We start from the raw sequence: 467,540 nt of genomic DNA, 5'->3' as shown, positions 1-467,540 counted from the left end.
CTGAAAAGAGAGACTGGGAAGATGACAACTGGTAGCCTGAAGACAATAGTATCACCTAGTCTGTAATTTCTTTTGTGGATTTAGTGATTTGCATAATCATTGCAGATAATATCAAATACTAATTAACATTTGAGCAGATTTGGGGTTAATTTTCATCTCACATATATCAATACAGCTCCTCTGACTATAATAATATACTCATATCAGTTGACTATCTGGCAGTCTTCCTTTTCCGAGTTTGCTGTCACTGCCAACAATGTATTTTGGAGTGGGAGAAAGTGGTGGAGAAACTGAGATTAAAGCAGTAGGTAAAGAGGAAAAAATCCTTTAAAACTGTGATGACAACCTGTCCCCTCAACGTCAGTCAAAGATCTGGGAATTGTAGGAGCTTGGTTATCAGTGAGGAAAATACAGACATCCATTTCTGGTCTGCAGGTGTTGCAGTAGATATTCTATTGTCAGACAGCCAGTATTTTGAATCAAGGTAATTATTTCTTGTTGTAGAGAAAAAAAGTGTAATCTGTGTCATTATAATAGCAATTACCCATCTGTAACAAGCTGGCTACTTGGAGAATACCATTATGTTACTGAATTTCTTACTCTGTGGTCATTAGATTTTCCTCTTTCACTTCCACTTGATGTCAGGTTTCTCCCACACTGCCCAGTTAATTCCAGCTTCAGATGCTGTATGCTTCAAGTCCTTAAGCTCCTGGGGGTACTATAAGAGGCACCTGGCCTTTAAGTAGGCTGTTTTAGTAGAGAAGTAGAGAAGTGAGTACTGCTATATTGCCCTGGTGGTGTTGAGCATTAAAATGAGAACAGAACAACCATAGCCCTGTAGACAGAGCATCAGTGCAGTAACAATGAGGAAGATTTCACAGAGGCTGAAGTGATCTAAAACTGAATGAACAAGCATTAGTCATACAAGAAATGTTTTCTACACAGTGACCTCAGAACCAACAGCTTGGAAATCTAGAAAACAATAGCATGAAACAAGTATGCCATTTATGTTCATTTCCAGTTAGAGAACTGTATATATCATTTAGTCTCAATCTCATATCATTATATCATATATCATCATATATATTATATCATATATGATCATATATCATTTAGGCAGGCAATCCCTAGCCATTTAGTATAGAAAGGCTCACTCTTTGTGTATACATTCACTCTTGCAGCTCTGAGTAAAATTCACTGGAGGTGTGAGTAACCACTGTCCCTAGAAGACCATATGCACCTACTATTTGTTACAGCCATAAGCACACACTGAACCAGATTACAAATAAGGTGCTTAATTTCTTCCCAAAATACAATAGAAGGGTTCTCCAGGAACCACATACATTGTTTGGATTTCAGAGGACTGCCTGAGCACCCAGACTCTGGAGGGATCACCAAGAGACAGAAACAATCTCGGAAAAAAATGACTTCAGCATGACACCACATACTGCTTTGATTCTCGAGTGTTGCTTGGCTTCCAGCCTTCCAGATGTATGCCAAAGGTCAGTGCCTGTTCAGACCCATGTTCAGCGGCAAGTGGGGAACTATAACTTCAAGGATATATATTTTTTGCCTCTTGCATTCTGGAATTTCTTTCACATTCTTTCCTAGGCCAAATCCTGATCCCACTGTGTTTGCCACTGCATTTCTAATGTTGGAAAAGTTTATGCAACAGTTAGGCAGATGTTAATTAAGTAGTACAGTTTTTGTTTTTTCATGTTAGTAGTATGAAATCATCTTCCTTGTGTTGCTTCGGTTCTTTCATTTGATTAGTACAATAGACAGCCAGTCATATATTCAAATAACATAAAAATAATAATACATCAACAAATGAAATGAATTCATTGATAACATATGATTGACATAACATGTTCAGTACTTGTACCCACTCTGTAATGAGTTATAAGAAAACAAACAAACAGACAGACAAACAAACAAAAAAATTAGCTAAGGGAAGGAACTTTGGTTTGATCACCCAAGACTGGACAGAGGGGCTAACTTAGGGGTGAAGAGAAGGATAATTATTTGAATAATTACGATATCACCTACCCACATCTCTCACATATTCCATTAAATTAATTTTGTCATGACAGACAGGCCATAGTGGGGTCTCTTCAAGTTGAAAAGACCGTATCTAAATTCCTTACTAGGAATAACATTGTGAACCTGCACAAAGGACTTAGATGAGCTGGCTAACCTAAGGCACAGGCAGGTCACAGGTGCCACCATGCACCTTGGTTTCTATAGCTTTACGAATGCTTGTTAGAAAGCAATACTTATTTATCTCCTGCCATGTTTCTCCTGTTAGAGATAGTAGATTTAGTGTGTCTGCAGTGAGCAGTGAAATGTGTACTTTCCTGAATCTAAGGTGTCATCTGCCTAGTAATGTGCTGCAGCACAAAGATGTTCTGCTTGGAGGCTGCTTCAGGAACTTGGCAAAGTGACTTGTCTAGGATGACTTCTTTAGGTTGCAAACAGAGCTGATATACTCATTACTTGTTTATTCTTATATGAGAATCTGTGAAAGATGTATGCATTTTTCATAAGGGAAAACTGCTTTCTTTCAGAAGGATAATGTGGCCAGTTGTATTAGCACACTCTAGAAACCTGCAGAACATCCTGAAGGATTCAGTCCAGGAAGACCAGATTGGTCTCTCTAACCCTGGCTTCCCAGGATGAAAGAAAGTTAAAGGGCTGACACAAGGGCATTTGAAGGGAAAATAATGACCTCAGTTTATATTTTTTAATATTTTAATATAAGAAATGCTGTGGCTTTGGATGGTGAATTTGTATTTGAAAATAAGCAAGTACTTGCTGCAATGGTAAGTAATGGAAATGCATATCTTTCAACTGGTGGCTCTATACTGCTGAGTAGCAGTGTGCTTATTGTGCTGAATTACATATAACCTCAGAGCATACCTGAATCTGGAGCAGTATTCAAATGGCAGAGGCTTGCTTACCTGCTGTTTTCTGCCCTGCTTATGTTTCTATTTTTACTAATTTAAAGATGCATGACTTAGCCTTCAGGAAGAGCTAGAAAATAAAATTGGTGACTCCACCTGATGCACTCAGCTTCCTGATGTATCTTCCCTAGGACATTCTCATTAACTTTTCAAAGTCTGTGCATTTGGTGGAAATCCTACAGACACTGTAAGAGTGTCATAAGTGATAGATGAAGTAAATAGCTCCTATCCCAAAACTGCGTGGAGAATGTGAGAGAAAAAACTCATAGCGTGTTTGACAGTAATTTGTATTTTGAACAATGAGTAGCAGCAAGGATACCTATTTTGATAAAACCAAGAAAATTCACAGATCGTTTCTTGTGTCCTAAAACATTAGCTCTTCCGAGAGGAAGACACAGACAACATTTTGGAGTCCAGTCTTGAGCTTGCAGGCAGCCCACCTCTAGCCTTTTATTGCAAAAATGTTTGCTGGATATTTACTTAGTGTGCATCTACCCATGTTTGCACTTGAGTTAAATTATATGGAGCTGTGAGTAGCCCTAGAAGACCAAATGCCTCTAGTCTTTCTCACAGCCAAAAAGTAATGAAGACTCAATGAAAAGTAGTGGAGTGATAGTGAAATTCAAGAGATAGTCTACATATCATGGAGCTATTTATTTCTGTCTGTTTTAATAGGCTACTAACACTTTAGCTGAAAGATGATCATCAAAATACTATGAATATTTTCAACGTTGAATAAAGCATCAAATAGCAGGAAACTAGTTAATATTACAAAGATTTGCAAACTTCATTCTATTTTCTTTTAATATATAAAAAGCTTTAGAAGATTACTTTTTTATCGGTCTTGTGTTACACTAATTTGTACCATTCAGATATTCATCATGATGGTCATCGTTTCTTTGCGGTGTAGTTATTTACACAGCTTTCAACATATCTGTGTTCCTTCTTGAGAGCAAAGTCCTATCTGTGAAGAATAAACACTGTCACAAAATCAAGAATAGATATTCTGGATACTTCAAAGTTGCGATAGATTTTATTGATCCCAGTTTTGACCTCCATCTTGGCTGTGTACTTTGTCTCAAGAGCATAATTATAGCTTTATTTCCAGAAGTCTTTCTCTAAAGTGATTCTTTCTCACTTGAATTAATAAGATAAAAAGTGATTTGGGATTTCAGGTTGTCCTTAAACTTTCTGTCAGTCAACCTCTCAACTTCCATAGATTCTTCTTCAAAAAACCTAAAAAGCACATCCTGTGTCATTCTGGCTATGTCTAAAAAACTGCTTGTATCTCTTAGTATTGGAAAATAGAAAATATTTAGTAATAAAAAATATTTGCCTCATTAAGAAAGAGACTTCATACCTCTATAGCTGAATTGCAAATTAGGAATGATTCTCTTAGTGGTATACAGCAGAACCAGTAACAATTTTTATTTTTTTTTTTAGTATAAAAGTGCATTTTGTAGTTTTATTTCTATTATAGTTACAGATTATAAGTATTATAGAGTTTATAAGTATAAGTAAGAAGAGTGGTAGTAATTATGTAGCTTATTTAATGGAAGAGAAGAGGTTTTGTTACACAGAACTAACAACTGTCTGCGTGGTTGTTTTTAATAAGTTGATTATCCATATAAAGGGAAAAATCTATATGGATAGGAAATTTTGTTTTCCTCCCTGACACATAATACTTTTTTTTACATTGTTCCAGACATATTCAGTCTATTAGAAAATAAGAATTTGGAAAAAAATTGAATGTTAAGAAAAAAAAATGCCAACAAAGCTCAATTTTCCTTTAGAAAATAATGTGAGCTAACACCATCTCAGGTACATGTCTGTTGGTTTATTTGGCAATCATGCCTTTTTTTTTTTTTTTTTTTTTTTTCCATGTGATATTACTGGGTCAAACCCTGGTTTGGGGGTATAGTAGTATATAGTATATACTATACCTAACTATACCTGGTATAGTTAGGCTCTCAACAGCCTCAGTCTATGCCTCAGGCCCTGAACAGCCACTACAGAGCTGGTCAGAAGCTTGACAGAACTCAGAAAGTTGCTCTACTCCTTTATGCTTCTTGGACAGAAACCAACAGAACAGCATGTGCCATGATGCTTCATTCCAGCAAGACCTGCAGATGATGCCTCCACTGTCAGCTAAGATCAGTCCTCTTAAACCATGTGTACTTCCCTATTCTATCAAAATTGAAACACATATCATAGTCTCCACCATGGTCATCCATGCTATTCATTGGGATACACCTTCTGGGAATCAGTAGGCAGACTCTTACTGGTCTTCCAGGTTTCTCTCCAGTTATGGGTAACAGGATCACAAATTAGACCAGAAGGTATAAACAGAGAATTATAGAAGTATCAGTAGAAGATTTCTGTGCCCAAAGGCTACTTTTTGCACAATTCTTGCACAAAGTTCAAGAAGTGAGAAGTTAGTTAGAATGGTTAAAGGCTTGGTCCAGCTTTCATGCTTGCATAGAGGTGCTACCCAGGAGCTTCTACTGCAAATTTTCACTGGTTTAGAGTAGTTATAAAGTCAGTTCTTAAACTACCTGTCCAAAATTAAGAAAGTACTGTTTTGAAAATGAGGAAATAGCATTTCCAAGTTCCTGCAGTATGCCCAGAGGTATTTTAGGGACTGTGCTGCCATTGTCTACTCAAGTAGTTCTGGCCTGTGTGTCATGGCAAAGTATTGGAAAGTCTTTCAGCTTTGGCCAGACTTCTGTGGATTCTCTCTGTGGCATCCTATGCTGTATAAAGCTATTTTCTAGGAAACTGGAAAGCTATACAAATGCCAGTATAAAGAAAGCTGTCAAAATGACCAGCCAAATTCAAAACAAAAAAAAAAAAAAAAAAGTGAATAAACAGTGTCTAAAGGAGCTTGTTCCTCTATGCTTTTCTCACTACTCTTTTCCTCGCTATTTTCAATACTGCACCATATATGTGTAAAGCTTAAATAATCTGTAATTACTGCATGCTTGTCTGAAACACTAACAGAGAACCTGGATAAAAATGCCACCTTGAATCATGTTATGTAGTGCCATCCTACAGGTACAGCACACTCCTGCGTGACATAAAACAGCTCAATGCACTCTACTACAAGCTAAATAAGGAAACAGAAATAACCCATAATTTCATTCAATATGCCATTGTTGGGAAAGAAATTGCAGCAGAAGAAAAATATTTTTATTACTCTCTTTTTTTTTTGTAAAAAAAAAGTATTTTCTTTCTCTCCCTCTTTGCATCTTTTTATTTTAAGGGACATACACAGTGATTTATTTATTTATTTATTTATTTATTTATTTATTTATTTATTTATTTATTTATTTTTCCAGGAGATGGTAGAAGACTTCAAAATAAACTAAATGTAGAATGAAATTTAAGATAAATTCTCATCTATCAAGTCATGACTCCAGTGATGAGAAAAGCATGGGTTTGCACTGCATGGTGTCTGGTTTAGCTGTTGTTGCAAGAAATGAAATGGGACTACTGAGTATCCAAACACCAGAGCTCCAGATGGGTTCCTATGATCTTTCTACCACCATGCCAGGGATCTTCTTGCCTATACACATTACTGCTTGTGCAATACCTGCTCATTCAGTTCCTACAGCTGTGAAGACCTCTCCAGAGAAGATGGTTCAATCCTTGAGAGGCCTTGTTTCAAGTGTCATGCTATTTTGGTGGAAAAGTAAAGAGGATGAAAAGAGATAGCTAAGTGTAATAGAGTAATAGAATCAGAAATAATAAGAAAGACAAGGTTCAGAGTTTAAAATAGGAAAGAGGGCTACTGAGGTCAGGAAACTGGAATAAACATCAGTTTTTAAAGCTGGAAGGGAAGACAATAAATATCTCTTTGGGTGAGGAACCTTTTCTATAAGACAACCTACTTTTTACTGTTACGGGGTCTTAGTACAGTTTCTAACTGGCAGTGTGCAGGAACTGCAGGTTCCTAGTCTTTGCTTCATTAATTTTCATATTTCAGGAATCCATGCTTCAGATAGCTGAATTCTAGAAACTACCCTTCGTCGTGTCTTTGTTTGGTGTACTGAGCAGGAAGGTTTCTGCTGAAGCAGATATCTGCTGGATATTAGAAAAATTCAAGGTTTGGCCATGACCTCAAGTGAACTAAATAAAGATTTTCAGATGGTCATGGACAGTTATAAATTTTTTGATCGAGAAATGAAAAATATTTGTGATATTTTTGAGAAGATACTCAGAAGAGTGGGATCTTTTGAACACTTCTGGAAATAATTTGTTGACCATTCTTTGGATGATATTGCTTCCTTAAAAAATCATAGATCATTAATTCTAACTTTCAGTGCATTTGTACATGTTGGATTAAAAAAAAAAAAAAAGTTTAGATGCCTTAGGTGAAATTTCATTTCATGTTGTGACATCTGAAACTAAGAAATTCAGAAGTGTCATCAGGACGTCACTCTTTGTGAAGCGTTTACATTTCCATCTTCCTTTGCTGTTTGGGAGTCTCCCTCAGTAGTTCACACACACAAAAAAAGCTTTATTTTCAAGACTAGTTATGAAAAACAAGGAGCTTTCATGAGCAATAAAATAATGAAATATCGTTACAAAATAAGTCCTTTGAATTTTTCCTGCCTGGAAGATACAAGAATTCAGAAAAATATTTCAGTTAAAAAAAAAACAGAAAACAATTGTAGTGCTCTTTTTGTTCCCTTCTTTCTTCCTTTAGTGATTCTTTAATTCCATGAACAAAGAGACTCCCAAGCTTAATGCATTTGGATCATCAATATCCAATGTGCTGGTGAACCCTAGAGGTTCATCACTGGACTTTACATAAGATTATAAAATCTATCATATCCGTTAAATTCATTAGAGTTTTACTTATAGTACCAGGAATGCGTCACTTAATTTTCCATTATATTGCAGAATCTAGGGAAGATTCTTTGCTCTGCTTTATGCAGCAAGCTCAGAGATCGCTCGAAGTTTCTGTACATAGGCAAATCCCTCTAATGATCGTCTAGTGGTAGAAAAAAATCAATAACATTCTTCTGAGAATTTAACAACTTAAGCTTGCTTTCCTCTTTTTAAAAGAGGTTTCTTAATTCTAGAGTACCTTGTACATACTGTTTAACATCAATGAACATTAAAGTTTTCTTTCAATTCTCCAATGCAATAGTACTAGGTCAGTGACTTATTTCCTGCCAATCTGTACTGTTCTTTTTAGCACAAATACCCTTGAACACAGTTTAAAACACATTAGACATTTGTAATCCCTCACATAATATGCATGAACATGATTAATCTGTATTTAGTTGAGACTGAAAATGAAACAAAAAGCAATGGAAAACATTCTGTTCATCCAGCAATTTATGTAAATCAGCATTATTTAAACTATAACACATCATCTCATTTATCGTTGATGTTGTAGAAAAGTGTATGTTTATACTTACCCACAGATATATTAGATATGTGCATCAGTCTGATCTAGGACTCACAATGAGCTGTGAACCAGTGCAGAAGTTCACTGAAATATGTGGAGATTAGCAGAAGGAAAGGAGCTCACCAAAGCCTGCATATGATCAATTTGCATAATGCAAATTTTATATTTCCAGTATGTATACATTGGATGTCATCAAATGTATATTAAAACAAAACAAAATAAAAATTGTAAAAGATTCAATTGCAGCGTCCCATTTCTAGCAGCAGGAACTTGATTTAAAAAAGCCTTAGAGCCTCAATGTGAGAAAAGCTGGCATTTTACACAGATCTAAGAAGCTGTATACTTTTGCACTGTGGCAACTTACACTGGGGAGAGAGAGATCACACCAGAGGACGTCTATGTTAATGATTGGTCAGGTGTAAGGGATAATCTCCTGAGGGACTCAGCAAGGAAAGCAGAGATCTCACCTGATTAAAATGAATCAAGACAGTAAGAACAAAACTTAGCTGAAGTTACAGAATTTGGATCTGATCTTTGATTTCAAGCATTACTAGATTCTGAGCAAGTCTGTTCTGCACACCTATAGTGGCAGCAAAAGCAGACCCAGCTGCTAGCATGAAAACTATTGGATAGCATAGGAGCCTGGACCTTTCCAAGATCTATAGAGCCCTTACATATACTGGAGTCCTCCCCATCATGTTTGACAAAAGCATCCAGAATATGCCTAAAATGTCAAAGACTCTCTGATGTGTGACATCCAAAAAAATAATTAAGTTAAAGACACATCACTGAGAACTGGAAAACCTGTATTGTATTCTTTCTTTATATCATTCAATTTGTGATCAAATCACTCAAAATAAGAAATCAGGATGAGGGCAGAAATTTGCTTCAGCTGCTGCACAGATATATTAACATATATGGTGAACAATGAAACCAGTGTTTATATTCTCCAGACTCACAAGTGTAATTGTAATAATTTCATGGAAATTGCATGGACTCTGTTGCACATCTATGGCTTGAACCTCATTTTACAACTCATCATCACATCTACATGTCTTTGCATTATAGGTCTGGAAATGATTCTGCTTACCTATTTCAAAACATAGGACCTCAGGTTATTTTCTTTAAAATATCACTACTCTGAGATCTTTGGCAGACCCAGACTGGTAGTATAATCCCTGAATTTATTGCTAGGAATTGGGCAGCTACAAGCTAGAACTAATGGCACAGGACTGCCAAGCAATTGTTTTAAAGACTTCAAAAGGAAAGAACAATTTTGCATACAATGAATGCACTTCCTGCACTTCCTTTGTCACTTCTCCAGAAGTTTATGTGCCTATTTGGAGAGATATAGCCAGCTCATGTGGTGTAATATATGCTCTGAGCACATTGCAATGAGTTGTTGGGTCCTGATGGGAAATACCTGAGAAATTTTAATCTTCAGGCACTAACTGTAACAGCTTGGTAGCTTACGTTTTGAAGATATCTATAGCTAAATGCCATATCCAGCCACTGTATCTGTTCTTCTAAGAGAAGCATTCTGCTCTTCCCCCTGTTCTGTGTATGAAAGTCCTTTTGGCATTCATACCATCTAGTACCCAGTTTATTATCAGCTCTTTACATTGCTTAAATGTTTTTTCACATACACGAATGTAACAATTTAAAGTTAAAATCTGTACTTACTTAGCTCTTAGAGCAACATTTTAGGTCAGATTATCTCATGGGTTTGAATGTGTCCACGCAGCAGAAAGTCTGTGTTGAAAAGGGACAGCATCTCCCATAAAGCACAGACATGGCAAGCAGCCCCGATTGTACGCATCCTCCACCAAAGGAAATTTATGTGGATGTGAGAGCTGTCCTTCCCTTAGATTGTATCTTCATGGTCATTTAAGCATGGCAACTCACATGAACTAAAGAGGGTTAAACTGAGCTTTCTGTCTTTTGAACAGCAATTTGCTTTCATTGAGTGCTTAGACAACTCCGTGGTGTTTCTCACTGACAAGCCAGGCTCAGCCTTAAAGCCTCTTCCCATGCAAATGAACCAGCACAGCTTCCCCTCTTAGTGCATTCTTGTTGGCCGCAGCCTGGTAGCTTTCCCTGGCTTAACCTGCTGCAGTGTGAACTTCCTCCCAGGACTCCTACCTTCCCTGGGGGCTGCTTCTGCCATCACATTTTCCAGTACCATCCATTCCTCAGTGAAGTGTGTGAGACCTCATAGCAAAGGTCTGCATTGCCTTTTATTCCCTGAGGTCTGAGATATATCAAAAGCAGGGAGTTGACCAACTTGGGTTGAGAAATGTCCTTTGCAGTGTTGTTTTGACCACATATTCCTTGTGAATTGACGATTCACGGGAGAAGGTCATGATTTATCATCATGTTAGGCCTGTTTGAGACTATAACACTCAACTTTGGCATGTCATTTGCTAAGGGTTTGTAGCAGATGCTTTAGAGGTTTGTCAGAGAGTAAAGACCATGATCTGAATAATATAATTTTCTGTAGTAATCGCTTTTTATCAGAAAAAAAAAAAAAACTTGTTGAAGGCTCTATTTTTTTTTTGTCCTGCCATTTTCCTTCCGTGCTTATTGTTTTATCTGTAATTGTTACTATAGATCTTTTTTGGACTTGCCTCAAGGATAGTCCCACACATTTCTTTGGCAAAACCTTTAGAAAAGTTTCATTGCTGCTTCTTTCATTCATTTCCAGCTGCTGTAGTTCACTAAAAACAGACACTGTATTGAATGTTTATGTGGCATACAGAATACTAATGACTTACTGTTTAATACCAGCTAACAGCAAATTAAACAAACAATCTGATGATGAGGAAAGTATCTCTATCTGCATGGGGAGAAAGAACAACAATGGAAAAATGAAATGCAACAAATGAATCTGGCTTATGTTTTGGTACTATGTGCAAATGTATATAAGAACTTAATCGAATTATCATATGAACTGAGCAAATAATGTGAAGTAAATAGTGAATATAAATATAGCCTTTTTCAATTCATTTCGTAAATTGCTCATGAGTTGCTTAAAAATATGTTTGTCACCATATATTTATTATTCACCAAACATATTTTGGGAGATAATTCTATTAAATTCTCATAATGCGCTGCAGATAAACCTACCCGTATTTGAAATGTCTGCACTCTTTTGAATTCAGTCATGGCAGGTATTTAATTGGCAACTCCTTATAAATGAATGAAAATAAAGATTTGCTATGATTTCCATCTTTCTCTTCTGCTCCTTAAGCAGGAGTAGTACCTGACTTAGGATGAAGCAACGTAGCTATATTGGCTTCAGTTTCGAGTTTCAAAAAGTTCCATATGGCCAACACATAATAAAATGTACCTTACATTGCTGATCTACTTTGAATACTAAATTGTATGCACATAGCCTGAGCTTCTGTGTGGACACATCCTACACTCAGTGCCAAGAGGCAGACATTTAGCAACGGTGACTCCAGTGATCCTGAGGAAGGTGAGGTGAGCCTGTTATAAGGGTGCATCTCTGTCCCTCTTCAATGTGTAGGCAACACAGGCAATGCATTTTATGTGATCCCATTCACATGAGATGAGTCGTTCATGCTGTGTGCAATGAGTTGATCTTGTGTCATTGCCATAATGCAGGGAACTTTCATTGGCAGATCTGTTAATGCACTTGGGCATATTTATCACACATACAGGTGGTGAAATTGCACCTTGGCTTCTAGTTTGGAAAGCCCTAAGCACTGGGTTATAAAAAGAAAAGAAAGCAGACCCTAATACTGGGGCAGTGTTTAGGCAACTGTGCATTTCAGCCCATGCAAAGTGGCACAGGTCTCCTGGTATGCATCACTGAGCTTCTAGAGCCCATCACTCTCAAGCCAACATTTGGCTCAATGTTAAGATTCTCCATAAATAAGTACTGAGTACATAGTAAGTTTTCTAGTCCTGAAAACTGTTCAGCTCCCACTGAGTTACGTGATGAATTAACTCTGGAATTTGTGAAGGTCGTAGAAATTGTAAGGACAAATCAAAATGCTTTTCTAACAGGAGCTGACAGCTAGGACTGGGATGTGTTTCATGCAGTGTTTTAAGTTTTCCAAGCTGCCAAGGAAACTTTCACAGAACATGTCTGATCATGCTGATCATGTCTCTAAGAATTTCTAAAGCCAATTTCCTGAGAAATCCTTGAGAAATCTTTATTAAAAAAATGAAGTTACATATTAAAACAATGTATTCTAACCTAAACGCTTGTATTACCTATAATGGAAATTAAGTGGTTAAATCTCTTGTCTATATTTTGAAAATATACCCTTGGCATTAGTCTGACTCTTTTCTCTGCTTCCCACTGTAGATGAGTGACCTTAGAAAGAAAAGATCAGAACATTTTTAATGCAGGTATTTATTGAATTAGCAACAGTAGAAAATATTCTGTTGCTTTCAACATTCATGTTACAAGGTTTGCCATGATCACAGTGCTCCAACTGTGCAGACAGAAAGGATTTGTGTTGCATGGGTAATAGGAATTTTACAGCATGATTAAAGTGTTTATATATTTTACAGTTCTAGAAGGATTTTTTAGGCATATGTTAATATATATTTGTAATACTGAGACATGCTGAGAATGTTTAGGGCATTTTTTACATTTTCAATTTTCAATTCATTGTAACTTGACTTTTTTTCCTTCTTTCTTTTTCTTCCATTTATTTATTTATTTATTTTTTCTTCCCCTGCAAATATTTGTTGTTTTTGAGTCATGAGCATGAGCCTGGAAATGCCACACCACCAGGCATATCCATGTGTCCAGAGATTTCGACAGTGGTCTTTCCAGTAGTCATATGGAGAAAGTATCTAGACTTGTAGCTAGGAGATTGTTTACTGATGCTCTGCAGTGTATTCTCTATACCATCTTCTATGGGCATTTGGTCCAACGGAGTACAGAAAATGATGCTTTTCCTGTGAGACTGGTGCCTTAGCGACACCAAAATGTTCTTCTATGGGAAATTTGCTAGTTCATTCCTCATAACTATACTCAGATGTCAGTGTTCTGGCAAAGACATTCTTCTGTCTTGGGTCAACTTACTCTGCTAAGAAGAACCGTATTGGTCCTTTTTGAAAGCAGCCATCCCAGTTTCTTAGGGCAGACATATATCAAACATTATCAAATACGTTGAACGTTAATTTTCTAAATTACCCTTTGCAATTTTTCATTCCTTGTAATTTTTCACTAGAAAAAAATGTTAAAGTTACCTCTCTGTAGAAAAAATACTGATGAAAACCCAACAGAATTTTCAGTCTGGGAATTTTTTAATATTAACATTTTTTCCACTTAATAGATTTTTAATTAATCATTTATACTACCATTTCACCAAGCATACAAGTTTCTTGAGCTTCAAATGGAACTGTAACTCATTTTGCCTGTTCTTAAATCCAAATGAACCAGGTTCACCAGGTGGAAGTGTTTCATGTTGTTTGCTTATACTTGCTCAAAATTAGCCCATAACCTGCTGTTTCAAATATCCCCAGTGTAGGAATAAGTGGATGATATCAATCAGAGTAAGAACTGACCTAATGTTCACTGAATAGCTAAACATACTTTTTTTGTGTGTGTGTATTTTTTGAAACACTTGTACAGTTACTCATTATTATTTTTTTATTATTATCTTACCCTGTTTGTCTCCAGACTTGACTGGGAGCAGATGTGGAAAAAAATGTATAATTTTGGAAAAAGTTACAGTCTACCATGAATAAATAAATAAATAATAATAATAAAAAGAAATACCAGAAATTTTCATCTTAATTTTATCGATGTCAGTAACTACAACTGCTCATCTGAGGTTTTATTTAAGCTTGCAAACTTGTCTGGCTTTGTCTATCATGAGTCTAACCTTTCCTCAGTGTCCTCTGCACTCTCTGGAATCAGCATACTCTTTGTCAAACAAATTCAACACTGCTCTTCAGGCTTTGCATGTGCCTTCTCTTTTACCTTTATCATTCACAAGCAGCCCTTGTGCTCATTTGCTCCCTTCTGCTTTTCCATTTCAGCACCCCACTGGCCCACAGCATTTGAGAGCCTCTCTTGAGAAAAGCTAGTGGGGGCCAGCAACACTGAGATGAAAGATAAAATTATTTTCAAATCGTAAGCTCTGATAGCCTCTAATAAGATTCATTATTATACTTCACCCTAACCCATATAATTTCCAGTAATAATCACATAAGAACTGCTTATCTAACACATTATTTAAGAAAAATAAAACTAGGGAATTCAGCATTTGAAAAAATACAGTTATAGAACAGAACCAAGAGAAAGAGACTCATGGGGAGAAAGCTCTTTGCTAAGGATTAAACCTGTAATATGTCAGCAGTAGATATCAGTGTTATAATTACAGATGATATTAATAAAACAATTAAGCATTTTAAGTCACAGAAACCTTTCAAGAAATTACTAAAAAAAAAAACTAAAAAGCGGGCCAAAGGTCATCTCACTAATTGTCAAGTTTTTTTTTTCACAAAACAATTTCTAAAATGTCTCAGAAAGAGAGAGAGATATAATAGAGCCCTGAAATCTCTCCTCTGTACTGCAGGTCTTGGTTGCATGCTATGGATAAGATAAAAAATCCAGGCCTTCTGTGTGAGCAGGAAACTTGTCCCAGCTGAGAACTAGCAACTTTAACAATATTTAATGTTAGATTCTCTCTTAAAATGCTTAAGTTTTTCAAACTTGGACATCCATCCCTAGATCCAGCTGTTTTCTTTTGGAACCTGAATTAACCTTATGAGCATGTAAGCGGGAGAGTCTAGCTGCATCCCTACCTTTAATCCCATAGCTGCTCCTGTCCGGCAGAAAGCAAACTCACTTGAAAATGGAACAGGACTTAAAATGGGGCATTTCATAAAGCATCGCTTCTCAGACAGTCTTGTGTCAATACCGTATGGCTTTATGAAAAGTGCTATAGCCAATAGTTACATATGCCCAGTGAAACAGGAAGGACTTAGTTCTTTATTAGCCGTGTTAACATTTATGCACAGGTTTCTTTATAGCATGGTAGAGAGGACAATCCCATCCTTCAGAAATTGTAGCTCAATGTGGACTGTGGTTCTTTGCTTTCTCTTTGAGTTTTGCAGACCTGTGGTCATGTACCTCAGCTCAAACATTTCTAGTATTTTCAACTTCTCGGATGTTCTCTGACTTCCCACTTAATAGCAATGTAGACAGTTCACAGATAAACATTTCCTCAGAAACTGACACCTGGTAAATGTGAGGGACAGGAAAAAAATTAACTTTTTGTTTTGGGAACTCTTATGTTAGCATTGATTAAAGAGATTTATATGATCTGGTAAGATTGAAAGCAAAGTTCTACTACTATGGTAACAAATAAAAAAAAAAAAAAAAGTGGAATGATTTCCTACATGTACATCCTCCCTTTTCTGATTTACATGTGGGGTTCTTTGTCAGGGGTAGAAGTTTCTATTAAATGCAATTGTAGTTCCTTAAGAAGACACCCCCTTACCCCACAAACACGCATACACATAACTATTTCTATTAAATTCTGTAGGATTTTTTCTGTAGGATTGGATAGGCTGGACCGATGAGCTGAGGTCAACTGCATGAAGTTCAAGGCCAAGTGCCGGGTCCTGCATCTGGGGTGTAACAACCCCAAGCAGCGCTACAGGCTGGGAGATGAGTGGCTGGAAAGCTGCCTGGCGGAGAAGGACCTGGGAGTACTGGTTGATAGTCGGCTGAATATGAGCCAGCAGTGTGCTCAGGTGGCCAAGAAGGCCAACAGCATGCTGGCTTGCATAAGAAGCAGTGTGGCCAGCAGGTCTAAGGAGGTGATTGTCCCCCTGTACTCGGCTCTGGTGAGGCCGCACCTTGAGTACTGTGTTCAGTTTTGGGCCCCTCGCTACAAGAAGGACATGGAGGTGCTCGAGAGAGTCCAGAGAAGGGCAACGAAGCTGGTGAGGGGTCTGGAGAACAAGTCTTATGAGGAACGGCTGAGGGAGCTGGGGTTGTTTAGCCTGGAGAAGAGGAGGCTCAGGGGAGACCTCATCGCTCTCTATAGGTACCTTAAAGGAGGCTGTAGAGAGCTGGGGGTTGGTCTATTCTCCCATGTGCCTGATGACAGGATGAGGGGGAATGGGCTAAAGTTGCGCCAGGGGAAGTTTAGGTTGGATGTTAGGAAGAACTTCTTTACTGAAAGGGTTGTTAGGCATTGGAATGGGCTGCCCAGGGAGGTGGTTGAGCCGCCATCCCTGGAGGTCTTTAAAAGATGTTTAGATGTAGCCCTTAGTGATATGGTTTAGTGGAGGACTTGTTAGTGTTAGGGCAGAGGTTGGACTCGGTGATCTTGGAGGTCTCTTCCAACCTAGACGATTCTGTGATTCTGTGATTCTGTGATTTTAGGATTTCTCACTAGGGCTTGCAGAAAGCAGTTAGTCCGTAAATTACTAGCAAAAACAAGAAAGTAAAATATAATTCAACAATTTTTGTATATACATTGCTTTATATAGAAATAGTTTACAGCTGTCTGAGACTAATTGGTTCATTTCATTCACAGTGATTTATTTATTAATGTTGATTTGCACACAGACTGCTTGGAGTACACTGAACTGTTTTATATATAAAGTTGATAAATATATTTAATTTATTGATTTGAAAATGGCAAATGTATTTCATCCAGAAAGTTTATTGGTTCATAAGAATGAAATATTGATTTTTGTGTGCAGTATAAGTTTTAGATGTGCACTTAAGTAGACACAACAGAACTGCTTACACTGCTTTGTGAAAGTCTATCTAGCTTTTTGTCCTTATCGTTATTTTGAGGGGTTCATAGCTAGGTTATAAAAATGAGTTTTTCCAGATTCTTCTTCTAAGACAGTCATGCATCTACTTTTTGACTTCTCAGTCAAGAGCACTTTTAAGCAGATTCACAAAACAGATTGGCCATTCTTAATCAGTAGATCTTTGGAATAAATACTCATTACCATAATTGCAGATTTATTTCTGCCTATAATTTCTGCAATTGGCTATTTATGTTCTTCTGTGTTTTCTGGTGAAGAAAACAATGTGTTTATTGAATTATAATTAGAAGTATTGTAAAACTGCTACACATGTATAGATGAATTGAGTGTTGAGTTAAGGCTGAGACTGACAGAGCTACAGATAGAGAGTATTTGTCCTGAAATGTTCATAAGTTAATTCTTCTTAGCCCTGGGGCTTCAAGCACATCACATCAACGTTCCCCAGTCTCAATAAGTCAGTTCACTGACCTGCAGATTCCCTGTTATCCCCTCACACATTATTATCATTGTACTGAGTTTCTAGAAGGAGCAATATAATGAGCTTCACTCCCAGTGATTCTTTATGTCTATATAAAGTTTATATTAAGATGCCTATATTTACATAATAAGGTTAATCACTGAAGTGAAAGACTTCCCACCAGAGCGAAGGAATGATTTTGCTGATATTGCATGGGGACACGCGTATTCAAACATCACCTATGAAGAAAATAGGTCTAATAATTTTCCAGCCTCCCTTCTTGTGCTGCTCTCCTTTCTTCCACCATTCTGGCTCAGTCCCATTCTCTTCTACAGCTCTGCTGATGTGAGTGATCATGGAACTAAACAGTGAATTGGAACACTGTAGGGACTTGAGAGAAGAGAGAAGAGAGTAAGAATGGAGAAGGGAGAAGAGAGAAAGAGAAGAGAGAAGGGAGAAGGACGGGCAGGGCAGGGCAGGGCAGGGCAGGGCAGGGAAAAACATTGCAATGTGCAGTTTGAAACCTGTGCCTGGTGACCAAGGAGGGGATGGAACATTTTTCAATCAGTGTTGTGTGCCTGCACCATATGTGGGTTGTTTATAGCCCGAGAAGATAAGACATTTTTAAATCTTTCAATTTGTATTTGGCCTGGCCAGGTGGTAGCACTGCCTAGCTGGTGTCCAAGGACTGAATGCATTTTAGCTGTGGTACTAAGCACTATGATGGCAGAAGTACTAAGAACTCCACTTGGGCTTGCAGGAAGTTTTCAGAGGGCAGGGAGACTTCCTATCTGAGCAGAGACTATGAAAGGATAGGATCTCTAAGAACAATCTCATCCCCTGAATGACATCCTGTTGAGTGGAGGCAGTGTCTGGGTCTTGCAAAGGCTGGGCTCAGTGTTGTGACAACATTTTAACTAATGGAAGCAAAAGGATTGTCTTGAAGATAAACTTAGACCTAAGTATCAACAAGTATTTTTATTTTTTTTATATAGTTGAATGAGTATGCACATTGCCATTTGGGAAAAGTAGCTAGCTTGACCACAAATAAGGTGTGAATAACTTTGTTTCTTCACATATCATATCCTACTCAAAAGCAGTATCAGTTTTTTTTTGTTTGTTTGTTTGTTTTTTTCAGCAACAGGCAGATGAAATCTGATCTCAACAAGAAACCTGTTGTAACAGTTAATACTGTTAATGTTGATTTGCTGTGATTTCAAGATTTTATTGAATGTCTGAGTCATAAGCTGGAACTGTATCATAGATTAATTTTGTCCCAGATGTTAGCTAAGTTATTTCTAGCTACACTAACAGACCTCAAGGAATATGACATCTGCCACATAACAATCAAAATACAGAGTTATATCTATTGTATATACCCATCCAGACTCATGATTTTCCATTACCTCAACCTTTACGCTTACCTGGAGACATGAAACTTCTGAAACTATCTACTGATGGCTATAACGAGTCTTAAAATTATTACTAGTAAAACAACAGCAGATGGGGGCTCCAAAACTAGTAACTATATGAGAAGACCCAAATTCTTCCATCAGAGAGCATATAATATAAATGAAGGATAGAAGAAAAAATATACAATAAACAAGCTGAGAAAATACACAGTGAAATGGAAATCACGGATTAAACAGAAGATAGTTTTAACGACAAAGGTAAGTTTTAAAGAATGCTTAAAAATTGAATAAAGAATATAGTAGTTTCTGGGATCCTACTGTTAGCGTCTTTACCAAAGGACCTTCTACACAACCAATAAGAATTATAACTCAAATGCATTATTTGGGGAACCTGACAAGTGAGTTATGAGTGTAATTCTAAACTGATTAGTGTATAAAAATATCGAGGGAGATGTTCCATTACAAGTGCTTGTAAAAAACACATAGATAAAATCATTTTTTAAAGGAATATTTATTTTCACTTCCATTTAAACAACCCACTTTTGTAACACATACTAAAATCTTTAGGAAACATTCTAAGAAATTTCAGGATTATAGCCACAGGGATAAATTAAATGCATTTTAATTTTGCAGATTAAAATACAGAATATGTTTGCATCATTCTGCATTTTATTATGTTGCTGCCTTTTGGTATGCTTTACATTAAAAATACATGACTGACACTCTTTATACCAGTAAGCCATTTTATTGGAAAAAAAATATTATTGCATTAAACTACATTCCCAGGAATTCTTTGAATAACCTAAAAAAAAAGCCGCATTGCATGTACAATAGTGCAATTCACTTAGCTATTGTATAATATAAAACACTTTATACAGAGAATACAAAACAAAATTACTAGTTTACATATTTTACTAGCCAGAGTATTATCCAGTTTTAAATATAAACTTAACACTTTTAAAATCAATCTGGTCAAATGACATTTTAATGCAAATTTGAACAACAAATATACATATTAAATGTATTCCAAAAGTGCCTCAGTTATGGGAAAAAAACAAACAAACAAACAAACAAACAACAACAACAACAAAAAACTGTCATCATTGTGAAACTCAAGAAACTTAATTATTGGAATTTTACAGCATGGATGACCTATTTCCTTGGATTATGGATGAAGAATATACAATCAAGCTAAAACAGTTATTTAACTTTGAGTGTATATATCTCTGCCACAAGGATTCTTAGTATAACTAAAATCAGAATTGTATCATGGCTCCATCCATCAGGCCCAGTTATGCTTTTAATAATAAACATGATGCATATTTAAAGAATATTACTGATGAAAAATAAAATGGCAGCAAGTAGAGCAAATACATCATCTCAGCTGTGCTGATAATTTTATTACATTTCTCCAAGAAAATCCCTTCTGTGTACTAGGAACTCTATTGGACATTCTCTTCATTGATAGTCAATGACTGCTGTTTTACTATTGTGTTGTTTCAGTCACTTCTTAATCTCTTTTTTTTCCCCCCTTCTACGTCTATCAAAATCCTAATTCCTATTGTTCCATGAATTAAGTTTAATTTTTATTGCCTATTCATTTGCCTTTCCAGATCATCCTTGTCAGGATACACAATGATGAGTGAATATCCTATGATTTGGTTCCTTCCTAGAATCCCATTGTATTGTACATGCATTAAGGGTAATGTGTATGCTTCCCATAAATGATCTACTTATTAGGATGTTGTTAAGTTTCATTTGATGAGTTTTTTTGCTGTGGGAATTTCTACAATAGTAATGTTATCTGCAAAAAAAATGATGAAAAATAGGTGCATATATATTAAATATGAGAACAGTCTGATTTCCTTATCACTGTTTTTCCTATCAGTGTTAACCGTTTATGATCCAAGAGAACTAGTACAGACAATAAAAAATGTTGGTTTATCTTGAATGGGAGCGAAATTGTGACAGCAAATTTAAAAATTTTTCTGTCTTGAAATAAATCTTTGAGGTTGGTATTAGCCCTGAACTAGTGGTAGGGGCTGTGCAAGTCAGTCAGCTTCTTCTAGAGCACAGGTTGACTTGCTCTTTTTAAATATACAATTCACACTCTTTGTACAGAATTATAACTATTTTTTACAAATGAACCTCTGAGAGAAGGAATTCAGTCTGAGATACCAAGTACTAATTTTCAGAGCTGATAAGTTGCATTCAGTGAAATATATTTGATTCACAGAAAATAAATTTCAGAAGTACATAAATTATATGTAAATTCAGATCTGATTTGAGGAACATTTCCAGTAAAAAATAAAAAGTAGAATTTTAAAACCATGGAGATATTTATTTTTAAAATCTTAAAAAAAAAAAAAAAAAAAAAACAAACATAACTGACTTCCTTAATTATGAAGCAATAATTTTAAATTTAAAAAAAAAAATCCCTACAACTAAACTAAGAAAAATTAAACCATAAAGATAATTAACTCCAAAATATCATGAACCCATTTTGTTAATGAAATGAATAAATCAGCTGGGAATGCAACCAAAAGACATTTGATGGGATCTGGTTTCACCAACCTCTTTTTCATTACAAAGTATTTTGCTTCTACTTAGTCTCCAGATTTTTTTTTCTAACTGTTTTTCTTTGATGGCTAAAATGTTAAGCAACCAAAGAAACTTTGACTTTGAAAATCAACTACAAAGTAAGCTATCACAATTTGTAAATACATTCAAAAAATTTGGCATAATACCAGTTTATGCTGAAGCAGCTGCTTTTAGAAATTAAAACACTTCCATTTTACTGCAATGGATCAATCTAATTTGATTAAAACTAAGTTAGAAAATTGGTCCTAAGTTGTATTTTAAATAATCAGCCTAATTGCAATTCTCAACTTCTTCAGATAGCTGGATATAATGGAATAAAATCCTCCAAACATTTTCAATGTGCTTTATATCAGTTCTGAAATATATATTAGTAATTGTGCACTACATCATTGCAAATGAAATTATTTCAGATGTTTCAAATCCAAATAAACAGGTATTCTCTGCCAGACACTTCACTGTCCAATTATATAGTCTAGCCACAATCATGATCTTAATTTCTTGCTAAATATCCCATGTCGAGTTAGTAATATTATAAAAATATCCAAAGTATACCATTCAAAGAGATGCCGAAGCCCTCACCTATTTTCAGAAACACACTTATTTTTAGAGATTTCAACTACACATTACCCTGAAAGTTAGACAGATGCAAGACTTCAGTTTGCAAGTTCAGTTTGGGAAGCCATGCTAGAGACTTCGCATGTTTGCTTAGATTCAGTACACCCTGTACTTATGAGAACTGTGACATGGTTTTTCATGAGACATGACCTGGAAAGCCAGTTTCTGCTCAGAATTCTACTTCTGTATTTTTATGAATTTCATCATGATTTTATAAAACCAGCCAGTTGTTTATGTTATTTGTGAAAAGGGTGAAATATATTTGCATGTACTTTGGGCAAGACTCTCCCCAACACGTCAGAGCTTTGTTGGCAAGAAAGAAGAGTTACTTTGAGGGCCAGTGACCTCCAAGGTTCAAGGCCTGCACTATCTGAATTGCAACTCTGGGCTGCTGCACCCCACCCCTGACATACCTTGTGCAACAGCCACAGCAGGCAATGCCAAAGATCTTGGTTTCATCACTTTCCTTCTCCTGCCTTCTCGGAAGCTTGGCTGGGGGAAAAATTTAGCAGTCTGTGCCAGCAAAGAACCCCCTACAATAAGGGGGTATTTTTTTTATGAATTTGTGGCCAGACTATAGTCCCTTTACACTGTCCAAGCAACATATCCCAGTGATAAAATCACTAAAGTAACTTTGAGATGTTGCGATGACCCTGTTCTTCCAATGTCAACTCATCGCCTACCACTATGAGGCTCTCCAAATTATGGCTGGGAAACAGAACAAGGTACTTGTGGTCCCAAGGTTTATCTTTTTGGCTCATTCTGAAAGGCCTTACACAGATCAAGCATTGCATTTACATGCTCATAAAAGCAAGCTTTTGAGGTGTGTCAAGATTGCACTACCTTAAATTGTGTTACTTTAAATCACCTGTCATTGTTGACGTTCTTTGTCTGTTGTGCCTGAGTGCTGTGGTCCTCTTCCTACAGACAGTCACAGGCTTCACTTCAGGCTGTTCTTTCTAAACTTTCTGCAACATGACATTAGCTGGACCCTGTATTTCTTGTGATGGTATCAGGACAGGCTTTAAAATTGCTTCTTTACTGTGATATGAGAAACTAATCAACATTCATATGCAGTCAGACAACACTTGTACTTTAAAATATTTGCCATTTTGTACAGCAAAACAGTAGATTTCCCCTCGGATACGTGATTGAACACTGGATATCTTTTTTCTTTAAATTTGTTTCTGGAGCCATGGTGCAATTGTTTGGGCTAGTTTAAATAACTAGAAACACCAAAAATTTCTTTTATTGTAGGTAACTGTTGGGTCTGGCTAGAGCAAGAATGATGATGGGAATCTTGACCTTGGAATAACGGATGAACAATGGGATTTGGATGCATAGCAGGAGGTGTGGCTGCATTCAGGTGTGGTGTAAATAAGGCTGGGATGTACGCAGCATGTGGCAGTATGGGGAAGTTCAGTGGGGAAGGGTGAGTAGGGGTGGTGGAGACAAAGTGCAACGGGTGTCCTGCCAGCAGAGCAGGGTGGGCAGGAATGAGGGTTGGTGTTAATGGAGAAAGTGATATAGGGGTGAAATGTGCCTGAGAGAGGGGATGGAGGTGTGCCAGGGAGAGATGGCTGCCATGGGGATGTACAGATGCTGAGAGAGCAAAGCGTTGCAGCAGTGTATGGTGGATGGTGGTGACAGTAGCATGCTGCTGAACAGGGATGGTGGGAACTGCTGGTGTTGCAGAGAAGGCAGCTGGTCCTGGGGCAGGCAAAACTTTCAGGTGTTTTGCCAGAAGTTGTTTCTGCATATGCTGCTGGGCTTGCAGCTGCAGCAACCTATATTTGTCTACTTCTTCTGGTGAGAATGTTATAGGCTGCTGTGTTAAAGGAGGGGAGATGGATTTAGTGTACACTTCTAGTTCATTTACTGTGTCATTGTAGTTCTGCATAGCATTGTCACAAAGAGAGTCTGAACTGCCTTCTGCCTGGTTCAAGTCCATGTTTACATCATGTAGTTCTTCTTTGGTCTCTGTTGAATTAGCAACAACAGAATATCTTTTAGAGGAAAAAGCACCAGGGAAATCATTTGGTACTGGGTCACAGCTTTGTATAAAGGGTTGTACTTCATTAATGAAGAGATTGGATTGTTCCTTTATTGCTGTGCTCCTTTTTACGCTCGGGCTCTGATAGCCTGTTCCTATTTGAATGATGTCTTTAAAAAGACAATGATCATAATCAGTCCCCATTGAATGAGCAACATTGGTTATCTCTGAAGCTTCAGATTTGTTTCTTTTCATACTGCCTTCCAATGGACTTTCATTTTGCCCTATGTCATTTTTACCTGTGCTTAGCAGTTTCTCTGGCAAAGGTAACATTGCTGTATCACCTACCGATGATGAAAACTGAACCGCAAAGTGACTTTGTGAAAGATCCTTTAATTCCATACCACAAATGTTTGAAAATCTTTCAGAATCATGCATTTGTTCTTGGGTTTTCTTGGACTGCACTCTTTCCAACAATAACTTGGCTGTCAGTGACTTTCTTTTTCCACATATGTCTTTTGCCAACGTTTCAGAAGAGCAGGTAGCAAAGTTTTTCATCTGGCTGTTTACATTCAGAGATTCATAATGTGTAGTTCCATCATTTCCTCTTTTGGTGTTAGAATCTCTTTCTGCATCCTCTTTTGTTTTATTCTCACAGTTATCAGTCTCTTTTGAGAAGGACCCTGCACTACTACCTCTTGATATTCTGCTTCTAGATGAGCTCTCGCTGCTTCTTGATTCTGTGGTGGGAGAACTTTTGGAGCCATTGTAGCTTCTACTTCTACTATTCACTCTGCCAAAATGCTGGTGTCTACATCTGCTGTGTTTAGATCTATCTCTGTGGTGTAAAACTTTATGTCTTGAACATCTTTGATATTTAATTGTGCCCCTCTGTGTGCAGTTTCTACTTCTGTGACTTCTAACATGGCAAAGATAATTATCATATGCATCATCAGAAGTAAAAATACAGTTGTGCTTTCTGTGTTTACATTTGTGCCTTTCAGCTGTCTTGCTTTTCCTTTTGCAACAAAAAAGCAAATGATTTCTGCTGTGATTGTTTGATGTGGGACTAGAGGAACTGCTCACGTAGCTACTTGTACTGCTAACCGAAGTGTCAGAATAGCTGGAATGTCTGTCAGAGGAGGACTTTTGAGGAGATGGAAATCTCCAGCATCTTGTAAAACTTCCACTTTCTTCATTTTCTGAATACCTGCTGTTCGAACCAGATTTATAACTAAGGAAACTTCCACTAGAATCTTTTCCACTGTCACTTATGTCACTACTGCAGCTGGCCACATCTTGAATGGATTTGCAGTCATTTTGGTTTTCATGAGTTTCTTCAGAATAAATTAAATGACATTTTGCAGCTTTAGTCTTTTTAATCCTAGACATAAAAGCAGAAAAGGAAATGCTTTCATTTCTAATGCTCTGTTTTTTTCTTTCACAGCTATGGAAATGATGCTTTAAAGATCTTTTCTGTGGTGTTGTATGAAGACCTTTTTCTGTCATATAATCCTTTCGTGAGACATCAAGGTAAGCAGGCACTTTAGGTATATTTTCATTCAAATAATCTGAAATATATTTTCGACCATTTTTGTTCATTTCTTTCCCTATGTCTGACTCAGCTTTTTGCTTGGCCTTTCTTGGATTTAGGGAACCTTTCATCTTCTTTGGTTTCAACAACTGATTATCTTGTTCATTTGACATTTGCTTGTGTTTTATTAAACCTGAGGCTTCATTTTCATCTGCAGTCTTATTTATAGAGTAGTCTTTACAGCCTTCTTTGTTTGTTTCATGCTGTTTACCATCTCTGTGATTTAAAGAGAGTCTGAAGTCAAAATACAATGGATTACAGCCATATGAAATACAGGGCTCAGTTTTTGTAAACAAAAGTAATTCTGTGGGCCACTGCAGAGCAGTGCTGCCATCTTTGCTCACTACATGGAGGAAAGGCAGTTCCTGGGGCTTAGCCTCTTTAACCACAGTCTCCCTAGAAAGCGATTCTGTATTTCCATTTGTAGTTTCTGAAACCTCCAAATATCTTTCCCTCTTTACCACCCCAGGACTGTCATTAATGTTGCTTGAAAATGTCAGCTCAGGCACTGGCTGTTGTGGGAGCTCAGGTAACTTGTTAGACAGTTCGGCATTGCTGTGCTTGTAGGTGTTTGGCTGTATGCAAAAACTGTTAGCTTGGCATGAAGGTGAAATGAGAGTTTCCAACAATTGCTCAGACTCATTCAGTTTACTCTCTTGATCTGCTTCTCTAAGTGAACCTGAAAAATCCAAATTTGAAAGCTGTATTTTGATTTTGGAAAATGAAGGATGAACACTGACCTTTTCTTCTATTTCTCTATCACTACTTTTATCATTTTCTTTTAGCATTTTAAGTTTCACAGCTCCATGACTTGATGCACCGTTATCCAAATCCACTTGGTCTTGTGGAATAGGTGGTTCTTTATCCAGGCCTGTTTTTATATCCTCTTCCAAAAGTGTGCCAGAACGACAGCCCTCAAGAACTTGCTTTGTTTTATGGTTGGGGGATTCAGTACAATCATTTCCTTCTTCAGAGTTCTCACTGAAGACTGATGCTGAGGACTCAAGCTTCAAAGGGACTTTTTTAGAAAATGAGAAAGACACCCCTGCCCTTTGAGAAGCATTGGTGCTATCTGGGAACACTTGTGAGACTTGATTTTGAAGCACGTGGCATCTTTTAGTAGGTGAATGGTGCCTGCTTATGATAAGCTGCTGTTTCTCTAGTATACTGCTGGAGAAACCTTGTCCTTCACTTGCAGTGGTGCTTTGAGAACCAGCTGTGACCATGCCACCCTTGTATAGGAAAACTCCATCTGGCGACTGCTGCTTTTCCATGACTAATCTGGGGGCTTTAAGCATTGGTCCATTTCCAGTGATGCTGTAAGAAAATAAATAAAAATATGGTTGTATTAATTAAGTAACCAAGTTAAAATAGAACACACATTTGGCAATACGTGTTTGGTAAAAGAGTGCCACTCATAAGACACTTCCACCCATAGCATCTGCAGAATCAGCCTCTGTAGCAGAAAAGGCAGTATTCTGCTTGCTTTGTGTGTGTGTAGGTTAAAGAGAAAATTTTATTTTACCTTTATATTATTCCACAATAAAGGATTTTGTGAAATATTCAGAGATATTAATGCTAATACTATCTCTAAACATTGGTGGGAGAACGGATGCAAGGTGGATTTCCATCAATATTAATGGCAACATCAGCACTCTCATTATCAACCACCATTTGGCTTTCTTTGTTGTACTTTCTCTTCCTGTACTTTACTTCAATTAATTACATTTTTCTTCTTCCCCAAAACTCTCAGATTTTTAATCTGGGGTTTACTTTTCTTGCACTTAAAAAAAATAATAAAATCAATGTATTCTAAGGAGAACTTAACAAACATGATGAATTGTTGTTTGTTTGCAATCTATGTTTAAATGAATGGAATGACTGGAATGACCACTGTCTTTTTCCATTAGAGACGATATGTACATAGCCACCAAAAAATGTTATTCCAAGTAATATTTTAAACATACATTTCATTAGATAAATTATCTACATTTGCTGTCAAAGCCTACAATACACTTACATGAAACAATTTTGGAAGCAGCTTCAGTAAAGAGTTTGATTAAAAATTAGAAAATATTTAAAAAAACTAAGTAAAATACAACTGCCAGATCTGCATAGCAGTTATCTATAAACAGGCTAGCATGTTTTATAGGTGCTATAAAAAGGCATTGATCTCCAGCAGTGGGAACAACATAAAGACTCCCTGGGGTAGGGTCACCTCAGAGTAAGAGAATATATATGCATTTCTGAGAATACATTTGCATTTGCCACAAACTTAGCATCAGAAGATACAAATCCATCCCTATTTGTATATCAGGAAGGAATTCTGTCTTGTAGAAAGCATATATAGAGATCTCTTTGAAAGTCTCCTTGGAATAGCAAAATAATTTTTTTTTCTCTCCCCAGTTTTTCTGTGCACCAGATTAACAGTAATTTTGTTGTCAGATTGTATTAGCTTGTTGTAAAGAACCCTGATGGAACCTGAGACACAGTATTGAGGGACAATAACAGTTGTGTCTGTGCACAAACTTTTGCCTAGCGAGGCTGACTTTCTGTCTTGCCTGGACAACAGCCAAGATTGCACATCTCAGCCATCCCTGAACTCATCTGTCATTACCAACAGGAATAGTGCGTGCTGTATTTCCAGGCTTTCTGTAAGGGATACGGGACTTGTAGCTCTTTCTATAAGCAGACCCAGTTGTTCCCTTCCTGTCTCATTCGGATCTGATTTTTTACTACTGATCTTATCAGTCTAAATCTAAAACTACATATTCAAATACATTGACAAAAAGGCATCTTTCCACAGGCAGTTACATTTCTTTCAGTAGATCTGTATGAAAATGGAGTTGTAACCATAAAAGTGATACATTAACACTAAACTGTTATATTTCAGCAGATTACTTAAAAGCAATTACATTGGCCAAAATGAGTGTATAATAAACTCTCAATGTTATTATTTCTAGGGTACTGTAAAGTTGATATGAATTAAAAAGGATGCCAGTTTAATTATCTACTTAACTCATCATGGTCATAGATTAACATAAACAATTGGTCTGGTAGCAATCTATTTTACTGAAGCATTCAGTGTCATTAAACAAAGGAGATTTCTCAAATGTAAGGCTTTATTAGTGTAAACTTCATACTGTATCTTGATATGCATCAATAGAACTAAAAGTACTGGGTAAACTTAACTGAGTTAATTACTTATTTTCCATTCACTTAATAATATTTCCATTAGTGTACACAGAAACTGTGAGAATAATCTCAGCATATTGAAAATAATGAAAATGATTCAAAGATCAGGCACCAGCAGACCAGTGCTAAAAGGGTGGCTTTCCTCTCATGTTAGCTTACTATAAAATGATAAGACAGTTATACTAATCTACACGGGTCAGTTTTAATAAGGTAAAATGGTGATATAAAATCATCTCCAAACCACTCAGTTCAGAAGAGATTAGATTAACTGGTTACAGGAGAGAAAAACACAAACCTTCAAATAGCATGTAATTAATTCAGAGACTTTCAATTTTATGGTCAACAGAACAGGAACATTAGGAGTTGGGGATAGCTGAAAGCAGGTTACAATATTTGCAGTCTCTGTCCATTACAGAGTGTAGGAGTAAAAATTTGGAGATTTCTTCTGGGATTGAGGAAAGTGGGCATTAAAATGTAATATGAGTTTTAAATACTTGCCATTCTGACTGTTTCCGTAACTCTGCGAGCTGGTGGAGCCGCTTGAGTGCTTTTTCTTGTTTCTTCTCATCTTTCCATGACTTTGAAGCCACGTTTCGAGCAAATTCCCTTTGTTTCAAGTCTTTTAATCTCTGTGTGAAAAGAGCAAAAAGAGAAGGGATTATATATGTAAACAGCATATGCATTACCTCTAACTCAATTTATTTGCTTTTCGTGAAGCTAGTATATAAATGGACAGTAAGAATATACTTAAAATGCTATCACTCTAAGAAGTTATTGAAAATTCTATTTTTGCCTAACAAAATAATATGATTGAGCCATCACTACTTAGCTGATATATGCCCACATATGAATGAAACCTTCACTCATAGATACAGATTTTAATCCTGAAATATATTTGTCTTATGTGTACACGTATCTTCTGTTGTGTACAAATACATGGACAAAACTAGCCTCCATTTAATTCAGCTGGAATTTTCCTGTCATATTCAGTCAGTTGGAATGCAATCCATAGCCATATACCAGAATAAATCTGAACTTGTGTGTGTATTTTATAGATATATAAATAGATAATAATAGATATATAATAGATAATAGATAAATAATAGCTATAGATATATATATATGTGCTCTATACTTGCAAAGGTATGCATGGATGTGTGTGTGTCTCTGTGTTGCTTCTGTAGCTTTTTAAGACTGCATTTGTTATTCAAAGGAGAGAACTACTGTCTGAAAGATTCCATCAGGAAACTCTTCTTTGGGTATATTCACAAATTTTCTGGATCATGTCATACATCTGTAAGTCAGATAATTCCTACTGGAGAAAGCAAAATTCTTTGCCTTTATTACATTTTTATTACATGGTTTTGTGGTGCTGATAGTGTAAGGCAAAGTGAAAGAAAAGAAGACAAAAAACCAGAAAGTGTCAAAAATGTCCTCTGCAAAAAAAGTGGTGCTATCTGGACGTTAAGTTCACTGTGCTCTCTAGGTCTCTGTGGGTCATGCCCGACGTTACGACTCAGGAACATGCACTTCCCAATTCAGGTCCATATTTCCATGCTCTACAGCAGAAATACCTTGCTCCCCTCACCAGCTTCCCAGCACCAGGGTGTCTGGGGATGGGAGGTTCATAAGCGAGAAGGGAGCTCAGGTACACTGAGTCAGATCTCCAGACTGGAAACCTTGATGACCTAAGAGCTGAACCCCGGCATCCGCTTGCCCCTCAATCTGAAGGAGACACTGCATGGGACTTACATTTCCAGAATAGGCAGAACAAGCTGCTCAAAAGTCTCACCATGGCTGCACAGACTTTTGCACAGGCCATTAGGGATCTGTGTTTGAGGTACCAAAAAAAAAATAAATGCTGTGTTGTTGTTTTATAAAATCTAAAGAGATGCTAATTCCTTTTTTCTTTTTTTATTTTTCTTCAACTAAAATTAGAGAAATATTAAGTCATCCATTTAATGGTGATGGCATAATATCACAGAGAGACACATAGGAACCCTTGGGGGAAAGAGGTGATACAGACTCTGATTAAGTTCTGTGAAGCATGCTGGAAAGCTGTGGTAGGTATCTCTCATCATGGTCATGTCAACTCTCCTTCAAGTATATTTGTGAAAAAAGAATTAAAAAATAAATTAAAAATAAAAAAGCCAGACAGCATTTGTTGGGAGAAAAAAAAATGTTGTGAGACTAAGATCGGAAGTTTCTTATTTGCTCCCAGCCTTCTGGACCCCGAGACTTGTGCTTCTGAGCACTGATATGGAGCATGAGAGAGCTGGGCTGTCCAGGAATCAGCTGTCCAGGGAGCTTAAGAGCTGTCAGTGACCTGCCTGATGTCTTCCCATGGACAAACTCCCTTGGATGGGGAGGAGAAGGCCAGAAAGGCAGTTGCTCAGGTAACTAGGGCAGCTCCAACCAGCAAGAACCGTCCTGCCACCTGGTGCCTGTTGAAAGTTTAGCTGTATTAATCAGAAACCTTTGCAGTCTGTCATCCTTATATCTCTCTGGAAATCCTCTATCAGCTGTGACATTTAGTATTTCACCAAACTAGACTCCAAAACAGAAGATCTGCAAAGTCCTCTTTAAAACACTTAGAATTCAGTTCCTTGGAAAGAAATGGTTATTCCACTAATTTTTTATTTTTTTCCTGTCCCCCTCCCTGTCCATCTTCTGTCCATCTTTTCCAGTCTATATAGCATTCCATTCCCTCAACTTTTTTGCCTGTAGTTTAGAATAAATTAGACAAATATGTAAGACAACATTACTGCTGGTCCAAGAAAGCAATTTCTTTTTAGTAATATGTTAAAGCCAAAGCTGTAAAGTAAACCAGAGAATCTTCCCAGAACAAACTTTGTCATCTTTCATATTTACATGAGTGTAAAGATATTTAAGCAGTAAAGATTCTATTTTCCATGAAAAAACACACAGAGTCTTGAGTCTTATTAACATCTTCCATGTGAAGAAAGGGCAAAGAAATACATTTGAGAAATGTCGTTTAGAGCCGCTTGCTGTATTTTAGCTGTCACCATGAGCTGTTTGGTATCACACATAAAGCATTCATGAGGAAAAACAGAAACAGTTTCTACCTGTCAAGGAAACAAAGAACAATGTGCATGCTAGTACTATGGAGTGCAGGTACTGCAAAGCAATGCCATTTCACTTCTTTGACAGGTAGGATGATAATCAACAAAGCAAATGGACCAACACTAAGAATAGAAGTCCTAGTGGTATTTTTTGCTCTCTAATGGCATACAGAATGTGTCAAGGAAGAAGAGAAAAGAATACAAAAAATATAGGAAAGTGTAGCTGAGCACTCATCAACTGGAGATGAAAACCAAGAAATTAAAAGCATCTACAGTCTGAGCAGAGAAAGGGTCTCTCCCTGCACATGCCCCCATCAAAACAAAAAAGCTGCACTGCCAGAGCTCCGATTAGGAATTGTAATGAAATTTGTCATCTGTGTTGGATAGACCACGGGACTGCCCACTGAACCTGCAAAAGCCACGGTTTTCCTCACTAATAACCTGTGCCAGTCTTTTGACAGGCATGCAAATATCTTTCACAGGTGGTGAACAACAGCATGCAACTGAGGAGGTACCTGAATGACAACCCTAAGCTCAGCAGGTGCGCTTGAAAATTAACATCACTTTACATGGCAATTGCATTTTTCGTGTAATTAGGTACTTAACTGGGCATCCAAATACGGGCACGTGTAATAAATTATGATTTATTTAATAGCAATTTAGTGTTCTGTCCTTCACCTGCTACAAATATCATTGCTACAGAATTATTTTTCATATTTAGACTCATGTTCTATTCTTTCTCTGTTTTTTATGTAAATGTGCATGTGGATACTGCCATATCTAGAAGTAACACTTTTTTTTTTTAAACCCACACAGAATATTAAAAGACCACAAAGTAATTTTCACTATTATGGAACACTTTACTTATATAACCATGTCTGAGTCACATTGGCTCATCTATATAAGACCCACTCAAAAATTGCTGAATATATTATTTTCCCCCCTGAACTCTGGTATGATTCATCAGGGGATCCAAATGAGTCAATGGAGTTGCATCTTTGTTACCTTCCTTTGTTAGCCAGAAAACATCAGTGGCCAAATACCATACGTGCACTGTACTTTAGTAACTTCTACCAGATTTTTTTTTTTTTAATTGTTGCTTTGTTGTGGCCAATACTTACTTACTTACTGTAGCATACTTACCACTGACTGCATTTTCAGTAGTAAGATTACTTTTTTTCCAGAGATTGATCCTGGTTTCTATTCCTCCATGTGAAGAGGAGCATTTCTCTGGATTGTCATTAATCTGAACAAATTTAGATGCCTGTGGCAGTTTCTTAGATTTTATTTACAACCACTGAAGAGAAATTAGCATTTTTATGGACCTAATCACCTCATCTGAAATCAGTGGGGTAAAGTGAGATGTAAAAGTATCTTTCTTTTCATTGGGTAAAGAGGGTATTAATGGTGACTATCTCAGACATGGACCGCTTTTGATAGAGGAAGAGTGTGCGATTGGTGCATTGTCACTTGGTCACACAGGTAGTACTCGTGTTTACATGTTCCATAAAAGAGTAGTTTGTATTAGTGTTACTTTTGGCGTATATAAGAGAAAGAAAGTTGAGAAAGACTTCTGGGCTTATTCATTTTTGATTTTTTTTAGGAAACCATTGACAACATAAGGTTTCTATAATCTGCATTTCAAAGTGATTCATCTGACAGGGGATACACAGAAAAAAAAATGGAGAAAGTGTGCTTGCAGTACTGGTTAAGAACACAAATACATTGAGAAGCATAGAGAAGACATTTGTTCTTCTCTCACTCCTGATTTCTTGTCTTGGTCATTTCCCTGCCAGGTTTCTCACCCCTCCTTCTCTAGGTGGTTGCTGACTTCAAGAACCACTTTTTCTCTTGTTCACTTTCTCTCAATTTAAGGACCAGAGGGAATGTAGTACTGGGAGAGAGTTACTTCTTTTGAGAATTCTGCCAGGGGTCATGTTCACCTCATTATAGAGATCTACTTGGGAGTCTCAGTGTATCTCTACTTCAGATACTGGGTCAAATAAGTGTTGCTGCAAGTATATTGAGAAGCAAGTCATGTTTTTGTTCTCAGTGGTGTAACTATGCAGATTTAAATAGAAGGCAGGTTTGGAAAAAAAATGTTAAAATTTCACGCATTAAATCAGAAAATATCAGGTCAGCTTGAGTTAGACAACTTTTTCCACTTACATTCAGATATTTTATTTCCAAATATCATTCACATTCAATGTATCTGATAAAACATTCATCACTGTAAGGCACTGTAGCCCCAGATAGAAACATATGCATCTCTGCTTACTTCAGTCAGCTCCATGTATATGAGGCCTGCCATATGTAAAGAGCCTTCTCTGAATTCAAGTTCATAAACTAAAGTGTTTGAGTGCATGATTGACTTAAAGATTGATTTCCACTTTGCTGAAAAGCCCCTTAATTGAATTCTAATCAAACTCACCATAGAAGGGTTAAATGAGGAAAAAAAAAAAGTGGAATGTGATTTTCAGTAACTATTCTCTTGCCTAAGATTGGAACTAAGTAAATTATTTATAAAATGATTTTACACTGCAAACCGTCAAATGAGAATGATAAAGTTACTAGAAAATAAAATTAGACTTCATGTCTGAAGCTTATAGTATTAACTCTCTAAGTGAAATAGGGGAAACAACAGAGAAGAAATTTGATTTTACTATAATAAATAAAATCCTAAAAATAAAAATGAAAGGCTATTACATACAGAAATTAACCAGGAGATATGAAACTCAAAAATTACCTGACAAATTGTCATGTTTTATACATAAATAGTTAAAGATCCCTTTGAAGTGTGTGATAGTTACTATTTTTTGGAGTATATTTTATTATAGCCAATTATAATGGATTCAATATTGTTATCAGGAAAGAATGGAAGATAGAAAGAAAATATCCTTGCATGATTGGGTTAGGGCATGAGATGACAGCAGGAGGGCAAAAATCAATCCTTAGACATGCCCATCAATGAATGAGTTGCTGATCACAGATCCAATTGAAAGAAAAAATTACAGCCAGGTGTTTGTTTTCATGTTCCTTCACAGAAACTGCTGCTAAATCTTTGTAGAAAGAGGATCTGATCTAGTGCAATGGGTCTTGATACCAGAAAGAAACAGGATCTACCACTGCTTATCTGTTTCTTTTCTGTGGGAGCTTCTTACAGTTCAGCCAGATCAGTGAATATTCTTGCTACTTAAACTGATTTCAACCATTGCCCGAAGTATGAGTTTGGACTAATGAAATTCAGGGTACATTTGCACAGCTCATGAGAAACCCCCAGGTAACGTTAAAACAGATGGATTGCAGGGAGGGCATTTCTGCAGGGTAAAGGATAGAACAGGCACTTTGTGGCAGCAATTCACTCGTTTGAAGGACTGAGCTATTTGTGGATTCAGCATATGCTCTGCTTGACCACCCACATTTATATCAGTTCCAATGAATTTACTGTCATATGGTCCAGCAAGCTGTCTGTGTACTGTACTATTTGATTAGACACATCCAGTGTCACTTTGGAATACAGAGTAATTTACCTAGTAAAAGCAACACATTTGAAAGATAAGAATCTTGAGACAAGGACTGTATCTTCACTGCATGTTTATATACAACCTGGCTCATGGGGTCTCTCGTGCTGATTCTCAGCCAGAGAAAAACAAAAGCTCATTTAATTTTTTTTTTTCCTTCCCATGTAAAGATCTCAAAGAGAATAAACTGCTATGACAATTTTGTAAAATCAAAATTTTCAATACTTATTGTAATCTTACTTTAGAAATTTTTAAGCTTTTTTTCCCACATTTTTGAAGCCTATCTCACCACTTAGTGTTTCTTTGTTCTATCTGTAGCAGATGAAATATAATATCACTTACATTTTAAGGAAAAGAGCCTGAATTATCCAAGAATTCAAAAGGCAGGTCTAAAGCATGGCCTCAGAATTCCTTCAATGTAGTCCTCAGACTTTCAGAGTAACAATAATGATAATAGACATGATTTTGCATACATTTTATATAACACTTTACAGAGACAAATCTCAGATGTCTTATGAAACAGGCACTTTTACCATGATACTAATTTACAAATAAAGAAATGAAAGCAAAGAGAGATGGAATTACTTATGAGAAGAGTAGGGAAGAGGCTAAATCAGCACTCACAAACATGTGTTTAATTAGCACATCTTACTCTTTATAAGCCCATTGGAACAAGACGAAAGATGCCAGATATCTGAATTAAACCTGCCACGGTTTTGACTGTGATAGAGTTAATTTTCTTTGTAGAAGCTTGTACAGTGCTGTGTTTGGGATGTAGGATGAGAACGATGCTGGTAACACATGGATGTGTAGTTGCTGCTGGAAGTGCTCACCCAGAGCCGAGGCCTCTCCTGCTCCGCGCGCTGCCCAGCCAGTGAGGGGCTGGGGGTGCACCGGGAACTGGGAGGGGACACAGCCGGGACAGCCGGCCCAGGCTGCCCAAAGGGGTGTCCCACCCACCCCACGGGGTGTCATGCTCGGCAATAACAACTGGGGGAGAGGAGGAGGAAGTGGGGGGACGTTTGGAGTGATGGCACTTGTCTTCCCAAAGAACTGCTGTGCTTGACAGGTCCTGCTTTCCTGGGAGTGGCTGACACCGGCTTGCTGTTGGAAACAGTGAGCGAATTCCTTGTTCTGTTTTGCCTGTGTGCATGGCTTCTGCTTTACCTCATAAACTGCCAGTATCTCAGCCTGTGGGTCCTCACACTTTTACCTTCCCTATTCTCTCCCCCATCCCACCCGAGGAGAGTGAGTGAGCGGCCATGTGGTGCTGAGTTGCCTGCTGGGATTAAAGCACAACAAAACCTGAATTTGATTTTCCTGTATAATCAGTTGATTCTTAAGGACTGTGGTAGTGATGAAGGAACTACAATAAAGCATGAAAAATACCCATTACAAAACATTGTGCTATGTCCATAGGTTACATAAAGGAAAGCTGAATCAGCAGACCACTACACTGTGACTTTGTACTGCTGTGCTAGAGAACAAGCTCATCACTAAAAAGAGTTATTTTAATAAGCACCTGAGATAAATGTATGTTTTGTGATAGGTACCTTTCACTGCACTTCAGATGAAATTGGATTTGGTCAGGGCGAAGGGTGAAAAACAGTATGTGCATGACGAATACTAAAACCAACTATAAACAAAAGTCTCATCAAATGTCTCAAGGAAATAGAAAATCTCTTTTTCTAATAAGAAATAATAGCTATCAATAAAAAGACTTTTAGGTTGTTTTCCTTATTCAGTCAAAAGCAAAACATTCTTTCTCTTCTATTTGGTTAAAGCAGACAGATGTCTTCTGGAGTAGGAGAGCTAAAGGTAACCGGGAACAATACTGTAACAAAATGGATGATCAGAGTAAAGGAGGTATAATAAATGACATCTCCGTGACATAAGATTCTTATTTGACAATAAGAAAGGCCACAAATGACTTTTATAGTCATCTGTCTGAAACTTCCCAATAACACAAAGCAGGGAACATCCTTTTTAACAGATAAACTGATAAAATCAAGTTACTTTGACAAGATCTATTTTACATAAACCAAATTAAATTACATTAATTACATTATAGTTCTTTAATACTTTATGGAATCCTGTATCAGTCACGCCAGCATTTTCCCTGGCACTGATGTCAGGATGACAGATTTTCTTGTTTATTCTCTTTAAAAACTAGCATGGTTTCATGCAACTTCCTCTAGTGCTCTGAGACTTATTAAAAATTCTCATTAATGGTTATGAGAGTGTGTGGCCATCTCTTTCCCACTATTAAGTGTAGGTTACCTGAATCTGCTGGCATAAAAATATTTAGTTTCAGATTATGCTGTTTCATATTTTTCTTAGCTAATGCTAGAGTGGTACTTCACAATCATCATAAATATCAGAAATGTGACTAAATCATCTGGCTTTGCCCCAAGTATAGAACAGAAATCTGTATTAAATACTCTTTTTTTACATCACTGCTGACAAGTAACTCATTTCTATTTGGATCAGAAGATTCTTTATGTCCTCAATATACTTTCAGAAACCTTCTTGCCCTTACCTCTGATGACTACAAATTTTCCTTTTGCCCTTTTTACTTCCTCTATCACTTTTTTTCCAATTTCTTCACTTCTGATTTATGATCTTTACTATCCATTTTTCCTTTTTCTCCTTTATTATAAATTTAAGCCACAGAGAATTGACTTTCCTTCTAAACAAGATTAGCTGTTTATTACCGATTTGGTCTTTTTTCAGCTGTGGGATTTGGGTTTGTAAGCTATCTGACAAACGCTCTTTTAAATTTCTTAAGTTTCTCTCACATCTTTCCATTTGAAGTCTTCCTCCTAGTCCATTTTGCTGGCTCTTCCACCTTCATGACACTAGCTTCCTTAAGTAAGTGCATGTTGCAGTTTCTTTTTGTTTTTATTTTTGTTTTTATGCCAATAATATGTAATTTAAAGATCAGCTTTATAGAGCCCCATAATGTAGATGAATCCAGATACAGTAATTTGAAGCATTTTTGTACTATTCTTGACAGAAGGGAGGTCCACAGAGGCAACAAATTCAGATGGATAATCTGTTAATTTTAATTTCTTCGTGCATGGGATTGGAATAGCAGTTTATGTTCCAGTCCTTGGTTTATTTACAGGAAGAGATGAACAGATGTCCCATTATTTTTCCAGGGTAATTCACTCCTGCCACAGCCTGGTGTAGCCTTTGATTATCTGAGAAAATTTTCTCAGAACATATCTCAGTAAATTGTACTGATTAAAAATGGTTATTTTGAATATCTATTTTTATTTATTTTCCAAATTTGTCTCACATAGTTATTACGTGTTGTGTCTTTTGATTTTAGTGCCCTTTTTTTCCCTCCACTTGACCTATCCATCTCACTTCCCAGTTCATCAGCATTTCCTGCTGAAATCACAAAAGTAATAAGGTGCTTCCTAAGCAAATTCATTGTGTCAACGTAAAAGATAACCAAACTGTGCAGAGTGAATGATGCCTTAATTTTCCAGTTTATAAAGGCAAAAACATTTTGGCCTATCCAGCACCCTTTTTATTGCCACTTGCTTAAAATATTATTCATTTGAAATTTGTTATTTCCATTTGGTTTTCTTGAACATATTGCTGTTGCAACCTGCAGTGCTTAAAGCTTTCACTAAGACAGGGAGCTAAAAGCGTGCACATAGGTCAAGATATGTGGTTCAGCTCACTGCTGTGTAACAGATCACTGAACTGCAACTTGACACCTTTCAATTGTGATTCCATAAGTTAAAATTAGTTTAATGCTGCTCAAGAAAATGCTCCCTGGAAAGAGGATGAAAAAGAACACATTGCACGTCGTGGAGCTAATGGAAAGTAGCATTTAATGTCCCCCTTTTCCTCTTACCCATGATCTAGACTCTGTTTGTATTCACCCTTCTATCAAATAATGCTATAAACAAGCTAGTTTTTGATGTAGACATGGAAAGTTTTTAACACTATAAAGCTGAATTATCACCCCCTGCTTCTAAAATGTTATGCCACTTCTCAAATTTTGAGTAAAGTTTATTTTATTATTTGCTCTCAGCAAAGTTTTATTGTTGTAAAATTTGAAGTTGATCTTTTATTTATACCACTGTTTCTTATTCTAGTTCTCTATACTTTTCTACAGCCCTGAATTTTAGTTATTTCTTTTACTAAAGTATGATTGTAAGTTTGTATGCTCAAATTGAACAACAATCCTCTTAAATTATGCACCATCTCATATAAAACACGGTGAGAGTAAATTTATATTCTTTGGCCTAGGTGAGTCAAAATGGAGAAAAGCAGGGCAACTGGATCACATGTTATAATTTTAATTTCTGAAAAAATTATTCCATTGTTTTCCAGGTACTATTGGTTTAGTTTTTAGAAAGACCTTGTGCTGCTTGATGAACTCCAGAAATAAGTAAGGAATTATATGACAAATGATTTCAATTCAATTTGCTAGAAATAACAGAAAATCACTATAGCAATTACTATACTCTTCTCATGTACTCCAAGTTTAGATTTAGTGAGATATCACTTGTTGTTTTGCATGTATGCAGGTCCAATTTATGATTGCTTTCAATTTGCAGGCAAGAATCTTTATTTTCTTTTTTAACTATGCATCTGAACATTATGCTGTGTTAAATTTCAAAATGGAAAGGAAATCAGAATCTGACCTGAGTTACCAAGAGCCATAATTACGTGAATGAATTGAATGCCAAGTGTAACCCAGGCTCAAACAATATGAAAGGCAGAACTCAGAAAAAAAATGTCATTGGAAGCTGATGAGAAGACTGGATTTTGCATTGAAGTGAAGAACAAGATGAGATTAGTCTGAATATTCCGGGTTCCTTGAAAAAGGAAATAATAAATATTAATAAATATTAATTTAATAATGGTAATAAATTTAATAAATTGTTTTATTTTGCCCCTAAAGTTTATTTACTAATTTACCCAATAATTCCTCTATTAATTGTGACTTTCTATTCTTGCACACAATCAGATCCTTATCTAATTTTGGAGATCTAAGGCAGGTTTACGATATGAGTAGTAAGTTACCACTCCACATACCCTATAGTAAAAGTATAAATACTGAGCAACGGAACATGACTGCATTTTCAATTTTAAAGATAAGTATTTAGAAATGTCTGTTTTGAAGGAAGCAAAGCTAAGAATCTTTCAACATGCTAAGGTTTGAAAACGAGCAGAGAAACATTGACTACAAACAGAAAGTCTCCTACAGTGTTCCCGGGGGGTTATGTCAATTCCTCTCTACTTACACATTTGTTTAAAGAAGCAGAATTTATGCTTAGCAAGAAACTTTAACATTTGTGATTTATTTACATTTTAGTCTTACTGGAGGAAGTAAAATTTTGAGAACTTATTAAAAAAAATGAAAATTTAAACTGTTTCTAAGTGACTCGATGTCAATTCATCTAAATAGTAATGGAACAATAATTTTCATAATTTGTTTTTACCTCAAGAATATTAAACAATCTGTGCATATATTAAAAAGCCTATTTTTACATATTTTCAAGATTGCACTGTTGAAACAGTGTATTTCAATCTTTATGAACAATTTCAAATTGTTTTAAAAGAAAATCATGTAAAACTTTCCAAAGAGAAATGTTCCTGAACTTCTCACATTCCTGCCAAAGCATTCTGCTTTAAAAATAGTATTTCCTGTTGGAAAAAGTGTTTAGTAGTTAACTTTGTGTTAAGGAAACATTTGTTTTTTATGGTCCCATCACCTGTGTTAATATATTTGTTTGGTATTCATATGAATATCATTTACATTTCTCTAGATATCCCCTTGCAATTTAATATGAGAAGGTGTTTAAAGAGCCCTCGTCTTTTTAATGGCTCCTGGTGGAGCCTAATTATTATGAAATTGCTAAAGCAGAGAAATGATAATTAGTCTGGGTTACCTCCTTTATTTTTCCCTTGGAGACATGTTAAAATATGTTAATTAATGCTTTTAACTAAGAAAAGGTAATAAATGACTAATCCCACCATCTTTATCGCTATCTTGGTGATGTACAGAAATGTTTCTGGTTTGCTTTTAAATATTTGTTTCTGTTATAAGTGCCCCTTGAAGACATACAAGGTACATTGTACATTTTCTCAAACACAAACATCATTGATTAGCATGACTTTAAAGCTCCACAGGAATCAATTACACAGCTACATTCTTGCACATTAATTACTGCAGATGGTCAAAAATGAACAGAGCTATAATAGAAGCAGATTCTAAACAGATGTTTGTAGGGCCATGTATACCTTTGTGGGTGCCAATGAGATTAGAAGAAATATTATTTTTCCAGACAGATATGAATAAGAGTACACTGTTTAAAAGTTATGCAGAAGCTAACGGAAGCATAATTTTACTGTGAACATCTGATAGTACAACATTTTGCTAGTGAAGTTAATTGCCCGGTGTCTCCAAAATGCTGGTCATATCAGAAAATTACCGTAGGTAAGATATGTAATCTTGTTGAATTGTACTGTATTCTACAAGTCACTCCACAAACATGAACTAAAGTACTTGTAAATGTACAGTAATCAAAAACACGCATAACATCCAGTAGTTCTTTCTTTCTATCACCTTGAAGCAAGACTTGTAGAGCCTGACCTCAGAATGACTCTGGTTTGTTTCAGATCCACTGATTTCTCTCTCTCTCGCTCACACACATATATACACACAATCTGCAAAGTATTTGGCTTACAAGGAACATTACCTAATGTTCATCAGTCTTTTGAAGATGGTACAAGAAATATACTGTATATCTGTGTTCAGCCTTGCCCAGTTCTTATTCATAGTGAATAGACACTGTTATATGAACAATAAGATTTTTACATAGAAGTAAGTAGTTAGGAGACATGCTGTATATCCCATTGCTTTTGTCCTTGCTACTTGTCTTTAAAAAGGGCAAAAGACATCTGAATACAGACATTAAAAAAAGAACAACAATGCCCAATATCATTTATCTTGCCTATTAAATAATACGGGCATATCTCCAACTGAACTCACCTAGAGATTATCTAAAAACAGTAACAATCATTTTAATATAAATGTTTAGGTTCTCCATATTTATTCTATGTTCTTAAGTACTATCCTATGTACTGCATGCATTAGCACATCAGAACAGAGAACCAAAGAGGAATACATTGATTTTAATCACTTTTTACACAGTATGAAACTATATATGATTGGCTTTAAAACATTTTGTATTGGAATGGTGTGTTTGAGAAAGACTTTTTGTTTCAAAATCTATTGAATTTACATGTTTCTTCATGTTCTGGGTCAGGGAATTATAGAACAAAATTAAACTTTTAAACTATCCAAACTGATATTTTTTGGGAACAATTTCATATTTGTCACTATTTAATTTGGGTTTTGACATCATGTTTTTGTTCGTTTGTTTTTTTTAACAAATCTAATTCTTCAGATTCCTTGCTTATTTGAATAAGCCATCCATTACACTGCATCACTCATTCCCCCTGACTGAAAAATCATTTATAAAACTCTAGCAATGAAAAAGTATACTCTGAAAAGAACAGAAATGACAATAGCAGGCATTAATGTAGAGCACTTCTTCTACCTGATATTCTGGTTATTGCTATGTCTTAAATGCCAGAATCTGATAATACACTTCTGTAATTCCTCATATAATGAAATACTAAAGAAATATCTTACAGTCATTGGACCCTCATTAACAATGATGAAATTAAGTTTCCCACTTTTTTTTTTCCCCAATGTAAAGAGGGTTAAATTGCTAATTTACATGCTAATTAGCATTCATTCTAAAGTACACCAAATGTAATTCCATACATTTAACAATTTAGCTTATCTAGACATTAAATTTAAAAGCAGCTTTGCATTATTTGCAAAAGTATTTTTGAGGGCTAATGATTAAAGGAATCTCATTATTCTAAGCAACACACAATTTTAAAAAGATGAATACTGCCAATTTAGTTACCTTATCACCGAGTAATAAGAAAAGAGCCAAGCACTGGAAGGGCAGCAGGTTCAGTAGTTCTTAATAAGACCCACAGATTTGTAAGTTTAAAATAAAGAATTGTTTCTGATGACATTTCTTTGGAATCTGTTGCCTCAAGTCACCCCCATTTTCAGAGTGTGCTCAGTGGTATTTGATATAACCGCTTCTGCTGCTACAGAGCTACTTTGGTACATGTACTTGCTATAGAGTGCAACTGAGGCATCTCTATGTAGTATAGCCAAAAATACAAGCCTCCTCTCATAACATTTAAGAAAATATTGCATGATATTATAAACTAAACATTCAATTTAAGGTCGCTTCAAGCTGGCAAAATAAATGCTTTTAGTACAGTGATGCAATTGAATTCTCATATTGTTTACATCCTTACATCCTGCTTTTGCTCATATGCTGCCCTTTGCTTAAACTGTGATGTCATCCTCTGTTGCTTTATGCTACTTTTATTTACATCAGTTTCTGTGATGTGACACAACTTGATTGTCTGTTTCATTGCATCACTACTTCAACATTTCAAAGATGCTGGATTGCAGGTACTCTGAAACACAGCAAGCATGATAAAAACACAGTTTTAGAAAGACAGGATTTCTCTATTTCTGAGTAACAGAAAGAAGCATCCAGGCCAAGAAAACAGACTATTTTGGTCTCATATGATCTATCAGTGGTAGAAGTTTGAATTGTATGTGAGCAACATCATTTGCTCATATTTTATTTGTTTATTTTCAGACCCCGGTGATTTTTGATGACATGTACTACCTTGGTACTATTTTCAATATACAAAGAAATATTTTGTGCCAGTATATCTGTGGTGGTTTTTTTTTTTTCTTCTTCTAAAAAGAATTACCTTTCAAAACAACCTCTGATTTTCATATATCATTCCTTGTTGATTCACCCAGTTCCTCTGCTCTCAGTGGAATGTCTTCTCCTGTCCTTTACCCTGCTATTTCCCCTTATTGATGGATTATTGGATTATTTTTACATGTCTTTGCTATTGTAAACTTATTTTTATCCCTCTCTCTCTTTTTTTTTTTTGCACACACCTTCATTTTTTCTTCTAATTTCAGAGTGATACTTCCATGAAATTTCTTTCTCTCTTCATCCACTGCACCTATTTTCATAATTACTTCATAAAGCCACTTCTGTTGCCCCCCTCGTTTCACATCATCAGTTCATTTGTAGCCAACAGCTTTGTCCCTTTCACAAGATGGGTTAATTCTTTCAGTACAGTCCATCTTCAGTACTAAGTCAGGGAATTTTCCTTAATGAAAGCAACATGCAAGCCTGAGATTAAAGATTGTGTTAAAGAACAGTTGCATAAAAGTATCAAAAAAGGTCATCCATACAATTTTGATTCTGGTGCCTTGTCACTTTTCTATGCTTTACTTTACAAATAGCCTATATATTTACGTAGCAATTTACTAAAGCTTGGGATCCAGAAAGAAAATTTCAACCCAAGCACTGAAAGCAAAGAAACCTGGGTCTTAAAATACAAAGTGTTTGGAAATCTTAATTATAAGCATCATGGTGAGTTCTGTATTTAAGGATCCAATAGAAACCATACGATAGTTTGTTTTGTAATCAAAACTAATATACTCCTAAAAAAACTAAAAACTCCTAAACTAAAGACTAAAAAAAAAATAAAAAAAACAAAAAAAAATAAAAAAACCTAAAAAAATAAAAAAAATAAAAACTCCTAAAAGGAGTTAATTCCCAAAAATAAATTCTGAAAGAATGAGAACTTGTTAAGTCAATTAAGAAAAAAGCAGTGAGAGAAAATGAAAACTATTCAGCAAGAAATTATCAAAAACTTGCTTGTAAGGAAGTTACAGAAAGAGTGAAGTCATTTTGGGGAGGATGAACAAGAACACACACTGCAAAATCAATGTATGATGAAAAGCTAAGAAAGTGTGAAACTATGACTGAAATTAGACAATGCAATAAATAGCATAGTTATAAGTAACAATAAGAAAATCACTGGTTTCTGAATGAGCAAAAGCAGGCAAAAAGATCATTTCAGTAAATGATATGGCAGACTACAGAAATGAAAGCTTTGCTTTTCACATGATAGAAAACAAGCCTTATGCCAGAAATTTAAAGCGTATCCTGTTTCCACAGAAAGCTATACTTAAAAGGAAAAAGCAGGGAAAATCAAATCTGTATATGTAGTAGAATAATGAATAAAATAACTTGAATTCTTCTGCATTAAAAAGCAAAAAATTCTTAAGAAAATAAATATTGTGATGGAGAAGTGTCTTGCATAGGGTATACATCCACAGATAACCATTCTAATTCTCTAATGGTAATAGGTAAAACATAAACTGGAAATAGACTTGTATTGCTAAACTGTCATTTCACTGAAATTAAAGAATAAATCATGGAAAAATCTGAGCAACTGTTGGCCATACTGAATTATACTTTCAGTATGTTGTTTTATATGTCAGAAGCATATAATCTGAATAGAGAAACTTGTGGCAAATGTTCAGGTTAAAAAAAAAAAGTAACAACATTAAGAGAAAAACTATCACACATACGAAAATTCCTTTCTTGGTTCAAGTCCACTTGTAAACCAGCTGTTTGAGGGAGTCTAACATCACATCAGTAGTTCTATTGCTCTGTTCCTGATCTTTAACTTTTAATGCAATTATGATTCCAGCTTTCTTACTAGGGATGTGACAAATGTGAAAATTCTTTTTTTAAAATATACATGTATTTCTTAACAAGCATGAATCTAAGTTGATTTTTGCAAGGTTAGAGGAAGAAAATGTCAGTGGTTGCAGATAACACTTCTCTCTAACTGTGAGGAAGAAACGCTGAAGCCTTTTGCTGGCTAGGTTATTTTGTGAGGAATACACAGAGAGTGAGGATTTCAGGTGCACAAACTGGCCTTAAAAAAGCAGTACAAAAGGAACAGTGGGTCCACCGATATCTGGAGGGGAAAAAAGCAGAGACTACACAAATGCACATAGTCATGCACCTTCATGCCAAGGTAGCCCTTTCTGTTTTGATTAATATGTTCTTACAGCTACTGGTATTTTGTCCAGAAGAAGGTTTCTTGATGCTGTGTTTGCCTTTGCTCCCAAATCCTGAGGTGAACTCTTTTGGATACTGTCAAACCAGTCTCCTTTCCTCAAAATGAAAACTGTTTGGGTACTAAGAGATGTGTACCTGAGGGCCAAAATATAAGCTTTTCCTCCAGTAAACATACAGATGCTAGAAAATAAAGACCTTAAACATGAATGAACAAAATCTCAGTACTACACTCACTCCTAGATCTTTCTCTATGCTTACTTATCTGTGTATTTTCTAGGTGTTAGAGGCAAAGCTAGTGAAAATGTAAGCATATTTACTATCTTTGATGTTTAACAGTAGATAAATCTCCATCTGAATTAGAGTTTAAATCCACAAGTACCATAAAGGCTTAATGGCAAGTGCCTACAGCTGTACACACTAAATCAGACTTTCATGCAAAAAATACACCCAAGTGTTAGAATGCATGGATTTAAATACCGATATACAGATACATACATGTGAACTAGTGTAAAATGAAAATTCTGTTCACCTACTTTACAGTACTATGTGTTTCAAGAACACTAAAATTCATTTTTTTTTTTTTTCATCTGAACGAATGTGATTAGGCAGTATCTCTAAATTTTGACAACAAACTAAAAGAGCTGTTTTGTTGTCAGAAACCCCAAGATGGCAATACAGCCTTGTTTTTCTTCACTGCTTATTTCTATTATTATTATTATCACAATTATTGTATTTCAGTACTTGAAACGGATTTGTAATTTTCTCCTTTGCTGACATATGAAAGCCTAGCTGATTGCTACGGATTATTTATACAAAAATGGAAAGCTCCCACTACTTCTACTTTAAGTGAATGGATGAATGCTATGCATGACCTGGAGGTATTAAAAGATTCCAAAGATTCCATTTAATAGTGTTAACCAAGTAGACATCTCTGCTCAAGTTTTATTTCCTTTTGCAGATGCAAGTGACTTAACAATCCTATTAAAAAAATCTGTACTTACATATTACTTTTCATCAAAGTGTAACATGTATTCACATGTGTTATATTTTCAGGCAGCAGCTTATATTAAATACATACAAACAACTTTTGAATGAATTCATACCAGGACCCTTTGCAGTGTTCAGATAATTTCAATAGAGCTGAGATAATCAGTTATGATGCAGTCAACTTCTCTTAAGGAGAACACCACAAGCAAGTGATAGCAAGCATTGATGCAGGCACCTTGGTGCTTGGATGGGAGATACTGCAGATTTACCAAATGTGCTACTGCCTGTGACTGCTGCTGAGGACTTTATAAAGTCATAGGTTTCATAGCAAAGGAAAAACACAAAGGAAAAACACTGTTGATTTCAAGTGGGCTAGCTGGTATGTGCTGGGGTAGGGAGACATGCATGCACAGGGCTGTACAGCAGTGGAAGATCAGGAGCAGGGAAGGAGTGGTTCTCTCTGGGGTTACACCCCCACTCCTGCCTCAGCCTTGGTGCAGTATCAGGCTTAACGATGGAGAGCTCAGGTTAAGCCATGTGGGAGTGAAGGCTTCCATTCAGACTGATTCTGAGCTCACTATATCCAGCCTTGCAGTGAGAGAAATTATTTTCCAATAACAGATAATATCAATGAGAAATGATTACAGAGTAGTGCAGTAGAAAAGATGCTGGCAAGATTATCTAAGACTAATGCTGTCAAGACAATCAAATAAGAGCTGCTTAATACTCAGTCAAAAGTACTAAACGATATATAAATCACATTAGACCCCTCTAGGGTCATTTTAATGTTAGAAGGCAATGAAGGTACAGGCACAGATGATCTTGAAGGATCCGTGGTTGAGAAAATTTTCCATCAAAGTTTTCTTTGTATGCATATGTATGCATATATGTGCATATACATGTGTAGTATTTGTATACATATGCATGTATGCAGTGTGGAGAGAAAGAAAGTGTCCCTGAGTATATTGCTTGAGAATAAGTCAACACAACAGAAAGACTAGTTGCACAAACAAGGCTAAATTCTTATCATAACATTTTGCAGTCTTCTAAGGACAGGGAAGGCAATGGCTGTTTGCCAACTGTTAGGTCCAAAATTCAGTACTTTCTGCTTTAGAATTGGTTGAAATAACGAAATAGATCACAAAAATTAATTCTATAATACCATAATATTGGGAGATTAGAGTCATAAGTCTTTGAATAAAATCTGTTTCCTCTGGAAGAGAAACAAAAGGCTTATGCCAAAATACTCAGTGCAATATCTTTTTTTTTCTGTCTTTATATCTTCTCTAAAGAGCATTGCCACTTTAATACAGATTTCTAAGTAGAAGGGGAATCACAAGGGGAGACTACACTATATTGTTAGTGAAATCTAAAGAGTCCCTGACTTTCATTTAATCTCCAGTAGAAGAACAGTGTTCAGAGCACATCCATGCATATGACTAATGGTATCCTCAAATATCTTCTGGGAAACAGAAAGTACACCTTAAGAGAAAGAAATTTTTCTTGTGGCTACTACACCTCCTGGAGCAAACATTTTGAAGCTAAGCTAACTAAAAGCACAGGAAACTGTAAATTAACTTCTGTCTGAAGACTAAATTGATAAAAGTAAGAAGAATAAAGTTACTTTTTGTGACCAACCACAAAAGTCAGAGAAAAGGCAGCGTTCATGATATTCCTAGAGGCAAAGTAATGCTGTTCCCAGACGTGGCTGAGCAGTCAGGAAGTAAAAAGGGAGATGAGACTGAATTACCCTGTCACATCAGGAGGACAGCTAGCTAATCCTGCACTAACTGAGCTTCTGAACTACATTTGAAAGGGCAGGGTGGGGTGAGCTTGTACTGCCAGTTGATATTCTGTATGTGTGGTGCATTTCCATGCAGACTCTTAGTTCACAGTACCATCAGTATGGCTGGTTTTAAAGCACTGAATTTGCCTACAAATTAAAGAGAGCTTTATTGCTTAAACATTCTCTTTTATAGTGGGAAGCTGCCCAAACCTCTCTTGCCCAACAACACAAACATAGATGGTGCATCAAGCAGGATGTTTTATTTCGGGTAAGCTGTTCTCTGCAGGGGCTGTGGAGAACAGGGAATAGCACAAATTGATCTATCTGAGATCAGTTGCATCTCTGACAAGTAGAAAATCAGCTGAATGGTGAAAAAAAATATTTCTGAAGCAAATGGGGATTTTTAGGGATTAGTGTCACATGTTTAGGATCTGGAAATGCATTTGTTCTGTATTATTAGAACCATTTTTGCAGATTAACTAATGGAGTTGGAATGTGAAGAATTGCTTTTAGGTTAATACATAAATACGTTAGATTAATCTAGCTCTGGTTTGAGAGTGATGGGCCAGAAGAGTCCTATTAATGCCCATGAACAGCTGACCCTGGGCTGGTTGAATTCAGCAGGATGGTTCATCATGATGAGTGGGCAGATGTTAACCAGTTCATTCATGCAGTGCTGTGATAGGTGTATACAGAAAATGCCAGGATGATTTACATTCTCTGTAATACTAGAAAAGACAATAAGATTGCTTGCAGTGAGAGTGAGAAGTTTTGCCTTTAGTGCTGTTTGTTGTTCTTAACATTTACTATTTCTAGTTCTGTAGAAGAAATACCTGCAGCTTCTAAATGATTCATATATTTGCCCCGACCCCATGTACCCAGAAGAGTGATCACCCAGGAGACACTAATACACTAGCAGCTTGAATGTACACAAATGCATGAGAACTTGAACTGTGTAACACATGTAAGAGAGAGTAGAAAAACAGTAGAAAAATGTGCGTTTATGGAATCTTGCTACAGTTCTAATTTACATATTAGAATAACCCATATGATTAGTTACAACAGAGGTTCAGAAATGTTCATTCCTGAACTTCATCAATGATTTTTGTTGAGTTCTGAAATTCTTTCAACAACTAATTGCATTTTTCTTCCATAATGCCAACAGGAATATGCAATTTGCTAAAATCAGAGGAAAAACTAGGATGCAGAAAGCAAACATAGAATAATAACAGGCATACATCGGTAGGATATACCTATCATATATAGACCCAATTAAGTAGATGCAAAAATGATGACAAATAATTAGCATCTATTACCTTCTCCCAATAATCCAATATGTTGTTCTTCAACAATAGTTGTCATTTTATATCATGTTCTGCATGTAAGGCAAAATGTATTCCACCCTGAGAGTCATTACGGGACATAGATTTCAACTTCAGAAACAATGCTTTTTTCTTTTTTCTTTTTTTAAAAAAAAAAACAAACTGCTTTTCAGCCCTTGAAACAGCATGACCAGCTTGAAACAGCATGATCTTATGCCTTCTGAATCCAAAAGAGGGACCTGGATATCTGAGGAAGTGCTTCTTTGTCCCCCTCTAATTTATAAGTAACTTCACATTTTAATGTATTTATTTCATTGTGAATATTAGTACTGAGCACCTATCTAAAACTACAGTGATCTTTCAGACAAAGGGGCTTAAATTGTGATGAAGATTAAAACAACTAATATTTTACATTTGATTTTAATGAAAAATATTGTGTGAAATTTGAAAGCATCAAATGTTAACTTGTTTTCTACTTGAGTGAATTTAGAAAACCCCGCAATCAGGAAGGATGAAAGATGGACGACTGTAATATCTATGGATATTTGTCAGGTTTACCTGCTTGTGAGCATGGTCATAAGAATTGATGTGGTTGTCAAATTCTTGGTGTTTGTGGTACTGCTTGTCACACAGTTCACAGTAGAAGTTAGCCTTCACATCCTCCAGAGCCTTGGCTGCAGCTTTCTCCTTCTCAGCATAGTCCTGCAAAGGCAGAAGCAAAGGGAGACACTTTGCTACAGATCATGAGCTCATGCTGTTTTTGTCATCCACATTAAAAACACTAGATTGACCAGAACTGCTAACTCACTGGGCACCATCTTAGTATTAAAGTACAGGCTGAAAATATTTGGGTTTTAAGTTGGATTTAGTTAAATAGTTGTATTTCTTGAATAATTATTCTTAGCACTTGTTTTAGGTACCACAGTAAGCAAAGTATGGAGAATTAAGGCACATTAGGACACTGCCTGGCTCCTCGGTAGAAAATCTGAATAGTGAAGAGTACCAGGAGGATAAATTCATCAAAATCACCAGGAGGATGAATTAACTTCCACAACGCTCCTGGTTGGCACTGCTTCTGTGCCTTTGTTCTTTTGGATGTTGTTGCTCAGAAGAAAGAAACTAGTTTTAGCCTGATACCAAGACATATTTTCTTTTGCGTTCTGCTTTCTACCTCGCATCAAATATTCAGCAGGGCCAGACAGCTGCTGGCTATGGCTGGCTGAGATTTCCCTGGAGGAGTGCCACTGCAGCAGGAGCCTTTTCCATGCCACCATGTCCCTTCCCCAGGCATCCTACCTGAGCTGCATCCTACTGAATGCAACCATCACCTTCCAGACACAGGCCACAGCCACTGATGTGATCTAGCACAACTCTCATGCTGCTATAGTGCTGGAAGATGTCCAGTCTCAGGCAAATACAGATGAAAGAAAGGGAAAACAAGTGGTTCCTCCCTCTGTGTCTCCTTACTGACTCAGGTAGGTTCTCTGGAGAGTCAGGTACTTTACTTTCAATATATATTAGGTACACAGAGAAAACTTAAAACATAGGAGTTATTAGCTACTAACCTACAAATAATACACTTAAATAAAGGTCCTGATATTCAAAGCTGGAAGCAGCCTTTGCTGATCTTATTTCTGTTACAAGTCCTTCATTATCTTATTATTATTATTACACTTAAATGTTTTACCTTAGAGTTTTATATGCAAAATTCTGACATGGAAAAAAATTAATGAAGAAGTCATTAAAAGCAATTCATTTTATATTTGCATTGACAAGTTAATATTACTTGAGTGTGTGTAAGCTATTGCCAGGGATTGCAGTAATTTATCATTTGCTGTATCATTTTATTCATCTAAAGAAATGCGTACTTTTAAGCACCAGACTTTCCATGCTATGCAGACATAACTGTCTGGTGTCGGCATGGTTTCATCACCCTGCCTGTGACAAACTGTAAGTATGCCAAAGCCAGGAGATGCTGCCTGTCTGGGACACCCTGCTCCTCTTCGGTCGCACTGCCTGGCAGGAGTGCAGGGATAAGGAGGGAAGCCTTCGTGCAGGGCAGATCAACATGAGTGCAGTTCTTGAGCCTCTCTAGAGCGAAGGACTTTCTTAATGAAAGTCGTGAATTTTAGGCCTGGGACTTGACCAAGCAGCAGGGATGTTGGCTGTCCATGTGACACAGGAGCTCTTTGGATGAGTTTGTGCTGTGAGCCTTCCAGCTTTGCCCTGGTTTGTAAGACATCAGGTTGGTGTCAGTAGGTCTTTCTCACATGGTATCTTAGAGGCTGGTGTTGCTAGTGAGAGTAACTTTACCTAAACTAGCCTGTCTAGTGTATGCTAGGTGTATGACCATGCACCTAAGGTAGTATCCTAAGCTTCCTCTATATGAAATAGAAAAACGATAGCCACTGCCAGATGATGATTAATTTTATCTACTTCAAAAGCCTATTTTAAGATGAGATGAAACTCTCTCCAGAGATGTTATCTCTCTCTGTCAACAACTGCAAGGCTCTAAACTACTAACCTGGCCTACATCCTTAATTTTTAGATTGCTGAATTCAGAGATAATGAATTCTATATCATATCTCTTTATATTCAATTCCAAATCTCCCCATGAACCTTGTGTGAACTGACCAGCTTGAAGACAGGAGGTCAAAGAGGAATTTTGTACCTGGAATTTAATTTTACACCTTACAGATGATGCCAACATCATGCCAGTCCTTCCCACAGGGCAAACATTCAAATAAACTTTTCTTGCATGCATATGGCTCAGGTGGATTAGTGTACTGTGGTATACTCAGATTGGCCATTTCTAAAAGCAAGTAGCTTGAGCTATTTCACTTCTCCACTTGAGAGGCTGCTCAGTCATGGCAGTTAGTAGTTGATTGTGTTAGGGGGAAATATTCTTGCAATTAAACAGTTAAATAGCTTTTATTAGTTATTTAAATTTACAAAGCCCATTAAAAAGTGATACTTTTCAGCTTATGCTTCAGATCCATTGTTTTGCTAGCATTAATTATTCACCGGGCCTTTGGTATAATTAAAATGCATAAATTAGAATGTGGATGCAATAGCATTAATTATGCAGCAATGCCTTCCTCGGAAGTCAAGTGTTGGGGGCAACATATTTTTATTTTAATCTGGAAAAAAATGTAAGTTTTACACTCATTGGCAGCCATCCAAAGCATTTTTTTTCTCCTGCTTCTGAACTGTCAATTAAATGTTTACAGCCTGCTCCATCTTTGTTTCTGTTGAAGAAGAAGCCTAATTGTTTGGGGTGAACGCACAGCATTACTCTCTGTGAAGCACAACTGAAACTGCTGTTCATGAGCATTCCAAACTGCCAACTTTATCTTTCTCAGCAGAAATTAATACAGTTCCCTTAGCATAAAGATGTTTTAAAATAGCAACAAGGCAGCTCCCAGGTGCATCCTAAGATAATCACAACTACCTCCATTGCCTTACTGCTTAATTATGCTTGTCTACCATGGCAAAAGATATAATTTCCTGCTTGCTTATCGATCAGATGCAGGGAAATTGAATGCAACATCACATACTTTAGAAAGGTCATGGGTTTTTATTTCTCTGCAAAGGCATAAGAACTTCTACCACTACAGTAAATTGTGCGTAATCAAATGAATTTTCACATACAGACTATTAATATCATCTCTCTTCAACTATAGAGTCCATGGGCCAATTTTGGCAAAATAAATGTGACCAAGTGAAAGAAATGTGCAATTACATCTGTAGAAAACATATGTGATCATAAAAGGTTTACTACACTAATGTAGAAACAAGAAAGTTAGAAAGATGCATAAATATGTTTCAAACTGGGAACCAGAAACGATAATGAGCATGTGTGTCACAGTCTCATAGATTTTATTCAGGATCATACACCACTTAAAAATGTCGTGTAGCCTGGGTAAACATGAGTATAGTTGTAAGATAATGTAAATTAATACCTCTGTCTTTGAGGTATGGGCAGCTAATAGTAAGTACAAGCTCATGTCAGAGATGTAAGTAAATGCTCCTAGAAACCATGGGTTAACCATCTGCTACGTTGCTGCATGCAGATAAATACTGTATAAGGATAAATGAGTGCAGAATACACCTGATTTTTTTTTTTGTTTTGTTTTTTTTCCTGGAAATGTGTAAAATGGCTCCATATTATAGACTGTAATTACATTCACATCAATTTGGCCCACAGAGGCACATAACTGTAATAAATGTTTATATATGGGATTCATTTAACAAGAATACTTCTATTGCACATTAGGTTGGAAGTGCTTCACTTAGCAGTTACTTTTGCAGTATGCTTCTTATTGTGAAAATGCAATTAATGGTATCTGACATTTCATTTTCTAATATAGGGAAAATCAATGAAAAATCCCATGTAACTGAGTTTTCTAGAATGTTGCCACTGACACCTAGTCAATTAAAAATCATTTATTAAATCCAGAGTCTGTAAAAGATATTTAATAGACTGCATGGCCATTAAAGTATGCTGATCTAGACAAAGCAATATTACACTGCTTGCCTCAGGAATTGATAGTAAATATATCTGCTATGTTCAAACAGACTAAGGTGAAAAGTAGGTCACTTGATACAGTAAAACTTTCAGAGACAGCTTTCTATAAACCCATGGATTTCTACAGATACTGTGGAGTAAATCCATAGTGCAAATAGAATGTGAGAAAAAATGTAGCATCATTATCCCATTTCTGGTCACCTATTTCTAGACTGGAATAGAAAATTAGTGATAGGACATCTAACTGCTACATGAATGCAGAGCTCAATAAATGACAGACTGTTCTCTTTGGATACATAAGCAAGCAGGGTTGTTAGAGTTTTATATCTTATATATAGGTCCATGAATCAGATTAGATAATGAGTGCTAGTATTAAATACTGCTGCTGCTACTGAGGGGCTCGGGGATTCTCAGAAAAGAGGTTAAAGGATAAGTAGGACATATATAAGCATGTGAATATGCTACAGAATCAGATTCTACATTAGAGAATTTTAAGAGATTCATTAGAAACTTGCATGATGAAATGAACTATGGTTATGTATGAAATCTATGAATTATATTAATTAACAGTGCAGGGTGCACAAATGTTTTAGAGATCAGGATCAGGATTCAAAGTGACTGCAATAATCATAAGATATAGACTAAAATCAGCAAGATAAAATTCAGTAAGATGCTTCACTTTGGAGGGTGAAATCACATCCACCAATACTATATTGTGAATAGCTGAGTAAACAGAAGTGCAAGGAAAAAGGTCCAGGAGGTTAGAGTAGAAAAGAAATTAAATGAAAGTCAACAGTGAAAGTCAAGGCAAATCACATTCTGACATGTTAATAGTAGTGTTATATGTAAGATGCTGAGGGTAATGATTCCACTTGATTCAGTATTGGTGAAATGTCAGCTGTAAAATACTATTGGGTACATCTACCCCAGCAAATAACTTTCATCCTGGAACCTGGTGCTCCATCATCCCCACTCTGTGTATGATAGTTTATTCCCAGACTTTCATTTCAGAGTAAACTTGCTATATCCTTTTGAGACAAAGCTGAGCACAGTTCTCGAATAACATTCAGTTCAAGGACCATGCTCTATAGGTAGCAAGGATGAGACTTTACCAGGCTCTCCATGCCCGATATAGTCCCCCAACAACCATCAACCTGTATGCCTTCAGGCACCCCAATCTCATGGACTTCCCCAAGGTATGCAATACTCTCTTGCCATTAAAATGCACACAGCATTATGCCACAACCACAAAAATACCCATGCAGTATTTTAACACAGTGCTCACATATTCTTTTTTTTTTTTCAGACAGACTGAAATAAAGCCAAACAATATGTCTGAGGGTACCACACAGACCTGAGGAGACTTAGGCCAAGTATGGGCATAACCTTTTTTCCTTGGGATGCAGTGTGGCTGATAATGCTTTCTACATCACTATGCCTGAGAGATTAGACCTGCTTGTTGGGGAAGATACAGCTAGACATGTAGATACAGCCTTTGAGGAAATACTGGTTCTCACAATTTGAGAAAGGTCTAGACATACACAGGAGACCCTTGAGCAGGTCAGTAATGGTAAGTTATTTAAGAACTAGTGAGTTACATGGTTAAAATAGGCATTTTAGAATATGATTAAATTTCAAACTGTAATTTTTTTTTTTTGAAAGTTCATGTGAGAACTTGTAAATGATGTTTTTTTGGGGGAAAATGTGTAAAACTGTCTGGGCCAGTACAACACATCTCTGGATGTTGAGGACCTGCACACAGATAAGTAGAGACAACAATTGTAAGACTTTTGTTTTGAGTTGCTCATTCACTACCCCTTGGGATAACTACACACAACTTTTATGATCTCCCCCTCCCCCCCTTTTTTTTTTCCTGCATCTATAGCAACATTTCTGAAAGATCTCTAAAACTCATTGGATAAATGATAGAAAACAAGAGCTAATCAAAGTACATGTGTGCAATGTGAAACTTGAGGATCATACAAATGTCCCAATATTAGGATGCACAAATGAACATCAGCATTGTTCAATTAATCAGCTTTTCCCTGAATGTTCTTTTTTAGCTAGACAAGATTCCAATGCATTAACTGCAGAATTTTCTAGGGAAGTAGCCATGGAGATAGGATGAAAAGCAAATAACTCTGTTCGGCTGTGATAGATATCCTCTTACAGTAGGCATGAATGGTCTTCTAACCATCTGAAACACGGACAGTATGCCATAATCACGTGTCTACTGGCTGATAACTTTTCAGTTCATCTAAATAGTGGTCACCTCAGCGGGTTCTTCTAGGGAATCCTACCCACCCATATTCTTGGAACTGATTTCAGCAGAAGCCAACAATATGGATTTTTTCATTTTCATTTACCCCACACATATTTTACAATCCTCCACCTTCAAAACCCTATGCATAGTTTCTGCTAGCGTGGAATCAACATTGCGGAGTTTCAGTTATCTATTGCAAAGGAATATTTTCCTTCAAAAGCAGCAATACTGTAATTCTCAGCTGACATATAGAGGGCAGCCACTAAATTTTGCAAACAAAGATCTTCATATTTTTCACACTCAGCCTATTCCAGCAGCATTATATCCACTTTAATGTGCCTCTGGAATACTGAGACATGAGAAGTGCAATGCTTTTAGCAGATCCAACATGATTTTCAGAGTACAAACCTGCTAGAACTAATAGGTCAGATCCATCAAAAAGCTGTAACTTTAAAGAGTCATAAACCTATTGTCATGAACCTATTCCTAACTCATTCATTAACTAAATCAGCAATGTTGATTAGAATCAGCCTTATAGAACATATGAATTTGAAGAAATGTGCCAGCAGGGCCATTCAAATCTTCAACAAATCTTATATATTCTAATATGTTGCAGCTTCTGGTATCTTTTATAAGGGACTTGTACTTTTTTGAGAAATAACGCATTCTTAACACTTTCTCAACTTTATAAATGGAACATAACAAAACTAAAAATCTTCATTGTGGGAATAGAGTACATTTTTCAAACGTTTTAGTGTGATTCAACATCTTCACCACATTTTCAGAAATCAGAGGAACTTGAGCAGCTACATCTATCAGACCCTTCTAAAAAACTGATCAAGAGTTGACCTGCAAAGGGAATTAGGGAATTAGGTACCTAATGGAAAGGTACATATGAAATTGTATGTATACATTTTATGAACTCAATTTAATTTTAAAGGAAATACATAATAAAGTGAATCTGGGAATTTAGATCATTTCTGATTGCAAACAGTAATATTTAAAGGAAGTAATTAGCAAATTAGTTTATTTAAGTGAACGGAACTGCCTGGAATGCCATGTAGCACAGAAACAGCTCAAATAGGACATTATATCTAGGATGGAAATAATATAAAAAGGAAAGAAAGCTAAGTCACCTGCCTTCTCTCTATTTAGGCTAGAATCCAGAAGGTTTTTTGTCATCTGTGGAACAGACTTAAGAATAACGTTCATGTTAAAGTACAGGCTGTCTAGAAACCTTTATTTAAGACAGAGTATGATACATTTATGAAGGGAAGTATATGATGTAATTGACTCTCCTAATAGAAGACTAAATCTGATTTGAATATTTAGGACAATACAGATACACTGAGCCTGCTTAATGGTATGTGATGCTGTCTGGTTTTTATCTGTGTGATTTTATCTATGTCCGATGTAAGTGCTATGGTTAACATTTGACTTGATATTTTGAAAATATTTTCTATGTATGAAATAAATACATTTCCAAATGCTAATTCTGCCATAAAAATAAATATAATTTCTGTTGTCATTATGTACCTAGAGCATCAGTCCCAAAAAGACGAAAGGACAACCTGCGAACAAAAAGGTTATCAGAATTGTCATAGTTGGGATATGGTTGTAGAGGCTGAAACAACTTCTGGGATAACATTGGCAAGGAATGTGGTTTTATGACTGCTAGAGTTATAATCTTGGCAGTTAAATGAAAATACTGAAAAAAATATGGGTAAGGAATAAAAAGATAGAAAATGATAGATGATCTCAGAACATTAGGCATTGGAACGAGTTTCTCAGGGAGGTGGTGGGTGTCGATTGGGGTGTTAAGATATGGTGCTTAGAGACAGTGTTTAGTGGGTGATATTGGTGGTAGGGGGATGGTTGGACCAGATGATCTTGGAGGTCTTTTCCAACCTTAATAATTCTATGATTTTCAGCTGCTCTGTAGATGGCCTTTGCTGACTGGTGTAAATCTAAATCTTCAGTGCCCACTAAAGCTTCAGTGAAGTTATATTTCAAAATGACTAACTTAAAATGTAGATAGAATAGAAATGTGTCTTCTAAGTTGGACAGAACTGTTCCTGTTATGCAAAAGAAATACTGCACCACTCACTTTTTCCTCATAGTCCTGCTTCTCTGCACAAATATGAGTCCTTCAGTGAACCTGATTGTGACATTATTGTCTCCCTTCCATTTGAAGTCAATCCCTTCAATTTTTTCACTATTTCATGCTACTTTCTCTCTCCTCCTTTCAAGTGATCATTTCTTTTACCTCTTTTCTGATGAGTGAGGTATTATCAATTAATCTGAAGAGTGAGTCCTCCATTTATCTTTTACTATTTTCATTTTTCCAATTGCAATTTTTGGAGTACAATGCATGTTCCAGCACTGCATTTAATAGATTGTGCAATGTCATATTTCTTTGTCTGACACCTCTTTTCAGATGAAACCTACTTGACATAAGTTAAGATCCTTGTACGTTTTGACCTTCTTCTACAGAACACAACAGAATGTAACTTATATTCAGTGTCTTTCATATTAAAGTTAAGTCAAAGCACTTTACAATAATGATATTGATCATGCAGTAACTGTGTGGGAAAATAAAGCATGTGTTGTGGGAGCAGAAACAGTTATCACACAACTTATCCTTGTCTTTTAGAATCTTTTTATATTAAGTGCCTTTTTCATACAATACAAGCTAATCATGTCAGATAGTTTTTTATAGTCTTTAATACCAATAACATTAAACATTTACATCCTCTCATTTACAAGTATTTAACTCTTTCTTTGTAGATACCATAATGTTAAAGCCAATTCATGTAGAGCAATTCAATACCAGAAATGGTACAATAGGATGTCTAATCAGTGGCTTTCTATTGCTCATAGCAACAGGGAATAACTGCTAAATTTATGACAAAATATTAATAAATGTTTACTAAATCCAGATCGGTCAATTAATTTACTTGTGCTAAGTATACTTGCAATCTACTTCAGAAATATGCCTTACAGTGTAAGCATTAATCATACATTAATTGAACTATATGCAGACAATCTTCTCTTAAAACTTCCCCTAAAATCAGTGCCTCATCATTGTATTGTATTGTATCTAAGGAAATATTTTCTTTTGTTTGTTTGTTTTTTCAGAAACCAGAATATTTCTGTACATTAGCTTCTCATGCAACCTTCCTCCCTACACACACTTTTTTTTCCAACAGAAGCCCAAAACATTGTTTTCTTCCACAGTGTTCTATGAAATCCAAATGGAAAAAGGAAGGTTACTTACATGCACACATACCACTCTTTCTCTGCCTCTCCCCAAATGCATGTATCTTGGTTGTAAAATTCTATATACTTTTTCATTAACTCTGGATTTTTATATATGTCACAGTTCTACTCATCTCAGCCACAGAAACAAAACAAACAAACAAAAAAACCACCACCACCAAAAAAAACACCACACCCTTTCATTCTTCTGCAAAAGGAAAGTATAACATTTGCATTTTGATTGGAAAAAAAATGCATGGGAGGGAGAGGAGGTGGAAGGCAGGAAGGAAGGGAGGAAGAAAGGAGGGAAAGAAGGAAGAAAGGGAAAAAGAATAGAAGGAAGGGTAGAAAGGCTGAAGAAAAGAATTAATACTTTTTCCATCACTTTTTTAGCAAAATGCCTGTGGCTTGAAACCCACCCTCCAGCACATCAACCAATTGAAAGTTTGTTAATTTTTCAATAAAACTGGACACTCAAATTCAGATTAATAGCACCTTTATGTTAATTTCCAAAGTAAAACTCCAGCACCCCATTCTCAAGAACTATCACACAGGAGTAATCACCCAATAGTATCTCCTCTGTACCCAAAGGGAAAACAACTACTTTCTAAAATTACTTCTATGTGATGAATGCAAGACTCCAGAACATGTCCAAAAACAAAAGACACCAGTTACTAAGAGATCGAAAGAATTAACAGGAGCACTTGATTACTGACTGTAGAAAACAATTGTTGACTGAAGATATTAATTTGATTTCTGTCTAGCACCTCCAGACTTAAAACTGAATTAACATTAAATCAAGAAAAACTACAAACTCTGCGAATTGTCTACATTCTTGTATCATATCCTCTGTGCAAACTTTCCTCTATAAGAGAGATAAGTACTAGTACACAAGGAGGTGTCCTCAGCAGGGGGGACTGAATGCACTACTGAAATGTGTAGAGATGCATAAGAAATCATGACTCAGTAACAATGAGCCACTTTACAGTTTTCTTCACAGTTTCCATGTTTGGTGTATGTACCTCAGCTCCAGAATCCCTTTAGCCCATTGCATCTTAATTGATTTACAGCTACATCATGTTTTGGCTTTTTTCAATTCTTCTTTTTTTTTTTTTTTTTAATTGTCCCTCCCTCCCCTTTCCTTCAAGTTACAACCCACAGCATAGACAGAACCCTACCTGCCACTTTCTGTGTTTACTGGGCAGTATAATCAGCAGTGAGTCTGCAATGTGTTCAGTTACTATATATTAAAAAATAAATCTAGTCAGAGAATTTCTGTCCTTTGCAACAATGTTGGAGAGACCCCTGTGCTGAGACACCTCGGTGCCACTTACCAACTCCTCCTGTTGTTCTGTTAATCAGGATGAAGACTTATTGCAGAAGGGCATGAAAGGCTACCTAGAATTTTTTTGCCTTAAGTGCTCCACCTAGTCTTTGGCTCTTGGTGAGGTCCCTTCCCAAGAATGGGGTTACAATGAACCAGAGGCGCAGCTACCTCCACCTTAAGCCCAGGGCCTAGCTCAGTACACCACAGCTGGAGTTGACGGAATTTTTTCCACTGATTTTAATGGGAGCATGGGAGTCAGCTGAAACAAGCATATGAAGTAGAAAACAAAGCAAACAAAAGATGAAATGTAGATCCATGGGGGATTTCCTGAGATATTAAAATTATTAAAAGGGAGACTGAGAATACTCTGAAGAGGAAAAATTGGGAGGGTGGGGGGGAAAAGAAAAGAAAGAGAAAAACAAGATGAGAAAAAGGAACAGAATAACTTTACAATCGAAGACTATATATATATATATATATACACTTTTTTTTTTTTTTTCTGCTGGAGCATTGTTGAGGAGCAGACTAATACGGTACTAAATTGATAGAAAATATTTGTTGTGTTCTTGAATTCACCATACATGATTGTTGGTATTAGGTGTAACATTGTATAATACAACATAAAATTAAAAAAAAAAAAAAGTTTCTGGGTCATGAAAGATCTTAAATAAATACCAAATAAATACCATGTTGAACAAATAAAAGACGATCCATGCTTGTCTGCCCTTAGATGAGTAAGCTATATAACACAGAGCTAATTCTATCCCAAGTGCTTGGGTGAGAAATACATTACCCAGACGTAACAAGCCCTTCTATTGCTGCCATGGAGACCTGAAGCTTCCTGAGACAACAACTCAAGTGGCTGATTACAGTTTGATGCTGTTTCATGAGGCCTCATGGGGTGTCAATTAATCTCATGAACTTATTGAACACAGCAGAATGTTAGAGGTTCTTGATTTCAGGAAAATGAGCTAGGCTGGCATCTTCTAACTTGAAAAAATATTTCTGGCTTCACCATCACATGTTACAAGTAAAAATGTGGGGTTCTCAACTCCAAGAGTACACTCATTAAATTTCTTGCCTTATTGCATCACATTTCTTAATTTTCAGTTTTTAAAATCTAACTGAATTTATATCCATTATGGACTTGCTAGATTTTTATTTATTTTTGATCTGTGATTCTGCATTGAATATGTAATGACTTCAATGCTACAGAAGTCAACAAAAGTACTTTGATTTTAGACAATCTGCTAGAGCACAAAATCTGGAGTAACCACCTGTTATAAATCAGTGCACAATCTTATTAGATAACACATTTGACAGTGCATTTCATTAATGAATATGAATACTAGTGTGTGAGCTCTAACTCTTGATCTAATTAAAATAGATGACTCAATGATTTAACTATGAGAAGGTGACATTTGCTCCCAGTATTTAAACCCCACATAGTAAATGGCCTGTTCTTGAATAAAATGCAACAAACAAAGAACTGTTTATAATCACACTGGCTTGCCGCTAGGAAAAAAAAAAAAAAAGGCTACAAAACTGTATATATGAAAGCAGAATCAAAAAAAAAATAAAAATAGTACTTTCTAATAGCAATGTGGTATGTTGAGACTTCACTGAATGGCTACATCATGAGAGGGGCCAGGGGCAAATTTCAGTGTTTTATGTAACATCAGGCATATGTCAACTGCCTGTAATCGATGTGAATGTACTTTATAAATTATTGCATATTTCAGACTTGGTTGGTATTTACAACATGAATGAGAAGTTTAGCAAAGAGTTAATGTGGAAGAGAAAGATTTGCACACCAAGTACATTAATAAGTTTAAGGGAAATATTTTATATGGTGTTCTTCAGTTAATTGCTTCCCTTCTGCACAAACTCTCCACTGACTCAGTTTCTAAACCTCATTATTTTGTATACATCCTATTGACACTTCCATGCTTGCATTTTGTTTTAAAGCAACTTATTTTGTTACATTTCCATCACTGGTGATTTTGGTCTACTGCACTTAACTTTCATTTCTGAGCAGCTTTCCCTTATGCTGTCAGTGTACTGTCAGGAAAACCCAACAGAAAATTGGCCACTATGAGATTTGATGTGTTAATGGGAGGCTGGATTCTTCTAAGCTGGCTCATGATCATATCAGTAGCTGTCTGACAGGATGTGCACTCTCAGTCATTCAAGCACTCACAACCATCCCTCACACGTGTGGGGAGTAACATAGGTGCAGTGTAGAAACGTCCAGGGAATAATGCTTTTGTCAGGTCTCATTTTGCTCTATTTAGAGGTATTCTTCTCCCTTTTTAATAAAAGTAATATACTGTATGGAATTATTAAAGCAGAAGTACCGACTCGATTCATTAGGATGATGACTAGAGTACTCTGGAAGCAAGTTTAGAGCAATTTAAAAACAATCAGGCCTTCATTTGTATCACGGCAGGGATAAGAGGTGAGAGTCAAATTTCATATTAGCACTTATTGCTGTCCTGCAAATTTTCTTGTTCCCATTTCACAGCAACGCTGCTCCTAAATGCTGGACACTCAGCCATATTCAGTGACCTGTATGCAGTAAATTCCAGCTAAGAATTCAGTAGAAGATGTTTTGTATATTCAAAATAACTTATTCTGTTCCAGTAGAATGATCGTGACAAGTTTTGATGGAACTACCACATATACTTTATAGAGGGGAATAAAAAGGTACTATGTCCATATTCATATGGCCATCTCCATCTTTAAGTCGATTTGTCATATGGATGTGTAAGCTTTTATTTAATATTCAAAATATCATTCTGAAGCCTGACTGACTCCTGCACTGGATGTGGTGCTAGGACTTCGGCCTCCCCATACACGACTTTGCAGCACCAAAATTGTATACATCCCACTGTATACTGTAAACTGGAGAGCTGAATTAAGCATCACAACTACCTATAGTGAGCCCGGCATAAATCCAGTACATGGAATGAGACCCTATTAGGTAATACCAATAAAATTCTGGAGCTTGTCTCTCTGAAGTTAAATAGCTAAGCAGTTCCTTGAAAAGTTGTTTGCCCCTCCTTCCTGTCCTGCCCATACAAGATGAATTTTCTGATCAAGTTGGGAACCTTGCACTGCATTTATTAACATCCCTTTTCTAATCTCTAGGAGGACAGAGGGGCTCAGTACAAAAGCATAGGCTTCTAGCAGTATAGAAAAAGTGATAACAAGCAGTGAGATGACATGAATAAGTTTTGCGTGCAGATTTGTTGTTGTACCAGAAATAGCACTCCATGTTCCAACCTTAGCCCAGTGAACTGCATGACTATATCTTCAATAATTTTAGTGAGGGAAGATATCTGGAAAGCACAAATATGACAAAGAAGATGAAGATGGTTGGAAAATGAACAAATGACAAGGCATAAGAGAACATGAGGAAGGGAAAAAAAGATACATGATACATGGAAAATAAACAAAAGAAAATCTTTATACTAATTATCTAGTAGAAAAAAAAGACAGTACATTAATACACATGCTTCAGTCTTTCTGTCTGACTGTTTAGTTTACACAATATATATAGTTTTTGTAGTATAATATATATAGTAAAACTATGAAGCTATATTTTTATGCAATTATATTATTAGGACAGTAAGATAATAATATAATGCAATATATTATGGATTTCATACTGATAATATATCAATACAATATTATTAGTATTGGTATTACTGTATTGTAAATATTATGTATTATTATATGATACCATTATGTATAACTCTAACATTGAAATATAGTTGTGTGAAATGGATAGTTGTGTGAAATGGATAGTGATATTTCAAGTCACAATATTCCAATTCATATCCAAGTTTGTGTTGAAAATTTTATGGTTAATTTCTATATTAGTATTCTTCATATAGCATTGTGCTACTTAGGCGAGACCATATGCATTATGAACTAAAATATGAGCTCAGATACATAGGTATGACTTTACAAGAAACAGAAGCTGACATCACTAAATCTAAATAATGTTGCAACATTATACTTTGCCTTAAGGAGAAATACTGTTGCTACTACCTCTGCTATCAACGAGGCTCTGCTAATGAGTTGCATTTTCACGAGTCACTTCAAGTAAATCTATGGTTCACTTCGTGTATATATATATACACGTATACTTCGTGCATATACTTCGTATACTTCGTGCATAGTATTAATATCCTGGAATTTACAGCAAAGCACAGATTTTATGGGAACAAATATTTTAGATTAGTCTGAATGAACAAAATTCCTGTAAAGATTTTTGCTTTTATGTTTAGCGCTGGAAAACATCTTTTTGTAGTTCTCTTCACTTTTATTTAAGATGTCATAAAAGTGGAGGCTACTTACAATAATGAGAGTTATGACAAGTTACATATTTTAATAATACCCACATTTATCCCTTGTTTCTCTTTTTCAGATTCTAACTCAATTTAACAATGAATATCACAATTTGTGGTGCTACTCAAGATAAAGCACGCAGAGTTCAATGAAGTGAAGTGATTTCTATAGTAGTTACTTTTTAAAAAATTCTATTCATAAAACTCATACTTAAATCCTGGCAAACCTTATCACAACTGTTCAAGATGTACTGTTCTAAAACAAACACTTGCTTGGTTATGCATGCATAATAAACTGTCTCTCTTACTGAATTTTCTTCTCCTTACCACTTCTTAATTTGCAAATGTAATACAGGCTTGCATGCAGAATAGGATAATGAAATTAATGTCATGCTTATATTTCCAATAAACAAAAGAGGAGGCAGGATACAATAAAATAACAGAAAACTAAAGTGACAAAGCAAACAAAATATTCATACAACAGGCACAACCTCAGACTATTTCATTCTTATATTACTTTATTCAGAAATTATACTCCTGCCCACAAATTTATATAATCAAACAAAAAAATCTTTCATTTTTTTATGCTAATTGCTCACCAAGACATATTCTGAAGCCATCTCATTTCTCCATACATAGATCCTCCATTTGATAATTAGTTGTATTGCTCTGAAATGTAACGATGTGATACTGGCATCCATTTTTGGGTGAAATTCAACCCTGCACAGAAAACCTGCTTGATATTCTTTGCACTCCCTTGGGCAAAAATTAGGAACTTGTCTAGCGCTCTTCACTGGGATGAATTCCATTTACAATGAGAGTCTGCATGCAGAGTATGGGAAAGGATTTTCAGTTACTGGAGGAAGGGAAAGAGCTGTATGTAGTCTTGAGTTGAGATGGATGGACTATAGGAATCTAAAAGCTTCTGACAAGCTCTTATCAGAGGCTGGAACCTGATCTGTAAGTACAGTGTAATTATTATTCTAACAGTATCTGTTATATATAACAGTCGAATTTCAGCCCGGGCACTTCATACAAAAGACTGAAGAATCTTAAGGGAAAAGGAAATAAACTGTAGCAGATAGATGAGAAACTTAAAGTAGTTAAGTCTGTGGTGATTTTTTTTCCTTAATTTATACTAGGGATAAAAATCAGTTATCAAGCTGTTCTTCAGAGAGGGTGGCTGTGTCTGTATTAGTATTTTGACTCAGAAAGAAGTGAGCTTTTGAAGCAAATCTAAAAGCTTTCTTCACTTCCAGTTTGTTGGTTTGTTTCTAGAAGCCTTGGTGCATGCAGCAGGCTTGCTTTCAAAGGAAACTAGAGGAGAAGACCTGCCCTGGCAGACTACCACTTACATTCCACCACTGTTGGAAACACAAGGGTCTCAACTAATGTTTTAACCTGCAGGCACTTTTGAACGACGTGTGTGGTGGGGGCAAAAGACCTAAACGAGCAGCCTCAATTGAAGGTCTTGCCAAAGCAAAACCTCTGAACAACAAGATGGATGCAAGTGTCTCAAATCCAACTTCTTCGATTCATAAATCTAATCCTACTATACTGTATTATTTGCTGATGTAGACATGAAACTCAAAACAAAGTAGAAACTTCTGTTTGCAACTTTTGTGCTACCAAATTTGGCCCTGATTCACCCGAACTCAGTAAAACACAAAAGTATAGCTGCACATCAGTAAGCTATTTGTCAGCACATTGTATTATATAGCACTTATGAGACAGCTGGGTTGTTAGGCTCATTTCTGGGTCTGAGGTTTTTATATTAAAAGTGGAAACTATTGCTTTATGAAATGCATTAATATAAATTCACTGCACAGCCCACCCATCAGCCTGTGCCTGACATGTCACCAGGGAGATGGGGTCAAACAAGGGGGCTGTTTGGTGCAGAAGTGAAGGACGATCCTCTAGCAACATCTTGCTTTAAGATAGCAGTGAAAAGAAAGAAGCAAGCCCCCAAAGTGTAATTGCTCCCTCTTGCATTCAAGAAAAGTGTCATCTGTAACTAATGTATTAAGGTGACAACACTTAGTGACTGATTTTCCTTTTCCATCAAGGAGACACCAAATATAGCTTGGGTTCTATAAACTGAACATTCTGATAACACTGCAGTCAAGTCAATTGAAGCAGAACTGGTACAGAAACATTATCAAGCTTCATTTCAATAGAGTGTGGCTGTCTTCCAGAGGTGCAAATATCATTACACTACAGCAAAGCAGTCTATGAACTAGATTAGCTGAACAGCCGTTATCAGCACTCAGGAAAATAATATCGGTGACAGTGACTTCACCTGCCTGAGTGGTTTAAATGTCCTGCCTTTCCATACTGATAACACTTGGCACCATTTGCAGGCTGAAGAAAGCATGACTTTGTTTGATCTAATTATAGAACCATAACAATTTTTGATAGAGAAGAAAAGGCATATAGTGTAGGTCAACTTGTCCATCTCGCTGTAACTGCATGAAAGTTGCATGCTGAGGCACCTGAAGTGTACTTGAATAATGCCCTCTTTTCTGCTCCTTTTGTGCTTTTTTATTGGTTTTCTTAGGTGTTTTTTCAGTCTCAGGGAAGCTGAGTTCCCAATTTCACTGACATTGGAGGGTTTACATAGGGCAAATATTAGTAATTTTTGTATTTTTATTTTTTTGGCACAGAAGAGAAAGAAGAAAGGTGGTATTTTTAGAGCCCTCAGAAACATCTTCCTCTGCGATTTAATCTCCCTAACACAGGATGTCTTTACGGAGAGGCACACTTTGGCTTGGTATGGGCAGGTGCTTGCCTGCAGTGCAAAGCTGGCAGTCTGGCTTGGAGGCAGCCAGGAAATTTATCTTTCCAGGTGGATTTTGAAATTATTCAAGGCAAGGAACAGCTTAGAGACAGAATCCTCAATAACAGAATACTCATTAAGGAAATTATGCTTTCTGTCCTCTTAGTTTGCATTACAGCATACAGAGTATATATGCTAAGTACACTACATACATTATATAAAACTCTAAACCACAATAAAGTAAGAAGATTCTACAGTAAAGTAAGCAGACTTCTTTAAGCTTTCCAACCACCCCTGAAATATTTTTTTACTTGGGACATTACTGTAGTAGTCATTTAATTGCCAGTATAGTACTAATTTTACCCTAGTTAGAGGAATGGACTTTCACTAGCTATAGTTTTGCATAGGGTGAATTCTGTTATAAATAATGTACCATGCATGCCATGGGCATGTGATATAGGATCGAACTGATACCACTATAACAAGACCTATCTATTTATAAAAATTTGTACCAATAAAACGCCATCATTTGCTTTGAACTGTATCCTCAGATTTATCCGAGGCCACCAAGAAGTAATTTTGTATAGCATAGTACATGTTCAGGCTGCAGAGTGACCTACTATGGGTGCACAGTAGTAAGCTTGCACAATTCCATTAGCTTGCTCAGTTTAGGTACAAAAAGATCCAACTACTGATTCAATACAAGGGCAAGAAAAGCTAGAAAACAGAGGCTGACCTTCAGCACCCAGTGAGCATTTCTGTACTCTGCTTTCCATTATCCTGGAGGGCATTCTCATTATCAGCTCCAAGCTCCAAAAAACATTTTCCTAAGAGCAGTGAGGCAGAAGGCACTGTAAGGATGTTCTCTCCCACAGACTGCCAAAATATTACATCTGAGTAACAGAAGACAACTTTAACAAGATAGTCATACACAAAGCCTTGCAGTCATTAGTGCAGGCATTCAGGAAGGTAATAATTTCAAGACTAAAACACTTAAGTACAGGTGTTTAAATGTGCACTGCCTAGGTTCTTCTATCACTGTCAACTGAGGACTGTGTTTTGATTTAGCTGCCCACACATGTCCAGTGCTACCTGACATGCATTGAGCACTGCTCTGTAAAAGTATCAGTCTGCTTTGGATCATATACCTTATCTTTCTCACCCATCTGGCAGTTTATACCCCAGTTGCTTCTGAGGGCAACCACCTCTAACACCTTGTTGGACCTGCCCATGGTCCATGTGTAGACATCTAAATTTAGATGTTTCAGCCTGGGGTTGAACCACATCTTGGAATGGTGATCAAGCTCAGGGAAGGACTGAAACCTTGGGTCTTTTCTGGTGACACCTGTAGCTGACAAAGGAAAGAGGTCAATCTTGTCAGATTAGGATGTGAATTTGGAGACACTTATTTTTTTGACCTCCAAACTTCAGTAACTTCTAAACCTGTTCTGAATTAAGATGGGAGATTTTGTATTGATAGTAAAACAAGTTAGCAAAAACTTGTTCTTGCATTGCCCCATTAACTTCATTGATTATTCACTGAACAGAGAGTAACTTTATTTTTTTTTAATCATAATTTTCAATTTATTTGTAACTTTGAATTTGCTAGCATCTGTAGAGACCAAGTTTCTCTTCAGAGCTGGGATGTCCCTTGACAGCTCTACTCTTTGGTTCCAGATGGAACTGTCAACCAATGAGCGAGGTATGACACTTACTGAGCTGATCCACCAAATGTAGTTCACTTTTATATCAGATTAAAAGGAGAGTGACCAGAGTGACTGCTATCTCTGTTCAAACAACACGAAAACCTGCTTCTGCAAGTTTTTTTCATCACAAACTAGAATAATCATGTTAATACAAGGGGAGTAGAGGACTGTAGTGTGCTATCTCAGTAAAGTAATATTAGAAATATTAGAGACTTTCATATTTTTTTGTTTGTTTGTTTGTAAGGATAAATTTGTGTGCAGAGCCACATTCCAGCCATGGGGTATTTTGATTAAAAAAGATAATGGACTTTTAACTAAATATAGTTACATCAGTTGACAATGTCATCTACCTGGACTTCTGTAAGGCCTTTGACACAGTCCCACATGACATCCTGGTCTCCAAATTGGAGGGAGATGGATTTGATGGGTGGACCATTCAGTGGATAAGGAGTTGGCTTGAAGGTCACACCCAGAGAGTGGTGGTCAACGGCTCTATGTCCAAGTGGATGCCAGTGATAAGTGATGTCCCTCAGGGGTCTGTCCTGGGACTGTTACTGTTTCATATCTTTATCAATGACATAGTGGTAGTGAGTGTACCCTCAGCAAGTTTGCAGATGACACCAAGCTGAGTGGTGCAGTTGATACAACAGAAGGGATGCCATCCAAAGGGACCTGGACAAGCTTGAGAACTGGGCCCATGTGAACATAATGAGGTTCAACAAGTCCAAGTGCAAGGTGTTGCACCTGTGCTGGGGCAATCCCAGACATGAGTACAGACTGGGAGAAGAACTCATTGAGAGCAGCCCTGCAGAGAAGGACTTGGAGATTCTGGTGGATAAAAAGCTCAACATAAGCTGGCAGTGAACACCTGCAGCCCAGAAGGCCAACTGCACCCTGGGTTGCATCAACCAAGGAATGGCCAGCAAGGGAGGGAGGTGATTGTCCGCCTCTGCTCTGCCCTTGTGAGGCCCCACTTGGAGTGCTTTGTCCAGGTCTGGGGCCCCCAGCACAAGAAGGATGTTGATCTGTTAGAATGGGTCCAGAGGACTACGAAGATGATCAAAGGGCTGGAGCACCTCTCCTATGAAGACAGGCTGAGAGAGCTGGGGCTGTTCAGCCTACAGAAGAGAAGGCTCTGGGGTGACCTCATTGTGGCTTTTCAGTACTTAAAGGGGACTTCTACAGAAGATGGAGAGCAACTCTTTGCTCAATCAGATAATGACAGGACAAGGGGGAATCGTTTTAAACTACAATTGGGGAGATTCATATTAGAGGTTAGGAGGACATTCTTCAGACAGAGGGTGGTGAGGCACTGGAAGAGGCTGCCCAGAGAGGTTGTGGATGTCCCATCTCTGGAGGTGTTCAAGACCAGGTTACATGAGGCCCTGAGAAACCTGATCTAGTGGGAGGTGTCCCTGTCCATGGCAAGGGGTTGGAAATGGGTGATCTTTAAGGTCCCTTTGAACCTGAGCCATGTTATGATTCTATGATTTTTGTTGATATTTCATAAAGCTCTGTTGGACAGTTTGGTGGATGCTAGTGTGTTGTATAATCATACTATATACTTGGAATTTTTCCCTACACATACTTGCACTTTAGATGGACAATTTTCAGTTACTATGCAAAATAGCCTGGATGAAATCAGTTTCATATGCATTACTTCTCACAAAATCTAGTGTGGCTACTGAAGTCTCAGCTAGATTAGCTGTGAGACTGCTCAAAAAAAAACAACCAAAAAAAAGTAATCAAATGTCACTTTATAACAAGAAAAAACTTTTGGTTTACTTTTATTCTGCTCTCACTTGGATAGTGTCAAAGTATGTTTTCAAATAAATAAATTCCAAAAGAGTTGTGGTTGGTTTTATGTTTACGTGCAGACTGATGGACAACAAAGAGTAGTCTGGTTTTGAAAATGAAAAATATTAAGATAATAGATAGATAATAGAGTTAATATTATAGAGTTAATATAATAGAGATAATATTAAGATAACAGAGTTCCCTCCAGCAGTGTAGATATCATTACTAGACATGCTTTCGCTAGTGCTCTCTAACTTCCCACAGCTCAGAATAATCAGAAATCAGAATAAAAGCAACCACTAGGACCATTGACCAAAAGCAAGTATTCTGTTCCCTGGAATAAAAAACAAAGCTGAAGATGCCTTCCTCCTGCATCTTCAATGTGGACATGTGTTAAGAATTCAGGCTTGCATCCTGTGAGGTAACACTGGCTTCAGCATTCAAAAAATCTGTTTCCCAAAAGACATTAAATACAGAAAAACCCTTTCTCTGAACCACTCTGTGGTTATGGCAAATACAGTTCTATCTAGCTTTTACAATTGTTCAATAGCTGTACTAATTCACTAGGCCTAAGACTCATTTCTAGTAGGTATAGAAATACTACACACATACATTTGTATTACATGAGAAGGATTATGTAAAACACCACAAATGGATACCAAGAGGCAAGAACAAAATATCAGTGTAAAAGCCCTATCGGGGGAAAGAAAAATGCCACATCTTGGAGAAAAAAAAGGTACAGGAGAAAAAAAAGGTACAGCTAAGAAACATAATGAAATACAATGATAAAAAACTAGATGATGATTGAATCTGGAAAGAATACAAATAATCTAATAAAAGATTAAAGGCAGTGAATGGGAGGGGAAAAGGGGAGTGAATGAAACGTGCCAGAAGGGCCAAAAAAATGGACTGTTACTGACTTAGTCATTTCATTAAACTTCTGAATGTTTTCATGCATTTTAATTTAATCCTTTGTCATCCTGGCACTTTCAAGCAGGAGTTTTTCTGCCTCTCCCATAAGATTTCATTTTCGCCTCAGGATGATGCCAAGACAGTAATATTCTACCACTAAATTGTGACTGGGGCAGTTCTTCTTCAGAGGTTTTTCAGGAGCACTTTTTCATTGTTATGCCCTGCTTTTCACATTTTCTTAATACTTTGCAGTTCTCTTTATTCTAACTGGGCTACCTTTGTGTATGTGCAAGCATATTTTCAACTGTAGGCTGCAAAACCAGCGTGCAGCTCAGGAGAGGTCTGTGAAGAACCGGCTCCACCTTCTAGTTCACAAATCCAGACAAGTAGTTTTAATTGTAAAAATGTGCATAAAAGACAAAAGGAGTATTCATCCATGCTGCTGACTGTTTCCAGTCTCTCCTGCATCACTGGATTGAGCATTACAATAAGGGGAGGTTAGAGGGAGAGAAAGACTCACTGGTCTTGCCAGTAAAACTCTTGAACTTGTAGGAATGCATGTGCTATTGCATAATTACATGAAGATCAGCATGATCCAAAGATACAATTAAAGCCCCTCTTTTTTCAGAACACATATATATATGTGTGTGTGTGTGTGTGTGACTGGCAATAGCATTTCTGTTGTGTGGAATTTGGTCTCAGAATAGCTATGAATGCTTCCAGAACCATAATAATGAAGAGATTAGATCAATATACTGGATGCTTCTCTCTCTCTCTTTTTTTTTTTGTTTGTTTGTTTTGTTTTATTTGTTTGTTTTTGTTGTTTGTTGTTGTTTTTTAATAGGATTCTTCATTATACACTAGATCATCTCTGCTGGTTTTGGCATATAATTACAGTACCTAATAATTACTATTCTTTGTTCCTCTACAACCTTAGAAAATACTGAAAATGCTGGAATCAGAGGCGTTGAAGTACTTGTCTCTTGACACTCAAGAGACTAGACTGTCTGGTTTTGAGCCAAAACAGTTTGCAAAACTTGCAGCATTTCCTAACCGCATCTTTCTTTCTGGACTGTAACATTTTTCTTTAGAAAAATACATTAAATCATATTTAATTCTGTCTGTTTCACAACACTTACCAAACTTTCACAAGACGCAAATCTGAACCAAGAAAAATGGCCAAGCACAAAAGCATGAAGAAGAAGAAAATAATTTCCAAAGCCAAAGTGGGACCTAAATGCCATCGTTCCTTGCAGCTGTTGCTGGTGTACCGCAGGAACTATCTCTGAATATGTCCCTGATTAAAAATAAGGGGTTAGCACATGCACACACTCGGAGTGTTCTTACCATGCCTCTGACATAGACATGTCCCCTACCTTCTGTGGGCTGAAGAATGTGAGCTCAATTTTAGCGATCTCTAGCATCTAAGAAAATGGAACATCTTATTTTAATGCTCCACTGCTTTTATACATGTATGCAGTACAATTATACTTTGTCAGAAGCTTTTGGAGATTTAAGAAATCTCAGCTGTGAGCCAATACTCGGGACCCTGCTCATAGATAAATGTCGATCCACAGTCTGCTTCAGAGGCATCTAGGTGTACCTTGATCACATTGATACAATCATGAAGGCACAGTGGAAGTTCCTATATGCTAAAACACTGCACAACATGGTGAGATGTTGCAGCAGTTTAGTACTAAGTCAAAACAGTAGAATCGAAAGGCCTTCTTTCCAGTCGAGTAAAAGATGTAAGATAAAGAGCTGTGGCCTGAACTGTCTGAAGCTGCAGGCCTAGTGATAATACACTTTTAATTTGTTTGTTTTCACTGGTTCAATACTTCCCCATTCAAATGGCTCTACTGTATCCAATATGGAAAATGAACTAGCTCTAGCAAGTCTCGTAACTGCTAATACTTTAAAGCCAAATCTTGTCCAAGCATCTATTAGAAGGGAAAGAATACTGTCACAGAAGTCCTTTTTTTTTTTTTTTTTTCCTGCTGCCCTAGCAAACTCCACCCAGCAATTTTCTATAGCACATAGTACAGAGAATATGCAGAAGTGTGTAGTTTTGCTATGGTGTCTGTTTATCTATAACTAGAAGAATGTTAACAACTGCCTGTGAAGACAAGGGTGTCAAATCAATAAGTGATACTAAATGGCAAGTAAAGACATTGATCTGTATATTATGAAACTGATTATGCCAGCATTTGTTGTGTAGTTCAATATTTTTAATGAAGTGAAACGTGAGATTTAGTCTAGTGTATTATTATTTATCCTGTATTTCATAGCTTACTTTTTTTTTTTTTTCTGAAGATTTAATGTCAGACCTCAAAACATGAGGTAGAAGAACAAGTAAATTTCGAATCATCGGTTGATTTTCCATGCCATCACACATGTCCTCTTCCACTTTCCTCACTAGCCACAGAAGAAAGTCACCTTGCTGTGTATCCCCAAGCTACAATGACAGCTAAATGATGGGAGGGCACTGAGGAGTGCCCCATGTGGCTCTCCTGGACTCCTCATTCTCTCAAAGTGCTAAGAGGGGGAGAATCTGAACATGCAGCTATGTACAGTGTCCTTTTCTTGAACCACTGCCACTTCATCCAATCTGGAATATGGCACTTGCATGTAGTATTTCTCTCACAATTCACTGTTCAGTAATGTTTCTCCTGATAGCTGTAAACTTCAATGACTGGAATCCTCAGGACTGAGATCACAGGCATAAAAATCTGCTTGTCCTTCTACTGAAATCTAATTCATTCTTCTTTTACTATTTGGATGAGATGGAGTATTGCTGTCCAATGCTGTGTAGTCCATTGCTGCATCTAGGTTGAAAGAAGAAACTCCTTAAGATGACTGATTCAATTACCTGCATTTTTAAAATTGTGTTAACATACCCCAAGTTACAACAGGTCTTCAAAGGCTGGACCAGGTATCTTTTGAGGTCTGTTCCAGCCCAGGCTGCTTTATGATTCTGTGATTCAAAAGGTACATTTTATTCTGCTCTCTGACCAGCAGGAAGCCTATAGACCTCTTCCCAGAAACTCAGAGATGCCAAAATTAGGTAAAGTTCCATGCTATGTTCATGCCAGAGCTAAGCATGTATTTATTATCTTTGTTAAATTGTTTATTTCACCTTTCTTCCTTGCTCAGCTGAAAAAAATAACTATGCTACCCAACACAATATTAATTTCCTTTTCAGTTTAAAATGAGGACAAATACTGCCCCAAACAAATTCCAGCACTTTCACTGTTTGAACTATTGTTGATAATGCCTGTGAAAAGTAAGTCATGCATTAATATTAAAGAACTTGACATTTCAGTTTTATTAATCAAACTCTTGTTAATTAAATCACATTTCATTACACTTTACAGGTTTTAAGCAGCGCACAGTACTCTTAAGATTGCTGTGGAAGTTCACATTGTGAGAATGGCAGTATACAAAACAGACATTGTTATTTCAGCCCCTGCTCCTTTATTTAAATGTTTGTTCATAGTTTTAACAATCAGTGAAGATTTTGAACAAACAAATAAACCAATTTCATTTTGTTTTAAAAATTTAAAGATGTCTAATCTTATACCTCTGTCTTTTTCTCTTCTGGCCCCATTAATAACCATTAAATAATCTAGAGGAAAATACAAGGGAGAAAGACAAAAGAAATCATTTCTGTTTATGATCTGACTAAATATAAAAAGCCTGTCTCAGTTGTACTAAAGCCATTGACAATGGAGCAAGCAATTGCTCACATTCCATTTGATATTAGATATTTCTATTTTAATCTACTGCTTTGCCTCCAGGGCTCAGATTACAAGCTCAACTCTCAGGTTCAATGCTACATGTTATAGTTTTCTGAAGGGGGATCTCTTAAGGTATTCTTTTTTTTTTTCCTTTTTTTTTTTTTTTTTTGGTATGTACATAGATGTCTGTGTCAAAATTGCCCAAGTACATGGGAGAGGCATATTCTAAAAACTCAGCTCCCAACTTTTAATGCCTTAGGTCCCCTTATCTATCAGCTTTAAAGTACCTTGTGTCATTTGTGTTGAGGATGTAACTGATTAAATTGCAGAAATGGAAAAACTGAATCTTTCAATTTCAAGGTCATTAAATGGATTCCTAGACTGTCAGGCTTTCTAAAATGACTGAAGGCCAAAACAGATATTCAGTAAGTTTTGAAACAAGTTTTGAAACCTCCTGGCTGTTTGTACAGTATTTGTCACAGAAGGCTCCACCTTCAAGGCTAATACTCCCAGATGGTTACTTGTCATGGTTTTGTCTAGGATAGAGTTAATTTTCTTTGTAGAGGCTTTTCAGGTGCTGTGGTTTGGATTTTTGATGAAAACGGTAGTGATAACACCACCACCATGCAGTAAGGATAATCTGATAATTCCCCAAAGCTTCAGCTCTGACCTCCACATGCAGGGTGCACTCCTCTTTCCTGGCTCTGTTCAGGCTTTTCTGTCAGGAGAAATGATGTGAGGTGACACAACTCTACAATGTATTTATGCCCATTCCTGAATCTACACTTTGCATAATAAGAGACAGACAAGGGTGTCTATCTGCAAATTTGCATATACACATAGACATACACAGATAAACACATACACACGTATTTTCTGAGGCTCAAGCATTACAAGAATTTGTTACTCCAGTGCAGATGCTCAGTTTTTGTACCACAGAGGACCATAGTATAATACAAATCCCTACAAAGGTATAACTATTACTTGCATATCTGACTGGAAACTGCTGAGTACTGAAACTTTAGCCCTCAGTGGTACATGGTGCAAACTCATTCAAAATATTACAGCAAGTGAATTATTATTAATCCTACATGGATAGGTTTTCCTAACTCGATTCAACCATACAAAAATTAGATTTGGTCTTAGACAGGGTTATTCGTTTTAGACTTCCTTAACAACCAATAGAGAAGTAGGTCTCACCTGAACAATTACCCTTGTAAAATGGGGCTTCTAAAACGGGTGCAATAAAATGTTCTTTATGTAGAGAGCTTGGGATGTAAAAATTAGACACTTGACTTTTATAAGACTAAAATTAAATGAGATTAATCATTTCTGGGAGTATTGTTTGCCTTGTTTTGTCTCTCTGCTTTTCTGCACCACTATTTCAGTATTGTTCCTGAATGTCATGTTGTGAGGGTGGCCTATGGGGAGATTATGACTTTTGTTTACCACAGCCTATAGGGAGATTATGACTTTTTGTTTACCACTCCATGGCTAGACTTTGTAGATGGTTATCAAACCTGCCTTCTCAGTTGGTTTATTTTATTTTATTTTTTTTTTTTAGTCCTGGCAGAGTCTTTTAATTATGTCTTATCCCTAGAGCTCGGCAAACCTTCATATCCCTAATACTCTTACAACCATTTCCACAATCTAAAAAGTATTTAATTTTGATCATCTATAAGGGGTTATATCTCCTCATTTCTATGTGAAAACAGATAAAATATTTTTTTCTCTAACTTTCTACTAATCTTTCTCAATACTTGCATTACACAACATAGGTCACCTCAACATTTCTGCCCACACTCTAATATCCACAAATGCTGAATATCAGAACTGTAACAATGCTAAAAAAATATAATAATTTAATACTTTTACACTCAGGGATAACAAACTAAAACACACTATTTGGAAACTTAATCATTTTTGTAGATAGAGACTGAGATCAAGTGCATTAAGCATCCCCGTTTATTCTGGTATATTACCAGCATCTTCATAGCTGAGATCATGGTTTATGGTACTTGCTTAGCAGTTGGAACAACAAACCATTCAGGATCACGTGGCTTTGGAGCTAGATATCAAGCAGGGTGTATATGCACCATGCTACATCAGAGAATTTTTCTTTCCCATGAATTAAATTATTATAAAATTAATTGGAAAAATAAGTCACTTTTGGAGGGCACATCTATGAGCACTGGTTCTTTGATTAAATAGTTAAAAAAGCATAGATAAATACTACTAAGCTGCAGTTCTATAGCAAATATATTCCTTAAAACAATCTGCATGTTAGTAAGTTTGGTTTTCTTGAAGTTCTTCATAACAGACTGTTTGATCATCCCTTATCATGTCGAAGCAAGTAAAAGATGATTGCAGTGGCAAACTCTCATTTGTAACATCTAAAATTCCAGGTATGTTTATTTCCACTAGTAATGAGCAGCAATGAGCTTGTCATCAGGGTATTCTGCTCCAATTACATGTAAATTTGTATTTTCCCTTCAAAATTCTAATCAGTGCTTGCATATTTAAAAACAAGGTGCATGACAACTTAGAAATTAATAAGCAGGTTGGTCAAAAGTATAGCTTCAATATGTTATCAAAGCAATACATTCTTTAGCAGAATGTATAGCCTCTCTGGAACCTACTAAAACCCTCTGATACAATTTCATAATAGCTCACTGTACCCAGGGCTTTCAGGAAAATTTTTTAAGGGACTTAATCCAAGACACTGTTTTTAATAAATATTTAATCCATGTCAACAACTGCAGATATTTTTTCTCTGTAGGAATTCTCAACAGGGAAAAATTCTACATTAATTCGCTTATTTTTTACCACATATAGGCTCTCTATTGCTGTAGCCCAATGTTTTAATTTTGTGGTTTGTTTTAGTAGTGTTTTGTGTTTCTGACACTGTTATCTCATTAAGGTTTTAAAACTTCTCATAAAAAAGAGTTTATCAAACTGGCAACACTCTAAGTTTTCAATTCCTTATATAAGTTCTACACAGCTGCCAAATCAAATTAGATGAGCAAACATTTTGGTTGTAAGTCCTAAATGACACATTGAAGAATAAATCAAATAGTAAATATTTTTTTTTGTCATTTTGTCAGTTTGGGGTGCCAGGTTTTCATAGCATCATTGCCCATCCTGCATGAAGCTGTCAAAAGAAAAAAGCATTCTGAGAGAGTTTTGTTGTTGGTGCTTTTTTTTTTTTTTTTTTTTTTTTGTTTGCAAATGAGGGCAGGAATAATGAAAAAGCACAAACTGTTATGGCAAAAGTATGAGACTGATTTTAGTTATTTTTACCATTGTTTCCAGCAAGCATGATTGCTAATCAGATCAACAATAAATTGAATACCAATGTTCCCTTCCCTGTGCATTCAAACCTATTAGCATAATTATAATTATTAATTATTTATATTGCAGAAGAACCCAAGAGTCCTAATCAAAATCTGGCAAAAGCACAGATGAAGAGAGTGTTCCTACCCAAGAAAGCTTGGGTAAGTTTTGTGAAGGAAATATAATGAGTACATAAACTTGTTGCTGATCAGAATTTGAGAAATGTAGTGACTTTTTAGGGCTTTCTCTAGTCACAAAAGTGTGCCCAAATGCAGTCAGCTAGAGTTCAGTCCCTCCTATCATTCCTCCATATTTTTTTTTGCAAAAACTGCTTTTGGCATGTTTAGGATTAAAATTATAACAAATATAAATGTAAAATTTAAAGAGCTTTAAAAACATGGATTCTGTGGAAGATGGAAAAACATATTCATACAGGAAAATATTTTTTTTTCACAGATAACTAGGCAAAGATAAATTTGATCAATTCAGAGAGTAAATTTCAGTAAAGTTTACTGTAACAAACATTATAATTATGGCTATTTTTACTAAATTATTCTGAAAGAAAAATAATAGACTTCATTATTTCCAATGAATATATATTGCTGTTTCTAAATAAGATCACGTTAAAGTGTTGGCCGAAAAGTTATGAAGATTACTTGGAAAAGGAGCTTCCTCTTAATTTGATATAGTCCTTGTAGAGAGACAAATATATTGTTGCAACCTTTTAGCCACAGACTATGATTGCATCCAGTAACCAGTCTAAATTCCATTGTTTGGCATAGAGTATTTCAGCATTGCACAAAGTCACACTTTTCTGTAGCTCATACAGTAAACCACAATTGTAGGTACTGTATGAAGCAGTAGGAATCAAAATAGTAGCTAAGAAAACAGTATAAAGCATTTCTGAAATAGTAAAAGTGCTATTCTCCATTTACAGTATTCGGCTCTGTTTCATAATTTTTAGCATAGCTACTTGAGATATGATCATTACTCTTTGTGTTCATTATCAGAGAAGGATATTATTTCTATTAAAGCATATACCATTGTGATGGGTGAATCTATTTTTATATCTCTTGTCCGATATTGCTCATCAGACTGAGATTGACTTCAAGTGCAGCTGAAGTGAAAAAGGTGACTTCATCTCACCTATCTAGCTAAGAAGCTGACTGTACTGCTAACCTACAAGCCATGATCTTAACTGATTACCATTTTAGTATAAGGTTATAGTTCAGGCTTAAGACACATAGCAAAGGTTCTTTTTTTCATTAAGAAAAAAAAATTTGAGTGGATCCAATACTAAGCTTATAACTGTTTTTATTTATTTATTTATTTTTGCAACTGCTGTAAGAAATACACCTACATAATAGACTGCATATGAAAAAAAAAAAGTCTTCCTCAGAATTATATGAGGAGTGACCAAAGTATATCAGTGAAGGATCAAAGCACACAGGGCAAGAAAAGAAATGCATAAAAGGGATTCAATCGTTTTCTGTCACTAACAGTGAACTCTCAGTTGATGATACTATTTGAAACAGTACATCTAGGTTACATTTCCTGTAAGCATTAAATGTACTAGTTTGCATACTAGGGAGTAATAATACCTGACAATGTATTATGATTGTAATTATATTTAAAAAAGTAAATTATAGCAAAAGTGTAAAGACTTCTTTTCTAGGGTTTTCTCAGCATAAAAATACCTATATTAAAAGTTTCACTAGCAAAATCAAATACAGATGGATTAGTGGACATAGTGTACTAAAACCAATATTATTTACACATTACACTTATTAAAAAAAATACAATTTAATACACAGATGTAGCCATCACATTTTTTATATTTCTAAAGAATTCATAAGATCATGACAAGATCTTATCTTCAGCTCAAACATGAATTGAAAATTTCTTCAGTTCTTTTCCAGTCGTTGCTGAAAGCAGCCCAACTTTTCGTTTTGCTTTGAATGTTAATTTTTGAAACTGATAAATACTATAAGATGGTTCACAGGTAGGGCCCTCACCCACTGGGTAGGGACTGGAAGAACCAAATGAAAGGAAGAACTGCTAATGTTCCGTTCCTGCTGTGATAAAGCTAAAGCATGAAAACAGGGTGGCATCAGAAATCATTTGCGTTACTTAGGCAATTTAGGAGATTTACACTGACTTCTTACAAGATATTTCCTTGACAAATGAGGTTGTATGATCTCTGCCTTTGAGGTTTTCAAGACCAGGCAGGAAAAAGCTCTGAACAACCTGGTCTGATCTCTCAGGAGACCCTCCTTGAGCAGGAGGTTGAAATAGAGACCTTCTGAGGTCTCTTCCAACCTGTGGTTCGAGTCTGTGATGTCAGCCTTCATACACACACACAAATATTATAAACAGTATGCAATTCATCAAATATAAAAGTCTTCAAGACTCATATAAATATTTGGATCCTACATATCATCCATAGACTTGCTTAACTGTCACTTCAGGGCATTTATTCATTCATTTATTTATTTATTTATTTATTTATTTATTTATTTATTTATTTTTTTATTTATTTATTCCCTAACAGAGCTGTGGCATTAAGCAGATGTGCAGATGTATTATGTAGACATAATTGTTATCTGACATTTTTATACATTCAATGAGACATTATTCTAAATACAAGAGGCAAATACACTTCAAAGAAAATGATTTACAAGAAAAGAACAAATGTAGTTATATGGATAAATAAAAGAAAGTTTATATCAATTCCAGGCTTGGGCTGCATATAATACAGATGTTCATCTTCTTTATGGCCTACATACAGTTAAGTTTGTTGGGGTGTAACAGCTATGTATTTGCAGATACTGACATTTTAGATATTTTAACTGATGGTTTTATACAATAATTTGTGTGTATTTTAAATGGCTTTACTAAAACACTTTTTTCCTCTAGATTGAAAATATGTATTTTAGCTTTTCAATTTAAATTGTTGTAAAAGTTAAGCAAAAGTTTATTGTAGGATGTATAGTTTTAAGCATTTTCTTGTTAGCAAAAATATATGTTGTCAACAAGCACCATGGTCAATACATGTGATACAGATGATACAAATTTGAAATTCTTATACGGCACATCTGTCTCAACTATTAACCCTATGAGACTGGTACAGTGGAGATCCCTATAAAAGAGCATATTGACTGTTTTGTTCTGCTGTCAAAGCAGGACAGTGTACAGTATTACAGCATTATAATGAATGCTGATTACAGTGATTTTTGAACAAAAAACTTTTGAGTGATTCTATTTTTTTCAGATGATCTAACAAGAGCAGTCTGAAGGAGTAAAAATATGGATCTTTTTCTCTAAGTTGTTTCCATTGTGGAATCAGGATGGGTTATCACCACAAGCATCCTATTGATGGCAGAAGTAAGAGAAAGATACATCACACCAGTCCTCTTTCTGCTGCACTAGCAATCATCAAGGCTGGCAGATCTGCAGTGACAGGATAAGCAAGAAGAGGGTATCATTTGCTCCCAAAAAGAGATGAAGGAAGACAACAAGTGGAGGCAGAAAATTTAGGCATTGGCATGTCTTGATACTGCTCTCCTCACAGTGGCTTTAAGGCTTTTTAGCCTAGAAGGAAAGTAGGACTGTAGTTCTGTGGAATATCCTACCAGCCTTACTGAGCAATGATAGAGCACTCCTTCAGCTTTCTGGAATATTCCTCATCACCTCAACATTTATCTAAATATTTCATAGGTCCAGACAAAGCCAAAGACTTAGAAATTAGTGGGCCAAGATTGGTGTCTGAAAAAGACACATATTTTTAGTAGATGGTAGATGGTTCAGTGTTTAGATTTATGATTGTTAATCTAAACAGCACATTCTCATCTCATTTCCATTAGCTTGAAATGTATCATATTTGTTTTATACACATACATATATATTTTATCTGGCTTCTCTGCATCATTAAATATATGTTATAACTTCAAATGTATTAAAAATTTGATTTTTGATACATATAGGACATATAAGTTTTACAAAATATATTTCATTGGTAATGTATTTTTTAAGCTCATAGATCGTAGATCAACTGACTGCCTTTTACCCTGGATATTTTCACTTCCTTTAAATACTCCTTATTTTTTATACCAATGTTTATTGGTTAATTTCTATGTATGCTTTCTTCTACCTTATCCCCATGGTTTTTCATTAACAGTTGTTGTTCTTTATATTGCAACTGGGCTACAATGGACTTTTATGAAAAGATACTCTCTTCGGTAAGGCAACGCAGATTTCTAGCTATTTGATATATCTTTTCTAATATCCACTTCCACTTAAAATTTTCTGTGTGCTGTTTTGGTATTAGTCAGAATTTTCTCTTAAATTTCTTTGGGTTTTGGAAATTAGCTTTTCTGAAGCACTTTTTACATTTACATTTACATTTGCATTTAGAACTATCTTTATTTTATTCTTCTGAGCATAGTCTAGGCTACCAACAAGTTCCAGAGAAGGGATTAATTCATCTTTTCTTATTAGAATACTATGCTGAAGTAAACTTTTAAACTGTAAAAGTGAAAAGCACTTGTATGTATTGTCTTCTGAGGCTAGAAAGAACAGCAGTATTTTTTACTTTGCCTCCACTAAAAAGAAAATAAATCAATCAACCAGTTAAAATAAAACGTGGGCCAAGGACCAGCTATGAGTGTGCACAGAATACTGTTTATATTGTACCTATTTTTAGTTGAACACTATTCATTAAATCCATTATTTAGAAAATGTTGCCAGTTTTCAATGAATAATTTATTCAATTTTGTTGCTATCTTAGGCCAGCTTTAATTATAACCTGTAGTGCAGTGCTGAAGCAAAGAGAGATGAAAAAGATAAGCCCAGCTATTGCTAGGATATCTAGAGACTTAGGGCATTAAATATCATTGTTCTAAGCCAAAGTTAAAAATCCTGCTGTTTGCAGCTTGCATGTATTCTCTCTTGTTACTTCATCCAAGTTCTTTTCTTTTAATCCCCCTTGCTGCTTTTCCCCTTCCCCCCTGCTTTCTCATTTTTATTTTTAGTTTTAGTTTTTGCTTCTCTTTTCTCTAACTTCTAAATGTCCATTCTGCATTTCCTGTGTCATTTGTATTTTGCCACTCATCCACCTCTGTCAACAAGCCCCTATTTACTGATATAGAATAAGGATAGATCAGCAAACCTCTTGAGAGTGAATGGATCCTTCAGAAACACTTCTAAATTTATGATCTTTTCTTTGCTGATTCAGCTCAGTGCAGTAAATCTACATTAAAACATTTCTAGGAGCCATTTTATTTCCTTGTACCTACTGGAAATGTTTACAGTTCTGTGACCATTGTATTTTAATAGGTCCCGCCATAAAACATCATCTGCTCTTGTCTATACTTTAACTGAAGCTAGAAAAATTCCACAATTAATTTGATGAGTTTGTCTGGCAACATACATAAAAGGAAATTAATAATACTATACAGAGGAAAGAAATATGAATCAATACAGAACTATGTACCAATCTTTAAGCAATCTATAAAGACTGTTATGCTGAACCAAGTACAAGAAAGCAGGAGACGTGGCTTCCATCAAAGTTAATCAGTGATCTAAAGTAAGATCAGTGATCTACCTGCTGGCATATTGGACTTGGAAAACAGCTTAGACAGTAGGTACAATATTAGAAATCATTAAATATTACAAAAGAATAGGAATACCTGTGAACAAGCAAAATCCATTCCATAGAGGGCAAAAATACAGCCTTCTGTGCAATATACTAATGCTGATGTGAGCCATTTTGCATGTAGTCATGAAAAAGGGAAAGCAGATAACTGGACATTCTCAACTAGACTGTATCTAAAAATGGCAACTTTCATTTGAAACATACTAATTACAGTTTAAGTTTTTCAATATATTGAAAGGTTTTCAAAAAGTGCATGTGTTGCTACTACTACAAAAGCTGTGCATATCTTGCACTTGGACTGAATTATTTGTGAGGGACAGAATTTGGAAAGTGATCTTGAAGTGTGATCATGGAATTGTGTCTGTATTGTAATGATTACTGTACTGCATTGTCCTTATGCAACAACTAACATGGGAGGACTCATAAGGAGTTATTTCCCAACTGGGAATCTTGAGCACTATAGGAAGGCTAATAATAATAACAAATAATAATATAAATGCTAAACAGTCCAGAATGTATTTTCTCTGGTGGTTCCAGGAGCAAATCATAATTAAGGATTATTGTTCTGGAGTCTATCTCAGAACAGAACATTTAAATACAATTGCATCTGAAGCTTTAGTGAAATACCATTGTGTTGCAGCAGCAGCAGCAGTACATGATTCACCAAGTTCTAACATCTGCAGCTTGATACAGTGGAACAGGAAGGAACAATAGTCACGGTCAGGTATCTGCTGCATACATAAGGTCTGCTAATAATGTAACATATGAAAGTGTATCTTGACAAAAAGTTTCATTGACTTAAATGAAATAAATATTTATTCTTTTTTTGCCCAGATTCAGCAGTTAATTGCAAAAACTGTGAGCATAAGCAAACACATATATACATATGAATTTATCCATACCAACAGACACAGAAGTGAAATCACTTCTATGCTACTTAGCACTGTAGTGCAAGGTAGTAAGTATCCCTCTTCAAGAAAATTTAACACTATCAACTCAGACTGAAGCAGTACCCAACATATAGCAGTTATTTTTTCTTTATAAGAGATAGTTTTAAAAATTCCTCTGCAATTCTCTTTACAGTCTTGAAAACCTTACCTACTAATCCTATAATAAATAAGTAGCTTATTTTTGGTTCTTCATCAATAATTTTTTATTTATTAAATAAAAAAGCACTTAAGTTCTTTAAAAACTACACATCTTTTTGGAAAATCTCTACAGGGCAGGGCAAAATTAAATTCTTACGCTAAAATAATTTTAAAAATAAAAATGGTTTAATTTAGATAGACATTTTCCACATATCTGCCTCATTTCCTATCTTGTAGAAAAAGCTAACTCATTGTTATAAACATGTAAGTGATGCTTTAGTAAACTTCTAGAAAACATAATTTTTTAGGAAATCATAAGAAATTTTTAGAAAATCATAAAATGTTGCCTATTATAACTCTGGTATCTGTTCTGCAGGAGAATATTGTATAGCTCAACACTAACAACAGGGCTCAGTGTCACAGCTGGACTTGTATCACAGATATAATCACCAATACCATATTAATATATTCTGTATATAATTTATTGTATTGCTTCTCCCAACCTAAAAAGTCAAATGTTCTTTGCCACCCAAACATTATTCTTTGTGCAGCCAGCATAATTATTACAGAATGTAACTGAAGCAGTAATCATGAGCTGTCTGACATGTTCCACAATTATCTAACAAGATTTTCTTCCAAAGAATGGTATTATCTTTAAAATTATTAGCAATTTATTAGACTCCTCAACAATATATAGGAAAAACAAAAAAACAATCAACCAAAAAAACAGTACTTTAAACACTAGTTTTTCCAAAGATATGTAAATTAAGCGTAAAGGCCTAAATATTGAGCAACCTTCAGAGGTACAGGTTTAGTATAGAACACAGGATAGTAACAAACCCATTTTAATAGCTGCATTATGAGACCTCAAGTAAGTTTTTGAATAATATTCAAGTACCTGTATCATCTGTTAGGACGACTGCAGTGCAGGCATGTAGCTTTTGAACAGAACGTCAAAATCACAGCTGAAGAACAACACAGAAAAGATAACAGAGCTTTTCTAGCTCCCTCACCAACTGGCTGTTGAATTTTTCTGGGTAGATTAAGTCATGGAAGATTAAGACAGAAGCTTTGCTCAGAGTACCCACCAGGCAAGAGAAAGCAAAATACAGCACTCCACTTACAATAATGTGCCACGTAAAACCAGAAAAGCTGATTGGCAAAGCAATCATCTTAAAAATGTCCCCGAAGACTATAAATATAACACTATTATATTTTATACTGGCATTCCGTGGCATGACGACAACCCATTAACTCAATCAGAATAACGACAGGAGGGCCATCAGAATGATAAAGCCGTTCTAATGAAATGCAGACAAAGATTAAAAAGAATTAAAAGTGACAAGTAAAATCCATTAAAGGACAGCCTTTAGCTACTGTAATCAAAGGATTATTACTTACCTTTAACATCTGTGTGTCCATTTTTTTTTCATGCAACACAAAAGACTATGCCAAATGTCAAAAAATCACTATTAATAGGAGGCCTTTATATTTAATTTATTCAGTTTGTGCATGTACATTGCAAGACCTCCAAACAAATCATGTACACCATTTTAGAAGCCATACCACACACAATTAACTACAGTGTTCTGTGCTATTATTGTCCTTACAACTGACTCTTGCTAGAGAAAGACAGTAATTACAAATGGAATCAATTGCAAGTGTATTAATCAATGCCTTTTATTTGTGTCTAACGTGAGAAATCCTAGACATGCAGAAATGATCTATGTGTTTTGCACTCATTGCCACTATTTTAGTTATATATATGCTGAAATATTTCATATATATCTTATATTCCACCAAGGTTAGATTCTGGGAAATGCAAAGGCAAATTAATTTCCAGTTCATTAACCTTGCAATTATTTGACAGGAGAAAATACAACTTACTTTAAAAAGATAAAGACATACAAACTTCTTAAATGTAGCAGGCAAATATGTGTCTTTGTTTAGCAAAAGGAAAAAGTGTCCTGCATGGGTAAAAAGTCAAAACAGATTACTTTGCACAAACCTAGAACATTTTGTTATGAAGTCTGTTACAACTAATGGTAGACAATTGATAATAAAAATAATTCTACTTTACGAGACTGGACGAGGTCATACTTAATTTTTGTGTGTGTATGTGTGTGGTTATAATATGTGACAATCATCTGTATTGTTTCCATTATCGTTAGCAAAGAGTCTCTGCTTTGTGCTGCTTCCACGCACTTTCAGCATGAGAAAATATGTAACTCCATGCATACATTTCCATGTCTGTTTTGCAGTCATTACTGAAACCAGGAAAATAGTTTGTACTGTTTTGTAGAGAGTAAGAGAAAAGTAAGACACAGTAATATGATGAATGCACACATTTCAATCTCCCCAGATAAAACAAGAATAATCATGAACAAAACATAACCCAAACCCAAATCTGCACTATCTAAATAACCGTCAGGATACTTTGTTCTTCTGGTCCTTATCATCTTCATACTCATGCCATTCCAGAATATACAGAGACAGATCTGAAAGATGTCTCTGCACTCCTGGCTGGAACACAAATAACATGCTTTTGATGTTTGGTTCCAGTTGTCAGTTCTTAAAATATTAGATGTTTGAGGAGAATGTATGTATTTGTGAGATATTTGAAAGTGTGGAACACATGGATGGACTGTCAAAGGCATATATATAGAAAGCAATTCATTAAAGACTGGAGTATTCCATTAGTAAGTATGTGTTACTGGTTTGTTTGATAAAACAGATATTCAGTTTTCAGTTTTTAAATACTTCACTGATCACAATAAAACCAGTTCACTAATATTGTGGTTTTGCTATTTAACACCTCCAGAAGTGTCATAACCAAACAAGAAGTCTCTCAGTGTATGTAGAAATGTCCTCAAGCCTTTCCTGTTGACTGTGAAATCACATCAGGAAGTTCCATATGTGGGTTCCCTTAGCTAGACTCTCTGTTAGAAAAAAAAATAATTATAACACAAAGCGCTATACAAAATCCATCTCAGGATCTTTTCAGCAAACCAACCAGCCTGGCATGCAAATGCTGAAATGTGAAAGATTTCTATGTTCCAACGTAAGGTATTTGAATAACATTCTGAAGGCACCAAGTATCTCATATCTTCAAAAAAACTCATCTGTGGAAACAACCTCATACCTCTAAAATCAATAAATAGTTATTAATGATGCAAAGCTTCTTTATTGTATTATGTTTACTACAGCCCGTATGGCAAATGTAAGAAATCTGTACTGAATATGATAGCAGCACAGTGGTAAAAAAATTCAAATATAGAAACAGATGCCTATCTAATTTTCTGCAATGAATCCTGCTTCTTTATATAGCATTTAAATGCAGGATGTGGATTTGTAAGCTAAGAATTTTAGCAAAAGAATCTTCAAGATACTAGAAATAATAAATTTATTTTTACTAAAACACTTTGAAAAATGCCTTCTATATCATCATATGAGAAAAAAAAGTTTTTTTTTTTTTAACATTTCCTGGTGAGACAAAAAAAAAAAAAAAGGTAGCATTTTTATGAATTATTATATTCTCTCACTTCACCTTAGGAGCAAAAGGAACGGAGGAACAGTAAGTATTCAAGAAAGATTCCTGAGGGAGTTCTGTCTTTTATTTTCACTTTAATCACATCATCTCTGTCTAATAGTAGGCAATGTTATATTTTTTCCTGTTTTCATATATAGTATCTCCCAAACTCTCCATTCTCAGTTGTTAAGAGTGTTCTGCTCACTCTGTTCTTGGATAGGTGTTATTTTCTGTGTCTCACTGATTCTACCATACAGTGCCATGACCTTCAGAAAGATTTTTTTCCCCTTTGAGTCTATTCTCACAGCTGCTTTACAGAGTCTGTACATAGTCAGACTGCCTAGAGGAGCTTGTTCATCAGCATTTAAATCTCTAGAGACAAACCCAGTGAATGCAGTTCTGTTAGGAAACTTGTCCCTTATGTGTTTGTTGAGGGACATGATGTTTCACAGACAAATATTACAGCTAGTTCTCCACAAACTACATAAAGCAGGTAGATATGACAGTATCAAAGATGTGTGTTCCAGCAGCTTCTGGAGATTCTTTTGTAGAATGAAAAATCTTTGCAGCTTTTGTCTCTCGTATCTACATGCATCAACTTTCCTTAGCATCTCCCACTTTCTTTCAAAACAATGGAAAGCCTAAGCAGCTCTCAGTGACACAGCGTAAAGCATGTGTTTATACCATATATAACTGTGGGTTATACTGTGAGAATGTGGATAATATGGATATGGGTAACAGCAACGAATAGTTGCTGAAAAATATTTTTATATAATACTTTTTATTATTTCCCATTTTTTAGCTATTACCTTTCTACCAGTTCCAAGGTTACTCACAGCAGTATGAGGTTCTCATTTAGCACCTCTCCATCTACAGCTTCTCATCCTAAAAGAAAGACTATCCTTGTAAGACATACTTAGGAATTAAAATATGCAACTCCTCTGAATATTAAATATCATGGAATCAGCAAGTGATGTTGGACTTCTGACATACTGCAATTATTTTCTACTCTCCCATGTTGTACCAAGCGTGATAACTAGTTCTCTCTGCACCAGAGAAGAGAGATTGACCCTCTCTCCCCTCCTTACTCAAACTGCACACTGCTCCACGTTATAACATCTTTGTGGTGCTTTTACCCAGGTGGGCAGCTAAACTCCACAACAACCGCTCTCTCAATACCCCTCCTCAAAGGGAAAGGGGGAAAAATAGTGTGAAAACAGCTCAAGGGTTGACATAAGGACAGGGAGATCACTCAACAATTATTGTCACAGGCAAATCAGGCTCAGCATTAAGGAGATAAAATTTATTGCCTATTACTAATAGACTAAAGCACTGAGAAACTAAAAACAAACTAAGAACACCTTCCTCCCATCCATCTTCTTCTATGTCCTCTCTCCAGGTGGTGCAGAGAACAGGGCATGGGGGCTGTGGTCAGACCCTAACGCTTTCTCCCTGCCACCCCTTCACGATCACTCCCTGCCCCTGCTCCACATGGGGTCCCTCCCACGGGATGCCGTCCTTCCCGAACTGAGCCTGCGGGGGCTGCCCACAGGCAGCAGCTCTTCAAGAACTGCTCCCACACGGCTCCGTACCACGGGGTCCATCCCCCAGGAGCAAACTGCTCCAGCACGGGTCTCCCACGAGTGGCAGCTCCCCCCAGACCCCCTGCTCCTGCGTGGGCTCCTCTCCACGGGCTGCAGCTCCGGCCCGGGGCCTGCTCCTGCGGGGGCTCTCCATGGGCCGCAGCCTCCTCCAGGCCACATCCACCTGCTCCACCGGGGGCTCCTCCACGGGCTGCAGCGTGGAGATCTGCTCCGTGTGGGACCCACGGGCTGCAGGGGGACAGCCTGCTCCACCAGGGGCCTCTCCACAGGCCGCAGGGGATGCCTGGAGCACCTCCTGCCCTCCTGCTGCACTGGCCTTGGGGTCTGCAGGGCTGGTTCTCTCTCCTCACTGTCCCAGCTGCTGTTGCACAGCAGGTTTTTTTTTTTTTCTTTCCCCTTTCTTAAATCTGCACTTACAAAGGTGCAAACAACATCGCTCACTGGCTCAACTCTGGTGTGTGTTGGGCCCCTTTGCAGCCAGCTGAAACTGGCCCTTTTCTAACATGGGGCAGCTGCTGGGTCTTCTCACAGAGGCCCCCACTACCAGAACCTTGCCACATAAACCCAATAAAATCTTTTTCCCAAACTAATGATTTAAGATATTTTGCTTGAACTGTAACACCTCCAGGGCTGTTTTTAGCCAGAAATTTTCTCAGATTTTTCTTTCAGTAACTATCAGTTGATCTGATACACCATAGTAATTCTTTGTTTAGCAGCATTCAAGTTTGGTACACCTAATACATTTTCTAAATTAGCTTTATTTGTTAAAATTCAGATGTTACTGTCTGCAGGACAGTTAAGTAAAATTGGTGAATGCTGAGAGGACAGTCACGGGAGACCAGATCTAATCATCTTTGAGGCTGATTTCAGCAGACACTGATAGGACACCAGGTTGGCCCAAGATAGCTGTTGCTTGACTAAGTTCCTCTGAAATTTCCATCTGAAGTTGCTGTTAGTCTTATGGGGTAGTTTAAAAGAGGATTTGTTTATACTGAAGTGCTTGCTAAGCATATATCTTTAGAAACAACAACAACAACAGGCCTCTTAAAAAGTGTCTCTTATCTCATATCCAGAGTCATTTTTGGAAATGCCACCTTTACTTTGTACATTTGTTTTTAACATTGAACTTTTTTTTAGGTTAGACATAGCATTTATAAACTCCAATCACTAATAAACTTCACTATGTGCCTAAATTTAAGAAAAATAAGAAGCACCATTAATTCACTTGCTTAATTTAATTATGAGCAAATATTATACATGTGAAAATCTAGTTTCCTACTCACATGTTAAAATTTAGGCACATGACAAGGTTCCTTCATAAGCAAGTTTAAGAGGAGTTAATTCCAACAAAGAAATGAACAACTTCTTTGCTCTTGTTAATGGTACAATTGGTTCAAGTTAAAAGGATAGATGACAAAATAAAGGAGATGCAGAGAACAGAAAACTAAACAAATATAAAAGTTGATTACAATCATTAAAGATTTTAACAGCTTTAAAAATGTTTCAGTATATCCTTTTATGTTAATAACAGCAACAATAAAAATATGTTGTGCTATAAAAGAGCTGCTGCTAATCCTACTTTTGTTTTTTTTTCTAATAGACAATGTTACATTTTATGATCTTTAAAACAATTAAAAAGCTGTAAGGAATAAAACCGATAAAAATAATTATGAACAGAAAATCAAGTTTTTAACCAATACTAGGCCTCAGAAGTTCACTTTAAAAGGCATCTCAAGTCTTTACGATGTTTGCAAATTACATTTCATCGTACGTAGCAACGATATTTGCAAAAGAAAGAACAGGAAACTGTCTGAATAACATAATGGCAAAGGGAATAACTAAGAGCTGAAATGAGATAGGATTTATAGTTCCAGTCTACCAGTGATGGAAGTCATTGGATCTTTTGCCACAATTCTAACAACAGTAAGACCAAGTCAAAGTTGTGAATTATTTTCTATGATCACACTGACAGCAAGATAAAACTATATCTTTGCATCACTTCTTGTGGTCATGGTGATTTTGATTTTCATGATAAACTAATAAGCTTCATTCTGCTGCCTTTATTATATGTGTTTTAATGGTATTATCAACATCACTTAACCTCTCCTGATAAGCACCAGCCGAACCAGTCCTGATGACTTGCATTGCTAGCTGAAGTAGTGGGTTATAAGTAAAGCAGTTCAGTACATGCTTACATTTAAGAGGTAAATTGTCATGTTGTTTTACATTCCTACATAGGGTGGCATTCACATCATCAAATTTTAGCTACACAGAATCTTTTATCTTTCTGTACAGCCTGTAGAGAGAGGGGCATTCCAGAATGTGATATTCTTCACCTCTTTGAGTGACAGAGAGTGGAAGATGAAACTCTCAATAAGAAACCAGCACCAGAATAAAAGTTATTACACATATAAGCATGTTCTTATCCTCAAAGAGAACCCAGACATTGTATTAGTGATAGAGACATAGTAAGCATCACTTCTGAAATAGTTATTGGTGATTCATCATACCTTGCTGAACTGGTTGTTGAACAAACTGTCCCTCTTCCAAAACGTGAAAAAGTGGGAATGACTTCAAATTGCACCGGACAGGGTTCAGTGTCTCAAGAAACATGAATTGACATGATTTGGACGTGTCTGGAAAGGTCCTGGATGTTTTGGGCTTTTCCTATTTTTTCCTATTTTCTTTCCTTTTATTTATTTATTTATTTATTTAATATTGTTAATAATCACCCAATAAGGATGGTTTTGTTGAGCTTCTGTCATATCAGTTTTTGTGCACCAAAACTCTGATGTTTTGACACAGAATTGCATAGCATTTTTTCCCTTATGTAGATTTATTACTGTCAGCAAGAAATCTTTTCAGACTTATTGTGCCAGCAGTTTTTTGGCAATTTTCTCCTTGTCTTTCTTTTACTTCAGAAGGATTAACTGTTCTATTTACACATGGCCTTTTTTAGATTGTTGTTTTTTTTTTCTTTTTTCTTTTCTTTTTTTTTTTTCTTTTTTACTGATTAAGCCTGTGCTGTCCAATAGGAGAGATACCTACTATATTCTACCTAAACTCTTTGAGAAACCTGGGCTCTTAAAGACACATTTGGACCAATGCAACACAAATGTCTGTACACACTACCACTTTGTTGAGTGGCCTTTCTTGGTGTACTTCAGTACATTTTCACTTTCTGACACAGGAAAAACTGAGAGTCTGCAACATCAGAGAGTAAAGCTCAACGTTTACCTGATTGTGTGTAAATCTAAACAAATATTTAAATTTAGACTGAGAATCTGAATCTGGATCAATAATCATTTACCCATTTGTGATTGCCCGTTCCTTACAGATTCTAAAACTAAACCAAAAAAGCTTGAATTGTCCTGCTTCAGCAATTCCAACATATTTGGAATACAAAGACAAATTTTCATATTGTATTCAATGAGCTTATTGTACAGGAGAGCAATCTGCATGTAAAGCGTCAAAGTAGGTTCAGCTCAAACAATGAAGAATCAGATTGTATCGCGTCTGTATGCTTATGTATTCATTATATAGGAAGACTTCTGAGAACTGGAACTTCTCTCTTCATACTCACTTTCAGTTACTAGCCATTCAGAAAGAAGCCATGGATATATCAGCAAATATCACATGTAGAAGTCAGGCAGTTGTGTTATTTCAGCAGACCGGGCAACTTTACTGGACACTGCAGAGTCAGTCCCCTTCCAAGCAATGAAGCCCCTACAGGCAGCAGTTCCTCATACAGCTGTTAGTGGATGACTGGATTACACGGATGTCAGATTGAGATCCTTTGCTTGGAGCACTTCCCTTGCCTTCTGCCAAACAATCTGACACAAAACTGATTGTCATCCACAGTTCAGACTCAAGTAAAATGTCATTTTGCTGCAAAAAAGAAGAAATAAGCAAACCTATACCTGTCTTCCACAAATTCTAGAAGTGCCCAATTTTGTTTGAGATTTTTTTTCCTATTATTTTGCTACCAATTGTAAGTGAAACAGCTTATGCTAAACTTTTTTTTTTTAAAAAAAAAAAAAAAACACAACACATTCATTAGTGAAATAATGATCAGTTGTTGTGAATCTAAAATATTTTTGGAGAATCTGATGTGTCTTTGTTGGTTTTGAAATAGCTTCTGCACTTGCTATCTATCCAGGACAGGAAGTATCTGTAAAATGGAATTCAATTGGCTGCATTGTCAAAATAATAAGCAATGCAATTTTCTTAGCAGTAGGCAGCTGTGTAAGTCTGAGAGGAATACTAGTATGGTTTTTATTGTTTATATTACAGAAGAACTTAAAATAAAGACAGGTAGTCAATACAGACACATGTCAGGTTCTCACAGCCAGCCAGCTCCCAACTATTGGTTGCAACTATTGTTTTTATGTTGCAGGCTGACTTCACTACACAGAGACACATTGGTGCTAGCTTCATATAGCTTTGATCTGCCAGATCATGTACAGTTCAGGTACAGTGTTGCAAAAATCTTGTCTATACTGCTTCTAGATCCAGCTTTGGCCCAGAAAGAATACGTCTGATTTTCAGCTGCATGGAGTCTGCACTGAGGAGGTTCTGTGTAGACTTAGTGAACATTTTTGTACAGAAAATGATAGGAAGCCCATTTACACAGACATCAAAGTAATCAGATGTGTACTGCACTGAAGTCCAGCAGAGCTTACCAACTCTGGCTCAGTGCTGCCTTTCTATGCCTGATTTGATACCTGTGGAGCCATTTCGATTTCTCTGCACTGAGCTCTCTGTGCTCCAGTGGTCAGGCTGCCTGTGTAGCTCAGCTATAGAGCCCAGCTAATACCATCAGTATTACCTGGATTTCCCATTGCCCAGTGTATCTCACTTAGCTCCCCATTACATTAGCTCCCCCTGAACAAAGGAAAGTCAGATGTACTTTTAATGTAATGCAGTCAAGCTGTAGGAACAAAACCTAAATTAAATTTTTCACTGAACTTTCCAGGACAAAATTGTGGAAGCGTCGGATCATGGGCAAAAAAGACAGAAAGAGACCTAAACAGAACTCAGGCTGATCTATCCTACCTGACTTAGCCACGCAGCACATACTTTTCTTTATATTTAACGATTCTAAAATTCTACAGTATGCTTGTGCCACATATAACTGACGGATCAACAACTGTTTTTAAAGGCTTCGGATCTATGCCAACTCCATCTATGTGTCTTAAGTATGCCTGTAATGTTTATAAATGTTTTAACCTTCACATTAAAGAGCAAAAAACCGTGTATGTTCAATTTATTCATCAAGGACCTGGATGACAGAACAGAGAGCACCGTCAGCAAGTTTGCTGACGACACAAAGCTGGGAGGAGTGGCTGACACACCAGAGGGCTGTGCTGCCATTCAGAGGGACCTCGACAGGCTGAAAAGATGGGTCGAGAGGAGCCTCACGAAGTTCAGCAAAGGCAAGTGCAGGGTCCTGCACCTAGGGAGGAATAACCCCAAGCACCAGTACAGATTAGGGGGTGTCCTGCTGGAGAGCAGCTCTGTGGAGAGGGACCTGTGAGTCCTGGTGAACAGCAGGCTGACCATGAGCCAGCAATGTGCCCTTGTGGCCAAGAAGGCCAACAGTATCCTCACGTGCATTCAGAAAAGTGTTGCCAGCAGGTCAAGGGAGGTGATCCTCCCCTCTACTCAGCCCTGGTGTGGCCACACCTGGAGTGTTGTGTCCCGTTCCGGGCTCCCCAGCACAAGAGAGACATAGAACTACTGGAGCGAGTCCAGAGCGGGGCTGCTAAAGTCATTAGAGGACTGGAGCACCTGTTGTACAAGGACAGGCTGAGAGAGCTGGGCCTGTTTAGCCTGGAAAAGAGAAGACCGAGGGGAGAACTCATTAATGTATATAAATAACTGAGGGGAGGGTGTCAAGAGGATGGAGCCAGTCGCTTTTCAGTTGTGCCCAGCGATAGGACGAGAGGCAATGGGCACAAACTGTAGCACAGGAGGTTCCGTCTGAATATGAGAGGGTACTTCTTTACTGTGAGGGTGACAAAGCACTGGCACAGGTTGCCCAGAGAGGTTATGGAGTCTCTTTCTTTGGAGATATTCAAAACCCACCTGGATGCCATCCTGCGCAGTGTACTCTAGGTGATCTGGCTTGGCAGGGAGTTGGACTAGATGATCTTCAGAGGGCCCTTCCAACCTCAACCATTCTGTGACTCTGTGATTCTGTGTGTGAGGATGATCCTAATTATTCTTGGAGAAACTAAAATGTAGTCTGCTCTTCCTTCCTTTGCTATTATATATTATTAATATTTCTACGGTGCTTATGACCTCCTACAATGTACTACAAAACCACTGCAAAGTCTGTTGAAATACAGTCCTCACACACACCTCAAACACAAGAATTTAAACAGACATAAAGAGCTATTGTTGATGTCTTGTTGTGAGAGTCAGAAATATTGTCTGCCTACAGATGTCAATGCAACATATATTAAAATGTGTTTAATTTGGTCTCATGGCTGTACAGAGGAGAATGTTTCGGTTCATTTAGATATCTTGCTGAACCCTAGTGTTGCAAACAGCCTGTTGAGGCTAAGGTGGATGAGGTCCAAAGCACAACATGTTCATCATATATATATGGTCCATAACATTCTGTGATAGCTCAAGCTTTGCAAGATATAGTTTGGGGTTGTGATTTTTGTCTCTTACGATGCTTTTTTTTTTTTTAAAGATGAGTCATTCTCAAGAAAATGAAAAGCTTTGAACCCCATTTCAGTTCTGTCTTGTGTTGTTAAAGGTCTGTATGTCTTTGTTTTACATTTTGTGAAATTCAGCCATTCTTTGTTTCTTTCCAGAAAACACAACTACTGTCACCATCATACTCTGAGATAAACTGTGGCAGTGAAAAAAGGGTCAATGCAGAGCAGGCAACAAGGAAAACCTCCATATTTGGCAAGATGCATGTTTTTTTTTTTCTGCCCTAATGTTACCCCACAAAGCTGTAGATACCCAGGCTATGACTTAAGCTCCTTTTACAATTATCAAAATACAGCCACTTAAGGGGTAAGACTGATTTTTAATGTGATTGGGAAGAAAACTCCCTTGAGTGCTCTCTCACCATTAAATATAGTTACACTAGACAAGACACTTAAGGAAAACTTTTAGATGGCTAAGGCCAGATGAAATAAATTCTGCCATCAGAGAGTACATGAACATCTCAAGACATGGACTTTGCACTGGAAGCACTTTCACCTCACATTTGAATGTTATCAATAAAATTATGCTGCCTAACTCTTCCTGATGGCCTGTGAATTACTTTAGGTATACTGATAAGAGAACACATTGAAAAGAGGAAATAATTTTTAACTGGCTGAAAACATGTTCATACTATTCTAGCTCCAATTTGCAGGCCTTTCACAGGCCATTTTTCTACGTAGCTTGACTGTACTTATTGAACTGTGTGTCTCTGAACTTTCTCATAATGATTTTGTCAACTTTTAAAACAATTAATATATTCTGGCTGGAATAGCCGCTATTATGTGTGTATATGCCAACACTGACTTTTATGTATCTTCTTGCATTTTTCAGTTCTGTGCATAGAATTGCTATAAAGTCCCTGGAATCCACAAACCCTGAATATTCTTGCTGGATATCCAATATCAATTGTTACTTCATAGTAAGGAGCACTAAGCTCCCAGCTCCTACTGGGATCAGTAGTACAATCCAGAAAAGGGTGACAAGAAATAACAAAAGGTTCAGCAATGGCCTGTCAAATGCCAAACACATCAGCAATTTCAAGCAGCACTTCTGAAGAGACTCAGGAGTTAAATGCATCAAGAGCATATTTTTGACTAATGTAACATTGCCTGATTGTTTTGTTGACAGGAAAAGATTCTGACAGCTCTTTGATATCAACAGCTTTAGCCATGATTTCTTCCTGAAAGTTCATTTGCAGCAGCTCCTTCTCTGTGGTTAATAGCTATCCACAGTAGGAATAATGGCTAGCATTTATTCTCTGAGTAGGGAATAGCAGCACACTATGTTATACCAAAGTAAACCTTAAAGCAAACTGCATTATAAAAATCATACCTTTGCACATTCTGATAGAATTTATTAACCAAAAGAGATGAGTGGGAAGGAAACTAACCATTATGGTTGTACTGAAAGAAATGACCTGGCTTTGAATCTTTAGGGAATTGAGAGTATTAGGGAAGTGTTAGGGTGCCACACAAGCTGGGAGCTCCTGGGGGGCGGGGGTTAAGGCAGGGCCTATGGGGGGTCCCCAGGGGGGCCGCAGCACCAGGCCTCTCAGCCAGGGCATGTCCCACTGCCCCTGACAGGAGCAGGGCAGCCGGGGGACAGATGGGGACACCCCAACACCAGGCATTAGGCACCTTCCTGGGCATGGGGATGGGCTGTGGTCTGGCTGGGACATCAGCCTGTGGCTGTGGGGAGCTGGAGCCCAGCACTGCTGCGGCCTTCCTGGGGCAGGTGTTGACACCCTTGGGAGCTGAAATGGGGCCCTGGGCAGTGTTGGGAAGCCCCAGGGAATGCCAGGCAGGACCAGAGAGACCTGCTGGTCCCCTCATGGTCCAGGCAGAAATTACCAGATGAATATCCAATCTTGTTAGATATTTTCACTAAAAGTAATAGTGTGCTAAGGAAATTTGAAAATTCTCATTCGTATACAAGAGGATCCAGATGGTACAGTTGGACAATCCTGAGGACAGGAGGATTGGAAATGGGATGGAAAACAAAAGCAGCTTGGAACCAATGCAGAAAGACAAAGGCCTGAGTTTAATGACAGTCCTAAATTATGCTTGAGTCTCCAGTTTAGGCATGATGGCATGAAAAAAAAAAGGAACAGGAAACAAATTTCAGCTGACCTAGTGAAATACTGTATCACTGTACATTGGTAAGCCTGTCCAAATTTCACCTGGACATGAAACCAGGCTCTGCCTGACTCCAGACATCTTACTGGAATGATACGATTAAAGTTTGTCATTTCAGTTGCCATAAGAAAGAAAATGAAGTAGTTACCAATGCATTGCAAAGCAATAGCTGAGACTCATCATGATTTCTCTCCGTTTATATCCTGAGAGAAATTACCAGGGAAGGTAAGACCTATCTGAACTAAAGAACAATATTAGAAAATTACTATAAATACAATAAATCCTATAAAGAAAAAGGCTATAAATTGATTGTGAAAAAAATGTTAGATACTGATGGTAAGACACCTTATTTTAGAATAGTAAGATAATGGAGAAATCAACAAACAGCACTGGGAGGAACAAAACTAAACTCTTTTTTGAGCTGGAGTGGTTTAGAGGCTGAGTTACACAACAACAGCATGACCTCTGGGAAAAGATGGGACTCAGTTTTCCAAAAGGTCCATCCAGTTCTATGCCTATCCTATCACACAGAGCCACTGCACATGCTCACTTTTCCAGGCACTGTCAGGGCAACACTAGGGTGGAACGATACAACCCTTGTGTTTATTAATGTGGGAGATAAGAAGTAGAAATAAGAAAGTAATTATGTCTTTTTCCATAGCACTGTTAAGGCCCCCAACTTCCATGTGCAAAAATACTGGATGTGTTTCAATGAATTACCAGGAGAAGTCTAGGGGCCAGAAACCAAGCCAAATATTCTGATGTACTTCAATATTTCAGATTAATGGAAGAATGCACTTTACCTTCCTTTGGACATGTAAAACTAGGTCTGTAATCTGAGACACTCCTTCCTTACTCCATGGAGGGAAACAGGCCTTTCAAGCATCATTTCATCCTGCCTGTCTTAGACAAACATCTTAGGCTGGTATGAATCAGTCTCTGAAGAAAACTTTCTCTCTGACTGATTGCAGAGGGAACCTGGACAAAGCGTAAACACCAAACACCTAACTGACAATGCTGAAGAAATTATGTCTTTAATGAAAGGAGCTGTTAGCGTACTTGAATCACACTGGAACTTCTTAGAACATTAGATATCCGATCAAGAGGTCATAGGACACGGTTGCGAATGGAACGAAGAACCCATTTCATCCACCTCTGGTTTTCAAGACAAGGCCAGCTATGTCTGAAATGTTTTTCTAATGTAATTAAAAACCTTCAGTATTTCTGATTCCGCCTCTTTCAACAAGTTTATTCCAATGCTTACTCACTTTAGAACTTTTATTTCCTTAATATTTCACTTGTGACAATTTAAGCTCATTATCTTTTTTTTTTTTTTTTTTTTTTTAAATATAGGAATGCAAACAGAGAGCAGATTGTTGCTTTCCTTTCTAGAGCAACCTTTTAAAGGTTTTCAAAGTATTTAAAATATTTAAAGAATTATATCACTCTTTTCTACAGAAAAAAAAAGAAAGAAAACAAAGTTTTCATTTTTTCCCCATGTAGACCTCCCATAACTCTTATTATCATGTGTATACTCCTGTTTTGTTCTAAATGGTCCATCTACTTACTGTAGACCTAATGCAACTTACTTGTTTTAAATTAGAGAGAACGAGAATTTTTAGCTGAAGAGCTCAGTGAAGAGCATTAATCAGAATAACCTGGAAAAATATTTCCATGCCTATGGGCTCCAATAACATTTGGACAGATCCTATCCCAAAACTCCACATTACTGAGCTCTATCGTATTTACATCATATAATACTTTACCAAGATGAGATTTCCCTTTTCAGGAAATCTTTAAGCAATCTTGACTTATTATTTGTTCCAGAGTAGTTTTATTGACTTACAGAGGCAAACAGATTTCATTTACCTATTTATTTATTTATGGCATGGTTTCTGATTCTGCACAGTGTCCTTTACACATCATTTTATTAATAAAGTTAAAACGAAAAACTGAGCTCATTTGAAAATTGCTCATTTATTGTAGTAACAAATGTAAAGGATCTATTTATTTATTTATTTATTTATTTTAAGCTCATGTTGTGGAGTAAAAATAGATTCATTTTAGGATCTTAAGATCAGGTAGAAAAATAATTATGAATATTTCCATTTACAGAAGATATTTCTATCATTTTGATTTATGGTCATCTTAGGAACTTTATAATTCTAGAGCACAGTAAAAGATTTTCATCAGTATAGAGAGAAATAGCTTTTAATACTGGAGACCTTCAAAGGTGAATATACTTCTAAAAAGGCAGTCTTAAAAACTCAAGTGCCTTTATCTTGATCTATTGTCTTGACATGAACTGGGCACAAAAGATTGGACGGTATGATCTGACCAGGGTCAGGGGTTGATCTGAGCAGGGTCAGGCAGTTGTACTCCTTTCCTTTCTCTTTGTAGCTTTTCCAACACTGAAATGATCTTTTATTTTGTTAAAAATAGCCTCATCCTTGGGATCTTAAAAGTCTGACAATTTCTACTTCTTCATCTGCTTCATATGAGTATGATTTGACTGGTTCCTTTTACTATTTGAATTTTAGGATCTATTTCAGTACATTCAACTTTTTCAAGTCTGGATTACTTACAATAATGTAACATATATATCAGTATCACATTTAGCAAAGAATGTAATTCCCAGATTTTCATTTGTCTCATTTTTCTGCCCAATTTCATCTCTTTGGTGCTGACTACAAGTAACTACTGAAAAATTATAAAAACTTGTGTATTTTTAATATTTATGTTAAAATAATTTCTTAATGCATTTTTTTTTCTTTTGATCATAATCGCCTCTTTCTGCTTCATTTTCTTTCTTTTATTAGAGCAGGAAATGAACAGTCATCAGAAAAAAAAATGGGATAAATTCAAGTGTAGTATTAGCAAGATTATTAAGTTGTGAAGACTTGGAAATACTCCTGTCAGTAGCAAAATTACATAATGATTTACACAAAAACATTTCTATACTTTCATGTCAAGATTTTCTGGAAGTCTAACGTTTTGCTTATTAGTTTCGCTTTGGAAAGTTGTATTTTTTTTTTCCAACTTTTAAACAAATGTATTAGGTTTATTTGAAGCCCAAACCATTTTGTAATACCGATAAAATATACTATTGTGCGTTTCTTCTGATTAACTTGATGAGAGTTTTATCAAACATTTCAGGATCAGGATCCTTCATTGTTTTTCTTTTGTATTGGCTCATCAATTGATCAAATATTACTTATTCTTAGTATTGGTTAAAAACAACAAGAAATTTGATGTGTGTATGTGTTGGGGGGAGTTAGATGATCTTTAAGGTCCCTTTCAAGCTGAACCACTGTATGATTCTATGAGTTACAATTGATCAAGTAAATCTTAATGAATGCAACAGCTGAATGAAAATATCCCCATGTCATTAACAAACTGGTAATTCTAATATTAAAAAAGGAAAACTATTAATTCGCTATAATGAAAAAAAGAGTGAACAAATATTTTCACCAAGAATAATGGAGCCACCACAGGACAACACTATCAGTAAAGTGGTTTGACAAACTAAGCCAATGAGTTAGCTGCATTCATTCCTCCTGACCCATCTCCAGGCCATTTTCTTGTCAATTTTTTCAACAGTATGTGTTCTGCGGACACCACCTTGAAGAGGTGACGCATTTGCTCATGGTGCTCCATGTTCCCATTGCCTTGCAGGACTCATGCCTTGTTTTAGTTTCTCTCTTGGGCAGAGCAGAATTTCCTTTGAGAAAGAACAGTACTTGACTTTGTGGCAATTTGGGGGGTAAGGAAAAGCAGCCAGAAATTTTAATGCAGGAACAGGGTTTAACTTCTACAGATTCTTTCACAGACGTATGGTGCTTCATCTTCTTATCAACCTTGGGTTACACAGGCTGCATATATTAGTGGCTAAGACTCCTCTATGCATATCTTTAAAATGACCCTCATTTTACTTCAAGACATTCAATTGTTCCTTGTTTTCCCTATTAGTATGCTCCAGTGAACACCAGCATTCATCAGTAGAAATGTCAGACGTAACCAAGAATTTCTTCAAAAGCCATTTTAATACAAAAAGAAAAAAAAAAAAAAAAGATTTTGTATAGCTTCAGTTTTCTTCAATCTGTCCTTGATTTATGGTACAGTTGTCCTTGATTCCTTTGTTTGAGTTTTAAATAAGTAAGCTATGTGAAGAGTGAACAATATTATGTATGTCTAGATATGTACAGATCCTTTCACATGCTACTTAAAAAGAAAATTAAAAAAACTATGACAAAATACGCTCTCCTTTCACACTGAAAATCTCACTGTATAATCAAAACTGACTTACTTCATGTATGCAGCACGCATTTTGTTAATTAGCTTCCTTCTGGCACCTCTGAAGCAAAAATCAATTTTTCACAGGATCATCTTTTCCCTCCTTGTAATAAGTAACATTTAATATTTGCTGGTACTGTGAGAAAATGTATTTCAAGGTATTTTTATGGAGTACCAAATTAAATGTTTCAATTAGAGCTTCAGTGAGCTGTTCAGCAAGATTTGAATGAACCCCTGTAGGCCAACCTTAAAAAAAAAAAAAAAAACCTCCAGGCCTATATTTTCATGTACTCTATAAAGATGTGTCAGACTCGCAATTAAAATAATTCGTTTTTCTAAATGAGCCGAGAGAGATCACATCTCTTTTGCTCAATTACTCCCATTTCTACTACTTTTTCTTCTATATTCTTGTGCCCATGTGACTTCGGAACAAAAAGTAATTTGTGACTTTGGAGAGTATGAGACTGGGAGTTAGGATGAGTGAACTCTACCTTTAGAATATGAAAGCAAAGTTCATTTTGGTTGTTTTTCTGAGTACTCCTAGCAGGCAAAACCCTTCAACATCCATCAACTGAACATCTGTCTAGACTTCCTGTATTACTGAGCATCCTCAGGGTCCTGACAGAAGATACTTACCCCAAGACTATCGTTTCTTGCCCTGTCTCTTTCCTTTGGTCTTTAGGCCTATTGTTGTCTCCTTGAAACTGTTTTTAAGTACAGTACATTAAGAACCTTCCATGTCTGTCAAACTGGAGCTTTGAACACTGCAAACACTCTCACTTTCCTTGTGAGAGCGTTCCTTGCTCTGCCTTTCTTTGTTCAGAGTAGGCAAGGAATACTCCTGACATGTTAGTTCATGTCTTCATGCTCTCTCTCTCTCTTTATTTTTTTCTTCTTGAAGGCTGAGTGTTGTGCTACATCAGATTTTGTGTGTGTGTGTGTGTGAAAGTCCTAATCAATTTGATATGAACACTGATATGAACCTGCAAAAGGTTTTTTTGTTTGTTTGTTTGTTTGTTTTTTTGCCTTTTTTTTTTTTAACACAAGGTGCATAACATGCTCAATAAAAATGAAAGAAGCTCAAAACATCAGCTTTTTTAATTTTGTATGTGCTAGCCATGTCTTTCATGATTCAATCCAATAAGACTTAAACACAAAACAGAAGCATTCTTTTCAGGAAACCTTTGCTTTGAAAAAAAAAATACATATATATATCCAAATGAGAGACATTAGAGATGCAAGAAGGAGAAAAGTATTGTTGGTGTTTTTGTGCAAAGTATTATGGAATTTTGATGAGTTTTATTAGCACTTGGACAGAGCAAATGTGAGATGTTTCTGAGATGATTCAGTTCCATGAGTTCATTTCTGCTAGACAGCTGTGCGCATCAAGACCATCATACTGTTATGAGGATGTGTAGTTGAGAGCATGCAAATGTTGACCATTTATCAATCAGTTATGAGGATATTTTCTGGTAAAAATGGTATTAGGTGTCTTTGTTGGTGGTGGTGGTGGTGGTTGTGGTGGTTTTGCTTTGTTTTTAACCTGGCTTACATTAGTTGTGCTTTAGACTAGCTAGCACTCAGATATATACAACTCAAGGATTCTGCAGGACTCTGGCATATATTCATGTTTAAATATGTGCTTCATCGCTGCCCTGAAGAGTCAGAGTGGAATAATGGAAAAGGAGGCAAAAGACAGAGAAAGAGAATTTACTGTTCTTTACCTCTCTACTTAAAAGGGCATTCTTAAAAGCTACTATGGCAAAATCAAACGTATACACAATTTGAATAATCATGTGGTCAATAAAAAGTTTACAAGACACTGTAGAATGAGAAATTCAAGTGACACTGTAGAATGAGAAATTATAATGAATGAAATGGTGTTGGAGTAAACTGGTAGCTTTGTAATGTTTGCTTTGTAATGGTGTCTGAAAAGTTCTTACCTGAACAAATTATAAAGCAAAACAATCACGAGGACAAAAAAAAAAAAAAAAGTATACTCAAAACATAAGCTAAATAGAAACAACACAGCCAGAATAAACTCCAGCATAGTTGTTGGGCAAATAACACTCTACCATGTAATATTTTCTGACACTGACTAATGTTTTCTTTTTGCATGGGTAGCTCATAGGCACTCTCTGAGAAATTATTCTGTTTAGAGAGATTCAAGCAGCAAATAAACTTCAATTGAGAGCACTTAGCTCTCAAGAACTGTACCAGATATAAAAACAAACATTATTTAAATATCTAATCAGATAGATATCTAGTATACTTGTACTGCACTGTTAAATTGGCTACGTGATACATATATATCCTGTTTACCTTCTGTGCAAGTGTTAACATGCTCTTTTAGTACAGCCATTTCATCTGCACAGTAGAAAATATACAGAAGAAACAGTTTTCCACTGATGAAATTGTGGGTCCAATTCAATTCTTCTGTGGTCCAGGCAATTACACCAGTCTTGAGAATGTCTTCATCATTCTCTATATTTTGTTTCTCAAATTTATTTAATAACCAAAAATAGTTGCATCATATATGATATCAATATTACTCTATGTTGATAGAAGAGCTGTTTTTCCAAGAAAATAATTTTTTCATTATATACTTTCTAAATAAAATGCTGCTAGAAATATGGCTGAAATCATAGGTAATTATAAATGTAACTAAAAGGGTGTCACAAGGTTAGGAACACCAATAAACTATGTGTCACAGCAAACATCACATTGAATGTGCTTTCAGGTTTTAATTCTAAAGATTTATGTGTCACTTGACTTATCTCTTCCATTTCAAATTCTGCACATATCTCCCAGGAAATAATCATTATAAAAACTGAATATTGCTGCTAAAAACAATAGAGGATTTTGTTTTGCTAATAGCACAATTGGTTCCCCAAACAGGAAATTAGAAACAGCACCCTTAGGAGTATTTTTGAACTACAGTGAAATGAAATAAAGCTCTCTTCATCGCTATTGACAGAACCTAATAAAATGTTTCATACTAAATTGCCTTTGATGCATCTGTACATAAAATTAATTATGCAAATAATATAATATCTTATCTTTATGGATGATTACAACAGTAATCATACTTGTGGGGTTATTTTCACACAGGTGAATATTTTCCAAAAGTGGTGTCAAGTAAAACTCTATGATTTTACCTGCATGAAAACAACAAAACAAAATGTTACTGAAATCCAGGATGCAAACTTCTTAATGCAAAGAGTAACCCAGAACAGCTGCCGGGCTCCTCCTTGCAATGGCTCAGTCTGTCTCAGAAGGCCTGATGCCAGGAGGCTCCGCTGGAGATTGTCCAGTCCAGCACGCTGATCTGGGCACACCCAGCTGGAGCAGGGTGCTCAGGGCTGCATCCAGTCAGGCTTTCAGTATCTCCAGAGATGGAGACTCCATATCTCTGAGCAACCTGTGCCAGTGTGTTTGATCAAAGTAAAAAACAAAGCTTTTTTCCTATGTTTAAATTGAAATCCTTGTATTTCAATTTGTGCCCATAGCCTCTTGTCCTGTCACTAGGTGGGGTGGGTTGGCCTCAGCTTCACTCCAGACTCCTTTCCTGCACCCTTTTTGTTGCTGCAGGTTACACTCAGTCCCTTCATGGACACAATGAGAGGCGCAGGGGTGGTTGTGGTCAGGACGGAGTGGTTTATCTCCATCACTCCTCCCTTCTCTTTTCCTGTGCTCCAGCACAGGTCCTCCATAGGCTGATCTCCAGGAATACCTGATCTTCCATGGAGCATCTCCTTTTCCACTTCCTCTGATTTTGATGTTCCCTCTGCTGTTTCTCTTTTTATTGTTCTCTTCATTCCTCTCTGTCCAAAATTTTCCGCCATTTCTTAAACATGTTTTCACAGATGCACCACCATCTTGGCTACATGCTCAGCTGTGTCCTGCAGCATGCCCATTTTGGTGTCAGCCATCACGGGTTGTGTCTGGCATGGGCAGCCCCTGACTTCTCACAGAGGCTACTCCCGCAGCCTTCCAACTACCAACACCTTTCCATGGACACCCACTTCACTAGGCAACACTGAGGAGTATTGCTGTCTTCCTTATAACCTTCCTTCAGGTGTTTATACACATGGATAAGATCCCCTTGAGCCTTCTCTTCTCTAGGCTGAATAGTTTCAGATTTCTCAGCCTCTCCTCAGATATGTCAGATCCTCTATTGTGTTAATCACCTTTGTGCTCTTCACTGGACTTACTCCAGTATATCAATGTCACACTTGTCCTGGAGAGCCCAGAACTGGACCCAGAATTCCAGATTTGTCTCATCAGTGCTAAGTAAAAGGCAAAGGTCACCTTCCTCAATATGTTGGCTGGACTCTTCTTAAAGCAGCCTAGGAGGCTCTTGTCCTTCCTTGCTTCAAGGGCATGCTCTTGTCTCCTGTTCAGCCTCTTGTTTACAAAGACCTCCATATCCTTTTCTGCAAAGCTGCACTACAGCTGGGTGACCCCCAGCATATATTGGTGCATGAGGTTATTCCTCCCCAGGTGCAGCACTTTACACTTCCCTTTGCTGTACTTCATAAGACTGATGACTTGTGCATGTCCAGTTCGATTAAATATTCCCTAATCTGCTCTTTCCTCTCCTCCTCCATATCTTTCTTGCTCTAGACTTTCCCAGGCTCTCAGGAGCTTGGGATTCCTTCATGCTGGTCTTATCAGTAAAGAGTGACATGAAGGAAGCTTTGAGGACATCAGCCTTTTCCATGTCCTTTGTCACTAGGACCCCGTTCCCATTCAGCAAAAGGCCCATACTTTCCCTAGCATTCTTTTTGCTTATGATATACCTGAAGAAACACGTTTTGTCCATCACATCTCTTGCCATATTCAACTCCAGGTGGGTATTGTCTTTTCTAACCCCATCCCTGCATGCTTAGACCGTGTCTCTTTCGTTCTTCTGGCTGATCTGACTCTGCTGCCACCTTTGTATGATTCTATTTTATGTTTCAGTTTAGTCATGAGCTTCTTATTTGTGACTTGTATTCTGGGCTGGAAAGACTGAAGGAGTTAGGTCTGTTCACCGTGGAGAAGAGAAGGCTCAGGGTGTGCCTCATCATAATATTCCAGTACCTAAAGGGTAGCTACAAATCTCTCCAGAGCTACAAATCTCTCTCCAGTACCTAAAGGGTAGCTACAAGGAGGATGGAAGCTCTCTTCACAAGAAGCCACATGGAGAAGCAAGGAGCAATGGGTACAAGCTGCACCAGAAGAGATTTTGTCTTGATATAAGAAAGAAACTTTTTACAGTGAGAACAATCAATCACTGGAACAACCTCCTCATGGATGTGGTAGAAACCCCATCACTGGAGGTTTTCAAGATGTGATTGGACAGGATGCTAGATAATCACATTTAGGCTCCTTTTTTCCTCACAAAAGGTAAGGCCTGATGATCATTTGAGCTCCCTTCCAACCTTAGGTGTTCTATCCTTCTATCTTTATTTAAATCTGCAGGTTCCCTGCCACTTTGCTTGACTTCCTGCTTGATTGTTCCTGAGTTTGGATGATCTATCCCTGTTCCTCAGCATCAGAACAACTTGGCTCTTAACTGAAGCATATTAAGAAGCTCCGTGCAAATGGTATTGCAGTCACACAAGCTCATGCAGAGCACAACTCCCCACAGAGCAGCTCAGGTCATCCAGGACAGAAATTATCTGCTCTATTTTACTAGGAAGACCATCTAATATCTCTGTCTCCAGCTCTTGCAACTCAAACTGAACCAGCTTCAGTGTACTGTCATTCCAGACACTGTTCACACGGTTCATGCATTTGCTGTGTCTCATGCACTTATTGTCATAAAAAAGGAGTAAGCAGGATATGCATCAAATGAAGTGCATCTCATACAATCATGGAAGTTTTGGCTTCCACATTACCCCACCTGCTCCCTTTGTTTATTGTCATCGTTGGCTGTGTTATGTGCAATTTTGTTTCCATGTTCCTTGAGGTAAGGAACAGTCAGTTTTTATTTGTCTGTACAATGCCATACACACCTATGGCATTATAGAAGTAATTAATAATAACAATTTATGACAGAGTACATTGTTACCAATCATCACACATTGTGTACACTTGTGTAAAATGAGAAAAGCTTTTCTAATACAAGTGGAATAGCATGCCCTGTTTCTTGAAAGTTGAGTTATTAATATATTCTCTGTATAAGCATAAAGGACACCTGAAGAAGGGCTCATGCATTCAAAAGCTTATCTGTTTCTTCCAATTTTTTATCAAAAAAGATTATTTCTTACAAAACTTGCCTTTTTTTTTTTTATGTTCTGAGATTGTCACAGACAAAGCAATTCTCATAATACAAAGATACAATTATTATCAATGTGGCAAATAACATGGATTTTCCACAGAAAACCCTTTACATAACGTGACAGGAGGAATGCAGTAATCACTGAATGTATGGAGATGAGAATGAGAAGCTAGGAACCTCTTATGGACTACAAATGTGTCAAAGAAATTTCTAGGCTGAGAAGGACCTGTTTTTCCGTTTTTTTAGGGATGTTCATGGAGTGTAGATTTCCCAAGCAAAACAAAAGCTGAGAAGTGACAAAACTTTCTTTTCAGAAATACTGCACAGAAATAAAAACATAAAGACCTCTGAACTATAAAAAAAAGCTCCAAAATTTTCTGGGTGTGCATTAAGCTGCCTAGACAGAGACTACTTTTTCCCAGAGAACCCGGTCAAGGAATCAAAATACAAAGAATGGCCTGCAAATACATTTGGAGTTTATTTTTGGTGGACCTATATATTTCTTGTGCTATCAGATTTAAAAAAAAAAAAAAAGTTTTGCTATGAGAAATCATGTGCCTACACATCTTACAACCATTGTGCATCTTTGAAGAGCTAAAAATAGAAAAAATGGTCATTGACATATTTATAATTGCTTATATAAGTATTTTCATTATATGAAGTTGCACAGTGCACTTTGTACAAACATTTTTTGGAGCTGCAAGTTCATTATTTACTGACAGAGTTTGCTGCTGACGGCACATGGTGTTCTGTTGGTTGGATCTCATAGATCCAGAATGATACATCTTCACTTATGTCAGTGCTCTTTGTAACCTCTTTGTAACACCAATAAAAATGACTAATATTGACCTTTATGAAGTACTTCAACTTCTGTAAAGAAAAGAATATTGCTCTCCACAGGGGTCCCTTATAATGCTTGTACACCACTAAAGGGAAATTTATTTTAGCTCCTTTGCATGGGCTGAATTTCACACCTAATTAATTTTATTAACTCATAACATTAATTTTGTTTCTTGTTCAAATGAAATTTAACGTCTTTCCTTTCTGGGGCACAGACTGTAACAAGTTGAGTCACAGAAGATGTACTCAAGTGTTTTGGTTTGGTCATGAACATATTTGCACTTCAACTATCCATCCTATAAACCTCTAAACAATAACATATGTAATAACATATGTAATATACTCAATATATATTGATAATGTATGCAATATACTCAATATATATTGATCTTTGATTGAACAAAGCCTTATCAAAAACCTGAAGTGAAAGTCTCAACCTCACCTGAATATTTTTACGTCAAAATATTTTTATATCAAAAATGTTATACTTTTCTTTGTGCAAAGAGACATAGCACTTATTTACACAGTTGGTTATTCTAAACCACAACATCTAGCTGTGGTACCCCAAGGTTTGGTTTACTGTCTCACAACAGGCAGAATATCTCCTGCATGGCAAGAGACAATAGTGCAGCTGCCCTACTAACCCCACTCTGCTTTCACATCCAGAATGCTGCAGCACAGCACACGAAACAGGCGAAGACAGAAATTTGATGGTTTAGCCCAATTCTGGGTCCACCAGGGACAGAAAGTAGCTGAATATAAGGTGTCAAAAGATTAAAGGTGTGGTATATTGGTACATTTTACACTCTGCTGAAATACAGGCTTTTCACTCCTTCAACATGCAATTCAGAGTTAGAAAAAATCTGAGCTTTCGGAGATGAGCATAGCTCCTCACATTTCTGTGTGAAGGATGTCCCTTTCTGTACCTATTCCAGAAGTCTTTGGCTCTGGGTAATAACCTGGCTTATTACCCCTCAGAGTTTATAATCTCTCTCACCCTACCCATAGGAGTCTATTGAGCTACATAGTGGTGATTTTTCAGAGACACAAAATTTTAGGGTCCAGGTTTTCCCTGGTACACATTGACTATTAATGGAGTATTGTGTGCATTGTACAGCATGTTTTGGTGTTTGACCTTACACCTCTGGCAATGTCTCATGCATCAGACTAGCAATTCACACAGTTATAACAAAACCTTGCACAACATACCAGCATGGCTGCCTGAATGCAGTTGAATGCAGATCCTCTTCACTATCTTTGCTGGCAGCTGTCACAAATGAGTGCACTGCCGCATTTTGCATTGCAGCAGCAGGATTCTCTAGCCAAGAGAATCCATACAAAAGGCATGTGCTGTCTTTGCATTTCTTCTTTTAACATCTTTAACAAGATTTGTCTCCAATATTTGGTATACAGATAAAGGGTCAAATTGTGAAATACCAGCACCTTGCTGTACAAACACATACAATTTATGGGCATATCCAAATGTAATGTTTTATATTAGATGTGCATTCACTTACCAAAAAGCTACAGGGAGTTAAAGTGTCACTAACCCCACAGTTTCCAAAGTAGTTGATCCACCAGTAGCCGTTATTGCCTTCACAGCCAAAGCAGACAAGGATCTAAGTGTTTTCCATCCATGATGCTCCAAAACCCTGTGGCTTCAGGCAAACCTCTACCTTCAGTAAATCAAATCAAGCCCTAGATACTTGTGCTGTAACCGATAAACCATTCAACTTCAAAATCTCTAGCTGTTGGGTAAATGAATGCGTGTCTATTCTTTAAGAAAGGCAAATCACTAGTCCAAACCAGCTGAGTGAATAAACATGTTAAGTAATTTGCAGCCACATGAGAGAAGTGGTGCATACATATTCCAGCATTAGCCTTCTGTTACGGAAAGGGCTTTTTTATCTGTAATTTCTGTGGTGTTGAAAAGCAGCAATAGCACAAAATCTCCCACTTCTTACAATATCTATGTCTGTACCTGAATTTCTCTAGAAGGTGTCATTAGTCCCTCTTTGAGCCACTTATGATCAAAAGCCATAATAAATAAACCAAATTATATAACTAGTAACTTGAAGATTTAGTATATTAGTAAATATGACTTTCCAGCATAATTACCTTTTTTTTTTTTTTCTTTAATGTTTCCTTTAGGAAAGCAGTTACTGAAACTTACTTGGCAAAATGTTACTTCTTATACAAAGTTGAAATTCAAAAGAATTCAGTAGGATTTAGTGAAGATACTGCAGACTTTTACCAGTGCAATAAATCTTAAATTGACTCTTATATCTAGACCTAAAGTCATATTTATTAGGGTTTAATACAGAGATCATTTCCTATCAAATCTCCCGAAAAGTCAGGAAGAATTAAACTGAATATAAATTATGTAAACAACTGCCAGTTTGTAGAAATATATATAACCTTTTTTGTTTTCTTTGTTTTCCTTATTTAGTCTCTACTGGAAAAAAAAGTCATAAGAACAGAGAAAAACAGATCAGGAACAATTTCAGGATCTGAGCCCAGATCCACAAACGTCTTTCACACCTGTCTCCCCATGATTTCAGTTGGATTTAAGAGCGAAAATATCTTTGTACATACTTTGTGTCTTCCTATCTAAAAAAAAGTTATGTCATCCTACAGCTATTTCCAACAGGTTTAAAGTTTGATGACATAATGTAGAACTGAAAATAGCAGGCAGTTCTTTCTCCAGTGAAGGTTGGTATGGCTCTATAAATTTCAGTGGAACTACAGTGATTTTTGATCTTCCCTTCAAAAATCACAGATTAGAGAAAGACACTTGGTTTCTATTAATAATTATTAATAATAATAAGATTATTAGATTAACAATAACACAGAAATGATGGCTTCTAGGGAAAGAACTGAACCATTTCAATCTTCTCTTTAGCTCTCCAACTGACATGAAAAGATTAAAAGGCAGAGGCTGATATTTAAGATGTGTGTATTAGTAGTGTTCTGAAACTGATACTTTTTAAAGCAAACTGCTGAGCACCAAAAAATAATCAATGAATTAGAAGAAAAAAAGAAGACAAAAAGAGGGTTGCCACTGAGAAATATCTTAAGCCTAGAGGGTCTGCCAGCAGTCTTCCAGCAGACTGTCTAGGGAGTGCCTTCTGTGATTTATATTGGTGGTCGCTCTCTCCTCACAAACCTTATGTTTATGAGGCTATTTCTGAGCTGCCTCCAACTCCCATGGGTGAAGGACCTGCTGTACCTCCCTGGCTCTGTGATTCCTTGCCTGTTCATCTTGTCCTTGCTCTCCGAACCTTATCCTGGCCATGCTCTGGTGGGAATGGCAGGCTAAGACTTGTGACCTGTCACTGTCATTAAGGTTTATGGCCTGACCTCTCCTCTTAACTTACCAGAGGAAATGACTACCTCTTTTTTCTCTATATCAACAGTAACTTGTTTGAGGTAGAGGGGCAGCTGGAGCTGAAAAAATGCCCTCTGTCTTTGAAACATCTGGTAACCCGGACAGAATCAGTACTTAGCCCAGCAGCTTCAGAAATCATTTATTTGCTGTGTGTGGGGAGAAGGGTGGCAGGGGAAGAAACTGGGAGGAGAATATGGTTTAAATCATATGGACACAGATTTATTTATGCAGCTGGCAAGTATCTAATCCACCAGGACTCTGAATGAGTTATGCTTCTCACCAAAGCTTTTGCACAGACCCTTAGATTAGTCATGCTCTAAATGAGTCTCCAATTTAACATTACAAACCGTACCTGGCTACCTTCTACTTAGAAAATGTGTGTGTGATTGTAGGGAAACAGGGAGAGTCAGAAGCTGAGTTATTAAGTCCATGGCAAGGAAGCACTTGGGCTGAGTTCAAGATCAGCAGGGCTACATTCATTAGCCAGAATCATCCATAACTGTTTTGACACTGTATCAGCAAACTGTGGTGGTTTTACCCAGCTGAGCAGCTGAGTTCCACCACAACTGCTCTGTCACTCCCCCTCCTCAAATGAAAAGGGAGAGGGAAAATTAAGATGGAAAGGGCTCAAGGGTTGAGATAAGGAAAGGGAGACCACTCAACAACTATCGTTACAGGTAAAACAGACTCAGTGTAGGGAGATTAATATAATTTATTACCTATTACTAACAGACTAGAGCAATGAGAAACTAAAAACAAATTAAAAACACCTCCCCCCCCCCCCCCATCCACCCTCTTCTACACCCTCCCTCCGAGCAACACAGGGGAACGGGGAATGGGGGCTGTGGTCAGTCCCTAATGCTTTGTCTCTGCTGCTCCTTCACGATCACTTTCTGCCCCTGCTCCAGGGGGGGTCCCTCCCACGGGATGCCATCCTTCCAGAACTGAGCCTGCGGGGGCTGCCCACAGGCAGCAGCTCTTCAAGAACTGCTGCCACGTGGCTCTGTACCATGGGGTCCATCCCCCAGGAGCAAACTGCTCCAGCACGGGTCCCCCACGGGCGGCAGCTCCCCCCAGACCCCCTGCTCCTGCGGGGGCTCCTCTCCACGGGCTGCAGCTCCGGCCTGGGGCCTGCTCTTGCAGGGGCTCTCCATGGGCCGCAGCCTCCTCCAGGCCACATCCACCTGCTCCACCGGGGGCTCCTCCACGGGCTGCAGCGTGGAGATCTGCTCCGTGTGGGACCCATGGGCTGCAGGGGGACAGCCTGCTCCACCAGGGGCCTCTCCACAGGCCGCAGGGGAACTGCTGCTGCATGCCTGGAGCACCTCCTGCCCTCCTGCTGCACCGACGTGAGGGCTACAGGGCTGGTTCTCACTCCTCACTCTTCCAGCTGCTGTTGTGCAGCAGGTTTTTTCCCTTCCTTAAACCTCGTCTCCCAGAGGCCCACCCAGCATCGCTCACTGGCTCAGCTCTGGCCAGCAGTGGGTCCCTTTTGGAGCCATCTGGAGCTGGCTCTGATCTGACTTGGGGCAGCTTCTGGAGTTTTCTCACAGAGGCCACCCCTGCAGCCCCCTGCTACCAAAACTTTGCCATGTAAACCCAGTACACAAGCACAGAGTCACATATGAAAGGCTGTCTGTACCTTGATAAGTTTGTCTGAACTTACACTTGCCTAAACTCTCCGTGTTTCTAACTTTGCCTGCATCATTATAAATGGTAATTTGTCATGCCTTGAACTAACTCTGGTGGTTAGATCTTCAAGCATGGTTTCTTTCAACAATTCTTTCAGGTTCCTGGGCAGGAACATATTTTGCATTTGAACTTAAGGAAGCTATGAAGTTTGATGCTTATTCACAAATGCAATTATTTAGAAAATACGCCTTTCTCAAACCTTACATTACAATCTACTTTCTATTATCTTAGCATTTGACATTCTTTCCTTGGATAATAATGTCTAGCCAGCCTCAGATGGGGAGAACAATTTGGGAGAAAACAATCTGATGTTATCTCTGTAGTGAAAGTTGTAAGAAGAGTTTAGTGGTGGTAAGAATACTGAGAAATACCCAGAGAAGAGGGAAGGCTTGAATATCTTTAAACCTGCAAGGTACCTATGGTGCTATATCCATGACATTTGCTTTATGACTCTGCTCATCTTTTTGGATCATATTTTTTTTTCCCAGGTCCATGGCATAATGTGTTAGCTTCCTCAGTAGACTTCTGTGTCAGCAAGGGTTGATGCTGGCAAGGGACGGCACTCGCTATAGTTGAAGAGGACCTCTGTGCTTAACAGCTGCCGAGGACAATGATCCCTAGTAATGATGCTCCTTACTCCTGTAGCTTGGCAGCAAGGTAGCAAGGTATAGCATGATATTCTCCTTGTCAAAGAGGATTGTATGCCAGTGGGAAACAAACTATAGAAGCAGGGAGCTTCAAGTCAGATATCTGCAGTCTGCTACTGATTGACTCCTGCTGTCCACAGCCCAGTAGATGTGAGAGATCACGGATATGACAGGGCCACAGTTCTGGAGCTAATTTTGGTTCCAAGCCTGGAAAGTCAAGAATCTGTTGTTAGAAGGAGAGAGAGAAATGTTGAATAGAAAAATTAAAATAAAATAAAATAAAATAAAATAAAATAAAATAAAATAAAATAAAATAAAATAAAATAAAATAAAAATATGGAACAAAAGAAGAATCAAGGATGGGATGCTCGAAAAGACGGAAAGAAAAGAGGAGAATTATGGTTGAAAGGCACACAATCAGGAATGAATGGAGAGTGGAACTGGAACAAGAAACTGAATAAGAGACATTAAAAAAAAATTAGATAAAACAGCAGCTTGGGTGGTTAAGCATTCTGGGACTGAAATTTGGAGTAAAATGAAGAATTAGTTTGTCTGTGAGTGGAGAGAACAGCAGACCAGTAGGGTAGAAGATTATTTAGCTACATCTACACCATTGCTAAAGAGTAGTCTGGAGTGGAAGGATGAGCACAGCATGCTCCTTCACCTCCATCCCGACAGCTGCTTCACAGGTTGCCTTCAAGAGCCTCTGGGGACGTGTTGTGGTGAGGTATGGGGTGTACATGTGCACGTGGGGTAGCGGGCACACCGGGATATTGCTCAATGGGGCCCGGCAGCTGGGCTGTGCTCTGGGGCATCTGTATAGCCAGGGAGCCAGATCTCAGGGCAGGTCTCAAGAAACAGTGGAAACAAATTCGCCATGGCTCCAGGGTTTGGAGGTTTGAACATTAGCTAACCAGCAATTTCCTCCACACTTCTTTGGAGCATTGATTAAAATACTAATGAGGGTAGCACGAACAGAGAGAAAACAGACTGTGTGAAAAGCAAATGTGATTTGAGAAGAGTGCATCAAAGCAAAAAGCTGTACTCATAACCAATCACTCAGACAGCTAGACCGTCTCCATGGAGTGTGAGCAGAATAGAAAATTCTATACGTAAAGTTAATTCTGGCTTCATGTCATATCACAAACACGCCTGTTGTCAGTAGTCATAAGTAGTGATAAGGAGAGCTTAGATAGTTCTGGCATATTTAATGTCTCATTTTTGTATTTACCCGAACAGTGAAGTTTTACGCCAGTTACTAATCACTTCTTAGCCAGCAGCAGAAGACTCCTTATTCCCTGAAGTCTGTTCTCAATTAATTGCACTCATGAGTATGGCAAATTTAGTATTATTATTCTTCAACAAATCCTTGCAACTCCCTTGCCAGGAAGCTAATCTAACAGCCAGGCTATATAGACTGCATTATCACCTCACCTCAAATTCTGGTCTAATATTTTAATGCTTTTTTTTAACAGTCAGCTGCTGCAGACATCTCTCCTGTGAAAGGGAAGAAGCAATAAAATACACACACACACATATATATAAATTAAATAGGAACTCCTCCTCCAAAAACAGGATGAAAACTGGTGCTAAAATCTTCTTAGCACTCTGGTCTGCAGGCTACATTATATGAATCCAAACAGACAGCACATTCCAGCAGAAACTGTGCCCAAGCAGGGCAGCTAGCGGTAATAACTGATTAACTCCGTTTCTTTTGAAGGCAATGCATTAGCTCTACATTTTGGAGCTGACTGTTTCCATTAGCCATTGTTGTCATGGATTGTTCTTAATAGTCAGTCTGAAAAAAATTAGCAATTGCTTTGTTTCAGCATGTGCCTTAGGGGCCAGATTTGCAGTTCGAAGAGCTCTACTGAATTCTATAGGCTTCCACTGCTTTGCACTTCTGTTTACATGCAGGCTCACTCTGATTTAAGTGATCTGAACGGAACGGTGGCAGTCATCATACCAGCAGAGTTTTCTTTAGTGTTTTCAGTATTTTTCTGTCAGAGGTTAGATAGCATTGCTGCTTGGCTGAGTTGCAAAACATATTTTTGCTTAAAATGCTCATTTTTTTTGGTGAAGTGTCTTTTTCATCTAAGGTAGAAAAGCAGGTTTTAAGGGACCAATTCTCTCCCTCAGATAGGTCCCAAGAGACCTCCCCTCTGAATAGACTGAGAAACCTCCGCACCCATTGTGTCCCCATATTCCTGCATTACCACAGCTCACATCCTCCTGCTCATTGCTTTAAAGTGGTAAGATTCACTTTACCATAGGACCCGAACAATAACTCTGAAGTAAATTAAAAGATTCAACTGATTTCAGTAGACTTTGGCTCTGGACCTGCTTCCACTGCACACTGTGATGAAAGGTGTGCAGTTTGCTTTACTGGTCTTTATCTCAAAGAAAGATGCTTTCCCTGAAGGTTGTCACGAACACCCTGTCAATAGCAAATGTGAGCTTGCAGACTTGCCTAGAAGTGATCAGCTCTTAACGGGTTCAGCCAGATTGTAACAACTCAGTTGAATGATTTCACTCTAACCTCTTTTCATGAAGTCTGAAAGACTGGAGACGGTGGGCAACTCTATATCATGGAGGACTTCTATTTCAAAGGCTCCCTGTTCAAAAATGAGACAAAAATAAAGTAACCCCAAAAGTGTGACTGCAGCTACATACCAGGAAAAGTGGACTGAAAAATGGCAGTAGCCATGGTTACATGCACACCATCACATCACAGTAGTCCTACAATCCACTGCAATGTAAAGCTAAATTACAGACCCACACAGTACAAGGTTTTGCAGCAAAACCATGAAAAGGCAAACCTCTGCAACTCTTCAAATCAACATGGCATCCAGTGCCACACTGAAACTTGTGCTCTCTGCAGGAGGAAAGCGAGTGTTCTGCACGTACACTCAATTTTTAGAAATGCATCTTGAGAAACAAAATCATTAAATCGGTTGATTAAGCAAAAAAAGTTTACAAATTATCACAGGAATAGTAAAAGAAGAGGTTAACTGAGGGAGAAATACCACAGCTGCCTTCATACCAAAAGACTCCTCTAATGAGGGGTGCTAAATTTGGTTCCACTAGTTCATATGCAACTTTTCAAGTACTGCATATTTCATGTGATAACCACACTTCCTTTCTTAAATGGACTATATAATGCCTGCAAGTTTTGCCTCACATCTGACATTACTGGCTCTTCATAGCTTTACATAATGAATCAGGACACTTACAGGATATCTGTTTTATGGGACATCTTTCAGAAATAAGTGATGGAACACCTCACAGAGCTTGCACAGTTGCTGAGCACATTTTTAAAATAAATAAAATAATAATAATAATAATTTTTAAAAAGCAATCTCTAGGCTTTCAGTGAACTTGCATGGGCATATTGTTACCTTGCAAAACAAAAGACTTGCCCTAGCTCTTGATGCTGTTTCTGAATGTGAGCCGGCAGTGTGCCCAGGTGGCCAAGAAGGCCAACGGCATCCTGGCTTGTAGCAGGAACAGTGCAGCCAGCAGGAGCAGGGAGGTGATCGTCCCCCTGTAATCGGCTCTGGTGAGGCTGCACCTCGAGTACTGTGTTGAGCTTTGTGCCCCTCACTACAAGAAGGACATCGAGGCCGTGGAGCGTGTCCAGAAAAGGGCTACAAAGCTGGTGAACGGCCTGGAACACAAGTCCTGTGAGGAACACCTGAGGCAACTGGGGTTGTTGTGTCTGGAGAAGAGGAGGCTCAGGGGAGACCTCATTGCTCTCTACAACTACCTGAAAGGAAGCTGTGGGGAGCTGGGGTTCGGCCTCTTCTTACAGGTAACTAGTGCTAGGACTAGAGGGAATGGCCTCAAGGTGTGCCAGGGGAGGTTTAGGTTGGAAATTAGGAGACATTTCTCCTGAGAAAGTGCGTTTAAGCACAGGAATGGGTTGCTCAGGGAGGTGGTGGAGTCCCTGGGGGTGTTTAAGGAGAGGTTGGACCTGGTGCTTAGGGACATGGTCTAGTGGGTGACATTGGTGGTAGGGGGATAGTTCGACCAGATGATCTTGGAGGTCTTTTCCGACCTTTATGATTCTAGGATTCTAAGATATGATTCCTGAGTAATCCGCAGGCTGCCTGGGTGGCTAGGAAATCCCAGATGGGAATGCTGCAGACCCAAGAGCAGGCAGTAAAGGCCTTTCTTTGTCCATGTTTTGCACTTGAGGGACATGATATGGCTGCAGCATGGAAGCCAAGAAACCAGCCTCTTATCAAACACATCCACCCCTCAGCTGGACCCTACTGCTGGCTCCGAGCTCTCTGAAAGCAGCTATATGGCTTTGAGACCCTGGCTGGCTCAGGGCTGGGTTTGCAGCAAGTTGGCTGTATGTCTGGTTTCAGCCTACAGAGGAACTTGAGCTTTTCTATGTTTCAGTCTACGTTGGGGAAAATATAGATGAAAGATGTTTTCCACTTCCCAGGGTGTTCTGAGGCAAAGTACATGAAATCTTGGATGTACTCTTGTTATGGGGCATAGACAGCTGATAGCACATCTGAGACAAGGAGATTATTTTAGTGGTGTCCTGAAGTAGGTGTGCAAATATCTCCAATGTGTGAAGCTGTGCTTTTTTGCTCATGTGAGAAAGCAGGAGGGACTGTTCTCCGCAGACTGAGTCACCAGCTCAGGCAGAAATCTTTTATTTAACTCAGCTCAGATCACACTCGGAGGGGGGAAATAATTGGTAAAAATCCCAAGTTTTGCTATCTTAGTTTGACCATACCACTGCATAGTGCGAAGTCTGTGTGTAGAAGAGTACAAATCACAAGTTTGCTTCTTCTTGTAATTCTTTGGAGTATAACACAGCATCAGGGGTCCCAATTATACTCTGAGAGTACATGTTCCTGAACAGAGTTAGAGAGGAAGCCACAGAACAAGGCTGAGGGTATTTAGTTTTCACAGCTCAAGAAAAATGACATCTATCACACATAGCTCCTGGGAAGGGAGTAACTGATCAGAAAGAATGTTTTTCTAAAGCTTAGTCTCCCCATGACTTTGTTTATTTTTTAAAACATAATCCTCTCTTACAGAGTATCCTATGAGGAGGAGAACTAACATAATAACAGGCTGATCAGGATTCTTTACTGTCTGTGTCTGTTACAGGACAGGCAATTGATTTAAGTAATTAGTTGACTATGTTGGCTAAAAACATTAGTCCAAATTCAGAAGTGATGCAAAACTGGATTCAGGGAAGACAGAGTTTGTAGATTTTATAACCTATGAGCCAAGAGGAATTCAATAGAGGGAATATAGCAAGCAAAGCAAAGCAAAAGAAAACAAGTAAAACAAAAACAACCATGAACAAACAAAACCGCAAACACAAACAAACAAATCTAGTGGGAAACTGTGAGACAGTGTAAATTAAAATAACCCTTCCATCCCACTGTTCACTCAGACCTCAACTTATCAGTGCATTAATTGTAACTGTCTAGAGTCCCTTACTTGCAGTGGTAAAAGGTAAACTATCTCTAAATTTGGGTCCATTTTTTATGGCATTCCTGTTCCATTTCAGACATCTAAATTGCTTGCCCACATCTAAACTAGTTGCCTAAACATATTTCACAATCAGTGCAGGGAAATGGGCACCTCTAGAAGGTGATTTATTCCAGCTCTCTGAAACTCCATGTTACAGAACTGGATCAATCACTTTCTGTAGGTACCTGTTTCTTCTAAATGATGGCTAGCTGCCTCCTGATAGTATCAGAGACACAACAGAGTCTAATGAGTAAATGGAATTTCCTTTAGATGAAAAATTCTTACAAATCAAAATGTGTTTTCATTCTAAATCGGAGAGAAATGTCAAAATGTCGGCAATTTCCACAGAATGGAAGCGCCAAGAAATGTAGATTCAGAAATATTGAATTGTTTGTTTGGATAATGTCAAATTGTCACACTTTGCTAATGTCAAAATATGTTTTCTCGGAAAGGTAAAAGCATTTCATTTCAATAGCACTGGAAAAATATAAAATATTAAAATAATATAAATTATAAGTCATGAACAATACAATATGACAATGTGAAAACAGCTCCACATAAGTGAGTAGCATTCCTGATGTAGCAACTAGAATAAAACTAATTTAAGTGAAAGAATCATGTCACAGCAAAATATGTTTTTCTCTACTCCATGTTCTGAAGAAGAGCAGAGATTATTAGTTTCAACACTTGTTTGAAAATTTTATGAAAATCAAAAAAAAAATCAAACAAAATTGTATTTTAAAGTGCAAAGCTTCCTCATTTTCCTTCTGAAATGTTCATTATACTCAAACTAGGCCCCTTTGTTACATGGGTTGCAGCTGTTGTACCATCTTCCCACCCAGTCTTTGGGGAATGATACTATCTCTGTGAAACTCTGCCTTGGTGTATGTTTCAACTCTAACTGCTTCTACAAGCTGTTCCAGTACTTTTGCATCTGCTATCCTTGTAAGCAGGAGCTGACACTCTGCATATGAAACACTATTATTTTGTGAGGGGAGTAGTGCAGGTCTTCCAATGCCCTAAAAGTGTTTCTGACTTCAGAGAGCGCTAAGTGCAGATCAACCAGCTCCTCCTCTACAACTGCCCCGTAGCAGCAGTAAGAGGGCTCTGTGCAACATTTTCACCTTGTTCATGACACTGGATGTGCAAGAGGAAATGCACTCTGCTTCTTTTCGATTTCATATAAACGCTTCTTATCTGACCTGACCTTTTGACCAATCATGGTTGTCTTCTGATTTTGACGATGACCACTAATGAAAAATGTTTATTTAATAAATATTATTGCATAAAAATTGAGACCGTCAATGTTTACACTTCTTCAAAATAGATTAAAGCTTTGTTGAGATTGAACATTATACTTTCTACATATTATTAAGGGTTTACAATAACAAGTTTCCAGTCAAAGACTCTCTATATGACCTTATTGTTTAACTGAACTTTTGTGCCTGATTAACCAAAAGAATCTGAAACAGTATCTTTTATATATATATATAATATATATATATATTTGTCCTTGTCCTTTATCCAATCTTATTCCTCCCACCTATTTCTTTCATATAGTACAGCTTTCTTTAGGCAAGCAAAAAAGGCCAGGGTGGGAAGGAAGGGTATAATTCAATTGCAACTCAAATTGTCATATTAAAATTGAAGGTTGAAATATAAAAGAATCTTAGAGAAAATATGTAAAAAAAATAAATTAGTTCTCTGGTTTTATGTATTACCCTAACATTTAAAGGCTACAGCTGCCAGTACTCAATTCTACAAGATAAATGGGAAGAAAATGATTTTTACTTTTTATTTTTAACAATGTTGACAAGATTTTTAGCAGTAAATGAGGGATTGGTGGTCCAGAAAATAGTACAGCTGTACTCTTGGACCTCTGGGATGCTGTACTGGCTGGTGGACATTGTTTAACTGACGTTCTGTATGTAATTGTGAAAAACAATAAAAATTAATTCTCCAAACAGCTAATACCTCCTGGTTTCCTCTTTCATGGAAACTGACTTTACAGGAAAGCTTGTGTAATATTCCCGTGAAAATTAATAATGGAGAAAAAGGGTGAAAAAAAGGCAAAAGCTGCTATTTTGAAGTCAGACCAGCCAAGCTGCTGGATGGGGCTGCAAGCAATACCCATAGGCATTCCAGGCATGTTGGCAGCCCCTGCATGTGCCCAGCCTGTGCTTATCCTGCTGTTCACAATGGTGGGCACCTGCCATGTAGGGGGCAATCAGGAAAGAAAGCTCCCAAAGCACCCAGCTCATAAAAGAAAGCAATTTTCATGTACCTCTGACCAAAAAAAAAATAAAAAAAAAATCTGTGGGAAGTGGGCACTTCATGTGAAAAATTTAATGAAAGAATCAGTGTTTCACATAAAACAGGTGGGACAATCTGGTATCTCTGGTACATGTACACTGGTACAGCTTGATGCATGTGGGCAAAACCTTACATATTCCCTTTGATGAGGATATCTTTCCCCAGCTAGTGGGCCATAAAGCTGTGTGCACTAACCTGGATGAACAGTATTTAAAAATTGTGCTAGAAAACTATAATAGTCTGCAATTTCCAGCTGCATGTCCTGCATATTCACATGGTATATGGATAAAACAACAATGGAGTTAGAGCCATCTAACTTAGTTACCTAAATGTCATTTCCTGATCCTATGAATAAGTAATGTATATTAAGTACTCATCTGAGTAGGGATGAAGTCTGCATTCCCAAGTGTCATAATCATTCTCTCTTTGGCCCTACATCTTTTACATTAAATGTATTATTGCGAAATTAAATTTCTACTGTAGATCTGGGCAATGTCTTAGATGACCCTGAGCTTGTCCTTTTCTTTCATCTACATCAGATGTTCTTATAGGAGACATTATATTTTCCCACCAAGCTTTTCTTCTCTTATTATTCTTAGGCCATTACAGCTACAAGAGCACTACTACTAGTTTCAATTATTTCAGACAGCATGAAACAACTTTCATGGGACCAAGAAAGCCTTTACTCAGAATAGCCTATAGTCTGGTCATTAGGATGCTCTTCTGGGACACGTGGGGGGTTTGAATCCCATTAAGTAGAGGAGACAATTGAATCTGCCTTTCCTGCAACCTGGGTAAGTACTTTAATCATGAGTCGTTGGATAAAAGGTTATGGAAGGATCATCATTGGCTTCTCCAAATACATTTTGTGAGAAATGAATAATATTAGCACCTTATATAGGAGAGCTTCAGCATAGTGAGTCCCACTGGGGCTAAAGTTGTAAGTACTGGAGGACAGCTTAAGACCACCTTTGTCAGTAAGAGCTTGTACAGGTTAGCTTAAGTAGTTCAGCAGATTTTGCAAATCTCATTAGCAAATGTTCATGTCTCTTGAGACATTGCATCAAAATTAGACACCAAACTTAGGGCAGTGATCTAAAAATGTAGTCACTGAACAACAAACTAGAGAGTTTGAGACTCCTCAAGTCTCCAGAAATTTTGAGTTACGCATTACTGTCAGATTAGCTGGCAATTTCAGTATCCTACTTCAGTAGTGTAACTGATGTTCTGAAATAAAATATGTACCACATGTTCTTTGGGATCTAATGTTATTTTGCATTCTGCACATTTTCCTGAGTGCTGCTAGTGGAAATGATTCAAACACTTGAAAACAAAGAAAGATTTTTCAGCATCATTACAACAAAATATGACATTTTTGTCTAAAACCACCTTTTTATATATCAGTTTTAAAATAATGCAAAATCACCCTCTTTACCTAGATTCTGACTTCAAAGATTTAGGGAGAATAATTGAAAATTCAAATTATTTTACCTGATAATCAAAATCTAAAGAAGCTTAAATGGATTTATGGGCTATTTGTATATGTTGTATTGTTATGCGTTGCATAAATTGTAACCAGGTAAATGAGCACTCCAGAAAAGTATAAAAATAATAATACTAGCTATATAATTTTTTTTAATTTTTTTTTTTTTGCTATCCAACCAATCTTTTCTCACCAGGCTTGTAATCACAAAAATAGACAGAGGCTGAATTCAAAGTCAGTCACAGACATTCAAGATTCTTGTATGCTCCTATAACAAGACCAAACTCTTACAATATTCCAGTTATGAAGAAATGCTTGAAAATATTCTGTTATCAGTTTTGCTCAGAGTTGCAGAGAAACCTCTGCAGATGCTGGGGTGTAACCACAGAATTCAGCATTCTGTTTCTGAAAAGCCATCAATGACACATTTCCAGTGCTGCACTTGCTGGATGTATGAAATGCAATCGAATACGCATGAGGTTCTTTTAAAATCTTGTTTTCATGCAGCACTAAAACATATCTGACATGCACTGAAATGTCAGTAATATTACATGAGATGACTTGATATCATAAGCCATGGTGCCATAGGAGTAAACACCCTTGGAAATGGGAATTGGAGCAGCACACGTACTTGAAACTGCAGAATGTCCTTTAGCTTCTTGCAACTATTTTCTCTGTTGTTATATAGACATTCAGCCCAGATATAACCTCAATTTTTGAATTTACTGATTTTTTTTTTTTTTATTTTTTTATATATCCACTATAGTTTTCTCTATAAAGTTACTTTACAATTTTAGGTTACATGCAGCTGAACTTCTTCTGCTGGGAGAAAAGATGAAGCTTTTAGTTAGACCTCTTAACCTGAAGGTGAGTAGACTTGAGTGTCTAGCACCATTCAGTCACAGACCTTTCTGATGAGTTTGGACTCAGTCACTCAGCAGGTCTCCTTTTCCTACATATAAGTGAAACTACTGTAAAATGTGAGGCACTTTAGTATAGTGAAGTATAGGATAGTATAGTTTAGGACATCTAAATATCATAAATAAAGTTTAATTTCTAGGTAGAATTAGGAATTCATTTAGTAACCCATTTCTTTGATGGATTGTATATCCTGAAACCCTCTGTACTGGAAATTAAGATGGCAAGTGTTTTATAAAAACCCCACTTGAAACTTTGCACTGCCACTTTACATCTGTTTCAGAACCTATTGGACAATTACTCATTGCCACACTGAAACAGCTCAACCAGCAATGATAAATTAGTATACTTTTCTTTTTATAATATAATATTGAGAAATTGAAAATTATGTCTTGCACTTGGATCATTCTATTCTATGTGTGCACTCTTTTGATGAAAAAAATTTGAATTTACCCAACTGTGTCTGCCTCCTAAAATTATATATTTTTAGCATTAAAAAAAATATTTTTGTTTTCCTATTGGAACTGCTGGAATACACTGATTTTCATGCTCTATTTTCTTTGAAACTCTGTTAGAATGTTACATCATTCACATCTGTGGTTAGCAAGACTTCACGTTTCATAATCTACAGAAAAGACAAAGCAAGATATTTGTTATACATAGAATTCTGTGAAAACTGGGATACTGGAACTGCCATTCTCAAGCAATGTCTAGTTTTCAAAACTATATCCTAAACCAACCAAAAAAAAAAAAACCACAACTAAAACACTAACAACAAAAAGGAATGTAAAATCAATAACTAAATTCTTGCAGAATTGAAAGGAAAGTGTATGCATCTGCATATATGTTTATATATATACACATCTACAATATAACATATAACTGCAACTCTAAGTATAACTATGAACATATATGAGTTTACATGTTGTTTTGGCAAGGATACTTCTGTCACAGCTTTTCTGTCTAAAAGTTTCACATTGAAATCTAATCTAGGCTCTCTGAACAACGGAAGAAAGGAGGCATTCCCAGAGGAGGATTCCTTTCAGCCAAAGTAAAACATCTTAAAACAGAGCAGATGAAACCATTCTGTTTTACCCACTTTCTACAATGATTACAAAGGGAGCTATATATAATCCAGATATGGCTGTATTTCTGTTAGGCAACGAAAATAGTATAAGATTGATACTATTCTGTGATTGTCTCTGCACATCCCTGAGACTCTCAGGTACTTGATAGGGGGAGTATGGGTGGTGCTGGAGTCGTAGGGACCAGGATGGGTGCCCAGCTGAAGAACAAGCCAGGCTTCCCCAGGTGTCATTTACCCTGGAAACCATGGGAACATTTCACCCTGACAGATCAGGATTTGCTGAGAGCAAAACATTCGGTCAGAAATTTTATAATCAGTTTTAGCCTGATTCTTTTTTTCTGTTTTTGTTTTTCATTAATGTAACTAGCAAGGCTAAACTGAGTGGATGGTTTGACTGAGCCTTACAGATCCCTAAAGATGGCAAACAAACCTTGCTCATTGCACACCACAGTCCTGACGTCCTCTGGCATCACAGTTAATTGAATTGTAATATACATTGAAACACTAGATGACCAATGCTCCCAACCAAAGCAATTCCCCAGCTTAAAATGCCTGTGCTTAAAACTCTTTGACTGTTCATTGGGTTTTCTAGCTGTGACCAGACAGAGGAAGAGGAATTTCTTATATCAGTATTGGGGGGGGTTGATTGAAGGTACTAGTAATGCAAAACTAAATGCAAAGCTAGATGGGTAGCAAACAATATCTTATGACAGAAAATGGAAAGATTCAAATCTTGCAGTTAGACTCATGGTTCATACAGTATGGGCAAAGGAAGAAAGAACTGATCCTGACTCAGCACAGAAATGAATCTAGGTAATTCATCCAAATGAGCCATCAATATGACCGTTTTAAGAAAAAAAGAAAAATATCACGCATCTAAAGAAAGCCTGTAAAGGACAGAATTTTCCTCTAAATTAACAGTCCCTTGAATTCTAATAATAGCTGTATTTACTGTTAATCATTATTATTTCTAAGTTTAATATTCTTTGGTCTCCTTGGCTGCCCTCTTGTTCCTTTGATTACTATGCAAAATATATAACCAGTATTCCCACATGATGAAAGAGAGAGAGAGAGAACTGAAATATTGATTTTTCAGTTTCCTTTTCCTCTAGTAAAAGTTAATGATCCAAATTTATCACAGGAATAATTAGTAGAAATTAAGTCTATTGCATTGTCAAATAAGTGACATTCCATTGTTTGTCTGGAGGTATAATGGTGACTTCTAATGATAATTACTGAATTTCTAACCTTATTGTAAATAGGCACCAGATTTCTCTGTTTATCCGAAACCAGGAAATTTGTGAACATGTAAACATTTTTTAAATAGTTCTCAACTGTTGACTCAGGATAAATGGAGAAAATACTTTGTTGTTGCAATATGTTTTTATATTTCCATTACTCAAATCCTTCTTTTGAAAACCTGGTGTAAAAAGTAAAGATGAAACTTTACAAATGGGCCTGGATGATGTACATCATGAATGCTGATATTAAACAAACACAAGGACAGCAACAACTGAAATAAAAAAAAAAAATAGAAAAAAAAACTATATTCTAACTCACATCTAAACTTTTTTTGTTTCAGTCAGACATACCTGCAGGGCCAAATCAGTGACAGGTAAATCTTATTTCATGAGTACTTGTGGCAGAGATGATAAAGAAATCCTTGAGAAAGGACTCTGAAAAAGGTAACCCTAAAACTCCTGCAGCACATTTAGTTCAGGTGCTTTGGAAACCACATGGATCTAGCTGCTCTCAGGGTGATGTTGCACTGTGTCTTGTAGGTGTACCAGGTTACAGACCACTAGACATCTTAGCCACTTGTAAGGTTAGGTGGTAAGAATTTTAATTATCTAAGCATTGGATTTATGCTCCTAGAAGGACAGTTATGCAGATGCAATAGAGCCTATTCAAAATTAAATTGAAGAGCTATATGTAGAACTGGATAGCAATCACTAAAACTGTGTATTAGTACAGTTCTGCACGTATTTCTTCAATTTATTTTTTAAACTACATTTTCTTGACCTTTTGCAGATTTTAAGACCATAAAGGTGATATGATCATTATCTAGTGTGATCTGTGGCTTAACCTGTGCCAGAGAAGCCCAGTCAGTAACTACTACATTAAGACCAGTTTCCATGGGTTGAACTATGGCACAGAGAATTGACAGAGAGCTGATGAGGGTCAGTGAAACCCTTCTTGGCAATCCTTCTCTAAAGTTACAACAATAAGGTTGTTGTAAAAATATACTTTAATTTCAGGTCTCACACTCTACTTCCAACCTTTGGAGCATTTCATGATTTTGTTTACTGGTTTACAGATAATGTCCTGTACCACTGTAGCTTCTTTTGTAGGCACTTTCAGAGCTTTGGATTGCCTTTTTGGCTCTCTTCAATGTAGCACAACTCTGGACGCGGCAGGCTCTATCTGCCTCAAGGCAATTTCTGCCAGAGCTGCCAAACAACCTCTGTGTATGGATTCAAACTGTGGCTGTGCCCCCTCTGCAGCCCTATAGTACAGTACAGTATAGTATAGTACATCGATAATAACAGGCCATAAACACATAAAAATGTACCCAGGCTGACCCTACAGAAGAAAAGAAAAAACAGTGAACATGAATATGATATTTGTCTTGATGAAGGACTCCAGATGCTGATGACTTACAGCAGCTCCTCCAACACCACCAAATGAAACTACCAACCTCAGGACCCAGAGGAGCAGGGAAAGGGTGAGCACAGCTCCAGGGAAAAAGGTAGCAACAGAGAAGGGTGTGCATAACAACTTTAACTGCATTACTATTACTACTGAGGCTGTTTTGTGTTTAGAAGTAGTATATATCTAACTGTATTACTATTCTTTGGTTGGTTTGCGTTTGTTTGTTTGCTTGTAATAGTTAGATCTGGATTTATAATGATCAGACTCCAGATTTCAATGGTACTAATGCTGAATTCTTGGCTATATATAAACAGATATGCTTGCTTTTTTGCCTATAAACAAGATTTTGAGCATAAAAATGACAAGGGCAAAATCTTTCCTCTGGCTAGAGGGGGCCCTTGGCTGCAGCTGCTGCTGTGGCTGGCTGAGAAGAGGAAGGAGCCCTGGAAACCTCTGAGAAGAAGGAATCATAGAATCAAGGTTGGAAAAGACCTTCAAGATCATCTGGTCCAATCACCCTACTACCAATGTCACCCACTAAACCATGTCCCTAAGCATCAGGTTCAACCTTTCAACCTTTCCTTGAAAACCCCAGGGACGGTGATGTCACCAGTTCCCTGGGTGGGAATTAAAAAAAAAAAAAAAAGGCCCTGGCAGACCTTCCAAATAAGATGAAGAAAAGGAGGTAGCAAGAAACCAAAGCATATCCAATTTTACACTCATGGTCTGGCCAAAGCCTCAGTTTCGGTCACCTGCAGTGGCAATGAGAGGACCCTGGTCTTCTTATCTAGCTGATGCAATTAAGTCTCTCCTGCTCAGCAATGGTTTGTAGAGCTCGGCTAAGTCTTGCAGCTTATCTCTGAATTTTCTTCAGAAATTTTAACATTCTCACTGAAGCATAGACATCAAACCATCATGCTTTATTCCAGTAATGATCTCACCAAAGACAAGCATAGCATTACAACTATTCATACCCCATATGCGCTTTAACCATTAATAAAACTATGGAAGGGACCAGAAATCAGTTCAATTTTGTAGCACATTTGACTTAAGAAGAACAACTTCTGGTACTAAATTTTCAGCAAAGTGGAATCTTAATCCCTTAGCCTTAATCACATCAGGTCTTGAAACTCCCAGTGACTGCATACAACAAAGGAGCCATACACAGAGAGGGCTAAAGCTGGGGCACTCGGGACTTGGGGAGGCAAGCATGCATCACCAGGAAATTGAAGAAGTTGCCATTTCTTGAAAGTTCTGTCAACTTTACTTTCCAAAGCCAGATTAGTTTGTAGTTTGTGATTAATAAGAGAAAAAGCTTTTTTTTTTTTTTTTTTTTTTGTGTGTGTGTGTGTGTGTCTGTGTGACATTTGGAGTTAGGGTGACTAGTACTTGTCTAGCCAAAAAGTAAAGTAGAAAAGTAGAAATAATAAAAAAGCCTGATTCATTGGGTGTTTTTGACATGTTAGTAAGTATTTTTTTAACAATTTTGTAAAAATGCAGTTATCCTCTGATCAATGAGTTGAAATACTATGTTCTATCCATCAATGACAGAAGTCACTTGTTTTTACATTATAACAATACCACTTTAACTCCTAAAAGCTACATTTTTTTCTAAGATTTGTTAAATCTACACATGCCAGCATGCTTAAAAGTGTAGTGTTCTGTTGAGGTTGTGTAGATACTAAATACATACATTATGAATTCCTTAATATTTACTACTTTCCTGTTTAAAATACTATATAAGTTTCTTAAAGTGGTACCTGATGTTATCCTTTTCCTATGGGAACTGTAAATAACATTTTCCTGCTTCAGGAAAAGCTTATCAACAGCAATAGTGATACTATTCTTCTTGTCACCAGGGTATTGTTGGTTCCGGGTCAGTTTTGATTTATGTCTTGGATTGTTCTCATTTTCATTTTGAGTCTTCTGCTTGGTATCCTACCCCTCTCTGTGTTTTCAAGATCAGCAGTTACGCTCCTTTTTTTTATTTGTATCCTTCCAGCCTCTTCTAGGGTCTTAATTATCAGCTCTCTGGTTTGGACTTAGAGTAAGGATATTCTGATGGCAAACTAGGTTGTGACAGTAAGAATGAAATGCTTTGCAAAATGTCACACAGAATGTCAATAGCTCATCATATCAATTATAGAACACTTCAAGTCAAAAAAAAATGCCATAATAGTGTCCAGAAGTAACAGATTTCAACATTTGGTATATGTCAAGTTAAATTTCTTGCAAGAAATCAGGTTCGTTGCTAGTGTTAGAAAATGCATTTGTGTTAGAAGCAGTCTTGTATGGACTATTCATCCAAATATCGGGATTTGGGTAAAGTTCTAACCTGCAGCTGCATATTCTTTTGAATGTCTACAACAAGTGGATATATTTGCTGCCACTGCAGAGTATGGCAAGTGATAAGATACAGCATGCAAGCAGTCAATGAACTGAAGCCAGGCTTTAGAATTTTGGAATAAAATATTCGAATTCTCTTAGTTTGAAGTTAAGAATTTACGACAGCACAAGGACATTTTGATGTGCCTAGCTTCACAGACACAGCTAGATACTTATCATTTGAGTGAAAGCATGCCAGTTTGGGGATCCTGAAATAGAACTGTGTATGTTTCTGTTTATGCATTATTCAGCTTCCAAAAGCTATTTTAGTAGAAAATTAAGGCTAAGTTGCAAAGCCATTAAAGTGAGGACACAGCAATTGGGCCTGGGACCTTCACCTAATTTGGTTTGGAGACAGACGTATCAGGGTAAAATCAATACCTCTTACACCGTCATTGTGTGCATTTCTGGATTAATTCATTTTCTTTGTATCCACAGTCTGCAGCCTGACAGATGACCAGGCTCATCAGGAGGAAGCACCAACAACTATCAAGCTTCTTGATGGAGCCAGAAGTGTGGTGTCATTGTATCTTGCCATAGACAAGCACCTAATTTTGACTCCAGGTAGGAACACTTGGGCCGGCAGCTATGGCTTTAGTGAAAAACAATAGAACAAGTGCAAAGAAACTCACCAACATAGACATCCAACAGCATTCTTGCTCTGAACAATCACCTTAATTCCCATAAGCTGTAATTACATAATACAATGCAAAGAGGTCAGGTCCTAGCCCTTGCATTTCATTGACCTCTCAAGCTGTGTGAATGAAATGAACTTAACTCACACGCTCAGGAATTTAATGTTAACTATAACATTTCATCTCACTTGCTTCTTCTAATTTTCATTTGATGTGTGCTAAAATGGGAGATATAGACAAGGGCCACTTTAAAGTAAGTAATTGTTTCTTGATGTTAGACCCAACATCAAATTCAACAGAAAACAGAAAAATTTGATGAGATTTGTCCAACCATTAAGGCTAGTAGTTGAAATGTGAAATTGATTTATTTTGTTTATTGCATTACCTTTCTCCTGTACATTCAGTGGTTTCTTATACAGGGTAAAGTAAAGACAACTTGATATTTAAACATGTTAGAAATGAGTATAAAATGCATGTTTTATAAGCTACATGTAACTGTAATAACAAATTGACAAAGACTTCTAAAGGATATTTGTAATAGTGTCAATGTGGAAAATGAATTTGATGACACTGCAGAGAGCAAACATATTTAGTAATAAGCAGGCTTTATTTTGAAAGTTTATGAGATACATGACCTGCAGTGCAAAGATATGGGAACTGAAAAGCAATGCTGTTGTGAGTGTGAGACAGGGTAGAATGAAATCCATTTGTTTTGTCCATTTTTTTAAGGCTGCTAAAATTAGATTGATGTATTAATATCAACTAGGAAAGCTCAGAGCTCAAATGTGGATGAGTTTGTGTAACTAGAAAAGGGAGATGTTAACCCTGCCATTATTAGCATGGAATTACTACTCCATCGAAATAGAACGCTAATTAAAATACCTATTGTTTCTCCACAGGAATCTAAGAGGAGAATATGAGCAATAATTCAATATATAATGAAGCTATAAGTGTTTTGCCAGGGAAAAATAAACATATATATACCTGCTGTTCACTAGGAAAAAGTGTATCTTGAATTTCAGCATAGAATCCTTATAGCTTCAGTCCTTCTATTTTAATCAGGAAGACTTCTCAGTACAAACATACAAATTCATGAATTCAAAATGTATTTATACTTAATTTCTTCTATGTTCCAAAGACATCCTTGAAATGTCAGCTCCTCCACCTTCTACTTCTGTTTCAGCAAGCAAGCTCTCAAAAAAAGCACTGATCCTATAAAAAAGATTAAAAGATAAAACACCAACTTAATTTATTTTTTTTTCTTGGCTCCTAGAGGCAACTGTTCTTCTTCTCAAGGAAAGTCTCCATGGGGAAATATTGCCTGTGTGCAAGTGTGCTCTGACTTGGGTACTGAGAGGGACTGGACCCCAATTTTGGGAGCCAGGCAAGCCATACCAATGGAAGGGAGACGGTTTCCCTAGTCAGGCTGTGTTCACTTTCATGAAGACGTGTGCCACTGTCCTCCCTACCATGCACATACACACATATACGTACATATACAGCCACAGAGGCAACAGGTCAGGCTGTAAGCACTGGCTGCTGGAAGGTGAGGGCACAAACAGCAGGGCAGCTGCTGAGGCAGCTGAAGTGCCGGTCCCTGCGTGCAATGATGAGAAGGAAGTCCTGCACATGATACTCAGCACATGCCAGCTGGACCACGTTGCTCCATGATATCAGCAATGCGGGAACTAAAATACAATCACTAGAGGCATCGTCTGCTCCACCATCAGCCTATTCATGCAGAAGCTACATTCCAAGAGGGAAATGAGCTCTCTTTGACAAGAAAAAGCTACACTTTTTTCTTTTTTTTTTTTTCTTTTTTCTCTCAAGCATCACTCACAGACAGTGTTTCTAAGGTTTCTGAGTATGATGAAGGTTATTGGTACTCACCGTACCATTTGCAATTACAAAATGTCACTAGTCAGTATTTTTCCAATGTTCCCCTTTCCTTGCTGCAGTCTGTGATTAACACTTGATGTTTCAAGAGAGTACCCAGCCTGCACTTACTGCTTTGCTTTCATATTTTTCTCCTTGTTTATCTTGCTGTATTCCTAAAATTGCTTTGCTACTTGGGGACTTAGAAAAATCTGGTTCTATGGTGGCATTTTAAAAACAACTTATCTGGGCTTCCTGGCACTCAGAGTGAATTCAGACATACACATCTGCTTTCCAGTGACTCACTGCAGGTTTCCCAGTAGCTATCCTAAAAAAAATGAAAAAGGTTGTGGGGCTGTATCCTCCCTCCTGACCTGCCACCTGGCAGATCTTCATGTTGGCAGTATGCATGCCAGCAAGGCACCCTGGCTGCTTGCCCTCAGGGACCCTATGCAGCTCCTTAAACCAAACTCTGATTGAGCACTGAAGCTAGGATCTAATGCAATGCTGGCATATGAGATGCAGACCATTCCAAAGACAGGGGTCACAGGATATAGGGGCAAATGTATCCACAGTGCTGATACTGAACTACGTGTTAGCAGATGTACTGCCTTCTCCTTCCTGTCTGCACATTTTGGTGACAGAGAATGCAATTTACACCATCAGTGCTAGCAGGTGGAGTTTCCCTTTTGTACACCCATATCAGGGTTCACATATAAGACACATAAATTATGGTGAGGAAGAAAGAAAAGGTTGCTGTTGACAACTGCATGGCTTAGAATTGTGCCAGAGCTCTGAAACCAGGAAAAAACAGCGTGAGTATTCAGTCATATTTTCAAACTGCCTGCCTTTGACCTTGTTTAACTTTCCATGAACATTATAAAAACACAATGCTAGTTTTCCTATTATCAATATTCATGCAGAGCAAGTGCTAAGTTTTTATGCTCAAATATTTATAGAAAGTGAATTTTATATTTGTTTTTCATAAACATCAGTATCAGAGTCCTGGTTGTTAGCATTAGCGCCACACCATCAGGAAGCAGAAAAAACACCATGTGCCTTATGCAACCAGTCACTGTTAAATGGTACAGACAATACTCCAAAAGAGATCTGCAGAGTGTGTGAATCATAGAATAACAGAACAAATCTGCAGAAACAGTCATCTGTATATAGACTTTCTGTCAATGGAAAAAAGGAGCAAAATTTATCAGATTCAATTTAAGTATGAATTATTCAGCCAGCTCTTTTTGCAGCTTTTCCTTTCAGCATTATTACTTTTCATGTTAGAATATACTAACTCACTTTATTCAAGTTAGTAAGCATCTGATCTATTATTATTATAAATTATTTTATCGGGGTGATAGTGCTGAGGGCTTCTGTTTTTCCTGTTACCAGTAATTAGTTAAGAAACATACTTGCAAAGATGGTAAAGAAAGCCATCTAAGAATGAGAGGGCAGAGGTATTATTGTCTCCATTTTACCGAAGGTAAACTGAAGACAAAATAAAACCTTTTAAAAATAAACTATTATAAGCTTCTTAAATAGTGTGATGGTAGATCTGAAGATTCAACATAGATCCCCTAATTATCAATCAACTGCCTTTTTCAGATTCCATTTTTCCCATATTCATATTTTATAATAATTTTCTATGATCCATTTTATCTTTTCCACAGAAGCTGAATTTCATCAACAAATAAAATGTAATCTTGAAATCACAAGATGGCAAAAAAGTGTTCTCAAAATGCTAGTGCATCCTCTGGAAGTCACACTTTTTAAAACAACTGCTTCTGTTGCATTTCAGCCTCTATGAGGAATATTTGCTCTCCCCTCTGTACCAAGCCAGTTGCTGTACACCCTGCTGGGGTTTTGGGGCTTGACATTTCCAAAGTCAGGTATGTGCACAGGCAGACACCTTTTTGGGCTGTTGCCACATGGCTTTGCAAGCCCTGCTCATTAGCCTTACAGTCAGAAACACTCCTGTAACCAGATACAGCTGTCACACCTGAAGAGTCCTGCTTCACGCAAAGCACTAGCTAACTCAGAGGCATCAGAAGAGTGGTACCAAATACCAAAAATTAGGTGGAGTTTGAGTGCTTCTATTGCCATCTATGTATGAAGCCAGGTTTATACCCTCATTTGGATTTGGCCTTCAAAACCAACTTCTGGAGTAATTTCCATGTTGGTTCTTCAGCAGCTTCATTACAATTCTGTAAAAAATTTCCTTTGCAAAAATTCTATCCCAAGCTAAAAACCATCATTGCATGATAGTCTTAGCACATTCACCTTTTCTCAGCTAGATGCTTATGATTTTGGACAGTATTTCCCATAAGATGTTTCTTGCTCCACATTTGTACTATCCCCAGATCATGTTCAATTTGGAGTCTGAGAAAATGGTTATTTTTAAGTTTTAACTCTGCACTGATGGAAAAAGCCTACCATATTAAACACAAGATCTTACAATCTTATGATACAGCCTTGTAGACCTCTGATTGTTAAGGCCATTTTTGTTAAGTTTTGGGAAGAGGCAGTGACTGGCCCTCCGGTCCTATTTGACTTTTACATTATGGGACAGCACTTCTAACTGCAGAGCAGGGTTATTTTGGTAGCAGATCAGAATCTCAGTGTACAAAGACCATGCTGCAGTCGAATGCCTTCTCACACCGGTGAATTCCATTGTGTTTGCATAGTGCTTATTTTTAGCTGCTGTCATTGAAGTTATTGCTAGAGACAACAAAAGTTCAAAACGTCCCTTGCATTTAAGCAAAAAAAGAAAGGTTCCCTGGGATTCCCTGCATTAGCTGTTTTTATATTTTTTTTTTCTACAGGCATGAGTTCCTTCCCAATCAGTCATCTCAAATTAGTACTGCTTTTGTCACATTTGTAGAAGTCACACTTCTCATTCCAAACTTTTACTATCCCTACATCATTTTAAATTCTGACTTTTTTAAGAAAGGTTTGTTTGTTTAGCATGTAACCCAAATCTCATTTGGGAGTTCATTTTTATTTTAATGCTCTTTACATTTCTAAACCAAGCTTCCTAATTTCCACCCATAATAAGTATATTATCCAAGCAACTCATCACTCTACTTAAAACTGTCATTATGTCGTCTGATGAAATGCAGAAAGATTGCTAGCCATTGCTGAAACCTGTCTGACAAGAACAGAAATGGGGGGTATTAAATAGTAAGTAGACTCAATCAAATATAAAACATTAAACATTCACTGAACAAATTGACCACAATTGAACAAATACTTTATTTATCTGCAATTAAATTAAATGAGAATTAATCATTTTCTACTTTATCTGCAAATGCCTTGGGAATCCTATAGATGGAAGGGATTTATAGAAGCTGTATGATCTAGCCTCTATCTCAAGGCAGGATCATTCCCACTTACATCAGTCCAGTGCATCCTGATAACAGGTTAGACTGTCAGTAATGGAGATCCCACAACTGCCCCCATCTTCCAACTTCACTGTATCTTTACTTTTGTACTTACTATTTAATCCTACTTGCAGAGCAATTTTAGGGCATTAGTTCTTGTCTATCCACCATTAGCACGGGCACCAAATTATTCCTTGCCATGAAAACCGAGGCTTTTTCTGTAGCTGTGTTTGTGAGCTTCTAATGTGTCCATACTCTTTTAGGCTAAAACACATTTATTTCCATTTTTCTTCCCAAGCCATATTTTAAAGTTCTCTTGGACAAAGATAATCTGTCAGACATCTAAGGGACTACATTTTTGTCTCTGTTGGCACGGTACCTTACTATAATGTGATAAATTCTAGGACCGCGTGAGACAAACAGCAAGTTGGTAGTTTTTTTGTTTGTTTGTTTTTTGTTTTCCAGTATTTTGCCTATTTGGCAGTTTCTTGAGTGACCCCTGTGTCTGTGCCCATGTAAAGGTTGAACATGTTGCCTTCTCAGTTTGGCTGAGAAAGTTTTGGCTATTCATTATAAGACAGTTTACTAACACTTCCACATACTCGAAGCTTTGGCTATGGCAGTGCTAACACGGTGGCTGCACCAACCTCCACAGCCTTACTGGGACAAGATGAAACAGACCTCTCAGCATCACCTTCCCCCTCCTCCTTGAGCATCACCTTGCTTCTTCTACATGCAACCTCAAGAAGTTGTGGCTGGCCGTGACCATCACAGAATCATTTATCCATAGAATCATTTAGGTTGGAAAATACCTTCAAGTTCATCAAGTCCAACTGTCAATCAGACCTACCGAGTCCCATCACTAAACCATGTCCCTTACTGCCACAAACCATGTCCCTTAGTGCCTATAGGGCACAGAGGCACCTGGTCCTTGCACCGTGGCCATCTGAGGCCCACCAACTCAAGGCAAAGTTAACCCTTCACCTCCAAGCCCATCCCTGTGTCTTTGCCTGTGGACACAATGTGCAATATTTTTCCCATTTGCTTTTCCTCTGCAATCTTTTTAGGATTCCAGTGCTAAGCAGTGGTTGCTTTTAGTCACAAAATGCATTAGTGACTCTGTACAGATCATAGTAGAAATGATTTTGTAGCAAATGACAGTCACGAGGGAGGCATAAGGAATTATTTTTGGGAAATAACTGTCATAAGGGAGTCACTTTCACTATCACTCTAAGTGTTTTTTGTGCCCAGGAGCAGGCAATGTAAGGTAAAAGCTTTTTGTGTGTTGGAAGTGGCACTAAGAGGAATATAAACAGCTACTGAATATATTATGGCAGGTCATCTGTCCTTTTCTCACCGTATACTAAATATTCTGATATAAATGCCAATTAATGCAATCAGCTTACATGAAAAACAGATCTGCCCCCTCACTGAAGCCTCTGAGAGGAATGCGTACAACATGTCAGGTTACAACTACCTATGACAGGTGCTGTAGGACGTGTTTTGCCAGCTCTGCCAAAAGATGCAGAGGACTTTGTGAGGGGCGAACAGCATGGAGAAGCACTGCCTACCGCCAGTGCTGCTGCTGAAACACTCAGTCATACAAGACCAGTACTGCAAATACTACACGCATTTCCCATCCCACCTCTACTACATTCCCAAAGTTTTAGAGATGCCCGAGCCCACTCCCCAGATGTTTTATAGCAAGGATTAACTATGCTGATGTGCTCATGTGAAGTAAGTGATTTCACGGGCTAGATGGAGCTCTGCAGAGGGAGGGTCACCCATGTGCTGAGGGCCATTGGGAGCTGGGGGCTGAGCCTGCAGCTGGGCTGTGCAATGGCAAGGGGCATCACTGCCTTGCTGGCATGGGATGAGCCTGCAGGCAGCCCTCCACTGCGGCACTGAAAGGTGATGGGGAGAGCTCAGCCTTTTATCAAAGCAGACAGGGGTTGTTTCGAAGATAAATGGCTTCGAGAAGGTCTCTTCTTTGCAGTCAGTAGACATTAAGTGCTACTCTATAAGCTGAAAGGCTACTTCCTTCCATGGGGTGCGTTCTGAAGCAAAATGTAAAAACAGTTTCCTCCTGAGAAAAGGTATCTGTTTGGTATTCCCTAAGTGACAGCAGAGTCCCCTTTCACAGGAGATATTGTTCAGAAAAGATTTATGAAATGTGGCAGGGCAACATCAAGGCCTTAGAACCATTAATTTAAAATGCCTTTCCCCTTCATCTTCCCGTGTAAATTGCTGAGCAATCATGATTTCTTCTTACCTTCTGCTCTCAGTGATACAGCTTGTGTCATGCTGGGATCACAGTTCCATGACATTAATTATACACAACTAAGATACGCTTTTTATTTTGTGCCCAATGGAAAAGAGTGCAAAGGAACAGAGGAAACACTGGCTGGTCCTAGGGAATTTCATTTTGGCTCCGTACTTCTTTATAAAAAAAAAAAAATCCCTATGGCTTGAGAGATCTTTCATTTTGAAAGCAGTAAAGGGGTCACTGCTACATTCAGAGCTGCTTATAGTGGGATGCATTAAAATATCAAATAATAATATCAGGAGAAAATGCCTTGGACCTGCTTAATTTTGTGTAACTGAAGATAAATAACATGGCCAAGAAAACAATATGATTTTCACCTACCCACCAAGATGTGAAAGAACAGAACCATATAACTCATATGGAGGAGACCCAGAGCATCAGGTCAGCAAGTTTTTCTCTTCCTGGGGCAGCACTGTGATGCCTGGTGTATCCCTCAGAGTGGATAAGTTACATCATCAGGATTTACCCATACATCAAAAGCTGCAAAAATAAGCATAATGGTTTAAGCTACATTATATATGCGTTACAGAAAGAGACTTTTAGAGGGCCAAATTCAGATGGTCACCCAGAGCAGGAATGACATAGTCTGGAGCTGACAGGGCACAGCAGGCACAAGGATGTACTTGTACTTGCTCCCTCCAGCCAAGACCTTCCACCACCTTCAGCAGAGGCAGAAGATCCCAGGCTTAATTAAGGCCTGGGGACAGCAGCTCTCCTAGGACCGTTGGCATAACTGTGGATAAAGAACAAACTTCCAAGTGATCTCTCCTACTCTGACAATGAGCCTCTCAGACGGGATCCTTATTTTGCTTGCCAATGTAGACTGGAGTTTAGAGGAATTCACAGATTGGCATAGATACCACCTATTTCTTTCTAACAGTAGGAACTAGATTTACAGTAGATAAAAGACTAAACTGCAGAGCATTTAACCTTAGCTTTTGTACCTGTACCCTGTGTACTTTATCTCTCAGCAAGACAATATTTAAGAATTCTCAAACTCTTTAAGAACAATCAGTTATTATCTGAGATCACACAAGACTAACCAAATTCAGTATCTAATGAAGGAACAACAAATGCTACGGTATTATTGTGCCAGTTTATTTATGTTAAGCTATTACTGTGTTCTTTGTTCCTTGTTTATAGCTAGTGGTTATTTATTAGTGACTCATATTCTTTCTTGTTATAGCCTACATTATAAAATTTTCCATTTCTGGAAAAAAATAAAAATAAGAGAGAGCATACCATTTACCGTCTCACTTACAACATTAGTTTCTGAGAAGTTTAATGAAGATGTAATTTCATATTTGATTTAATGTCAAAACAGACATTAAATTTCCTAGTTGCTCAACCAGCACTTGTTGGCTCTTTGTATTTACTTTTAAGTTCACAGTGGCCAAGTAGCCACTCTCTTGCCTTGCTGCTCGTGCCTGAGCACTCCCAATGCAACAAGTCAGAGACATTCAGACCACCACTGATCACACTGGAGAATGGCATTTAGACTTCTTTGAAGAAAAACAGCTAGCTGTTCTTCAACTTTGAACAGAGCTATTCCTTTGGAATATAAAAGAGGAGCATTAAGTAGTAAAACAAAAAGAAGGTCAACTGACTACTGAAGAACAGCTGGCTTGCACTATTCCCCAGGCTGACTATTGCTCTGCTGGGGATACTGTGTAGTCCACTGCATCCTGGAAAATTCAAAAAGCCCAAGTAACAACCTGAGAGAGCTGAAACAAAAGAAGAATACAGAGCAGAACTAAGAACAGAACGATTTTGCAGTGTTTTGGGTACTTTGAATAAATTAATAGATTTGAATGCAAAAGAAGTAGCCACTGTAATTTGTCACCTGCTCTGTTTGCGTAACCTTATGCACTAGGCATAACACTGTAATAATAAAGAATCTTGCCAATTCCTCCCTAATTCCTACACAAAGTCCAACATTTATAATTACATTTCTTTGTATTGGGACCATATCTTCGGTTGAAAATCTAGCGCTTCTCTGCAGAAGCCGCACCAGTTTTTATCTTTGTTCTTTAAAAGTACTAAAAATACTTATTTAAAGTTTGAATTTTACTAACCTCAGCTTCCACTCATTGATTCATTTTGTGCTTTTTCTGAGATTAAAAAAAAAAATAAAAAAATCAATTATCCATTGAAAAGGTGAATCTACCTGTGTGTGTATGTTTGTGTAGCAGAGAAAGAGAGACAAGTTTTATCTTTAAACCAAGATAATTGTGTCATTTAACAAAATATAGGTAGCAGAGAGAAACAGGAAAGTGTTATATTCAGAGCATTTCTCTAGAATTCTCTTTATAAATAATTGGTAATGTATCATAACTGTTTTTCATGGACTCAGTACACTATTGCTATGCAACTCTTTTTTTTTTATGTTATCTGTTTTATTTATTTATTTATTTTAAAGTCAATTTTCTCCTGACAGTACAGAACAAACAAAGATGATCCTACCTTTAGTAGGACTCATGAAACACTCCCTCTCTTTACCCTACCCTGGTTCATTGTAATTAAAGAACATATTCTCATAAGTAAACTTATTGGAATACTGTTAACTCACAGATTACTTTCATGCAAATGTGAAACATTAATGCATAAAACTGACAATTTTTGCTTTGGCATCAAGGTGTGATATCAAATACAAACTTCAGAAAAGCAGCATGCCAATCTTAGTCATTATTAGTGTTTTAATCTTTTGCAGCCAAGTTTTGCAAAAAATAAATCTCATTTAATGTGTCGAGGCAATAGGAAGACACATTACACATGCTGTCTCCAAAACAGATTAGTTACTGAACAAAATAAGAAAAGAGACACACATGCATAAAGCTAGTGCCTATTAAAAATATTCCATAGAAACACTGCTCAGTTTTTGTACACCTGCTATATTTTTGTACATTAATTTCTTGCAGAACCTAGCTTAGTGAACTGGATTTTTAACCTCCTCAGAGATTAGACACAAGTTTTTGATTTCTAATTAACTTTGCCATGTCTAGGTAAATAAAGCAAATGCCCAGATCCGCTGCCTTCCTCATGAAACATGTCACTGTTTTCAAAACTGGCCTTGGAGCAGCATCTGCAGCTCTCCCCGTGGTGCGAGAAGCAGTGCACAACCTGACTGCTTCCCCTCCCTGTGTGGCCAGAGAGTGGCCAAGGGTGGGCAGCACGGGGTGCTTCGGTGGCTGGAGTCCCCAGAGCCATCATGCTGCTTGGAAATGCCAGCAAGGAAAGGACAGTTTTCCCTAAGTCCTGGCCTCAAGGGCACCTGGACATCATTCAGTCTTCTCACTGTGGCAAAGGCAGGCGTCACTCCCCCTTTCTAATACTCCTCTCTAGGAGGAGAGTAACTTAAGCTTCAAGTGAGGGAAAACTTCAAGGAAAGCCCAACTTCAAGGTGGCATTTTGATCTCACACATCCTCTCCCCAGACTCCAGATAAAACAATTGAATGTGCTTTTCATCCCGCCGTGAGTGAGTGAGCACTGGGGAGTTGGGGGCCTTTCCCAACAAGGGCAGAGGGGGCTGCGCCCCACGCCTGGCTCTGTCCCACGTTGCCTGACCCCAGTCAAACAGCGACCCCATGGTTGAACAGCTCTGTCCCAGGCCACCAGTCTTGGTCAAACATCAATCGAATGAGGGAGTTGGACTGGCCCTGATGGCTTTTGCAGCCTCCTTCCACACCAACCTGTACTCACTTCTGTTCAGTTGTAATTAAAATGAGAGCGCTAACCTGGTGAATTCTGCTATCTGCTCTGACACTTCTGGAGTTAATAAGCTGAAAAGCATTTCTACGGTGTACAGACCCAGTTGTCAGTAGCGACCACAGTCCTCAAAAGACAAGAACAAAGAAGAAAAAAATATACATTTTAGGAATATCTGCCACTTCTGCCTCTTCCACGTGAAACTGGAGGCTTGGCTTCATGCCACATTTGAGAACAGAGATAGAGGGCTGCAGAGCTTGCCACAAAACGCTACCAGAGCGCCCACTCCATCACACACAGTAAGTACAAGCGAGACACAGCAGCTAGTAGCGAAGAAGGTGCCTACTTGTTTGTTGAGTGCTCTGGGCTCGTTAGCTGCTACTTGGTGCACAGGCAGAGTTTGACCTCTTAATTTTGGCATTTAGGTTTTAAATAGGTATGAGTACAACAGAGGGGGAGATACTCAAGACTGACACTCTACTTCAGATTTGGAGTGACTGAGTGTTTAAGCAGAGGATTTACCAGCAGACAGGGATAGTTTGTGCTCAAATACGTAACCCAGGGCTAAGAGCTTGGAGATGACGCACAGCCGTGACAGTGTGCCTATATGGGCTAAGCAAATTGATTCAATACTCTCACTGTTCTTTCTGATAGTCTCAATGACCTGTCCCTCCTCTGTGTCTTTTACCAAGTTGTATATACAGAACTTCCAGAGTACATAGAAAATGTCTTTGAGAGCACAGAGGACTACTATCCAGATTTCTCATTTGCCATTTTCCCAAATTACCTGGTCAACCAGTGTGGCAATGCAAATGGGCACACCACTGCACAGAGACCATTCAGCTTGCTTTACAGACCCGTGCTTTTAGGGGACAGTAACTCCCCTTCAGGGCAGCACCTGCTGATATTGCCAGGAAGTGCTGAACTACATAGGCACTTCTGTTACGCCCAATATAGATAATTTTCCAAGGGAGTTTGCAGCAGCCTAAGGCCAGATATCCCAAGTCATTTTTGAGCTGCTGGGTCAGCAGTGGACTCTGCAGGGAAAGGCACTGGGAAAAGGCAATGAGTGAAGTGATTGCAGAGAGGGAGCCAGAAAGACTATCGCCTCCAACCAGAAGGATCAGCTCTGGAGCAGCACGTTCATCTTCCTCCTGACACCAGCCACGTATTTAGAGAAGTCACAGTGTATCCTGGGAGACAGCAAAAAGGGACAAGTCGGGGAACATCTGCCAATATGTTCCACCTGTGTGATTTCTGCAATTGGTACCTGCTGTCAGTCCTTCAGAACCACCTCTTCTCCCCAGTGTAATTGCAAAGGCCTCTAAACCGTAACCTGGAGGGCAGCCAGTCTGCTGAAGAGAAGTCCTTCTGCAGAAGCGATGAACTATAAGAGCTGAGCTATTCTATTTTAGCTTGAAAAATAGTTTTAATGAAGTTCCCTCTGACTTTTTGGGTTGTTGTTCAGACAGGTATTAAAGATCTAAAAATTGTCAACATTTGCATTAATTGGCATTCATATTACAGCAAATGCAGATGGCAAGTGCCTGCAGGCTGGCTTCCTTATCTACCTTTGCCATTCCACCATGGCAGTGTAAATCATTGTTTTCAAACAGTTGGAGAAACAAAACATTGAAAAAGTGTCTCCTGAATACAGTGCAGTTAGTTTCCCAAAGAAACAAGTTAATTTTGATAAGGACAATAGCAATACGCTTTCAAAAATCCTGCACATTTTCACACAAGAGCAGTCAGAGGACAACGTGCTCAGCAAAAACAAAGCCAGTAAAGTAAATGAGGAGTACATGTGCAGTTTCTGTAGGCACCTACACGCACAGTAGAAACCCCATTCGCTCGGCTGGCACCAAATGGGAGCAGCAGCATTCCCCCAGTGAGCAGCATAAGGAGAGCTGGGTAGTCCCAGGTGAGCCTGGAGTTTAGATCTGGAGGGATGCTCCAGCCCCATGGGAAGCTGTGGGCTTGCTGGAAGAGCAATCACGTGAACCTCAAGGGAATGGAGTAGGCAGAAAGTCAGAGCAATCGAAATAACAGCTCCTTTCTCTTTTGTGGCTGAGGGAGACTGGGCAGTTCTTTGCTGTACCCGCAGGCAGTTCCCACTGCATCAATCCCCAGCCTTCCATCTCTTTTTCTGTTTCAAAAATGTGACAGCGCCAACTAACTAAGTTCATCTAGATGAAAGTTTATCTTCTCTAGCAAAAGTGGTTTTACACTCATCAAGTTAAACAGCTATATATTTAAACAAGAAATGCGGCCATCTACAGTATTATATCTACAGTATTTAAAAACAGTCAAGTTATTTACCATATTGTTCGGTAAAATTTGTTGCTATCCTCCACATCTCCCTACCACCTTTGCAACAGATACCAATAAATTAGTCATGGTATAATAGCAGAATGTAAATGTAACATAAACAAAAAAGGAATACTGAAATTGCAAAAACCTGGTTGCAAAGCACCCTATATGTGGTAGCCACTCCCTCAAAATTTGTTGCCAAAACAACTGGTGTTGATAGCACAGGTCATATAACTAGTTGGGTGTAAGCACTCCTAAGAGGTGGGTCATTGCTGATGGCTGCTAAATGCTCCTGATGCTTTTAATCTCATTTGCAACTTGCAGGGGGTACCACCTTGGTCATCCTCCCTGTCCTTCCAGCCTTCCCAAAAGATAGCTTACTCTGCTGGCTCATACAAATAGAAAGTTGGAAAAATAGGCAGGTTTGAGGAGGTGATAGATATGTTACAAGGACACGAGCAATCAAAAGCTGTCTACTCCTCACTAAGGAACTGCAGGATCTTGACCTACCCCCATAGTACTGTCCTTCCTCAGTGATATATGACCCTTAACTTCTCTGTCAGGTTTGACTCAAATTCAACAGTCCTTCAGAGCTTGTTTTTCAATGTATTTATTACATTTCTGGAATGGTAAAACTGTACAGAAAAAGGTTGTATAATTTAGTTTTTTTGTTGTTGTTTGGTTTTTTTTTTTTAGAATTTAAAAGGAGTTAAAAGCTTCTTTCAACAAGACTGAGACAGTATTTTGATTTCCCTTTTTTATTTCTAAGCTCATACTCACCTACTATTTTGGAATTACTGTTATTAGAAGAGTGCCTGGCACCCCTTACTGAGCTCAGAGACACATTTATGGCTATTAGCCCAGCAAAGGTGTATTGAAAATTGTTGCACCTGTGGCATTCATCAAATGCAATTTGCCCATCTTAGAGCTTTATTCTTTCTGTACTAATGCTCTGAGTAACTCTGATTTTTCCCACAATTTTCTCTGAATCACTAATTATTACGTTTGATTTCCATTAATATGAACTGCTAATATTATTTGAAACAGTCTGTCAAGAGGGCAGACCATCTAATTCGGTATGGTTTATATTTGTGTTTCCCAAATATAGGTATAAGTAATTGTAGTTAATTCATGTTTAGTGACAAGTACAAGCCAGACTATGCTTTCAACTCTAAATATGTATATATATACATGTATATATATATATATATATATATATATATGGTTTTCCCTACATGGACACAATTCTGTAGAGCATTAAAGCACCTGCCTTGAAGCTTGGTGTTTTCCTAGCTAAAACCTATTTCTCTGTATTTCTACTGATGGGGTTTCTTGATTCTAATGTCATATGAATAATGTTAGTGGGATGCTGAGAAGGTGGTGGTAAAACTGCTCTGACTGAAAAGCTAATCTGAGTTCAGAAGCCCTCCTGCAAGAAGCTTTCCTCTGTTTCCACAGACTCAAATCCCACTGCACCAATGCTGCACCAAAGCTCTATTTTCCCACTCTCAAAAACCATCAGTAAACTGACTAGTGGACAGAGATGCAATTTTCACCACTTATTCCAGTAGCAAGACGAGATCTAAGTGACACTAAAAAGCAAACAAAAAAACACTACTGCCAAGAACAAAAAAAAGAAAAAAGAAAAAGAAAAACAACAACAACAACAAAACAAAAACAAAAACAAACAAACAAACAAAAAACAATATCCAAAAGCTCTCGTGCTTTTCTGAGCAGGCACGGATGCAAAGTGTCCTTGGGAACAAGGCACAAGCTTCACAAGAATAAGTTCTGTAGATCAGTGCAATTCATCCTGATTGTTCTGAGCGGATGGAAAATTATAGGTGTGAGTTTTTCAGCCAACCATGTTTTTCATTAAAAGTATCGGAATAAAACTGCAGAAGCTTTGTGTTGGAAATGCAGCCTTACTCTAAGAGATGGTTAGCTGCCTAGGATCCTGGTATGGGCTAGCACAATGACTTCTACAAGGACTGGCCCCACCTGCAGATAAGAGATGGGTGTAGCTGAAAAACACCTCGATGTTTCTCAGGGCATTTCTCAGCCGAATGCTTTCACATTAAAGTTTACAGCTTGGAGATGTAAAGGTTTTTATTTATTTATTTAATTTCTCCACACAAAATTGATGATCCTCTGAATAAAATTAACTGCAGTGTTCTGCTTTCCCTCAGACTTGTCAAGTGGTCCATTCATAAGTTAGTACAAGACTACTATCAGCATCAGCTTAAGCAGACCAGCTTCCTCCACTCTCTGACATCCAGAGCCAGTGCATGGCAGGGAAATTCACTGCAGTCTCCTACGGCTTGTTCGAAATGTGCAGGTTTCCTTCAGTGTCTCTCCTTGCTGGGCGGAACAGAGGGAAAAGTCAGATGGGATTGAAAGCAAATCCTGAGGATTTCCAGTTTAAAGTAAAACTCATGCAACTAATCGCACAGTTGGACCCCATCTACACAGGGGCTTGGACTCTGCCTCCCATGTACCTTGCTGTGCTCTTGCCGGTCCTCCTGGGCTGCGTGGGTCACACTGAAGGGATAAACATCAGCCTGGAGGTGGTGCTTTCTGCAAGAGGCAGCCTGTGAATCAATGAAAGGAGCGCATTTCCCATCCCCTAACCTGTATCTAACTATGAGCACATGAATTTCAATGGTTTTGCATGCTTTCTGTATGAAAGTGGAAATAAGAAATGCTCTCACATTTTGATGATTCTGTGTTCTCAGATAATCCTTCCCCGTGGAAGCAACGACAGTGTCATACTGTGGAAGGAGAGGCAGAAGTCAGGGCAAAAACATTGCTTTTCCCATAAATCACTGAGATTTATTACAATACTAGGAATTAAGAAATATCTTTTTTTTTTTTGTCATTATAGTTCCATTACTGATACAAATAATTTCCTGTGATCTCCTTGGGCAGGTGAGACATACAGTATTTTTTTTTTAAATTAAAAAGTTCTTGAGTATGTGTAATATGATGCATTCAAAAACAAAACAAAACAAAACAAAACAAAACACCTTAGTAAGTGTAAAGTACAATTTCAAAAGTGCTCTATTTGGAAAAAAAAAAAGTAATTTATTTGTCAACCTCTTTCTCAAATGGATTATTCTTTTTCAGAAACAGCACACACTATCTGTGACTATATTCAGGTTAATAAAATCACTGTTTTCTTGGTCTTTGCTGACGAGGGTTGACTGATGATTTGCGAGACACAATTCACCATCTGAATTTTCTGCCCAGGATTATATTGCCAATAGGTCCCTCTAGCAGGAGGCATAGTTGTTTGTTTTCCCCCAAGCTGTTTAACATGATAAACATATGGTACAAACATATAACAATATTATGTCAACCCAAACTGGAATGTGATTTGGTAGCAGAATCGTCTCTAAAATAAACTAGACTATCTCTGCAACTTCAGTCTACTGACTGGCCTGACATTTTTAAGAAGCTTTTGGGCCTGTCTTTTTCTTTTGCAAACAAGATCCAGTGAATAAAAAGGTAATATATGCCAATTTCCCCACACAGACACTGACACACTGCCAAACGCGGGCTGATGCAGAGTAAGCCAACTTCCATGGAAATTCACCCACACAAAACAGAATTATGTTTGTTCTTTAAAAGGCCATACAACCCCACAGTTTAATTTGAGAAGACAGGAATAACTTTGTAGCATAACCCATGTAATAAAGCAAACAGCTTCAGTTGGGAGTCCTGTACACTGTATATATAGCTTACAGAATAAAGGGAGCTGACTTACCAAAAAAAAAAAAAAAAAGAAAAGAAAAAAGGCGAATCCAGTTAAATCTTGCTGATATAGTGGCTGAACAGACAGGAGCATAGACTCTACTGAATTATGAATGTCACGGTTGAGTTCCCAAGCCACTGATCAGATTTGGGAAGTAAAGCAGTGGCTAGCACTGGCAGAGCCACATTATCTATTGATGCATCCTGCCCTGCAGTAAAAATATCTGTTCATTAACCCGCCCTGTGTTCTTCCCTCAGTTACCTCCGTGGTTCAGGAGTTGTGCAAATATGACTACAGGCAGAATGTGGATGCAAAACAAATCACGTCTTAACTTGTAGCAATTACAATGTTGTGGTAAACCTGTGAGCAGGTGTGACGTTGTGTATAACAACAACTTTGCACAAGCTGAAATCAGATTTTTCTGCACAGAGAGCAGGAATGCTCTTCACTCGTCTATGTCCTACTTCTGGTCCACTTCCTTCAGCACCTGCTGTTCTGCACTGGAGACAGCGCTGAGACACAAGTCACTATTTCTCTGAAAATTTCTCATCAACTCAGTCTCTTTTGGAGAGAAGCAAATCCAATCGCTTTAGGCATTTTCCAGGTCATAGGGATGCAATCATGGATAGCCAGCAGATTTGTACTATGCCTGCTGGTGGCATCTCATGTGTTCAGTTAATGACAGAAACAAGGCTCCTTTTCATTTGAAAAATAACCCACATCCACCCGAACCAAAATATCACCACTTCAAACTCATCAGACTGTTTCTCATAACTTGAAGAACACGTTCAGATTTCCTGGTCTTTTATTAAAATGTCCCAAATTAAATTAAATGTCTTGGGAAAAAAATACATATTTCGGTCAACCCAGAATAATGTCTTTCTTTTGAGCAGCTTGGAAGTGTATGATGAAGGAACGCACGGATGGCCTTTGCGCAGGGCAAATGTTTCTGCAGCAGCATCTGAGCTGCCTGAGTCTGCTGGAGACCCAGGGATGCAGTATAAGTCACTCCCAATGGGATTTCTACCCTTCAGAGGAGACCTCCTTCAAGGTTAGCCTTCACAGAGGCTTTGCGAGCAGAAGTGCAGGATGAGAGCTGACGAGTCCTGTGCATGGCAAGGTGAAAGCTCTGTTTTGAGTGCCAATACCATGTAACCCAGCTCTGGTAGAGATTTATTCCTCTATGGTGTCCCCTGACTTCACTTGCCCTTCTAGCATCTCCTGAAATACCTCACTGGACCCTGAGACAGAGGAGAGGAGGATGAAGGAAAATGTCCTGTGGTCATGGTCATGGTATGTGATGCAGGAGCATGCACACAAAGAGAAAAAAGCACAGGAACCTCCTCTGTTCTCCTTTCTCCAGTTAATCTACAGTTGAGGGTGAAAAATAGAGGTTTTTTTTTTTTTTTTTTTTTTAAGATTTGATTCTTTTTATGGAAGTTTTGCAAAGTGAAATACACTGATTCTTTTCCATTCTTCGCAAGTGAACAGCAAGGCCTCTGGAGTTTTTGCTGGTGTTTTTTTTTTTTTTTTTTTTTTTTTCCTTCAGTTGTACCTGAGCACACACTCATGTGGCAGGAGATGCTGTTGGTCTAACAGAAGAAATTTTGCTTCTTAACCTCTGCCTCCCCATCTCCTCCCGGGGAGGCATGCTGAAGAGACTGATAACTAAAGCTGCCTGCCTCTTGGCCTCCGCTTCCTACAGTACCATGGAGACCAGGTGCATGGAGGTTACCAAACAGTAGAAAAGATATTTTTGCCATCTAACTTGAAGCATTTTGTCACCTTCCTCTTCACACGGAAATAGCAGAGAGTAGAAGAAGTGCATTCATCAAAATAAGGGTAGTTTGTTAGGGAGCTGAGTGCCTTTTATGCAGAAAGCTCTAAATTTGATACCGTATGACAGATGTCAGACATTGCAAATTAGCATTTTGAATGTAAGAATGACTTTCTGCACAATTGAAAAAACTTAGCAACACCATACAGTGCCTTGCTATTTCATTAATTATCCAGTAGCAACTTGCTGTGTTAAAAATGCGGCATAGAAAGGCCAAGTTCTACAGAAAGACTTGGATGTTACAGTCAGATAACCAGCAAATTAGTGGCTCTTTTCAAAATATACCCTCTATTAACTCAGCACAAAGAAATTACTTCTTTTCTGCACCATTTTCTTGAATGATAGCCTGTCTGGTTTTATGTAGTGCACAGAGTTTAACCTATAGGACAAAGTTATTTGCCATTATTTTATTGTCATACTTTTTCAAATATTGTTATGTACCAAAGCTGCCATTTGTCAGAGATTACCGGTCCAAAAGAGTTTATGTTTTATTGCACAGACCTGAGATGAAAGTCTTGAAGCCCACTTGTCTGAAATTGAGGTTCTTTTTTTTACGTACCTCTGCTTTCCAGGGCTTCACAACCCCCACAGTGAATAGACACCATAGGACTGAAATGCCTTGGAAAAGTCAAGCTAGCTTTGTTTAGTTTTCTAAATAGTTAGTTTTGAGTCTAACCATAGGTATAAGCTCTGGATATGTGGCCTCACAGAACAAGTCTGTGATTGTCAAAAGTGTACAGGTTTAGCCTAAGTCCACACGCAGTATTTACTGCAAACATCAAATATATATTGAGTTCCATAGTTATAGAGAAACAAGCACTTCTGAAAATCCCATCTTCATTCGTTATAGGTTGTAACTCTTACATTTCCCTAGATTTACAATATTGAAACAGAGAATAAAGCTTCTTCCAGAAAATTTTAGATTGGGTATGCACAGATCCTTTTCAAATCAACAGGTTAAATGACTATCAGAAACTTGCAGAGTGTACACAGGGACGAGGGGTGTGTGTGCATCAAAGAGCAGAATACTGCCCTGGGGAACTGTGGGGGACCACAGGACACAGGAAAGGCAGGGGCTCGGTCCCTGTGGGACCACTTAGGTCCTGAGTATGAAGCCACCCCACTTCGGTTGGCAATTCACTGTTTGCCAGGCCACACCAACCTTTCTAGCATGATGCTCATAACTTCCAACCTATGGTTCAGTGTTGTAGAGCCCATTTCAGTGGTGTCCCATCGATCATTGTTTCTGTGATTTATAAGTGACTGTCAGTGGCACGAGCAGCATGCTATTAAAAGCTCTATTCCATGGACAGGACCTCGTCAGAGAGAGCAATGGTTTCCTCCCGACTGTTCTGCTTGGAAAAGCTTCCATTTAGCCAGATTTCTACCCCAATCTATGTCTGGAAATAGACACTTGTTTCCTGAGACTATTCATTACACTACAACATAGCTCTGAATGGCTATGACATTTTATTAACACAGTTGAAAATAGGGTTCAAATATGTAAAATGAAACCTGACCAATTTTATCGCTTCCAGTCTTTTGAGGCCAAAGTTTCACACAGTAGAATAAGACTTAACAAAAATAAATTGATGTGAAATGAGGGACTAATTGAAATGACAAAGATTATAAGTCTGTGTATGTTCATTTTTGTTCCTACATAGGTTTTCTATCAGAACATAATGACTATGGAAAATCAACACACAGTGTAATTATATTACATCAACTGATTCAATACTTTAAAGTAAATATTAGCTGGATTTTATATTATTGGGTTTGTTTTTATATTTCTACTGTAATGATAAGAAATTTTCTTAATATTTCAGGCATATCTGTTTTAGAAAAACACTTTGTGAAAAAAAGTCCTTTATGACATGAATATAATTAAGGATCTCCCACGACAGTCACAAGCCACACTGAAATTTATCTTAATGGATGGTTTTTGTATGAACAAGAAAAATGACTGAATTTTACATTCACAGTGAGGGAGAAAACCAAAAGCATCCAATCATAATATAACTGAGTTAAACTGGAAGAAAAAACAGCTTTCAAAACACAGAAAGAATTCATTTATTTCATCCTTATTCTCCCTCAGCACTGTTATGTTTTCTCCCCTAATCTATCCTATGTTTTTTCTGAGTGGAAACTTTTGTATGCCCATGTATTGCAAGTATGTCAGTAGAAAAGATTTATTCTTATGAGAGAAAAATCCAGCCTTGACCCAAACAAATCTAGCAGCAAAACTTAATTCACAGTGAAGACAACGGGAGTGGCCCCAATATAATCTTGGGCTTATTTTGGTCCTTCAGCCTTCACCCCTCAGCCTTCTCAGTGGTATTTTCAGCAGCTTGGCAGTTTGACATGTCTCCCTCTCCTAGGGAATGTGCCCAGCCAGGTTATTGTGGTAGATTCAGTGGCAAAGAAATCATCTTCCAACCAGTATGTTGGCCAGCGTAGCACATACAAAATTATCTAAAATATATGATTGTGGATGCCCCCTCCCTGGAACGGTACAAGGTCAGGTTGGATGGGCCCTTGTGCAGCCTGATCTAGTGGAAGGTGTCCCTGCCCACAGGTCAAACTGTGATTCTATGATCTACTGTAATTTTGTAGGTATTTTTGCACATCAAAATAAGATCACTCTCTTGGCTTCTGGGACGTATTATAAATGCAAGTTTTGCACTTTAAGTGACCTTTTACTGCTTTTCTTCCCTTTCCTTTCTATACTACCTTGTCAGTTTAATAGGGACTTCTTGATTTACTTTCTCTTTTCCATTCAATATTTGTTTTTCTGCACACTTCAGAAGTGCCACAGCATCTACAGCTCATTGTATTTGATCTAGTTAAATCACATATACATAGTGAAGTCCCTGAAACACACAGGCACTGCAAGATGAATTAAGGAGGTCGTGCAAGCTTTTAAAATCACATTTTATGAAACCAGCAGAAAAGCCAGCGGGTAATAAAAGGCAGTCAAGCCACAGATCCTGCAGAATGTGAGTGATAAGAGGCTGCAGGTTGACCACTGTTTATTGCCTGCCAGCTAAATAAAATGGGATGCAACTTATTACCTGCTGGCTTGTCTGCCAGTTTGATGAGATGTAATTCACATTCTGGGTGGTAAGGCTGTAATCTCCTTCGACTGCAACGTTCCCTTTGCTCTCTCCGAATTTGTGCCTCTCTGCCTCTCTCAAAGCCTCACATGCCAACCGGAAAGTGTTGAGGGCCAGTTCCACTACTGGTACGCAGAGGTTCATTTCTGATGGCAACACTCTTTCAGGGATTTGCTATCTCCTTCCCCAAGCAAAATCTAAAAAGTATTAACACATCTCCGACTTACTCTAATTAAGGCCACAAAGCAAAACTGGTTTTCATTTTCTGTTTGGATTGGGAGAACAGAGAACCAGCATCTGCCCAAACTTACAGCTATGTCAAATCCAAACACACTTTTCTGGGGAGAAATAACTGCTCTAGGCAAGGAGGTTGCTTCCCACAGTGACTACAGCACCTACTACATCTGGAATACACAAATGGTAAATTTGAACTTTGCCTGAGAATTTATTCAAGCTCCAGGTATCTCAAGGTGAATCCAAGTAACTGCACTTTGGGCAAGAAAGAGGGCTAGGTAGATTACATACAGGACAGGTTTAAAAGTAGATTGTTATAAGCAATTTGTCCTTTATACAGTGATTCTTTATGCAGCAACTGGAAACAGTGGTGGTGTCTGACTGTGCCTACATGTTTTTGTGCTTGTGTTTGCAAAGCGGGAGTAGTGCAGAAAACTGGACTTTCCTCTCTGCAACCCCGACAGAGCAAAGGGATGCACGCAAAATCTGCAGGTTCCCGAAGTACTGGGGGGCATCAGAGCACACAGGATACCTGAGACTGGAGAGCCTTGCTATGCCTCCCTGCCCCACAACACCACAGCTCTTTTACAGGACTGTGTGGGGCTGGGCAGTGAGGCATGGAGCTGGATGTGGCCAGACAAGGTGTAAATTGCTGATGAATTAGCAGTAAATTGGGGTCTCCACAGCTGAGAGGTCTGGTGCTTGGAGCCCAAATGATGGAACTAACTCTCTGGCAAAAAACTCTTTGAGCAAAAATGCGTATTCGGCAACAACAAACATTGCCTTTACACTTAATGTGAAATTTATCCTACATTCAAAGGTCAAAATATATACCAGAAATCCATACACTCAGAACTGCTTGACAAAATGTAGTTCTCCCAAATCACAAATCAGCGTTCCCAAATGTAACAAAATTAGACAAGATGGAATTGACAGCTACTCGTGGCAAATGCAATCCTACTCACAAAATTCAACACAGAGAGGAAATATAACTCCTAGAAATTGCTGCTGTTTATCATTTGTTTGCAGTTCCCCAGCTGATCAACACCCAGCTGTACACCAACTAAACATCAGGGGATTAACTCAGTGTTGATAGGCAATAATCAGTCTATTGAGTCTTCAAGCTGTCTCTCATATCTTCACATTTCCTTAGAAACACATGGTATTATTTCAGTAACTCACCAATAAACCCTAAAAGTATTAGTTAAGCCAAAGATGGCATGGACTGTAAAAGAAATGTTTTCAGTAACAAAACACACAAGCAGTACTTTATCTGCTTTGTAATTAACTGATTAAAAGCTGTTTTACCAGCTTCCTAGTAGAGACTAAAAGGCTGACTAGTATCACTACTTATGTACTACATAAGTAGATGGACTGCATCTTCATGTGCTGCTCACAGCTCAAAGAAATGTATACAAAGAAATGTATTAGACGGAATTGTCATAGGATGCTAAAATTGCCATTTTTAGGAACTGCTTGTATGATGAGGAAGTACCTTAGCTGATAAGAAAATGCACTCACAGATTATTTCCTGCTGTCCCTCTGCGTTTTTTGAGATACAAGTGTTTTAGTTGGTTTTCCATAAAGTCAAATGTTTATGCTAGAGTTGCATTTTATATGTATTTCCTAACATGATGCAATGTATTCAGAGTGATTTAGAATTTTAGGGGACTGCAAATACAGAATTCCAGTTCCCCTCTGTTTACTGGTGATACCATCTTGTACAGGATGAAAATATCAACAATATATCAGCAGTCTTACACAACTTTGAGCACGCAGTAAGCCTACTGCATGTAGGTTTACTCCATCTGAACACACACACATACATGCATGCACACAGAGACCCGCACAGGTGGTAAATCCTGACATGTCAAAGATGCTTTAGTTTTGTTCCTGACAATAGCACAGTAAAACCATGGCCACATCAATCACAGTCCGCTGAAATGCTAATGAAAAAGAACAATAAAATAGACAGCCACACAATCAGGGGCCAAAGGTGGGCTCCTGTATTTGATGGCTGAATTTGATCTCTCACTTTTTTTTTCTTTTTTTTTTTTCCAGTAGTGAGCAAAGATTGTGTAAATACCAGCCCCTACAGCATGGAGGCATTAGGATTCTTCTACAGAAAAATTACTGCTGAAGTGTCTCTTGCTTCCCATTCTAGAACTGTACTGGGGTTGGGGGTTTGCTTGTTTGTTTGCTTTTCTTACACGTGCTGCTTCCATGTAATGCAGTGACAGTCTTGCCCCAAAAGTTAATTAAATGTTCAATATATACTACAGCTTTCTTGCATTAGTATTCATTTACAGAAGCTTGGGACACCTCACCCATTAAGTTCAGATACATGTAATTTGTTCTTAATGTATGCTCATTATTTGCTATGAAAATTTGAAGGAGATTTCTACACAACCTTTTTATTCAATATCTTTTCATGCATACCCAAATAGGTAGTATAAATAGCACTGTTTCTATTTTTGAATCTTTACGTTGTGAGGGTTAGGGTTCCAGGGACTTGCATTGTTACAAAGAGATCTGAAAATCTGTGCCACCAGTAGCTGGTTCATAAGAATACATTTAACGATAGTGTCAAATATGTGCCAAGAGTTGCTTTAAAAATAATTCCTCAAGCAAGATACAAATCTATCAAACTCTCATCTTTGAAGTTCTCACTTCCAAAACCAAATTTCAGTAACACTGTGTTATGTAACAATAAATATTTTATTAAATACATTAATTAATATTTTTTCTATTAAATTGCAGCGACTTATTTAAAGATTACAATAATTTAGTAATTTTAATAATTTAACCATGGAAGATTCCTATTTTGAGAATCAGACAAACATTATTCCAGGGAACAAAAATATTTCTTCTCAGCTATCCTATGCTCTATCTGAATTCAATGAATTCTTAGCACTGAGCATTGGCTAACCATCTTTTACCAAGAGTAAATCAATGAAACTCCTTAATTAACCTGTAATGTCCACTGGAACTTTAGGCTTCTGCATCCATATATTTTACAGAGCAACAGCTGAAAAATTAATGTCCTTGTCTTTACCACTAGTCTCATTCAGAAAAGGAGCAAGGTGCATACTGAACATGCTGAACTGAATTTCTCAGGACGCTCACTTCACTACCACTAGTTGACCAAGGCAGTCCTGCTGCAGTTTTTCAGACCAGCATCGCACAGTTCATGAGCCTCGTGCTTATATAGAATTAAAATCAACTACATAATACAAATTAGAGACACAAAATGAGTTTTCCTGTTATATGAGTTCCAAGTTTCTATCCTTACCAAGCAAGTCCAGGATAACCAATACACAATGCTTAGTCTAATTTTAGTCATTACTTTCGGCAGCAAGGATACAGGAATGAAGAGTACTTTAGTCAGTAAGATTTTGTTTGTTTGTTTCCATTTCTGTTTTAATAGAAGAGGAGAGGGTGCTGACTTTTAACTTATGGTAAAGATATTTTTAGTGTCTGAATAAACTTCTGTTTGCATGTCTGAAGTGTTAGTTTCAAAGGAAAATCAACGTTGTAGGTACAGAAATAACAAAAGTTTCAAACTGTCAACTAAGGGATCATAAAAATGCTATAAGTTAAATGGATACCTACATATACTTCTTGGAATCTCTTTTCACCTGTACATTTCCAATAAATTCAGTAGTCATAAAAGTATTACAATGACAGTCTTGACTTTTAGACCTCTCTATGTGTTTGAAGACATGCAATGTATACATAAATGTAATGCAGAAATTCAATACAGAAATAGGGGAAATTATCACTATGAGGAGAATATGCTACCTTTAAGATGAGAAAGCAATAATCTGCCAATACTTAAAAATACTAATTGTAAGGATTTTATTTTTGAGACACAGACAGCTGAAGTATCTGGAAGACTGAGAAGTTACCAATTTATTTTAGAGGAAAGACCAGTAGCAACGCTACTCATAACATAAGATTGTACTCAACAATGAAATATACCACGTGAGTGATGGGTAGGCACCACATCACATTTCTTCAGAAATATTTTTTTTGAAACCTGGAAATTCTTTCCTGCTGGCGTGACTGAAATAGAACTATGCAGTATTGCCAAGCTGAATTTTCTGACCAGAAAAACTCCAACCAGATTTCCTATGAAACTTTGTGAATTCTTCATATAAAAATATTATTCCTGATGTACAAAATTTCACTAGACAGGAATAATGACTTCAGAAGAAGAGGAGCGTACTATTTTTAGCATTAAGAAAACACTAGGAACACAAATATCTTCTTAAATAATGATGTTCCCGGGTTTTCATCTAGGTTGTGGGTGTAGAGAAAGACCCACAAATAAAACTGAACTCCCACCAGTTTTTCCAGAGATACCTCAGTCTACAATGACTAAACTGAAACATGATCACATATTGACTAATTTAGAGAAAATGGCCTATTTGAAGCTACACCTGACATGCCAAATAGGGTAAGACATTGGATGGTACTTACGAGAGAAGTGACAGTTGGCCTGGAGCAACCTGACTAGGTTTCACAGAATCACAGAGTGGCTAAGGTGTGAAGGGACCTCTGGAGATCATCTGGTCCAATCCCCCTGCCAAGCAAGGTCATCTAGGGCATGTTGCACAGGTCCGCATCCAGGCAGGGTTTGAATATCTCCAGAGAAGGAGACTCCATAGCCTCACTGAGGAACCTGTTCCAGTGCTCTGTCACCCTCACAGTAAAGAAGTTTTTCCTCATATTCTGATGGAACTTTTTGTGTTTCAGTTTGTGCCTATTGCCTCTTATGCTGTCACTAGGCACCACTGAAAAGAGTCTGGCCCCATACTCTTGACGCCCTCCCTTCAGATATTTGTATACATTGATAAGATCCCCTCAGGCTTCTCTTCTCCAGGCTAAACAGGCTCAGCTCTCTCAGCCTCTCCTTTTGCTACTGATGTATTTGAAGAAGCCCTTCTTGTCGGCCTTGACAGATTAATTCCAAATGGGTCTTAGCCTTTTCACATGCCTGCGTACTCTGACAGTGTTCATATATTCCTCCTAAATGGTCTGTCCCTTTTTCCACATTCTGTATACTTCTTCTGTTTGAGTTTTGCCGGGAGTTTCTTGTTCACCCATGCAGGTTTCATGTCCCATTTCTTTGACTCACAGGGATGCACCAACCCGGAGCTTGGAGAAAGTGATGCTTGAATATTAGCCAGTTCTCTTGGACCTGCCCTCTCCCCACCCCCTGCAGACCCTAACCCATGGGATTCCTCCAAGTAGGTCCCTGAAGAGGCCAAAGTCTGCTTTCCCAAAGTCCAGAGTTGCAATCCTACTTATTGCCCTGCTTTCTCCATGCAGGATCCTGAACTCTACCACCTCATGGTCACTGCAGCCAAGGCTGCTCCCAGCCTTCACTTCTCCAACCAGTCCTTCTTTGTTTGTTAGCACAAGGTCCAGAAGCACACCTGTCCTCATTGGCTCCTCCACCACCTGAGTCAAAAAGTTTTCATCGATGCTCTGCAGCAACCTCCTGGACTCTTTGTGCCTAGCTGTGTTGTCTTTTCAGCAGATATCAGGGATATCCTATCCTTCAGCAGGAGCTTTATTTGCTCTGTGATTATGTGTGTGAGCAACCAGAATTTATGAGTTCACACAGGTCAAATGAAAGGCTAAAATTTTTCATACCAAGAAAATGACAGGAGAGGGAGTCAAGTGAAAGGTCAAGTCAAAGGCTATGAGACGTTAAACACAGATAAGTCAATAGCACATATATGGACACATCCCAACAATGAAATGATTTTGCACTGCAATATTCTCAATACATTTTTCAGTTCCCCGACTGAAACATTTTAAGCCCATTAACATGATTCGTCTAATAGTGCAGACATGTATTTTGTGCAGGGCTGCCTCTAGAGATACAATGACTGGAGGAATATTCTTCTCTATCAGGAGAACTGTCAGAGGAAATTACTCTAATACACATGCACTTTCTCCTCCAGAAGAGAAAGTCTGCTCCCTTATGGGGAGATGAACTGGAACTCGGGGATGATGTAGGCTTTTGTTATTTCCTTTTCTGACTTGCTTGAAGCACTTTTAGATTGTGTTAGGAGATCTTAAGCACTGGAAGTAAATGAGAGTTTCCATTTACTTTTCTGGCAATTTAATGTTTGGCAAACTGGAAAATATACAGATTAATAGATCTGCCAGGCTCAGAAACATCTGGTTTAGCAGATTAATGAGTCTTCATAAAAAAGAGGGAAAACTGTAATGCCATGGCAAGCTTTTCTTCCCTCACAGGCTACATACACATACATGTTAGTTGAGTGTCCTGTCCCTCCTCTCCAGTAGGAGTTTAGGGGCTAAGCAAAACCAGTAGGTGACTTTTACTGACTTCAGCATTTTCTGTGGTCTTTGAATAGATGCTAAGGTCTGTACAGTGCTCTAGCAAACAGCTGGGGGAACTTTCCATTGATTTTAATGGCAGTTCAGGCAGCCAACAGGTAAAAATAAGTTAAGAAAATAAATGGGAAGCAGAAATTTTCAGAGAGAAGATGTGATACATAACTCTGGATGGGCATGAAAGGAAAAATAAATCCTCCTGAAGTTGTCCCAAGGAGATCAAAACAATTTTTTGAAAATTCTGTTTCTTTTTAAGTTGACAAAAACAGTCCAGCAATGTCTTTTATATTATCTGTAACACAGACCCGGAAAAGTGGAAGGCAAGACCCAGAAAGACTGTGGTGAATTGTTTTCTTGCTGAAGATACGCATTTGGACTGATAGAGGGTGGCATAGAAGAAGTTGGCAGAACCCTGAACACTGTTATCATCTTTGTGATGAACTGCAGATCTGTCTTGTCTCACACACAAACATATTTTCCTTAAGTTCATGAGGGCCCTTTTCCTCCCCTCTCAGCCTCTCTAGCTTTTCTATCTTGTGTTTTCAGCATAGCTACCTCTCTCATTCTCAGATACTAGCTGTAGCAAATCTGTGACCAGCTGTATCGGGCATGCAGGTTACAAGTCACTCACTGCACCCAAAGAGAAGCCCTTGGCCCTGACGTCTGCAGGAAGCACCCAGCCCAGGCATGCATTCCCATCATGGCCCATGGCATCGGCCCATCTGTAGAGGGATATTTGCTGTCTCTTAATCCACTGCATGCAGCTGCACAATGAAGAGAAGAAAGGTAAAAAGACTGAAAATGGATCAAACCCAGGATCTTCCCATTCAAAGACCCTAGGGTGACAGATGAAAGCATCCCTGGAAAGGCAGGGATCATGATTGCAGAGGAAGTACAGCAGAAGCATTTACAAAGGCCTCAGACTGGCCAAGGGAAGGATTTGCAACCCATCATCCTGTTCTGCAATGTTTAATAAAATGCTTTGGTGCATGATGCAAATGTGTTTTGCGTCAGAGTAGTACATAGCTCCAACTTATTATTTGGAGCTGTTGGCACACTGAAATATTTATCATAATCTAATATGACATTTCAATGAGATAAACACAGTGTTTATCTCATCTAACAGATAGGAAGACATTTGCTCAAGCACCTCCCAGAACTATTAAAAGTATAAGGTCTGTGAAAGAATCCTCCTTGCCTACTCCTAAGACTGCAGGTTCTCCATCGGTATGAGCAGGGACTTGTCTTCACACCACCACCACACTCTGCTTGGAATTTCAAGTCCCAGGCTACCAGAAATATTGGGAAAGATTACTGTGTTTATCACTGGTGAGTACAAATTACTTTTAGAAACAGAGAATGTTTTTAGTGAACTCATAAAAAAAAAAAAAAGGAAAAGAAAGAAAAGGGAGATAAAGCCGATGTGTAGGTTAAGTCTGCTCTGTGCAGAGATAGCCCAAGGCAGTGTCTGCACTTTATCAGCTTCCTCTGACTCAGAATGTTTATTCTTTTTATCTGTTTGTTTTATAGTAGCTCTGGTATTTGTATATAACAGCAGCATTTTTATATCAAAATGTTAATTTCTGTACATAGGAACTGAGCTTTAAATTATATAAATACCAAGAAGAGAAAAGTATTCTGAGAAACCCAAGGATGCATTGGGGAACACAGAATGCATCCTTATAATGACTAGCCACCTCTTCAGTGTCTGGGAGAGCAAGGTAAGACCCCCTTGCCTGCACAGCCAAGTGACTAGGAGGGCTAGGTAAAAGCATGCTGTCCACATATCATGATCCAAATGGCAATAAAGTCAGACTGACTTTTGGAGGTATAAAGGGAGATGAGCCAACATAATTTAAAAACCAAGAAAAATACACTTTACTGGGTCACATAAATATCAAAGCAGATTGATTGCTAGGGAACTAGAATATTAACAAGCCAAGCAAGCAAGTTCACTGTCTCCTCTAAATAGACATAACTGCAGGTCAGCATGCAAATGCCTTCCATTATTTATACAGTCCAAGACAGTTACAGGATACTACATACTGCATAGTATATTAGTTAAGCCATGGTCATGCGGAAGAAATGAACAAATACCCAGCAGATTTTAACTTGGTTGAAACCTTCAGATTAGATGACTGAGAAATGACAATAGGACATTATTAATTGTACACACTGAGGCCACACATGCTCCAGATCACCACCCAAGTTAGCTTGTGTCCAAAATCTTTAGGCTGCTAATTATCCCATTAGGAGTCAATGGAGGAACGAATGACTGAGTAATGACTCCAAGATTTGGACTATGCAGAGGGAGAATGGCCAAATGAAAACAGCAATCAAAACCTTCAGTAAATTAAGTAAAAGAAAAAAAAAGTGTTTTTATTTTTTTCTCCTGTTACTGGTTATGTCTGGCACCTTGCAATTTTACCAAAATAGTGTGAAGAGAAAATTGTAGCAACATTCCTAGAAAGCTCTAAGAGAAATCAGTGTTAGCAGTAATTTCACATGAGACCCCGTTTCAGCCTTGGACCAAATCAGCAAACAGATAACAATCGCATTTGTTTGGTTTGGTTTGGTTTGGTTGGTTTTGTTTGTTATCTGCCTGTACATCTGAATATTCTGAGATTTTCAATGACTAAAAGTCCTTAATAAAGGAAGAATAACATATATTTTGTTTTGCTTATCAACATTTTGACCAGAATTTCCATTTTGCCAAGTGAAAAAATGTTGAAAGATAAATAATTAAATTAGTCCATTAATTTACGTATTATGTATGGAAGGTAACGTTGAAATAGCATTCACATTTCCCTGTGGGACACAGCTTCACTGTCTACATTGCAGGTACACATTTTTTTCTTGCAGTCACAATTCATCTCAAGACTTCTGCCTTCTGACTAATGGGGCAGGATCCTTATTCCCCTTCCTGCTATCACTACTCAGCCTTGGAAGGATTGGAATTGCCCTGTAATCCTTACTGTCCAATTAATTCAGTTGTTATGCAGACCTCAAGTCCTTAGGATACACATGGGAAAACCCCTTACATGAGTTTCAAAGTGTGTTAAACCCTGCCCAGTCCTCTCTCACTTTTAAGTTTAAAACCAAGAAAAAAATCATATTCTTTAAAAATTTTTCAAAATATATCTCAAATTATTTTTTCTTTTCTTTCATGGAAACCCTGATCTTTTTTAAAATCTATTTGTTAACAAGAAGGCTGGACAATGTCCTTATAGGATACTTTAACCATCATTCCTTCCTTTTCCATTCATTATATTGTGCAGGAATCATATTGTAGCTGGTTGCATGGGATGCTCTGTAGCCCCTTCTGGACTAGACCCTCCTTGCACAGTTGCCTGTGATTGACAGGGAATGAAATCAATGACCCAGCTTCATATGCTCTGTTATCAACTATTAATAATTCCTCAGTTTTGAGAATCTGAAAAATAATAGCAAGTAAAGCAAAATTTGTTTAAACTCCTGTATTCTTTCCAATAGTAAAGAAAGTATGACAGTTACAAAGATAAAAAATGGGTGACTATGAAAATGAAATGTGTACTTCAAATACATGAATTCTGTTTTATTTAATGAAAACATGAAAAAACAGGGTGAGAGGGGTAGGGTGATAGTGTACAATAAAACTTTAAAGGTAATAGTGTTACTTCCAATGGAAAATTCTAGAGGAAAGGAGTGATGAAAGTGTTTGCAGAAGTTTTCAGTAATATATATTACATCAACAGAACAGAACAAGTTTATAGCTCTAATTAGGAAGGTTCTCCTGCCCTTCACACTGGGAAGAGCAGTCAATAGACTGCTGGTAGAGAGTTCCTGTAGTCACAAGGGCAGCAATACCAGCACTGGCACTAGGATCCCACAAAGCAGGAAGGGACAGAATTCATTGATTTTGGGAGCAATCAGGCTCATTGATTTTACTGTTTGACACAACTAAAAGAAAGAAATATCCTCTCCAAGGAAGATCTGCCGTGTGTATTCCCTGGGTACATAAACAGAAGAGGCTCTTTGGAAGTATATCAATATTATACAATTGGCAGAGAAAATCTGTCATATTTTGGGCATGGTGCTGAAGTATCTAAGACATAACCAAGGATGTGTGGCAGCTGCCCAGGATGATTTTCACCATGGTAGCAACTTCCATCTACTTTGTCGGACATTTTTAGTGACTACACATGGTAATAGAAAAGGAAGGGCAGAAGAGATGACACCATAGCCGTGCAAGAAGGGCAAAAAATAGACAACAGCTTTTCATGGCCTTCTGGATTGTCTGTATCACATCAACGTTCTCTAAGAAAAATAGTTCAAATAAGAGCAAAATCAGGTCTAATACAGGCTATGAAAGAAAGCCCTTGAAAATCTATTCTGGGGAAAAAAAATTAAAAGCCTTTCCAGTGACATTAAAAGAAAGTCCCAAGGTATTACTGCCATCCTTCTTCTTTGTGTATGTCAGTTTGCAACCTCTTTTTGTCTTAGAAATAGTGTAATTCTACTGAAAACCAAATAAGTAAACACATTTTCCTTGTTTTCTTTACCCCACTTAAATAGCATAGACTGTAGTTTGCAGAGTAAAGCATTTATTTGGCTATTATATACTATACCTCAATTTAATAGCTAAAAATCTCTAAATATTAACAAAATTAAGAAAGTACTATGTTCAATATTGTTGTCAGTTAGGGATTCTTTATATTTTCTCTCTTGAAAATGGAAGACAGAAGTGATAAAAATAAATGATGTGTCTCGTTCAACAGCATTCAAGTCTGTTCTTTCACCAGGAATTGAACAGCACCCTTCTGAACAAGAAGATGAAATAACTAAAAAAAATTTGTTTCTGGTTTACCAATAGCTATTATTTTGATTAGCTGACAATTTGAAAACACAGACAAGTCAAAGGAAACATTTTACTTTACCCCCAAATGATACATTATCAATGTTTACTCTTTCTAGCGCATGTCAGTGTTATTCAGAAATTATTTTTAAATTATGAACTATTTTTAGCAATAAAATTAATACATCTCATTTAGAAAATGTTTTAACCAAATGTTTGGGCTGTTTAAATGAAAACAATTTTTCAAAGTGTATATTTTCAAAATATTTCACCTGACCTAAATCTGAATACCCGAATAAATAAAGGTCCAGCTTTACTCATTCTACACAATCCTCTTCACTGTGGCATCCTTTTGATTTTCTTCAATACCAAGCCTTAAAAGGCTGCAAAGCAAATGAACCATAATAGAGAGTTTTTGTCCTTTTTACAAGCTAAATTGCAGAATGAAGTGACCACAATTAGAGACCATTAATTATCATTATTATTTCCCCAAAATAGATTGCAAAGAGTGTTGTCATTTCATTGCATAATGTGGCCATAAAAGTGAAAAATCCTAGATAATTTTTTTAAGAGCTTTACAACATTTCTTAGTTACCTGAGAAGCTGAGTATCATCTTTGGCAACAACACACTGCAAAAGAGCATGGCACTACCTCAGCTGTCACTTTTATTACCAAGGTGGGCTACTCTGTCTTACAGGCAAAAGATTTTACTCTAGGAATTATATCACATGCCTATGATATCTTATGAAGTTGTAATTTGCTTACCATAGCTAACATAAAAATTAGTGCACACAATACATAGAGTACCACAATACAAAAACTATTTATTTTTTTTTTAGCAAAAACACATGTGAATCAGAATTATTGAGGCTAGTTTCATTTGTTCCATTTCTGAAGTGGCTGGAAAAGCTTAATACTAAGAAATGTGAAACTAAATACAGTACAGGAGACTGAGACCGTAACTGGAAAATAAGAAAATAAAGCTACATAAAAAACTTTGCCAGCTTACATATAAAGCTAGAAAAAATGTATCAAACTAGGCTGCATCCTCTACTATAACAAAGCTGTACTGGTAATAAACAGCTACACTGGTCAATGGAGACAAAATTTCAAACAGAAGGTAGTAGCTTGGCATGAAAAACTTTAAAATTAACACTCTGTAGATAAACTCCTAAGAGCAAGAAAAAATATCAAACCTCAGAGTCATGGTTGGAAAGAAAAAAAAGACAAAACCCAAAACTTTGGAGGTTCAAGGATCTGAATATCCAAAACAATTATGTTATCATTCAACTCTCCAGATTTCATGATGTCTAGTTTTAGGTTACTGGATTGAACAGTGCAGTAGTAATGTACCCAAAACAAAAACTCACTTTATTACTTTTAGTTTGTTGTTGTTGTTGTTGTTGTTGTTTTGTTTTATTTTAAGAGAATTGGTATAGCATTGAGTATGAGGATAGACAGAAATCCTATCTGTAAGGTAGAATCCATTTTCATCAAAGACAGAGAAACTTAAATATAAAGGAACATAGGTCACATTTCACCCAAGTGCAAATTCCCATAATTGAATATGAAACATGGAACAGGCTACAAGAACACATACACACTGCACCCCTTATCCTTGTCATAGCAGTGTTGGAGTGAGAGAAAAGGGAATATGGGATAATGCCACCAACCCACCTAATGCCATCCAACGTTGGAACCAATTATGGCTGAAAACTTAAAACCCACATGGGCTGAAAGACTGTGTTAGCAGATAAGCCTCATGGATCTACCATGAAATTAATACATCCCATGAAAGAATGTTTAATGTCCCTTACCTTTCCCTTCTTCACCAACAACATATGCAGTCCAGAACCAAAATTGCAACCACCCAGACTCAAGCTCACTTGCTGCCCACGAGAAACCCCATCACATGATTCATCATTTTAAGTGAAAACTGCCCTCAATACCTAACAGAAATACCCCCTAGCATTTCTCCCATGAAACAACACACCTTGTATAGGGCACTGGGGTTCAAGATTGTATCTGCGTCTGCAAATGCTTAACAGTGCACCACAGAAAGAAGCACATGCTACAGCTCCTAAAAGCATGAACACATCCTCTCCGTACACTTTATGGCTCAGAAAAACTCTTGTGTCCCCCCACCTTGCTCCTGCCTTTCAGTTGTGCATTTCACAGATCTTACTATTACTGAGCTTGATAATTGATCGTGATGACTGATGACAATTCCCCATCCATGAATAGGAGTGAAAGAAAATTCAAACAGTGACTGTCAGAGAGGCTGAGGTGCAAGGGAAGGAGAGGTAACCCCCTGCCACTTCGCTCACAGAGGACTTTGGAAATAAAAACTACTTGGCACAAACTGTTGGTGAGAGATCGCCTATAAATATAACCCATTAAAACTCTAAGCAAGAAAATATGGGAGCCATAAAGGTGATCCTGTAGAAGAGGAATAAGCTGTATGCTTTCACCTACCAGGGAAGAGGGGGGTGGACACAATTCTGATGTGAATATATGCACAAATAAGTAGCTTTTCAGGTGGCCCTCAGCATTGTTCTCCCTTCTTTCTTCAGCTCAAACATGCAGTATACACCCAGTGCAAATTACAAACAAAATGTACCATTAGGAGTCACAGATTTCCAAACCACTTTGGCAAAGAAAACAGTTTTCTAAATTATAGAGATAAGCAGTGATCTGTATTTGCATAAAAACATGAAAATGACGACTGTGTGATTCAAATACTACTAGCATTTTAGCACAATTACCCTGCCTGCTTAAAAATTGCCCATGGAGAAATAGATGAGGTCTTAAAATATAGTACAATACAAAATACATTTTATGAGCTGTACAGCTTTTAAAGTGCTCTCCAAACCCAAGAGGTGGCATGATTTAAGGTGTATTCTCAATTTCTTCTTTATTAAAGACTACTCCTTCAACCCCAAATCCTGAGATTTCATTCATCCTCCAGCTTTATGAGGCTCACCACCTCATAGAATAATCTATACCATGCATTTACATTAGTGTTTTCATTCTGATCAGGAGCACACTTTTCAAATAAATCTCCTGGTCACTTAATGAGCTTTGGTTCATGTTACAGTCTCAAAGCACATGGACCTGAACACACTCTCCATGAGTGCCTGCATTGTTACCCACCTGCAGTGGGTAAACACAAGTCTACTGGACCAGACTAGAGGTCTTTTTGCAGTAAAATTCCTGAAATATGTAAAACTTGGACACTGTCCTTTGTACCAATGGTTTTAGTTTACAAATCCAGTCTCATTGGGTTTTACTACTTGCTAACATAGACACAGATATAGCTGTGTAAAGATTAGGTTAGGTCCTTAAATCCAAAAGGAAACTAAGAATCTGTTGGAAAACAATTTTCATCTTCACAGATAAGACTGAAGGTAGCCTCAAGCAAGATCTGTCCTTCTGTGGTTTGACTTGGCTCTCAAATCTCCAAGAAGCAATGTTCCTATTTTCACTGCTTTTTCTCTGATGGTGACTGCATTTTACAAAGCAGAACAAGCGGCCATAAGAGGTATTTCTGAGTGGGATGTAAGTTATAAAATGATTTATGTCTGGCTTCTTTCCCAAAATATGTACTCTGGACCAAACTTTGCAGTTCTCATGGAAAGTCAAAAGGAAAAAAAAAAAAAAAAGTCATTTGTTCCCAATTCCTCATTTTCATAGTTCTGGCTATAGATACAACTTACGTAACTTTAACATTCCTCTCCATGCTGCAAAGCATAGCACAGAACCCAGAAGCAGAAAGTGAGGGTCTCATGTCTGCCTTGTTTTTGAGAGAACTATATGAAATTGATTTTATCCTGGCTAAGACAATGTATGGTTTGATATAATAAAAATGGGTCCATCTCTGTGTGCTGTGATCATACTTGTATCTGGAAAGGACTTACTGAACTGAAATAAAAAATTGTTATTGCAAAGGCACCAGATTTTTTTTTTTAACTGTATGTACAGACAGAAAATATGTTATCAAACAATTATGTCTGCATTCAGTCTCTTAGAGTTCTCCAAATAAAGGGGAGCAGGTTGCTTGTTGGTTGAACTGAGGCTGTGATGTGTTGATTTCATATTAAAACAAGATTATCCATGTACATCATTCTATGACAAGTAGTGTGTGTGTGGGGGGGGGGGGGACGGTGACAGAACTGGTACTAGAACTAAGATGAAAAAGCACCCGTCACCAGCCAGAATTGAACTGCACTGAACGGGCATTACAGACTGTAGTTTATAATCACGGGAAAAGAGAATGACTGCTCAATATTATGCAGGTAAGCATAGTTAAGCATCAATAAGCACTGAATCAAATCAGACTGAAACAGAAAGTTAATATAATCATACGTGAAAAAATCTAAATTACCCCATTTTTCCCACTGTTGTACCACTGAGACAGACTCAGCAGTGGCTACAAGAAGTAATTTTAAGGTCTTCTGAGGTCAAGATCCAATTCCATCTAGTCTCTTCAAGATGGAAAGGATGGCTTTGTAGGCATCTTCAATCTTTTATAAGCCTCCTTAGTCTTATTTTCCAAGTACCTATAATTCCTGAAGTCTCACTGTGCTCTTCAGGCCAGACTAGAGAAATGTAATAAAGTAGGGGGAAGAATTTTTTTAAAAATTGTTTCTGAAAAGGCCCCGCTGTCTATGACAAAGAAGCGAGCAAAGCAGGGAAGGTGCTGTGAGAGAGAAAAGTCTCAGAATCAGGTAAAGGAGATGTCGAGGTGGAGAGGAAGTGCTGTAAGAAGGTATTTAAACTGCTGGGTTCTGTCCTACAAACAAAGATCTGTGGCTAGCAAACCCAGGCCTTTCCTGATCAAGTCCCTTTACTGCCTGCTCCACCACATCAGGACATAGCATGACACTGAGGAGAGCTTCAGCCTAGTCCCTGGCCTGTTTTCCCCTCCAGCAGCCTCCCATTTCCCTCCACCTGTAATCAGTTTTTATGTGTGACCCACGAAGCTAAGGTTGCAATCAGTTTTTGAAGTTTCAGGTGGCCAACCTGTTTCTGCTTCAATGTGTGCCAAAACAGTGATGCCCTCCACTTGAAGCAGGGCAGGACAACTCAGAGGGATCTTCAGCTACCTTTAGCTCTTGCTCTTTTCTAAGCCTTCCTAGATATAATACCTAGATTAGAAGATCTGCTCCTAATCCACTTCTTATTTTGCGCAAAGAAAGAGAACTAGCTCACAGTGATGTGGGTTGACAAAATTGTAACCTGGATAAATGGATTTCAGAAAGAGAGTAGATATTTGACCATATCTCCTTTCCATTTGATTGAGCAGATACTACTTTCTTGCTGTATATCTCTTAGGATTTTTGATTTAGTTATTACATGCAAAAGCAATATATAAGACTAACTGTTCAGAATCAATTATATTATTAAAATTACAATTTTCTGAACTTCTCTGATGGCAATGGTCATCTATGGTCTATTTTGCAAGGAGCCTTGACTGTTAAGCTTTTCTCACCTGAATGCAGATATTATCAAATTTATTGTATCAGTTTAAGTAATTATCTGCTTTTATTTAAGTTTTTGTGCCTGTACTGATCCAGTTACAATGTTTTTTGTTACTTTTGTCTTGCATCTTTATATAACTTATCAAATATTTTAATATTTATATAACTAACAAACTAACACACATATTTGATTTGCCTTGATAATACTGAAGAGATGGTTTTCTCACAAAATAATGTTGTTCATGGCAGTGGCTGCTTGTTTCAGGGCAGAAAATGGGAAGCTGGATTGGAGGCACATGGTATCACATGAATGACAGTTCAATCTATTTACCAGGTCTGAGCATTCCCAGTATTTCCAGTAAATGCCTTTGAGTTTAGGTGAATCAAACTCTCCAGAAAGCTTTAAAATGCAGTTTTCACTACATTGAAATTCCCATATTTCATTTGCTACTAGACAGTCAGCGAGAAATTGAATATAAATCAATAATATGATCCTAAGTACAAAGTGAAAACATAAATTGCTACTTTGCTGTATGACAGTTGGGTACATGAGCATTATGCAACTTTGGACATAGGGTGTTTAAGTGCTGTTCAAATATTTGGTCTGTCAATCAAGCTACTTTGACAAGCGACAAATTCTTAAAGTGGTAATCAACCAATATCCCACGATGCAATTGTTTACTTTAGCACTTCATCTAATGGGCTGAATTTCGTTCAGGCAGCAAAAGCTCTTTGTGAATGAAGCCAGCACAGCTGGTGAAATATTAAGCATTCACCTTTAAAAAGATTTCCTTGTTTTGGGGAAAACTTCATTAAAAAAGACAAAAAAATATTAGGACTTGTTTGAACTGCTCTATCAAATATGTTTTTAAAGATACCAACATACAAAATGATACAGTAAATGCCTCATGTTTATGATAAACCAGAAAGAATAAGCATGCTTCAGGCAAGAGAATACATGGCCATGAGCTCTGGAAAAATTGGTAAGAAGAGAATCAACATAATATTATGTGAAACTCAAGCCCCTTTTTAATCTCGCAATTCATCTTAAACTAACTTAAGCCAGCTAATGTGCAGACCGAGTTCTATAATTTCATATAATTTTGTAAGTCCTTTTCAGAGGGCTAAATCTCAAGGGTATTGTAGGCAGAATGGTCAACCAGGCGACTTCAAAGATTTTTGAAGTTTCTAGATAAAACACACTGAAGCCTTAAATACATTGAAAATAGAGTACTGAGTCTACTAACAATTAATCATCAACTAAAAGCAATTTTATATTAAAAATCTATATAAAATAAGGTTTATATAAATTTATTTATCTTGTTGATTATAGGATTTTCTGCTTTAACAGAAAATAGGCTTTTATTTTTGAAAAAATATAAATAAGTATATTCTACTCAAATCTGATGATCAAGAGCCAGATATGTATTCAGCTTTCAGTGGTACCAGAAATAGTGTCTGTGTCTGAAGTATTAACTTCAGACAAGCAATCTTTGGTCCTGTACCACAGAGCTGTTGTGTCCAAAGTACTGTCTTAAATGCATAGTTTATGTTTTCTCTTTTTCTCTGATGGGTTCATTTCAAAGACACATTGAAACTATTTGCCCCCCTCATGGCTGCAGACCAGCTAAACAGACTAAAGCATATCTGCTGAACATCGTTCCTGCACACGTCTTGTTTGTCTGATATCTGTGTATGTGGCAAAGGTATAGATAATTTAATTAAAGTTGACTTCTTCTTCAGTCTCCCTCTCTTTGACTCTTAGACTTTTTGCTATCTATCTTGGAATACATGTGAATCAATCATTTCAATCAAAATCAATTGTTGTAGCATAAGCATGCATGTAAATTGGATCTTCAGGAGGGCAATGACATGAAAGAGAATCCTTGAGGGGGAAAAGCAAAAACTTATATCACTGTATTTCCAGTCTTTTTAATGAATTTACAGCTCAGATGAAGGAAATACCAAGAGATGAGTAACAATACAAAAAGTAAAACAGTATTGTAGTGCTGTATTAATAAGGAAAAATATTTAAGTACAGTGAGTTTTATAAAAATGAACAGTAAAAAGAGGCTTATAACTAGAACCATTGATGTTTGACATTCTCATGCGTTTGTCTAGGGAAAAGTATCTGTTGATGAGGATTGAAACTCTCTACTTTTAATTGACTTAAATATTTTATAGGGGGCAACGGATAACTATGAGAATAAAAGGGAAGGTTGATTTATGGTAACAAATAGAAGAACAGTTGTCTTGGTCCTAAAACCTTACCAGGAGCAAGAGAGGGGATCATCCTCTAAAGTGATTAAATAAGCAGTTATAAAAAAACATTACTAGAAGGTGTGAGGCACTCACCCATGCCTCAGCCACATGGAAAGTAGGTCTGTATATGTTGATATCCTCAGAAATATAACATAACATAGCAAACAAGGTACCCATTCTTTTTCCACTTGCTTTACTTGGCCAAAACATTTTCCAAGCCATGGACCAGTCTCAGATGAGAGATGCTGCAGGAGAACAAGCAGAATAGCACGTCCTAGCATCTGCTCTTCTAACATGAGGCACTGCAGAGTTTCGTGGTAGAGCTGACTTCTCATTCTTCCTGGTGCTTTGTGAGGACTGGACCACCTGAATGAGGTTCAGGAGTGCCAGAAATGATGAAATGAAAGAGGGGTGGAAAGATATGAGCATAAGGGCAAAGTGGAGCAACAGAGAGGCTTTCATCCCACTGATGGCATGAATTCAGGGGACAGGAGAATTTTGGCTGGACCGAGTGCAAAGTCAGCACAGAATAAAATGGTAGGCTTGTGAAGGATTAGGAAGGAACGTACAATATATGGTGACACTGAAAGGAAAAGAGAGGAACTAATGGGAACTCATGGTGGGTCTGAGATAATGAGTCTGGCAGAAGAGCTGACTAAAGCATGTTGATAGGCAATCAGCAGACTGATTTAGGACTGCTTCTAAGGGAACCTATAGTAATCTGTGCCATAGTCTCCTCTAATTTATGAAGGATTAGTCACTAATTATGTTAGCGATTAATTAGTTCTTTTTCACTAACCTGCCCTCCGCTGCCTCTGCTATAGTCAGTCATGCCAAGCAGCTTGCTGCAGTACAGAGTGGACTGGAAGTAAAATGTGACATAAAATCTGTGGTCTGTGCTAGCACATTCTACAGCCATTTTTGTGGGGTTATGGTGGATATCTCTGTCTGTTTAATGCTAGATAAAACACCATTCATTCTATGATGTGAGTGCACTTTGCAGTTTGCCTGAGCTGCATTAATAATTACTCTTCAATTGTAGTTAGTCAGCCATCTGTCTAACAATTTCAAAAGCATTAACCACACCACTTTTTTTCTGATGTGAAGTAATGTCAAAAGCTTTGCTGAAGTCAAGAGATATGTCCCCTTTATTCCCCTTTTCTACGAAGCTTATTATCTCATCAAAGGCAGAAACCAAGTTAGCTTGACATGATTTATTTTTATGAATCTTTTCAGCTTTTCGCATTAATCTCATTTAAAAACTTTCAGATTGCCCACATCATTGTTTGTTCTAGTACTTTAACTACTTCTTTTGGCCTTTGCATTACAAGATTTACTTTTTTATTCCTCTGTCTTAAGGATAAATAATTGTTATTGCTGTTGATGTTCTGTTCCACCTTATCTCTAGATAACCAGTTAAACTTTAAATTGAGTGCTGGCCATTTCCTCTTCAATCCAGGTAAAATAGATAGATTGAGGCCAAGCTTGAGGGATCCCAGACCATGCCTCAATTACGTTATCATAACTAATACCTCTGACAGTTTTTCCACCACTGCTACACACAGGTCTGTACTCTGTTGATTCTTGTACCACTCTGATAGTGAGGGTATCTCACCATCTGACCAATGATTTCTAACTGCTAAAGGACATGTTTTTCTCTGTGCTCTCATCTTGACACTGTTTAACATAGTTGGGTGAAATTCGTAATAAAGAGAGAAATATAACTCAGACAAGGATCGTCAACAAAGCTCTGTTCATCCTGGACAATGCTTAGAAGCTTCAGGACAGTTCTAGACACACCTCAGCATTTCTTTTAGGTAGAGCAGTACTGCCCACCTGCAATTTTCATGCACTAAGTGGCTATTCCACCCATAGGAGCTGATGTCTTATGCTTTGGGAAAAGCCAGATGCAATTTTACCATGAACTTTAGGATTTAGCTTAAGTTGCCTGTAACTCTTGACTCTCCTCTCGGGCTTCAAGGACTGACACCAGGAAGGTGCAGATATTTAGGAGACAGTAAAATGTGATTTGAATACAGGATAAAATTACCCAAGTCTAAAGATAAGATACAACTACAACATCAAAATCTAAAGGGAACCCACACTATCTGGCATTTCTGTCATATTATTTGTCAACATGGATAACAGAATGGAATGTATTTCTGGCAAAATTTATTTTTACTTGAATGACAGCTAATTTATCACATAAACTTATTTCTACAACTATATGATGTCCAGCACATAAAAGTCAGCGGCTCATTTTAGTCTGTTGAAAGAAACAGCACTGTTAGCGAGGCCAGTACCTTAATACCAATACTTTCATTATTCAAAGGACATAATGCTGAAGAAAAATACTTCTAAGCTGACATTTCAACATTACAGAGACATGAACCTGGAATTTTGGTTGTCTGAGAGACAAGCCATAGTAAACAATGGCAGGATGTGACATATGTCCTTAGTGGTGGTGGCCTCAAGGCTTCAAAAGCAAAATAAGTCTAACTAAACTAGAACCAGATAAAAATCTGGCATAGTTTCTGGATTGTTTTAATTGTGAGATTCACCATATCTTTCTCAAGTACAGCACATGAAAGAAAATTAATGAGATCACATGAGTGAAAACAATGATAATTATTTTTCTTCATTTTTACCATTATGTTGTTGCATTTATTTAATACATAAATTAGCACTAATTACTAGTATAATTAGAACAATATTTTTATATCATATATTACCCAAATCCATTAATTCTATCATTCATATGCATTGTTAGATATGGCAAATTTGGATGGCAGCTTTTAGATAAGATTTATTGTTGTAATTTGGAGAATAGTGATGTTTTGCCTTATGACCTTGAAAAATTTTGACCTAAGCCATATCTGATCAATATTTCCTAAAAGCTAGGTTTTATAATCTTCAGTGTCAAAGCTTATTTTTAACAAAATATTTTTTATGCTTATAGAAAGACATAAGATTAATGAATATAGAGGTATTGAGGTACCATTAAAGTAGGTACCTCTGCTGTCTCTGCAAAGGCAGTGCCGAGTGCTGGAGCAATAGTGTCCCAGAACTTAGGCATAGGCTCACCTGATGTCACTTCCTATAGCTTCTACCTCGCTGCTACCTGTAGTAACCTCTAACATCCTCAAAATTGAAGGGAGACTGCATTTATGATCATGTTCTTTTATGATATTACGCATATTTTAGCATTGTGATCACATAAACAGGCCATTCAGGCATGCCAGGATTGAAAGTTGACCCTGTTTTCCTCCAGAACATGTTATTATGGTGAAGATTTAAAATGTTTCTTGATGCTTACACTTTCTGCCAGGCCAGAATATCTGACATAATTGTTCACTGAGGGGGTCACTACCATATCTGAATTTATTCTGAGAAAAAAAAAAAATCCTATGGCAACTACTGTAGTGCAACCCCAAACCCAGGCTAATAAACTGAGGTAAAATCTGGCAGTATTTATTAGATTAACCTTTGCAATTGCACAACTTCAGGTCAGCTCAAAGACTGCTTGCATTTGCCCAGCATACGTTTTATAAACATACCACAAACAGATGCAATAATTAACAGCCTGGGAAAGATAAGTGCTTTTTCCCCCACTACTCTTTGATGAAAATTATGTGACGTTTCATTTTTCTGAACTATCCCAATTTAACAAAAAAGCAACTTGATAAATGTTGTCTCTCCCTGTTGAATCTAGTTCACAGTTTATTTAAATGTACATTACACTGTTAATTTTGGTGGTGCAACTTGGTTTGTTTTCTAATCCACTAAGTATTTCGTTTCAAAAATATGCAAGCAACATCTGTGTTCTTTTGTACAATGAGTCTTAGATACTTAGAACAGATCAAAGGGAAAGCTACAGTCCTAAACCTAAAGCAAAATTTCAGGGTAATCTTGTTGCTCTGAAATGGATTTTTTTTTTTTAAAACCTGTATCTAGTTGATCTGAAGAACCCCTGGAAATCTCAAATTGCTGCAATGGTAAATGAAGCTTTAGGCAAAAAAACATTTCTGGCTTCTATGTACAGCTCAAAATGTAGGAATTTAAAGTATAGCCCTTTTTCAAGGAATATGTCTTCCAAATCTTCTACGTAGTTGGCAGTGGATGTCTCACACTCCACTAAAAGCTTCAGCATAGACTGACTACATGAATAGTTTGTGAGGAGAATCAAAAGCTCAACAAGAAAACCAGCTTATTCAGTATGTAAAATTAACATTCATTTATAGGTACAGGCTTACAGTCCCAAAAGTGTGCAATTCAGTTGAGCAGAACATGTGGTTCTCTGAATAAAATAGGTAGCTATTCATATAATTTACAATCTGTAATTAGGAATGATGAACAATTATAGGTCTGGAACAAAAAAGGTGCTCTTAGAAAATGCAAATCTCAGATTGTACTTCCCCACCCCCCCCAATTTAAAACATTTGTAAATAGAGAACCATAACATGATTATAGGTTTCAGATACAAATTAAATTTCTAGGTGAATCAGTGAAAAAAATGCAATTTCCTGAAGCATTTGTGAAGGCTGGTGAGTACATGACTGGCTAATATCCCACTGGCTGCCAAGATGCAAGAATATGCAATATGCAATATCAGGCACATATTTTTAGATGTGTGGCAATGTGTACACATTCTCACATCTGGACTTTAGAGGAAACATGTCTTGGAAAGATATATAAAAGCTATTTCTTCCAGCCTCCTAAATCAGCAAGGTCCTAATGAAATTTTGGGTACATCATCTTTTCTTTTTTTTTTTAAAAGAAACATAAATAACTTTACAGCTTATTTGTTTTCATGGTCTATTAGCAGCAAAATATTCAAAAAAAAAAGGAAGAATAAACTAGCTGCTTGTAACAGAGCTGTATCTTGTTTGCACCAAGTATCCTTCAGAAACATTTTTCCTGAAGAAAACTCAGTAGTTTAGTTGAAACTATTTCCCCTTTATACGTTTTTTGTCCTTCTAAGATTTTCTCCCCATGTACGCAACTGTGAGTGCAACTTTAGAGACAGATGCTGATTATGTATAAGGAAACGTTTTTTTTCCCCCAGTTTCAAAGAAATATCACATAACCCAAAACTGTCCACCCTGTTTTCACTTGCCTGAGAGGTTCATGTGTGATTGCTCACTGGGACATAGATACTGCAAGAGGTAGTGTTGCCTAGACTTGATCTACTTTTCTTCTCTTGGCCTACCTCTATTTTGAAACACACAGGGTTGTGTGGGGTAATGGCAGTGCAATGCTTTAGAGATGGACAGCTACCTCTGCAGAGGTTAGCTTGGGCAGCAGAAGCAGAAGGGCTGCCTGACTGCTGTGCTCAGCAGAACATCACCAGCCACACGCAACAATGAGATCCTTCCAGCACTCAGCCTTGTTCATTGAGGGCTGCTTCCCTTACTCCATGGGGCATGACATTGTGCTGTGGACACAGAATATAGGCTCATAATACCAGTTCAGTTACATGTGGAAAAACTTACGTTCATTTAATCAATGTGGTGCCACATCAGAGTTTTTGAGAATCTGAGTAGAGCTAGTTTGGAAGGAAATAGATGCTCCTTTTTTTGGGTCTACTTTGTGTATTCACTGTGAAAGAAAAACACATTAAGTTGATTTCTTGGCAGACAATTCACTGAGTTGTATTTCTATACCAGGTCAGTCTGCATATATCCCTGACATTTCCTTCTGACTGCCTTATTAACAATTAAACCTTAGCAAAGCTAAAGCTGAAGTCTTAGTGTTCCCTCACATCATCCTGTAGCTCTTTCCTCCACCATCATGAAGAAATTGAAGGTCTCTGTATGACCCCATAACCTCCTCCATCTCTACCACAACAAACATAGGTTACTTGGCCATCTGTTGCTGGGTATGGAGAGGCCAAGTGCCACCACACAGCAGTGGGACACCTCCCTGCAATTAGGAAGAGCTCTGCCGTAACCCTGATGTGTGCTGCACAAGGCTAATGGTACTTCCTCTAAGCAGTGCAGCAACCACCCTCCAGGATGCCAAAACAGGATGCCACCAAATGACCAGGCCATTGTCACACACCAAGGCCACTGTTTCTCATGCTGCTCAACATCATATCCGATCTCCTGACACTTCCCATCTGTCCTGATCAATGTTTTCTTCAGGTGTCAATTTGCAAGACACATAGCTTGCTCTGGGTTTGTACAGTGCCTCATGCTACAGAGTTCTGACCTATTAATGATATTCCAACTAAGTAAAATATGCTGTAGAAAAGTAGATCCAAAACAACCAGAAGTGTTTTAGAAGCTCATACCAACATCTTACAATGGTTGGGAGGCTGCATTTTTCCAAGAGAAATCTTGAAATATTTAGTTGATCTTGCAGAATGATGAATATTTGCCCAGAGGTCCTGAGAATGATAGTTCCCAGTACCTCCTCTACAGCATAACAGCACTTAGCTCCTTAACAGAATTAGACCTTTTGTAGGAGACTTACTGGCTGTTAACTGTTTGGTATGGATGCTTAACATACAAGGAACTCTTTCAGAATCAAAACTTTGCAATGAAGACATTGAAGATTCAAGAGGGAGAAACAAGTGAATTTGACATTTCTGTCCAATGAAAAGGTCTGGCAGTGACATATCTAAAGGACAAGGCAGAGCCTTAATGAACTACAGAGCGGATGAGACATTACCTGACACATTATATGCTGGCATGGGTTTCTACACACAAATTAAAAGCAGTAGATTAAACAAAATATAGGACTGCAATTTGCTGAAATTTCAATATCCAGATGCAAGGTGCATGATATATGTGACACAAAGAGGGAAGCCTTGCGTGTCTTGTGGCTGAAAAACAAAAAGTAGGATTCACGGGAAAAAAAAAAAAAATTTAGAGATGAGAGGCCAAATATAAGGAGCGAACAAGTGGTACTACTGGAAAAAAATTATCCAGAAAGTCTATTCTAATGATAGAAAGTTAAAGATTTCTTGAAGAAAATGAAAAGTGACAGGTACAGGGGTGTCAGTGACAAAGGCAACTATGCAATACACAGATCAAACAGCATCCAATTGATTCAGATTTAAATCTGAAATACGACATTAGCACAAAGGGCTATGAAAACAGAGAAGATGACGCCACAGGGCTAAGAGTGAACATAACTTTACAAGAAAGTTGTTGATAAACTGGACGTCAGGCAAAAGCATGCAGACCTCGGAGAGCTGGCAGGACTCATTTACAATGAAAGACGGAAAGTGCTAGCTGCACAAAGGCTAAGCAACAACATCGGTGGGAGGTTACTGAGGGTGAGACACCTCTACATATCTAAGAGTGTAGATGTCACAGGGTAAATCCAGTGCAACCCATCAACAGACATGAACCTTGAACTAGTGAAAATATGAGGGGAAATTTTTATTGGTGGGGAACATTTTTTTGACTGAATCAGAATTGTCACTGAAGAAAACAATGTGAGTTTCATTGAATCTAATGTGTGTTTTTTTTCCTTCTTGAAAATACTGCTACTATTACAGATTAACATTAAATTCCCACAGATTCAACGTTATATGCAAATTTGACAAGGTAACATGTCTCAAGCAGGCCACAGGAGTGAGCACTGATCTCTATAGCATTACTCAGTCCTGATCTCATGGCATGTTTCAGAGGACAAGGCCAGCCTTCAGTATACTGGATCTTTAGAGGTGAGGCATTTTGAGAAGCTTTGCTACTGGTAGATTGAAAGGAAAAGCTGTTGGAAAAACTAGACTACAGTAAGTCATTTCGTGGAAGCAGCCTAAGAAGACATTGAAACTAATGTGGATAGTCTAAATAACATATACCAGGCAGGAGGATGTAGTTTGCCATTTCCCCACTTTCTTTATTATCCCTGTTCAGTCTCTTTTGCATCTTTTATCTGTTTGTATTTCACAGTTTTTCTTATTTTATTTTCATCATTTTCTCTCTTCTTTTGCCTCTTCCATTCTCCATTTCCCTCGCATTCCAATTCTGTGTTTGTAACCTTCTACCTCTGTAATTACTTTCTTATAGGCCCTATGCACTGTCATTTTCTTTCTACTTATGACATTTTTTTTATTTTTAATTTTATTAAATTTTTTGTTATGAACAAGACATTTTGAATTTGTTCTTTTTTTAATCATTACATTTCAAAGGACTGCACCAAGAAGGTCACTAAGTATTTCCAAATTAAAAATTGGCAAACAGAGGCACACGGAGACTTGATTTGCACAGAATGGCTGGTATCAAAATATAATCTGAGTAAAATTTATAGAGTTTTAAGAACTAACCAATACTGTCTCTTTCATTCTGTTTCAAAATCCTTCACCTGATCAGTTACTCTCTTTTTAATCTATTGTCTGTTCCTCTTCAAAGAGGATTTTTTCCTTTCAGCCACCAGAAACATCGTTACACATGTACATACATAAAAACATGTTTATATAGATTTATATGGGATATCACTACATTCTCACAAGTAAGTTAACAACCAGAGAGCCGCTGTAAAGAGATGTATAGTAAGTCATCAGCTGCATGGAATAATAATTGCTGGAACACCTTGAAAATCACCAGATGAAAATACTTGGGGGTTTGAACTATTTTTGTTTAATATTTTGTACAATGTCCAGCATTAACTCTATATCATAACACAATAAATAGTATCTATGTGTGTAGTTCTTATTATGAATCCATTTGGTCCTGGGATATGTATATTTTTTTCCTAGTTGGCATTTAACCAATTATTTTAATCCTATGTGTCACAGTGTTGGCTTCTTAATTGAAATTTAAAATGTACTACACCCTAATGCCTTCTCTTAAATTCTCATTAGTAGTTACACTGAGAAAAAGCTGTGAGATTTGTTTCACTTGATCTAATTTTCAAATTTTTTCTTCCTATTATTAGAAACCCTTTGCTTGAAATATTAGGCATCTGCTTGCTACCACAGTTTACAATATTTTTTGTACAACTAATGAATTTTGGTTGTTCTCACAAAGCAATTATGTCACTTGGTGCCTTGGTGCACTTGTTAGTCACATGCTAGCCTAACAGTATCATGTATCTTGAAAGGCTGGGATAAGGAAAGTCTACTGAATATTAATTATTACCCATTCAAATGGGAACACCTTAAGACACTAACATGATCACATCATAATTGAGACTAGTTTAGTTTAGCTTCAACCCAAGAAAATGAAACCTGTAAGGTTTAAAATCCCTGTCAAAATCAGCCAGACAGTTGAGCCTGCACTTGGAAGAGCGTAGTCCCTGAGACCTGGGGAGCTCGGACAGAAGGAACGCATATGAAAGCAAAAGCAGATGGTGTGCTCTTTCATACCTACAGAGTCTTGTTTTACTTTAAGACCATCCAGAAGGAGAAGTAAACCAAATATCAAGAGAGATGTGGCCATCTGGAAAGCTCAGGCTATGGGGAGCAAGAAGCAGGCAACACTGCATGGAAACCACAGCTCCAGGAGACCCTGAGGATATCCTCACTTCTCAGCCTTCCCCAGACTCAATGGCACACTTCACCTCTAGTCTAGTCCAAGTGACACCTCCCAGTACATACTGCCTAATTCCCATTCTGACCTGCAACTTCTCCAGCCCTGCACCCCAGCCTGCACACCCCACACTCCCTGGAAAGCATGCACCTTGCTTTGACACTCATTGCGGCAAGAAAGCAGTGGGAAGCATGGGAGAAGAGAAGGCATGGTCGCAGCTCATTCTTTTTGCTTTGCTAAAATACAGGAATAGTGAGACACTGCTTTCTTCTAGCTACTTCTTATATGAATTTTTCAAGTTAAATTTATAATTATAATTTCACATGACGACACTTTGGGCTATCTTATTCTGCTCCAGTACATCTGCTGCTACTCTTTACTAGAAACTGTGCTTCAGGATGGTATCTAAGTTTTCAGAGGAAAATCTATATACAAACATTCCTTTAAGTACATTTATGTGCTCAGCTTATGAATTTAAGCACCTATTAAAGATAAACATGGGCCTACATGATTTTCTGAACTAGAGCCTGAGTACTGTTAATTGCATACATTTGCTTGTATATACCCATTTCATGCTTCTTGCATATGCAAGTTTGAAAGGTTGATTATATTGTAAATTACTTCATACACCACCACTTTTTTTTTTCCTTTTAATACTTCATGAATAGTTTATGCCTTTCTGTGCTGGAATATTTATCTTCATGTTCTACTAAGAATTTCTGACTATAACAGAAAAAAAAAAAAAGCAACGGTGTAAAATACCTTGGTTAATCAAATCAACCTTCCCTATGGCTTAAGATCATTCTTCTTTAAACAGATATTTTACCTCAGGAAGGAAAAAGTTTGTTTAGCAATCATAATTTTAATTTTATTACCCCTACCTCAAAACCTTTTAATCATTAGTGTACATAATGTCTTGTTTTTCAGGTTTTGGGCAATTTTGTCCTTCTCTGTGAACTATAACTGTCTTAAATCTTTGTGTTAAAATATCTAATATTTCACCAAAAAAACAACAACAACAACAACAAAATCTTGTCTGATATATCAGACAAAGCCCACCTACAAACACATTTGTTATGGCTAACTCTTTAAAGACCATTTTCAGTCATGACTTCATTTTAAAATGCAAGTATTTGTGTGTTCACAGGGGGTCTCCTATTTACCAGAGCAAACTTTTGTCACATAAGAAATCCCACTGTGGTCTGACATGATAACTTGCTTTTTGTTGTGGCTCGTTGACTACAGCTGTCACTAGTATGAACAACAATTTCTTACCTTCTAAAAAGAATTTTCCACTATCATTTCAGACTAATCTTAGACCATGAGAACCATAATATGAATGGAAGTACTCTACTGTCAAATTCACTATCATAAGAATATCATCTTTGGTTGCAAAAGCATTTGTATGCACTCAGAATATCAGGGCACACACACATACAAAAAAAAATATATATATATATATAAGCAGATACTACTGATAAAAACACAGTGTTATCTGAAAGCTATAAGCAATAATTCAGTATAAGAGCTATCATACTGTTACTGCGTAGCAGGAGCTCTAGAAAAAATGTTTTTATGTTGACTTTTTCCCCATTTCTATTCTATAGTTGCACAGACAATTAGAAATGAAAAGATTTTAATGACATAAATTAACATAAATATATTTAATTTTATTTTAGCTTTTCAGAGATAAATAATTGAAAACCTATTATTTTAAATACATGCCGTATTGCCTGGTGTAAAAAATCAGGAATCAATAACACAAATTTGTTGACAGTATTAACAGGAATGAAAAATAGCTTATTAAAACGAAGGTAGTGATCCTTCATATATTCATTTCCATTTCAGGAAAATTCAAATGGACATTAAAATAAAAAACAGCTCGATCCTTTCTTCTGGGTATTACTCTACACTGATAAGTCATACTGGAACATACTGAGTACTGTAGAGCATTCCCCTGTTGATTGCACAATTAAATTCCACAGTCAAAAAATGCCTAAATTAAAGTTCAACACAGTCTTAATTCTGTTCCGATGTATGGATGTATTACAATAACAGTCATTTTGTGACCATTTGTTTTACCATGTTTGTAATGTTGTTGGCCATCCACATTTGCTTTAACATCAATGACATTTTAAGAGATAACACATCATACCTGCTAGGCTGCTGTAGGCAGTTAGGTGATACTCCGAACCTTCAGAGTTGGGCAATGTGAATTCCCTCACTTAATGTTATAAAAACAGGAGAGAACTTGGACCATCTTCATGGAGTGAATGACTGAGAAATCCCTTGAAATGGTGAAAAAACATTTCCCTTCCTATATAAGACCTGGACAATCTACGGTCATAGTCACAAGCCAGCCTGGTAAACATTTGTTGCAGCCATTTGCAGCTTAACATTTACACGAGATGCCTAGAGGGCACAAGAGGTGCAACATATCCACAAGGTATACGGCAGCAACAGCTCTCCCAGGGTTCTCCCACCCTACATCCCCTCCTCTTTTGTGCTGGCACAATTGTTTGTGAGGCTATGCTTTGAGTGGGGTCAAGGAGCGTATGTTGGTTAAATCTGACCTCGCTAAAAAGAAAAAAAAGAGTTAATTTTAACATGAACCAACACGTGAGCTGGAGGAAGGAGAGGACAGGTGGTAATGCCTAGACTACTGTGCCTGGATGAGTTTGTTGAACTACGTTCTTATACTGCAGCCATAGGATATTCAACAGTAGCCCCAGAAGGTAGTATTGTCCCTGTGTAATGGTCTACTTACTAGAAAGAAACAAGTAATCTTGAGTTATGTCTCCATCCAGAACATCCACTACAGCCAGCCAGTACAAGTGTTAGTAGTGATAGAAGATAACAAGTTCAATTGCTATTTGAAGACTACATTTTAAGATGTTTAATTTAGTAATTAGTTTCTCCATAAAAATTTCCTCATGGCAAAATACAAAAATATCATTTTGTCAACCAGGCCAAACTCAACAGGAATTTGGACATTTAAAGCAACCTTGTATTTCAACATGAGTTGCATATGTATATATGTCTGTTTGGTAGATTATTATTCACTACTGTTAGATCATTAACATTGCTTTCTGCTTCTTCATTCAAAGGTGATGTTCTGCTCTACAGAATGTTTTTCTTCTAAATGGCTATGTAATTCTACCCTAACCCTATGTCCCTCAGATCAGGTTTTTAGTAGGCAACAAGCTGCATCTAGGAAGAAAACTCCTGAAAGTCAAAGGAACCTGCTTGAATGAACTATCGACACCCATGACTGCAGGTGCTGGGTAGGAAACTGCACTTACACTCTTCCCTACCTGCTTCAGTGGTGATCTTCTTCAGCTATTACACCTCTTTCAATCCCAGTTCTCTACAGCTTCGAACCATAAAATATGGTGTATTGGGTTTTAGTAGCAGGGTGCTGCAGGGGTGGCCTCTGTGAAAAGACTCCAGAAGCTGCCCCATGCCAGATAAGGGCCAGTTTCAGCTGGCTCCAAAGGGACCCACCACTGCCCAGAGCCAAGCCAAAATGTGAGGTTGTTTACGCCTCTGTGAGAGCAGATTTAAGAAAGGGGGGAAAAAATAATGCTGCACAACAGCAGCTGGGAGAGTGAGGAGTGAGAACCAGCCCTGCAGCCCCAAAAGTCAGTGCAGCAGGAGGGCAGGAGGTGCTCCAGGCACGCAGCACAAGTTCCCCTGCGGCCTGTGGAGAGGCCCCTGGTGGAGCAGGCTGTCCCCCTGCAGCCCATGGGTCCCACATGGAGCAGATCTCCACGCTGCAGCCCGTGGAGGAGCCCCCGGTGGAGCAGGTGGATGTGGCCTGGAGGAGGCTGCGGCCCATGGAGAGCCCCCGCAGGAGCAGGCCCCGGGCCGGAGCTGCAGCCTGTGGAGAGGAGCCCACGCAGGAGCAGGGGGTCTGGGGGGAGCTGCTTGCCCACCCGTGGGGGACCCATGCTGGAGCAGTTTGCTCCTGGGGAATGGATGGACCCTGTGGTACGGAGCCATGTGGGAGCAGTTCTTGAAGAGCTGCTGCCTGTGGGCAGCCCCCGCAGGCTCAGTTCGGGAAGGACGGCATCCCATGGGAGGGACCCCACGGGGAGCAGGGGCAGAGAATGACTGTGAAGGAGTGGCAGAGACAAAGCTTCAGGGACTGACCACAGCACCCATTCCCCATTCCACTGTGATGCTCAGGGGGAGGAGGTGGAAGAGGGTGGATGGGGTGTTTTTAGTTTGCTTTTAGTTTTTCACCACTCTAGCCTGCTAGTAATAGGTAATAAATTTTATTAATCTCCCTATGCTGAGTCTGTTTTGCCCCTGATGATAATTGCAGAGTGAGCTCATCGTCCTATCTCAACCCTTGAGCCCTTTCCATCATTTTTTCTCCCCCTTTGAGGAGGGGTAGTGAGAGGGTGGTTATGGTGGAGCTCAACTGCCCAGCTAGGTAAAACCACCACAGATGGGCACAACTTTGAGTAGATACTGATCTTTTTTCTTGCCCACGCATTTCTTTGTTGCACAGATATTCTGGATACTTATTCAAATTACTGTCCAGTCTTCATAATTTGCAAGTGAATCATGTAAATTGTTTTCCCTCTTCTATCTTTATATTTTAACCTATTTTATTCATACCTTTAATGTCACCTAAGGCTGAGAATGTTTCCTAAAAATCTGTGATGGTTGTCTTCATTGAATTAGTGGAAAGAAATGAAGAAAAAATGCATTAGTTAAAGTGCCAGAATTTCATATTAAATCCCCTACCCTGTTGACATAAACTGAGCACTACTGCAAAAGCTTATCTTAAAAATCTAACAAGGATTGTTTAACTTCTAGAATACCAATGTAACACATGAGGCATTCATGCATTAGAGTTGACAGAGACCATACACAGAGGGTGGAGATTGAATTACAATTGAGTTATAAAGCAATGAATGGAAGGTCAAATTTTGCTTTCAGACTACACCATCTTTCACTGCAGTGGCATTGCAGAAGCACAGATTGAAACAGAATGGTTTAAAATGTGTTCAAAAAAAAAAAGTTTACATTTCCTATAGGACTAGAGGTTAGTCCTTTCTTTATTTCTTTTTAAATGCAGAAGGAATTCCTCCATAATCTGGCTTGACTTTCCAATTAATAAAGGCTACGGAATGAATAATAAAAGATACTGAATGATCCTGTCTGCTGTCTTTCATCCCATGTAAGTCACAGAATCCAGCCCTGAAATTGTTTCTAAATATATCCAAGTTACAGTGTCTTAAATTAGTCCAATCATTTGCCTAGTAAGACATTCTTCATTGTCTCAGAATGAAAAAAATCCGTCTTTCCAAATCTATATGGATTCAAAGACTAATTAAAAAAGAATATAAATAAATAAAGAATGATCAAATGCTCCATTGTGGCAGCTGGCACACTGGCTGTCAAGTCTGCAGGAGACCATCATGTTAACTGCCACCTCTGGTTACTCCAGAACATCTATCCTCTGAGGTTTTCTCTTCTCCAGAGAGAAAAGAAAGAGATCCCTGAACATCTTGTCTCCAAGAGAGGCAGGGAGCAATTCTGTGATCAGAAAATCAAAGCTCTTGGAGGAAGGGAAGAAGCTGTCTTGAAAAAGGGAGGAAAAAAAGTCAGGTCCAGAGTCACTAGATGGATTTGGGAACACTACAAGAGAGTGAAAGGCAATGTTGGGGAGATCAAAGAAAGCTTCAAAGCCTGGCTAAGGCATCAAGCCTTCTGGCTGCTTATCCATACCAACCCCCACAATTTTGAGGTTTCCTCCTTATCAAGGGCACTAAACCCAAAAGATTAATACCAGATGAACAGCACAAATCTAGGTGCTTTCGGACAGGCAAGCAAACAACCTGAAAGCAGGCTTAAGTGAGGAATCCTATGCAGAGGCAGAATAAAGGCACCACACCGCTTTGAATGAAAGAAGCCCTGCAGCTTTCACCAAATGTGCAAGCCACAGTTTAATGTTTTTGGTTTTAGTTTTTACAAAACTGATACTGATTCCAATGCAAGTAAAATGTCCTGCTTGGCATTACCAAAGTAAGGCAATCTGAACAGTCAGGCTGTCATTCCTTCTTAATGTTGCAGACCCATAGTGGCAACTGAAAAGAATGGGCCTATAATTTGAAGCTTGTATTAAAGGCAGCTTGATGTAATGAAGATTTCAGTTTCTTCCACAACATTAAATTCAGAATTGGAACTCAGGTAAATATTGTTTGTACCACCCATTCAGAAGGGTTCTGTAAATCATGAAACCCACGAGTGGGTAGGACACTTGACAGCTGCTGCTGAAATACCAGATTATTCATCATTATCAACTGACTACTAAGTGAATCCTGGAACACAGATAACCTCTCTGTGTTTTCAGAACAACCTTCTGTTGCTAGTCGTATTAAAACCTAAGGAACCAAATTACTAAAGAAGCCCACTATACCTGATCAAAAGCAATACAAAATCTTAGTGACCCTGAAAGAAGCAGAATCCAAAGGGAGGCCTAATTCTGAAAATCCAGTAGACTACCAGGTATGTAAACTTAAATGCAGGCAAGAGGATAACTGACTCAGATCAGCTAAAAAGCATTCCCTGGTTATGTTCATTTATTTATTTTTAATGATTTGAAATAACAAGATGATAAAAATGGGAGGGGTGGGGGGGTGGAATCAGGAAAACCCAAAACCCTGCAGCCACCACCATCAAAACAGAGGTCACAACTGTTCAACCAACTGAAGAGGGGAGTTGCTGAAGATTTTGCAGTTCTCACATTCAAGAAATTCAGTGAGGCTATGTGAGACCCTCCATGTTTTCTCAAAAAATTCAGCAGACACCACAACTGTTATCAGAAGAAACAAATGCAGATAAGAAAAAACAGCTAGGGACATGGCAAATTAAGTGACAAGAAAGATCTATGTTTCATAACACCAAGAAAAATTTAGCTTTGTTGGCCTCTGTTTGTATATAAGAAGAGGTCAGGCAAGAAGCAGAGTTCCTTATTGCAACAAGTGATGGCTTCACTTAAATGACCAACGCTAGTCCAAAAAGCAAATATATTTTGTAATTCAGTACCACATCACTCTGTAGTTTTCAACTTTCAGTGGTAATAGATAGAAATACAAGCTAATGGTAGTATTTACAAGGTGAATTAGAAGTTTCTGTGCTGATTGTTTAAACTGATTCAGTTCATCACATCCCCAACAGGACTGTTGTGAACATCACTAATATGAAAATAATCCTAGTTTCAGTAAGAGGCTAATAATTCTGGAAAACTCCTTATCTTTGAAGAAAACTCAAAATATCTATTTTTCTTGAAGATATACTTCAAACACTTCCAAAATGACACCATATCTCCAGCAATGAGAACGTAATGCAATAATAATCCTCGGTGACTCTAACCAAAACATATTTCTTAGGATGCCCATGCAGTCCACATCTCCTTCATGGAAGGAGCCCATCTCCCTGTCTCCACTGAGGGATATCGTGTTCCCACAGTCCCAGACCTGCAGCCTTTCTCCAGAGCTCAGTCTGGATCAAAACCTCTGCTGTTCTAGGGTAGTTGTTCCTATGGGTGCTGAAGACCCCATCCTGTGGTGCATCACCACCACTGCTGAGCACAGGTACAGTCTCTAGCCCTCTCCTGTACAAGCTCCTGCATCTCTCAGCTGTCTTTATTAGCTATGCACTGGGAAGCGTGCTCAAGTCCTGGTTTTCAAACAGGCCTCTCCCCAGCACCTGTTGCAAGCATGCTCCATCCTCTGTAACTAGGAGGTGGTTATAACAAAACCCCCAGACCCTCTTTTGTCAGGGATAGCTGCCAGAGCTCATCAGAGATGCCAAATCTTTTGCAAGAAGTCAAAGCAGCCCAGAGGCCATAGCTACCCTTTTCTGGCAGAAGCCATCAGCAGAAAGTTTGTCACAGCATCCCCAGAGGTCCTCCAGAAATCCTGGAAGAAGTTCTGAAAGAACGTAGCATTGCCTTTCTTAGCTACAGGCTTAATTTACTTTCAGTTTTCCTCCAGGAAGCCTATCTACAACAAGAGTAAAGAAACTTACGACAAAGACTATATACAATGTGCAAAACTTAGTACTGCATCTGCAAGACAAGTATTTTAGAATTAGAACATTTTCAAAAGATCACACACCAAAATGTGCAAACACTTACACATATGCATGTTTATGCACGTAGGTGGCCTCAAAGATTTGGCGTTAATGTTAAAAATAAATAAATAAATAAAATGTTTGCAGTGATGGGGAGATGGGGATCTAGCCTAAAAATGGGAGAAACATTCTATCGAAATAAAACCATTTTCAATGTAACTTATACTTCTACAGTGAAATAGAAAAAAAATCATTCTGAAGTGAACAGGTTAATTTATAGCTAAAGTCTTTGCTAAAGCTGTTATAAATACAAATATTTTTTTACACCATATGTAAAAGACAGAAGGTTGCAGCTAATAAATAGCATTTCTCATGCTATTCTCAAATGCTCCCTGGGGAAGTTTTGGCCTCTTTAAAAGAGGTGAAATCCACACAAGGCAAAAAGTGAAAAGAAAGCAATATTTTTCATTTTATGCTATACCATTGTCACTTAAGACTTAGCAAAAATAGCACAACCTACTGAATCCAGAAGACTAAATACATGATTTCTGACTATGCAGTTTTGCACTTTGCTAAAATGCACACGGAAATTATGCACCAAAGAATAAGATAATATACCACAAACACGTTTATTATTGAACATATATTTTTTTCCCAAAAAAAGGGATTTTTATTAAAATTTTGATATTAGACAATAATTACAGGAAAGTATAATCATATTTCTACACATTTGCGGGGTAAGGAAAAGTATCAACAAAAATGACACAATACAATATTTGAAAGGGCTTTCGTCATAATATTAACCCTTTGAAAAACTCACTTTTGGTGAGATTATCATCATACACCTTTGTCCCTCCTATTGATTGCATTAAGAGAAGGTTAGATTTGAATGACTGAAGAAAATATCTAGCTCCTTCTCTGTGTTCCCCAACAACCTCAGTAGCACAGTACACACTCTCGTCAATGCATAGGTACCTCAGGCACACTCTGAGTGCCTTTTTTTTTTTTCTTTTTTAATCTGAATGTAATTTAAATACATGTTTTTAGCATGGCTTCCTCCAGAAGGCAAACTTACATTGTGATAGTCAATATTGCCTTTTGTAAGTTGGCAACTAATTCGAACTCAGTGGACATTTTCATAGCATCACAGAATAGTTTGGATTGGAAGGGACCTTAAAGATCATCTAATTCCTAGCCCCCTGCCGTGGGCAGGGACACCTCCCGCCAGACTAGGTTGCCCAAAGCCCCATGCAGCCTGGCCTTGAACACCTCCAGGGATGGGGCATCCACAGCTTCTCTGGGCAGCCTGGGCCAGAGCCTCACCACCCTTTGAGTGAAGAATTTCTTCCTAATACCTAATCTAAATCATATCATAGACTCATAGAATGGCTCAGGTTGGAAGGGACTTTAAAAATCATCTAGTTCCAACACCCCTGCCAACAAAAGTGACACAGTTTTAAAGATGCCAAAGGTATTAACCACCTACAAGTGTTATGAAAAGAGGCACTGAGGCAAAAAAAATATCAAAACAGTGTACTGATAATGTATTGAAACATATACATTTAAAAACAGCATATGTCAGCAGAACCCTAATTGTCATACCATATAGTTTCTTTAGTTGAAATCTGTAAAGACTGTATATGAGGATATTAGACCCCAAATCAATGAAGGTATTCAAAATGACTGTATCAGTTATAACCAGATGCACTACAGAAGTTCAAGACAATAGTTCGGGTAGATGAAGTAGAGACACATCATGTCAAAATGACCTCATCACTCCTCTCCTACAGAAAAGTTCTTCCAGCAGTTCTTCCAGTTGTGCGACATTAACAGTTTGAAGATGACTTGTGTTGTGTGTGAATAGCTTTCACTGAAGGCTTGTGGCATAAGTGTTGGTGTGCTGTGGGTGCTCTCCAGCTGCACAGGTCTGGGAGGACAGCAGGTGTAGGATGATGCTCCCTTATGACCACCTTCACTGGCATGGCCTGCATTGCAAAGTATAAGAGCAGCCTTCAGAGGACTGAGGTGTCTGAACTCAAGGATTAATTTTCCTCCATCAGGTCCCTTCTGACAAAGTTACAATGCTCAGAGACAGAAACACAACTGTAGATTAAAAGCTGTTTGCTGTACACTGATGGTACTTTGTGGCCCTCTGGTGCAGCTCACAGCACAATGGAATGGGCTTCTGTAGTCTAGAGTTTTATCTTGCTGAGGTGCAAATAGGCTTCAAAATTAACATCCTATAAATCCCTCGTTGAAGTAAAATACCTCACATATTCAAATCACTACATGTACCACACGATACCGTAGAATCATAGAATGGCTTGGGTTGGAAGGCACCTCAAAGATCATCTTGTTCCAACACCCCTGCCATAGGCAGGGATGCCATATCATTCTGCTTGAAGTTTTATCATATTCTATATTTGAGGCAAACATTCCTAACTCTGTTCTAATAAAGTTTTCTGTCAGTAATTTTTCTGCCATTCGGGGGGGGCTGTAATGTGGGAACAATGAAATTGTCTCAGGCTCAGGTGCTACATACACAGAAAAAATCTAATACATACACAAAAATAACACTTAAAATACAAATCAATTATTTTTAATAATAATAAAAAATGACCTATGAAATATGATAGCAAACAATCATAATTCAATCTAGCATTGATGACACTACTCTAACGGTTTGCTTTATGCAATCTGGAATTAAAATGTCTTGATCAAACCTATGCAGTTATTGCATCATTTCCTAATATTATTATTGATTTTCTGGGGCTTGTTAAGTCTAGGTTTTGTATAAATCTTAAATGTTAAATTTCATATTACTGAAACATTTTCTTATCTTCAGTAATCAGGTAAACTGGTCAGCCCTTGCATGGGATGTCTTTTTAAGAAGCAGAAAAATACTGTCTTATTCTGGAGACACTGACATTTTAAGGTAGTTTAATTTGGAGGAATGAAAACACAAGGTGAAAGGGTTGCTCTTTCCCTTTATAGCTGGCTTTCAGACCCAAGGACTGAGAGCAGCATTGTTTCACGACACTAAAACTTGAAAGTGAAGAAGGTAGACTCAGCCCTGACAGTTGATAGCTTTCTTTTTTTCACTCACACTGAAGAAAGAACACTTAGCATTTCACGGCTTATGAACTGATAAATCCTTTTCCTTAACTCTGAAAGGATAATTTTCTAATGTTTGTATTATTGCCTCACAGAGATAAAACAGCTAATTCATACATTTTAACAATAGTAACAAACTTTGACAGAATTCTAATTCTAATTTAATAATATTAGCTCTTCTTTGGTGGACTCAGAATATCTTAATTGTGGTTACTACTTTTTATATATCTTATCAACAAACCAAAAGATTTGGTGAAGTGATAAACAAAATTATTATATGCATTCAATGGTCGGCAAAGAGAGAAAAATTGCACTTGAATATTTATTTCTGCAACTGGTTAAATTGCTGAGTACTGATCAAGTAAGAAATATAGTCTAAATGATCCAGAAACAGTAACAAATAACATTTATTATTGCATTTAATATATACAATATAAGTAAACAAGGATGGATGAATGAACAGCAAGCACAGCCTTAGATATAAAGATGCTCGAGAAGACTGATTTAACAAAAGAATCAAGGTGCTGACAGTGGACAATGTTAACAGATTCAAAAGCAAACAAAACAGAGGCATATCTGAACAGAGGAACAAACAACAAATTAAAGAAGAGGAAACATCCTGGGGAGGAAACTGCTCCTTGATTAGAATGTGTAATTACAGGATTTACAGCTTGATAAAGCAAATGATTATAGCAGATTAGTTTTAAGTAATGAGTGAACACCAACATCTGAACAAGAGCCACCTACTTTCTTTGGCAATCTTGTTCTATCCAAACATGTAACTTACAGTTTCACCTACCTGGAATTTGCTTACTAGGCAACCCACAAGCACAATGTAAAACCAAAGGCACTTGCCAGATGCATTTAGCTACATTCAATGGATATCATATAAGAGCATTCACAAACAAATCAGACAACAAAGACAATGTTCATTATTTCATTATTATTTTTCAGATTCAATAAACAATTATAACAATAAATTTAAATATAACTTTAACAGCCAAATGGTTATTTATTTATTTATTTTTCAGAAAGAATAGTGAAATATTTGAAAATAACACAAGACAAAATGTAAGAAGTTATAAAGAGAAGGAAGCTAAAGATATAGGCCAACATTATTAGTGCTTTCTAATTAGATGTATATAAAATATAGTCAGTGAATTATGTACAACATCAATGCACCCAAATGCTGATTTTCCAGAGACTTATCATGCAGTACTTCTTGAAGAATCCAGTTTTCCATGAAAAATACCATCTGTGAAAACCAAGCCAGCAGGACTTCTTGTTCAGAATGGGTCAAGACAAGATGTTTACACAAATATCTTTATTATAGATCTATCACAATTTTATTGATTAAAATTGCAAATACAGATAACTCGGAGGAACTTGACTTAATGATTCAAACCTTTCCATCATCTGTTATGCAAATCTGAGAACTTTGTCTGCACCAGCTTGCTTGGGTTTAACACCTAATCATACTTCACAAGCTTTAAGAGAATAGATTGTCTTCAGACGCTTGTTATCTTCATATGGGAAGAGTGTGCTTCATGTGGTCTGGTCAACCTCCTTAGTGCTTCTCACCATGTGCTTTTATCTCTTGATTCTTCAAAGCAGGTTCAGTTGTTAATAATTCCACAGACAAATACAATGACAATGAAGAGGGAAAGGAAACTGACACATCATATATGCAAAAGATTTTGGATAGTTTGGTGGAGATCATATGGGACCTATATTGTTGAGCACAAGTCACCAAGTATATCTGCAGCACCCTTGTGGGAAAGACCTACACTGGCCAGAGAAAAGATAATGCAGATTTCCCATAAAGTGTTATATCAAATTTGGTAAACAAATGAATATAAAAAAATCATATTTAACAATAAAATAAAGTGGATAGTTTCAGGTAGACTGATGAAATTCAGTAACTCAATACATCTAAAGTTAATTGTGTCTATTATAATTCCTTTCCTCCCTTAGAATTAATTAATGGTTCTCAGAATCGGCTCATGGTTTCATATAAATCATATCCAATTTAAATTCTACATCTGAATACACACCATTATATTACTTGGTTTGTTTTGGATGGTCAAACAAAACAAGGATATGATCCATGTGATATTTTTTGTAATAAATTATCCAAATTTTTATGTTGCGGATCATTGCCATTTTTCATATATTTGACTCTTACATGTTTATTCACTTAAATTAGATCTGAACACTGTTGCCATGTAAAAATTAATAAAGCTAGCAAGGGTGCATTCAAGTATGTAGAGTGGCACATCTTGACAAGGCAAAAAAAATGAAAAAATAGACTCTGGTTTAGGTTTATAAAATTTAATTAATTAGTTGCTGAGCGCTTCCAAGTCTGGGTTATCTGCAATAAGCAGAAGTGGATCAAACTAGAATTTGGCAAATAATGTTTTTTTCTGGTTCACTTGTGAAAGAAAAAAAAAAAAAGCAGAGACAAAAATTAGTTTCTGTTGAATCAAAATATATATTCCTCAATATTTTAAACTATAATACTCTACATCCCCCAAAACTGATTCAATGTAACATTTAATTTAACATGAATGATGTGTCTTGCTTCATGTTTTGATTATTTAACTCCAATCTACATTTTAATTTATTACGTAATTTCTGCTTCTTTAAATTTCCTAGTCATTGAGAAAAGCTCACCAATCATACTTAAAAAAAAAAAAAAAGAGAGAGAGAGAGAGAGAGAGAGACTTAGGAAAAAAGTTAAGGATTTTATCAACTTTTCTTCTTACCAATATCAGCTTACACTGTTGCATACAAATGAAAGATTATGCCAGATTGCATAATCCAATGTGGCAATAAACAAATACATTTTAATATAAGTACTATATAAGCAATTCCTATGGATCAAGAAGTGTTACAGGACTGTCTTACAGGATAGCCTTACATCAAGACATAGTCTTACCAGAACACTAACTACTGGAAACAATATTTGAGCATATTTGCAATTTTATTTTATTCTCCAACAGAAACATTAGAACATAAAATGTCTAGAGCTCATTCTGTGTGACTCTAAAAAAGACAATCTGCATATAATATTACTAATATTCAACTGATAAAGAAATGAGGAAGGGGAAAGAGAATAAAAACTTGTAGTCTAACAGAAATGCCATTGCTGAGAGTTCAAATTTTCTTAGCCATTATAAATATAAATAAAACTTTAAATATAAAGAACCCTGTGACAACCTGCAGAATATTAAACTGCTCATCTCTTACAGCCTGCTTTTATTTACTTACCTGCACTCCTACAAAGGAAGAAAGCTAGCTAAGTGAAACCTACACACTGATTTGAAGTCAGACTCTAACTTCTTGAAAGTAAAAATAAGTAAGATTCAGAAGCTCTTTTCCACAGTGTAAAGAAGCATAACAATCTTTGTCCACTTTTAATAGAGAATACGAGTGATGCTGTTGATGGTGAAGTAGAAGACATAAGAAAATAACTTTTTCAATCAATTGTTCTAATTCTATTTCATGACACTCTAATAGTTTTTTTACACTCTTTAAAATTTTATGACCGCTTTTATAAGTGTCTTGACTTGCAAGGGAGAAAATGCTTCAAGACCAGAAATAGAAATATGAAATCTGAATATGAGAGAAATAAAATTTTCTGGTTTCCATGAGGTTTAGAAGAAAATGCATGGACAGAAAAGGTACACTTATTTACACATTTGCTTTGTATGCACGATGAACATGATTACAGTTCAACAACCATTAATTTGTCAAATTGATCATTTTTGCAGCAGATCCATAGCAGAATATAATGAAGTTACAAATGCAAATTCACATACATCTCTGCATGCACACTTGCATGTCTGACCTTTTAAATACCAGGCCCTATTTTTACTGTGATTTACATATCATGTAGAAGATCATTGTGTACTGGGGAAGAATTTTAATGAATGAAGCTGGCTTAGAGTTTAGAGTTTAGAGTTAAAGACTAGTTTATATATATTCACTGCTCACCTGGGCAGGATTTGGCCCACACAGATGTGTATTTTGGCATGTTCAGAAAAGGATCAGGGACAAAGGGATTCATGAAACTTCCAAATTGCATGTGAACAATACACATTCAAATAACCAGTCTACCAAACGATAAAAATATGCTTGGAATAATTTCCAAAACATGCATCTGACTTGCATGAGTTAAAATCTACCTGGACAGGAAAATTAATATGCTGACATCTGGCAGTACTGTAAGAATTACTCAGAGCAAGGTACAACACAATCTTCATTCAACTCATGTTCTCTAGAAAGGTGTGTGAACCTTGAAAAATCAATATTTTAGGGGTTGTGCAACCTTGCCCAGGAAGCAGCAGCATAAAAATTGGGCAGTCTGTGGAAGTTAGTCACCGGTTTTGTGGAAATACAAATTTGACTTCAGCAGCAGCAGAGTGAAGAGGAATTAGGGAGATATGTTAACCTTTTACCGCAGCACACAATGAGCAGAACAACAACCTCATCATGAGAATGGCCATGCCACTGCAATGACTGCTCTTTAAGATACAAAGAGCTCTGTCAAGGGAGAAAAAGATTCTCTGCCTCTCCCAAGACCTAGCCACAAAGCTGGTATAAATCTCACACAAGAGCTGTCAGGGGTCAAAGGGGTGAGGAAAGAAAAATTAAGTGCAGTAAAAATTTCAGTCCACAAATACAAAGCTGGCAGAGCAGAGTTTGGGATGGGCAGGCAGCATGAACCTATAGAGGACTTGGGAGAAAGAGGGTCGCCACTGAAACTGTGCTTACAGACAGACAAAAGTCTACAGTTCTTCCAGGAAAATCGTTTTTCCCTTCCACCTTGAGAGAAACAACATAGGAAGCCCAAGTAAAGTAATCAGAAGATGTCCATGAATTCTTATGTGGTAAGTCTGTACAAAGTGAGATATTGAAACGCATTATGCCAAGTTCTAAACAGCACATCATCGTTGCCTATCTGTGTACACGTTCTAAAGAGATATGTATTTTGTTTTAATACAGCCGTGGGACATTCAACCTTAAAAAGCTGTTACAGCCTACAGCAGACTCTTAAGTGAGACCTATGTATAAAGTCAGCATCATCATGTTTATACAAGTAAAATCATTTTGTTGTAATGGGAACTTCCTGTCCACAGCTTCAGCCTTCCTACCCTATTCCCAACCTCTCCTTCTTTGGGTAATACACTTAAGACTTGTTAGAACAGCTAAGAGATTAGCAATTATACACAGTAATTTGCTAATTTACACCTAATCTGCAGTTTATATTATTAATGGTATTGGCAATTTCATCATAAAACATGATGCTGCTCAGAGATTCATCTCTTTCTTAGGTACAAGTAAGTTGACTTTAACAGCTATTTTTATCCTGGAGTGTAACGACATGAACAGTACTTTTCACAATCTGTATCCAACTATTGCACACAGAAAAGTAGACATCTGATCTGTTAAAACCAGTCAGACCATTTTTTCTGGTGTATTAGCCTTCTAGAAGAAAGTACTTTTTCTTCTGCCAATACAAACAGAAAACAATATAAAGGAATACAAGCACTTGAAAGGAAAAACAATAAACTTTCTTATTTCTCCACAGCTGATAGAACAATAATTTTAGTGAAAAATCTCATCATTAAAACCACAAGTGACAGAAGCCTAGCTTTCTTTTAAAAATGTAGTTACTTTAGAAAGCAATTTTACTCATTTATGCTGTATTAGCAAGTGGTTAATAAAATAATAAATAAATAAAAACAAATACCATACGATGCTGAATATTCCCAAATCAACTGCATACAAGTTCATTCGAGCCATTTTAAGTATATTTTGTATGACATATTAGATATGGGTGAAGTGTGCTTCACAGAGTAGCTACCAATCTTGTGCACTACCACAATACATATCGCAAAACCTCAAACATCAACATGGATGATGTTTGACCTTTGAAACACAGAGCTTAAAATCCTATACAGCTTCAGTGCAAGTAATGTAATGTTATCTCTCTGAAGACCTCAGGAGATCCTCAAGAATCAAAGGACTGTCACATTGCCAGTCCTCTGTGTTCAGGGGGATATTCAAAAATATTATCAAATCCCATTTGGTTCTTTAAAAAAAGACTTTAAAATCATGAGATTTAAAGATAATAATCAACTCTATCTTCTAAAGAAAAAGCTTACAACTCTTACTTCCAAGCTTTTTCCACAAGAACAAGGGTTAGAAATTTATTTTCTAGGGAAGTTCGGCTTCCTAAAAAATAACCTTATTTATACCTTATTTAACCTTTCATTTTAAAATACCCTTAAAAAACATTTTAGGTGGGTCCGTAGGAGAAGCACTGAATATTTATGTACAATATTGCAAGAACTGGCAATAAAAAATATGGTGTATATCAGATTTTTTTACCCGTCACACGTCCTTGGAGTTATAACAGACAGTCTCTTTCAAGAAAATATGCTGCAGTTTCTACAAGAAGAAATATCTTCCCGCATCATTTCATCATGATATGACTTCAACATATACACCCTTAAAGGAAGGAATCTTGTGACAGCATGCCCATTAGGAAATACCTTTGTATGCAATCAGCATACAGTACTAGCCTGTTTTAAAGCGGGGCAAGACCACAGGAAGGTCAATGCCACGTGTGTAGAACTAACTCCTTTCTTCAGGGCATTACTTCTGGGAGCTCAATGAAGATGTTACTTGGGAAGAAAAACAGCAAGCAGAAATATTACTCCTGGGGTCGTGCTTTTTGTAGGATTTCTACACTTCATATCCAGGATAAATATAGTTTTGTATATATGCATTATCAGCTGTGACACTGGGGATGAAGGGGTGGAGAAAGGAAGGAGAAGGACAGGAATGGAGGAAAGGAGAAGGAAGGGAACAGAGGAAAGGAATTCTGCCTCGACAAAGACACCTTAAGAAAGGACATACTGTCACCATTTCTCTTATGCTGTTTCAAATTTGGAGTGAAGATTAGCAATTCTTACACAAAACTATTATCTTTTTGTAGGCTTAGGTTTTTAAGTAGACAGTTGTCCTATGTCATTCATTATATTACATGAAAAAGGTAGGCTGGGATTTTGCGTCAGTTATTTGAAACCCAAATATTGTAAGATATTGAACTAAATGTATAACAGTTACTACTTAAAGAAGAATCATTTTCAAACTATATTTCACTCATCTATGAATGAAAAGTAACCCAGGTAGATATTTAATTTTCTTAACTACCTTCCAACCATATTTGAAATATTCAGGATTAAATTCCTTATCTAGACTGATCTACACTGTGCTTTCCACAAGATAACTCTTCCAGACATTTTTTGAATAATTAAACCCAGCTGATCCATACAATTTACCACCCAAGGAACAATATGGCCAGTTTAGCAAATGACCATCTCAGCTGGCAATATGCAGCAGGAATCTAATAGATTAGATGTAGTTTAGTCAACAACCTTATTTATCTTTTTTCTTGGTTGTTAGTAATTAATTGTGTGTGTATCTTCTGACCACAACTGATAAGCATGCATATGCATTTCCACTACAATTACACATTTCAGCATGTTATAACTTAACGATAACAGTTAAGCTAAAACTTAGTGTTCCAGAACTCAAAAAAAAAAAAATGTATTTAAACACTTCTTAAACTGGGGAACTAATAAGCTTTTTAAATAATTTTAAAAGCATATTTAACCAATTTCACACATATATATACATAGACCCCCAAACATAAACACACATAAATAACACCTTTTATCTAAAATTGAGATACACAAAATGAAAACATACTGTTTACAACAATTTAGTACAGGAGTTGGCTATGATATCTATACTGCCAGTTTGCAATTTCAGCTGCAAACAACTGTCTACCTTTTAATACTACCTCAGTATTGTACCACACAACACAGTGAAAAAAAATATGAAGAGGACTATTTATAATGTCTTTATTCACAGTACTAGAAACAGTCACTGTAGAAGTCCCAATGTACCTCTGCAGAAGGCCAGAGGCTGAGGTTTTGCTAAACTCCAGAGAACAGATGCTGAGGGAGAAACAAGAAGTTTCAGTATGACAATACTAATGACAAGTAAGTAGTCCAAATAAAAACTTCCAGGCTTTATCACAGACCACGAGAACCGGTAACCATATGAGGTAGTTCTAAATGTGTTCAAATTTGCTTTTGCTGGCTTTTTCAGAAAATATATAATCAGAAACTTACACCCTTACCCACAGACAATAAAACTCAAAATGAAATGATTCCACCAATATAAAAGTCCACTGTGAATTCCACTTTCACATGCCTGTTTCTTTGCACTTTAACAGCAACTTTTCAGTTACAAAGGAGAGGTAAATAAGGTTGATTGAAATCTGTTTTACTTTCATCACAGTGTGCAATTTATATTAAACATCAATACTTCAAAACCTTTTCTGACTCTAAAAGGAAAAACAAATTCCTATCTGGAGCTTCATGGAAATTTATTTTATTTTATTTTTTTAAGTTTGTACCATGACAAAGAAGGCTGCTTCTCTGACAAATGAAAAAGTGCATGCAAATTATAATTGTTAAGTCAAAAGCAGGACAAATTTTCCAGGGGAAATATTCAAAATCCACTATATGAAGTGGTTTTATTTTGCATAGGAATTGCCATATATGAAAAAAATGACCTATAAGAAAAATTTAACACAAGACTGAAAATTAATATACTGTGTATGGTAATGTTCAGTAATGTTTTTTCTTACTACAAAATGATAGAAATGTGATTTTTGTTGCCTTTCTTTTCATTAAGCTACATCTCAAAGGAATTTTTTTTCTGAGGTTGTCAGATAGCTACACTGCCCTCCTTAGGATAAGACACATTAACTGAAAAGCAGTTTTGAAAGAACATATTAATAGTGCTCAAGTAAGAACAGTAGCACTTTACGTTGGCTTTGAACAAATCCTATAAATAACATCTAAAGCACAAGGGGTCAACAAAAAATCAGGTTTCTCGTTGCCTAGACTCACAGAACTGTGACAGCTAATGAGACAGATTAGAGAAGCATTAAAGAGATTTGAGAGAGAGAGAGGACAGTGGTAGAATCCATCAAACCAAGTGTAGGCATCTACAGTCCAGACATCTACTGCATCTTGTGAACCGAAGGGATCCTTTGTAGTCATCAAAGGCCTAGTCAATAGAGTCACGTTATCTATGAGGAACTTTATTCCATGTAGGCATTTAAATAAATTAGTTGGATTTAGGCCCTTCGAGTTGCTCTTCCTTTCTACCAACTAAAAAGAAAACCCAAGGTTACAGGCTCAGCTAGTAAATGTTTACATCAGGGATGACCTACAATTAACCCTATACCACTTTTTGGATTGCATTTCTTTTCTCAGATGAGGATTTTTTGGAATGTCTATTTCTACTCATACATTTCAGGATTTTAAAAGAATATGAGCTTTACAAATAACAGGTGTATATATATATAAAATATAAGTATGTTCTATAAAATTTATTTTTTATATAATTTTAATATTTGAGGTGTCTGTGATTATATTTTTGAAGTGCTTTCATGTATATTTTAAAAAATCCAGTGGCACATTCTTTTTATGGCAGTGCCATAGAACATTTTTTTCATCTCAATTCCAAATGTTGCTTTAGCAAGCATTCTGCATTTTCTATCTGTAGTAAAATATGTTCACTGTAGTTAAGTTCACTTTGTCAGAAATAATCACAGGTCCAGCTTTGCTGGAAAAGAATTAAAGCTCTATCAGCAGACCAGTGCAATTATAAAGTCTTTGTATACAACACACAGCTGCTGGCTTTTTGGAAAATAGCCAAGAATTATGGCGAAAGAAACTGTAAGAGAAAGAAAATTTTGAAAAAAATAAAACCTTATTGCATTCAAGCTTAGAAAACTTCTAAACTTGAATCCACATAGGAAAAGGTAGCTCTCTGGAAATCACAGCTTTTCCCCATGTATTCTGTTATGCAGTTCTCTGAAGTTTCCAGTCTTGCTCCTTTTGGATGGACAAAAGGAATAGCACCTATATGATGATCAGATCTTGCCCATACAATCAGTCCCAGCTGTCAGTATCAATAAAATTTGAGGGATTTTTAATTCCATCTCATTTTACAGTTACTCAGAGAAGATTAAGTAACGAATATCTGTTTCATCTTCATATGACTATAAAACATCTCTCTGAAATGCCTTTTCTCTCTTTTCTGGCACTCATCAACTGCAGGCTGGATCACATAAGTAAAAAAAATGTGCTTGTCAGGTTTCTCAGGTGCATATGGCACAACTGTTTTAAAATTCTGAATTCATCATTTACTTCCCCCAGGTGCTGATGTTGACTTGAGATTTTGTGGGGACAGCCGGGAATATTTTACATAAAACTTGAATAGGACATGAAGTATGTTTCTACTACTGGACCTACTTTGACCTCTTTCCTGGTAATCCACACCAATTATCTCAGGACTTAAACGTGAACTAATAGGAAGCAAAGCTGGAAAATAGGTATTATTGTGGCAAATCCCACCAGCTTTTACAGTATTAGTTAAAAGAGATTTGTATCCAACTAGCACTCTTTTCCTAATACCTACTCTCCTCCTCTGATTCCTCATTTCCCTCTTTAGAGGCCAATTAAGCTGCCGATCTACCCTTAAATGCAATATTCTGGGGGTTGCTCTCTCCAGTTATCTGGATGCAACTACTCCTGCATGCTGGACACCCACTCACTAGCAACAGCAGGACTGCAAACCATACCCTGAGGGCTAGGTTAATTACATATCCCCTTCACTAACTTGTTACAGGTACTGAGAGATGGATAATAGAGTGCTATTTACCCATTGTGATCTGCTATGACTAAAGCATCTGCCATAACTTATTTATTTTTTCATTATGTTCAAGCCCATTTTATGGACTCTGTGTGTGCAAGGGAGCTCATTCCTCCCCTAATGCTCACAGGACTGCCTGTCACCTCCTTCCATGACCATCAGCAGCCACCCACTCCCCGCAGAGCTCCCTGATTTTCAAACCCAACACTCAGGCTGCCCCTGACCTGCCTTTCCTCCAAAGCCTGCCCTGAACTTCACATCTAAAGCCTTTTTCTCACTTTCATAGCTAGCATTGCTCTGCTGTAGCCCAAAGGACTCTGTTTTCCCATCTTGTCCTCTCCCAGAAGCCTCCAGCCTCCCCAGAACCACCTGGATATGGCACAGGAGCTGCTCCCTTCATGGGATCCAGAGCAGGGCAGGGGCAGTGCTTGCAAACACTGCCCTGTGACACAACTTCAGTTCTCTCAGCAGCTCCTAGTTCATTATCTCCCTCTTCTCAAAGATTCAATACAGACAGCAGATGAAAACAAAGCCAGTGCAAAGCCCTGTGGCACCTTACTGGATACTCCCATTCATTAACAACAGACAATTTATTTCCACACCCCTAAGTTTAAATGCAGGAGTCAGCCAGAAATGAGCTCTTCTAAAAACAGCTTTTGAGGAAGACACCATCAAATGTTCTATTAAAATGTAAATATATTGCCCCTATTATACTCCCGTCCTCCATTAATTTTGTATTTTGATCATTATTTGTTTGTTCTGGTTTCTTTGTTGCTTAAAAACCTATGCTGGTACTGCCTCAGATAACCTCCAAGTATTTATATAAATGACAATGCACTGAAAATGTTAGGAGCTGTTTTTATAGTTTATTAGGGACTGAATTAACTATTCACTGAAAACAGCACAGGAAAACATTTCTACTAGTCATGCGCCTTATATGTAAAAAGCTGTCAGTGATGTCAATTAAACACCAACTAGTAATTATTTTGCAAACTTTTGAAAGTGTTAACTTTGAAAAGTTTTAGCCTTTAAAATAAATGGATTTGAAAAAAAAAAAAAGGAAAAAAGAAAAGAAAAAGAAAAAGAAAGAAAGAAAGAAAGAAAGAAAGAAAGAAAGAAAGAAAGAAAGAAAGAAAAGAGAAAAAGAACAAACAAACACAGTAAGCCTAGTAACATCAAAATATTATATATATATATGTGTATATATATATATATACACGATGTTACCGGAATAGATATATATTCTGATCCAAGGCAATCTACAAGACACCTACAGCAGAGAGCTTAACAGAAGAAGATGGAACAGAAAACCTAAGCCAAGTAAATGAAACACAGAAAACACACAGTAGGAAATTATCTTAAGTCTAAGAAGGCACACATAAACAGAGCTACAAGAGTATTTTAGGACCTTTAGATCATCACACAAAATCAAAAATTAAATAATGGAGAATTGGATGCTACAAGCAGGACTGAATCAGAAGATGGTAGTGTTACTGCATAAAGCAATAACACAGTAAGTCAAGTATACTCCTTTCTTTTGATTACCTAATCATAGTGAGATTATTGCAACATTAGAAATAATGTTGCACAGACCAGGCAGAACAATATTAGGACTCAAGGTTAAGACTCAGAAATTATAGATAGGTTTAACTTTTACTATTAAAGTAGTAGTAAACTAAATGAAGTTTATGCAGAAAGAAAACTGAAAGCTAGGAAAGCAAAAGAAAGCAAGGAAAATAAAGAATTAAACCAAATTAGAAAAAGAAAAAAAGAAAGAAAAGGAAAAAGAGAAAGAGAAAGAGAAGAGAAAGAGAAAGAGAAAGAGAAAGAGAAAGAGAAAGAGAAAGAGAAAGAGAAAGAGAAAGAGAAAGAGAAAGAGAAAGAGAAAGAGAAAGAGAGAAAGAGAAAGAGAAAGAGAAAGAGAAAGAGAAAGAGAAAGAGAAAGAGAAAGAGAAAGAGAAAGAGAAAGAGAAAGAGAAAGAGAAAGAGAAAGAGAAAGAGAAAGAGAAAGAGAAAGAGAAAGAGAAAGAGAAGAAAGAGAAAAAGAAAAAAGAAAAAAGAAAAAGAAAAAGAAAAAGAAAAAGAAAAAGAAAAAGAAAAAGAAAAAGAAAAAGAAAAAGAAAAAGAAAAAGAAAAAGAAAAAGAAAAAGAAAAAGAAAAAGAAAAAGAAAAAGAAAAAGAAAAAGAAAAAGAAAAAGAAAAAGTATACTAGCTCAATACCATATAAAGAATTCTAGCAATAATATTCAGGTGGGATTTGAGAAACAAGGGAGAAGTGGTATTATATATTTCTGAAAAGGAGAACAAAACTGCTGTCACCCTTTCAATAGGCTGAAGGGACGGGATGGGAGGGCGGGACAGGGCCTGAACAGAGACACAATTTATACTAATAACAACCAGGTAAAGAAGTAAGAGTGGCTTGAAGGCAAAGTTGCTCAGGCTGTGAACAGCAGGAAGATGGCTGTGGTCATGGCCTGAGGGCAAACAGGTTGCCCAGGCAGTGAGAGGAGGAGGATGCTTCATTGCCTAGTGAAGTTCACTGGTGGAGCTGGTCCAGAGGTGGATGCAGCCCTAATTTTCCAAGATGGAATGGCCCAACCTGGGCTTAATGATTTGTAAGTTTCCAGTGTTTACAGAGATCATAAAACCACCATATTTTTATTTGTATTTAAAACATCCTTGGATTAAGCAGTAGTCTGGATGGTGAGTGTGCATCATTAATACAAGGGGGAATTTGCCCAGAACCTTGGTTATTTCCTCCCTGAGTCCCTCATTTCATGTTGCCATTGCTTTTCTCTGTATCACCAGTCCCCCTGCATTCAAATTCCTCCTTATGTGTGCTTCTGTTTTTCCTCATGTTATCTGGAGATGAGACTTACTTGGTGATTTGTTTTCAACTGTCAATACCTCCAAAGCAAAGCAACTTGTCTGAGGTGCATGAAAACACAGAAATACCAAAGAGTCTCAGGATATAAACTTATTTGTTCATTTTCAAAAACCTAGTGCAAATAAAGTTGTCCATCTCCATACTTTTCCATAATTCTGAATGTTTCTGTTCTTCTGAGTTAGGACTACTGTAAGTGATTACAGTTCAGTAACTAGTAGTCCACACTGACATTTAAACATGTCTAACTTATGTGTACTAGACACATACATTTAAAAAAAAAAAGAAAAAAAAAAGAAGAAAGGAAGATGAACTATTTTTGACAGGTCTTATAAACATGAAACTAACATGCCTACAGAAATAAATCTGGCAACAAATTAAAACAACAGGCAAACTATAAATTCTGTCAAGAAAATGCAGTGATATAAAATTATGAGAACATGCTGTTACAGTTCCCAAGGTAGAGTTCATTAGGAAATGTTTATCCAGATGGAGAAAACCCATTGTCAAGGGCCATATCACAAAAGTGCTCAGGCTACTCAGAGGACTAAAAATACCAGAAAATCATATGAATTACAGATAAAAGTCCCATTAGTCCATCCTGAAGCACCTAAGTATTACAGCAATACTTGTGGCTGCTTTAGAAAGAAAGCGAGAGAAAGAGACATTGACTGTCAAAACAGATATTTCCCTGATGTTTCCTACTCTAATTTTAAATGTCTTCAAGCATGGAGCTTTTAAAATTTCTTTGAGAAAGCTCTTCCACAATTGTACAGATCTCAATGTCAGGTACTAGTTCTTGTTATTGGCCTAAACCGTCTCTTTACTAAATCATATTCCATTATATCCAGTCACATTCCCTTTGGCACATTTTAAATATGGTACCAAGACAGTATTACCAAAATCAAGAAAAGAATTTAACATTTGTAGTTCTTTTTGCTTTTTCCCTTTCAGCTATGTCTGTCCATCCCCATAACAATACTCATTTATGGATAATGAGGAGCACATATGTATTCCATCAGTTTTCTCACCAGCATCTTGTAGAAGATCCCAGCCTCAGGATATGGTAACTTATCTAAGCAGATGACAATCACTTTTTACGGGGTGAGAACAAATGTCTTGCCAGTCCTTAACAGATTTGTTGATTTGCTGGTAATGTGGATGAGGTAAATAAATATAGTAAATGACAATATAGTTGAGTGTTTGCTGTGTGCTTTCTTGATGTTCAAGTGAATGAAAAATTCCTCATCTATACATATATATCTAATGGCATTTCTTTGGCTCCTTCATCTTGGAATTCTTATGTTAAGTTGAATTCATCTTCTGCACAGTGTCCTGACACATTTGCAGTAATATCTAGACACTAAAAGTCCTTTTGAAACCTACAGCAGAAAACAAGAACTGTTGCACTACAGAGCAGATATGGGTGTTTATGGGCAATCATTACGTTTTCTGATTCTGAGATTCAACTCCCTTTATTCTATCTGTTTAGACATTTAAGCATTATTGAAAGGAGACAGACACATTAATAGAGACAGTCATTCCCTCCATCTTGATTGACATCTTTCTCCATAGAATGTGGATGAAGCCTTGAAGAACAGGACTAAACATGAAATAGAAACGCTCTCTATGTGACTTTCCCAAATGCTTAGGGAGAGAAACAACTTTAGACCTTACTCCTCTAATGAAACAGGTATAACTTTTCATTCATACAGCATTACTCTCATCCATTCAAAATTGGATTTTTGCACTATCTGACTAGCCAACCAGATCAAAATTACAAAAATATTACACTTCAGAAGAACAAGCCCAAAGCAATATTCCAAGCATGAAATGGCAAAAATTCTCTGTACCTTAAAGGAATCACATTTTCCTGACAATAGGGAATCAGGGGGCACTATCCCTGCAGTCTGTTTCACTTAACTTGGCTAACGACCTTGAAGTCTTCCTCTACAATCTCTTCATCACACTCATACTACATTAGCTGTGGTTACCTTCTAAATCAGCACCTCATATGGGTCCTGAAATGTAAGATTTTTCTTGGGAATTAAAGTTTGGAAAAGCTTCAACCACCAACATAATAAATAATGGCATATGCTGCACCCAGTATATAGTGTCCTCTGGGACTTTAAATTCTTAGGTACAATAACTACAAGAAATAAATATAATAACCAAATTGAAAGAATGAAAAAAAAATATGAAAAAGCAGTGCTTTCTGTCAATAATAATAATAGCAATAATAATAATAATAATAAATCCAAGCTAGCAACAGCACAGTTTTTACTTAACCATAAAGATAAAACACCACTTGCAACAAAAAGGATCAGAGAGGAAAGTTCATCTTCCAAATTTTCACTGACATCAATATATAATTAATATAAATACTAGTCTCTCTTTGCATTTTTGTACTGTCTGCCACACTGCTAGAAATATTCTGTTTTAAAATCTTTGGATTGATAAGGGAAACATCTTTTTTTTTTTTTTTTTTTTTTTTAATCAATTTTAATAGTTCTTCACTCAGTGATCCTGGTTTTCCTATGGGCATGCTAAGGTATATAAGCACATCCCCCATTGAACTATGATTCATATGTTTGGTAAATGTCAAAAGAAAGGGCTTAGACATCTGTAATTCACCATAGTAAAGAATAAGCTATAGAAAAAGACATTTTTTACTCTGTTCAGCTATTCCATGTGGAATAAATAAAAACTAAAAAAAAAAAAAAAAAGGAAACGATCTGCAAATGGAAAAATATTTAGTTCACTTCAAATAAGGTCTTCTTAATAGGTGACTAAAGTAGGTACTATGAGATACAAAGCTTTTAAAAACAAATAAAAACATGGATTTTATATCTTTTTGAACTCTAGTTATTCCTTTGGAAAACAACCTATTCCATAGAAAAGGCCTTCGTGGTTCCTAATGAAGACTATGGCACAAATATGGCACAGGTTCATGAGAGCATTTAGTGTATAGAATGAACATGCTTCATAAAAATGTCCCTGTCATGAGTGAAATTATCTCTTTTTTTCTTCTTTTGAAGAGCAACTAAAAACATGTTATTTCCTAGATTTAATGGAAAGATAACATTGTAATACCTTCCTGCCCAAATCTCTGTCTTGGAAATAGAACTTGAAAGGATAGGTCATGTGTGGGGAAGCAGGAATGAGCCCCTTTGTTTTAGGAAGTTATAAAGAATGATGTTATAGAAAACAAAAACAACCAAAAAAGGATAAGATTGGTTAAAAAATAGGAAAAAATAAAAAATAAAAAGAATCAGTTTTCTCATCAGCCTAGTTTAGTTTGCCTTGCTCTTATTGAGCATGGATGGGCTGTCGTTACAGCACATCTAGAAGACAGAAGGATGCATTATCTGACAAACCCAAGGCAAGGAGTAGTATGGGAGTCTGAAAAACATTCTCATGAGAGTCAAGAAGACTTCAGTGACCATCTATCATATCAGCAAACCTGACAACCTAAAACTCACATGAAAGGGACTAGGGATGACTCAGTGAAGATCTCATAAAACAGGAATCTTGAACAATTTTTGTTGAAATTCTTGTAATTCTTAACAAATGAAAGAAAAAACACAGCAAAATAATGACTATCAAGGAGAAGTGCAGTGGGAAAAATATGGGATTGGACAGGAAAGTATTAGAATGCCTGCTAGTGATGAAATGGATGTCTGCTCTATGGATGGACCCCAGAGAAGTATCAATCAAGCTGAGAAGAATGCTAGTGTGGTTGATGAAATGAATTTTAAGTTAGGAAATATGGAGGTAAATTAGAAGGAGATAGGCTTCATTTGCATTTGCTTGGTTATTCAGTGTGGGGAAAAAAAGGAAAACAGATGAAGGTCTGTAGCATACAGGAAGAGGAAAATGAGTAGGTAAAGATATGACAGTAGAAGAATGATTATCAGAGGAAATTTGAAAGTACAATAAGGGGAATGAAAATATTAACATTGATGAGAACAGTAAGTATGCAATCGATACAGATAATGAAAGGAACATGCCACTCCAGCATATATAGTCTAAGAGAAGGCTAGATCCACAAGTTCCTAAAAGAAGTAATTGAACTATTGAAATGCCAAGGCAACAAAATGGAGGTATTAAAATTACTGATACAGAACTGAAGGCAGCTAATAGAAGCATAATAGAAATATTATGGCAATCCTAGCTGGAACAAAAAGCATTGTGGAAAGGTGTTGTTAATGAAAGATGAATTTTTGCCATGAAAGAGAGAAATATTATACTGAAAGATAGCATCACAATTTATTGACATGACAGTGCATGAGAAGGTGACATGAATAACATGAATAAGTAATAATCCCAAATCTGAATGAACACATCCAGTGAGTTTCAAAACCAGTGATGCTGATGAGCACAGTGCCCAAGGATTAGGGCTAATTGTGGAGAAGGCTCAGAATGGTTTTATCCCACCTGAACTGAAAAAAAATCTAAAGTAGTTTAATGCTTTCAAATATCTCAGTTGATTGTTGGCCTCTTTCACCACAGTAGTGTGAACTTCAGAGTGCAAAGAGACAAAGTAAGCCAGGAACAATGTCTAACAAACAGGGAGTAAGAAACAGGAAAAACATCATCCAGAATATGAACAAATTTTAATTGTGCCAAAAAGAGTTAAAAAGCCAAGACAGTGCTATTTCAAGAACTCTGAAGAGGCTCCTACTGTTGTGTCTACACTGAAATTTGAACTGAAAGCCTGAATGTACTCAGTAACTTAATAAGTCGGAAGAGAAAAAAAAAAGTGTTTATGCTTTCTCCATATTTTAAACACATTTCATTAAATGAACGATGTAATTCTATAAGTGAGGTAACAAACTACACAAGATAACTCCCTGCTACTTATGAATTGCAAACAAAACATGACTATTGAAGTTCTGCTGGGTGAAGTTAGCAGGAGATCAGATTTTATGCTGGTACTTTTTCTAAAAAGAATAAATGTTGATATCTACATGACATGAGTCTAGTGGATAAGAGTAGATGTGAAAAAAATATTTATATATGTATTAATTAAGCATTTGAAGGGAAAGGTTTTTGCAGACTTTTACTACAGCATAAACAGAATATGGTCACTGCCATAAAGGAAAGACAGTTGTAAGGAAACCATTGTCCCCATGGGACTACCACAATACAAAATTATCTGATAGTTTTATCATACAGGAAGTTTAGTTCCCCCATCTTTGGCAGCACATATACTACAACTGACATGATACACACAGTATGAGCATTTCCCTTGAGGCAAGGATGATGTAAGAAGTTGCAAGATATACTCAGTCAATAGTGTTAGACATGAAACTTGGATGTTTACCAGAATTGTTAAAATACCTATGCATTATCAAATATAATTATAAATTTGTAAGAGGATTTTTTGTCATTTTGTGGCAGTAAGTTCCATACCTTTGGAAGATTATGTTTTTTTTTCTGCATATGTAAAAATATTATTGAAGTACCTATAAGTACCTATGTGCAACAGGCACAAAAGGACAAAGCACCTGTATTTTTACTCTTATCTTTTATAGGAAAACAATAAAGGATATATTCTTCATATTCAATTTCCTCAATTTAAAAATAAAAGTATGATGTTCTTATCTTTTGTCTAATTCCTACCTTCTATACACTCCCACGAACCTTAGCAATGGTAGCAAATTAGTGGCTAAATCAGGGCAGTGTTTAATTCATATCTAGTACAGACAAGACCCTTGCTGAGGGCACATATGTACTGCTGTAACAGAAGACATATTATCTACAGAATTAGTAACAGGATCATGATACACACTGCCACACATGTGAAGATGCTGTGGAAAAACAATCTAGAAGTTGAAAATAGAATTAACTGGCCACAGAGATGTGATGTTACCACTAGATGTTGCCACAAGAGATGCGATATTGTTTCCTGAGTATAAGAAAATAATAGTCAAAATGAAAAGGTGGATTTGCATTTGAAGTGATCCTCTGCACAATGCAGTAACCAACTCCACCCTCAAGGATATATTTTGCCACTGAAAGCTACAATGAGAAGTACACAGATAAGCCAGGTGTCCCTACAGCCGTAAAAAGTAAAAGTAGTAAATCAAATTACATCCTTCCCTCTATCATACTACAAGATTTTTCCCTCCTGAAATCAATATTGCTTTTGTTGTTTTGCTATATATCTATTATATGAGTAAATATATATAATACATGTATAAGGTTGGACCTTTTTTTATATAATCAAAATCTAACTTTTTTTTTTCTTTTTTATGAATATTCTTTTTATTATACTTTCATCATATTATAGTTGCATCAGACAGGTAAAATCCTAACCATGGCACTGTTTTCACAGTTTGAATATCTCAACATTAAATCAGTAATATGTATGTAGACAGATTGCAAGTATGTTTTACATGAACCGTGGCTTTAGTTTCATTTACATGTACTCATTATTTATAAAATGAAGTTTATTTAAACTTACTGAGGTTTCTGTTTAAGCTTTACATCTTAAAAGTTTAAATGGGTCTTTTCTTTCTTCTTTTCTTGTATTAAGAAAAATACAACTCTTTCACAAAATACTTAATTCTAAACACTTCATTTCCTTTTCACCCTTAGTTTTCTACCTAGAAACTGGGTTTCATTTCCTTTTATATTAAAGATCCCTATCTAAAGTACTTACCTAATATTTAAAGAGATATGCATGAAAAGTGATGGAAAGCACTGAAGAACAATCTTATTACTCTCAGGCTGTGGTCCTACAAAGCAAAAAGGCAACCAAGTTGTTATGCTCCAGTGAAGAAGTAGTTTCTAGTTCACGGCAAGCCCAGTGGACAGGGCACATTTCCCTGCACAGAGAGTGTCTCAGGTTTTCTTGCATTCAAACTCAATACCTGTTGCAGAAACGGTTACAAAATGAGCAGGCTGTATGCAAGTAGACATATGTCTTAAAATGATTTCAAACTCAGCACAGGCAAATCATGCTCTTTTATGCACTTCTCTCTGCTTATACATTTTGAGTGTCATCATTAACGTTTGGGCAAGTTCCTCTGCACCCTCTTCGGCAGAGGAACTCTCTTCTTTTAACCTCGTTTCTTCACCAGCTGCAATCCAGTCCTACAAGATTCCAAGTTAGCACTGGATGGAACGTTAAAAAAAATCTCTAATTTTAAAATATTAAAGATATCTTCACAAATAATTTAGCACACCAAATACTACCTCTTGAGGGTACAGTTTCTTTTTAAGCATGTCCGTCTTAGTCTCAGCTATGCTGTATTGCTTTGTATTAGTAAAATATTTTACATGTTGTTTTACAATACCACTGTAGAATCTATTTTCACATAATTATTTCTACCGTATTTTGCTATTGGAGAAATATTTCAAAAGTTTAATAAGAAGGACTCAAACTGAGATTTAAAAGTATTCATTTGCTAAAATAAACTTTAAAGAATGAGTTGCAGGATTTGTAAAGTAAATGCATATGAATGAAAAATTAGACAACTTTGAAAAGCATTATCTTTATGATTTTCCTCAGAAATGATTGAATCATTTCTTGCTTGTTCTTGAATGAAATACTAATCTCTGGCATTACTCAATAATTGTGGTAATATGAGAGGGAAAAAAACATACTGTCTGTGCTGGAAGAGATTTAAAGAATAAAAATTAAAAAATGTAGTAGTTAATATTTGGTGTGCCTTCCTCTACATGTTAAATAGGATTCATATTCCTAAAATTTGAATGACTGTATGTATTCTTAGTGAAATTTCAGAAGACTTTATAAAAAAAATAAAATCAAAATCAAAAAGCCCTCTACCACCAGTTTGCCCTTGAATATATAATCCAGCATTTAAAATTTTAAATATAATATTTTACTGATCATCAATTTAAGGGAGAGACATCTTATTCAGATAGCCAAAACTGGTGAGGGAAAAAAAAAATATATCAAAAAATTGATATTCCTTTCATCAGCAGAATAGTGAGAAACAACATTAAGATATATTGGGCAATTTTCTTTCAATGCTTCTTCTAGAAAAACTCAGATCAAATTCTGTCACTGAGAAGTTACTTTCATTTTGAGATTACTGAAATATTTTATTTCTAGCATCTTTTGAACAAAACTATTAATACACATTGTGCAGCACTAGTCAACATATTACCACAGACCATCAGCACCGTTTTAAAATGGATTCAAACTCATAGTCTTTGAAATCAAGGCATAAATAAGGGAAATTATGTCATGTACAGAAATTTGCTAAGTAAAACTTACAGACGCTGCAAAGTTCACTAAATAATCACTTTTCTAGGGTATTGGACTAAACATTTAAAATGAAAAAAATAAAGAAAGTAATTCTGGAAAACTGATGTTTGGCATAATTTTACTCTTTTATTCTAAGACTATTTACAACATGAGAAAACCTATAAAGTAGAAAGTAACTTAGAAAAGTGAAGAAAAAATGAAAATACAAACTTTTTTATTAGAAAGAATATATTTTTAATATACTTTCCGAGCTGCAGAGCAATATAAAAGTTTTCTGGAGACTTTTGTAAATCATATCAAAGAAAGGAGCCTAAGAGATATCCTTGTTTATTTCTTAAGGTATCATTCATGGTCAATAGGTTTTTGAAGTTATCTTACACTTGTTATTTCAAAGATGCTTCAGCTTTACTGCCTCTAATCCTAAATTTAATGATTTCTTGACCAACAATACAAAGAAATAGTCAAAATTCACTATCGGTGGTTTTCAAAGGAAAAAGTGATTTTGAAGAGGGAAATGGGTCTTTGGGTCTTTTCAAGAGTAGTTTTTTATTTTTTTGAACAACAGTGTAGTCATGTTATACAATTCTTTGCCAGAGAGATAAAGAATGGGAGAAAATAAGTATTACATCTGTGTTCTCGCTGCTCTATTCCTGACTATTTCAGCTTTTGTTATAGTTTAGGTCAAACCTGAAGACAAGATGGATTCTGAATAATGTTTAGACCACGAATAAGCAACAGAGGATGAAAAGCATTCAGACAGATATTTTTTTCAAATACTTTCCAGAAAATATATAAATTTCCTTTTTTTTTTTTTTTTAAACATTTAACATCAGCCCAGAAATGTAAATGTTAAAAAGCCCTCTAGAAGCAGAAAAGGAAAAACATGATGAAACTTGTCATGCAAAAAGCCTTTCTGACAAAATACAATTGGCAATGACCAGGTAGTCAGTTTAAAATTTCTGAAAAATGATTGGTTTTAACTTCAGTCTGTACTTCCAGGGATCGGAAAGCCTTTGTGTGTGAATAATTTTTCATAGTTACAGCTGAATAGGTGTCAGACAAAGAAGCTAGGCTTTATGGTGCACAAGTCATTAATGACTCCTATGCAAACACAAAACTATCACAAATGTAGGCTCTTTTAACTTTAAAAAATGTGAAGCAAACTGAACAAATCCAGTGGGGGAAAAAAAAAGTGAGGGATATTTAAAAAAAAAAAAAAAATATTTTTTCCTAAGTTTTGCCATGTTGGGATCTAACACTGGATTTCAGGATTTCAAGTTTTAAAACAGATGTTGACCCACATCTTGTAAAAATTTACATTTACCTTTCAGAGGACTTTCTGAACTATTGATCCTCAAAGCATTATCTATATGAACAGATAAAACTTTCCTTTGCTGCTGAAAACTCAGTAGAAAACTCTTGCTTTTAACAGCAAGCTCAGTGAGCCATTCATTCAAATTAGAAAAATCTGCACATGTAAGTGCTTCATTACAGCATTTCCTACAGCAGCTTTGCTCCTCCCAGAATCTCTAGTCTTTTCTCCTTTTGCTATTTTCACATTTTCATGTATTTCTAACATCTTTTTTTCTTATTTCTTCCTTATGCTGTGATTTTAATGCCTTTTCCCCAGTACTTTTTCTTATACTTGAAAATGCTTTTTGTGTTGCAAATGATCTGTCTTTTCAACCCAATCTTTTCTGAGAGCTCACTACTTCTGTGAAGTGGTTTTTAACCCTCTATATATCTATCATATGTGTCTAAGCTGAATCATTTGTATATGATTTACATTGTAGGATCTACTTATTCTTCTGTGTATTTGCAACAACAATTGTGATCAGAAAGCCTGGGATTTATTTCCAATAAGGAACAGAAGCCACAAGTCTCTAAACTGAGCTAACTCCACAACTATATATGAGACAAATCCACATCCTTGGTCTCAGAATGGATTCAGTTAGGCAGCTGGAAGACATATCACATGCTAACCAATACTCCTTAAAACATCAAGCACATTGCTTAGCATCCTCCACAGATAACAGGAATGCATGCCTATTAAGGTCATTAGGCTGAGCATGAAGTAGGAGAACATGTTAAGGATCATGCAGAGAATCTACACTGGGGGCTTAAACTGGAAAAAGACAATACAATCAGAAAGGAGTGAATTTTTCTGCCTGGCTGGACAATTCAAAAAAACACACAGCACAGCAGTGAGCCGTTCCTGTTGCCGTGATACTTTCATTTTGCCAGTATTATAATAAACTATCAAATTAAAGGTAGCTTGAATGCTAACAGTGCTTAGTTCATCATGGTAGATTTCAGTAATCAAAGAATCAAAGCTTTTTTTTTTTTTTTTTTTCCTATACACGTCTTTGGCAGGTTTGCCAGCTTCTGAAGCATTTACATATTCTCATGATCTGCCAACAACTTTATAATAAAAACACATCAAAACACTAATACTGAAGAGGTAACTGTGAGTTACCACCTAACAGTTGTCACATCTTCTGAAAGCTGGACCTTTTTCACAGTACAAAACCCTTGCACATTAACTGCACTCTGAGCTTTCTGTTATGAAAGTTAGATTTCACAAAACACCAAGCTGGTGAAGATTGATATAAAGATGGCACAGAGCACCTCAGCCTTATCTCTGCCTGCTGCTATTAACTCACCCACTTCATTTTCCATAGACCCACATTGTCCTCATTTAGTCTTTCAATACTAATACAGTAGTAGAAGCTCTGCTGGCTGCCCTTGACAAGTCTCAATTCCAGCAGAGCTTTACCTTTCCTAAAATCCTCCAACACGCCTAGACAATGTTTCTAAATTCTTCCTGTGCAGCCTGTCCCTTTTCCCACCTTCTGTATGCCACACTTTTGCAGCATGCATTTCATTCCATGAACAGTACCTGGAAAAAAAAAAAATCCAGAGAAGGCTTTTCACCATCTGGGCAGAAAAATATTATTGGTACTTCCAAATATAGACCTATTTTATGGGACCAAGTCTTTCTGTGCAGTCATTCATCCTGAAGCCATCATATTGTGCATTACTGAAAAACATGCCTCTTGAAACTTGACAGACAGGTATGTCAGTTGAACTTCTTTATCCCCTAAGTTAAACATTTTGCATCATGCAAGTCACTCAGATAATCAAGCAGTTCTAATTTAAAGCCATACGTTTGAAAGGTGGGATAAATCCGCATATATGTATATACTCATACAAAAACATAGGTGTGTATTTCTGGATACAAGCCTGACAGTAAGTATATTATAAACAGAATTACAATCACAAATTACAGGAGTTTTGCTATGATGTTTAACATACAGCTAACATATCACACATGGAAAGGAATAAATGAACAGAACAGCTTAGCAGACTAAGGTGGCATTTACCACTGAAATGATCATTTTCAGAGAACCAAAGTGTGCCCAATTCTTTGCAAATCACTCAAGTGTAATACTCTGAATACTCTGGAGCTATTTGAAAAAAAATAAAAAAATAGTACAATGCAGAAGCAGTATCAGAAGCAATGGCAATATTACTGGTGCTGATACGAGTGCTGGAAATATTCTCAAAAACAGCTCTGAGCAGGAGCCTGTAGGAGAGGGAACATGGTGAATGAGAAATCAGAGACTTTCAACAGGTAAGGGTACCATGAAAGAAAATGCACACCTGAAAGAATGAGAGAGAATGGAAACAGCTATAACACTGATCATTTAATGAAAAAGGAAAACAACAAAAACAACAACAGGTTTTGTGGACTACAGTAACCTACACAATCAGTATTCCAGTGTTGCAGGCTAGGGGCATGTTGAAATCATGGCATTCAAGTCTCTGTACCAAAGTGTCTGATATGCCTGGGATGAAATCCATGCTTAGAGTTGCCAACACAAAAACATTATTTAACATCAAGTTTCAAGTAAAGCCAGATAGGTAAAAGTACATATCACCCTAGAAGAGCTTTTCTGTGCAGTAAAGTCACTGTCAAAGCAAGTGTAAGTAAGCAAAGTAAATCCTATTCTTTCACAAAAAGATATTTTACATGGATTTGGCGACCTCTGCTACTTTTCTTTTCCTCTTAATTTAAGATGGAAGGCTTCTAAAAGTAAATAGCTGCCTGGATGGCACTGACTTGAGCAGGATGCAGAAATCAGAACTTCTCATAGTGCTTCAGGGAATCAAAGCCCCAGGACAGCTAGAGTTCCTGACAACTCCTGAAGTGTTTCACATTGAAGAAATAATTTTTTCTCCTGAAAAACCCTGATCAGGAAGACATTACAGGAACAATTGCTCATAAAGAATCATTTCCCTTCCTTCTCAAAACAAACAAAAACAAACAAACAACAACAAAAAAACACCGTGGCAGTTCAGGCCAAGAAATGATAAGAAGGAGAAGAAAATTTGGAAAATGGTCCCCTTGAGCATCAGAACGGTTTAGCAAAAGAATCTCCATCTACTCTTTGCTGTCCACAGGTGGCTAGAGAGAAGAAATATACATGTCATGAAATACTATTTGGCACATCAAGGTGAAAGGGAGCAAGAGCTCTCACCTACAGACCTAAATACTCCCTGGCTTTTCTTTCACTGAGCTGGCTTCACGTATTTTCTTCTGAAACGTTGGCAGCTATCTGCTTGCTTCAGAATTTTATTAAGCTGTAGGGTACTTCCTCTAATCAGAGTGAGGAATACTGTTGACAGTGGACTTAGTTTTATGAGGAAACATTTAAAAAAACATCTTGACATTCAAAAGACATAAATGTTAGCACAAATTGAACTGCAGCACTCTGCACTTCTCATTCATTTTGTCAGGTACTGTGAGACAATTTGCCTGGGGAAATGAAGCAATAATGTCTGAAGGCCTGATTTTTCAGAGGTGTTAAGAGATATAGCTCCAGATGTCATCACAAGAACCTACAGCACTCGCTGGTTCTGAAAACTGGGCTGTGGATGTACAAAGACTTACCTTGCACTTGTCTAAAAGGCACATAGTAGAGGGCAAAAAGTAAATACAATACTTTCAAAATAAACCTTGTCTTGCCTCCCCTCCAGGTCTAAAATTACAAATGAGTGTCACAGCCAAAATGAACACTTAAGAAAAAAAAAAAAAAAAGTATAAGATTTATTTTCATTTCTACCTGTTGATAGAACAGGCCTTCACTTATAATTAAATGACTTGCAAGGAGAAACTCTTCAATTAATATACGGCTTCTGCTATAACTTCTATAACATCATAAGCAGCTGCCCTGGAAACCTCTGAGTTGCCTTTGGCCATGCAGTTACTCTAACTTCAGCTGTCTGAGCAACCTGGTCTTACAGAACCTTGTCTTGCTTTGACATATTGCACTCTTCTGTGTACATTATGTGCTGGATGCACCAAGCTGTACCTAGGTGTAAATCTTTCTTTATATTTAGTACAAATACACACACACACAAGGTTATTTTGTACCAGCAAAACAGTACTTCTCAATATTTACCTTTGCTTTCTAATTGTCAATGATAGGCAAGCCACATTTAATCCATGTTTTCATCACAAAAGCAAAGTTTGCTTCTGGACATATGAAAAACTAAGTGATTTTCATTCTGATGGATGGGATAAGGAGTTTCCTTGAGATGAAGAGTAAAGGTTTGTTTTTTGGATAAGTGTTAGTAACAACCCTTTGAACACTTCTGAAATATATTATGTATTAGTAGGTCTATTTAGACTGCTAGAATTAAGTCTGTCAGCATTTCTATATAAATATGTTTTCAGAAGCTTCAAGTCTGGTAAAAGTGTTTTCATTATTGCTCTCTGATGAGCAAGTAGATCTTAATAAATCAGACCTTTTATATCATAATCTCCCTATAAGTGTACTTGGCCATTGCAATAATAATTTGAGTATATCTACATTTTCTTCTCTGACTCAAACAATTATACGGAGTCTTCACACAGACACAGAACCAGAGCAGACCTACTCGATGGTGGGTATAGTCTGCTATCTTTCCTGACAGTGGCCTCCAATATAAACACAAGAAATACCACAGTGAGCAATTACGGAATGACAGGCTTTAGGCGGTTTCATGCTTTCAGTCCTTCTTGTCTTGCATATAGGATTTATCTACCTCTAAAGGGTGCCTTCCTTGAAATCTACTCTTAAAAAACAGGGATGGTGTGTGTTTCTCTTATTCACTTTCAGTTTCTTCAACAACATCATCATGATGTAAATCCAGCAGTCAAAATACAGACACCCACCCCACTGACTTCATTACAGTTTTCATTAACTCTAAACAACCTATTTTTGAAGTCAGAGTAGTTCCACTCATCACTCCACATACTTCCAAACTAGATACATTCAAACACTTTGAAAAGAAGGTCATTGAACTAAAAGCCTGTCCCTTGACTTAAGAAAGTAAACAGGCAAGATTTTTAAAACTTTGACCACTACGATTATTAATTTGAAATAATGGTATTGTTTGCTGTGTTTAGGATTATTTGTGCTGTTGTTTATCTAGCTGCCAATTCACTGCATGTGAACGAAATAAACATTTGTATTGCACTGAGTTCTGAGTAGAGATTTTTCTAAACTCCTCGGCTACAAATCCTGCTCTGCTGGAGGGGGACCTTCACCACTGATGATGCCAGAACTAACTCAGCTTTGGACCAAGAGGGCTTCTTTGCAGACAAGAACCCCCAGGTAGCTCATAGCAACCACAACAACCCCACAACATCCCTGGCATTTCCACCGCAGGGTTTGTAACAGAAAGTCTCCTCTAATTTATGCCAGAGGCCACAATAAGGCACCTAGAATGCCTTAAGGTGACTCCAGGTGATTTTTTTAATACTTCCATTAAACTGAAATGAATTCCCTGTGGTTCTGTACTGGCATCTAGCATTTGTCATGGACAGTATGAGGGTCAAATTGTTTGCTTCAGACAATCGACTTAAGATGTTACTGCCCACCAAATGCATGTTACCACCCTTCAAAGCTAAGGTGCTGTTACAGACAGGGAAACAATTTACTTTAAACCACGGCATCACAGCAGACAAGACGTGGCTTCATAGCCCAGGTTATTGATGGGGATGACAGGCCCATCAAAACCACTTCACTTTGGTGCATCTGAAGAGCAGTCAGCACAGGAAGACAGCAAATAGCCTGTAAGAGTTTAGAGAGGCCAAATGCAAACTTTGCTGTGAAACTAGTATTTGACTGTATATATTTTGCATGTCCTACACTACAGATAAAATAAAGGCTGCTGAAAATGTGAAAGTTACAACAGAATAAAAAACAGTTGTCACTTAAGGCTTCTAAAACCCACTGTTTTTTGTTTGTTTGTTTTTAAGTAGCTTTGATTTAAAACCACAATTAATGAATAACTGGAGGAGTAAAAATGGAAAAAAAAAAAAAACCCTCTGTTAATGTGAGAATCAGCTAAAATAAATAAGATTAAACTCCAGAGAAAGTACTTTTGTTGGCAGGCAATTACTGTCAGATATCATCAGTATTTGGGTGATAAAATGATGGCTTTAAGAGAAAATTTTGCCTGCTTCATTTACTGCTTTCTTATAACGAATGACTCTCCTCTTCCCTTTAGTTCCTTCTGATTACTGCGTCTGCAGTAGGAAACAGTAAATTATCTTTTTATTTCATTTTCTCCTATGACATCTAAGGTCAAATCCAACAAAACCTCAGTCTCAGTCCCAGAAGAAAATGAGACACCTGAATGCCTAGGAGAATCTCTCTCAAAGGCAGATCTCTCTTGAGCATTACTATGTCCTGAATTCCTGTGTTCTTAAATTAAACTCCATGTATCTAAACTGAGATATACACAATAATAAATTTTCACCTGTTATTCAGTCCAGAGTGTGAGATTCAGATCTGACCTATCTAATTCCCTGTAAATTCAAAAGGAGCTAGAAATACCTCTCAGATTTTTGCTTGTCTCCATACTGGAGAAAATCAGAAACAAATTTAATTGAACTTAAAACCTCAAATAAGCAAACAAATATTTTAGCTCAAAATCTACATCTATTTTCTGTTTCTTCTCCTGCATTTAAGGATCTTAAAACCAACATTTATAATTGTGAAAAACACAAAACATTTGTAAGAATATCTGTTTCCTTATGTCCAATAATTATGTTTTAAAAGAGAAATTATTTTTATAGTTTGTCAACTGAACATACAGGAAAGAGTTAGTGTATTTTTAAGCATTTACAATCGGTGTGCTGCAATATATTTCAGCTTCTGCAATAACAATTCTTTGGCTTAATGTTTGTTGCATGAATGTAAAAAAGATGGCAGCCGGCCCTGGGATATCAACTGCCTACTTGGAAAAAGATTAATTTAAGATAAATAGATGCTGGTTTCAGCTGCACTGATTGTATTTCCTATCCCAATGCTCCAGAATCAGTGTTTCCACTCAGATGTTGTAAAACATATGCAGGAATCATTCTTTTCTACTCAAAACCACAGTGCATCATAGATTTAATCTTGCTCTTCAGTACTCTGTGGATGAATTTAATTTCACTTCTTCCACCAGCCTAATAGACAAAAAATGTGTCCTATTTATTTTAACACATAAACTTTGAACTCATGTTATTCTGATTTCATCCCACTTCAATTTCTTGGTTTGATAGCAAATAAGAGGGCTTAACTCTGTCTATATGTGCATAACAGAACCACTTTAAAGAGTTTTTTAAAAACTAAATAAATTAAAACATCCCTAATTGAAAACATATGTGACTCTGTAATGATCATGGAACTTACCAGACATGAAAAATACATAAAGACACAAAAAGAAAAATATTGTGTTGCTTGGTTTTGGTGCCACAAAATGACAGTATGAATTTGTCCCGTGGTAAAATAAATTTTTAAAACAGACACCTAGAAAGGCTAATGGCTTGAAGTCTTACAATGTTGCACTTCTTTGAAAACCCCATCCTACTGGGTTTAGAGCAAACAGCATTTCCCATTTCACAACTAAGTATTCTAGGTGGAGTCCTTATCTATATTCCTCTGCCTGTAGGAATAGTCTCACTCACCATAAACTATTAAACATTCAACAAGTCAGAGTTGCTGTGGAAGAGAAAGAGGAGGGGAGGGGAGTGAGATGGAGAGGAGGGAAGAGAATGGAAGGAGAGGGAAGGGAAAAGGAAGAGAGGAAAAGGGGAAGGGGAAGGAGAAGGGGAAAGGGAAGGAAGGTGCCAGTCCCATTGTGGCCCATGGGACACCCTGGGTGCGGCAGGGACACTCCCAAAGGACTGTGGCCCTTACCAGGGCAGAGGACCACCAGCAAGAAGGGAAGATCAGCAGGCAGAGACCTTAACACACATGACTCCCACCTCTCTCATGTGCCACCCACTGCCTCTCTGGAGGAATTGGGATGGATGGAGTGTAGTAAACCAGAGTGAACATTACTGAAGTAGAAACTAGGAAGGAGGCAGGATGGATGATTTACACTGAGCATGGGAAAGGGGACGGAGAGGTGTTTACTTAAGACTTTGATTGTGATGATAGGTTGTGGTCTTTCCTTTTCCCCTCTGCCTCAATCACTGTTCAGAAGTTAATGTTAAATGACAGTAATTTAAGTAGAAATTCCTCAGCTTTAGACTGCTTTGCCCCAGCAGTCACCTCACTTGTGAGTCTGACCCAAAAACTTGCATATCTATTTTCCTCTGTAAGATGGAGGTACTTACAAAAACAAACACTTCTTCCTCATATGCAACAGAAGCAACCTACTCAGAAAGCAAAATTGCCATGTCATTAAGAAAGAAATTTTCTGAACCTTAGTAATTTAAAGAACAACCTGTTCCTAGCATCATCATGTAGACATGTAGGCCATGAGATTTCAGTTTCTGAAAAGTAAGTTGTGGTAAACTTAAATAGCTCTGTGGATATGGGCCTTTCTCCTGTCAGAGGAGCACTACAGAAGTAGGAGCTAACAAGAGATGAGGGGACGGATAGAAAAATTCTTATTTCATAAGGTTATATTGTACTTTCTACTGCAGGTTATGGTCTGGATATCAGTACAGTAGTATGTGCTTAGGTGATGAACAAAGGTAGGAGTCAAACATATAGTCAGATTTTTAACAGCACGGGACTCAAAGCCACATTATCACTGGATCAGCTGAAAAAGGAAAGAGTTCCCTCAAAGTCACTGATAACTTCTTACCCCTTTGAGGAGTGACATATCCTTCCTGACAAGCAGTGTTTTGCCTCTTTATGAATCGGCATTTCCCAGCTTGTACAGATTTTCTACTGGCAAACTTAACATCTCATTTGGGAAGAAAAAAAGCATTTTGCATATCAACTTGAAAAGTTGCCAGTCCTCCTCATGGTGCACTAGAAATGCTGCCATGTCCTCTCATAGTTATCACTGTGGATGAGGTGAGTAAAGGTTTCCCCTGAGCTATCTGTACCAAACCAAATACCTCTTTGCTTCAGACTGGGAAGTTCTTACTGAGATGGAGAAATTAGTATTTAAACAGCTACCTTTGATTCTGTAAACAGCCCACAGCATCAGCAAGTGGGTATCAAGACTGTTCTGTTGAAATTCTTCAAGCATGAGAGAGACTTGCTTCCTGTACCCTCATGTTCTTTTTATTGTTTGTTTACTCTTATTTGTTTATTTCTTAAAGTGGTTGAAACAAGACAAACAAAAGGTTGCTAATCGTTTGAAGATTCATATTGAGAAAATTATTTTAAAAACATTTTGATACTTGATTTCTGCTATGAAGATAGTTAAATTCCACAATTCTTGAGACAGTAGTCTAGATCCTCAAATCCACATTTGCATTTTGGACCAAAAATAAACAAATAAATAAATAAAAGAAATGCTAGCATAATAATTTAGTGTTGTAGATAGTTTTAATTTATTTAAATTTCTTTAAAACTTTATTAATTTATTTTTCTTGTCAAAATCAGAAGGTACTTGTGAACCTGAACAAAGAACAGGGAGACAAGAATTAAGGCTTCAGCCCTTTACTCATCAAACAAATTACATAATTGCAAGATTAGAGGTTGAGAATAACTAATCTACATTACACTGATCTCAGCAGTGTACACGATCAAGAGAATAGTCATTACTAGAATTCAAATATGAGGCAGAAATGAAAGCTAAAATCAGTTTGAATCAGTTCGTAATGGCTAATCTACAGCTCTGTTCCTTTCCAGCAAAAGCAATTCTTCCATTTTTTATCAAGAAATTATTCTTACCAGGCACATCAGTAACAACTTGGGGAAAAACAAAACAACAACAAAGCAACAACAACAACAAAACAGCTATTTATTTTTTTTCTTTTTTATTTATTTTTTTTTTACAAAGGAGTAGTATGTTTTTAGAAGTCATACTGTATGTATTAGGTTTAGGAGCAGCATTATCTGGGGCCAACCCCTACCTTCCATGTAAAACAAACAGCTCCACAGGATGATTTTTTCTCTTTAAACCCCAAGTATATCTTGGAAGTAGGTTTATGAAAAACACTGGTTAATAACCTTGTTCTCAAGCATGTAACTAGAGAGAGATTTAGAACTACTAGAGATGAACCATAGGGAAAAAAGAAGAATCGGACTGACCTTATATTGGAGCAACTTCTTCAGCTTTTCATATCAGTAAATATTCAATAAGTCAGATAAGCATCCCTTAAGTTGGATGAAAAGAAAAAAAGAAAAAGCAAAAACAATCTGTGTGCATTTTAATTTTACATTGCTCAGTATTATGCATATGGATCTTAAAACCAAACCCAACATTTAAAGCAAATGTAAGCAATTCCAATGAACAGCCTGGAAATTTGCCGACCCCATCACAGAAAAGGCAGCAATAAAGATGTGGATGTTAGGAGCCACCTATAGAGATGAGAGATTATTTTACTCTGCATTCCAATTTATTTTCTTCCCAACAGTCTTCCAGCCAGGGGACCAATTAGTGCTGCACAGTGATTTAGAGTTTTAAGCATTTGTCCACAAGAGTCAACCTGCAATTAGTAAACCATTTTTTGTAAACTACCCAGTAACTAGCAGATGATGACAAACTCAGCTAAAACTGCTTCTTATAATGGAACAACAAGTGTAATACAAGAGGTAATTTTTAATTACATGCACGCCTTTATTAACTTTATTTCTTCTAGTGTTGTTTTTTCTTTTATTTTTTTTTCCCCAAATAGTGGAAGCACCATCTTGAAAACAACAGTAAGTTGTGTTGTATCTGCTGTTAAACCTTGACAATAAACACCGTGAGGAGCAGCTCTTACCTCTACTGAGCCACACAGCCTGGCTGAATCACTTGGAAAGATTCCTGTTACGTTACCTTGTTCTAAAAGGTTGAATTTTCTTCCTCTGTCTTATATCTTACTTGTAATCAATACAAGGACATCGTACAGAGCTAGAATTATGTCCACAGGCAGAAGCAGGCTCCTTTCTGAGCTCCTGAGCAATTTAAGTCCTTTGGAGTACTTCCTTGTTTCTCTTCTGTCCGGTACCTACTTGCTACCAGTTACAGATAGTGTACAGGTAATTTACACACATCCACATGAAATATATCTACAGCCAGGAGTACTTTGTGTATATGGACCCACAGTGCAGTGCAGCTGGATGATATAAACTCCTTACATGTAAGTCCCAGGAAGCTGTTTTCAGGGTTCTAGGTATTCTTCATGATGGATGGAAAAAATTAAGCTTCTTGATGGAATTTCTGATTGTCATTGCACATACAGACACAGCTGTAGGATAGACAAAGCTGTAGTGAAATAGAAAGGGTTCATGGGCTACCCCTCTGGAAAGCCAAAGTAGACTCCAGAAATCACCTATTGTACATACTTACACCATACACTAGAATTCTTTAAAGATTACATTTTAAATACCAATACCCAAAATTACATTTTAAATACCAACATTAAGATTACATTTGAAATACCAATTATCTTACTCAAACATGCAATACTGTAAAAAAAGTCATGAATTATAATATTTCAAATTTCAGATGCTGAAATAAAAGCTACATAAAAAAAGAGAAAAAATGCCCATTACAATGGTACAGCAGCATCACCCCATATTCTTCCACATGCCACACAGGCATAAATATGTCAGATTAAATGACAGATAACAATACCCTGATGTAAGATATATTAGTATGGTGCAAGGCACTCTCTCCAAACTGAAGAGATGGTCATAATACTATTGAAAACCAGCAGTGACATCAACAGGGCTACATGGGTATAAACCTGGAAGAGACGAGGTGAAATTCTGGACATGTGTTTTCTGTCTAGAAGTCTGCTCATTTCTAAGAACCCATTGACAATCAGATATCCTGTCTTTTAGGATCTAGGTCATTTGGCACAACGAACTTTCCTTATTCATAATGTTCAATGCTCTGTATGTTCAGCAATTACTTTTTCAAGTGATGAGTGAGTCCCTGTTTCTGAGTCTTGTTGTAAAGGTACAAATATCACAGCCACTTCTCTTTCCCCTAGGAAGTATTCAGATATCATCAATATAAGATAAATACATTGTTGTTAAGAAAAATGATGAGCTAAAAGTTAGATGCAAATAAAAGTCAAATTATCTTTACTATAAAGTAGTTTGAAAGCTGTCCCAAAATCTTACACAACATAAAATCAGAATATCTTGGTCAACTTTCAGATGACTATCAACACTCAAATTTTTGCCTGCATGAACTCTTCTTTAAGGTGTAAGTTTTTGAAGTAATTATCCAGAATATATACCTTAATTTAACTTGCTTGGACAATATGGAGGAGGGGTCATAGTGAAAAATCAATAAGTACTAAATAAGTAAAACCCACCACAAAATATAACCATAGAAATATGTCCTGGTGCAGATATGTTTCATTTAATTCCATAAAATGGGATCCTCTAATGCATCAAACTGACTTCAGAAGTTTAAACTTGCAAGCACATTAAAGACAATGTTAAAAGTTTTAAACCCTCTTTTGGACATCAGAAAAATATTAAACACAGTTTACTGTAGTTTAATGATACACCCTGAAAATTGTATGCCCATATATACAGGATTTGTAAAATCTCTTATTGTAGAAGCTTGAAAATGAAGTTTAACTTAAGTTAGAAAACTCTTATGTTATTTTGTAACTCAGATATTTTTTATCTGCTTGCAAAGATGTTTTATAGTTTGTTAAAAAAAATAAAAAATAAAAAGGCAAGCATTTTTCCATATCGCTGATTTAACAACAAGAAATATGTTGTCCAAAAAAGAAATGGAGAACATTAGAAATAGAAATGGGGATTATATCAAAACTAATGTCTTCTTGCTTTGACTATATGCTTGTAAGTAATGATTTGACTTTTACTCATGCAGGTAATCCTATTGATTCAGCTAATACTTAAGAAATCGAATCTTATTTTCAAAAGGTACAGGAAGATGTTGAACTGGTTTAGGTTAGAATAGAGTTTATTTTCTTCCTAGTAACTGCTATGGTGCTGTTTTGGATTTAGGATGAGAATAATGCTGGTAACACACTGATGTTTTAGTTGTTGCAGAGCAGTGCTTCTCATACCGTCCTGCCAGCGAGGAGACTGGGGTGCGCCAGGAGCTGGGAGGGGACAGAACCAGGACAGCTGCCCCAGGCTGGCCAAAGGGGTGTCCCACACCACATACATGGCATCATGCTGAACAGCTCGGGGGTTGCCTGTGGTGGGCACGACTGCAGCTGCTGCTTGGGGTCAGGCTGGGCATCGGTCAGTGGATAGTGGTTATAATGTGTATCACTTGCTTTGCATACTCTATCATCATCATTATTACTATTACTTTCCCTTCCTTTTCTGTCCTATTAAACTGTCTCAACCCATGAGTTTTTACCTTTTTTTTTTTTTTTTCCTCCAGTTCTTTCCCCCACTCCACTGTAAGGTGGGTGAGCAAATGGCTGTGTGGTGCTTAGCTGCCTGCCAGGATAAACCACAACAGATAATGAGATAGTATCCCTAAAACCGGGGATGGACAGTATATGAAAATCATGTGTCCTACCTCTTGCAGAAGTATCTTTTTCTGAATCAGAAAGTCAAATCCGATGTCCATACAAGCTGATAGAGCTTTCTACTGGAGAGGTAAAGAAAGAAAGCAGGAAGATGCGAGTATGTATGGGGCATGAGACTTTCTTGCTTCTGTTCCTGCCTTAAACCTCAATATCTGTGGGCTTGACAGGCAAAACTTCTGCTAATGTGTCTGTACATTTAAAAGGGTCTATCATCCCGAAAAACAAATACAAACAAAAGGCTGTGATAACATTACAATTACCATGCTTTTTTTTTTCTTTTTGAACAAGGGACTTAGTTTACACCTAATTGCAATTTTTATAGATAACACTTCATTAATTCTTGGAGCCTTCATTTGTTTGAGGGTGACAGCAGTACCCTGTAACTGCCAGACTGCAGAAAACAAAAGGACTGTCTCAATACATAATGCAAGTCTGCCTGTTGCACATTTAACCAGCTTTGTGATTAGTCATTTTCCAGTTTTTCACTATCATGAGCAACACAGAGGTCTCTAGACAGCTCACCTCTCAGGCTAGCCTGAAGCATGTGCCTGCACTGAATTTCAAACTCAATCTGTTTTTACCTATTACTGTTTTCATGAAAAGCATTCTTACCATTTGAGCTGACTTCAGCAGCCTGCTGCTATTGATAATCATTACTGTCTGGGACAGAAAGAAGGCACATTCACTTCCAGATTTCCTAGGTTCTTATTAGTAATGGCCCAGGAATGCAACACTTAACAAAATGAGATGTCTCTGGATAGCTGCTTTTGATTACAAAACGCTGCATCACATTTTGCTATCGCTTACATGTGTGCTACATAAACGGTTCACTGTCTGCATACTAATAGAGGTTGAACTTCTGCTTTCAAAGCCATGTCCTCCCCACTCCAAACCACACATATCCCAAATACATGGAACAGCCTTCATTCTGCGCCACAACTGACCTCCTTGCTCGCTGCAGCCTGTAAGTTTTCCTGATGAATCTGATTTCAGCTTTTGTTAGCACAAAAAAAAAAAAAAAAAAAAAAAAAAAAAAAAGCTTGAAGGCTGTTTGTGATGAAAACTAATTTACACTTCATTCTGTTGCAAGTAGAAGTCCTGATGACTGGAGGGTGTCCGTAGGGGTAAAGGGAGAAGTTCAGTGCAGCCCTCGGTGGAAAACTGTGGGAGACCTTCAAGGAAGAACTTAAGCTAAAGGCAGTGATCACACTGCAACTCTCTCACTGTGAAGCCTTAGGAAAAGGCTTCTGAACAGCAGATCACATATCCTAATTTGTTGCTTTAAGGGGTCTCAGCACAGACCAGAATACTTTAGCACCTTGCACAGTGCATTAATGAAACCATGATATATCCACATAAGCTGGCCACAGTTTCTCTGATTATGGTTACATCTTACATCCATTAAAATCATGGTTTTCTGTTTGAGTCCATACCATGTATTCATATAATCTTTATTTATACGTACAGGTAAAAGATAGATGTCATTTCCACTAGCTGATGTTTAGACACCTGCTAAACTTGGGAAAAAAGCCTAAACTTTAGAGCCCATCACTGCTCTGAAGCAAGGACGTTTTGCCACCTTGAAAAACAGCTGCTTTTGAAGATAGCACCTCCAGACACGATGACATCTGTAGCTCTTGAGACCATACCAAAGAAGGCAATGTAACAATAGGCAAATATTTATTCATTGTTGTGCACTTTGATCAGAAAAAGATGGGTGAGTAACTGAGAGTTCCCGTTTTCAAAGATATCACAGATTAAAGAAAGTGCAGTTAGGAAAAAAGACAAATCAATCCCTTCATATTATTATTAAAAGACAAATTTAATTAAGTTAAAAATGAAAGAAGAAAAATAAATAAATAAAAATAAACTCTTAAGCACCTAAAAGAGATCTAAGGAGATTTTAAGCCCTTCAACTGATCAATCTACACCTGGATGTACCAAAACTGGTACAAAAGATTAGCTAAGAAAACACCGAGTGCTGACCCTGCCCAGATGTGCCCTGTGTGCCAGGACCAAGCTCCCAGCTTAACTCCCCTGTTTCCTCAAAACCAGGCACTGAAATGCCTGGAGGAACAGGCTTGGCCAGAGCACTTGGTCAAATAAACACACACCAACATTGTTAGGTTTTGCATTCAGAACACAACAAGAGTAGGAAGGCTTTTACACAATTCAGTGCTTAAAAAACTTCTCCAGAAATTGAGAGAGCTGCGTTCGGTGTCCTTCTAAGTGTGATAAATAAATAAATAAATGAATAAATAAAGTTATATTAAAAAAAAAAAATCAAAACACTGTCTACAACCTCCTGCAAATGCTCTAATCATCACACAGAACTTTGTACTCCAGGATTTTTCCTTTTTTTTCTTTTTTTATAATCTTACTGCCACTGTGAAAAAGGACAAGCTAAATAATTGCTCAGTAGTTTCTTCATGTCTAAAAATACATAGGTACTTACTTCAGAGAGGCACTGCAGGAATGCATTAGTTAATGTTAAAGCACTCTGAACAGGCAACTGCAGTATAAATGTCAAGTTCTGTTACTACTACTAGTAGCAATAATAATAATACTCGTATAGCATCTTTCATCTGAGAAGCACAATGCACTTTACAAAAATCAGATATTAAGATGCTGTAGAGGTGGGTAAGCATTATCTACCTTTTATAGATGATGAAACCGGGGCTCATATCAGTTAATTGAATTGCCTAAAGTTATCCAAGGGAGGCAGGCACAGAACCACAATAGACAGTGCAAATAAGAGCTCCTCTGTCATCCCCAACCACTAGGAATTCTTTCCACTGTGTCACCTGTTTGCTCTCACATCGTTTTTATCAGCTGTCTTCAACAAGTAGTTTTCATTTCCTTTCATTTACCTTTTTACCTTTCCTATCATTATAAATTAAGGACACCATGCTAGCAAATATACCCCTGTCTGTTCAATTCTAGGATATGTATCATGTAGCACTATACAAATAATCCATGTACATGTAGTAATACCCGTTAACATTTATTCTCCTTATTCTTTTTTAATGTTTTGGTAAAGAAGTATATCACACACACACACAAAAAAAAAATAAAATTGAAATTAAAAAAGGGTAAATTTACAAAAACAGAAGCTGTAAATAAAATCATTTGTATTCTTTGTGGTCCTAGAAAACAACACTCAAAATTATTTTATTAGTCTTACTTACACTTATTAATGTTGTTTCTTGAAAGAAGCGCTCTTCATTAGAGGGAGTTTCCTTAACACAATTTACTCATTTGTCATTAAGAAAAAATTGCTTTTAAAAAGTATTGTATAGGTGCTTGCACAGATGACTTCTTCTTTTGCCCATTTGTTAAGAGAGAGAGGATTTATTTATTTTTTTAATGACATGGAATTATGCCTACATGGCCAGGAAAATATTACATTCCACCACTCTGCACTAGTCCAGTCAGCAAGCTGCTCAAGAATGCACTTGTACGAGTGAGTCCCACCTGCCACTCTGGCTTCCGAGCTCAAGTACAGTCATGTACCGAAGGAGGTTACATGACACCAGACACATCTCACCTTGTAAACTCAAAGCATCTGATGTGAGACTGACTGTCCACACTGAATATGCAGGCATATTTTGTTTTTAAATAATACACAAGATATCAAAGGCCTACTAGTCTATCTTGATCTTATATAGATGACTACCAGCTAACTTCTGCTAGGATTTTCTCCTTAATTAGCAAGGTCAAAGTATTTTATTTTATTTTATTTTATTTTATTTTATTTTATTTTATTTTATTTTATCTTATTTTATCTTTTTTCTCTAAAGTCAGGCACTAGCTAGGTAATATGTAGGTGCACATATAGTTTCACATATAGACAAAGGTAGAAATATTAAAATTATTAGATCCAGGATATGTCAAGTGAAGTAGATATGCTGCCACTAGATTCAGGTGAATATTACTAACACTGTTCTCACATATTAATGTCAGAAATTGTTATCCATACCTAGCTATTAATATTAACATAAAATTAATTTATGGAAATGTAATATACATTTTTAACTCATACCTTCACTTCCCCTCACATACTCCTTTCCTCTCCAATAACAGTATTGCATTTTACAAGGAGATCCCATCTTTCTCCAGCTTTAGTGGAAACAGTTTCCTTTTCCTATTTATATTGTGCCTTACAAACAGCCTCTTATGTTCACCACCTTCTCTCGAGTCCATTTCCCAGCTACTGCTGCATCACTCCACTCTGCCTGCACAGGCTGCTTCTTGCAGCAAGGGGCCGCAGTGGTCTTGGTCTCCTTGTCCATTCTTTTTCTCCCCTCCTGCTCTTTGCCCTTCCCCATTTAGCAGGCTCACCATAAGTGTGTGCACTCTGCACAAAGCCATCATGCAACTTTCAGAGCAAAGCACAAAGCTTTCTAGGAACAAGCAGGGAGATACAATGGAAGTAAGCAAACATTCCTTCATGCAGTCATTACCTTGCTTTTTCCCATCCTTTCCTTCTCCGATCTTGCTGAATGTATTTTTACCAAATTAATGCATAAAACAGAGGGAAAAAGAGGCAGTCAGATGTCCTCAAGATTTCCAATATCCTTAGAAAACAAGACCATATTCCTCCCCCTATCCTCAGGCTGCAGCAAGGAGGGCTCCAACCAAATTTTGGTTCAAAGCTCTCTGCCGGGGAACATTCAGTACCTTTACTTCAAGCTGACTTAACAGAAGAAGTTAAGTCATTGTGCATGTGTAAAACACACTGTTTTCCTTCAAGAGAGAACACAGCAATACTGTATTTCCAATTTTGAACTGTCTAACACTGCCATCAGTTTGATACTTGTTTCTTTTGAGAGTAAAAAGAAGAAAAAAAAAGTCTTTACTAAGGGCAAACAGTCACAAAACAAAAACTCTAAATAGATTAATTAACTGACATCTGCAATGTGTTTTGCATGTCTAATTTGGAGAAAAGATAAATTAACAAAGGTATGATAACCTTTAAAGGGATAGTGTTGGGTATCCTAGACCTTACACACAGTTCTTTGCCCTGATACATTTCACTACATGTTTATTTTCAACATATAATGGTACCAATTCCAAAAATTCACTTTCTTTAACAGTGCCACCATCCAGAGTATGAACTCACACCACTTACAATATCCTGCATAATACAAATTTTAAAGTTTAAAAACATATTTCTGCTGATGATTCTGAACATTGGGTTATAGCTTCTAATTTTTTTGTAGAAGTCTGATCATACATCAGATCACATTCCAAACACAGGCAGTGTTAACTAACTTTAAAGTTCTTTAAATATCTCAGCCTTAAAGATCATTTAGAATGAATTCAGGTACATGACCATTTAACATTAACCTTGTTTGCTGTCAAGCCAAACCATGTAGTAAGCAAATCCCCAATTAGCACTTTCTAGTACAGATGATATAATGATCTGAAAGTAATCTGACCTTTTACTTCAGAAAATAATTATAGGACTGGAAATGTATTTCTTCATGAAAAACAAAATTGTTGGTGGAAATTTGGTATTATCTGGAGTTGGACTCGAAGATCCTTGTGGGTACCTTCCAACTCATAATCATATGATTCCAACCCATATTCTCTGATTATCTTCCTTATAGAAGAACCTAATGTCTTGTTTTTGCCATTGTTCATTGTTAATACATTATGCCTATATTTATTTAATAATATGATTTTGTATACAATCAATAAAAATCCAAGACCTTTTATGTGCCATTCATAAACCAAAATAACACCAAGAAATCTCAACTTTACCATATGCAGATCTAACACCAGAATTCTTGACTTCAGCATATGCAAATCAAGCCCTTAATCGATATTATCCATCACTATGTGTGCACAGCATAAAATTAATTTGATGTGTTAATTTTGTACTCTGTAGTAGTATTTATTCTTAAATCCCTCTGGCAGCACAAAACGTTGAAAGAGTAGGTGAGATGTGTCACTGTATGGCAGAGTAATTGTATGGGAGATTTTCCATAAACATTTTTACAAGAAATTTTACTGAAAATCATGAGAACCAAGCTCAGTAAAACTCCTTGAAACTATTACAAGAAGCACAGATTAATTCCTGTACTAGTTACAGGGGAAAATAATGTACCTTTCCGAGCTCTCACTGCGTACAAATGCCAACCCTCGGTGCAGGGATGAAGCAGCAGCCTGCTGCTGCATTCTTCTCCCCAGCCTGCCATAAGCACTCAGAGCACCTGTGACACTTTGCCAATATTAACAAATGGTTCAGACATAAATTAATGCACATGTCTGGCTAAAAACTTTGCTTCCTAGGGACGTATCTACCATGAAAAGTTGCAGTCCTGAAACTGAAAAAGCTAATGATTCAGTCCTTCCTTTGCATAAAATCATTGTCAGCACCATACCTGAAGAGGGGTACCCTTTGCTTTTCCCTCACAAAAGCTGCACTTTTTTAGAATTTTAGTTTGTGATAAATACACTAAGTGTTTTAACAGAGCAACAGGTTATAGTTTACACACTCTGAGAAAAAGACTGGAATTACAGTCATGCAAGGAAGACATTTACAGCACTAAACCAAATCACTTATCTGCATGCTGAAATCAGCCTTTCTTCCATTGTATTGCCCATAACTCATGCATACACACAGACTAACTACACACAAATTAACCCCAATCCTACATAATGTGTATCTGTTTCTCAGGTGTTTGGGGGTGGAAGTAAATCAGTGCCAGTAGGATAAATATCATAATGAGACAGCAGAGTCCATTTCCAGTTGCAGCTGTCGACCAGTTCATTAACCAGCTAAAGAATGAGCAAGAATATCCTCACATACAACTAAAATTCCGTTTTCCAAATCTGTTACTTCTTTGTGTCAATTATTTTAGATCTAATGTCATGCCGCAGACCTTTGGCCATGGATAAATGCCTTTTTTAGCACTGCTATCAGTATGCAAACAAAATCAATGGAAAATAAAAAGGTGTCTATTTTTGCATATTTAGTTTCCCTTGTTTTTCTGCCCCTTTTGCCTTCCTGAGGCAGTTCTCCAGTCACCTTCACTCTGCTGAACCTGTGATGACTGACTCCTTGCACTTTTCAGAAAGGCAGGATGAACAGTCTAGCCCTTCACAGCTCCATCTTTGATGTTGTCTTGCAGATTGCCTCCTAAACTTTTGGATAGAGACAGAGAAGTGACCATTTAGCTATCATCGTGCAGCTGGCATAGCACTACTGGCAGACATATCAACAGGAGGAAAATCAGAATTCCTGTGTATATACAGCTCAGTTACAGAACTTGTAGCAGCTTCACAAAGTGTCTGGAATGCCTTTAGATGTAATTTTCCAGACTTAGTTTTCTAGTAGCAATTTTCCAGACTTATCAGATAGTCACTTAGTATCACAATGGAAATACTTACTAACTATGGATCATAAAGCAAGACACATCCACCTCTCAGGTGCCTAATGGAGGCATCAACAGTTACACAATGGAATAAGACTACCCAAAGGTGAATCCCTCTTGCCTGGAAAAGCATCATGCTCAACAGCTTCTTTACAGAAGATGATTGTTGGCAAATTTCTAGTACATATTATGTTAGAGGAAATTACCAGCATAGAAACACTGCAGTTCAAGAAGAAAACAAAACAAAACAAAACAAAACAAATCCCTCATGGGGCAGCTAAACATGCAAACCCAGAAAATCCATCTTATATCGTTAATAAAAGATCGTGTGTTAGATTCCAAAATAAACCTAAAAATGACATGTCCTCTATAGGAAAATAATCACTGTGTCAACAGCTGTTGTTAACTAGCCTTGTCAATGACTTGTGCACAAAAATATTAACAGCAGAGAACAGCATATTAGCCTAATATTCAGATATTGAGATAATATTAATATATTCATTAATGTTAATTAATATGAGAATATTAAATCTGATTACTATTTCACATTACTGCTCTGCATTTCTAATTCAGCAAAAGTTGTGATTGACTTCTGTGGAGCTTTTTCTTTGCTGAAAAATTAAGAAATGCCTTAAATGTGTCTTTTACTTAGATCTGATGTAAGCCAACTGGAAATCTGGATCCTGAAAGCAAGTGGCACTGAAGTTAGCATGACGAGTATCTAAAATATATAGTATAACACCACCACACAGTGAGTAAATCCAGAGTTGTCCTTCTTAACAAATATCTATCTGTTATGAAGATAAGGAATGTGGAAGCAAGTTCTCAGTCAAACTGCATATGCTCCCAGAGAAGTGTGCAAATCAAAGAGCTGCTAAGTAGCAAGAAAGGTATTCTGGTGACTATGTGAATATATATGCTATAGCAGCATGGCTTGTAATTTACCAGCATTGTTTGTCAATAAGTAGTACAGAAAAAAAAAAAAAAAAAAAAAAAGGTCAGGGTACAGAGTCCAGCAAAAAGGAAAAGGTTTAATTTTTGGACTGTGGTTGCATTTTCCTTCTATTTAAACTCTGTAACTGAGTCACAGCAATGTCTGAACCCTGGAGGTCCTAGTTAACTGGTATTCACTAACTTTAGTCAGATTACTTTCTAAATAAAGTTGAAATTAAATCTGAGGACCAGATCCACACTGGTGTAAATCAGCCTTGCAAGCTGCAATCGATTAAACACATTGATTTAAACAAGATAAAATCTTGCCCTGACCCAATGGCCTCTGGGCACTCCTGCTGCCTGTGCATGTTAAGAATGCTTGGAAGAACTGTGAAAAGCGCTCTAAGAAGCTCATTATGATTCACAAATATTCTCTAACCTGCTCTTTTTCTTTAAAGCTTATTGCCTGAGTAGTGAAGCTGAGCTTTATTCCATTCAGTTAGCATATGCATGTCACACTTACTGGTACTCTACCTATTAGAGGCATCAAGGCTGACTTGTAATGGTGTTTGTAAGGAATGCAGCCACTCCATCTTGTCCACCCACCCGACCGCTGCCAGGAGATCCAGCCACTACTCATCAATCTTGGGATGTCACAACACACTCCAAGGTACAGTACTATCTTCAGCATACGCTTACGGGTGCTGGAGCCAAGGCTACACTCTAGTAACAAAGAGCCGTGACATGGGCTCAAGCACTAGAATGCAACTATCAGTATTCTTTTGTTCTTACAATGCTCCCCAGCACAATTTGGGTTATGATCCCCATCGTTCTCTCAAAGTGCGTTTATAGTTTGGGGAACAACAGAGCATGGGCAGCGCTCCCAGTAGGTGGTTTGGAAAAGGGTCCCTTGTTTCAAGGTAGAAGAAAGAGTGTGGCCACGTTGGAAAGTGCTGTGAGTGCCTGTCGTCTGTCTGTAAGGCTCTGATGCTTCTGCCTTCACCATGCAGACATGGCCACGCAATCCCACTGTCAGGGCCCTGGCCCCAGCACCGGCTCTGCTTTATTCTATAGAGAAGGTGAAGTCAGTGTTAACTGCTGAAGCGTTGTTAGGCCTCAACAGCTTCTTCTAGCAACTGTGCCCATGACGGAGTGCAAAGAGTGGGAAAGCAGAGGGCAGTCCTGCACCTACTCAGACACACAGAAAGCTTATAACTTCAGGGATAATCCATAATAGGCCAAACATCAATGCTGAGCAATCCCAAATGCCAGGATACTTTTAATACCCTAACGCCTTTCACAAAACATCTGCAGCCTGATTCTGGCATGTCTTTGCGTTTGCTTTCTTCTGCAGGCACCTATATGTTGCACAAGTTTCCCTCTGTACTATCTGATGTTATCTCAAAGAGGAAAGATGGTCTGAAGCTAAAAATCCTGGGCAAATGAATTGCACAGGCTTAAACACTAACTGTAGGATTACTCCAGCACATCCAGAATCTGAGCAAGGTTCAAGATCAAGGCAGTTGAGACCAAGGAAGATTTACATGGAGCAAATATGCCTAGAGAAAGTGACTGCTGCTGCCCCCAAAATGCAAATGGTAGATATATAGTGTCTAGAAGAAATACAAAGTCAATCTTCATAGGCTGAGGATGTAATGTTCTGAGAACTTCAGGTTGCAGGGAGTTTCTCCAGATTTACACCACAGAAATGATACATATTTGGGCTCATTTTCAGCTGGAGTCAGAGATGGTCCATTCACATAGGCATATGGGATTGATCATACATGGCAGAAGAACCCTAGGAGCAGCAACCTTCACCCCATATAGGGGTGGGATTTCAACAGTTGAGAACAAAAGAAGGAAATTTTTTTACCTGCCTTTACTGGCAGAAATTTTGGTGCTCATGTTGAGGTGAGATAGACACTTATACATCTCTGCCTGTCTCTCAAAAAGGGCTCAGGACCATTCTCTGGCAATGGGGACAACTGGCACTGAACAGTTCTTAGCTTCCAGAATTCTTAGCTTCCAGAAGCAAGTATTCACATGGAAACTGTGTGCTGGCAGGGGTCCCTGCCCTACAATAATTCCCAAACCCTCACCAAGTTTGGGAAAGGGCTGCTTGATCCATGCCACAAGTACACTGGAAACAGTGCTTACAATTTCATAGTCTAGATGATTAAACTCCAGTGCTTGGCACATCCCCTGGTGTTGTTTACTAATACACATGTAGCCTTTGAGGCTCTGAGCCTCAGCGCTTTTTGTAGTGAACTCATTTACTTTGCAATTAACCTCTCCATTCCCATTTATTAGACTTCCTTCCTTTCCTCTTTCCAGCCACTTCTGAAAACCAAGTCATCTCCATGCCTGCCAGCAGCAATGCCTACACGCCTTTGTTCAGTGTCCTTCAGAGTAAAAGCAAGGATTCACATTTTTTATTGTTTGTTCTACTCACTGTGAAGTACGGTGTACAATTGCAGCACTAAATCACTGTAGTTGAGGGCTCATTCTGTTCTTAATATGCAGATCTTATCAAAATATATTAGTACCATCAAGTAGAAAATTGACACCTCTATGTTTCTTCAGATACCACATATCCTTTATAACTCGGTACAAGATTTGAACCCTACAATTTATCATACGGTATGCTGTAATCAAAAGCATCAATCTTTTTAAGGCTGTCTAATGCCTAATGCCTACATTCACCATCCTTATTAGCCAGATGTTAGAAGTATAAACATAACCAAGTAAGTACATAATAATGATAGAAAAAAAATAGAATTCCTTTTATGACATATAACATGCTCAGCAATACCTTTTTATTGTCAAGAGACAGTTCAGAGTAGCTTTACATATTTAAAACTCTTCAGCGTAAGGCACTACAATTACTTAATCAGATATTATTCTTAGCATGCAATCAGGAAGCCAATTAGGATCTATATAACTGCTCCCAGGCAAATGGAAGGGCAGGATCTGAACTTTACCTGTATGGACGTGGGAAGAGAGGCTGTCAGTGATTTATTGTAGTGGTGTTTATCTCACCCGCTAATTCTATTTATTTTGTTGTGGATTGTGGGCATGGGGCTGTTGGTGGGTTTGCATTTTTTTTCACTGTTCAAGATTCCAGTATTGCTTGGTGCAATTATCAATCACAGGCTAAAAATAGATTCTAAAAATACACATTTGGGGCACTTTTTAATAATAATTTTATTATTCAGACAGTCCTATGTGGAGTGTCAGAAATACAATATTACTGCAATTAGATATATTTGACAAAAAAAAAAAGGAAAGAAGGAAAGAAAGAAAACTTGGGACAAGCAATGGTATTTTGATAGAAGGGAAAGGCATCCAAGGTCCCTCTTATCTAAGTTTACAGATGAAATTAAACTTGAAAAACTAGAAAAACTGTTTTTCAACTTGATTATTACTAAGTGTATACACCCAATAAACTTCATTTTCTATAGCTTAAAGAATGGGTCTTCAAGAATAGACAATGGAAACAAAACATTTTTGCTATGGATTTTAAGCACGTTTCTCTGTCTTTGGTTTTATTGACTGCGAAGATTATGCAGGCGCTGTTAAGTCATTCTGTAAACTTAGTTAAACCCTTTTCAAGGAAACATTTTTTTTTTAACTTCTTGTGATTTGCTGTTTATAATAATCTCTTCTGATGAAAGTTATCAAGTATGCACAAGTATGCAAACCAACAAAAACATCTGAAGGTTGATTCAACAACCCACAGATATCAAAATCAGTCACCTACAAAGTCAGAGATTATTTAAGGTGATGAAATAATAGTGTGAATAGATACCCAGGCTAGAAGACCTTCCCCTACTAGAAGTCATAATACAGCATGTGGCTCTATTTCAGCCATCATCTTTATAAATATGTGCTTTATAGAATGAAATGCCCAATTCTGTCAATACCTCTTTTTTAAATAAAAACTACACAAAAGGAAAACTTGTTCCCCAACAAGAAGAGAGCTCTGAACCAACCAGTGCTGCACAGATTTATTAACCTAGCTGAAAAGAAAGGTGGATCTTTCTCCACCAAGCATTAGCATTTTCAAATATGACTTGTCCTCTAGGAAATAAATTTAGAGACAGATTTTTGTTTATTTTGAGGAAAGAGTTAACTTCTGAGATAAATAACTACAATGTTGAGTTGGTATTTTTTGTAGTTTAACTTCTAAAATGCACTTATTATAATGTTAAGCAATAAAACACGTATGTTGTACTATATATGTCTACTAAAAAGTCCCTGTTCTACACGGTGTACAATACATTATGGTATTAAAAAGGTCTTCAGCAGAAGATATGAACAAAAGATAAAACCAGCAACTTTATGTACTCAACACTCATTCCAATGTCATTTTTATTTTATAAGACACGAATACAATTTCTGCATCAAAGAGCATGCATATGTGATTTCTCTATTGATTATTAGTAACCACAAAAATTTATCACTCACTCCCAGAAAGAGAACTTTTTTTAGTGTTGTTTATTTTGTGTGTAAATAGCTGTCTCCAGCACTGCTCAGCCTTCCTTACATTGCATCTTTGCCATACTGAATAAACAAGGATATATTTATCACTCCAATGAAAATTCAAAATCTTTGTATATAGTACTAACTTTTCTTGATTAGGCTAACTAAACTATCATTCCACATAGGTTTTGATATCTTTTTTTTTGAAGGGAAATAGTGTATATCTAACACTAAAGAAGTCAAATGCCAGTGTCTACGCAGATGCATACAACATAATATCCTTAGACCTATATCAAGAAAGAACAGTAGTACAGCTTTATAAGGTCTGCAGTTAAGCATTCAGACAGCTAGGAGAAGCTGCATATGTATTCAGTGACATTTACAGGATGCGTATTTATTATTTAATAAGCACAAACTACTTGCATACACATCACATTGTGTGCTCTTGTCTTTTGCTTTATGGGGACCTGCATGACTGTGCTTTTTAATTTTGTCTTCTAAACAAGTCCTCAAAGGCTGTTTGACAATTTCTGACCTGGTCCTCATCAGACAAGGGAACCAGATCTGCAGATCACCTCCCAGTAGCGAGGTGATGGCTATGTGCAGAGGTGCTGTTTGGCACAGACCTGTGGCCATGCAAGCTGTGGCCCTGCACCTTCCAGCACAGTGGAGCAGTCAGAGCAGTATCTGGAAATAAGCAGAGCCTTTCCCACATGGAGAAATCCTTTTAATTATCCAGTCCACTGATCACCTGCCTTAGCCAGCATTCGGACCACAACGTTCACCAATCAACTGATGTAGGGATCATTGCAAATTCTTTCCCAGTCTACCTGCAATGCATCACAAGAAGCTTCTTGTGATCACAGGCAAGGGCTCAAAACATCAAGATTTTAACTCAGTTTTCCTGGTTAAAGGTGTCTAACGTAGGGTGGCATGATTACACAGCTTTTTCTCCTTCTCGGAACAACGTCCCCACAAAACATCGGTAGTCTGAGTTTTTCACACTTCACAAAGTCGTTCTTCCTCTGAAGATTTGATGGTAAGCACAGAGAACATGAAGACTTGTATAGACGAATTGTTTGCACTGATCACATATAAAACCCACAGAAACTACTAAAATTAAAATTATGAGAAATTGAATATGAGAACTTTTCTTTGAAAATTATATTAAAAATGCATAGAACAATGTAACAACTATAAGAGTTTGCATTTCTAGCAGATCCACTGATCACAGTAGTCCTACAGATTTTATTTGTAATTTTAATTTATACCTATCCTGTGGATGGGATTTGTAACCCCAAATCCCACCTACAGATTATTTTGCTATCAAAGGTTATATTTTAGGAAGTCCTGTTCTTATGCTTTCCAATCTAGTTTCACAAGCCTTTCTAACATGTTACAGTCTAAGCTGGAAATGCAGGCTGCAGATATACAGCCGATTACAACTGAGAATTTCCTCAACAACATCAAATACTTCTCTCCCATTCAGTCTGAGTAGAATATAGATGGAATATTTCTGTTGACACAAATGCACTAAATCTGTTTTAGAATGTGTTCCAGGCAAAACATCAATTGAAAAATTGATATCAACTAGAGTTGATTAATGTATGAATTGTTTCAGAGCTGCATGCAATCTCTGAGCAATAGTTTTATTTCTTTACTTGAACCAGCTTGCCAATTAACATTATGCATAACTATGAAACTGGGACAAAATTCTGATGATGATGTTTACATCTTATCCAGTATGCACATAAATTTAGTAAAGTATAAAAAATACAAAAAAAAATACACACAAAAAGCTGTCATTAAAGTGTCTTACAACTGGGTACAGAACAATACATTCTGAGCAATGAACAGCATTTTCAGGCATGTGTACATATGCCATGACAAGTCTGTTACTCATGCGCAGTAGTTGATTGTACAAGACAAGCAGTCATACGTGCCCACATAAAATACAGAAATGCAGTAGTGAACTCTGGATACTACCTCTAATATTACAGTGGCCACCCCTGGTACCATCTATGCAGATTATCTTCATAAACCAAGTTACTTGAACTCTGTTCATACACTGTTTTGATGGTTCAAAGGTTAAAAGCAGAGCTGTTTAAATCTTGGTAAAAACAGTGTTTCCAACTGTTGACATGAATGTTAAATAGCTGTTTTGAAGGATGTATTTATCGCTATTCAGAAATGTTTGCACACATGAAGTTCAGCATGCAAGTATATTTGCAAAATGTTTTTCCCCGGTGAAGACCACTGAATTCCTTGGATGAACAAACTAGATTCTTAATGATCCTGAGTGTTAGGTTGGGAATTCCAGCTCTTGCAGCCCATTTATGCATCTGTACTTGTCTTCACCATTGGCTTGATCCTGTAACAAATTTCATTTGACCCTTTAAATAAATTATCCCTGATACTTTTTTATTTTACCGTGATATGAAAACTTTCACAGTAATATCATAGATGTTGAGCTCCAAAAGAAGAATTGCAGCTTCTGCTGTATGTTTTAACAATTGTGATGCACTGTCTTCGAGAGTGAAGACCTTGAGGGTATCACAGAGGATGTATCCATACAAGAAGCAAGGCTTCTAGAGGAGGATAGAAAAATAAAACAACAAAACTAATTCTCTCACAGTGTACTACCAATGGCATTTTAAAAAAACAGTATCTCAGTGTGTAGTTAAAAACATGTTGCATTTCCATTTTTTCCACAGAAAAGTCAACATTTTCCACGCAGGAAGAATTTTCCACACAGTTCTTAACACACCCTACAGATTTCCTAATACTATTGAGAAAAAAAAATTACCTTTGTAGGTAACAATGATTTCAGTCTTCTAAAATAATCAGCTGAGATGTAATAAAAAGACTTAACAAATGTTTGTGTAAAGCGTGAAATGTAAAGGGTGAAAAAAAGCCTTGTAGCCAGAGGCTATACAGTCTATCATGGAAAGACATCTTAGGGGAAAAACACCTACATTCTGGCCAGTCTTTAAAAAGCTTTCACTTCCTTCTCCACTTAGCAAACTTTTGCAAGAAGTTCTTGCAAATTCTTTTTGGTAGAAATAAGTATATTCAGATTATGTGATTCTTTTGACCATGATTTTTTATGCAAGGGGTCTCAGGTGAAATTATTTGTGTAAATAAAGTTACTTACTTTACTTAACCCTTCGGAAATGAAAACAATACACCCTCTGAGCCAGGGTGAGGAGCTGAGACTTCTTTCCCTGTGCAGGCAGGAGAGCCCCGGCCTTAGACAGCACCAGTGGGTAGGAGTCCAGAGAGCAGGAGAAGAACAGGCAAAGGAACAGCCCTGAACACTTACAGCTGTTAGCAGCTAAACCCACTATCTGCAGAAGCTCTCATTTCACACAAAAAAAATCCTCTTTTCAAACTTGCACACAGTGCAGAATAAAAACAAATAAATTGCTGTACCCTGGGTGAGTAAAATGTGATTGAGCTGCAAGTGAGGATGCAAATGGATGTAGCAGCAATGTCTCAGTTTGGAAGTAATCGACAAACAAGCATTGCCACATGCAAAATAAGAGAGAAATCAATCTAGTTTTAAGAACTCAATAGAGGGACCAATAAAAATATTAGACTGCTGGAAGGGCACAGTAAAACATAAAGCACCTGTTTAACATTACAGCTAATTGTGGGCGAAGGAAATGGCCCCAGCAGAAATTGGTTGAAGACGATTAAATTTGATTGTAATGTTATATCCAAAGTGTGATGCCCACTGATGGAATTGGAAACAAAATATGCTCAAAAGTTGTAGACTGCACAAAAATAGTTTTAATACAACAATCGAGCAGCAATGCTACATGTGGCTAAAAACACATTAATGTATTTTCTGAAGGTTTGTTTTTGCCCTCATGCACTGCAGAAATCCCCAGAAAGCACAGTAATAAGGACCATAAAGTTAGGAAATAAGTTCGCTTCCAAGTTTAGTGTGGGCTGCCTGAATATTTACATTCTCCAGCATTAGGGTTGGTAGGAAATACACTCAGCCCACTCTAAGAAATGAAGTGCCCAGAAGCAATGATTTTAGAAATAGGTGAACCAGGGTGACCCTCCCACATCTGTGTCTCTCCTTCATGTGTGTGCCGCTGTGCACAGGCAGATGCAGTACCTGTTCTATGTATCTCAGGGTGCAGTGTCTGCACTATGCTTTCAGCAGAGTGCACGGGATTCCCCCCTGACCTGTGATCACCTCTGCTCGAGGCAGCTGCCAGAGACTTTTGACACGTATGAATGAAAGTATCACTTTCTGTTTCCTTTCCTTTTTGTTTGTTTGTTTCCTATCTACATTATTTTCAGTAGTTTTTTGGTGTGTTTTGTTTCTGCTTCCCTTCCAACAAAGCTAACCAAACTAGGTCATTTATTGGAGCCTCTGGTTTGTTACCAATCACTTCTTACTATGTTTCTTAAAGTTTTGCTTCCTGTGCTCCCACCCCAGTAGTGCCTACAGCACAGCCTTCTCCTTTGCTTTTGGAGCTTTTGAGGGTACAGACACAGCACTGAGGGACAAGATGTTTGTGATCAGAGACTCCCAAGCTATTTGGTCTTCTAGCTAATCACCTGGACACACAGTGGCTCCCTCCTTTTAATCTGCTGCCACCTAGACCACTTTTCATATGATACACATGCACCATATCTAGCTTTTAAATCACTTTCTCACAACCATGCTTGGCACACCTCTCTCCTCGCTGCTGGCAAACACCAAACTCACATTATTCACTCCAAACTCAGTCTTGCTAGCATTTCCCCCTAAGACTCAAGCAGATAGGGAGAGCTGCTTGTGCCGTGGCCTTGCGGTTCCCTACTTACAGTACCCAATTCCTCAACCACCCCTTCAGTTTCTAAGAGGTTTTCAAGAGCCCGGTGTTGCTATCCACTACGGAGAGTAATAAGGTGCTATTCAGTCCTGGTTACACTTGCTTTAGTGCTGGAACAGCATGTTTGTGGCTTGGTATCAACTAAACAGTCATTACTTCCAAGTAGCTGCAAGGTGCTTATTTATTGCTACTGGAACCTCTGGACACGGGGCGAGAGCTGTGCTGTTGAAAAGATAGCTCTGTGCAACACAGGAGCATTTCCCACCCCCCACCCCCCAAAGAAATTAGGCAAGCCCTAAGTGCAACAGAGCAGCTGCTTGACAGCCTTATTAGAAAACAGCGTAAAGAAGTATGTGAAAAATATTGTATTCATCTGAAACTGCAGGGAGCAGCGGAAGGAAAATAATTAGCCAAGTCAGAAACTGGCTAAGGCACTGGCTTTTCTGAGTCTTCTATTTCCTTCAGAAAAACAAAGGGGTCTTTAAATAACAAGTAGTAAATGAGACTCTGTTTACAGCTCACCTTAAAAAGCCACAAGCAGAGCAGTGCACCCTAATAATATTGGCTCTGAAGTGATTCAGAGGCAAGGGGGCCATCTGCTGAATTCCTGGTACCATTTTCTTCTGTATCCTGGAAGATTTTCTCTGAAAGTTTCACAACCAAGTCCTCTTCAGTGCCAGCTTTTCCAGGCCTGTGAGGTGTGACAGTACACCTCTGAGCAGGTTTGGCTGCCGGTGAGCATTACAGCATATTTGCCACAACTGCAGAAACTACAACCAGCATGCTGATCAAGGCAACCTGTTCAGGACTCAAAAATCCTGCATACAGCATCACAGGCTGAAATTAATGCAAGTTCTCTGCATCATAATGCCTTCCACTAAATAGAAATTTCAGAGTAAGAAAGCTTTCTACCACTTGCTCGCAATATGTTCATGAACTTAACTTTCCAGGCAAAACCAAAAAGCTTCAGCACAGAATCACTCCTCTAAAACAAGCGGCTTCTTTCTTCAGCTTAGTGCCCTTCCCTCCCAGCAATGCTGGCACCATGGTCAAACTCTGAACACCCTTTCCAGTGCAAGTCTATCACAACACTGTGGGTACGTGATTCACTAGGGCCTGCTTCTAATTCCACTCTTTGTAAATTCATCATCGCTAACTTCAGATCTCAACATCATAACTAGTTCCTTTTCCCATGTGCAGAAATGGGAAAAGGGAAGGTGGAGTTTTAAAGTGATCTTATGACAATGTCACCACACGTTCACATGCCCAAATGAAGTTCAGTATGTCTGTAGTCTTCTGTATCTTGCTCTTAGTACTGCTACAGCTAAAGGTCTCTCTTTAGACCTGGAAGAAGGACCAGATTTGTTTCTAACAATAATAGCAAAGTATGCTAAATAAATATTATGGGAATATTCAGACTGAAAAATCCTTGTTCACATAGCCATGAAATTTGATAAAGGTATTTAAAATATTCACCACTGTTCTCATTTCTGAAAGCATAGCCTTAAGTCTACTGACATTTCATGGTCTGTTAATACAACACTTTAAATATAGAAAGACACACATTATACATTAAAAACTTTGTAGACTCATGCATAAGATAGCTCATAGTGTACAAATATAAGATTGTTTAATGGTACAAGCTATAACATTTAATCTTCAAGCCTACTTCCAAGTTCAGCTTTTTAAAAATGACTGTGAGACACAAACTGTATCTTTCAAAGTTATAATCAGGAGGTATTAAGTGAATAATAATTATAATAATTTTTTTTTAAAAAAAAGGCACTATAAATAAATGCCAAATGTTTATGACTTCTTAAGTATAGAAGTGGTCCCAAGTTTAACTCATAGCTCATTGCTAAAGAAAATACAGAGAGTTGGAGGGTTTGTTTGTATGGTGTTGGTTGTTGTTTTCATGCTCAAAACAGTTTTACTACCTCAATGAGTACTAAATTCCACTATGCATGACTCCCACATCCACAATATAAACATGTATCCAGGTGTTGTTGTTCACTGTTCTCAATTTCATACACATTGATGAGCAAGAAGGATATGGTCTGGAAAGTTAAAAATTTGTAGGCACATACAGATTACTCTAAAGAATCACTGCTTTCAGGATTTAATAGCACACTATTATCTAGTTTCCAACAAAGCATTCCTTATTTTTCACCTGAAACCTGGACTTCCACATGAAAACAGCACATATAAAAGCAGTAGTAATATCAAATATCAAACACTTAAAAGTAAAAGAGTTCTAGACCTACAGTTACCCAGCATTAATAAAACATTAATTTATCATGTACCTCTACTCCTGTCACTACTCTGGGCTTAGCCTATCACCTCAAAGCCTGACTAGTTTCAAATAGTGGTCACTAAAAAAAAAGAACGAAGAAAAAAAAAGTGTACAAAGAAGAGAAAGTTTTCACTCAGTAATTCAGAATGAAAGCTAAGGAGTGCTAAAACTCGGTTTTTTTGTTTGTTTGTTTGTTTGTTTTTTTCTACAGAAATGGTCTAAAACCATGTAAAACATCTCAGTTCCTGGTCACATGAATCTCAAGACCAGGAGAGTCTGTCCTCATGAAAAGCAATACAAATTGGTCTTGCTGCTTGTTTCAGACTCTGGAAAGCTCCCAAGAAAGCATGTTTCTATGTAGTGAACCTGAGCTTATTTTCAACTTTTACTTTTTTTTTTAACTTTTCCACAAAAAAAAAAAAAACTTGTATATATATATAAGAAAAATCAAAACTAATATTTCTTGTTTTTTTTTTCCTCTGGTATTTGCATTTAAGCAAAAATTCCTCCCAGCTGTTGACAGAACTATCTCAAAAATGATGATGTGCTAGTGAAGTCAGCTCATTTATCTCGTTAAGTATTTAGGCTGAGGGGAGTGGTGCACATCCTCACTATGCAGTGTGAAAGAAAGGCAAAGAAGTTGGAAAGGATTTGAGACATAACACTATTTTCGGCACAGCAATTCCTGACATCTCCCCTTGACTTGAACGCCAGCTGTTGAAGTTCTGCTAGACACAAAACACAGATCCGCAATACAAAGTATTTACAATCAAGCATCTCCCTGCTCTAAATCTTTGAGGTCTTTTCCTCTCTACCTCGGATTTGGGGCGAGATCTCGGTTAAGGTCTGGCGCCGACCTCTCCTGCGTGCGGGCGGTTCCACGCACCGGGGTGGCTCAGCCCCACGGGTCGGAGAGCAGGGGCACAGCTCAGCCAGGGGCTGCTGGATGGGACCCGCGGTGCAGATTCAGTGCACTGCACACGAAGGTCGCAGCAGGGCAAGGGACAGCACGACAAGGACCCGCAAGCTGCCGTAGGACGACACGGAGGGGGTTTTAGCTGTGCACCGGGATGCTGCCACTTCACTTCGCGCCACCGCCGACAACCGAGAAACGGAAAGCAGAGACTTTGGCACCACACGCAGTTCCCCAAAGGCGTTTGGGGTGCAGGTGTGATGGGACCGAAGCAGAGGGACCACCGGTGCGGGCATCCCCGGCACCTCACCAACTCCGGCAGCGGGGACAACCCGCGAGTATTTCGCATGTTCGGACCCGGCACGCTGACGGGGAGAGCTGCACCCCAGCCGGGGTTTTTTTGGGGTGCTGCCACCACCCTCGGTAGGCGGAGGAGAGGCTGCATCGCTCCGGCTCCCCGGGGACACCCCGATCACTGCAGCTCCCCCCGCGCCCCCCGGTGCCCTGCAGCGACCCGCGGGGACCGTCCCCAGCAGCCCGGCGGCTCGGGGCCCGGCGGGACCTCCCCAAACTCCCCCACGCTCCGCTTAGGGTCGGGTCTCTCCGGGCAGCTCACAGCACCCCAACGGCACGAGTTCATCCATCCCTGCACGCCGGCTCGGCTCCCCCAAACCTGTGCCAAGGCACCAAGCCCCCACTCCCGGAGCATCCTTCACCCGCGGAGCCTCTCCAGCGACCCCTCCTCGGGGGGGAGCCGCCACTCAGCGCCACCCCCGCGTCCCCTTCCCCTCAAGCCCCCCCACGGAGAAACTTTTCGAAGCCTCCCGCCCCGCACCCCCGTCCGTCCCCGTGCCCCCGTCCGGCCTCCCCCACCCGGCCCGCTCCTACCGTGCGGGGGGCAAGGGAGGGAGGGAGCGAGGAGGTGGACGTTACCGGCGAGCGGGCGCCCTTCTTGCGGAGCGGTCCCCTGAAGACGCCCTTGATGCCGCGGTAGTGGCCGTTGCTGAGGTGCCGGGAGCTGATGACCAGGTAGCACGCCATGCGGGGCCCCGCGGCGGGGGGGCGGCGGCGGCCCGGCTCCTCCTCGGCGGCGGCAACGGCGGCGGCGGCGGCGGTGCTACCCCCGGCGGAGCGGCAGCCGCCCGCATGAAGGAGCGGCAGGAGGCAGCGCAGCGGCGATGTGCCCCCCCCGCCGTCTCATCCAGCGCCCGGCTGAGCGCGGCCGGCGGCGGGGCGCGCTGAGGGCGGCGGCGGCGGCAGGCAGCGCGCATCCGAGGGGGCGCGGGGGCCAGTCCGCATGCTGCTCCGCTGGCAGGAGACGGGCCCGGGGGGGAAGAAGGGCAGAGCGCAACTTGCACACTCCGCCGCTGCCACGGCCCCTTCCCTCCTCCTCCTCCTCCTCCTCCTCCTTCTCCTCCTCCTCCTCTTCCTCCACCTCCTCCTCCTCTTTCTCTTCAGAGCAGGCCACCAGCAGGCGAAATCCGGCGGGGAGTTTCTCCGCGGCAGCTCCCCATGGCTCTCTCCCTCTGCCTGGAGGCTGCAGCCCCGCCGCACGCCTCCTCCCGGGCCGCTGCTGCAGTGGGCGCCGCGTCTCGCCGCGCCTCGCCTCGCCTCGCCCCGCCGGCGGGAGGCGGGGTCGGGACGGCCGGGGGCTGCCCGGGGGGCGGCGGTGGGGAGGGGGGCTTTGGGGTTTTGGGGGGTTTGGGGGAAGGTGTTGTGTCCCGCCGACCCGCGCCGGGTAGTGTGACAGCGGGTGGATCGGGCCGGGGAATGGGGACGCTCTCCCCCCTCCCCCCCGCCTCCTCTCCTTCATCATCCTCCCCTTCTTCGCCAAACTTTTTCGCCGTCGGTGGCAGGAAGATAGCGTCCTACATCCCCCATCCCCATCCCCGTCCCTATCCCTATCCCCATCCCCATCCCCATCCCCGCAGCCCCGGGACCGGGAGCGGGCACCGGCCCGGCACAAACGGGCTTCTGGCCGTGCTCGTGTGTGCATCGCCCCTCCTGAAAGCCCGTGCATTTGGGCTTGCGGTGCTGTTTGGGCTTGCAAGGGTGAAATTCCTCCACCACTAAACGACCGAAACAGGTTGTTCTTCTCCCCTTCTGCTGGAGAGGCGCGCTGAGTCTCAGACCTGCCGATGCAAACTCAGCTCCTTTTCATCAGGTCACAAGTATTGTCTCTGCTCCGCTACTTACTAAGTCGATAAAAATAATCGATAAATCACCCAGCGTTCGTAGTCACCTGCAGATCTTTCATTTCTTCCAAGTAGATTACTTTAAACTGCAGATAACACGAATTTCGGATTTTTTCATTTAATCCCGTGAAAGCCTTTTTTTTTTTCTCAGATATTTAGTGAATGAAACTAATTTGAGCCTCTAAAGAACTATCTTTCTATGAACATAACACAGATTTAAATTAAAAAGAAAATCTCACACAAGCCACTGAACTGTATAGATAAAAAGGTCATGAAAAATCAAATGTCAGATTTGGGCTGTGTATGTAAAATAGTGTTGCACAGGCTCAGGATAGAGTGTTTCACATAAAATGTTATGATGTGTGTATATGCACATATATATAAATGGTCAAGTATATTACTACATATTTTATGAATAATTATATGATGTTACAGGGAAAACAAAATAGATGTGAAGTTAGAATAACCAAAGCTGGAAGTAACATATTGAGAACATTCTTATATTAACCATATTACTTTGTTTTCCAATATATATATATATATATAAATAATAATCTGGGGGATGGTATCAAATTAAGCTGATAAAAAGCAAGTGCAAAATAAACCAGAGGACCTCACTCTTCATGTCACGGGTAGCTGTGCTGTGGAACTCCTTGCCAAAGGGTGTTGTAGCAGATAGAAGATTAAACAGAAACATGGGGCTGTGGCCTGGGACCAATATGTTGCCCACAACAGGCACGTGCAGGACTTCTCTGAAATAAGCATTTACACTGAAAAGTGGCTTTTAAAAAATGACATTACCATACCAAAAAAAAAGTTATCCGCTGTTAACGTGGAAGCAAAAATGAACTTTTATGATGAGTTCCTCCTGCAAGTCCTGCAAGTGACTGACTTGAAATTTATCTTTGCTGGCATAAAATTTACAGATTTTGTTAACTACGAGTTTCTTTCTGAAATTACTGCTTCACAGTCCTGTTAAAGATAATGGTATTAACTTCAGCTTGATTTTGGCCTGCAGCTTGACCTTCTGACTCCAAAGTGAATATGCAGTGTAGGCGGCAAAGACCAGCATCTTTTCTCTCTGACAGTGTAATGAACTTTCCAAAACTTTGCTTCTCTGTGATGCAGCAGTTGTTTCTCAGAACAGAAAGAAAATTCACATCCTTGCTAAACACCATGCAAAGAGGTCTCCGTTCCTCTTCTGTTGTGAAGATACGGAAAGTCCTTTGTTCCGTGGAGCTGATGTTGTTCTACTACGTACAGAACTGCACCACAAGCATGCAATGGAGATGTGTGTTGCAGCTACACAGATAGCCTGGCCGGTCTGTGCCACCTGCAGAGAAGCTTCAACACAAGCCAAAACTCTGCAAGAGCTCCGCTGTAGTCTAAGGACAGTATTTTACTTCTTAAACCTATAGAGTCTTCCACAGTTCATTTACTAAGATTGTATGAAAGGGAAATGATTTGCCCCAGAGTAGACTGCACAGTACTCATTTTATCCTGCTGAGAAGGATGATGTGCTCAATTGACCCTGCTGTGAAAAGTAGAAGTCATTTTAGGCTCACTTCACTTTGCAAACCCAGGGGAATAGTTACTATGACCACCAATCTAATTTATAAACAATCTGTAGGACACAAGCCTCAGAAAATGAGATTAAGAGTTGTCAAATGGAACGATTAGGTATTAATTATAACACTCCCTGAACATCTCCCCAGGTCTCTGGAGATACTGCACCTTCTTCTCTTTCATCACAGGTCATGTAGAAATATGAGCCTTAACTATTTGTAGTTTCATCTGGGTCCAATCCTTCACTACCTTAGATCTCATAAAGTAATTTTCAGCTGAGCAGAGTGGATGTAAAATACTGCCTTTCAAAGCATTATGTTTTCTTTGCAGAAATGTTAGTGACTTTTCAAGATGCCAGGAAGTGGAGAAGCAGGTCGGCTGTCACTAACAGATGATGATCAGAATAATGAAATGTTCTCCAGCTCCTCTATCCTCTCAGTTTATACAGGTTTTTATAATTAATAAAGACTACTTAGCATTTATTGCCCCAAAAAAGTCTGTAAGCATTTTCTAATTATTTTTTGTAGGGATTGTCCTCATGGCACAAAGTGGTGTCGAATTGATATACCCAGTCTAGATCTAAAGCTGCTACTTCTGACATAAATATAATCTGAAAATCAGGCAGCAGAGAATGATATTAATGCAGTCATATTACTTTTAATGGTTGAGCTAATTCATGTGCTTCTTCTTGGCGTTAAACAGTATACTATAGACATACCCTTAAAATCTTGTCAACACTGAATTTTATTTAAATTTTATTTCAAGTATTGCTTCTAATGTGAGTTCCATCTGCATACAGATCCCATTACTCTGATATTCTCTGCTTTTTAGGTAAAACCTGCAATTAGCATGATTTGACGTCTGCCAACATAATCACTCCTCAGTGTGAATATAGGCTAGATCCACTCAAGAGCCCCAGTCCTAAAATGCCTTTCCACAGCCCTTTACTGTGCTCAGAAAGAACAAGGACATCCTTCCCCATGCCTCCAAACATGCGAAAATTCGAAGCGCACAAAGTATATCTTTTGGCACTACACCTTTCAAAATTTTACTATAGCAATCAAACAAGAACGGAGTGTGTAGACACACAGCTTCACTGCTGTTTCACAGTCTGGTTATTCTCACTTGAGTTAGTTTAACATGAGATGTTTTCCAACGCAGAAGAACCCAAATGAACCCTGCAGTAAGAACATCCCCGGATACTGATGTGATTTTTACAAGCAGTCTTCCTCACAGCACTGAGTGAGATAACTTCTTGGCAAGACAATTTGGGTGTAAGAATACTCAATGAAGTTATTGACAAGCAGTGGCTTAGTGTAGCTTTACACTATGTGTTATCTCCAGACAGAATGGAGATTTTAAAGCTGTAAATCAACTCCTGGCAACATATGAAGATCTTTGGATTGCAATTGCTTAAATTGCATGTTTTCTCATCTTCAGTTCCCCTAACCCATGCTGCAATGCGCATACAGCCATGCACGAAATACGTAGAGCTACAATTGTCAGTCTTCAGTTATCTCCATTTTAGTGGTCCACAACTAAATCCACTTCCTCCAAGTTCACATGAGAAATGAACTCCTGCCTTGCTGAAACCAATGACAGTTTTTGAGGTCAACAGAATCAGTTTCTCTACAAACTTTTACTTCTTAGGTATGTCCACATATGGTAACAAACTCCTACAAAAGCCTGGGATATATTGTTACATTACATGTCTTCCTATTCTACCTGAAGATATTATCTAGTATCCTCACTGTCCTAATTCTTAGTAAATTAGAATAATATATTAGAAATATTCAGAATTTTTCTAGAATTTTATCCTGAATGCTTGATTTGTTTTTCTGAAGCATATGTTTGGGGGAACATTTTGTAAGTTTTGATTCTTATTTAGAGTTCCTGGTGAATATAAACATATAAGGTGAGTTGCCTGTGTAATGCTACTTTGTTTTGCTTTCAGTCAAATGACAATTTCACATCTCTGCTCTTTTTTTTTTTTCCCTGAATCTTTAAGGACACCAGCTGTACTTTTCCTGAAGCAAGCATTAGAGAAAGCTTTATTTTATCTGTCTTTATTTCTTGAATTGATTTAGATTATTTTAGTCCTTCCCTACTTTATTCCATTTGAAGTAAACATAATACTGCTTATCCAAACATTTTTAATCCCAGGCTGCCTCTTTTTATCTAAATAGTAGTTGCACTCCTCGAGTGAATCACTTATGTAAGCAGCTTTCTATTACACAAAACTTGAGTCTGTCAAGGTTTATACACTTGAAGCACTGATGGATAAGTTATTCTACTCTCTGGCCCATGCAGAATCAACGGCATCGTTTTATTCTGAATAGAGCTTTTTGGAAAGTCTCGGTGCTGAATAATCGCTTTATATGCTACACCTTGCTATTAACTGAGTAGCTAGCAAATACAGCAGTCTTCATGATGAGCAAACCAAAGTGCATGTGTATACATCAGTGAAGAGTGGTAAATCATGCCCTACGTTTCTTATGGGCACATGCTCCACTGACTTTAAGAAAGTCATATAGTTGAACAAGAATCTCATTCAAATAATTCATCTCTACTCCAACTTTTCTTTGATATATCTCTTATGTGACATTCAGCAGCAACCTCTCTGAATTACTTTATCACTAAAACAAACAAACAAACAAACAAACAAAAAAAAACCAAAAAAACAATATAATGTTTACTTCAGAGTTATTGGGAGAATTACTCAATAATGTAACCATCACCATAACAGAGAAGAATTACTAGGTGATATTGAGGAAGACCGATGATTTCATGATCAGTTAAAAATATGCAAGAAATCTATTATTTTCAGAAGGTTGCTGGACATGCCATTCACTTAAATTAATAGGTCAGTAATACAAATAGGACTTTAATCTAGTATTAACCAGAGCTCAATATTTCCAGAGTATGACCAATAATGTAAAGATATCTTTCATTTTCTCTTCAGAGATAATATTCATTGGTTTCTTCTTATTTTTAGATGTATTTTTTACCTACATTAGGATGGACATAGAAAGAATAATGTCAAGTAGCCACTGATATGAAAATTATATAGCCGAGCTCCAATTCTATTTTTGTAGCAAATCCTTTTTTCAAGATGACATGTGAAAGAGATGAAGGTGAAGCAGTGTTTTCATACACTTGCCAATTTATTATGTTTGCATAAATATTTAATACATCAATCTTGTTCTAAAGGAAGAATATGGTTTGCATTTCAAATCATGTCATTTTATTACATTTACTTACTTCTAAATCTCACCAAAACTTTAATTACTTGCTGGACATCCACAAGAGACGTTACTCGCATTATTCATTCCTCATTGATGGTCATCAGGCTGATCTTCTGGGGTTAGCACTGTATGTACTTGTGGCCTTAATATCCAAAAGTTGAGTAAAGTTATTGCATTTTATTATTAGGAACTAGAATTGAATATTAACTACAGAACAGCTATTCTCAAATTATTTTAAAGGGATGTAAAGAGAAGGCAAATATTGTTTAAGCCTTCCATAGATAGCCATGATATCCACAGAAAGCCAGAGACATAGTCAAAGTGCATTTCAGCCACAGATACGCTAACTTCAATAACCAAAAAATCCACAGCAATGAATCCTTTTTCCTATTAATACTCTTTTGCACTGAGGAGCACACCACAAACTCTAATGAAGCAGCCCAGCAACAGGAGAGGATCCCTCTTGTAAAGGATAGGCAAAGATAACTTCCATCATGTAGATTTTCCTGTTGGCAGTGTAAGTTGTCTCCTTCCTCTTGGTGTGATGTGATGTGCAAGGGTCATTTATCTTACGTTGCCTTGAGGAACATACTTACATGCTTGCACTGGCTGTGTGTTAATACACAAAACACCTACAGTGAATTCCATGGACAGAATCAGCTTGACAAGTCAATATCACACTTGTCTTGCACTAACGTTGCCATAAGACACCCATAGATTGTCAGCACTTTTTTTTTTTTTCTTCCTCCTCTGGCTAAATCTTGAGCCTTTGTGGCCTCTTAATTGTCATAAGGTCTCTCAAGCCAAGTTAGTAATAGAAGACACCACGTTACTTTGTAAAAAGTAAAAGAGAATTCAGCTTGGGAATAGAGAGAGCTGAGGAGGAATGCTTGTGATGTCACACAAATTGGATAAAGATCACTGAGCTGAGAACTCTATATGTGCTGGTCATAAGAAGGAAGCCGCGAGTAACTACAGAGAGTTTCTGAAAGAAAGGGCTACTTAGTATGGCAGTTCACTAAGCACCTCTAGATATAAAATGACGAGGAGAAAACAACTTTTTCACATGAGCATAAAAAAAAATATATATTTTTTGGAAAGCTGCTGAAGTGCAAGGAATAAAATGCAATTTATGTATATTATATACATACATGCACACACACAAAAACTTATTTCATATATACTATTTTTATATATGTATAAATGTGTATCCAGTATCTATATGTTAATGCAGATATATTAATGATTTAGAAATACATATTTGAATGCTTAAATGTAAATACTTACACTGATTTATTTCCTGTGCATCTTTTTCTCTTTTTTATCACTTCAGTGAAGTGACAATTTTTATTTTTTGTTAGGAAACAATGACAGTGAGTTGTTCAGCAAAGCAGTACAGAACTCAAGTCTGAGATGTTCACACCCGTTACACCACTGTACTTCCTAAGCTCTCTCAGATCTACATGTTTCCATGGAAGTTTTTATTTTGCACCACCACAAGATCACCCTGTTAGCTCTGTATGTATCCTATTGCCAACATTTCATTGTCTGTCCACAGTAATACTTCAGCAGACAATCTTTAAAAAACTTTGCAAAGAAAGATGTGAAAGGCACAGGAGAAATTTCAAACCAACAGCAGCATTTGTCAGCTGGCATCCTTTGGAATTCCACTGTTTACTGAGCACAGACTCCTTCACATTATTAGTTGTCTATGAAACAACAGTTGTTTTTAAGACAGGCACCAACATGTTTTCTGTAAAACAGACAAGCATGCTAAAAGTTTTTTGAGTGTATTATGGACTATTTTTGTTCCTTTTTCTATTTAAACATTTCAAGAATTTCATAAATTCTGTTCAAGTTACGTGGAACAAAATACGTTTTTCTGTTGACAAATGATTGCAAAATATCCTTATCCTTTGAAAAAACGAGAATACTGTTGTAATGTTAATCAATGATGATTGACAATAGAAAAAGGAATGTGCAATAAAATCAAAAGGTGAATTTCACTCTCAAATAAAAAGCCAACACAGGACTGCACAGTTCGTGCCCTCCATGGTATCTCTTAAAATGCGCTTAAATGGTTCATGGACTTGCTGACATCTGCACAGGTGTGGATTTCATCTGATTTCATCTGAGGGATGTTATTGCAGTAACTTGCTTGTGGCCAAAAATGTCACTATTTTCTGTGCAAAAATAAAATAGATGTTTGTTTCAAATATAAATTTTGCCTCTATTTTTGCAGTCATTTTGTGCTCTAATTATAACAATCTAATTTGTAAACAACACATGCTGAGATTTTTGACAGTGAAGTTCTGATGAAACACAGTACAAATTTTAATTACATACAGTTCTAATACAGTGAGCACTTCAGCATTTCTGTCATCTTTGAAATGGTAACAAAATGTAAAAAAAGTTTTTGAAATATGAGCATGAAGGTAATGAGATCAATAAATGTCAGCTAGAAAAAGTAATCACAGCTCTAGAGACTCACTAACCTTTCTACGAATTCTAGAAATAATAGACTAGCTTGGGATGAGGAATTCTTTTAAAATGAGAAACAGATACTATTATAAGGGGAAAGTGAGCCAAAGAATGCTGAATAATGTGTAAAGCATTGCCTTTTTAGGTAAATAAGAGCAAACAATCAGTATTTTTGCTTTTTCCTCCTGAGATCCTCACCAATACATCTCCCTTTAGACCTTTTGATTTAGAGAGCAAAGTACAATATAAATACATATGTAAATCTGTAATTAAAATATGCAATATGACTTAAAGTATAGTAACAGATAACTGCTTTCCAGACTGATCGCCTGATGCTTCTCTCAGGGAGACAGAAATGTTAGAACATTAATTGACCTCCATATAAATTCCAGATACTTAACACTCACAAGATTTGGTAGTGTATGGTTTCTATATATAATTTATGCAAACCCAAAGCTTAAGCATGAATTAATTCAAGGCAAGAAACTGTGTGCTATGTTTTAATGCCCCATGGTAAAATCTAACTTCTGTAAGAGAAAACATATTTTATATGCAGAGTGTTAGAAAAGTAATATTTGAAATGGTAATATTGGTATGGTATTTGTTTATTTTTTAATTAAATGCTCAAGAAGCATTGAACCTGAGTTGAAAAAAAAAGGGAATAAAATATATTGTCAAACTTATGCAGATGGGCTATATATATTATTTTTTTTAATTTTTTTTTGAATGAGACATACAATTTTTCTGCAAACATCTAATGAAGGGTATGCAAAATTCACTAAGGATTCATGTATATAACAAATTGATGTTAGGGAAATTGACTTTTTAAAAAGTGGGTAGAGATGACATAGAAATTCAAAAACAGATGGACAAAGATTGAAATCCAGTCATTGGAGTCTACTCAGTGTTTACGGGCAAATGTGTGCAATTTTCTATATTATGATTTTCATTAATCGAGTTATTTTCAAACGGTAACAGAGTCATAAAACCAGATAGAAACATTAGCAATTTACATTTCACCCCTTAAGTGCTAATCTGAATAAATGCAAAAGGACTCCTTATAGAACATACAATGTATTACAGTACCACCATCGACTTTTATGGTCAATAATTTATACTTTCTGTTGCTCTGCATGCCCTGTTGCAATGAAAGGAAAGGAAAAGCTATGCTAAACTAACTGTTTGCGTCTAATTCTACATACATATGCTTTCACCTTTGCTTTTTTTTGAACTTTTTTTTTTTTTGAGCATGATTGTTCGCATATGCACATGTACCTACAAAATTTTATGTATATAGTGTTTTACATAGATGTGTGTATATAGCAATTTACAGAACTGGTGTTCCTGAAGGGACGTAGCTCTGCAGTTGGTAGGCAACCCAACAATAACCACTGGGTTCACATGATGACTCCCTTTTGTTTTCAGTACAAAGTATAAAAAAGAAACGTATTCTGAAAGTCAATGCATTTTGATATCTGTAACGATTACTTCCAAAAATAAACAAACCCAATTTCTCCTCCTATTATTTGCTTTTCATGTATCTGTAAGTGCTTGTGGAGAGTCCCTGTCCAAAATGTCCTCATGCTGCAACAATTTTCAAGTGACAGAAAATCCTGATCCAGCTATCATATTTAATCCATTTCCTCCAGAGTCTGAATTTAAAAATGATGTATCAAAGTCTTGTCATGGCTGACAAAAACAAGACACCCACTGACTTCCGGAGATACTTCAAGTCTATCATTAGTTTCTATTATTAATCCATGAAAATCCTTGCACCTTGTCTAGCTAGGAACTTGAAACTCCTTGTGGAACATTCTTCTTTTCTGAATCTCACATCACCTCAGTGAGATGCTTAGTAAATGTTATCAGCTTTCTTCTTGAGACACTCTGGTGGTTATTTAGGGGCCATTCCAGAAGCACAAAGTGGTTTTCAAGTCAGTTCAGTTGATCAGGACTTAGCATGAAAGTGCTGTGTCACAGGGAGAATAGGAGAAGAAAGAGATATGGGCAACAACTGCCCATGATTTATGAGAGCAACCATGGATATGTGGATGTACACCACGTGAGTTACAAGTCTATGAACTTCAGCGTAGCTTTGGGAATAGCTGCCACACTAAAAGAGCAGGTGCATGTGTGTATGATACGGGAGCAGCCCAAAGCCTGCAGCAGCAGCTGGAACCAGGCTGAATACAGGTAAGCAGGAAGGTTTCAGCTTTCAGAAACACAGACAGTGTCCATGCCAACTATAATTCTGTGGTTTGCTTTCCCCCATCCCCAGACCCCTAGAGTCAAAAAGGAACTGTATCAATGAGCACCATGGCATGCAGCTACTGGTAAGAAGCTACGTTTAAGGATAACATCTTTCAAGCCTATGATTTTGAAGGAAGAGATTTTCAGCCAGATCAATTGCTGTCAGTAAAGGCTTTGTTATGGCACACCCTTCCCCATACAAGATTGCTCAGAGTAGTCCGAAGTCAGGCTGATTGCAAGGAGGTGTGGAAGGATCTTGTAGGTGATGGGGCAGTAAAATGGCAGATAAATCTCAATGTCAATAAACACAAAATAGCACTTATGAGAAAAAATAACTCAAACTACATATCTTTGATGATGGTTAATTACCCATTGCCATTCACAGAAGAAATGGTGAAGTTTCTGGATAGAGTTATCTAAAAATGCCAGCTCATTGCTCAGCAACCGTCAAAAATTCTTGTGAAACATTCGAAACTACTCGGAAAGCACTGAAGAACAAAACAGAAAACATTGAAACAACTCTGCTCTAAAACCAAAGGTGAAAGGACTAGAGAAGTAGGAATGCTGTGCAAGCTGAGAAGGGAATTATTCTTTGCAGTTTCTCAATATGCTTTAAGTACAACAAAAACATTATGAGGATGCAAGCTTAAAACAAACAAAAAATTTCTTTGTATAATCCGTCATTAGAGTTTGAATTCATAGCTACAGGATGTTTGTCAGGGAAAAATAAATGGGCTAGATTCCTTTCCTACTACTGAAGAGAAAGGTTGAAATGCACAGAGTTAAGAAGTTCCTAAACAACTGATTTGCTGGAATCAGTAGTTCATAAGAGAACAAGGGTAAACTGAAATTTGCTTGGTTTAAAATAATTTTCTCTACTGACTATTGCCAGAGAGAGGATATTGGACAGCTCAGCACAGAAGTTTTTACATTCTAAAATTCTGTGCAGTTATTATTTTTGGTCCAGATGATGTGCTACTTCTTATTTAAATCTTGGGTAGAACAGCCATTCAAAGTGGCTTTGACAGACTGGAGAAATGAGGTGGCAGAAATTCTGTGAAGTTTAACAGTGACAAAAAAAAAAAAAAAGTCTACTGCAGCAAGGACATGTAATCCCATACAGCAGCACAGAGTTGGAGACCAACAGGCTGAAATGGAGATCTCCAGAAGACGACCTGGCGATCCCAGCAGAGAAAGCTGAACTGAATCAGTAGTGTTTCCCTGTGACAATGAAAGCTAACAGCATACTTATCTCTTAGCAAGATTACAGCAAACTGATCAACGGATGGGATTAATTCCTTCTCCTCTACACTCATAAAACCATATCTGAGTAGCATGCCCAGTTTTGGGCACCTCAGAATAAGCAAGAATTTGATACACTGGCATAAATCCAAAGCATTTAGGGGACTGTAGCACACTGGTCACAATGAGAGGCTGAAAGAGCAGATTACGTTGGTGTTAATTGTCTAAACTGTCCTGTAAATCAGAACACTGCTGCACCGCCAGAGTCGAAATTGGGAGCAACTTCTTACTTAGCATCTTGCTGGTTTGCTGGCTAAATGCTTTAATTTCTGCATTCACAGCACACAGCATCTCAACAATACAAAACCAGAAAGACTGATGGCAACAGAGAAGAAAAAGTAATGCATGCCCCACTTTGAGACTGGGTTTTCATCTGACAGCTCAGTGTCAGGGTCTGAGCTACCAAGAATGCAGACAGGGACTGGCCAGAAGCTAGATTTTTGACAGTACTATTCAGGAAAGATTTCTTATTGGGCTTGAAAAAAAGAGCTTCTCTTTTCAGATTATTTTTTCTCAAATTAAAAAAATATATATATTTTAAGCCCAAAATACAGAGCACATACACATGCATTCGTGCTGCTAGTCAACAGTGGCAATGGAAAACTGCTTTGATGTTTTAGCTTTAAGAAAAAGATCTTTACAATTGCAATGGAATTATGATAATTGAGAGCTTCTGCTGTGACAGGTATTTATAAACCTTTAAAATTCTCTATGTCTAAATACTGTTATTCGTTGAGGTTTCTTCATGGACAAAGAGGTCTGTCCCAGCTGACAACTGTGAAATAGAGGCAGAGAGAAATCACACTAATGCAAACTCCCTGGAGGACATGGAGCCAAGTTCAAATCTGGTCAGATCTTTATTATCATAATTTTTTTCAGAGGTACTTTTTCACAGATAGCATTAAGGAAGATTTATTTCTCAAGTTTACCACAAGATGGAGGTGCTGTAACTCAGAATCATTCATTAAGGGATCAGGAAAATGGTGGGTGTTGTACAAAGGGCACAGTAAAATTTTATGAACATACTTAAGAAAGCAATCAAAAATAATTGTATGCAACTGTATCATATTATTTTATTAATTTATTTTAAGCAAACTGTATAATGACATAGCAAACTGTCTCTGAGCCAGCATTATTTCAAAATGCAGCAGTTTCAAATTTGCATTTGAATTACTGAATGCTGCAGATACTATTGGAGGTGGATGATAATATAAATTCTCAAAATGCACACAACAGTGGTGGTTGCCAGAGTCAGATGGATACCACTTTCTTGGATATATTATCCTGAATCCGGTTGATCTTTTCCTAAACTTAGCTTTCTGGAGCCTGGTGCCAAAAGAGACTGTAAAGGATGTTTCTGTCTGTAAAAAATGTAGGTCTGACTGTTCTCACAGGCATTCTCTCTGACCTCCATCAAAAGATCCAGGATGGTGTTTGCCATCAAAAGGCTTAGAAACTGCTTATTAAGTCACAATTATAGCATAGTATCATTGCTTATGGTAAATGTTGCTGGAGCAGAGACAAATAGGACAGCCCTTTTTCAGGGTTTCTGCACAAGCCCAGCAGATCATGGAGATGATCACCTACTCCCCCCAAAAAGCTCTTTCTTCTCAGACTACAGAGACAGGGTCCTGTCCAAGGCTTTCTTAATTTATCTAAAACTTCCAAGGGAAAACATTAAACATTTTTCTCTACTGTTTCATTTTTCCCTCACATCTTCATTGCTACTGGTTATTATGCTGTTTTAAGGAGAGTAAGTGAAATTGGTTGGTCCAGGTTACATAGCAGCAATGCAGAAATGGAAATAATCAGAAAGGCAATCACCATGAAGACTTACGTAAATTTTTGTAGTTTTGTAACACTGGGAGACTTTTGATTTTCAGTGATGCTATGTTTGCAGTAAATAAGTATGACAGTGCAGGGAAGTGAATCTTTCTGTATGTGCCCTTAAGTCACAGGCAAACTCCCTCTCCAGGCGCAGCTGTGCGAATACTGCTTTCACCTGCATATCATCCCATCTCTGCTCTTGCAGGGAGCAACCATAACCTATTATCTACTAGTTGCAAAGTTCATTTGACCATGATTTACTTGGGTTTAGTCAGATTCATTTAAACAGATTAAAATTAAAGATCTGAAAACATGTAGATATTCCCATAATATAAAATAAATTGTATTTTCATAGCAAGAAAAGCCAAAAGAACAGTAAGAGTGTGAGGAGGGGTTGTATAACAGTTGCAGATGATATCTAAAGGCAGAACAATTACTATATGTCTACATAAGTGAGGATGAATTAAATTTGAATATCTTAATTATCATTGTATATGAAGAAATAGTGAATCTTGAATGTCTTTAGAAAATAAGCATGTATAATGGATTTGATATGTAATTATAGAGATGCTATAGTTTCCCTGTTATCTTTCATTTTCAGTTAATTCTTAAAACTATGAGGTAAGTTGCCAGAGATGTACAGCAGACAAAACTCATATGGTTAGGGAATAAAGTAAAAATGTATTAGAGATTTCAGTTGTAATGCACCTAGTATTCTCAATGACAGACTGTTGTTGCGCAAGCTTGGGACATACCAAATACCATCAATAATTTGGTTTAATTTCTCTTCTCTAATTCCACAAAATCCCAGAAAAAAAAATTAAAAATCAGCAAAGATCGTTTTGAATGTTTCTAAATGAAATTTTGTAACTTCATTGCTTTCACAACAAAACATTTCACATAAAAATGTGTTCCAACTTACCTTTAAAATATTTAGTTGAACAAGTTTACAGTCCACACGTATTCATAAAATAACTCAGTGAGGCTGAACCTGCATTTATTGGTTTTAAAAAAAAAAACACGTTTCTAAGGTATAACCAATCAAAATCTAACCAGGAAAATTTACATCAAAATGCTTGTAATCTCTCTTTAAAGTTAACAGCCATAATTAAAAGAAAAGTTAATATATACTAAAAATAGATTAACATTACAGGTTATATAATTGTCTAATTAAGAAAGACCATTTTTCATCATAGCTGTTTTTTACACACTACATTTTCAATGTTGCTGTTTGTTTTTCAGTAGGTAATTGGCAAAAGTATTTTTATGTTGTTTAGACAAAAACACAAAACATAAAACTGATTTTTGATGTGCAGATGCTTGTTATGGTTCCTCATCTGAAACTGATGGCAAAGGAAATGGATTTATAGTAGTGAAGTGGGACGTGTTTTGTGTCAGAGGAAACCTGTGGCAAAGACAAGGATACAAGTTGTTCATGTGATGGGTACAGTTGTTCAATGTATTTCCCCCAAATTCTTGTTTAATACAGATATCCCACACCATTGAGCTGTTGAGCCAGCTCAGGGATTCAGCTCCTGAGCAGCTACATGGCTCAGGAGAAACACATTTTGTGGTAACGTAACAGCATCTTCAACTAGTCTAAGGATCTTCCTGAAAAGATCTAGCAGATCTGGAGGCAAACCTTGCTCTTTTGTGTGACTATGGCTCTGTTAGTGTTATGGCCTGAAGTAATATAATAATTTTGTGTTCTGCAATTGGGTGGTCCATAACAACACGTGGTCGGTTATAGTGATGCAGTTTGTTAAGCCACAGTCACTAGAGAATTATAAATTATATGACTATGTGCATGGGCACAGGTGTATAGTTGAGGAGAACACTATGGATTTGATTGTTCCCATGAAATATACACTGTCTATTTCTTACACTAAGAATTTCATGCTTTCTAAAGTGAGGTTTATATTACTTAAATTCTACTGATAAAGTTAGAAGACTATATGATTAGGGGAAGACAAGCTCTTCCAATTTATTTATATCCTACCTAATGCAAATGTGAATGTTCTTCTCTTCCACATAAATATGCAATCACTTCCTTGAAACTTGATAAGTTCTCTACATCAGCAGTTTCTCATGACAGTGAGTTACACAGGTAGATCATCTCTGGAAAAAAAAGAACCAACCCAACCTCCCCTTTGCCACCAAAAATCCCACACTAATGTAAATTGCAGCTCCTGGCAACTATGGATGAGCATCAAACATCACAAGTTACATAATTATGTTTTTGATGATTGAAGAAGTGAGCTCAATTCTAATATTCTTTCTCATCTTATGCAGTTTTCAGTAGAAGTTCCCACAAATTTCACCTTAAAAGGACTTGAGGAAGAACGAGGCACAACAAGTCCATATTGATCCACTTACAGGAAAGTGAATGATACTAGGTAGCAAATCAGAACAGCAGCCTACCTATAAATTGATTTTTGATATGATACTTAAACATTAATTGTGAACTGAACAAAACAGTTCATTTCTCTGGGGACACTATCATTTTTAACTGAATTTTGTCCAAAGTAAAATAAAACATTTGGTTTGTAAATGGTCAAAATGAAATGGTTTAGCTTTTTAAAAAACATATATCCCCTTTTAGGCTGAAAGTATTAGTGATGTTCAGCACAAAAATCTTTGCCCTGTTGGGCAACTCAAGTTATTTCACCAGCTGTAACCCAAAACTGAAGTATAGATCCTGTAGATTTCTTTTATTATTTCTTTTATTATTTCTTTTTAATTATTTACATGCATTTGTACTAAATTCAGACAGTTTACAATATCATGTCACTGCCATTTTCATCTGTTTTTAAAGGTCAAGAGATTTATGTCTTCATCTGTAGATAGTTTTGAAGTCTTTGCTACAGCTATGAAAGAAAGGGATTAAGATACTCTCTTATTCTGGTGCACCACTAAACAAATATGACATCACTCTTCCTTTTGACTGAAGTGGGATAGAAAATACTTGATACTTTAAGCTAAATTCTGATTCAGTTCTAGTGAAGAAATATCACTTAAAATTAATATGGGAACAAAGGCAACATATAAGGCTAGCATTTGGCCCGGTTTTTAAGAAAACTATGTTAATTTCTACAAAACAAATAAAAATATCAGTGTTAAATCAATTTGGGTGGTAATTCAGGAAGGATTTTGATTCAGTACGTTATTTGAAAGGTCATAACTTCAAATTCTGGGTCTGAAATTGGAATGTTTTAATATTAAAATTATTTATTGAGTAAGCAGAACATATAGCAAAATAAGAACCTAAAGCACTAGATTACAAAGGAAAAATGCCAAACTCATTTTAAAGACCACAGCAGTCCTGCTGGTAGAAGTTAGAAGAGCAGGATGCAGACCTCCCAGCTCCTCCCCCGTGCAAAGGTATTACGTGTGGATGACAGCATAACTGCACACACACTCCAAGGAAAAGTGCCAAGGGCACATGGCTCCCACTGCAAGTAGAGTACATGGCTCCCACTGCAAGTAGAGTACATGGCTCCCACTGCAAGTAGAGTACATGCGAGTACTCATGGCTTCAACTGCAAATAGGAGAAACCCAAGACACTCTCTGAAGACAGATTCTTGCAAATCTTCATATGATTAGAGTTTGTGCAACTCTTTTTTTACAAAAATGTGTTAAATACCATCCCAAGAACACAGGGCATGATTATTTTAAAAGCTTATATAATCTTAATGTTAGTTAAAGAAATATTTTAGCACAAAAGGAACTGCGTATTACTACAGCTTTGCTTTGGCACATATGCTAAGACTTAATTTTATTACTTTTACTACAACAATGACCAAAGACCTTGCCAAGAACAAGATGCCACTGTGTTAGGCAGATCAACAACTCTTTGATTGTGAAGGTTAGATTTCTGCTTTATTCAAAGTGTTAGTAAAGTACCATCATGCAGTGGATTTATTTGCACTTTATAATGAGCTTTTAAAATTAAGTGGTTGTTCACAGTATGCAGGAGTATTTTGAGGATTTAAAATATTGTACTACTAAAGATGAGAGCTGTAGAGGGATGGTGAGGTGTTGGGTTGTTTGTTTTTTGTTTGTTTGTGGTTTTTTTGTTTGTTTTTTGTTTTACAGAAATTGAACTGGTTCTGTCGCAGAAATATTTCTGCCTTATTGAACACTGATACATCTTTTTTTTTTTTTTTAAATTAGGAAACAACCTCTGGAAGCCTTTTGTGTGAAGAAATAATGCAAGATTAGTAGTACTACAGGAGGGTTTTTTATCCTGTAATTGTGGTAGGATTTTGGATTGCTTTTTTTTTTTTTCTTCTTTCCACAATACATCACTTGGTTTTCTACACATACTAAGCCAGTAACTGGAAAGGATACATTTTTATAAACTGAAGAATTAGAAATCTCAATGCTAACCAAATAGCTCTTTAGCCTGCTTTCTTCAGTTCTGTCAGGTATAAAATATGAATCTGAATATTAATGGAATTAATGTGGCTTTTGTATGCAGTATGCAAAACTGGAAAATCAAGGACAGAAGCATTATGTGTGATTCCTCCTGCGCAGAAAAGGAATGATATTAAAGAGAGAAGCTCTAGAAGGAAGTAATAAATTTAGCAGGGGAATAGTCTACAGTGAAAGAGGACTGAATTTCCTAGTGAAAACTGTGTTAGATGTGACCAGAACAGCCCCCCAATGACTTGTCCAGAAGCTCTACTTTAGGTAATTGTTGGCATCTTTTGTTAGCAACATGAAGATTACTAGGTGATGCTCTATAGTAAATGTAGTCAATTATAATATTGGATTCATAATTCAGCTTCTCATACAAATCTATTAAGGATTAGGTCCTGACTGTGCCGTGCCACATACAAGAGACAGAGCCCTCCTACAGGGACACTTTCCAATGCATCTCTTACTTGTGTGTGTCCTATTCTATCTCCAGGCAGAAAGCAGGTAGCTCGGTGGCAAAGCAGGGAAAGGAACTAAAGCAACAAAACAGAACAAGAAAAAAAGTGATTGAGTAAAAGTATTATATCAAAGATCCAAATTTCTCCATATACTGTGTAGATAAACAGAAATAAGGTATGACTCAGAGACAGCACTCTCTCCTGACATGTCTGGCAATTTGAAGAGACATGTATTCAGTGTGATCTTGAGGGAATATATATATTTATAATTTCTTAGGAGTTTTTGTGTTGTGGTTTTTTTTGTTTGCTTTTTTTGTTTATTTTTCTCTTTCCATTTTGAACCTAAAAAGATGATGCCCAGGAGAAGGGATATGGTGTATAATTACATTTAATAAAGTAAAGTGAACAGTTTGCTAACAGCTTGTTAACAGTTTGCTAACTGCATTAGGCTTCTTTCCTCAGTCCAGACAGCAGCAAATCTGTGTTAGCCATTGTCTCTAGCCAAAACATATAGACAGATACAGATGGGCCCTATAGGATGCTGCTGGTATGCACCTGTTCCAGAAAGTTGTTCCAGATGCTCTGGGGTGAGCAGGATGAATTTGCAAGCTGCTCCTTGCTTGCAGTGAGGGCAGAGGGGATGTGCCTGCCAGGCACTCCCAGCAGCGTGGGTGTGAATGGGAAGGTGGGGGGCTCGTGGAAGCCTGCTCACTCCAGGTTGTAGGGAAAATAGTGCACATCTCCAGGACAGGTTCACTCACAGATTTCTTGGCATATGCATAACGCTACGTACTACTGGTATCTGTCACAGATGTATTTCAGCTAGTGAAAAATATTTCCTCCCCCATATTAGTTCATGCAGTTAGACCTGGAATAATAAGGGCACCTGCTTGAGAAAGCAAAATTAATTGTGTAAATTGCAATTCTACCCTTAACAAAATATATATATATATATATCTCCACATAAGACTGGAACTGGAAATAACATTTTGCTGAGACTGTGGGTTCAAAAACTGTTGACTTGTGAGCAATTTGGGGCAAGATTCATTGCTAAGCATTTAACTTAAGCAACAGATTTCTTGCTTCTACCTCAGAAGGATTTTTTCTGCATCCTAGTAAATATATATTTAGTAACAGCATCTGCCACATCCAGATACATTTTTATATGTTTACAGTATTTTTGTCATTGGAATTTGAAAGCATTGCTGTCTGATTGCATATTATTGTACCATACTAGAGAAAGGAAAAAAAAAATAACAGGCAAATTTCTTCATCCATAACCAATATCATTTATGTCAGGAAAAACATTACCAGCCCCTCAATGACTCATCTATGTCTCCCTTTTTGTGACTAGCAGTCTATGGGAAGGGATCATTCTGTGATAAATGTCAAAAAGCATGTTTTATCTAAATAGCTCAACATACCCTATTGACAGAATTTAGTTAGCGATAATTTATACTCTTCAGTGGCCAAAGCAATCTATGGGTTCTCTTAAATTGCTTTTGTCTCCAAAATAAACTCAGTTGACTCTACTGCACGAAGCAGAATTTAAAGCAATATTTCATGAATCTGTCACTGAAGATTAAAGTAATCTTTAATTTACAAATGCTGCTACCAGCTATATATGTTTACTTTGCAGAGCTTTGAAAATTCAAGCATCTCTCATGCCTCTAACCAAAGCCACTCACAACCTCACAGAAAAAAGAACAACCAGGGCCAGACACTGTCAGCACAGCTTCTCTAAATCTCCATTTATTGGTATTTTTCTGTACAGCTAAACTAAGTAAGACACACAAGGGCAGATTATGAACACAGAAAAGGAAAAGCAGAACTCCTTCTAAGGCTAATTGGGAGCTTGAAGCTTTCACATGTTCCTTATACCTTAACTGAAGCTAAATCTGGACCATTCCATCCACGTATAATCACTAAACCCAACCTTTCTTATTCATCCATAAAGCTCACGTCTCACTCATTACTGCAGTAGTCTTTCCTCTGGCTTTCCATTTGCCTCGCTCATGCCCTCTGAGGATGCTTGCACTAAGGCCATTTTCCTTGCTGAGCTTTACCTCTTGGTTTCCCTCCACTGCTCCCCTCCGTGATCAGACATAAATTAAATCTGCCTTTTGAATGCCTTCACAGATTACCACCACCTTGTTTATGTCTCATATTTGCGAGAAACATCATATAGATGTTCATACAGATGTCGACTTCCAAGAAGGCTGGTTGTTCTGTTCACTGAGGGAAACAAAAAGAAGGCTGCTAGTTTCATTTTAGGGTTGGCATAAAACAACTTAAAATATATATATACATTTAAGTGGAAGATAATCATTTTGAATTGAAGAAAGTATGCTTTCATGTAGACATTTTAATAAAGCAAAGGCTAAATTGACAAGGCGATTTAAGCAGTGTTTACAGTGGAAGCAGCTTCTACACTTCAGTGGTTGTGAACCTTCAGCATATAAGAATCAATCACATACAGAAAATCAGTTTCATCCTTCCATATTGCAGTGCTAACAAGCATTCACCATTACTTTATGTGATATTCTAGGTGTGAGGTCTTCTAATTCTTCAGCTGTATTCTGATGGAAGAGTTAAATACTGTTTTAGACAAAGGAGAAATAACACTGATAATAACAATAATAAATAAATATTGTTAATAATAATAATAATAATAATTAATAATATAAAGAGGAATGACTCCTTAAGTATTTACCTACCAGGAGAATTGAGAAAAGACTGGGTCTGCACATGGGTTGTATGTGTTAGAATTACTGGGCACTAAGACTTCTGTTATTCACTGATTTACTCTTAAATCTACTTTGGAATCTAACCTAAGAAGTCCAAATGAACCTTTTCAATATTTCTTTATTCTTTCTTTTTTTCCTCTTTACCCATAATATCTACTTAAGTTTGGTGCTTATCTTTTTAAATCAATAAACTTTGCATTCAAAAAAAAAAAATCATTGTGTTGACCTGTTTCCAGAAAAGACATTCCTGTTTATGTTAAAAAAACATTTTTTATATCTGTTTATGTTACCACTCATGCCACCATAGTAGTTCCCTATAAACTTCCAGGAAACTACCCCACTGAATACATCTGTCTTTTGTCTAAAACTGGTCACAATGCATAGGAAAATAATTCATTTAAACTCGTTTTCTGTTGTGCCAAGATCATGCCCATTCAGCATAATCTCCTTGTTTCATTGCACTTTCTCCTATGTGGCTGTATTGTACAGAGATAGATGGACCTTAACATCAAAGAGTTTTATTTATCCCATTCTTGCACATCACCTCATGTAATGCAGACATTGTTAGGAATAGACAATAATGGAATAAGCAACTATACTGAGTTTGACAGATAATATTAAGTCATTGTGTAGTTAATTACAAAAAAAAACACAGAATACATATAACCACTCTGTGGACTGTGTTGTAGCTTCATTAAAGTTCAAATATATTTGCTAATATTTACTGACAACACTAATTAGTGATAGCAACTGCACAGTAGTGCTTTAATGGGCAGAATTGTGCAAGTGTAAGTGAAAGCTGGGTTGCTAAAAATATGGACTACCACCAGTCCCATAAAGCATTCTTGTTTAACACTCTTCGGACGTTAATTTCCAATGTCCACTTCTTTCAAGGTAGTCAGTAAATCAACTATCAAAGACATTAATGAGACATTGAAATCATCTCTACGATACCAAAGTTTGATGATGTCACAGAATTCTCACTTTTCATCTTGAAGACACAAAAATAGTGTCTATAAATGGGAAAACTGACCCTATTCACATTATTCTGCCTTCAGCTTGCAGTCTTCATAATTGAAGTTAAAATGTAAATGGGGTGGACTAAACCCGAAGTGAGGCCAACTCTATTGAAAGGCTGCCTTCTGATACTGCCAGTTAAATATTATGTGGAAGATCAGCAGCTATGACTTAGTTACAGCTTTATTCCGATTCTTGTTCAAAGTAAAAGCCCTCCTGGAATGAAAGAGCTTATAGAAGGTAGTTGTAACCATCTTCGTCTGGAGGGAAAAAGCAGTCAACCATCACTACAACAACCAATGAAATATTTGTTTTCCAAAAACGCTGAAGGATGATGTCACATTTCAGAGTTACATGGTAAAATTCAAAAATAACTGCATCTAAATAGGATTTCAGAAATTATTCCTATTAAAAAAAATGTTACATTACATGGATTTGAGGATTATATGCATACACAAACTCAAAGATATAGAAAACTTAATTTACAGCTTTCTGAAAATACCTTATTATAATAGAACTGCTAGTGTAACCTTCACTTTATTGTAATTTTATTGTAATACAAATAGACATCTTTTATGTTGGTAGTTTTCATAGTATAAAAATGACACAGCCAGCCTTTAAAATGCTGAACTAAAATTTACATGAAAGAAATTCACTCAGGTGGTTTGTTTATTTTTAATTTCAATTCAGACAGAGGTCTCTTGTTTAAGGATGATAAATTCTAGGGCTTTTTCCTTTGGTGTAGGAGCTAGAAAGTAGCAATTTACTTTTTTCTTTCAGGTGAAAAAAAACTCATTCTGCTGGTTTTAGGTAGAATAATGGTTCTGTCAGAGGAAGGATATTCAAGCATGCACAGTACATGGTATATTAAAAATTCACCTCATCATTATTGTAAGTATCAGAAAACAGATTGTTTTAAAAATGAGCATAAGTTAAACATTTTCTACTTCATTGCATTAAGCATTTTAGTCAGTACCTTCCCAGATTAAATTCTATGAGATAATTACAGGGCACAAAAAGACCTTTTTACAAATTCACTCTTTTTTTAAAGTAATTTATTCATGAAAACTGCTGCAGATTATAAAAAAAAAAAAAAAAAAAAAAAAAAAAGCAACTCTCAAAGGCAACACTGTTATAAAATATAGCATTGTGACTCAGCATACTGTGAAGCAAGCTGTAAGCCCTGGTCACATACTCTCTTTCCTTCTCCAATCAGGTTGCACCTGTACAAGCAACAAGACCAAGGAAAGAAATTGTAGCACCAGAGGAGTTCAGAGGATTGCCTTTTCATCAGTGAGAACTTTCAGGCTTTCAGTGAACAGCTGATTTTCAGTTATTTTTCTAAAACAAGAGGTAGTTTATATATGTACATATATATATTATTTCTTTTAGCAAAAACAGGTGTCAATTTTATTAAGAACCAGTGCTGTACCTTTAGCCATGGTGTTCACTTTCCTTCGTGGAAGTCTGAGACTAAAAGCATCAGCAGCTAAAAGAAAGGTGATTCAATTTATAGCGTAATTCAGGACAGTGTGAAGGCAGAATTTGGTCCACATATTTCCAAATATGAGTCAGTTGTTTTTATATCTTTTCTGTTATTCCCTTGGAAAATTACAAGATCCTCTGTGTTGTGCTAACGTGATGCTGAGTCAGTGCTTCCACGCACTTGATCCTAGCAGCCAGTGGTGTCTCCAGGTGTGCTTCTAAGGCCTGATGTATATCTAGAAAAGCTGGAGTTCGTGGTGACTTCCTGGACAATGAACAAGTGCCTGTTGTGTACTAAGTGGGCAGAAGGATGGGTTAAAGCACTAAAACTAAGTAAAATAAAAATCCTATGAATGAATAAAAATAAAGTACTCTGAATTAATGGGTAAATTGTAAAATGCCAGGAACATTCAAACTATTATTTCATAAATCGTCTTTGAAGACTGCTTAAACTTGACTATTATTTGGTGAAATGGTTCAGGCTGAAGTAAATGGTGCAGCACAATTATTAAAAAATCTAAAATGATCATTTATGTGTCAAAAGGATGACTAGGAAAGGGAAAGGCAATTTCACAAGTAAAAGATTGTTGCTTGCTGATGCTTTACAGACTTATATAAAGCAATCTTTTTTTTTAAAAAAAAACAACTATGAGTGCACAAATGTACACAGACTATTTTGGGAGCATTATGCAGTGTTTGTAATAAAGATGACCTTGGTACATTACAATACAGGTTAAAAGAAAGCACAGACTAAAAATACTCTTCTTACTTGGAATTGTCACATCCTTCTACAGAAGAGGAAAAAATATACCAAGAGATATGGTGAGCCCAACTACACATTCAAGCAATACATAAAAGCTATGACAATATAGGGAATGACAAAACAAGGTTACTGAACCAAAATCTACTCGGTTGCAACTGTGTATGTTGGCATTAGGGCAATACCCAGCATTTTCTTGCACAATGCAATTGAATAAAAAGGACAATACCTGGTCAGATCAAAGGTTCATCTCATCTTATCCTACCTCTGACAACGGACGATAATGATAATGAGTGAGCAGAAAATAAAAAGAGAAGAAGGATATAACAACACTTCCCTAGTAATTTTGCTGCCCCACATATGAGTGGTTTAGGGATTTCTTAAGCCAGCAGCAGTAGCCCTGCACATCACAGCTCCGGAGTTTTCACAGTCTCATGGTACTGTTTTTTCATCCCTGTTGGCTTGTCTACACACTTTAAAAACTGAAGAGCAAAAAACAATCAAATAAGGAGTTGTTTCTCCCCTGAGTTCCTGGTCGGAACATGATCTTGTAAAGGTATGACAAACTGGAATTTGCAAGGTTGGTGTCAGTGCAGATTCCAACACTGAAGGCTCCAGATATGACAGGATGTAGGTCAGGGCTCATCCTCACATCTGCAAAGGTCTGACTTGTGGCTGCTCTAAATGTCCCTCACGATATTGCCTAGAGGGTGACCAGTGCCTTATAGTGTTTACAGAGTTTTCAGGTTTACTCCAGAAAGTTAACATAATAAACTTTTTGAAATGAAACTTGTAATTAACATTGTTAGACTACCAATATTCAGTGCTCTACATGAATACAAAGCAATGTAAGCTCTGAGCCAAGGACAACCTATGAGAACATACAATTCAATGAAAAACTGCAGGACACTAATTAAAAACAGAAAAATATATTACCCAAGTGTTTTTATATTAATAGATATTAGCTATATATGTGAGGTACAAGTCTTCTGCCTCTTTAATAAGCCTAAAATATTGATTTCTCATCCTTAATTTTTCTCATTTTAATGGTGTACCAATTGTTTTCTTTCATCTGAATTGCAAATAATGTCTTAAATGTCTCAGCTTTGAATTTTAAGTTTTCCCATTTCTTCAACGGTTTAGTAAACAACAAAGTTCCTTTGTTCAAAGTTTGAAGATTGCAAAACAACCAGGTTTTCTGGGGCATGTCAAAAAGGAAGCTGAATTAATTCTGTAATTTCTTCTCTTAGGACCAAAACAACATTAAAGTTATAGATGATGAAGTATTTATCTTCACTCAGATTCAGCAAAATACTCAAGCTAATCCCATTCACTTAAGAAAAAATGAAAGAATGAAAAGAACGAGAGAGAGAGAGAAAGAGAGAAAGAGAGAAAGAATGAAAGAAAGAGAAAGAAAGAGAAAGAAAGAAAAGAAAGAAAGAGAAAGAAAGTCTGTCCATATTGGATCTGAGGTTCTCTAACACAATTAACTGTGTGAAATTGAATCTCAGCAGAATTAAGTGATCAATTCAAGCAGGAATCCAGCCAGTCGGCTGCATCCAGGAAAGTCTTTCCAACGCCTTCACCCTTAACATACTCTGAAAGCCCTGTCAAGCAGATATCCTTTGCAGCATGCCCAGAAGGTCACCAAATTCAGCGTGCTTTGGAGCAAGCTGTGGAAGAGCTTGTTCCAAGATTTGAAGCCATCTCAGAGGGTGTCCTGCCAGTCATTTTTAAAAAAAATATCTAGAGGGATCCAGCTACAGTGTCCCTGCTGTCTGCAGCTGCTGCTGTCTGGCCTGGAGAAAGAGGTGATTCCTCTTTCTGATTCTATTTTCCACATTCCCCCTGACTTCTGAAAGCCACCGGGTCATGCCGCTTTATTCAGTGAAATGCATGTTTCTAAACATAAATTAAAAGTGCCAACGAACACCAGCTTAACTGTTGTAGGCAGTCAGTAAAATTATTGTTAAGAGTTCAAAAGAAATCTCCCTTTTCAATGACTGTTTTCATTAGGATCATTCAATGTACCTGCATGCATTACTGCAGGCAACTCCATTCTGCTCATGCAGAAGTGTAATTAGGTGACTTAAAATGTCTTTTGTCTAGTTATAAATATAAAGGCTCTGATAGCTTAATTATATGAAATGTGTGTTTTGTTTTGTTTTTCTGAAGGTTAGGTTTGTGCTTAGATATGAAGGTGATCTCCAAGCTAAAACAACTTGCCACCATAAGGATCTACAAATTTAGTTATGATTGTAAGTCTTGGCTCAGAAAAGCACTTGAGCACATGTCCAAGTCCCTTTGATATAACAATATACTAAAGAAAACTTCAACCTTCTAGTATCTAGAACCAGCTTTTTCACAGCTTGAACAGTCTTTATCTGTTTCTTTTAAGCAAAGTTCTTTCTTGACCTTTGCATGTGGCGATGGAAAAAAGGGAATCAGAATTGTGCTGGTAGCAGGGAGGTTGATATACAGAAAGAAAGAGAGGTCTGGAGAGCTGGGGATAGCTGAAGGCAGAATGCTCGTTAGTTGATGCTGGCCAGCATCTAGACACTCACCCAGCTGCTCACTCACTGTGCCCTCCTGTGGGACAGGCTGAAAACAGAAGGAAGGCAAGATGGCTCATGGATAAAGACAGCTTATAGGTGTAGCAAAAGCTTTTGCACTCGGAGTAGAAAGGAGGACTTTACTCATCACTTCCCATCAGCAGGCAGAAGTCCAACTACTTTGTGGAAAGGGGGGTCTCAGTACTTGCAAGGGTTACTTAGAAAGAAAATGCCTAACAACAAGCATCCCTCTCACCCCCTGCCCCCATTCCTTGAGCTTTTGTTGCTGAGCTCAATATTATATGTGACATATTTGGGAAGCCTTATCATGCTCTACAATTACCTTAAAGGAGGCTATAGAGAGTTGGGGATTTGTCTCTTCTCCCAAGTACCAAGTGATAAGACAAGAGGAAATGGCCTTAAGTTGTGCCAGGGAAGGTTTAGATAGGATATTAGGAAAAATTTCTCCACTGAAAAGATTGTGAGGCATTGGAACAGGCTGCCCAGGGAAGCAGTTGAGTCACCACACCTGGAAGTCTTCAAAAAACATGTAGAAGTAGAGCTCAGTGACATGGCTTAATGGTGGATGTGGGAGTGCTAGGCTAAAGGTTGGACCAGATGATCTTAGAGGTCTTTTCCAGCCTAAATGATTCTATGATTCTATACGGGACGGTCAGTTCAAGTACCTTTGGTCCGTTTGGGTCAGCACTCCTAGTTGTGTTCAATCCCAGCTTCTTGTGTACACTCATCCTACTTGCTGGGGGTAAAGAGTGGGAAAAAGAGAAAGCTTTGATACAGTGCCAGCATTCTTCACCAAAAGACTGGTGTGTTATCAGCATTTTTTTAGTCACAAATCCAAAACTCAGCACCATATGGGTGCTGACCCAGTACAGGGTGAAAAAAGCCAAAGGAAAGGACCTGTTTAAGGAAAAATAAAATAAAATAAAATAAAATAAAATAAAATAAAATAAAATAAAATAAAATAAAATAAAATAAAATAAAATAAAATAAAATAAAATAAAATAAAATAAAATAAAATAAAATAAAATAAAATAAAATAAAATAAAAAAGTGCTCTGGTTAACATAGAAATAGAAGGTAAAAGTATGATATGCTGCCAATATAAAAAAATGAAAAATTCCCCTGAGCTACTAGTGTTTAAAAGTAGTGAATGCAAGATGAGTTGTGATCCACTACTTCACAAATAATTACATTCCTCAAATTGAAGATAAAATTAACCATGCTAGCCTTCTTCATTGCTCTGCTCCATCCCCTTATCTCTTGTTGCCAGTGGAAAATAAAGACTGAAGTACAACATTTATACCTTTAATTACAATGTTCCTCTTCATGAGGTATAAAACCATTACTTCTCCAAAGGCAGCACTAGAAGGAAGGATCTATGCAAGTCTTTCCAACAGCAGCTCAGTAATGACCAACATAACCTGTAACATCTTACACAATTTTTGCACAATCTTATCCAAACGTTAATTGTTTTCTGGGGAAAAACAAGTGAAAAGTGCTGTGAAGAAGCTTGTTGCTGATGTTTCCATCACTTCTGATGGTGAAAGAATGTAAACTCCTGCAAGGTGTTACTATAAAGAGCAGGAAAACTGTTGTGTGCCTGCAGAGCCCGTGGCTGTGTGAAGAATTTCTGGAAGAGTGCTGCACTTTCCAAGTGCAAATTCTGCTAACCAAATCTCAACCTAAATAGGACCTTAGCCAACAGCAAAGCTATCTCTACAGCTGCAGGAGCCCAGGGGACAAAAATCTGTTATTTGTGGAAAAGGGAGATCTTTTTATCGGTTCTTCCTTCTGTATCCTCTCAGAGGTTTTGTCTAACTATGTGTACCATTTTGAAAACAAGAGAATAGAACTGAAATTTAGTTCAGTTTATTAAGCATACCAAAGAAAACAATGTGGCTTTGTAAACTTACAACAAATATGACTCCAAAACTTGCCCAAAATTTGTAAGGTATTCATATTTCTACAGTGCTGCTTTTAAGATCCATAGTCTTTTCCTCATTAGTATTATGAATTTTAATTACATACGTGAACACAGAGAAACTCAGGCCACATGCTAATGCCACCAGCCTAAAGCATTTGTTAACCAGCACTCACTGTTTAAATCAATGGAACTTGTTGTTGCCTATTAACCTAGGGCAGCATCCTACTTCTGTTCTTCTGTAAGAAACAACATGAGTGATCAGATGAGCCATTTATCATACACAGTAGAATGAATTATTAAGCTTAAAGAACATGATATGTGCTGGACAAATTCTGGTCAAATAAGTGCTTCAGAAAGAAAGTACCCAAATTGTAGAAACCCCAATATATATTCTTAATTAAAATGCATTAATTAAAATCCATTGTTAATTGTTTCCAGTTCCCTCCTGTTTTGCTGGTTTGCCTTTTAGTCCTTTAATAGGGCTGTGGAAAACCAGAGACCATACATCAAAAGCTTCCCTTATTTTCTCAAATATATATGGTGGAGAAAAAGTCATCTGGGAAGGAAATTCATCATGCAAATAAAAAAAAAAAAAGAGAGAGAGAGAGAGAGAGAGAGAGAGAGAGAGAGAGATCAGCGTATACTGATCTCATTTACACCTTTCACAGTCACACAGTCATGCTATAATTTGATTCTTCCTATTGTCAACAGGGGCTAATTTCTTTGCTGGGGAGCTCCTCTTCCTTGTGGAACTTGATGCTTTCTTTTTCCAGCTTTTGGCATAGTTATATTTGGAAGCTACAAGAGAGACCTCCAAATTAGAAGGAGAAGGTTAACCTTTAAAATTCTGACCCACTGGGATTCTCTGAAAATGTGCCTCCTATTCATTATGCAAAAGAGTTCAGATACATCCACTACAGGGCAGCAGAGAAATATTTGTACATACTGGCTAGCAAAGTCACCAACAGTAATCCCGCAGCATCAGCAAAGGTGGTTCTGCAAATTCCCATATGCTTCTTGTGCTTCCCAGCTGGCTTTTATGGCCCTGTGGTAGATTAGCCTCTTTGACAACATGATCATCATGTTACATAACCACAGGTTTTAAATTGCAAAGACAGTCCTACTAAAAATAATATTTTCTGCTTAAGCTGGTTCTTATACAATTTGTTTTCTTTCTACTGATCTTTACCACTAGCAGGCACATAATTAACATCTCTTGTCTGCTGAGACAAAAATCTACATGCCCTGTAAAATATTTTTTGTTATGTATTTACTGTTTGGCAGAACATCGTCAAAAAATATGAGGTAAACTGCAAGTACAACATTTTCTACAATTGCATGGACTTCTATTCTTTTCCAAAAGAGGAGTCCCTCAAAATATATGAACAATTATAACAATATATTTTTTCAAAGGGTCTTGATAAAAAGAAAAAAAATCATATACAGTATATGCAGAAATATGGTGTATTATTTGTGTATATATACATAAATGTCTGAACATACATATGTATACGCATGTAAGCAATGACATGCTTCATTAAATTGTCTAACATTGTCACTTTTTTCTCATAATTTGTTTCTTTTTAGAGACTGCGCTCTTTGCAGTAATAGGCTGGGGTCTGAGTCAAGCAATGCTGAAAGATTAATACAAAATTGAGGAAAAAAAAATGTTAAAGTGATGTCTTTGTAATATCTACACTTCAATTAACAATTGATGTCAACATAGTACCAAAACTTCAGTTGAACAATTGTTCAATTAGCAGCATAGTTAGAAGATGGGTATTTTTCTCTTTTATACGCAGAAGAAATATAAATTTACAACTTGGAATTATGACCTGGGAAATATGCCACCTGTCCATAGCAGTAGGGCAAGACTGTGAATGGCAATGGGTTTCAGTGGGCCATCACCTGGCCAGCTGAATACACCATAAGATAATAACAACCAGAGGGATTTTTCTTTGTCATGTCTAAGATTAAACCTACTTAATACTCTTCTTTCTGAAGGCAGATATTACAGTTAAAACCTTTAAGCATGTAGACTGTTTAAATAATTAATCTTTCATGTGTTTTGCCTATAACAATAGATATAATTTCTCCAAGTTCCAGTGAAAATTATGTCAGTTTAATTTAAAAAAAGAAAAAAACTTTAGTGCTAAGCATGTATGCTTTGATCACAGTCAGCCTTTTGGGGAAAGTCAGTTGAAAGAATGAAAACGACATTTAATTTTTGATAGGGATCAAAGGGGAAAAAAAATCAGCAATACTGTCATGTTGTATTGTAAGGCACTATTTATTGCTTATTACGTATAAGAAGTTACAAACTGTCACTTCCATTATGAGATCTTTGTAAAGACAAGTATTTATTTAACATATGTGTTTTAATAAAGATGGGAATAACTGTTCCTGATCATAGAATCACGTGACTGAGGTCTTTTCCAACCTTAATGATGGTGACTCAGTGGGATCCTAGCCTGCATCAGGAGGAGTGTGGACAGCAGGTCGAAAGAGGTGATCCTCCCCCTCTACTCAGCTCCGGTGAGGCCACACCTGGAGCATTGTGTCCAGTTCTGGGCTCCCCAGCACAAAAGGGACATAGAACTTCTAGAGAGGCTCCAGCACAGAGCCATGGAGATGATTAAGGGATTGGAACATCTGTCCTATGAGGAAAGACTAAGTGAGCTGGGTATGTTTAGCCTAGAGAAGAGGAGATTGAGAGGGGATCTTATCAACCTCTACAAACACCTGAGGGGTCAATGTAAAGTGGATGGCGCCAAACTTTCCTCAGTGGTGGCCAATGATAGGACAAGGGGTAATGGGTATAAATTGAACCACGGGAGGTTTCATCACCTTATGAGGAAGAACTTCTTTACAGTTCGGGTGACAGAGCACTGGAGCAGGCTGCCCAGAGAGGCTGCAGAGTCTCCTTCTTTGGAGATATTCAAAATCCACCTGGATGCGACCTGGAGTAACATGCTCTAGGTGACCCTGCTTGAGCAGGGGGGGTAGATTAGATGATCTCTGGAGGTCCCTTCCAACCTCAACCATTCTGTGATTCTATGAAATCATAATGTTGAAATCTGGATCCAGAGCTAAATTAAACTTCTCAAAAGCTTGGTATATATGTAGTTTCACAAAGAAATTATAGACACTCAACAGGTTCATCAGTTCCACTCTGTGATCAGGGGAGATTAATGATTAGTTGCTATGACCCAGAATGAAATAAATTAATTCAGAACAGCAAAAACATTGTGTATTTATATCATTTTACAGAGTGTTTTTGAAAAAGAAAAACAAAAACAAAAACAAAAAAAACAAGGAAACAAACAAACAAAAAAACTACTTCCTAAGCAAAGCCCTTTACAAAAGCCCTAGTGTTGTATTAAAGACAGAAAAACCCAGCAGGAACTACAGTGACCTTTATTATAAATTATAGCAGATAATACAAGTAATATTTTTTTTATATGTGAAAGTTTCTTTCAATATATTTTCAAAAGGGCTTAGACACTATGGTTTCTTTTAGAAAAGTAATAGAATTTCTGGATGTGTACTGTTGGTGTTTTACCAATGATAGTAAAGACTGCAAAAACAAATCCAAAAATATACCCAAGTATCATACAATCTCACAGGGGCATGTGTTCAGTGCTAGAGAAATAGTTCTAAGAGTGAAATCAAACTGAACAATCAGCTTGGAATTAACAATACGAATGATTATCCGACACTACCGATTGATAGAGATTTTATGTCTTTGCATTGTTTTAAGAAGAATTTATGGCATTATTTTGATGAGGAATAAAACTCATTCTTGTAAACACACTGTAAGCAACAGCAAGCAGTGGCAAAGCTCATGGAGCAAAACTTTAAACCTGAATTTCACATACCTGTGTCAAAGAAATTTGTCTTGCATGTTTTGCATGTAGATGTGTTCAGAGTTTCTTTTATATTCTTTATCTCTTTTTCACACATACTGTTTTAAAAGTCCATCTGCTCTCTGCCCCTTAAAAAATATATATATATATATTTTCTTTTTCCTCTGACTAAAGATGTAACTTCTCATGAACTTTCTAAGTTCTGCTAGGAGTCTTGATGAGATAAATTAATATTTAAATGTAATATTTAGCCACATTGTTTTTATTTACAAGTAATTATTCATCAATATATGAAATGAACACAAGCAGATATCTTTCTTACATCCCAGTATTGCTGAAATGAAGAAGATTGGAAATAAATAGTAGCGAAAGTTTACATCACAATGTTGAAGATATACATGTATGTCAGCAAGAATCAATTATTTATATGCCACTTAAGAAACATTTAAGGATTCATTCAACCTGACACTACAGGCTAGTGGTTAAAGCACTTAACTACAATACAGTAGGGGATACATTGGATCCTCTCAGGCAGAGAAAACGGAACTGCTCAGGGCTCTCCCATCACTAAAAGTGCTCAGGGCTCTCCCATGTTAGAAACCATCAATCTTGCTAGAGGCAACTTGAATCACCACCTTTTGTTGAATAGTTCTATTTTCCACAGCTTTGTTTTTTAGGAAAAAAAACATATATATACATATCGTTCCAAAGTTAATTTGGAATTCAACTGCTTGATTCAACCCAAAATAGTTCTGACTTTCCATTTGTTTGGATCAGAGAAGTGTTATATTTGAGCTATTTCTGGTTTTAATTGAAGATACATCCAAGCCACCCAAAACTGAGTGCAGTTTTTGTGAGTTTTGCTTTTAATAAAGAAATCAAATAAACAAAAAACAAACCAAAACAAACAAACAAAAAAATCTTTCCATAATGACCTTCTGTATTATAACGTTAACAGACAGAATTTGCAAGGACAGTTCTGTAAAGGCCATCACAACTTCTTAGGTCCATTGCATGTACAAGCCTGCAAATTGAACATCGCTTTAACTCCACCGTGTGGTCTCACACTGACACGTACATACCGTGACCAGATTCACCTCAAGAACCACTGCACAAAAGTCCCTCACTGGAGTCAAGGAAAACATAGTTATCCTGTTTTACAGCTTGCATTTGAACCAGAAACACAAAGGATGACAAATATATTATTAGTAGCAAAGACATCACAAAATTTTGCTGAAGATAAGGGAATAGAAGACTCATATTTCTGCTTCAATTCCATTCTCTGCAAATATACATATATACAGTGTTGTGATGTAATTATTTTACAATCTTTTGATCACATCTTTCCAAATTCTTGTTATTCTTCAGATTACTTTACAACTTTGCCCCCCTGGTTTCAGTTTGATACTTCAAAATAATGTCCTGGTCCTCCCATGTAAAATTACCCCATAATTCAGGTATGCTAACAAGAAACCAGTTGGACAAATTCTGCCTTATTAACAACTTCTTCTAGCTTCATTGGGAGATGAAGTCAAAGCCTACATGTAACAGAGAAACAGGAGATGGGGTGGAAGACCAAATGGGGTGAGATAGTAGAGAAGCAATCACACAGAGAAAGCAGGGGCCAGTCTCAAATGTCTGTATATAAATGCACACAGCATGGAAAACAAATGTCTGTATACTAATGCAGAGCAGTAAGATCATTGGAAATGTATTTCCAGATATGGTGGGAGACAGCAAACAACTGGAGTGCTGTGATGGATGGATAGAGGCTCCTCAGGAAGGCCAGTCAAGGAATATTTGTGGGGCAGGCATATTCTACACAAAAGAGTGGCTTAAGTGCTTAACTGTGCTGTGGAATGGGTGACATAGCTGTCAGTAGTCCATGAGTTAGGATTATAAGATCCAGGAGGTCAACAAACAGAACATCTTGATGAGCATCTGCTCCAGACATTGAATAAGAAAAAAAAAAATAGGTAAAGAAATTAAAAAAAAAAAAGTCTTCAATTGTAAGCCTTAGTACACCCAAACACACTTATATTTTGTTGGATACAGGCAATACAGGCAAACCTGGTTGTTTCTAGTGTGCACTAGGGACATTTTTTCAATGTTGGTCCAGAACAGGCTAATAAGAGAAGGCAGTATGTTTTATCTGCTACGCAAAAATAAAGAACTGGTCAAGAATTGTGGTAATTAATTGCAATGTTGGTGGCAATGACTGCCCATGAAATGGTCAGCTAATCCTGGCTAGAGGATCCTGAGGGTAATGAGAAAGACAAGCATTAGAATAAAAACCTTGGAGTTCAGACTAAGAGATTTTGGTTCATTCAGGGAAGAAGTAGGCAATACCCTGTCAGTGGCAGTCCCAAAATGCCAAAAATCCCTGACAAGTAGGTTGATATTGAAGGACAGTCACTTCAAAGCATGAAACCCATCACAATATGCAGGAAGTCAGGCAAAGACAGCAGAAGGTCAGCTTGGCTTATCTGTAAACTCCTGACCGAGTTCAAACACAAAAGTAGACTGAAGAAGCAGAAGCAGGGACAGGTACCCAACATGAATGTAGTGACATTGCCTCAGCTTGCAGAAATGGAGTTAAAGCCAAAGCTCAGCTGGAATTGAAAATCACAAGGGAAGTGAAGGGCAGCAAGAAGGACTTTGATAGCTATGACATCAACAAAAGGAAGACCAAGGAAAAATTTGGGCACTGCTGAATGGGATAGGTGGAACAGTGAAGGAGAGAGCAAATGCCGATATAGTCAAAATTTCCTCTCCCATATTTTTTTTTTTTCTGGAAAGATCTCACCTTTTAGGAAGAGTCATCTGACTGCCAGCAGGATTTTCTCAACAGCCCTCACAATTTAGTCAGTAAGTCTCTAAGGTATGTCCTCCTGTCCTCCCAGGAAAACAACTTATTTCCATTATGAAGAAGTGAGGAGTTTATTTTGGTGGTTCTGGTGTTGTTTTTTGGTTTTGGTTTGTTGCCTGCCTTTTTTTTTTTTGGGGGGGGGGGGGGGCGAGGGGGTTTTGTAGAGGAAGGTAGGGGAGGTTAGGGTAAACCCCAATCTTAACTTTAAAACCCAGCACAAAAAAAAAAGTTTTTACTATGGGTCCCAACAGTTTCAGCAGCAGATGTGATGCTTTGTCTCCCTTTGAGTATGTGCGAAGACTTAGTCATAATGATGAAAACTCAACCAACTTGAGTTTAATAACCTCAAGAGTGCTCTTTTTACTTGAGTTTTAACATCTTCAGTACCATATTTCCCTTTGGGAAGATATAACCAGTTGTAAAGCAAACCAATTTCTACTTTGTTATTTCTCAGTAAAAGAGATTTTTGTTTTCATATTTTTACAATATCCATAATAGTTTTTTTTCTTAAATATGCAGGAAGATGTATTCAATCTACTGTTTTTGTACCCCACATTTGTTCCATATTTGTGCTATGAACACGTATTCAATCATATGGAGTATAAGCCTCAAACCAGGCATTTTATATTTTGAAAAGATGACTTTTAGGAATGTGCTGAACCTCTTAGAGCAACAAAGTGAAGGTTATAACTAGGAAGTTCTTCTTTTCATTTTGCTTGACTTTTTAGTTTTTTGGAAAATAGCATATTCTGTTAAAAATGAGAATATTAAACAGTACTGGAAGTTTTTTGTTTTTGTTTTTGTTTTTACTTTTTCCATTTTTGCAGTATATACATACATATTTTTGTTTTCACTTGCAGTTTTTATTTTACACGGGCAGCTAGAGTGACTAACAAAACCAAGTTATGCCAAGACCAGCTGAACATACTAGTGGAAAAAAAGTGAAAGGAAACAAGTAAGTTAACCATGGACAGTGACAAGGAGAGCAAATTATGGTTTCTCATTTTAACTGCTGACAGAAAATGCATCATCATTGCTTCTAGCAAAGACCACATGGTATCAGAGATCCCAAACTGTAAGAATATTGTCTCTCTGCTTTAGTTTTAATTTAACCACTTATAATAAAATTGCCTCAATATTTGGACTTTGGGATGTTTTCCAGATTGTTGCTCAGAGCTCTTTTTTGCCTGGTTAATTGGAGCTTAGTCCAGAGCATGGGGAAGGAGAGGAGGAGACCAGCATAGCCCTCCAGGACAACTAGCAGCACCAGCTGTCACACAAGCTGCTGGCTCTTGCCTGTCCAATTGCTCACGCAGAAGGAGAGCACTTTTTTTTTCCTCTTGATGCTTTTCTCTACAGGGCAGTGAGATCAATTAGTTTTCCTCCCTACCATGACAAACATTCAGCCTGTGCTGCCACCTGCTCAAAACCTTCAAAACTTACTCTGCTCACATCACCTCAGGTACATTTGGAGTTTTGCTGTCACCCCATGTTGGACTGAAGGCCTGGATTTCTGGGAACTCTTCATGGAATGGTGAGGTTTGCTCTGGAAACCCCAGATGAGTTGCTTCAACATTCTTGAAGTCAAGTGCTCTGAACTCAGCTTAATGCTCCATTTCAAGTCACTTCCAAAATGGCACTGTTATGTGGCCAGGAGCCCAAGGCTCTCTGGATTGGGTACCATCACCATAGCCAATCCTGGAGCTTGAGCGAAGGGAAGCTTGCAGAGCTTTGGAGAAATTTAATCATCTGAGGAACCTGGCCAATGAGGGGGAAATGGAGTTGTACAATACAGCTTTCAGAAAGTAATGCACCTTCAAAGAGCAGTACATTTAAATTAACACCTCAGGCCAGTTCATCAGTGCATTCCAGTTTGAGCCTAGCCCACCACAAATCAAATGTTTCACTTCAATGTTCTCCATTAAAAATAGGAAGGCTATTCCAGTGTCAACATTTTCCCTAAGGAAAATTGTAAATGTGTTTCAATCACATTTTCCATTAGAAAAATATTGCACTAAAGAATGTGTTGGCTAGAAAGCCATGGCAAAGGGACAAAGCCACTTACTTAGCAGTTTTGACTCTTCCAGTGTTACAGTGGTTCTTCATATTGCCTTATCCACTTTGCACAGCATGTTGCATGTTATGTCATACACCTGCTCTTTTTGAGGGCTTGGAGGAAACCACTCCCATTTCAAGTCTTGCCTGACTTAAAAGATGCACGCAGGCAAAACGGCAAAACTCGAGGCTGTAACATACTCTTTTCTACTTCCTTTCTATTTATTGACCTTGTTCTGTACCCCTTCTCACCCCCGCACTGTGCAAACACACACACACACTGTATTGGGCTTACAGGGCAAGGTTTTGGCAGTGAGGGGGCTGCAGGAGTAGCCTCTGCACGCAGAGCCCAGAACCTGCCCCATGTCAGATCAGAGCCAGCTCCAGCCAGCCGCAAAAGGGACCTGCTGCTGCCCAGAGCCAAGCCAATGAGCAATGCTCATTTGACCTCTGGGAGAGCATATTAAAGGAAGGGGAAAAAACTACTGCACAACAGGAGCTGGAAGAGTGAGGAGTGAGAACCAGCCCTGCAGACACCAAGGCCAGTGCAGCAGGAGGGCAGGAGGTGCTCCAGGCACGCAGCAGCAGTTCCCCTGAGGCCTGTGGAGAGGCCCCTGGTGGAGCAGGCTGTCCCCCTGCAGCCCATGGGTCCCACATGGAGCAGATCTCCACGCTGCAGCCCGTGGAGGAGCCCCGGGTGGAGCAGGTGGATGTGGCCTGGAGGAGGCCGCGACCCATGGAGAGCCCCCGCAGGAGCAGGCCCCGGGCCGGAGCTGCAGCCCGTGGAGAGGAGCCCACGCAGGAGCAGGGGGTCTGGGGGGAGCTGCCGCCCACCCGTGGGGGACCCATGCTGCAGCACTTTGCTCCTGGGGGATGGACCCCATGGTACGGAGCCACGGTGGAACAGTTCTTGAAGAGCTGCTGCCTGTGGGCAGCCCCCGCAGGCTCAGTTCGGGAAGGACGGCATCCCGTGGGAGGGACCCCACATGGAGTAGGGGCAGAGAGTGACCATGAAGGAGCGGCGGAGATGAAGTGTTGGGGACTGACCACAGCCCCCATTCCCCTTTCCCCTGCACTGTGCGGGGGAAGGACGAAGAAGAGGGTGGATGGGCAGAAGATGTTTTTAGTTTACTTATAGTTCTCACTGTTCTAGTCTGTTATCAGTAGGCAATAAATCACATTAATTCCCTTCATGCTGAGTCTGTTTTGCTTATGATGGTAACTGGTGAGCAATTTCCCTGTCCTTCTCTCAACCCATGGGATTTTTTTCATCATATTCCACTACACCCCATCCTACTGTCCATTCTGTTGAGGAGGGGAAGAGGGAGAGTGAGAGAGCAGCACGGTGGAGCTGAGCTACTTAGTGGTGTTAAGCCACCATACATACATACACACAGGCAGAGTACAATTCAAAAACACCATGCAGAGAACTTTCAATAAGTTTTTACATTATAGCAATTAAAGATCTGGACATGGTACAAGGTAAAGGATTGTCCTTTATTGCCAGAGACTGAAGTAAAAACAAAAAGATCTATTCTCAGGGGATATGCTTGAGATTTTCATTAGTGTGCAAGCAGCCCAAGGAAAAGAGTTTAGCCACTTATGTCTCATGAGGATGGACTAGGATACAGAAGACAGCTTTCCTATCTCCTCCTTTTTTCTCCTTCTGATGGTGAAATGGTACATTCTTGGGGATTCTTAGAATTACAGGGGCATGCGTTTTTTCTCCTTCCCTGGGATAACAAATTGGATTTTGATGACTTCCATCTGCCAGACTATGTTCTTTAGATATTGTGTCTTGGAGAGATTAAGTGCAACGCATAGCCTGTTCAAAACAGACCAAAACATGCGAGCAGTGTTCTGCCACTCTCTACTGATTAAAGTTCTTCAGTATCAGTCACTGGATGCACCAACGTTTCCATGGGATATTGATTATTCCTTAACACTCTCCAGTTATTAAGGTCTTTGTCATTCCTGTAGGCAAATATTTCTCCTTTCCAATATCATATAACAGCTAACACAAAAGTTATTGTTTTTATTTTAAGGGCATTTATTTTTGGGCTACAGAAGAAAATGGATCAATGGAGTCCATAAGGCAACAACTTAGAAGCCAGGGTGTAATACTTTAACTTAGGGGAATGCAAAAGCAGATAATAATTTTGACATCTAATTTTTAAAAATCAAAACCTAACTTAAAACATGAAGAGTCCAATCCTGTTCCTTATTCTTCCACTGACATATAAAGAGGACTGGTGCCTCATATGATGATGATAACGCACTTGCTATTCCATAGAACCCCCAAATATCTAAACAACATCTTAAACTGCTACTCAAACTTACAGCTTTCTCCCTGCAGCAGTTACTTCAGTGGGGTTGGTAATAACATAGGCAGCACAACCTGGTGCAGAATCAGTATGGAAAACAGTATACATGATGAAATGTTTAAGGCAGCTTGAAAGTGAATTCTTTCAATTCAGCGGTTATAAAATCTTCTCTTAAATCAATTAACAGCTCCTATCCAGTGCAGGAGGAGCCCCATTGAGTTAGTCAAGGGCAGCATTTCAATCAGCAGAAGAAGGCTGAAGAATTGTTTGCATTTATTTTTCCATAAAACCAGAACTGCCATCCTCATACAGCTAACCACAGAGCTTATTACCCAGCCCTAGTCCACCAATTCCTTGGAAGTGGAGACTGCAGTCTGTAGTAGAATATTTTGTTCAGCTCTCGATTGCTTCCTCCTGAAAAAGGGCTGCAAAATCTATTCCCAATTTCTTATCTGATGTTGCGTGCTTCTCTCAACTCTAAGAGACCACCATTCATGAATATACTGAAGAATTTTTAAAAGTTGTCTGCAAATATAAGTGACTCTCTTTTTATGGGTCAGAGTAAATCAAGAGAAATTTGTACTTCCCCCCACCCCCCCCCAGAAAAAAAAAACCTACATATGCACTTTCTTATTGCAGTAGTTGTAATTTAGCGCAGACAGTTGCAAATCTGACCATGAATGTTAAGGAAATGCTAATCTTATCTGACTCAGAACCCCTATCTATATTTTAGATAATATTTTCTCCTCTCTTGCTTTGCATTAGGAAGACTGTGTGACAACAATAGTCTGTCAAAACATTATTTCAACTCTTAATAAGAGTAAAGAATAAAAACCTGGTACGGAAGAGCTGATGTAGGAGGTTTGTGTTGTTCAGCAGCACACAGAGAACAAAAGAAGAACCAGGACTGATTTTACAAGGTCACCATCCATAAGGTTACGAAAAGAGTATTGAGTACAGCTGTGGCTGGTAAAGAGAGTTAACTACTCTGGACCAATTAGCTGATTGTCTGACTCAGCCTGAAAAAGATCCTGCCTTTTCTTAGCAGTCCTTTACTCCAAAATTCACTAACTGAAATGATTTACCATGATATATTCCTGATGGTGACAAACTCGACTCAGCTGCCTCATAAGCCAGCAAGGCTAAGGGGAAGCACCCTGTAGCTGGAAAGACAGCTAGAGCTACTGATGAAAATGGAGCCATCTTTTCAAACAGAAATGAATCAAAAAACACACTTGCAAGAAGGCTAATTTTATCCCTTTCTCTTGAATTTTCCAAAGAAAGGCAGAATAGTACTTAAAAATTTATGCTAATCCTTTCATATTGGGGCAGGGTTGGAGAAGAGCTTTCTTCTCCATTGCTCACCCTGAAGTATTTTGCAGGAACATTTCACCCCACACACACTACTTTTAGACGAAGACTGCAGGTAGACAAATAAGTGTCCTTTCTGCAAACATGTAAAGTACAAGTGCTACCAACCAGGTCTAAGCAGGGGAAAATAGGCTACATTACAGAGAGATAGAGAGCGCAATTTGGCTAATCATTTTAACCATGTTGTTAATTGAATGGTAATGCAAGATTACATTTGCTGTTTATCACAAAAAAAAAAAACAAAAAAAAAACACCACAACCTTAACAGGGAATTGCTCTTCCATTATAACTTTGAAAAAAAAAAAAAAAAAAGAAACAGCTAAGTAGAAATATATTTCCCAGCAGAGCTATATCAAACATTTATGCTTTTACAGCTTTGCTCATGTCAGACAATATAAAGCAGCATTCCCAAGTTCAGCTTGATGGCAAAAAGAATGCTGTACAGACTGGCCTCAACACAAAATATTAATGATATCATTGTGATTAATAAAACATTCAATAAAAGCAAAATGGGAAATGATTGCACTTTAATACAACCATGCTAATACCGCTGCATTTATTCAATTCCTTTGCTATGGGACTCTATGAGAATTTTAATGATACAAACCATGCTAATAAAATAGATAAGTGCAGAAACTGACACATCTCTATGTGCACTCACTTTCCCATTCTGAGAAGACTTTCTGTCTCTTGTAGAGTCGGGTCTGCAAATTAAAAATCTGTTGAAAACACTCTTCTTAGAGTTTCTAATTCCCATTTGAGTGAATGTTAATGTTTATCAAAACACAATAATTTTATTGATACAGTTTAACTTGGAAGATAGCATTTTAGGGCAGTAATCCATATGTAAGAGACTTCATATAAAAAAGTATGTATTTTTCTCTTTTACACTCAGAACGATTGATATTCCCTCTTGGAGTTTTGGGAAATTATCTGGCCTGTGAAAAGCTAAATGTTTCCTGTGTTATGTTCACAAGAAGAGTTTTTTTATTTATTTATTTTTTAACTAGGTAATTGTATTGAATTTCTGCAAAATTTACTTTTCTGTATTCCATTCAGTATCAAGTCACTAATGAGATTTCAATGCTCATCGTGTTACAGGTAAGCCTAGCAGCAAGTGACTGTTTCTGGTTCCTAATGCTCATCCCAGACTGTACCATGGCATTGGGCATGATGCCAAGCATCATCAAAAGGAAGAAATCAGGTCTGCAACAGGGCAAGGCAACAGCAAGCCTCAGAGAACCAACACAGTGAGCAGCAAAGACGAGGGAGAACCCACCCAGCAGTTCTGCTGGCTGGTGAATCAGGTTTATCCCACCTTAGCTCTTCAGGAGGCCAAGTGAATGACTGCACGCAAGATTAGTGGTTTTAAACCTTGATTCCTCCAGGCAGCTGATGAGCACTAGTCCAAAGGAGAAGCTCCAACCTCTCCACATATTCCTTTGACATACCAAGTCTTGGCTTGAATACTGCTTCTTTACCATGGCTCTGCACATGCACATGCTGGTGAATATTTTCTCTTCTGTTACATTTTTCCACAAAGAAATAAAACTTGGAAGCCTGGAATCAAATTTGTTCTCCTGTATGCTTGTATTCATGAAGGAAATTTAACCAGGAAGATGCATATAGGAAGAATAACACTGTCATGGTCAGATAAAATGGGCAAGGATAGCTCTTGGCTGCACAGAAGCAAATAAAAGCAGGCCAGAGTCTCTTCCTCGGCTTCCTCTATGTTTCTGAGATACAGCCAAGAATCTGAGCCAGAGTCTAAGATTCAGTGAGCTGCAATTATATTTTGCTAATAAAGCTTTTTTTTTTTTTTTTTGCAACTATTATGCAGAAGAACGTGCCAACGATATAGCCCACAACGCAGCAGTAAGAGGCACTGCCAATTCCCTTGAAGTGTGGCACACAGGCGATCACTTCATACAAAGACCTCACTTGGCTACAGTCTGCACTTAAATCACTAGAAAAAGGAACGTATGCAATCAGAATGCTTAGTCCTTAAACTCTGCTAAAGAAAATCGAGTTGTCAGTATGACTGCCAGCAATTAGCTTGGGTTTAGATCAATTGACAACCTGTGTACTTATCTGATCACCAGCAGTGTTTTGTGAAGCAAACCAAATTCAGGCACAAAGAACCAGTACCCAGGGACTGAATTGCTTTTCCACTAGATCACTGGAGTTTGCTACCAAATTCAATAGAAGCAGGAAGAAATTTGCCAACTCTCATGGTTGCAATTTTTGCCTTTTGTTTCTCTGCAGCCAAAAGTGGCTTAAAAATAAATTATCCTGACTCAGGTTTTATTTTTCCCCTGCAGTTTTTCAATAATTTAGTAGCAGCTCTTCTAGTATATTCTTCCTGACAAAATCCTATTTGTTTTCACTACAGAATAAGCTTGTGACCACTGAGACCAGTATTTTGACAGGTTTACCTACCATAGGTACAGATAATGTGCTCTAACTTTTCTTCAACTTGACTAGGTATCCACCCTTTCCTGTATCATTTAGAGACTGCAAACTCACTGAGGCAGAGACTTAAGGAAATGCCTTCAGGCAAGACCTCCTGAGTGCATTATCACAACAAAAATAAATCACTAACAATAAGATATTTGCCTAAATTACAGTTGCTTGAAGGCTGAAAACCATAAACCTATTGGAATAAGACTGACAGGTTTCTAAAGAGTTCTGCATCAATTAATTTTTTAAAACAAGGAAAGAAAGAAAGAATACTTTGTAAAACAAGGTTATACCATATTGAGAGCCAAGGATGAAAAGCTTTAAACCTCAGACTTTCTACTAAAAAAAAAGGAAAGAAAAAAAATGAAGGCAACATGATCTATCATGTCTACACAAGTGTGGGAATTACTTTAATGTGTCTAACAGAAGGGCAATTTAAGGGGAATTGGTTTTGAGTACTCCTCCTCCATTAGAGCCCAGCATGAAGCTTAACTTTTATCCAATGCCTGATTTGTTTTAATGCTGAATGATTCATGATGCAGTATAATTTCACGTCAGGAAAGCAGGATCCTTTTTTATTACTGTGGCTAGATAACATAGCCAAAAGATAATATCAGGGTTGTTTTTTTCCTGGTACTTTAAATGCAAGCCTGATATCACTAATTTGAATCTAGGAAGTATTTAATATTAAATACTGTGAACTAACGCATAGTTTTTAAGCTAGATATCTTTGCACGTTACAAAGTGCCCATGCAGTTTTAGCTGCCTTTGCAAGTTAGATCAAAACTTTGCAAGTTTGGCCTCTGCAAGTTGCCAAAGGTTTCACAGTTTTTCCCAGGGTCTCATAATGCAAAGCAAGAAGCATCTTTATAGGAAAACAAGGTGTTTTCCTCTTTTGGTAGCTCTCATATCCTAGCTTCTTGGCTTCAGAGTGATGTCAACCACATGCTACACAATACTTTGGAAGAAACTGTTTTCCGAAGGCCTACTTTCCCTTGTAATTTTAGCAGTTACTTAAATAGCAAAAGTGACTTGGCACAAGACAATTGCACATCATGCAATTGCTCTCCAGTTGTAACGTTCTTATTTTCAGGATATGTTCAACAGTAGCATTAACTTGTAGCAAATATTTTAGGCTAGTTTTTATTAATTTCAAGGATCACATCTTGTGCACGCATAACTACCTTTTTGATAACCTCTGGATCAGGAGGTTAATTATGTGAGAAACTAATCTGTAAAAAATGTTATGGTAAAATGCTACTCAACAGTTAGAAAAAACACCTTCCTTGAACTGGACCTTTCCACTCCAAAGGGCTAATATACGACAGAATGAGATTCATCTTATGTACATTAGCTGTCTAAACTAAATCACATAGACTTCTTAAAATGGAGAGGGATAAGTACCCACAGAAGGAGATTCTTTCCATTTGCATTTTTAGAGGGAACCTAGACTTCAGGGAGTTAACAGTGGATCAGAGTCATCTCACTAACAAGCAGATAACAGGACTGGAATTATTTAGTCACAACTTCAATTTACCTGAAAATTCAGTCTCTCTCTCTGTCTACAAAGATACCTGTACACATAATTGGTAATTTTGTAATAGAATACGCTTGGTAAATGAATGATACGCTTTTCTCATTAGCATCTATAATATTACATACACTGCTCTTCCTCCCTAAACAGGGCAAGTATGTCCATAAGCATCTCATCTTGGCCACAGACAAGCTCATATTCTGAAGTATGTGAAGCACAAGCCAGTGTCATTTCTGTTTCAAGCAGCTTCTGCTGTCATACACAGATTCACAGATTCACAGATTTCTCTAGGTTGGAAGAGACCTCAAGATCATTGAGTCCAACCTCCGACCTAACACTAAGTACTCCACTAAACCATATCCCTAAGCTCTACATCTAAACGTCTTTTAAAGACCTCCAGGGATGGTGACTCCACCACCTCCCTGGGCAGCCCGTTCCAATGCTTAATAAACCTTTCGGTAAAGAAGTACTTCCTAACATCCAACCTAAAACTCCCCTGTCGCAACTTTAGCCCATTCCCCCTCGTCCTGTCACTAGGCACGTGGGAGAATAGACCAACCCCCACCTCTCTACAGCCTCCTTTCAGGTAACTGTAGAGAGCGATGAGGTCGCCCCTGAGCCTCCTCTTCTCCAGGCTGAACAAGCCCAGCTCCCTCAGCCGCTCCTCGTAAGACTTGTTCTCCAGACCCCTCACCAGCTTGGTCGCCCTTCTCTGGACTCGCTCGAGCACGTCCATGTCCTTCCTGTAGCGAGGGGCCCAAAACTGAACACAGTACTCGAGGTGCGGCCTCACCAGAGCCGAGTACAGGGGCACAATCACCTCCCTCGACCTGCTGGCCACACTGCTTCTTATACAGGCCAGGATGCCGTTGGCCTTCTTGGCCACCTGAGCACACTGCTGGCTCATATTCAGCCGACTATCCACCAATACTCCCAGGTCCTTCTTGGCCAGGCAGCTTTCCAGCCACTCATCTCCCAGCCTGTAGCTCTGCTTGGGGTTGTTGCAGCCCAGGTGCAGGACCCGGCACTTGGCCTTGTTGAACTTCATGCAGTTGACCTCAGCCCATCGCTCCAGCCTATCCAGATCCTCCTGCAGAGCCTTCCTGCCCTCGAGCAGATCGACACACGCACTTAGCTTGGTGTCATCTGCAAACTTACTGAGGGTGCACTGGACGCCCTCATCCAGATCATCAATAAAGATATTAAAGAGGACCGGCCCCAGTACCGAGCCTTGGGGGACTCCACTAGTGACCGGCCTCCAACCAGATTTGACTCCATTCACCACAACTCTCTGGGCCCGGCCATCCAGCCAGTTTCTAACCCAGCGAAGCGTACGCCAGTCTAAGCCCCGAGCAGCCAGTTTCTTGAGGAGAATGTTGTGGGGAACGGTGTCAAAAGCCTTACTGAGGTCAAGGTAGACCACGTCCACAGCCTTTCCCTCATCCACCAAGCGCGTCACTTGGTCATAGAAGGAGATCAGGTTCGTCAAGCAGGACCTGCCTTTCATAAACCCATGCTGACTGGGCCTGATCGCCTGCTTGCCCTGCAAGTGCCGCGTGATGACCCTCAAGATAATCTGCTCCATGAGCTTCCCCGGCACTGAGGTCAAACTGACAGGCCTATAGTTCCCCGGGTCTGCCCTCCGGCCCTTCTTATAGATGGGCGTCACATTGGCTAGCCGCCAGTCAACCGGGACCTCCCCCGATAGCCAGGACTGCCGATAAATGATGGAAAGCGGCTCGGCCAGCTCCTCCGCCAGTTCTCTCAGTACCCTTGGGTGGATCCCATCCGGCCCCATCGACTTGCGCACATCCAAGCTCCGTAGCAGGTCGCCAACCATCCTCATGGATAGCGAAGGCCACATCCTGCTCCCCATCCCCTTCCACCAGCTCAGGGCACTGGGTGTCCGGAGAACAACCGGTATTGCCGCTAAAGACTGAGGCAAAGGCGGCATTAAGCACCTCAGCCTTTTCCTCATCCTTAGTAACTAGGTTTCCCCTCGCATCCAGTAAAGGATGGAGATTCTCCCTAGTCCTCCGTTTCGCGTTGATGTATTTGTAAAAGGATTTTTTGTTGTCTTTAACGGCAGTAGCCAGATTGAGCTCCAGATGAGCTTTGGCCTTTCTAATTTTCTCCCTGCACAGCCTCGCTACATCCTTGTAGTCCTCCTCAGTGGCCCACCCTTTTTTCCAAAGATTATAAACCCTCTTTTTTCTGCTAAGCTCCAGCCGCAACTCTCTGTTGAGCCAGGCCGGTCTTCTTCCACGCCGGCTCATCTTTGGGCACGTGGGGACGGACCGCTCCTGTGCCATCACGATTTCCTTCTTGAGGAGCGCCCAGCCTTCCTGGACTCCTCTGCCCTTCAGAACCGCCTCCCAAGGGACTTGGCCAACCAGCGTCCTGAGCAGCTCAAAGTCAGCCCTCCGGAAGTCCAAGACAGCAGTTTTACTGGTCCCCTTCCTGGCCTCGCCAAGAATAGAGAACTCTACCATTTCGTGGTCACTCTGCCCCAGACAGCTTCCGACCACCACATCTCCCATCAGTCCTTCTCTGTTTGTGAAGAGAAGGTCTAGCGGGGAACCTACTAGCTAGGGCTAGTAGGTTCACTGACCAGCTGCGTCAGGAAGCTATCTCCCACGCTCTCCAGAAACCTCCTAGACTGCTTTCTCTGTGCCGTGTTGTGCTTCCAGGATATGTCCGGGAAGTTGAAGTCCCCCACGAGGACAAGCGCCGACGATTTTGCAACTTCTGTCAGTTGCCTATAAAACTCCTCATCCGTCTCCTCATCCTGGTTCGGCGGTCTATAACAGACCCCCACCAGGATGCTAGCCTTGCCGGCCTTCCCGCGGATCCTAACCCACAGGGATTCAACCTTATCATTCCCAGCCTGGAGTTCCACAACATCAAAAGATTCTCTAATGTAGAGAGCCACGCCACCACCCCTTCTGTGCTGCCTGTCCCTCCTGAAGAGCCGATAGCCAGGCATTGCAGCACTCCAGTCGTGGGAGCGGTCCCACCACGTCTCCGTGATGGCAACCAAGTCGTAGCCTGCCTGCTGCACAATGGCTTCCAGCTCCTCCTGTTTGTTACCCATGCTGCGTGCATTAGTGTAGATGCACTTCAGCTGGGCCATCGCCTTCTTCCCCGGCCTAGCCATTGTTTCCCCCGGCACAGCTCCAACAAGCCTTGTTTGAGCCCCGTCCCCCTTCTTACCTAGTTTAAAGCTCTCTCTATGAGCCCCGCCAGCTCCTGGCCTAGGATCCGTTTTCCCCTTGGAGATAGAGACCCATCTGGGGCCATCAGGCCGGGTGCCGAGTAAAGCTCCCCATGGTGAAAAAACCCAAAATTTCTATGCTGGCACCAGCCTCTGAGCCACCTATTAACCACATGAGCTTTCTGTGTCCTTACAAAGGCCTTTTTTGAAAATATAGGGAGTGCTACCAGGTTGCAGGGGAAGCAAATGTTGAACCCACGAGGATACCATCACTACATTTATACCGAGATGCAGTTATGGCTGGGAGGCCAGATTTCCTGACTTCTTGTTCAATCAGTAGAAGCCAGTGGTACCAGCTATGAAGCATCTTTTCCCAGGGACACCACCTGCCCTACAAAATGAGCTGAAAGTCTTGCTCATGCACCTCCATAAGCTTCATCTGCCCTTGTGGACCATTTCTGTTAAAGAAGGTCACCCAGGCACCTTTCTGAGGAAACCCCCTACCTACGTGTGTAAATGCATCTGCATTGCCAAAGCTGCTGCATTTACAGGCTGTTCCTGAGACTCCTCTAACTGCTCCCAGGATCAGCCAGCTCAGTAAAAAGCCACATGAAGAGATTAATTTGCAGGCAGCATTCTTTCATTTCTCATTGCTGACTGAGGAGTAGTTAATATGTAACCGTTGCTGGAAGAGATAGTGGAAAACTCTTGAGCAATATTTTCTCTCAACACCTTGAGTAAACAGGTCAATCTCCAGGACTGTTTAAATTTATTGGTATAAGCAAAGTAGCATCATTACTTGCTTACTCACAACACAACTGACATTTTAATCTAGCATTCTGCAGTATTTGCAGGAGGCACATATTCTTTCTGATGGTTCAAAACAATCACAAGATAGTTATTTTGCATATACACAGAGATTTTTACTGGAAATGGAAGGCTTTGTCACTGAAACTAATTGTTCATCTGCTTAGAGATGAAGAAAAATAAAAGAGGTTTTTTTTTTTTCTTTTACAAAATATTGGCAAACATATTGAATCTTTTTTTTTTCCAGCCAATAAAACTTCTGCAAGTTCACCTAGTACAAATTCATAATACAACCACTGCTGCTATTTTAACCTTCTTCTGTGCCTGCAGCAGTTATCCTACAGATGAACAAACCCCATCCAACTCCTTAAAAATTTCAGGTTTATTTCTGTTCTAAACTGATGTCATTTCAATACAGTAATTGTGTTTAATGAACGTGTACAATGAAACTACAGAACTACATGTTCTTCACTGTGGTTAGCTAGATTGTTATTGCCTGAAAGTTCTCTCAGAGGACACTGTTGGGGGACAGAGGCTATTGCTTCATGCTTGTCTTGAAGTCACCTATAGTCTTGCTATGAGAGTTCTTGGCCAGATATAAGTTGTGTGAACTCGTGGGGAGCTGAAGTAGCAGAGAAAAAGATGCCTGGGGACTATTTTGGTACTGACAGAGAAATCAGGCTAAGACCTACCCATTCTCTGGCCTTGAGAATAAATGACATGAGATAGTTTGCTGACATGCTTCCATACGTCTAATTTATTCATATTTTCCTATTGGAAATTCTCCCCAGACTGTACCTGAAACAAGGTTCAAGTTTCAATGGATGGGCAAGTGCTCATTGGTCTAGATTAGCACTGTGGTAGAGAATGCACCAATGATGAACTGTATAGGTTATTGTGTCACTAGTTTGTCGTTTGGCTTGCTGGTTTCACAGTGTCAATATAGACCAGGAGAACTGGGCAGAACGAAGGCCTGTTGAAACCAAAGGACTTTTGAGAAGTCTGGCAAGCTTGTGTTACCTTCTCAGTGTATGAGTTTTCACATCTATAAGGGATTGCTAAGTAAATGAAGATTCTTTGCTAAGAGTCAAAACCATAATTTAGTTCCAGCATAGTATTTGTCATTCTCCTAGTGTGAAATATTTTTGTCTCCTTGGAAACAAAGTCAGAGATATTCTACCTTACTTTTGATCTAAAGGCAACACAATTACCAGAGATGTTATTTTCTTAGAGGAGAAACAGAACACACGTTACCTTTTGATCAAGGTATCTCCTCAAGTTACACAATCATTTCATTTCCTCAGTGCCCGTTCCTAAGTTACAGTGCAGCTGCACAGAAGCAGAGACAAGTCAGCTATCTAATAGCTAAAAGAAAGCATAAATTTAGCACTGTCAGAACCCTTTGACCAGTGTCCAGTTCCTGGAGCAGGTTAGCCACCACTGATGACTTCATATGGGAGCGTGAGTTATCTACCCATATGTGGCAGAACAAGTAGGAGTCTCTGAGAAGGAGCAGGAGGAGTCTCCAAATTATTCAAAGCCAGAAGTCTACAGTGTTTTGTACACTTCTCAAAGACAGACTACTGTATCCTCACAGTCCACCCAAAATGTCTTCTTTGCTTGCTGAGAAATTCCCTGAGCAAGAAAACTCTAAGGGCAGCTTCCCCTTTGCTCAGTGTTTGCTAACACTCATTTGAATGCCAAGTGCCTATTCAGATCAACCATGTTTACAACTCTTACAATTTGTTATTTATGAGAATTCATACAAACAGGCCTTTTGTTCACACAAACGTTTGCTGAAGGGCTATTTTTCATATGAATACCTCCTCTCAGATGGAAACAAGGGTATGCACTCAAACAAGAATAATTGCTGCTACTTGCTATTTGCTTATTCTTATACTGATGTTCTAAACTTGCTATCATGCATTTCACAAAACAGTGCCTAGAAATTAGATGGACGGTCACACACCAAGACAAGTATCAGTAGATTCCAGCACTCCTGTTTAGGGTGAGTTACATCTCTTGAACAACTCTGTTGACCTTAGTGGGGCAACTGAAAACAAACCATTGCTGCCTCAGTTAAAGCCACAGTATCCAGCCCAAAGCAGAAAAACTTGTAGACCACAGGCAAAGAAGCAGACACTAAAACCCTATGGTAAAGACATAAGGACATTGTTTTTGCAGAGTGTCAATCTAATTTTTTAACCAGTCTCTATGTATCAGCGAAGCTTTGCACATTCACAGAACATTCGCCTGCCATAAATAACATCACAAGCTCTGTTATCATTCCGTTTTTTCCCAAGGGACAAGAATCCTTAAAGCACCAATGTCACCTTCTGCCATACTTAAAGTTTGTTTAAAACTAAAAATATTAAACAAAGAATGCAAGTGAGGAACATGACAAATCTGAGATATAATGTGCTGTTAAATCCCTTTTTATGGTGAAAGAAATCCAGGGCCTGAAGCTGAAAAGGAGTAGAACATCTACATCCATTTTCTTACTTCAGCATTCATGCCCCACCCAACATCCTCACTGTAAGAACTTAGGTGTCCTTCTTCCTAAGGACAAAATAGTTTTCGTATAAAAAGATACCAATAAGGAAAAGTCAGGTATGCACTAAGGGAATATTTTTCACCTAATGATTTGAAGCAAATCAGATTTTCAGTGTTTGTTTTTATCTCTCTGTGTTTTTGTTTGTTTGTTTGTTTCTTCCTGGAATGTGGGAAGCAGATTATAAACCCCTTTCCTCACTACTTATTCCCCTCTGAAGTACCCTTTAGTTCTTCCTGCAGCCTCATCTTCCAGTCCTCTCCACCTGTGCAGAGAGTGACAGTACACGAGGATCCCACATTTAGGCACTGCGACAATCCAAGCATCTGTTTTGTCTTCTCTCCCATACAGATTTCCTCTCTTTCCTTTCCAAGGAAAAGTTTCAATACTTAGTGGGACCATTTCACCAGGGGTCCCTGCTCTTCCTCCCACCTGAGGACACCTGCAGTCCCCAGCCTGCAGCTCTCCTACGGCCTACCTCTGCCCAGGGGACCCAGGCGTATCTCTCCTTACAGCAGGACATTCACTGGTAAGTTGTGTATAAGATTGTGAGATCATTTCAACACTGTTAGTCCATAAAGTACAGAGATTAGTACTATAGAATTAGTAGCAGTTTTGTTTTTTGCTGATTCCCCTAAAAATTATAAAGTATTATCAGTTTTAAAAGCTATGCTTTACCGCATTCCCCACATAACCATAATTAAATGGATGGACATGCCTGTGTTCGATACAGAAGATTAAATTTAATTACTGCTTTGTACTATGAAAAAAAAATTATTTTGCAGGGTTGGGGTGGCGGTGAGGGGCAATATATGCAAGCATGGTGCTAAATTTCAGCCTTCTGAATGCATAACTTTAACCCCCTGCAGTTGGCAGATAACATTTCTGAAGTTGTTGAGATATTAAAGGGGTGGCAGTTTATTATGAAACCATTTATATTTTGTAAGACTGTTAACAAGATTTGTGTTATCTGCACCATGCAACAGGAAAGCTGCTGCAGAATCCATAATAACTTCTTACTATGCATGCCAAATTGTTGGTGAAATTGGCAAAGAGAGGAAAGGAATCAGAAAATGATATTAGTAACTCCATTCAGACAGCCTACATGAGTTGAGAACCAAGTTACCCAACCCTCTTTGTACTGTTGCTTGATTAAATTCATACTACATCATCAGCCCATCAAACATTCAAATTAGCACAGACTTCAGTATTATACCAAATTCTTGGAGTTGAACAGAACACGAGGTACACACGCGGCTGGTTCCAAAACATGAAATTGTGCTTTTTTTATGTGCTTAACACACGTTGATCTACCTACATTTAACCAAAGATTCCTCATATGACAATGTAAATATATTAAAGTATATAACGTGTGCATCTGTCTATCTATATCTATATGTGTCCTTGAATATATAGTGTCTTTGCACGAATAACTGTTTCAAGTCATTCTTCTCTCACTCCTTTTGCTCTGGTATAGATCCTAAAAGATGTCATTTGTCACCAGCTTCCATTCTCTACAGTCATTTGAAGTGTTAAATGCATCACAGTGAGACCCTTCATAAGGTGATAATATACAAACAGGGAGATAATATATTGATAGACAGAGAAATTGTAACTCAAGTCTAAACAGAGCTGACATGCTATTGGAAAAATTATTTAACCCTTTTTGAAACAGGGACCTTGTGATGTTATAAAGCTGGCAATGTACACCATCACCAGCAAGACACTTACAAAAGTGCTGAGCTCCTTGTACATGTTGTGCTTTCATACGGACAGTATGAATGTTTAAAAGACCATGCTAAATATGGTTTAAGATACACAGCACTTTACAAAATTTATCTCAAAGAATGGAATTTAAAAACTTTCCTTACTAAGTTTCCCTGTTTAATGCCACAAAACTGGTCAAGCAAGAAAGAATGGCGGGCACATAACATAAGTATGAGGAAAAATTCTGGACTGAAACACACAACAATAATGAGACAGATTGTGCATTGGGATTGCATTTACAATTCCCAAGACACAAACCAATGTGATTTGAATTGAAAGATGAAAATTAGTAATTTAGACTTGAGACTACATTTATAAATCTGAAGACTATACATGCCCTCTAGACATCCAGTCTTGGAGAAAGGAGACAATGCTGAGCTACAGCAAGTCATAGCTATCACCTCCAACCTCCATCAACAGCTGTAACATCTCCAAAGGAGTGAGAGCAGCAGCACATACACAGCACTCCTGCCTGGACTGACCAGATTTAACAGCTTGGAGTTGGTTCCAGATAGATTATGTCATTAAGATAAATACAAGAAAAGAGACAGAGAGGCAGTATGTCACAGCTGCATGCAGGCACAGGCTGGAAATACCTCAGAGACTGCAGCATTGTCTTCAGCACCCTCTGTTGTAGGAAAGCTGATAGTCAAATAGTATAACTTGAGGAAGGACATAATGACCACAATAAGAGCCTTCTCCTATGCTCTTCAGCATGTCGGTCATTGTCACCCACTGGTTTATTGTTAGACAATTCATCTTGTTCCTAATACTAAGTTTTACACATAGACATATGTGTAAACATCAGTTTAGCAAAATCCCCAACTCTAGAACTGACTACTTTACTGCCGCCATGATCACAAGCCCCTCCAGAGCCTCAGTGCTTCTAAGCCTTGGACTTTTTCAGGTTCTGCATGCACAGAATTTACCAGTAATCATCTTTTCTCTTCCCTGTATCTGTAATGCCTGTTTTCAGCTAGGTCACATTTCTGTTCTGCATTTTCAACACTAAGGAAGGTATTCTAAGATCGTGGAGGTTTATAATGTGCTATCTGAATGAAGATAATCACACTGGAAACTTGACTATAGCGGGGCTGTTGAGGTTAAAGATTAAAGACTTTCAGCTGATACTTTACAATAAGTTTGTTTAAAGCATAGCACTGACATTCACTGCGCTAGAGATAACGACAATGTTACTAAAAAAAAAAAAAGTTCTCCTAACATTTAAAAAATTGTTACACGTTCCAAAGTAAAGAAACCGTGTTTTCATATGTACCTATTGAAAGGATCTGCCTACTAAAAACTAAACTGTTGCCTCAAACTTTAACAAGAAATAACAATTAAGTAGCTGTCTATATCACCACCAGATATGGTATTGCCACAGTGATTTTTGAAGATTTACTAGAAGCAATTGAGTTCTACAATTACTGTTGACTTTCTGAATGCTCTGACTTGATCAAAATCTTGATTTGAATTATTCTTTTAACACCATGAATAGCACAATGTCAAAACTAAATGAAGATTCCCCTTTTTAGACTGTGGCCAAGTCCTTTTTTTTCCAACTGAGATTAGAGCTATAAATTCCTGCAGATGAACATAGCATGCTTGACCCAGAGGTCCTTGTCTCTTTTAAAGCTGTAAGTATATCTAAGCTCTTGTCTCAGCAACATGGATTGATGTAGTTGTATTGGAGTTTCCTAGACATTTCTACATGCTGTGAAATACCCGTGGGAAGCTCTTTTTCTTTCCCCAGAAAAGGCTAGAGGAACTTTCAAAGAAAAACATTCCTCCAAACCATCTTTAAGCATTCACACTCAAAAATTTGGTATCCAAATCATCAAGTACCTCTCTTCTTGTCTTCCTTTGTAAAAAAAGCTTAGACAACTTTTTTTTTTTTTCAAACTGTAAATGTGCTTGAAAATAATATATTGAAAAAAATATTTTAAATTTTAATTTAAATGCACTAAAACATATTGCCCCTGTACTCGGCTCTGGTGAGGCCGCACCTTGAGTACTGTGTTCAGTTTTGGGCCCCTCGCTACAGGAAGGACATGGACGTGCTCGAGAGAGTCCAGAGAAGGGCGACCAAGCTGGTGAGGGGTCTGGAGAACAAGTCTTACGAGGAGCGGCTGAGGGAGCTGGGCTTGTTCAGCCTGGAGAAGAGGAGGCTCAGGGGCAACTTTATCGCTCTCTACAGTTACCTTAAAGGAGGCTGTAGAGAGGTGGGGGTTGGTCTGTTCTCCCAAGTGCCTGGTGACAGGACGAGGGGGAATGGGCGAAAGTTGCGACAGGGAGTTTTAGGTTGGATGTTAGGAAGTACTTCTTTACCAAAAGGGTTATTAAGCATTGGAACGGGCTGCCCAGGGAGGTGGTGGAGTCACCATCCCTGGAGGTCTTTAAAAGACGTTTAGATGTAGAGCTTAGCGATATGGTTTAGTGGAGTACTTAGTGTTAGGTCGGAGGTTGGACTCGATGACCTTGAGGTCTCTTCCAACCTAGAAATCTGTGTGTGTGTGTGTGATATTGGTAGTTTCTCTCTTCTGGTACAGTTATAGAAATACAACTTGTTTCTTCAAACCAGTTAGTTATATTGGAATGAGGAGGTTTGTATTGGTAGAGCTGTATTTAGATGTGAAGGAAAAAGATGCCTAAGCAAGTGAAAAGTGGATGTCACTGGTTAGCCATGTTGGTAGTAAGTCATACCGTACCTAATACTAGCACGCTTTTAAAGCTATCAAGTCTCAGTGAGGACCAACTCTTCTTAGAACTAACATGAAAAAAAATGACATAAACTAGAACTGTATTACCGAATAGCTTCCTGCACTGCAGCTACAGAATTTGAATAACATTATCACAGTAAATTGCAGACACTGATCACTTTCCATAGCATGTGCTAAACTTACAGCATACCCAGGGTGGAAACCGGTAGTACCAGTAAATCTTTACTTCTCTCAGTTAGCACAGCTGAGATTATTTCTTACCCAACTTTACTACCTAGGCACACCTCCCCCTCTCCAGTAACATGCTGGTTTTCAGACACATCTTCTTGTGTTATTTTGATTGGGTTCATCTCAGCAATCTCCCAAGAACTGGTTTCCAGATTTAGTTCATGGAGGTATAAGTTTTCCTAGGCAGCATTTTTATGCATCTATTGCTTCAGATACTAAGTAGAAATACAGCTGTGGAGAATATCTGAGTATTTAAACAATAAAAGGCAAACTGAAAGTTAATCATGGAACAGAAGAATCAAGATGTGCAAAGGTGAGGAAACAGTACTAGCAGCACGTGTGGGAAGACTACTAACACCTGTGTTCTCTTAGGTAATAGAATCATAGAGTACCCTGAGTTGGAAGGACTCCACAAGGATCATTGACTCCAACTCCTGGTTCCACACACGACTACCAAAAAATCAGATCATATGCCTGAGAACGTTGTCCAAATGCTTCTTGAACTCCAGCAGGCTCAGTGCCATGACCAGTGCCATGGGGAACCTGTTCCAATGCCTGAGCACCTCCGGGTGAAAAACCTTTTCCTAGCACCCAGCTTGACCCTCCCCTGTCCCAGCTCCATGCCATTCCCTTGGGTCCTGTCGCTGTCCCCAGAGAGCAGAGCTCAGCGCCTGCTCCTCCGCTCCCCTCGTGAGAGCTGCAGGCTACCATGAGGCCTCCCCTCAGCCTGCTTTGCTCTGGGCTGAACAAACCAAGGGACCTCAGCCACTCCTCATACGTCTTCCCCTCTAGGCCCTTCACCATCTTTGTAGCCCTCCTTTGGACACTCTCTAATAGTTTTATGTCCTTATATTGTGGTGCCCAAAACTGCACACTGCACTCAAGGTGAGGCCATACCAGTGCAGAGCAGAGCAATCCTTTCCCTCAACCAGCTAGCAATGCTGTGCTTGATGTACGCCAAGGTACAGTTGGCCCTTTTGGCTGCCAGGGCACTGACTCATGTTCAACTTGATGTCAACTAAAACCCCCAGATCCCTTTCCACAGGACTCTCTCCAGTCTCTCATCCTCCAGTCTGTATGTACAGCCAGGGTTGCCCCTTCCCAGGTGCAGAATCCAGCACTTGCTCTTGTTAAACATCATAATGTTAGTGATTGCCCAGCTCTCTAATTTGTCAAGATCTCTCTTCAAGGCCTATATATAGTTTATAACCATCACCTTCTGCAAGACAGGTGGGCTGCTGCCCTGCTTATGGGAGGAGCGGGATTACATCTGTGATTTTATAGCAGGAATTCCAGTTTCAAGTATTTCAAATTTAGGGCAGGTGCTTTTGTATATCCATGACTTCAAGGTTGACTATGTTCTGAGTCATTTTTTGTAAACCATCTCTACTCCAGAAGACAATGTGTTACTAGTAGGTTTGTTAGATCTAACACAGCACAGCCAAAGTAGCTAAATTGGTTTTGGAAGAGGAGATCAGGATGCAGTTCTGAATGCAAAAATCACATAGAAATAAAATGAATCAGGACATCTTTGTTCTCTTCAGAGGGGGCTTTGGATCAAGTTCATACAAAAACCCACTATGTATGTGGTGAGGTTAGGGTTTTGTTGCTTGTTGTTGTGTTTGTGGTTTTGGTCATGTTTGTATTTTTATAAAGGATACCAATGTCCAAGAAAACCTGACATAAAACCTAGATTAATCTTTCTAACTTTTTGACTGAGTATTTCTGTTACAACAGAAATTCCCCTCTTTTACTTAGGGAGTCTTCTCTTTGGTACTTAACTGGAAAGAAGTTTTTTAAATTAAAGACCTCTAAAAGAGGGAAAGAAGTTAAGCTACACTTTAATTCTTCTCTTAGAAATGTGAATGAGAGTTACCAGTCTTCAGTGAAGTCTTCAGAAGAAATAGTACCAAGCAATTATCCTACACATATTTCTTTAAGTAGTATTGGCAACTTTCCTGTAGCTGAACGTATACAATAACATTTAAATTCTTCATTCCATATCTACATAAGCAAATGCCTTGAAGGTCTGAAATACTTATTTGAATGATGAGAATCTTATATCATATCAACAGTCTTTTACACATACTTTTAATGGTGTGCCTTCCAAAGGCACCTTACAAGGTGACTCTTCAAATACACAGATTCTTCAGGGCTCCTGACAATGGTCTGCAATGAAGGTATTCTTAGGGATTCAGATTATATACACTTCTTATCACAAAGAGAAGTGGAACAGGAAAGCAATCACAAATCCCTGCAGGCCTATCTATTCACATGCCTAGAGCAGTTTCTCATTGCCTTCTGAACTCATTTATAATATGTTCTGTGCCTTATCAGGTGCACTTTTGTAAATGATACAGTATTTTGGACACAATACAGTACACATCTTGTATGTGTATTTTGTTGTTCATTTTTTAAATAATAAGATGGATGAGAGCATCTCCATAAGCTGTGCTCCTATCTACTCCTAGCATTCTTATTTTGACAGATGAATGAGGCATAAAAGCTGTAAGCAGAAGGGGCACTCTTTAGTAATCCACTAACCAGCAAGGATTATGCCCTTCCCCAGCAAATGAAGTGACAAGTGTGTACTTACTTTAGTCATTGATAAGCAATAAGACTGACATTAGGCAAGTTCCCTTCTTAATCCTTCTCCTACACCAATAAATATTGAGTGGAATTATTACATTAACAACAACAACAAAATCTATATTTCTTTAGGCACCTAAAATGTGTGTAATATTCATGTTTATCTGCATCACCAACCTGACATCTGTGATCATTCTTCATCACTGGAATACAATTTGAATGAAATTCACTGCTAAATTCAAAAAATGATAATTTCTTGTCTAAAAAAAAAAAATGTAGAAAGTGTTGAGTGTCTCAGCTCTGTTTCCTCCGTCATGAAAACTTAGCAAATAGATTGACCCTATTTTACAATTTCTCTGTAAATATGTCATTTTAAAATGTAGGTGGGAAATCTTTGTGTATGTACCAAAACAGAAAACATTATTTCATCTCTTTCTTCTCAGTTTTGGTACTATTACCCTGGTTATCAAAAAGCTGTCCCTAAACCATAATCATGCCTTAAATTCATGAAAACAAGGGAAGAGTCTGGTCAAGGGGCTAAGAAGGTGGAACGATACCTTATTTCTCCTTCAGTGCAACCAAAGAGTCAAAGCCTATTGCTCAGACCTGAATGGACAGTCCATGGTTGCAGAAGAAAATTAGGCTTTTGACAAATAAGTAGCTCCGGCAAGGGAGCTACATGGAAACATGAAGATAAAGCTGGAGGTAAACCTCTTCCTTTGCCCTTCTAGGTTTGACCAGTCAACTCTTACTATGTGTGAAGAGAATCCTCAGTTATTTGTTTTATAATACACAAAATAAATAGCCAGCACTGATGAGGACTACTAGATTAGTCATTAATATGCTCACCACACCCAAAGAGTCTTTGCTGGACAAGCAGTTGTCAGACAGACAAGGAAGGGTTGGTCTTCACTGCTCCTTTGAGTGGGTTGACCCTTGAGGTTGCTGAGCGGGCAGTTTCCTATTCCTTGCTTTCTCTGTTAGAATTTTGTACCTTTTCATGTCAACATTTTTCCTTTTGAATCCTTGAACTGTTGCCTACCCCCATCTCAACAATCTTACTTCTATCTGCAGTTTTACCTTTCTTATCTTACATTGCTTCAGCCTACGTGCTTTCTCTCAGCTCTCTCTTTACCTAGCAGTCTGCATAGGAGTATGAGCCAAGATTATGCAGGTGTGCTGAATCAGACCTGGCCTTGGATTATAGGCAACTCAGCCCCAAGAAGAGAGTAATAAGGGCCATAGAACAAGAGGGGTTTGCCCCACTTGTCCTGGATTTGACTGGGATAGAGTCAATTTTCTTCATAGGGGCTGGTATGTGCTGAGTTTAGGATTTGGAAAAAAAATAATGCTGATAACACTAGTAATGCTGATGTTTTAGTTGTTGTAGAGCAGAACTTACATTTAGTCCAGGACTTTTCAGCTTCTCATACCGCCCTCCCAGCAAGGAAGTGGAGGGTGCACAAGGAGATGGGAGAGGACAGAACCAGGACAGCTGACCCAAACTGGCCAAAGGGATGTCCCAAACCACATAGCACCATGCTGAATGATAAAACTGTGGGAGCTGGCCAGGGAGAGTCTGGCTACTGTTCAGAGACAGGCTTGTCTTTTGTCGGCGGGTGGTGAGCAATTGCATAGTGCACCACTTGTGTTGTATATATATGTTTATCATTATTATTAATGTGCTCATTTTTATTTTCCCTTTCTTTTTAGTTCTGTTAAACTGTCTTTATCTCAACCCACAAGCTCTACCTTTTTTTTTTTTTTTTTTTTGATTCTCTTCCCCATCCCACAAGGGGTGGGGGAGGAAGGATTGAGCAAATGGCTGTGTGCAGCTTAGCTGCTTTCTGCATTAAACCAAAACACCACTTAATCAGGAATAAGAACTTTTCGGTTTGAGGAAAGAAAGCAGAACATTGAGAAAAAGTGAGGAAAGAGGAAGAGAAATTTCTAGATCTCAGCACAAGGGCTGGACTTTCAGGTATCCTCACCCTGCTCTCTTATGTGTGGTTTCTGCATCCTTGCTAAACATGGCAAGCAGTAAAGAAGGAATGCAAAGAATCATAAGGAGAAGAAGAACCTGTCTGGCACTGAAACTGAAAGCTCTGCTACATAGCTCATGTTACATTCTCTCAAGCAACAAGTGATAGAAGAGAAAGTGGCCTCAAGTCGCACTAGGGGAGGTTTAGGTTGGGTATTAGGAAAAAATTCTTCATTGAAAGAGTTGTGAGGCATTGGAACAGCCTGTCCAGGGAAGTACTTGAGTCACCATCCCTGGAGGTATTCAAAAGACGTCAATGTGCGTAGGGACATGGTTTAGTGGTAGACTTGGCAGTGCAAATTTAACAGCTGGACTTGATGATTTTGGAGGTCTTTTCCAACCTAAATGACTCTATTATTCTATGGAGAAAATACTAGCTAATGTCCCAGTGATAGCATAATGTCCCAGTTCTCACAGCTTGTTTAATTGAACAGGACCAGCACATCTCCCACACAGCTAAATAATGGAGTCACGAGGCCAAAAGATCATTTTCCAGATTTTCTCTACCAACATTAGGAATTACCAATGTCCTGTCTCTGGCACTTGCAAGGGATATATTGAGCAAAGAATTCAGTCCTGATCCTTTGAAGACCTGTGCTGACCAGGTATCCCCAGATGAGAAGTTTATGATCTGCTTCTCCTTTCTAACAGTGGGGCTATTGCATTGCATGTCATGAATGACATTTTTACTCTTTGGTCGCAATCTTGAGATCAGGCAAAGTAAGAATAAGGTATAGGGTAGCCTGTGCATGCTCTCACTATTGAGACGTGCAGGCTTGGTTCAGTTGCATTCACAAAGAAGAGCCAAAAGCCTATGCTAGTTGATCATCATTGCAAGGATCCTTTACACAGTGATCAACAGATAAATGCCTACTGATACAACAACCCGTTGTTATCTAGCCAAAACACACATGGAACCATGTGTGTGTAGATGTGGTAAAGGCTGACAGCAGCAATATTAAGTAACACAGAAGTTCTCTGCCTTTGGGGAAATTCCAGGGTCAATGTAATTAGCTTTTGGAACATGGATTACACTGCTGCCACATTGCCACTTTAACAGGTTTGAACAGGAGCTGTTGAATAATTTTGTATTTTAATGTACATGAAAATGACGTGCTCTTTCTTAAATTACTATTTCCAGCATCATCATTTTAAAAGAAAACGTCTTGTTATTAATGTCATCCATAGAAGAACCTTAATAATAAATAAGATCTCTTCTATTTTTTCCCTTGTATTAATTGCTTTTTATTTTAAAAATAATCTATACCGTTTTATCCTCAGTAAGGCAAATTTTTAATTAACAGTTGCATGCAAATGCACACACCCACCACACTATAAATTTGACCTCAGGAACTTAAATTGTTTCATTATGTATGTAATTTTTATTTAGGTTCTAGAAAACAAATCACATTTTTAATTACAGGTTATCAGTATTTTTTTTCCACATGACTATACCAATATTTCATCCATTTATAAAATTTGCAACCTGCAATTAACATATGTTTTTATTTCCAAAACGAAAGTTGGATGGGTATTGGGTTGCTTTGGTTGTTTTGCACAAGATATAAAAGCTGAGGTTCTGGACTAAGAAATCAGTCTGCACTGCTTTAATTATTTAGTTCAATGATTTGCATTTTTACTAGTAAAAATCGGTTCTCTCTCTTTCTTCTCTGTTACCAGCTGTAGGTATTCTATTCAAATCTAGTGTCTCCTCTAACAAGCAAACAACATAAAATGGAAAACCCAGCAGGTATGTCAATGAAACAGAACTTACCTTAATTACAACAAATTTTTATGGGGCTGTAGACAATGATACTGTTCTTTCCTTCCATTTTCTCAGGGTTATAAACAGATCTCAGATTTCTTTGTTGACTCAAAAACTAGCATTTAGCTTAGCATCAAGATATGACATAAAAGTGAATTGGTCTTGCTTCAGCTAGAGAGTCTGTTGGTAGATTGTTCTTGTCTTTAACATTTTAATGCTTTTCTTCTATGCTTGCATTTTTAAATGACACACAGAAGATCCCTGCTCTGAAACCAGACTACTGAAGTAAAACATAAATAACAATAATAACCATGGGATATTGAAAGAGTGTATGATGATAAAAATAATATCTTTAAGGGTGTCACTGAAAGAGAGTCTTTTTCTACCCTGAAGTACTCTTGACTATGTTCCAGCCAAATACTTAGTTGTCTGTCAAATTAGGTGCCTTTAGTCAAAAGGCATATTCTTAAAATACTGACTCTGCTAATTCCTATTCCTGTCACTCCTGACTCTGGGATGTTCTCTATGTTTTCTCTACAGTTTTCTGACTGTCTCAAGCTATGATCCTCATGGGACATAATCGCTTCAGTTGAAAGAGTAACATTAAGAAATGAGGTATCAGACTCATGATTCATGAACTGGGCTTTAAACACTCTGTCATGATACCACTTGTCCTCCCATCAACTTTTCTGCCCACGGAGCCAGAAAAGAGATCCAGGCCTCTACAGAACATTTGAAAGACACAAAATTTAAGCCACCCCTGGGAACCCATCACTGGTTTTTGCTATCTTAGAAATAATTTATGATGATGTAATTTTGTAAGCATGTCAGCATATGACATTGCCTTGTTCTACATCAGGAGCCTGAGATCTTAGCTATGGTAAATCTGAAAGGAAAGGTACATCTGAAAGTAAGGGCTGTCCCAACCAACAGTGAAACACATTTATGGAAATGGCCTTTTCGGATCACTGCATACCACTACTCATGCCAAGTTAGAAGGAAATCCACACAGCCCTGTGAAATATAGTTTTCAGTTATTCTAATAGTCTATTAATTATTCTATACTATTCAGTTATTCTATACTAGTAGTTATAGTTCAGTTGTTCTATTATATTTTAAAGGTCACTTAAGGGCAGTTGGATTTTTTCACCTCCTTCAGTAGGTTTAAGATTTGGTCCTTACTATTTTGATGGAGCATTTTAAAACTGTACACCTAACCTGGTCTTTATCCACAGATGACCTCTATGCCATTAGGTATGGTTGTATGGATCAATGAGAGCATTTATTTTTCCCACAACATATCTCAATCTCTTTGTAAATAGAACAGTTTTAGACTTTCCAAAATATTTTTTCACTTCTTTTAGTACAAAAATACATAGAAAAAATTACATATCATATTCCACCAATAACAATTCAAGCTTCACCTTATCATGATGATGAATATAATCATAAGAAGCTCTAGAACTGAGCTGGAAAGAAAATGATCCCTAATGCCCTTTGAAAGAAATATCTTTCACTCTTCAAAGCTTCCATTTACAGGCAAAGGCAATCAAATGGCTTTTTTGGGGAAAAACATGGTGTCTAAGATTGATCTCCCCAATGTTGTTTCAGTTTTGCAGCAATACAAGATGCATCATTTTGCACTGAATGTGAAACACTATTGAATTTAACAAATCTTAGCTCTCTATGCTTTGAATTTTGCCCTCTGTATATAGATTAACTCAGGCCAAAACCTTAATATAAGGACGACTTATCAAGCCTATCTGAGATGTGGTGCTGGATTCTGGTTCACTCAGCCAATGCAAAAAAAGAAAGTGAGACAAATCTAATTCATCATGTCCATGGCCAGGAGACAACTGGGGTCATGGGGTTTTTGTTTGTTTTCTGAGGTCAGAAAGATACAATAGCCGCATATAGAAAGACAGAGTCAAGAGACCTAAAGATCTCCCAGTCAAATAATATTTGTGTTAATCAGTTTGCTGATTTTTAATTTTCTTCATCTTGAAAATACATGTAGGTATAAAAATGTAAATGTGGAGATTCCTGACAAACACAATACTACACGATGCCAATCAAAAAGGAAATGAAATTGTACATGAAGCAGAAGAAAATTCCCCTTGACATTATACTGTAGGGAATGATAAGGGAGCTATAATTACATTATAGAAAGAGATGTAAGTTTTCTGTTTTAAAGTGATGAGAATAAGACATTAAAACCTCGCAGATGGGTGACAGATGACATAAAATAAAATTAGGTGTATGCTAATCTAACATAATGTTAGGTTGCTGTTATTGTACTATGACTTCAGTATTGCATGCAAAAAAAGCTGAAATGACCAAAATGGAAATGGCAGTAAATTATAATTTACATGATTGACTGATTCATTTTGTGTCCTTGGGCAAATTGTTTAAGGACTAGTTTTCAAAAGGTCAGATGTGCAACTAGGCATGTGAAAATGTACTCCTGTTTTCACATGTAATATATGATGGGGGGGAAATTTTTGTGGGCAAATGATCAGCTTTTTGTCTGCATTCAGTGTGTACACTTGAATCAAAACTAAATAAAACTCCAGGATTTAGCACACTACATAGATTGCAGAAAAATGCAGTCATTTGGAAAGACTGTAATATTAAATGTCTGTGGTCAACTTTCATTTCAAATATTTCCTTTTTTTTTTTTGTGGAGCATTCCTACTTAGGTACTTTTCAGTTCCTCCTTCTATTAAAAATAGTTGAATATCTGATTATTCTCCTACTAGTTTTTAATATGATCCAAGTTTGCATTGTATTTACAGAAAGAAAGGAATATGTAGAGATTTGGAATAACGTGTGTGCAGCAGAACTTGATAAGAATATAAATTAAGTTTCTGGCATCATCACTACAGGAAGCAACAAAAAATGTTTGGTGACACAGGAGGGTCTTCCCAGTCCTTTAAAGGCCTAAATCAAAAGTAATATCTGTACTGTATGTGTCTACAGCTCCTGTTGTGTTAGGTCATACTCTTAAATAGTTATGTAGCTGTACCACTGGACTTCGAATCACAGTAATAACAGAAAAATCTTATTTTAGAGGAGATGACTGAAGCTGACTATATGCAAAGTGCTGCAGCTAGGGAGATGGAAAAAATAAAAGAAAATTTACTTTTCATTGGTTTTAAGTTAACGGTGTCCACAAATCACACCAGATGAACTGAGCCATACTGTCATTCTAACAGTTACAAAGCTATTACTGACTCAATTTACAACTGAGAGGGGTTAATGTAACCCCCCATGCTGTCCAGTTACTTGAAAATTATCTTTCTCAGTAAGATTTTGGAGTTCACACTTAAGGAACTCTCTGCTTTTGCAGGACCCATGTGCCTATTTTATTTTCCATACTGTTAATTTTATGCTTAAATTCTGTAGTTCATTTTCTTTAACAAGCACTACCTCTGGGAGAAAGTCTTTAGCTGTTAATTCCAAACCCATGAGCATCTTTCTCTTGAGTATTTACTGGAGGTTTCCATTATAAATGCTTTTAAAATTACACTATGATATAGCCTAACAGTGCTAATTTTGACCTGGATAGTTGGCAAGGTATATGAGCAGCTGGTTTTGAAGTACTGGAATGTGATTTTGAACATGGGAACAGTTCTAAAACAGTTCTGGGCACCCTGGGATCCAGTCTGGGGTATGTGCACATGGTCTGGGGTTATGTGCACATAGTTTTGTCCATATATTTAGTGTGAAAATATATTCTTCTGCCCTAGCCAATTAGGTTCCATTTTTCTGTGATTTAAACGCTGAACTGAGAAATAGGGAATCCAGGTTAAGGTTCAGACTGTGACAGATGGCTTTTGAAAAAATTAATTGAAAGGTGAAAGGCAAGAGCTCCTTGTTCATTGGTAAACTGCAATCCAGGGTAATCATTAGAGGTTTTTCCTCTTTGGCTGGTGTTGTTCTTTCTCAACCTGCTTGAACCGTTGTTTCCCAAATATAAATCAGGTACTTGGAAAAGCATTCTAGGGTAACAGGCAGAAAACATGAGCAAAATCAGGAATTTAAAAGTTTACATTTGATACAAAGAGGGATAAGATCTACTGAAGTCTTACTGTTATATATGAGTATGCACAGTTTCTCCTAGCCTCTTTGCTGAGGTGGGTGCAATGCTTTTGGATTGGTGAGTAGAAAATCATTTTTTGCAGTCATTAATACAGTTGTGGTATCCCAATGGGGTTGAAGGGTAGAATTTATGTCAAAGCTGGGAATATCTCAGCCTTTTTACATAGATGCATAAAAATTGATGTAATTTTATATGTGGTACCATCTGCTTTTTATGGGTTTTGTCTTCTCTGGATGTTTTTGTTTTAATTTATTCTCCTTGGGGAATTCATTTCTTTAATGTTGAGCTTGTTAATAGGAAGAAAAAAAATGCTGTATATGTAATACAGATAAATTATACACCCAATTGCATAATATAGCAGTTTGAGTGGATTTATTTTTTTTTTCTGTCAAGAGACATAACTGAAATGATCTGATTTTCAGAAGCACCTAACACCCCAAGTCGCACTGTCTACCAAGGAAATTTTGCACAGCCCAAGAATCAGTTCCCTGATTGCTACATTATGGGAAGGTTATTGACCTTATTGACAACATTCACCTTCTCTTTCAGCTCAGAGTACACAGCCCACCTCACAATCAATCTCTCTCTCATATTTCTGCCCATAGCAGCAGGCATTATTGCCTGATGAGAACATTGTAATCAAACTACACCAGCGTCCTCCAAACCTTGAACCAGTGCCCAGGCTGTGAGGCTGGTGCCTCTGCTAATTAACTATTCTAAATTTAGCTGTCAACATTAATTAGGAAATCCATTGTCTCCAAATATGTGACATGATAAAAGGAGACAGGAAAAGCATATAGGAAAGCATAAAGCTTCAGCTTTGGGTTTTTGATCAGCTTCAGCTTCACATCAGTGGAAGTTAAGGATGCTTAGTTCCTGGTGGGATAGGGTGCAGCACTACTTTCCCACTTCTACGCTGCTTAATTCCTGCATTCTGATGAGTTCCTTTTTATTTTCTAATTCTGTAAACACACAAGAAGAGAAATAGAAAGGAATAATGTATACAGTCATTTTCTACTAACAAACAAGAGACGTTAGCTGCACAAAGTTTGTTTACATTGGGACCTGCAAGAACCTCTGCAATCATTAAATCAAAACTAACCTACACACAATAGGACAGGTAACATGCAGTCCACAGCAAGAAGCAAACCACGTCTAGGATCTTAAGGTCTGCCCCAAGCTCCCTCCTCCCCTGCTGTACCATCATTAGTTCATGAACAAGGCATTTCAAAACTAGCTCAGACTGTCCTGTCATCTACCCTTGAGATTCATGTGAAGATGTACATGAAGATGGACTGAGAAAAAGAGCAAACCACTCCAAAGAGCCAATATGAAACAAGACTTTAGCAAGGCCATTAGGTCGGATGTCTCATAGCATCCCTATAGCCATACTGCTGAGATATGGACTAGATAAATGGATGATTACTTGAGTGGGAAATTGACTGGACCATTGGGTTCATGGGGCTTTTATCAGTGCTACAAAATCCAACTGACAGCCAGCTACTGGCTGTTGGCTTCTCTCAGGGATCAACACCAGGGTCAGTACTGATTGTTGACTCCATTAATGACCTGGAGAATGGGACAGAGCATACCCCCCACAACTTTAAGGATGTTAACAGACTTGGAGGTAATATTCAAATGCTAGGGAGTAGCTACTATTCAAAGACAGCTCTGCAGGCTAATATCGAGAATATACTTCTCAGAGTTGCAAAGGGATGGGATGAGAAGCAATGGCCACAGGCTGCAGCAAGGAAAATTCTAATTGGCTGTGAGGGGGGGAAAAAAGGTACCTAATGAGAGTAATGAGAGGTGGAACAGGTTTCCCAGAGTATTCAACACACAACTGGACACAACCCTGAGCAACCTGCTCCTGGTGACCCTGCATTGAGCAAGGAGATTTGACTAGATGACCTCCAGAGGTGCCTCCCAACCTGTCATTTTCTGGTTGATGGGGAGGAGTTTTGACTCCTCCAGTGACATTTGCTCTGCTCTAGGACAATGTAAATTTAACACATTCATTCAAAAAGGTTGGTGACATTGTATACTAATCTTGAAAACAGAATTTTCATTTGGAATATATTGTTGTTCAGAATGTTTAAAATATAGCAAGAATTTGTACTTGGTTAGTGTCGGTGAGATACCTTGAAACAGTTACAGTGGAACACAACAGGTAAACTGAAGTTTATCAGAGATTAAATAATTCTGCTATGTCTCCAAATAAAACAAAACAAGATTGTTTGTGAAGATTTCGCTCATACTAAAACATTTTTTCACTGATTAAATAGTTGTTTATTTGTCTAAATGTGGGCTTTCTCAATAAAATCATTAAATGTTTTCTTTAGAACAATAAAAAATCTTGCCAAATTCTAGCCTTCTCAAATGTGCAAGATAGTTTTGCCATGGAGCTTTGTCATTATTAGGCTTATATGACCAAGTGACTTGCAAAGTTAAGTAAATCTTTTGTGGTGATCAAAAGAATGGAAGACAGTGAGGAACTTAAAGATAGTCTAAAAATTGTGAAAAGAGAATTGAGACTAATTTATAATTGAGAATTTTATGAGACTAAATTTAACATGAATAAGCATAAAATAATACATACACTGAAATCTGAATGGTCTTTGATATGTTACATCAATATAAAACATGATCTCTCCAATTTCAAGAGGAAGCTCTAAGAGAAAGCTCATTGTGGATGATCTTTAACATGCATGTAAGCCAGGTGCAGATGTAAAGAACTCACAGTCTAAGCAGTTATTTTGCTCACAAACAAGCTTTGTTGAGGCAGGCTTTCTCTGAATTCCATCGCCTTCTTATCCACTCAGCGAAGCTTCTTCCATTTTTTTCTGTTGCATCTGACTCATCAAGGACTTTCAGCAGAAGAAGCTGATAAAGCTTGGGCACAAATTCTTTTCATAAGATGCTCCTCTTCTCCTGCTCTTACTATGGATAAGCTTACAAACATTTGAGACAAGGGAGTGTGGTAGAAAGTCATTCATGTATTTAATACTTCAATATGCAAGGTCATCTGTCTTATGTGATCTTCTTCAAATTACCTCACATTTACTGTGCACTGAGAAATTGCTGTTAGTCAGTAGTTTGCATTAGCTACTTCATAGTAATTGACCATACTCTTACCTGGGGTAACTGCAAGGTCATTGGAACTGACCCATATACTCATATCTACTTACCTGTAAAACAGTTTTTAGAATATTTTCCTAACTCCTCTAACCTAGATTCAGGTAGTGCTGGATTCAAATAAGTGCAATTTATTTTTCTATGCGTATGCATTTCTTTTCATTGACTCATTCACAGAATGGATTCTCACAGAAACCATTATTTCCACTGTATTTACAAAGTAGAAGTATTATTCCTCAATTCTTCTCGCTTTCAAAAAAAAAAAAAGAAAGAAAAAGAAGGCATCGTTTTGACTTCTATCTGAAGTCCGTTCACTCAGGTACATCAGAAATGCAATTGTCAATCCATGAGATCACAGGTGAAAAGAAAAACAACTAAACTATTAAACTGTACCAGTTTGCTCATCCTGTTGATAGGAGTGATTCTTCTCATGTGGAACAATGGATATTAAGACATTAGTTCCTTGTGTTCAAGCAGTCTTTGGGAGTTTTGCCTGGCTGCAAATAAGTATGAAAGCAAATAATATAACAACAATCAATGTCACACCTTAACTACTTTCCCCTCATCTAGAATTTACACAAGTATTCCTGTAATTTATCTTCATTACCCTAACCTACTTATAACACGCTTCATATATTCTGACTTTTAGTGCAGATGATATTATTTTATGATCTGCTCATCAAGTCTGCTTTGAGGTTTAGCAGCTGAGCACTCCAAAAGTCTAAAATATATATTGTGAACAAACCACAAGGACAAGACAAAGGAAACAACTGAAACTGCTGTGTGCATGCACATGGGTACTACTTAAAACAGAAAGAGCTTGGAACACAGGGGAAAGACAACAAAGCTAATGCATATTTGTGATGGAATTTTTGGTTTCTCATAAGGATAGGAAGTGAATTTTATTGTTTTGTTGAAGGGCACTTTAACAGCCAAAATGATATTTAACTTCCAGAATGAGACTTGAATGTGATATGTATTTTATTTTAAGTCTCTGCAGACCAAACATCAATCATTCTGTTCATGTCTGAGAGGAGGTGAAAGAGCAAACAATAGAGCAGAAGGATACTGAGACTAAAACCCTTCAGATGTGTTTGTGAATATACAAGTCTGTAAATATTGATGGTTCTTGGCAATAAAAACCCATTCCTATCAATTTGACTCCAGGGAACAGAGAAATTAAACTAGATTTCTAAAGCCTTCCAGCATTAATTGAATAATGAGATCAATTAGCAATGCCACTAAATTTTTAAGCGATCCTTATATATGCAATCACATTATCTCATACCTTCCTCCTTGTAAGCAATAAAGTTTCTCAGGGTAATACTAGTAGAAGCAGAAGTAACCAGACTTTACACATAGGAATCCACAGAAATGCGATTTTACAGGTAGGAAATTAATGAACATCAACAGAGTTTCTCCCAGTAAAACTATGTTATTTGTCTTATAAGTCCTAGTATTACAAAAGAACAAAGTAGAAGGGTTGATATTTCTCTGCATGAGTGTCTGTATTAGCCAAATAATAATGGCTTTACTCATTCAAAACTCGTGTTAGCAGGAATGGAGCTTTTGCCTTCATGTGTTTTATGGATACGGAATTTGAATTTGGATTTATATCACCTTTGCAGTGCACCATTGCTAAGATAAAGGATATGCTGCCCTGAAATACATAAGTCTTCCAAGGGATGTCAATTCACTTCTCAGATACACGACTGTGTTTTACTGAGAGATCAGTGGGAGGTATAGGGCTGCGAGCACTGCTGGGCTCCCACTTTGACTGGAGGCTTTCAGGTCTCTCCCCAGGGAAGATGGTCCAACCTGTGTTGCCTTTCCCATCTTCCTGTGAAGGACAGTGAGGCAGAACTTTTTCATGCAAAAGGACCTCTTCTCTCACTGCCTGGCATAGCCCAAGCTTTTCGTCTTTCTTTTTCTGCAGGCACTGAGCTCTTCTGCCCTGCACTTGGAGTTGCAGCTTTTTCACTTTCCTTGTGACTGTAACGGAGAAGGGAGAAAATTAGAAAAGAAAATTTTTCTTGTTTGGAGTCAAGAAGTCAGTTGGTGGGTGCACAGATTGAGGGAAAATGAGATGAAGTCCGTGTTAAAGATTGGGGGGAAGCCGAGGTAGGTGGGAACAGCAGCAGCAAAATCTTTGTAATGGTTTTAGATCAGGTTCATGCTGCAATCTAGGAGGAGAATGTAAATAGTGAGGGAGATTTCAGGGATTGCAGTTTGAAGAACATGTTATATGGGGATAGGAAGCCTTAGTGGGAATTTGGGGTTAAACCACCACAAGGAGATGTTTCTAGGCATATACAGAAGCTTTAATCTGGTCATCAGACATTGTTCTAAAGTCTTAACTACTGGAGCTTGGCCCAGGGTGCAGCTTGTAACAGATACAAATTCTCCTGTGCAAGTAATGGTCTCTGCAGTTTGTACTCTGGACTGCCTTGGGTTGCTGTGAAATCAGAACCAATTTTCAACCTTGGAAAGGATCAGCTCTGTGCAAATTAGAAAGTCTCTTCTTTTGTCCAAAGATGTTGCTAGATGGGCAATTGTAACGAAGTGCTGAGAGCAAAATTAGCCTCTAGGAAGAGAATTAATCAACTGTCTCTGCAAATAAATTTGCTGGACTTCTACAATGGTAGGCAACATAGCAAGAGCTCTTTGAATTTACATTAAAACTACACTAATTCTTTAAACTAGTCAAATTTAATTGCATATTGTACTTTATCATGCAAATAGCTGTGTTTTCTTAATATGTACTGGGGGAGAGAGGGAGAAAATTACTTCAGAACTTCCAATTAAGCATAACAGATGAGAATCAATGACATACTTTCAGTGCAGATAAGATCAGGAACATAATGTGTTCAGTAACTCTTAACTTTCCAAAATAAGCCGTTAGAAGTGCAAGACACATTATGCATCCCAGGAATCTTCAAGAAATCTATCGATAGAAAAATATTCTCACAGAAGTTCTTTATATCGATTTCCATGTTTCATTAAATGCATTAAAATTCTGCTGGCAGCGAGTGCTTCACTAATGCAGTGATGGACATTCTATAAATGTGACAGAAAAATACAGACTTGGAGTTACACCCCATCTACACTTGCATGATGCTATGAACACATCCCTACACTTCATCTGTCCTGGGTGAAATCTGGTGACAGCAGAGTAACTAACAGCTCTGTACATGTGTTCGGTCTACCTGTGTATCAGCGTGTAGTTCTGCTTTTTAATTTTTATCTCCCACATGTGCTGAACAGAAAGAATTTGTCATTGATATATTCATTGGAGAGGAAAAATAGTGAAATTATAACCTCTCTCAATTTACTAACAGTATTGATTTTGTAATGGAATCTGAAGTGAGTTTCAGTTGATTGACATCAAGAGGGAACAAAAATTGTCACAGCACTGAAGGAAACAAAGAAAATCATAACGTTATTCTGAAAGATGTGACGTTACAGCAAAAGTGAGAGCACTAGTGTACACATCCCAAAAAGGTTATTTATTCAGATTTCTGAAGAAAACACCATACCTCATTTTTTTTTTCTAAGGTATGGAACTTCCTTTCTCATTTGGTGCTTGTTATTTTGAGAAGGGCAGCAGAGCTCCAGTTATCTAGAAGGTACATGCTTGGCAGCAACAGAATGATTCTCCTTCCATATCCTTAGCTGGGGATGTGAACATTTACCATTTCTGTAGTCAATACTTAAGTTACCTCAAGTGATAATGAACATAATAATTATAATTTATTATATTTTTATATATAACTGGAAAGAATTTCTGGAAGGGGGTATATTTTATGACATCTTAGTATTCTTACTGTGAAAATATTTTATAATCTATTTCTCTGTTCTTTTTATTAATTGCAGATCTTAAAACTGTCTTAAATATGAATTTTCCTCCATTTGTCATAGAAATTCACCAAATAAAAAAAAAAAAGAGAGAGAGAGATTTTTTATTATTATTCTTACTGTTTCCACTTCTTGGAAATATTTTCTGAATTTAGAATATATTGTGCCTACAAAAACATTTTTGGTTAAGAAAACAAGAAGTACAAGAAGCAATAGCTATCAAATAAAAGTAACAATCTTTTAAAAGTCAAAAGAAGATATTTTCTTCTCAAAATCAAAGCAATAAATTGAGAACCACCACAATGAATGTCCATCAGAAGGCAGTTTTTAATGAGAAATTAAATGGTCGAAAGAGGTGTTTTCAGTGAAAATGGAATTTCAGCAGCAATGCAGCACTACTGAGTGAGCTACAGGCCTGTGACTCTACATAGCACAAAGAGATGTTATTTACTGTAACAACCTGCACATTAAGTGCTGGTTTTAACTTCTGAACTCTGGCAGTAACACCATTCAGAACGTTCATTTCTCGTAACAGCAAACCATCTCAATTAAAATACATATTGCAAATGGCTGCTGTGGTTTATTCCCTGAAGTTCTCTTTCCTGTTCACAGCAGGCCTCCAGAGCTGGATGAACTTTCCTCATGGTTCAGGACTGGAGAAAGCTCTGGAAAGGGCTCTGGGGATTTAATGAGGGCCGCATGCTGAGTGCAGACATAGCTGTAGTTACCAGCATCCATCATTAACAAGTTTCAGTGCTCTGATTTAAAGAATTTTCATTAAAAGGCTCACAATGAAACTGGTTTTGTTTGTTTGTTTGTTTGATAAAAAGAAGACAAAGGGGAAGTGCGAAGGGTAGTATTTATCTTTCCTAACTTTTGCCATTTATAAGTTAGGCATCTTACTCTAAACTCTTCGACTCACCTTCCTCTACAGTCAATGAAGAGATGGAGGCACCTCCAGGGGAGATTCTTCCTACGTCTCCCAGAAGTGTGTGACATGCAGTGACATGTACTGGATGTGACTGTCTCTCTGCTGTGTCAAGACGGAGTCTTGAAAACTAGCTCCTTCTGGAGGTGTAATGCCTTACAGTTAATTTCAGGTGTAGTGGACCCCTTGTAAGGTTTATCACAATAATTTTTGCTAAAATATTGTACTCTACCCTGACTTCCTTCTAAATTATTCACAGAAATAGAGCTAGATCCTTGAAGGGAAATAAACAAAGAAGCAAAATGCACACAGAAGTCTCAGACCAAGCAAATCAAACTTTATCCTAGGCTCATCATTTGCTTATGGACTTGCGAATCTATTTATCTGCCTCTATGTCTATTTTGCCTACTCAGTGTAACCAAAAGCCCTCAATAGCAGCATCTGGGTATACTATCTTCATGTACCTCAGTGTTTCTGCACACTAAAACAACATAACTGTATCATCAGAATCTGTGACTCTGGCTACTCACCTACTAATTTTTTGCAAGATCTTGAAAACAGCGTGGCTATTTTTAAAGGGCAGTGAGACAAAGCAGGTTTGGCTGCACTTGATTGCCTCAGGGAACAGTTCAAAAATAAATTTTCTTTTGAGGCAAAACCAGTCTAAGGCATTTTCACCCTCACCTGGCCTGGATAACCATTCTTATTCTACTACAGATTTTGCTGCCTCCTTTAGGTGATAATGGCAGTTTTTGTGCTGCATCACTGACAAAATAGACTTTTATTCTGTCCCAGACATTTCAGCGATCCCAGTTACCGTGCTGCACTCATGTGGCGGCACCAGCACGACTGAGGGAGTAGAGTGGCTTAGGAGCAGTGTTCAGGAATCAGGCATCAAAAGGAGGATGCATTTTAATTGGCTTTGCTGCTGGAGGGAGGTTAATGTTGTCATATACACTGAGATGCATGTATGATCCTTGTGACCCATTACAATGCACAATGGGCCGGTCTAGGTGGGAAGGGACCTTTTATCTGATGTGCCATCAGTCAGCCCTAGTTATACCTACCCTGTGGTTCCTAGAGATGGTATATCTAGTTTCAGGGTGCTTACACACACAGCCTGAACATATTCACCTCAGTCATGGTGATAAAATAAATTTCTCCCCCTTTAAATGAGCTCAAAGATTCTTGGAAGATGTCTTTAACCTGGGGATTTATGGTGGGCCAATATCTTTTATCTAAATATATCTAATTTCATGCCATATCAGGCATCATCCATCTTTATGCAACCAGCTGACATAAACACCGTAATGTGTTATGGTTAATTTGACAGAAATACAATCAGAGACTCATACTTGATCCGAATCCAGTCTGTCCTGCCGGGAGACCTGGAAACAAATAAGCTCAGTGTTAATAAACCAAGGCCTTTGTGCTGCCATTTGACCTCGACGTGCTCTCAGGGGAATGAAGAATGAGCTCCCAATTGACTCTACACAGCAAAATTGGCCAACCCAGCCTGACCCCACTGCCAGGCCAGCTGCAGCCAAACTGACTTCACTGGGAACCTCACTTTTAGCTAGCAGCAGACTCATTAATTTGTCTAAACAATCAGCTGGATTACAGCCATAACAGAAACAAAAATGAGACTGGCTTTTATATAGTGAAAGATTTCCACAAGGTTACAAGTTGTTTTTAACAACTATAAACCTCTGCTATTTAACCCTTGAGATTTCCAGTGACGTGCTAGCTTGCTCCTTCTCCTGCTGCAAACCCTTAAACCTGTTCTCGCCAGCAAGTGTCAGGGACCACTTTGGAAGCCGAGGTATTTCTTAAATGGGAGAAATATGGGGAAGGAGAGAACTTCCATCATAACACCCGTCTGTGCTTCTTTAGTGCCTGGTATCCAAAAGTCCCATTATGCTGGCAAGGCTCTGCAGTGCACAATATATTCTGCCTTCTCTCCCTTTTGTCCTTGACATGCCTCTTATATGTTGTGGGCTGGAGGGACTGATGAAGAGATAGCAACATCATTTTTATTCCAGCTGCAGATTTTTCCATTCTAGGGCAATCCTTTGCTGCACATTAAGGGCTGCTTCAAGGTCCCTTTATGTTCCTCAGGTGGGTGGACCTCAGCACAAGCTTGAGTCCAGCCCTCAGAAAGCTTTGCAGCTTTGATTCACAATCTGTGGTTTGTGTCTGCTTGAACGGATGTTGTTTGGCTCCAGTCCTGCTTTCAGTTTGAAAGCTCAGTCTGAATTTTGCCTTAATCTCCCTGTTTGGTTGTGGCTGTATTCAAAGTCTAATTTAACAAACCCTATTTTGCTCTCTTTCTCTGACACATGTTTAACTCCATTGGATTAATGCTGAAGCCTAGACCACATCTATGTAACTAAGGAGAGGATGAAGCAGATGTTACTGTCTATGAGTACTTTGTATTGTACAACAAACTACCTCTGAAGCATTTTGGGTGTTGTTGCTGCAACTAGTAAAGATGAGTGTCATCATCAGACAGTACCTAGGAGATCTGTGCTTTTAATTAGGAACAGTCTGACACCTCATTAAAACCTGTTTCATAAATCTCTTTATTTGCAATAATTTATGATTCTTTCCTATCTTACTCACCCAATGTGTAGTCTGCATTGTACCCAGGGAACATATGAAAGGCTTTTTCCTGTCAGCAAAAGGAATGTGTATCCTTGCAGTACAACAATGGAAAAAAATGTATGTATATATACATATATATATATACACATATATATATAATTTGCAGTGGTAGAGGAAATTCTAGCATTTTCATATGTTCACAGCTGTGCTGTAATTCCTCTTTTTTGTTTTAAAAATGACTGCAGTATATTGAACCAGAAATGTATTGCTGCTTCCTAAAGCGGCTAGGCACATTCCATAGATAAGAACTTTCCAGTTGAAGAAGCTAATCCTGAAAAATCCTTTATACACAGCAATTTTGCTAGCATGAGACACTAAACTCCTTATTAAAGTAAGGTATTTCTGGAAGAGATAGACTGGACAAAATAGTGATGTGGAGATTATGATGGCCTTGAATATACTCAAAGGAGTATATCAAGAATGTAAGAACAGATCTTGATCTTGATCTTTATCCTGATCTTGAGGGATTGGATGGGGGAACAGCTAAGAGAACTTGTTACTAAAGTGTTTGCAGTAAAGTTAGAAGTGCCTAGAATAACATAGAAGGGTTAAAAAATATTAAAAGGAAAAATAGATTCTCCTTAACTAAAATGTAGAATGAGATGTGTTTTCACATCCAATTTTTTGCTCTGCCTTCCTTCATTGTGCCTACAGTCATTCTAGGTACCATTAACTGCTGGGGTCATTTTGCCCTGTAATCATTTTGAAGTTTACGTCATCTGGTAAAAATAGTGCTTGAATACAGACATAAATCAGGTACTTTACCATAACCAGCACATTTCTCATGGACAAAAACAGCTGAAGTTACACACAGGCTGACTGTGCAAGTGCCATCAAAGAGAGGAGAAAAAAAAAAAAGAGAGAGAGAGAGAGAGAGAGAGAGAAAAGAAAACACAGCCTGGGTCTTTAATTAATTTATTTATTTATTTATTTTTAATGGAAAATAAGGCCTTATAAAATTGAGAAGAAGACGTAAGCTTCACCTGAAATGGGATACTGGAAAAGTACCAGAAGACAGGAGAATTACAGCTCATGTCTCTGGCACAAGCAGTCCAGCTCACTTTGTTTGCTATGTCTTCATATGTCTATTTTAAGTGGCATTCTTGAAGTCCTTAAAATTAAGCAAGTATCAAGACAGAATGGGTATTATCAGACCCGTCAACTGTATTATTATCATTTCCTATGTGCTTGGAATCATAGAACCACAGAGCAGTTTGGGTTGGATGGGACCTTAAAGTTCCAACCCTCTGCCATGGGCAGGGACACCTCCCACCAGACCAGGTTGCCCAAAGCCCCATCCAGCCTGGCTTTGGCCACCTCCAGGAATGGGGCATCCACATCATCTCTGGGCAGCCTTTTCCAGTGCCTCACCACCCTCATAGTCAAGAATTCCTTCCTTAATTTTTTCTCAATTAGTGAAAAACTAATTAAAAGCTATCAACTGTGGTTTTGGTAAGATGTCCTTTTAGTGAATTCTTATTATGTATCATATACGTTGTTACAACATCTTTGAAGATACAGTCATGTTTCTGCACTGAACAACCCTGTATGCTTTATTTGTACAGCATCATTTCTACAATCTGACAGTTAGAGGCTTTGTTTACATAAAAAGAGGGCTGGAGAAAGAAATCCAAGTTCAAAGAGCAAGAGAATGAAAGGACTTGTGCAGTATTCTAGCCACAGGTGATAAAGGGTTGTAAGAAAATTAAACATTATCAAAGGTAAATGTTTAGTGAATAAAGCAGTTACCAAAAAAAAAAAAAATGGATGATAAAAGGCAGAGAAACTTAGGATTCCCCTTTTTGAGGAATTTTACTCTCAGAAAGCTGAGGAGAAGGTTCAATCACCATATTGGGGGGGAAGGAGGGAAGAGAACACATTGAAGCTGTCTGTCAGTGCTCCAAAGTGGGTGAAGAAGAAATGCATCCTTCACTACAGTCTAGAACTGCTTAGGGTTTATTTGTTCTTTTTCTTTACCTCATTTTTCTTTTTGTTCTCCTTTTTCTTTTGTCTTTTTTTTCTTTCTCCCTTTTCTCCTTTTTCTTTCTTTCTTTTCTTTTTCTTTCTTTCTTTCTTTCTTTCTTTCTTTCTTTCTTTCTTTCTTTCTTTCTTTCTTTCTTTCTTTCTTCCTTTCTTTCTTTCTTTCTTTCTTTTCTTCCTTCCACCCTTCCTTCCACCCTTCCTTCCTTCCTTCCTTCCTTCCTTTCTTCCTTTCTTATATGAATTTATGAAGTCCCCTCTGTGTTATCACATCCTGCAACAAGGACTTACACTGTTTAAACAGCAGCTGTGTTTAAAAAAAAAAAAAAAAAAAAAAGCCTCCTGTTGATTATTTTGAACATATCATCTCTCAACTTCATTTGATTCAGCCATTTGTTTGAGATAACAAGAAACAATGAGCAACCACTCCACTTCTTCTCCACTTACACATATCATTTGTAATTTTGTAGATTCCTGACAGAGCTCCCTTCATTGCTTATAAAGAAATGTTCCAAACCTTTGACCTTCTTTCTCCCCTCTGAACTATTCCTAGTATCACTATATCCTGCTTGAGTTGAACAGGACCAGTTCTACAACACATTTCAAAATACAATAGCAACATTGGCATAAGTTATGGCTTAAGAATTTTTATTTTTATTCTTTGTTTTCAATCATTTTCTCAGTAATTCCTCTGATATGCATTGAGATTTTTGTCTATCATTGAGAATTGTCCTGATGTTTGAAAAGATCTGTTATTGTAAGCAAAAGTTCTTTCTCCTGAATGGAAATAGTTTAGAACGTACCATCATGGATTGTTTTTTCCCCTTGTGCATCACTTCACATTTATTACATAGGATTTTTATATCATTCTATTGACTGCTTTATACCATGACATTTCTCCCCAGCTCTTTGAAATCAGTTTTTATTTCTATTACCCTGAATAATTTGGCATCATCATTAATCTCCTCATTCCCCAGCCTTTTTCATTTCTGTATACACCGAGCATAAAACATCCAACAAAGATCCCTGTGATCTATGACTTCCCTCCAATGTAAAGCCTACCCATTTATTCCTTCTCTTTGTTTATTACCTGTTAACCTGTTGTTAATCTATAATAATCTATAATAATCTCTCACCCACAGGCATCTAATTTCTTTAAGAGCTCATGATGCCAGCTGCCCCCAGATTTATCACAGAGTAATGGAGGACAATACTTATCTGCTTTATAAATTGCTTTCACATCTACAGATGAGAAATGATAGGTATTATTATTTGTTACAAAATATGTTTTGCTTTGCCTTATATAAAAGATGTTATGAGAGATGGAACTGAAAGGATAGGAGTTTGAGTATTGAATGGTATTTTGAGAGGAAGGCTGGATGCTATACAAAAATCAGTCATACCCATCTGAGCTTGAGGCTTTTTGAGTTTTAGCAGAGTTATTGCTTGACTAATTTCTTTGTGTGTAAAATGGGCTTCCAACTGTGACTGTGTCGGGGTTAAATAAATGTAGGTCTGGTAGCTTATCAAAAAAGGTGCCAAAGAAAGATGAATCTTTGCTAGGCTATGAGTACAGGTCTTGACAGATTTGTGTATTAAGTCCCCCAGAATCTTCAGTTGTTCAGTCATCTGACTTTTTGTTGAGGGACTTGATGTCTGCTGTTTGTTTTTTTTTTATTTTATTTTGCTAAGAAGTGACCCACTAACAGCCTGGAGAGAGAACATCCAGAAAAAGAAAAAGAGGGGAACAGAACACCTGTGATGCAGAATATATATATAAGTATGCACATAAATTTATCTCTACTTTATTCCCAAATACTTTTGAGCATTGCCTTCTCAAAGTTTTGCCATCTTGTTCTATTTTTAGTAAAGGTCTCACAACTTGTACTAAAAAAAAATATTTATATTTTAGCTATGTAACGTAACATTGGATTAAAAATGAAAAGTGTGTCAAAATGCAACAATTAGAATTTTTGCCTAACTCCATAATTCAGGTTTGGCTTGACTGAAGTTAGGATCTGGAACAGCTGCTCCTGAAGTCAGGTGGTATCATTCCATTGACTTTAGGAGTAGTCTTTTCAGGAACTTGATGAGAAGAAATAAATTTTATAAGTTAATATTGCACAAATGTCAGGAAGTCAGGATGGAGTGACAGAGTAAACAAAAGTGAATCTGACTGCAGTGGCTAGCAGGACTGAAATCAAATGTAATAATTGAGTAGTGTACAGGAGAATGGGGAAGTTCTGATTTTGCTGTTCTTCTAATTATTGTTCATTACGTTGGATTTAAAAACAGTATTTAAAATATGAATTCTATTTGGACAACACCTCTGTGAAGAGATGCAAAATATTCATCGTGAATGAGCAAAGAGTTTTAATACCTTGAATCTAAATCTCTCAAATCACTGTTACAACCTTTTGCTGCTCCTTGGTTTTGTCCCTTGTTGGTGTTAAGCACAGCTAAAGGGCTGTCGCACTGTCCCCATTGCTGTCACACTGGCAGTGTGCAGCCCCCTCTCAAAAATTCCTGTCTTCTGCTTTTGCACCACGGACTCAGCAAAGACCAGGTATAAAAACCAGTGGCCTGGATCACCTATGAGATTGAAAATAAAGCCTCTGGATGCCAAGAACCCAAAAATTCAGAGCATTGTGTAAACCAAAACTCAAAAGACCTTTAAAAGCAGAGTAAGTAAGATTGAAATTGATGTTCAAAGCCATAAGGTAACAGGGCCAACCTGTGTGTTTCCCAGTTGTCATTATAAATCTCCTGCTGCAGTTCATGAACTTTGGAGCCAGTTGCAGAGGGGTCACAGAGAAACCAGTGTTAACACCTGAGTCCAGCTCTGACTTTGTGTACTTCCCTGTGCAATTTAGAAGAGATCTGTCATTGCTACGTGCTCTCAGTCTTGGCAAAATGCTGAGAGATATTTTCTCCATAGACCTTTGCTTGGCCTAAATTGTGGAGGAATAAAGACTATAATATTTATTTATACCACTTTATTATTATTATTATTATTGTTATTGTTATTATTATTATTATTATTATACTTAGCAACTTGGATTATTTGTGAACACATATGTTTACAGCTATATAAAATGTCTCTAAAAGCTTATCATGTTTTCTTGCTTCTAAATATTGCTTTAAAAATATATTTTCCAGGTTGAATCCTGACAAATGATATCTTGGGAAAAAAAAAAAAAAAAGTATTTTAAGGTGGTTACATTTATCTAAATACTACCCAGATTGGCTCATCTTGTCTGGAATTAGATGTAATTAAACACTGTGAATTGAATGTTAAATTCAATAAAAAGCTCTCAGTACGTTAATGAAAAATCATTTTTACCAAGTGGAACAGAAACCTGTAGACGCAAAGTAAATGCATTCCTTTTCCATAAACTTGATCTAAAAAGCAGTTCCTCTCTTCAATTATTAAAAAAGATTTAAAACAGAGAATCCAGTTAATAAAAAATAGGGAAACTCTCTGAAATTACATTGTATATTTTCCCTATATAAATAATAGGTTTGTCCACTCAAATACTTGATAAATTATTGATCTTTAGAAACTCCTTTGTAAATATCTAGTAAGCACAGAAAGCAATTTCTATGGATAAGCCACATAAGGAGCCTGAGATATCAAGACCACTCTATTCTCTATTCACTAGGTCTTCATACTGCTTCAGTGAGGGAAAAGCAATGACAATAACAGCTTTGCAAGTGGTTACAATTCTGAGATGGAAATTTGTGCATTCAGATTATCATAAAGCATGAATCATACAGATTTCATTATGTGATTATGCAAATACACATTAATTACACAATTACAAGCATCTATGGTGATGAAATATGATTAATTATATGACTTGCTTCACTTACTGAATGCAATGCCATTAGCTACTAGAGGTCCATAGATGTGCTTCCTTTTTTTTTTTTTTTGATTCAATGACATTTTAATATTATGAGGGAATTATAAATTATTGCAACAACAGATGATAAAAGCAGATGGAATAAACTTAAATGAAGCCAAGATGATTTACACAGCTTTAAATTGAACAGTTTGTGTATTTATCCATTTATAAATGTTTTGCTCCATGATCATGAGTTTTGTTTGGAAAGAAAGTTTCCAAAAAACAATGACATATTTAGAAAAGATTCTTTAAATGTGTCTTAAAACGGTAAGCAGTATTGAACCAAAAGTAATCAATGTAGGTCTCCCAGAACAGCTGTACTGGCCCAGTTAAAGAGTAAGAGACAGCCATTGCTGGCTGGGGCCTTTGTGAGCACGATCTCTCCTACTTGCCTTATCTAATGCAATAGGCACTTCCAGGAAGCCATCTATCACACTTGTCTCAAACACCTTTCCCAGGACAGATGAAGGACTTTCTGTGGGAGCATACCTCTTTCTGTTGATAACTGGAGAAGCCTTGGTGTTTGGCTTGAAGTTGATACTTAGAGTAGAGGTGATTAAAATTAGAAGAGATGAATCCTACCTACATGTGATGCAGGACCAAACCTCGTGCTTGCAGGAGCACTGGGTGGGTATGACATCTCCCAGTCAAAAGCTACTTCTCCAAAGTAGCTTGCTCTCTTCACTACAACTTAACCCCCTGTGTTTTGGGTGTGGATCTCAAACCGTGTGCAATCTGCTGTCTTGCCTGGATACAGCTGCTCTGAAACACCTCATGTAGCCAGTCTGCTCTGAGTGCTGGGACATATGCAGCATGATTGCTACTTGCTGCAATGACTGAGACTTTCCCTTGTCACTTCCCAGCCTCTTGTGCCCAGTGTATGGCTGACACGTCTTGTGTGAAAGCTTTCACCATTGTCTTGATGCTGTGCTTCACTTTCCACCAACACACAGCTCTGCTGTCTGACACTGGAAGCTATGAGAACAAAGTGTGTAGCTCTTCAGACTATGTTATTGTCCTCTAGCTCAGTCTTGCTCCAGGTAAACCAGCAGAGTCTAGCGATTTCTGTTAATCTACCCCTAGCCTACAAATTGTAACTCTTACTTCTAACCAGAATTAAAGGTGTAATGGCAAAGAATCTGTAATTTTAAGTTAGAAACTATTTTAAAATACAGGAAAGCTCACTAGTAGGTATAGTAAACTTCAGATTAAAGAAGAAGGAGAAAAGGTTTCCATAACCTAATCTCTGTTCTCTATTTTTTCACTTCAAGTTAAATATCTGATTATCTTTTCAGACATAAAAATAAGTTGCTTCCAAAGCACTAGGATGAAGCATCTCAAACACTGATTAGAGATGTGGGTATTCCAAGAAGCAGTAAACCTGAGATGTGTATTTTTATACCAACAATGAGAACATCTCAGCCCTAAAAATCAATTTATTTTACTTGCTCAGAATATAAATAATTGGAGACGTTTTAGAAAAAAAAAAAAAAGTATTAAAAAGTAAATGGTTCCTTATGATTGAGTGGATTATTTTTTAAAAGGAAATAGCCTTCTAAAAGAATGCACTGATTAGAAAAGTCAGCTTGTGCAGATGTGCTTGAAGTCATCCTCATTTCTTGCTTAGAAACAAAGAATGTCTTTCTGAAAACTAACTTATAATTGTATTCTTTTAACCTTTGCTGTTGACCTTAACCTTCTTCCACTGAAATCATTGGTAAAAGCCCCATAAACCTTGTAAGAGAGCCGTGCTAAAGCAATACTAAATGCTTTAGAATATGTCAATTTACAATGTTTATTTTTTTTGGTGGCAAACTTCTGGAGCTTTTCTCTGAGGTCACTACTAATTAGAAGCTGGCATCACTCTGAGAAATCAAGGAACGTTTCCTCCACACTGCAGACAATATAAAAAATATTGTTCATTATCACACATTAGCACAGTCCATTCTCATGAACACCGCCGGTACTAGGCAGCACTTAACAAAAATATATGTATTCTTCTTCATAACTTTTCTCTTGTGGCAGGAGATGTGACTTTTCACCAGCTTCTTCATTGTTTTAAAGGGACTGACGAAAGCTGAACGTCTCCACTAAAACACTGAGTCTCTGAGGGAAGGCCCCTTTCTGTGTCAAAATCACAGAAACATTTCCATGGAGAAGTGGTAGCTTGTTAGATATACTCACTACAGAGATCATAGGCTTTCCCTTAGTGAAAGATATCTCTAAAACGTGAGGAGGCTCTGTGCTAATACTAGAGTCTGTCCAACTGCATGGCTCACATACCAGCTGCTTTCCCAAATGCAGCATGGCAGATCAGCCTTGCCTTGTAGTGTTTTAGGGGCTGCAACACAGGAAAACAAGGGGTGTGTTCCCCATGTAGCTGTAATCTCTAGCTAATTCTTTTTTTAGGTGCTGATTTATCCAGCCAGACACAAGAAGTGGAGTAACTCGAGTGTCTGCATGTTAGCTGAAATCAAAGAATTGGAGAGGAAACCTAAAAATATTCATAGTCAGTATTTTACAATAGCAGTTACTAACAGCTTCAGTCAGCAGTTTATTAATATACTTCTAGATGGCAGTAACAATTAAGTACTTAAAATGGAAGTAGTGCTTACAGCCTTAACAATGTGTTGGTGCTGTATCACGTACAATAATGGTTTCTGTTTCAAATGAATTTCAGGATAAACAGAAGATAAGGAGCATGGTTTTCTGCCAAAGCCAGACATCAGAGACCTGCTGTATGCCAGCTTGTGTCAGAACGTAGCTGGGGCCAGCACACATGTAAAAGACCTGGCTATATATCTCTATCCCAACTGTGTGGATGTTTTTGTCCCACCTCTTCAAAATTCCCGTAGAGCTGTGAGATGCATGAAGCCAGAGCACTGCAGTCTCAGGCAGGTGGAAGGGCCATGTGGGGCCAGGAGGGATTGGGGTGACATGCCCACAGTGCCTGCAGCACTGGGTTGGACCTGAGCAGATGTGTGAGGCTCCTATTGGGGCTTGGCAGCAATCCACCTCACCTTGAGGGGTGTTTTAAGCAAGCTCTTGCTCTCTTCCAGTATTTTCTGGATGAGTTGCAGGAGTCAAAGAAGGAATGGGTCTGTATGAGGAACAGCTAGGGGATCTGACAGCCTGCAGATCTGATTTCTTTCTAGAAAGCATGGATTGGGTGCTCATATCATAGGAAAACCTCTAGATCCATGACATCTCTGAGCATTCAAACAGAGGGTGAGAATAGAAAGTCAGCCCCAGAACAGGTTAAAACTTCCAGCTCTTCCTGATTGTCTCGGAGAAGAGATGAACATTGCACTTCCAGTTCTCATGCCTGCCATCCTCTGACCGAGAAAAATTGGTCAGCTTCACACTGCCTAATCATAAATACCTAATATGCCAAGTGGAAGACTGGAAGTATCTTGTCCTGACACATGTGAACTTGAAAACCAGATCTGCCAGTTGGTTTTATTTTCATCATAAAGTATTTTCCCCATCAATATAAACAGAAAAGAAAGAAATAAATAACTGTGAGGAAAAAAGCAAACATTTAGAAAATGATCATGAACGAGTGTGTGTATATATGTGTGTGTATAAATACATAAATAAATATATATTTATATACAAGCTAAAGCAGAAGTCAACATTTCTCATGAAAACTCATCTGTCAGTTCAAGAAGTAAATGAACGTTCATCTCTCCTCTTTATTTGAAGCGAGTGCTATAAGACAGGTTTAGTTCATATTTTTGGAATTTATAACACTGTGATGCTTGCCAAAATTCCTTAATTAGATCAGAAGAGAAGCAAAACTGTCAGATGCAATAACAGAGTACAACGAAGGAATAAAATATTCTTGGGTTAATTGGATAAGTTCATTCAGCCAGTTTTGCCAGGGTACTTTTCTACAATGATTTGCAGGCTAATAATGAGGATAGGATTTTTCTCAGTAATAATAAAACAGATTCTCAAACACATTTCATTTACAAGACCCCAGAAATTGTTTATAACTAACATAAACCAACAATCAATATCCTCCTTCCCACTGCACACATAAATTGTGAACTTCTCATGAACTCAACTGCTTGGTTAGTGATCTGGGTACGTTGCTTACATGAGAACTTCATGGCAAGTGCTGCTGTCTGAGTGCAGCAGTGAGGCTGAGGCTCACCAAGATCTCTAGTTACACAAACTGTTTGAGTCTCCAGGTCTTTGGAAGAAGCTTGCACCACTTGGAAAGACAGAAAAAGAAAGGAAGATGCTAAACTCAAAAACTAGGCTGTAAACCATGCTTCTTCTGATTCTCCCACTTATTTAGATAGCTCAAATAACATATGAGATTCAGGATGTTTTTCTTGATGTAGTAGATTAACATGAATATTTCTAAGAAAAAAAAAGAAATAAAAAAATGTTTGTAATTTGTTTTTATGTTAAGCCTTTTTTGGTAATAGTCTTAGACACTTTCAGTAGTTTGTCCATTTTTGTATTTGTTCAGTGTTGTAGGGATACATCTGGAGTGAGAGCAGGACATTTGATCCCTAGGGGTATTTGACAACAGGAGAGAAACAAAGCTCACAACTTTATGAAGCAGGAGGCCAAAGCCAGCATGCACATTATTTTAAAGAGGCCCTTCCAAACTGTGAGATGAGTACAAAAATGTCACCCAGCTATTCTGTAAATGACTTGCCTTTTGTTAAGCCCCAGCACAGCTGGTCAGGATGAATTCTGCTAATGTGGTGCTCTACTACATCATCTCCTAGCCACAGGAGAAGGTTATTTTTTTACAGAAGAATGAGCACTGAGATATTCTCTTTTGAAAGGAAGGAAAAGAGAAGTCTTGCCATTTGATCTGAGTTTTATACACTGACACAATAGCTAGCACTCACAACCACTATTGGGAAGTTAACAAGTAATTTCATATACAACCTATGCAGTTCACCTACTAATGTAAGCATTTTAGAAAAAAAAATAAATATATATATTTTTTAAAAATCTAGTCTAAAAGTATTTTGAACACCACAGTATGATTTCAGCAGTTATTTGGGAAGGATTTATTCTGAAATAAAGAGAAGTGATCTCCTTCTTCTTCCAGAGATTCAAACAGCCTTTCATCATTCAAAAGTTTCCTGACAATTAGGAAACAAAATGAAAGAGATTGAAGTCACATCAAGCCCTGCTGAATTTTATAAGATGAAAAGCAAACTCAGAGAATTTATTGCTACCTACATCTCACTGTAGGTATATCAGCAGCTGCTTCAGTAAGAGTTAATGTATGGCTGGAAATGAGCAGAAGGAATACACCTTCCTGTGTTTCTATGTTCAAAAGCAGCTTTGGACTCACCTCAACGCTGTTGACACTACTGCAGCTGCACACTGCTCCAGGGTATCCTTTTATTTTTGTAACGTGTCAGAAAAACTTTGTCTCAGTGGATGCTCCAGCTGTCTCTTGTCCCTGTGCACACCCATGTAGAAGATCTCAAAGGGCTGCTGCTCCTGAGATGCCCCCAAGTCTTCCTTTTCTCTGGTGACACACTGAAGGACCTTGTGTGGCCACAGCAGATGCTACATGTGGCCTTTTTTAACTATGGGCTCATTTAGCAATGAGCTTCTTCTAGGAAACATTTAATTAAGCTAAGCACAGCACTGTTAGTGAAAATTGAAAGATTAAATAACAAACCAAGGCAACGAGTAACCCTTACGTTGCCTACTGATACTCACTGGCCTCATGTTAAGAACTGGAAAGGAGAAAAACTGCACACGGGTGGTCTCCCAGAGAGAATACTGAAGAACGGGACTGTCCTTTTATATGACAGTATACACAAGGCACATCACACTCTTTGCCAGACCTTGATACTGTGGCCTGCTGTTGTAGGCAAAACAGACTTGACTTGGGGATTTTCAATTAATTTAATTTATTGCCAACTAAAATAAATTTTTCCTTACTAATTCAAGTATTGGGAAACAATGAAGACAAAGGCAATTAAACAAACACTTGGGGAAATCACCTTTCTTCCCCCTTCTGCAGGTTCAACTTCAATCCAGCACCCCTCCTCGCCACTCCTAGTCTCTGATTACCTTATTTTCACTACTTTGTACTCTGTCCTTCCAAATCCATTTGGTGAGGCGATGGTCAGTTCAGGATGTTGGTGTCAGTATGTAATTTTTTTTTATGCCGGTCCCTGTTCCTTGCTCTTCTCATCATCTGTTCCTCACTTATTGTTCTCAGCCCTGGTGTATGTCATCCATGGACTGTAATCATTCAGGGGTGTGTCTATCCCAGCATGGATTGCCACAGCCCCAGTACTCTCAGAGCCATATCTCCTCCAACATGGACCACCACCTCCCATGAGTGCATCTCCAGCTGTATCCCCAACAACGTCCCCTCCCACATCTCCTCCAGATCATTTCTCCAAATGTGTCTCTTCATGCTTCTCCTCATGTGACTTTTTGTGTGTCCTTCTCTGTCTCCTCTCATGTCTCCTTGTTCCTCCTCCCATGGATCCTTTGGCATCTTCTTTTGTGCCTCCTAACAAGTCTCCTCTGGTGTCTCCCACCCCAGCGACTTTCTTTCCTGAACATGCCTATGCAGAGCTGCCACTGGCTCCCCTGTCTGGCTCCAGGTTTGGTTGGTAGTGGTTTTTTTCCCACCATTTTGGAGCAATCTGAAAGCAGCTGTGACCTGCCTGGGGCAGTTAATGGCCTCTTCCCACAGGTCACCCTGTGACCACCAGGTATGCCACAAACAACTGCTTTTGGGATCAAAAATGAAACCAGCATCATGGAAGGGACACCCCACATCTCAGCAAAGGCATAGGAAAACATCTACATCAACTGTCCCTTCTGAGTGGAATCCAAATGTAATATTAAAACCAGAGAAATCTTTCCCCACTCACGTGCTTACTAGCTCTATGCTACAGAAAGTGGCGGGTGCTACACAATGTACAAGTTTTCACATCTTCGTGCCTCTCAGCATAAACCACAATCAGTGCAGAACCGCAGATTCCTCTTAGAAAGATATTTGTGCCTGATTGTAATAAACTCTCAGAGCCCAGCAAGCACAACAGAGAGTGTTCAGGCTGCTTAGAGGAGCTGCTATGGCCTGTATTTATCAGACTGGGACTAAGCTCATACTGTGCAAATTGCTGAAACCAGTGTGTACCCGAATCATGGAAATTGGAGGAGGAAAAAAGGCTGTTAGGTCACTTTGCTCAGTTGGCGTGCACCTAAAGCTGCAAACAGACTGACTGCCAGATATAGGAGGATTCCCTACATGCTGAGGACATCCCCCAGGAAGATGAGGGGACTGAAAATCACAGAATTCTTTTGCAAGCAGATCCCAGGCTTCAGACACCAGCCAAATCATACCCAAACTTGTGCCTGAAACATGAAGAGACCTCAAGAAATGAATTGTGTTGAATGATGTGAAATTTAACAGCAGGTAGCACAAGATCATGCACCAAGGCACAAGAACAAGAATTTCTGAAATTAAGGAGCTCATCCTCCAGCAATAATGGAGAAGGTGAAAGACCTGTGGCAGGCAGAGCCAGGGTCATGACGAGCCATCACTACAGTAGAGCCGTCAAATAAAAGCAGTGATCCCGGGAAGCATTAAGCAAGGTCTTTCTTCTGGAACAGAGACTTATTACTGCCTCTGCACAAGACCCAGTGCAGTCTCATCAGGAATGTGGAACACAAGTCTCATTGCCTCTGCTCAAGGAAAATTGAATTCAGTTACAATACACACAAAGGAGGGCTGCTAGGAGGACCAGATGCATGGGCAGACCATCTTACAAGGCTGAAAGACCTTTGCCAAAGTGAAGTTTAAAACTGGGACATTCTTTATTTTTTCCTGTATGTATCAGTGGAAGATAAACAGGAATGGTTTTAGAAGGGATGGAGGAAGGATAAGCATCAAGGGAAAGAAAAAAGATATTTAAAATCAGGGGGTAATATTTGGAGGAGAATAAATGTATATAAGCAGCCCAGGAATGGAAATTTTAAAAGTTTTCTGTTTCAGAAAAGAGGAAGCATTTTTTCAGTAGGGGTAAAAGGTGTAAGAAACATATATGTGTTTTTAAGATGGTTCTTGATGAATTTATGAATCGGATTACACATGCCATGCCAGGTAACAGAATTTTTGGTTAACTGATTCCTGGAAATCCCTCCAGTCCTATTCATTGAGCTGCTTTTATTAAGTATACCATATATCTAGACTAAAATATCTGTTATATGTTACATACATATGTACAAATGTATATGAGAAAAGAGGGATAATCATGTCTGAGAAAGATTAAAAGCAATGGGTATGCAAAACTAAGGAAAAGTAAGTTGAAGAGACAAAGAATGAATACATACTTCACAGAGCACTGTAAAGAGAATAAAGATCGATTATTCTCATTAGTCAATGAGGTTGATCAAGAAATATTAATAACCAAACTAAAATGCAGCAGGGAAAATTTGTAACTGGAGGAACAGTTATATAATGGGACAACTTGCCAGTGGAGGTTACAGCTGATGATATTTGAGGCTATTTTAAGAATAATGAAATCCGTCCACCAATGATTCAAGCAGATGGACTGAGATGACCCAAAGAGGCATCTCTTCCACTGCAAACAATACTTTTCTTCTACAGACACACCGAGGCTTAGTAGGAGCTGAACTTCAATGAAATGTTTCAGTTCATTTCTAAGAAGAACTTAGGTTGTAATGAATATTAAGTGGAAAGATAGCTAACATTTTACCAATTAGTAGAAAATTAGTGGTGTCTCAGTTAAATACATTCTGAAGTATTTCTCATTCATTTTCACCTAAATCTATTCATCCTACAGGTCGTCCAAGAAACAATAACTTTTAAAAGCAAATCCAAACTTCTCTAATGTCTAGCATCAGAACAACTCATTGTATACAAATATTTCATATATTATACATGTGTTTAAGAAACAATAAAGAATCCCACTGGTTTCATGTAATATGCATTCATATATTCCCTTCAGTTTTTTGCATGTTAGGTGTTATAACAGTCCTTGAATGTTTCCTATTTATTAGAACAGTCACAGCACAGGCTACTTCCAAATACAGTCCTTCATTCCCACTGACACAAAGCCCATTTAAGATTATTCTCACTTATGTTCTTCCTTGTTATTCCTTTCGTCTATAGATTCCCTATCTATACACTGAAAATATCAAACAAATATCAACCTTAATGGGATACATCTAAGAAATTACCAGAATAATTATGTTGTGGGCTTTTTTTCCTGGTCATTTCACCAAAATCACACTAGTATTTCTTAAAAATAATAACAACAATAACAACAATAATAATAAGTTTAAGTTCTACGGACAGAAAGTTTTGTAGAACTGACATCAAAGTGCAACAGAGAAACATTCTCAAGATGCTGCCATGGTGCCCTAAAGAGGAAATCAGATCTTTTAGTCCCAGCCCTGCATTGGGAAATTTGAAGAAAGAGGACCCATTTCTAGAGGTAAAGCTGCTGGTTAAGAAGAACCTTTCAGCTGAAAGGGAAAAGTTGAGAGATGCATTATGCTAAAAACAGGTCTAGCTGAAGTTGCATATAGGGGTCTGCTGAGGCAGCTAGTCTGAAGGATCAGGGCCTTTTCAGTTATTTTGTGTTATATAAATGTGCTGCAGGATATAGGTCCCTGTCTTGCTTGTGCAATGTTTCTAGCATGAATGGAGCAGATCGGAGGGTGCTGTAAACTCTCCAACTAAAAATGATGTGATGTCTCTCCATGTAATAGAGCAAGTCCAAAATCCCTGCCCTCTGTATGTGAGAACAAATACGTGTAACACGAGGCAACATTTCTTTTGTTCTTCTGCATGACCTTTATTTCAGTCCTGGACACTAGAGCTCACGCAAGATCATCATGATCCAGAATCCAACATTAAAAATATTGTTTCCATGTATTTTTGTCAGATGACTTATAATCTTACACAGATCACAGCTGCTATAGTTAGCTGTTGTACTTTCCATTGCTTTTCCATTAACCACTCAGGATAAAAGTATTCATGCTGTCCAGAGCAAATGGAGAAGCGACTTTACATGGATCAGGGAAGATGACAACAAGAGCCCCATGGCCATGTTGTCAAACACTGTCCATGGAAGCACGTGCTGCATGTGTGTGGAAGTCTTCCACTCTCAGCACGCATATTATGATGCACTGGGAAAAATGCTTTTGATGAAGTGTCAGACACTATATGACAGGTGAATGTAGCAGGTGTAGAAATAGTAATAGCAAAACATTTCACTAAAAAAATCTCTTAATCCTGTTTTAGTTTTTATAAAACATAAGAATACAGAAAGTGAAAAGGTAGCTGCAACAGCACTTTCAAAAGGATCCATCAGAGTTATCCAGAGTATTATCTAAAAAATGCCATGCCATCACAGAATAAGAGATATAGGGGCGTTGTGTAGTGGTACGTTAGCTCTCACATATTTGAATTCATTTTTGATTTCAGCAAATAAAATATTTTTTCTTCATTTTGCCACTTTGCCTAGAAAGTGTTAAAAGGAAATAATAAATAGAGTTAAAAAGTTAAAGTTTAAGAAAAGATTGGATAGGTTGTTTGTGTTGTTTGTGGTGTTTTGTTTTTTTAGTGAAGAATGTGTGTGTTGAACAGCCAGTACCTTCTGTGTTTGTGCCTTAGCAAACCTGTATTAGGAAAAGAAGATGAGGATATACTGTTTCCTTTTCAAATCCTCCATCTCTTGGTTTCTTAAAGTTTGCAGCATGCTTTATGCCTATTGCTACACCAAATGCAGTAAAGAATATTTTTTTTTCTGTATAAACAGATGGGCAGATTGAAAAAAATCAGGAGAGTGAGATTCAAATTACTGATTTTGATTTATGTATGCAAATATATATATATATAAATTATTTTTAAAGTAAAGTAACAAAGCTGTTCATAAAAACCATTTGAAATAATATATTTAAGCAAATAACTGAGTTACATATTGGAGGAGAGTTGCAATATCCACCCAACGAAAAATGCATGGTTCACTTAAGAAAAGAGTGTTCTCCTCCTGTATGTCTTAATGTAAATCCTATTAATTTCTCTTCTGTCCTTTTCCTCCATCCAAGAAGTACTGACACCCTAATTCAGGGAAAATTTCAAAGCAGACATGTAAGTTGATCTTCTGTCTCTTTCTTGTCAATACATGGAGTGAGGTTTGCTGACAAACTTGTCTACTACAAGTACCTGCTTCCTAACTCCCTCCTAAATCTGCTTTGTTTTTCCAAAGCTGCAACAAACTGGGGGCAACAGAATAATGCTGCCTCTGTTCCCGCCTATCCCATATCACATCCAGAGATACATGTGCAGGTACCTAAGTGCATATGGATGAACAGAGCTCTGAAGCACGCAATGGAGAGGAAAAAGTATTCTTTAGGATATGGATTTTCCATTTTAAATATGTATTTGTGTGACTGAGAATGGGAAGTCCTTTGGCAGGATCAGATGTCAAAGGGGATGATTTTGGAGCTTAGGACAGTTTGTGAGGTGTGAAGGGGATGGATTCTCCAGCCTGGTTATCTCAGTACCACACAGGTTAAGCGAAGCTGTAGGATCTAGAAGTGAGTCTGAGATGTCAACAAGATTGATTAGGTTGTCAGCGAGGAATGAAGCAATCACATGGGACTGCATACATGTCTCACAGACAGTTTGCATGAGATAGTATAAGAGAGCAATTAAGAACCCTAGGAAAAAAAGTGAAGAGGTCACAAAGATGTTGTTACTCTTGGGTAGACTGCCTCAAGGCTGCAGTGTTTTTCAGCTTGAGAAGAAGAAAGATGTCATTTTTTCTTCTTACCTCTTCTAAATTTCCTTTATTACCCAAAAAAAAAAAAAAAAAAAAAAAACCATGGTGACATTGTTTAAATCAATGTTCCAGTTTTTCATCTCTTAAAATATTATGATCCTGGAAATTATGTGTAAGAATAAAGCAGATCAACATACAACCCCACAGGTACTTATCCTGGTACAGCCTTTTGCATATTTCAGCATCACCAGCATTGAAAAAAAAAAAAAAGTACCAGTTACAAACCATTCAATTGAGTGATGAGACCTGAAGGAAAAGAATGCTCTTTCTTTTTTTCTCCTTCGCATCCAGCACAAGTGAAGGATGCAGCTATTAAGATCTACTTAAAAAAAAAAAAAAAAAGTGTTTTAAAAATTATTTTGAGTGTAACTATGTGCTTGAGATCCACATAGTTGCTCAGTTTTCAAGATAGTATGTGAATTCTCTTTATTTCACAGTCATGAGTGTTTAAAATCTTTTCAAGTGAGGAACAACAAAACCTCAATGAGTTATACAGAAACAACTGTACTGCTGATATTCACTCAGGTAAGATCAAAATATATTACAATGGCAGTATCCACATTAGTTACACTGGACTGGAAGAGGTCTGAGGCAAAACTACCATGGTAACAGAGATAAAACAGCCACTTCACTTTGCTTGTGAGCTCAGCCACTAATAGAGTGAGGTTTTTCTTATTTTTTAATCAAAGAAGACCTCTCAAGGAAGAGAAATTTCAGACTGTTGTTCCCTAGAATTAGTGTAAAAAAATAATAAGCTATTTGGGGCACATAATTTCAGTGAAGATTTTATTCTTGATTTTCTGTTAAAAGCGCAGAGATTGCCCTCCCCAGATACAAAACACAATTTAAATCTCCAGAAATAATCACAAATTATGACAAATAAGATGTCTCCAAAACCCCTCAATTTGTTTTTAAAAAATGCCCTTGACAGAAAAAATTATACTAAGAAAAGTTAAAATAATTAAGCCATCAAGTAAAGCACTTTAACTCCAAATTAGAAATAAGAACATTCTATCCTCCCCAGAGCCATATGCAATTATTGTTTGCTTTATGCCTGCAAATTTATTGTATATGTTGTGATGAGTAGATAATAGCTTATAACACTATGCCCCAGAAGCATATGACCTAAGGGTGCAGCAAACAGCACAGCACAATGCTTTCCCTTATAGGTATATCCAGGCTCACTCCAAGCTAGTTAACCCAAGCACTGGCCTAGCTCCATGTGCCAAGGGCACTACCCTACCTAATATAACCTCCTTTTTCAGGTATACACTTCACAGGAGGGAAAATGAGGTGAGGGAGATCACTGCACTAGCAGCACTCTCCATCTTCTTGAACCCAAGGAAGCTCATTTACAGCTTGTTTTAATATCTTTCTGCTGCTTTATGCTATACAGATAAATCATCAGCATAAGATCACAGATGTGAAAGAAACAAAATCTGATGGAGTAACATCAGAAAGGACAAGGCAATCAGTGCTGGTCAGCATGTCGGCAAGAATCAACAGATGACTAGCCCATTCATTAACAGATTGTAGGTGTGGGGAATAAAAAATATATATTATTTTCAGTAAGAAATCAAAGAGATCAGAGAAACAGCTTTGCATTTGTGAGCAATTAATTCTTCTTCCAAAATGTGAGAGTCAGTATGGGACAAAGCATACATCTAAAGAGTGAGGTAGTGAGGTCTGCTATCAAAAGTCTTGGAAGAAAAAAAAAAAGAAAAGAAAAAAAAAAGGAGTGTTTGTTTCAGTAGAGAAAGAGGAGCATGTGGAAAAATATAAACAGGTGAGACAGATCAAGCAAGAGGCAAAGTGAGCTCATCCCAAAGACGAGGAAATCATTTCATCCCAATGAAATCTGGGATAACAAGATGGCAGGATTATAAGCCTTCAGTTCCTGCTTTTTTCTTGTTTATGAACTTTTTTAGAATGTGAGACTCTGTTGCAAGGGTAAAAAGACACAAAAGAAAGACAATTTAAAGAGAAAATCAAAACACAAGGAAAGGAATAGGTCACTGGAGAAAGTAGAGGAGTTAGACTCATGAATGAAAAACTGCATCTGTAAAAGAGAGGAACTGAGAATGGCAGTATAGGAAAAAGGAATAAGAGGTGAGCTGATGGGAATAACAAGGTTACATCCCATCTTGTAGGTTACATCTTTTGACAAATCAGCATGATCCTATACTGAGAGAAAATGAATAAAGTATCTCAAGTTCGAGCAGAAAAATGAGTCATTTTTCAGGTCATTACTACATATTGTGTTAGATCTCAAAACCTAATCCGCAGCAGTGTGCATGTACATGTATTAAACAATTAGCAGAATGAAATAATAACTACCAAAGAGGTCATAGAGTAAATTTCAGGCAACAGATGTTTAAAACAGCTTATACTAAAGCAACAGTTAGCTTGTTAAAGTGCTGGCTGAGATAACACTATCTTAAACAATGAGCTGAACAAGAACCTCTTGGCATCCAGAAAATCCTAGTAAATGCCATTTTCCTGACAAGGTAAATGGGACTGAAAAACTGACCACTATAGACAAATAAAAATATCAAAATACTAAATAATTTTTAGCAGCTATAGTGAATTTAACAACCTCAAAAATATCGCAATGAAAGCTAAGCTATATATTTTATTTTCCAGATATTGGTCAGCTCTCTTACACAGGATTCCAGCATCCTAAGAATAGCAACACATGGGGAGGACTGGCCAGGACACAAGCATTTACCCTTCTCTTGGCCTTGAGGTATGATATTACTTCCTTTCCTTAATACTACTAGAAAAATACAGCTTGACCTGTCAGGGGATTTTGCAGCGGGAGCAGTAGCAGCAGAGACACCTACCATCTTTCTGAAGGCATTTCTAGGTTTTTCAGCAAATAGGAATAAGAGCAGGGCCGCATATAGGATATGTCATGTTTTGTCTGAGAGTCCTGCATTTAGCTTTAGCAACAGACAGCTGTAGCACTCTTTTGACCCCCCTGTCCCTTTTCTCTCACAGAAAAGAACACAAATCAATGCTGTAAGTTTATTTCATTATTTCTTTAAAACTGAATGATTTACAGCTGTCAAGTCTGTATATTTTGGGCTATTTTTCCCTCTCTTGTATAAACAGCTCTTCTTGTTTTGCATCAAAAGAGCCCTTTGAATGGGCTGTGGAAAGTAGTCTAATGTAAATAGCTGAGTTGCAGGCAAGAATATTTATTAAGGTACATAGTTGTACATCTAGTATGCATTCAGGGCTTCAGCTGGCTCACCGTCTTTCTGAATAGACATGTAACCTTTTAGCTAGGTTTAGTGAGGTCTCCGTCAGTATTACATAGAGAGGCATGAAAGAGGACCACCAAGACTTCTTGTGAGCACTGATAAATTGGGAAAGTGCTCTCTCTTCCTCTTCATCCCCTTTACCAAAAGGTCATTTCAACGGAAGTCACTGTTAGAACTTTCTTCTGTTAAGACAAGTAATGCTTTCCTCACCTAAGGAGAACATAAGTTATTATATGATTCAGAAATAACTTTTAAGATTTTTTTCCCTCCACATCTCTCTAGAAAACCAAGAACATGATGACACTTTCAGGGTAATTATGAAACACTTCTCTTTTTTTATTACTCAACCTTGCAGAATCCTTAACAAGAATTCCTAGTAATATTCTAAGCCCTCAAATTAGGCATTTGTCCTTTAACTTTTCTAACTTCTTTTACCTCTTTGCTTGTTAGGAAAAGAATCTAATTGTCCTCCCAGACTTTAAATGACTAAAAGCAAGATCACCCACAGGGTAATTTTGATACATAAAGCGGTTTTACTTTGACCCCGTGCAGTTGGTACATTTACAATCCATACATTGAGGACTGGCACTATGCTCTGAAAGCTTTTGGGAGTAAGGACTTTTAATGGTGCTCAAACCATGGGAGGTCTTCACTGGCAACACATTAAATGGCACCAGTGTAAGTCTACTGGAATCTATCTCATTGTGTCAAACGGCCTCGTGACCACAAGGAACAGGGATGATTGCAGGAGAGGCTGAGTTGTCACTAGAGAAATCTTTCTCTGGATGCATCAGTTCCATTTAAAGTGATCATACTCACTGTAAATAATAACAGTAATAAATACATTTTCTCTTGTCAAAGACAGAGAAAAAATGTATCCTTAAATGCTTAAAAAATGATGGACTGCTATAAATGTGAGTTCCTTTAATTTTTTTTAATACCCTACGATCCCCTGTAAGAGGTGTTCTGCCTATCAGAAACCACACAGGAAAGCCAGGAATCAAGAGATGGGGGCTGCACCCCAAGGCTCTGCTTCCCCAGCCCCTGCCTCTGGGGAAAGTGGGAGAAAGACTATCCCCATCCACATGGCCTCATCTGCTGCCAGCCCAGCAGAAGATATTTCACTTTATTTACAGGTACTTCTGCATCCTGGTTTATCATAAGCTGTCTGTTTAGCCAGCTCATGGCTCCAAAAATGCCTAAACTGCCATCCAATTTGACAACAGAGAAGGAACTATAAAGTCTTTATTAAGCCTAAGCTAGTTTTCAGTATGTCAGAACTGATTTACTACAAGCTTTTCTAAGGCTATTGTATCATTTATGGAAGGGTTACTAAAAGAATCCCCAAATGCTGAGAAAATGAAATATATGACAGTGTAATTTTTCAGCATACTTGCGTACACCGCAAGTCATATTCTGATCGGTGAGCTGAATTTGGAGCTAAATTCAATCCACTGATTTCACTGGCACAACTACCCAAAGGTAATGCAGATGTGGAGAAGATAAAAAATGTGACTATTTTGTCAGCAACAGCCTCTAAAATGTTAAATAGAAAAACAAATAAACTTGTCCTTATAGAAGCCTGTTCCCTGTCAGCTTGAAGTCAGGGGGGCTGCACTGCCTTCTGGACTCAGGAGGTCCCCAGCTGCTCACTTCTGCCTTGCACAGGCCCCAAACAGTTGACACCAAACACCCAAAATTACCCTAGAAAGAGAGAATGTTCTGATAATTTATTTAACTTGATTTCATTCAAAGCTTTGTTCTTACCCTTACTTCTCACTCGTAAGTCCAGATGTACGATTGAGGATCATCTTTTATATTTCCTTGGTAGGATCATACACAAGCACAGAAAAAAAAGCCCAAGAAGCTTTTTTGTTTGCTTAAATGTGCTCACACAGTTAGACCAAGTTCAGTCAGTGAGCTGTGATTCCCAGCCAGTTAAGCTGCATTACAAATGTAGAAGCAGTTTTTATCTGCTGTGTATGATTATAGTTTTTATGTTTAAATAAATGTAAAGTGAGATCACTAATTGCTTTAATTGCTCCTTAAGCATTGCCATCTACTATTTTTTCCCAATAGAGAAAACATATATGAATCAAAACAAAATAAACTACATAAGGTGTAGAAGATTTTCAGGTATGTTATTTCTTTTTAACCAATTCAACTTTGGTTCCTATGGAAACACCAGCCTAAATATTTCAGTGGAATTGTTAAAGTCAGACTCTAGCTGAGTTTGTCAGATGAGCTTTGAAAAAGCTGCAGAGTTTGGATTTTTGTTTGTTTCTAAATGGCACCTCCAGGCCTCCAGATTTCTTAGTCTCCCGATCTTCTTTTAAAAAGTGATATTGGATAGCCTTATGCTATCTGACAGGCTGGAGCTCTGATATACAGAGCCTGAAATTTGCAATAATCCATTAATAGTTAATTTTTCATTTTAAAAAAGGCCAAACCAACCAACCAACCAACCAAGCAATTAGTAACCATTTAAAAGTTTTTAAGAGTTCCATGCATATTTTTAGTGTAACATAATTTAAATAAAGGCAAGATTATATTCTTTGAATTGTAGTCACACTTTTTTGGATAACAGAAGATCACAGACATACAAAGCACTAAAGTCCTGAATAACAACAATCACTTGGCTATGACCAAAATAACTGATGAAGATATCTTTGTTTTTAAAGTATGTTTTCAATGTCTATAGTTCATTCCACAGTCTATATTCTTCTGGTTACCAAGAAGATACCACAGTGTCCATGGAAAGTTTATTCTGAGGGTTCACTTTCCTTACTCTCAGAAAAATTTCAACAGAAAAATGTTGAGTTTTGCTAGGTGATCTGTCTATAAGCTAATCAAGATAAACTGAAAGACCAATAAGGATGAGAGGAACAACAGTAAGTGGAGAAACTCTAGTAGACTAATTAGTGAAAATAGAGCACTTCAAATTGGCTACACAAAGACTATCCAAGGAGGCCAAGCAGAGCACTATCCCTTAGGTGAATCGTTCTGCGATGGTTCAAGGAGGGTATCTCTCCTCAGCCACACCATGCAAGCTGAGGGGTGTTGCCCACAGGGTCATGGGACGTAGCAAGTGGTATGGGCAATGAGAATTTGGGGATTATATAAAACGTGTTATGGTATATTTGTACATACATATGGTTTATATGGTACATTTTAAGGGGATTGTGGAAATGTGCAAGACTTGCTGTGAGATGTTAAGTAGAAGGATGGAAGGTGTGGAAAAGGAGAGATCTAGGTGAATAAGGGAGGAACAAGTATAAAAGAGAGAAAAGAGCATTAAATGGGTCAATCATGTAAACAGGCCATTGGTCAATTCACTCACCTGACTGAGCTCTGTGCTTGACCATGGCAATCTATCCTCTTCTCTCATTTAGTCCTATTTCTAACTATCCTCTGTTTGGGCACACTCCATATTATTCATGCACACGTGTGTGAGCAGGAGTGTGTTTTAAGCCAGAACAGCAGGTACATAGCATGAGAGGTCTGAGTGCCAGCAAGTGGAGAGGGACCACAAACCTTGGGGACTGAGGGGCTTGAGGCCAATATCCAGGAGAGACCAGGGGACGAAGGTGCCTCAGCCTGTCCATGCCAAGTGTCTACAACCAGCTACTGGAGGGATCCACACATTGTTTTTGTGTCTGTGTGTACGCCATTAACATTCCCCCTTCCCCTGTGCTGTTTGGGGGGAGGAGGTAAAAGAGGGTAGATTGGGGGGCGAGGGGGGGAGGTAATTTTAGTTTGCTTTTGCTTTATCACTGTTTTAGTCTGCTAGTGATGTGCAATAAATTATATTAATCTCCCTATGCTGAGTCTGTTTTGCCCATGATGATAATTTTTGAGTGATCTCCCTGTCCTTATCTCCACCCTTGAGCCCTTCCCATCATATTTTCTCCCCCTTCTTCTTTGAGGAGGGGGAGTGAAAGAGCAGTTGTTGTGGAGCTCAGCTGCTCAGCAGGGTAAAACCTACACAACTTGTCATTTGAAAGAGCTTATAGCCTTGAACATTTGTACATTGAACATTTCCAGAGCAGAGAAATCACTAAACTGCTCTTAAGGATAAAAGTCATGGGATAAAATGTCAGTAACAGATAAGAAAAAGTAAGAAAACCAGTTAAGGTACAACCAGTTTTAGAAGAATTCTTCTAGATTTTCCTTTTACCATTGTATCAGAACTTGTTCCTATCAAGTGTCCACTTCAAGGGATGTATATTTGTCAACAACTTCAGAGAGAACAGTACCAAGAGGTGTGGGTGAATGTAATGCATTTGTCAAAACAAGACAATAACTTCATGAGGACCATCTCAGCCTCAGGAGACCAGAGGCTGAAGTACAGAGAAAGCTGTTAACTGTAAAATCAACTGCTGAAGTTTTACCTCTTACCTGAGATGTGTGTATGTGTTTGCAGTGTGTGTGTGCATGGGGTTGTCACACAAATGCTGCTAGTAGTCCTTGGGCTGCTAAGGACTTTCAAATCAGCAAATCACACAGAGACACCCTCACCTTGTTTTGTAAACATTAAAACCACACAAAGAAAAATGAGACGTATATGAAATCAAATATCCAGCAATTGAACAAAAATAATAGTTTTAAGGTGCTTCTAGTATAGAAGTTTGAGATAGAAGTTTCTCTGAATCAGTATCAAATGCTAAAACTATGCATCCATTAACCGTCTGAGAAAGCATAGCACAGGTCTTGTCAGCCTGCCTGAAGTGAAGAGGGTTTTTTTTTCAGCCCTTTTGTGTTATATTCTCAGGCTGATACTTCTGGACTTTAGGAGATTCATCCTCTTGAGGAACACTTTGAGTAATATTCTGTCTGCTTTGAAGTCAATGGCAATTTTGTAGTTGCCTTCAGTGAGGCTAGCAGTACACTGAAATAGGGCTAAGCTAAAGCATGGGATCTTCTAACGGATGGGATAAGCATCTGAAAACTCTTTTATTGATATGCCTTGGAAAGGACAAAACCCAGGAAAGAGTATTTTGACTTTCAGGCAGCCTGCAGTGTCTCTCATATAGGGTCTATGCTGCTTACTGAAATGCATTTAAAGGATTTATTGAGAAGCTGCAAGGAAAATGTCTATATGCACAGAAATGAATAAAATTCTTAATTTGTCTTGACCTACTGTGAGAAAACAGCATACGATGCAATTAGATGCAACCAACACAAAATACAGCACTTCTGAAGGCAATCTTTGTGTTGATAACTATTGCTTCTCTGCTATTTTATGTTGTTTTTGATAAAATTTGAGCTAGCCATTACTTACCATCATGCATTGCAATCTGCAAGTATTTATAGAACTTACTATTAAAAAGGCAACATTATCAAGGAATCAGCTAATATCTTCACTAGAAATTGGGCAACACAATAACATCTGGGACTTTACTTTATAGTAACCTAACAACGATTTTGTTATCCAGGTGGTGATCAAAGTATATACATTGAAAAATGGAAAATGGGCATAAGTTGAAAGAGTATAAAAATAAATTGCCACAAGCTCATACATTGCTTGATGTTGTGTGTGAATATGCAATAGAAATATGCAGTTGCCAATAAGATAAAGCTTTGTCAGAAAGAAATCTGTATGACTTTTCTTATATGTGTCTATATTCTAGCAGCTCAAACTGTCTGGACATTTTTAGCTTTACATATTTCCTACACAAGCACACAAACTTGTTACTTGTCTGCCAACTTCTTCCACTCTTAGACCTGTATGACCAGAGCCCAATTATTTATATATACTTTTAACCATCTTATTTATACCCATTCAGACACTCAAAATGATAAATTTCCAGTAAGTGTGAAACTACCTTTAATACTACCCCTATGTGATGGTATGCCTCAATGCAGAGTAAAAAGCAATTTATGCTAAATCTCGTTACTTCAAAATTACCTACTGCCTACTTGATGTCTTGATTAAGTGCAAGATTTTAAGAACTAAATACTAAACCTATCAAATCCCGAAGGGAAAATGATCTGAATTTGAGTAGATCCCCAAGGAGAATATAAACACACATTGCTGCTTTTGTCCAAGATCCCAGTTCTCCTCAGCGAAAGCAGTACCAGAGATTAGGACCTGGCTGGATCCCAGGTTAGATATCTGTTCAAGATCCTTGCAGCTACTTACCGAGGTAAAACAGATGAAAATCTTTTGTGGATTCTCTGCCAGGTATGATCTTCTTTAATTTGCATGCAACTGTATATACAGAAATCAGCTGTATTGTTAGTATTTGGACTGTTGTAAAATTGTTTGTTCTTTTACCCAAGAAAGTTTTGATGTTAAGATAGATTTCAGGAAGGCTGACAGCACACTGGCATACCATTCACCAGGGAACATAGATCTAGTAAACAGAGACCATATTTCCATATGACCAGCAATGTAAGTATCCCTATGAATTAGTAGGTTGCACCTTCAGTAAGCTGCACCAGTCAGTCTAGGATCTTGAAACACAGAGTATTGGTTTGAAGGTGATGTCTTCTTGTGGTAAGCATTAGCCAGACACCATTATTTCTGCTCCCCCCCTGCTTCTCCCCTCCCCAATGAGGAAGGGCACTGGGAGAAGTAATTTGAATCTAAGATTTCCTGAGTTTCCTCCCACTTTGGACATATTCAAAAACCATTTGGACATGGTCCTGGGCAACCAGGTCTAGGTCGCCCTGCCTGAGTAGAGGGGTTGGACAGGCTGACCTTCAGAGGACCGTTCCAGCCTCAACCATTCTGTGATTCTGTGTTTCTGTGAGTTTGTAATATTCCAGTATGATTGAAAATTCTGTAACATATGTATAAGTATGATGAGTTGCTGAAGCAAAAACCTTTCACCTGCAGACAGTCTGTGTTAAACACCAAACTTATCCTGGAAAGTATTAGTGGGCTCCTGTAGCTGTTGATTGAAGAGAAAAATGTGAAGCAATTTTTTCTTTGACAGAAAGCTTTCAACATCAGTAATGGTGAGATGTTTCTGTCCAAATCTGTAACAACTTGGCTTTGCTGGGGCTGCCAAGTGCTGCAAATATCTACCTGCCTAAAAAGTAAAGGGGCAGAAATAAAAGAAGTACGCTTTCAAGATCTTGATCCTCCCAGAGCTGCCACTCAGCCTGCCTGATACAATCTGATGGTAAGCTTTAAAGTATGTTAAAGGTACGTCCTGAATTAATTCAGAAACTAAGATCCCTTTAGGTACTGTCCCTGGCTTGACAGATGTGTCTTTCTGTCATCCCTGAGATTGTTTCTAACGTAAACCTCCTGCTGCAGTCCCCCAGTATAAGCACTGACTGATTCGTTTTTATGTGATTTCTCAGAACAATGAGTAGTCAGACAGTGGGAAGGCTGCTAAACAGGGATATAAACCTTTTCTGGATATTTAGCAAAAACATCTACGCAAACGCCTGCCCTAATGTGATGTGTATTGTTGTCAAAATAATGACAACAGCCAGGAAATTTTCTAATTCTTCAACACCAATTTTGCTCTACCCCAATGTTTACCTTTTAATATAAAATTATATATATATACAGTTTGCATTAACCCACCAAGGCAAAAGTAAAATGAATAAAAATACATGAAAACAAGAGCACCTGGTGTGTAATGGAGACTCCCAACAGACTAGCAAGCATGGTATTTCATACTCTTGGAAAAAAAAAAAAAGGCAGATCAGAAATCAGAAGGCACCAACATTTTGGCAAAATGTAGATAAGTGTTCTCCATAGTCCAACCCAGAGCACTTATGTGAGTTACAAAAGGAGGCAAATTTAATGCTTCACCATCAAAACCACTGTGACTCACCAAGGGTAAACTTCCTTCCATATTCAAGGTTTGAAGTGCTTACTGCTTTTATTGTACCCAAACCCAAAAGTGCAGCCCCTGACTGAGGTGGTGAGAATTTGGCTCTGAAAGATGCATTCTAAAAATCTGACAGCACATTCACTACAACAGATAGCAAATACATGCTGTTATCTGAGGCTTTGTTATATTTTTTACAGGTAGATCAGCCATATTCTGTTCAAGTAAGAAATAGAGTTGTTTTCACTGAAGCTTAAGTTGGGGGATCCCATAGAGAAATAACACAAATTTCTGAATGTTGTGAATAACTGAAATGTGTTCTGAATAACACGTATTTCTGACTGATATGTTAATCTCAAAATTCTTCATGTGACAGGATTTACAGATATGTTTGGGAACCCTCTTCCTGGACCTGACCACCTACATCCTACTGAGGTCACAGCATCTTTTCATGTGAATAGACCTGCTGAAGTCCAGTCAGTATTGCAGGCACTACAACCTTTCAAATACAATGTTTATTCATCATCCAAGTAAATAAATAAATAAATACATACATTCGAAGTCACAAAAATCTGGGGTTGGTTTGGCAGATTACTCCAGCTAAGGAAATGAGAGTTTGCTTCAAAATCTCTGGTAGGTAACATAATGACTAAAACACAAATGACCTTGCACGCATATCCTTCTAGTATGTGAAAGTAATGGCAGATAGTCCATATCTTGTGGCTGAAAAGAAATATATTTCATATTTCTTTGTCACTGAAGCAATCCACATTTCAAACAGACATTTAAGAAGCTAGATGCTTTCTTAGCAGAAATCAAATCTAGTTAACAGAACACTACAAATATTCAAATGACAACCTGTCACTGTGTTACTTTTTACTAATGAATTTGCTTAGTTGTCTGTTCAACAGAAAATATAAGAGGTGTAATTGGTACTCATGGTCTTGACAGTCCTTCAGCACCTTCTTCTAGCAACAGCATGCTACAACTGACAAATTACATCTGTAATGTAACATATATACTCCTAAGTACAATAATGGACATTAAAAGCATGCTCCACAACATGTCTATTACTTCTATTATATAAACTGCCATAATAAAGTACCACATGGGCTCACTTTCAGCTATTTGAAAAACATTAAAAATTCATGTTATATGAACAGGAACATACGATACTAGGTCTTCATAAGTGAATATTTAAAATGCTCCATGAATTACAGTGCCAACTAGCAGAGCTTTAAAGCACTTTGGATGTTGATAAAATCACCATACTATAATGGACACCCAAAATAAGTCATACATCAGCCTACTGACGTTCATTATTATAACATATCTGTAAAACTCGGGACTTCTGGGAGGCAAGGGGTTCCAGTCTCATAACATGGGGTATTCAATATTATACTGTTTCATGTGGAAGAGTCAATTTGCTTTGTTTTCAAATTTGATGTTACAGACACCATGGCACTTGTTCTTTGTATTTTCCTTTTCCTCCTGTGTTTTTTCCTTTTGGTCTCACTGCATTTGTTTTTCCAAAAGAAACTCTACACCATTTCCAAAATGTACAAGCAACAGCCTTCTGTGTAGAAGAGTGGCAAACTCTCAGATGCCCCAGAGAATAGAAAAGGAAGGATAATATATGTACTAAAGGGCAGAGATCCTGGGTGTCTCTTCCAAGAGCTAAGTCAGTGTCTTACCTCTGCTTTAGCACTGGTCTTGACAGATTTGTTTCTCCATCAATACTCAATCTCTTTCCTATAACCTTTAACCTTAAACAGTCACTCAGTGAAAATAAAACCCAGGCCCTTGGCAGCTATTTTTCCATTCTCACAGTCCAATTATGTTATTTGATGAATATTCACAGAATATTTTTTTGTTTTCAAATCTGTACTGAGGAGACTTGCTGAACTAAATTATTCAATAACGCATCTATACATTTTTTGTATTTACAGGGTAGCTCTTTCCTATCCCTTCTTTAGTGCTCTGCTGAAGTTTGGAGCTGAGAATGAGTTACATGCCTGCAAAGCACCATGTGTGCTAATTGTGCTTTATGCATTATTAATATATAATGCATCCTGCTTCCAAGCTTCCAGGGCCCCAAGGCCTTCTGAGAGATTCAGAAAAAGGAGGAATGAGGAGATCCCACCTGCCCTCAGCATTTTCCATCTTCTTTTGTCAACTTTGAGTTAATACACAGTAACAGAAATGGACGGAAGCAGCATCATAAGGCAGTCATTCTCCATCTTGATCATACAGCTCTGCTTGTTGAAGCAGCATGCATAAGTGTATTGGAGCATTATCTCACTTGAATTTCAGCATACGGTGTCAAGCAGTTTACACTTTGCTGACACAGATGTTTTCTACTGTGCTTTCTCTAGGAAGACCCTTTCCAAGAAAACCTTGTTAAGTACCTGACAGAACTAATCTTCTTTTAATTTCAAGACACTTGGACCTTTAGATGTAATTACGCGTATAAATAGAATGACTCACACAATTTTGCTGCTGTTAGTAACTTACATTTCATTATTTTCATTTAGCTGACAGAGAACTGACAATTGCAGTCTTCCCTGGAGAAAGGGTAGTGAATCTAATTTGCAGACATTCCTTGTAGTTGTTTGGTAACAGGCTGCATGTCCATGTGGTTGAGCACAGAGGTGAACCTACTTATGTTATCATGAACCCAGATCAAAGTACCAGATTTTATTTTCTTTTTAATTGAAAGAGCAGAAATTTAAGAGAGTGTGGCACACTGTACAGAATTAGAGTCCATTTGGACGTGTCTGACAGGGCTCCTGCCATGCTGATAACTTTCTACAGCTCAGTGGTGTTTGATGAATTTAAAAACCTTTTTCTAGGCATATTGAAAGAAAACTGAAAGGGCCCAACCAAAAAACAGTCCCTGACTGCTGCTCAGCACTGTGTCTTCTCTTCTGCTGCCCTGAGCGCAGGCAGTCCAGTGGGCTGCTCTGCTACTGTTGACACAAGGGGACAGCTCCAGGAACTAGTACACAACCTGAGCTTTGTTAGGGGAGAAAGGAGAACCATAAAAAGCTACTGCCTTCCTGGTAAATGCACACCTGGCATTTAACAGCTCACTTTGCTTCTCTTAAATTCACCACATTCCTTATACATGTTGCTTCTTTCAAAGTCATTACACAAATACAAAATTAAAAGCTTTGAAAGCAGTAACATATTCCAGTCAAATTGAAGTTTCATGTTTGTGCTTTTCTGTGGTTACATTGATGTTTACCCAAGTGAATACTCCCAGCTTAGATGTACAGTCCCAAATCTCCCACGGAGGGTAATGTGCCTTTGGTACTCAGTATGGCTCAGTCAACTGCATGGTGAAGATAATACAGAAAATACCATCAAAAACTACAGCCTCAAAGTTCTGAAAAGGAAAAACATAAAAGTACATGCAACTCATCTGGTAACAGCCGTATATTATGCTCCCTTTGGAAAGTAAATACAGACTATGGGGAATTTTCCAGTAGGTCCAAATAACTGTGCAGCTCAAACAAACAGTAGGGAAAAGAAAAAAGAGAGAAAGAAATGTCATGGGGGGCTAGAATAATGACAGAAATGACAATCTTAGAGCATCCAATTCATTTTGAAGTCAGCCTAATCCACTTCAATTAATATGATGGGTGATCAGAAGACATTTATGACCATTCCGTTTATTTTCTGGACTTTTGCTTGTGAGTGCTATGATCTTTTAAGAGCTAAGGAAGATATGTTGAGCAGAGGTTATAAAAGTACTGATCCTGTTCTTGAAAGTAAAAGAAAATCTGCTGACAATCAAAAGAAGCTTACAAAATACAAGTGGATGGCATTCCCCTGTTGCATTCAGTTTTATGTAATTAACACTGTACTAGAAATTAAGTGTTGAACACTGATTCGGAAATAATAATACAAAAGACTTGACATAATACATAAGAAACTGTTATACTGATGATATGTTCCCTGTCCCTTCAGTTCATTTGATCCATTACTTATTAATTAGTACTGTGCACGTCTACATTAATGCGACAGTCTGAAAGCAGGAATGCACTTCTGAATCGAATCTCCTGACCATTCCCATCTACCACATCCCAGAGTTACCTACAAGCATGCAAACTCCATTTCTTTGGTATAAACCTACACGAGAAGCTGAACTACACACGTGTACCTGATGTGTTCCAGCTGCTGATGGGTATTCAGTCCACAGGACCAGATGAGACTTAGTCCAAAGTAAATCCCCCAAAATGCATATACCAGAGCTGTCAGGTCCTTGACACCAACTGTTTCTATCCCCCTATAGTGTTCATAGTGCACTGCTAACGTACTTAGTATAGAAAACCAATAAATCATGTCAGATGTCATTCTTGCTGATCATCTTGCTATCATTGTAGCTTGAATAACAATGGAACAAATCTGAAAGGTAAAACTCTTCTTAATCCTTGTTAAAACTCTTCTTAATGTCTATTAAATATCTTGTTATTGAGGTAGCCAAGTTCTAGGGTTTCTGTCATGTTAGCAATAAACCATTGGAGGAACAGTTTCTGAAATAGCTCTCTATAATTTTTATAATGATAAAATAATCCAATAAGATTTCAAATGTGGGACACTATCATCTTATGGTTTTACTCTACTGCTTCACAGTGAATATGTTGTAAACTCCCTTTTCCCTGATCAGCTGAGGAAGATACATATCAAAACCAGTATTTCTTAGAACACCTTTCCTTAATTAAATTGCTGTGAAGAGACTGAAACTGTTGTTCATAAAAATAACTATCTGGACAGCACTTGTTTGCTCACACAGTTCCCACAGATGCTCGCTCACAGCCGTGCAGTGGGAGGACAAGCTGGAAAGATGATGCCAGATGTTCAATCTGAGGTGTACACAACTGTGGCTTCCAGGTGGTGTTGAGTGTAACCCTGTAGTCTGTCAGCAGATTGCAGCCAACACCTTCTCAGACCTGGCCTGAGTTGCCCAACACCTGGTTGTTGGTGGTGGGCTGTAGCTTCATGTGGCATAGGCCAACTTGTGAGAGTCCTGGTGTACCAGCTCTGGATTTCACTGCCTCTCTGCTCATATTTTCCTTTCATTGGCCACTCTTTTCTGGTAACCATTTCTCCATCCACAGAAACTTACCTATAATAGATGTACACACACACTCACAGAGAAGGAGCTTTTATGTCAAATCTTGTATATGCATTGTGTTCAAGATTGAAATCTGGAAACAAACAGAAATGACTTTTCTCTGGCTATTTTCTCGACAAAAGCAGACTTACATTTTTCCAGTCTTCTAGAAAGATTTCCTGATTCATTTTCTCATTCCAACCCATCCTCACATAGGTAATATTGTTCAACTGAATAAATAATAATAATAACAATAACAATAATAATACATTATATTACATTATTGTTGTTTATGCACCTTTTAAACAACATCTTTTAAAACAAATATAATGTGTATCTTTTTAACATTAAACTGAGTATTGTACTTATCTGGTTTTGTTCCATAAGATAATCCGTCTGGTTTCTTCTCCACATAGCCTGTTATATCACAAATGTTACCAGTAAGAAACTACAGTATTCTTTGTGCTGATAAAAGGAGGATTTTTAGCTTTATTTTTTCAAGGTCTTCAAATACTCCTCATGAGTCCTGTGTCTAATCACCAGGAATTTGTGTTAATCTGGAGAAAAAAATGCTATTTTGCCCTTTAAAGACAAGAAAACCACAGTTAGATAAATGCCAACCAATATCAGGGTGAAACTCTACAGCACAACCAGAAACAAAAACCAGATTTCAACGTTCATGGGCCAATATCTTAACAAAAGCTGCTTGTTTGCTTTGCCATGACTGAGAAAAAGAACCACAGCTGCTGAAGTCCAAAACTGGAGGAGGTTTTAATCTCTCTCGCAGGAGGATTCATCACTTCTTCCTGACAGTCACTCCACCACTCCTTTCCTCTACAGAAATACTTGGTACCTTCTGTCCTTCTTGCTTTGCTATGCTAGCTCTTAACTCATCATTCATATTTGCTCTTATCAAATAATCTCAAATTATTCCTAAGAGTTTTAATTTCTAAATTTCATTTAAAGGTGGAAGTGCCCATTTTAGACTTGCATGTAAAAACAATGAACCAGTGCAATTTGGGGGTAGATTAGGATAATGAGGAAAGAGCTGATCTTAACTATGCCTGCATCGATTTTGGTGTTTATCACACACGGCTCTAACATGAGGCAGTATTACCCAGCCAGAATGCTCTGCATATGAATAGATGGGTGATTCAGCAATGTTTCAACTAGAAGTTTATCAATTTAGTCATATAATTCTGGAGGCATAAGCAAAGAATCTATTCACCATGGCTAGAAAAAGGTAAACATCAGGACTGGGGGATTAGAGGCCAGCCACCTATCCTGGTGTTTTGAGTCAGACTCAAAATTGGAAACATGGCAGAAAATTTATAGTAAAATATGTATAGAATATATAAAAATCTGTTTTAATGGAGCTAAAATAGCTATTAAAAAAAAAAAGACAGAATAAAAACAAAATGAACAAATCTTGAAAGAAATTTGAAAACAGAATGAAGCTACCAAAAAAAAAAATTGCTCAAAAATGAGAAAAGAAACGTGTGACTGAAAAGAGATACAGGAGATAAAGAAAGAAAAAGGAAAGATGGACAAATAGAAAAACAGAGGGCATAAAATTAATTCACTTGGCTAAAGTCACCCTTGGTAGAAAGGCTGCACTTGGCTCATCTTTATTCTGCAAAAAGTGTTTGCCAAAGTCCATAATGCAGTCTGGAAACACAGAAAATCTGATGTGAATTCTCTGAGCTTTTCCATATTTTTAATCATTCTAAATATCACAGAAAAAAAAAAAATACATTAACACTCTCCTTTCCTTAGAATGGATTGAGAATTTATAACATCGCTTAAAAAAAAAAAAGATTACCTTATTTTTTTCCACATTGTGATCATCATATATTGTAGCAATTTTAAAATTGAGCATTTTAAACACAAGAGATCATTACCACACCATAAATTACCCAAAGACAAAGTGACACAAAATAGTCTTTTAACTAAAAGGTGATAAAATAAAACAATATTATATGGATTTCAACAGTTCAAATTTTCAGCCCAGTAAAAAAAGATGAAATTTTCAGATCATGTAGGAAAAACGGCTTATGACTGCAGTGTTTCTTCTGCATGATTCAAGAACTCATCATTATTATAATCAAAATAATACCACTCAAATGTTACATCTTATACTAAAAACGTACCATAATTCTTTATTGACAGGCCTATAATCCTAACCTGAATCTGTCCATGGAAAATGTTACTTAATGATGAATGAGATGTATTCCAAAGGTCACAGGAAATGCAAGGTACCAGCTGAGAAACTGACAAATTTGTATGCAATATTCTGTACTACACTTATCTTGTGCGTGGCAGACAAACTCCCCAGGTGTGAAAAGCAGCAATGTGATGCACTGCTCAGGAATTGATTTTGCTTTGTACAAACTATGTTCATCTATAGCTGCATAGCTATCAGGTGGGCAAAGAGAAAAAAGAAAAAAAAAGAAAAGAAAAAAAAGACAAAGATAGCTTAGTGACAAAAACGCGAAGTATCATTATATTGTGAGAGGGAAATACAATTAAAATACCTACATTTAATTACTTTTTAATAACTAAGAATTACTTTTAAAAACTGGGCCATGAAGAGATCCTGATGACACTGATACACAATGCTGTGCTGGTGCCAGCCTACTTGTCTGGTCTTGTGGTTTTGTTCACACCTGTCCACAGTGCCTCTGTCCTTATGCTCTGAGTGTTATAAAATGCCAAGGCAACTACTGAAGTCATGGATCTTATCTTTTTACTTTTCTCTAGTTATTAATAAGGTCTCTCTGTTCTAACTGAAACCTCACTTCTGGAAACTTATTGGAATCTAATCTTGTAATTTCTCCTGTTCGGTAAAAAAGCACAGCTATCCCAGTTAAAGCAACAGCTATTGGCCCTGTGGGAACAGAGAGGTGGCTGCATTAGTTTTGAGGAACGTTATTTTCCAAATAGGAGTGGCTGGACAGAGCAGAAGCACAAACCAGCCCATCAGCCTGTAAGACTCCTCTCTGCCTCCTTTCTTCTTGTCTGGTAAGAAGAGAGTGACAGATTTTAGCAGAGATCAGAGGCAACTGTCTGATCCCAGTGGGCTCTGGGAACCCAGGAGGTCTTGCTGAGGGACCTACCACTGGTTAAAAGAAAACAGCTCAGCATGCAGCAGGAACAGATCTGAAAAGATGGAAATGAGACACATAAATGGGAAGGAGGGATTTGGATGTAAGCAATAAGAAAGAATAAGACAAAAAAAAAAAAAAGAGGGCAGGGGAAGCAATAAAACACAGATGAAGGGATGAAATAACCACAACCCTGATCTCTGTAGGAAAACATCATAAACTTCCTGGGCTGCAGGAGAAACTTCCCCTTTTAAACTTCCCCAAGGATCAGCAGGCAGTTTGAGCTGACAGTAAGATGCAGAGCACTCCCTGACATTTACAGGAATGGTCCTCAGCTGAGGGGCAGTTTTGCCTGTGGATACATCAGTATCATTAATTTGCTGGTCCCTATACTTCAGCAAATTAAGGCCAAATCCACATCTCTCCCTCTGCTGACAGAGATGCTTTTTGCTCGATGTAGTGTTCAGGTGAATGGTCTTCCACTACTGACACTTAATATTGTTCAAGGCAAAGAAACTGTGTCACCAGAGCTCTTTATCAGCAAAGAAAAGGGAAACCAAAAAAAAAAAAAAGAAAAAAAAAAAAGTAAACACATTTGTAGTGTTACTAAATTTTGTTGGTCTGCCTGAAATGAAAACTAGACTGAGTGATAACATGCTGAAATACCCTGAGACTCCAACAAATCAAAGATGACTGTAATGGGGACCATGAAAAGTCTTCTGAAAAAATTCCAAGAGCAAAATACTACACAGTGGCAAAAAGGCTAGTCTGAGGGAGTTACAGCCTGGCTCCATCCCCCAATCCCGAGCCTGACGCCCCGTGGGGTGGGTGGGACACCCCTTTGGGCAGCCTGGGCCAGCTGTCCCTGCCATGTCCCCTCCCAGCTCCCGGTGCACCCCCAGCCCCTCGCTGGCCAGGCGGCGCTTGGAGTAGGAGAGGCCTTGGCTCTGGGTGAGCACTGCCCGCAACAACTACACATCCATGTGTTACCAGCATCATTCTCATCTTACATCCAAGACACAGCACCATACAAGCTTCTACAAAGAAAATTAACTCTATCCCAGCCAAAACCATGACAACGTCCATCCTCCCCCCGCCCCCTGCCACCTGCCACTACCACTTCAGGAGCTGCTCAGGCCCACCCCAAAGCCTGTCCCACTTCTGCATGTAATCACTAATGCAGTAGCTGTCTGTGGATTGCCACTTCCCAAGGTTTTTTACTTCTGAAAAGAGCTGGATTTGAATTCAGTAAAGGGTACTATATCTGGTGTCCTCCTCTCTCCTCTCCCGCCCCCCCCCCCCCCCATCAGTATGGTCTACAGCAGCACTGTGTTATTTGCAGACTGATTGTCACAGCAGCCAATAAACCTGATGCTACCTGTGCACAGTCCCCATCACCAAGCTCTTTGTGTGATCTATCTGGTGTGTGGCACAGTTGTTCCTCGTATCTGACACATCTGACATGTCTCTGTCACAGTGCAGGCATTAAGGGATGCAAAGGTCTGCATTTCCCAGACCAAAAACACTGTGTGCCCACTGCTGTGGTTGCCATCGTGGGGCCGCGCCTACCACCTCCTCGTCTGAGGGCTGCTGTCGCTGCAATAGACACTTCATATGAAAAGGTAGCTGCTTACACCGTTAGGAAGATTTGCTCTGTATCTCATGAACCTGTGATGAATGATGTATGTTGCCCATTATTAGCAAGGAAAGGCAAGTGCTTCTTGGAGTATTTTGACATCTTAAGGATGAGTCACGGGAATTCCTTATTTTGCATTATTAAGAGCCCATTTCAAATAGAGACGATAACTAATAGATGAATTACTATTTTCAGCTCCAAAGCTACCGTGTTCTGAATTCTTGTCCCTAAGAAGCTGGTAAGCATCGAACAACCCTGTCTTGCAGAAAGCTGAAAAGCATCAATTTGCACCAAGCTGCAACTAAAACCCAGCTCCTAGCCCCTTACTGGTTGTTCACATCGCACTTCTCTGCTAAGACAGAAAATCTTAGAATGACCAAATATTAAGTTCATGTCATTGCTCAAACAGAACCTGATCGTTGGCATATCAACGGGAGTATTACCTCTGTGGACTATTCATTGTGCAGTCAAGGAAGCTGTTCAGAGAAAGGAGGTGTCCGCAGCTTCTTTCTGGGAACAGAATGAAGGCTAGAGCATATTACATGTTGTGTTTTTTTTTTAAACAGGAAAAAGAAACTGTCAGACAATTTTCCAACTTCGGTATTGTTAGCTGTTGCTAAATTAACAAAACATCCAGTACGTGACCAAATTATCAAATGGCTTAAATACAATTATAGTGCATTTTAAATATCAGTTCTAATTATATTTTCCTTTGACAAAGTAATTACACTTCAAGAAACCGCAATCAGAACAATTTTTCACTGCCAAATCTGAGAACAGAAGGTGAAAAAGGTGCATTTAGATGATTTTATAAATGACTAGCTTAACTTTTATATAATAAAAAAACATAATAGTAGAACAGCTTAAAATTAGACTAGAGAACTCACATTTTAATCTTATTTCAAGTCATTCAATGATTTGTAATTTAATGAGCCTTAATATAAGGCTTATATTTAGTTTTCTTTCCCTCCATTAACTTGATTTCTTGATATTTAAAGTTACTGGGCTGTCCTAGAGAGACTATATATTTTTAGTCCAAAATTCACGCAAGAGTAAAATTAAACAGAACCATTTCCTGTCCTGCCCTAGATACAGCAAGATCCTCTGAACATCTGTTGGAGAAGACTGCAAAGTACTCTTGTGAGGACTGAGAGGCTAGTTGGTCTGTGAGAATATTGGATTAAGGGCTGTTCATAGAAGACTAGGACAAGAGACAGGAATAGAAACAACAAATTAAAAACCCAGAAACAGAAACCCAAAGGAACAAGAGAAAGCAAAGACTATACCAAAGACCAGAGTGCTCACATTGCTGATTGACGGGATGTTGCAGTAAACACTGAAAGCTTTGAGGAGTTTCAAACAGAAATTTGTAACTAGTAAGATGGGAAAAATAAGACTATAATGGGTCTCAAGGACAAGAGCAAATTTATGGGATATTTGAGGGGAATTGCAGAGATGTGCTAAACTTATGATGTGATGTTTAAGGGAAAGGCAGACATCAGAGTGCATTAAGGAGGACCAAAAATGTGAAAAAGGAGAGCAGAGTGGATGATAGAGGCCAAGGCATGTGCCTGACCTCTGCAGACTGCCACAGTTATACTCCATTCCCAAATATTATCCTGACTGAGAGTGCTTCCAGTTCGTGCAAATCTGTGCTAGAGAACTCCAGGATGGAGTACCTGGTGAGTAAAAGAGGTCTAAGCAACAGACACCAGAGGACACCAAGGGGCTGGACCCACCACAGGAGAGATCCATTTGTGTTTGTGTGCACATGTGTGTGTGAGAGATCTGCTAGTGAGGTTTGACCACAACTAGCCAGAGAGTAAGGATCATTTGTATTTGTCATGTTTATGCCAGGTGTGCACTGCAGCCTGCAGAGTGGTGCTGAGTTTGGATGCTTCCTGGGATCAGCATCCCTCCAACAGTGCTTCCTCTGCAGCCCTGGTGTCTCCACATGCACATACAAACTTCTCCAGGTTTGCTGTTGATGATGAGAACTGCTCTGTCACGGCAACACTGAAAGAGAAAATATTTGCTCCTTCCCCACCACATCCACCTTGGTGCTCTTCCAGATTGAGGCAGCAAAGGATACATACAAAAATTCCCTAATTTCCACCAGGTTGCCTTTGACGTGTTGCTCTTTCTGAGCAACAATGAGATATCATCAGCAAGAAGTGCCATTCTTCAATTGCTTTCCTTTCTCCTCTTCACAATACAAAGCATGGGAGGGATTTCTGATAGCACACCGAAGATTACAGACTTAATGATGCCTATAGGGTCTCTCTGAGAGAAGGCTTCCTCTGAAGGCAATGCTGCATAGACTGCTTCTCCAGGGCAGCATGGTGACCTGGAGGCAACATATTTTAAGCCCTACCTCACACTTAAGAAGTACTAAGATCTGAAAAAGTCCCACTTGAAATACCACCTTAGCTATGTACTTCCCCACAGTGCCTCTAAGAAAACCACATGCCCAAGACAGCTCACAGAAAAGCTTGTTGGAGATACAGGTAGATAGTGGGTTCAGTACAAGTTTATCTGCGCAGCCAGACTAGCAGCAGATTGAGAGGGGGAAGATAATTTGCAATTTTGGGATTCTGACAACATGCAATCTGAGACAAAAATATTTGCTTTGAGGCTCTGCCTTACAGGTTTGGCACCATTTCTGTTCCAGTCTCACTTTCAGGTGCTAGCAACTGCCTAAGTTCTGGCTGACCGCTTTTTTTATCTCCTTTCTTCCCCCCTGTAATTAAAGTGCATTACATGCTTTTGGAATCAGATAGTTTTGTTCAAGGTCTTTTTTTCCTGTGTTCAGCTAATGAGCACCACAGCCATTAAACCTGAAATTAGTTTGGTGGTTTTCAAATCCCTCCTACCCTAAACTGAGAAGTTCAGGGCCTCTACAAGCTTTTAGCAGCTTTTTGCATGCATCCAAGCAACTCATACTTACTTTCTTAAGAGAAGTATCCTTGGAGCAGCACTGAGCAGCAACTATAATTGCTGCCCTGGCTCTTATTGCTGTATTGGAAACAATTTCATGAGGGGAATCCCTTTCTCATCCTTTTCTCTTTCCACACTACACATCTTTTTGGTGTCCCTTTCCCATTGTAACACCAGAAGTTGGGTCATTTGCTTAGTGTATACAAACTGTTTTGAAGGTCAGCACTGGGACCTGCGAAGTTGCAAAAGCTGCACAGCTGAAGTTCAAGAGTGCAGCATCACTGTGCTCCTGACATCTAGGACCTGGGAATGACAATCTGCCCGTTACCAAAGACATATAGGGAAGTAATTGCAGAAACAGTGTCCATCATGCTTGCTGTCCTACATGTCTGGATCAGAAATAATTTATCACATAACAGCATTACAGAGAATAGTAATTATGTCTGAGACTATACGAGCTGACGGGTGCAATCAGGCCATGTTTTGATTTGCCTCTCATTGGTATTCAAATACTATTTCTCATGTGAATAGTGGAATGTACTGTAGTATGCCACCCATCTCACATCTGGTTGTAATTCACAGCCAGGTTCTGAATATGAACAATGTCCAGAAATCATTTCTTAAAGGCCCTTTTGTAGTACTGATTGTGATTAGAACAGAGGAAAAATAAATAAATAAATAAAATAAAATAAAAAATCAGGCACATTGGTATTCAGATCCAAGGAAAAAAAAAAAAAAAAAAAGCCTTAGTGTAGTCCTAAAAGTCATTGGCCTGATTTATGGCCTAAATTATTACACTCCTCCAGGGTTTCAGTGATGACATGCTTGCTGCATGCTGTCTGTTTCGTACTGTCCTTGGTCTTTCTCAGTATCAATCTGTAAAATTCATCATTTACGCAAAAGAAAACAGGGGAGATTAGAAAGGCCAGAATGCTACTAGGCCCAGTATAGCAATCACACACCCAAAATGGTTTATGTATTGTCACAAGTGGCACTGCTGTCCCTTGTGCTCTCCACATCCACTCACAAAACATCTTTGTTTTTCCCTTGAATATCGTAATGCTTCATGAAAAGCCACATGAGCATAAGCTTCAGCCTGGGGTTTGCAGTGGCAGCACTTCGGTGTTGATTATGAACTATTCTGATGTTTTCTACTGATTACCATTTGGGTTCCTCTCCTGCACAATATCTAAAATGATTCCTCATGTTTCTGTTGCCCTCTTTCTTAATATAAGAGAAACGAGCATTCCCTAATACTGAAAGGCAGACAAGGAACACTTTCCCCAAGCAAAGCACGACTAGCCCGTGGCCAACCTCTTTCTCAATATTCTGCTATGTCAACATCTTTCCTAGATCCCCCAAATGATTATGCATTTGTACTGATGAGGAAAATACCCAGAGGTACTATAATGCCCAGAGCTTTGGCAGGAATGTGTCTCCTCAATCTTCCTTCAAGGTGCAAAACAGCTTCTCTCTCAAGGAGATAAAAAGAAACTTTTGATATATTCAAAATATTAAATAACTGCCAACTTTCTATGTCTGTAAAACATCTGGTACCTCTTGTTACTGGAGGCAAAATACTGAGCTACACAGATCAGTGTTTGAATAACAAGGTTGTTGTTTGTTAATATTGTAATAGATGTCCACTGGTGACAAAGATGGACCTGTACTTGACTGCAGACCAATCACGCTTTTCATAAATATATTCTGGCTCTTACGGCAGTCATGAACAAGATAGACAAGCGTGATTTTTGTCTATTTTTTCCTGTTTTTATTTGTCTCACTGTATTTCTTTGTAAGTCCCATCAAAAATCAACAATTCAACAATCTCACAGATTACCTTGCTCAAAGCAAGAATTTATTTTAAACCTGATTTATCTATTCCCTCACAAACCTTCTACCAGAAAGAGAACTCTTTGCAGTTTTAAAATCACTTTTAAAAATACATTAATATGCATCTGGAGGCAAGAGTTAAAGAGAGTCATTTCTACTTCTACATACTGACTGTATATGCAGGGACCCATAGCAATTCTCTTTTCTTACAGAATGCCACCTTCATTAGATGACGACGAATGAGGCAATTCCCCTTTCTTTTCCAGGAAGATGGGCTTTTAAGGACTTATTTAACATTGCAAGAGAATCAAAGGGTAAAATAACAGTGCTACCCTGCTTTCCTTTGCTAGCTCTCCCCAGGTTTCATGCACACCAAATATGCAGCTACATCATCATGAGATCATTCAAAAAGAAATGTAGAAGACATTGAGGACCTTCAGCCATCACTGTCACACAATATGTGGATTAATGCTAGACTGACTGAATATAAAGCATGTCCAGCTTCAGCATTTTCCTCATGAAAAGCTCCAGACATTAACATTTCACTGCTTCTGAAGTCTTGAGCACAAACATTCCTTTCTTCTAAATGAATAAGTTTTTCATTATGAGTCACTGAAAGTATTAAGGATGAATTTGTATTTGATTTTATTTACTTACTTATTGACAGGTTGAAGTTCCAGACATTTACAAAAAACATTTTACTACTGATAATTTAACATGACAAATGAAACAACATGTATTATGTGTAAAAGGCTTCTCCCTTGTAAGGTTCTGTAAAAAATAAATACCTTTTCTGCTTTAAAGATCTGATTGGTAGTTCCAGATCTGCAGTTTTCTTGATGAAATAATAAAAGTTCACAAAACTGGATGTCAACCACCCATAAAACATGCATCTAAGTAATTTAAATAATGGCAAATATTTAAATGATCCATAATGTAAGCCTGATCCTTTGAGTACACAGAAATTGTAATCTACTCTGTACAGTGGCCAAACTAAATGTGCGTAACTGGGTGCAGTTAAAGAAGAAGCAAGGAAGGGTGATAAATCACCACCGTGACAAGGAAAACAACCCTTTGTCCAGCCTGACACCAGCTTTCCAAACCTTCTGTGTACGACGCACACAATCTAATGTCTCTCAAGTGTTTTGTCTTGCATAGCCCCTAAAACTATAACACTTCAGATAAGCCTTGACAAAGAAGTGAAGTAGGCATCACTGTGGCAGGTAAGCACAGACACTATAGGAGAACACAGGGACATTTTAGACATTGTAGAAGTGTTTAACCGGGAGTTCCTAATTCCACCTTTCTGCACCAGCTCTGCACCCTTTGCTCTGTGGAACTCAAGGACACCCAACAAATGAGCCCTATCTCATGCTGTGCCTTTCTCACAAGACTAGCTCCAGAGATCTTAACAGCCAGATTAACTCCCAGATTAATGAGAATTACATATGTGTCATTTCATTTCTTGCTCTACACAGTTTGTACTTGCCGTCACTAGAAGAGTCCCACCAAACTGGAACCTCTCTGGTTTTCTCTGCACATGTGGCACAGCTGCACAGAGCTGCTCCACGTGAGCATGTGGGACACCCAACACTTCAGAGCCTATTAGGCTGAACTCTGAACTCTATTACTGTCCAGCTTCAGACCAACCTTTTGCAATATGAACAGTGAGTTTCAGACACATCAGCCTCATCACAGGTGAGGCTAGTTGTTCTTAGCCACTGTGCATGGGGCAGCCCAAACAAAGCAAGTGGTCTGGCAAAAGCAGTAGTTTCTATTGAATGAGGCAGAGGTGATTTTGCATGGCTTCACCATCTCTGTTCTTCTCAACCTCAGTTCCTCTCAGTTCCTCCAGATGGTGAGCAACTGTGGATGCAGTTCATGGCTACAATTTGTAGGTTGAGAGGAATTTACAAATCACTCAAATCCTGAAACTGACAAGCCTGCTCTATAAATAAGAGAAGTAGCAGTTTCCATCCTGAGCTTAAATTAAATATGAACATTCTGAAAAACCTCCTGTGAACCTAAAATACTGACAGGAAGTGCACACATTTCCTCCTTGTCTAACCTATCTCAAATTAACCTCCCCCTGCCCATCTAACATCTTTATATTTGGAGGAAACTTTGTGATGCTCTGATTCAGACCCAGAAAAAAAAAAAAAAGTTTGGGTAGTTCATCCAGAGTTTTGTCTCCAGCTCAAATGCTCAGCTAATTATGGAGGCACTTATGCTCCTGTTAGAGCTCAACCTGAGTAGCCCTGACATGCTCATGTGCCTGCTTCCAGCATGTACCCTACACCTGCCATCAAACAGGTAGAAGAGTGGATCTGTACGTCTGCCCTCTGCCCTGGGGAGTTCACAGGTAGCACCTGTGATGCTGGCCCCATGGAAATGAACTCATCAGACTCTCATAAAGAACTAACTCAAGCTCCATTAAATATATATATATATATATATGTGCACAACTAAGGGACAATTTCCCCCTCATGCACACCAGGCAAGCTCGTGGTTACTGTCCTGTTCACCACTGAGATAAGAGTGCCAGATACAAATCCTTCCTCCTCCTACACCTTACAAGAGATCTCAGTGTAAAGTAAGGTTTCCATCAAGTATGTCCAGATGTTTAGAAAATATTTTAATTACTCTTGTCGTAGTTTCTCAACTTTGTATAAAACTATACAATGCCCTTTGGAGAAGAATTTTAATGTTTGTTGTTTGTGCTTCTAACATCTTCATGTGAGACACCTCATCTACCTTCCATATATCTACAAAACAGTGTCTGCAGAAAATGTCTATCCCCAAACAAGTCTTGACAGCACATTAAAATATAATTTATAGTCCTAACAGAATCTGTCAGAGGCCTTCTAATGCCTCTGTGCACAAAATAAATAAATAAATAAATAAATAAATAAAGTCTGTTTATGTCTTCTATTGACAAATTTATAAACATATCAAGCTGAATTTTACTTTTTAATTGTCCTTTTTTTCAGACTGAGGCATACTCTTAAGTGAAGGGATCCACTTTTCCTACTACAGAGATCAGTGAGAGCACCACCATATCATTTTTTATCTCTGCTTCTGAGTTCCAGAGAAAGCAACTTACTGAGCTCTTGCTTCCTGAACCCTAAGGTGAAATTTCAAAAAACATCAGAAAGGTATCACATTTATTGTGTATTCTTCCATATTCAGTTGAGAGGTTTTGTATTCAAGAAAGATGTTTTGAAACTTTCTCCTCGCCTACTTAGCTCCCTTTCCAGTGAACAGACATTCAAATGAAAGCAAGGATTTCGTGTGTTCTTAAACCAATAATGGTCATTTTATTCTCTGGTAGTATTAAAAATTGCATCTGTTCCAGCTTATTTACCAGTAAATTTAATTCATATCCTCCCTTAAGGGGGTTAGGTCACCACAGCAAACATGAATTTTACCTATTCACCTTCTATTGTTTGTGGATTTTCCTTCAGAAGTAATATCTCTATTCCTGGTACTACATCTGCATCCAGCTTGAAATTAATAAATGTTCCATTTCCTTTCATGCTGGCAGTTCTTTAAGTTTTTGCTGCAATATTGACAGTGATTCTTATATTTTCTGAGGTAATATTGTCACTGCTCTCTTCTTTGACCAGTCTGTGCATGAAAACCCTAGCAAAGAAAGTAATGCATTTTAGTTCTTGCTTATTTGTTCCAAATACCAGTCGCTGTCTTAGCTTGAGTGTTTTGACAGATGTGCTGAGTTTTTGTAGTTTCAGACTTTGAATTGAGACTACCTTCTTGTCCTAGATCTTTTTAAGATTTTGATCCTTTATCATACACATAGCAAAATAGTTTTCAACACCCATAAGATTCCAGCTATGGTAAATAACTACCTTTTCTTGGTAACCTGGCTTCAGATTTTTCATACTTATATTTATTCAGACCTGGAGTTTGGAACAGAATATACTAATCTTAACATTTATTAGTTAATATATGGACAAACGCTTGCACAAAAAGGACACATTATCATCCAATACAAAGACATATTCTTGCAGCTCCTATTAATGGAAGTGTAATGAATCTTTATCCTTAGAGGCATTCAAAACTCAGTTGAATAAGTCCATCAGCAGCCTGATCTAACTTTGAAGGTGGCCCTGCATTGAGCAGGAGCTTGGGCTGGATGGTCTCCAGAGATCCCTTCCAAATTAATTATTCAATGAATTTGTAGCATTAGCATGTTATCCTTATAATACTGATTTTATTATTGCAATTGCTCTCCCTCGGGAAATTGTGCTGTAGAATGATCTGTGAATCTGATGCTTATGAAATCGCCAGACGAATAGGGATTATTTAACCTGCATAGTAAAAGCAAAGATTATGTAAACTTCCCAACAGCTTTTGCAAGTTCAGCTAGAAGAACTTTGCAAGTTCAGTTCTTGCACTTTAGGTGAAGAATCCCTCAATAAAATCCAAATGAGTAAAGAGAGAGAGATACACGTACTGTTGGGTAGTATTTTTCTTCAGGTTTGTGTGCTTATAATAACAAATTCTGAGTTTCGCTCTTGTAGATGGTTAGATGGACACTGGGCATTTGGTCCTTCTTGGCAGATAGAGCAGATCCTAAGAATTAACTGATTGGAGCAGTGTAAAACATCAACCAATGGCAGCCACTGTTTCTACCCTCTCCTATAACCCAAACACATAATCTTAGTAAATATGATTTTGTGGGGTGATGAGTTTGGTCCTATCAATAGATTTCAGCTTTTGAAAATGTAACTTGTTCAACTGTCCAGCTTTAGAAAAGGTGATATTAGGAAAGGAAGAATGAATGCAGCAGAGAAAATTAAAGCAAAAGGAAGCACAGAGAGAGAAGCTGCACAGCTGCAGAAAAGGCAGTGTTGCTTCACATACCTGTCAGGGAAAAAAACGATAAAAGTGTGACCAACTGATTTTACAAGAGCATTTATGCAAGCATAAAGTCACCCACGTGAAATATAAAGAAAAGGCCTGAAAAAGCAAACCCATACAAGTAGAAAAAAAAACTTTGCATAATGTGGCATTCCTAAGTCAACCAGGCCTGTTAAGAGGAAATCTGAAAGTGATTTAAAATAGGGAGTTAACTTCGAATAGTGAATGATGTTGGAAAAGTAGAACCCAAGGTGCTGCTACTGCTCTGGATGGACTATTTTATTCAGCGAGTTAGCACAGGAAAAGGGATGCAGAGTTATTTAAATAAAGCTCAAAATTTAATCCATTAGGTATCATCACTCTGTATCATTATGGTTTTAAAGTTTTTAGATCAAAGCAAATCATAACATTTTCATAAATTTTACTGTATTTGAAGACTGTTATTCAATACTTATTCATCCACTGGATATCACATTTTTTATAATAAGCTGTCTAATTGGAGAAGGAAAATCAGGTCTATATTCACATGTGACTTAGATGAGAATATTGATCTTATGGTTAACAAAAAGAAAATAGCCAAGAACAAGCAGTTCACAAAAATCTTCAGGATCTTTTCATACTATATAGCAAATAAATGGCTAGAAATAACAGACACAGGTAGAGAAATCAAGGTTGGTTTGAGAAAGACCTGTAAAAAATACAGGGCTGAATCTGCAGTGACCTGATCAACTTCACAACCTTGATGTATCCTATAATCCTAGCAAAGATGACTGTACAATATTTCTAGGTGACAGGTACAAGATATAACCAAACCGTTTTATTTCTGTGATCTACAATGGTGAAGTGACACACAATAATTAGTTACTTTGGGATTTATCACAAGCTTGTGATTCCATTTTGCAAGGAATCAAATGTTACATCAGAGGTTGCAGGCCTGTACTGTAAATCTTTTGCAAAACTGGGGCACACGTTCAGTGTGTTAAGCAAGATCTGAAGTTACATTTTCAGAAACTTTTAAAATGGCACAGCAGCTTCCTCCTTTTCTTTGCTAATCCCACTGCTGCACATAAAGACAAGGTTTAACCCTGACATATTTTAGAAATGACTGGGCAGGTCAGTATATTTGCTAAGGTGAGCTGATAAGTACATTGCTTGCATTTACTGTCCACCAGACGACAAACTCTTTTCATCCTGCAGCAACTTTTTATCTCTAATTGTTTTACATGATTTAATTGTTTACAACATTATGCAACTGCATGCTATTGTCAGATTGCTTCAATGTGTGGTTATTTATTTTTTGGCCAATTAAGTATAAGCAGCACTTAGAGTTGTGGGATATTTAGTTAAATTATCTTACTCAAAGCACTCACTGAAAATGTAGCAGTCAGTTGAACCTATTGCAAAGTCTATTTTTTCTCCCTCTGTTTCAGGATCCTTTGCATCCCACTCTCATCACATGTCTTATATCTCACCTTTTTTTTTCCTAAATATAAGGAAAACTTTATAGTGTCAAGGAGGGAGGGAGGGAGGAGCAAAAGAAGCATTGCAGAAATGTATTACGTAAAGTTCTAAGGGATTTCAATCACAAGTAATTTCTTCAATCATTTTAATCAAGCAACAAGAACTCACATTGTGATTACTCTTCACATTTTTTAATAATTGTCCCTTCTCAAATGATGTTAGTCCCCTGATCAGATCTCTCTTAGGAAAGAACCTTTTAATCTCTTACTTCTTGGCAAACAGTGTGAAATATGTCAATTCCAGTTGATGAGTCTTTTTAATAAATGTAAAACCAATGACATCAAATTGTGCATGTATTCACTGCAGGAAATTCCAGCTTCTCTGAGGAAGAAAAAAAAAACAACCTCCAGCTAGATCCTGTGCAACTTCCTATGTCCTAGCATGAAACTAAGAAATGCCTCCTTGTTTTTCTCCTTTCCAAAATTCTTGAGAGCCACAGGTTGATTTGCACTTGCACTTTCTCTTACTAGCTTTCCATCCAAGTGAAGTCTTATATTTTGCAGCTCTCCAAACTTTAGTACACTACGTGACATCCCCTACTATCCTGCCATCCATGGGCTTGCTGATATAGAAAATCAAGTAATTAACAGGCAAGGACAGAACTTAAAAAATACGAGAATTTTAAGGTCTACTATCCTGTGGCAGTTGTGACACAGATACAGTTTTGTCCCAGCTAATTAACACTGACACTGAGGATACTACACAGGAGCTAAATTGCAAGCTGTTTTGTTTGTGTTAATTGCTCTGTTGGCATTATTTATCTGTCCTGCATTAATTTAAGTAAGAACAATTTTTGTTCTTTGGATTTCAGTGAAGAATGTATTAAATATAGCTACTTCCATTTCCTTTGCCACTTTTCCTTTATGTTGCAAAAAGACCAATTTGAAAGGAAAGAAGAACACAGTAAATTTTGTCTCAGTGGGAGATGCACTCACAGTTGGATCCCTTCTTTTTATATTTCTCATAAATGCACAAGTATGTTGCCTCCTGCATTTTCCTAATGACAGAAATTTAAAGTCCTAGACAACAATCAACACTACAGGGGCAAAACTAGTGCAGTTTTATTACTAGAGAAATAAAATCAAAAGCTGGATCTGAAGCTGTGCATTTTTCAACTTTTTCTTAATTTCAGTTTTTACCACATTTGTTTATCATTCATGGGAAAAAAAAAAAAGTGCTTTCAAGTTATTACTGAGTGTATCAGATCATTTTAATTAAGCATGAATAATAAATAGTGAGGGGGGTGTTTTTCTGAGTGAGCATGGTATCCACATGAGTAACATGTTCACAGAGGACTCTGGATCCCAGGCAGATTAAATAAAGGTTCTAAGCCCCACATGGAATAAGTGGCAAAACACGGGCATGGGTGATGTTACCAGATTGTTCTGAGGACAGGATGCAATCTGGTGAAAAGATTGTGAGGACAAGAGAAATCTGCACAGACAGAAATGCAAACACTCTTAAGGACTCCCACCAGCTGCAGTAAATTTTTTTACATTTTATGACATGACATTATTGAATGTCCATTTAATGCCTAAACCTTAGACTGGGGCAAAATTAGACTGGAATATAAAATCCCTATCCAAATTGACAAGCTCCCAGTCTGTTCAGCCATTTCTAGTTGAAGAAGAGGAAAAGACAGCACTGACACTGTTATTCTGGAGTAGGTTTGTTTGAAAGACTAGGACAGGGTGTTGCTGTCTAAATGCAGTGACACACCTGCCTTAGGGACAGCAGTATCCTTACTAAGGACAGCAGTGAAGAAAAAGATAGAATTCCCTTTTTCTTTGCTTTTGCTTTTTAATGAGAATAAATAATGTGAGATGAAACACTGAAGAAAAAAGAAGAGAAAAAGAGAAATAGAGAGAGAGGTTTATGTTTGACACATAAGACCTTAGTAATAAATTATGATATGTACAGCTGTATGACAGAAACAGGATGTTTTTAAGGAAATAAGAAGTTGGGGGATGCACTCAAAGCAACATTCTCCACTCAAACTCCCCTTGATTTAAACAGTGCTACAAGAATCACTAATGCTCTCAGGAGATAACTGATGCCCCTCAACTGAAGAAAATTACAGGGAGATCATCACAGAAATACAGCCTTGGCAGAGAGAGATATTTTCAGACTCTAGCAACCTCTGCTCAAAAGAAATATAGCCAGAAATGTAGCTAATTTACACTGGTGAAAATCTGTGTTGAAGCCAATAATTTATTTTAACTAATTATTCTGAAAGGGAGTTAGAATCCATTCCAGAACCTATAATTTTTCCTCATACCTGAAAAAATGTAGTTTAATGGAATTAGATATCACAAGACAGAGACCTTATAATTGTGTGAGAGACTGCATAATGAGGAAATGTCTGTAAGAAAAGAAATTCCCAATTTCTGGTCTGGAATGGATTGTCAGCTGGCTGGCCATCATCAGCTCTATATTCTGGTGCAAGAAGGCTCTCCACTGGAAGGTGCATGAATCCGTGCCTTCAAAAAACAATACAAGCTACAAACCTAGACAAAACTAGTTACTTATTAAGTATGAAAGACATCAAAACATTTGAGTCTTCCTGAAAAAATAAGATTTTATTTCATATAAGTCAGGAAAAAATATGTACAGCAGTGCTATTCAGATATTGATTTGCACTTATTCTAGAAAGACAAACATTCACATCCTCAGGTATGCAAGGGGAATCCTATTACATGCCCTTATAAATGAGGAGGAAGGGAAGGACAGAGTTGCATTCTTTCTCCATACACTTTTGATATTAGCGCTGCATCTGCTGAGATTACCATGCAAACCGATGTATTGCTATTGACAATATGTTAAGATTTTACTTCCTGAATGAAAAAATCACAATTTCAATTTACATGTTATTCATAGTGAGCAACACTGTATTGTTATTGCTTTGGCTGCTTTTGTAATTTTTTCCGTTCCCAGCAGAAGCAGAACAGGATGCATTACTTAGGCAGCATGAATGATTCACCATTTCTTAGGTGTTATTACAAAACCTGAATTTTGTCAGCTTTTACTGAAGAGCTTTGTTCTTATTTTTCATGTTCAGAGAGCTTCAAAGATTATTTTTTTTTTGTAATAAAAATAGAGGAAATGCAATAGTATTTTTCGAAATTTACATGGCTGTATATATATATATATTTATTTAAAAATAACAATAATACAACAGAGACATGTAACAGATTCTGGTAATGTCTTACAATAATAGCTTTTGCTCTGTCCTGGCTCAGGGACCTAAAGTGCTTTCAAACTGCAACAAACTCTTTATTTGCACCCATCCATATCTTCATACACAGCACCATAGAAACTTCCACTGCTGCTGTAGCTCAGTGAAACAGCTTTTCACAGCTTGCAAAAGCACTATACAGTAGTTATGAGCACCAAATACAGAAGAATATATCCAGTGAAGCTGCAGGGGAATTTAAGGATGCAAAATATAAAGATATTACAAGCTGAACTGGTAGCAACACCTGCAGTCAAGGTTATCTGACACTTTCCTTTATTAGGTGTTGGCTTCGCTTGCTTATAATTTTAATTTAACCATTTAGTTGGTTCAATGGTTTTGAGGTTTTCTTTCCCAGATGCCTGTCTCAAGTTGAATTTTCAGCTCAGTTTTTTCCCCACTGTTCTCAGAATGAGGGTATTGCTGCTGGGGTGAGTGCCATTGGCATGAGGTGGTTTAAGTTGTATTGGGTTTACGTGGTGAGGTTTTGGTAGTGGGAGGCTGCAGGGGTGACCTCTGTGAGAAGACTCCAGAAGATGCCCCATGTCAGGTAAGGACCAGTTTCAGCAGGCTCCAAAGGGACCCACCATTGGCCAGAGCCAAGCCAATTAATGATGCTGTTTGTGCCTCTTGGAAAGCAGATTTAAGAAAGGGAGGAAAAACTGCTGCATAGCAGCAGGTGGGAGAATGAGGAGCAAGAACCAGCCCTGCAGACCCCAAGGTCAGTGCAGAAGAAGGGCAGGAGGTGCTCCAGGCACGCAGCAGAAGTTCCCCGCGGCCTGTGGAGAGGCCCCTGGTGGAGCAGGCTGTCCCCCTGCAGCCCATGGGTCCCACATGGAGCAGATCTCCATGCTGCAGCCCGTGGAGGAGCCCCCGGTGGAGCAGGTGGAGGTGGCCTGGAGGAGGCTGCGGCCCATGGAGAGCCCCCGCAGGAGCAGGCCCCGGGCCGGAGCTGCAGCCCGTGGAGAGGAGCCCACGCAGGAGCAGGGGGTCTGGGGGGAGCTGCCGCCCGTGGGGGACCCGTGCTGGAGCAGTTTGCTCCTGACGGATGGACCCCGTGGTACGGAGCCACGGTGGAGCAGTTCTTGAAGAGCTGCTGCCTGTGGGCAGCCCCCGCAGGCTCAGTTGAGTGAGATGCCTCATCCTGGAAGGACGGCATCCCGTGGGAGGGACCCCACATGGAGCAGGGGCTGGGAGTGATTGTGAAGGAGTGGCGGAGACGAAGCATCAGGGACTGACCACAGCCCCCATTCCCCGTTCCCCTGCACTGTGTGGGGGGAGGAAGTTGAAGAGGGTGAATGGGGAGAAGGTGTTTTTAGTTTGTTTTGTTTCTCACTTCTCTAGCTTGTTAGTAATAGGTAACAAATTACTAACAAATTACTAACAAATAAGTAATAAATTTCTCTAATCTCCCTATGCTGAGTCTGTTTTGCCCGTGACGACAATTGTTGACTGATCTCCCTGTCCTTATCTCAACCCTTGAGCCCTTTTCATCATATTTTCTACCCCTTTCCCTTTGAGGAGGAGGAGTGAGAGAGAGGTTCTGGTGGAGCTCAGCTGCCCAGCTGGGTAAAACCACCACTGAAGTCACCATGCCAACAAGTCTCAGTGACCACTGATACAGCCAGAGAGCTCTCACACCGTTAGCTACTGCTGGGAAAGCTCACACAGACACTGAAAGGCAATAAAACCTCCAGCTTCACAGACCCGACCATGAGAGTATTTCCGTCAGTGCTGTGAGTGTGAGTAAAAAATATACTTGGGCCATAAATTATTCTCAGCTGCTTTGTTATGGCATGCTAATCCCCCTAAGGTCTGAATAAAATGTTTGAAAATTAGTGTGAAGGGGGTCACTGAGGTGTTAGAATTGATAATGTTCCTGTTAGAATGCAAAGCTTAACCAAAACTACAAGACTTCAGAGTAAACCTTATTTGGCATAAAATTATGGAGCCCCTGGGTAAAAGCTGGAGACAGCCTCAGAGGTGATCCGTCCAGGGAAGGAAGCAGCAAGGGCTCAGAATGCTGAGTTATGGTCTGCTCTCTGCAGCCCCCAAACAGCTTTCCCCTTTGAAGGACGGGAAACCAACACCACGGACACAGAAAAATCCCTATGGGAACAGTGAATTGGGAAAGTAGCTGGAAATATATATATATTAGCAGTGTGGAAGAGAGCTCGAGGTGGGGGACTGGAGGCCAGGAGGGAGGGCCGGGGCTGGGCTTCAGGCAGGAACCTGCAAAGTGATGGGAAATGGGAGCAGAGCAGGGCATGGCAAGAGAAGGGAACAAGGAAAGGCTGGGGACACGAGCACAGGATGCTCCTCTAAAAGCCAGGACCAGAGGCAGTTGTTCTGAATTTCTGCATTCCTCTTCTGCTCTGTTTTTCCCAGTCAGCCTGGAAAAATAGTCTGTCGTACTGCACCATATGGGCCTATCCTGAGGGCCAGTCATTTGAAATCCGTCACATAATCATGAACTGAGCAAGTGACTGGGGCTGTGTTATGCGCTTCTGCCTTGTGAGGGGCTGCCATCACTGAGGCACACTGAATATTAATGGATTTTACAACTGCTAGAGGACAAATGAGGATGCAGGCATTGGCAGACCTTGGGAATAAGTCCCTATAGTGTTGTACAACTGAATTTCTGTGTTTTCAGGTTGGGTTATTTTTATTTGTTTGTTTTAGTTAGTTTAGTTGGTTAGGCATTAAAAACCTACTGCTATTGGAAAGAAAGCAGAAAAGAAATATTTGGTAGTTATCCATACATGGAATGATCCAGGGCTCCTGTGGGAGAAAGGAGCACGTAGTTCATGGCAGCAACATGCTGCATAAATCCAAAGCTGCTGAATTTATTTTGCAAAGAAAACCTTCAATCTAGCTTTTCCCAACTTTTTCAAGATTTACTTGTATTTTAGTATTTCCTTACCATGTAGTGGAATAAAGGAATTATGCAAACTGTTGTGCATAGGTTGCTGGCATCATCTCATCACCTCTCTTACCAAAACACCCTGTTATATTTAACTAGGTGAAGTTATAAGGTCATTTTCAGACACAGGAACTAAGTGGTCTGCAAAGCCAGGCACCTCATCCCCAGCCTGGCAAGTCTCGCTTAAGAAGTGCCAATCTAAATGCTGGAGCAGACACAGAGTGGCTATTGCAGAACATGACACGGCCCAAAGAGGCTCTCTAGTGTCACGGGAGACCACAGAGTAGAAAGCTATTTTTGGAACTACTACTTCTTGTGCAGCAAATAAGTACTTTTCTTCAACTCTTTTCATAAGCAATTTCTCACCAGCACATGGTTTGATCTGTCAAATAATATATTATGTCTACTGATCTAGGTCCCATTTTTGTTGTTTTTCAGAGAAAAGAACCTCAGGGGATCTCTCCTGAGCTAGCAAAAAATCTTATTTCATTATAGAACTAATTTCAGTGGTGGGTGAAAAGCGAAGACTACTTAGGATTTGGCATTTGGGATGTACTTTGACATCTGTGGACAGGAGAGCTCAGAGAAGACACCAAGTGAAAAATGACTTAATAGAAAAAAGAAAAAAAAGAAAAAAAAAAAAAAGGAAAGAAAATAGCCAGGGATTTTTTTTTCCCTTGAAAATTATCATTTGGACTTTTTCCATGCCCATAAGCAAAATTCAGGAATGTAGTCAAACCTACGTGCACAACTCCCATTGAAGCTGCCAAGTTTCATATACTTAGTGAAGGATAAATAATTTTTCTCTGAGCCTCTGAGTGTTTTATTTGGAGATATGATAGAATCTATATGACCATCGTGTACAGCGATTATCCCATTTTATTTCCCTTCAAATGCAAGTAGATTTGGAGAATTACAATGGTGATAGAAGTTCATCAACAGCATTCTAATTTTTCATTCTTGCAACCCCAACATGACTGCTACAAAGACAGAATTGTGAACTGATGCATTTACAGACTGTGAGCTATGCCCTTTTGGCATTTGCAAAATGAACGTTTAAGATACTAGTATTTGAAAATGTGGCTACTGTACATGTCCAGCAATTTTCTTTTGGCTTTTTAAATCCATATTCCAGTATTAACATCATGATGACTCCAGACACGCTAGGAATCAGGACCATCCAATATGCATCCTGGGTGTTAGTCTTTGGAGCATGTTCTTAACATGATAATGGTTTAATGATTGCTTAATACAAGAAATGAATTGAACATTTTATAGTATCATCATGCCATCTAGAGGTGGGATGTCACTGAGGCTCCCACTTATCTTCATGGCAGAAAAAAAAAAAAGCCATAGTTAGAGGTATAGTGGGATGGAAGCCTTTCAAGATAGACTTTCATTAGGGTGGAGATAATGGCATGTGGCATGGGTCCTGTGATGGGGAGTGTGTCTGGTGAGTCAGGTCCTGTGTTAGGGTAACACTGGAGAGTAAGCCTTTTAGAAGGTGGATTTCTGGGGCTCTGGTTCTGCGTAACTTCTGGCCCCAAGCAAACACCAACTTCTTCTCACTCCTCATATCCCAAATGAGGCCATGATCAGAAATCAGGCTGCCCAACTGTAGCTGATTGGAAATGAGGGACACCCAGCAGACAGCCCTGTACTTTGCATATGCCCGATACAGAGTTAAGGAGAGGAAAGGGAAGTCTGTTTTGGCAGCCTCAGTGCCAAGACACATGACAAAAGAGTGTCAAATATGCTTGTGATTATGGAGAAAACCCCTAATTTCAGTGAACCAGTTCACACCTGTCCAGTTACAGACCCCATTACAGAGAAGAGTTAGGAGGAATGGAAAGCCCAGCAAAAGCAACTTGAAATATGCTGTTTTCAAGGAGCTGTTCACTGGGGGAGCACGGAGTATGGACCTTCTACATCTGAACAGTTCACCAGCTGTAGAAGCACTGCAGGCCCATTTCCTACAGTTTTGTGTCTGGCACCGAGAAATACATATAACACTCTGCCTGTGCTCACTCACAAGGCTCATACCTCACTGTACTTACCTTTCCTGTTCCCTGCACAGACCTTCATCTCAGCTAGTGCCTAAGCTGATGGCAGAGACTGACAGAGTCCTTCTCCATTACCTACATTCTTTCTCTCATTAAATATATTGGAACTCAACATTTGAGTCTACTCTATCAGATTTGGTTTCAGTTAGGCCATGGGTTCTGGCACAATTAGTAAAGAACGGCAAATGTTATTGTGTAAGCCTCATTAGGAAACAAATTAGGCTTTAAAAAATAAATAAATAACTACAACAACCACTGCTTATTTACAAAAGAAAAATAAGCGCTGGTCAATCTGTTGCTTTTCTATCCAGCTCCAATAGAAATTGTGCTGCATCTGGCACTCCTTATTCACCTGCCTATGAAGTCCTACAGAAAAATAAACACTTTAGGGATCAATGCTGCTTGAAACTGTAAGATGAGTCAGGTCCATTAGAAAAAGAAAAAAAAAAAAAAAGAAAAAAAGAAACAGCCAGCCTTGCATTCGTCACGTTCCCCATATGCCTTGGCCTTTTGATTTACCAGTACTTTTCCTACTTCCCTGAAGTAACAGGTCCCTGAACAGGAATCAAATGTTTCGCACAGAATCACAGAACCACGGGATAGCTGAGGCTGGAAGAGGCCCTAGGAAGTCTCTGGTCTAACCTCCTGCTCAAGCATGGGCAAGGGTGAGATCAGACCAGCTTGCTCAGGGTGTTATCTAGTCAGGTCTTGAAAACCTGCAAGAACACAGACTGCACAACCTCTACAGTCAAACTGCACCACAGCCTGACTGTTCTCATGGGGAACAAGTTACTCATTATATCCAGTCAGTTCTTTCAATTTACCCTCTCTGTTTCTTGCCCTCCCACCATGCATCTCTGTGAACAGCCTGGCTCTGTGTTTTTGATTACTTCCTTGTCACTAGTGGGGTCCCCCAAAGTCATCTCATCTCCAGGCTGAACAAGTATCAGTCCCTCAGCCTCTCCCCATGGTAAAAGTGCTCCAGCCCTAGTCATCCTGGAGGCCCTCTGCTGAACATCTTGATATTTCTCTTCTGTTGATTTATATTGATTCTATTTCTTCTTTCTCTTGATATTTGTTGATATTTCTGGCCAAGGGGCAGCCTTGCTCTCTGGCAAGCCAAATGGCCCAGGGGAGTCAGCCCCAGAAAAGGGGCTCTCAGCCCCCCCCACCCTCCTCCTTCTTCCACATGAGGGCATCTTCCAGGCTGCTCCCAACACAGATGCCTTTGGCTACACATGGACCACTCCATCACAGTGGCCACCACTGCCTCACCTTTGCTCTGGACCCTATAAAACAGGACCCCTGCAGCTGGCCCACCATTCGCTGAGCTTCTAGGCCCTCTGATAGCCAGCTTGTGCGGCAGGAAGAAGCCCAGAAGCAGTAAGGCAAGCAGCAGGCCTACTTGGTGTGAGAGGACAGCAATGCAGTCCAAGGAAGCACTAAGAAGGAATGCACCTAACAAGGAGATGTGTCATGGGCAGAGAGATAGCGCCTGTGGCACAGCAGACATCAGTGCCCGAGGGACCTCTGGCGCGCAGCCCACAGACACTCACAAGCTGTACCATTGGCACCACAACAATGCAGGAACAGGCCGCCCCCTCAGCCATACAGCTACAGGGGGCCTGGGCCTAACCATTGGTGCAGTGGTGACGTGGAGCAAAGGCAGGAGCATCAGCCACACAGCTGCGTGGAGCAGAGGCGTGCCTATCGTCCAGAATACAGCATGGGGCCCAGCCATGGCCTAAAACAGACGGCAGTGCCAAAACCATGCATGGAAATGAACCGGACAGCGGCATGGGACCTAGGCATGGAACTTGACGACCTCCTGGTTCGGCACCCTGGCCTGAAAACATTCCTGATGGAAAGCATCCTGTGTGGGCAGTCCCAGGCAAGGACTGGCTTATCCTTCTGCCAAACACCGTGGAGCCCATGGAGCCAGATCCACCAGAAGAGGTGGAGGAACCAATGGAAGTGGATCCACCTCGGCCAGATCAGAACTATGACTACCCCAGCAAGTCTTTGCTCTCTGCCATTAGAGCACACCAACAGCATGGCAGGAGTGCCCGGCGAGCTCCCTACTCATCGCTCAGGCTCCGTCCCAAGCATTAGCTTGGAGCCACCAAATATCATGGACATCCCACAGGCTCACCTGCAAGATGTCCCGGCAATAAAGAACTCTGTTGCCAGTTCTCAGGGGCTGTGTGAATGCTTCTTTCCCATCCCCCAGCCTTTGTGCGAGAGGTGGCATCCCTTCTGCACAGAGCCTCAAGGAAGAGCACAAGAAAGGACCCAGCTTCCTTTGAGCTGCTATGGTGGGGTGACAGAAGGAGTCCCTGAGGGCCACCATGCACCTTTAACACTTGTGAAAATAGACTGAGGGGTGAAAATAGTAGTGCGTAAGCAATTACGGGTGGCTAATTTCTTATATTAAGAGTTTCTATATGTAATTGGTAACGACAGACATGGAGAAGGTTGAGGTACTCAGCAACTTCTTTACCTTTGTCTGCACTGGTAGACGGGCTTCCCAAGCTTCCCAAGTCTTTCATTTCCCTGAACCCATAGATGGAGGCTGGGAGATCAAAGTCCCACCCATTGTAAGTGAAGAGCAGGTTCAAGACCACCTAATGAATCTAAACAGGTACAAGCCTATCGGACCTGAAGACATGAATCCCAAGGTCCTGAGGGAACTGGCTGATGTAGTTGTCAAGCCTCTCTCCATCATCGTTGAAAAGTCCTGGCATTCAGGCGATGTCCCTGGTGAGTGGAAAAATGGAAACGTCATGCCCCTACACTTCAACAATTAAAACAAAGAATTGAACAGAGAGCCCTACCCTTCAACAATTAAAACAATTAGGAGACATCTCTTCTCAGAAAGAGCAGTCAGGCATTGGAACGGCTTGCCCAGGGAAGTGGTCAAGTCACCATTCCTGGGGGTGTTCAAGGAAAGGTTGGACCTGGTGCGCAGGGACATGGCTTAGTGGGTGACATTGGCACTAGGGTGATGGCTGGACCAGATGATCTTGAAGGTCTTTTCCAACTTTAATTTTCCTATGATTCTATGATTCTCTTCTGTTGGGGCCCCCAGACCAGCCACAGTAATCCAGATGTGGTCTAATACTCACTGGAGAGAGGAGGTGATGATTTCTGCTGATGTTGTTCATCAGGAGCAGGCCCTGACCCTTCCAGGGCTGGTGGAGGCTGTCCCACAGCCTTGGCTGCAGAGCTGCCCCCAGGCAGTGGTCTTGCAAGTGGTCTTGAGCAAGTCTTTGCACCTCTGTGCTATTTTTAGGATACATATATTCCTTCCTGTTTCAAAGATCCATAGCTTCTACCTCTCTATATATCTTTTATAAGTGAGCTTCTTATAGCCACGTCCTTTGAAATGACACGCCTACCCTACCCATTCCTGTAGTTTTGCTCTTCACACCTACCCATAATACTTCCTTAGCTCGTTAGCAAACCTCAGCATTTGTGATAGATTTGTTACATTTGTTAGTGTTTTCTACAGGATTTCCTTTTATTATTTCATGATTTCATTTTCACTGTAGAGCAGAAGATAAATATATTTCATACTCACATACAAACACTCCTTGTCTTAATATGGGGAGCAAAAATGCAGGAGGAAGAAAAAGACTACAGACAAGGAGGCTGTTGTTAGAAACTGGCAAGAGAGTCATGATTAAGTTTAGTTATGATTCTCAACTTCTTTTACCTTCAGGTGATTCTTGTCCTGTTTTTAAGGATACAAGAACAGTAAATTAAATAAGGGTATCGCATTGAAAACTACTGAGAAAAACAGAAATATATTTTCCCCATAGCAAAAAATCTATCACTTGGTTTACTTTATGCCTCGTATTACATATAAAACCAATGGCTGAATTTGCTTTACTGTCTACCATTATATTCCTACATCTAAAAGTACAGAACAAGCAAAAGTCAGCATTCAAAAATAATGGAAAAGAAACTCTCAGCTCAGCTCCCTTGCAAAGTAGCATCAAAGGCATTCTAGAAACAACCCTCATCGCTAGAAATATATGTCAAAAGTAGTAATTAGTACTGTAATTACGCTATAGGCTCGGCATCTGGTTTATATAAGCACTTAAGCCCCAAGAAAACAGGTCAGCATGACTTCAGTTGACACTTAAAAATACACAAGATGAGAAGAGCCAACCAAAACTCAGAAGAATACCATGCTAACTATGTTTGCTTTCAGTTGGACAATGCTGCATGGGACACTGATGCTTTCAGCAAACTCCCAACACCATCTGTGTGCTTCATCCAACAATTCCTCCAATGTAAAATTCATAAGCTGTTTTGAAAGCAAGAACTACTCCATTGCCAGCCAAGTCTTTAACAAAAACAGTCATTTCCGCTGTGCTTTGTGCTGCATTTGCTTTTACTAGAGTGGTAAACACTCACCTCGGCTATAGCGGTAGCTGGGGCTGCTGTGGAGCCTCCATAGACCCCACCAAGGAGGTTCTCTGAACTCTGGCAGGTGTACCCATGCTAGAGTAGACATCATGAAAGACATGCTGTAGCAGCTGAAAACCGTATTGCTGAAGCTGTCTGCAACTGTGACTCACCGTCTTTGAGATATATTGGTCCCCTCACCCGCAGACAGCTATGTTAATGGGAAGCAATGACTGAAGGATCATAGTTTGCAGCCTGGCATTGTAGAAGTAGACTGACTCTGGTTTGTGTTTACCTGGACTGTGGAGATCAGCAATCCCCATATCTATGAGTGTGACAGAGTGACCCCAGCTGCCCCTCCTCACCTCTTGTTTGCCACAGTCTCAGGAGGTGAGAGGGATTTGGACTGAGCACCCATATCCCATTTTGGTTTTCCTTTACGGGTCCATGCACTTGTGTCTCTGAGTCACCACCCCGTTAGTTTCATCTAGCTAGGAGAACTGAAAATTCCTTTTGCCTTTATATTTCTCTTCAGGAAAGTAATGAGATAAAAACAGTGCCAGATCTGATGCCAGAACAGATCTGCCTCCTTCCAGACCCTAAAATTTCCAGCCTTTTAAAACTGCAAACCAGATGCTTTAGAGGAGTAATAGCGATAATCATTTCATCTCTATTCATATAATTAAAGATACTATTCTTATTCATATTTTTTTCTAAATACTTTGGAAATCTGCTGTAAAGTATTGTAGGTTGAAACTAGCTGCTTTAAGAAGAAAATTTCAGGCTTTAATCTGTATATATTTATTTAGAATGTCTGAATACTCTTAATTTACTCCCTTTCAAGATTATCATATGCTCAGCTCCCAATATGGAGGTGAAAGTCTCCAAAAAACTAGGCACAAGACTGCTGAATTTGCTTTCTTTCCTAAAAATCAGCTGCTTCTTTTGAGGAACACTGAAAAGTCACAAGTGCTGACACCTCAAAATTGTCAGTGAAATTTGAGAGAGTTCTCATATATTTATTCTGGTATATATATATATATATATATGTTAGAGAGAGATGATTTATGTAAGTATGAATCATGATATATTTATTAGATAAATAATATATCTATTAGAATGTGAATGTGCATTTCTCAAGACAGTTCGTGGTCCTTTTGGTTTGTAACAATAGAAGCTCATTTAATTTCATTTTTTTTTACAGGAAATTCAGCTACAGTATGAGGTTTTCAATTTCATGAGCTAATGCTAAGCTTCCCAGCAAGTGCCTGCCTTGTGAGTTAATCTTGCACTCATTATCTACACCAGCAAAAATATACCCTTGTGACTGAAAGAAATGGCACCTTAACAGAAAATAGAAAAGCAGCTGCCCACTGTGATGAGAGAAAACAACCTGAGCGCAATACTCCTTGAAGACCTGTTTGAATTGATACATAACGACAGCCATCATCAAAACAAAGATAACGTAATAGAGATCAAGAAAAAAAAAGAAAAGAAAGTAAGAAGGAAAAACACAGTAGTGAGAGGGTGTAGTAATAAAACTGTTTCTGGAAAAAGCATAAATAAAGACTGTACTAATACAACCATGGAAAGAATTAACAGGACTGGATTTCCTTCTAAGCAGTCCAATGTTTTTGTGCTATAATGATGAGTAATCAGTTGAAGGAGGAAAAAAAAAGAAAAAAAAAAAAAAAAAACAATTACATTATTCCTCCCAGGGCACATCAAAAGATTTATAAAAATAATTTGCATTCATAAAGCAAGAAAGGTAGTGAGAAACCCAGAGTTTTTCCATGCATACCATCTAACTCTCTTTCCAGTTAATGTGCTAACCTTTTATCCTTCATGATTCATCTCGCTGTGCATGTCATTCACATTAACCATCACTCAAATTGATTTGCAAGTGGGGAGGTCCAATGGAAACACAGCCCAGAGACTTCCAGGTCCATTCCACCTGCTCCATGCCGCTTGTCCTGGCCTAACCTGCTGTCTTGTGCAGAAGGGCACTGTTGTACAGTACTGATGAAAGGCAGGTTCTTCTACTTCTGAAAATGAAAAAATAAATTAAAAAATGCAGTAACAGGGCCCTCAGTACCCACCCACTTTTGCTGAAGGTACTACAGTGAATCTGTATTGTGCACCACTGTAAGACCAAGAGCCTGGACTTGGCTCTTTACTGAAGTCAGCAGCTATTTTGCTGTGGACCAGCAGAAGTGGCTTCCATGAGCCTCATTCATAGCTGAGATCTAGTTGCCTAATCCAGATCCAGAGGGATAGTGTGCATGGCCCTGAGCTCATCCCGAACCATAGCACTCCTCCGGAGTTGCTGCAGTCAGTCACACCCTGAACAGCAGGCTTGCTGCAGGGCAAATTCAGGGGTTAAGGTAATTAGGTGCTATTTCCTGCAAGCAGGACGAACGCTTCTAAGCGTGTAGCACTGTGAGTGCACAGAGACCCCAACACTGGAGTGGCCCACAGCCACGAGCATGGCACGAGCTGCCTGAGCAGGGATTTCAGCAGCGGTGCTATCATCCTGCCCAAAAGATCTACACTGACAGCAAACTCAAGGGATAACTGGTGCAAACAAGCATGACTCCAGACACCCCGTGGTACCTCTGCTGGTCTTGAAAACAGCCCCAGAATGAGAGCAGCACAGCAGCAGCAGCAAGTGGTACTCGGTCCCCCTCCGGCTGACCTCACCTTAGCTCAGCTTACCACGTTCACAAGGTTCACCTGCGCTCACAAAGGTGAACTGAGACCTACGTGCTTGTCAAAACGTCACCTGCCAAGACATGCAAGCATTTTCTTTGACTCATTCCTGCTTTCCTGCACGCCGCCCTCCTCCTCAGCTGCTATCACAAGCTCCCGCGCGAGCCCTGCTGGCCGAGGGAAGGTTGATAGCACATGTGAAGTGAGCTGCCGGGAGCGCTCGCAGGTTCGCAGAAGGGAATCAATACAAACACAGTTTTCTGCTCCTCCGTTTACTGCTGACATGGTGGAATATTAAAGTCCAGCTTTCATGTATTGAGAGTGCTGCGCTAAACTTACATTTGCATTATCCACTGTTATGCATGCGTGAAACAAAAATTATCAGTACAAATAGAGTAGCCCCTGAAAGCGTGTTGCACTCAGCCGACCTATTGCATTTCTCTGCAAACACAACTTTTACTCCTTTCTCATGTCTTATCTACATGGTAATCTTTTAATCTTTGACAGCACAATGCTTTTTATAAGAGTTATATCCAGAAAAAATAACAAAACCTCTTTGCAGAAAGTGATAAAAGTGGAAGAATAATACCAAAGACTGAAATAATGCAAGAACACAAGAAATGTTGCCATATTTTGATGTTAGTAGCTGCTAAGCTCATGAATTGTGACCCCTCTAAAGTGTCAGGTCTATCACTTTCTGCAACCCTGATGCATGACTGAGCCTCAGAAAGAAAGAACAACTTTGCATGCTATGTGTGCTCAATGTGAGGTCTGAGTGCTTGTATATAAAGCCGAAAGACTTCAGGAAAAAGATCACCCTCATCTATAAATTTGGTTACATTTTTCAAAGAACCCTTTCATGCTGTGTACTCTGTCTTGCAAATCTGCCCATAGCTGTCCCCCCGGGAAGTGCTGAGTGATGTCTCCTATAAAACAAGCTCTTCCATAGGCAGCAGACAAAGGATACCTAGCTTCAGATGGCTGCTCTGTCCCTTACGGTCAGCAACAAGCCACATAACCCTACCTGTTTGCTTTCTTCTGGCTCTTCATTTCAGCTACTGGAGTGACTTCCTCCTCTTTTTGGTCTCTGGGCATTGGTCTGATCTCTGATGTCCAATTCAGTAATATCTGAGGTTTTTATTTTCTCCAGACTGTTTTGGGGCCTTTTCTTTAACTGTTATTTGTCTATACAGTGGCTTTTTTTTTGTGTGTGTGTGTACATAGATGGAAGTGCAAAGGTCAACTTCTGAAGTCCAGAATTTGAATCTTTTAAGAATTTGAAATACTTAAATTACAATTTTGCACACTGGGCTGCACATATGTTCCTCCTACCTTTACAGTCAACGGCAGAAGAGAGTAAGGATTTCAAAATGAATGTATTCACTTGTTTTCTCCCCAGGAACCTTGAGGACTAGAGGTGGACTACCAGCAGTTAGAACAAGGGATGACCATCCATGGTGATCGTGCATTATTTCAAGCTAGAAAAGCCATGCCCAACTTTAAACTGCCGGAGACTGCAGCATGGAAGTGGAATAGAAGGGCTGCATGTGATCTTGTCAGAAATAGGTCTCAGCCATCCAGAGGAGCCTTCGGGGTATACGACTCAGTATTGTTTCTGGTGCTTATGCGATTAATGGAGGGTGAACAGGTAGCCGGGCTGGACTTTACAGGGCCTGGGGGCTGTATCATGATGTACAGGACTCCATAAACACGGGGTCAGATACAGATACCTATAGCAGGGCGCCCGGACAGGACAGCCACTGTGCTGACCACATCCACAGCACCACAGCCACGCAGCTCCTGGGCTGGGCTGGGCTGGGCTTGGCAGGCATCAGCTCAGCAACATGTGGTACCGCAGGAACCTCTCTGTCTTCATGCATGTCCTCCTGCGGGCTCCTGGTTTTTTAAGGGCTGACTGCCCACCATTTATCCAGTACAAATCTCACACAAAGAGCTGTGGTACATTCTGCAAAGAGGCAGGAAAATGAGGATGAAATTCCTACTTTCTTGCATGCTAGATTACTGAATGAGAAGCATCACAGGAGTAGGTGAATTGGCCCTGTTTTTATTCTTTGATATCACATAAATAAAATTAACAAGTAGATTCTTTGTTCATTCCAAAGACATATTTTACTTCAGATTTACTATCGTGTCACTACAGAGACAAATTTTGTTATGATGTTCTCCAGCACCAAGTTGAATAATTGAATTGTCAGCCAACCACCTAGATGAGATTTTTAAAATATATTTATGACTGTTGAGCACAGAAGCATTGTAGTGTTTTCAGTACACATTTGTTCCCTCTTTAAGGCTTTCAGATCATTCAAATGGAGTAAGTCATTATTATTTTAAAGGATGTTTCTAATATGTTATTATATTATCTCTACAGAAATTGAACATTCATCAGTCCAGGCAAGGTTGTCATGGCTAGCAGCAGCTTTTGGAACCACAGATATTTATGTTTTATGTATTGCTATCAATCACAGCAGAGGTATCAGCATTTTTCTTCTCAAAAGAAAACAGGTACACGCAGGTCCTTATTATTCTCTTCTCCTTTGATGCTTCTTCTAACATAGAGCAACTGCTAGTTTTAAATCTTACATCTTAACAACTATTGGTATCTAGTATTCTAGACCAGAAAATTAGAGCAAAATTTCCAAACCATGAGACAATGAGGTCATGAAAAAACTTCCTAAATGGAGAAGAGCAGACAGAAATCCAAAGCCAGGCAAAGATGAAGACTGAAAAGTTTACAAAGGCATTTGGTATGGCACTGCTGACTGCAATAGCATGCAGCAGGACACAGTGATGCAGAAGACCTTCTTCAGTGTTACAGTTATACTATGCATTGCTAAACCACGTTGCAATATCACAGTGGTGCTACCTTCGTCCTCGAGGCTGTGTCTCCCTGCTCGGTGTTCCCATGTGTAGAAATGCTGATGGTGTGGACGTGCCACTCTGCACACCGACCTTGGGTGAAACCAGCAGCACCCCATGCCTCCGGGAGCAGCCTCTGTGCTGTCGTGCCTGTGTGCACACCCTGCCACCACCCCATGTCCCTGCACCTGGCCACGGTGCCAGCAGAGGTGGCAACGGGGTGACCTGCTGGCCCCAGGCTCCTCAGGCAGCCCCAGTGGCCGTGGGCTGCTCTTTGGAGCAGCTGGGAGTTCTCTGCAAATAGCCTTAATTAGTCCCATCAGCACTGATAACCAGCATGGCCAGCTGGAGTTATATCCAGCTATCATGGTGCCATAAACAGAAATCAAACGCTTTCATATTAGCTCAATTAAGCTGTAGGTAATAAGAGTCTCTTAAACCACCAGAGTGGCATTTTAAACAGATTACTGAAAGTTGACATAGTCTTACTTGATGTGGGCTTTATCTTCCAACATAGGGTGTTGTCAAATCTTTGCGCTCCTTGTAGAAGCACTGCCAAACCTAGTTACTATCAACACGAGCAGCGCTGCCAAAGCCAGGGTTAAGCAGAGGATTGTATCACAGCACGAAATGCAGCAGGCTGTGGGCAGCAGGAGAACGGGCAGCAGCTTTCAAGCAAGGAGCTGAGGAGGGAGAACAGAATAGCATGAGCAAATAGAAAACAATCTACATTTTAAAACTGAGAGAACAAAATTGGCCAACCTCCCAAAAGAAATATGTAGCCTTTTTTTTTTCTAATGAGTTAGTTATGAGCCTTCCTATTGAGTTTTCTTTTTTTTTTTTCACGCCAAATCTCTGGGTTACACCTAAATGTATTATACAATGAAATCTTTTCTATATTGATCACACTTTTTTTTTTCCCCAAAGGAGCGGTTTTTATTGCTGTTGAGTAGATAAGAGATGCGGTTTCACCCCTAGACAGTGAAACTAGAATATCAGCATAATCCTTAATACTTTCTTTGCTACTTTAGCTGTGTAATCGTTTCCAAAAATATCTGTGTGACTAGGGATCCAAGAGAGCTCAACAACAGCTCCAATCGATTTCAATTGTTCACACAGCTGTATGACTTAAGAAAATATCCTTTATCCTTATTTGGATTGCTAACAGAGACCCAGCAAAATCCTGTAGGATTTTATCTGTTTGTGTGAAACTGCCTCCTGAGTAATATTAACCTGCCAGTTTAAAGCTCGAATAATGCAATTACCTATGGCTAGATCTTGCAGCCCTGCTTACATCGTGAGCACACAGAAATCTCAGGAAGTATTGAGTAACTCACAGGAAAAGAATTCCAGCCAGTGTGGTGAGGGAATACATATATTTGTGTTCCCTGATTTAAATGGCTGAAGCCAATGGGAACTTTCATGGATGCCTCTAGGCAATCTGCATCCTTGGCCAAAATTAAAAGATAAGTATTTCACCAATACATTAATGTTAATATCTCATATCCATATAATTAAAATTAAAGACAATTCTTACCCAGTAATTTTTAGAATATTACAAGGCACAAATGAAGGGTGAAAACAATTTGCACTGACAGGTTACTGATTAATGTCATTTTAACTATACCAACTTATACCAAAGCTTTTAAATATTAATGATACCATCACTAAGTCATCAAAGAAATGGGTACAATTAAAACACTGGGAGCCAAAAAGTTTAGTCCTATATTTGGCATGAAAAATGCATTTATTTTTACTTTTTTTATTTTTTTGAGCTTTGCTTTATCCTGAAATGCATATTGTGTTTGATTCTGTATTCAACCTCTCAGAAGACATCTTTCTAAGAAGGAAAGGAAGTCTTCCTAGTTGCCATGCTAGTGAGTACCGTTAGGATCCCAGAGCAATATAAGGCCAGACTGAAAGCATTTTGCTAAGCCATGCCAAAATTTCAGTGCTTAAATACTTCCTATAAGAAATTGCATTGATGATGCCAAGAAAATGTGGCTAATAGAAGCGCATTGCTTCAACTATGAAACAGGTATTGAAAATATTTATTAATAGCAGGTTTAACTATTTGGTCAGGCATTTGTCACATCTTGAAAACATTGGCACAAGGCTTCAAAAACAACGTAGATGTTGTATTTTATATATTCCTATTGCTCTGAGGTAGTCTGTCTTGGTTGACATCATTTGAAACACAACTTTGAGATTTTCGTCCTACACTTCTGCTCATATGGTCAGTCAGCAGCAAAAAAAAAAAAAAAAAAAAAAAAAAAATCCAGCAGGGAAGAGTTGCAAAGATTCCCATGGTTTCAGAAGAGTTTCTGAATTGTCCTTGGAATTAACTCATTTTTTCTGAAGTTTCTAAACAAGTTCAGAAAGGAACTGAGTTCCAAAAACTCTTCCCCAGCCATTGTGAAGTTCCCAGGAAAAGAATATGCTCTTACAACAGTGTGTTGCAACCTCAGACCACAGCAGGCTTCCACATTGCTCTTCTGTGAAAGGCTAAGACCAAGGTGATCTTTCAACTGCTTTCTCAGTTTGTTTGCGTGATTTCCAAAGTGCTTTCTCTGTTTTCCTAAGTAACCCAGCACTGAGGATTCCCTTTCAAAGAGTCTTCCAGGAAGTGTTTGATAACAGTTATCAAAAACATGAAATGATATATTAGCAGCATAAAACCTTTGTAAGCAAAGAAAATTCCACTGTATGGTGCAGTCTTCCTATCTTTACAGAAAATGTCTCATCTGAGAGGTTTTGTCTTTCCTACAATAAATTTAACACAATGTTACACCTATGAAAACCTTCTCATATTATAACATATTTTTTGCAGGATCACATAGCAGTTCCATGGACTGTCCACATTGCCTCCTTTATGTATAAATTTGCATTTATGTTTGCTATTTTCTTTCCTTTGAAGACACTACTGTTTTTCTTCAGTGGCACTGCTGTCTCACACACCCACAGTTCCACTCCTGCTCTATAGTTTTACATATGCTTTCTGCCTGTTTACAATAGCTTAAAGATTGTGGTGAGAGACCCACTCAATCTGACTCGCTTTCTCACAGTTTGAAAATACATTATGTATGATGTAAAGTCCATCAGACTCCAGCAGAATATAATTTAATAATCCATTTGCAAGATTTTTAGGTAGATGGGGTGGGAACTAGATGATCTTTAAGGTCTCTTCATACCAAAATCAGACTCATTCTATGATTCTACAATTTTATTATTCAGATTTTTGTTCTGTAATAGTTGGGACTGCTATGATAAAACCCTCTTTTTTAGCAACAACAGTCTAAATACGTATCATAAAATAGGCTTCAAGTGCCACAGTTACAATAAAATGACCAACATAGACCATTCATCGCACAGTGTATGCATTTGTAATTATTTACATATATGCCTATGAGTTTATTATAACTGATCATTTCAAAATTAATTAGTCAATAATATAGAATACAATGCTTTTTTTTTATCTCCAATTCACTCAGTGTTACTCAAAAGCTACATTTCTTCTCAGTCTTATTTCTGAGCACACTTCAAATGAATGATATTTTTTGTGACAATAAATATAAACAACTTTTTGTGAATATCACATGTTCTAAAACCAACATCTTTTTGAACTTTTGCTACTGCACCTATATAAAATCTGCTTAGGTTATTTAACTTTTTACTCTTAATATTCCCAATTATTACTAAAACAAGTAGGAAACATTATTTTAGGAAAAAAGATCTTTCAACATTATTTCCTAATGGCATTTGTGAAACAACTCTGCTTAATACAGTTCCATATCAAAAGAGATAATTGGGTATCAATTAAGTGTATGTGTGATGGCTAAACTGAAATAACAAATCAGATTTTCCAAACAACCATAATGGATTTAATTTCAAACAACCACAGATTTGTCAATAAATGTTAGAAATTACATTCTACAAGAGCAAAACAGTAACTTTTTTGTGGTTATCAGAAAGTTATATGAGGTAAGTGACTACATGGCATGCAAAGGATGAGAGTACCAAGCCCTTCATCTTTTTTAAAGAAGCCTATCTATCATCCTAATTACTTCAGTGCATTTTCCTTGATAATTTTATAATCCCAGATCCTATAAACAAAACAATATATATATTTATATATTTTTTTATATTCTGGTTCTCATATAAAGCTACATGGGAATTGCATATTTAGTACATGTCTTCTTTAGTGGATATCTTCTGTTTAATAAAAATCATATTCAGTTCAGTAAGCATATTCAGTATATGCAGTTCTAATGATTTGAAATGGAATTTAAGAAACTGATTAAATCCAATTTCTCTTCTTGATGTGAGAAGCTTACATTAACCATCACTGTAGAAGTAATTTAATATTTAATGGTTTTCTTCTGTTTTAGAGATGTTTTGAGAATTTCATTTTTCCTAGTGTCAGAGAAAACAGAAATAAATCCTATAAACTGGCTATAATAAACCAGCAGGAGTTTCCACTATGCCTGCAACATTTATCTGGGACAGTTACTTTCCTTACTGGCAGATGTTTTATTGTTCATGTCATTTATTACACCAGAGTTTTATCGTGTAGTGCTATTGTCACCCATTCAGAGCACACGGGTGCTGCGGAAAAGGCCACGATATACAACCAGAGAGAAGAAATCTGTCTGAGGATTCTCTGCCAGTGCTCTTAGCTCTCACTTCACTGTATCAAAAAGTGGGGGGTTCATTGCCATTGGGAAAGTTTGGCAGCCTGCTCCCCAACTTAGAATATGCTCAGACAACCAGGGGATGCACAAATATAGCCAGTGTCCAGGCCTCCGTCTTGTCTGCTCCCTCTCTCCCCCAAACCTCTGAGAAAGAATTTAAGACAGCACTGAGGGACACCTCCTGGCCACAAAATCTGGGAAGGAGCATGCACTTTTTGAAATGATTTAAAGAAATGGCACTGAATTTATCCTTGCATTTAAGGCATAAAGGAATTTATCCTTTCTTTTGCAGTTGTTTCAAACGACTCATCTGGACAGGAGCCAATGAAAAGTCAATGGTGACGGCAGAGGATGGTCAGTGGTCTACCCCAGCATGTTCCCTCTTCTCCATTTGAAACCTGACCTTCTCCCTTGCAGGGCAGGCCTGGCCCAGCCTGAGACCAAACTGGAACACAAAGCTCACGTCTGGAAGGAATGCTTTCCCAAAAAGCAGGTTGTTAGAAAACCTGAGCGTGCCCTCATTTTTATGAGATCTGTTTTCACTCTTTTTATGTGTCAGTGAGGTTCCTCAGAATAGATAAGCTACAGGACTCAGTAGGAAAGTGAAGTGTTCTGCAAGTTCTTTTAAACATTCATTTTTCACTTAGGAGATTTTACTTTGCCCTCTTGTCAGAACATGGCTTGGTCGACTGCATGTAGCATACAACGAAAGAACAAGTTCTTAGGCCATACACTCCAATCTAGAACACAGGAACTCCTCACCTAAGTCTTTCCTAAGGTTGATGAAACCCTTGGCTAAGACTTCTTTGCTGCTTAGAAGTGGTAGCTGAGGCATGAAATTCCACTGGGCAGGGCCCTACAGCACCATAAGTGTGTCATTGCCTTTGCTAGTAAGAGGTCACAACCTTTGCATTATGTCTGCAAAGCCGTAGAGCTAGGGCACATCAGGCTGGCTGTGTTTGGATTGTCTTGGCCTGCCTGGAGCTCTGTTTTAGCCAGATGAGTTATAACAGCAATTATTTACCTGACAGGTGAATATTATCTAATTTCTTTAAGTTTTAGCTTAGCTTTGTAGGGTTGTGTATTAAAATGCCTATTGTTATAATACTTTTGAGATTTCAGTACATAATAGTAGAGGAGTAGTAGTAATTTTGTGTAGAGGCAGCTATGAGCCTAGAATAAAACTAATGTAGAGGAGTACAAGTAACGGATGATAGCAGAGGTTTTGAAAGTGTGGAGACAGAATGGAAACAGAGGCTCATGGGCTATAAACAAATTGCTAATGATCAATTATTGGTCATTAAGCCCTTTACGGGGAGGCCAGTGAAACTGGCTTTGAAGATAAAGGGAACAAAGAACAAATGTGCAAAATGTACTCTGTATAGTATATGCAGATATAAGGTGGAATTGTGGACCAATGAAAAAAAGAGCAACGTGTAGTGCGTGCTAGGAAATGTATAAAAATAGCCCCAAGCAGATCCTGCAGTAGGGAGGAAGAAATCCTCAGCAACATCATACTTCTTCCAGTGGAGGACTCAGGACTCTAACAACTCACCATAACCCTTTCTCCTGCTTCTTGAAGAACAACAGAAGGGTGAGCATAATACTGGAGAAAGGGGTAGAGATGAGAAATTTGGCGTGTACCAGTTTCAATGGTATCATGACTGGAAGTAAGCTATAATAATTGGGATTGCCAGTTTAATCAAAATGGAAACCAAAAAAAATAATAATACTTTGACTAGATTGCTAATACTTTAATTAATTTTTGGATTGATATATACGTGTTTTTTTAGCCCATGTAAATTGCATGTTGTGTTTTGTTTGGTACCCTGACCAAGAAGCTTAGCTGTAATTGTGAATGCAACACAAAAACACATTAAGAAAGTTGTTATTCCCAGGAGAATGTGGTCCACATGATGACAAAAAAATACCAAGTGCATGAGACAGAGGTTGAAGTATGAATTAGTACTAAACCAAGCATATTATCTACAGGAGACAGAGATTTCAAGAAACAGTTCAGTTGTGCCTATTGCTTGGAAGAATAAAGGCTCCTTGGTTTAGAGAAGATGAACACTTTTTTATTCTGACAGCTCTGTTTTCCCATTAGTAGCTTCTCATGGCATCGCCATCAGACTGTTGACAGAAATGTGGTTTTGTAAGTATTAATTTCTAGAGGGGGTGGCTCTGTCCCTTAGGCCATAATTTTTGTCACAATAGAAGCAGCTTTTCACATTGCTAAAATTAGTCTTTCAGTTGACTTTGATAGCAGAAATATGACAAATGCTTCTGAAAATTCTTATTAAGCAAATTTCATGGAGATATTTATTGTAACTTCCCGACATTCTTAAAAAATAGAAAGCAAAACACAGAGTACTCCTCTGGGGTATATGCACACATTTAAATAACTTCTCACAAAAATAACAGGATGAGAGAGAATGGTCAAGATGACAATAGCTGTACCGTAATACATGCCAGTGTATCCAATTCCATTACTATCATCTCATACATTCTGCCTGAACTTTCTACCTTTTTACCTTTTGATTTTCCTAAATATCAAAGAAGTGGGCTGGGGGGCTGGAGGACAAAAGGTTCAATAGAACTGGGAAGAAATTGTCCTTTTTTTCTTACACATTCTCTGAAGTTCGCTGTCAGCGTATTTCCCGAGCACAAGTGCCTGTGAAATACTACTTGTGAAACCTGAAATTCTGCATCTTTACTTTTTCTGGGAGACCTCCAATTCCCCCTTCATTGGGTTATCTGTAAACATTACCTCCAGGAAAATAATCTTAATGTGTCTGGGATACCATCTGAGAGAGAAAAGCCCATAGTTAGTAGCAAGAGTACTTTTAAAAAGTTGAAAGGACAAAAAAAGAAGCTAGAAGAAAGAGGAGCAGAGCATGGTCAGAGCTGTGAGGTTAGTAAAAGGAAAGTGTTAAGGGAAAAGACTGTGAGGACAGAATATCTGTTCTTCTGCAAAGAAAAGCAAGACCCTTTGTAAGTATGGTATATAATAACAGCTCACAATCATTTCTGAAGAACTCAGACTCATCCTTTCCTGTGTTATTACTCTCTTAAAAAAAATAAATAAATAAAAATGAAGACAGGTCAGAGGGCTTCATGTTCTCAACACACATAAAGACAGCTGAGCACCAGCCTTGCAGGCAGCCAAGGTACTCTGGGCTATGAGAGAGGAAAGAGATGGTGGGATGGGGGGATACTCACCCTTGGATCAATCTCATCTTTGAACCTACTCTCCAACTGACACCATTTGCACGGGCTAAATTTGCTCTGTATACAACTCACTTCACCAAATAACCTTGCCATTGCAACCTGATTTCTATAAAGAACTGATTAATGACCTTACTTTCATTTAACTTGAGGCACACTGCTCAGGTCCTGCTCACTGAATGAGATAAGTCGTCCAAACAATGGTCTTACCCAGTGAAACTAGAGCCTTGCATTGTTCAATTGACTTTTTCTTCTGTCTTCTGCCTGGTGGCCAAGCATAGCAATGATGGCCAGATACAATAAGCACTTGAATAAAACTACTGAGGAGTCTCGGAAATCTGAAAACACTACAGACATTCAAGTCCTGTCTGCCAGTGCCAGGCTGGCACCAGAAGTTATTTACTTGCTTAGGTAACCAATTCATCTTCACGTCCACTTCTTATTGCTCTCTGTCACAATGCAGTACAAATACTTACTCCCTGATTAATTGTAATGCCATAAATGTATCATTGGACATGAAGTTCTACCCTTCATAAGCTAGCTTGTCTTCAGATATATCAAAGGAATTCCTCCTAGGTGAAATGTTTTTATTTTTGCCTGTGTCTGCTGGTTATTCCTCACATGATAATAAAGTTCCTATTTGCAAAAGGAAAACAGAAAAGGAAGGAAACAAAAATATATTCTGTATGTCTAACTAGCCTAGAAGAAAAGCTATGCTTTTCAAGCTCTTCCTGTGCTGGATGATACTGAGAAATATGTATTAGGTTTATGTCTGGAAAATCTATCTTTACAAGTTGTCAGGAAGGATTAAAGCAGGGCACAAATGCTGTGCACATGCAGTCAGAGCAAGCTTGATGAGGGATTTAGGCACTGCAGAGTTCATAGGAAAGGATTTAAACTAATGTGGTAGTACTCATCAGAATAAGTGAAGAGCATGGACATGAAGAGATAGTACAGTTCAGCTGATATGTGATAATTTGTTCAGCTTCTGTGACCTGGTCGTATGTTTGAGCATTTGGGCAGCGGAGGTGATTTTGTCAGCAACTAAACTCTGCAAAAACTCTGGCTATGCGAGTGGTGTGATTACCTAGCTGCTGGAGGAAGGTGCTCAAAATGCATTTGGGGCTTTTGAACTCTTTCTGAGTCCAGCACATTGACTGGTTGATCTCTTTACATTTTTCATGCTCTTATTTTTAGGGTTAATTTTCCTCACATCTCATTTTTTCATTAGCTAGAGTATAGCTGCAAAGACACTAAATAAATAGGAAAAAATAGTCTGGCATGGTTATGGGCAGATGTTAAAAAGCTTGTTTCCTCTCTTGCTAGCAATTCCAAATTTCAGAATATGGTTTCATCCCAAATATGGGAAATGAGATGAAATGCTAATTTTTTTTTCAAAACTGGAGTTAAAAAATACATCATCATCCCTGACTCATGGATGTTCATACTAAACTTTTAAGAGAAACACTAGATGTAATGGAATGACTTAGTGGTCACATATGGCTTGTAGACCATGAGGATCTATTCAAAGTAGCCTAGGCAGATTTCAACTCAGAGGCATTATAGTCTGCAAATACATCTTTCTTATATTGTTTTTTCTTTTCCTAGTCCCAGTTTGAAGTTCTATCAAACATGAATACACATCCCAAAATATGGCACCCACTGCTATGAAGTTCAAAGTTTGTCTCTAGTTGTTGGGGACAGTCTACATAAATGAATTATTTCCAGTATGATACCATCACATTTGTGCAACTTTCATACCTCCCCACAACCCATTTCAAAATACACCCTTACAGCGCCAGAAATTGTCAGGTTCTCAGGCTCCAAGCTTTACTTTGGACCACTGACTGAAACATCACGATAGTCTTTCCAAGACACTCTTGCTTAGACCATATCTGAATGTTATTCTCAGAATAATTCAATTGCAGGTATTTTGCTTTCTATCCTGCACAAAATCACAGTATAGTTTATCTGTGAAATGCTAGGAAGTTAAAATCCTGCATATTGCTCCACATGAGACAATTACCATATCAAAGACATCAGAGAATGTTTTGGCCTCCTGGTAGGCGCTGCCATCATCAGACTATATTCCCAGAAATCAAGTGAACAATAGTGTCACATGTTTGTTGTATTTTAAGGAAAGACTAATCAGAAACAAAGCAACAAGCTTGAAGGCAATGGGAACCCACAGTAGCATTCACAAAAGGTATGCACAAAACTATTTCTGGATACGAGGTATCTTTATCTGCTGAAACAGCAAGGAAGGCTGATACCAAATGGTATTATAATTTCAGAAATGGAATTCACTCTGTGAATAAATGACAAACGCCACCTGACCAAAACTTCTTTTATTTAGAATACAAAGGCATGATATTTTTGCTGCATGTCTCTTGGGAAATCGCATACATATGCGTGAAACATCTCACACATATGTATGTGAATGTAGCTTCTTTGGAGATATTAACTTTATAGGCAGGAATCCAAGAAAGCTTTGGCCAAGCAGGAAACAGCAAATGGAAAAGGCTTCAATCATTACCAGCTTCCAGCCCTCCCATGTGTCAATCTCACTTCTGACAACATGAAAAATGATTCCACTTCTCATTCTCCTCACTTCTTAAACACCTTGTCCAGAAGATGATCAAAATGAAGCATGTGTTGGTTATGTAGACAGGCTGGATGATGTTAGTGATTTTTATGGAAAGAAAGAAGTTCGAAATGGCTGTCTTCTCCAAAAACTCACCTATTCCCTAGCTTTGAACATCTGATTACACCACAGCTCATCTCTCTGTTTGTATATTTTTAGCTTGCGTTTTCACTTGTTGAGCACCTTACGAAATGCTGTTAATCTTGGTCTGCAACTTCAAGAGACCTGTGCTGCTGACCTGCTTGCATGCCCAGTGCTTCTCTCACAGTCTTGCAGATTAATCTCTCAGCAAGAAAGAAAACTAAAGCTGTCAAATGTGATCCAGCTTATGTTTAGAAATACCCTGGATATCCCCACTCTGTAGAAATTGATAGCAAATATTTGCAGTTGACAGCTTCAGCCTGAGCACATGAAAAAAGCTAACCATCCCAGTAAAGATTGTTAAGCAAAGTAAGAGAGTTTGTTGACTTTTTTTTTTTGAAAGGGAAACATCATCTAATTTGACTCCTAAATGTATATCTTCCAATCAAATTTCATAGAACAGATTCAGGGTAAAGGAACATGAAGCTACTCCAAATTATTTCTAGCCAGTGATGATACCACTGTGTGAAAACCCCATGAATTTAAAAGTGAGACCTGCATCTGTGATTTTTGAAGGGTACAAGAATCATATTTTTACTGATTATGGGAAAGCTGATCTTAAACCAGCTACTCCTAAACACAAATGTCCCAATTTTTCATTCCCAAGAAACTATGTGCAGAAATGCCATGATATGAGGCAGAGAATACAGGACAAAGTTCATTTTTAAATCATGCTAATGCATGCCCTATTTTCAGGTAGAAATCCATCCTATTCCAGCATCACTGAGATTTGGGCTAACTAGTGCTGGATGGTGTTCTGTGGTTTCTAATATATAAATCCTGAAAGGTATGTAGACCTCCAGGGGAGGCAGATGTCTGAATACTTTTGCAATTTTGGACCTCAGAATAAGCACCTAGCAACAGATCTGTTTTATTATGTCCTTCGATCTGTGAAGGCTGCATATAACAAAGAAAGGCTTTACAATGCTATAGTCAGAACTTTTGTTTCAGATGCTAAAACTTTAAGGCACAATCCCAAGACTATACCTACCCTGCCAAGGAAAACATTAAAAAAAAGTATATTTCAAACAGCGATATAACAAAGACTTACAAATGTTTATCACCAACCTGGAGATTGCATTTATCAGTAAATTTCCATCAGCCTTTGAGGTGCCCTGGAGTGTCCTGCAGGCACACTGCCTCCCCTAGGGCACTGGAACTGCTTGTCCCAGGGGCAGCATTCCTGGCTGTATGTCCTGGGACTCCCCACTCTGTGTGTGTTTACTGTCTGATGGAGATTTTGCAGCACAAAATAACAGGCTCTGTGCCTCTTTTCTCATTCTCTTCTGTTTTTTTGGTTTTCGGGTGGTTTTTTTTAGAAGGTTGTCATCTCTTCTTCCACAATGTCTCTGAGCCTGGGGAAACAACCTCCTACAAACAACAAGCAGCTTTGTAACACCACTGCTCTTTTTTTTTTTTTTTCCTAGAAAAAGGAGCACAGGCAACTGATGATAGGAGAGAGCAAATATATATATAAAAGAGGGAAGGGAAGAGAAAGGAATGGAAGAAAAGGAAGAGAAGGTTGAGCACTCAAAAATACATCACGAGGACCCCAGAGTGAGACACAGCAAAGCACACGACTCCCAGTAGGCTGCTGGGGGCTGTTGTCCTAAGTTGGGTGCCCTACCTGGCCACTGAAGAGTGAAGACAAGCCCCACAGTCACAGATTTCCTTCTCTTGTGCTCCTTCTTGCTGGTGGCATGGATGGACAGTATGGACAGAGCCTGGAGCATATCAGCAAGGAGGTCCTGTGATTTACTGGGGCTTTGGGTGGAAGAGGCAAAAACGGAGAGGTGAAGGGAAAAGTGGAGCCAGAAAGGCAATGGGAGAGCCAGGGGAGGGAAAGCATCCTGGCACATTCATGTTCCTGTGCACCCAGGTCCTCTGCTTGCCACACACAGGCCACCCACAAAGCAGCCCAGACTGCAACATGGATGTGTGCCTGTCCTCTGCTCCATCACAGGAACAAGGTGGGTTTTCTCACAGGACAGAGATGTCCCACCAGTTGGTGTCCAGGCAGGGCACAAGAGTAAGGAAAAGAAGTCCAAGTGGAGCACAGGCATGCTGAGCACAGCATAGTTTGGAGGTGGACCAGGTGTCACTCGTGCTGAGAGGGACCTGCCACCTGCACACGGAGGTGGAAGTTGTACAGGAGGGGTAGCAAGGAGGTCCCACCTCGAGGTGGAGGCAGGGGTCCTAGTTATTCCCAAGAGCTCTCAGGTGAAGAGGAAGTCCTGGCAGAAGACCCTCAGCCCAGACAAACCTCCCAAAGGCAGATTTCTGTAGGGAACGGTATAGGGCTGCAATTATAGCAAAGCCCTTGGTGTTGACAGAGGAAAGCACACAGCGGCACTCTGTACGCCAGACTGCCTGCTCTAAGCAAGGTCCCGGCAGGTCCTGGAGGACAGAGGTTTGGGCCAAGCTCTGTGTGTGGACTAAACCCTGCCCTCCTCCCTCCAGGGCCAGGAGGACCTGGCCCCAGCAGAAACCCATGCAGTCCGGCCAGAATCAGCCCAGCACTCCCCTCCTGAGCCTGGCCAGGGTGGTGGCAGGGTGCTGAGGCAGGACCTCAGCAGGGACAGGACTAACAAGTTGATTAACAGCACCCTTCCCTGAAGGGACAGGCCAGAGCGGCCCTGCCTGGCCCCATAACTGCTCTGACACCCCGGCCTGGGGCTCATTCCAATTCGAGGCCATTTCTCCTGCCTCAGCATTGCGCAGCCCAGGAAGCACCAGCAGCTCCCAGGGCTTCACCTGATGTCTACGTGGGTGCAATTTGCCTGTCTCTGTATTCCTGTGTCTTTGCACCTGAGTCTGATGTCAACATGCAAATCCTTGTTTCCAGTTCTCTGCAAAATAGGCGCCAGCCCAGCCTGTCAAGTGCCTTCCTGCCACTGAGATGTGGTACATCCACTTCTGAGTTGGACTTGGACTCTGCAGTAAATTGTCTTGGTATTTTGATGTCTTTTTCCATTGCTTTATTGGACTGAGGAACTGGACAAGACCTCTCTAAAAGCTTAATTCCCTTCTTAAGCTTGTGTTTGCTGAACTTTTGCTTATCGTCAGGTATGCTATGTCAACAAAAATAAATTTGACACACACTATGTTTTTCTGTAGTATGCTTGTCAGGGACAAATAGTAAGAGATAGTAAGGCTATCTCAGGAAAAGGAGAATAATGGTTTGGAATACAAACGCATAGTAAGTGCAAATAAACACATCCTCTCAGGATTCAGTTATTTTCCTGTTTTTCTGTGTTCTGTAAACTCTTTCACTAGATATGGTCTTCATCACAGCCACACTATATAAGATACACCTTATGCTATTTCTAAACACAATTGCTGAACTCAGTGTACAAGATCCATTTACAGGATGTCCCTGGCCTTTTCCTTATACGTCTGAATCCTGAAATTATCCACACGTATGCTCTGGAAGATCTTTCTCAGTAGTACATTCAAGTTCACTGCCCTCATGCTTTCATGCTAAATTTAATCTTGCATTAATGATACACATTGTTTTCTGAAGCATCTTATCCCCAGTAACTATTGTTACAGTAAGAGTGACAAGTACAAATCTCTCTCTGGATTTGGTTCCATTGTCAAAAGCTCTGGAAATCCTGCTTGCAGTTTCAAGGTTATATTGAAGCTGTGAGTCACACTTCATATCTGAAAAAATAATAAAAAACAACCACTGGCCAGGCTCTATTTGGTAATTGCTTATGATATATAATCAGTTTCAAATATCGCTGACCTTCAGCAAATTAAAATGTATGTATAATTTTGTTTGTTTCCATGCCTAAGATTAAATATTCTTTTTTTTTTTTTTCCTCTGAGTATATTCATACATAAGTTTTGTTAACTCATAAACTACTGTGACTATTTGTTTCATCCACAGAGTTTAAAGGACTACATCAACATATGCCCCAAAATCCTCCATGGATGATTTCCTCTAAGGTCTGAAATGTCTAATTAATTCCTTCTATTTCTCTTTTTTTTTTTTTTTTTCAGTAATTCCATCCCATATCATTGGGAATCTTTGCCTGATGGCAGTTGGAAAATCTGCATTAGGTGTATGTTTCTCTACAAAATTCAGCATCCAAATATTACTGGAGCAGACAAATTGCTGCATATTTTCTGATGATTGACTTGTTAGGTTTTTTTGTTCTAACTTTTCTTCTTGTATATTATTATTTGTGTTACATGGCATTTACAGTGCTGTTTGTCCACCTTCAGCCCAGAAGTATTGTTCCATGGCTGCTCTGAGCGAGTGTTTTTCATCAGATCTAAATGTCATCTGTATAAATCTCACTAACCTGAATGGCATGAAAAATTTATCACTTTTTTTTCTCAGGTGCCCAATGCAGCCTAAATAGACATCTGAGAAAACAGTGCAGCTCACAAAGGTTTTATGGAAGTTCAGAAACACCTGCTCTTTTCTTTTTCCAAATATGAACACCTGCCGGGAGCCCAGTGATGTACTAAAGACAGAGAGGTATTTGTCACTGACCATATCTCCGCTTGGCACTGTAACAGTCTTGTTTTGTTCCTTCAGGTCTATCTATGGACAAACAAGAGGTTTCATATGTCTTTTCTATAACTACAAGAACTATATCAGTTCCTCCAGCCATCTCAGAGCAATGCACATATCCTGCTCCTTCTTTAAGCATGGACTTGCAATGTGAAGGACTTGTGCACATGTGAGAACTGTTGGACAATTCAACTCTTTCGTACATTATTTAATATTCATGAGATCTTGATCCATAAGGAAATGGCTTCAAATTCTTTCTCAGATTTTTATACTCATATCGTTAAGTAGACTTTAAAAGCTTAGATCACCTTAACTGTCTCTTCTCTTTTTCCATCTATTATATATTTATTTATTTCATATATATCTTCCAAGGGGTTGGCCTTGTGATTTTAAGCTCTCTGAGTCAACTGTCTTCCTTTGTGTTCACTTAAGATTTCTTTCCAAGTGCATTAACACTTTTTTGGCATCATGTTAGTTGATGGATGTGCTGAAAATGAACACTACTCTGATTAACCCCAGATATATCCACCATCTCTGTGCCTTTTGCTCCTAGAAGAAATTCTGAGCCACTGAGCCACTTTGCCATGTGCACCTTGCTGACTTTTGCAAGCTCTTCCAAAGTGATATCATCTTTTTCGGTTCCTGAATCTTTTCCAGTGGTCCAGGCATCTCATGGGCTTGTGCTCTTGGTCACAGTGTACAACTGATGCTCAAACATGATCTGATCATCTGATCATAAGAGCTGAAACACAATCTGATCTCTTCTGTAGAACTCAAACTCTCAAATACAGTTTCTACATCTTTAGTGTAGTCATGTATTCTTCTGATTTTAACTTATTCTTGTCCTTTTTTTTTTTTTAGGTTACTTCTATGTTTTATGTTCTCTATGACTTCTCCTTCTTTTTATGTTTTTCTAGTTAGTTTCCTGTAAGTCTTCCAAAATCAAGCTGCTGTAAAAAAATATTTATTTAGTTATTTTTACTTTCTTTCTCTTTACTGGCAAGCATTGCTTGCAGATCTTGAGTGCAAGATCATTTAAATTCTCTTCAATATGTTTTCCAAATTTCTCATTTATATAAGAAATCTCAGTGCTAGTGTGACTCTGGGCCCCTTTCTACTATTTGCACTATGGTCCTGTCCTGCCGATCTCTTGATGCTTAAGGCATCTATTTTGAATTATATCCCATTCCAAACAGATGTGTAACATCTAGACCTTTGCATCCTACCAGAGGCTTATGCCTTAAAGACACATTTCTCATTAGGTGTCCATCACAGGCTCTGACTCTACAGGATCATTGTAGCTGCCAAAAATATCTAGAGAATCTCAGTGATCAGGTACTTTCAGCCTTCCTCATGCCAAATTCCTTTCATCCCGATGTGACATTCTTACTCTCCCTACCCTAAGCTGTAATGGCCCAGGAGAGCTCTCACACAAAACAGCAGCTCTCCTTCCAGGCAAATAATTGCTGTTGTGCTTCTACAACATTCCTGCCTTCTGCAGTTCTCAGGGTAGTCCTCCAAGAGCAGGGGAACGCAGCCAAACCTTTGTGCTGGCCGATAGCCAAGGGGCAAGTCAGTGCCTGCATGAAAAAAAAAAAAAAAGCAACCAGGGCTTCACCTCAGCTGTAAATACGCGGGTTGGGACTTTCCCGGCAACTTTGACGGGAAGTTCTTTCACGCCGCACAGACAGGGCTTGCAACATCTCCTGATCTCTCCCACCCCCGTATGCTCACCCTGGCTTCCACTAGATAAATGCCAGTGAGGCTGTCAGGGTTTCTGCACTCTGCTCTGGGCAACAGGACCTCTCTGCAGCTCCTCAGGCCAGCTCTTGCTCCAGCACCAACAGCATCTCACCGGCTGGAAGGCACTGGTTTGCCTAGGGGGAGAGCAGAAGGTTGAGTGCACAGGTGAGTTTTAAAGAGATGATCTGCAAGTTTCTCTCACTTCTGCAGGTGGGATCAGGGAGCAAAATGTCTAGACTGGCATCCTAAGAAGTTTAGGCGGGCTTGAACTCAACTATCAGTGTACTGGTAAAATTTTACCTCAGCTTCTCCCTGCTAGACAAAAAAAAAAATAAAATAAAAAAAAAATCCAGGGCTTTGTGTTGACATTACACAACCTCACTAAGAGATGATGTAAGGAAGCACTGAGACATAGGGAAGGATTTGTGTCTGTAAAGTTAGGGCAACCAGAATTTTGTGTTAGCCAATTGGTATTCAGAGAGATTACATATCTGACAAGTTTATTGAATCTTTCAGAGGTGTTTGCTAAAGTTAAGGAAGTAGAGAAAGCTTCTGTAAATAAGCTTTGGTCAGTGGGTTTTAAATGATGAATCTGAAGAGAGGATTTTCTTTCCTATACCAGAGCTAAAATTCTGGTTTGAATTTTAGTAACAAGTGGAGGTACTCCAAGCACATTTGATTTACCCCAGATCATAAACTACCCGTAATAATAGTTGGAGCTAAGAGTTCTTTTCACTTCTGGATTCACATCTGGATTTCATGTTTTCTCTTCCTGTTCAAGCAGCATACTAATTTTAATCCTGTTTAATATTTTATAAGCAAGGGGCTTCAGTGCTGCAGAAAGAAATGGATTTTTCTTAAACATTGTCTTATGCCAGCACCACATTATTAATTCAAAGAACATTTGCAGCTGTCAGAACTGTTAGTCAGCTTTGATATAAGAAAATTTCATATCCCCTCTAAATCTGCAAGCATAAACTGTCACTCACAGGATAGGCCTTTTTTTTTTTTCAGATCATTGAGGAGACTTTATAAAATGATGAAATTAGTGGAAGATGTAAATTCTTTTTTAGATGCGGCTTCCTGAAGCTCCTAGATTTGTTAATAGCAATGATTTTGACTAGCAAGATGTTGTAATAGCAGAGGTGGTGCTGCAACTAAATACCAAAATATTCCGATAGTCATTGAAAAGTCAAACATCCCTGTACTTTACTCATCCATAATGGAATTTGTTTACACAAATTAAGCATTTTTCATATTTGTACACTTTTAGGCAGGTGGCTTTTTAAAATTATTTCCCTTAGTTAAAGGCAGAAAGCATAACTGGATAAGCAGTCTATTTTGTGTTACAAAATTATTAACAAAGTGTGTTGCCTATATTAGCGTTTTATTTCAGAGCAGAAGCTCACTTCAGAAGTGACTCTCCTGCCCTCCATACCACACCTTGTTTCACGTTGTGGGGCAGCCTGGGGATGCTCTCAGATGCTCATGGGTGAAACAAAATAATCCCCCCAACTAAGCAATTCAGCTCGCAGGGCCACACCACAGCTAGTTCAATAAAAACACAGGCAATATGCCTGGCATGGATGTGAGGGGCTCATCCCTTCCTGTTGGGCCTCAAATCCATGCCTTTTGGGCCTCAAAAATACAGATAGCAGCTGAGGCCTTCAGGAAGGGTACTTCAAATCTGCATATTTTAAAGCCTCTCTCACTACTTCCCAGACTGCTTTTATTAAAACCTGTTTATTTGGTAACTTCAAGCTTTGAGCCAGTTTCTCCCATTCTGTTCTCACTTACAGGGCTAGCAGAGAAGGCTAGCAACATTTTATATTTTGTATGTTCAGCAGTATACTTGATAGATGTTGGTGTTTTGACATATGTTTTCTATTTGGGGTTTTATGTATATTAACTCTTTTATATTAACTTTTTATGTATATTAATTTTTTATGTACATTATTAGTTTTTGAAAGCTGTTTTTGGGGGAAGGTGGGGAGATATATTTGAATGTCACCTTTACACATACTTATTGCAGATCGAATGTTTACTTTTTTGGTCATGCATGCTCAAAAATAAAAAAGGGGTGTTTTTTCTCATTTTAGTTCACTTTTTAGACCCACCTACTCCCTTCTTTTTCAAAATTTCCCCATCATCTATTCCTCTTAGTGAGAGCACAGCCAACAAAACAGTAAGTTCAATTACTTGATGTTGTAGGTTGGGTGGTGAGAAATGGTTCAGAATAGAAATACACAAATTCATATTCCCAGCACTTTGTCTCTTCTCCCCCTCTGGGATCCCTTTCCCGTTGAGGCCTGTCAGCTTCCAGCAACAGGTCTTGGCCTGGTCGGAAACAAGCTTGGTAGACCGGGTCATGTAACATCATTTAGGTCTCCGGTTTTCCTCTTCTTCCTTTTCATTTTGGTTTTTGCTCGTTTCCCTGTGGGATATTTTTCCAGGCAGCCAACTACAGCTCTCCTAACTGCTGTGGCCTGGGCACTGTGCTGCGGCCGGGCTGTGGCAGGCCGTGGGCGGCAGCCGGGGTGAGCGCCGGTTGTGTCAGTGCTGCGGGGAAATGGGGCAGTGGGAACAGCTGCCAGCCAAAGTGTTAATTAAAGGGCTGATGAAGCTGCCTCCTAAACTCGTAGTGACTACTAAGCATAGCCCTGCAGACAGAATTGCAAAGGTGTCATTAAGCTGGTTTTTTACCGTTGATATGACGCTCTTCTGGCCCTGAGGAAAGCACTGGTGGTGGGCTAGAGGCAGCCCCAGCACTGCTGGCAGGGATCCTCCCGGCTCAGCAAGGCATAAAACTCCTCTGGGAGATGCAGAGCCCATTACTTGCATTCGTATAGGTGAGACTAAGATTAAATCAGGAGTGAGCACTGTTCTCAGGTCTGGGTGAGTTACCTCAATGTGTCTTCCCCAGGTGGAGCAGCCTTACTAGGACAAATCTAAATGTGGAAAGAAGCCATTTCCATAAGTGGCATGATATCCTATAAAAATGAGAATATTAATAAATCTAATACTAATAAATCTCATTTGAATTCTACAACCTGAACCGTGCCAGAGCTTCATATAACTTGGCACTTCAAAGGTGCTTAATTATAATAATCTGCTACAAACTGCTTGATCAATGGTGAAAACGGCTCAGCCATCCACCTCTGACAAGCTACAGTACCTGAGGACTGGGATGAAAGTCTTCCACTGCTGCCTGTCACCAATCCAGTAGCGATACCAACTATGTGAGTAGGCTTCTGTAGGCCTGCAGATAAACAAGCCTAAAGTGCTAAGAAATGTAGTGGAGAGGTTGATTGCCAAAGAGCAAAACACTTTCTGGCATCCTTAGAGCACCAGGAGTGTTTGACAAAGGGTGTCTCTGGGGTGGTCCCATGCTACAAGGGGTGTGAGAGCAAGAAATATGTAAAAGAGGACATGAGTACTCCCAACAAGTGAGTAATTATGCAATAACCGTAACAGCATAAAATGGTAATACAATAAAGACAATGGGTTAATTTAGAAAACCCAGTTCCTCATTTTGTATTGCAATTCCTTGCAGGAGCTGCAAGAGAGGGTCACCCTGCGGGAGGGAATTATTTTGTCCAATTAGGCAATTACAAAAGCAGCATGACACTTTGTTTTGTACCTCCTGGCACACATTCAGCTCACTTTTACCCCAAATTATACTGAGTAGATCTCAGTGACTTCTGGCAGTGTTAGGATCGGTGTATTTTTGTTGATCTCAGAAGTGACTGCATAGATATTTAAGGGAAAAAAAAAATCATAAAAAGCACCTAGTGGATCTAAATTCTTTTGGACGCAAAATTTGTGGAAGATCTATACAAGGAGAGCAGAAGGTCAATGCTTCCCCGATGTAGATATAAAAGAATTTTTTTTTTCATGGATAGCTGGATTAGAAATTGTATTCAAACCTCTGGGTCACCAACCTGCAGCACTATCAAGTGCAGTCGTAGAGGCTTTTTAACAGAAATGAACTCTTTAACAGTTGCTATGTTGTAATATTCTTGCTGTAATACACAATCAGAAAAGTGTTTACTTAAGGAATTATTTGTTTAAATAAGTCATTGTAAAATTAAGACTGAAGGGTTTTGAGCCAAATTCCCTATCAGCCTAAAAATAAGTTATTTCCTCTGGCCTGGCCTTTGCTTTTCTTTATTTTCTGTTTGCAAAGTGAAGGACTTGTGGTATCTAAGTGACCTCTTTGTTACCTCTTCTTTCCTCTTCAACTATGTTTAATAAGAATGCATAAACTTTTCATTTGCCTGCACTCCATATTGTGTCCCAAATAGCAACCTTTGCCTTCACTGCAATTGCACAGATAGGGCCTGGTGCTACTTAACTGCATATTAAATGGTCTTGGTGTGCAGAACCGAAAGCATAACTTCTGCCTTGACCCCACATATTTCATAGGGATAGGAACAAGAGATATCCAGAGACCCTGAGTGAGACCCAGGATCACATAGGTGACAGAAACCAAGGTGACCTCTCTGAAGACAGAAGCCTGCTTAACAGGCTGAGATCCCAGGTAAGGTTTGCTGTGCCCCTGTGCAGCAGACTGTGGCACAGGGTAACTCTGTCCCATGCTGTACTGCAAGCAATTATGTGGCAGTGCTGCACTCCCAGATCAGTAGCTGACATGCAGTACTCTGGCAGAGAGGTTGCAATGCCTGGGTGAGGAGCAGAGGCAATGACCCACATCTTTGCAAATTCTTCCCCACTTACCAGGACAGGGAATTAGCAGCTCAGCCATGTGCAAAACCTGAGATGAACTCAAACAGAACTTCGGTAAAAAAAGAAAAAGAAAAAAAAGGAAAAAAAAATTAGATCATTTCATTTCTCAGTAGAGGACACTGCCATCAACGGCTGTGCAAATTTTTGACAAATATCACTCCTGTTGGTTTTTTTATTTACTTATTTTCAAAGCATATTTTTAAGTTCAGGCTTCTCAGCAATTAATTTTCAAAGGCTGTTGTTTAAGGTTGTTGTTTAAAGACTCCTAAAATCATTGCCTCAGTAAGAAGAGGAATTTCTGTGTTGGGAAAGAACTAGTTTTTTTTAAAAATCTTGATAATTTTTCCTTACTGAAAAATGCAACAGCATATAAAACTGTCATTTTTGTATGTGTGAGGAACATCATTTCTTTCTTTCTGAAAATATCAGTGTTCATTTTTCCTTAAGGCAGGCATGTCTCTGCAGATGCCACTTGACTGCAGACAAGTAAGACAAAAAAAAAATCAAGTCCATGTAAAAGAAAGAAAGGAAACTAAAAAAGCAAGTAAATACACTTAATTTCTTCATATCAAGTGAGTAAGAGTGCTGATGAAGCTATCCACTGTTAAATGGAGTATCTTTAAACACTTTTTTATAACAGCATTTTAGTGTATGGGCTTATGTAAGCAAGAATGCAGATTAATGAACTTTCTGTAAGAAAATCTGCTTGGCCCCATTCCAGACACGCTGCAAATCTACATATATTTGTTTTGGCAAGAAAACTTAACATTCATGCCACTTTTTCTTAAATCTTTCATCGTACACTCCCTCCTGCTCCTCAGACTTCTAAGAGTACAAGACAGCCAAGACCGTCACCACAGAGGCCTTTGTGCTGCAGCAGCCACCTCTCTTGATTTTATCACAGGTATTGCGGAGCAATTGGGCTGCAGTTGGGCTTTGTTTTTTTCCTGCTTATGCCAATCCAATCCAAAAGCAAGTTAAATGAAAATCAACAATTCCATTAGTGTAACTGGGAAGACTATAGGGTTTATCACGTATTCCTAGAGCTCATAAGAAGTATACGGTTCGAACTCTTACATTTTTAGCGTGGTCAGTTGCTTGGTGTATCCTACTGATGGACTGCTAGTAAAAGCTTTCCAAAGAACCTACCCCTGCTTAGTCCTCTGTGCCTTTTGACAGACCACAGTGACATAGGATCACAGCTGAAAAGGGAGTGTGTGTCTGTTAGGAAGTTGGTTGTTTTAGCCTGATTTCTGTAGGAAGTCAGATTACTCTGATTTCTCTGATCATGCTGAGGGATATGAGTGTATGTATGTTTATGTGTCCCTCAATCACTTTTTTACTGAAGATTTCAAACAAATATACCAGGAGAAGAGAGGACTCTGTTTTCCTTATGTGTCATGAAAAAGACAGCTGAAGACCCCACAGAAGAGTCCTGAAAAATGAAAGACTATGCTGTGACTATATACACTGAAAGACCTGAAAATCCACATGAGAAGAAATGTCACAGGAGTGATCTCCTGCGATTGGAAACAGCTTCAATCAGTGCTTGTAATCAGCCAAGAAACACAAATCCCTAGGAAGCCGGGCTTCATTATTTCTAGTGTTACTTCTCTGTGAGACAGAACTATTTGTTAATGTCTCTAAATAGCAGACAAAAGATGCTCAGAAGAATAGCTTCACTGTGAGGGAAGACAGCTTCCGAGGACACAGCATGGATCCAGAAGGTGCTTATCATGTGCGGTGGGTCTGAAAATACGTCTTTCCAGGTCTCAGGACATCTCCCGGGCATTACAGCTGGGATAAATCCAGTGCCCCTGCCCTGCACTGCAGGCAGGTCTGCCTCTCCTTGCCCTCTCTCACCTTCAGGTGTTTTATGAAATCTTTTCTTTCTCCTTGCAGTTGGATTAAAGCTTAATACCTATACCCCTCAAAACAGTACAATGGCCCTAAAAAGGCTGAGGAAATTACTCAGGTTATAGCCGGGTCTTATGTGTTTATGGGAGCAGTTGGTGGTGGTGAAATTTCCAGCTCTCTCAGTACTTTGCTATGATTTAGACAACATTAAGCACATCTATTTAGGCCTATACTTCATCTGTTTGAAGAGCCTCCAGGCAGCTTTAGTGTTCTCCTGATAAAAAGTGAAGATGTGGGAAATGCAATGTCCTCTGTAGGAGGATTTATTGTCTCAAACAATTATTTTTTATCAGCTTTGTCAAAACTTGGAGCTCAGGACTTTCTGCTGCGAAGAACAGCAGATATTCATTTGCTTGAAAGAAAAATCATGAATAATTTTCTGTGATATGTTTGTTAGGAGCGATTCTGCTATTTTCTGTATGTCTTTAAGTACTGGCTTAATCACAGGAGAGTAGTTTAGCCACATGTCTTTCAGTTTCAGGTGTTATCAAACAGCAGAACATGCAGTTTATAATTTAGGGCAGATTTGGTTCTACAACTGTCAGCTTATAAGAAGCAATATTTGTTATAGAGTGCATTCCCTCTCTGTGGGAGTAGTAACATGAAATTTTAAGTAAATGAAATTGCCTCAGAGTAGTGTACATGTCTTTCCAAGGAGAGTTTTTAAATCACATTTCATTTGTTTTCCAAGTTACACCAGAATTACTGGATATTATGCATGTGTGAAATACTTCAGAAAGATACGACCAAAGCTGTGATGCTACTTATGCAAGAAAGAAGTATTAATCATTCTCTTTTTTTCTGCCATATTTAATAGGTCAATCTATTTAATTTTAGTGTATTAGGGCACTTTTGATCATAGATGACTCAGGTCTCAAGCTTTTGAGACAAGGCAGGATTCTCATTTACCAGAAAAAGACAAATGGGAATTACTTCTACTTGTTAGTACATGCAATAAACAGCTAAGACAATAATGAGAATTAACTCCATTCCTGGGAGAAATTGTTTAACTGTGGAGAACTTGGCAGCACTGGAAAGAAAGGACCTAAAAATTACCCACCAAAAATTGTAATTCCAAAGAGAAAAAAGTGCTCATTTACTTATTTGGTTGAAGTTCACCGTGCCCATCTATAGGTACACAAGGATTTGAAGGAAACAGTGAAAAAGACTTGATACAAAAAATGGCCAATTCTGCTACCTTTGATACTCTTTGTTGTAGGCATTTTTCTTCATCACCACCAGCATGAATACGTGCTCTTAGCATGGTGTGAACATGCTGTGGTTAGTGCTAATGCAGCCTGCCGTTGTTTGAGAAGAAGGTACATTTATCAGTGCTAGGGAAGGATCAGGTGTACCTGGAGGCATCAGGGAAGCAAACCTGATTGAACCTGTTTAGTCTGCTCAAGGAGGTCTGCAGAGCAGGTCTACAGGGCACAGGACAACTACAAAGGATTTATTTTAACCAGTTCTGTCATAAATGCAATTAGCCGACTCAAGATCAGCTCACAGTTGCACATCAAGATTAAGATGTGTAATCGCGTCAAGTCTGATGGTGTGCTGGGTCTTCTCTCCGTACTGCTGGTGCAAATCTGTTTTCAAAGTGTTTTGGGGGAGACAATCTCTGAATCTCTTGGTGAAATGAGTTTCAACACACTCAGCCTCACCTGTGTGGTTCAAAATATCTAAGTTCTTGAAACCGTGTCGTGAACTCAATGTTTTCAAGTTCCTCATCATCAGGGAAATAGAGAGATTTGGCTGAAAAAGACCTTTAGCAAAGGCCTGAGGACTTAAATACGTGGATGCTGTGTGAGAAATTCAACTGATCTTTGCACTAATGAGACACATAGAAAAAAAAAAAAAGAAAACAGAAACAGACAAATCCTCACTGTTAAAAGAACAGTGAAGTCAAGACAAGATGTAAGAAGTCAGGCCAGCAGCTTAAAACAAGTTCTACAGGAGGGCAATGTGTGAATCCAAGCTCTTTATCCCAGACGTCCTGGTTTCACAACTGGATAAGAAGAGTTAAACACCAAAGGTTAGGAAACCCAAGGGAAGAATTAACTTGTTTTTGCAGCAGAACACTGTTGGAGTTCAGCTGTTCGATAAAGAAGCTGTGAAAGCTTCTAATAAGCTCCAAAGTGTCTCCCAATAGTTATAGGGGAAAAAAAAAAAAGGAGGAAAAAAAAGACTTTGAAGTCTGGAGAAACAAGCTTTTTCTAGAAAAGTGAACCTTGAAAACAGAATCATCACACTGATACTCTAGTACATGAGTCACTGGACTATGTTATCATGGATACTGTTATCATGACTCATGTATAACTGTATATGAATGCATACAGATGAATCTACCCCCAGCATATTATATAATTAGGTAGATGTGTTACATCAAGACCTTTATTTGCCTCCAAAATTTTGTACTAGAACAACAGGCAAGCTGCTCCAGAGAAGCCATTCTCAAGACTGCTACTATAAATTATTTGTGTGGTGTAACAGAGTCCCTGCTGTTATTTACAGGGAAACAGCAGTCAAAATATTTAATTTACATAGAAAGAAAACCTTTGATTCTTCACTTTTTAAAGTTACACTCCCATAATATTTGTTTCATATATAAGCTTCATGATCACCTTCAGGGCTGTTTTTTACAATGAGCTTAGAAAGAAAAGCAAACATTAAAAAAAAAAAAAAAGATAAATGGATCAGTGTTGTACATCTTGAGACTAGATCCTCTGGTGGACAACACCATAACCTTCCTCCATCACAGCTGTGCTGGTCATTAACTTTCTTCTTACTCTACTTATTAACCTTTCTTTTGTACAGCTATGGATCAAACTCCTGGCAATACTTTGGCCATTTATCCTCATAGTCTTTATATCCCACTTGATTATCTAAACTTTTGCCCTGAATCAAAAGATAAAAGAATATAGGCCTAGTAAAAGACTTTGGAAAATTATAGAGGGGAAAATAAAGAGGTTCTGTCACAGCTGAGAGGTACAATGGGCCACTAGACAAGATCAATTGCTCAAAAACAGACTTGTTCACCTAACAGAATAATAAGTAGATAATACTAATTCAGAAGGTGGGCAGGTGATGTTCCATGAGAAGTAGAATCTGAGAGGGAAAATGAGGTCTGAACGTTTGACACCTGCCTAAAGATACTGCATTAAAAGCAGAGACAAATGTTTGCAATGCAGAGGAAGGATTACAGGAAGACAGCCACATAGCTGAAGCTGTGAGCTCTTCAGAAACTTAAAACACAAACACACACACACACACAAAAAAAAAAAAAAAGCATACAGAAATCAATATCTATGTACAAACATAGAACTACTGATAAGTTGATAAGATTTGAAAAAACAGCACAAAATGAAAAGTAATTAGAAAGGTACTAGGTGTTAGAACACTAAAATCATAAGCTGTCAAAGGAAAATCAAGGAAAGGATTTATCCAACTGAGAACAAGCTATTAACTAATGACTCCAGGAAAGCCAACTCTGCAATGCCTCTTTTGCTCTACACCAGCAGTAAAGAGATGGGAATTCAAGAGATGAGGGGAAAAAAAAAAAAGATTAGACCATGTTTAGGTGAGGTAAATGGTTTGCGATCGGTGAGGCTGATGGAATTCACCTTAAATTGTTCCAGGAATAACTGAAGCATTTCCACAGCCATTAATAACTATCCTTAAGACCTGCATGGAAGAGGTAAAGTTTTGAAAGACGGGAAAGGCAAGAATAACTGCTATCCTGAGAAGTAAGAAGAAAGAGGAGGTGCAGAATTATGGCCCAATCCATTTAAGTACAATTCTCAAACAAATAGAGAAAGCAAATAGAAGGTAAGAAAGAAATGGTTTTTAGGCACATGGATTAATCGAGAAGAAATCATTCCAAACCCACCCACCCACCTTTTATAACAGGATAACAGGTATTGTGAATCACAAAGGCTATACAGCTTGATGTGATTGAAGCTTTTAGTATGGTAAATGTAAGAGAACATTTTCATAAGCATACTAGGGAAATGCAGCCTTGACTAAACTAATATAAGGTAAGGTTCTGCAGAACTAGCGAAAGCAACGTTTTCAGTCTTTCAGTTAATCATCTTCAAAATGGAAGCCTACATTTGCTGCAGTTATACGGGGGGTCTCTCCTGGATAAAGTCCTGTTCTGGAATTTCATTAAATAGCACAGATGTTGGAATAGACAGTATGCTTATTAAAGCTGACAATCTGACAAAGTTGAAAAGGCCTGCAAGCACATGAGAGGATAGGCTTAGAAATCAAAATGATCCTGAAAAATTGAAGCTACAGTCTGAAAAAAATATGGTGCTGTCTAACAGGGCCAAGTGCACAATACAGCACTGAGTGAGGAAAAAAAAAAATATATATATATATATATATATATACAAATTGAGGATGAGCAATTGGCTTGGGAGCAGCCCTGCATTAAAGGGTTGGACGTTACAGGATGCGCTACATTAGTATTTCAGTTCTGATCAGAAGTGCGCTGTTGAAAAAAATCATTAATTATCAAGCTTTGTTTTACACCACAGAGAGTTCCTGGTGTGTAGGAAATATGATTCCTTTCCACAAAAACTGAACCAGAAGATATGCTTTAGGTGCATCCCAATGTGCTGCAGCTGCTGATGGGTATTCAGGATGCAGTGATGGACCAAAGCTAGTCCAAGGTGGAAGTCTGTGACATATGGACAGAGCAAACATCAGGTGCTCAGCACTAGCTGTTTCACCACGTCTTGCTTCCTCTTGCCACACGCTACTCGCTGAAGCACACATAGCCATCACAAGCTGACTGTGAATCAGCCATGTCTCGTGAATAAGACAAATGTGACAGTGGGACAATGTGTTGTCTGGGAGGCAAGCGAAGCAATCCTTTCCAGCTGGTGAGATCCCAGCAAGAGTACTGCATTCAGTTTCAGCACCGTACTTTTAATTACCAGTCGGAGCAGTTTAGCCCAGGGAGATCAGAAGAAAGCCGGGAGAAAGATCACCACTCTCAGAAGCATGAGGTGCAGGGAAGGATCTGGGGTTGTTTTATCTCAAGAAGAACAAGGTGAAATGGTAACAGCTTTTGTGTCCAACACAGGCTGCTGCAAAGAGGAGAGGGATAAATTGACACCTCCGTCGACTGTGGAGGAGGCAATATAGATTGCACATAGGAAAATCTGCCGAGTAGTACGGCCGGTGAGACAGCAAAAAGCAACAGAGACTGGCAGAGCCACAACATCGGAAGGTTTTACAAGCAGGTTAGACAAGCATCCGTCAGACTTGGTTTAAACATAGTTTATGCTGCCTTAGGGAGGGAGATGGGCTAGATAATCTCTTGAAATCACTCCCAGAGATATTTGTTTTGCTTCTTTTTTAAATGTAAATAGTAAAATTTCTCTTTCCTGCTCCTTTCATCTTGTCACTCTACCTTTTGAATCATTCCACTGATCTTCTGTCTGCCATTTCGTGTTACATCTGTCTGATCTTTCCATTCTCCATCCCAGTCTGCCTCAGTCCCATCTCTGCCTTTCCACTTTGGGCGTTGTTTTTCGTCTGTGGCAGTGAGTGCTTTTGATAGGAAATCCCTCTATTTTCTCACACACAAAGCAACATGCCTGTCTTCATTCAAATTCCTACATAAACGAAGTATTCATATATATTTGCTGAACTAAACATTGTAACTCCATTCAGTTCCTCTAGTGTTTTTGCAGCAAGTATTTAATGACAGCATTGCATGGTTAGCTTCTTTTGTTCTTTCAGTACCTCCTTCTGCCATTACTGACCAAGTGGCAATCAGCTCAGACATCACCACCATTTTCCTTAAAAATAGGATAATTCCCTGTATAGAAATACGACAATGGAGAGGAGAAAGGGCACAGTTATCATTAAGAAATTTACTTGCATTATCTTTGAAATTACAAAAAGCACCACTAGCTGCCTAATGTTAGGAGAATGTACAAAAGCAAAAATATTATGTATGGATACAAAGCTCCGTGGCTTTTTCTGAGGTAATATATGGGTACATATATGAAAGAACAGAGAATGATTGTTATTTGTTTCTTTGCTGGTATTTCTGTTTTCCCCTGGCACTTTGAGAGTGCCCAGCACATGGGCACAGAGCAGACCCTGCTGCCATCAGCTCCTTAATGAGACCCAGCCTTCAGGCTGAGCTCTCAGGCACCAGACTAACATTGTGTCCCTTATGATGTACTTTTTCACCACATCTTTCACACTGATATAGGACAATAACACACTTTTTTCTATAGCAAATGAATACCTTCTCTCATTGCAACTATCACTGTCATGGACTCTGTGAGGCCATTTTCCTTGTTTTCAGCTTTACCTACCAAGTTGCCATCAGAGGCTGCATTTTGTTCAAATACACACAGCAAAGCCAAAATTTATCTGCGCACTATGTACTCATAACCTACTGCCTAAATTAACCTCCAGAAGTCCACTGCAAAGCCCACAGCCCTTTCAGTTCAACAGCAGCCAGCTGGCACAAAGGCATGTTCAAGAAAGTTTAAAAAAAAAAAAAAAATTCAATGGAGAAAATTGATTCAATTCTGATCCAGACAGCCCGGGATTTAAAAGCAATATTCCCTTGTCTTACATGTCATTTTCAGATGTAGCAGATGCACTATTCAATTAATATCTACTTTACAATATACTTTATTTGTTAAGCAAATCATTCATGACCACTTATTTCTGGTATATAATGTGTACTATCATAACAGTTATAGGCATCCCTATAATAAGTAATTCTTAATAAGAAAAGAAGGAAACTCTGCTTACTTTATTCAAGCAAACTGTCTCTCTTGTTAAAAATGGTATTAAGCTAAATTAGGCCACCAGCATTAAAGGCAGCTTTAACTCTCTTCAGCTTTTTATAGATTAATATTCACTGCCTTGTACAAGTCCCTTCATATTGTAGATAGTGCTCCAAGAAAATGTATTTCTACTAAAAAAAAAGAAAAAAATTTCTTTTCATCTCTCTATTTTTCCTGGTAAGATGAGTTCAGTGTTCACTAGCAAATGAGATGTTCATATTACCGTACAACAGAAACACTTACAACAATATATTTATTATTATAACAATATATTTATTATTATAACAATATATTTTTTCTGCTGATGAATATTCCAAATATATTACCCAATTATATCCATTTGAGTTTTGTTTATTTTTTTCAGTCTTTGGAGAGGGAAATGGTCTGCATATTTCATTTAGCAATAACTTAATGATTTCTTGAGAGCAAAGAAGCTTTTGGCTGGACGACCATGTTTTACAAAGTTTTATTTTTCATTTTAGGTAGGGGCCTACTTTATTAAAAGGAAATTTTGAGGTAGGAAAGTTGAGTCTCATTAGGTCCTCAGCTGGAATATTTATTAATATTACATATCCAACTCTTTTCTTCTTTTTTGAAACAGATTATCCATAAAAAGCAATTGCACAGCTTTACTCCCATTAGAGCCTCATGGGACAATAATAAAGCCCTCAGAGAACTATTTTTAATTGTGTCAAAGGACCTTTCATTTTTATGCATGTGTCAGAGCATACATATGTGGAAGATGCATTCAGGTGGGTCCCTCTGAGGACCTATTTTCACACTGGGTGTGTTGCTTGATGAAGTATACAGAGCGCAGCCAGGTAGGTGGGATTGCAGCTTCAGGAGAGCTGGGGTTAGCGCCTTGCTGCACTGCAAAGCCTCCCATGGGACCTGAAGGAGCCACAGAGGCCAGGAGCACACAGATTCTCCTGCCTGAACTGATGACTGCCCCTACTGACCAGAGCAAAACTCCCTGGGCAGCTCTCTCAATCCCAGGGCTGGGCTGGTGCAGCTCAGTGCCAGAATGGTGCTGAGCAGGCACAGATGCCAGCTGGGGGCTAGCAAGCTACGTACTGAGCTAATTAAAGCCCAGACCTTCAGATATGATTCTCAGAATAAGCATTTCTCTCTCTTTCTACTGGAGCACATATCCTACTGCGTGGGTCAAAAAGATGTGTGCTTCTCCCACCTACAGCCCTCAGCTGTAGGTCACAGCAGGGCAGGGGGAAGTTCACGTGTTTTTTTGTTTTTTTCTTCACCAAACAAGTGCAAGTTTGGGGTGAAACTATTTAAAATCATGCCATGTTTTTGAAAAGCAAAAACTTCTCTGGCTAGAAAACATATACATATATATATATATATATATACATAAAAGGAACCGAAGAGTATCTTCTCCATATTTTTAAATGGCAGTTTTGTTCTGACCAGTGGTTCGCAGCAGAATGTGAGCAAAGGGTTAATAAACAGCAATAATAAAGCAATCGTTTTGGGTCAGGCTAACCACTTCGTGCAATTCTGTTCTGCAAATTGGAAAATTATTCCCACAGCTTTAATTAAGACACTTACAGGAGATGCTGTGAAAGACTCGAATCAGGGCTCCGGCAAATGACAGCTACTCTAAGGACTGAATTAGCAGCTGTTTGGAGAGCAGGGTCTCTCAAGATCTCCTGTTGGAGATCTTCCTTAGGGCCTCAGATTTTCTGTCCTCGGGTCACCTTTTGAAAATCGAGGACAACGGCATGTGGATCTGCTGCAAGACCTTTGGATCAGCCCCTTTTGATTCTGCATTTGTATCGTGGGTCTCCCTCTGTAACGTACGGAGTGTATATACTGCTATGGCATGGATAATACATTAAAGACTTTGAAGCTTCCAGGTACTATGATAAAGGAGGATAGATAAAACCCTCAAAGAGAATTTTATTATGAGTAATATATAAATATCAAAAATAAATGTTCAACATGAAATACTCCAATTCCACTGTCCAAATGCTTCACAGGACATTCTTCGGGAAACTGAAGAACAATAATAAAACAAACTGGCACTGACTAGTCATATTAAGGAAATATTGCAGACAACAGATAGGTTTTGTAGCTAGCTTGTAGATCATTTCTTCAAGTATTTTACAAAAAGACCTTCCAGGTTCCAATCTGGTTAGAACCACACTTCTCTGTAATGTTTTTCTATAGCATAAGTAAGCAGAAATGGTCTTGAGATGTGTGCAACCCTTGCTTGTAGTGCTCCTGTACCTTTTCCTCCTGCTTTCCTTTTGAGAGAGGAAAGCTGCAAAGGCTCAGCCGAATGTTAAAATCTGTAAGATGGATGGAAAGGAGGGTGCTGTAAGAGATGGAGAGCTGAATATCCAGAACTTGTTTTTAAAAAACTGTACAGAAGTGTGTGCATCCAAATGAGTGTGCAGGAAGCATATTAATAAGCAAGAAACTCTCAGATATTTATTATGTATAACCAGAACAAATGTTAACCTTTCATTTTCAAGAGATTTTTCAAGAGTTTTGCTTAGCTTGTTCCTTTTTTTTTTTTTAATAGATGACTAAAAATTCTTCCAACATAATGGCTTTGGCTCCTAACACATCTAACAAAAGAGAGACAGTATGCATATTTGGAACTGGAGATTTTGGAAGAGCTCTGGGGCAGAAAATGATTCAGTCTGGCTACCCCGTTGTGTTTGGAAGCCGAAGCCTGCGGACATCCAGCCTGATTCCCAAAGAAGCAGAGGTGCTGAGCCACGCCGAGGCAGCACAGAAAGCTGCCATCATCATTATGGCGATCCAGAGGCAACACTACGACTTCCTTACACCATTAGCAGAAATACTCCGTGGAAAAGTGCTGGTGGACGTAAGCAACAACTTAAAAATAAACCAGTATCCTGAATCCAATGCAGAGTACCTCGCTCAGCTGGTACCTGGCGCTAAGGTTGTGAAAGCCTTTAACACCGTGTCTGCCTGGGCTTTGCAGTCAGGCACGCTGGATGCAAGCCGGCAGGTAAGACTGAACCACAGGAGCTTCCTATTTCGTAGAGGTATGATATATCATACAGGCTTTTAACAGTTAGACAAAACACACACATGGGACATATGAATCAGACAAGGCTGGGATGGAATTTTCACTGTAATTGCCCATCTCAAATTAAATGTGTGCTGAAATTTACTTTGGGACGCTAATATGACATGACAAGGAATATTGATAGCTCGCCTCAGAAAGCAGGAAGGTGTTAGGAGACATTACAGGAGCAAGGAAAGAAAGAAAGCAGAGCCACAAAGACAGAGAGGCAGCAAATCAGGAGGAAATGAGGGCTGCATCGGTTGTTCACCTGGAATGTGAAGTTAAACAGAAAGGAGATAGAAGGAACATACCAATGCAAGAATAAAATGAAGGGAGAAAAAAAAAAAAAAAGAAAGGATGTGAGGGATATGACGGGGCAATAGAATGATTATGAGCAATGGCAGAAATAAGCTGGAAGGTGAAGAAATTAATAAAGTTTTCTAAGTCAGAATCCATCACCATGGAAGTCTCACACAACAACAGCACATACAAACCATGTGAACTTTCCTTAATCACAGGCAATCTGATCATAGGAAGCAACATAGCATCCTCCCTCAAACAAATCATTTATTATTGCCCTGTTTTCTGCCACTCCGAGGGACATTACCTTTGCATGATGCATGGCCAACTACTCAAAGCATTGCTAGCTTTCTTTTCTGATGACAGAAATGGTTTTGTCTAAACTAAATACTAAGGACGTCCAAATCTAAACTGTAAAAGCCTTCATCATAGTAAGAAAAATGAGAGCAGAAATTACCCCCTTTTTCTCAGTTTCAAAAGAAGTTTTCTTGTGAGATCCCACCCATAGTGCTGCATTCAGCTTTGGGGTCCCCAGCACAAGAAGGACAAGGACCTCTTAAAATGAGTCCAGAGGAGGACCACAAAGATGATCAGAGGCCTGGAGAAGAGAAGGCTCCAGGGAGACCTTATAGCGGACTACCAGTACCTAAAGGGGGCCTACAGGAAAGCTGGGGAGGGACTCTGTCAAGGGGTGTAGTGACAGGACGAGAAGTAATGGCTTTAAAGTAAAAAAAAAAAAAAAAAAAAAAGGTAAATTTAGATTAGATAGAAGGAGGAAATTACTCACTCGGGGCAGTGAGGCACTGGCACAGGCTGCCCAGAGAAGCTGTGGATGCCCTATCCCTGGAGGTGTCCAAGGCCAGGCTGGATGGGGCTCTGGGCAACCTGGTCTGGTGGGAGGTGTCCCTGCCCATGGCAGGGGCGTTGGAAGTGGGTGATCTCTAAGGTCCCTTCCAACCCAAATCATTCTGTGATTCTATGATTCTGAGTATTATTTTGCACACTCACAGAACAGTTTCTTCCCTCTTTTAATAGAAATGAGAAGAAATACCATTTACTTTCATGGCAGAGAAACTATATTTGAAAGATCCCTGTCCCCAGTTCCCTGGAGTCCTTATGGACCATTGTAGTGGCAGTGTTGCGCCTACTTATTATTACAAAATCTTGTGCTTACAAACTGCATGCAGGGTCTTCAGAAGAGTGGTGAAATTCAAGTGCTCTAGGCAGATTTGTACTGTATGATACTCTGTTCTTTCCACATACAAAATTTTGCCTCTTGAAATGATGTCCTTCCCCAAAGAAAAGATTCATGTTCTTAGTTCTTGGGCCTCTTGGTCAGGAAATTACCTATAGGACATTTTTTACGTATATGAAGTAAGACTAGCATTGAAGCCAATGAGTAGCCTAGGAAGCTTGTGCTCACTGTCCATATCCAAGCAGGACAGCAGTAGAAAATGTTACAAAATTCTGTCAAAATAAAACTTCTGTTTGTTTTTGGCCGCAGGTGTTTGTCTGTGGAGATGACATGGAAGCTAAACAAATGGTGATGGATATTGTTCGTGCACTGGGTCTCACACCATTAGATCAGGGATCCCTCTTGGCTGCTCAGGAAATTGAAAATTACCCTCTGCAACTGTTTCCAATGTGGAAGTTTCCCATCTTTTTGTCCCTTGGCCTAACTGCATTTTTCTTCTTCTACTGTTTGATTCGTGATGTAATTTACTCTTATGTTTATGAAAACAAAGATTTTTCATTTTTTCTTGCAATTTCCATTCCAAATCGGATCTGCCCTGTGGTGGCACTCATCCTTCTTGGCTTGGTTTATCTTCCTGGTGTACTTGCTGCAATCGTCCAGTTATACAGAGGTACCAAATACAGGCGTTTCCCAGACTGGCTGGACAAATGGATGCTGTGTAGGAAACAACTTGGACTAGTAGCCTTGGCATTTGCTTTTCTGCACGTTTTTTACACTCTCATCATCCCAGTTCGCTACTATGTAAGATGGAGAACTGAGGATAGAATTATCTCCAAGGTAAGTTTTGTTCCTTGTTATGTCTTCCCTTCCTCCAGCTCTTTTACAAGTACTACCCGGTATGTTGAGCTTCACAAGTTCATGTGGACAGTCTAATATTCTTTACATTAGGGTTATTTTCCTCATTTCTATGTTCCTTTTAACCACTAATAAATCCACAGGTTGTTGATATTAGGTTGAGTTGATGGAATTTCTGGCCTTAGTCTGGCCTAAGTAGTTTAAATACTCATAAAATAAACAGGAAAAAATGAATGTTAAGAATAATTTAAAGAAACGTATTTCCTTATTTCTCCATATAACTTTAAGAATGGCACATATTTTGACTTTCTGACTTTATTTAACAACAAATGATCACAAACCTGTTCTCAACAGTAGGTCTATAGCAGATAAGACAAGTACCACGATTATAGACATAATGCCTCTTTTGCTTTTTGAGTAGCCATTCAAAGTAAGTCTCCAATCATTTTCAGATAGTTAATGTATCACATTTGTCACCTAGTTAACTTAAAGCACATTTTTTTCTGTATATTGATCCTAAAAACACTACCAGTAATGTATATATGGTCTTCTTTTCTTCAGGCACTGAACAATAAAACAGATCCATTTAACAACACTAATGGCTGGCTTAGCGACTCTTATTTGGCTTTGGGGATTTTAGGATTCTTTTTCTTTGTTCTTCTGGGAATAACCTCCTTGCCTTCCGTCAGCAACAGTGTCAACTGGCGAGAATTTCGATTTGTACAGGTAAGAGAAAGACTTTCTCTAAAAATACTACTTTCCTCTCAGATGGAAAATCCCCTGTTTCCTTATAAACTATGACTAGAGAGAGGTTTACTAGAGACTTAGGAGTTTCCTCCACTCATATCTCCAAATGTGATGTGTGTATTATTCACCATCACATGATAAAAAAAAAAAAAAATCTACATTGCTATACAGCTCACCAGTGAAAGAAAACACAGCTTCTCTGATGGCTGCTTATGGAACAGACAGGATTATTACACTAACAATAGAAAATCGGAAAGACCTCAGCTCCTAAATGACAAATGGAAAGCTGGCATTGTGGAATTATCAACTGCTAAATTATACCAAATCATAAAATATCTTAGCCATTTATTGGTCTAATTTTGTTAGTTCACAAGATAACTCAGTTAACATGAATCTGAAAAATGACTTTATCACTCCAACTCTCTCAATGGCAAGCATCTGAAGAGAATTTGCGGTTTCTGCAGGCTTTAAAATTTGCTGCCCTTGGTAACACCACCATCTTGGCCCCTCATCAGGAGGAAGGTTGGTGCAGGCTGCAGTGCCTCTGCAAGAGCCGGGCTGGCAGGGGAAAGTAGAAAATGGAAATTACAATCAGTGAATGTTTTATTCAGGCCAAAAACTTGCACAGTATATTTCTGGGTGGATTAGCACTAGAGCATATAAAAGGCTTGGATCTCTCGACTGAATTTCAGCCTTTTCTCTGCATTTTAACAAATATGACAACCACTAGGCAGTGTGTGTGAACTAGCAAAAATTATCAGGGTTGTTAATGGGAAAAAAAAATGTTCCACTTAGATCCATTAGAATGATTCTTTATTAAAACACAATTAAGAGCCTTTATAATATACAAAGCAGTTTAATTTCAGTAGTCGTCGATGAATACCAAACTTGGCATATTCCATGTAGCTTGCTGTGTACAGTAAATTGTATTTGTTCTGGTTTAATTTACTGTTTTAACCTCTACTTCTTTCTTTCTTTTCTTTGTTCTCTCCTAGTCCAAATTGGGATATCTGACGTTGATTTTATGCACTGCACACACACTGGTATATGGTGGAAAACGGTTCCTGAGTCCATCATCATACAGATGGTATCTTCCAAACATCTATATGCTCTCCCTCATTGTTCCGTGCATTGTACTGGTTCTCAAATTTGTGCTTATATTTCCTTGTCTAGACAAACAGCTCACACAAATTCGGCAGGGCTGGGAGAGGAATCCCCGATACTCAGAACAGTCAAACTACATTATCAACAAGTCTGCTGTATAATTAGCCTAAGCTGTATTGTTTAGAAGAAACAAACAAACAAAAGATTATGAAGGCATATCAAAATGAAGTCCTGATTCTCCTTTACCTGGAGAGTGAGAGAAAAAGTGAAAAGCTTAGGCAGGCCCTAAGTAAAATAAACTCATCCTAGTGGCAAGCTTAAAATCCAAATCAAACGAGGTCATTGAGGTCCTGCACTCCAGGCATTCTTTCAGGCAGGCGTAGGCCCTCTCGTTTGCTCAGTGTATTTCCCTTTTCCTATTCACCTTCCATTCTTAATGAGTATGAGAGAAGTAAACAGTGCTTAGTGTCCCTCTGTCACTCCAAACCTCCTCCGGGACTGGCCAGAACCAGAGCAACCTCTTGTGTCAGCTGGTGTCTGCTCCTCTTTGCTGTTCTGCCCCTGGGGCTCAGGTCTCCATGCTCCTACACACACACAGGCACACACACCTATACACATGAGCACCCACCCTGCTTCCACCTCCAGAAGCCACCAGCCCATAGAATGGACACAGGACGGATGCTGGATGAGGAAGGGCTGTCTTCCCAACGTTAGTTTATCCTCCATTAATATCTGATCTGAAAGAGACCTATATTCATGCCTTAGAGATAGTTGAGTAAGATTTGCTTGGTTTGTGTACTGGATCTCTAGTGTTCAAAGTGTATCTGCCAAGGATTACTGAATCCTTGCCGTACTGCAGAAACTCACGTGGGAAGGGGATGGAGGAGAGACCAAAACGTCAGGAAGATGTGAGGTGTTCTCACAAGCCTAAGCTTCTCCACAAGTACGGTGATTTTTTGTGTAAGCAGTGAGTTGTAAGGAAAGGAACTGAAGGAAAATCCTATTTTATCAGGGGTTTTATATTACATGTCATGATTGTATCTCATGATGATAAGGTTGTTGATTTTTCTAAAAATAAATTTTGGATGCAATATTATAGATATTTGATGAAAATACATACATTTTAACCGTAATAAAGGAAATTGTTTACAGTTCTGTATTCTGTTTTTATTTCTGGAACCTCTTTTGCTATGATTCATCTGCTGGTATGTTTAGTTGCACAGTGGTGTTGGAAGGCCGGAAATTTCAGACAGCTGCCAGGGCTCACCTTCCACCATCTTTGCTTGCTCCTTGGATGTTCACATGAATAGATATTTGCTTAGGCATCAAAGTGGACTAAGGATATTGTGGAAAAATGGGATACAGCTGGGATGGCGACCTCACTGTTAAACTGGAAACTGAAAATTTGACAGCCTTCTTCACGTTGGAGAGTAAAGAAAAGCTTGTTTCTATAGGGCAAGAATTGCTTGCTATCTTTTCTCTCTGTGTTGTTCTCATCCCAGTCCACTGAGAGGATAAATACAAATATGAAGGTATGAGCATGCTAAGTAGTATACTAGCTAGCATGACAGTATAGCTAACTATACTTTCAAACAAGCCTTATCAATAAAATTATATATATATATTTACATATATATATATATACATGAATGATACTTCTCAAACAAATTCTCAACAATGGAACTATTTTTAGTTCTGGACCTACACCCTTATTCAGCTCATCCTCTGGCCCAAAAAGAACATGTCCTTAGTCCCTGAAACAATGGTGAAGGAGTCTCTTGTATCAGCAGTTGATGGAGCCAGGTTTCTTGTAAATAATTCTGGCACCAAGTGCTCGTACTAAGCAGCACTTACTTGTGCATGCTTCATACTCTACATGACATAAGATGATATATGTATGTTGATGTGTGTCTGTATCATTACAGAAGTTTTCCTAGACCTGTCAAATGATGGAGAAGTACTCCATTTCAAGCTTCCTTCAAAGATTTTCTATGTTAATCTTAGGGAACTGTTTACTGCAGAAGGGATCGTGTATGCATTCTAAGGGCCTGAAGAGGTTGTGGGAATACCTGTAACACCTCTTTACAGCTCCCTGAAAATGAGGAGACAGAAGCAGAGAGAGAAATTTTAAAAGACAGAAAAAGAGAGAGTGTGTTTGCGTGTGTGTGTAGGTAGAAGAGAAAAGGAGAGAGAGAAGGAAGAAGAAAATTCGTAGCCTGAATGAATGTGTAGACTTGTCATTGTGGGGCCATATTCTGCTCTGTGTTACAGAATTACTCCAGATTTGTGTTATGAAGAACGGTAACAGTTCCAAGATACACAGTTTGCTTTTATGATTACTTGTTAGAGGATTTACAATCAGGGTTTCTGCCTATGCAGATCTAAAAAATGCCCTTTTCTCTCTCTCACAGCTAAACCTGTGGGCTGGAGTTTAAATTGCAATAGCCATGGTGAATAACACCCATTTGAAAGCCATGGTCTATGAAATACAAACACTGCCAAGGCTCTGCCTCCTTTCCTATCAGAGAGTATGGTCCTTTGTATTTCTGAGTGCCCTGTGTTAAGAGGAGAGCCCAAGTCAGGCCTGCTTTACCCTCACTGGCAATCAGGGCAAAGTAACCGTGGCCCGACTGAACACCACCTGCATGTTCACTCGCTGCGAAATCAGTCTCAGATGGGCACAGAGCTGCAGCTCACACAGGAAAGACAAAAGGACTTCTTCAAGGACTGATAGCAGGCTGATTTGTGAAGCTAAAACCTAGACCCGGGTTTACAGAAAACGCCAAGCCATGAGGTACAATTTGCAATTTGTTGTTTACTCCAAGAATAAAATGCCAATACCTGCTGTGTACAAACCAAGCAGACAATGCTATTTGTTTGCCTGGGCGCATGAGGCAGCTCTCAGGAGCCCATCCAAAGCCCTCTCATTTGAAGCCAGCAGTGGGCTTTTTGTTGACTTCAGTAGATAATAATAGGTCAGATCTCCAGCAGCATTTGTTTTTCCAGTCTAAGTGAGGGATTTTGCGTCCTCTTATTCTTAGGCATCTGGAGAGTATTTACTTCATAAATTTACATACTTATTCCTTGAACATTGTAGAGAAACATCTCTTTAGCACTTTTTACGTAATAGTTAAACTAAATTCAATGGCAGTATTTTGAAAACAATAGCAAATGTTAAGAAAAGTGTTAGCATCCTGCGTACATTTTTTTGGCTGAGCTCTCCGTATCTTATTTGTTTATTTTTACTTACAAAGCCTGGTTAGAAAGGACATTAGAGGACTGTGGAATAAAATTTAGAAAGGGTGTTTTCTATATGGTTCCCAGAAGAAAAGAAGAGCCTTTAAGTGCATATGGACATAAGAATTCCTGCAGGAATAAACCATTGACTCTCAACTCTACTTCTAAATGACAGTCAACATTTAGAAAATATAAACTGCAGCTTTTTAAACAAATAGCCACATGGATATTGTTGTGATAGCTGAACTTGGATTTCATTGTGCGAGATTTGTTTTGATGCAGTGTGCTTAGGTATAATGTGACTTTTAGACATCTACGTACAGCATAATGTCACCAATGTAACTTCAACTTTTTGTTTCAATATCCATTTCAACCCCCAAAATGCACTTATTAGCAAAAAGAAAGTATTTTAATTAATTAGATTTACTTAAGTCTGAAGACAGTAATGGGATGTCAGACACACACTGGCCCCAGGGGGATGCAGCTGACACCACTGATATTGCTGGATCTTGAACCACAGGAACCCGAGCAATTCTCTTTAGTTCCACCACACTGCACCATGAGACCTGAGGTCTGCAATTTTTATTTGCTCTGCATCCTTCTGCCAGCCTTTGCTGCCTTATCTAAGTTAATCTCACTCCAAGATTTGACTGTTCGTGATCCAGTCCAGAAAGCCCCTTTTTTTCATGCATGTCAGGTTTGGGGGGGTTTTGTTACCTGCTAACAGACAGGAGATTTTAGAAGAGCCTCTCTCGTCTCAAACACTGGTGAGCCTTTTTGATCCACTACTCCAAATAATGAACTGGTCAATGGTACGAATGCTAACAGGAACTGTGTAACCTACGCTTTGCTGCTCTTCTGTACTATGATTAACATATTTAATAAATCTATGGTGTTTTCTATTTAGTAATAGCCTAAATATGGCATCTCTTCCACAGACTGTGAAAGATTTTCTTTCCTACAGAGAAAGCTTTTCTTTCTATAGAGACTCTTCCTTTCCTCTGCATTATGCGTGCTTCTGTTGCAGATCTCCAATTGCATCTCCCTGATGTTAACCTGAATGCTTGGCTCCCTGGAGAAAGTTGGCATTTCTCAAGATTTTGTAGATAGCATTGCAATAGGAAAAGTAGCGTATCTCTTATTGTTGCATATTGCCTTAATTTGATGTTCCTGAATCTGGGAATCCAGAATTGACATAAATATTAGCTCTGACATGACTAGATCCTAGACATATTGATTTCTTATAAGGAACATCAGTGTTAGAAAAACATACACCGCAGAGCCTTGAGAGAACTTTCACAAAGCTCAGAGAATTGAATGAAACCTAGCTAATTTCTCCAAACACTGCAAAACGGAAGTGGTATTTTTGTCCATATATCTTCACACACATCCTCTAGTCCTATCTCTGTTTTGGTTTCCACATTCACTTTGGCACATAATTGAGGATTCATTCAAATGCAGCCCCTTCGCTGTGCTTGCTTCTCTTCACAGTTACTCAGATTTCATCTAAGAAAAGCTTCACATAAGTGGTTGAATAATGTTAGACCAAAACAGGATGTCCCAAAACAAGTATGTTTGGGACAAATGATCTATGGCCAAGTGCGGCCGCACTTGGAGGAAAGGAAGTATTTTCAAAGAATCATTCTGGAGAAAAGCATATGGAAAGAAAGTAAAGAAATGATTAGAATATGGAGGGAGGGAGGGAGGAACGGAGGGAGGGACGGAGGGAGGGAGAGGACAGAGCAGTGTCCCCCTCCCCGCTTGGCTAGCAATGAACCAGAGCTGCAGGAGCCCCAGGACAGGACAGACCCGGCACCCCTATCCCTCAGGGCTGGCTGAGGCTATCAGGGAGGATGGGTGCAGAAGTAATTAGAGGGAATTATGTTAAATGCATATAGGATTACAGTTTGTTTGTTTTGCCTGTAGCTTTTGTTTTCCAATCCCATAAGCAGAGACTGGAAACCAAATCCCATCCTTAATTGGATTGGTCTAAAGGTAAAACGTTAAGTCCCACTGCAGAAACTTTGGTCTTGTTTTACTATCAAGCCTTCTTAGCTTTGTCGAGATGAATAAATACAATAATTGAAGGTACCCGATTGTACCAGGGCCTCAAAGATACCTTCTGTCCAGCCACAAAAGTCTGAGTGAGATCAAGGGACTTATGTAGGTCTACCCTGACTATTGGGACAGTACAAGACGCCTAAGGATCACTGAATACCCCACTGAATGCCTTCTAGCATCTCTTCTTCAAACAACCAGACAAACACCATGTTTCCTGGCAAACTCAAGACTTCCCTGTCTTTTACAAAGTAGCAGATTATTAAATTCACACCCTACTGTCATCACAGACGTATCCCAAGTTTCTTTAATGATCCCTGTGTCAGTGACAAACACAAAATCACATGGGAAGTCAGAGGCAAGGAGAGGAATTGGACACAGGTTTCCTAAAGCAGAGGGTAGTTCTCTAATTACGAGGAGCTTTGCAGATTAGAGAGCCAGAAGGCAACCTTGTGATCAGCTATTCTCTCTTCCTGCAGAACATGGGCTATAAACACTGCCTGAATTAATTCCTCTCTGAATTATCAGGAGTTCTCATATTTTTCAGTTCACAGACCCCTACAAATTTTCCAACAGTAAAGCAGATTACTGTAAAGTTTAAGCTTCCTGACAACAGGCAGTTTTATCCTAGTTTCCATTTGTTATTGCTGGCAGGTAATCCATTAAAACCAGCTGAAAACTCCCAAACTAAAGGTATTCTGAGCAATTGCTGAACTTGATTTAAACATCAGAAAACTCACCACAACTTTTGGCAAATAATTTTGACAGCCACTTACCCTCACATCTATATATATCATGTTTACAGACATAGACTGGTTTTGGTTTTAGTGGTAGAATTCAGGCATCACAATTTATGATTTTCATGCCTTACCTGAAGTGTCCAGAATAGTGGTTATGTATAGAACATATATTTTACCCCTCAGAAAGAAGAAACTCAGGTTTTGTGATTTTATATCACTCAGGTTTTGTAAAAAGTGTGATTTTATATATAATTATGGAGAAATATAAATCATATCTGGTCCTACTGCACACATGGAAATACAGCCATATACTAAAGTATCTTGATAAGGACAATGAAAGTTTCAAGGTATTCCCAACCACTAATTTTTAATGTTAAAAAAATAATAATAATAAAAATTAAAAAACTAAAAATATTAACAGTCGCTGTAGATACTCTAAGCTTTAACATAGTTTCAAAAAAAAAAAGTATAAAAAAATGATTGATAACATTGTGAAAACAGTTAGCAGATTACCTGCAGGACTGCAGTTTTTGTCACCTGTGCTGGTAAATTCAGATGGAGAACTCCACCAGAGAGGGTGGTTTCTAGGGAGCTTCTCAGGAATTAGTTGCAGGTCCACCTTTTTTTTTTACAGCACGTCACATAAAACACAAAATCATTGCTGAGGAAATCCTTATGAGCGATGAGGACGGATACACACAGAAGAGAGTTGATGAACCGTGGGTTTTAGGCCCGGTGCCATCAAACCCAGTCCTACAGAAGGTCACTGCGCAGGAACAATGAAGGCATGCCAGTGCTTCAGACACAAGGAGAGGTACCCTGGAAAGCACTGCCTGAAAACAATTCCCAGAGGGGCTGTTAGGAAGGGCTATGAACCATGCTCAAATGGTTCACAGGGGACTCGCAGTACAGGAGAACAGGGGTAACATCTAACAAGATCTCGTGATTTTCAGAGGTGTAGAGAAGGAAAGTTACTCAATACCTGCGGACGGCACCAGCCATGGATTGCTTCACATGGTGAAAAGGACACTGAGGACTCTGGAGAAGACTCCAGTACACCAAAATGAGAGTAAGAATGCAGAAACATTCTTTACATGTACAGACTACAGAAATTGAATTCATTCAGCTAAAAAACGTTAAGGGTGAATGCAATCCAACGCACCCAGGTCATTATTGCAATGCTGAAATTTCATAATCCAATATCCGGAGAAGTGGGAAAAAGCAGCTTGTCTCTTATGAAACTCCCACAAAAGCTACTAACCATACAAACGTACACGACTCGGATTGTTTAAAAGAGCAGCAGGGGTGAGAGAAGCATACAGGGAGTATCACATAAGCTTCAGATAAAACCACAAGCGTACTTAGGCAGCCTTGACTTGGTTTAAAGCTGCAACTCAATTTAAAGCACTCTACCCAGAGGCTGAGAGTAAAGAAACTTGTTTAATTCCTCTCAGGTGTAGGTGTTTGACATTTGATGCTGTTGCACTTATTTTCAAGGAACACACATAAGGAAATATATGGCTCCATTACAACTTTCCAAACAAAGGACTATGAAGACTAAGAAGTTTTAAATGCTCAGGTTAGGAAAAGTAATAGGACCATTAGACAGACAAAGCATCAGTATCAAATGTCATTATCCCAGCACGAGAAAGATACAACAAAAATGCTTGGAGTTAAAGCTCTATGAATTTAGATTAAAAACCTTCTGGTTGTGCCTTGAAGATAAAAATAGTGAGGATAATTATTTTAATGTTATCAGGTGAGTATTCTTTAGCATGGGTGAATTCACTGTCTCTTGCAACCGTTTGATCAAAAGTGGATCCTTTAGTCGAGCCCAATTCACTGAGTTTGGAACAGGGGCACCAGCATCAGACGAAATGTGATTGCCTGTGCAATGCAAAAGGTTACACTGCATCACTTAATGTTTGTTTCTTTTTTACAACGTCAGAATGAGCATGTAAGCACTGCCACTTGCACACCTTTTGCTTATTCTTCTGAGAGGTCCTGAAAACAGATAAATGAAAAATTGATCATGTTGTTTCATCATCTCCTTCTTTCCCCACACAGTTACGAGAAAAATAAAATAAAATAAAAATGGAACAGTCTCTTAAGTAGGTCACTCTGGCAAAAGCACAGAGTATGTGTAAATAGAGTCAGGGATTTTCCCATTAGATATTTGGGAAAAAGTTTCAGTGATCAGTCCAAACACCATTTCTGTCAGAAATGTGCCAGGAAAAACAGTAAAAGTAAATTCAGTATAAAATACAGTAGAAACAACTCCTGAAGCAAAGAAGTTTATCTTCTAATAAATACATTATGAGAAAATAAACTAATTGAATTCAATCTCTGTCTCTGACCTATGGCAGAAGAAGTAAGCTAAAGGGATCACAGTGCAAGAGCTGGGTGTCATGCTAATGCACTGTGAATGTGCCTTAAATCCCAAACCTGGAAGTAATAAATGCTTAAATGAGATTACTTCTGCTGAATATTCATGCTGTAATTAGTTGAGCTATGGAAGTTCTACACAAAGATTTGACAAATTAAATAAGTAGACAGAGCCGGGGGGGGGGGGGGGGGGGGGGGGGTGGAATCTTGATATCTCTGTTTACAAGGACCTAAAGAGGTAAGAAATTTTCAAAGCAAGACAAAATCAGAGGCATCAAACCACTGTTGACAACCTGAGCTCTCATTTCTGCATCAGGAGAAAATTAACTCCCTCTCTTTCAGTACAAAGTGCTCATACTTAATTTGATTCTACATCGAAGACAATTTTTAAAATTTAAAGTTAAACAGCTGTGACCCACTCTCCCAAGCAGGTTTTCAGCGGAGAGCTTCACAAGACTGGTCACTGCTTCAGTCTTTGCATCATCACAAGCTCCTGTGCAAAATAGGACTATTTGGGGTAACTCACAGTTCCCACTGCCAGGGAAAAATTGGAACCTCCTAAATGCAAGATAGAGTCACCAGCTCTCAGGTAACCACCCCATATGTCAGAATTGCTGTGGAGTTGGCTTTGCCCTGAACATTGGTGTGGTTTTATTTGATTGTGGCTGTTAGGTTTTTACTCACTCTTTTATTTTTCCATCAGCCTCCCCTCTAGATCATGATGAAAACACTCATTTTGATGGAGCCAAGTATGCATGTGAAGGGCTGACAAGGCAATTTAGAGGTGTTATGCTTAAGCTAAATCCTCAGAAAGCCACACTGGATCTTAGCTAACATGAGAGATGATTAAAATAAATAAATAAAATCAGTGGATAAAAGCAGAAAGGGAAGAGGAGGGGAACATCCTTAAAGAGTTAGACAAACACCCCAGTTCAGAGGAGTTTGGAGACGACTGTGATTATCCACAGCTTTGTTGGCTTCACCAGGGCTTTAGCCAGCCATGGGAGCCTATCTGTGGGCATTGCCCAGCCTGGGTTCCTACATCTGAGAGCAGCTCCAAACTTCAAAAACATTTTTTTTTTTTTAGTGTCTGCTGCCACCAACTGATTGATCTTTTACTTAAAGAAATTTCAAAGGAAATCAGAAAGCTTTGCAGCATACTTGGAAAAGAGTGCTCTTGGATGGGTCAAGGCCACTTCATTCCTGGCTGTAACACATAAAGCATGCAAAAGACAAAAGCAAAAATGCAAGTGATTAGCATCTGTAAAGTTTCCTGGAGCAGGTAGATTATATAAAAATATGTATTGTTGTTAGTGGCAATATACGCAGTTGTCAGAACAGAAAAGAAAGAAAAAAAAAAGAAAAAAAATAATTCTTGCAGCTTCTTTAATTAAAGGGCCTCAATTTTCTGAAGCACAGAGTACAGCAACTGACAACCCAGATGGTCTCTTTACCCCTTTGCTTTCTCACAAGCCCTATTCATACTTTCAAACAACATATGTGGATTTTTTATTAAGATGTAGGACTCTGATTTTATTTCCCTGAAAATTCTAATCATTTTACTCATGTGCTTCTAGCAGATAAAAGGAAAAGAAACAGTGATCTATAAAATACATATTAACAAAGTATTAAAGGATTCAACTGCAGAAGAACTGGACAAGAGAGAAACATCAATATGACAACAAAGAAAAGTGTGCAAGATATGCGGCAAACGCAGAATAGGAACAATCTGTATGCTATCAGCTGTCCTGATAGCCATGGTACCATGCCCTCAGGCTCAATGACTCAAATACTAGTATGTTTTGATATAATACATGCTATAGCATATACAGCTGGCTAATGATTACTGACTATTTGATTAATCTTGACCTCATTTGTAGATAGCACTCACTCTCTGTAGGTGGATAGAAAGAATTTTCCCAAATAACATTTTCTTACTCCCAACAGAGGGAAAAGTTCCCTGCAATCTAGTTTATATAAAATATGGCAAAATGAAATAGTTTATGCCAGACTTCCACCTATTCTGTGGACGTCATAACATTTTTCATAAAGACAAAATTTATCTCCAAAACTACAGCTAATTTTAGAAATTACACTGATTAACTATTCTAGTTATTTAAAACTATCATACCCAAACATTTATATATTAGCCAAAAAATTCAGATCAGCTTTTCAAATATATATGCATGAATGAACCTATGCTAAGGTTGGTGGGGTTTTTGTTTGTTTGTTTGTTTTCCTGGTATACAAGCCTACATCTAAACTCCTAAACCACTGTTTACAAAGGGAGTTTGGCACGAAGAATGGCTCAGGGCTCATTTTACGGATCAGAACTGAGACCCAAGCAGAAGTATCTGACATCGGTCAAGGTGGATTCTGTTCCTGCTTTTGGCTGAGCTTCTATTTGTATATGGTAAAAACGGGTCTAGGTTAAAAAGCCACCAAGCATGGGCTGATGTGCCCGTATTGGCAGTACCACTGTGACACCTCGTGGGCGATCTCTGCGACAGCAATAGGCTGAGTCCTTAAATGGAAAGGCAGTTAAAAAAAAAAATGGAGAGAGAGAAAGAGAGGAAAAAAATAAAAATAAAAGGAAAAAAAGAGAGAGAGAGAACAGAAAAAAGCTAATATGAGGAACAAAGAAAATATGGAATTATATGTTTGAGAAAAAATATTTACAGACGCCACAGAAGGAGGAAGAACATTTGTGTTTTACAAGTGTACTCAAGGTATCATAAAATTTTGTGACAGGAACTGCAAATACATCATATGCTGGCCGCCTGGGGGTGTGTGTTGCAATACTTGAGGAATTTTCGACACACACCCCGCATAGTAACAGAAGTAGTCACCAGCACATGCACCAAGAGGAGACACCACGAGCAGAAATGGGACTTTTTTCTGCAGGGTGTGGCACAACTCTTTCGCTCCAGTCATGCTGAAAAGTGTGATTTCCCCCAGTCTGTCACATCACTCGTGGTAGTTGGGCACTGCATTTGTGCCCTTACCTTAAATAAAGAAAGAAATTCATTTAACATAATAAGCTTTACTTTCCCAAAGTCAGCTATTTGCATGCCACTACTAGCGTGTGAGTGCCACATTAGTGCTGCAGCAAACCAGCCCAAGACATTTCCCCAATAATTCAGCCGGTCTCATCAATTATGGAAATTACAGATCAGCAAATGAAGGTGAATTCTGGTAACGCTGCAGTGGTGTCAACTCTTTTGAAGCAGTAGACACAGAGCGAATAAGCACATCTGCCCAAATTGCCAAGAAATTTGAGAGGTAAAAATGAGAGCCCAAACGGACGTCAGGGACCTAACAGGTGACAACCCTGCAATTCAGACACCTGAAACTCCATTTCTATGTTCTATATGCTGGGTTTGAGTCCAGAAGTACTGCTCCATGGCTGACTAACCAATATGAGCTTGTTTCCCACCTAACACCATACTGGAACTCAAGATGACCGTAATTCCTAAAGCCTCAGATGGGAACACCTGGCAGAACTGAGCTCAGTGCGAAACATGGCAGGGAGAACAGCACTGCGCCAATTATTTGCATAACTAATGCACAGCTAAGCCTTAATGCTTAGGGTTTATACCCATAAAGTGGCAGAAATTAGTTTTAGGCTTCCTCAGGGCAAGCCTGTGCTCTAAATTCCTAGCTACAGGGAATTTCGCAAAACAATTTGCTTCAGCTCATGTATTAAAATCAAGCCACTGTGCAGCCAGAACGGAAACTTTAATGAAGAGAAGAAACACATGGGACTCTTCTCTTTAGCCCACAGATTATACATTTCAGGCTTTGCCTCCTGGACTATTTGTCCATTTTTCATCAGATAGCCACAGTGGGTTTTGTTTTGTTTTGTTTTGCTTTATTTAAAGAAATTATTCAGAAAATAGGGAATGGTACCAGAAATACCCTCTTGTAGCTGAATACCTGTGACATTGCTTCACAGGAAAAGGGGTTCTTAGGGCTTGCTTTCCATCTGGACCTAGGAGCTTCACAAGATAATGCCAATCTTCTAGTCATTACACCTGAGTTTCACCCAAATGGAAGTAAAATACCAGATTATATTTTCTGATATATATCAGAACTTATATGATGATACTTACGACTGTAGCAAGTGTTGTATAAGAGGGAATCAGTTGTCTTACTGATGAACTTTGTTGTGCTGCAATCCTTTATAAACAGTTCAATTGCTAAGTGATATGCAAAGAATGCAAAAGTTTAAACATCTTTTCCAAGTCACAGGCATGTATCACTGCTGTTCTCAGATATCTTAATGCCTTAATTACAACTTTAGCTAAAGACCATCTTGGGAATCATCCAACTGCAAGCCGTAAAATAGAAATAATGTTGCTACTGCAAAACGACATTTTAGCTTTAATTCAGTGAAGATGTCCTGCCTTGGGAATGCACAAACTGCAATATTTATAATGAAATGAATGTGCTAGTTTGTGTTATTAGGTTGTGTTATTGTACTGCGCCATCCACAATTAAGATTACCTTGCTTTAGGCCTTCAGTGATACACTTGCTGATGCCCAGTGAGTGATGAAGAAGACCCACCATGCTGAATGCAGAGGAACCAAAGAAGGGAAGGAGTAGGGAGTAAGGAAGTTCATCACTGAGACGTTAAAGGGGTTGGAGCTGGGAGGGAAAACTAAGGTTTGAAGTCATATGGGCTTAGAGAAAATTCAAGTAGGTCAAAATGGACAATCAACATTTATAGAAACTTTTCATCTCCATAACTCTCTTCTTAAACACCTTCCCCACCCTTGCAAGCACATTATTTGATGATACCAGGAAAATACTTGGCTATCATAGTGATAAGTGCAGCAGAAAATCCTTGTACAAAATAACTAGCTGCAGAACTGAGTATAAATACTGTACAGTAAACAGGGAAAAAAAAAAAAAAGGCTGGTGTCAAAAACGACAAAACAGACAAACAATGAAGCACTATTCATTGGAGGCACTGAGCAAGGCATTATATTGAGGCCTCTGGTCTGTCCTATATTTACCTTTCCACTGTCGGAATTTATGCCTCTTGTCAAGTTATGGCAATTAAAAGGGTAATTGGATCATTTTTTGTCCCTCCTTAAGTAATATAAACTTATTCTCAAGCTTTTAATGCTTCTGAAATGCTAAGTAAACATTTCAGGAAATTTGAGCTTTACCCTTTAATTCCCGTTTTCCTCCATAGCTTCTTTTATTGCAGTTCTGGAAAGGACAAATTCCATGCCCGGTTTGCCAGGAAAGCCTGAAGCCTCAGCACGCAGCCCCTGATCCCTGGACCAGATGGCAAGGATGGGCCAACACTGAGGATCTTAAGGCTTCCAGTTCAGGGTGGCTGAATTCCCACATCATGCGTCAGCTCACATCAGACTTGAATACACACACACTTAGTTCAATGGTGGGACAAGCAGGAAGGAAGACAGGCAAGCAGGTATGTGACCAGTGGTAGATTTATGCTTGCCTTTCATCCACTGTGAGGAAGCATAGTAAATACAGCAATCAGGCTTCAAGGTACTAATGCTATTACTGTAGCTCAGTTTTGAACGACTTAAAATCTCATCACAAAGAATCCAGAAAAAGCTATGGAATGGAAGCTGTACACCAAGTTTTCATTTTCTAGACAAAAATATTTTACTTAGGCCTTTTCTTGGGAAAATGTAATTAGTTCTAATCTCAGAAGGGCAAGAAGGGCAACAGTACCAGCATTCTGTGTTTCTTGTCTTCGGTATTCCCACTAGAGGGCTTACATATTCTCTGAGATCTGCACAAATTTCTTACTGGTGTATTCCTCATGGTCTAATTTCTTGTGATTTAAACAGCTAGCACAGATCAGGAGCCCTGCAGAAGGCAGATATGTACTGGTTAATCTCACACTGCCTTCCTTTTGCCTTGATAAAAACTAAATAAAAGCTAAATGCACCAGTGCAAACAAAACACCTACCCAACAAACCACATAGAATACACTGCTTTGTTCTAGCTGTCTCCCAGCTCTTTTTCTTAGGTGTGGCTGAATTTAGACAATCACACAAATATTAATCAGAGAAAGCAGTGCTCATTGCCAATAGTCTCGGAAGAAGTACTGTAAATGGAAGATGTCTAAATAGTCATGCTGAATACACAAAACAAAGAATAAACCCCTTATGAAACAGGTTTACCTATACAGCTATTGCAGTTTTAGCACCTTCATCTACCACCAGGCCTGCACCTTATCTGTTTTTTCTCACTAATGCAGTTAAAAAATCCTTCCTATTATCTTTAATCTATTGGCCACACATACAAATGATTTGACATTTTGCTTATCAGTGTATACCTCTTCAAATCTTATCACTTATATTATTTGCCACTTATTTTCAATCTTTCCAAACTTTCATTTTTTATCACTATAACTCTATCTTGATTACGAAGGCCTCTCGCCCAAATATTATTATATATACCGTAACAAGGTTCAGCACAGTGTCTCTCATAACCTATACCACACACAAATTAATTCTGGTAAATAAAACTGACTGCTGCACAGTTTAATATCAACAGATGTGTTCACAAATACTTTTGTGTGACAGTTATTTCTTAAGCCGAAAAGCTAGCCAGATGCACTGCTTTTCTCCTCAGCTGCCCTGGAAAGATGGAATTCATATATGATACACTGTGTGATGAAGGTATTAAATAATGATTTCCCTCTCTGAGTTGGCAACCCTATTGAATGCTGAATTTCACAGAACACCCCAGCACTTGGTTTCACGTTAGTGGCATCTGTTAACAGTATCAGTGTAACTGGTGCTAAAATAATAAAAAATATGCTATATAGATATTGTCTGAAGGACGTGTTTACTGGATGACTTGGAATCTGAGAAGGGTGATTCACTCTTAATGAAAAGTTTACTATAACTTAAAGGGATTAAATTAATAAGGTCCTACTCAGATTTAATCAAGTTCTTCAGAAGTTATGCTAACAGACAATAAAATGCTATGCTTTTAGATTTCTGACATTAAATCATTTACCCTGCGAAGCCTTAATGAGTAGATTTGTTTCAGTCATACAGACTGTAGCAAATAACTTCTCATCTTGATTAAATACCTCTCAATATGAGGACGTTCTAGTACTTGGGAAACAAATACCCCATCTCAGACCAAGCCATGGTCACTTCAGCTGTTGCTGCCTGGGCTACAGCAGCAAAAAGGGGTCAGCAGGGATAAGACAGAGGCGGTAGCAGTGGGTTCCTCCAGGCAAGAGGAGGCTGTTGCATCAAAACTTTGCTTGGTGTTGGCCAAATCTCCCCTAGCTGATCGCCAAAACCTGAGCGGATGCAGACCAAGGGCTACTGGTGGGACCCAGCCCTTTGTAAGTCCTGCAGAACAGGGCAGTTCCTCCCTCTCCCTTGCTCCAAAAGGATTTAGATCTACTGGCCCAAGGGAAAGTTGTACAGCTTATGTATTTCCTTGTTCAGTTTTGGGCCCCTCACTACTAGAAAGACATCGAGGTGCCCGAGCGAGTCCAGAGAAGGGTGACGAAGCTGGTGAGGGGTCTGGAGAACAAGTCTTACGAGGAGCGGCTGAGGGAGCTGGGGTTGTTCAGCCTGGAGAAGAGGAGGCTCAGGGGCGACCTTATCGCTCTCTATAGGTACCTTAAAGGAGGCTGTAGTGAGGTGGGGGTTGGTCTATTCTCCCACATGCCTGGTGACAGGACGAGGGGGAATGGGCTAAAGTTGTACCAGGGGAGGTTTAGGTTGGATATTAGGAAGAACGTCTTTACTGAAAGGGTTGTTAGGCATTGGAATGGACTGCCCAGGGAAGTGGTTGAGTCACCATCCCTGGAGGTCTTTAAAAGACGTTTAGATTTAGAGCTTAGCGATATGGTTTAGTGGAGGACTTGTTAGTGTTAGGTCAGAGGTTGGACTCGGTGATCTTGGAGGTCTCTTCCAACCTAGATGATTCCGTGATTCTGTTATTTGGGACCAGGGTTAGATGTTCACTTTGAAGAGAAAGCTACAGCATCATAAAAGAGAAGAACGTGTTTGACATAACGATGCATTCTGTGACATGCATGAAGTATATGCACAAAAGATAAAAACCATGGAGCTTACGGCCTTTATGGCCATTTCAAAAATCACAGACAGGTGACTTAAAAACAACCTGCCATCAGCACAGGTGATTCTCCGGTGAACGCTTCCACTGCTCTCCAAATGACTTTGCAGATAACGGCACGATAGGGACGACTACTGTAGCCCAAAACGAAACGAGTCACCCACCAGGGCGCCCACCAGGCGGCACAAAGCCGAGGGAAGGGGCTGAGGGCAGGGGAAGGAAGGGAAGGGGCCGGCGCCCACCCGGCCGCGGGCAGCCCTGAGGCAGCGCCATGCCCGCCCCCCCGCCTGTGGGGCGGAAAAGCCTGGTGCGGGCCGGCGGCCTGTACCACCCGGAACGGAGGGGAGTTTTGGGGGTCGCCCTCAGCTCCCAACAACACCACCTTGCGCTGCCGGGCTGCCCCGCTTGCAGGAGGCAGCCGGCTGCCTCGCACGGCTGGCAGAGCTTCCAGCCGCCTGTAGGCGGCTCTTCCCGGAGCCCGCGGCCCTCCGTGCTTTCCTCCCTCCCCCCTCGGGGCCGGCCCTGTGGTTGCCGCGGGGCGCGGCCGGGCCGGGCGGGGCAGAGGCGAGCAGAAGATGGCGTATCCCGGGCAGCCGGCACCCGGCGGCGGCTTCTACCAGGGCGGGGTGAGCGGGGCTAGGGCCGGGTGGCTGGGCCGGGGGCTGCCTGCGGGGCCGGGACCGGGCTGGGGGCTGCCTGGCGGGGCTGCCTGGTCTGCGGCGGGGGGACTGGGCTGCGATGGGGCACTCCCGTCCCGTCCCGTCCCGTCCCGTCCCGTCCCGTCCCGTCCCTTTCCTGCTTCCCCATCGGGGGTCCCGGGGCCGCCTTTAGGGGCTCTCAGGCCGCCTCTGGAGAGGCTCCGGCGGCGCTTTCCTGTCAGCGCAGCGGCTGACAGAAAAGCTGCTGCTGCGGCGAGCGGCTTACAGGCTCCTTTGTGGTTACCAGCCCTTCAGCACGAACAAAATTAAGTCACATCGCGGTGTTTCAGTTAAGAATCGGTTACGTTAAAGAACAGTCTCCAAGCTGAATGTTAATGCATGTTTTCTTCTCAGTGTTTTCCTTCGAGGTCTGTCTTGCACAACGTTTTTTTTTGAAGCGGAAAGAAAAGTCAGAGGTGCATTGCTAGTCTTAATCTTCAGGACCGCGTTTTTACTAGTATTAGACTTTAAAATTTAAGCTTGGTGGAATATGTGATACTGCATCCGGATGAGCGACTTGTCCCTGTGCAAGGTTTTACCCTGATGTGCTTAAGTTGTACTAAATGAGCGTACCAATCTGAGGACTGTGTGCTTCCTTTTCTAAAGGAACTGTGTGGTTTTTTTTTCATTGTTCAGACTTTTTAACATGCTATGTATATAAAAACACGTGTTGATTCTTAAGTACAGACAGTACAATTACTTACACTGAAGCATTAATTTAAAACTAATCATTTTTATTCTTGATTTATAAGTATGGCGGAGCCCCAGGAGGACCAGCATTCCCTGGACAAGCTCAGGATCCTTTGTATGGTTATTTTTCTGCAGTAGCAGGGCAGGTAAGCTTAAATGTTACTCATTTGTTGGAAATACTTTTCTGGAGAGTCATTTCTACATGAGGTTTTAGAAAGAGGGATGCTGAATGTTTGCAGTAGGAAGAGCTCTGTAGTTTCAAGTTTTTGAAAAAAATAGCTGATTGGTCTTACTTAGCGTGGCTGCTAAAATGCATCAGCACGGTTGAAGAGCTAGTTAGCATTATTCAAACTGTGTAGTTACTACCCAGCTATATACAGCTGTACTACATGCTGTATAGCTGTACTATGTACAGTATAGCTGCATTCATGTACAGCCTATAGTTCCTGTATAAAACTATTCAGTAACTATATATTACAGGAAATGTTGGAACTGAATTGTGGTTTAGCCATTTGTTGGGGAATGCTGTTTCTGGAGAAGGAAGCCAGAAATGATGGGGAACATCAGCTGTGGAGATGTTTGTGTTAAGAGTGGGAAATGCTAACAAGAAATATATTGTGTGATAAAGTGGCTTAATGGATTCACAAATGGAATAGCAGTCTTTATCTGTGCCAACATCAGGGTGTGCTCGTAGGATAGAGTGATTACTCTGTCAGGGGAAAGGGCATTCACAACTTGTATTTTAGGTCTTTTTTTTCCACTTTGTCATTCTGCACTGCGTTTTTTTATTTCTTTTTTTTTTTTTTTTTGTAATTTCATGGCATACATAATTTTTGTGTAATTATGGATGTTACTAGAAATACGTAGTTCCGGAAACGGGTTGCAAAGGTTGGGAGCATGTGAGTTAGATTTATTGAGCTAGAAGTTCTGTCTTTGTTGGCAATACAAATAACAAAGCTATTTATTGTACACATAGGGTGTGTGGAAATCTGAAACTCTGCTTCTGGATCTGATATCCACAGGTGCACGTAACCACAACGTGGAAGTTCAAATCCAGCAGACTAGTTGATGTTTAAATTCCCAGGTTAAGACTGTAATTTGGCTTACTGCTTTTTGTTCTCTGTTACTCATTTGAATTAATGATGCATCTTACAGTCTGTGTGTTACTTCTGTAACATTGCTTATGCATACATAAACTGCATGGTTTTGTAATAAAGGTGAATGCCTGTCCAGTAAGGCGTAGCCCAATCTAAATTCTGCTGAATGTGTGCTTACAGCTTCCTGCCAGCTCAGATGCTTCTGCATCTGGTGCCACCAGATAATGTGCTAGGTAGAGCCTGTAACTAGTGCTGGAAAAATGAGTACGCTCCTATTGTAGAGAGGAAAAAGGGTGATAACAGCAAACAGGATGCAGTGCTGTGGAGAACAGGTGACAAGAGCTGGACCTCAGCAAAGCACAGACAGCTGCCAGACTACTCGAGTGCAGCATGGTCACCAAAAGCTGGTGACCCAGTGAGCTAATGGGTGTGATCAAGTTAGTACTTAAAGTATGGAAGTTAGTACTCTAAATACCTTTTATATGGCAGAGTCATTCCTTATTTGAGTAAATAGGGTAGCTTTTGAAATGTTACCCTTGGAATCAACAGAGTGTGTTTCAGGGACCAGTGGTTGTCTGGTAAGAATCCTGCAAGGAGACAGTGAAATCAAACAGGTGACTTACCAGTTGTTTTTATAGCCATCCATGTAAGTCTGCAAAAAGCCACATCTCACAGTTTTCTGTAAGAACTTACTATAGAATTAGTAAAGTTTTTCATCTTGGTTTGCTGCTGTGCTGTTTTTATGCCTAAACATTATATAATGTTATCTCTGAGCTTTCTTTGAAGTAGTTTACAACAGAAATCTTGTTTTATGTTTGAGGAATTAATTGCCTTTGTTTATTGAAAAAAGTCAGATATTTATTAAATGAATTGACTCTATCTTTGTAGGAACTGATAATCTTTCTTTTTAATCTGTTTGCAAAGCCTCCGTGCCTTTTATAGTTTCCTTAAATTCTACCTGAGAAAAATAAATAGAAGGCCAAGTACCTTTACAGTAATGTTAATCATGATAAAAATAAAAACCATGCTTTTCTGTCTTGCTTTCTGTTATGAAATTATACAGATCCTGCCTTTCTTTCAGAATACACGAGGCCTTTGAAAATATTTGTTTCTTACAATGCAGGGCTAATTTATTGTTTTTATTTATTTATTTATTTTCTCTTGAATGTAATGTTTCTGTTACATCTGTGTAGTTAGAGTGATGGAGTAGATCAGAAGAAATTCTGTTTTTTTCACCCCTATCGATGTTACATAGAATCAAAATGTTGCTGCTCTTTTTCCGGACCTTGTAAAACATCACTTAGTATATTAACTACTACTTTTTCCTATAAATGTTACTTCGTTTCTGAAAGTTAGCTGCCCACATCATTTTAACCAGGCCATTTAGTAGCATATCTCTGTGCAGTGGTTTTAAAAATCTTAGGAAAATGCCGAGGCAAATAAATTTCTCTTAAATGCACAGCAACTCTTTATTCCCCGTTTTAATGCTTTACACTAAAGTTGCGTTGGTTTTGGTATCTGCAGATGTAACATTCCCTCCTTGAATGAGATTAAATTATACTCAAAACTCTCTGTGAACAAAACTTTATGGTGGGTGTGTGAGGAATGTGGCCTAGCGTTGCACTTCCACTTTTGACAGCTCATTGCTTTCCATGACTTAGCTGTTGTTTTATTTGGCTTGAGAAGGATGCTTGGGAAGGGAGTCACTTTTCGGATTGCACAGATAGGTATCTTTTCGGTGTCTTTTTCTTTTTCTTTCCAAATTCTTTGCTTTCTGCTTTTGTTTGTTTTGCTTATTATTCCCAAGCAAGCAAACTTTTTTTTTTTTTTAAAGATTTATAAGTCTTAAGGCTGTCTCGAGAGGAGGGTATGTATGAGCTGGGTTCCAGGTTTCATGTGTAGCCATGAGATCATAAGTCTCTAAGTTAAAGTGAAAAAGATACCAGTTAAATACCAGAAAGAAAAATACCAGTTTCATTTTTTGAGATCACTAGATGTGAAAGCTTGTTTGTGTTGCAAAAATATCAACTAAAGAAACATCGTTAGAGATACGGGTTATCAAAGGCAGTTTGTCATGTAGCAGAAAGAGAGGGGTAATCAGTTGTTTCTTGAAAGGGTAAATTAATGCCACTGAAAAGGGAGCGGGTACTGGGAGAAACTGGGAGAGGGAACTAAAGCAATAGCTGATACATCTTCTGTTATCGAAAGGATGGACAAATAGATGCTGATGAGCTACAGAGATGTCTCACCCAGTCAGGGATTGCAGGAGCGTATAAACGTAAGTTAACAATTTGAACAAACAAACAAACAAAAGCGCTTGAGTGCACTAATTCTTATGCCATCTACCAGAAAATGCTTGTAGTTGTGCTTTCTGCAGTTTCTTTTATTTGCATGGTTTTCTTTCCATACAGACTACTTTGAAATGTAAATTCGCTGTATTTCTGTGTGGATAGGGTTTCCCTTCTCAACTGCCTTCCTTCCTGCCGCTGAGCTGGGAGTTGCAGAAGTGTTGTGTTCTGTAATGGAAAGACAGTTCTTAAAAGGTGTTTGGTTTTGAAGGTGAACTTGGATATGGACTAAAACATTCTGTGGCAGAACACCTCTGTCGGGGTGCATAGTGCTTGGTTCATAAAGTTGAGCAAAGTACCGTGCTAAAGTGGTTTCTGTACTAAAATATAAATGACCGCTTTGATTGAAACCCAAAACCTTTATGGATTGAGATAAGAGCAAATTAATTTTATATAGAATTTGAAGTGTCTCCACATTGTCTGCTGTCACTGTTTCTAACAAGTAATGATTAAAAGCCCTTACTTGGATCAAAACATAGCATGGCTGTGTACAGTGGAAGAAATAATAACATTTTAGGCATTGTATATTACAATAAGCAATTGAAAATGTTACATTTAGATGAACAAAACTGAAAATCATTCTTGTAATATAACTTATTTTCATTTTTCTAATTTAAACAGCTTTCAACGTAGAGACTTGCAGGCTCATGATCTCAATGCTGGATGTATCCTTTATTATGAAATATAAACGTTTTTGCATTATGCAAGCAAGGATAAGAGGGTGCACAAAATTTGGAAAATGCTTTTTAATTTCCCTCCAGCCTGCACTTGATATATGTTATGATCATTATGACTGGGGACACAAAAAAATCCATTCTTACTCATTTTGGAAGATGAAATAATTCTAACAAATCTGTCTGTCAGTGACTGGTCTTTTTATCACAAGGGGGGGTCTCTAAGTCTAGGGGACTGTTTCCCCACTGCATGTATGAAGAGTCAGATCTGACAGCCCAGAATGGAGGTTTGTTCAAATAGCTCATTGTGCTTTTGAAACTAGACAGCATCATAGATGTCCTAATGAATTAAGCATCTGTACTACACAGCCTAATGGTATTTGAGGGCCCCCTAAATCCTGTTCCTTGAATTATCAAATTCAGGTATCTAATGGGAGGGTATATGGCATTCAGCCATACAACCTGTGGAAAATTTAGGTATGCTGTGCAAGGATGGATTGGAATCTTTAGAGTTTAATAGTTAAAAGTTAGGCTCTCATGTTCAAATGTTTTGCTGTTTAAAAAGAAAAAGCAGAAATTAAACTGAAAGGACCGATAGGTCACCTGGAACAAACTGCTATGGATACCAGAGATCTGATATTATTCTAACTTACTTTTTTGTATTTGGCATGTAATTTTATTTCAGATATGTATTTTATCAGTAACAATTGCACTGCAGCAGATAAAAGAGGAATTTGTTAATTCAGTTACATTCACAAAGAGCAAATAGTTTTTATCAGGCTTCACTGAGAAGTGTGGATGGCAAGTTCACTGGCATTTGGTTTTGGCCGGTGCTATTATCTCTGTCAGTGCTGTGGGATGCTCTAGTTAGTTTGCTGTCAAAAGAAGTAGTCAAAATATTGTTAATATTGACCGTCAAAGAAAGAGTTTTTAACTACAGATGATAAAAATACCAATTTCCATTTAACAGAGGACTTTTAATTTTGGAAGTCAAGGAAACTTTTTCTTAGCTTTGGAATCAGAGGGATATGTCTGGCACACTGGGATTTAATGAGTTTAAAGAACTGTGGGCTGTGGTCAATGGCTGGAAGCAACACTTCGTAAGTTTTGACAGCGATAGAAGTGGCACAGTGGATCGTGAAGAACTGGAGAAAGCTTTGACAAATATGGGTAAGTGGTGAAATTTCCTTGCATCTGATGCTGAGTTCCAACATTCCCCATACCAATTATCCTGTAATAACTGACACGTGGTATTTCCAATAAAAATGTTGGATTGTGTTAACCTACCTGTCTTCATTGCAGTCTTTCTATTTTCAAATAGGATTTAGATTGAGCCCGCAGGCAGTGACCGCAATCACAAGGCGATACAGCACTCGTGGAAAGATTACATTTGACGATTACATTGCCTGCTGTGTGAAGCTCAGAGCTCTTACCGGTGTGTTGGATTATAGCCTTGTTACTTTCATCTCTGTAATATGTTTTTATTTCATAAAATCTGATTATTGAGGTATCTCAAGTTCAACTTTAACTTTTACGTAACGCAAAATTGGTTTCTTTCAATAGAATTTACAGGCAGAACTATAACAATTATAAATTGATTATTTCGATCCCCGTTGAAAAATGGACTAGTATGAGCTTTATGCAAGAGACTAGGAAAGTTGTGTTATCAAAATTGGGAAACTGTATTTAATAGTGGAACACAAAGCATCGTATATGGTAAATATGAAGATCCATTAAGTCTTGGAATGAATTGCTGTGTTCTTCGTGAGTTGTCATTTATGTGGCTTGGGGATTTTTTTTTCCTTGCCTTTGTTTTGCTCTGCTGTCATTTCCCAGTTTGTTCCATCTTGCAAACTTGAACCTTGTGTTTTGCTTTAGAATAAAATTCAGGAAGGTGAGAAATTTACATAAAATGTTTGCTTGTAGTAGGAGGAGTAGTATAAGCTATGGGCTAGTCTTCTGTTACTACAAACAAGCATTTCCAATTAGGCATTTGGCCAAAATAAAATCTTAGGTAGAATGCATTTTAAAAAATAACTATTTCTTACTTAATTTTTGTTTTTGTCTTTTTAATATTTTTTTTTCAGAATGTTTTAGAAGAAGGGATGTGTCTCAGCAGGGTTTTGTGAATTTCCAGTATGATGACGTAAGTGAACTTCAATGAATCAGTTAAACTTAGGGGGTAAAACTAAGGAAAAACTTAAAACTGAAGGTGAACAGCAATAATTTCAGTTTGTGCCTGTCTTTGCTACATTAATGGGAAGTGACTGCAAAGGTGTGGGGGGGGTGTGTTTTATTCAGTTCTTCTTTTGGAGTTCAGTGAGGTTAAAGAGTTGGAACTGGGTACTCTGTTAACAAGTTTGTATGCATTTGTGTAGATTTCTACAATTTCATCACGCATTTTATATGGATTCCTTACTAGTAAGGTTCAAGCAGACCTTAGAGTCTGTCACTTGCTACCATCACTTCCTTCGACTTTTTGTTTTGTTTTAAGGTTTGGTAGGTATTTAGGGAGGGTGGTGGAATGTACACAGAAGTCATACTTAGCCAGACTTGTGGGTCTTGTCTTCCTGACTGTATCTATGCAAGATGACAAGAACAGGAGATTCAAGTAGTCCTGTTGTTGTTAAGGAGATTTTTTTGTTTTAATTTACATATGAAAATTAGCAAATAGTTATTTCAAAGCTTTGTTGGTCATGGACTGAATATGTTTACAGAAAAAAACAGGAGAAAAAAGAAGAAACTTGTACTCTACTGTACTTCTAATAAATGGTTGTTCTTTTTTTTTTAGTTCATACAGTGTGTTATGAGCATCTAAATCAAAAAGGAAGTTGTGGATGATCACAATTATCATTCCAGTTCGTGTTTTGCTTTGCCAAACGTTTCCATGATTGTGTATCTCAATATCAGAAATTGAATATTTTATGAAGGTATTGCTTTACGCACTTTTTTAGTTTTGATAATATCAAGTAATCATGTACTGTCATCTTTAACTTTCACCCTGTAATTATTAAAGATTTTTTTATTTTCATAAAATTGTAAGTCACCATGTATAATAACCACCATTATGGAGATACTAAGTTTTTCTGTAATGAGTTTACTTCTTTCCGATAATTCAATAAAAAAAAAAGTTCCTGGAGTGCAACCTACCATTTTTTGTCTTAAAAATACCATGCAGATGGCAGAAGATAAGACACATTCTTTTGTCTTTGGCAGCGTAGGACAGATGTACAAACTGAAAGCGTTAGCTTTTGGAATGATCATTTTACTCGTGTCTGTTAGAACATCAGTAAAATTTAAGTTGCTTGTTTTGAGAGCTAGGTATTTTCAAGATGAAGTCTGTGACACCATGCGTCGAGTGTATGACTGCCTGTTAGAACTTCTTACAAGCAGGGATGAGATAAAACATCAGAGAAATCTTTCAGCATTGTGCTCTTATATATGGGGCTTTTGTTCTATTAACTTCTTGCTCTGTTTATGTCCCTATATACAATGTTTTTAAACATATAAGAACTGTGCTGTGTCAGTTTATACATTAACTGCCCTTTAAACTTTAAGCTATCAGACTTCAGTGACGTCAGTTAACATTTTTTATCTCCTCTTTAAACCCTAGCACCTACCCTTCCTACCTTTATATGCCAACTAATGTACAAGGGTCAAAACCCTTCCCACCTGCCTGTGATGGAGTTTGTTTTCCTTGTAACAGCCCACAGGGTGACATGGTTTAGATTTGGGACTAAAACAATGGTGATAGCACACCAGTGGTTCAGCTGTTGCACAGTTCAGGCCCTTCTCTTTCTCACTCCGTGACCCCAGTAAGTAGGCTGGGGGTCAGCAAGAGGCTGGGGAGGGGCTCAGCCAGGAGCGCTGCCCCAGACTGACCCAAGAGATATTCCATGCAATGTAACATCATGTTTGGCAGTAAACTGTGGTAAGTCTCTCCGAAGTAGCTGTTGCTTGGAGAGTGGCTGGGTCTTGGTCTGCTGGAGGGAACTGGTGAATGGGTGAGTGATTGCTCCCTCCTTTTTTCCCTTTCATTTATTAAACTGACCTGCAAGGATTTATTGTTTTTCCTTTTACAATTCTCCCCCATTCTCTTGGGGCAGGGCAGGCAGTGAGCTAGAAGCTGGCACATGCTTAGCTGCTGCCTGGGGTCACACTCTACCACAGGCCTGAAACTGCTCATGAAAGAAAACACTAGCCAAAAATGAATACAACATTCTTCTTCTAGATAAACGTTATTTATTAATTCATCTGAGACCCCCAGAAAATTCATTATAGGTATGAAGTTATGCCATAAAACGTGAGAAGGAATGATGAAATAATATGTGGGATTAAAATGCACCTACACATAAAAGCTTGGCTTGAAAAATGCATTTAGCTGAACTGCACCATACAAAAACAGTAGTTTGTAAAAACAGTTATTGCGTAAACAGACAAGTTACTTGCTTTTGAAAAGTCCCAAGGTGGGATGTGGTTTTGTGGTTTTATTTGTTGTTTTTCGGGGAAAAGGGGGGTGGTATTTTGTGTGTGGTTTTGGTGGAGGGTGGTGGTGCTAATATGACACCTCTCTAGAGCAATGAGGGAAGAGGACCAATAACAAGGCTCCAAGTCTTCTTCCTCACTTTATTTATTTTTCCCAGGTTGAACTAATCAGTTCATCAGCTACTGGGCTACAAAATGGTGCAAGAACAATGTGAACAAATAGGATTATCTTCATGGACCTTGTTGAAAACGCAAAACAGAGAAACCTGTAAAATGAAGAATTCCAGAACCAGGAAGAAATTCTAGTTAACCCGAGAAAACATTCCTTTTGTTCTCCATAAGCATTTCAAAAACCCAGTATGTTCACAGGGACTGATGGAATAAGCATCTTTCACTTTTAGATTCAAACTAAGATAATCAATAAGGTTACTAAGTGACCTCAGTATTTGCTGTCATCTAACTAAAAAAGAAAAAGCAACTACGTAAAAGTTACTTCCCCATTAATGTAGTTTCAGTAAGCAGTTTGAAGATGTAAGTTACCTGCTTTAGAGAGACACATCTGTAACTCAAAATTAAGGTTCTTCTCTTTCCCAGATGACAGCCTGGGAAGGATGCTTTTATGATATTAAATGGGGTGATTGTTCTTGATCTTAATGCAAACAGTTGGAATGGTTTAAAA

The 467,540-nt window shown here is 38.3% G+C and overlaps 3 protein-coding genes and 2 long non-coding RNA genes across 11 annotated transcripts; 2 read left to right on the top strand and 3 right to left on the bottom strand.

The window, feature by feature from the left end:
* Window positions 1–21,389: 21,389 nt before the first annotated feature.
* ZNF804B (zinc finger protein 804B) lies at window positions 21,390–257,123 on the bottom strand. Of its 3 annotated transcripts, none has more exons than XM_080582452.1 (4): window positions 256,411–257,123; window positions 51,327–51,470; window positions 29,532–29,662; window positions 21,390–27,155 (listed from the first exon to the last, which is right to left on the bottom strand). In XM_080582452.1, the coding sequence occupies exons 1-4, from the start codon at window positions 256,561–256,563 to the stop codon at window positions 23,465–23,467; spliced, it is 4,119 nt and encodes a 1,372-aa protein (XP_080438578.1). In that variant the 5' UTR covers window positions 256,564–257,123; the 3' UTR covers window positions 21,390–23,464. The 3 variants fall into 3 exon arrangements, 2 of the variants coding, with proteins under 2 accessions (XP_080438578.1, XP_080438577.1); XM_080582451.1 differs by having other exon boundaries at window positions 256,456–256,677; XR_013947491.1 differs by lacking the exons at window positions 21,390–27,155; window positions 29,532–29,662; window positions 51,327–51,470 and adding an exon at window positions 210,793–234,746 and having other exon boundaries at window positions 256,456–256,578.
* Window positions 257,124–400,012: 142,889 nt separating this feature from the next.
* Window positions 400,013–414,559, bottom strand: LOC308188800. Its single transcript, XR_013945776.1, has 3 exons — window positions 414,406–414,559; window positions 403,123–403,316; window positions 400,013–401,722 (listed from the first exon to the last, which is right to left on the bottom strand). It is a non-coding gene; the product is annotated as an uncharacterized lncRNA (long non-coding RNA).
* Window positions 414,560–419,401: 4,842 nt separating this feature from the next.
* Window positions 419,402–441,505, top strand: STEAP4 (STEAP4 metalloreductase). 4 transcript variants are annotated; one of them, XM_080582506.1, is made up of 6 exons: window positions 419,402–419,770; window positions 424,031–424,145; window positions 435,638–436,093; window positions 437,958–438,485; window positions 439,065–439,229; window positions 440,246–441,505. In XM_080582506.1, exons 3-6 carry the CDS (start codon window positions 435,638–435,640, stop codon window positions 440,513–440,515), a joined length of 1,419 nt encoding a protein of 472 aa, XP_080438632.1. In that variant the 5' UTR covers window positions 419,402–419,770; window positions 424,031–424,145; the 3' UTR covers window positions 440,516–441,505. The 4 variants fall into 4 exon arrangements, with proteins under 4 accessions (XP_080438632.1, XP_080438631.1, XP_080438630.1 ...); XM_080582505.1 differs by lacking the exon at window positions 424,031–424,145 and adding an exon at window positions 426,006–426,078 and having other exon boundaries at window positions 419,403–419,770; XM_080582504.1 differs by lacking the exon at window positions 424,031–424,145 and adding an exon at window positions 426,003–426,078 and having other exon boundaries at window positions 419,403–419,770.
* LOC308190797 lies at window positions 439,242–448,713 on the bottom strand. The gene is made up of 3 exons (XR_013947498.1): window positions 447,372–448,713; window positions 446,903–447,222; window positions 439,242–439,808 (listed from the first exon to the last, which is right to left on the bottom strand). It is a non-coding gene; the product is annotated as an uncharacterized lncRNA (long non-coding RNA).
* An 8,585-nt stretch (window positions 448,714–457,298) lies between these two features.
* Window positions 457,299–465,521, top strand: SRI (sorcin). 2 transcript variants are annotated; one of them, XM_080579972.1, is made up of 8 exons: window positions 457,343–457,495; window positions 458,320–458,403; window positions 461,563–461,632; window positions 462,324–462,367; window positions 463,399–463,546; window positions 463,698–463,811; window positions 464,464–464,522; window positions 465,168–465,521. In XM_080579972.1, the coding sequence occupies exons 1-8, from the start codon at window positions 457,445–457,447 to the stop codon at window positions 465,192–465,194; spliced, it is 597 nt and encodes a 198-aa protein (XP_080436098.1). In that variant the 5' UTR covers window positions 457,343–457,444; the 3' UTR covers window positions 465,195–465,521. The 2 variants fall into 2 exon arrangements, with proteins under 2 accessions (XP_080436097.1, XP_080436098.1); XM_080579971.1 differs by lacking the exon at window positions 461,563–461,632 and having other exon boundaries at window positions 457,299–457,495.
* The last annotated feature ends 2,019 nt before the right edge of the window (window positions 465,522–467,540 follow it).

This window comes from Anser brachyrhynchus (assembly GCF_964034855.1).
Source record: "Anser brachyrhynchus genome assembly, chromosome: 2".
Lineage (NCBI taxonomy): Eukaryota > Metazoa > Chordata > Aves > Anseriformes > Anatidae > Anser > Anser brachyrhynchus.
Note: the sequence above shows the minus strand (reverse complement) of the source record. Positions and strands in the feature narration are given on the sequence as shown.

Bases quoted from the DNA above. Each gene is read 5' to 3' on its own strand.
- ZNF804B (XM_080582452.1), bottom strand. From the start codon at position 256,563: ATGGCGTGCTACCTGGTCATCAGCTCCCGGCACCTCAGCAACGGCCAC. The intron at 51,471-256,410 runs GTAGGAGCGGGC...CTGCCTTTGCAG, and splicing joins CCTCCCTTGCCCCCCGCACG to GACTATGCTGAGAAGGAGAA. The intron at 29,663-51,326 runs GTAAACCTGACA...CTTTTCACACAG, and splicing joins ATGACCATGCTCACAAGCAG to AGATTAAAAGACTTGAAACA.
- STEAP4 (XM_080582506.1), top strand. From the start codon at position 435,638: ATGACTAAAAATTCTTCCAACATAATGGCTTTGGCTCCTAACACATCT. The intron at 438,486-439,064 runs GTAAGTTTTGTT...TCTTTTCTTCAG, and splicing joins AGGATAGAATTATCTCCAAG to GCACTGAACAATAAAACAGA. The intron at 439,230-440,245 runs GTAAGAGAAAGA...GTTCTCTCCTAG, and splicing joins GAGAATTTCGATTTGTACAG to TCCAAATTGGGATATCTGAC.
- SRI (XM_080579972.1), top strand. From the start codon at position 457,445: ATGGCGTATCCCGGGCAGCCGGCACCCGGCGGCGGCTTCTACCAGGGC. The intron at 461,633-462,323 runs GTAAGTTAACAA...TAATTTAAACAG, and splicing joins GATTGCAGGAGCGTATAAAC to CTTTCAACGTAGAGACTTGC. The intron at 462,368-463,398 runs GTATCCTTTATT...CTTTGGAATCAG, and splicing joins TCATGATCTCAATGCTGGAT to AGGGATATGTCTGGCACACT.